The 576,716-nt window shown below is 40.1% G+C and overlaps 5 protein-coding genes and 2 long non-coding RNA genes across 15 annotated transcripts in view; 3 read left to right on the top strand and 4 right to left on the bottom strand.

Annotated features, from left to right (window-relative positions):
- Nucleotides 1-139,320, bottom strand: part of CACNB4 (calcium voltage-gated channel auxiliary subunit beta 4) — a 178,845-nt gene extending 39,525 nt beyond the window's left edge. The window contains exons 1-5 of one of the 6 annotated variants that reach the window (XM_067549444.1): nt 138,523-138,608; nt 64,174-64,264; nt 60,523-60,587; nt 3,292-3,411; nt 1,563-1,685 (exon numbers count right to left, since the gene is read on the bottom strand). In XM_067549444.1, coding sequence (XP_067405545.1) covers nt 1,563-1,685; nt 3,292-3,411; nt 60,523-60,555 — 276 coding nt within the window. In that variant the 5' untranslated portion in view covers nt 60,556-60,587; nt 64,174-64,264; nt 138,523-138,608. Of the gene's footprint in view, nt 1-1,562; nt 1,686-3,291; nt 3,412-8,401; nt 8,493-60,522; nt 60,588-64,173; nt 64,265-64,660; nt 64,874-138,522; nt 138,609-139,024 lie in introns of those variants that run through there. The other 5 variants (XM_067549443.1, XM_067549439.1, XM_067549442.1 and 2 more) reach the window with 5 other exon arrangements.
- A 6,492-nt stretch (nt 139,321-145,812) lies between these two features.
- On the bottom strand, nt 145,813-176,865 carry STAM2 (signal transducing adaptor molecule 2). Of its 3 annotated transcripts, none has more exons than XM_067549436.1 (14): nt 176,573-176,865; nt 170,053-170,137; nt 167,462-167,537; nt 167,081-167,176; nt 162,399-162,545; nt 160,510-160,579; nt 159,484-159,673; nt 157,928-158,022; nt 156,722-156,804; nt 155,032-155,119; nt 152,254-152,308; nt 151,943-152,096; nt 149,900-150,069; nt 145,813-149,657 (listed from the first exon to the last, which is right to left on the bottom strand). In XM_067549436.1, the coding sequence occupies exons 1-14, from the start codon at nt 176,610-176,612 to the stop codon at nt 149,429-149,431; spliced, it is 1,578 nt and encodes a 525-aa protein (XP_067405537.1). In that variant the 5' UTR covers nt 176,613-176,865; the 3' UTR covers nt 145,813-149,428. The 3 variants fall into 3 exon arrangements, with proteins under 3 accessions (XP_067405537.1, XP_067405538.1, XP_067405539.1); XM_067549437.1 differs by having other exon boundaries at nt 159,484-159,604; XM_067549438.1 differs by lacking the exon at nt 176,573-176,865 and adding an exon at nt 176,153-176,225.
- A 50-nt stretch (nt 176,866-176,915) lies between these two features.
- On the top strand, nt 176,916-184,325 carry LOC137153737 (uncharacterized). Its single transcript, XR_010919888.1, has 2 exons — nt 176,916-177,004; nt 183,501-184,325. It is a non-coding gene; the product is annotated as an uncharacterized lncRNA (long non-coding RNA).
- Nucleotides 184,326-228,107: 43,782 nt separating this feature from the next.
- Nucleotides 228,108-477,544, top strand: FMNL2 (formin like 2). Its single transcript, XM_067549435.1, is given in 29 exon segments — nt 228,108-228,787; nt 367,589-367,672; nt 385,263-385,343; nt 386,048-386,124; nt 390,895-390,978; nt 393,321-393,473; nt 395,135-395,254; nt 407,848-407,956; nt 409,913-409,989; nt 412,664-412,757; nt 436,801-436,875; nt 445,759-445,869; nt 448,052-448,201; nt 451,600-451,701; nt 453,075-453,390; nt 453,889-453,931; nt 453,933-453,981; nt 453,984-454,074; nt 460,254-460,378; nt 461,137-461,339; nt 463,377-463,611; nt 464,851-464,919; nt 465,085-465,165; nt 466,081-466,210; nt 466,982-467,145; nt 467,824-467,925; nt 468,421-468,519; nt 469,833-469,956; nt 475,362-477,544. Coding segments are annotated over 29 exon segments (3,375 nt in total). The 5' UTR covers nt 228,108-228,670; the 3' UTR covers nt 475,472-477,544.
- Nucleotides 471,391-475,468, bottom strand: LOC137153736 (uncharacterized). The gene is made up of 3 exons (XR_010919887.1): nt 475,331-475,468; nt 474,791-474,918; nt 471,391-472,724 (listed from the first exon to the last, which is right to left on the bottom strand). It is a non-coding gene; the product is annotated as an uncharacterized lncRNA (long non-coding RNA).
- Nucleotides 477,545-484,534: 6,990 nt separating the features above from the next.
- Nucleotides 484,535-525,605, bottom strand: PRPF40A (pre-mRNA processing factor 40 homolog A). Of its 2 annotated transcripts, none has more exons than XM_067549431.1 (26): nt 524,837-525,605; nt 522,263-522,400; nt 518,749-518,829; nt 515,286-515,316; nt 506,736-506,758; nt 505,006-505,083; nt 504,792-504,902; nt 504,185-504,305; nt 503,214-503,238; nt 502,416-502,796; nt 501,262-501,370; nt 500,110-500,174; nt 499,294-499,458; nt 497,665-497,773; nt 495,822-495,972; nt 494,647-494,780; nt 494,144-494,258; nt 493,887-493,990; nt 493,583-493,699; nt 492,885-493,022; nt 491,735-491,830; nt 490,102-490,188; nt 489,913-490,009; nt 489,751-489,812; nt 488,080-488,214; nt 484,535-485,868 (listed from the first exon to the last, which is right to left on the bottom strand). In XM_067549431.1, the coding sequence occupies exons 1-26, from the start codon at nt 525,191-525,193 to the stop codon at nt 485,776-485,778; spliced, it is 3,123 nt and encodes a 1,040-aa protein (XP_067405532.1). In that variant the 5' UTR covers nt 525,194-525,605; the 3' UTR covers nt 484,535-485,775. The 2 variants fall into 2 exon arrangements, with proteins under 2 accessions (XP_067405532.1, XP_067405533.1); XM_067549432.1 differs by having other exon boundaries at nt 493,887-493,978.
- A 290-nt stretch (nt 525,606-525,895) lies between these two features.
- On the top strand, nt 525,896-544,498 carry ARL6IP6 (ADP ribosylation factor like GTPase 6 interacting protein 6). The gene is made up of 4 exons (XM_067549433.1): nt 525,896-526,309; nt 526,880-526,933; nt 531,223-531,355; nt 542,843-544,498. Exons 1-4 carry the CDS (start codon nt 525,997-525,999, stop codon nt 542,934-542,936), a joined length of 594 nt encoding a protein of 197 aa, XP_067405534.1. The 5' UTR covers nt 525,896-525,996; the 3' UTR covers nt 542,937-544,498.
- Nucleotides 544,499-576,716: the final 32,218 nt, after the last annotated feature.

Raw genomic sequence — 576,716 nt, 5'->3', positions numbered from 1 at the left:
TTTTATTGTAGTGTTAACTTTTGTTAACATATGATTAATTTAATTGAAAGTCTGGCCCAACCTAAACTGCAATGAGATAAAGAGTGATGCCATAATGACGAACGATTTGTTGCATCTGTCTGGTGACAGGACTTTTTAATCAAGTCCTTTTAAAGAATTATAAATTGTTCTGTCATTTAGGTCTGTGTAACCCAGTTGAGCAGATTGTATTTTTTAGAAATTTTATCATTTTTTTTAAAAATTGCAATATTTTTTGTCAAAAGCTCTCGGCACCATATTTCAAAAGGAATGTTAGTGTTCCTAGAGCAGTTGTACATAACTAAAGCCAGTGTGTATCAGTCCCATTTTAATACTTTCAGAAAAAAATTAAGTCAAAGATTTATTTATAAAACAAGTGAGGAAGAAGCCAAGTATATCTCCACCCCTCTGAATGATCAGTTCCTTGCCCCCAAACTCTCAGGCAATTAAATTTGTTCTTGGGCAACTAAATAAATGGCCTGATTTTCAAAAATTTTGAAGTTCCTATTTGAAGTCAATGAGATCTGCAGGGGGTCAGCACCAAGTAAAAAAAATCAGACCTCTTATTTAGGGACCAAATTTGAAAGTTTGGCCTCAGTAACTTTCTAGCAAGAGTATATTTTTTCCCTCACCTTGCTTATAAGTTTTTCTGTGATTTGCAATATCCTTTGTTATATACTGTCTATTACAATATGCTAGTTTAAGAACATAAGAACTGCCATACTGGTCAGACCAATGATCCATTTAGCCAATTATCCTGTCTTAGCAGTGGTCCATGGCAGAGCTTCAGGGGGAGTGTATAGAACTGGGAAATTATGGAGTGATCCATCCATCTTCCACTCCTGGCTTCTGGTAGTCAGAAGTTTAGGTCTACATTGCATGTGGCGTTGCGTCCCTGACCATCTTAGCTAATAGTCACTGATGGACATATCCCCTATGAACTTGTTCAGTTCTTTTTTGAATGCAGTTATACTTTTGGCCATCACAACATCCCATGGCAATACATTCCACAGGATACTTGTGCATTGTGTGAAATAGTACTTCCTTCTGTTTGTATGTTTCATTGGGTGACCTCTGTTTTTTGTATTGTGTGAAAAGATACAACACTATTCTATTCACTTTTGCCATACCATTCATGATTTTATATCTATTACATCTCTATTATATCATCATTTAGTCATCTCTTTTATAAGATAAGCAGTCCTAATCTTTTTAGTCTTTCCTCGCATGGAAGCCTTTCCATATCCTTGATAATCTTTGTTGCCTTCCCCTGAACCATTTCCAGTCCCGCTATGCCCTTTTCCATGATTTTAAGACCTGACAATGAATTAGTAGCTTCAAATTCTTAATAGTACAAGATACAGCCTCCTGGCACTGGAATCCTGATAAGGATGAATGATCCTGGATGTTATTGTTAATCTAACAGATGTTCTGTATAGTGCTGGCTGCTATTCAGCTTTCCTTTTTGTCTTGCATGGCTCAAATCTGACTGCTTAGGTTTTAGTTGTTGGCAGGTCAGAGGAATAATTGCATGCTGTAGTTACCTCTTTAATGTGTAGGAAGTCCTTGGCATCAAAAGAGATGGCAGTGCTTGGGACAGGAACATCTTCATCCAATGCTCCACAGTAACTCACATTAGTCTTAACTGCAAACGCTACAGGTTTAGACTAGGAACAGAAAATACATGTCACAAGCACATTATAGAAGTGTTCTCATACTTTTTAGATTGAAGAGTTAGTGTGCTTACTGTCAAATTTAAAATTAAAAAAAAAAAAAAAAATCTGCTAGTGGTGCATTGCCATATCTGGCCAAATTCAGACCTAATGAAAACGGACACAACTCCATGCAAGTCAATGGAGTTGTGCTTGCTTTCATCACATCCAAATTTGAACCATGTGATTTGCTACAACAGAGAATTGACCTAACTGTATCAAGCCTCTTGTAGGACAATTCCAAGGAAGGTAATTCCTCCCTCCACAATGCACCCGGTGTCATACACATGGTAAGAAAATTCTTCCCTTGCAGAGACTATTGTGTGTTCTAAGGCATGAGATGTGAAGGAAGATTTGAGATAATGTATAGGCTACAAAGTACTCTAGTACCAAGTGGCAGGAAATTTGTCAGGAACGCAACAACACAAAGTACCTACAAAATCCTTTCTGCTGGGGCCCAAGAGCTGCCTAACACCTCTTCAAAAGTAGCTGAACCTGAGCAAGATAGTGGTGCAGCCAGAGTAACTGGGAGACATGCTGGTTCAGATTTATGGAAAAGTCCTATGGAATATAACAGGGATGAAACCAGGAGGGTTCTATAGAAATGTAATAGGTTTTATAGGAATTAATCCAAAAACGTATAGAACTTGATAGAGAATGTGAGATCCTTTCTACAGGCTTTTTTAAACCACCAATACAAGGGATAGAATTTTCTATTAAATTCTGTAGGACAGTCCAAAAACAATTTCTGTAAAGTTGGGAGCCTCTCCCAGCAGGGTCCCAATCATGCTCTGAAGCTGGGCTCCACTGGAAGAACCCTTGGAAAAGCGTGGCCATGCAAACACCGCCTGCTTTCCACTGATGGAAATCCCTCCGGCATGCATCTATCCATCACCCCAATTATTTTACTGTCACCCCCAGCACTGTAGTATCTAAATGCCTGACCCCACTCTCAGAACAGTGACCATTTGCAGCCCCTTTCTTCACATGGTGAATCAAGCAACCAACATTTTGAGAAATAAAGAAAAGGACTAAATTGCAGCCACTGGGTCAAAATCCTGTATCTGAATCTATTGATACAACTGCAATTGAAATGAATAGTACTAATGTGCACACATCACAGGGCAGTATTTGTCCCTTTATATTTACATCCAGTCTATCCACAGCTCATCCATAGAGGCACCACCTAGACCAAATCCAAATTCAGGACAGCTGAACACATTGCTATGAAAATGTGGTAGAAGTCTTTTATGTTGCTGTCACGCCTTTCCTTAAGTGAGAGCAAAAAATTCCACTCTATTTACACATGTAGGACTCTACCAACACACAAAAGGTTACATGGGTGTGAGAGCTGGATTTGGCTCTATGTTTTAAGTAATATTTTCTTTGTGAAAATATTTGGTATTAACCACTAACATCTTGTAGTTTGTTACCAAGCTATTTTTAAATTATATGATCATCATTATAAACCTGGAGCATGAATTCTAACACAATCAAAGGCTGACATGTCACCAAATGCCATATAACTTTGCTGTTATTAAAGCTGAAAAGAGGAACTCACCTTAGCCCTTTCAAGCTGAATAGCTGCTTGCTGTTCCCTCTCCTGGCGGATTGCTTCTCTGTCCTCTTCCAAAGATACATCAGAATCTGACGGTCTGCTTGTGTATGAGTCTGCTGATCCCTAGAAAGAAGAACACATCATTAAGAAATATTATACACTGAGCAGAAGATCCAAGCCAAATTCACAAAACATTGCTCAAAGGGTTTATTTCCTGAATTTTGTTATGCTGATTTTGTGTAATCACAGGAAATTGTACAGGATTTAGCTAAGAATGTAAGTAGTTTTATAGATTTTTATTTTCCTGCAAAACAAAAATTCCAAAGGAAATCTCTCTCTCTCTCAGAACTTGCGTTATCATCTTATTCTCTCTTATGGGCATGCATGGTAAAGCAAGCCGTCCTGGACACAGCACAACAACCTATTACAAGATTTAAATCCTATTTGATAGCCTTAGATTAAAGATCAGCTCTCTGTCAAAGATTACATCACATCAGATAGAATCACAGTATTCCATGGCTCAGTTAAAATCACTTCTCTGTGTAAATATATTACGGATATATAAATACTTCACTCAGTATCAGTAGCAAGTGACAATCAGACAAAGAATTATTCTATGCACCATACCTAAACACAAATGTGTGTGAGTCAAGAAGCAAAAATGGCCAAATGCCAGAACGCACTATTAAAAGTTATTGGACAATGGATCATACAAATCCAAATGTATCCTATACAGTATGATAGGGATGACGTATGAGACAGAAGAGATGTACATCAGTTTGCAGTGGGGAGAAACGGGATGTACTGTACAATAAGATGTCTTGTTCAAGTCACTTTTCAGGATGGGTGGCACAATCTAAAACCAGTAGTGTTTTTACTCTCGCCTTTATAATAAACAGCTTGACACCGAGGACCTGATTCTACAATTAGATCTGCACAAATGTACCTTCATGCCTGCAAGGATCCAGTTGCCAGATCGGAGCCTAACTTCATAAGGAAGACAAAAGAATGTACAAAGTATATGTAAATATTATTAATCTAAAAGCCAAAATAAACCCCAGATGCCTAGCAAAATTAGGGCTTGAGTTTACTTGCATGACTATTCACTCAAGTAAAGACGTGCAGAATTGGACCCTCATTTCTAAAACTGGTGTTAAAAAGGTGAGTTAAATTTTCTTTGTAGTGACCAGATTCTGCAAAATGCTAAGCATGCTAAGCTCTAGGATTTGGCTCTATAGTCAAGTAGATCTTGCATGGGAAGGATATGCACATGACAATTCCATTTCCCAAACTGGAGGAATTTCTACTTTTATGCTTGTTTAGGTGAGCAATGCCTTTGCTATGAACCTTCCTTCCTCTTTTTGTGCTTGATCCCGCGACCAACAAAGTTCCCAATCTCCCCGACTCCACAAAGCCAGGTATAATTTGGTTTGGCATTTGATTAAATTTGTATTTAGTTTAATTTATTAGCACCCAGCAATGGGGGAGGTTAATTTTACTTCAGTTTGAGGTTCTACATTGGTAGCAGTGTTATGACACACATGATGGGTAGCTTTGCACAATTACAGAGTTTTGAGTTTTGTATTACACCACTTGAATGCAATGGCAATTACAACTTTAAAAATCAGCATATAAAATATAGTTTAATATACAGGGCCATATGAAAATGACATTATTTAGTCCTATTAACACATTTTATATTTACATGTTTTGCACATTTCTTAGTTTGGAAAAACAATACTAGGACCCTAACAGTGCAAACAGAACCACCCTTGTGCCCTTGAGAAAACCTAATTAAGGCTATGTTTACACTGATGGCAGCAAAATCGCCGCCACCAGATCCATCTTTCAGGATCTATTGAGCGGTCAGTGAGACCCGCTCAATCGATCAGGAAGTCGACTGAGTAAGTCCACCCCCTCAAGTAGCATAGCGCTGCTGCATTGACGGGAACACTGTTTCCATCAGCTCAGCGCAGTGTGAACAGTGCGCAGAAGGGAAGCAGAGCAGTCGATGTCAGTTACGCAAACTACTCTGCGTAGTTTGCATAACTCCCGTCGACTGCTGCTGAATCGCGGGGTCAGTGTGAACCAGCCCTAAGTCAACAGGGCCAGGGCCCAAGTATAATTTTTTCAGGACCAGTACAAACTTGTAACACGGGCCCCCTCCCACATACATACCACAATCCCTCATCCCATACATACAATCTCATGAGCCACGAAAAATATTTTCCTGATGGTAATGGGGGTTGCAGCCTGGGGGCCAGGCCCCCCAAGGCCTCCAGGCCCCGGTAAAGTGTACCCTTCCCCCCCCCAAGTGGGGGCCCTGAACAGGGCTGCACTAGGGCCTATCCATGCAGATCTCCATGCAGAAGTCGGATCTAGTACCGTACAGCAACAATCGAAAGCCCTGTAGGAACTCTACTGTACACTGCACTATGTGACCATTGCTGTACAATATTACAGTATTTTATAAGAGAGAAGCACTAATTAACTGGATCTTGTGTATTTAGTGAAGTGTTGGGCAATAAGTACAGCAACAAATTTCTAAGTAATCACATTTTCAGTAACAAACGGGGGGGGGGGGGGGGGATATAAGGATCTTCTCAACCAGCAAAGCCATAAACCATCTATTTTTGTCAAACGGATGACTATTTTGTCTCATTACAATTTTTACAAGAGTTTTAAATTAACTCATGACTCAACCAATTCAGATGCAAGTACATTAAAAAAGCCTTTTAAAAACTGATCTTCATTGCTGTGATAAAAACAGTATCCTATTTATTCTATGGTGATCTCATTTCAGTATATTTGTGTGTCTGAAGCTATTTAACAGCATAACTGTATTTGGCAGTAAGTTTAAATAAGTAAAATAAGTAGAGAATGAGGAGGAATCAACAGTAATTCTCAGAACTCTCATCATAAATTCCACTAAGTACAGCAGCATTCAGTCAGGTATGCTCCAATAGGAGTGGTAGACATACCCAAAGGGGTATTCGTAGCTGTGAGATTTAAAGGAATGTTGTGACGCAGTTTTGGAACAAACTGATTATGACAACTTAGACAGACAGGATGTAGACCCAATATTTGAAGGACTTACGTTGGTTAGGCAGTTAGCCACTTAAGGTAACAACAAAGCAACAATAGCATAACAGATATCTGCGTCTCCCTCTAGAAATCACAGTATGTGTGCATGATACTGTTTACTGAAGTAAGACAAGAGCTGATATTCAAAGGCAGACTCTGACTTTGTGCCTGCATTTTTGCACCCGCAAGTCTGCAAGTCTACGGAAGCAAATAATTGTAGGCAAATAAGGGCTTGGACATTTAAGTACCTGATTGCACCTGCAAATCATTTGGAGCATATTTTATGACAAAGATATTTGAGTATGTGATTGTAAGGAAAAAGTCAGAAGTTGAGTTTGTAGTACTAACCCCAAGATTCCAAAATCATGAGACTGGAATAAAAATCATAGGGTTTTAAAAAATATAAGTTTTGATTTGCCTTTTATATTTTGAGCCTTTAGGCTTCCCATTTTGAAGCTGCTCTCTGCAACCACAAAGATTAGAAACTTACTTTAGTTTAGATGAATGCATTTATTTGTGTGTCCCGTAGGGGAAAGATGAAAGCTCCTCTCAAAGAGAGGGGACCCTCACAGAAAATATTCCACTCACAAACCTTACACATGGTGAAGTTTTCAATAATGTCTGTAACTCATTGTCTAGATGGAAATATTTTAAGAACTACTATCAGTGGTCAACTTGCTCCAATAGCTTGTTTTTGATTGTGGCCAACATCATGTTTCAGAGGAATCTATAATAACTGTGCCGCCTCAACCCTACAACCCCCTGGACAACTATGCAATATTGTACCTTTGTGGGGGATTTTTTTCCCCTAATCTGAGGCAGCTACTAGTTGGTTTATGCACTAAAGTATGAGGGAAGGGAAGTTATTACTCTTTCTTTTGTAATTGTGAATATTCTTATTCCCTATTTAATTTTATATACTTTGAAAGAGAGATGTGAACTCCTACTTTTTGGTATCTTCTGGTAAAGGTAATGAGCCACAGATGGATGCACCCTGTCCCTATCTTGTCCATTTATAATATGCCCATCACCATGGTATCTAGGCAGCAGGAGGAGCAGATTACATGCACCTCAGTGTAGAATTTGTCCCAATATGAGCTAATGAGTAGAACTGACTGGAGGATAACAATTCTGTTTTGCAGCAACTTTCAAGGTTTCAAAATTTGTTTTCATTCTGCACTGGAACAAAACCAAAATCAAATTTCAGGGAGAAGCATGGGTGTTCTACAAACTTGTTGTAAGGGCACTGGCCTGGCATGCGGGAAACCCATGTTCAAGTCTCTGCTCTGCCTGATACACAGCAGAGTTTTCATCCTACATCATTCAGAATCAAGCATGACAGGGACTTCAATGAGGCTGTCCTACAACCCAAGCCGGTGCCATAACCACCAGTCTCTTGAGCGGGAGAGCCTGTCTGACTCCTACCAACAAAATTCTCAACTGAAAACACAACGAACATTTCATGTGGACAAAAAACGTTCTGAACAGCTATACTAATAATTTTTCCATCTACAATTTCGTTGGGTCAGGGAAGTTATTTTTCTAAGGCCAAATCCTGCTTTGGCTCTGGCCAGCGAGCACAGCCAGAAGGAGCAAAATTGGAAAAACCAGCAAAAAGGGAAGGTGTGTATCCTGCCAGTGAAGAGCAGGCCTCTGCTGGGAGATGAGCCCATCCCTTGCAAAACTCTGAGCTGGAGCAAACTGAACACCAATCTGTTGAAGACTAGCACTAGCTGCTGACAGCGAAATATATGCCCTGTAGTGTCTTGGGAGCTAGACACACTGTTCTTACTACAGCCTCCTTTGGGATGTAGCACATCTCAGGGCTTTCCCCAGACATACTACCTAGGGTATTTGAGCACCACAGAGGTATTCTGCTTGTCTGCATTGTGGCTCCCCGCTACTTCCATCATTCTGTGCACCTGAAGGCAAGATTTAACCCTCAACTTTATAAAGCTTAGCACCAAGGAAATGTAACAATGTTTCTCTCCTAATCAATCGAAGGAGTCAGAATGCAAAACGTACCAACCTTTTGCATCTAGCCTGCGGGGGCGACAGCTGGAACCCTTGTCCGGCTTACTTTGTCAACTTCAATTGCTGTTCAGCAACTTAAAGGGAATCTTTGGCAAAAGGAAAATTGAATTTATATGATCAAATTCACTAGGCACCTATGTAGACTATCCTTAGTTCCAGTGTCTTGATTGTTTAAAGCTCTTGGGAAGAGGAGGGGAGAACAATGGAATTGTGAACATATGGCCACTATGTTACAGACAAAGGTAACAGCCACTTAGTTCATATCTATAAAACACTTGGAAGATGTAAGCACTATATCACTGCTAAGCATTACTACTATTACTGTACAGGCAATAAATGTTCAATGGCAGCAGAAAGGAAAAAAATATCAGTCTTCAGATCTTAAATCAAAAACATAATAAACGTGTACAATATATGATGGTAGAAACTGGCTTCTGTCCGAGACGTTGGAGCCCTACACAACATAATATAATGCGACAGGAATGCACCTGGTAGCCCAAGGCTCAAGGCAGGGTCAACACCACTATCACCCGGAACGGCAGACATTGTTCATCATCCCTGCCCTTTTTAACTATGTGTTTTTCCTTTTAATCTTCTCTTTATTGGAAAGTGTGTAAGAACAGAGTACAGCGCATGTCACAGAGAGGACACAAATCAACAGAGCACATGGGAGCCGAGCTAAGGGAATCTGCAGACGGTGATGTAGTGAATGAAGAAACACACAGGACATACCTAGACAGCCACATCTGATGGGGCTGAATTTGCATAGCTTCATATGGGTTGCCTGGTAATTTCAGAAAACAGTTATAATGCTGGGGACACAGTTTACAGTGCTTGCAGTAGTAGGCAATGCTAGGGCTGATTTGCATTGCTCTGGCAGTACAAAGCCGTCTTAAAGCCAGCTTAACCATACGAAATGGTCCCGTGAGACTGCTCTCAGTTCCTCAATACTGGTTGGTGGTTGGACAACAGAGGACCAGGGAGTGTTACTGTCACATTTGTGACCCCATTCCACAAGATATGCCAAACACTCAGTGGCCAGTCCCAGAAACACAAGTCAGGTGATGATGAACCAGAAGAAGTTTTGAATGAGAAAGTGCTTCACTACAATAGAGATGGGAGAGAAAGGTAGAGAGGCCAACCAAAGGGAAGTAATAAAAATATGTACTCTTCTGTGTACTGTGTGCTCATGCCTAAAGTGGCTAACACTAGATAGGACAGAAATGTGATCTAATAGTTTGTGACTGAGTCAAAAAACAAAAAGAGTAGGCCGGATGACCAATCATCTGCTGTGACTCACTCTGAGTCAGATCATGCAACCTCACTCACACTGGGGAACATTTACTCATGCAGATGATCCCATTCATTGCAGTGTCCCCCTTGGTGTTCCTGATAAGCTTACCCATGTTTTGCTTCTCCATTCCCTTTGTATACCACAGCTTTATCTTGTCTCTATTTATACTGGGATCGTCTGGGGACAGGGATTGTCATGTACTTTATATTTGTACAGCACCCAGCATAATGGGGCTCCGAGTCAGATTATGGCTGATGAGCGATACTGTAATAAAAATGGTAAATAAATCAAAATGAAAATTTTCAAGGCTCAGTCACCAGCTCTAACAGCTTTTAACATTGCAAAAGAAAAAAAGTAGGGTGTTTTTTTGTTTGTTTGTTTGTTTGTTTTGGGGTTTGGTTTTGTTTTTTTTTGCTTTGGTAGTGTATTATTTGTTTAATTGAAAACCAGAAAACTTACTAGAACATAATGGGAAATATGTAAATATGCATGTTCTGTGTTTGTACAGTTCCTAGCACAATGGGGTCATGCCCATGACTAGGGATCCTAGGTGCTATCACAATAAATGTAATACACAGGTTTTTCATCCTCATGGATGGGAAAGAATAACTGCCTGCATGACCACAAAGTGAAAAGCAAATTATGTCAACACAAAGTGCTAGTCTGGGGAAGAAAGAGAAGATCAAAACTCTTGAATCCATTGTCTCTCTTTCTTTGTAGCCTGAAACTGCATCGAAGGCCCCTTTAATTTTTTTTTTTTTAATTTATATTATGTAGGCTCTGTCAGCCAGCAGATATTTTTGGATGAATCAGCTAGCTGGGTGTACAGCACATATCCATAATTTTACACAGCGGGGAGGCCTCAGAATTATTCCTTCTGTAGTAAGCCTTGAGTGTGGATAATATGGGCGTATTTGCCTTTCAAAATACAGAGCAAAGAATTCATAAATTAAAGGTGCCTTTTTTGGGGTTAGGAAGCCTTTACAGTAAGTGCCAATAAATTACATAGAATTTCTATAATTTTTTAATTAATCTGGTATACACTCTGCAAGGAGCAGTTACCATAGGAACTGCCATATCGCTTTACGTCCTCCAATTCCCCTTGGGACCACATAGGATTGCCAACCCTTCACGATTGTCCTGGAGTCTCCAGGAATTAAAAGATTAATCTTTAATTAAAGATTATGTCATGTGATGAAACCTCCAGGAATATAACCCACCAAAACTGGCAACCCTAGGGACACCCAATATCTTTGTGAAGATAAAACCCACACCAATAGCTGATGTGAACATTCTAGTTTTAACAATCTGAAAGAAGTAATAGGTTTCAACAAGGAGCTATATTTTCCCCTGGACTGTATGGCTCATTTCGTATCTACTTGATAGCAGTTTTATTTCCTGTTTTTGTCAATGAGCTCATTTTTCTTTTCATTAATTACTTTCCCTCTCTTTTGTTTTCCTCTACCACTGTACTGGATCAATTGTTATAGTTCATCTTTCCGAGACAGACAAAAACACTGGGATTTGAAGTGATATCAAGGAAGGTGAATTAAATAATGTTTTTGCAGATAGGGGTATATAATCAGTGTTCCTCTCACCACTCTGCTGAACATACATGCACACACATGGCCGGCTGGCACTCCATCCATTGGCCCCAATGATCCTGGGGTTTGTAAGCCTAGTCTATTTATGGAGGAGGGAAAAGATCACTGGTGACCCTCCGCGGTCCCAGAAGCAATGGGAAGAAGACAGCGCCAGTTTTCCCACCTCCTAAGGAGACAGGAGGAGAACATTGTCTTTCAGGTCCCCCGACCCTAAAAGGAACAGAATAAAGATCCCAGTGATGGCAAGAACAAACCTGTTTTAAATTCAGAGTGCCACAAATATCACCCACATCTGAACACCTGTCTATCTGCCCCTCACAAATGATCATGTCCCATGTAAGGAGCACAGTTCAGCTACCATTCCGCTGAACTGCTCCAATGAATAGGCAGTCCATCAGCAAGGCAAGCTGCAAAGCCAGGAACCATTCTGCTCTTCACATTTCCGAGGCCCTGCCTCCAGCAGAAGGCCTCCTACAGTGATTTTCAGTTAGCTAAGGAACGGAGAAAGTTTTTTATCTGATTGGGTAGTGTCACATAATTTTTGGTTTTATTTTTGATTCAGCCTTTTACATGCAGCAAGAGAGGCTAACAGACAACAGAGCAGCATCTTCTTATTGTGGGAGTCCTATTCTTGCAGACACTACAAAATTGTTAAGGGCATTTTGAGTGCATCTCTCTATCCAGGAAAAAGCAGACATTGAGCAGACATGCCCACCTAAAATGGCCTCACCACTCACAATGTTTAATAAAGTGTATACACTGCTTAGGGGGAAAGCCAAACTTTTTTTTTTTTTTTTTTTAAACAGTCTACAATGTGAAAGTGGCTGTTGTCTGGAGTGACTTAGTAATAAGATCCTTGGTAAAAGAGAGCTCAACTCTGAAACCCCAAAGGGCTAAAATGCCAATACTTCTTTAAAGGAAGTTTCAGGTATTAGGCAGTATATCTCCAGGCAGCTAATTATTCTGTGTGATCAGCTGGAGTCTTAATATGGTCAGAAACCAGAGCCAAGAAAAATTTGAGACACTTTCAAATCATTGGGCCCTCTTGCATTGACTCTCTCTCTGCTCTTCCCCTGTCTTCCTCCCCCAAGGAGAATCCTTGATCTACGTCTCCTAAATATTCCACCCCCAAGCAAACATCTAGCATCTCAAGGCTGAGTTTCAGCCCCCACAACTTGTGGCAGACCCAGTTCCCAGGGTCCTGCCTTGATGCTGAATATAGTGGCTTCAAACAAATGCACCTTGACGGATGCCAGACAGACCACCAGAACATTACTTTTTATTATTTCTACTGCAGGAGCAGACAGAACATACAGTGTATTGCATAGCATGTAGAAAGATTAGTCCCTGATCCAGAGAGCTTTCAAACTAAAAGAAGCCATGACACAGCAGGTGAGCACAACAAGCAAAGGGGAGGTGAAGGAAGGGAGAAGGGGGACAGGAGGATGAAGGTATAATAAAAGATCACATGGTTATTTAGGTTTGTCATGTATGCCTCTTGCCGTTGCACAATATAAAATATAAGCTGTAAATATCCATTTACCCCAGTAGCTTTTCTCTCTTCAATTTTTTCCCCTCTTCATTTCTCTCCCCATGCCAATCCATTGTTCCTGATTTCCTGTCCCCCATTGTTTACAGTTTTATAAGTTTTACACATATTTTCATTTTGATAAAGCTATGTCCCCAGTTAAATACACAAAATTCCATCCCTCCATCAGAGACCTGCCTGCCTGCCTGATTGCAGAGGCATGACATACCTCCTTCCCAAAAGACCACTTCTTTCCTGGCACAAACACACAGTTTGGTGCTGTCTGCTGATCTTAGAGATTGAAGGCGAGAGTTCTGGGGTGAAGAAGGTCTTAAGGTCACTGCTACAACTCCAGGGAACAATGGGGCATCCTTGCTTGCTAGTTCCCTGTGGGATCCCCACTGCTCTGGCTAATGTCCAGGGGGTAGAGACTAAGCCTAGCCAATACCACACCCTTGTCACCCTCCACCCACATCTCTGACACCAAGAGACCTCTTTTCTCCTCCCAGAACTCAGCCTCCATCTAGGGGGTAGGGGGAGGTAGAGTAGGACTCCTGCCCCATGTGGCTCTGGAAAGGAGAATGGGGAAGGTGCACCTGGCCCAAGTGACTGTCTGGGATCCAGAAATGGGTATAGGCTCAACCCAGCCTATTCCTCCAACCACTTATTCACACTAATGCATATCTGGCAGAAGCCAGAATCTCTCTTTCCCCTCTCGGGGCTCAGGCTCTGTCTTTGGGATGCGGAAAGGAACCTACGCTCATTGTAAACACACTAAAGTTAATGGAGTTAAATCATAGTTGAACTTGATAGGCTTCAGACATCCTCCCTTTTACTACCTCAAAAGGTTATTTCATTTCTTTGGGACAATCTGGGTGAAATTCCGAAAACAAAAGCATCAGACTTAAGTGGCTCAATTAAAACCAAAATTAATTAAGCTCTGAGAGGAGGAAAAGAAAAATAATATTAAAAGAAATAGTAACATAACACATCTAGGCCAACTGCAAAAGTGTCTTCTAATTGAGTACATTAAGGCTTGGTCTAACATAACCTAACTAGCATATCTCGCATCAACATATTTAGGTCTAGGCAACGCAGCATTTTCACAATGTTACATGGACACTTTCCCGTTGACGCTGCCTTCTGCCTTTCAGGGAGGTGGACTAATTCAGTTGATAGAAGAGCGCTTTCCCATGAACTGAGCGGGTCTACACAGACCCCACTCAAATCAATGCTACTGCATTGATGTCTGCCGTTGTGGCAGTGGAGACATGCCTTTTGATTAACTATAGACAAATATCTTATGTTTATATAAGCAGGCGATTTTTCTCTCTGACCCCCATGGAAAGCTTCTCAATCTCTTTTGGCTTCTCAAAGACACTCTTTCTGACACCCATCAATGTTATACCTAAAGCTGGTCTAAAGATTAAATGGAAGGCTTAGCAAAGCCTAGCTGAAACTCACTGGGTTTGATTTGCAGGGCTAAATGCAATCCCTTTTTTCCCCCTCCCGGTTTCAGTTCAGTTGGGTTCATTCTCACTCTGTTTCTGAGTCAAACAGACCTTGACGCTCAGAGCAAAACTCAGCCAAAACAACAGAGTTTTGCCTGGTTTCCATCTAAAGCCATAAATGGGCCTACATTCGCTTGCAACTTGGCCTGAGTTTGCTTCAAGAGAGTCATGAACCTGGCTCAGATTTTGGGCTGGTAATGAAATGCTCAATCATTGGCTTGGTTTCATCAGGAAGTTCTGGCATTGCTCCTGATTTAACATAAAAGAAAGGAGGAGCTCAGAGTGGAGGTTTTACTAAAATTCTCCCTCTCTTAATCCACTCTGAAGCAGAAGGAATAGGAGGAGATAACTGACACCAAATGTACCCTGTGTGTCATAGAAGGCCCTATAGTGAAAACACCATATGGTAAAAGGACAGATAAGAGATGCCCAATCCTGTAGTCAATAATGGAATGAGACTCAGTTTGAAGAACAAGTTCAAACCCTGCACTCCCACTTTTTTGTGCAGTCTTTTAATATAAGTAAAGGAGGAGAAGAAAAGTATATGTGCCAGACTAAATTGGCCAAATGTACTGTTCTTGGTCCAGGACTCTCTCTATAAATTGGGATGGCTGTATGACTTGGTTTCTTCCTGTTCAGACCTTGTAAGTGTCATAATAAAAAGGACACAGTTTCCTCCAGTCCTTTGTTTATTGCTGGTTATGTCACTGTTACTTGTCAGCTGTGTTCTTGGGGAACCAGGGCGCAAAACCCCAACTCTCTCTGGCTCACCTGAATCCTGCCTCTCTCCCCCCCAGCCTCTGCTTGAACCAGAAACCAAAAGCAATGAAAAGGCAGTGGGAGACACACCTAAACCCCTCCAAATAGGTGATAGGATTAAGGATGTAAAAAGGAGGCATCTCTATTAGCACATTGAATGGAAAACAGAAGCCTCATCTACATCAAAGATGGAACAAGAATTAGCATACCGAATGGAGAACCAAGCTCCAAAGCAGGAACCGCCTGAACTCTGGGACTGGCAAAGCAGGGACGCACTGCATGATGGGAGATTTCTGCTCCTGATTTTAATGAACCCACATCTGCACACATCCAGTTCTGCAGTTATCAGACCATTCTAGTTATTGATAACCAAAACATTGAATCTGCCTGATTGCATTGTGAGCTCCCTCAAAGGAACACTGCCCCTAGCCAGGAATGATCAGCTCCTATTTGTCCAGTATAAACAAAACTACTCTGGTATACTCCCTTGAGTCACTCTTTACACATAAACAAACCTAGTGTTCTCCCCTGAACCACTGTTTCTTCCCTACAAAAACCCTTACCCAAGTTCAAACTTCTGTTCTGATGCCTGGATCCAAATGCTGCATCAGTTCCACTGGGACTTCATCTTTTCCTGACTGATAGTGTTGGGGGCTCTCCTGTCTCAAGCACCCCGGATCCTAAGCTGAACGGCCAGTCTCCTGGGAACCTTTGAGCTGCACTGAGTGGTAAGAACCCCACCCCTCAACACACTCACACACTTCCCCCCCCCTCTCTCTCAACCTACTTCTTCCCTTAATTTAATCTCTCTCCCTTTTAGTTCAGGTATAACTTTCTACAAATGACTTTGGTAATCAAACCTGTGCTAGTTTTCTCCAATACCCCAACTGAAATTGTGTAATATTGTAACTGTTTGATTGTTTTTCTCTCCTTGTATATTTATTACTATAGTATCATAAGTTGTATATACCTGGAAATAAAATAACTTTTACAATCACGCTGGTTGCCAGTCTCTCTTTCCAAACTCATTTACTCCTTTGTGTTCTTGGCTTTCCTATCTTGCTCTGCAGCAATGCTTCTTTTACCTAAGCCAAAGATCCCTACAGTGCCCAAAAATCCTATGGGGTTTGCTCATCAAGGGGGTTACTACTAGAACAATTGTAGAGTGAGAGTGGGAATAGCGATGTGCTGAACCTGTGGCATATAAGGGTGGGGGGGGTGCATCTGAGAAGTGCTGCTCTGCCTAGCCTACGGAGTCCATGGGGCATATAAGGGTGGCAACTGAAAGTGCTGTTTGACCCAGCCTGATTGAGTCCAGGGGCAAATAAGGGTGACAGCTGAAAAGTGCTGTTTGGACCCAGCGTGCTCAGATGTGTGCTCTATTCTGGTGCGGTGCAAAGGGACATATAAGGGTGGCCGCTGAAAGTGCTGTGTAACCCAGCTTGCTGAGTTCAGGGACATATATGGGGTCAGCTGAGAGTGCTGATAGCCCAGTCCGCTCAGACGCACTCTGTTAATCTGAAATGTGTGTGTGTATGTGTGGGGAGTTTATTTGAATCTGGGGCTGGAGGAACCCAGCCCTGAAAACCTTAGGTCCTGCAGGATAGCTCCATTGGGAGGGGACTTGTAACCATATGAACATGCCAGTAACACAAGCAGTACATCAATAGAATCACATACACCCCTTCCAGGAAAGTAACCCTAATAAATGAGCGTACCCCAAAGTGATAGGCAAATCTGGTAACAGTCACCAACAACAAATCAAAGCACCAAGAAGTATACAGTATGGTACAACCCTGCATGAGATGGAGAGGAATTTTGCATGGGAGGGAACTAGATATTTATTTATTTATTATAGGTTTTATCATAGCACCTAAGAGTCCTAATCATGGCCCAGGACTTCACTGTGCTAAGTATTGTACAAACACAGAACAAAAAGATGGTCTCTGCCCCAAAGAATTTACAATCTAACCTAATACCTCTAGGTCTTTTCCATCTCTAATTTCCATCAGAAGTACAAAGAGCCTTTAAACAAACAAAAAAACTAATAGAGCTGCTCTGTTTTGGTTATCACAGCACTGACAGGAAATACTGAACGTCCACAGAGAAAAACAAATTGAAATTTCATTTCTAACCCAGTATACAGATTATGAAAAAGGCTTGATATTTTAAATCACTTTGGGCTGAATTCAATACAAATTATCAGGTGGCTTTCATTTTTTGGGACTTCCGCTGTGCAAAAATCAGAAAGCATTTCTTCCTATTGAATACAGCCATTCATGATTAAATAGGGCATACAAACACTTTTAGTTTCATGTGCAGCTGGTAATTCCTCCAGCTGTCAGTAGCTTTACCAGAGACTTGAATAATAAATACTGATATCATGGAATAATTTCTGCAGTGTGCAGGGATGTTATACAGTTACTGACTCACAGGCATATGGTTTCTATAACCATATAAGACCTACTTTTAAACACCTTACAGAGGGCAAATATTCTGACTTCAAAAGATATTTAGTCTGAATAAGTATCTTGGTAATCGGTGCATAGTAAACTAATCCCTGCTCTCAAAAACCACCATCTCCATCCCTCAACAAACATGGCTGACAGTGTCATTTTGCAGACAAAAGAAGGAAGAGCTCATTCTAAATGAGTAATGTTTTTATCCCAATTTGTTTCATGATAATAACTTGACAGTCTTCCTGTTAGTTCTATAACAGCAGCATTCTGCTTTAACACTTTTGGCCTCCTACCTCTGGGTTTATTTAGCCCAGTATAGGGTCACTACCTTGTAAATATGAAACACCTTTCAATTACCCTCTTCTTACACCAACAAAGGAACATCAAGCATTGTCCTTCTTAGCCATAAGAGGCAGTTTCTGACATCTCCTTACCAAGGGCTGGACAATGTAACCCGCGTGTAGCTTGTCATTCTGCAGCTAAACTATACATGCTGATATCCTTTTATCACTCAACAGTTTCACTATCACATGACTGAGATTACATAAACTGCATTACAGCCACCTAAGATAAAGATGTTCACTTCTGAGGCAAACACCACCACAAAGTACATATTCTTCCATCTCCACTACTTGAATGATTGGAGTCTTAATCTCCAGAAGAAGGAATGTACAAGAACCAGAGAAACATTAATCCTTTTAAAACTAACAGCTGAGATAATGTACATCACATGCTCTTGATAGTAATTTCCTATTTTCCTTACACACCAACACATTTTTCCCTCCTCTGTTTTGATGTTTATAATGCTATATCGTTGTTATGTCACTGACCAATAATACTTTGGGCCAGAAGGCATCAAGTTACATTTGTAGCTATGCAGAGCTGCATCCCTCCAGGTGTAGCTTTGTAAGGGAATATGACTCAGGAGACACTATCACTTCCAGAGCCCTGTGGGATGAAGGGAAACTGTACATTATGCACCATCCCATAGGGATACTCCACTCTGTGCCTGGCTGACTGCTGGCCAATCACAGGGAGGGCAGCTTCTTTTCTATTCCTTTCAGGTAACATATACCCCATTGATGTTTGGATGGAACAGGGCCAGGGAGGAGAAAGTTTCTAGGCCCCTCCCTCGACTACCATTTGTGTGCACCTACGAGATCCATGCACAGCCTGGCTCCCAGTCCGGTGCCGTACATACAAAACTATTCTTTCTCCATAGAAGAAAACTCACTGTAATTTTTCTGAATACATTTCTTATACTTACAGGGAGCCTCACATTCAAATTACAACATATCTAATGGTTTGATTCAATCTGAGAAGGTGTTAATCTACCTGTACAGAAATACTAAAGACTCATCTTTCCAGTACATACAGTGAAACTATAAGAGAAGACATTACTGATAGGGCATTATGGGTGTTCAGCATTTCTGAGAAAGTCAGGCCCAAACCTCCATAAAATCACAGATTTCAGTTATGTCTCTTAGCCATTCCGCCATCTGTGCGCCACTGAAACAGGCAGCACAAACCTTAGCAGAGAACTAAGAAAATAATTCCTTTTTTACATTATGACAATGTTTAATAATGAAACAGATTTTGCAATTGATTAAAGAATTGATCCACTTTCAGTATTTTATCACAGCAGTCATTTATGGCTGTGTATACAGCAAAGCCATAAATTATTAGCATTTTACTACACTCATGCCAACAGAAGGCATGCAAAGAGTCCCCCTAACTCATACATTTCCTATCCTTATCTGTAAAATGCAAACACATATGCCAGTTGGGTTATCTTTCTGAGTATATAGATATATGCATTTGCTTGCCAGGAATTCATCCATTAGGTACATTGGTACCTTCTGAATTAATGAAGCTGAGCTAAAACTGGATAACTGGGAAAGTGGAACATTTGTAAAACAAGAAAGTGTTGAGCTGAGTTTTAGAAATGTGGGTGAAAGAAGTTTTCAGATATCTTTAGCAATGTCGCCTCTCATTTGTTCTTAAAAAATAAAAAAGTATGGTACTTTGAGTGAGCAGCAGATCCACAGGAGCTCAGCAAGTGGATGGGAAAAAAAGGGCATCAAACGCAGACAAAAAAAAATTTAAAAAGCCAAGAGCTACTTGCAAAAGAAAAATGCAGAAGCTAAAAGAATAAAGGAGGCTAGGAGAAAATCTAACTCTAAGAGAGGGTGTGATGGATTGAGATGTAAAAGAAATCTCTCGAGACCCAGGGGGCAAAGAAAAAGAAAATAAAGGCTTCATGTGTTACAACTGTTACTGTCTTGGGCCCTCAAAAAATCCTTCAGAGAACGCTGAGAAGAAAGGATATGTGGTGATCTCCTGTTTTTTAAAAAGCTCTAAGTCAGACACCATGCAGGGATAGCTGGAACCATTTTTTAAAAGTTTAACTTTTTTTTTGTTCACTATATTAAGTTAAAGGAAAGTGTATGTTCTGAGGGAGAGAGAACGACAACTTTCAGGAGGGGAAAATGAAACCCTACTTTTCACTGCGTTTCAGATGAGCACGCACTGTATTGAACATTTTACTGAAGTGTCTGGCTAAAGACTCGTCACTCTCTCTCAAGAATGATACCATGAAACACACAGTTGAATACTGACCATGCTGCCTGTCCACATGCCATATGGCAGTAAAAGCTGACATCCTCCTCTGGTTGAAGAACCCAAGGGCTAGCATTACAATAATACTTTGCACTTATGTAGCACCTTTTATCCAAGGATCTCAAAGCATTTTGCCAGAATGAATTAGGCCACAGGACACCTCTATGACATAGGTGAGTCTCCCCATTTCAGATATGGATAAATTAAGACACAGGAGGCCATCCAGCAAGTCAGAACATGGAAAAGACCACAGCCATCTTCCCAGGCCCATTTTACCCACCAAACAACATACCTTTCCTAAATAAAGAGAACATAGAAGGGTTGCTATTCCTGAGAATTTGTGCAGTCAACTCACGTATCTTATATCACATCATAACTATACATCCTTTTACACTGCTGCATCACCACAATGCTCTCTCATACTTCTGCATCTGCAGGGAGAACTCACTCATCATCATTCTCTTCCCAGGACCGCTCCCTGCTCCAGAGAAGGAAGCTCTGAATAAAGCAGAGTCAGCAGGGTGCGAGCTGTATGTCCCATGTGGAGAGAGAGCTGCATGGAAATCCCCTCCCTTTTAATGTGACAGTCTCCAGACAACCCTTCCAGACAGAAGTGACGTTGCCCTTGAGAGGGGAGGGAGGGAAAGGAGAGGGGAGGAGAGGAGAAATTCCTTGGGCTGCTGCTTGAAAGGGGAGATGACATGTATTCTGGCTCACATATCAACAGAATTGGTAAGTAAGTTCCAGTTCCTGTCACTTACATATATAGGGTTACACAGGGTTACAAAGATTTTGGCTCGTAGAATCTTTATTACTGGTGATGATGCATTAGCAAGAAAGAACCCAAATTGATTCTCAGATCCCTGGATTAGTTTCTAAGGCATGCACTTGTAAACCGAGCACATTTATAATATGGAGTTTATTGAGAACAATAAACACACAGAACCCCATGATGCATTTTTACAGAGTCACTTTTTGCACAGAGCTGCACTTTAATGAGTAGCTAATTTCTACAAAGGACAAATACATAATCAAGCTGATATATTTGGAAACAGGGTTTTTTTTTTTTTCCCCCCTTCTCATTATCAGGAAAAGCACTTGCCAGCCAGTCACACATCTTCCTTTCAAACAGATACATCAATGAAGAATTGGGCCTAATCCTGCAAAGTAGTGACCGCCCTCAGTTCCCACTAGCTTTCAATGGGACTTGAGGGCATTCAGCATCTCACATGAAGTGATCACCACCCCACAGGTTCAGCCCCTTAGCAAGTATCCATAATCTTGACATTACACTGAAAACTATGTACAGATATTTTTAATGCTGTGTTCACAGTCATATGCCATGTGAAGGAATGATGCTCCTTTCTTGTCTGAAGGGCCTGTTCATTGTAGGTTCAATTCACCTCTGAGCAGACAGCTTACATCAAACTGTAGCATCCTACAATTCCCACCTAACAATAGGGTTTGAATGGTGCATAGGTCCTCTGTCCAGGGGTGATTTCACCCTCTGTAAGGCAGCAATAATGGCTGGAGGGCACACATTGCCATACAACCAGTGTAACTCACTATGGCTGGTAAGTAAAGTGCAGGGCAGAGTGTTTTTTAGAAAAGAAGAGAACTGAGGAGATTTGGCTTTGGGAAGATTCAGTAGGCCCTTTTAAATAAACCCCAAACTTCTAAGGTTGGGTGCATTTGAGGCTCGTCATGTATTAGCACCCAGGGCAGGAAGCTAAGTTTAAGCAATGGACAGGACTAGGCAAATACAAACCAGTGAGGTACTTGTATACATGGGGTGAGGTGATCACCCTGCTACAGTGGCCAGAAAAGCCCCTTAGTGTTTGGGGGAGAAATCCCCCTCTGTTGGCACAGTGTAGAGGTTCCCTCACAAGCACCAGAGCAGGGGGTGTTTCAGGGATGGAGCTGGAGCATGCCTGTGGCATTCTGGGCCACCATAGGCAGTCCAAGGAGGACTAATAGAACTTGCAGCCCAGTGGCGTGCCTAGATTAGACTGGTGGCCATTTCAGCCCCCAGAACATAGTGGAATCAGGAGAGCACAAAGAGATGTTAGCCCTCCATACTTTGGGACTGCGAGTTCCAGGCTACCCTCTTGGAGGGACACCACAGAATGTCACCCATGATTTCCAACCGTACAACCCTTATTCACACGAGTAGGCCCAATGAAGCCAATGGACTGCTCCCATGAGTAAAGGCTGTAGGATCAGGTCGTAGTTACAGTGTCGGCACATCCCCTATGGACACTTTTAACATTCTCCAGAGGTATCAAATACATTACAGCTGCTGCAGTGTTAAATAGTCAGGCAAAACAGAGCTGCAGGGAGGCAACAGCTTTTCAAGACTTTTTAATAAATCACAAAGTACTAAAATATTTTCTCAGTCCAAGAGACAACATGAAAATGACCCTGAAACTCCAAAGAGAAGGCTCAGCTCCCAACCAATTCATTTTCTTCCTGCATAACAACCACTACATACACATACACACATTCCTGCATAACCATTTTTATCAACTTGTGATTTCAGAATTACATGCTCAGTAATTAGTTCCTTCTATATGTTTGGTAATATGATTAAGACAACTCATCAGGTGTCTCAGCAATTTGGAAATTATTAGGTGTTCAGACCATTTTTTTCGTTTGTGAATATTAATTATTAGAAAATAGGGCAATTGCTCTAATATTTCTTTTCATCATCTCATTTTTTTCCTGACTTTAAGAAGACATGACTACAAGATTTTTAATCGAACAGACTTCGGTCCAACACACTGTGTTTCTGCTTTTAAGTAAAGAAATTGTTAAAAAAAATATTCACTGCCAAAATACAATAATCTTTTGAAATAATGCTGGCAATAATTATTAAAAGATATACATGCATTTTTATGTTCAACAGATGTACATACATACATATAAAACAATATATATATATATATATATATATATATATATTCACACAGCTGGATTGTTAATTACGGTCTGATGGGATATTTTAGTCAATTTAAGAATTTTCCTTTTTCAGGTCGTTACCAAATTAATTTAAAGGACTTTAAAACTTAGCTTTTAAAACTGAAATATCCTTTGAGAGCCTTGTAATTTTGTATACAAAGCACTCTGGTTCACCTTTGACATGTTAAAGTCTTAAATGCTAATTTGTCAAGACAAGACTCTGATTCTTCATTTTTCAGTGTCACAAAAGAGGAATTACATAAGCAGAATCCTGTACATAGAATGCAAAGCTGGACAAAGTGCATCAGAGCTGAATTACATCAGTGATGCTCTAGTTACTGGTCTATCAGTGTTTTCATTATGTTGGTCCTAAAAAAAGTGGCAATATGAGTTGCCATAATGGATCAGGGTGTTAGTCTAGCTAATCTAATATCCTGCCTCTATTGGTAACAAAGTATGTGTCACACAAATACACGGATACAAAAATGTACCTGGTACTAACTGTGCAATGCTATACAAGTAGTAAAAATCCTTGCTGTTTCCAACCTGTGATCACTAACTTCCACTCTATAATAAGAAACTGATATATTACCTTAGGCTTTGAGATTCAGCAAAGCATTTAATCATGTCCTTACATCAGTCAGTCATTCTTCAGCAAAGCACATAAGCACATGCTTAAGTCCCATTGACTTTTCAAGTTGTTCCATGAAATTTAAACACATGCTTGAGAATTTCGCTGAATTAGGCTCCTAGCGCGCATAGTTACATACATTAATAAATAGTTATTCCTCCTCCTTTAAAAATCTGACAACAGCCTGGATTTGAGATTCTAGTCACTTTACACCTAGCTATACAGATGGAGACCTCACAAAGCAGCACGCAACACTACTGGGGCTGCTGCTAAATCATTCAACTCCTAGGGCCAGATCTAGCCCATGATCTCCCAAGATACCAAGCCACATTGTTTGGAAGTCCTGGTCTGAACAAGATTTGAGGGCTTCTCAAGAAATGCCTCTGGAATACTGCTACCATGGAAATTTCTCACTGCAGTAGGAGTCTGCCAGAATCTGACATGGAGAGAGGAAGAAGAAAGCGGAAGGAGTTAAGAGAATTCAGCTACCTATCTTGTATGAGACATTTACTATAGAATTTGGTGGGAAAGTAAACATGAAAAATTGTTAATGAAAAACTTCAACACGTTTTTTGTGACAAGAAAGCAGAACAAAGATTTTAGATTTAGATCTTTCGGCCAGTTGTAATGTACCAAGCAGCCATTAGTGGAGTCTTGAGGAGCCTATAAGATATTCAGGATCAGGTTCAAGCTGAATAGATGGTTGAAGATTCAGGATTTTTTATTAATTATTATTATAACTTTAGATGGGCCTGAACCACAAAATTCTGATCCACATCCAAACTTTTTTATCTCAGTTTTTGGTTCAAACCATAGCAAACATGGGACTAGTTGAAAAGTCTGTATTAGGGTCTGGACTTTCCCAAAGTTTAGAAATGTTCAGATCTGGGGGTTTTATTCAAACTGATTACAGTTAGAGATGAGACTCAATAAAAAAAAAACCCATTCTGAATACTCAAAAACTGCAATAGTCTAGATCCTACTCCAAACTTTGCAGCTGGACCTCATCTGCCACAAAAAATATTCAGAGAGCCAGTGGCGGAGAGGCATTTTGTCAATGATAAAAAATAGCATACTAAAGCTGCAACTGTTTCAGATGCTATCTGATTTTTTTCTAATTACTTTGGACTTTTGGAAGCCTTGCGTGATCTTTTCAGGGCTCAGAGGTAACTGCTACTATCAGGTTTATGCCAATTGACGGTAACTCATTGGCTAATAAAAACAAATACACCTGTTATGCTAAATGACTTCCAGCCCATTAGCTGGAGCTCTTCCAGAAATGTGCACTCTGTCCCAACTAATAGGCTGAGAAGTCAAGAGTGTTCCATAAGCCTTCAGAAAAAGGAGAGAAATATTGCCCCCATACTAAATTTGGTTTAAAAGTGCTGCCAACTGCACAAGCATCTGTGTTTACCATATGTGGTAGCATAGTCTACTGCTGTGTGCTCCCCAAATGTGCAGCACAAGGTCTGTAGCCAGAACATGCTGATATCACTTGGTGCATTTCTAAGTCATTCTTTTAACCCTAATTTTTCCTTTTTCTTCAGAATATTCTCAAAGATGTCCTTTGCAGCTAAACTTACAGTTCTGCAATAATCTGAGACCTCCTGTCACTGGTATCATTGTGGGATGGACGTGGTGTGTGACATACTGTGCTGTTTGCTATCAGAAATGTAAATACAATCGTCAATTTGTGTGTTTCATGGTGCACAGTGAGGCACCCTAGTCATTACTTATGTTGTTGGTGTGCCTAGAGGACCCAATCAGCAGTTATTAGGACCCCATTGTGCTAGGCACTGTACAAATGAGTCCCTGCTCCGAAGGATTCTCAGTCTAGGTTTATGACAAGACAACAGGTGGATAAACAAACAGGAGACAAGCTAACGATAAAGAAAGGTAGATCACTGGCTTCAAGAAACATCTCAGACTATTTGGGGTTTTCATTAAGCCCAAGCCCAAATCAATTTGGGGTTAATGAAGACTCCCTGTAGTCTAAATTATTTCTTGAAGCCAGTGATCCACCCTTCTCAAACTCCTCATTTGCTTCCATTTTCCTTCCACATCTATCTCTAGTGCCTCATCCATACCTCCAAGGCTGTTCACTTCAATCCAATATCTCTGTCCGTTTTCCCTCTTACATCCCCTCTCGCTCTCTTCACTCAGTTGAACTTTCTCTCTTCTGACTGCTCCTTTACCTCCTTCACCCAATTTGACTTTGAGCCTTCTGGCATGCTTCCCCTTGGGCTGCAACACCCTCTCACTGAGCGTACACCAAGCTACCGCCATCTACTCCTTCAAAACTCTCCTGAAGACCCGCCTATCCTGTGAAGTGTTCCAGTTATAAGATCTATATCCCACTCTCCGGTTTTCTCAGTTGTGCTTGCTTCCCCTTTAGACTCTGGAGAGCATGTTCATTATTTATGTGGCCCCTTGGTAAAGCAATGTTTATTCTTTCACTGTGACCTGATTAATAATACACTTTCTTAAACCCATAACAATCAGAACATTGAAGACTATATTGTCCAATTGGACAAAGTTGGACACAGCAGGAGCACCCACGAAACTATGGCTTTGAGTTCATAGGAGCATTGGCAAGAATATCCAGCAACTGCACATCCAAGAACATGTTAACATGGACAACTATGGCATGTGGACAAATAAAGGCTCATTTCTATGCTGATATGCGAATTTCGCAGATATATTAGTGATGATTAAAGTATGGTGCGCTACCAGCTTTGGAAGTTTGGCTGTCAAGTTTATGACTGAAGCACTGCCTCAGTGGGGTAAACTTTCAGTTTTTTATGGGGGGGTTTAGTTGTGTCATTAAAGTCCATGGGTGAATTACAGACAATGCTTTGAACATTTGCTCTTTTCTTGGTCTGTGTTGTCTGGTTTCTGCAACATGAAGTGAAGGTTAGAGGTCACCATAGTTTAGATTTTTTAAATTTGCAATTGTCCCTTAAACCCGGTGGCTCCACATTGTGGTGAAAACCTTGAGTTAAGCACTTGTCAAATAATTTAATTTTTTTAAAAATCAGATGGACTAAGTGTGGATTCAGGACACTATATCTCCCATCAAATTGATAATGTAGAGACATTATGCAACTAAGCAATGGGCAAAGCAAAATTTGGTTTAGAGAAGCCACAATGTTATCTGAAATGTATTAGCCAAACAGTTTCCACTCTTCCCTCTTCCAAACCCAACCACATTCTCCCCTTCCCCATCACAATCCCTCCCTTCTACCCAAACTGATCCTTAGCACTCTGTCTCTCAATTCCTCTCTGTAAGCATAATCCCTTAGGATGGATATAGCTTCTTCCCATCATTCTTTAGTCCCATCCCTCTGCTTCTTCACTTTCACCAGACAAGCTATAGACATTCCCATTGCAGAGGGCCAGCACGAGGCCTATGCACCACTTAAAGCCTTAAAAGAGGACTTACATGGGATTTAAGCAGTACCTGAGCCTTGAGCCAGCCCTCTGGACAGGGCTGAATTTCATCCATTGTAAGGAAGAGAACCAGCTAGGAGTTTTGCAGAGAGAAGATATTTATCTAGCTTTTAAAAAAGAAGCTTTGGGTTTGCCAGGAGCAGGGAGGGGAAGGGTTGAGGCTTATTCCTAATTCTTATTTCATAAAAACTAGTTTACTCGTACCTTGTTATAATACAGAATCAATAATTGCAGGTGCACAGAAGTGAATTTCTCAACTCATAATTGAAAAGGTAAATCAACCTGAATTACAGTTAGTCGCATTAAATTCAAATGAGCTACACAGACGCTTTGAAGCCTCTCTTTTCCTTTACCAACTCTGGCTAGGGACAGCAAATTTTCTGGGAATGTAATGAGGATTCCCTTGTATTATCTGTCTCTACAATGCTTTCAAGGTTACATGCAATACTCCTGCTGTGACAGAAACTTTACCATTATATGATCTATGGATCTGTGTTTTGTGCCTCAGGATACTACAAGGCTCATCACGCCACTTGTGTTCCCTCTCCCTTCCCTCTCCTGCATGAAGCAGAATTGGACCCTTTACTATTTATGAAAACTCGGTGTTTTTCATGTTTGCTCTTTTTTTAAAAAAATATTCATTATAATTGAAGTTTCTGGTTATAGAGTTTAAAGAAAAAAAAAATCAGTAAAAATTACACCAAATCCATTTTTTACAATTCTGCCCCCCCATCCACATTTCTGTTGGATTACATCCCCATATCTTCTGCAGAGAAGCTAAGTAGTACACACAGAGATGGAGGTGGTCAGTAATGTGGTTTTCCAGTTTATAGCTTTTTCTGCAAGAAAGCATTATTTGAATTGAAAATTGGGAGGAAGATTTGGAGTATGCTGCTTTGGAAAATAACACTCAAAATATTTTATGAAACAAAAACTGAAAGTGCTTCATTGTTGATGTTTTTAACTGGTAAAACACAAAATACACAGCTTGAACATGAGTCATAATTTGCATAAAATAAACATCAAAGGTTAGAAAAACAAAAACTAAAATAATGTTTTAAAGGCGCCATTACTGGGTTAAACTACAGGAGTGCTAACAAGTAACCTTAGCATCTACAGAAAGATAAACCATATGAGATGAACTAATACACGAACAATATCACTTCTACACTATAACAATAGCGCTGATCCTACAATTGAATTCACAAGAGTGCTTACAATGCCGCAGGCCTGCAACTGGCTCTAACTATTATAACTCAGACCCTATGCTGCCTTAACTCTGCTGTATTCCTTATTGTGTATGACTAAACACCCCCTCATTTTTAATGCAAGGAAATTAGATGTTCTGTCAAGAGCACACCAGTTGTGTTCATCTTTAATTTTAAAAAACAGCTAGTAACTCGAATAGCCAAGGAAATGTATTCTTCTCTGCTTCTCCCCCATCTTCTCTCTTTTTTTAAAATATACTTTGCTTTTTAGCGGAGAATTTATGCTCCAAGATTCAGACAGCAGCAAATGCTTGTGGCTGTTCTATAAACCTCCAAATAAAAACCTTCAACACTTGTGAGTACCACTGAAACAAGAAATCTATGAACAGTGAGTGATGCTCCTTGGTTTGCATATTTCTGCGGACTCCTTAAAAGTAGGGAAAGGTAAAAGGGCGCAGACATAGTAGATGTTGCTACATTTATTTTTCCTAAGGACTGCACGTGATCATTGGAAGTTTACTTTTTGGACGTCACAACTCTTTGTTTATATTTATCAAGCAGATTGTAAAATGGCCTCATTTTACAAGATGGGACTTGGGGCTCCTAATGGAAGCTGAAAGCTCACAGACGCCTCTTTTAAATAAGAGCTGTGCACAGAAACAAGCCAGAGCCAGATTGCTTTCATGTCCTTCAGTTCACATGCAATACACTCACTGAAGCTGATTTGCTCAGCTGCAGCAAAACTGAAGCCTTGACCAAGATGGTTGGTCTTCGGGAAGAGGAATAATGTGAAAATATAGCTCACTCAGATTTCACCGTTTGATTTTTCCCAACTCCTCAGCAGGAAGTGGACAGTTTTCCCTGCCTCCTCCCTCCCTTACCTGACATGGTGCTTTCAGGAGAGCTGGGAGAACATCTCTTTTTATTTAATTTTTTTTTTTAAAGACTAATTCTTAGTACAGTCTAGTACACAGGCCCAAATTTCATTTTCCTATTTTATTTTCTCATTTACAAAGCAACTCATTATTCATCACTGAGGATTAGCCATACACCAAGCATGAAGAATTAGCGCCAAACCCTGGTTCTCCTCAGGTTTTATGTTCAAAACACTACAAATTAATACTGCTTTTGCGGGTTTATTTTACTCTCTGATCTAAGACTCTCAATCCCTGTTTTAAAAAAAAATTACATTGATGATACAAAACACTGAGGCCAACTTTTAAAAAAAAAAAACAAGTGTCTAAAATTAGGGCTTCTATAGCAATGGGGGCTGTTGGGGCCCTAGAACATTTGAAAATGAAATCACTTATCCAGATACCTATAAAAAATACCTTAGTAGCCTAACTTGAGGCCCCCATGTCTGAAATTGATCTATAAATTTCAAAAGGAGTAAGCCCCCATGTGATTACCACAAAACCTGTTGGTGTCAAGATCCAGAAACATCTGAACGGGAGAAGGATCGAAACAATGGCAGGTGGATACGGAGGCCAACAGGTGTGTCTCATAGCGCCTCATCCTCTCTGTGGTTCAATACACTGAAAATGCACACAGGAATGGTAGAGTCACCACCACAAGGTTTGATAGAAACCCCATCATGGTTCTCCTCCTGGCTATTTCTTCTTTTGGTCAAATGCATATACATTGTTCAGTGTTAATGGACAGCTTTTAAAAAAATAAATCCGAATAGCCTCTTCTGCTCCCCTGATCAATAATCCAAAACTAGCTGGCAAGATTTTCTTCAGTCTTAAAAAATAGTCCTCCTTTAGACTGAAACCAAGAGGACAATTTTCTCAACACTGTCAGCATGTAAAAACAGGCAATTGGAATTCTCCAGGTTGTCTTAACTATAGTAGAGAACCTTAATGACGGTCTATACTAAATTATGTTCTGGGTACCATAATATTGGTATATTGTGGGTGCATATGTTTTTATTAATCTGCACAGTTACATTAAAAAAAATTCTCAAGAACCACCACCAAGAAATAAAGATTTTCATTACTACAATTATTCATCATGCTTTTCTAGCCCATCGTATTTAGTAGAACCACAACAGCAACCTAGTTTAGAACATGCTGAACTTTTTAACAACTTGACATAAAACACTCACCAAATATGTGCAGACAGTTGGGTGGCTTTCAGAATTATCCACTAATTAGTAAAATATTACTGCAATTTCCTATATTCCACTTTGAAACAGAAATGTAAAGAGTACCCAGAATTTTATTGAGTGCCAGACATCCCAGCTATATAATAAGCCACTTGCTTTCACTGAAGACAAGTTCCAAATAGCACACACTTTGTAATCCTTCACTAAAGAAACCTGGTGGGCAGCCAATTCTGTTGGTTACACAGAGGACTGTAGCTTTCTGCAATGACAAGTTATATTTAGGCAGAAATGACTTCACAGAGCTGTCTGCTCAGCTTTTGCCCACCTCATGTGAGTTTTTCTAAAGACCCCACTAGGGCACGGAAACCAAAAATCAAACAGACTTATACCTTCTCGGTAATTATAGGAAAATTACTTTGTTTAAACCATTCACATAGTGTAGTAAAAAGTGAAGAGTTGTGACATGCTGTTACTGTATTGTTGAAATGAATTTCATGCTGTTTAATTTCAGCCAAGCAACCAACAGGCTTTTGGCTAAGGTTTAGTATGTTGTGAAGAGAGGATATTGCAGTTTTAATTGGCTGACTTTTCCTTCCACCAGCACCCAACCCTTGTTAGCGTCTGACTGCGTACTAAACATTTTACTTTCTTCTCTTTATATTTTTTTCTCTGCTCTGGGAAACCCCCTCGCTCCTCCCCTCCCCCATGAACTACTATGATCTCTCTTTATTATGGGTCTTTCATCGAGGCCCAGATCTGCAATTAGATACATGCATGTGGTGCCCATTACATTCAGTGGGAGTTATTTATTGCTGGAAGTGCCTAGAAGCATTAGCCCGGTAGGGCCCCATTTTTCTATGCACTGTACAAACACTCAATACTTGACTGTAAGCCCCAGGGCAGGGACCATCTTTTTGTTCTGTGTTTGTACAGAACCTAACATAGTGGGGTCCTAGGCATTACAGTAATCCTCTTCTTTTCATCATGGAGCATCTTTGCAGACTCAGGCAGCAGTACAGCATCACCATTCATTCCTGTCCATGGCTTGTTCCTTCATTAAGCCCAGCCTGGTCATATCCCTGCGTATGATGCCCTGCCATTTAGTCAGTAGTCAGCCTGTAGGTCAGACTGACCTGGATTGTGCATGCATTATTTTCTTTGGCATCCTTTTATCTCTTTGTCTTTTGCAGGTCCCCATCATCATAATCTTTTCAGCTGTAACTAATTCCATACCCTGATTTTGCATCCTACTCTCCTATCTTCCTCATTTGTCTTAAAATAATTTCCCGTTAAGCCTGCCATCTTTCCAACAACTTTCATCTCTACTGCCTCCAGCCTTTTGATGTTGGTTTCATTTAATACAGCTGCTTCCAGAACACAGAGTAATATTATTAGTACTCTGGTTTGCCACAGTAATACAGATAATAATAATAAATGGCAGTCCCTGCCCCAACGATCTTACAATCTAAACATTTTACATGAATATAAAACTGAATTCACAGAACAGAATTTAATAAAAAGTGTGTCTTAGGTACTAAACCTATTGATGTAATATTAAAGTGCCAATTTAAGATACTTATTGCTGTAACCGATCTGTGGGCATTTGCACTTCATGGTTGTCTCTGTACTTCAGACACTGGCCAGATGGAATTTTACAGTGACTGACAAAAGAATTCCTATAACAAAAGCACAGACACACCTTTCACCCACTCCATTAGCTGCAAAAAGAATCTCCATTAGCTATTGAAGTATAGAGCCTATAACACTTACTTAAGCAGCTGTGATTCTATCAGGCAGAAACACAGACAAACTAGCCACTGAATTAACAAATGTATGCAATAAAGAAATAATTCTGTTCAGATGAATTCAATAATATATTTATTGTTATTTTGATATTAGTACTAATGTGGAAGTCACAAATCCAAATTAACCTGTGTTTTGAGAATGAATTGTTATGTTGTTCTCTTAAGTAACTGGAACCATATGTTGATAAAAACAACACTTACTTTCCCCTCCCCAACAAGCCATCCAAACAAATTTCTTTTATTGAAGCCAGATGAGTACAAACAAAATCTCAGGAGCCAAACACCACTGAACTTTAGTGAAGTTCAGATGCAGATCCTAAGTCACCAAAATCAAAGCCTCAGATCTAACCATGCTGGTATTTTGGGTTTAACTCTGATCAAGATCTGAGCTTTGCAGAGTATCTAACCAGAATACCTACCAGTAGCCCCTAATCTTTTCCTAAATTCCATTATTACGTCTTGGTCTGAATAGTTTCCAACGTCTTTGTCTCAAATACTCCCAGATATTCTCTGTTTGCAGAAGATTATGAAAGGACATTCCAATTTCTTAAAAGCCAAGAAGGGCAACTGATGGTAAATCAGAGGGTTCATAATTAGAAGCTGGAACCTCCTCAACTCATTCAAGGATATTAGTGCATTTAAAGCTGTCTCTAGTATTATCTAGCTCAATACAGGGGCTAAATGAAATGCATCTCTTCAATCACTCATTTATCTCAAGAGGAAGCCATTTTAAAGCATAGAAATTTACTCCAGGATGGCTTAAGGATGGGGGGCGAGGGAGGGAGGAAGCTTCTTTTCAATATATTCTGTTTCAAACTGTAATCAAAACATACCAAGTTTAGTGATAATTACAGTGATGAGTATAATTAACTTAAATGAACATATATCAGTAAGTGGCAACAGATAAATTGGTAGCCCAGGGATTTTTAATGCAAAATAATTATCTCTTATGCTAAGAGAGCTGGAGGCTATTGCGATCTTGACAAATAAAATAATTAAAAAGGATGATCATTTATATTTGTATTTACAGATAATGCAACATATAAGGAAAGGGAAGAAGGTTTGCATTCTCACATCCCTAAATGTCAGAGTCCTGATCCAGAAGCACAGTGACAGACATTGAAAGGGTCACCAAAAAAGCAGCAGCAACATGTGCCTGTGCAAATGGAAAATTTGGGTGCACTAAACACTGTAACATACACAATTGCCAGTTTGAACACACAAATCGGGGAAATTCACCCACAAAATTTGCAAGTGCATCCATTTGCATGCGCTTGTTTAAAAGACAGTCCACCTCACTCAGCAATACCTATGTCAATCCTGGAGTAAATCAAGCAAACAAACATTTTCCTTTCCCCCTCTGTCACAAAACTATCAGTTCCTTCTGGGTTCCTTCCTGACGTCCATCACCACTGGACCTACAAAATGATGTGGCAGATCCTTGGGATTGGTTCTTCTGCACCTGGCACAGCTCAGGGGAGGGAAGGGGAAAGGAGAGCAGAAAGTGAAGATAGCAGGTGAGCAGCGGTCCTGGCCTGAGGCACAACTCAGAAGAGCCAGAGGTCTTCCTTATGTAGTGACTAACTGGCCACCCCCTATTTTCCCTGGCCATTAGTCCTCTGCTAGATGCCAGGAGGGCATGGTGCAAAAGCTGGTATTGTGGCCTTATACCACCTGAGAACCCCCCAGTTTGGGGGGGATTCCCCAACCAGTCAGTTGAGCTAGCCTCCCAGTGCTTTGCCCTGCCAGAGTGATGCAAAGGAGCCGGAATAGGGGCCAGATCTGTTCCTATGGAGGCTACACAGTATAATGTATATTTCATGCAAACCCATCCAGTTTGTTAGTGAGGGCCTATATTTATTCATAACATACAATATACAAGTGTATAAAAACAGCAGATTAGACAACTTCTTAAGAGCTGGGTATTATTACTTATGCAAAGAAACTTCCCTTGAGCAAACCATGAGGAAAACTGGAAAGGGAAACATGTCAATTTTTAATTTGGTCTAAAAGTGTTTGTCATTATTTAGGAGGTTACAAAAAATAAGAGGGTAAATGATTTTTTAAAATCAGCATTGCATTGGAGTGTTCAGTAATCAATCTGGATTAAATGAAAACTGGGGAGAGAGAAGAAGAGAAACGAAGAAGATGCTACAATAGAGTGGTCAGGTCTGGTTACATGGTCTCAAAAAATCCACAGCAAAACTAAAAAGTGTTCAAAGACAGTGACCAGAATGATTAGAATCATGGAGTGGAGATTCCTTATGTGGAGAGCTCAAAGGGTAAGGAGTATTTTTTAGTAATACACACATTTGGAGGTAAGCACATTGTAAAATTTGAATAAATAAACAGATATCTAGTCCATTCATGCGCTTCCTGTTCACCTAAGAGATACAGTTAGGCGCCTACTACTCTGTTAGACTACAAAGCAGCACTGGGCTGGAAGCAGGAGGAGGTATGAAAGCCAATTTTTCCTCTTTGGAATGAGCGCAATGAAAAATTCAGGTTGTTGGAAGAATTCCCCCGCCTCCCAGCAGTGAGTCCTTGTTTTTCCACTAACTCAGGAATTAGAGATCACACTGCAGGTAGCCAGGCCCCTATTTATCATACAAAGATATTATGTAATAACAAAATACACATGTGTACAAGATTCATATATGACAGCAGCATATGAACACTGGGCTGGTGAAAGCGGTATTTCATGGAGACTTCCAGAGCAATGTTGAGATCATTTGAAACCAGATCATTTTAATTCATTTTTAAGTCAATTTACTGCTCATAAAAAGATACCAGATTGCCAACTCTCAAGAAACAGGTCAATAAAGTCAATTTTTCCAAAGTGTAGTTACAGCACAGGCAATGAAAATGCAAGCTTCCTCACATTGCTCTGCTGGTAAAGTTTAGAATTCAAATAGACTCACTCAAATAAAATAGTTCACAGATTGGGAAACTGAGGCAAAAACAGTGTGACTTTTCCAAGGCCACACACAGTCTCAGTAGCATAGCCAAGATTAGAAGTCAGATCTCTTTGGGTCCCAACACCATACCTAAAGCCCTGGACCACACCCTCTCCGTGATTTCTTTAACGGAAACAAATTCTTTCACTATCTCCTTCAGAGCAAAATGTGACCATCACTTAAGGTGACCAGATGTCCCAATGTTATAAGGACAGTCCCGATATTTGGAGCTTTTTCTTATATAGCCACCTCTTACCCTCCCAGCACCATCCTGATTTTTAACACTTGCTATCTGGTCACCCTACCATCACTTGAGTAATTTGCACAGTCTCAAACAAGGTTGAGTAATAAGATGAAAAAGCTTTACACCTCCCATCATATGTAGAAGGGTGTGTCCTCAGAAATAGAATTTGCAGCTGTTCAATGTAGGTTCTCCCTTAATCCAGACTCCTTATCAAAATACCATATGTTCCCTTATTGTTATGATGATGATTTTTATATACATTAGAATCAATCAGGTAGATGAACATCTCAAACAGTTGCATTCACATCCTTTGTGCCTGTATAATTTTGGGCGCACACACACACACAAAAAGGGAGACTGAAATGGAAGGAAGGAAAAAAAACAACTCAAACAAAAAAAAATTGGTCTGAGTTTCCAATAATTTAGTGCTTCTGTTATGGGGCAACCAATGTGAGGTTTAATTTCCAGGAATGCTGAGTTCCCATCTCAGACAGATGAACCTTCAGTTTACTGAGCAACCGGAATAATATCAATATCATAAGAAAAAGGATTTTGATATAATAGATACATACAGTAAAAACAACAAACGTATTAGCTAGGCAGTTACAGAACACAAGAGTTCTTTGGATGACTGTAAATTGGGACATGTTTTGTATAAGTAACAGGGATTTTAACCCGGATAGATTTTTATTCCTTGCTGTACTTTAGTAATTAAAGAATACTGTTGATAAAGTCTGGATTAGTTGTTGTGCCCCAAAAGTTTTTTAAGTTAGTTTTACCGGGGATACAACAATGTGGAAATTTGTTAGCTGAGGCCCCATACAAATGTGGACTGTGGAAGCACAGCTTGGGGGAGGGTATATGTGCAAAAATTGTTTTAAGTCACTTTTGCAGCTCCTTAATTCTGAGTCAGGCCTCCAGTGCAAATTAGAGCATCCTGTAAGGCTGCTCTAACTTAGAGAGGCTCTATGGGCCACTCTACTAGCTCAGAACAGCCCTTTCTTCCTTGGCATGCCGCTATGCGAGGGCTAGATGACGGGGTAAGAGAACTATTCTGCCAGCCCTACACTACTCGAGGAATCCTCTTCATTCACACTAGAACTGTGCTATAGAGATTGGTTCAGATGGATCAGGGCCACATGATCTGACAAATTCTTAAGTGGAAATGTTTAAATTTTGAAAATATTAATGCATGGGTTTGAGACACTGATTGTGTTCTTGCTTTTCAGTGGTTACACGGAGCTGAAATTCTCCCCAGGTGTCCGTGTACTTGCTTTCAGGGATTTGTTTGTCCCGTTCTCTTGTGCTGTTTCACTCTATGCTGCACAAGGCCTGCTGGGCCCAATCCTGCTCCCATTGAAGTCATCAGATGTTTTGCGATTGACTTCAATGGGAGCATAACAAGGCACAACTTAATGCCACAAGATTTCCAGGGTCTACAATAATTCACTGAGAATCAGTGCATGGCAGCAGTTAGCAGAGCAGAGAGGCTGGTATTAAAATCGGTTCCCTTTAATGTAGGTGGTTTTCACGCTGCGATCCTTATTTTAAAAAAGGGTACTTGCAAAGTATTTCAGCGCAGGAACTCATTCCCTGGCCGTGTTTTCTGAGAGTTCTCCTGAGGGAACATGCTTGTGTTTTGCTGCAGTTGCTAGTGGTGGAGATTCTCCTCTCCGCAGCACAAAATCTGAAGCAGAATTAAATGACTAAAGACTTTTCCCCTGAGTCCACTTCGCAAATTCTTGTGTGCCATCAACTCCATGAGATGGACGCAGTGTTGCTGTGTTTTCCTGGTAAACTAGCATTTCTTCCCCAGCTCAACATCTTGCTCCCCAGGTTGGCAGCAGGTGGGCGCACTGCAGAGACAGCATACGCAGAGCAGACAGAAGAAGAGGAAGGCTTCATGCTACTCTCAAACAACCTCTGCCAACCAAACACAGCAGCAAAATTGATGAACCCCACAGAGAGCTATGGCCAGTTATCCTCAGCCAAATGGACAAGTTAGCAGAGCCCTGAGCCTTTGATAGGGAGAGAAAAGACAAGTGAAAAGTAAAGGACACTTACCTCCCTCCAACCCTTATTTCTCCCCTCCTTACATAAACACAAGCATGTCTCAATTAACAGGAGGCAGAATGTCTTTTTGAGCAATTCGTAACAAACAACAAAGTGTAGGTGGTGAATCCAGAGTGCCCCATGCACCCACAAATGTCTAGGGCATTCATGCACACCCACACTCCATCTAGAGCACTGGTTCTCAATCAGGGGTACGTGTACCCCTGCGGAACGCAGAGGTCTTCCAGGGGGTTCATCAACCCATCTAGGTAGTTGCCTAGTTTTACAACAGGCTACCTAAAAAGCACTAGCAAAGGCAGCACAAACTTTCATACAGACAATGACTTGTTTATATTGCTCTATATACTATACATTGAAATGCAAGGACAATATTTATATTCCAGTTGATTTATTTTATAGTTATACGGTAGAAATGAGAAAGTAAGCAATTTTTCAGTAATCGTGTGCTGTGACACATTTGTATTTTTATGTCTCATTTTGTAACAAGCAGTTTTTAAGTGAGGTGAAACTTGGGGGTACGCAAGAGAAATCAGACTGGTGAAAGGGGTACAGTAGTCTGGAAAGGTTGAGAGCCACTGATCTAGAGCGTGCATGCTCCATCTAGAGTTTACATCACTTTTCTCCATTAAGAGTTAGCGTGTACCACTCTGCTTACCCTGAGAATCCCAGATAGTTACATGCCTCTTTTTCAATGTGTATATTTTCAGGTTTGGGACAGAGAATTGCAGAATAAATCCACTATTTGTGTAATTATAGCAAGGGTTCAAGGTCCCATTTAAGAAGCTCCTTTGTGTCATTTTAACTCCTGTATTGTTTGATCCCCAACCTTCTGATTGTAATTCAGCACACACAACCCCATCTCCCTATTCTGAAGTTCTCCAATGGGTGTGGGTTATGGAGAGGTAGAAAATACCTCTGAAAGTTGTACACTGAGCAGCAGCAGAAATTTCTCCCAATCACCTAAACTGCCTAAAAAGCCACCTGAGAAATTTGAGTTTTATGGGACACAAGAGGCAAGAGAACAGAGTCCTCAGTCTTGATAAGCAGCAGCGCCACCCAAAAAGCTGATCCATGGGCCACTGCTAGTGCAGACTGGTAAACTTCTTCCCATCCAACAGGAGACAAGATAATAGCAGCTGCTAAAAACAGAGAAAGGGAAAGAACACAGTATTCAATTTGTTCCTCCTGGCAGCTTTAGCTCGTTTGAAATAGAACTCGGTCTATCTGGGAACAGCAGCACCTTTATCATTCAGAGCAGCAAAAGCAGAGCATCAGGAGAGAGTCTCTCTTGCTTAAAAGAGGAAAAGACTAAAATGGAGAAGAGGAGAAAATAAAATAAAAGGAAAAATGGCCTGAAGGATCCCTGAAGACCACAGTGTGTACCCACCCATCCATCTACCAACCCACCAGGGAAACATGTCTTCTGGTTACCTTCCTGAAAAAGATTTGATGAAGAGATATGTGGTATAGGAAAGTTAATTAATCCTCCTCCAGGTGCTGGGAACTAGCATTTTGTAAAGATTGCTTTCTAACCAATGCAGCAATAGGAGTTGTGCCAGGATGCATTACAAACAGAAGGAAGAACTGTCTAATAGCTGGAGTAAATGACTGGTACCCGGGACTTTTGGGACTAGATTTTCACCTGGTATAAATCAGTGTGGTTCCACTGAAATGAGTTTTATTTTCGACTCCACCACTGCCTTCAGCTCTGACCTTAATTGTCAGAATTACTGAGCATACACAGTTCTATTAACTTCAATTAGAGGCATAAGAAGCTCAGGATCTCTGAAAAAAATCAAGCTGTAATTGACTTTGGGCACACATCTTTATGTCTCAGTTTTCTGCAGAATAGGGGTAATACAGCACCACGTCTCCCAGTGGTGCAAACATTCATTCTTTCATTCATAGCAGTGCTTTGCTACTCTTAGATAACTAGAGCGATAAGTGCAAATTGTTATTGTAAAATATAAGTATAATACACAACTCTGACATGTACAACTAAAAATACCAGTGGGAGATTCTCATCTCCCTCTCAAAAAACACTGGACCATTTAACAATGATATATTTGTTGCCTTAATATGTTTGCTTTGGGAATAAATTTAAAATATTCCTATTTTGATGAAAAATATGGCTTGTTTTTCTTTTATAAAAAATCCTATGTATGAATGAAGTAATACAATAACCAGGCAGTTATATTCCTCCACCTGTAACGACTTCTAAAATCTTGTATATGTAACCATTGTCCAGCTGCCACTTGTAAGTATAGAACCAGCATATGCAATTTTGCATGTAGTTGCCTTTTTTCTTGTGCAATAAAAAGCATTTAAAAGCATGTACAGCTTTGAAAGCAGTACCTTTAGATTGTTACTTTGTTTACCATGGTAGAATTAGTTTCATATGTCTCATTTATGATTAAGCGCATTACAAATTAATAAAATATTCAAAGCCAACCTAGCAACCACCTCCCTCAGCACTAGTTTGGTTTCAGCAGCTCTTTTGGTATGGACCTACTAGAGTGGGAGACAAATGAATTCTGAAGCATCGTTACTAAAGAATGCCCCTACACAGCCAGCAATCACAGGGTCACCAAAACTTTTGGTGACCCGATAAGATCACCAATGGACAAACTGAATATCCAGCAAGACCACTTTCAGGACCTAGCTAGAGATCAATCTGGGTGGCACTCAATCTTCAAAGAGGCTACATCCCTTTGAGATTTGCCATGATGATGCATTACAAATTAAAATAATGGTCAAATTCATTCTTAGTGTAACTCCATTGACGTAAATCATGTTATACTAAATATGAGTTTGGCTTGATTTAGGACACAATACATTATGGTCTTCAGATGGCTGAAGCTAACAGATAAGGAGCAAACTGTGTATTTTTCCCTACGGGTGACATAATATACAAATTAAAATATCTGGTATAAAAAGCTCATTTCACACTGCATGTAAGTATTTTTTCCGTCATTCTGCAAACTCCTATTTTTCTGTCTTCCAGATGTACATAGTTCAATTGTAACAACATGATGCACCCCACAATGCTTTATAAAACACATCAAACTGAAATATACATCATTGCAAATTTGGGGTTATATTCTGCCTCTTTTCAGGTGCTGCCTCATCTGGAATACAGCGTAAAGTATCACTTATTCTTTCTCAAAACAGATATTGCAGAATTAGAGCGATTTCAGAGAAAGGTGATAAGAATGACTGGGGAATGAAAAAAGCTCTCAGAGGAAGAGAGACTAAAAAAGATGGGAATTGTTTACCTTAGAAATAAATAAATAAGTGGGAACATGATAAAGGTCCATAGAATGAGTGGTACGGCGAAGGTAAATCATGTGTTTCTGTTCTCCCAGCCTTATAACATAACAGGGAGAGGATAGTTAATTAAATGAAAATGTGGCAAATTCAATACAAAACTGATTAAAGGAAATATTTGTTTACATGACATAATTAGACAGTGGAACTCATTGCCACAGTAAGTTGTTGAGGCCAAGAATATAGCAAGATTCCAAAACATTATAAAGCTAACAAGAATATCCAGAGTTCTAATTAATCCCGAATTAAAATTCTGGAAGGGTATTAATCCTCATGCTTCAAGACTTAACACATCTCAAAATATTAGAGATCTAGATACAACCCAACGCAGGAAGCAGATAATCCCACATCTGTGTACTGGCTGTCTCTTAAATGTTCCTCTGAAATATCTACCGTTGCCAGTATCAGAGACAAGATACTGGCTAAGGAGGCCCTCATGTATGATCCAGTATGGAAATTCCTGTGCACCCTCGATCTGACTGTTTAGCTATAGTATAAGTAAGTAGACTGAACCCTTTCTTCTCCCACTACCACTCTCTTTACATAGATAGATGTACAGATGTCTGTGTAGTTAAATACAGTACACGTATCATACAATATTGAAAGATCACTTAATCCACCACTGGATTACTATATCATCTTCTAGGGTGCGACATAATAGTTGTTTAACAGAGCACTACAAAACACTTAACCCTGCATTGCGTCGGACAGAAAGTAAAGAGTATCATGTACAACCGCAGCTATCAGGGAGAATTTTAGGCAGATAGAATACAAATTCCCCATTTTGGAATCTAACAGTATTCATATCCTAACCCTTCTCTAAAAGGATCTTTTTAGAAAAAAAAGTGCAAAGTTCTGATGTTGCTGTTTTGCAACCAGCAAAAAAAAGTCTTGAGAGGATTTTAACTGGAGTAAGTTCAGATTCAGCTAGAGCACAGTGAACCACACGTGCCTTTTGAAAATCTTTGGGAAAAAATTCTGTTTGGAAATAAGTCTGCACATATGTCGGATTTCCTCATTTTTGTTTAACTCATTATATTTGTAAATGGCCGAGGATATTTGCGTGAAACTGGGACCTTTTGTTGTGAAATGTTCACCTTTGACTGCTCCTCATTCCACCTGAAATCAAAAAGAGCAGTTACATCCCCTACAGTAGCTTTTGAGATGATGTAGTCAGTGTGGATCCAACTAGAGATGTGCGTGTGCCTCATGCACACGAGACTGAAGAGGTGTTTTTGTTTGTTTTGGTTTTTTTAACTAGGGTGTCCACTGGGCCATGCATTCACCCGGTACTGCCTCATACGAGAGCATAAAGGGCAGGACAGCTGCAACCCTCTCTCGGTTCCCTTGCAATTCAAAGCCTATGTTGCTGAGGACCCCGAAAGTGCGGATAAAGGGAGGGTCATAGCTTCATTTGCAACATCTCAAAGAAGTCCAGAGTTACTGTAGGGTAAGTAACCATTCTCTTTTCCTTGAGTATGTATGTGTGGACCGAAGTGTAGATGACTGGCAAGCAGTATCCTCCCTGAACAGTGGGAGTGGGAAGTTTCAGCTGTATTAGTCAAACAAAGATTGTAGTACTTCTTTTCCAAACTTGGCATCTGACTTGGCTGCCATGTCAAGGGCATGAAGCTTAAACAAAAGCTAATGGAATTGAATGGGGTAGCCATGGTTGACCATCTCGTATATCCACCTGTCTGACGTCATGGCACACCACTGTTGGATGAATGAGGTGATGCAGCTTCTGAAGATGGTACTTTCGAGCCTGGGTTTGACGTGTCTCTCATCCATCTCATCACATCTTTTGTTGAGTCATAGGAGCTCATGGGGAGGAAGGCTTATGCCCCCTGTTGTATCTCGGACACTTCTTGGATTGTTACTGGATCTATCTAGAATTGTAGGGTGGCAATGGCTTGGCTGGGGCAGAGGGCAATGCAGAACAGGGATGTAAATCCCCAAAGAGCACAGTGAAGCTCCTGGGTCCTTCAGTGAGTGAAGAACACTGCCTGTCCCCTCCCTGAACAGCTCTGACCCTTCAAAAGGCATGTCCTCAAGTGTAGCTGTACTTCTCTCAATGCTTGGAGCCACAGTGCCCATCCCATGGTCACCACGGTGGCCATAGACCTGGCCTTGGTGTCCAAAGCATTCATCACTGCCTGCAAGGTCATGTTGGCCACCAGTTAGCCTTCCTTAATTAAGTCTTTAAGCTCCTCTTTGTGGTTATGATGCAGATTCATGGGGAAGGGTGTCACCCTTTCCCATAGTCATACTTGGCCATCAAGACTTGGCAGTTAGCCATACACAGCTGCAATGAAGCTGAGGATTACATCTTCTTCCAAAACAGGAGGAGTCATTTTGGATCCTTGTCCCTGAGTGTGCTTTTGCTTGACCTCAACTTCTTAACTGGTTGACATGGCTAAGAAGTCTGATTTGGCGTGAGTGTAGAACCACTCAAATCCCATTTGGAAAAGCTGGTATCGCTTTTTGTCTCATTTTGTTGTTGTTACTGCGGCTGATGTCTGCCACAGAGCTTTGACCAGCCTCATTAATGGAGGGGATGATCCTGGCTAGACCAGAAGCTGACAGGATGTCAAACAGCTTATGGGATTTCTCTGATATGACCAATGTCTTGATCTCCAGAGTCTCAGCAATCCTCACAAGGAGCTCCTGGAATGCTTTAAAGTCATCCAGCATCGAGGATATCACTTCACCCAGCAATGAAGAGGAAAGAGATTTTGGTGGTGAATGGGGCACTGATGTTGCTCTGTCCCTGGATCTGGATCTGGCTCTTCATGGTGTTTAGGTGTCAGTGGCCTGATCAGCGTTGCCACCAGGAAGACACATCTCTTTCTTTTCCTTGATGGTGCAGACCAGCTTCCCAGTGCCTGCAGTAGTGGATCCCACTATCCCCAAAAGGGCTACATCCCCATACCACAGGCGTATGCTGAGTTTGCTGGGTGATGGCCAGTCCAGTGCAAGGTTTGATGGGTCAGTGGAGGCAAAAAAAAAATCTGTAGAAGCCTGTAGGTCTTTTGGTAGTGTCAATCATGGACTTCAGGAGAAAGGGTTCTCTGCTCGATGATGGAGAGAAGGCATGTACCAATGACTGTGAGGAAGAGTAAAGCTCTTCTAGGAGCAGCATTAATATGAACATACTGTTGGTACCAGAGTCTGTACCAGTGCCAGTAGGTGTTTCAGTACCAACAGTGGACCTGATTCTATCCTAGTATCATCCCTGAGGCTGGGGCCAATGCTGAGATCATCTTTGGAGATGGGACTGGTGCCAGTAGAATCTTCTGCATCACAGGCTGCTCCTTTTCCCCAGCTCTTGATGTATTGTGGGGCCTAGTGACTTCTCTCTAGAGGCTCTGCTGTGTCTATCCTTATGCAAGGAAACTGAGATCCTTCTTCATCTTCGGTGTTCAGAATGGCCCCGGTCAGTGCCTGACTTCGACCTTGGAGGTACTGGTGCCAGCTTCAACATTGATATGGCTTTGGTGCAAAAGTGTTGGCACCAGATCTTTTCCTTGGCGAAACCTTCTCCATGCTATCCTTAAGCATTACTGGTTTCCGCTACAGTGTGCTGAATGATGCTGGCTTGTCCACCAGTAGGATTCTGGGGCTTGTTTCCTCAGGGTCTGAGTCATTCATGGACTGTTCCAGAAGGTGACCTTTCAACCTCACATCTTGGGCATTCTAGTGGAGGCAGAGGAGCTACCTGGTGAGTGCATCCATCCTTCAGGGAGATTAGTCCATTACAGGATGGACTGGGCTTGAAGTCCATAGTTTTGAGTCCACCATGTTAAGAAGCCCTGTACAGTAGGCTCTGAGCAAGTACAGTTTGGTCCAGGGTTGGATTAGTTCACAACAGTCAAAGATAAGAACTCAGAAGTAGTTCTGAAGACTTTGGAAGGTTCTGAAGAAGCTTAGCCTGAGCTAAGAACTAGCAAGTCGGACACTCTTCAGATTCTGTCTTGCTGCCACAGCCACTAAGAGGGAACCGAGAAAGCGTGGCATCTGCCCTACTCGTTATGCCCTTCACAAGAGGCACATGATGCATGTGTGGCCTAACAGACACTGCTGTTCAAAAAATCTCCCATCTGATTCACAAAGTACATATGCATGGACAGTGGGATACACACCTACACATATGCAAAGAAAAATCTGATCTTTGTGACACAGTCAGCTCCACCGCAAATAATTGTGACATCATGCACACAGGATTGGCATCAGGCGGGAAGAAGCAACAGGAAAAAATGAGCTAAACAACAAAGATGCTGTTTTCATGCAAACTTCCTTGTATAAAAGAACAAGGGCAGAGATATGGAAGAAATATATGCAGTATTGGCAGAACTGTCTCAAAATAGAATCATTTGCAAAGTTTTCCATGAGGTGTTAGCTGCTCTTTAAAATATGCACTTCACAACTTCAGTACAGAGCCAGATAACAGGGAATATATTTTTCCATAATTTCTTCGGTGTCACTGTGAAAAATCACTGCCTAGTCACATTCTTCATATATGTGAAGCAGCATGAATTTACACAACTGTAATTTACACAGCCTTTGTAACAGCTTGAGCTGGCCAGGGAAAGGGGTCTCCAGGACCCCTTCTTTTTGCATGAATTTTAATGCTTGTGAAAGTTGATAGACTGACAGCCCTGAAGACAAAAAGGGATCTATAGCCTGTTACCATTCCCTGAAAAAGGACCTGAAGCATATTCTGACAAACCCAGCCTTAGGCCTATACTGAGTGTGTAGCTACAGAGAGCTTTGGGTGGGAAAACCCAACCACTCTTAGTTTCCTCCACATCTGTGTACTGGATGGGTGAAAGACTGAAGGATTTTTATCCACATTCAGAAACAAAGATACTGCATGAGTCAAATGCTGGAAGATGGGAAAGGAGGAGGGATAGCCAGAAAGGCCAGAGGGGTCAGAAATGATACCCACGCAGACAGAGCCAAAAGAAAAAAGTACCTTCTTGCTAAAAGAGCCCTTTCCCAAAGCCTGAGCTGCAGGAAGAGGCTAGCCATATGGAAGAGGTATTGCTCCAGGGCCCAGCACATAGGAAGTTGGGCCCGAAGAATATCACTTCAAGTGGCAATGGGTGGGGGGGGGAGGGGGAGGGAGGAGGGGGAGCAAAGGGAATCTTAGGAGGGGAAGTAGGTAATAGGAACTTGAATCTAGAGAAAGAAGTGAGTTAGGCTGCAGGAGCCAAAGGCCAGAATGGGGAGGCTGAGAAAGCTAGAGGATAGCTAGGAGAAAGATCATTCTGGTCTAGCTGAATTTGGTGGGAGGAGGGCATATCAAGTGGGAAATCCCTGTGATGAGCATCCAAATCTGACCCACCCAGCTGTCCAAACCCTCCTTCACCCTTTAGAGACACATGCTCCTCACGGCTTCTCTTCCCTGCTGAGGAAGCCCTGCTTGCTCCCCAGCAGCTACAGGCCTTGCATCCTGCAAAACCTGTGATCGCCACTGCTTTCTGAACAGGAACTAAGCGTGGGAAATGATGTCACTGCCACACCCGCTGCACCTGGGTGGAGTGGAGCAGAAGAAAGGAAAGCGCTGCGTCTGCAAGCGTACGTGTGACTGCTTGCTAAAGAGTGCAAGACCGAATGAGAGCCATTAACTTCTCCAGCCTGAGGGGCTCACTGAGGAGACACGTTGAGCACAGTGTAGCCCTGTATTTGGGGTCTCTTAGGCTGGAAAGATGCAACTCAGCTCTCTGAAAAGCGGAGCTCATCAGAACACCGGTCACCCGAGGTGCAGAAGTTACCTTTAGCCACAGTGCTCTGCAAGGGAAAGGGAGTTCATTCTTCTGTGACACTTCCCTTAATTTATGCATTAAGTATAGGTGATGAAAAGCTGCCTCTAGGTCAGGCCAATAAAACAATTTATATATACAAAAAGCATGATTTTAACATCTGGAGTTATGTTAGCAAACAGCTGGATTCATTCCCTATGTACGGGTCTTATGTCTGTAGATGGCAATGAATGTAGAGAACTAGCATGGCTGCCACTTACTTATGACTGGCCTCTCCAACAGAAATAATGTCTGACCATATCATAGCAGAGTCAGTGAAGATCCTTAGTATCAGGCTATGCTGCGCCCTCCCCCCCCCCAGCATACATGAAGCCAGGCTGTTGTAGCTGATTCCAAGTGTCCCCTCTGGAGGGAAAGAAAGGAATGGACAATGAAGCAAGGGACACTGCAAAAACAAAATAGGCTTGACGCGAACAGCAGCAATTGGACTATGAGGCACAGTGCCATTGGAGTCTATTCAGGGCCAAAACAAAGTTTGCAAGCCAACGCTCAGCACCACCTGTGATCACTGAACTCAGACCGTTAACATCCAGGTAGCTAAATGAGGTTACAAAGCTGACTGCTGGATTTTGAGTGACCGTGACCCGTCATCCAATTTGTCCTAGCTGCAAAATAATCAGCATTTGTATAAGCTGCTGATTTTCAAACAAGTCTCTACTATCTATGTACATGCATATTCAGTGGGAAGACATCTAACAGCTCAACATCTTAAAGCCACAGCATGTTTTAGGGAGATAGGAAAGAGTCAAGACATCAATTGCATTGTGGGTATGCACTTGCCCCTTATTCTTTTAGCATGTTATTTATTATTACTGTGTTGTTTTCCATCAGCACAGAAAGCCACATTCCACCCTCAACTGGCTTTGAGTTCAATGGGAGCTGTTCATGCATCTAAAGGCATAACTTCCCTAACAGTTTTAGTTGTTGTTTTTTTTTTTAATACAATCTGTTTCACAAATGCAACTAGGGGCCTGCTCCTGAAACTGGATCTATGCAGGAGGATCCTTGCACCCATGTGAGGGCCTAATGACTTCAAGGGGATTCCATGCAGGTTCAAGTGTCCACCCTCACAGATCCAGTGGTAGGACGGAGGCCACATTTTGCCTCTTAGGTATCTTAGTCCTGCACGTGCACTGGCATGCACACATACCCCTCTATCTTTGTGTTTTCTTCCAGCATCCTCTTTGCATTTTTAATCTGGAAAAAAAACCAACCAAATTCATCTTAAAAATTATTTAGCAATTATTTATAAAACTGTCCAGGACTGAGATCACCTGTGGACAGCTCTATAACTATACCCTGTGTATCAGATCATAGCAATAAACAAAGAACAGAATCATCCACGTGACCATGTTAAATGTGACCATTAATATTATAAATCAGGGGTGGCCAAACTGTGGCTTGGGAGCTGCATGTGGCTCTTTTACAGTTAAAGTGCGGCTCGCGGAGCCTCAACACCCCCTCCTCCGCTCCCCCATTCTCCGCCTGCCAGATTGGGGTGGGGAGCTCAGTGCTTCTGCTATGCAGGGGGCGGGGGTGAGGATTAGAGGTTTCTGCCCAGCAGGGAGGGGGATCTCAGGGTGTCAGCCCCAGGGGGCACACCTGTCAGGGCTTCAGCCCCACCGTAGGGTGATGGGGCTAGGAGATTTGCGCTATGGGAGGCACCTGCTGGACCTCCAAGCTTCTGTCCTGTGGCAGGGTGGTGGTGGGGCTCAGGGCTTCTGTCCCATGGGCTGTACCTGCCATGTCCCAAGCACCACCACCACCCCACAGGGCTTAAACCTGGAGGCCCAGCAGGTGTGCCCCAGCTCTCAAACTTCTGAAAATTGTTGTATGCGGCTCGGAGGGTCAGTAAGTTTGGCCACCCCTGTTATAAATGGTTAAAGTGACCAATGTACTCTGGCAAGTACAAAAAGGTTGAAAGTTTTTGTGAGAAAACTAAATTGAGCTAAAATCCCCAAACAAGCCTACATTCTATTTCATGTAAAATAGTCTGAAATGCTGAAACAAAAGGTATTTAGCTCATTAAAATACATTGTCCAGACTTGGGAAACTAATGGGCATGAAAGCCATTTGGGAAACGGTCAAGGAAACTTGAATGTTTCAGCATTTTTCTTTTAAAGGAAAGTCTCTAAATGAGAATCCAGAGGGCCTAATGGCTTGAGGCATTGTGAATGGGCAATATTATTTATTATTCTCTAAAGTTATCAGGCATGCACACATCAGACAAGGTTTTGGATGCATCTGCAATTTAAAAACCCCCACAGAAACTAATAGCAAAATGCCAGCAACTGGCAGTGAGCAGACACAGAGAACAAGCCCAATCAGTTTCTCCAGTAGCTTCTCCCTACCCACCAGCATTACATCCATCATCTTACCTGATTTAAACTTTAGCTAACTCAACTTCCAGGCCCACAATTCAAATGGGAAAGCAGAGACTGTAACATCCAGATCAGATGGAAAAAACAGGTTGTCAGCAATAGTCCAATGGCCTTGCAACCCACAGTGTGTCACACACACACAGTTTAAGAGGGATAATACAATGAAAGCCTAGAGTCCCCAAAAACCAATTGCCCACCACCATTCTACGAGACGTTCCAAAAAGGAAAGGAAAGAACCAACAAGGAGCAGTCCCACCCACCCTGACAGAGGAAACAGCTTTATCCACACCACCTCATGGTCAAGGATATGAAATGCAGATGATACATCCAAAAATGTTAACAGGGACAATGGACCAAGAGCAGATCAACCAAGGAAACTCAGTGAAGTCTTATCACAACTGGGTCTAAAACCAGACTAATATACGGTTCAAGGAAATATAAAGCTTCTAGGCTGTACAACAGCTGTTTCCCCTACAACTTTCCTACCCCAAAAAGGAATGATGTGATGTTAGCCAGACAGTCAGTAAGACATTATTGTTATTTTACAGGGGTCTAATGATCCCATTTTTCAGAGAAGCTGGCATCTTGCCCTCCCACGGGGAGGCTTTTGCTAGTTCTCTCCAATGATATGCCTTAAATCTGCACCCGCTCCCCCTTAACAAACATGGACTGTGCATTCTCTCACATTTTGTTGATCACAGTTCTCCCAATAAATCCAAAACCCCTGTAAGAGAATGGCTGAAACTCAACCAGAGAAAAGGGTCCATTTATTCCCTTCTGATACAACCCTCCTCTCACTATACAGAATTCATCAATTTTATCTGCAAAGTAGAAAGAAAATTCTTCACAGTAATGGAAGGAGTGTTTTGTACCTGAATGGAAAGAGCCTGCATTAACCAGGCTTTCACCACCGGAACAGTTCTGCTGGATAATATTCTGGAGGAAAAGGAAATCTTCCCCACAGCCATGGCATAGGGCTGCAAAAATTTTACACCACATATAGTAACCATCAAATTCAGGTCATCGGGTTTCAGTGCTTGGCTGGAGAACATTTGGAGGTGCTGAAGGAAGTTAGACACCCAACAACACTGAAAGCCAATAGGAGTTGGGCATCCAATTATCTTGGACCCTTTGAAAATCCAAGATTTTATTAGGTGGCTCTTTGGTGCGAAATATGCTGCTTGGTCTCAGTATACTGTGCAGAAAAGAGGTGTTCTCATCACAAAACTCACTTGGCACTAACTGGCCCTTTTTTGGCAGCTTCAGCAGAGAGAGACTATGAACTGAATGGGCATGGAGACTGAATTTCAGAGGGTAGTGTGGGGGAGCTCATATTCCTCCTGGCCAGGCTGTATTTGTTCTATAGATAAACAAAGGCCCCCATTTTCAGGGCTGTCAATCTGGCACCTTTCACTTCAGAAAAACAGAACCCATCAGCTGCCATTTTAAATACTTTTGCTGTCTAAACTGTTGACTTTTAAGTTGTGACTATTGCATTGATCCATATTTACTAGAATCAAGATTGTAGGCCAGTTTATAACAAAATGAATGCAAAGCATAAATCTTTAGAATTACAGTAAGTGAATTAGCTTTGTGGTAAAAGTGTTTCTATATGCACGTTTGATCTACTTGTTGGGCACAAAACTATTACATAGATTATTTAAATCCAGGAAGGGTGTAGAGGCAAAAAGAAGAGGAAACCTTTTCTTATTGTTCCCAAAAGCTGAGAGAAGAAAAATTCACTGTATTCACAGGAACTGTCCCTACCCCTACCCTCCCGAATCCTTTTGGTTTGTTCCCTGAGCTCAGACCCCTGCTCTGTTGTGAAATAGCTGTGAGCTGGAACAGCATTATGGAAAACGAATTGCAAGTGAGCATACTGTGCATCGCACTTTATGCTTCACCAGACACAGGGACTGTGAAGAATGCTGTTCTGCACTCTTTGCACCTCTCTTTCTCTTTCACTCCAGTGACTAAAAAAGGAGGCCGTGGAGGACCTCCAGCTCCTAGATAAGCAGTGGTGCTTACTTTTCTCACTGCATTACTTCCTTTCTCCCCTAGAATAAGCTCTAGGTTACCGAGGACTCCTTAGTACAAGGTGAGCAGTAGATAAAAGGAGACAAGCTTATAGTGTATCAGGAGCCAAGAGGGTGGAAAATGTGGTCCACTGGTCCAAGCACAGGACTGAGAACCAGGAAATTTTGCCATCCAGTCGTGGGCCAGATTTTCTGCTGTGCCTCTAAGCAGGCTTAAGCCACTTTTATGCTTTCCAAATTCTGGGCTGCCCAGGACCAGAGTGGCCATTCATGTAAGTTAGAACAACCCTGAATGATGCTCTGACTTACAGCAGCCTTGCCCAGCTGCCTAAGGACTGCTCTGCCAGAGCACAGAACCCAGCATGAGATCTCTCCTGCCCTCCACTCCACTGTGCTCCTACACTGGGGGCTGCTAGTGCCCCAGCATGGGTCCACATATATCAGCTTCATGCTGCCCCTGCACTGTGGGAAATTCCCTGGGGCCACTCCACCCCGTTTGCAGCCCCAGCATGCTGTTAGAATGGCAGAAGAGGGCTGTAGCAGGTCACAGAATCTGGCTCTTGAATCTCTGCAGTTTCAGGCAAGTTACTTGACCACTCTGCCTCAAATCCCTCAGTCTGTAACTGGAGGTTAATACTAACTTACCCACATGATTGTGGAAAGGGAGCAGCGCTGTGGGAATTCATTAGTTAAACAGACACCATCAAATTGATATCTAATGAATTTAAAAAACAACACACAACAAGCACGTTAAAAAGCCGTTTTAGGTGCTACACCCACCTCTGAATCCTCCTGTCAGTTTTTGTCATTCTGCAGTTGTTTACTTTTTCTTTTCTTTTTTTAAATTCTCCTCTCTGTTGCTATGCAAAAGATCCACACCACCAACAGGAGAAAATTACTAGCTAGCATAATATGACATCACCACGTTAGCACAGGAGATAGGAAGTGGAATGGACCATCAAGAAAACATGAAACTGACTGTTCACAAAGGGAATGCCCATGTATTTTTCCTCTCTTTTTTCTGTTTCTCCTTCAGCAACAGTAATCTTAAGAGTTATGTGTAACAATAGGAAGTATAAGTCTTAAACTGACTGTATTCTTCATTGTTCATAAAGCAGTATAGATGCTAAATATTGGTATTCTACATCCTAAACAGCCTCCTGTGTGGTTCCTCCTATATCTAATACTGCGGTACAGATACAGTTGCTATCATCCTATAGAATTTTGAATCAAGTTATGGTCTTGGTCCTTATCTTCAAAGCACTGCATAGCCTGGGCTCAGGATACCTAAAGGACCATTTACAATTCTGGGACAAAAACCTGCAGTTAACAACTTTGCTCCTCTGACACAAAGGAATTCTCAACAGTAAGCGTAAAACTCATCTGTGTGGGGGACAAAACTTTCTTCAGCAGTGGTTTGAGACTGTGGCATGGACTCCCCCAGGAACTAAGGATTATCACCAACCTCACCACTTAATGCCAGGCACATTTCTTTGACCTTGCCTTCTTTCATATAAACACATAGCAACAGGTATATTTAACCCAAAAACTACCAAAGATGACTCCACTCCTCACATTCTCTCATCCTCTCCCCAGAGGGAAAAGCAAGCAACACATAACAGATGTGTAGTCATGTTGCTGAATGCACTACTGGAAGGCACTCAGATACTATGGTGATGAGTGTGATATTAAACACCTGTATAGAACAGGATCTAAATGTGCTACCATCCTGCTGAGAGAGTATGGCCACAAACTCAAGGTAAATCCTGCCAATGGTTGGCAATAACCGTAACACATTAAAGTGACTCCAACTGTAGCTTTCTAAATTACAGAATTACTTACATGGTCAATGGTGTGCAAACACTGACAGGTGTACTGTACCGTGCGGATGAAACACATGCCCGTATTTGCACGTGCAGCCTGGAAAAAACCATGTTCCTCTGCATTAAAACTACATGTTGCATAGTGCACATGGGAACCCAGAATCAAAATGGGATGCTTAATGTACCACTGTGTGTGTGCCAAAAGCCCAAGATAGTTTTCTAGTTCCCTGCTATATCACTGAGGTTCTAGGCTCTTGGAAGAAACTGAAGTGTCTGAGTATACTTCTGTGCACATGGAGTCCTTCTGTCTATCCTTTCTATGACAAACTTTAAAAGAGATTACCAAATCACTCCAAAATGTTGATTTGACTTTATTGTTACTTCAGTCTTGCATTTATACAGCACCTTTAATCCATGCACATCAAAGTGCCTTGCAAACTAATGAACTAGGGTCCTGATCCTGCCATGTGCCAAGTGTCCATAACGCCAATGAAGTACATCCTAGGGTGGAACAGCACTAAGGGTAGGAGGAAGAGGACAGAAGGGAGAAGGTAATGGAAAGTGGTGAGGGTGGAGAGAAAGTAGCACCATTTGGGAGCTGTGGGCCAGTGGGGAGACAAGAAAGGAGCAAACATAGATGGAAGACAGGAAAGACCATGCTGGAGAAAGGAAGAGTAAGGGAAAAGTGTGGGACTGACAGAAGACATGGAAAGAGAGGATTTTAAAGAAAGAAGAAAAACATTGTATAAAGGATTGGAAATGAGAAGAACAAAAGTCTGAATGGGAAACACAAATACTAATAAAGACTGAAGAAAAATGCAGAGACATAGCAGTGTACATTGTTTTTATTTTATTGTAGATACTTTTCCTTGGACAGGATGCTATATAGTACCCTTATTTCCATCCTGAAAATGAGGACAGCTACATAACTGCAGCTCCTCACCCTTGCTGGCTGCCCTGCTCTGGACACTAACCCTATACCAAGCCACATCATTTGCACTTTTCCCCTCTGCTCCTTTGTTTCTTAACCTCTGTCCTTAAATCCACCTGGGGACACTAACTGAAAAGCAAAGTTCTACCTCTGACTAGCATTGATCCAAAGGCAGCATTTTCCACAAGCCCTGACAATTGACTCAAGTACACAAGATAAAGCCACTTACATGTCGACAAGTATTAATCTTACACCTCGTGAGAAGTGAGGAAAGTTATTTCACATGCTTAGGTGTTGCTTTAAAATTAGCATGTTTGGAGGTTAAAAGAAGGACTCGCACAACAGCTTGATTGGTAGGGAAATGTGCTGCACTCACATGCACAGGGTGCACGACTCCCAGAGACTGCCTTCTGGCTGGGAGCAGCTCAGCTCCAGGGTGTACTTGTTACCCTCCCAACTATAGGAGGATTTTCTGTACGTGGCCATACTCAGCTACTGCCTTCCACCTGCCAGGACTCATTTAGGTAATTGTTTTTATCCTATTCTAAAATCCAAAAACACAGGTCATAAAAGGGGGGAACTTTGAAAGGATGTTGTCTACAGTAATATCTGATATGGTTAGGTTTATGAGCTTCATCATTCCATGGGTTAACAGTTTGGATCCCTTATAGTAGTTACCACACACATCTTGGACCAAAAGGAGATTTATCTTGGGGAAAGTTATTCTTCAATATTTTGAGCCACTTCTGAACTTAGTCATGAGATCCTCTGGTTGGCTGCTCAATTGTCTGCAAATAGCTGCATAATGATACAGTTAATTTAAACTGGAAGTGAAGGACAATGGATGTTTCCTGCACAGCACACTATGTACTGTATTATCTGGCTTCTGACAACTGAATAAACACAGACCAGGTCCTGATTTCATAGAGTATCTTTATACAAAAGTGTTGAAGGTGAATCTGATTTTGGCTTGATTTTACTGAACGCTACACTCAGGACCTGTCATTCTCAGTGATTCCTTCACAAGGCTGCCTACCCTTTAAACTCACCCCCTCCCTGGCACAGAATCAACCAACATGGATGGAAGATAATTTGCTGAAAATAAGGAATCTGGCATCATGACATACTTCATCCCACTGTTAGAGGTTGAAGAGAGCAGCCACACTCACTCCACTACTCTTATTACATGAGAAAAATAGGAAACACCCTTTTGATTATTCAGGCCTACCTCCCTGCCAACGTAGGATTGTTCTTTATATTTTAAGAGTCCTCAGCAATGGGTCTTCCACCCCATGTAAAAAAAATTTTTTTTAAATATACACACACACACACCCACCCCCAACCTGTCAATTGTCTCTTACCTAAACTATTCATGTTTAGCTCTTAATATTTCTTCATGATTGTATCATTCTTATTCCTTATTTGTGTTATGGTAGCTCCCACTGTGTGCCCGACATGGTCTGAACATATAAGATGACACATGCTGTCCAAACATGTAGATTCACCCTCTACTTTCCTCATCCATTTGTAGTTTCCACTTAGCGTCTCATCTTATATGTAGATTGTAAATTCACTGGAAGTGATGTGTTTGTACAGCTTCTAGAACTCTGAGGCTGGGATCTCTTGGTGCAACTACCATATAAATAATAAAGTCTTTGCCACTGTTGAATCCCATGATTATTTTTGTTGCTCTTCTCTGAAGACCCCCATTTGTCAATAGCTTTCTGGTAATGTGATGCCCAGAACTGAATACAATAGTCTAGGAAACACAGCACCATAGCTATACTGAGAGGGTCTTTTACATTCTTACTCTGTGAGGTAATGGCTTTGCACATGCAATCAAGAGCCACCCTCCCTTCCCCCACCAGCTGGATCACATTCCACACTCTTGTGTGATGCTTTACTTTGCTTTACTGATTCCCCAGTCTCTCACTCCCACAGAGCATGTGTGTTTCAGACTACTCTGCCCTAGCTGTACCAACTATGCATAGAAAATAAACACCATACTTGCAAGCTGACAGGAACAACAGGAAAGGGGGCAGGGAGGGAGATGTGGAAGAGACTGACATTGGGGAAGGGTGAGGAGGATGGGACAGTGGTCAGTGTTTGACATTCATAGAAGATGCAGAGAGCTCTGTTCACACCGCTTGGTGACACATTCGCTGGACTGGAACTCTGGAATTCTGGGTTCCATTCCCAGCTCTACCACTGACCTGCTGTGGGGACCTCAACAACATGCATAAGGTCTGATCCAAGGCACACTGAAGTCAAGTCTTGCAGCAGGTTTGGGTCAGGCCCTTAGCGTCTCTGGGCCTGATTCTCCACTGGCCTGCACCTTGTATAGGTATTTACAGTTGTGCTGAGTGAGTGCAACAGGGGTGTAAATGCTCCCATTCTGATCTGGTAACATTCTGCACCAACTCTACACAAATGTAAACATCCACAGAGGCTGCAAGGCAGTGGAAAAGTCAGGCCCGTCTGCAAAGTGGGGTTAATAAAAATAATTCCTTTCTTCCACCCTTTGTCCATCTTGAAAAAGGTAAAAATCTAAAAGAAATAAAATAGTTGTAGGTATAGAAAAGTAATACTTTTGCTATATGCATATATTAACTTAGAAAGTTATTTAATCAGCTTCAAGCCTAAGGAATGCATGAGAAAGAAAAGAAGGGGGGGCTAATAGATAAAGAAGAAGCTGAAGGCCGAACAGACATCAAGCGCCTGGATACAGATAAAGGGCAAACCATAAGATGTAGAAATCAACATCTACCCCCTTCCTGCTTTTGCTAAGGCTATGTGCCAACCTAGGTTAATTAACGGGCCCAGTAGTCGGGAGTTGTCTTCCTTGAAAGGAAAACCCTTGACTAAACAATCCTGTTAATTAAAGGTCAAAAAGGCACCTTAAAAGACGCATGCGTAATGAGGTGTTAGAATATTATCGCACACCCTGCATAGAAAATTGGTTCATTAGCATGAACATGGAATGACGTTTGTATAAAAAAGACCATGTATGTAGTAGGCGGTCACGAAAGGTGTAAACCTTTTAGTACCCAGCCAATGGGGAATGAAGGGAGGGATTCTTTCGGCCGGGATAGAAAATATATACTGCTGAATAATAAAGGAGGGGCGTGCTCCTTTCAGAATAGATTTTTGTTCTGGAGTTGTGCCCAGCTTTGCAAACCTGTTAAAGAAATAAAAAGTAGTTGTTTTTTTTTTACTCTTTACCTGTATCCGATGTTCTTTATCAAACCCTTTTAGTCAAAGGTATTTCTTACAATCTTCTCTGTTTACACTAAGTTACCAGGACAGGCCGTGCCTACTGCTCCTGACACAGCACCTATTACAATGGAGCCCCAACCTTGGCTGGGGCTTCTAGGTGCAACTATCATACAATTTCATAAATAAGTGCCATGGATTTCTGCAGGACCTCTAGTCTATATGATGAACAAGAGCATGTCAACTAGCTCAGCACTGTTAATCTTTGAGGTTTAGGGAAGGGGTGAAAAACCTATATATATATATATTTTTTTTTAAAGTTTAAAAAAGTTAAGTTGATCTTATAAAGACCTGTGGGAAATTCAGGGAAGGCATAGCTGAGACATTCAGATTTTCTTTACTATAAAATAGGCCCATTCCATGCAGTTAAGTACAACTGTAAAAGTAAACCACAGTGATTTTCCTAGCCAATACACCTTATTGTCTTAAACCTTCTTCCTCATGAGTTTTTATACCCTGACTTTTCCGTTATCAGGATCCATACAAAGTATGTTGGATCCATACAAAGCACCCTTGGGTTAGTATTTTGAAACAGGCCATGTTGCCAAAAAGGGGCACTTTTTTTTTTTTTAGAGCTACCTAGAGCGCTACCTAATTTCCAAAGCGAGGGGGCAGCTTGTATTTTTTTCTCTCTCTTCTGTCTCTTGTGTAGCCTCAGGATATAGGTATTTCCTAGTTAAGGCATAGGTATAAGCTAAGGCAGTAATGCAATGAGCCTACGAGCTCAAGGCTTGCAAGGACAATAGGCTTAGCTAAACTAATCAAGGCCCAAGGCCCCAAAAGTATTAGCATAAAGAGCTAACGAGGAGTAACCCTAAATCATAAGCCATCGCAAGATAAACTGCTGTAATAAACAAGTACAACTAAATGGCTGACAGGTAACCACAAGATGCCAGTCGATAGCAAATTTAGATATTTTTAAGTTCGGAACATTAGCAGATGTCCAACCACAAGAATGCCATGGCAACTAATAGGCATATATTCTAAAAAGCATAAGGTAAAAGCCTACTAACCTGTGGGAGAAGGGCTCCTTGACAAGAGTAAGGTGAGGAAATACAGATAAGGAAAAGGAGCTAAAACCCCGACTGAGGATGCATTAGGTGTAGTGGGGCATCAGCGTAACATAAAAGGCATTTTATGGCATGATTTTATTTTATAACATTTCCTGGCATGATGACCACCAGTGGTGAGGATGGGGATGACTAACACTATGGGTTTTTCTTCAAGGGACCGTGAGAATATATGGACGCTCAGATGTGGGACTCTTTCACATATTATTTATCTACTTTGCTGGGTTGGTGTATCTGTGCTTTTGTTAGCTGTGCCGGTAAAAATGCTACAAAGACAAAACACCTTTCCTAAGTATAAATGCCTCTCCCGTGCACACCCGGGTCCTCATAACAACCAATACTTCTGGGTCTGGTCATGGGACAGAACTCTGACAAACTACAGAGTGTTAATTGACTTATCAATAGAACTAATACACAACCAATAGATCAGCCAGCAACTGTCTATGTATAAAACAAAGAAACCTTTCACCTTCTTCTTCTTGTCTATCTTCAAAAAAATCTTTGAATCTACCTCAATTGTGGTGCACTGTGACAGAATGGGAGTAGCCTAGCGCTGGCTCACCACTCCGTGAGCACTCCACATGGGACAAATTGGGAGAGAATTGATTAGGACTGGGTGATTAACCCGTTAACAAGGGGATTCAGATAGTCAGCTGACAACTGTAATGGGAGACAGGAAGGGCGAGAAAGAGGCTAGAAGGAAAGGCAAAAGAGCCCAGGATCTCAAAGAGGTGAAACCTCTTTTCCCACCAGCATACCCTGTGCCTCGGGTATACATTGAAGCTTGGGAAAAGCTTATGGTTATGGAGCTGCATAAGACACTGTAAATCAAGTACACGGTGATGAACTTCGTAAGAGTGTGTGAGGACTGGTTGCAAAGAGAAATGAGGTGAGGGAGTATGCTCTGTGATATGCACTTTTCTTTCCAGCCCATTGAAGGACACAGCCCCCCATCCCATCCCACCCCTTGCATACACAAACTTTGTTACATCTGTGAAAGTAGCAAGATTCTGTCTCTTTGTATCTTTTTTCTCCAACACAGCATGTACTTTTTATTACTTCTGTAGGTATTTTTCTTCACTTTCAACCACAATTTTAATCCTCCAAAATAAAATTAAATTAAATTAAAGCCTCATGCTAGCTAGTCCATCACCCACCTATCATTAATCATCACAGTTGGTAAAGTATGTTGCATGTATATAAAATAGTGGTTGTTGGGGCCCTTTTTTTTTGTTTGTTTGTTTTTGGGGTTTTTTTTTTTAAACAATTACGCATTTTAATAAACTTTAATAATTATTTTAATATCCATTTTTGGATCTATATAGATATGTACATTCACACACTATCAACTTTGTGCCTAATTCCAATAAATATTTCACCTCCATTTACTGCATTCTTTTTCCTGTCTACATGCTGCCTAATTAGTTACTCCATATGTGGTCTACCAGGAGAGCTCTATCCTGCCTCTGGCAAGAGGATGGACGCATAAAGAAAAAACTGACCTCTCTCTATTATGATAATATATTAATTTTGATGGTACTGATGTCTCAATCAGTACATTTCTTCTGTTCTGTAAATTCCACAGAATCACAATATAATCCTTTTATTGAATGAGGCAGTACTAATCTTCTGTCATTGCAGTTAAAAAAAAATTTAGCACTCTGATATAGGTGCAGTTTCAACATTAAACACCTCACTATGGACATCCAAAAGTCCACTCTGTTCTATTCATAGCTGGGCCAGAGTTCAGAGTAATTCTAATGCTTCTAGGTTAACATGAAGTAGTTCAGAGTATAATGTACATCTATTCCAGGTCAGTAAAAATCTACATAGCTTCACACCATCATAAATTTTACTCCCGACTGTTTCCAAAAATGTTAAATAATTACTTGCTGACTGCATTTAAACTGCATATTATGCATCAGCCAATTAGTTCAATTTATCATTGCAGTGTTATTGTCATGGTGAATGCCTTTTATGTCATATATAATCAATAGGTGATGAATAGATATAAGTAGGATGGGACTACAAGTATTTAAGAGCGATGAGTGTGTATTAGGTATATAAGTAAAGCATGGCTGTAATGCCAGGCCTACAGGTTGAGGCCTGTAAAATTTCAGTTTAGCCACATTAAATAAGGAAGCTTGACATATGGGTGTGATCTAAGAAGAACCCTAAAATCACAAGATTGCTCAAAAGAACAGTTCAACAGGTGATGTTACGAGAAATGTGTTGTAATGTACCTTTCTAGGCCGCAAGACGTCTGATTGTAACATCACAGAAAGTTCTGTGCTGACCACAGGTTACCCTGGAAACAGTTAACGTAAATGTTAATAAAGATGCTTATGAGAATAAGGGGAACTAAGAACAACCTATGAAAAGCAGGGCACCCCAAAATGTATGAGGTGTGGAAGTACAGACAAGGAAAGGATAGTTGAAACCATCCTGCGTATGATTAAGCTGTAGTTATGGTCATAACAAAAGGATAAAAGAAGTTCTGTGAGTAGGCTACAGTGGGAAGTCCTCATTGGGACAACCCCAGCACGAACTGTCCCTCTCTCGATAACCACCTGTTGAGAGATCTACCCACCTATGAAATCTTTGTGTATGAGAGTATGGATATAGCATTAGCTGGTGCATGGACTTTCTCAGTTTGTGCAAATGGGTATGTGAGTGTAACTTGTACTACAAACAAGATTTTTTAACTTGTAACTAACTGTGTTTATGGTTACTGTCCTCATTCTTCATGTGTCGCTAGAGCTTCCAAACCTATCTAATTTTAAACTGTAGCAACAGGTTCTGGACTCACTGAAATTTACCACAGAACGATCAATTCATTCCATTTAAAATAAAGACTACAGAATAAATTTGTCCAAGTCACTTTTGAATCAGATATGAGCTTATAAAGTGGTTCAGCCACTGAAAACATCTGCCCTCCAGGTCTATTAGGTAACCTTTTGGTAGAGTAAGCAATACTATTGAAAAGTTTAGGGGCTCTTCTGATGTCTGAGCTAGCCCATGCCTGAGGAGAGGCAGTGACATATGGGTGTTACAGTGGTAGATTACAAGAGTTGCCTAGAGAGCACTGAAGAGGCCCTTGAGGGCATACATGTTACAGGGCAGCAAAACGTACTAAACAATTCATTCATATGAAATGTACTCCACACCTTTAACGTAAAATCTAAGGGGAAAGTTTCACTGACACATCCCTACCAGAGTTGGCATAGCTTCTTGTCAAAGGGAAACCCATCCCCAAGGAGGGCAGGCAGTGTTTCAGCTTGATTTGCACTAGTTTTCCAGCTTTAATTCCTGCGGTGTCGCTATGGGAGCTCTGCTAGCGAGAGGTGCTGAATCAGCACGCTCATTGACCATACTCTTTCCTGAACAAGAGCCACTAACTTTCTAGACAGCACTAACCACCCGAGAGAAAGAAGTTAGCCCACTAGGGTTACACGGCTTTCTACTATTCAGGAGCTGCTCCAGGATTTCTGCCAGAGCATACTCAGATTATTCAGAATGCCATTTTGTTAGCTCAGCTCCCTCACTAAAGACCTAGATAAGTTCTGTAGCATTCTGAAGAACTGATCATCGTACAGATTAGTTTGCTGTGCTGGGTCATCGGTGTAGAATGCTATAGGGTTTGTTTTATAAGGGCAAGTGTCAGCTTTAATAAGGTGTTACTGTCCTAGCCTGACTCATTTTCATATATATGTATTTACTGCGTGCTGGAAGCTTTGTCAGTAGCAGTGGATACTTGGCCACAGCTCTGTTTACTGCAGAAAACAAGAGAGCAAAGACTGAATACATCTTTGTGCTTCCTTATCTTCACTAGATGCAGAATAGTTGAGTTAAGCCTTTTGATTCCTAAAAAAAAGAAACTGTATTTCTTTAATCCATGCACACTCCGAGTTACATCTATTAATGTGTTTGTACTGAAAATAAGTATAGAGGACCTGATACAGCTAGACTAGTTTTATTTTTTAGAATATTATTTTAATTGCATAGTCTTGCCCGTTGGATTTAAAGCTGCATTCACCCTCATTTCATGCTGCATGACACACCTTTCTTCTATATTACCATGACAGAATTGCCAGCCCCAAGAACTCAGAAATCATGAGTCATGATTCAAAATAATCATGACACTAGCTTAAATCATTAGATTTGCAAAAAATAATTAATTTGGTTCTTTTTATTTGCCTCCTGAAGTCGGAGCCCTTGGGGTTCAAATTTTCCATCTTTTCTTCATAAACATGATGGCTTGAAGCCTCCTTTTTTTAAAAAAAGTAACAAAAGATGAGATTCTCATGTATTCACATGATTTCAGAAGATGGGGCTGCTAAAAAAAAATCAAATATTGCACCATAAAACTTCAAGAGCTGGCAACTTAATGAAACCTTTGGAAACCTAGATGTTATTGCTTTTTTACCCTGCCCCAAACTTAATAATGATGATTATAATTTCTACCTTCTGCTGCTAACAAGATTCCTATAGTTTTAAATCATATTATTCAGATTGTTTTCTATTATACAGGTTTACTAGGTTTTTCCATTGTCATAAAACTGCTCTTCCCCAATTATCTTTGATGTGGGCAAACCACTTACAGCCACAATGAAATTAACAGGAGTTAGGCACTTTAAAAAAATCCCACTAGGCACCTATCTTCATCTTTAAGCATCTAAAGACCTTTAAAAATCTGGTTCTTAGTCACAAGTGATACAGCTCTACTGTACTAACCACTATCCAACAATTTAGCCATCCCAACCACACATAGTCCATTACATTTCCAATTTTTTCATCTTACAGGGCAGCTACACTCTGCCAAAGGACTGAGGGGGTGGAAGGAGAAATAAATTTAAAATGTTTTTCCTCCAAACCAGTGCATCAGGAATTGAAACAGTTTCCAAGAACACAAGTTAGTTCCAAGTCTACAGATACACTTAGATGGTTGTAAAACGTCATCTCTAGAAGAACTAAAATCTTCATTTATGCTTTTGGTATGCCAGTTTTAACAGCAGCTAAAGAAAACTACTGACAAATCAAAATAGAAATGCAGGTAGAGTGGGAGGGGGGAAAAGAGCACAGTTGAAGGAAATAAAGTGGTTTCCAAATTGACCTAAGGAAACAACATTTCTAGAGATTCAAATACTTTAGACTACCTCTTCTTTTTTTCCCAAGATGGCACAGTGCATTCCTTAATTTCAAATTCTGAATATTTCTGATTCCTCTCCACCTGAAATAAATTGGCTAAGATAAATTGCTAGCATGTGAGGCAACATGTAGACAGATTACACTTTGCAGTTGGAGCCTGATAAGACCACATTACCAGACAAGAAAAAAGCCTTATCTGAAGTGATATAGGATCTTATCATTCTCCTGCGGATGCCACATTTTTGGGCACATACGTCTGCATTGACGTATATAAACTATTTTATGTTATAATCTGTGTATTTTGTGACTTGGCCATAAGCCTTATGTAACACATTCCCATTTAATATGGAACAGCCTGTGCATCGCTGTGGTAATCTAAGCAATTTTCTTTCCCCCTGGTAATTTTGCCTCTCACAGCTTCTGTTTAGCCACTGAAGAAAGAAGGTGCCTGTGCTAGCCAGAACCACTACCACCTAAATAAGATTTACAGGCACTAATGATTAATATTCCCCAACCTAAGATCCATGCTATGCCCAAAATGACATGGGTTTTAGGATCCCCAATGAATCTTTTTGTTAAGATTTTAATAGGTTTTGCTAGAAGGACTGTTATCATGAGGTAGGGGGTGGAGGGAATTATGTCCTAATTAAACAAAAATGAAAACACCTCAGCCTCTTTTGGACTGTATCTGAACGCTACATTCTGCCATTGTGATACTACAGGGTTATATTATAGCAAACACTTACACTGTCTCTTTGTTAAGAAAATCAAATGCATCTGCACTGATCACTTGGACAGAGAGCATATAACACAGATGGCAGCTCAGAAACTCCGTTCCTGCTGGATCAAACAAACATTAAGTATTATATAATGAACATCTTTTCCTATAATGCTGATGAATACAATATGTATATTAGCTGTAACTGCTTCTGCATACGTAAAACCATCTTCTGTGAAGCATTCATACACTCCCCGAGAGCAGAAGTGTAGCTTGTAATCCATAAATTATGGTACACAAAATGCTTCCAAGCCTTTCTTGGAAGCCCCTAAATTTTATTGCTTGACAAGAAATTATGTAATGGAGAATTATTTCAGGTGACTCCAAACTGTCTACAGTGCAACACCAAGCAATCAGCTAAACCCAGAAACAAAGCCTGATTCTTTCTCTCTGTCCTCTGCATATCCTGTTAGGCTGTTCAGGGAAAAAAAAAGGTTATTGAGAAAAATACTTACCGCTTCCGAGTCTTCAAATCCATGCAGGTACAAATTGTCATACATGGAGGTCTGATAATCCAAAGCACACCTCTCAATGCAAAACTGAAATTGCTACAAAGCCACAGCTAGGGTTAAAATGTAGAAAAGGCCTATGCAGAGGAGCGAAGCCTGCCTTATCAATTTTCTGTGGATTCCCCAGCCAAGATGCTATTCATTCACATCATAGAGGGGAAAGTTATCCCTAGAGGCAGCCCAGACCTGGCATTTTATCTGCATTCCAAATACAAAGCATTAAAGCAAACCGTTCCCCAACCAAGGGCTGATGACAGCTAGAAAAGAGCTCTGTGATTGGCTGAGCTACTCTGCTCGCTTTAGTCAGCTGGAAGAGCATTGTCTTTGATAGTGGATGACAAGCCGTAGGCTTACACCTTTTCAAAGTGCTCTTCCCTGATTATTTCCTCTCTTACACATACACAATAAAATCTGATTTCAATTAAAAAGGGAGCGTTTTTAACATATATGGAGAGTTTACACTACTGAATACATCTTCCCATTTGTTAAACTATGTATTATACATATGTACTGCAGATGTTTGAAAGATTTTTATTTCTAAATCAAAGTGTAAGAAAAGAATACAATATTTCTAGAGAAATGATCTGCATTTAACAAAAACTGTAATTTAAATGTAAAAAGGGGCAATAAGTAATTTAATACAGCAGGGAGAATGGGGGAAAACAAATGTTAACAAGAAGGAGCTCTCTGCACTAATTTTTTAATATCCTCTCTAAATTATAGTACTGCATTTGGAATGGGGGGGACACGTCACTTCCTTAAACACCAATTTTAGAAGTGAATAGAAACCAAAAGAGTCTACTCCCTCTATTTATACTTAGGCAGTAGTATAAATTTTATCTTTCTAGTGAGCAAAAAGTTACAGTTAACAGATATTTTTCCTTCAAAAGCTGCTTCCAATGAACTATGCAAATGGATTTGACTCTAATGTTCCTTTTTATTCTAAGCAAAAGAAATCAGTATGTTCAATATTCCTTTGTTTAAAAGTGTAAATTGCTCAAAACCTTGCACTCTCACCTAGACAAATGCACATGGGGCCAGATTGTGAAGCTTTGACTCACGCAGGTGAGTCTTTACTCACAAGAAGAACTGTCCAATTTGAGATGAGTCACTAGCTACTAGTAAATGGGATTATTTGTATGAATAACTGCTCCCCAACAGGAACCAGGGGCTCACCAGCTACGTGTTGCATGTTTCATTCTTAGCAGATGTAGTAAGCTTAAAGTGAACCATTTTCAGTAAGCACCAAATAGCACCACCTTTCCAGCAAGAACTACTTCCCTTTTGGTGTTCTGTCTGATACGAACAGAAAGCTATTTTCATTAATTCCCTGAACTTTAATCATAAAGTCAGAAATTTAGCCTCTCTGTTTGAGTGAGCAAAGGCAAATTCCTTAAAGGGAAACACACACACAGGACAACTCTTTTACAGTGAACTTTTCTTTTGCACATAGTAACTTCATTGTGGGTAAAATTCTCACACACTCATGACAAACATGTTCTGAGTAGGAAACAGCATAGGCAGTGGGGAAATGATGCCTACACACTCCAGCCTGCAGGCATGCCCCACATAAAGGGGAGGAAATGGGCACACTTTACCAGGGCCCAGTCCAGTCCAAGGCACCTGGCCAGATGGCCACAAGCCCATCACCATGAGAGGGAGGCAAAACACAAATCAGGCTAAATTGTGGACGTTAGACTTTGACTACATGTTATTTATATAATTTTAGTGAGTATGTTTTAACCTATGTACCATCAAAGACTGCAGATGGCAGGCTATATGACACAAACACTTAAGTCATCTTGCTGTTTCATCTATGGCGTATGGACTCGCAAGAAAAATTGACGTTAGTGAGACCATTCATAATTTTGCAATGAAAAAGGCCAGAAGAGTTCTAAAGTGAAAGGGCCTCTCTATGCCATTTCATAAGTCAAATATACATACTTCTTTCATTAGCGTGTCAGTGGGGAATAGGATGGGGGCCCATGTTATGCATTTGCGCTGGGTCCAGCGAAATGTTGCTTTTAGCCTACCTACAGGCAGAGTCTGGGGTGCATAGTCTCTGTATCTGCATAAACATGGACTCAGTGGCCATACCCCAAGTCCTTCCAAGTCCATTCTTTAGGGTGGCTGGGCTGGTTTAAGGCATAGGCATTATAGGCCCTGGATTTACAGATGAGACTCACAACTTTCTTTTTAAAAGAAATATATTTTTAGGCCTCATGGATGCAAAGGATAGCTCAAAAATGTGGCCCCTGAGTCTGCAGACAGCCTGAAACAATAACTCCAAGGAGGCATGAACTACCCTAGGCATCTTGACTCTGAAACCTCCTGCCACTTAGAGAAGGGCAGAGCCATTGGGCAGGGCCAGAATGGTGGAGACCCCATGCAAGGCAGTTCATGTGGGTTTTCTCATGCTTTATTTCTAGCACTACTTTGGTGCCTAGGTTACAAAAATCACAAAGAAATGGGTCTAAGTTTCCACACTGTAGTGGAAGCCACATAAACATGACTTTTAGGAACAAGACAGTGGATCTGATTTTCCTTACGTCAGTGTAACTCCCTTGACACCTGTTTAAGTTTGATCAAAATCAGGCACCTGGCTACTACAGAGTACTTATGCATATGCCTAACTTGTAATATGGGAGTAGTCACAATGAAGCCAATAGGACTGGAGATTATCTTTGTATTTGCACAGCACCTAACATAATAGGGTCCTGGTCCAAGACAGGGATTCCTAGGCACTACCACGGTACAAATAACGTGTAAAGATAGACAAGTGCGTAAGTATTTCACTGAATCAGGGCCTAAATTGGGTCCTAAGAGATCAAAAAAACTGACAGTTGAAGAATATAGTGATCTCTGGATATATTTGCAACTATTTGCAGCATGAAGCAGCAACAGCACCTGGAGTACCATACATTATAGAATTTCGTGCCACACCTCTAATTCATTGATTTTTTTAGTCTGCCTGGCTAATTAACCCTTTAGCTGCTGTGCTTGCTGTGCTATCCATTAGTTCATTAAAGTCAGTAGGGTGATAGGAATCACCAAGACAATATAGGAACATGTAGCAAAATCATCACTTTTAGTCGACCTAGCTGGACCCAGAACATTCAGCAACAGCTAAATTACCAAGCACCTGATTCAGTAACAACATACATTGTTTATGAATCACAGAATCCTATGACAGGCTAAGAAAGCCCAAAATATCAGCTTCTGCAGTCTTACACTGTACAGATGTTGGGTGGGTTTTTGCTTATTAAATCTCTGAATAATAAATAAATACAGTTAAAACTAAAACTTTCCTCATGAGTTATTCCTCTTCCACACTATAGAATAAAATAATTATTTCACAAGGTTAGTTGGCAATGCTAAAAACAAACAAAATTATTGACATTAAAAAGCTGAAGATAAAAGCTTAAGCTTCATTGAATCAAACTAGAAAACAAAATTCTAATTGTTCATATAACTCCCACTGGAGAACTGAAGTTAAAGTGCTGCTCCTACATTTCACTTATAACAATTCCTTGTATTTACATGACACCTCCCTACAGATCTCAGTGTGCTTTACAGACACCCTCAACTGAGTGAGGCAGGCAACTATTATTCTCATTTTGCAGATGAGGAAATGGAGGCCAAAGAGGTTCACTTGATTTCCTAAGATCACACAGTGAGTCAGTCAAATGGAAAACCAGGCCTGAAACTTAAATCTCTTGATTTTCACCCCTCTGCTTAGCCACAGACAACTTTCATCCTCATTCATTCTAGTGGGAACCTCAAAATTGAGAAGTGGCCATGCATTTGGTACAAGAAAAAAAAGTTCCAAAATGAAGAAAATTTAAGGAATGGGGAAATAACATTGCCTGTGGATTTATATAGAATGTGGCTATTTTAAAAATATTAAGTCTGTGACACAAGCTGACTAAAAATTATATACTTTCACAAACAAACAGTCACAATTTTGTATCTATGGGGTTTAGGTTAGTTTAGGGAAGCTATTATTGTTAACAGCAACTTTGATCTCTAGGTATCTAATTTACAATTGGATCAGACAGATAGTGATTTACACTTACATTTATTACTCTCCATACTCACATCCCTCAAAGTCTTGCTACTTCGAGGGTGCCCAAGAAGTCAGGTAACAATACAACACAACAAATGAACAAATACACAAATCCTCCAAGTTATTCCTCCTCTATTCCTCCTCCAACATACCTTCTGCCCTAATAGTCTCAAGCTTGAAAACATTTATGCACGAGCATACATTTACTCAGGCAAGTAAGCCCACTGTCTTTCAAGGGAGTCTTCACGTGACTAAAGTCATGTGTGTACCTAAGTGTTCGTAGGATCAAGACCTCAGACAGAGATCTTTCAGGGAGGATTATCTTCATCTTTGGTCCTGTACAGCAAGTAAATTGTTGGCTCTAAAAAAATTTTGTATTTATTAAAATCCACCCATGGCTTGTCACTGGCCCACTGGAAACGAGACAGCAGTGGAGTCTAGCCATTTCCTAGCTGACAGTAGGTCACATGACAGAAGACACCATCACAACAGACACTGATTGGTACCCTCATCTAAAAGGCCAAGTATTGAACAGCCCTGGAGATTGAACTGCCCAATCATCCTCCTGGAAGCATGAAAGGTAACAGACCACCCATCACACCCCTGTATCTCCAAGTGTAATGCTGCAAGGGTCTTCGTCTCCAGCGCCTCTTGCAGGCCATCTGCCTCTCACCAGATCTTCTGTGGCTCAGCCCTCCAGTCAGGTCAGAAACTTCAACTCTTTCTGGGGTAACAAAAGGTCCAACTGAAACTCCAAGCTAAAGCTCCAGATAAGTCTCCCACCCCTCTCCAGCTCCACTGAGTGTTCTTACCTGCCTTCCCTCAGGACCACCCCCTGGCAGGAGCCTAACCTGCTCCTGCAGTTAGGTTGGCACACCTCTTCCTCAGGGGCTGGTAGGGCAATACAGGCTCTCCCTCTACTCTGGGTTCCTGCTCAGGGACCCTGTACTAGCAGCTGGGTCTGCTTCTCCAGACATGCTGTTGTTTCCCTGGTCGAATTCCTACTTGTAAACTCCCTTGTAGCGTTTCCCCACAGCCTGTGCTTAACATGGCTTTCCTTTGGTTCTCAGGCCTCTGCTAAATTAATGTCTTCCTCCCCAGTCAAAGTCCACTAAAGTGCTTCTACTAATCCTACCTCAGGGGCTCCACTAGAGAAGGATGCCCTTTCCCCCTATGGGTTCTCCTACTTACAAGACAGCCCTGCCTGTGTAAGCCCCACCTCAGAGCTCCCATCCACGGGAGTCCACCCTTGCTCCCTGGGGATTTCCATATCTGCAGGGAAGTGCTACATTATCTCCCCCATAGACTGCATTCCCAGCTCTTTTTAAGTAGTCCTTTCTGATCTGCAGCTGGGGTCACTAGTTATCATTAGGTTGCCATATCACCATCAGTGGGGGGCTAGCTGGTAGCCAGGTCAGAGGCAAGGTAGCCTGGCTTGCCTTAAAGGGCCATCCAGCCTGTGACAAGGTGAAGCCTTCCCTTAAGTCAGGGTTGGAGACCACTGTGATTTGGGGAGATTTGCAATGGTCCTGGCTGTGCTGTGCTTATTCTGTGAATAAAGAGAAGGATTTCAATTTCCAGGGCTCTTAATTTGGTACTCTTTAAATTCCCACTAAATTACCTATATACAAATGACTAGGTGAATTTCCATGGCCTGTGTTATGTAAGAGGTCAGACTAGATGAACTCTTCTGTTTTAAAATCTGATTTAATTAATATTTTTAAAAATCATTCTGAGGTAAAAAATAAATGAAACAACAAATACAAGTTTTTTGGGAAAACTTTTAAATGCTAGATTATTTGAAGGAACTTTTAGATGCAAGATCAGAATCATTTGTTAATTAAAAAAAAGGCTATTAAAAAAGAAGAAGAAATCACGTGTAGTGAACTTTCACACACGTTTGTAATGGAATGATTTAATCCCCAAATCAGTGGAATTATTCTATGTCCTTTTTTACTTGTCTTTTCTCTTACTTTTTAACTCTAGATGTCATTGTAGCATACAGGGGTATTAATATATATATATATTTATTAACTGGTTATGCTGAATAGCTTTTAAAAGATGTAATTAAAATATTTTAATTCATTCAACAGGACTGTATTTAAAACTGTAAGTCAGTAGAAGCTGGAAGAAAGTTGTCAAAGGGTCCGATTCTGTATGCTTAACACACTGGAGAAGTTGCACTCGTTTCACTGGAGCTATTCACATGACTTAGCTAAGAAGAATTTGGCTAGAGGTTTTTCCCCCTCAAACTGCTGAACTCTATGGAAAATAAAACTGACATGTTATGCTGCACCATGGATCCCCTAGTTTATATGTGGTTTTGTGACCAAAACGCAAACAAGGAGATACCTGAAATACTTAAGAACTCTAATGGGAACCCTAAATCCATATCTAGATCTGTGCTAAATATTTATGAGATAGTCCCTTTGACCAGTAAACTCTCTCAGTCATGTCCTTCAAGACAATTAAAAAGAAAAAAAATGACTCTGTACTGCAGGTTAAGGGTAATCCGCCTCAGTGATCTTCTGTAGAATGGAGATCTGCCTTTTCAGATTTGGAAATTAACCCTCTTGGTGCTGGTCTTGCAGGTTAGCTGCTGTGCCTCTGTTGTTCATTTAACATTGGGGTGAAACGGGTAGAATATTAAGCTGTATGTGGAATGTTCAGACCCACAGCGTGTTCTCCTAGACAAACCCCTGAGCAGGAGTTAAAGGGCCAATGTTCCATCAAAGATTAATGTGGGAAGCTCTAATGCACCTGTTAGAGCAATATCATTTCAATCTGGCTACACTGATTGCCTTGCTGAATGAAGGCTCTGTTAGCAACCTGAAGCACCAGAAATAATCTCCTTTTACTGACAGCTAAGAGCTTTACAGAATACAACATAGTCTGTGCAAAGAACTCAGAAAATATCAACTGAATGGAGCTTCTATGCACAAAGGTTTCTACTGCCTGTAACAAGGGATCTTGGAAAATAAAAGCAAATTTCCTAAACAAAGATGAATGTGTACGAATTACACTCTCACATCCATGCAGACCCATTGACGTTGGACATGTGTGAGGGTAGGATATGGCCCTGGGATTAGTTACATGAAAACCATACAGTTGAGCAATGGAGACAGTTAGAAAGCATCATTTAGGTGAATGTCATTGTTGTCTTGGAAACCACTGCATAATCACTACAGTTACAATGGTGTGACTCGGTGCAGTGACAATACCAAGTTCACCTGAAGTAAGGCATTAACTCTGGCTTTCCTTCCTTCTCACCTTGAATGGGTGCTCAAGGGAGGAGCTAATGGAGGACTGAAGGGGAGTTAGAGAGAGGTGGTCAGTGGGCAAGCAGGGCTCTACACCCAGGTTCTGAGGAGCGGGTTAAAGCTCCAGATGGAAATGATTACATAAGCATAACCAACTCCTGTCCACCATAATCACACCCCTAAGCACAGGGCCTGGCTAAAGATTGTGGAAATGGTTAGTGAGAGACTTTTTTAGGATACACTGTATACTTAACTGACATATTTTACATAAAGTGCACGCATGAAGTGTGGTGGGCGATACAGGGGAAGGGGATATAATGCCTGCTGCTACAGAAGTGGAACCCAGCAGTTTTCTCCTTTTATCCCCAGCTATCAGTTTATATTATTTTTCACTGGGTTACATTTTCAAGGCTGTCTTCACAAGGTACAATTAGGGCCAGGATTCCAGCCTTACTCTGGCCTTCTAGCAAAGTAGTCAGAAAGCCTATTTAACCTGGGAATTCCTGTTCCATAAGGAAATCCCTGTGCAGCATTCCTGCTCTTATGACGTTTCCTCCTCCAGCCCCAGATGTAGGGGGCATGCCTTGGAAAAGAGGCATAGCCAGGCAGTTCTGTGTTCCAGCTATCTCTGACTGCTGGAATGGCCCCTGGGTGCTGTTAACAGCTGACAAAGAGCAACATGCAAGAGGCCAATTTGTTGCAGTGCCCCAAAAGAACAAGTTTTACTGAGCCTACAAAACCAGGGCTCTCTACTACATACCCTTGAGTGCCATCTACTGGTGGATTATCTATTAACTGTTTACATATACATAGCCATCACTTACTAGAGCACTCCTATAACAGTGTTTGTGGTATGCCACTGGGTCTGATTTAAACCTGGGATTGAACAACTTCCCAGCCAGCTTCAAGATCCACCAGCCGCCGCCCTTTTCCGGTGCTGCATTGAGTATAACTGAGCTGCAACGGCAAATATGGCCCTTTCTCTTTATTTTAAAAGGAAAACAGATTCTCTTTCATATGGCTCAAAGGCCAGTTGTGTTAACAAGGGCCTTGCATGAGTAGTACTCTCCAGTTCAGTGCAAATGAAGTCAAACATTAGGTCAGATCTACACTATTACCCATTATATACAAGCTTTTGTATTTTAATATGTTTTGCCTTATTTTATCCACTGATAAAAATAATGAAAATTACTGAAAATTGGGTTAACTTCAGAGGCAATGCAGTTGTTGGTTCTGAACTGCCATGCAGGAGAACCCTAGGGTCAGTTTTTGGCCATGGTTTCTCTTGTCCTAAGCCACCAGTTTGAGAGTACTGCAGAAGTGGCACCTTCAAATCAAAGGAGAAGGAGAGTCTCCTATCACTTAAAAAGTGACCAGACAATGATCTGGACTAACAAAGGACTTGGACTACCTTCTACAATTTTAGGATGGTGACAGTGAGGTGTGGGTGAGTAACACTGAGAAACAGGAAGCATCCTCAAGGTTTGAAGAAGAGAGTGGGAGATAACTCAGAACTAAATTTATTCTCAGAAATATATTTCTTCTCTTCAGTGACCAGTTATTACTATCTTGCTCTCATCTGTGTGCAAGTGTATGCCTGAGCATGGTTGATTAGTTCACACATGAAATGTTTTATAGTGACTAACACAAGTTCTATGGAATGTGAATTTACTTAAAAAATAGGTGGGCGCAGTTATTTCAAATAGCTTCAGGGTAGGTAATATAAATTTGTACATAGTGCACAGGCGTGGGATTCTGGAGACCTGGGTTCTATTCCCAGTACTGCCACTGGCCTTCTGAATGACTTGGCAAAGGCAATCCACTCTCTCTGCCTCCGTTTCCTCATCTGCAAAATGGGGACAATGATATTTACTGCCTTTGTAATGTGCTTGGAGATCCACTAATGAAAAGTGCTACATAACAGCTAGGTATTATCATAAGTCTCTTTGGTTTCAACTCACCTTTGCTAACCCACTCCACAAAGTCAAGTTAACAACACAAGTAAAGGAAAATATGTAGGAATGAGTAAAGTAGGATACAAACAACTGCTGAACTAACCCTAGCCATTAAAACCCTGAAGATGTTTACCATTTTTCTCAGCGTTAGTCATGTCTCCAATCTAAGGATGTACAAGGGGCAGATTCTTAGCTCGTGTAAACAGACATAGCTCCATTGAAGTCAGTTGAAGATCTGCTCGGAAGTTTCTTTACACCACTATTTAATTGTCTGGCTGTTGGCTTTTGAATGATCTGAGCCACTGTTTCCTCTCTAATCTTAGGGTGCTGCTAGTGCAATGCTCTCAACATGTGTGGCCTGAAGAGAAAGAAAATGTGGCCAGGATTTGAACCTAGTTCTCCAGAGTAATAGGCTCTTTTGGAGATGAGCTTCCCAAGAAGTTGTGCAAATCAACGACAGATAAAATACTTGGCAAGATTCACAAACTGAAAGTTTTGAGAAATCAGAATTATCTTCAGCCTGCGTTTAAAAAGTGATATAGTTCATCTAATGTCATTGTGTAGAGAATTGCCTCAGGTCACAGACCAAGACTCTCCATTCCATACTTGGGCAACACAAAAAAAATTAGCATCCAAAGAGTGTGTTTGTAGTGGGGGGGGAAACAAAGGCAGACACAAGAGCTGTATTGGTATATGTGGTTTTATTGAACCCCTTCCTTCTAGAGATCTTAGAGCACATAACACTAGTGCTCCAGAAGCTGCAGTAGTTGTCAACAAACTTCCAGCTGAAACTCACATGTTGGTTTTGACCGATAAAGTCCTAAATGTTTTGAGACTTGTTGAGAAATTGCCTCTCTCTCTCCATATGATACTGCCATAGTTGAGATCAGCAGAGGTGCTCAAAGGGGTGCTCCATCAATTAAAAGAGGAAGGAACAGCCAGCAAAACATGAATGGTTATCTACGTCAGAACTTGCTTCCATCCACTGGAAAGAGACTGATTTTCTTAACACCATTCTTTTCTCCCCAGGCATTTGAGATGGAGAGTTGGTGTGATATGATAGTGAGGCTTTGATGTGGGAGCGATACCGTTATTGGTTTATAGGTTTTTTGGATTACTGTTGGAGTATGGAGCAGCTCCAGAAGGTATCATCATCACTTTTTTATTTATATTTAAGAAGACCCAAAGTAAAATAGTATTTTGGACGTGTCTTTATATTGAGGATTCGGTGGCCTACAACGGTGTGTATTTGAGTTATGTTAAAAGTATGTACAGCACCGGATAGGTGGTTTAAATATTGAATTTGCAGTCACAAATGAATCTACTAGTGCCCAGTTTAACAGTTTTTACGGTGTGATGTAAGGCACCATCTATTCAGTAAGGCTTTTACCTGACATTGCTACATTTAAAGCTGCTATGAAGTGTGAAAGCTTCATTGTTGCATGTTATTTGCATTCTCATGATGTAAAGCATTTACAAGTGGGATGGAGGGTGTAACTGTTCGACCCTTATTATTCTCTGCATTTAACTTGTTTGTCCAATTGCTGTTTCTTAAAAAGAAAAAAGAAAAAAGGCACAAAAGTAAATGTTCAATAAATAAATCCTATATAAATGCAAAGAGGCTAAGATGTAGTTGCTGTGGGACACCAGGAACCACAAACTTGAATTTCCTGACTCTGCTTGAATTCATAGTCACAGCATTATATTAATCTGGGCCCACATTTTTAAACTTGAGTGCCTAAATTTAAGGACCTAAATCCATATTTAGGCACCTAAATTAAAGCAGCCTGATCTTGATAGGTGCAGAGCACCGAAAACTCTCATTGACTTCAAAGGTCACTTTTGAAAATCAGGCCACTATGATTTAAGTCCCTAAATATGGAGTCCAATTTTAAGCATCCAGTTAAAAATGTGGTGGTGTGTTTGTTTGATTGTTTGTTTGTTTTGGGGGAGTATTACTTTTAATTTTTTTTAAACTCGCATACCAAAATCTGTGAGACAGAGTAGCACACCTTCATTCATTTCTTATTTTTAACCTTAAATTCCTCTCTTATGAGTGGTAATCAGTTTCCTAAGAGCTGTAAGAGTTGATGCTGAGTGATGCTGAACACCCATCAGGCCTTTATATTATGAGTTGATGTAATTATTAAAAATTGTCAATAAAAGTCAGTTTAAAAATTTATGGGATGCTGATGCAGTGCCTGAAGATGTGAAAAAAAATGTTTTATATTGGTAGTTAAAGTCACCACTTCATCCTTGAAGCTTCATCAATACTGAAAACACAAAAAACAACAATAATCAATCAGGGCTTGATCCAAGTCTCATTGAAGTCAATGGGAATATTTCCACATAGCCAAGGTCTGAATCATAATTATTGGTATGTGAAGGTAAATAATGGGTGAAGTAGTACTGTAAGTGTAGTGTGGTTTTGGACAAGGACCAGTGGTTACCTTACATTCCAGTTTTAAAATCAAACACAAATCTTTATTGAATAATACCTAGCATGGGTTGTCAGCAGGGCTTAAACCCAAGACCTTAAGCATCCCTACTCCTTGAGCCAAAGGATTAATTCCATTAGCAGGTAGCAGTAGTGGATTGTTATCCTCTGTGAATTAGTAGTGAAAGAAGATGCAACATAGATTGTGCAAGCATATTCCATGCAAGTTTGTGAACTGGAGCATATCATAGAAGCCACAAGACTGTGAATGGTGAGCTCTTCAAATCTCGTGAATGAGGTGATTGCATGCAATCCTGAAACCTTCTTTCCCTCCTGGTCAGTTTTAACCTCCCAAAGCCACAGGAACATTGGTGATTTAACTAGACACCATTCTTGGGACTGCTGACGGACACATATTTTTGACAAAATATGATCCTCAAATGTGAGGCCTTGGGAGATGGAATGGACAAAGAATGGATGGACTAAGTAGCTGGAGACTAGTAAGGATGATGTTGCCAGTTAAAATGAGGTCATTACTTCTTCCTTAATTGACAAGATCTCATTGGAAGTTTTTATAGCATTAATACTCTTATGAAAAATAGCAAATTCACTACTTTGGTTGGTGCCTTTGTAAAGAAAAGACTGACCACAGCCCAAAGCCTTACGAGCTGAGATCCAAACCTCACTAACCGATGTGACACCATAGGTGTGAAGGACAGGCTGGAAGCTGCCACAAGGAAGATAGAAAGACTAAGATCAGTTAAAGGAAAAAGAAATCCATGGACTTCTTCCTAAATATCTGTCTTACAGACATTCTCGAGAAGTACAAGAGACAGGCCATGGCGTAATTGCCAACTTGTAAAGACATTTGCCACACAAAATTCTCCAAACATGGGGTGTTTGGGGGTTGCTATGGGCTTGTGTTCACATCCTGGTGAATTATAGGTAACATTTTTTAAGAAGGTAAGAGAAAAGAGTGAAGAAAAATAACCTAGAATTTAAAGAATGTGGCCTCCAGACCCTCAAGTTATTTTGGAACATCTCTTGAAAAAGTGTTGCTCCTTTGTTCGCATGGCTCCCTTGTGCCCCCTATGGTTCCCATTAAACGCCCCAGGGGTTACCCTTTTCCCCACCTGCATTGTTCCCCTGGCCCATGTGACTTTCCCCTTCCCCACTTCTGCCCCGCTGCTTCCCCTGCTCCCCTCACCATTAGATATGGCTGCCTCCCCTCTTCTGCCTCCGAGATACAGAGTTCCCTGTCCCATGTAGGCTCCCCTCCAGGCACAGCTCAGTGGTCCCCACCCACATAATCCAGCTGGCTGCCCTTTTCTTTCACTCTTTCTCTCAGAGGCAGACCTCCTGCCCTGATAGGAGTACCTGAGAGACAGCTGAGGTGGGATGGGCAGGAGCTGACTACAGCTGAGAGAGTAGGGATGGGTGAGTGAGGACTACCAGGAGAGGAGCAGCAGTTAACGATGTTTCTTCTTGTTGTGCCACAACAGAGCCCTGAGATATTTGGTTAACTAGTGTCCCAAACAGATGGGTTTTGAAAATCCACAACTGTCCCAGCCTAACTGAGACAGTTTGCTGCTATGACCATTATCTCTTCCCCAGCCCACCACCTGGAGCACCCTCAGAGGTACTAAAACGAAGCTGTGCCTGTGTTCTCCACACTCAGCAAGCATCTCTGGGGCTGACTCTCATTGGTTTCAACATGGGAGAATTTCTACCAAGACTTGCTATCAGCTATTATTGGAGAACCACACAACAATACTTACATTGTCTGTCCCCCTTTAGGGTGTGTCTAGACTAGGATAAAAGAGTATTTTTAAAAGGTGTTTGCTAACTCGTTTTAAAAGCCTACTGTAGACAAGGTGAGCTGTATTTTAATATGGATGTTAGCTGGTCAAAGTGAAATCTAGGAGGCAGGATTCAAAAAAAAAAAAAAAAAAAAAAAAAAAAAAAAAAAGACAGTCTACACAGACCATTTTCTTCTCTTTAAGGAGTTTCAACAGTGGTGTCAATATCCTATAGATTTAGAGTATTTTCTCCATGCTTTTATAATCTGTTTCCCCGTATGGCTGCACAGAACCCTGCACACTTTGGCAAGGGGCTCTTTTATTTATAAAGTTATTGGCTTCCATCACCTCACAGACTAATGAAACAGTGATAGTTAATAGATCGGTTACAAGTATTCAAAATGCTGTATGCTGTTAATGTGGATAGTTATTACTGTTCGGTTTGGCTGGGGAAAGATGAGGTGGGGAACTGTACCTGTAAGAGACTCTGGCACGAGCCAGTTGGAACCAGTTCTGCAGAGAGTCATGTTATGCAACGCTGAGCAGTTAGAATTCAGACCCTGAATGAAGCAGAGTGTTGCCAGGCTGTTTGGCTCGGCGTGATTACTGACCACCACCATCTATGGTTTGGACCATCAGTTCTTGGAGGCAGGGATTATCTCTTTGTTATATATTTGGATAGCTATTAGGACCATGCTTCCTCTCTTTGAGCAAAGACACTGAGAAGTAGAAACTGCAGCAGAGGACTGCACTTGTTTATAAGAGCTGTAAACTCTGGCAGGTATTTTCTTTTCTAACTGGTGTGCCTGGACAAAGGAGAAGATAACAAATTAGCAGCGTCTCACCATTCAGAGGCTGGACCTACTGTGTGTGTAAAACATCCTGCAAATTATTGCTGCTGAGGCTCAAAATGGGGCCCTCATGGAAGAAAGGCACCAATTTTCAATACCAAAAATCTCTTTGTCTTTTTATTTACAGAATCATCTTCCAAACTGGGAGTCACAGCCCATCCATTAAAGAGGGAAAGACACAGCTCTGCCATCCCACATTGATAGGCTGAGGGTGCAGAGCCTGCCTTTTGAAGAAAACAAATGGTACCAGTCTAGGTTAGGGAGTAAGGGCAAGAATCATCGTTAGGCTGGCACAATGGGCCCTGCGGTAGGCATAACAGTTCCTCCCCTGCTCTCTCCAGGCAATATCCCTAACTCAGGGAGCTGCTATGCCAAGTGCTGAGCCAACCCTGCAAACTCTGCGCCACTTCTGCAGCAGCCACGGATGCAGTGGGTGTTTGGGATGCGATAGGGTAAGAGGTGGACCAACAGGAGGAATGGAGGGCATGGTCAGGGCTTACCTGCACTCCTGGGATTCAATTATGGTTATAAGTTCCAGAGGGGTTATAAAGGGGTTATGGTTATAAAGCTCTTTGGGACGGGGATCATCTCTGTATTACGTGTCTGAACAGCAACTAAAATAAAAGGTCCTGCTCCCTGAGGGACAACCGCAATAGAACTATAAATAATATTTATAACTATAGTTATAAATAACAACTATCCAATTAAAAAGAGTTTGTCCAGCTAGTTTGCAGACCAGAATGAATTTAATCCTTGAGATATAAAGTCTTTTATGCTAGGAGTTTGAAATGGAAATGCGGATACACACTAATTTAAAAAAAGAGTGAGACTAACAATTCTCTGATATCTAGGCTCTGCACTGCATCTGAGCTGAGAACAGATCACTGACCTTCTGGTGATTTATACAATACTAAACAGCATTGTTTTTCTAGCATCTTTCACACCACCTGTATGAAACCTGTACTCTCAGACCTTCCACACATTACTGGTTGACCTAGCATATTTAGGCTTCCAAAAGGCCTTTGACATGGTCCCTTACAAGAGGCTAATAAAGAAGCTAAATAGTCCTGAGGTGAGAAGCAAAGTATCATTAGGGGTCAAAAACTGGCTATGATATAGGAAACAAAGTGTAGGAATAAATAGTCAATTTTCATCATGGACAAAGGTTAACAGCAGGGGCCTCAAGGTTCTGTACTAGGTCCAGTGATTTTTAGTATATTAATGGTCTATAAAGGGGGGAGCAGTGAGGTAGCAAAATTTGAAGATGACACAAAGTTATTTAGGTTAGTCAGGACCAGAGAGGACGCTGAGGAACTTGAGAGAGACCTAACCAAGCATGATGAATGGACAACACAATGGCAAGTGAAGTTCAGTCCTGACAAAAGGGAAAAAACCTCAAACTACTCATATATCTTACAGGATTCTAAATTAATTGCATCAGCTCAGGAAAGGGACATAATTGTTGACAGCTCAATGAAGACCTGACCTCAATGTACAGCTGCAGTCAAAAAAAGCAAATAAGATGTTGGGATGCATAAGGAATGAAATACAGAAAACATTATAAAGCCATTATAAAAATCAGTGGTGTTGCCGCATCTAGAACTCTGTGTACAGTATTGGTCACTCCCTCCCTCAAAAATGATATTGCAGAATTAGCCGAGGATTCACAGAAGGATGACAATAATGCTACTCTGGGGCTTCTTGCACCTTTCTCTGGCAAATCTGGTACTGGTTACTGTCAGAGACAGGATACTGGACTCAATGGTCTGTTGCAATATGGCAAGTCCTATGTTTCTTACAATACTGACCCCTTTGGTGCCAATGATACCCCAGCTTCCAGACCTAGTCTAGCAATTTTAGGCTTTATTTATATAAACACTTCATTCACAGCAAGCTGGGGTGGAGAAATACCTCTCGCTAGCCTGCTGCACACTCACTGGCCACGTGGACCCTGCTGCTGTTGTGACTGGACTGGTGAATTGCTGTGTCACCCCAATCCCCGCTCCTGGAGCCCGTCTTACTCTGCTTTGCTATGTGAACTCCCACTCCTGGGCAGATGATGTACAGCCTCCAGCAATCAAGTACTCCCAACTCAGTGAGTGAGTGCATCGAGCCAGCCACTCATTGGATTATGCAATGGTATGATCTCCAGCAACTATCCCCAGTCCCAGATGTAAGCCTAGGAACTGCCGTCTTACAATGTTCAGTGCTGCCCACTGAACACTGCAAGCTCATATGTTTGTCAATTTATCACAGAAATTGATATGCACCAGCCTTGTCACTTCAAACGGAGTCTCTAACATACCTTAAACCAAATGCACTGCTTTAGATAAAACAAACAAACAAATTTATTAAATACAGAAAGATTTTAAGTTATTAGAAGTCAAATGAAAAAGTCAGGTTTGATCAAGAGAAAATAAAAGGCAAATTGCATTCTAAATTAAGTGTAACACTTTCAGCAGCCTTAAAAACTGCTGAGAATTGTGGACTTAATTAAAGATCTCTATTTCTGAGTGATTTATTGTATCCTTTATACTCATCTATTGTGCTGGTTACTTTTGGTTTTGTTTTTATATCTATAAATTCATAACTTCCATTCAGTACATACTTCAGATTACTCCCCTATGGATTGTTTTTTGCAAGCTAATTAGCAATTCATTTTTGGCCTATATTTCTAATCTTTCTAGATCCATTTGTATTATTTCGCTGTCCTGACTGGCATTTATGACTCTTTCTAATCTAGTACCTTCTGTAAATTCCATTAACATGCTGTTTACTCCCTTTTCTAGATCACTAATGGAAAAGTTCGATGACTTTAGACCTAACAGCAAGCCCTATAGTATCCCATTGTATGCATATCCTCAACTCTATATACTGCCATTTGTTGACAGAACGTCAACCAGTTTTCAGTCCATGGCACAATGTTTGTCTCCAAATTAAACTGAATTAGTTTTGTGTCCCATTGCCAAAGGTCAGGCCTCACCTGTAGTGCCCTTGGTTGAGTTAATGTGGCACTGCACATACTCCTTGCCTTAGTTTCCTTTCTCAAGAAGCCAATAATTCCACCTCAGGCAATCTTGACACTTGATTTAATACCCTCTTTGGGACTTGTTTATTACAAAATCTCAGACAAAAGAGTCCAAACAAAAAACCAAATGAACAAAAAGTGCTGCTGACTTTCAGGGTTCCTCTGAAGCCTGTCTCTAAGCGGTTCCCAGTCCCCTCACAGTTTTCTTCTCAGTGTCTATCTCTTCTCCTGATAGCAGGAGCCACAACTGTCCTTCTGGAGCTGGGCTGTAATTTGTCTCCCTCAGCGGGCCCCATGTAGTCCTCCAGATTAGAGGGTTTGACAGCCTTCTCCTGCTCGTAATTGCTCCCTGCTAACTCAGGGCCCTGCAGGACCCTTTTTACTCCTTTCAACATTTATACCAGCCCCTTCTCCCATCTTATTCCTTATTGGCTGAGTGACAGCAGAGCTCTGCCCCACCCTCTCTGCAAGGCTCCAGGTCCCAGCCCCTTAAAGACACTGTAACAGGATTTCTTCTAAATGTTGCTTCTTCCCAGAACCCCTTTCCCTTCCCCCATATCTCCTCAGATTTTGTGTATAAGACAACCACAAACTCATAAAGAGCCTTGCCAAACAAGGAGAGCTGACTAGTAGGCTTCTAAGGGACAGATGACCCCATCTCGCATAGATTCAGAATAAGAGCCAAGATAGCAAATGAACTGACGGTGCCCAGCATGGATTTTGGATAGGATAGGACTAGAGTGAAGGTGGGGTGGCAATAGGAAGCTAGGGGGATGGAGCAGTGGCAGGGAGGAGTGTAGATTATGTCTTCCCTGACAAAGGATGTTTTTACCGCAAGATAACTAATATGCTTTAGCTATCCCACAGTAAAAACAGAGTGAACACAAGACATTGTAGTTTAACTGTGAGATAAATTAAATGAGGTCAGCCACAGGTGGGGGTATAGTGTTGACCTCACAAGCACCCATTTAGGATTTTACAGGGAGATAACTACATGTTCATTAACCTCACATCCACAAAAAAAAAGCACCTTCCTGTTAGTGAAGACAAAGCTGTAGTGGGAGTCTGAAGGCCAGCAGCAGACTTAAAGTCAGTATGAGAAACAGGCTGGAGCGGCAACTGAGCCAAGGAAGTGCTGGAGAAGAGTGAGATGGATCTAAGCCCAATCTGAGAGTGACAAACAGATTGTCTCTCTTCAGGTGAGAGGTCTGAGTCCTCATTTTCCCACTATTGAATTGATTGTTGTTTCTCATGCTCCTTGCATTTCTTGACAGGTATTTCAATATATGCACATTCTTTGTGTGCTATGTTTCAACACAAAACATTATTACTTCCTCTTTTGCCATTTGACTCAATAAGTCATCTGCGCTGGGATGACATCTACTGGGCTTGTTTAAAAGCCAAAGAATGTATCATCTCACTGCACTGGAAAATCACTGTTGTGCCTTGTTACAGGTTATGAGGTAAGCTTTTTGCAGATATGAGGGAGGTAATTTCTATGCCAAAATTACAAATGTATTACTGCTAATACTACACACACAGCTATTACAACAGCAGCAAAACTAAATACGATCGAATACCTGTTCAGCAACAAATCCAAAACAGGAAACGATTTTTCCAATAGGCATTAATGTGCAGCATTTCGTAGCTGAGGAAGCTAACTAGAGCTTAGTACCTCAGCTTCTGAGCCCTATTCATAAAAAAACACTTTTATAAAAAAGTATCCAATATTTTTATGGCAGCAGGAAGGAGATATTCAAAGATTTAACAGCTTTTTTTGTCACTGTAGCTCATTCCGCCCCACACACACACATTTGCTTTTGCCACTGAGTTTGAAAGCTGCATTGTCTCTCCTGCAGCCAATTCACATTGGCTCATCCTTTAAAGAACCTACCTGAAATTCTGGTTTCGGAGGCAGGGAAGGAGTGGCAGCATAGGAGTAGGAGTAAGCTGGAAACAAGCTCTGAATATGTGAATATCTGGCTCGGTATCTGAAATTTGATGGGTCTTATATGTTCATTAAAACACCATCCCAGGGAGCCAAGCACCTCAACAGCCATGTGCAGGTAATGAGAGCTCTTCCATCTTTTCTGAACACAAATGTGTGGCTGGTAAAAAATTCTCCTTCCCTGCTATCTCCCCTCCAGCTTTACTCAACAATCCACTGAGCTGAGCCATTATTTACCACCAGTGCAGACTCCTACAAGTGTTATTTCATCCTCCGTAAATGTCCATTACAAGCACTAAAATGTCATTTCAAGCAGCATTATATTTGAGGAGCAGGTACTTCCAGAAATGTTTGTCAGTGCAGCAAAGGTCATGGCCATGGTTTGGTGACCACAAGTATATTTTCCAGCACACAGCAAAATACCTACAAGTACCCCCAGACCCCCAATTCTTCTCAGGTCATTCAAAAACACTGGCAGCCTTCTCATAACCACCTTAAATACTTTTTGTACTGGCGGAAGTGTCAGATTAATAACCCTGGTGAATGATGCCCTCTGATTAGAATATCCATAGAACAGGTACCTCATGGGCAATAGCAAGGCAAGCTCCATGCACACTCATTCCACCTTGTCAATGTGCTTTAAATGAGACCTGAAGAGTTCACCTCTAGGGTTGAGACGATAGTTCAATTTCTATATACCTTCCGTCTTTGGTCTCTGTGCTGAGACTTCTAGGCAAGGGTGACAATTAGTGCTAATTGAGGTGAATTTTATAACATGGTCACCTGCTTTCTAGAAATAGACTAAGAACACTAAGTCACTTCAGAGAGGACGCTGCACAACCACCCTGGGCTGGGTTGACCTGATGACCAAGAAATCATAGCACCATGGGCTGGAAGGAACCTCAAGAAGTCATCAAGTCCAGTCGCCTGTGCTGAGGCAGGACCAAGTAAATCTAAACTATCTAAACAATCTTGACAGATGTTTGTCCAACCTGTTCTTAAAAACCTCCAATGATGGAGATTCCACAACCTTCCTTGGAAGCTTATTCAAGATCTTAACTACCCTGATAGTTAGAAAGTTTTTCCTAATATCTAATCCAAAATTACCCATTACTTCTTGTCCTGCTTTCAATGGACATGGAAAACAGTTGATCCGTGTCGTCTTTATAACAGCCCTTAACATACCTGAAGATTTATCTGGTTCTCCCTCAATCTTTTCTAAAGACTAAACATGCCCAGTTTTTTTAACTTCACAGATCAGGTTTTCTAAATCTTTTATCACTTTTCGTTGCTCTTCTCTGGACTCTCTCCAATTTGTCCACATCTTTCCAAAGTGTGATGCCCAGAAATGGACACAATACTCCATCTGAGGCCTCACAAGTGCTGAGTAGAGCAGAACAATTACCTCCTGCGTCTTACATACAACACCTGTTAATATACCCACAAATTATATTAGCCTTTTTTGCAATTGCATTACATTGTTGACTTATTCAATTTGTGATCCTTTTTAACCCCAAGATCCTCTTCAGCAGTAGTGCCACCTAGCCAGTTATTCTCCATTTTGTAGTTGTATATTTTAGCTTTCCTTCTTAAGTGTAGTACTTTCCATTTATCTTTGCAAAATTGGTCTGAAATCAACAAGATGAAATTCAATAATTTGGCAAGGTTCTTTCGAATTCTTCAAAGGAATTGTAACCCCCCTCCCCAGTTTGGTGTCATCTGCAAATTTTATAAGCATACTCTCCACTCCACTATCCCAAGTCAATATTTTCATTAATGACTAGTACCAGATCCAGCACTAACCCCTGCAGGACCCCACGATACACCCTCCCTGTTTGACAGCCAACCACTGATAGAGTACTCAAAGAGTACTCTATCAGTTAAGATAAACTGGTTGAAAGAGTAGTTTTCACCTACCTTATAGTAATTTCATCTAGACCATATTTCCCTAGTTTGCTAATAAGAATGTCATGTAGGACTGTGTCAGAAACATTACTAACATCAAGTTGTATCATATCTATTGCTTCCCTCCTAGCCACTAGGCCAGTAACCCTGTCAAAGAAAGGAATTAGGCTGGTTTGGCATGATTTGAAACATTCTGCAATTTTTATCACAATCCTGAGTCATTCACCCACTTCTGACATACTCATGCATGAGCATTACACTAAGGGTGATAGTAATTTTTTAAATGCTATACAATGGAGAAATAGCACAGTAAATTAAGGTTGATTAGAATTAGAACTGGGATTAGAAAAATGTATACCTTACACTTGTACTGTACTATTTATTAAGCAAATGTGAGAGAGCAAAAGCCTTACTATTTTCAGATAACATAAGTAATCTCAAGAATCTCTTTAAACATACCACTTCTAAAGAAACAACACCTGGTTCCTAAATTACAATGTGCTATCTATAAATGTACCAGTTTCCACTTTAATGTTTTGGATACAATGAAAACATGCCCAGACACTCACTTTCTAAAAAGCAGACATCACATTTTACAGACACAAGCATGAGAAAGCAATCTGACAGACCAAAATTGTTTCCTCATGATACCATTTTAATCTGTTTAATCAGTTATTTTAGAGTGTTTTCTGGGCATCCTATGCCTCAGACAGATTTGCATTCTAAACCAGTCACATCTGGTATCTGTGCTTGGTTGTCAGTGAGTAAAATAATTTGAATGGGGGGAAAGCGAGAGAGTACTGGATTCTCATTACTCTTAACTTTCCTACAGGACAACATGAAAAAGCAGCATGTAAACATGCAGGTTCTAAAGTCATCCTCCTAGACCATCAGTTAGATTATATCCCTCCCCTCATGCTATTTTATCAAATTTAAGCATCTCATCACCACTTTCAAAGCCCTATATAAATGCTGCCACAACCTGCTTATCCCCCTCATTGCGCTTTGTGTCACCCCTCTGTCCCACCAGTGTTCCCACATTCATCCACCAATTCAACTTCTTACACAACTGCCTCACTGACCTCTTCCAAACAGCCCTTCTATGCCTGGTGTGACCTTCCTGCCCACCTTTAAATTCTTCTTAAAGATCCATTTCTGCTATGCCGCCTACAATGAATCTAGCCAATTTATCTATGAAATAAAATCCCCTCTTAGTTGTTTCTCTTCTGCCAACCTCCATCTACCTATCTGTCTGCCTTTGTGCTCAAGCTCCATGGGAGAGGGACCATTCTTTGCTGAATGTCTGAAAAAGTGCCAAGCACAATGGATGTGCTACCATAAAACAAAGAATAAATAATAATTATTAAAATAGAGTGAACACAATTATCCTTCCAGGGTAACACTCTAGCCCTATTTTATACTTTGTAGAGGTAGAGCAAGGAATCTAAACTAGAACTGGTTGAATGTAAAATAAAAAGCTAAGAACTTTGTTGCTAGTCTAAGATCCATCAAGTTACCTAGATATTTTCCCTTTCCGTTACATCATGGAATGATTTACAGAACTAAGCTTCTATTTTTATGCTGATGACTAGACCATTGCCAAATCTCTCAATTTCATTGACTCATGATGTTTGGTGTTTTTCTTAAAGGCCCTGTTCCTGGAGTGATGTGATTATATGGCAACCTCAGCTTTCATTTAAAACAGAAAGTTTCCATTGGGTCTTAGAGTAAGGTTGTGGAGAAAAGCTTGAAAACATGAATCGTAGAGATTTTTTTTAAAAAAACAAGACAAATAAAACCCCTGACATTTATTTTTTTAAATCATGATTTTAAGCCAATTGTATGATTTTTGGAGCCTGGTTCATAATATTTCAACCTTGTAATTGACAGTACTGCATTCAGACCATATCTGCAAAAGACCCTTTTTGTCTTTTCTATCACACTGCTCATATTGCAATAATTCTAGAGAAAGAAGTGAAGCTTCAGTAAGCAGGAACTTAATAGCTTTGCCTTCAAGATGCACCTAAAAATAAGATGACTTGCTAACCTGGGAATTCTGCCTGTAACAGCCACTTCTCCCTTACTAATTACTGTTAGTCAGAAAAGTCAAAAATATATAGTACATCTGTTATGCAGTGCAAAGCAAAAGGTTAGCTATTCTGTGACAGACACACACTTCGTGAGGCATAACATTTTCTTACAGAAATTCATACAAGAGTCCATGTGCATCACAATATGACTGCAATTAAAAGTGAGGAGGCTTATGCCTCCATTTAAAAATTGTTTTCTCCAATCTATAGCATGTATTGTTTAATAAGGGATAGAATTAGCTTTTTTTTACTCTGAGCAGCCTTTTATGTTCCTATTTTGAATGTGGGTTGCCATGGTGATCAGCATAATCCTGTAATGAATTTTGTTTCATCATAATTGCTGCATAATTTTGTGCAAACAGCTAATCCCTATTTTACTGTTTCAACTGGAAATGCTCAGTAGCCAGAGCTTGGGACTGGAATCATTTAACGAAGCTCACGATTTCATGGGCAAGACGTCACGTAAAAGGAAGACTTATGGCAGTGTGATTCCTTAAACCAACGTAGATTTTGCCCCTAAGTATGTAGGAGTGTTCCTTAATGTTTTTCAGGACTCAAAGCAAGCCCAACACAATGCAGGATGTATTATGTACTGTATAGTGTCTGTGGATGGAGAGAGGGCTTTGGAATCCTCACCTGATAGTTAAAAGTTCAAGGCCTCAAAGAACATAGAAGCAAAGGACTGAAAAGGCAGATGGTGTTCTGCAGGCCAATGGAGGATAGGAAGGATAGTGTTGTAGCTAAGGCACTGGACTGGAATGTAGAATGCGTAGGTTTAATTCTCAGAGCTACTACGGTGCACCTGTGCAATTTCAGGCAAATCACTTAATTTCTGCATCCCTCAGGTCTATCCATAAAATGGGGATAATAATGCTTCTCTACCACCCTGTGGAGTTGTGAGGATAAATACATTCATATTTATGAGGTGCTCAGATACTCAGACATGGACCTTGAGAGGAAGCAGCACACCAGGAACTTCCTGGGAGTGATCTTCATTAGAGATTTTTTACCTTGAGTTAATTGACTGTCACTTAACTTGAGGTAGCTAACAAGTATAAAAGCTAGTCTGGACAACTCTTTATTTGTTCCATTTAAGCATAGCATCATAAAAACAAAGGGCTAGAAGGGATTTCAAGAGGTCATCTCCCATGTTGAAACAGGATTAAGCATACCTAGACCATCCATGAAAGATGTCTGCTCCATGACCAAAATATTATCTAGAGATTTACAAAGAGAAGCGTGATGAGGAATGCCAGAAAGAAGGCTGAAAATGAAGCAATATGTAAAGGAGAATTCTGCATGGTGAGAGAAAAATAAAAGGGGAACAGGAGAGAAGAACAGAATCAAAAAGACTAAGGGACCATTGGAGAGGGAGTGGGAGGATTGCCCAAAATCAATTTCCAATTGGTTTCCTGACTTACTATTTCAGTTTGTGTCAGAGATTGAAAAGCAGGTGTAGTCACTAGTTAGAGTCCCTTCTTCGTGGACACAGAAAAGGTGCCTGTTACAACAGATGGCAGAGGGTCTGATCCATACCCCCATTGAGGTCAACAGGAATCTTCAGTGGCTACTGGATTGGATCCAAAGTGCGTATTCTGGGGCAAGAGGTGCAATAATCAGGCTGTTGGTTTCACTATAGCACAAGGAGTAATGATATCACAAGTAAATAGTCTTCCAAGTCCTCTCACAGAAGACAGAATGACTGCGCTATCACAGTGAAATGTAAATGCTACCCCCTATGCTCCCAAAATAGAGGAAATATTCTGTATGATACAGGCTACTCTACTTTTCAAATGCAGCCAGAAAATACCAAGCAACAGTGTCTACACCAAGTTCCCAATCATCTGACGAAAGGACTGGTTGGCGATTACATACAGAATTATTGGGGTTGAACTATCATATGTTTGTCTGTCTGATCCTTCAAGCCCATTATATAAAACGTTGCATTGCGGGGGAATGGATTTTATATTTCATTATAAACCCATAAATTTATCACCCAGAAAGCCTTGGGATTGCAATGACTAAACATTCCTTTTTTCCCCCCCTTTCCATTTTTAAATCTACAGCACCTCTCACTGCTGTCTCGTCTCCTCAGCCCATTTCCTCCAGCAAGACTCTCCAAGCAGCAAGAAGAAGAAAATTCTAAGTCATCAGCAGCAACACTAAAGCCAGCCAATTACGCATACAAATACCTTGGGGCTTTCAACATCAGTCCAGGAAGGGGATAACGCCATCTGAAACTATGAGAGTGGGAGACTATTTGCCTTTATGAGTGTTTATAGGTTTCCAGGAAGGATCTTCATTGGGCTGGAAATTAAGGAGTGGGCTGTTATCTGTTTTTGCTAAAGCTATCTCTGTGTACACTGCTCACTGCCCAGCAGCTACTAAATGTCAGTTCCTCCATTTTGGCCCAGATCTGCCCAGCACAAGGAAAGAGTAGGAGCAAAGGAGTGTCTTAAACCAATTTGTACCTCTTGCATTCTGGTCTTGACCTCCATTCTAAATTACAAGACTGCTTTAATTTATGTACAGCTGTAACGGCCCTGCGATGGGCCATTCTGGCAGCTGAGAATAGCTGGAGAAGCGCAGCATATTGAGGTGGCCATACCCTTTCTGTACCTTGAAAGGCTTCCAGCACACCCCTTACTCTGGGGCCATATAAAGTCATTCTGGTAGCACTTCACAACCCAGAGAACCCCTTATGTGGTGGGTATTTCCCTGGGTTGTTTATACTTTATACTCCCAAAGTAGCATAAAGGGGCTAGATTGCACTGGAGAATTTGGCCTAGTTCTACCAAGTATCTGACTTTCTTAAAATTAGCTCTGGAAGAAGTCCAAGAAATTTAGAGTTAAAAATCTGACCCTAATTTCTAAAAATAAAGCCACTCAGCTCTTTGATGCTCACTATAGATTGCGTATCATACCACATTGCAGTGCAGATCTTTAAATGAGAAGGAAGCACATGAAGAGATTCATGGACAAAGCAGTCAGTCCACTTTTACAGCCTTGAATTTGAGCTCCTTGCTTTCATGAGTTGAAAAATCAAACCCCTACCAAGAAGTTGTGTATTTGTGGTCTAATAGCATATTATTTTCCATTTTACAAAGCATGTGTTACAAATCCAATTTCTTATTCTCATGACAAATATTGTTATGAGACCGACAGTCAGCACAGCATGAACCCATTCTCTGGGCAAAAATCCTAACAAAGGAGGAAAAATAATTCAACTGGCTCACTCTTTATAAATGACACAGTACGATTTTCTTGTCCTCAGTGGATTGCATAGGTTAATCTTTTGGATATATTTATGTACACGTTGAAAGGGATAGTTTCATAAGGCATCAGGTTTGCTAGAGTCATTACATGTCACATTACTATCACAGACTCTAAGATCAGAAGGGACCAATATGATCATCTAGTCTGACCTCATGCACAATGCAGGCCACAGAACCTCACCCACTCCTGTAATAAACCTCTAACCTATGACTGAGTTATTAAAGTCCTCAAATCATAGTTTAAAGACTTTAAGGTACAGAGTATCCTCCAGCAAGTGAGCCGTGCCCCATGCTACAGAGGAAGGCGAAAAACCCCCAGAATCTTTGCCAATCTGCCCTGGGGGAAAATTCCTTCCTGACCCCAAATATGGCAATCAGTTAAAACCTGAGCATGTGGGCAAGACTCACTAGCCAGACACCCAAGAAAGAATTCTCTGTAATAACTCAGAACCCACCCCATCTAACATCCTTTCACAGGCCATTGGCATATCTACCACTAGCAGTCAAAAATCAGTCAATTGCCAAACTAGGCTGTCCCATCATACCATCCCCTCCATAAATGTATCAAGCTCAGTTTTAAAGCCAGCTAGGTTTTTTGCCCCCACTCCTTCCCTCGGAAGGCTATTCCACAACATCACTCCTCTGATGGTGAGAAACCTCCATCTAATTTCAAGTATAAACATCCTGATGGACAGATTAAATCCATTAGTTCTTGTGTCCACATTGGTGCTGAACTTAAATAATTCCTCTCCCTCCCTGGTATTTATCCCTCTGATGTATTTATAGAGAGCAATCATATCTCCCCTCAACCTTCTTTTGGTTGGGCTAAACAAGCCAAGCTCTTTAAGTCTCCTCTCATAAGGTATGTTTTCCATTCCACAGATCATCCTAGTAGCCCTTCTCTGCACCTGTTCCAGTTTGAATTCATCTTTCTTAAACATGGGGGACCAGAACTGCACACAGTATTCCAGATGAGGTCTCACCAGCACCTTGTATAATGGTACTAACACCTCCCTATCTCTACTGGAAATACCTTGTCTGATGCATTCCAGAACCACATTAGCTTTTTTTCACGGTCACATCACATTGGCATCTCATAGTCATCCTGTGATCAATCAATACGCCCAAGTCCTTCTCCTTGGTCACTTTCAACTGATGCATCTCCAGCTTATAGCAGAAATTCTTGTTATTAGTCCCTAAATGCATGACCTTGCACTTTCCACTATTAAATTTCATCCTATTTCTATTACTCTGATTTACAAGGTCATCCAGATCTTCCTGTATGATATCCCGATCCTTCTCTGTATTGGCAATACCTCCTAACTTTGTGTCATCCACAAACTTTATTAGCACATTCCCACTTTTTGTGCCAAAGTCAGTAATAAAAAGGTTAAATAAGATTGGTCCCAAGACCGATCTCTGAGGAGCTCCATTAGTAACTTCTCTCCAGCCTGACAGTTCACTTTTCAGTATGACCGATTATAGTTTCCCCTTTAACCAGTTCTTTATCCACGTTTCAATTTTCATATTAATCCCCATCTTTTCCAATTTAACTAATAAGTCCCCATGTGGAACCATATCAAATGCCTTACTGAAATCTAGGTAAATTAGATCCACTGCATTTCCTTTGTCTAAAAAAATCTGTTATCTCCTCAAAAAAGAAGATCAGGTTGGTCTGGCACGATCTACCTTTTGTAAAGCCATGTTGTATTTTATCCCAATTACCGTTAACCTTGATGTCCTTTACTACTTTCTCTTTCAAAAATTTTTCCAACACCTTGCATACTACTTAGGTCAAACTAACAGGCCTGTAGTTATCCGGATTACTTTTTTCCCTTTCTTAAAAATAGAAACTATGTTAGCAATTCTCCAGCCATACAGTACAGCCCCTGAGTTTACAGATTCATTAAAAATTCTTGCTAATGGTCTTGAAATCTCATGTGCTAGTTCCTTTAATATTCTTGGATGGAGATTATCCGTCCCCCCAATTTAGTCCCATTAAGATGTTCGAGTTTGGCTTCTACCTCGGATGTGGTAATTTCTACCTCCATATCCTCATTCCCACTAGCCACCCTACCACTATCCCCAAGATCATCATCAGCCTCATTAAAAACAGAGGCAAAGTATTTGTTTAGATATTTGGCCATGGCTAGATTATCCTTAACCTCCATTCCATCCTCAGTGCTTAGTGGTCCCAACTTCTTCTTTCTTGGTTTTCTTCCTATTTATATTACTATAGAACCTTTTAGTATTGGTTTTAATTCCCTTTGCAAGGTCCAACTCTACTTGGCTTTTGGCCTTTCTCACTTCATCTCTACATGTTTTGACCTGCAAGGGGTAGCTTTCCTTGCTGATCCCTCCCATCTTCCACTCCTTGTAGGTTTTCTGCTTTCTCTTAAATCACCTATTTAAGATACTTACTCATCCAACTTGGTCTACAACTCTTGCCTATGAATTTTTTCCCCTTCCTTGGGATGCAGGTTTCAGATAGTTCCTATTACCCAGGTAGTCAGCAAATCCTATGATTCCAACTGATCCTAAGCAAATCAAGAATAGCTCTTATGGACACTGAACTCAGTGTCTTGCCTGGTTAGTTTATGCCATTGATTCACAGCCCTGAATTGAGGGCAGTTCTTCAGGGGATGTACCAAAGGCATTCTGCCTCTCTCCTGGAGATCCTAAAGGTCCTTGGTATGCAGGGCAGTGCACACACTGTTAATGCCCTTTATGAGTTCAGCTAACTTGTTCCCATATGGCTAGCCAGTGCGAAGGGGAAAGGAAGTGAGGGGTTCAGATTACTCAGCCCCTCTGCACTTCTTTTGGGGCACTCCTGGCAGAGCAGTTGGGGACAGAAGGGCTAAACAGAATCTAGCCCTCAGTAAATCTTTGGCTTTGTGTTTGGAACTAGGGGTTCAAACCCCAGGAGGACCACCTCCACTCTCACTCTCCTGAGGTAAACAGATTGAGTGGCATGCCCTTTACCACATGGGAGTCTTTCAGCTGAAACCTTAAAACACCACATGTGCTGAAACCTTAAAACACCACACCATATGGACATGAAAATCATTTGGTATTCCACGTACAAATAGGAGTCTGCCCCAGTGTCCTTAGCATTATGCTGCATGCTGTGCATCTGCTGGTTGCGGCTCAACACTCTGGGGAGGGAAGTACTTTATTTATTGTTATTATTATTAATTTGTAGTACCCGCCATTGTAGCAACACAGAACAAAGAGATTGGCCTTCTTACAATGTAAGTATAAGATCAGAGACGACAGATGGAGACAGACAGACAGATTGGAGGGGGGAGCACTACACGAAAATAATGAGACAATATTGGTTAGCAAGGTATTCAGTCGTGTCAGCGAATCAGAAGCCCAACTGTTGTCAAGTGTACTGTAGACATCACGACAAAGGTCTTTAAGGAGGAATTTGAAGGAGGATCATGAGGTAGCTTTGCAAATATTTAGGGGGAGCCCCTCCAAAGCATGAGGGACAGCGGAAGAGAAAGCACAAAAGTGCTCGTTTGAAAATGTAACAGGTGTGTGATGGAGGCTGCCATCATGGGCCAGTTGGTGTGAGAGTCGGCAAATCAATAGTGAAAAAGAGATGATAGGTAAGGTGTGGATATGCCAAGAAGAATTTGAAAGTGAATACAAGTATCTTATGTTTGATGTGGCAGAAAAGGGGGACCCAGTGGAGGGATGCAAAGAGAGTATGTGTGTTCTAAATATGTCATTGATGAAGAACGTTGGGATTCTTTGGGTGTAAAATGAAAAATTATTAGTTGAGAAAAATATTCTTCTATTTACACATCTCCTCTTCAGATCATGCAATTTGCTGACACTTTGGGATAATCTTAGAGCTAAATAAAAGAGCAGAGTCCTATGCCCACACAAATTTCTTCCTATCAAAGGGCATTATATGGCAAATTAAATGAATTTAGTCACAAATAACTATGTTCATTTTTTTTAGATCTTTTAAAAATGTCTTTTCCATTATATCACAAAAACAAACCAATGTTTTTCATCTATAGCTGTATGTTTGCTTAGGAGAGTTGAGAGAGGGCCTGGGTTACATCTGGGATCTTTAAAGAACTTAAAACTTTTATTCAACCAAGCGACAGGGCTGACAATTTTGTTTTACTTTCCATTTGAAAGGATTCTCTATCAGATGAGGCATTTCCAAATATGAATATCCACAACACAAGACCTAGTAGTAATTGGGGACTTTAACAACCCAGTCATCTGTTGGAAAAGTAATACAGCAAAATATAAAATGTCCAATAAGTTCTTGGAATGTATTATGAAAAACTTGTTTCAGAAAGGGAGAAAGTAACCAGGTGGGGGGCAGGGAAGAAGGGAGGGAGCATCTCTTTTAAGTTTGATTCTGACTAACAGTGAGGAATTAGTTGCACTTTTGAAGGTGGAAGGCAACTGGGGTAAAAGTCATCATGAAATGATAATTTTTATGATTCTAAGGAAAGGAAGAAGTGAGAGCAGCAGAATAAGGATAATGGACTTTAAAAAAGCAGACTTTAACAAACTCAGAAGTAGTAGCTAAGGTCCCATAGGAAGAAAATCTTAGGGAAATAAGAGTTCAGAAGAGCTGGCAGTTTCTCAAAGAAACAATATTAAAGGTACAACAGAAAACTATCCGGATGTACAGGAAAGTTAGTAGGAGGCCAATATGACTGCATCAGGAACTCTTTAATGACCTGAAAATCAAAAAGGACTCCTACAAAAAGCGTGGACAAATTGCTAAGAATGAATACAAAGGAATAGCACAAGCATGTAGGGACAAAATCAGAAAGGCTAAGGTACAGAATGAGTTACATGTGGCAAAGAACACAAGAGACAATAAGAAGAGGTTATATGAATACATTAGAAGCAAGAAAGAGACGAAGGAAGATGAAGGTCCACTACTTTGCAGGAAAGGAGAGCTAATAACAGATGATACCAAGAAAGCTGATGTGTTTAATGCCTATTTTGCTTCAGTCTTCACTAAAAAAGTTAATTGTGACCAGATGCTTAACTAAGCTGATATTAACAATAATGGGAAAGGAACAAGTCAGAATAGGGAAAGAACAAGTCAATGAATATTTAGATAAGTTACATATATTCAAGTCAATGGGGCCAGATGAAATTCACCCTATGGTACTTAAGGAACTACCTAAAGCATTTTGAAAACTATTTGTGATTATCTTTCAGAACTCTTGGAGGATTGGTCAGGTCCCAAAGGACTGGAGAAGGGCAAACAATGAGCTTATCTTTAAAAAAGGGAATAAAGGGAACCAGGTAATTATAAACCAGTCAGACTAACCCCAATACCTGAAAAGATACCTGAACAAATATTAAACAAACACTTTGTAAGCACCTAGAGGATAACACATGTATAAGTAATAGCCTAAGCCAACATGGACTTGTCAATAACAAATCATGCTAAACCAATCTAATTTCCTTCATTGACGGTTATTGGCCTAATGGATGGGAGGAAGCAGTATGTTTGATATATCTTGATTTTAGTAAGGTTTCTGACACAGTCCCATGATCTTCTCATAAGCAAACTAGGAAAATGTGGTCTAGATGATATTACTATAAAGTGGATGCACAACGGGTTGAAAAACTTTACTCCAAGAGTAGTTATCAGTGATTCACTGTCAAATTTGTAGAATATATCTACGTGGGTTCCCACGGGGGTCTGTCCTGGGTCCAGTACTATTCAATGTTTTCATTAATGACTTGGATAACAGAGTGGAGAGTATGCTTATAAAATTTGCAGAATGACACCAAGCTGTGAGGGGTTACAAGCACTTTGGAGAGTAGGATTAGCATTCAGAAGGACCTTGATAAATTGGAGAATCAGTCTGAAATTAACAGATTAAATTAAATAAAGGCAAGTGCACAGAATTACACTTCGGAAGCAAAAATAAAAAAAACAAAATGAGGAATAACTGGCTAGGCAGTAGTACTGGATCACATATTGAATATGAGCCAACAATGTGATGCAGTTGCAAAAAATGCTAATATTCTGGGTGTATTAACAGGAGCATCATATGTAAGACATGGGAAATAAATTGTTCCACTCTAGTCGGCACAGGTGAAGCCTCACCTAGTAAGTGTGCAGGTAGGCAGGGAAGGTTAATGCAGACAATAGCCTCATAGCCAAACCAGTTTTGCCCTCCATGTTTTTTATGTGCAGGAGTGGCACAATCATTAGACCCTGATAACACCTCTGTACCCAAACATTTTTGTACATTCTAGTGCAATGAAGGCTTTCTTGCTGCAAAAAATACACATAACATACCTGATCATCTCAAACAATCATGAAGGTACTTGAAAGCAAATACATCCTTTCAAGGAACTATTTTAAAAGAGGGGCAGGGGAGTTCCTTTCCTTATAAAGCTGTCAATAAAGGTAGTGGAAACATAGAATCATAGAAGATTAGAGTTGGAAGGGACTTCAGGAGGTCATCTAGTCCAACCCCCTGCTCAAAGCAGGGCTAACCTCAGCTAAATCATCCCAGCCAGGGCTTTGTCAAGCCGCAGCTTAAAAACCTCTGAAGATGGAGATTCCACCACCTCCCTAGGTAACTTCACCACCCTCCAAGTGAAAAACGTTTTCCTAATATCCAACCTAGACCTCCCCCACTGCAACTTGAGACCATTGCTCCTTGTTCTGTCCTCTACTGCCATTGAGAACAGCCTAGCTCCATCCTCCCTGGAACCCCCTTTCAGCTAGTTAAAGGTTGCTATCAAATCCCCATCAAGCAGGGTGGCTCAGAGGAGCAGTAATTGTATAAAGTCCATTTTACCTCTAGGTCATCAGTCCAAACCAGAGTCAAGTCGGTCACAACAGAAAGTTGTTTCCATCAATGTTCGTTCAGTAACCAACATCACATTAATCTGGGGGTCATAATCCAGCTCCCAGTCAGAGATCCACATCACAAAAGCCACTGTGCTGCTCAGCCCCCTCAATGGCAGTCTCAACAGAGAGATCAGGATTGAATCAGCATGGACTCTGAACTATCCCCCTACCCTACCTCCAGCAGCGGCCTAGATTTATGCTTGTGTCATACTGGAGTCTAGGGGGATGGGCTCCTAGATTTACATCCTTTCAAGAATCTTTTTTCAGACCTGTAGGGCTGTATATGTCATGAATGTAAGGGAGCACTGACTGGTTAGATTAAACATTACTTTCTCTAGTAGTACCTGTCAATAACCAGAGATCTTCCACAGAAAATATTTTAGCTAATCCTTCAATTGGTCATGCAGCATTAGGCAAGATCCGGTCTAAAATGTAAAATCTACCCTCCTCAGTGGCAACCATACTCATTAATCATTTGCATGAGATTATTGAAACCTGATTGAAGGACAAATTTCTTTTAATCAAAATCCCAAGAAAAATTTTTATGGGAAACTAAACAGTCAAAATGGAGGCAAAAAGACTGCTGGGTCAGCACTAATTATTCCTTGGAGAGAAATAAAGACATGGTCACAGAACACCAATCCAAGGAGAAAGGTTATGTGAGCTGGGAAATATTTCCCAATCTGTCCCAGATCTGGGTTTGACCTGGGATTTATGACGTCACAAGGAGAACAAGCTTTGCAAATGGCTGTAATAACTTGGGGGGGGGGGAGGGGAGGTCAGGTCTCTTTTTTTGCAGCTGGTTGAGATCTTGTAAGGATGAGCTAATATTTTAAAAGATAAACATGGTTTTCTTTGGAAAAAATAAAAACCATAAACGAACAGCAGAGAGGAGTTTGGAATGTATGTGGTTTGGTGACTGAATGAATGTTGTACACTGTTTTTAAACTTTGTTTGCATTTGTCCGTGTCTTTGTTTCTACGAAGATCATAAGAGGCATAGATGTCCTCCAATCCAGCAGAACCATGGCACTTCTCTACTTAGTCAGAATGAGGCCACAAAGCAGACACAAAAGGAGTTCCATGTCCGATGTATGGTGGAGCTGAGCTCCAATCAGATCAGCAGGGAGAGGTATTTTGGGGAAAGTCAGAGGTATGGCCAGTGTTTCTATGATTATACAGATCCAGCGGCCAAAATCCTGCACATAGAGGATATGCCATGGTCACGACCTGTATTCCAGCTAAGAGACTGAAGCAGAAGCCATTGGGCCTGACCAAAGCCTACTGAAGTCAGTTTCCAGTAACTTAAATGGGCTTTGGATCAGGTTCATACAGGAGATGCAAGGTACCACACAACCTGCCCATAGATTAGGGAGTGTATCCCCATTCTCTTCAGTCCACTTATTCTGGCATTATGAGAGGGTAGAGATGAATTTCACCTAAGAGAACAAAGCATCTTGGGATTTACAACTCTCTTTCTTTCTTGTCTACTTTTTAAGCTCCCTACTATCTAACATTTGCAGACACATTTTACCTAAGACTCTGTATACTTAAGGCAGGAATAACAACTCATGTCCTTTCTACCTAGACCACAAGAAACAGGAAGCAAATCCCTAATATACCATACCTATTAACTTTGATTATTTATATAGAAAGATTTTTCACAAAAATGAGTTTCAAAATTGGGCATACTATTTCTTGCGTTAACTCAAGCAAGTCCCACTGGGAGCCTGATGTTCCAGGTCTACAAAATAACTCTTGTTGGGGCTTTTATGCCAACTTTTTGGATACGGATTTGATTGTGTTTGTGATGCTGGCAGGCGAGCCCAATTCTTTGCTGAAGAATGCAAAGGCCATGTCAAATCTACACCGGGGGGGACACAGAAACTTCAACAACATGAACTTCATGCACTGGCTAATTAAAGGGTTGAAGGAAGCCTTAAAGTAACAACCCCACCATGTGGCTTTTATCAGAACTGCAGAGACTGCTCAGCATACCTAGACTCAAAGCTCGCACTGCCAAAGAACCATATAAAAGCATCAGACCGGTTTTCCTGCTTCCATTACTAAATCTATCACAAAATGTTATTTACCATGTTAACATGTCTAAGTCACCTGAGAATATGATAAGTAAATATTAATGCTCCAGAGACCTGTGTACAAGGTAAATGATGAGGCATCTTGTATTGGACCAGCAAATGTTTACCTTGTCCAGCCTTATAAAACTGCTGTGAAAACATACCCGCTCAGGTAGAAGGAAAAAAAAATCTATTCATCCACCTTTTACTATGGTGATGGATAAGAATGAAAATACTAAGGATATTTTATTTACCCATTGAAATATTAGTCATCCTAAGTGATTAAGATTTTATATGGTTGATCTTGTCCAAAACACTAAGGAAGATTTTTGTAATCAAAGAGGTCATAAACAGGCTTTAAAAAAATCGGGTTACTCTTCCCAAAGAGGTAAGTAAGGCAACTAGTTACTCCCCATGCAACTGGAGGGATGGCTTAGAGAGCTGATCATTACATTTGAAACATTATTCCTGGCCTCTTGGAACCATATATTTCATTTCCAGGATGAAAACTTAGTCCTTCATCTTGCCAAAGCAAATAAACTGAGCATCAAGTAATTTTCTGTGTCTGGGTCTTTAAAATCTGAGAGTCTGTGTGTGCATTAAAGATCTTTGGGTATTTTCTCTAAAAATAGGGATTTGCCCCAAATACAAGCACTCAGATACTTAGTGATACTTAGATACACTGGACAATACCTATTACCTTGCCCAGAATTTTCCCTCTCCCACGCTGGTAGGCAGCATGTTGTGTACCTGTGGGCTGCAGCCCTATAACTCAGAGGCAGCTACATTTCAGTGATATCATTGAAATGCAAGTATATATATATATATATATATACACAGGGCCAAATTCTGTCCTCTCCCCAACCCATGCAACCCTGTTAACCTCAATAGAATGGGTCAGGTGTAATGGACTAGAATTTGGCATCTGATTTTTTGGGATGCTTTAGGAGGAAAGGTGCTATAAAAACATAACACATTATCCTTACTAAGCTCTCAGTAGCACTCAGAACCACCGATAGTATAAAGGCATAAATTCTTCAGTGGCTATTTGCAGCAACCAGATTCAACAATTATCCTGACTCTGTGCAACATAATGAGAGACAAAAAAAAAAAAACAAAAAGCCTTTCAAAATACGAAGTAAAATCTGCAGTCTAAGGGAGAAGACGGGGGGTACAAGCTGTTTGCTTTCAGGCCTTCATTTAAGTAAAAACAGGCCTGCCTAACACATGACTAAGGATGAGATCACGATGCAAGAAACAGTCTGGCTTCTGAAATCTGTGGTACCAAGATTCACAAGAATCTTGCATGTGACCTTTTAATTTGACACTCTCAAGGGTCCCGTGTTCATTCAATGTGAAGAATGAATATTTATTTTTGCTGAAAACTGATATTTTGGCAGGTTGTTATTGTTGCTGGCCATTTGGCTGAAAAACGAGATCATTTGACACCAGCAGTACAGAGGCTCAAGAACTGTAAACAAGTTTCCATCCTAGCTCAACAGAGATTTCAAAACCGCACACTTTACCATTTAATATTATAATGTGCTGGCTAGTGTCTTCAAATGGATAGAAGCAAAATTGCTCAGCTGTGTCATAGGCCCTATACATCTCACAATTCAATGTACATTAGTACATAAACTAAATTATGACTTAATTGATCTCACAGAGATTTGGTGGGATAAGTCTCATGACTGGAATATTGGTATACGGGGGTATAGCTTGTTCAGGAACGACAGACAGGATAAAAAGGGGAGGAGGTGTTTCATCATACATCAAGAATATATACACTAGTTCTGAGGTCCAGAAGGAGCTGACAAGCAGACCAGTTGCAAGTCTCTAGGTAAAGATCAAAGGGATTAAAAATAGGGGTGATGTCATGGTAGGGGTCTACCATAGACCACCAAATCAGGAAGAGGAGGCATTTCTAGAACAAAACAACAGAAATATTCAAAACACAACATCTGCTAGTAATGGAGACTTTAACTATCTAACTATCAAAACACAAAATTTCCAGTAAATTCTTGGAATGTATTGGGGCAACTTTTTATTTCAGAAAGTGGAGGAATTAATGAAGGGGACACCATTCATTAGATTTTGACTTGATGCTGACAAAAAGGGAGGAATTGTTAGTGAATCTGAAGGTGGAAGGCAATTGGACTGAAAGTGACAATGAAATCATAGATTTCATGATTCAAAGAGAAGAAAGGAGTGAGAGCAGCAGAATAAGGATAACAGACTTTAAAAAAAGTCTTTAACTGACTCAGAGAAGTGGTGGGTAAGGTCCCCTGGTAAGGAAATCTAAGAGAAAAAGGAGTTCAGAAGAGCTAGCAGTTTTTCAAGGAGATAACATGAGAGGCACAACAGAAAACTATCCCAATGCAAAGGAAAAATATGAAGACTAGTAAAAGGCCAATATGGCTGCATCAGGAGCTTTTTAATGAACTGAAAATCAAAAAGGAATCCTACTAAAAGTGGAAACATAGATGCATTACTAAGGAGGAGTACAAAAGAATAGCACAAGCACGGAGGGATAAAATCAGAAATGCTAAGGTACAAAATGAGTTACACCAGGCAAGGGTTATAAATGATAAGAAGAGGTTCTTTAAATACATCAGGAGCAAGAGAAAGATGAAAAAGTGTAGGTCCTCTATTTAGTGAGATAGTAGAGCTAATAACTGATGACATCAAGAAGGCTGAGGCGTTTAATGTCTATTTTGCTTCAGTCTTCACTATAAAGGTTAATGGTGACCAGATTCTCAACACAATTAATATTAACATCAACAGGCAAGAAATGAAAGCTAAACTAGTGAAGGAAGAGGTTAAATAGTATTTAGATAAATTGGATATATTCAAGTCAGCAGGGCCGGATTAAATTCATCCGGACCTAGGGTATTTAAGGAACTGGCTGAAAAAAATCTGGGAACTGTTAGCAATCATCTTTGAGAACTCATGGAGGTCACAGGAGAAGGGCAACTACATTACCTATCTTTAAACAGGGGAACAGAGGACCTGGGGAATTACAGACCAGTCAGCCTAACTAGGATACCTGGAAAGATCCTGGAACAAATTATTAAAACAATCAATTTGTAAACACCTAAAGGATGATAAGTTATAAGGAAAAACAAGCATGGATTTGTTAAAAACAAATCATGCCAAAACAGCCTTCTTTGACAGAGCTACTGGCCTAGTGGATACAGGAGATGCGGTAGATGTGATATATCTTGCTTTTAGTTAGGCTTTTAATACAGTCCTACATGGCATTCTCCTATGCAAACTAGAGAAATGTGGTCTAGATGAAAATCCTATAAGGTGTGTGCAAACTGGTTGAAAGACTACTCAAAAAGTAAAAACAACAGGAATCCTGTAGCACCTTAAAGATTAACAAATTTCTGTGGGCATAAGCTTTTGTGGGCCGCAACCCATTTCGTCAGATGCATGAAGTGGAAACCACAGATAGGAGGTATATATATACATGCAAGGGTGAGAAACATAAGAATGGAGAGGGCAAGTGCTAACAAAGTCAATTAAGTTAGGATAGATGAGGCCTATTCACAACCTTTGATTAGAAGGTGAGAATGTGTCAACAGTGACAATTACTTCTTGTAATGAGAGAACCATTCCAAGTCCCTATTCAGATCCAGTCTGATTGTGTCAAGTCTTCATATGAGTTCCAGCTCTGCAGTTTCTCGCTGAAGTCTGTTTTTGAAGTTTTTTTGTTGAAGTATGGCAACTTTCAAGTCAGCTACAGAGTGTCCTGGGAGATTGAAGTGCTCTCCTACTGGCTTATGGATGTTACAATTTTTTATGTCTGATTTGTGTCCATTTATTCTGTTGCATGGTGACAGTCAGGTTTGGCCAATGTACATACTCAAAGTAGTTATCAATGGTTCATTGTCAAACTCGTAGGATTTATCTAGCTGGGTCCCACAAGGGTCTGTCCTGGGTCTGGTACTACTCAATATTTTCATATGTGACTTGGATAGCAGAATAAAGAGTATGCTTAATAACATTTGTGGATGACACCAAACTGGGACGAGATTGCAAGCCCTTTGGAGGACAGGATTAAAATTCAAAAGGACCTTGACAAATTGCAGAATTAGTCTGAAATCAACAAGATGGAATTCAATAAAGATATATGCAAAGTACTACATTTAAGAAGGAAAACTCAAATGCACAACTACAAAATAGGAAATAACTGGCTAGGTGATAGTATTGCTGAAAAGGATCTGGGGCTATAGGGGATCACAAACTGAATGAGTCAAAATTGTGGTGAGTTGCAAAAAAGGCTAATATCACACTGGGTGTATTAATAGGGGTGCTGTATTTAAGACACAGGAGGCAATTGTCACACTCTACTTGGCACTGGTAAGGCCTCAGCTGGAGCACTCTGTCCATTTCTGCACACTTCATTTTAGGAAAGATGTGGACAAATTGGAGTCCAGAGGAGAGCAACAAAATGATCCAAGGTTTAGCAACCTGACCTACGAGAAAAGGTTAAAAAAACTGGCATGTTTAGTCTTGAGAAAATAAATCAACTTTTCTCCATGTCCACTTAAGGTAGGACAAGAAGTAAAGGGCTTAACCTGAAGCAAGGGAGATTTAGGTTAGATATCAGGAAAAACTTTCCAACTGTAAGGGTAATTAAACTTTGGACAAGGCTTCCAAGGGAGGCTGTGGAATTGCCATCATTGGAAGTTCTTAAGAATAGGTTGGACAACATCTGTCAGAAATGGTCTAGGTTTACTTTATCCTGACTCAGTGCAGGGAGCTGGATTTGATGACTTCTCGAGGTCCCTTCTTGCCCTACATTTCTATGAGTCTCTGATGCTCCTTGGTAGAGAATTGGGCTTTTTGCACAGAAGGATCTCAATGCTGTATCACTGTGAAGTTCCAACTGGCCAGTTCAGTAACAAGCGTGATGGTCCAGATTGGCTATAACTATTTAAACAAAATGTTTCCTGCTCTACACAGTCTTTTACTGATATAGGAGTAACTCATGTGTGAAGAATAACCCTGCCACATAGTTTGCCTGTTAGTTTTTTCCAAACACGAATACTCTGGTGAATACAACAGTCTATCAATGAGCATAACGCCATCTGCAGAAGCTGAACACCAGAGATTTATTACCATCTGTGCAGGTACATTTCTTTTTACGATTTTATTAAAATATAATTTATCAGGTAAGGAACCTTCTATAAAGAAAACCTCATGATAAACAAAAATAAGGCATGAAACTACTCAGTAAAACAATCTTATCACCCCATCCCATCAGCCATACTTGGTTAGACTTCAGAAAACAGAATTGATGATACAAATTATTAGACTGTATTCAGTTTTCACTGTTTATTAGTAGCTACATTAACATACCTTTCAGGGTCTAAACTTAATTACCTAATTATCTTTATCTGATGAATAAAGATGAATTGATCTCTAAATTAAAAGTCGGTGATTGCCTAAATTGCAAGGAATCATGACCTAATTTTATTTGTTACATGCAAACAGAATATAGTCCCGACCAAACACACACACACATACATCTTTAAAAGGGGGCAAGTTTCCAAGTTGAAAACAATCATGACTGAAACTGAGTGGTCTGAAAATTTAAACATAAAAATTTGAATAATTGGAAGTTAAGAATGCTTTATTATGCCAACCTTCTCTCCCACTCCCAATTCTGAAATCACTTAAAAATGCTTCTTCTGTTTTAAAAAAATCCTGATTATGAAAGGAAGTGAAAGTAGCATTTAAAAATAAAAAATACATTTCAAATGGAAAAGAGGGGTAGTTGACAATAATGAGTATAGAAAATGTAGACAACAGATAAGGAAAGCTAAAGTATCAGTGACAAATCTATGGCCAGTAGGGTTAAGGATACCCAGGAGGAAATGTTCAAATATATAAGGACAAACAAAAAACTAAAGACGTGTAGGTCTGATATTAGATAAGGATGGTAACATTTCCAGCCTTAATGCAGAAAAGGAAGTATTCAATACATATTTCTTTTCTGTATTTGGAAAGAAGCGGGATGATGTATTTGTATTTTATAGTTCCAGAGGGGTAGCCGTGTTAGTCTACAGCAAAGACAACGAGAGTTCTGTGGCACTTTAAAGACTAACAAATGTAATATTTAATATTTAATATTAAATTTGTTAGTCTTTAAAGTGCCACAGAACTCTCGTTGTATTTTATAGTAATAAAATATTTTCTATTCCATCAGTAACTACAGAGAACGATAAACAGCAACTATTAAAAGTTAAATAATTTTAAACCTGCAATACTGGATAATTTGAATCCAAAGGTATTCAAAGAATTGGCTAAAGAGCTCTCTGAACTGTTAATGTTGATTTTTAACAAATCTTGGAAGACTCGGAAGTTGCAGTGAACTGGAAAAAAGTTAATATGCCAATATTTAAAAAGGATAAATGGGATGACCTATGCAACTTCAGCAGTCCCTGACAAAAATCATGGAAACTCTGATGAGACACAATCAGTGAAGAAGTAAAGGATGATACTTAAATTAAAGCCAGTCAACACGGTTTTATGGAAAATAAGTTTATTGTACGAGACCTGATATTGTTCTGATTGGATTACAAGTTTGGTGGATAAAGGTAACTGTGTTGAAATAATAAAATACCTAAACTTCTCTAAGATATTTTATTTAGTCCTGCATGACATATTGATAAAAAATTGGCACTACCCAATGGAGTACATATTAATTGGATTAGAAACTGACTAACTGATAAGATTTCAAAAGCAATTGTAAAGGGGGAAATCATCATTCTTTGGGGGTGCTTCTAGTGTGATTCTGCAGAGATCTGTTTCAGCTCAATGCTATTCAATATTTTTATCAACCATCCGGAAGACAATATGAAATCATCACTTGTAAAAATTGGTGGAGTAGTAAATGATGACTGGGACAGGTCAGTTATACAAAGCGACTGCTGAACAAAATGAGCTCTTTTAAATCACATGTTTTGTGCCACCAAATATAAGGTCATACATCTAGACACAAAGAACATAGGTTACACTTATGGACGACACTATGCTGGAATGCAGTGATACTGAAAAGAACTTGGGAGAAACAGTAGATAACCAACTGAATACAAGCAGTGCAATGTTGTTGCTAAGAGGGCGAATGCAATCCTGAGACACATCTGCTAAGGAATATCAAAGAAAGAGGTGACATTACCTTTGTGTACAGGATTGGTAAGATTATTATTGGAATACTGTGTCCAGTTCTGGTGTCCACACTTCAAAAAGGATGTCAAAATATTGGAAAAGGTTTCGAAAAAAGGGCTACAAAAATATTAGGTCTGGAACATGCCTGGAAGATGAAGCTAGACAAACTCAGACTAGAAATAAGGTGTAAATTTTTAACAGTGAGGGTTATCAACCATTGGAACAACTTACCTAGGAAAACGGTGGCTTTGCCATCACTTTAGTTCTTTAAATCAAGACTGGATATTTTTCTAAGAGATATGCTCTAGCTGAAATAGAAGTTATGGGCTTGATGCAGAAATTACTGGTTGAGGTTATGTGGCTTGTGTTGTGCTGGCAGGAGGTTAGACTAAATGATGATTAATGTATCTTCTGGCCTCAAAATCTCTGCGTTAATGAAATATAAAGAGATTCTTTTTTTTTTTTTTTTATAACAACTCTTAAAGTGAGTAGCATCATACTAAGTTTCCCCCAAGGCAATCAAATCCATTTTAGTGCTTTATATCAAATTATTTTTTCTGTTTATTCTTTCTTATACCAAGGAGGGGGGGTTCCCCCCAAATCACTCAACCGTAGTGCTAGGGGCAAAGTCCCTACCCTAATCATAAATTTCATAGAACTTAAGTCCAGGAGGGAATATTAGATCATCTACTCTGACCTGTATAGCCACTGTTACTTAAAGCCATGGGAAGGATGTGCAAAAAATCTTATGGAGGGTATTTCTCCTTTTCTCAAAAAAGTCATCTTGCTTTCAGTAAGATTCTCCTACCGTGGCAGTGGCGCACACACACCAAAACAAAATTAAAAAAAAAACAATAAAATGTTCCCTGTTTGGGTTTTTAGGGGCAAATCCTGCTTGCTTTACAAGCAGGATAATCTCATTGATTTCAATGGTAACAGCAGACTAAGGCAAGACGGATTTGGCCCCAAATGTATAATAACCCTATGCATAGGAGCAGCACAGGAATGAAGTGTTGCTTCCAAAATAATATAAAAAAACCCAGAAGAAACTCAAGAAGGTACCATGGAAATTCACAGCACATTCCCCAGAAAGATCCTTCATTTTTACATATATAAATAAATAAATGTTATGTTTCAGCATCTCTAAACACCTTCTTTTCACTCCCAACCCACCGCTAACATAATTGCCCTCCCCCACGGCCCCTCCATGACTGCAATCTTTGCTTGTCCGGCCCCTTTGCTCATCACCTCATTTCCCCCTTCAATCCAGTCATAATGCTGCAGCCAAAAACTCAGCACATCACCCTCTTTTTTGAATGCTTCACTGGCTTCCCCTCACCTTCTGCATCTAACCCAGTCATTCCTTGTACTCCTTTCTCTGTGGGTATGTCTACACTGCAGACTGAAGTTGATTTACTTTAAATCGACTTTCACCTGCCGAATTTTAGAAGTCGCAGGAGGGTGATCACACCACGCTCCTTGCGTCGGGCTCTTGCGTCCCCACTTGCCACGCTTGGGTCGATATTCAAAGCAGTGCACTGTGGGTAGCTATCCCACAGTGAAACTAGCCGCAGAGGCTTTTGGGAAGTTTGTCGTCCTCCCATGATGCAATGTGCTCCCTCTCCCTCCCTTCTTGTCCCAAACAAACTGCAAACGCTTTTTCGCACCATTTTTCTATGCTGCGCGCACGCAGTTGCTGAAAAGACATGGAGTCCGCTCAGCTCTGCACTATCATTGTGAGCATCACAAATACCTCATGACTTATCCTGCAGTATTTTCAAAGGTGAGGGCAACACAGGCGGAAAGGGAAGATTTTCTGCAAGCATCGGGGTACAGGCCTGGCTCTTATGCTGCTATGCAGTGTTCCGCAATGATGCCTGTTCATTTAACAGCAGAGTGGCGGGGAAAAATATCCTATCGTGGCAGAAGAAATAAGGTAGCCCTCCCCAGAAACCTTCTGCAAAGGTTAACAGATTATCTACATGAAAGTTTCCTTGAGATATCCACAGAGGATTCTCACAGCAGACCTCTGCACATAAATAGACTGTTCTGGGAGAAACCCTCCACTGAAGTAAGACCCTCTCCTCAAAAACACAAACTCCTTTTAAGAAGTTGGACAGGGGACATAACCACCAAAAAAAGATTTGCCACACACACTCTCACTAGATGTGCCTTCCCTTGCTTCTCGATCACTCCCGCTGTCTTGTGTGTGGCTAGACTGCTCTGGGGTAACAAACACCCTGGCTCTCTCAGGGAGAATGGATACCCCACTTTCCTGCACCCTGCTCTCCTCATCCTTCTCATCCAGAGTCATCCTCATTCATCCTGGACTGGGATTCTTCGGAGTTATCGATGCTGCATGGTGGCACAGTGGTGGGGTCACCGCCGAGAATTGCATGCAGCTCCTCATAAAAGCAGCACGTTTTGGGCGAGGAGCCAGAATGGCTGGTAGCTTCCCTAGTTTTCTGATAAGCCTGCCTCAGCTCTTTGATCTTAACGCAGCACCGCTGCGCTTCCCTGTTGTGCCCCTTCTCCACCGTGCCACGAGATACCTTTTCGTATATATCTACATTTTTTTTGCTGGCTCGGAGCTGAACCAGAACAGACTCTTCGCCCCACAGACCGATAAGATACAAGACCTCTGGTCGACTCCAAGCTGGAGCGCATTTGGGCCATGCAGTCGCCATGAGCAGTTCAGTTACAAAGCTCTCCCCACGCTGTCTAAATCGGAAATGGAAATTCAAAATTTCCCAGGGCTTGAGGGGAGGAGCTATTTCCTGTTTATATGGCCACATTACAACAGAGCGTGAATGTCCAGAGCAGTCACAACAGGACATTATGGGATACCTCCCAGAGCCAATGGCGTCAATTTACATTACACAATGTAAATTGATGCAAATTTGACCCATGGAATTCGAATTCAGCGCTACGCCACTTGCAGAGGTGGTTTTATTAGGTCGACTTCTACCACACTTTAAATCGACAGAACTTACGTGCCAATGGAGACACACACTTTAGGGGGTCGATGTAATGCCGCTTACGTCGACCACCGTTGCCAGCGTAGACCAGGCCTGTATCCTAAAGCCTTCTACCGTGCTGCCCCTTCGGTTTGGAGCAGCTTCCCTCTTCTCAACTGCCAAAACTCCCTCTACGCTTTCAAATCTCTTCTCAAAAGATACTTCTTTCTTTACAAAGCCGTACAGAAATAACCCGTTGGTTTCCTAACCTCCTCCAACTCAGGTACTATTTGTGTCTGATCTGCCTAGTTTGGATGAAACAGATTGTAAACTCCATGGGGCAGTTTGCTTATCTTCTTATTTGTTTGCAAAGTGCGAAGCACAGTGTTGGCACTGGGGAGCTGGGGCAGGGTGAAGGGGAGCAAAACTAACATACCTGTTAAGGCTGAAGGTTAAGAAATCTGGAGATTTCATACAAACAAGGTATAGCTTGATTTGCATATCTGAATATGTGTTATTTATGTAAATGAAAGCAAGTGTCCTGACTACCAGAAATTAAGCCTGATTAGGCTGCAGCATGGAGCAAACTTTAGGAATATAGAAATTGCTATGCTCCTGGCCCATGACTGGGTGCATAGTTTTAGCTCCTTAGAGTTCACTGACTGGCAGATCTCTGATCCTGACTGCTGCTTTCTGGCAGAGGGGAGGGGCAGTCTCTAGCCTTTGCTCTTCCTGCTGCTGCCTGACAGAGGCGGTCTGGCCTTGCCTACTGCTCCCTGATTGGATAGAGAGGGGCTTTGGCCCTGGTTCTGCCTGCTGCACCCTAGTTACTGCTCACAACCACTTGACCAGAGAATGATGGATACAGGTATCGCTCTAAACAGCTCCAAGTCTATGACCATGCTGGGTTGGGGGGGACTATGCACTAGAATAGGCTACATCTCTTTGGTTAGAGTCCTCCTGGCAAGGTTGCCTGCAGGACTCTAGACTGCTCTGCCAAGAATATCTGCAGGTAGAATGTCTCCCCAGCTCTCCAGATCAGGATATGTGAGATCCTGAGCAGGAGGGGTTCAGAAGACAGGTGAATTCAGGAGCCTCCCAGCCACATCAGGAACCAGGACAGAATGGGCCTGTTTGAAGAGAATTTAGTTTTAGATCAGAAAAATCCAGAACATTACGTTTAGCAAACGTCAATAGGGCTGGATATGGATGATCTAAAAATAAAAGGTCGGGCAAAAGTGAGACATTTGAGTCAATCTACATGCTGTGGAAATTTAGGGCATGATTCATTAACCAAAAAAAGGAGAGAGAAAGAGAAAGAAACCCTCTTTAAGCTATTTTCCAGGGGATTCATGAATAATGTATGTAGAACAAGAGTGGGTTGTCATTTCCCCACACTGCTGCTGCATAAATTACACTGGCTTGTAATTCATCACACTTCTGTTTTTGCTGCATGAAAGTGGTAACCTCTCATTTATGGATCACACAGAATGGAATCAGCTGCAGAAAGGCAGTTGGAGCATTTGCAGGTGAAAGAATTGCATGGAGGGGCAGGGGATTAACACTAGAGTCATGCAGCAGAAGTCAATTTTGTATTTGATAACATTTTCCACTGTTGTTCGGTTTTTTAAAACCACGGGTTAGCAATGGAATGTGGGGCCTTTCAAGATCACCAGCAGTAGTCTCACACAGAGAGAGGCTGCAGAGGATGTAATTACAGAGAAGTTTGGAGTCTCTAGGGTTGCCAGGAGTCCGGTTGAAAAGTACTACTGACCAGACACCCAAAGTCCGGTTACTGTGGGCGGGAGAGTCGGGGAGGCCCCAGATCATCACCCACGCCAGCCCTAATCAGCCGGGACTGCTTCCTACCTGCATTGAGTGGCTGCAGCTCCCAGCCCCGGCTCTGCAGGCGAGTCTCTCCCACCTTGGGCAGAAGGATGAAGGGAAGAGAAGTGAAGGACAGAGGGAGGGGAGAAGAGGAGCAAGCGGGGGGGGGGGGGGAGGCAGGGATCTGGGGGGGGGGGGGGGCGGGGCACGTTAGTGGGAATTCCAGCTCTCCTGCTGGAGTGTCAGGTTTTTAAATATTACAAAGTTGGCAACCCTAAACTGCTTGGGGATTTGGCATGGAGGGCAGTAGACTGCTCAGTAACTTGTTAGCGGCCTAAAGTAAAGAAAATCCTTAAGTACATTAAATGAATAAATAAAACACCAATTTAATGATAAAATCCACATCCGTCTAATACTCAGATTAAAAACCTCTTTTCTGAGCAGTTACCTGGTTCACTGTACAGAGTACAAAATGTACCACTACTTGCCTTGTAACTAAGTGGCATATGTCTACACCCAGAAAAAGCAGCTTGTGGTCCTCAGAGCCCAAGTACAACATCATGAGATCAGAGTTGCTGACTTGGAAGAGAAGAGAGAGATGCTATTATTAATAGAGGACAGGCTACAGGGAGATTGTGGAACAGGCCTGTCTCAGAAATGGCTGCCCCAATCTTCTACTTGAGAAAGCTAGACTCATGATGGGTAGGAACCAAGATGGAATGGACGGACAAGTTCTTTTAGATGGGACCCACTTTCTGACAGACACAGAGGAAGTTGATCAGTCCTCACATATGGAGGAAGTCACTTCAGGAAATGGGGATGCCATTGTAAAGTATAGATGAGCTGAGGTAACAGTGGGTTCAATCATTAGAAATACTGAGAGCTGGACATGTGGCAACAAAATAACCATTTGGTAACTTGCCAACTGGGTGTGAAGGTGGCAAATAAAATGAAAAAACATCTAGACAAATGTGATAGGGAGGAACTTATCATGGTAAATATTTAGTCTCGGAAGGATTAGATATTTATCATTAAATGTTGAAAAACATCATTTCACTGAACACACACAAACCAACAAAAAATATTTTCATGCATGATAATCAAAATTTATAGATAGGCAAAATAAAAAAGATGCTGCTTGAGAGCATATGAGAGTTTAATTTCAGAATCTTTGCTTTGTATATTTTGATATGTGATATTGACAATTTGTTTTAATGATTATTAAATTTAAATAGTTAAAGCTTTAACATCTACTATCATTAAATTATTATTAGTCTTACTCCCCTATAAAATTTCCCACAGCTGTGAAAATTTAGATTGATAAAAAAACAGGGGAAAAACTTAAAACTAAACATTGATATTATCCATCCAAATTATAAAAAAAAGAAAAATCAAATTCTGTCAAGCTTACATAATGGAAAACAGCCAAACTTTGGAGAATCCTTAGTCAGTGAAAATTGATTTACTGAAGAATCTGCTTTTATTGGTTGATGTTTTCAGACCGGTATATATAGTCCAAGTAATGATCAACAACTGGGTTGGTAAATAGGTAAATGTAAGCACCTGTTCAAATGAGAAATATTTAGAAATTGTCTTGGATGCAGAATGTTCACACACAGAGATTAAAATCAGACACAAGCTGAAAGTATCTCCATGAAAGCAGTGCAGAATTCTTTGTAAATTTAAATCTATTAAAAAAATGCTTAAAGCTCATAATTTTGCACAACTCTGAAAATTTAAAATAAAAATGTTAAAAATGCTTAAAACTAAACATTGATGTTATCTCTTGAAATCATAAAAATAAAAATAGCAAATTCTGCTAAGCCAATAAATATTAGTGGTAGGGAGGCGTAGGAGGTAGGTTCTACAAGTTAAATTAAAAAAAAAAATTAAGTCTATATCCTCTCTGGAAACTGGCTCCAAAATTATTATGGTTCCATATACAGGGTCAGCTAGATAGAGGAGATGTCAGAATCTCAATGCATAGATGAGAAGATGGTCTACAGAGGATGGTCTTACATTCACTAGGTACTGAGGAACTTTTAGGGGATAGGAGGGCTTCTTCTGAAGTCATGGTTCTCCACCTCAACCCAAGTGGAACCAGACTGCTAATAGAGAGAATGGACAAAGTTGGGGGGGGGGAGGAGTTGTGTGTGTTTCGTTGTGCTTTGGAGGGTGGGAGTTAAACCAAGAGTGGGGCAAAAGATAACAGAAAAAGAGGAGAATTCTGGTTGAAATAAGACATTTGCTAGGGATTTCAGTATGTAACTAGAAATGGTCCTTGTAAAAAAGGACAGGCCAGAAATTAAAAGTGAAATGGAGGGGGGCCATGTTGTGATAAAAGAGGCACATTTCAGAAAAATAAAGTTGTCACATAAAGGTGTTTAGCCATTTGCCTATTGCTGATTTAAAACAAAAATCTATTAATGTCTATATCCAAAGGAAAGAAGCTTTAAAAGCAGGCAAGAAAGAAATCCTGGAATGCAAGACAATTGGCAATGACAGAGGATTATGGCACAAAAGTCATTTCTGAAACATGGTCGAACAACAATAAGCAAACAAAACTGTCAATGCATTACTGAAATACCTGGCTATAAATTATCCAGGAAGGTAGAAGTGGGGGAGCAGCAGTATATCTAAAAGATTCCATGGAATCTAATGAGATAATTTTTTGAGGAACAGTGAAAAGAATGTGTACGGTAGTAATCTCATATTAAAAGAATACAAATATTCTAGTAGAGACCAGTCTTCAGGTCAGGGATGGCATATTGAGTGTACAATGTCGGGAGAAATAAGAGGCAACTAAATCTAATAAAGCATTAATAATGAATATCTTCAACTACCTACATATATATTGGCCATAGGTCACACTGGGACAAGGTTTAGAGAAGCAATTTCTCAATGCTTTAAATAGTTGCTTCTTGGAACAACTAGTTCAAGTACCCAAAGAGAGAGGCCACTCTCATCGTAGTCCCACATAACACACAAGGGCTCGTTCACAGGGTAAAAGGAATAGTCAAACTGGCCAGTCTAGTTCACTGTCCTGTCTGACACTCATCAGTAACAGGCGCTTAACATGAAGATGCAAGAAACCTGAAGTAGGTATTTATGGAATAGCCAGCCAAGAGAAATTTTCAGTTACTAGCCCCTTTCCCATCCCAAATAGGACAAGGGCTTTTATCCCTTCCAAACTTTTGTTTGCTTGCTGCAATCCTAGTCAACCTACTTGGGAATGTTCTCATCGTCCATATAAAATATACGGTCATTTTTTAAAATCCTGCTAAACTCTTGACCTCAATGATATCTTGTGGCAGTGAGTCCACAGGCTGTCCCCAGAATGACCGGAAATAGAATGTGCATGGAGACTGAAACATGCTCTCTGGCAGTGGCTTTCTAGGCCAAGGTTGAGGTGTATCAGTGAGGTGAGACACATGACACTTGCCTCGTTGATGCCCATGTGTCTTTTTGAATAGAGAACTTCAGCCTACATGACTGTCATTTCAGCATTTTTCATAAGCATTAAATTAACTTTAAAAAGCCTATGTACGGGGGCTTTTATGTGCCGATAAATGACTGGGTGAGCTCTTCCCAGCTATGCTTACATCATCAGTCTTTTCCTTTTGAAATGTTCTCGGGCTCTGTAAGTCTTTTGTTTGACAGTGACTGCTGCCTACCTACTGAATAGTGTAACATGTCTAAGAATAAACCTCCCTTTTCTAAGCGCTCTCCTTTGCATACATTACAGACCAAAGATTGGTGCTTTGGTGCTACAGGGGGAGGTAGGCGGTCAAACCCATAGACCATCAAATCGGCTCACATTCTCACGCTTTTTCCAATACATTAAAAACAGTAAAAGACAAATTCAGTGCAAGGAGGATCGCACAAAGTCCTGGAAGACATTGCCACCAGTTTGCTGTAAAGCGACTCCTCTTCACCTCCCAGACACTATTCAGCTCTGACTCTGCCTACGTCTAAGTTCTAGTTACCACCTACTCCCTGGCACCCTATAACCAGTTTGGTTCACCTTGGTGTTGCCTTTGACTCCTCTCTGGTAACATAATTCTGCTACCAGTCATGTCAGTAGTAGGCAGGTGAGGAAGGAGAGTGAACGAAGCAGCCCTGATCATGCCTCTCCTGGGAGAGGTTACTTGCTAATATGCCTATAAAGCACATAGGTCAGACTGGAAACCACCATTAAAAGAAAGAAAACCACCCCCATTCCAGGATCCCACAAGTCAGGGATGACAAACTAATCCAAGAGCACGGTACCCCAAGACAAAGAGTGGCAATACCACCACTATCATTGGTAAGCCATATAATCTTTGTTCTACAAATGATTTGTGATACAGTTAGGAACAGTTTTTAACCACCAAAGTGTCAGTTTTCCTCTTTCTCCTCAGCCTCTCTTTTCTTTCCATCTGCATCCTTCATTCCACTCTGCCCCTGGTTTTCCTCTTCTCTCTCTCTCTCTGCACATCACTCTTGTAGTTTGATGGCTGGCATTCTATATACCAAGAAGTGCTTGTTATCTAGGGCATATCACAACATGCCGAGTCCACTGTCATCTTAATGAGAGGAATACAAGATGTGACGTACAGAAAGGGAAAAGAAGAAGAGTTCAAACAAATGTGCTTGACAAACATATACAGTGTTTCTGGTCAGATTTAATTTGTTTACTATTTTAATTACGGCACAGATTGTGATTTCACCCCTTCTCCCTCTTTCTCAGATTTCAGAGATCTCTTGGGGTTAATATATCCCCAGGAGTCAGAGGGCATCACCACTGTCACACGGAGAGTGTTTATTAAGAGGCTAGTTAGGTACGATACTGCAACAGCTACACCTGATATCAAGACAGCTAATGGAGAATGTTCCTGGCTTTCCTCAGAGATTCGTAGCTTTGGGGGAAAGAGAAAAACAGGGGTTACAAGGAGACTGTTGAAGACAAAACAGGAAGTTAGAGGATGAGCGAGAGAGACAGAGAGATGGGAAAGTTGAAGGATGAAGGCTAAGGAAGTGAGGGAGCTGAGAGAGAGGACATTCTCGAAGAGGAGGGAAAGGTAGGAAGAGGGTAGTTGCAGGAGGACTGCAGGGCAGGCATATGGGGAGAAGTTCTGGGAATAAGAAGTGAGCACATTAATGAGGGCTGCAGAAGGAAGGAGGTTGTCAGAAGAGTGAAGGAGAGTTGCAGGAAAAGTGGGAGAGGATGTCAGGAGAGGGAACTGCTCTCATGTTAGGAAGAGTGACGTGTGAGAGCTGCATGAAAAGAAAGGCAGCCATAGGGACATGAGAGGGAGCTACAGCAGGAGGTGATGGCTATTTGCTCTAATCTCATTGCCACTTCTGAACCTCCACAATCCTTTGTCTACACCCTGTTCTTTCCTCCTCTTTCTACTTCCTTTCCTTTCACTCCCTAGACCAGTGTTTCTCAAATAGTGTTCCGCGGAACCCTGGGTTTCCACGGGCTGAGTTGGAGGGTTCCGCGAAAAAGTGGAACCGCGCCGCCAAAATCAACACAAATCGCGCGCCGCCGAACAGCTGGCAGCGCACCGCGGAACAGCTGTGAGTGCGCCACCGAACAGCTGATGGCGCCGCCGAAAAGCCGTGAGCGCGCTGCCGAAAAGCAGATGGCGCTGCCGAACCGATGTGAACGTGCTGCCGAACAGCTGATCGCGCCACCGAAAACTGCTTACAGAGCGCGCCGCCAAAACCAGCCTACACCGTGCCGCCGAAAAGGGGAAGATTTCCTGGACTTGTCGGCGGAGGGTATCGCATGGCCACGCAGGGGTGCCGCGGCGAAATATAATTGAGAAACACTGCCCTAGACAATCACTTCCATGCCCTAATTTCTCCCTCCAACAGACTCCTTCCCTTGCTGTCCTTTCTCCCCTCAGCTTTGTAACTTTTCAGCTTTCTTCCTGTCTTCCACTCACATCTCATTCTCCTCTTCTCCTCACACTCTCTGCTTGGAACTTCTTCTGTAGACTCTAGAGGAAGCAGGCTAACCTCAGAAGTCCTAGATCCTCCCGCCTGACATTCCAGCCCACAGAAAGCTAGTAAAGATGTCCTGAGTTCATTATCCTGGTGTCAAATGCTGCTGCCTCCCCCAGGTAACTAGGTTTTTTATATACACAGTTTGTATGTCAGAACAGATCGTGTTATTACTGCTTTATAGCAGGAGTGGGACCTGTTCTCTCTCTCAGATCTAGGAAAGGTGAAATCACAAAATGAAGCTACTTCTCATGGTGTAAATAAGATCAGAAATAACACACAAACAGAATATTTAAGCCATGACAACCAGGAAACAGGTCATTTTTCTGAGGATTAACGACCAGCTGCAAGGTTAATGCGCCTTGGACCATTAACCTTAGCCAGTCATTAATCCCCAGGAAATGCCCTGTGCCAAGGTCATTCTTGCTATTATAAGCTAAAAACAAAAGAAACCATAGACCTATGGATATTTTTGTAATGGGTGATCCCATTTCAACTGGTATGCATAGGTCATTCTTACAGAACTAATGCACTGTGCTTTAGCCAGTCAGATTGCTCAAATCATTTAACAGTTTATTCAGGGTATAGTAAGAATTGTTTCTCTCACTCCCCGCTTTCTAACCCAAGAACCCTTTTATGACAGACACACACATACACACTCTATATGTGCTCATACACACATACAGTGCTGTGCTTATTTCTTGGAAGGGAGAGCAATTCTCACTCTGCAGATAACTCAATCGATTACCAAATCAAACCTGCAAGTAGAACATCCTACATAGACAATTGCTTTCTGAGGGCTGGTTTTAAGACCCAAGAAGTATTTAACATGTCACAACACAGTGTACAATACTTTACAGGGGAAAAATTCCATTTCTATTATAGTCATTTTATTTCTAAATTATTTAGAGATGTGTCCTTAATTTATAAGCGTGACCACAAACTTGGCAAGTGAATGCAAACATTTTAGCAGAAAGTGAGGCAAGGCTAAAGCACACTAGAGTAATAAATATCATAAGTAACTCCTGGCAGATGAGATTTATGATAATGATCTTACATTTACATACCACCTATCATCCCAAATGGATCCCAAAGAACTTTACACTTTACAAAACCGATATACAAACTATACATAGGGACCAAATGATCCATTCTAAAATGCAGCCACCTACAAGGTGAAATGCAGCATCTGTTTAAAAGGGCATAATATTTAAGACAGGATGTGAAGAATATAATTTTGCACTTGCATGTAGAATTTAGGCCGGCAGAATACAAAGAGCCAAAACTGAGTTGAGCTGGAACATCAGGGGTTAACACAGCCTGCCCTTTGGGGAAAGTGTCTTAGGATCTTTTAAGGACTGTAAGTCACTGAAGTCACAAGTCAGGACCTCAGTTTTAAATCACCTCCAAATGGCAACACAATGCTGCCCGAAACTGTGCTGGGCCACTGGCTGAGAACCGACCTTTGAGCAGGGCAGTGGGATTGAAGAGCTTTTCCCCATTTTTCTTTAGTTTTATTTTGAAGCAGTTCTTAGCAAATCTGCAGGATGTGGTGGGTGGGCTAGGGAGAGCTCTGAGCTTGCAGGGAAAGCGGAGACATGGGGCATGGAGGATGCCAGCAGAGTGGGGCTGGAGAAGAAAGTGGAGCAATGGAGTAGGGATCCACAGAGAAGAGATAATGAGGGTGGGGAAGCAATCGAATGAGGCCATTACAACCCTTCACAAGCCTTAAAAGTTTAATTCAAGCACCAAGGGCACACCACATCCCCACTTCAAGCCTCTGTCAAAAGCCTTATTGTGTCCCTCACAATAAATTCCTCCTCAGCCTTAGGTTTAGCAAATCCCGACAGATCTGGATAGGGTTGTCAGTCTTCTGACAAGTACAAGGGTGCAGGCTGCTGCAGAGGAGTATAATTTGCATTTCCATGTGCCAGCTTCTATTTACCTGGCTCACAGATTTATTGTGCAGAAATAAAGAGACATGAGCCTCACTAACAAACCCCATCCTCTAAAAACTGAGTGCTGGGGAGTGTCTGAGGAACAATCTGTGGCCACATCTTTAGATGGACCCCACTCTGTCCCTATACATCATGCCTATTACTGCAGTACCTGTGCACCTCACAGTCTTTAGTGCCTTTATCTTCACAATGCCCCTCTAAGGCACAGAAGAGTTATTATCCGCATTTTACAGATGGGGATCTGAAGCACAAAGAGGTAAAGTGACTTGCCTAAGGTCACACAGGAAGTCTACGGCAGAGCAAGGAATTGAACCCAGGTTCCTGGAGTTCCAGGGTAGCTCCCTAATCACTGGAGCTCCTCACAAGTTAAAACTTGATGCAGTGTTGTCCAGTGGTTACATCTGGGTTCTACTGCTAACTGTCCCACTGAACTGAGATCTGGGTTCTACCGCTAACTGTCCCACTGAACAATGCAACATTAAAAAATCATCTCTCTGTGCTTCAGTTTCCTCATCCATATAACAGGAATAATGATACGTGCTTTCTTTGGTAAAGTGCTTGGAGACGTATAGATAAAAGCTAATTATTATATGCAACACAAAGAATAGAAGTCAATATATGCTACAAATCACAGGACTCTACCACTTGAGCCATAGAAAACTGCCCTGGCAAGGTAATCGCAACCTGAGAAGAACTTGAACATGACTTACTTCATCCAGACGTACCAGTGGTTCAGTTCTGTGTTAGCCACATGAAAGACTCTAAAGTGCCTTCTCTCTCCCTCGTTGTGGGGAACATACTGGAAATCATTTTACAGGCAAAACATGAAAACCATTGGTTAGAAGCTGCCTGGATGATTTTATAAAGGGGAGGGCTTGTTTTTCAAAGAAACAAGAATATTTTTAAAGAGATCAGTGTCAAAGCTCTGGTGTACAAGATATATGTAAGTGACTTGGACCAGCGTACTGGAAGCAGAATATCAAACTTTGCAGAGAATTCTGTAACTATCAACCCAGTGAATGACAGCCATAAAAATACAAATGAAGTAATTGAATATTTTAACAGACACATAATCCAAATCAAATGAGATTATACTGGATGAGTAAAATTAGCAGAATCTGGTCCTACATGACTTATTTAATGTATTCAGAATATCAAGTGATATTTGCTCAAATAAATTTAAATACATTGTTCAGAACATAAGGACTTTCCCAAAGCAAAAGTCATTATCACAATCAATAAAGGTAAGAAAACAGAATAAAAAGGGAATATAGCATTATTATTAACAACAATTAGGATAGGAGCATTATCATTATACCAACTTTCATCCAAGGATTTCAAAGCACTTTACAAGCTCCGATCCAGATCTTACAAGCACTTATGTGAATAAGTAACTTTACACAAAGGAGTAGTTACACTGAGCACAGTAGGACCATCATTTGTCAAGTTATTCACATACATATGTACAGGATCAGGACCTATAACTAAAACTTCATTACACCCTCATGGACAAGTATGAAAAATACCACTTTACAGATGAATAAACTGAGGTATTGAGAAATTATGTGATTCATATAAGCCAATGGCAAAACCAGGAATAGGAATCAGATGTCTTGGTTGCCAATCCCCTGGTATAACTACCAGATCACACTTCCTGGTAAAATTCGGTCATTTAGAGATTTGGTTATAAACTGAACATGTTGCTAAAACAAGTTTATGAAGTAAATACTACCACTGATTCAATAAGCAATTATTCTCTCTGGGGACACTGAATTTTGACGGTGACCTGCAATGGAGTAGGGGGGAGAGAAGGGATTTGTGTCCTTTTCAATTCCTTCCTTATGAAGGAAGTACAAAGAATCCTTGTTTTGATTGTGTGATTACAAAAATAAGGGAGTGGTGAAGACAGGCCGGTCCTGCTTGTTTTTTATATTAGAAATTCTGATCTACCCTCTTTTCCCTGGAAGACTCTATGGACAACTGGGAAATTAGTAGGATAATAACTTTACAAGCACCAAGAAAGTAAATTCAATTAATTGAGAGAGGTGAGTGACTTTTATTCAGACTCTTTAAAAACTCCAGCTTTTGATCATTTTTGGTTAACACCCAATTAACAAAAATATCAAAAAGAATCTTTAAGAGAGATCTTTTCAGCATTTTCTTCCCTTCAGTGAATGGCTGAAGAAGCTCCCATTCCATTTCTCTGGGATCTCCAAGGAGAACTCCAGTAAAACAAGACTTTTTTTTTTTTTAAACATCAGAAATAATCAAAAGAAGTGCAGAATTTTCTTCTTGAATAAAGAAAATTTCAGGCCTCAATAAATCATCATGAAACAAGCAAAAAGGAGCGTGAACCCATTTGTTTCACCTGGGACAGGTTTTTGGGGGCCTAATGGCTTTTATCCTAAAATTCCTATTCTTTTTAAGGCAACAGAACACATTCCAGCTAATACAGGGGTGGTGTCCCATGTAATCATCTCTGCTTCCTCTATATTCAGCACAGACAATCACATCAAGATTGCACGTGACATAAAATATTGGTGTCCATAGAAATTGCATTGACAGCAAATGCAGGCAAAGCTCTCTCATGGTTTTAGTTTCCAAAATCTGTTAAAATGGCTCTAGCTCCTGTTGTCACACTATACCCACGTGACTGGCTTCTTTGTATAATCTAATGTTAACATACAGCTAAGATTCTAGAAAAAGGCTACAAATGAAGTATTACTATTCTGAACAGCAGCTCATCAATTAATCACAAAACCATGGGAAATGATGTCACAAAGCTGGAAGCTAAGGGATGGGATAAGAACTCAGTCTAACAGTGACTCTTTTAAGTCATGTAACACTTCTGCCTCAGTTTCTCCATCAGTAACAGGGGAATGATAATAAAATACACCTGTACCTCATAGGAGCATTGCAGGCTAGTTAATTATTATAGTTCATATTTGTAAAATGCTTTAAAAATGATAACTGCAAAGTATTATTAATTCAATAAGTATTATTGTAATCATGTAAATCTCATTATAATAATACTGAATGAATAAAGAGAATTAATTTTGCATGTCACACTAGAAAAATATATTTAAAGAAACACACAGTGTGTACACATAGAAAGAGAACTCAAAAAACACAAGAATTGTTGTATCATGAACACAAATAACCAAATCCTGCATGTTGTTATCCATACCTACATTGCTTATGCTATTAATAACTGACTTCCCTTCTGTGACTTTAGGTTATTTTAAAAAGGAAACCTTGTTGCCATGGAGACAGTAAGCCGGTCAGCACATCTGCTGAAGAGGATATAAATTTTATAAGTGTGAATCTTAAAGGCTTAGACTTTTGTGAATCTTCACCAAAGACTTCATTAAATACACATAAGGAAGCTATTAATTCGGCTAACTGTCATCTGCAAGATTTCCGACAGAAGCACATTAACTATTATTTGCACCAATTAATACTAACAGAGAACACACCAACATCTGTAGATGAGCATACTGAGGATACGAATCATGTTCCACTTCAATGTGCTGCAGTAGCCATGATGATGGAGCAGTCAGGACAAGAGCGGATTATAAATATCATCTAGCAAGGCTGCATAAAAGGCTGAAGGATGGCTCTGAGACACAAGCCCTAGTTTTTTTAAACGTTCAGTCATGGTCCATATTTACCTCTAAACAAATAAACAAATATAATTCCTCTTAAAGGGGAACATTTTACAGGGAATATAACTTGAGAGAATATTTACATGAAAAGCCATTGAATGTAGCTTCACGACACCCCTTTGAGGAAGGAAAGTATCACTGTCCCCTCTTTACAGGTGAAGAAACTGAGGCGCACACAAAGTTGGTGGCAGAACCAAACCTGGAACCCAGATATTCTGTTCTTGTGCTTTAGCCATAAGGTCATGCTTCCTGTAATCCTTTTACTATCATTTCCGACTTGCGGAGCTCCTCATCTGTGCAGGGGAGAATCAAGGCAGCTTTCTTAGATCCTTTTATAGTCAAAAGGGACACAGCAGTTAGCAAGTGAACAGCAGAGGTGCATATGCATAGGCAATAGCTGCTAGCTACTTTTACCAGTGCAGAACCCAGGGAAACACAGATGCACCTTGAATCCTTCAGGCCATGACACAACTTGACTCAATAAAAAAATATCAACGGTCATGTGACTCAGACTTGGCCTGGATGTACATAGCAATATCCATTGTGGGTGGAGAGATGATGAAGGGCTTACGTGGATCTGGGCTCAGCATAGTTTTGAAAGTTATAATTACTAAGAAATGCAGTGCTTAGCCTTCTTTAATTACAACTCACCCCTAACTTCTGACAAGTGCACAGAACTCACTCACTTTGTTTGTGTAACCCTCAATGTCTCTTCCATCATCTTCTCTCTCACACACACACACACACACACACACACACACACACACACACACACACACACACACACACACACACACACTTCTGCTAGCCCTCTTCTTTGGGATTTGTCCCACCAAAGCCCCAAGCCGCAACAGTGTGGATCTCTGCCCTTGGATGGAGGGAATCCCACTGGACCCAAAGGGCTTCTGAGCCGGTGTGGGGGTTCACATTAGCACATCTATTTGCAGGACTGATGTCTTAGACTGCAAGGGTGTGATTTTCAAAGCCTCCTAAGGGATCTGGATGACCAGGATGAAATCCTAACCCCACTGAAGTCAATAGGAGTTTTGCCATTGAAGTCAATGGGCCATGATTTCACACCCAGTTTGCACAGGTATCTTTGACAACCTTCCCCTAAGGTCTTGTATGCATGGAAATATTGCCCTGCTATAACCTAAGGTGTGAACTTAAAAAAGGATATAGTTAAACTGGTACAAACCATAATAAAAGAGTGTCCACAAAAGGGTTTGCACTGGTTTATCCATATTGATTTAAAAAACAATGTACATTAAATCAGTGCATCTTTCCCATGTACACAAGATCTAAAGCAGTGATACTCAGACCTCAGTGGCTCAGGAACCAAATTAGCAACCAACATTACCCAAAAGAGCCACAGTAGCGTGAATTCATTATTGCATTTACAATAGTACTATTCATTTAAATTTAAATAGTATGACAGGGGAACTATTTAGTTATATTATTCTCACAGCAAAATGACTGTCCAAGTATTATTATTGTATCAGCTGCCATTGTTTAATAACATAGCAAAAGCATCCTGAGTGGTTAATAATTAAATCACCCAGCGTCTTAATATCATGTGCTGCAAAAAGCCACAGGGGACACATTAAAGAGGCATGTGCGGCTCGCGATATCTGAATATCACTAGTCTAAAGGCTAAAGCTACAAAGGGATTTAGGTGTCTACCTGCCCCTTTTGGCACCTAAATACAAAAGGTAGGTCCTCAAAACCCCCCACTCACCTGCCGCCTAATTCTGTAGGTTCCTAAAGTCCCTAGGAGGTCTACATTTCTGCTGGTAAAGTCTTCTAGGCTTGGTCTACACTGCTGGCGAAATTCAGCTGCAGTCAAATAGGAGTTACCCTTCGACACAGCGCTACGCTTTTTGGGGACATGGTATTATTAGATCGATTTCCGGATCAATTGAGAGTGTCTTCACTGCCACTCAATCGAACCAGATATATCGATCTGACGGCGGTCACTGTAGACATAGCCCTAGGCACCAAAAAATTGGCCAGTGAGCATATGCACAGATGCCTCAACCCTGGAGCATCGCTCACGCCCTAAGCACCGGCTGCATCTTCAAAGTAAGCATTCCTAGTTTAACCATCTCACCTGGGAGGCCTGATCCAGTAGGCATTATCAGAAGCCACCTACCAGGTTGGGCCCCCCACAAAAACAACACAGGAGGATGCACCTTCCTTATAACTTTTAGTCCAGAGGTTACGCCACCCAGCCAGGATGCAGGAGAGCTGGATTCAATTCCCCGCCGCCCCCTGCCTGATATGGAACAAGGATTTGAACTTTTGTCTCCACCCTTCCACGTGACTGCACTAACCAATGGGGCTATAGTCACTCACTCTCTGTCTGGCCCCTGCGTATTTAAATAGGTATATGGAGCGGAACAGCACCAACATGAGAGATTGAGACAGCCCAATACCTCATAACCCAGTGGCTAGGGCACTCATCTGGAAGGGACTCATGTTCAAGCCCCTTCTCATCAGGCAAAGGGAGGGACTGAACCTGAGTCTCCCACATATTGTGTGACTGTTCTAACCACTGGGATCAGAGTTATAAAGGGACCAGGACCACTGCCTCCGCCTCATTGTTTTGCAAGAAAGGGTTTGGGAGCCTAAGTCCAGGAGAGGACACATGGCTATGAACCATGGGAGAGGACCCATGGCTACGAGCAGAGAGAGGCACCTCCCTCCAATCCAGATTTAGGCACTTAAGGCCCTTTGAGGACGGGACATAGGAAATGCCAAAGAGAGGGGTGTGGCCTGTGGACCAGAGGTGGCTTCCTGCTCAGCTTGCTAGCTGGCTTTTGTGGATCCCATTTTTAGGTGCCTAACTCTCCCCATGAATTGTATAAGGAGCCTGGGCGCTTAACTCAAGGCTGGATTCCACTAGGCAACAGGATTCCGAAAAGTTCACAGCTGAAATGCTGAGTCCACGTCCCCAGTGTGGATCTGGCCCTAAATTCTTTGGACAAGTGACCGCATCTTTTATTCACTGGTCGAACACTTAATATATTTTAAATGCTGTATAAGGAATAATAATGGTCCGCCCCGTGTCCAAGGGATGGACATATTCCATGACAGTGAGCTGCATTTTAGAAATGAATGAGTCAGAATAGAACTGAGTTCAGCCTGAATAGAATATACTCTTTTGCAGACATATATTTTATTTACCTAATCAGGGTTTGATCCTGAGAAGCACTGACTTCAGTGGGAGTCCAAGTTGTGGGTGACAAGTACCTCTCAGAATCAGGCCTTTAAGAAGATTAGCATATATCATAGGACTCCAAGATCCTAAGGAAATTGATCTTTAAGAGAAATTTAGACCTAAGGAAACTGACATATGGCCTTTGGCTGTAACAAATTAGTGTGCTGCAGATAAGAAGCCATTGGTAGATAAGTTAGTTATGCGCGCACATATGCGTGCGCGCACATACACACATTCCTAAGGACAGAGTCCACTCTGCAGAGTCCGCTGCTGCCTATAGTGGCAGATTTCTGGGCAGCTGCCCAGAGTGGCAGATTTGGCCCAGCCGTCTCTCTGGCATAACAAAGACGCAGCTAGCCAAATTTGAGAAGCACGGCAACCAGGTGTTCTGGACTGCACCACTTACTCATGACAGAGGGGAGGCAGAGTCAAATCAGCCATCCTAGGCCCATGTGACTGTGGAGGGAAGGACAGCACATTGAATTTTTGCCTAAGGCAGCAGATTGTCTAGAGCGCCCTCTGCCTAGGGAGTCAAGATTAAACACTGGCTCTTTTAGCAGGTACTAGCAGCAGGTCCTTTATACTATCTGGGCTAACCACCAGAAGGCAATAGTCAACTAACATACATAAAGCCATTATACTACAGGACAACCTTCAATCCTAATAACTACTAGGAAGACTTCAAGGCTTATAGTTCAGTTCATACATTCAGAATGAAAAGTCTTGGCCTATGTAGCTACCCCTAGATTTTCAAAAAAGTGCCTGGTGATTTTGGGTTCCTCAGTTATTGAATAGCCAACTTGAGACACCACAAACCAGGTCTGATTTTCAAAGGAGATGAGCTCATCACTTTCTGAAAATCAGACCACTTTAAGGCATTTCAAGTTGGGAATCCAAAATCACTAGACATCTTTAAACATTTTGGCCATGTACAAAGATACTTGAGTTTGGACACGATCTAATTTACAGCCCATACCTTCCTACCGCTTGGCTGTGAGCCTGTGTCTAACACATGGCAATCATAATCCATATTGTGGGTAAAGCTAGTCAAAAAATGGAAGACTTTTGAAAAAGATTTACCATTTTGTGCCAGAAGCTCATTAATTTTTTTTAAAGTTTCAGCCAGCCAGAGAGCTGGTAGGTGAAATGCCATTTCAATAATGAAAAAAATATATATATTTATTTATTTTTTGGTATTTGTGTCTTTTTCTTTTCTTCCCTCTATTTCATATTTAAAAAAGAAGGAAGCCAGCATACTGGCAGAGATTCAGCATCACAACTTTGCTGCAGGATCAAGTTTTTTAAAAAAAGGATATGGGCTCAGATGGGGCATGTCCTTGTTTTTAATATAAATATATTTAAATAAGTAGCAAATGTGGCAGGAAAATGTATGAAAAGAAAGGAAAAGTGTGAGTGTAATTTTACAGAGAACCACGTATGTAAATGATACTGAAGGGCTTGATTCAAAGCCCATTGACATCATTTGAAAGATTCTAATTGACTTCAATAGTTTTAGGAACAGGCTTGTGCTAACTAAGGTCTCTGATTCAGAAGAACACTCAAGCACATGCTTAACTTCAAGCAGGTGAAAAATCACAATGCTAATTCAGCAAAGCCCTTAAGCATGTGTTTAAAAGTTAAGCACATGCTTAAGGACTTTGCAAAGTAAAGGCCAAACAGAATAGACAGAACCAGATCCTGATCTCAGTTACACTGATTGAGGTTGAACTACTCTAGTTTTACACCTCTGGAACTGAGACCAGTGTCTAGCCCATAATCCAAGCCTCAAGGACCCAGATCATAAAAATTCTTACTTACATGAAGAAAGATTTACAGGAACATGACACAAAGAAAGTTGAGAACAGGAAGAAAACTTACAGAGAATAGGATCATGAAGTTACCTTCATGAAGCACAAAAATAAATTCTACTGCCGTTTATAAAAATAAATGTAATCCTTAAAGGTTTTTAAGGCCTGGCTTGACAAAGCCCTGGCTGGGATGGTTTAGTTGGGATTGGTCCTGCTTTGTGCAGAGGGTTGGACTAGATGACCTCTTGAGGTCCCTTCCAACTCTAATCTTCTATGATTCTATGATCTGTCATGCTGGTGCAAGTGCTCAGATACCATGGTAATAAACATGGTATAAATGTATAGAGAGGGCCTTGTCTACACACTGATGTTGTACTACTTTAACTATACTAGAATAGTTTATCAAAAATATACTATACTATATTTGACTATGCTAGTATAGTTAAAGTGCTACAACCCTACTAGCATAGATATAGCAATACCGGTATAGAAATGTTTATATTGGTATAGCTTTTTCCTCATATGGGAAAGGCACCTTTGCGTGTCCACACTGGAGGTCCTCACAGCATAACTGGTTTGGTTTAAAAAAAACAAAACAAAAACCCTAACAAAATCTGTGTGGGGACCAGGCCTCAGATCAAACACTGAAGAAATACTCTGAACAAGTGGGTTCTGAGGAATGACCTGAAGAAGAAGAGAGGGACTACTGTGTGACTACAGGATCAAAGATGCCATTCTAATACATGTTTAAAGTTTCTCCAGGTATGAAAGCCCTTCTTTAAACAGCTGGTTAAGGTGTTAACTTTTCCCTGTGGATTTCTTGTCCAGGTTCTGCTGGTGTAGCTGTTGCTTTACTGTGTTTACAGAAATCTGTTGCTCAGTGTCCCATCAGGGCTTTTCCCCATAAATTGGTTACTGCATGCACTAGCGAGATTTTAATGGCCTCTGCTTCACATATCTATGAAGAAATCACGGTAACATTTCTGCACAGTTAATTTAACAGGCATCATTTGCAATAAAGAAGTAGGCATTGCGTGTCATGTAGTTTTGATTAAAAATGATTCTCTAGCAATAGCTTTTCAGGATAATTGCGTTGTTTTGCAAGAAGCCGTATTTTCATCACAGAAATAAATTCTATTTAAAAAAAAAAAAACCGAAACAGACCATGGAAATGGTCCTGACCATGAGTCAAATAAAAAAAATGTTTCCCTATAAATCACAGTGTTGGAACAACATTTGGAGATATAAAAGCTTCCAAAACAATTAGTTATTATGACAACATTTGCAACATTTTAAGCACGTTTTCAGCTGACCTACTTACTCCCCCATGCTAGCACGTTGATAATTGACTTTTGTCCCCTAAGGGGGTTCTTAAATATAATTGAGCAGCACCTGCTATATACGAGGAACAGTTTTATACACCAATTTCTTGTACAAATATTGTACTTAACAGCTTCAGTGCCAGACTTACTCACCCATCCTTGTTTGTGCCAGATATATTGGATAATGCACTACCAAGTCATGCAGTGTTGCAAATATCCATGTGTTCCAGCAAAGTGAGGGCATAATTTTCATTTAATAAAAATAAAAATAGTTCCAAATATTTCTATTAATGACTTGTTTAATTAATAGTTAGCTATTTCCAGTAAAAACCTTTCAAACCAATGGATCCCAAAGTATTTTGGGCCCAATCTGAAATCCATTGAAATCTATGGAAGTAATCCCATTGACTTCAGTAGGCTTTGGATAAGGCAGTTTATGATATTACAATATTATATAATATACATACTGGGGTCACGTCACCCGTCGGTGAAATGCCATTGCCTCTGAAGCAGAACAGAAGCAGTAGTTCATAACACAACTACATAAGACAGGAAGTGAGCAGGAATATCATCTGTTTGAAAATTAAGATGGAATTCATGTCCCGCCCAGGAGAAATACGGTCAACAGCCCAGTGCTATGAGCTTGTCTCTACAAATACTTAGTTTGCAGCAAGCTGGGGTGTAAATCTACCTGGCACTAGCCTGCTATGCAATAAATGTCCATGTGGATCCTGCTGCCATGCACTACAAGTTCTCTAGTGTGCTTTAATCTACTCCCATTTCAAACTCCTATTTACTTGGGCCTGCCTCTACTCAGGGAGCCGGACTTGATGACTTCTCAGGGTCCCTTCCAACCCTATATGTCTATGATTCTCTGAAGGCACACTATGACTGACAGCAGGGTCTACACAGTTGCTTAGGGTGCGGCAGGCTAGCGTGGGGTAGGTTTACATCCCAACTTGCCGCAAAGCAAGTTTTCGTGCAGACAAGCGCCAACACACTATTCTTATGAAAATAATCATGGGATTTTTAAAAACCAAGGCTTTGAATTCAATACAGAACTACTCACATGTGTAAAGTAACTTATGGAAGTAAGCATTTATAGAATCAGACCTTTGCAGTGCCCTAATACAGCAAAGCACTTAAGCACAAGAGTCGTCCAATCACTCGGAAGCTTAAAGTTTAGCACACACTTAAATGCTTTGCTGAATAGGAACAAGGGTCATAGCATTCTATTGCCTTTCACTTTGTGCAGCTTATTTGTCCTCAGTAAAAGTTTTTAATCACACATTAAATCATTTTAGGAAGAGAATGACCTATTCACTTAATTCTATAAGTATTTTTCATACTAGCCCTAATGGCTTTCAGCATATGGATATTTGCCTCCATCTGTCTCTCATTCCATCTACTTCCATCATTATAACATTTGTCATATGTTAAGCAACAATTATGGGCATTAATTGTCATAATTCCAAGTTTGTGATACTGTAAGCAGTATTTCTGCCATTACTGATACACACAAGACTGAAAACATTTTACTGATTTTTACTACTACTAGACAATCTGGGGAAAAAACGCAAACTGCAAAAAAGATCATTTCACAATTTAAAGTTTACCCAAAATGTTATTTTTGTGCTAAAGGTTTCTTTAAGAAGAAATGTGAGCTAAAACAAAAAAAGATTAGCAACAGAATGGATCATCTTGAAAAGGGACCATCACCCAGTTCTTATGCATTTCACACACACAATACAACCAAATTCCATAGTTCCATTGATATTGTGGACTTACTCTAGTAACCGACTGCAGTTTATATTACATTTGAGGTTTAGATTGGATTTAGTTTAAACTCTCTTTACTGTGCTATTTCTACAAAGCTTGGTGCTACAGGTTAGAATTTATCTTTTAAACTCTGCATATAAAACTAGAACATTACAAAACCTCTCCATTTTAATCCCTGCTCATTGGATATTTTTCTGCCTGTGTCCCAGCCAGCCTGATTCTTATTATAGAAAAAAGGGGAAGGGTCCCAGTGACTCAGATGACCAATGGGATACACCTAATCACTACTATACATGCTATGAGTTAAAGTTTCTCTTCTCTTTCCTAATGAAAAAGAACTCAAACGCTAACCATGAAGTCTGAGAATATTCACAACCAGTCTCATTCTAGCACAAAAGAAACACAGAGAGCATCTTTTAAGGAAATGACTTGTGCGGTTGAATTGCCATATGGGAAGGAATTTATTATAGTAAATTCATGGAGACAGCTAATGTGTCCATTTCCTACATGCCTGCTTAAAGTGAATTCTTCCACACTCTCTCTGTGATGGGTGGGTAGGAGGCAATCTAAGAGTTATTTTTATTGTTGAACTCATGCAGTTCAAATGAAAGCTTCTTATTGTCTTTAGGAAACCAATTATCGGATCTTCCACTGTTTAAGGTTTCAAGTAAATATGTACAATTTTATTGATTTTAAATCTTCAGTGTCTGTAATAACCTCTCAGAAGATGACACTGTTTTCTCTACTAATCTGCTCCTTTTCCATTTGGATAATGTGGATTCTTTTATTGGATTTATTTATTTTGCTATGTTTTGAATGGATCTGAAATCATATTTATTTAACAGTTTCACCTATGTAGCAACTCATTATGCCAAAACATATCAGATACTGGTGCAGAAACAGCAACTGTGTCAGCGCAGTTCTGGGAATAGCTTTAGTGACTGTATTTACTGCTACAGAGTTGGCAGAGAAAGCACAGTTCATTGTTTTGGGACCCAGAGATAGTGGCTGTTTTTCTGTTAAATCTATTGGTGAGAGAGTGGTGGATTTTTAAAAAAGCCAGAAGGCTGACCCTGATTTTCAAAGTTGTGTAGGCAGAACAGCAGTTTCATTTAAACAAACTGGGTATTTAATCACACAGGAGGCAAACTGGATTTTTGCACGTGCTAGCTATTTGCATGTGCAAATTCCCTACTGCCAGGCCAAAATGATGCACAGTTATGACAACTAAACATGCAAGTTAGGTGCACAAACACATGCACTATCAATTCACATGTTTAGAAAAATCAGGCCTTTAGCATCTAGAAGACTTTCTCCATCAAGGGCCCAGTTCTGTCTCCCCTGCAAACTCAAAATTCCTAGTAAAAATCAATATATTTTGGATGTGCAAGAGATACAAGATCTACCATCAAACTATCATCAATTATAAATAAGATCAAAATGCTAGGCCTCGAATATTTGACAGTGCCCCTTCAATAACAGATGGGAATCTCTTTCACAGGGCACTATACGGGGTTTCCAATGAGACCCTCTCACTTGACTCATTATGAGATACAGACTACCAGCTGTTCAGACATCCTGTGGTTAAGAGCTACACAAAGCACTGGAACAGGAGAAACTGAAAGACAGGGAACATTTCCACACGTTTGAACACAAATAAGATGTCGGATGCAATAGAACTCAATTGTGACAGCTAGGTAGTTAGGGCCTGACTCACAAACCCTTACGCAAGTAGCCCTACTGGCTTCAATTTGGCTGTCATCTAAACACTACTCCTGGGAGTAAGGTTTTGCAAGGTCAGCCGTTGAGGGCCCAATCCTGCATCGTGTTGAGCATCACTGGGAAAAACTGAGTGCCCTTAACTCCAGTGGGAATTCAGAGCCCAACTTGTAGGAACAGACCGTCTGTTCCCTTGCAAACCGAAATGACTATAAATAAAATGCAGGCTCACTTCCACAGACGATGATTTAACACTACAGAGAAAGTCCATCACTTTAAAAGACATACAAGAAAACACTCAGAGCCTTTCTGTAGACCTGTTGAACTGGCACAAACCATGAGCATGGACTAAAATTGGACTCACGTGTATTCATTTTTTGTTGCAATTATTCTAATTATTTGTCTTCAAGTCAAGTTTCATGTTCTTATCTCTCTTTTGTGCTACCGTGATGGCTCACTCTCGGTTCCAACAAAACAAGGATTGGCAGCACTGAATTGCTGTCATCCTGGTTTGTGCAGTTGCAGTGAATATAAAAGAACATAAAGCAATTGGAAATGATTACTTCTATCGGTTATATTCCCCCTTTCTCTGGGTGACCAGATAGCAAGTGTGAAAAATCAAGACGCGGGGGTGGGGGGGAGGGAGGGGAGAGAGAGGAGGGAGTAATAGGCACCTATATAAGACAAAGTCCTGAATATCGGGACTGTCCCTATAAAACTGGGACATCTGGTCACTCTAGGGCTAATATAATTCACTACTTCACTGTCCTGCACTACAGTACCGTATAATTAAATGACAAACATTAATCCCATGGCAAACATCCCAAAATTGTTCCATGGCCCAATCCTGCTTTTTGTGTACTCCCACTGGGAGTTTAGCATGTGTAATGAATGTGGGATCAAACCCCAGAACAAGAAAACTCTTTAGATACAAACAAAGAATGATTAATCCCTCTAAGAGATTGACATTTTACCATTTACTTTTTTAAAATTGTGTTTACTGAGCAGACATCACGTAGGATAGAACACCAGCGCTTCAATCAGACCACTGATATTAGTTTTTATTGTATCAGGGGCAAGCTAGCAGCCAACAACAGAAGAGTGGAAATAGAAGGCAAGGGGTGAATATAGGCAGGAGGATGTCACCTATATTGCTCCTGTGACATCCTTGTCATGCCAAAAGGAGGAGGATTGTTGCTGGAGAATAATTAGTACCCACAGGTCTAAAACACAAAACAGTGTTGTCACCTCTCAAAATGTAGTCAGATGTTTCACAATGTTTGGTTTTTTTTCTTTAAGCCCCAGCTCCTGGAATGAAGTAACTACGTGAAAATTTCAGTTTTTTTTAAACATACATTTCTAACCCTTATGGTTGCACAGATTATAACTTGAAAACATGACCCAAGTGTACCCTAAAAGCTCTGAAACTTGAAGACATATACAAAGAATCCAAAATGTAATATTAAAATCCTCTTTGAGCCAAACTCAATATTTTTTAGGCCTGATCCATATTTTTGAACACCTGGTGTTGGCAATACTGCATAAGTTCAGATCCAAACCCAAACGTCCCCCAAAGTTTTGGGGTGTTGAGATGCAGGTTTGACTCAGATAGATAGCCAGTAATTCATTTTTAGCCAATAAAATGCTAAGGTCCTGACCCTGCAATCCAACCTACCTGGCCCCTAAGCGAGTCTCTCGACAGACACAAAAGTCCCCACCACACAGACCTGAATACAGCATTGGGCGCACCAATGCAAAAAATTATGACTTGGTATCAACAAAATACAGGCTACAATTAATCAAAATCCACAATTTTTGCCAAGTTTATTTTTGAGGCAAATTGCAATAAAAAATTAAATTGCAAGAAAATCTAGACAAAAATATCAAGGGCTGCTTTAAAAACGTCTCCAATGATCTATTAAACTTCGTTCATGATGAAGTGGCTCATAGCCTCAAGAAAAAGGCTGTTTCTTATGAGAACAACAACAGGACAAAGAACCATTTGATGTTAATTTCAAATCCTGCTGCTGTAATGTTCAGTTTTTATGGCACAGAAATGGGAATCAATACAACACAATTATTTTCTCTCAAATTATTTTTGGGTCATTTAAGAGAAAAATACATTAAAGTATGTCTAATATGTACTGAACATGCCAGTTTCACTAGATATATAAAATAATAAGAACAGTCATTTACTTTCATACTTCCTGCACAAAATAAGTAGGGGGAAAAAACAACGAACACTTATGACATATCTAGAAACAAACAAAAACAAAACAAAACCCAATGTATATTATATGGAGATGTGTTGCTATATGGATTAGGGGTGACCAATTATTTAATACCAATATGACAAAATTGCAACGATTCTTACCAGATATGCCATGTCAGGTACCATTGGAAAGGTTATAATTTGCAAAGTATGATTATATTGTTTAGGTATATGTGTCATATTTGTATTGTAAGTTATGGATGTGTGATACATCTGTATCCAAAAATTGTGCTGTGCTTGGGTTACACCACCCAGGCAGATTAGTTAGTGTCAACACTGATGACCCATCGAGGGGTCGTCACCTATACAATGAACCTAGGGAGAGAAGCCAAGGCTACACCTTATGTAAGAACATGCGTATGGACAAGGTTATGGACATGCTCATCCGACAAAGTGGGTTCCTGTCCACGAAAGCTAATGGCCAAATAAATTTCTTAGTCTTTAAGGTGCCACAGGACTCTCGCTGTTTTGCTAAAAACAGACTAACATGGCTACCCCCCTAGAATTTAAGGACAGGGGACTCAGACTTTTCCACGCCATGTGCTGTGTGGCTGTGTTTGGGACAAGTCGCATGGCAAAGGGACATAAAAGGCAGCTGCACCATTCTCCATCTTGTCTTCATTCCTGCTTCCTACCTCTGGATCAACTCATCTACAACTGAGGCTGTGAAACAAAGGACTGAGACCTGGATGGACGCCAGAGGAACTGGACAAACCTGTAAGCTCTACAGTTCTGCTGAGGATCTGATATATATGGACTTTGAAGTCATTTTTATGTATCTAATTGCTTTGATAATTTAACATCTCTCTTCTTATTTGTTTCTTTCTTTTTATAATAAACCTTTCAATTTAGTTACTAAAGGATTGATTGGCAGCATGGTATTTTGGGTAAAATCCAAATTTATATTAATCTGGCAATGCCCTTTGGGGATCAGGAGAACATTTTGGTAAAGGGAGTAGAGTTTAAATAACTTATCTATTTACTGGACCTAGTTGCTGATTGGGAGCCAAGACTGAAATCCAATAAAGGGGGTTGCATATTTTTTGTTGTAGTTTCTTGATAACCAGTCTAGGAAATCAGGACATTGTTTGTGACTGGTCAGGGAATCTAATCAGTGTTACCCACTAGTTCTGGGAGAATCTGCTCTCCTTTTTCAACCTGCCCTGAACTTGGCATTTTCAGGTAGGCTACTCTAGGCATGGACGAGTCACAGGAGACCCTAATATTTCAGTCTGGAACCGGAAGTGCTAAAGTTCCCTAAATACTGCAGGCAAGTGGTTCTCAACCATCTAGATATTTGCGTAGTTTTACAACAGATTACATAAAAAGCACTAGTGAAGTCAGTACAAACTAAAATTTCATACAATAATTTGTTTATACTGCACTATATACTATATGCTGAAAGGTAAGTACAATATTTATATTCCAATTCATTTATTTTATAATTATATGGAAAAAAATGAGAAAATAAGCAATTTTTCAGTAATAGTGTGCTGTGACTTCCCTATTTTTATGTCTGATTTTGTAAGCCAAGTAGTTTTTAAGTGAGGCAAAACTTGGGGGGTATGCAAGACAAACCAGACTCTTGAATGGGGTACAGTAGTTTGGAAAGGTTGAGAGCCAGTGCTGTAGACTAACAAGTACTGTCTTAGAAAATAGCAGAGTTCTTCAATACACATGAGAGAGAGAGAGAGAAAGAAAGGAATTCGCCTTCACTCAAGTCTAAATAAAAGGATTCCGCAGTCAACACTTGATAGAAATGGCTGAACGGGACCCAGGTTAGCTCTGGGCATCTAGTCCATCTTCCTGCTTTTTGGCCGAGAAGAACTGTAACAGCATCTAAAAGCCTACCCGCCTGTCAGCCAGCATTTTCAAGAAATACTCAACCACCAGAAGGAGTTAAAACAGAAATGCTTCCAATCCTCCTGCACTTTCTAGTTTAACAAAGAGAAATCCAAGTCAAAGTCATCCCTTTTCATTTCTGCACCCACTCCCTTTACCTTGTCCCAAATATTTGGGGAAATGTGGAACTGCAACCCCTCTTATCCAAATCTCAGTTATGTATCGGGCATGAAAACTTCCTTCCTTCCTCTTTACACAAACTGCTGCTTATCCAACTGCACCTGAGATAGATCCGCAGCTGCCTAAACCCCCAGACACAGTGCTTCCCTGCCTTGACAGCAACACTAATACAGACGAAATGACTGAAACCAGTTCCAAGCCCAGCTAAAATCAGAGCGAAGAACTGGTTTGCAGAGGGAAATAACGACAACGGGGCCTCGCTGGCTCGATCCAATGGTGGGGAATACACGACTCCTTTCTCTGGGACCCCGGGTTGCTCGGATGCAGCAGGAATCTCTGGGACAGCCATTTCCGCCGAGAAATGCGGATCGCATCCAGCACACACACGCACAGCTACGATCCGCTCAACTCTCAGCAGGTCCGCCCGTCGGGCCGGCCTGACGGAGTTCAGCTGCCCGCCGGGCTGCGGGCGGGCGGTCACCATCTCCCCCGCGCCCGGCGCTGCCCTTCCCCTCGGCCCCCGCGCACGCTACCTGCCGGAGGATGAAACTGGTGGACGTCGTGCTCCCGTCGGATCGTTTCAACCTGCTCCTGCGGGTCGCCGTGCCTCGGGTCACCTGAGCTCCCCAGGGGAGGAAAGAAAGAAAGATCGGGTCACAAGGACGGTGGGGGGGTGACCGGCTAGGGGCCAGCCAGCCTGGGCTGCGCTGGGAGCAGAGCCGCCCTCGCTGCCCGGCTGCCCCAAGGGCCGGTAGCCCCGGTAATGGGTCCCCCTCACCTAATCCCGCCGACCCCGCCCTCGCCCCTCAGCGCCCTCCCCGGCCGCCGCCCCGCAGGGGATGCACAGAGAGACAGAGAGAGAGAGAGAGAGAGCCCCGGCCCGGCCCGGCCCAGCACCCACCGCAGCCATCGCAGCCAGGAGCTAAGGCGATGCTCCCTCCCTGCGCCGCGGCAGCCCCGCCGCCGGCTGCCCCAGCTGGGATCGCGGAGAGCGCGGCACAGGCTGGCGGAGGAGGAGGAGGAGGGGGGAGGTACCTGGAAGATGGGGGTGTGCAGCCCATCCGCCAGCCCGTTCTTGCTGCAGGAGGAGGAGGGGTGCTTGGACATGGCTAGCGCAGCATAGCCTCCGCTCCGGACGCGGCGGGCGGGCGATCGCTGGCTTCGCCTCCCCCTGCCCACTTCAATCAGGGCTTCCTGCGCCCGCTCGGCTCCCTCCCAGCAGCCTGCCCTGCCCTGCGCGGCGCGCGCGGAGAGAGCAGCGCTTCCACAGCCCCGCCTTCAAGCTGCAGCGTCTCCTTCGCCCCGGCCGCCCCTGGCTTGCCCCACGCTCACCGTGGTGCGTGTTTTACAGAAGAAGCCAGCGAGTGAGTTCTTGGGGCGGGGGGAGAGAGAGAGAGAGAGAGAGGACGGCTAAGTTTTCCCTATTCCCTACCCTTCCCCCTCCAAAACAGGGTATCCCTTCTCCAGCTCTAAATAGCCAGGAATTCCTCCCTAGCTCCCCTCTCCCCGCTTTTCCTCTGGAGACACGATCCTTTGCACCCCGGATTGCCATGATCTCTGTGTAGGGGGGACCAAAGGTCCCGACTGTATAGGGACAGTCCCGATCTTCGGGGCTTGGTCTTATATAGGTGCCTATATCCCGCACCTTCTGTCCCGATTTTTCACACTGGCTCTCGGGTCCCCCTATCTCTGTGTGCGGTGCAGACCCACGCTCCCCACAAACACACACAGTTCGTGAGCTAGGTTCATCGGCCTCCCTGCCCTGGGAAATGTATTTTCTTCTAGCTCCTCTCTACGATCTTGCTGTGGTTGGTACGATCCTTTCTAACCCCCTGATCATGCGCTAGTGACCTTGCTCTGCAACTTCCAAGCGTTTATGCACATCTCCTGGAACCCTTTTCCTAGCTCTCAATGCTTCATTACCCTCCAGCCCAATGGAATAACGTATGCCCCCATACGCATTTTCCATGGTTTATTTTGTATTTATTATTTACTGCTATTGTAACAGAGGCTAAGGCCCCATTACGCTAGGCATCCTACAAACATATCACAAAAGAGACAGTCCCTGACCCAAACAGCCTCCAGTGTAGGAGGAATAAGACGAGAGACAATTGGGAAAATCACAGAACAGAAGGAACAAAATTGAATGAGTCAATGTTACAATTTGTTATATCATTACCACGTGGCAGCATTCCCCTAAAGCCACAGCCTCAAGATCTTTAACCAGCCCCCGTCTCGCAACCTCATAAGTAAGCCGGTGCTACTGCACTCACATATGCATAGGTACACCCCTCTGATGCGCCAATGAAGTCTATGAGTTTCTGTGTAGGCAAACGGTCAACCCACATGGTTCTGAGACCCGGACTAGGATAAATTACTGCATGAAGCTATCCCTGCCTCTAAGTGTTTTTGGCACACGGAGAAGGCACATCTCCCTCTCCCACAGCTTAAATGAAACATCAAGATTGAGCACTACTGCTTTAAAAAAAAAAGTCCAAGATTTTATGTGATTTGTCATTAGGCAGGTGGGTTTTAGGACCAGTGTATACAGCAGGGGCTAAATAGTTGTTCTGAATTTGGGTCATTTTAATGCACACACAAAGAGGGAAATGAATGTTTATTTATTCAGTGCATACACACACCTGCCTAATGTTAAGATGCTATTGCCTTGCACAGTAGAGGGTCATTGATAGAGCCGGTCAGAAAACCGGATTTCAATTGCACATTTTCAATGTTCAGATTTTTTTTTTTCAATCCGGAACTGGGATGAAAAGACAAAAACGCAAATATTTTCACAGAACTGAAATCCTGCAATAAGTTGTTTTGGAAACATTGCCCATATTCTGAAACAAAATATGGTGGGGCTCACCACTGCTAAAAGTGGTGGGGATTAGTGAAACTAACAAGAATCATGTCAATTTCAGCCAGGGCTTCTGGGTTATTTGGCTCCATAGCAGCCCCCACCTACAGTCTGCCTCAGAGTTGGTGACCCCATAGCTTCCAGGCTCCTGGAACTGCTTGTTCCTGGGCCTGCCTGACTTGCAAAGCCTGGGGAAACCAGTTGCCCAGAAAATTGGACAACCCAGGGAGCCAGCTAAGCCAGCCCTGGAATCCCTGGTCCTCAGACAGTACTCCTGTGGATGCTGACTACCCTGGAACCAGAGATCCTGGAAGTCCTAGGAATCAGGATCCCAACTCCAAGGCAATTCCTCAGGCAGGCTCCCAAAGAGCTGGGTGGGCAAGCTGGCAGGAAACCTGACCAGCACACACGTTTTGAAACCTATGTTCCATTGGAAGATTTGTTAAAACTGACACAGTTCCACCAAATGTTTTACTTTCACCAAATTGGTGTTTTCCTGGTGGAAAAAACATTGTCAGAATATTTCCAACCAGCTTTAGTCAGTGATCAGCACCCAAGTTAAAATTCTCAATAGAAAGAGTTGAAGATGCCATGTAGTAACCTTCCTCAGGGACTCATTCAGGGAGTAGGTATGCACGGTCTGGGCTGTTAAGACTTCTTTGAGCTTTCTTTATGCTGCAGAACACCACAGGAGAGTAAGAGTTAATAGCCAGGCCACCTTTTGCAGACCATGTGGTTGGAGAAGAGCCTTGGACTAGACAATGTGAAAAGCACACAGGCAGGAGGAGGAAAGTGGGCAGAAGGTATGTTTAAGCAGGTGGATGGGTTGGAGTTGTGTGCAAGTGGTAGTGAAAGAGAGGTCCCAGGCAGCTAGTTTAGGGCATAGGTGCTTGGCCTAAGATTGCTGCAAGAAGCGGTTGCCACGCCTGCTCAGGGAAAAAGGACATGTACATTAAGAAATTACCTTACCCCACATCAATTTTTACACCAAACAAGACACTGACCAGCAAAGTTCTGAAAACCTGCAACTGCTGAAAGGAGCAACCATATATAGATAGTTGGATTATTAGATGTGTATGTGACACCACTGAGTTCTGAAATGACACACAGAACCCTTTTGTAAAGATTTCTATTGCACTAGTAATGCATATTCTTAAATGCTGCCTTTCCTTTTACAGTAGCTCACACACACGTCCCCAAACATTTTGTTGGCCAAGGCCTAATGGGCATCCCCTGCATAGAACTACAGTGACCTTGCAAGACTGGATTTTGAGGCAAAGGCCCAATACAGCTATATGCACCATATCTTGTAATTTTAATGCATATGGAGAAACATGAAGTTAAAAAAATGAACTTTTATAAAAAACAAAATCTATCTTGGGAACAGGCTCTATAGCAACACAACTATATCTAAGGCTTTCAGACACAGTGAGTAGTAAACTCAGTCTTAGTAGGACAAATCATCTTCACAAATTTTTGGAGGACAAAGGACAAGCACTTGGATATGTCAGTAGAAGGAAGTGACAGCAGATATGACCACAGAGACAGATACAATATGTCCTATGTTATATATCCACACTGGAACGCCATAAATTACATATATTAGATAGACAGCATGACATGCATATTACATAGTTGGGCTGAGATTGCATATCTGGTGATGTTACTTTCCATTTTTGATGCCTGTGTTGTGACATTAATCCCAGGATGCCTTGATGGACTGTAGCATTGTATTTTCTATGTCCTTTCTCCTATCATGTGTGTCTAGTTTTAAGTTCTATGGTTGTATGCAGGGTTGTTGTAGTTGTGTTGGGCCCAGGATATTAGAGAAATAAGGTAGGGGAGGGAATATCTTTTGTTGGACCAACTTCTGTTGGTGAGAGAGAGAAGTTTTCAAGCTTACAGAGGTTGTGAAGAAGAGCTCTGTGGAAGCTCAAAAGCTTCTCTCTCTCTCTCTCATAGAAGTTGGTCCAGTAAAAGATATTAACTCACCCACCTGGTTTCTCTAATCTCAAGTTCAGTCAGTCACTAGAACTGCATCCTTTCATTCAGTTCGTTTACTAGAATCAATGCTGTCCTCTAGTCTTCTTAACCCCCAAAATCCCCGCATGGAAGTTTGGGAGAACTGAGAGATATATGTGCCTGCCCTAGCCAGCAAAGTGGCTGCATACAATCTATCTTGTTCTCTGCTGACCTCTAGCTTCAATTAAGATTTATTTAATTTAGGCATTTAGGGTTTTTTGTTAGCTTTCCTCATTATATTGCAGACCAGACTGCTTAGATGCAATTCCTGTGAAGTTGATCAGGAGGAAGAGGTGCAGCTGATACGAACCTTCAGTTTTTCCAGACTCTAGAAAGAGCACAGAATGACAGACACCATAGTCCTCCAACAAAGTTCAGGACTTAAAACTTCAGGGTAGTGTAGACAAGGGTTGGTACGAAGATGGTCTATGGTGGCAGATTATGAAAAGATTTTTAAACATGGATGTATCTCTAACATAAGAACAGAAAACAGAAATTTTATTGAAACCATCAAGTAATTCAATATTTCATACATTTTGAATTGTATCAGCCATTAGAAAAAACAAGGTTAGTTCTTCATCCACTATATATTATGTCCAGCTTTTGCACTGTACTTTTTAACAGGAGACAGATATATGTGTGTGTATGTATGTATATATATATATATATATCCAGATTAAAACTATTAAACCAAATGCAGATATGCATCTCAAATGTACTTAATATTGAGGGATGATTTTATTTACATAATACTCCACTCTTGTACAAAGTTGATGTCATTTGTTGAAAATTATTTACAATAGAAATGATCAACTAATCTTAGTTATTTATCATACAGCATTACATTTCCTACATGAATGATACCTTCCTGTTGCACTGTGTCACATTCAGGGCTTGGTAGGCTGATGTATGAATGCAGATGCCAGAGGTTGACACTCATCTGGGAGCATAATTTAGCCCACTGACTCTAAAATTGTTTATCTGGAAAGAAAATCTGGCCACAAAATCTATAGTTGTTTAGTCCTCTACTGTAATGTTACTTAGTACTTCTATAGCATCCTCCAATTGAGAGCATTACATTTACCCCACACCTGTGAAGTAGAGCACAATTACTCCCCATTTACAGAGCATGAAAATAAAGCAAAGTGATTTGTTCTAAGTTGCACAGGAAATCTGGGGAACAGTTGGAAATAGGATCCAAGTTTCCTGCTTTCTTTTCCTGTAGCTTTACCTGAAGTACATCACACCTCTCACTAAATTGAGAAGGGGAAGTGTGTACCTGTGAGATGTTTGCCACTAGACACAAAAAAAAAAAGACAACCCACAACTGACACCCCTCTTCCCCTGCAGAATAGGATTGGGTTTCTCCAGTAAAACCAGCATTGGCTGTGTATTCTAACCAGGATTTCGTGGGAGAAAGGAAAAAAAGTAAAATTTACAGATGTGACAGTATCATGACCGGTACATTTCTCAGAGGACAGTGGTAAGAGTTTTATTCACATTTATAGGTTGAAAATATAATCCTACCACCTTTAGGCAAATTAAAATTTAAAGGGAAATATTTTTCCCCAGGAAAACACTTATTTTTAACATCTGATACTTGTAGGAAAATGACAAAGGATAGAAGCCAAGGAACACTTCACAACAGGCAAGTTTTAAGTTATGCCATCTTTTGAACCTAGAGAGTAGGCTTTACTCAGTAGAGATTACCCCTACATTTAATATGATATTGCAAAAGATTACCTGCATTTGTTAGTTTTGTTAACTCACTGTTTATATTTTGAACAATATCCAATAGCATTCACTGACAGAGGAAAAATGCCTTTTTTCATTTTTCCCCAATGTATGCACCAAGCAACAAAAATAAGACCCTACAGACATCTGGTAGAAAGCAAGCAGAGACCTAGTATAATCAGATTGATTAATATCCTCTATGCACTCAAATTGCAGAATTTAGAATTCTTTAGATGAAATTAGTTAGCCTGGCTTCTTTGTCCAAGATGAATGCAGTTCAAGAAGTGTATAGCATGAATGGTGAAATCTAAATTAGATTTTTAGAATTCAGTTTTAATCATCTAAATTAATAATAGTAAGGAAATATTTCTTTAATTATGGATCTTAACCACTCTCACTGCTTGGCTGACTTCCCACATTAATTTACTGTCCAGGAAACTAAGACACTAGGGAATTTGTCCAGATTCACTGTAGCTTATCATCAGTTTCACACTCTCTCACCTTAGCAGTGAGAGAATATCTGGATTGAAAAACTACTCACTGACATTTTACAAAGATCCTTTAAACACTTCTTGTGCTGTTAGGTTTTTAAGTGCTTGTTATTACAAAGCTTAAATTTGGGGCCTAAACTGACCTGACACTATCCCATGAAAGTTACAAGTGACTCATGATGATAATACAAGTAAGTGATTGACAAAATATGTTCCAGTGACTTACAGCTAAAGAATGACTCATAGGAACATTTTGTTTTCAGGCTTATTGGTCTGATAAATTATGTAGTCTTTTTGTTCCCCCTACCTTAGATATGCTACATGGGATCTTCGGACCATGAGATTATTTCCTTATTGTGTGGGCTGGCTTTCTCATTTTGGTTAGATGGGTATCAATGGTGGTCTAAAGAGAGTTTCTATTACTTACAGAATCTACTCTTAGCTTTTACTTTTAAGATGTAATAACTGAAATTTTAGAAGAGTGATATATTTTTCTTATGTATAAAAAACTAGCAATATGCAATAAAACTGAATATAATCTGTAGTTAGGACTATAATTATTCCTCACCACAGCATTGATCAACCACCATTATATAGAGGCATTGTGTGTCAAACATACTTTAGATAGGATATTCATATATACAAAAAGCCAAATGGTGTGACTAGGAAGAGGCTACATATTTCTCTAACTTTGAAACAGAGAGAAGACTCTTCACTGTTTGTTAAACAAATTTGTTTTATTCACAAAAGGCAATGGAAACATACTGTAGGCAAAGGCCAGTTGGTTACTATTAACACTGCAAATTCCCTGAAGACAGTATTTTCTATAAACTGCAGTCCCCTTCTCCACCCAATAGTCTTTTACTTTAGATAAGCTAAATTTACACTCTTCCGTTTAAATCTAGACAGACAAAAGCAGTGGGAGCCTAACCTGCAGAATGAGCTTGCAGAATGCATTCAAACACACTGCACTATGGGGACAAATCACCAGGCAGGGTGAAGTTGTCACAGTTTCACTGATTTCAATTGTGCTATGAAAATGTACAATAGCCGATGATCTGCCCCTATTTCTTTCTTTCTTCTTCCTTTCATCTATTCAATCTTAACTAAAAAGATCAAAATAATTTCAGTCAGTTTCATGTACAATTTATCTACTATAAGTGTAGAAAATATCCTAAAAAGAAACATTCACTAAATTTATAGGAACCAATCCTGCTCATGTTTAATATTGTGCTATATTTCTTCTTTAAAAAGATACATAGATGTAAATAAAGAAAAAGGCCTTCTTATAGGAAAACAGTTACAATAATAGAATGGAGCTGCATTTATAACCACCACCAGCTTTCTTCTCAAAATGGCAACTTTTCATTGAGTTATACTACTCCAGAAGACAGCAGGTATGAACATGAAAGTCCACTCATCAAAACAAAATGAACACAGAACATGTTTTAAGATTTAACAATTGCATTAATTACCCATTTTATTTTGGAATATTGGAATTTCGAAAAACAAGGTTGTATTAAATAGACAAGGTGCTTGTCAACTCAAAGATATTTGAAATTTTAAAAACCTTTAAAACATTCTCTGCATGGTGACATTACAGACAAATGATGTCCTTACCTATTGCTCAAGTGAAAAAGTGACATTTTTACACAAATTTTTTTAGCAGGTAAACAATTCAAAGTAGAATAAAGCTTATGCAGTCTATTTTTGATACCCATGAAACAAAGTTAAATACAATAATAAAATTCTCATTTTAAAGTTGCAGAAATTTCTATTTTAACCATATGAATTTATATGAAAAAGCAAAAGTTAGCTATTATTTACTCCCGATATAAGACAGCAGGTATAAACCTAGTGTAGAAGTCTGATGTTCCTTTGGCAGCATGTTTAGTTACAATCAGGCCTTAAAAATAAATATGATAAGGTATAGAAGAATGAGGAGAAAAAACTGATCCCATTAACACCAAAACCCTCTAAATACACAATTTTAATAGCAATCAAATATTTTACACTATCTACAACTTTCATAAATGCCTATGATTAGGATTACAAGAGAATATAGGATGCCAAATATATAGTGTCAGGGTTTTTTTTGTTTTGTTTTTAAGTGTATATATAGGCATGTGTATAAAATCTCAGACACAAATGATATATACACTATTTATACTTCATATATTATAAAGAACTAAATTTAATCAAACACATTACTCTAACTCTGAGCCAACTCTCTTCATCCCAAATTAAGATATTGGGCAATATTTATACTGGCTCTAACACTTTGAATCCAATAAAAAACTTCTTTATATTTCAGTGACAAACACAAATGTTAGAGTTTAATTTGATTAAATATTATTTGGAACAAAATAAGTCCTTGCATACAAATTTCCAAATAGTAAGAATTCTAAACAGCAGCTTTTGAAATTAGTTCTCCCCTGTCCCCAAAGAACATGTTATCAAAATGCTTTAAAGGTGTCATATTAAAGCACTTTATATTTATGCTGAACAGCTTCACCTGGAAGGATAATGCCAAATTAAAACACCGGAGAGGAAAGACTACAGCTCCAGTTACACAAACTTGAGTATCAAATGATTCAAAGGCCAGGTACTGAATATCTTATTGTTCCAATATGAAGCTGCATCTGAACAAGATCATACTAAATAATGTATTTAATAACAGTAAGATAAATGGAGGTGGCACTGAACAGATGGTAAGTTTTATTCTGGGAGAACACAAGGAAGATCTACAATGTAACAAGGTGTCATCTGGTAGAAAACAATATACACCAAAACACTTATTTGTGGACATGCTTTCAGATTTCCATGCATTTAACCAAGATTTTTTTTATCAAAGTTATTCATATCCATTATTCTTCCCAGTCTAAATATCAACCATTCATAACAAAATTAAAAATATGTATAAATATGATCATGTTAAGAAGCCAAGTAGGTAACTGGGAGGAGAGAGATGTGCAAATTTCCAGTAATTAAAATACAGGGAAACAACTCACATATTCTTGAAAGTGTATCCAGCTCTTGTAATTCATCTACTCTTTTACAAAAGCCACCCATAAAAATTACAGTGTCAGGAAAAGTCTCCAGATCTTGTTTCTTTTCCACAGAATGCTACAGCTCCTCATTCATGAGGCAATTCCTTTTTTAAAGGCATGCCTGTCATTTTCAGTGCATATCCATTCCTTATGTCCAAAGAGGAAAACAGTCCCACTAACACAGTACCTTTCCTTTGGATCCACAGTGGTGTAAGTATATATCCTCAATGTAATAATCTAGACAAGTTAATGGTGACAGTGAGAGGAAAACCTAAAGAAGGCAAGAGCTCCCCGGTCCATAAAGATAACTTGTGCTTCTGGAGCTCCTTCACTTCCCAGCACACCTCCATCATTTGGAGAGCAAAGAAGGCAGATTCCCACAGGCCCCCGATAAACAGCACTCCTGAGCCTCTCTCCCACCCTTAAACAACAAAAATGAAGACAGATTTCACGAATTCCCAGTTCAGTAACTTGCAATCTCAGAGCACCCCCAGTTAGTTTGTAGCGTTCCCTACCCATCTTTGGGAAGGAAAGATGCTGTGAGCGCCATCCATTCTGGAGAAGGAGCACGAGATCTCCCTGGTAACAAACACTTGAATTAATTCCTCATAAGGGAAACAGAAGACCCCCTTGGAACGCCATATCAAGTCTGGCAATAATATAAAAAAACCCTTTAATTTTCATATTGCTGTATTTACGTGGTCCTCATCGCTATAATGTTAATGAATATTCTCCCTCCCAGTTCACACTTGCTTTATCATGCAATTGTTCTATTATGCATCCCATAAAGCAGAACTGCTTATAATGTAACAAACAGAACTAGAATTTGTCTAAACCATGGGGAAGAAATACTACTGAAGTGAAAAAGACTGTCTAAAAGAATGGAATAGAAAGGACTACCAAAAGAACAAATAAAGCAAAATAGCTAGATTCTAAAGCACCCTCTCCAGTTTCCAGAAACATAAAAAGGAAAGGATTCTCTTACTTAAATTTAGAGAATGATGCTATGAGACTGAAACTTAGAGTTGATGGAGGCTACTGAAGTGGGGATTGAAGTCATTTATGATTTGTTTTAATCATTAGCTCAAACTGTCTTTAGAAAGATTCTGAACAATCAAATTTTAAGTACATTTAACTCTGAAATAATCGCTTATAATGCAGCAAGTTGGGTTGTTTATTTTAACTAGAGGAAAGTGTACCTGGATACCAACGACAGGCTATTAAAATCAAGAGGCTTACCAACATTTATGAATGTTTTTACGAATATGAGCCTGGTTTATTTTCAAAGGAGAGGCTGTGGATGGTAATTTGTTTGTTGCTGTGGAACTGAATGAGGTGGAACTGCCATAGGATAGCCTGCTCCTTGAGGCAAACTAGATGTAGAGTTCTGGTAAGCTGACATATCCATAGACATTCCCATTTGTTGGGTGTAAGCAGCTGTACTCGTAGCTGACTGAAGGCCAGCGTTCTGGTTCATGTATGCTGAGTTTGACACAGAATCTGGTCCAGGGCTGCAACAGAAAAAAATACTCTAATTTTAAAACACTGACTGTTATAATTACTAAGCTGCTTTGCTTATAATGCTATAAGTCAATTCAAAAGCAATTTGGTTTTGCACATTTCTGAAGTAACCAAAAAAAAATTTTTAAGCAACATTTAATATTCATTAAGACTTTACCCACCTCTAGACTTTTAGTGCTTACTACTCTGGGGAAAAATCAAATTTAAAATTGAAGTCCTGCTGAAGTGTTACCTTAAATATGAAGTTTGAGCAGGCTGAGTTGCTCCTGAAGAATTTATAGTTGGAGGCAGAGACCTCAGTTGGCCCATCTGATCAGATCCTAGACTGTAGCCTTGGGGAAGCGTGACTTGGTGCATACCCTGAACCATATAATTCCCACCATGTGGTTGTACAGAATATGGCTGTAAATGAAGTAGAACACACACCATGCATCAACTTGTCTGAACTGAACAGAATATATATATAGTCCAAAAGTATAATGCTCAGATTCTGTTACACATTTAGTGCCCAATGAAGCAGAAATGTCACACTAAAGCCTAGAGAACAGGATTCTCAGGAAGTCCACTTATTTTACTATCTCAAGGAATGAAACTCCCCCATATCTCCCAAGCATGTCGCTGTATGGGTGGGTGGGGATTTAACAGAAGTGACTCAATACCCATGTATCAGAAACTTTGTTAGAGGAAGATCAGCTGACGTTCCTTTGAAGACATTTTTAGCTGCAGTAAGGTCTGCAGCTCCCTCAGGTGATAAACACACTGCCTACATTCACTCTGCCTCTCCCGGCAGCCTCATTTTTTTAACTACTCCATCCTTAATTTGCACTGTTTGTTATTTCAAATCACACTGTAGACAAATGTACTCAGCAGGAGGATGGCATGGTGATTTTTAAATTTATACCTTCCTTGTTTATGCACCCTAAGACACATTGTAAATTAGTATATTTCATAGGCTAGGAGATAAATAAACCAGGTATACAACATGAAAAAAGTTAACCTTGCTGTAACCTTCCTGACTTAATGTAACCTAAAGAGGCACAGTTCACATTTGACAAAGGAGAAACACAAATCGAGAGACCCTTTATCAGTTTATTTGTACTGGTGAAAGACTGCATCTTTAAGACATACTTAAAAGAACAGAACATTTCCACTGTGTATGAAATGGCATATATCCTATGTAAATAACTGATTTTTCTTAAAGTCTTCACTATTCAAGCCACAAGCAGGGTAAGCTAATGCAGTATACACTCAGAAATCAAATATGAATATAGCCCACACTGGTTTTGGATTTGGAATGAAGTATATGTACATAGATGGAAATACATAACTTTGTGCAATACAATTGAGTTTAGCACCATTTTCCTGTTTTTTCCATAGCAGGAAGCTTATCTCAGAAGAGAACAGCAATATTAAAAACTCCAGAATCTCATGCCCAGAATCTCTTTTCTGCCCCCATATATAATGAATCTTTCATCATTTCCAAGAGTTCAAGGCATGGCATAATGGTTAAGTGCATCTTCTTTGATGTGGCTGTTGCTATGGTAACTATTCTTTTCACATTGAACAATTAACATTCATTTAAAACCCACCTAAAATATGCAGCCACATTCTCCTTTTTCCTCCTAAGTGTGTCCTTTAAAATACTCCCTGCCTTTTCTCCATTTTTTGCTTTCATAAATGAACATACGTTGGGCACATAAGAGTTCATGCTGAATCCAATATTGGAGTTATTTAACCGACTAATGCACAAACTGCTTGTTGCTTAAGAGAATCAGATAGCGATACATCCAAAGCTGAATTACTATATTTGGAAAAAGTGCATTGCCCTCATGATGCATACTATATTAGAAAGTTCAATCACATCACTGAAAATAGATAGAAGAGTAACATTTTCTTTTGAGATTAAGGAAGGACATATGACTCATAGTAAATCTATCCATCTGTGAAACGATTGTGAAAAAAAATTTGAGTGAGTGACTGTCATTAGGAAAACTAGTTATAACTGGGTTGTTAAGCTTTCAACACTCAAATACAACATCCTTCTATTAAATGTATAGCAAAGATTAGCAATTGCATTTAGTGCTAGAAGGTAACTATAAAAGATATTTATTTTGTTCTAGAGTACATTTCATTCTACAGGATTTAATGCTTGTGAAGAAATGTCAAATAGTTTAGAAGCTAGCAATAAAGCCTGTTCTCCTTCATGCTTTATCATCAGCCTTTAAAAAGAAGATGCATATTAGGAAAGCCTGTGTTTTCTGAAAAGAGTACAGACCTGCACTGGAACACCAGCTGATGTGGGTGGATAATGTGCTGAAGGATGGAGCTTCGAATAGGTTGAATACATAGGTGCTTCATTCATCAGTTTGTTATAGAGTTCCAAGGCTTCTAGAACTTTCACATTCAGTTCAGATAATTCTGAATGTTTCCTGATTAAAAACAAACAATTTACTTGAAACTCCTCCAAAGTTACTTACACCACGGGTATTTTGCAACAGTTACACCAAGAAACTCTTGAAACAGTCTTAATTAAATAATAAAAAAATGTTTTTTTTTAACAGACATTTGTATTTCTAAGATGCTCACCTATCAATCTCCTCCAGTTTTTCATCTATCATAGGACCCATCTGTTGACAGATATCTGTGAAGACAAATGTGTTAATATATTGTACAATTAAAACTTTAAGACTAGTCCTGGGTAAAAATATGTTTTAGCTGAGTACAGAAATATTAATGGAAATATTATCATATTTGTTTACTACCCAGTCTTTTTTATTTTTGCTCTTAATCTTAAATATCTTAAATTAGAGACAACTATTAATTTTCCAGTTATTCCAAATATATACAGTTCTATCCAAAAAAGGAGAGGAATCAAGAATTACTTTGCTATATAACAAACTACTAACTACAAACAGCACTGAAATTTCAGCAAATAATCCTTTCAAAACTGCTTCATCTATATCTAATGAAAGTCAATTATTTTAGAGCTACAACGCACCATAATATCACCAATGAGACTGCACATCTCATGACCTGTAGGAATTCATGCAGTGACACCACAGATTTAGTCACTACATATATTGTCAAGAAAAGGATTACAATGTAAAATACACCTTTCACTTAATCTCTAACTAAGAGTACACTGTCCACTAGGAAAGGGATAGATAAGACAGAAAATATCATAATGCTACTATATAAATCCATGGTAGCCCACACCTTGAATAAGATATATATACTTATTTTACACAACACAGTCCACCTATGAAACTCATTACCAGGTAATATTGTATAACTGTGTTTCAAAAAGGAATTAGATAAGTTCATGGTGCATAAGTCCATCAACAGCTATTAGCCAAGAGGGTCAGGGATGCAACCGCATGCTCTGGGTGTCCCTACACCTCTGACTGCTAGAAGCTGAGGCTGGGAGACAGGGGATGGATCACTGGATAAATTCTCATTCTGTTCATTCCCTCTGAAGGATCTGGCATGGAAGACAGGATATGCGCTAGACAGACCATTAGTGTGACCCCAGTATGGCCATTTTGATGTTCCTTTTTACAGCGATATACTATTTTAAAATATCTATCCCGTTATAGCTGACCCAGTGTCAAGAAATAGACTTAACTGGTTAGATGCTCCTCCACACCCCTAGCATAATTTTTCTAAAAACAGAAATTGCATCAATCTTTTCCTTCTTAGCATGCACAAAACAGATATTTTGATTAGTTTAGGGAGGTTTTTTTTTTGTTTTTTTTTTAAATGTGTGCATGTTCATGTGAGAGACTCAAGGGGAAGCGCCTGATATACAGCAAAAAAAATTTCATACAGCATAATAGATTTTGAGAATATTGAACACTATTATTCAATTCCTTTACTCAGAGTCACTTTTTCCTCCTCCATATACCAATAAGAATTCTGCTTAAGTAACAATTGCAGATTTTGGTCCCAATAATATACCACCCTAATACCCAAGAATCAAGCCCAACATATTTATTGGAGCCTTCTATCGGTACAGACCAAGAGTAGTTTTACATTTAAAGCTCCGAGACCTATCGAGAAAAATAATAAGGGAAACAAAACAGAAACAAACTATGCTTTTGTTACTAGCTGTAGAATAAGGCCTGGTCTACACTGGTGGCTTAATTCAAATTAAAGTCCCTTAGTTCGAATTAATTACTCCCGCGTCTACACTTGCGCATTGTTAATTCGAATTAAGGAGCCTTTAAAATCGAATTAATAAATAATAATTAATTGAACTCTGCAAGGGGATTAGCGCCTGAAGCGCATCAGTTAATTCGCATTACTGTGAGTGTGGACGCAATGGGACTTAATTCGAATTAATTGGCCTCCAGACTGTATCCCATGATGCCCCATTTCAGTACCCTCCCCCAAAGCATCCCCGGGAAGATTAAATCTTCATTTCCTGCGGTGAATGGGTTTAAAACCCAAGCTGCGATCAACCCCCCCCCACACACAGACACAACAAGCCCTTTGCAGTTTGTCTCTAAGGGTTTGAAAGATTTCAACACCCCCTTCCCTGCGTGGTGAATGCGTTTTAAATGCCCAGCAAGCCCTTCGCAGTTTGTCCCTTTGAAAGATTTGTCCCTTTGAAAGTTTAGCCCTTAAAGTTTGTCCCTTTGAAAGATTTCACCACCCACCCTCCTCTCTGCGTGGTGAATGCGTTTTAAATGCCAGCAGTGAGAGGAAATTCTTTGCTACATTGTTTCAGTGGCCAATCATGGAAATTGATACTTTCTTAAGAGTTTATTCACAGTGCTACATGTGGATACATTATATCATGCTTTCCATCACTGAAATGGAAACATTTGTATCACCGTATTAACATAACAACTGAGTCAGTTGTTATTTATCTTACATTCTACAGACACCTGTAGAATCAAAATCAAAGGCAAGCAATATACAGGGGGTGGGGGGGAGCATGAAAGGCAAACAGCATACAGTTCTAAAGTAATCCAGGATAAGCTGCGATGTATTTGTCACGGTCAAAATGAGAGCATAGTTCAGCTGGCTCCATGTGCCTGCAGCAATGGCGATTGGGGGAGTGGGAGAAGAGGGTGGGGGGAAGCAGCGCTGCATTCTGGGATGATGACACTCGTCACAACAGCCTCTATGGTTAGTTGCACTATGGGATAGCTTCCCACATTGCACTGCTTTGTAATTCGAATTAAGGCTGGCCAGTGTGGACGCAAGAAACCAGCACAAACACTGTAGTGTGGACAGTCTGCAGCGCTTTCTATAAATTGCTTTCTGTAATTCGAATTAAGCTAATTAGAATTAGTGCTGCAGTGTAGACATAGCCTAAGATATTAAAGCTAGCAAGTTTAGTAGTACTTGTAAGAATACCTTCTAAGTCTAGAAGATCTGGAGAATCAGGCTTTGCATCTGTAGGATCTATACTCTGAAGTACCTGCAGCGCGCTATCCATCTTATCCTGAATGACAGACAAAAGATTTTTAAAACGTGGCTGTTTCTAAAACATAGCACAGAGTTCTCTGGTTTTCATTTGAAAATAGAAAAAATGTGTCTTATAAAGAGATCTAAACAACATTTTTCTCTACTCTCTATTTTCACCAATCAGCACAAAAACATGTTGTGATACCGAAGTCACCCCAGCATGCCCCTTTCAGTCAGGTGTGATGCTGAGCTGGGCTCTACTTGACCTTCCCTTCACCTGGGTTATAAACAGGTCCAGACAGACCCTTCCAAGGATCTCATTTATTAGTGACAGTCAGAAGTAAGAAAGATCCTATGCAGATGCACCTGGGGACATTCATCATCTTGGGCTCAGTCCAACTAGCATTTCCTTCAGGAGATACTTCTTTCCTGTGCCTGGAAACAGTCTCTTTCTGGAACGCCTCCTAGTTCCTTCTATGGATTACTCCTTTTCAGTCTTTCCTTAATGAGGACTCCCCAGGTCTGCTTATTGAACTGTGCTCTATTAATTAGTCACTCACTCTCTCCTAAATAGGAACCCTCACCTCACCTCTCTGGAGTTGAGCTCTGGGTTAGCCAGCTGTACAGCCTTTGCCTATTTCTCCCTTCAGCTGACCCCTTTTTTCTTAATTAGACTTCAGGGTGCAAAGCATTAATGCCAGCCTTTCCCTGCTGATATCTCCTGGTGTCTATGAGGGAGAAGGCAGCCTTTATGCTGTCCCCCTCCTCTCAGTTCATTCCCAATTGGTTGGTGGGAAAGGGGAGCCTTGCCCTGCCCTCTCTGCAAGACTCCTGGTCCCAGACTATTAAAGGTATAGTGACAGGATTTCCTTCCCAGCATCATTAATTCCTGGGACTGCTTCATCTCTATCCATATAAGGACGTAAGGGGGATATCTATTGCTTTTAAACCTTAAAGGACCACTACTGCCCTTAAGGCACAGACTACCCCACAGATGGACAGACTAATATTTTCACAAAACTTGTATAAAACACTTAACCCCACATTTTGTATCCATTAAAAATGACTGCTTCCAAAACAAGATATTAAACAGGTACTAGTGAATTCCAGAGCGTTTAAGGTTAGATTGGCAACGCATACAGTGTTGGAGATACAAGCAGCCACATGCCAACCTTTCACACATCCTCTATACCCGTAAAAAAATGCTATATTCTGTGCTCTTCCAAAATCCACAATTCCTTCCTCATACACAGACTGGCTGAATAAGCTCTTTACTACTACATTAATGGAAAAAGTGACTGTCTAATAGAAATGCATAAAAAAAATACAAGGATGTCTGGTCACACATGAAACTATTGCATGCCTTTGCAGTTTAGTATGTATTAGTCCCCGATACTTGTAGACTGTGTTCTCACTTATTTATCTATTTAGTCACTTTAATTATTAATACCCTACATGACCTTTACAGGAACAGGTGTCCAACTCCCCTCCTCCCCTGGTTTTGCAAACAATAAACACTGAACTTTCTTATTTATATGCTATTTCCACTTAGTGTACTTATTTCTATATATTTTGTTTTGTTATGCTTATATTTAATATAAAAACAATCAAAAAGTTTCTAAAAATAATTATTGCATACCTCATCTATATAAACAGGTTCAGGTTCTGCTTTCTTAATTTCTTCTGTAGTATCTTCAGTAACAGGGGTTTTATCCTCAGTAGCTAAGAGAACATAAGCGTCAATTCCTCTTCTTTAACTTTGTTACTATACTAACCTAAAAATATATCCTCCTATTCTCAAAAAATAAATATACAACATTGTATAGTTTAAACCGTTTCCTTAGACTCTAAATACAAATATACAGTTTGGTGTCAAATCTTTAAAGTCAAGGAGAACTTAAAAAAAGCAAATGACACCCAGAAAGTGATGCTTGTAGGACTGAAGAGGGGAGAGAACACTGCATTACAGCATAACCCCAAGCTGATCAGTTTCTGAATATGATAGGTTCTACTTGGAATTTAGTCCCTTGTTCCTTGGACAAATGTCCAAAGCTATGAATCAGAGCCCATCAAGGTAAGGGTCTGTTTGATCTGTACCAGTATCTAACACAACCCCATCACTCTCACACGTTATATGACACGGAATTTTTAAGATGCCCATGTAAATGTTTAGAATCACTTAGAGACAAAGTGAGGATGAGGTAATATCTTTTATTGAACCAACTTCCGTTAGTGAGAGAGACAAGCTTTCAGGTCCTAAAGAAGAGCTCTGTGTAAACTCAAAAGCTTGTCTTTCTTACCAACAGAAGCTGGTCTAATAAAAGATATTACTTCACCCACCTTGTCTCTAATATCCTGGAACCAACACAGCTGCAATAACACTGCATACATAGAATTACTTCTGCAGTTACTGGTCTAAATCAAACTATCAGTTTTATGGTACAGTGATTTAGACATGAGCACGAATACAATCAATGTTAAACTAATGTCTAATGGCACCAAGAGTCCTAACTATATTCCAGCAACATTTTAGGTGCTATGTTATTGAATTCAAATATAATTTGTTCTTCATGAGAGACTACAGTACATGAAATAACAAGCTTTCTCTAACAGGAAAGTACATTGGTTTAGCAAAAGGGAGACCCAGGGGTGAAAGTCCTGATTCCACTGCAGGCACAGGCAAAACTCCCACTTTCTTAAATAGAGGTCAGGATTCCACCTCCTGTTTCTCTTCCTGGTGTATTGCATGACCACTGTACTGATGGATTAAAGAGAAGTCAAGTTGAATACTTCACTTGCCCACCTTTTTAAAGCATCATGTGATAGCTTTTACTTTGTAACTCACCTGTCTCAGGTTCTTCATTTAAGTTAGAGGATACAAAGTTAGATGGGAACAGTCCTACTCCTCTCTGATTTTCACCTTTCCACCAATTGGCATCACTGAAAAACATTGCATTAGAAAACTTTAAACATTCAAACTATTAAAAAGTTAGATTAACAAAAACATTCTAAATAGCTGGGGGTTCTTATTCCATCACTCTCTCTTTCTCAATTTTCAAGGAGATATAAGAAACCATAGCTGCTATTAAGATGGGCTTAATCTTCAACCCTCTACTCCGGCAGAACTTCACCAATATCAGTGTGCCCATAGGAGCAAATTGCCAAATACCTTCTGCAAAGCGCACAGCTCCTCATGACTGGCACGGTAGTCAAAGGCTCAGAACTTGCAAGATCAAGCCTCTAGGACATACAATGTACTGGCGCTATTCTACCGCAGAGTATATAGTAGTTGAAGAAATTCAAGTCAAAAGATACCGTCAACTTAGAAATTACACTTTTACCTGAAATTCACTCTCACTCTACAACCAAAAAATTAAAGATTTTCTTCAATTTTGTGCATTTGACAGCACTTAGTCTCAATTCAGTCTGTTTCTCTACTTTCATCCAGCAACAGAGGAGAGGAAAAGTATTTTTACAGACAGGAAAACTGTAGTAGTTACGTACCAAAAAAATCAGTAAAATCATTCAGGGAGAGAAGATGTGCTTGAAGATTCTTTTAACTCGTCATAAATTAATTAGATTTTGAGTTGATTGTGTCCCACTAACTTAGCCTAAAAGTTGTACAAATAGTACACAAACTGGGAAAAACAAAGGCAGAGCTATATCAGTTTCTGCTCTAATGCCTAATATCAGAAAAAGGAGGAACAATAAGTCACTGTTTGCTAAATAAGACACTGGCTGAGGCTGAAGTTTTATTTTCAGCTGAAGTCAAGGCAGTGGTGGTGACAGCAGCAACAGTGAAAAGTAAAATTAAAAATTAGAGAAGTCTATGACTGTCTCATTAAGATTACATCCATAATTAATCTGTGAAGCACTCTGATGATTTAAAAGACAACATAACTGTTAAATATTGTTCTAATCATTTAGTATTCAGTTTACTGAACAAATGTGGACAGTGTCAGTAGCCAGGGATTTCATCATTTCTAGAAGGAGCTGGAATTTATTATACAGCATTACTGTATGTACAGAGTGCTTTATGCCAGGGTCAAAAGCAAAAATCCTTGCCTCAAAATACTTACAGATCAAAGATACAAACAAGACAGACCTAAACTGATGACAAATTAAATGTGGGTGTTAATAAAGGACGCACCCTCTGACTTCAACAGAAGAGCCATACACAGGCTAGTCAAAAATAATTGGGGGGGAGAAGGGAGAGATGCCTAGAAATTATTAATTGGAAAGCTGTTCCAAGTGTAAAGGATAGTATATAAGAAAGCAGTAACAGAAGTCGTGGAAAGACAAAGAAAACAGTCAGGAAACAGCTAATAATGAATAAATTTAAATTCACAGCCAACATTATGTTTCAGAAATAAAAAACACCTACATCTGAATATACTGTACCTGTCATCCAAAACAATAATAATTTCTCCACTTTTAAAGGTGAGCTCATTGTCCTCAACAGCTTCAAAGTCATAGAGGGCTCGCACCTTCCTTAACATCTTCTGATTGTTCTGTTGAATTTCTGCAGATGGGTACAAGGATTTAGTTTCCGTTTGCTGTTGTTTCTGCTCTTGCAGAGATAATTCAATAGCTACGGTTTGGAAAATAAAGACACATGTCTGTATATTTTATTATTTATGTATAAATAATTTTAGTTTTTGAAAAGAGTAAAGTGAAAGACCAATTTCATATATTGTATTTTTAAAATGAAGTACATAATATATATTTGTTCCTCTGATTAAAGGTATTTTGAATTCAAATTCCTTATTCTTAAACTTTTAACCATGTCTAAACTCCAATAAGTTTTGTTTAGCCCTGCAATAAAAAGAAACTAGCCATGAACAAGTTATGAAATAGATTAGAAAAGCAAAGATGTCAATTACAATTGGAATTTCAAGCCAACTATAAGATATAGCTTTCATGCTAGGGTAGGGCAGAGATGTTACTGATAGTACCAGAAACCCTGTACACAAATTCTTTGCTGTGCCATGTGAGTAAAGATAACTGCACTCAACTGGAAAACAGAGAATAAAAACATTTTGAAACCTCAATCTTTTAGAGTGATGAGATGAGGGTGGGGGAGAGAGAGGAGGGTCGGGGCAGAAGGAAAGAGGAGAGTAAGAGCTCTTCAAAGAGGAGGAACAGCTGCAGCATAAGCAGTCTCCCCAAGGCCCATGCCAGTGGACTGCAGACGGTTAGAATACCTCTTATCCCCCACCTCCTCCAAAGCTTTTTTAAAAAACAGCCTATTCTCTCCTGGCCTCCCTCACCCTTATCACTTCCCATTCTGTGGAACAGTTTTCTCTGAGTACAGTTTTCTTTTTTAGTGGAAAATGTATGCATGGTAGCAAAATGTGTTTCAGAGCACAAGTTTAGAACACTTAAAAGTGTTACATTTCTAACCAAAGGCTGTGACTAATAATTTACCTTTAGCTATATCTTCATCCTCTTTGTTTTTGCTTGATGATGCACCATTCTTGGCAGCACTTGTGAGAGTCTGCAAATGTATTGGCAACATGAATACAGCGATTTGTCAAGCAAAAAAGATAGTTCTACAGTTACTGAGTTTTCTGTTTTTGTTTTTAAAAGAATGTATATATAACATTATTACATACCTCACTATCATTTCATCACTAAGTGGAGATCCCAATTTTTTTTTAAACTTACTCCCCTCTATAATCCATGGCTTCAGTTTTTGTGTTTGTTGTAGGCACAAAGAGACCATTTAATTACTATTATTTCCAGCCTGCCCTCAGCCTTATACTCCCCACTGTTGCAGTGCAACTTCCTCTAAACATAGCAGCTACAGAGGAAGTCACAGTAAACAGCAGCTAGAGAGTAAGTTAGGGCTTACAGAAAGGAGAAAGACCTTCTTGTGAGGACAAAGAGCCACCCTCTACCCCTGTTAGTGTGGGATGTGAGGGAGAACCTTAAAGAGATGAACAGGAATAAAGCAAGAAGCATATGCAGCAGCATGGGATTCTCCTTGAAGCTTTCAGAAACCCTAACAGAGAAGGGGGCCTTGAGATCCCAGCAACAGAACACTCAGTGTAGAGGCCCTAGCAATGATGCTTTTCTCAGGAGCCCTAAACAAACATTTTTTGCATGAACTTCAAATGTGAATGAACAATGAATCCTTCAACCTCACTTGTTTGTAGGGCAATGCATGAGGTAATGTAGCTGAAAACAATCGACCTGTCAAGACACAAACAAAATTATATCCACAAGAGAGACAATGAAGTGTAACTCGTCGTCAGTAGTTCAGCTGTGCAAGCCTGGTCCAAGAACTCTCCATCCATGAATTCAAATCTTTGCCATATCTGTTCTTTACAGCATATGCTTTTACTGCCAAGTCCAGATTCTTAGTTTTGTTTTGACAAGTTCCAGTTGGCTAGCAAACAAAAAGCACCTCTCAGTGTTAAGCAGGGCAAGATTCAAAGTTCCTGAAATTATTTTAAGCAGCACATAGTACTTTCTCTGTGAGATTTTGTTTGTTTAGGATTATTCTAGCCAAATTCTGAAATTACAGGGAGTTTCTTTTAAGCTGTATACTAGTGGCATTCAAATGTACCATACACCAACTATCCAGAGAATTAGACATACTTGCTACAACTGATACAGGCATAGAGGGGTGGCCCCATCATGCAGAGGAATGGCAATTCCTGAAATGAATGGATGGTTGTGTGCTTAAGGAATAGGACAGGGACTCAGGAGATCTGTTTCCAGCTCTGCTACAGATTTAATGTGTCTGGGAGATCACTTGATCTCTCTGTGCCTCAACTCCCCACCTGGACAACAGGGCTAACAATTCTCATCTCATGGGGCATTGTGAGGATAAATAAATTAACGTGTGAGGGGTTCAAATAGTCACTACTAGTGCCACAGAAACACTTAGTAAGTGCACCGTAGGAAGATCTCAACAAGCCAGGCATTTAAAATCAGAACTTTTCTGAAATATCCAGTAGCCTGACTTAGTCTGGGATGGTCAGGCATCAGGTGCCCCTCCAGTCTCCACAGTGCCAGCATGCAGCACACCTTACTCATTCCCTCATATGTTCTGAAGGAGGGAAAGAAGTAAAAGAGCAAAATGAAGAGATGTATGCCTCATTGTCAAGGGAAGAGGGTAACTCCTACACTGGGACCGTAAGTCACCTCTGCTTTAAGGCCTGCTCTTTTAAACAGCAACAGAAAGATCTCATTTCAATAGCTTATCAGTCTCTTACCCACATTCATAACACAAGCACATAATTAGGAATCTAATATGAAATAAAAGTATTTTGGCATGTGTCAGATCAGAATTATATCTGTGTCATTACCTGAGATCCAGCTGCAGGAAAAGTTATTCCTTCTTCTTTAAGAGATTTAATAGTTGCAGATATTAAGCTAAATTGAGGGTCCTTCTGAAATTCTTCTGACCACTCCATCATTAAAGCTTTTAGCTTTTCACATACTTTAGGATGAGCCTATAAAACAAAGTTAAAAAGTAACTGCGTAGAGAGGGATGTTTATACTATAAAAAAGGCAGAAATCATTGTATTCCAATCATTCAAAATCAGATAACGTAAAAGGAAATTCAACAATAAACACTCACATAAGGTTATGATTTTACATGATGTCACTATGTCTTAAATAGTGCATTATATTTTACACATGACTATTATACATATAGGTCTAAAGCCTGGAAGTGCAGCATAGCCCGTTTGTACCACCAATGGATTCTGGCATCACAGCCATCGTATCTAGCTCCAAGAGGATCAATATAAAATAATTCCTCCATTAGCACAGAGCAAGCACAGCAGCTCCTACACATGTTCCCTCTACTGCAAGGTAGGAGGCATGGCATGTTCCCCAACAGTCTACTGAAATGTGGCTATTGTCTTTGTCGCATGTTTGTTCTGCATCAAACCAAGAACAAGTCTCAAAAGCTCTAAATTTTTCACAAAACAAGTTGTTCTCTGGTCAACCCAACTCACTATACAGGGTGTTATAGGCCTGGGATCTTTTATACAAACATTAAATACACACCAAAAATAAGAACTTAGGTAAAAGAACCCACCGAAAACCCTAACTAAATTCCTATACAAAACCTGAGGAAAACATAAGGAGGTGAGATCTTTAGAATAAGTGTCATTCTGATACAAATGCAAAATTTAAGGTGGTAAAAATTCACCTTTGCACTTTTAGAACTACTAATATAGAACAGATACAATCTGGATAGTAATCCTCAGGAGAAGGAAGAAATAGATCAAGGCAAATCGCAACCCCAAAAAACAGCATTTACAAAAGTAAGTCTACAATATATAGCCCGTAATACCTATAGAAAGAGCACAGCAACTTTCTAAATCATTGCATGTCTCAGGGTACGTCTACACAGCAATTAAAAACAGCCAGCTGGCCAATGCCAGCTGGATCAGGACCATGGGGCTCAGGCTAAGGATATGTCTACACAGCAATGTAAGCCCCAGCTTGAGCCTGGGCTCAACCCTAACCCCCTTGCATCCACACACCAATTATGTTAACCTAGGCCTTAAACCTAGGGTCCAAGCACTAATGCTTTCCAGTGTGCACGTGGCCTCAGCTTGATTTGGGTCCTGGAAGTCCTCTGGATGAGGCAACTTCCTTAGTGTCTGTTCTATGCCAACAGTCTCTGGTGCAGTCTATTACACTCTATTGCAAACAGTAGCCACACCTCCCTTTCCAAACAGCAGCAGCTCACTCAGCATTAACTCATGGCCTGCTAGCACGCTATCAGACAGTCTACAGGGTTTTCAATGGAGACTGATCAGAAGAAGCTTTTTGCAAAGAAACTGCTTCTTGGTCACAAGAGCACAGTGAGATTTTGGTGCACGCTTCCTGAGCACTCCAGCACATGCAGCCCCACGGAAGGCAGGAGGCAAGGTCCAGCGAGAGGAGCAGAGACCAAGCAGCTGCCCTGCAGGTAGGGGTAGTGGCAGAGCTCCCGGCTCAGCACGCCAAGGGAGGGAATATCCCCAACATCCCAGCGGCTCTCCCTCCCTGCAGGGCAGCCGCTAGTCCCGTTCTGCTCTCTGTCCCTTGCTCTGGGCCCCCTGTCCTCCCTGGGGTTGTTTGTGCAGAGGCAACCTGGCAGCATGCACTGTGAGGGCAGTGAGTGGGAGCCAGCCCCAAAACTTCCCTGCAATCTCCTGTGAATCCCTTATCCCTGTCTCCCAGGGTGCAGTGGGGTCAGGGATAAGGGATCCCCAGGGGCGGTACTGTAGCACACTACACCCCAAGCCCTGGGGATGCACTTCAACACTCCCAGCCAGGCTGGAGTGTGTGTGTTTTTCCTTAAAAACCTACATTTTATGTCAAACTTCAAAACAAACAGACAAAAATAAACAAAACAAAAACATCTTTGTCGAACATCCCATTTTAAAAAGAACTGTAAAGTTTCATTTTAAGTTTGACAGCCTGGAGACTGATGTCCTAATTCTCATCAGAACAAGTGCACATGGGCATTTTCCTGCCAGTGTGACTCAGCTTAAGAGGTAGAGAGCCCAGTTCTCAGATTAGATCTTTTTAGCATATGCACAACGTTCTGCAGGTGGCATGTGACCAGGATTCATCACCCAATTTGGTCCACTGGTTGGATCATTAGCTTCCCCGGCCCGGGCGCTGACGGGGAGCATAACATGAACACTGATCCATACTCCCGCCCCCCACCCCAATTAGATGATCATTCAGTATAAAGTCCTCTCAAACTGCAGTGATTTTACTGAGACAGCCACCAAAGGAGCTAATTATCCAGTTTATGTACTCATGTGCTCCTTATGGGCACCTGAGTCCTATCAATAGCAATTACAGTTAGGAAAAAGGGTGGGCAGTAGAGTTTTCCCACAGTGCAACACATTCGTAGGGCTAGAGTGTTGGCACTGGGGGAGAGGGAGAGGCACTAGACACTCTGGGATAGGGTTACTTGACTCAGGTCTGTGTACTACAATGTGGACGCCAGAACCCTAGGTTCAAGCACAGGTCAGAAAATCCTTAACCTAGGGTTAAAATGCAGTGTAGGTGCTCAAGCCCAGGGTTCCCTGACACAAGTCGGCTGATTCGAGTCCCACTAACCCTAGGCTTACATTGCTATGTAGACATAGCCTAAGGGGATGTTTAGGCTCTAGGACCTTGTGAGACTGGAGGGTCCCAAATCTCCGGCAGCCTGAATGTCTACACCAAACAAACAAACAAACAGCCCCTTATCCCAAGTCAGCTGGATTGGACCAGCCACAGGTGTCTAACTGCAGTGCTGACATACCCTCAAAGACCTCAGATTAGTTAGTGGAATTTGCTTTAACCTTCACAAAATTATTCACTTTCCCTAACAATGCTCCAATGGTTCTAATCTAAAAGGATCTTCATAATGAGTGCTTGACTCAGTAAGGGGACCAGTTCTAAAGCCCTTCCGCCTCTCTCACAAAAAATAGCCAGCTCCTTAGCTGCTGTAAGTCACTAACCTTAATGGAACTATGCCAATTTACACCAGCCACGGATCTGGGCCTGAGTTTATAAGGAGCCTGCAAAAGCAGCAGGACCACATGCAAAAGCAAGCAAGCCATTTTCATACATAGTATTCCTTAACACTCTATACTGCTACTAAAGATAACATTCCAGAATACACTATAATATACCTTAATAACGTTTGTTGATCTTATAGTAACTCAACCTTAATCCTCAGATATTTATCTGCTGTAATGAAGTCACTTGTAACTCCAGAGAAACCCCTTTAAGATGTGCAGTAATCAGCACAAGGATATTTTCAGTGAAAAGCAACACTGATATAGTTTTCATAAGGAGAAAAGGAAAAGACTACTATTTGCCAGGATACGGTGTAAGTCTTCTGATACTCTTTTTCATTCTTATGACTTTTTCTTACAAATGAAAGGGAAGAGGCGGGGGGACTTTCCCAATGCACATGGTAAACAACATTTCCAGGTAGACCCAATTCTTCAACAGGATTAGAGGGATCATTTCTCAAACTACAAGTGATGTTTTAACAGGACTATGAAGGACAAATTATCTCTTCAACAAGAGGATATGATGGGGAAGAGGACAATGAGGACTTTGATACTTATTCCTCCTTTTGTTCCTTCCTAAAGAGTAAATCATAGAAAATTTTGTCAGAAGGAACTAACAGCAGAAGTCATTCTAATATAATATGGAAGACTAGTTTGCTCTAAACATCCAGATGATGGATGTTGATGGAATTTGATTCTTCAAACCACCGTCTCTCTAATGTCCTGGGGAGCAGGAAATGAAAATGAAATAGAAAAATAACTAAAAAGGGTCAAAGAATTGGTGGCTATGGTCTGGAGATCTCCCATTGCATAATTCACCTTAAATCTTTTCTCTTTTATGCCTCAGAACATGTACCTGCTCCTGAATGAGCACAGCAAACATAGGCATTGCCAAACTCAAACAGACTGAAGTCCATCTAATCCAGTATTCTGTCTCTAGCAGTTGCCAGTACTACATGTGTCAGATTAAGGTGGTGGGGGGAGTGGGTGTGAACAGATGTGCGATAATCCGCCCTCCTTCTCCCCTAATCCCCAACTGAGATTGGTTTAAGCATAAGGTTTAACATCTCTTTCAACAAATTGTTAACACTAAAAACTCTGAAAATGTGTGTGTGTGTAACAAGAACATCCAACATTACCAAGTGAATCAAGTTTAGCAAGATTCCATACATTTTTGTTAAGATTCCCATGGGTAACTAGCTGCAAATTATTTAAATCACAATCTTTTATATTTGCAAGAGTCACTCCCTTAGCATTTTTCCCAACAAATGAAAGCATTCACAGATTTCAGTGACAAGCAAGATGTCAGTCAGCTGTATTTGCAAATGCATCAGAATTGGAAAATGTTATCTATAGCATAAAAACTAAGCTGTCACAAATATGCTGACAGCACAACGGAAAACCATATCAAGAATTTCACTCATTCTTGCTATATTAAGTATATTTAGGAAGTCATAACACATTACCTTATTTATTATACCACGAACTTCACTTGCAAAATCACGGGAACATATTTCTAAGTGAAAAATCTTTCCACAGTTTGACACACAGGCTCCTAGCAGCTGACAATAGAAATAAAATTGTAAAAAAAATATTGAAGACAGCAACGGAAGTTATTTGTCCAAAACACGTGTGTTTTTTGTTTGGTTGGTTTTTTGATGTTTTTTTTTTTTTAAACAACAGAGTAATAAGGGCTAAATTCCACCTTTAGATAAACAAGATATCTCCCACCAACTTCAGCTGGAGTTATATATGTATATTCATAGACAAAATTTGGCCATAATGGTTGCTTGAGTACATAAAGATACACATGTAAAGTTCTACAAAATAATGTATAGTCTACTTACCGTTAGTGCTTGTAAAGCAACATGTGGGACCCTATGATTTACTCTTTTCATTACGGCTTTGAGACAATCTTTTGCTCTAAAAGAGAATTAAGAAAATAATAGTGTTAGTATGGTATACTTCAGCACTGTAAACTGCAAATTAAAATGTCAACATGTAGCCAACATCCAGTGAAGTCAAATCAGCAAATGAAAAATAGGATACAAGTTTTAAAAGCTAGCATTTTAGCCAACCGAAAACCCAAGTTTTCCATAATAGTGCAAGTTTGGGAATTTAAAAAAATTGTACTTAATTTGTTCTGTGAATGTATTGGACAAAATAGAAGACACTTATTCCATTCCATCCTTGTGCAAAAGTTAACAGCACTTTACATTATTCACTACCAACTCTCAAAAGTATTAGCAGGCCCTCTTGGGAGCAAAAGCCAACCAACCATGGAAACCACATGAAGGAGATGGACCTGAAGTAGAGAACAAGGAAGAAGACGACCCTTTACACTAAGAAGCAATTGCCATGTTTTAAAAAGTCTATTTTGTATAGATATTGGGGAAAATAATCACACCTAAAAGGTGGACAAAAACAATGATTTTTTTAAATTTAAATCTAATTTACATGTTACTAGCTCTTTATACCTATTTTAGAGTCAACTTGCTGAAGCGGATGTTTTGTATTTTTTCCTTTAATTTCCTAAATGTTGGTAAGATTTCAGGTTTTATAGATATCTTTTTCAACTAAGAAGTTTCACAGTTAGAATGCCCATCAATGCTGAAACAATTAAGTCCACAGTGAAAACACCACAAATGCAAAATTAATAAACAAGTAGTCCATGTTACATTTGCAAACGAACACCACCTATGATATATTGAACTTCCACAGAAACATTTCAACTTTCTGAACCTATTAGACTATATTCCTCAATCAGGTTCAAAGTTTGAAATCAGTGAGGTAAGAAGCCTAATTTTCTCTTTTTTAAAAACCAGGTCTGTGGTAGATAGAGACCATAATAACTTTCTTAATATACCGAAAGTCTAAACAACTTTTCATTGTCAACACTGAAGCAGTTTTGTTTAAAATGACTATGATTTTATACCACAGAGTAAGAGGAGTTAAAAATACAATTTTAGTCCCAATGTTGCATGCACTTAGGCACATGCTTGACTTTAAGCATATGTAATCCACTGAAGTTACTTAAGAGTAATGCAATAAGTTACATACCTGTTTAAGTGTTTCCAGTATCAGGGCCTTAATTTTCAATATTTTGTTTTTTGCCTATAGCAGTTTTGTAAACTTGAAGTAGGATAGGTTATCAGTAGGGGCATTTAAAAACCCACAGGATATATACCTTATCTTGTTATAGATTTTAATCTACAGTTACAATAGCACAAATTCTAAAGTTAGTTTTTAAACAGCTTCAACCTGATTTAACAGTGTCTTTTTTACAAAAAGAATGTAAATCCATATACTCCAACACCTGTACAAAAATAATTTGGAATGTACAAGAAAAGACATTGAAAGTGTTAAGCAAAAAGTTTAGACTTGTTTTTCTCAAAGGCTAAGGAGCCCAAGACATTTGTCTAGCTGTGGGAGACCATTAACAAAGAAGAGCTTTCTCAGGCTAGAGGTTGCAACCACCATCAAATCACCTCTGTACCTTTGAGGAGGTAATAGCAAATCCCTCCTCCCTTCCCCCTTCAAAAAAGAAGCACTTTCAGTAGTTACATATAGTCCACCCCTCCCAATTTTTGTTTATAACTAAAATTTCATTATTTTTAACAGCCCACACAAATGGGAGACTCTGACTAGGAAGCATGTGACTATGCAGTGTGTGGTGTCACATGTTCAGAGAAAAATAAATAATCTTTTTTTCTGATCTTTTTAGGTTAGTAATCTTAAAATTAAGCATTATTTGTAAAAAAACAGATTTCAGACAGCAATGCAATTTTTATGTTGAGTGTCTCTTTAGACAAAAGCAAAGATACCTAGATTAGAAAATGAGTTATCTTTGATTAATAAAAGCCAGCCAATCTAGAGGCAAAGATCAGCAGTTACATTCAACTATTTCAGGATAGTTGTATTACTACTTGTGTTTAAATGTATTAAACTTCATTCTGGTCTTAACCACACTATTTTCCATGTTGTTCTCCATCTTACACACTAATTTCATCATAGTTAACTTTCCTACTTAGACAAGTTTCTGCAATGAATCTAGTTGTAATTTCTCCTCCTGGCCTGGATAATTCAGGAATTTCATGCTACATCATTTAACATGAATAACTCAATTTACTGTGCAATACTGCATAAAAATTGGAATGAGTCCAGTGTACACCAATTACTCTCCTGAAAATCCTGTTGAAAGAAAACCTCAATCAGATTCAAAACTTCTTCTGATGGCACTTTAAACCTAACTGTGGACATTGTTACTACTATTTATGAACGTGTTAATTGATCATATTACTTTCTGCATAGCTGACTCAGATACGTATTTTAGGAAGCTCCACTCTGCTAACAGTGGTTCACATTGTTTTGGGGTGGTTTTTTTTAAGTGAATGTAGAGTAAAACAAAATGTAGAGTAAAAGCTGAGACATGACTTACCCATTAGGAGTACTTCCAACTTTGTCACATATATCCATAATGAGTCCCCAGTCCTCACTGGTATTATATTCATTTGTGGCCTTTTCTACAAAGAAAAATAAGACAGACTTTAGGTTTGTCATTTCAGAGTTTAGCGAATAAGCACTTTGCAGAATGTAACAGAAGCACCATTTTATATGTAAATAATTAAAAGAGCAATGTCTTTTCTAAACCAATGCTAACATTTACTAATTTCTAAAACATTTTTAAATCCCTGTTTGCAATTACAGGTAGTATTTATGATACACACAAGACACTTTATAGTATGGAGCAAGACTAATAAGCATGATTAGCATTCATTAGAATCAAAAGGTGAAAGGTGATAACACTTCAAACTTTGATGCTGTAAATTATTAACTATATACTGTGCTGCATAATTTGTTTAGTTATTGCATGTTGAAGTCATAGTCCTTCATATTTAGCTTTTTCCCCAAGGTTGTTAAGTTTGTACATGGTTACACACTTAATAAATGTAGTTAAGAACCACCTTTTCATTATGTTGCTTTTTTTACACTGTTTTCATAAACTAGCCTCTTCTTATTCAAATGTCTTCTTAAAACACATTCTTCCATGAGACTTTCAGTAATAATCCACCAATGTCAGGAATTGATAAGAGGAAAAGACATAGCGATAAACAGAACACACAAATTGCATTTCGTACAAAACCTATGCTCCACCAAACGTGTTTCTGCCCATCTACCTTTTATTGTGTTTCACCCTCTTCACCTCCCTCTGTGGCTTACTGTCATTTAGTTATATATCCACAAGTTGAACGGTAAGATCTCGCAGTGGGACAGGTCATTTTAATCACACAAACAATATATTCAGCAATGACATAAATAATTCTCAAGTGACTAGTTAAAAAGTGTGTATGTTATCAAGATTTATTTTTACACTGTTACAATTTAAAGCAAACATCTAACTCCATTCAGTATGGAAAAGCTAAAGCAATTAGATTTATGCTTCGGGTCCCATCAAATATGCTTCACAAGGAGGCCTGGCGGTATCAAACTCTGCACGACCTGGCTGCAATAAGAGAAATCACCAAATCCCTCTCAGAGAGACTTTAAAAAAAATAATTTAGCAGAAGAGAACAGAACAACATGATGGCTTACTGAGTCTTTAATACTGTGCTGGTGTTCTGTAATGACAGCTATTTTGAAACTGCATGGTTTGCTGACTGCAATACCATTACAGCCTACAACTTATTTCATGCCTGCACTTATGTTATTTCTCTGATAGCAAGCTTCACTCCTCAATAATCTGAGACACAGTCACAGCCACTTTCTCAGTTAGATTGATTAGAAAACAGAGTGGATTCCTGAAAGCAGCCATAGCATAAGCAGCCACCAACACTGACCCTGGAAATCTTCTTGAACCTAGCTAGGAGGAGGCATATGAATCTAGGTGTTCACCACAATTCACTTCCACTACAATCTGCTATTCTGGGGAAGCAGGCCTGGAGTCTAAGAAATATTCCAACTCCTAAGACCCCTTTTTTTAAAAAAAAGAGCATCTTGCATTAGCACAAAACTGAAAACTGCAATTGCTTAAATTCTGAAGGAAGTAAATGAACATTCAAAACATTTATATAATTGAGCATATGAATTTTTACACTCCTTGGCTATTTTGGGCAATATGATTTGAGAGCACTGAATACTCATGAAAGTAAACAACTAAAAAACATTCATGTAGAGCTAAATTTAATGCAATGAGGATGTGCAATAACTGCCTATGGTACTGGACAGAATCTCATTTCAGACATTTGTTATTCCAGTCCTGGCTTCCCTTAAACTGAGACTGTCAGTCATGACAAATTATGTGGTGGTTTTGTAATGCAGATTAGAGCCTAACACCAACAAATTCATCTTCACTTGTGATCCAACGGTTATATTATAGGTCTCTAGAGATTAAACACTTGTGCATTTATCTAGTACATAACACTAGGCACAGTTTTTGTATACAATGAGAAAATGTTTGTACAAGACAGTGAATGTCAGAAAGCAAATTTGCTTCCCAACAATGAAATTTCAAATGATAGCATTTTTTGTATTCTTTCCATATATCTAAATAAGTGAAAGATTTCAAACTGTTTTATTTTAAAGTTAGGACTAATAAAACAGTCTATATTCAGACTGGTGCCTGCCTCTTTTTGATCATGAACACTAAGGAAGAGTAACTAGAAGTATATATATCCTACAACTATTTTGTTTACTTGAAATTAGTGCAGTACTGATATAGGGAAGAGCCTCCTCTTTCAGCAGGTAAGCCAAAGCTAATAACATTTTGTCTTTTCACAAATCATAAATAAATATTACTTCTATACAATTAATATATTTTCAGTAAGAACAATCAGGAAATTTAAAGTTTTGCTAACAGCTAATTTTACAACTTTATTTTGCTGCTATTTCTCAAAAGAGATTGAAATACAACTGGAGGAGAAAAAGTCTTCTACATATCACACTGCATTTTTTAATTATTATTAAAAATTTGAAGTACAGCTGAGTGCCAACAAGAAGAGTTTTGTTATATCAAATCTGAATTCTTTAAGAAAAACAATTCCTAAGATCTTCCTGCTTTATAAGATGTAATTTTATTGATATACATTAGAGAAAAAGCTCTCAAGCACATTTTATCAGGTCAATTCTCTGTTTTTTTAGCACTCATTAGCAATCTACTTGTCAGATTTAATTAATTAGGGTTAGTTGTATTTTTTCAAGAAAATGAATGACTATTAGACTTTTTTCAATGTTAAAGTGGGGTTTAGTAATCATTGTTACAGTATGTTATACACACACCACTCCAGCTGAATAGTTAATCATGGATTTAAAAACCCATTTAATCAAAACAGAACTTCCTTCTACCACGCTAGCTATTTCATCAGCTAATGTCTCCAAAGCTTTGACTATTTTATTCTTAAAGAGCAATTGACACTTCATATAGTAGATTTAAGAACAATTCTTCAAACTGCATTTATTTTACTTTCAACATATACATGAAAACAGGATCTTTAAAAATGTACATGTTCCTGAAGCTTGTTATTCATCACCTTAATTCTCTGAGATCAATCATTTCCACAGCAATTCTGATGTTAAATTATTTAAGACTTCCATAAATAACAAAACAACAGGAGTTTATCTAATCCTAAGAAAGAGATTCTGTTTTCACCCAAACATATCAAGTATTAAGAACTAAGGAAAAAAAAATAAAATACCCATGGCAAAGCAAAACTTTGTTTAAGTATGTTTTTCAAAAGCATTCCAAGAAATAGCAAAAAAACCCAAATTTCACAAGTGTAAAAGACACCCAGAAAAAACATATAAAAAGTAAATAAATCATAGATAGATACAGGTTACAATCATAAAAATCATACAAAACCAGCAATGTGCAATTGTAAAATATACATGCAGGTATTTTTGACATCCTAACCTATGATTAAAAAGGGTGTATCTCCTGAAGGGCCAAATCTTTATTCTGGCAAGATTCACACATGAAAAGGAATTGCAAGATTCAGCCCTATTATTTGTAAGCCACCATTTTCTTGTGCTGCTTTAACTACATAACCGTACAAAATATGTACGTGTTAGCTGAACTGTGTTTAAATAATAGCACACTTAAATATTTGGCAATTCCAAGCTCTTATCTCTTCCCAAGTACTCTGGATACAAGATGAAGTTCCCAGTCCTGCAAACCTTGACTCATGGAAAACCACCATGGAGAACCACTGAAGAGGTCTCTATTAGCACAGGCAAATAAACTTCATGAGGCCTTTCAAATAGAATTAACTGAATTCATACATAGCTCGTTTGGCAAATTTCTACCTTCACCTCAATCATATGTCAACATCAACAACTCATGATAGGTTTCATTTTGGATGAAAGAAGAATGAAGGAAATGCTTTTAGTATGCACACTTCAAAGATACATTAAGGAAATAAAATCAGACTTTAAAATTGGTTATAATTTCTTTCACTCTACTAGCTTAAATAGTAGAATAAGAGCAGAAGCGGTTTTCATTAAAATATCATATAGTGTAGAATATTCCAAAACTGACCAAAATCAGAATGTTGAACTCTATTTTAAATGTGAACAAACAAATTTTAATTTTAATGAATTTTATATTGAATTGGTAACATTTTTATTGTATTTTTTCTATTACATAAACTGCTGATTACTTTACAGTAAAAGTTTAATGCTCAGTAAAATGAGGGACGGATCACACTGGGTAGAGTCGAACAGTAGACAGGCCCTGAATCAGCATCCTCATCCTCTCAGGATACATCTGCACAGCTATAAAAGCCCTGGGGTCTGGCTGCAGTTTTAAAAAAACTGCTCTGTAGACATTCGGGCTCAAGCCCTGGGATTTTCCCACCCTTGCAGGGTCCCAGAACACAGGCTCCAGCCCAAGCCCAAACATCTATCCACCCAGCAATTTTTCAGCTCTGAAACATGAGCTCCGCAGGCCCAAGTCAGCTGACCCAAACCAGCTATGGGCTTTTTTATCCCTGTACAGACATACCCTCAATGGCACCCTCTAAACAGGATTGAATGATGGTTTTGTAACACAGATGTCAACTAAGGTTTAATTTGATGCCACCAAATTAATCTCCACCTTACATTTTCCTGGCAGATATTGAAACCAGGGTGAAAAATCTGGCCCAATATACATTCAATAGAGACAAGATTTCATCCCAGATCTCTGGAGATGGAAATACCAAACAAATGCACCACTTGACTCCATTCAAACTTGCGTAAGTAGCAGCTTCTGTGGCTTTCATATCAGATTGCTAGTGTCACAGTTTCAGAGTTAACTGCACCTTTGAGCCCCCTCCTCATTTTCCTCAAGGGCTTTCACTTAAGGTTTCAGGCTCCCAGCCATAACTGGTGGAGCGTTTCTCTCCCTCCAGACTAGGGGTTTAGGCTTGTAGACCCTCTGCACGTCACTGGGATTTCTCCAGTAAGTCTGATCTAGGTCCAGCACCTGTGATTAACTTTTCTCCAGGGGCTAAAATAGTCCATACCAATTACCGAACAGCCTTCACAACGTCAAATACATTTATTCTTAGGGAAAGCACTACAGGAAAAACAATAAGCATTCATATATGCATGCTAAAACATTGCATGCAGTTGCCGTATCTGTCATAGTCTGTACATTTTATTTGTAGACATCTGCAATGGCATTAAGTTTTATGAAGAAATAGTGTCCCAATTACACTTTATCCATGGAACCTTTTCCTAAACTGCTGGCTATATATTAGACATTTTCCTGCAGCTTGGATATGTATATCAGATGCACACGAACATAACATACCATTTTTAGTCTTGTTGTCCAAAAGAAGGAAGCATATTAGCTAAGAATTTTTAAGCATTGATTATCCCAAGCTTTATATAGGCTAACACACACACTCCAGTTGTTCACTGATCTCAGTCAGAAAAATACATATTATTTTTCTGAAATTCTGCAGGTTGATTTAAATATGTTAAACTTCTAAGAGCCAATAACTCTGGACCCATACAGACTTGGTGGAAGTGTAGAATACCACTGAACTCCCAACTTTCCAAGCGCTGACAGCATTCATATCATCCCTTACAGTTTCCAAATGATTACACTTCAAAAATTGTCACTGTACAGGCGTGACTCTCTGACTTTAAATGATGTCAATGCAGGTCTTTACTCATTAGGAAGGAAGAAATAAGCCAATTAGTACCTTACACTGCAATCTTTTGGGACAGGGACCCTGCTATTTGCCAGCATTTACCTCCTGCACGACTGTGTAGTGTACATTAAAGTTATGTTGTAAAAATATGTAATAAAGTGGTTTTGTTAAAAGAACTTGTAGACTTGCAAAAACTGCTAGCGAGACTGGAATTACAGAAACAAAATTTCATTTACAGGCGACAAGATCGGAGATATAAAACAGACACAGGTATGCCTGGGAGCTCTACCCATTCACAAGAGGAGTTCACACCGAAGAGAGCCTCCTGAGGCAGACAGACAGACCCAGGTAGATTGGTGCGGGTAACGACTGAGGCAACACATGGTCTGCGCTCGCCTCTGCTACCTATACAGGGTGGTGGCGGTGCCCAGTCTCAGCGCCCTTCTTGCTGACGTCTCGCAGGCTCTGCTGTATCAACACCGCCGGCCTCTCCATCCCACTACGCCACAGGGCTCAGCTCTTGGGCTGTGCAGCGCCCGGGATCAGCCACCCGCGGACACACCCCATTCCCAGGGCCCAACAAGAACATGGCCCGGTCGGCCCAGCCTCCCCTCCTTACCCCAGCCTAGCCCAGCCCGTTGAGGCAGCGTCTCTCCAGACCGAGACCGCCCCCCGGACCGGGCCGCCTGACAGAGCAGAGCCGAGCCGAGCCGAGCCCAGCCCAGCCCAGCCCAGCCCGCGGCTGAGGGGCAGAACTCCCCTCCCCCCACCAGGCCTGCTCCCCCCGGTCCCGGGACACTCGGACTGTCCCGCCCGCTCACTCACCCACATCCTGCTCGAAGGGGTTGGGGGCGAACAGCGGCATCTCAGCGGCGAGCCAGGCCCAGCTCCCGTCTCAGGTGAGTCGCAGCAGCTCCCAGACGTGCCCCCCTCCCCGACTCCTCCCGCGGCCACCGCTTCCTGCTCCGCCCCAGCCCGCCGCCACGCAGGCCCCGCCGCTCGCCCTCACCGCGCCTGAACCAGACCAGCGAGATACGGAGGCGGACAAAAGCCTCGGCCGCAAAGAGCCCTCAGCGCCTCCGCGGAGCTGCTTCTGCCCGTGCCAGGGGCCGTTAGGAATGGGACAGCGGCGTCAGGCACTGAGGTAGGCACCTCAAGATCAGACTGGCGGGGGCCTCACAGCGAGAGGAGCCTGCGAAGGGCGGTGCGGAGGAAGAAGAGCCGCCCCCTGGAGCCGGGGGGAGGGGCGCGAGCCAGGTAGAGACAAGAAAGAGGAGAGTGGGCGCAGGGGCCAGGCGGCACGAAGGGGCGGGGCGCGGGGCGGGGCGATGGTCTCCAGGGAGGGGCGCGGGTCAGGCCTGAGGGGGCGGAGCGAGGGGGCGCGGGTCTGGCTAATTAGGAGGCGGGGCACAGAGCTAGGCTGGAGTCTACGAGATCACGCCGGGGGGGAGGGGGGATGAAGGGCAAAAGGGGAAGCGCTAGATGTGGGGGGCCTCGGGCCCCTGAGAGCGCAGACCAGGGGAATACAGGATGGAGGTGCCAGCTGGGGGACCCAAGGGTGAGGGCAGAGACTGTTGATGGGCCTGCCAGCAGGTGGCATAGGGAGGCTGAAGAGCTCTGGGGCAGAAAGACCTCAGTGCCCGTGCAGGGTGAGGAAGGCAGGGAGGACCCCTGTCAGGCCGTCCCAGCCAGCGTTTCTGGTGTCCAAGGGCCACAGTGAAACCAAGGCCTAGCGTAAAATGCACTTTTCAAGTGGCCTAAAAAAACACAACCAGCTCTGCCCGTCACCCTCCACCGAGACCACTTTGTCACCACCTTTCTGTCTCAGGTCACTGCACTGCTTACCTGTAACATTTGAGCTAATGAGCTGAGAGAACTTACAGTGCAGCATTTTCTGCTTGTTTACTGGTGCATTTGCAAGCACTTTGTTATAATCATTTGACTGTTTTCTTTGCATAATAAGTTAGAACCTGATTGTGTAGTTAGCTCCGCATGTTTGTTTAGGGCACGTGGTATGAAGGGTACATTTATAAATAGTTAATGAAGGGTTAGTAAATGATTATCAGTTGTTAGTCAGATGAGCAGTATGTGTTAGATGGGTGTAAGCAAGGTTATTGGACTCAAGCAATCTATATCCAATGATTCAGCATGCATTAAAAGTCCTATTCCTCATTTAATCTTTTATAAATTATTTATATCTCTACACTTAATATAAAGTTTGACCCTATATTGTTAAAAAGTGGTTCTGCTTGGAAAGATGAATTGTAAAAATGGTTTTGTATTATGTCCCACTGACTTCCCAATCAAATTTATTCAATTTACAAGAAAAAAAAACTTTGACTGCCAGATTGCCAAACTCAGTGTGTTATTTGGAGTCATTCAGTGTTACTTTTTCCATATGTATCACCAACAAAAAATGGTATTTAGTTAGCAAGTCTGTTGCTGCTAGAGCCTGTTTTAATACCTAGCTCATTCTATTATAACTCTGTTAGTTCTGCAGTGGTAAGGTAACACTACAAAATAGCCAGAACTAATCACTAAAATCAGTAGATATGACTGAATATACACAGACAGCAGATCCATTAAGTAGGTAGGTTCAGTTTTTACAGTCACATTTCAGAGAAGTAGGCTGGAATGTTACCATATTTTGACTTTCCCTCATTAATAAACGCACATTCCGCTCATAGAAGGCAAAAGTAAGATGAGACAATAGTGTGATTTTTAGGGTAGCAATATTCATATAACCAGAGCTAGAAATACTTTGAATATTTTTAGAGCAAGATTCTTAAAAACATTTTCAGAATGACTGAATTTTAATGTTTCCTCAAAAGAGAAAGAAGTGAATATATATTAGAATATTTTGTATGTCAGTAAACATCAATTTGAAGGTTTTATAATGATATGGCATGTATCAAAGTATACAGAATATACATAGTTATTGATTATAAAGCTTCATTTTCATTTTAGGTAAAAAGAGAACAGAGTAACTTGTAGCCATCCAACTTCAGTAGTTATACTTTATTCAGTAAGTTATGAAAGTACTTGTTTAAAATGTTTTAATAGCTAGAGGTGGCCTGCAGATGGCAATATTGCCTTATTATCAGGATTTTAGGAGTATTCTGTTGACTTCTGGAAATGTAATTCAAGTAGATTAACTTTTAAGGCAAAATGGAGCTCCTTTCTCTTAGCCTGGAATTTATTAAGGAGGTTGAAAATATATCACTATCATAATGAATGAGGTTGAATAAAAATGGCACTAATGGGCTTCCTTGTTTTAAGGATAAACATTATGAGAAACTCATGTCACTTTTTCTTTTGCATTGCTTCAGGTTAGTGATTAGGTAGATTAAATAAAAAATGTCATTTAATGACCTGAGCTACACACTGTATACTGAAGTCAATGAGTTTTCCCTCTATTATTTGCCTCAGTCCCACCACCCCAATATTACTTCTTGTGCATTAAATTACAGCAGTTGCACATGCCAATATATAGTTTGTTGTCTAGCTCTTAGAGTTCTATAACGTGTCTTGTGGCCACCCTCCTCTTTAATAAGATGTCATGCATCCATCACAGATCCTAATGTACGATGCTCCAGTTTGATCTGATCAAGCTGAGGCAGTACATTTGAGATTTGTCATAACTATTGAATATGCTTCATTAAAGATGAGGGTGGCTGTAATCTGCTCAATTTTGTGCAAAATAAATTGTTCTTGGATTTCTGGTCTGTTGCAACTTTTAGTTGGGAAGAATCTGGGTACCCCAGTTACAGCTAAATGCTGTTTAGTGGAAGGAGAGGTTTCAAGTCTAACTTCTATCATAATGTTAACTGCTGTTTTAGGTATTTATGTCCCTCCCTCCCCATTACTTTACCAACTCATAATATAATTTATTTATCGTCTCAATACCCCTATGAAGAGTATGGTTATCCTCATTTTACAGGAGGGGAACTGAGCCCAGATCCTCAAAAGGTGTTTAGGCAGCTCGCTCCCATGGAAAATCAATTGAGTTAGATACCTAAATACTATTGAAGATCTGGGCCAGAGAGACTAGGGACAGATTTTTAAAGATGTTTAGACCTCTAAAGATACAGAGAGGTGCCTAATGGGATTGCCAAAGTGCCTAGGCACCTAATTCCCAATGGGAGTTAAAAATCTGGTCCTAAGTGACTTGTCCAAAGTCACAGGATGTCTGTGGTAGAGCAGGAAATTGAGACTTGGGTTTCCTGTGGTCTAATTTAGCATCTTAACTACTTGAACCATCCTTCCTCTCCATTATCTTTGCAGCAGTTTATATTGTCATAATATTTATGTCATAATGTTTAGGTCTTCCTCTAACAAACATTGTGAGGGACAATTGATTTTCAAGTATGTTTATTTTTACACCAATTTAGTAACTGTTCTAAGGAGTTTGCATAATACCCTAAAGGGACACTAGCAACTTGAAATTGACTGGATTTCAGGTACAACTGTACTGTCCTTCCATTTCTTTGCCTTTTTGTTGGTGTACAGTCATGTTTTTTCTGTTTGTTTTTTCTCCACTGTTGTGTAAGATGCACAGAAACAGGGAAACTAATTAACCAGGAGAAACAGTGAAAATTATTCCACACAAAGTGCTTTGAAATGTACAAAGTAAACAAACAGTTTTCTCTAATCTGTTTTAGTACTGCTTCATTTGTAACAATACTAGAAAAAATTCTTACCTATGTGATATTTAAGATCTCAAACGCTTTTAATGTATTCTGATGAACATTTTAACAAACCTGTAGCAATGGTTCATGCTGTTGCATGAAGAAAGCCATCAGCAAGTAGATAAGTTAGACTATTTTGTAGTCTTAATATATTGTGTTTTAATCTGTAGTATAACATTGATTTAAAGAAGGTGTACCAAGAAGTTTTTACAAAACTTGGTATTACTATTACATTTTCATTGGCTTATGTTCTTCAGTTAAAACACTCATGAAACTGCCCCATAAAAGCATCTTTGACACTTTTGCATGTATAGCTGTTGTAATTTACTCGGAAAGCTTCAGTGTTGAATGAGATGTAGATCTATTTATCCAGCTATGGATTTTTATTGTGCCTACCATTGTAGTATCTAGTGAATTCCCTATAAAAGATTAATCGAAACCATATTGTGGACTAGTTAGGTCAATTTTCTCTGCATCTTTCTAGAGCTTTTTGAAGGATCATTTTGGATGATTATTACGAAGGGGTTGATATTTGGCCAGTTAGCAACCCTCTTTGTTGAGAAAAGACCTGTCGGGTACTGGAGAATGACAAAGCACACACGTGTACATCTTTAACAGACTAGAAGGTATCAGAAAGTGATAGAAATCAATGCAGCAATCTAACCATTTAAGGAGCCAGTTGTGTTTGGGTATTTTTGGGGAGGAGGGGATGTTTTGCCTCTCCGCAGACGAAATATAAGTGCAATCTATAACAATGCTTATAACTGTATGAACACTTTTTCTATTCCCAAGCTCTTCCATCAAACAGTAATACAGTATCTCTCACAGAGAACAGTTTAGCTCATGTGCATCATTAATGTTTGTAATGCTTTGAGATCCTTAGGCAGAAGGCACGGTAGATTAGTAGTATCTAGTAAGATAATTAACCCTTTAGTTACTGGATTAACTATGTAAAGCACATAATACCATATATAAATTTATCCCTTCCCCTCTTCACAATAGGTTATTTCTTTTTTAAAGATCTAAGAAACAATAGTTTTCTTTAGTTCCTTGTTCGTTACTTATAGAAATCCTAATCAACAACATTTATATTTTATATACATCTTAGAATCAAATAAAAGCATATCAAAATGATTTGTTTAAGGTTGATGGATACAGATACAATATATCTTTTCTCTGCACCATCAATTTCCCAAACAAATATCCTTTACAAGCTTTTATTCAATTCTAAGATGTATATAAAATATTAAATATTCTTTTGTGAAAATATAACCAGGCTTTCTGTGGTCTAAAGGGAGAGTGTTTGGTACTCCTAATGTAATCCAAATTTTATGCAAAACTGCTTGCCTTGACCCTTCTGTGATCATTATGTTAATAAGGAAAATATGTCTAATTAACTTTTTGAATCAAGTGTTTCATAAAACATTTAAGTTTTAAGAATTCTGGCAAAATAAAATGTTCATGTATATTTTGTATGATCTAAAAATGTAACTCTTCCCATGAGTGTCAAATGGCAGATGTAAGTATTATAGCAGAAGGGGTAGTTTCTCAGTTTCAGTGCAGACATTGTCTCTCTCTGGATAATTGCATGCAGAACAGATTTGTGATGGTTGCCCATCCCATATGCCTTGAGGTGTCTGGAAAAGAAAAAAAAAAGTGTTTTAACTACAAGGACATTACTGCCTCAACACATGCCTTTTCCAGATGCTCCTGTTCAAACAAAGCTGAAATGCAGGCATTTCATTATGAGGCATGTATGGGGCACCTAGGCCACTGAATTGAACACAACATAGACATATGTGGATGTCCTCACCAAACCTGGTTGACATCACATTCTATTTGAAGAGGTTAGGATCTGTCATGGAGGTCACTGATTTTGTAATTTTTCATGACCTCTGTGACTTCAGGGCTTTGGCCGTCAGCCCTGGCGATGGGGCTCAGGCTGTCAGCCCTCCCCCGGGTGGCAGAATGAGCCCTGGGGTGGCTGGGCTTGGGCTGTCAGCCTCCCACGCTGTGGGGCTCCAGCTGTCAGCCTCTCCCTCCCCCCCAGGTGGCCACTGGTGCTTGAGCTGTCAGCCCCTGGTGGCAGGGATCGGGCTGCAGCTTTCTGTGAATTCTTGTTTATTGCCTGCGACCTGTCCGTGACTTTTACTAAAAATAATCGGGACAAAATCTTAATCATGAGTGCTGAATTTGGTCTGTAGAATCTGAATTATTGGTAGAGATGTACAAAAAATAAGAACCCAACTTGACTTGCAGTACCTGGGTTGAATTTGTAGGGCTAGGACTTCGAAACATTAGGCCAGATTCTTTCTTGAGTACCCTTTGTATTGTTCTAGCAGTGTACAGGGGACTTAAAACTTTTGTAATAAGGGAGCTGAGGATTCCCCTAATGTAGGGGAGTCTTTGAATGACAACGTTGCACTATGTTTCCTTTGTCCCCCCACCATATCCCTTCCTAAGGAGTATTCTGGCGAAGGGGTTGGATTGGAGCTTGATGCCCTCTAGTAATCCTGGGCTGATGGAACACTCCCTATAGGACTATCCAGCTGGAAAAAGTTAAAGCAGCTATGTGACTGCTTTTTACTTTGGGGCCTTGGCCTCATTTGACCCTCAGCTGCCCCCAAGATCATTGGTGGAATAAAGATGGCTTAGATCAATCTTTGCCTTCCCTCCTCCTTGTCCACTTACCTACTTCAAGCATGAGGTTGCATGGCTAAGGAATTAGCTCAATCATTTTTTCTCTTGTACACTGAGTAATTTTGGTCTGAGCGACATTAAACATGGACTCCAACGATGCCATTTTTATAATCACTTTTCTGGAGTAGAACTGTAGAAGGGAACATAGAAGTCAATCAGTGGGGAAGATGATACAGGGGAAACAAAATGTAAAGAAGAAGGGTAAGGACAATGGCATAAAATTCAGGGATAGGCAAAATATATGTTATTCAATGACTCTTAATCTAACTCTGAAATAAATATAATGAATTCCATATTTTGAAGTTTTCTCTTAGTAAATTTACTGATGAATTTGTCTCCTTTCATTAACCCTCTCCTTCCCATAGGTTGCTTGAACCCCATTTATCTCAGTAAAGGCATCCAGAGAGAAAGAGTCCCTCAAAACTGGATTCTTCCACTTTGCTGCTAGGAGCGAGGAAAAAGTACAACCTCTGATATCTTTAGGATGCCCACAGCAGGAGTTGCCCTTGTGCAATTGAACTAGAGCTGAGCCAAGAAGAGACTGAAAACTGATCGAGAATATTTCCTGGCTACATACATTTCTGTGCTGCTAGCACCAACAATTAAGTCTTCTGTACATGGACTGTGCATTCCCACCTCCTTCTGCGAAAATAAGCATGATGCTTCAAAGACTAGATTCCAGAAGAACAATAGGTTTAAAGGCATTGCTGGCCATTGCTTTGTCCAGTTTCCTGTTAATTATGTTTATTTAGATGGGGGGAGGATGTGTCTAGGGTTGATCATTGAGGCTAGATGAAGAAGAGGATAGCTTTGTGATTAAGCCACAGGACTCGGAGTCAGGAGTTCTGTATTCTAGTTATGGCTCTGCCAAATGCTTCCAGGATGACTTCAACCAAGTCACTTAGATCCAGATTTTCAAAAGTGACCTCTAATTTTGTGTGTCCAACTTGAGACATCTGTAAGCACCACAAATTAGGTCACTTTTGAAAAATTGAGTGTTAACCTTCCCCCCCCCCTCCATCTGTAAAATGGGTATATTAGTATTTACAGGTATATTGTGAGGCTCAATTTATTAGTATCTGTAAAGCACTTTTGAGATCCTCAGAAGGTGCTATAGAAATATGATGTATTATTGCTTTATCAAATATATTAATGACATCTTTTATGCTATTAAATAGCAGTTTATTATGTTATGATTGTTTCAATGGTAGTATAAGTTAAATGGTATTCTTTTGTATATACATCAGTTTAGAAAAGGGTGCTACAGAAGTGGTCCTCCATCAATTTCAGGAGTAAGTACACAAAGTGAATGTCCCTCACCAACTGCCCTCCCCTGTATGTTCTGTATCTTCATGCGAGATCTATTTTACTGATTATTTATACTAAACTAATAACTACTGGCCCTGAACAGATCAAGGCCCCATTATGCTAAGCACTGTACAAACATAGAGGAGATAGTCTGTGCCCTAATGGGTTTCCAGTTAATCAAAGGCCAGACACAAGGGGATGTAACAAACATGGGGCAGGATAACAAGCAATAAATAGACATTATTGTGTTTAGTCTTATAGCATGCTTGTCACCATAATAAGGGTGCAAATCTACTTGCCATGTTGTATGCTCTCTTTTTCAAATTAAAACACTTCATCTCTGCAAATTACTCATTTCTCCACGGTCCAAAAGAGTGAGAATCTTGAGCATTTGCAGAGACCTATATCCTCCCAGCTACTTTCCTACAGTCTTAGGGAATATGTGACTAGAGAAGAATTTAGAGTTGTGATGCATTTCCAGTTGTTTCATACTTACGTGCAAGCCAGATTTCAGAACAGACACTTTGTCCTATCGGTTCGGAAATATGTCTTATCACTAAGCATTTTATACCATTAATGAGGAGTGCCCTTGTGTCCCTTGGGTTTCATGTTACCCAATAATAGCATGTTTTTAGACTACTCTTAAGCTAGTCTCTCTACAGGAGCATAGGCCAAATTCAGGTGTGATGTAAGTAGATGAATCTCCACTAAACTTGATGGAGGTGCACTTGTTTACATCAACACTAATTTAGCTCTTATACCTAGAAATGGTTTAAAAATAGCCAATATATGACTAATCAATTCCTTTTCCCAAGATAATCTGAAAATGGCATATGCTTTTCAGAATTGTAACCCCCACAACTGCCAGAGATCAATGCCATTTTACTTGACTGTACATTACTTTGTGATAATCATTCTGTCATGAACCTGAGTATATAGAAAACAGGACAGCACAAAACATGCAGGTGTAAAGTTCCCTCTTACCTCCAAACAGTTAAAACAACACGTATTGTGGCACGAGAGATGCATACTCAAGTAGTAAGAAAATTGAACAAGACAAATGCACGCTAAGGCAGAAAAACAGTCAATGTGACCGAAAAACAGCCAGGAATGTGTGTAGAGATACACAAAACCACAACTGATTTGGAATTGCACGATAAACATTGTTTATGTCTCTTGTTCTAAACAAGTGTGCAAAAGTATGTGTGCATGGAAGTTAATGAGTATGACAAAGTAGCCAGGCTTCCAACATTGGGCTCAACACACATTAATCACCACTGAACAAACACATTTTTCAAGCAAATGAGAAATGGCTCAACTGACAGTTTTTTTGGGTTTTTTTTTAAACATTTGGTGAGTGGATGCAAGGAGGGACTCCATCGGAGAGGAAGACAAAAAATTAAGATGCTTCCTTCAGATACTAGGTCCCCCAATATTAATCCATGGAGGTCAATGGCAAAACTCCAACTGATTACAGCGGAAGCAGGAGGATTATTTCCACTACCTAGACATCATTGAATCTGCAAATAATCTGCTGTAATATAATCCTATGGTCTTTCACCTCTCTTATGGTGAAACTATACTATTCTGATGTTTCATTGTGACCATCTGTTCTTTTATTAATTATTCTTGAACTAATAAGAACGATCCACAAAACTAGGCTTCAAACATTGGGCCTGATAAACAGGGTCATCATCAGCCATGACTTGTGGCAAATATAAAATTAGCATTAGGAACAGAATTGTTCTTTCCTTTTGGAAAATGTCTTGTATTCAACGTGACATAACGTCACTGGCACTGTTACAGTTTTACATGTGATTTTTCTTCATATAGTGGTTGGATTTTTTTTCCTCTTTGTGCCAATATTTCAAGGTAATGTCCTGCTAACTATTCTGTTGTGAGTCACACCAAAAGTCAGTACTTCCTTGTGACAGGATGATTAGAGTAGTGGAAGTTCAAATAAAAGACTCTTCACTCCTTTGTTCAGTTCAAGCAAAAAAGTAAGAGACTTGACTTAATTCAAATCCAAAGTGACAAAAAGCAAAATACTCCACTCCCTTTTCCTCTAGCTGATAGCCCTCTCTCTCCCACAATTCTGTATATGCAAATGTGCGTGTCACTATTCATGGCAGTAGTCATCTGTTTCCAATGAGGCTTATCAGCATTCCTGTGAGAAGCACATGTAGGTCCACCAGCCCTAGTAGGGTGAAGGGGTAATTGCTGTTTGGGGAAAGGGTGCCAGAACCTGACTGAGGGCTGTCAAATCCATCACACTTCCAATATAAATTACAAATTACTGGCTATATTCTCTGCTGTTTTTTACTAGTCAGTCTTGTCCTTTGCATCTGAGGCATGTTATCACATTGGAATATTTTCATATACACAAAAGGGAGGCCTTTTAAAATTTCTGCACTGTAAAACAACAACATGAGCAATGCCCTTATAGTGTTTGATTGCTCATTTTGGTCTTAATCCAGATCCCATTTAAATTTATGGGAGTTTTTCCAATGAATGCTCTGGATCAGGACTCTGGCGATCAAATGTAAAGGATCGGCCTCCTTTTGTTCGTATGGAAACAGCTATTTTTGGCCCATGTCAGCCTATTGCAATTCTAACCACACACACACACACACACACACGCACGCCAAAGCTGGATTAAATATTGATCAAATGAAATTTTTACAAAAAATTCAGTTTTGTCTGTTTTCTGACTAGCAGTAATACCCGCATGCACACACACCACATATAAAAAACTACATTAAAATGTTAATATTGCAGAAATCAAGCAGTCAGTAGTTAGGAATTCAGAACTTTGGTTGTCCATTCACGGTAACAACGGCTCTAACAAATTCTAGTGTGTGGGTGCAAATTATTATTTTAATTGGCTTATAACTTGATGAAAATTGCTTGGGTTTTCATAAGGAAAACAAAACCACTTCTTTGGTCCCAGAACAACCCCATGCCAAATTTCAGATTCTGGCTCTAAAGCAAGGAAGTGCTACAGTTCTAGAAAGAAACAGTAGGAACACATTTTTAACATTGGCAAGACTACTTATTTTTCCCTAGCATTCTCAGACACAACTGAACCATTTTTGCAGAAAACTTAAAATCACCACCCTGAAAAGACTCAACATGTAAAATTTCAGCCTGAATAATTAAAATTTGGCAGAGTTATAAGCAACTGAAAATATGGCTTATAATGGAAGGTGCTTCCAGGTACGTTATTTGGTATCTCTTCCCTCTCCTTCACCCCCCAGCCTGGTTCCATCTGCTAATCTTACACTTGATTCCTATTCTTATTACAGTTCCTGAAAGAGATTTCTTTCCTGCTGGTCTGAAAACTGGAATCGCTGTATATTCCTATATCCCTCCACCGCACTGACTCATATTTCAGAAGTGACTATAGCGGGCATGCACAGAAACCGTGTTTGTAAATGGGCACTTAGACATTGCAATGAGCATCGCAATACCGAACATTTAGGTGCCTAGAGACAGAAAAAAGTCAGTGGAACAACACTGTGATCCACAAAGCCTAAGTTAGATGTCTAGGCTCCCTATAAAATGAATGGAGAGAGATAGGCACCTTAGAATGTGATCCACAAAAGCTGGCATGCTAGGCAGCTCCTGTTCAAATCTCTTCTCACCAGGCAGGAGGAAGAACTTGATTAGGGGGTCTTCCCATATCCAAGGTGAGTTCCCTAACCACTGGACTAAAGGTTATGAAGGACTGCCTACTGTTCCTTCTCCATTTTGTGTGGAGTTAAGTTGCCTCTGAGCATGCCTACTGGATTGAGCCCCTAGAATATTAGGGTTGGAAGGGACCTCAGGAGATAATCTAGTCCAACCCCCTGCTCAAAGCAGGACCAAATCCAACTAAATCATCCCAGCCAGAGCTTTAGCAAGCCAGACCTTAAAGACCTGTAAGAATGGAGATTCCACCGCCTCCCTAGGTAACCCATTCCAGTGCTTCACCACCCTCCTAGTGAAAATGTTTTTCCTAATGTCCAATCTAGACCTCCCCCACTGCTACTTGAGACCATTGCTCCTTGCTCTGTCATCTGCCACCACTGAGAACAGCCTAGCTCCATCCTCCCTGGAGCCCCCCTTCAGGTAGTTCAAAGCTGCTATCAAATCCCCCCTCACGCTTCTGCAGACTAAACAAGCCTAGTTCCCTCAGTCTCTTCTCATAGGTCATGTGCTCCAACTCCCTAATCATTTTTGTTGCCTTCTGCTGGACTCTCCAATTTGTCCACATCCTTCCTGTAGTGGGGGGCCCAAAACTGGACACAATACTCCAAACGTAGCCTCACCAATGCCGAATAGAGGGAAATAATCACTTCTCTTGGTCTGCTAGCCATTCTGCTACTAATGCAGCTCAATATGCTGTTAGCCTTCTTGACAATAAGGGCACACTGTTGACTCATATCCAGCTTCTTGTCCACTGTAACCCCCAGGTCCTTTTCTGCAGAACTGCTGCCTAGCCAATCGGTCCCCAGTCTGTAACAATGCATGGGATTCTTCCGTCCTAAGTGCAGGACTCTTCACTTGTCCTTGTTGAACCTCATCAGATTTCTTTTGGCCCCATCTTCCAATTTTCTAGGTCACTCTGTATCCTATCCCTACCCTCCAGCATATCTACCACTCTCCCCAGCTTAGTGTCATCTGCACACTTGCTGAGGTTGCAATCCACTCCTCAGACACAACAGGAGCACAAGTCTTCCCCTAGTTCATGGATTGCTCTGGGGATTAGATGGAAGACAGGCACCTGGATGCCTAGAGGAAGGCAGCATTGCGCTTACTCAGAGACAGAAACATAGGTGCCAAGGGAAATTTTAGACCCTGAATGAGTTTAGGCACCTGTAGGGTTAGGCAGCAGCCAAGCAGGTGTTTTGTGGATTGCAGTGTGTCTAAAAATGGGATTCAGATGCCTAAATATGGGAGTTAGGCATTTAAGTACCGTGGCCAATCCAGGCCTTTAGCAGCAAAATGGGTAGCTGCCTATTTCCATATACAATTTAGCCACTTCCTTATCTCCTTCAACCCTTAACTCTTCCCGTTTCTCTCCCTGTGCTTTGATTTAATTTTGCAACTATTATTTAGTTTTTTGTGTGATAGTTTGGACAGAAGATGCCATACAAAAGAAATGTTTGTATTGTACCCATTAAATGTGTAACTTAGGCTCAGCAAATACACACATTTGAATTTCGTGATCTAATCATTGCTTAGACGTGATATTCATGGATAGTATGCAGATATCAGTTTATAACTTTATGATTCAACTGGAAGCTGTTTATACAATTCATACAATGAACAAATGTGCTAAAATACCTTATTTTAAGAGGATTGAAAGTAATGTCTGGGGATGTTTTCTAGTCTCTATATATTCTACTCATTTACAATATAAGCAAAAATATGATTGATCTTTATCGGCCCTATTACATGAACACATCAATTGTACAAGAGCAGAAATGATTTGTAAAGAATCTTTGAGGCTAGTGCACTTTTATACAGGCACTTGTTTTTTCTCAGCAATAGTCGAAGTTTATTTTTAAGACTGTTATAATAGTAAAAAATGAAACAGCTTTACAGAAAAAAATCAACTTAACCATTTCACCTACAACGTCATGTATAATATTGTTTTATGTAGAAACATACTCACCACCTTTTTACTATTTATTAACTTTTTTTATTTATCTATTTTGTAGCTGTTGGAGGCACAATACAATTTGAGTTGCTTGACCACTGTCCTACAGGCCTAACATAGCTTCAGTTGCTTGCTTGGCTAGTCTGACCCTGTAGTATGACATCTTGCAGTTGGCAGAGATGAATAGGAGTACTGAGTAACCTTGCAGATGTCTCAGTTTCTGCATACCACGGCACATAACAAGACAAAACACACAACATGTATTGCTTACACCTGCACATAGATAACGATGACAATAAGTTGTCCTTGAATGTCTGGGGGTATGCTTTTTCATTGCCAAGGGGCATATTTTTACACCACCCTTCCTATCACCAGATGTTGTTTTGATGACCCCAATTATCATGGTGAGAACGGAATGTAGTTCAGGGTGAAAACCCAATGTAGGTAATTAGCATATATGATAATGAGTAGAGAGGTAATTAGGTGAAAGCTGTTTATGGAAGGGTATAAGAAGTCATTATTTAGACAAAGGGGCATGGCTCCATCAACACCTGACTCTGTGGGAGGTGCTGCCGGTACAACCAGAGCATCCACTGGACTCCCTGGCGGGGTCCCTGAAGAAAGTCGTTCCTATATGCAGCCTTCTGAGTAACCGCTTAGCTCTCTAGGCTTAGTGAGTATGTTATATTGTTCATTTTAAGCTTTATATTTAACTAGTATATTTATAGAAAACCTTGCACATTAAACCTTATTGATCTGCAAATCAGACATACCTTGTCTCACTGGTATCCACACATCACTAAGTGTCCAGTATCAACAGTAGCTTCTAAGAATTCAAGCAGGGATGAGGTCCCTCCCCCAAAAGGTTTTTTTTTTTTTTTTAAACCAAAGGAACAGAAAAAGTATATTAGCTTTTCAAATAGGTTTGTAAAACTTGCTGCATAAAAAGTTCTTTGTAAAATATCTGAAATACTATATCACATAGTGGTACATCAGCTTCTGTTAAGTAATATTTTAGATATAGGACTCTTCTGCGCATGATATTTACATTAAGTTGTCTTTATAAAGGGGCTTTAGGATTTGGTCCTTAAAAAGTAAGACAGTGAAATTCAATAAACTACCACATCTTTTACTTAGCTGACAGGGTAAGGGCGCTGTGGTCCTGTTGGCTGTGTGATGTGCAGGGGAAGGAAAAGTGTTACATTACACATCTTTGCAACACACATAGTGCAGACTACACCAAAAAGGAAAAAGAATAGCAGTTCTTCAAAGAACACAAATCTTTATGGTATACCATCGGCACTTTGATGCTATATCTTACCTTTTGTAATACCAGATCAGACCATTAGTCCATCTAGCGAGCACAAGTAATGCAAGGATGTCCAGACAAATCTGTACTGAGCCATATGAGTCCCCTTGCTAGTCCACATAGTAAGTTATCATGCAAAGAGGAGTGTCAGCTTTAAACACAGGTGGGAGTGCACCTACTGAGAACAAGGAGCATACCTGCATGTGCACACTCATGCACATGGTGTTAATACTTTCAGCCATATGTTGGATAATCCATAGATTTTAAAGGCCAGAAGAGACCATTAGATCATTTAGTCTGACTTCCTGTATATTACAGGCAATTAAATTTTACCCAGTATAGAGTCCAATAACTTGTGTTCAACAAAAGCATGCCTTCTATAAAAGGCATACAGTCTTGATTTGAAGATGTCAGGAGATGGAGAATTCACCATGTCCCTTGGTAGTTTGTTCTAATGATTAATCTTCTTCACTTTTAAAAATGTGTGCCTTTATTTCAAATTGGAATTGGTCTGGCTTCAGCTTGTAGCCATTGGTTCTTATTTGCCTTTCTCCATTAAAAAGCCCTTTAATACCCAGTATTTTCTCCATGTTTCTTATATGTTGTAATTAAGTTAACTCTGAATCTTCTTTTAGATTAACTAGGCAGAGTGAGTTCTTTTAAGTCTCTTGCTATAAGGCATTTTTCTCCAACCCTCAAATAATTTGCGTGCCTCTTTTCCGCATGCTCTCCAATTTTTCAACATCCTTTCTAAAATGTGGATACCAAAACTGTATGAAGTGTTCTAGTATTGGTCTCACCAATGCCATATACAGAGATAAAGTCACTACTCCATGTTTATACAACAAGGGATTACATTAGCCCTTTTTGCCACAGCATTGCACAGGGAGCTCATGTTCAGTTGCTTGCCCACTATGATCCCTAAATCCTTTTCAGAGTAACTGCTTTCCAGGATACAGTCCCCCTTCTCTATGGGACGGAGATGTATAACCTTGAATTTATTAAAATTTCATTTTGAATTGGGCCAGTTTACCAAGTAATCCAGAATGTTGCATGACTGCCCTGTCCTCATCGTTCTTTACCATTCCACCAATCTTCGTGCCATCCGCAAATTTTATCAGCAGTGTTTTTGTATTTAGGTCTAGATAATTTATAATAATAATAAGTAATGGGCTTAATCTGTAGTAAGGGCAATTTAGATTAGATATTAGGAAAAGCTTTCCAATTAAAAGGGTAGTTAAGATCTAGAATAGGTTTGCAAGGGAGGTCATGGAGTCCCCATCATTAGAAACTTTAAAAAAACAAGTTGGACAAACACCTGTCAGGGGTGGTCTAGGTTTACTTTGTCCCACCGCAGCACAGGGGGATGGACTTCCTATAATCCTTCTCACCATAGTCTCTAGGCACTTCCCAGGTGAATTAATTCTATATAGTGATGTCCCTACTGGAGTTCCTGGAGTATTACGCTCTTCTCCCTTAGTTGGCTAGAGGAGGCTATTCATCAGAAACACAGCCATGCATTTCAAAACACCCCTAACTAGATTATAGGTGTCCCCCATGATACAAAGCATTCTGCCATGGTTACCACAGACACTCTGTTTCAAATTGTGGCTATTACGCTGAGATGTGTTTGTTGCTATTTTTGGCAGATGTTGTCAACATCACTCTATCCTTATACGATCATTGCATACCTCAGAAAATTCCTCTCAACCTGTGCACAGGATGGCTTGAGCACCAGTTAGCTTGTATTTCCCATTTTGAATGTATTTCTGAGCACACTTTTGTTTGTTCCATCAGTACTTGGAAATATAACAATTTATTGTTAATTCAAGAAACAAAACTAACCAAAATGGGCTAGATTCAGTATAACTCCACTGATTTCAATGGAGTTACACCAGAGATGAATGGTCTGTGTGTGTGGAAGAAGCACCAACAGTAGCTTCTAGACAAAAGTAATGCAACTCCAAAATAATGCAATGGATTTTCTACAAAGTTTTAGACAATGGCATAGTTTGATGTAGTCACTTTTTCAGACACTTAATTGTTATATATAATTTGGCAAATTGATATTTTTCTTCAAAGCACCTCTATTAAAGAAACTATTAAAAGTATATTTAAAATTCAGGGGCTTTCTTTCCCAAAGACACAGCAAAGTTCAAATGGTTTCATCTAGATGATGACTTGTTTTATAAATGCTAGTCAGGAGACTTAGAATGTAGGATTGTTGTGTCCTTTGTGTTCACAGTGAGTAATGGCTAAACACTGGTTGAGAATACCTAGATTTCTTAGAACCACAGATTAATATCTCAGTATTTTAGACTCTGTTCTTTGGGTTTTTTTGAGGTAGATACAGTGATTTGGTTACCAAGAAGTTTCCTGGGTGCATGGCTGGGTTCGAGGAGAAGGGGGTGGAGGCAGATCTTTTGGCTAAAATTCTATCACTTCTACATACCCATTTAAAAGATGCTGAAATATTTTCATAAAAGAGTAAATGCTTACCCTGTATCATATGACTCATATTTCCTCTGCCCAAACTGTGCTGCTGTGAGTTATGTTCGTAGTTAGTGGCTGCATTTCAGTGGTGCTATATGTATATAGTTTGTGAAGTATTTTGGCATCAAAGGTGCAATACACATGTAAAATATTAACACTACATTGAAGAAGTTTGCCTGAGCGTCCCTTAAATCTGTGACACAGGAAAGCTAGCTCTGTTCCTTATTTTTTTATTTTAAGTACTTTTTTTTTTTTTCCACTGCAGATGCCACAGTTGAACTCTGATGTTTTCATACAATCTTTAAGCTACTAGGGTTTTGGGTTTTTTTATGGGTGGGATATTATTTCATTGGTAAATGAGGGAAATAGCGTCCTCTGGTTGTTAAAGCAGCCCGTGGAGATCAGAAAACTGCTGAGTTAGATTCCTGCTTTAGATACATACTCAATATACAACCTTGGGCAAGTTCTACTTCAGATGATCCATTTGTAAAATAGGTATAACAATACAGACTTTATGTGGGTGCCTTGGGGCTTAATTAATGTTTGTAAAGCACTTTGAGATTCTTAGATTAAAGTTATGAATATTAACAGTAGTGAAACTATTTTATCTCAGTATTCATTTAATAATTAATTTCAAATATTAATGAAGACATCTAAGAGGGCATGATCCTGCAGGCCCTCTGTGGATAAAGTACCCCATTACAGGCAATGGGAGTCCTAGGTGCAAGATCACAAATATAGTGTTTCTTCGACAGCAATGAGACCACAAGACATTTTTGTGGTAAACTCAGGGAAAAACCCTTTCTTAACTTCTTTTCTGGTTAGCCACAACAGTATTTCTTGCCTTATTGTAGAGCTGTGTGAGTACTATCACAACATTTTCTGGAAATATTCATCAGAATTTTTGAATGAATTTACTTTGTTTGAATTTAACTTTGTTCCTGTTCACATTGTATAATCATGTGAATATTCAGTCACTGAAACAGTGAATTGAAACAAATGTTGCACAATATTGACAAAATTAATTTCGAATTTGTAATCCCATGTATTCACATCTGACTCCAAAATATGTTCTTCCAATCATAAAACAGAAAAGTGTCCTGTAACCTCTATGTCCAAGCAACACCACAGCAATGACAAATATTGAACACTTGGTAGCAACTGCTTACAAATAAGCCACAGATAGAGAATTACTTTAATAGTCTGATTTGCAAAGGATGACTCATCTGGAGACTTCAAACAGAATTTGAGATGAAGTAAAATGACTTTATATTAGCATGAGGACATGTCTGCTTGGCAACTCCTTCAAGAATGAACCCAGGGAATCTGTTATATCAAACTAATCAAAAACATGGGTCAACTAAAGAAACCTTTTTACTACTCTCTGTGGTTCTTAGTCAGGCAGGACTCCCATTAAAGTAAATTGGAATTTAGCATGAGTGGAGACTGCAGAAGTGGGCCCTTTATGTGGAATGCATTGGTTTGTCATTGATGTTTTTTTACAACATTAAACAGCAGAGAGATGGGGATGCACAAGAAAAAGTACATCCATAGTGAGGAGTTAATTACTCCAGTATCTTAAACCATTTGGCCTGATTCTATGCTGCTCTATTTCTGAACTTAGTGCAGGAATGGGTAAAGGTGGTTTTAAGCCATCTTCCAATCCTCCTCTCCTGCAGCAGTCAGAGGCCTACCTGGCCCCATTTAACTTAGAGCAGCATTGAAATTGCTCTTATTTATGCTCTGCTTCTCGTGGCCCCTATGAGCTGTAGGAAGCAGAGAATAGCAAAAACGTGCTCCTTACACCCAGAACATTTCCTCCTTTCCTGTCCGACCTGTCCTAACTGATTCTATGTCAGCCAGGAGGCCCCCTGCATGGGCAAGAACTTCCTGGGGACTGTCTCCACTCGCACCCACTCTCTGCATAAGGCTGGAGTAATGTCGAGAAGCAGATAGCAATGGAGAACTTGGCCGCTTTCTTCCTATTAGAGAGAATGAAAATCTGTGTTTTATGCTTGGCAGATTCTGCACAGGCACAGTGGCAGCATGATTTAAAAGGATGCTGCTTCGTTTTGTACTCTGCACAGTGTTCCAGCTGCAACACCCCAAATTTCTTTGTCCACATCCCCAGCCCTCTTTTAGTCACACATGTAAGGGGACAAAAACAGAGGAAAGGAACCATTTGCATGGTGCCATAATTGTCAGCCACCTAGACTGGTGTGTGTGACTGAAGCAAAACATCAAGGGCCTGAACTAAGAAAGCCCTGCCAGCAGTCCCCTGACATCCCCTAGCTGGAGGATTTCAACTGACCAGAACTATGTGTGCAGCAGATGGGGAGAGAGGAGCTCATATAGGTTGTCCTGGTTGGCTGCATCTACAGTTGTAATGAGTCATTCTGAACCTGAGCCTGATGAGTCATCCCTCAGCCTGATTACTTGAAGGGCTCAGGGCTCAGCCAATCTGCAGGCAAAGGTCTAACCAGGTGTCTCCGAAGCCAGGGATATAGATCCCAATGAGAGCAGCCACTACAATCTGCTCAACAGCTACCTCACTGGGAGTATCTCCCACTACCTCGTGGTGCTGACAGACTGCTCCTACTTCTACTCCTGGTCCAGACCTAGCCTTGTTCCAATCTCTTTATTGATTCCTGCTGTGGCCCCTGGCCCTGGTCTCTGGCCCAACCATCCATGTCTCAATTTCTGACAACACCTCATGCTGGGGTAGAGGAACATTCCTTCAGGCATGTGTGTTCATCTAGTCATGATGATACCTTTCTGTTTTCTGGGTGCTTTACTTTTTAAACATATTCTGAAGTTAACTGAGTTAATAAGACTGGAGCTTAGAGTTAAGCAAGTGCTCAAGGGCTTCGCTTAATGAATCAGGGCCTAAATGCAAAGGCTGAGAAAGAAAGACTATAGTTCCAGCATATTAGCTTCTTCATGCAAACACAATAGTCTATTCTCCATGTGATGGAGGGCTATTGCAATTTGATATTTTAATAGAAAACAACATAACTAAAGTAATAGAGCAATTAGTCCAAATGTTAAAGATAGTCACTGCTGGAAAGGAAAGCTGCATGTTCGGGCCTTCTAGTGAGTGGGGCCAAATGAACAGTAATGCAGAACAAACAGCACAGACTGCCATCTGTCATTTCTGAAGCAGCAGCCAAGATTAGCACTCCACTGAGACAAAGACCAAGAACCCAAGGCTGGTGGGTTAGCCACTACAGATTTTCTTTTTTCTGCTGAAAACGCCGCTGGTGTTTGCAGAAAAGATAGAGTTTAGCAAATTCCTCAAAAGATTTGGCCCTAAGGGTGCCTGTCACTGCTGCTGCCCCTCCTTTTTCTGTCATTAAATATATATATAGCCTTGTAATGATTCACAAGTAGGGACAGCACTGATACAAACGTATTACATTATAAGAGTTGCATAGCAAAGCTGATCCTATTTTTTGCTATTTTTGCTCAGCTTTGTGGAATAGTGAGTCTTTTGACTTATCTGAATACAAAGCATATTGATCACTGTCCTCTTTCTGAACCAGAACTGTTGCTATTAGAACTGGTTGGGTTTTTTTGTTTTTTTTTTTTTAAATTGATGGACAAAAAGGGAGAGGAAATATTCACAAAAAAATCTAAGGTCACAAGGTCTAATTGCTATGTCGTATAGAGTCACAAGAAATCAAGTAAGGATTCTGATCTAATGGTTAATTTGACCCATAATTCTAAACTCAGTGCAAAATTACTAATCTACTTAGTTAGGGAGACAATGGGGTTTTGTAGAACTTCCAAAACCCCATTGCCCAGTTAAAGCAAAGAACTGGGAATCAGGACTCCTGAGTTCTGTTTCTGCCACTGACTTGTGATATAGGTTCGAGAAAATCCTGAACTTTCTCTGCTGGTTTGCCCAAAAGGCTATACAAGCATATTTTTAGTCTTTTGTATAGTGCTGAGATTTTTGGATGGAAAGATAACACCACCACTCTGCACCTAAGTATTAACAGACAGTTTCACAAATATCTACCATTAACATCCCTCTGAACAAAGGAAATAAAGTATATAGTCTGGATATACTTAATAGATTCAGGAATAATAGAAACACGAGAAGGATGTGGTATGAATAACACTTTTCCACACACGCCTCCTCAGCCTAGATTACCACCACCCTGTATCCTAACAATCTCATCTAAATCGGTCTTTTCTTTAGGATTTCTGTCTTACTATTTGATGTGTTCTAGCATGTGATGTAACAATAACAAATACACTTGAAATAAATAAAAGAAAAAACTAATATACTAGGCTAGAGTCTTCCCTGGACTTCTGTCCTTTTGTGTCCTTCTAGCAGTGCAAAGGGGCTGGAAAGCGGTCAAATCTGGCCACCTAAGAATTCCTCTGATGTGATGGGGCTGTCAATTAGCTCAGACCCAGCACAGCTTGCTCCGGCATCACTGTCTCTAGTTCAGGTAACATGTTAGGAGTGGGAAGACATAGGGAGGGAATATGGCCTGAGAATGCTAAGCTCCAGCCATCCCCAGTTGCTGTATGGCCCCTGGTCTACATTTCCATCTAGTGTTGGTTAGAGCAACCTTTGGGTCTAAGCCAGCACAGACCGGTCCAGATAATCATGGAGCCACAGCTGGGTCCACTACTTCCTTTCATTTAATTTAGTTTTATTCTTAAAACACTACATATGCTATGGCTTTTGTGGCTCATAAAGGGATCAATCCTGAAATGCTGCATGCAGAAAAATTAGCTGTTATCCAGGGGTAAGCCAACCTGCTTATTATCCACATTTTCTAGGGCATGACACCCCATCTGAATCCATGTTTGAGTATCAGTGCCTAATTATAAGGTCAAAAGTTAACCTCTAAAATGTGCTTTATTATTGTGATTTTGTGAAACATTCTTTTTTCTCATAAGGACACAATGTTCTATGTTTGTAGAACTACCTACAATTTGTCTTGGTTCTTCCAATTATATTTTCTAACTAGTCAACTACCATAACAATCCCTGTTGTGTTTTATCTTTAATCCTAACTAAAAGTTAACTAAAATACATGTGGAAAATGAATGCATGTCAAAGTAGCCAGGTTACTGAGCTAGCTCATTTACACTGAATTAGCAATTTACACAGGATCTGCTTAACAGAAAATTCCAGCCTTAAAAATCTCATTCCCTCCTCTAAAGGTTATTAATGTTTTAGTTCCTTTCCATCATATTCTCTTACGTTAATTCCAGTTTCTTATTTTTATTAGATAGTTGGCACTATACTTGTAGGAACATTGGACTGTGGTAGTCACTTAAATAAAGGTTAAATTGTATATATTGTTTTAAAAAAAATATTCGTCAAATTCAGAAGACACTACTCATGGGTACATCAGATTAAATAATTCATTTTATGTTTAAATATTTTGTAAATACACAGATTATCATTTTTATTTTAGATTTTTTTTTCCTTTACACAATTAAAAAAAAAACAAGTGAAAACTTTAAAAGTGATGTCAACTGATGTTTGTAGCATTTTCCTTAGAAATAAAAGAACGGAGGTTGGGCTTTCTCATTTGGTAAGTGGTGACATTGCTATCTGGCTTGCCCATCACCAGTTTAATCAAAGTGTAAAATGCCTCTGTGGACATAACTGTTCACTTTAAAAAAAAAAAAAAACAACCAAAAAACCCTTATCAGATCATACTATTTTTATCTTTCATATATACAATGTGTTTTGTGCTAGTGAGAACCTGCTAAAGAATTCTCACTGTGTGTTTGGCATCCTTCTAAGTACATTACCACAGATACACACAACTGGACCACACCAGAAGAATACCAACAGCAAAAGGTGTCTGCATGTGTATGAAATGAAGACGTCTCTGCATATCAACCAGGCTGACCCCTTACCTTGGAGTAACATCTTTGTAGTACTGAAAGGAGATTCTTGCTCATGATCTCCATGGCCCAGACGAAAGGAGGTTGCCCCTGATTCAAAAATCACAGATTCAGACCGGTTTCCATTAATACAGAGAGAGAGAGATGAACTCAGTCCATTATCGCATTCATGTGACTTGGTAGCCTTTAAAATATGGGGGGGAAATATAGTTTAAACTACTCCTTTGTAAGTGAAGCAGGTGTTACTTTTCAGAAGGTTGCACAGAATCAAATCACAACTTATATACAATATGTTTAACTAGTGGAAGAGACCCTATATCATAAAATGCTTCCATTATATTGGATAGGGCCAAATTTTGATTACCTGGTACATCTAAAACTCTCATGGAGATATGTCAGCAATTCTCTCATCATTGGTCTAATGCCAGCTCAGTTCTACTAATGTTCAAAGCACTAATGTAGACAGGGTGCAGGCATTTTTTATTGCTGTGCTGCCTAATACTTCCGCACACACAAGCATTGAGTCTGTGTATAACAAAAGACAACTTATTAAGAAAGGGAGAGGAAAACTCAGCATTCATTTGGGAAAACACTGCAATGATTCAAAAGTATGCAAACCATAAGTAAACACCAATCCCACAGTAGTAGTCCTTTGCCTCTGTTTCCCACCTTCGAGTGTGAAAGTCAGATGGACAAATGTCCTGTCAGCACACACATCCCCTCCCGCCACTGCACACACCAATCACAGTTGGCATCACTATGAGAGTGAATGAGGTTAAATTTAAGGTGATCCCCTCAATTAGGACTTGTTAAATACAGTTCTGCTGCCCTTTAGTCATCATAATAAAGATAACATTTTGAAACCCCTGCATTCAAGACTAAGTGAATTTTAATTCAAAGCAGCTAAAACTGATCACTTTGGCAAAGCAAATCTGTTGGCTGATCACCTAGGCAAAGTAGGTTTGTCTATGCAAAGATGCTCCTGAGTGCTTCCCCCCCCCAGTTCATCAATAGTTGGCAGTGGAAATTTCATTCAAATACTGGCTTACATACAATTTAATTTGGTTTGCATATTACACAGTGAGTAAAATCTCCCATTATTACAGTCAAGTCAGATGATAAAAAAATATTCCTAACACTATAATTACATAAAAGCAGCTTGTGGAAGTGTTAATTCATTTACTAGTATTCTGCTAAATACTTCCTGTCTGACCACTTTTTTTTGTGCATGTCCACAACAAATGCAATAGTGTTCCAGTTTCTCTCTCTCATCTCCACTTCCTACCTATGTCAAAACCTTGAGCTTTCATTCATGCTAGTATCCAGCATAAAACAGTCTACTGAAATATTAAATCAATCAAAAGTTTCTTGCTGTTTAAATAGATGTGATTTCACAGTTGCTCCAGAAATAGATGTGCAAAATCTTAGTTCCACACTTGATATAGGCTGTAGTCAAAGTCTGATTGGAGATAAAAATAGACAGACGGTAATCACTGGATTGTAATAAATCTACACTGTAATTTTATAGGTATTCAAATGATGTACATGTAGTCTTGTCCAAGAGTTGATGTATAAAATAATCCCACAGTTCATCAACTGTATGACAATGAAATATTTGGCACATATTCTACTCTCATTCACACCTGTGTCAATCCAGAGTCACTTCATGGATTTCAGTGGAGTGCCTGCAGATTTACACGCACTGCAGAATTTGTGCCTTTTTGTTTACTTAGAATGATGGATTGCCCAAAGCACTCCAGCTGCACTGATGTATGTGAAAATGCTGTATAAATTTGAATTGGCTGAAGTTTTCCAGTTTCCTTTGGAACCAGACCAAGTGAAGATACTTTACAAAGATCATGGTAACAACAGTGTTGTTATAGGGCTCACACACACATTTTTAATATCATAGTTGCTAATATTTTACAAAGATTTCCAGGGACAATTCTGGAAATAAGATGGCAGTGTGAGGGGGCTGCTAGGCCACATCCACCAGAAGAACCACTGAGGTGAATTTTAAAAAGTATCTTAATACAGGGCCTAAAAAGATTTAGATAAGGAACAGAAGTGCGGCATGTCCAGCAGGATGGCCTTAGGGATAAGGAAAGCACTAGAGACTTGAACCTGCAAGGTGCGGAGCATTCAGGGCTCAGTCAAATAAAGCACTTTAAATCTCTGAGTAGCTCCATTGGTACTATAGTCACAGACAATTAGGCACCAGCTTGAGTGCTTTGCTGAATCGAGTCCAAATCTTGGGTGGGTTTCCGGGATGATGGGTAATAGGTAGACTTCCCCCCATCAATATTGCAATGGAGAGCAGCACAGAGCTGTCTGTTGTTGTTGCCACTTGCCACCATTTTTTTCTGACTGCCTCAGAGAGCCCACACAAATTGCAAGCATTGCCTCTGAGAAAGTAAGTAAAAAGAGCTTTTCCTAACCCTCTGTGCACATAGGGTGGGCTCAGCCAATAAGAGAGCCAGAATTTATATCCTATGATTAACTGAATTTTATACATTTTGTTGCTCTCGATGTGACTGAAAATTACCTGGTAAATATTCCCATTACAATATTTTATGACCAACCAAGAACCAAAGCATCCAGCTCAAAATTCAGAAAATTACAGATTTTTGTTAATATTGTTTTAGAATATTTATTATGACAGTCAAAACTTCTAAACATTTCATAACATTGGACCATTTCCCAAACGTTCTTTAAAAAAGGCTAGTATTGATCAAAAATCCCTCTGAATATTTTATCGGGTCTGTACCTGCAAACTGTGTATGCAGTCAGCTAGCTAATGGTACATACAAATATTTATTTGCATGTGTTTATATGCAGCATGCAGGTACCTATTTACATGTATAAATGCTCATTTGTGCAAGTGAGTACGTTCTGTAGGTTCCTTTGTTTAAAAATGGGACCTCAGTTACTAGGTTAAAAGGAAGGGGAGATAACAGAATTCACTGTACAGACTCTCAATTGATAAAGTTTATACGCAGTGAGCCTAGTACAAAACTCATGGGGCTTTGGATCAGGCACAGCTTTATAATCATAGGCAAATGTTTACAAAACTGAGGGCTAAATCCAATGTATTATGAACATATAATTGCAGCTAACAGTCAAATGCTTTCTTGGCATCTAAAGAAATTCCTTTAACAGGTTAATCTGTATGTTAAACAACAGTAATTTAATCTAACACATTTACATTATTAGTAGCCAATCCCTTTTTCTTAACCCTCCTCCCCCCCCGCCACCCCCCCAAAAAAAACAAAAAATAACAAACAAAACAAAAAATAATCCTATGTATTCAGTTTGATAAATCTAGTTTGTGAAGGTTTGTGCTATTTCACAATCTGCATTTTTTAAATAAATTGGATTCTAATGTGAACAGTGGGGTTATAATTTGAATTTGGGGCTTTTAATTTTTAAATTACTGATATTACTGCAGCACAGGGAGTTGGAGAAAGGGCTCTATTATTAAATGAGTTTTTGAATACTATAATGAATACTTATATTAGTGTGCTGGAGTGGTTTATCTGGTTCTAAATCCACTAAGAGATTCCTGGGACCAGATTCTCTTCTGCTTTATAGGCTGTTGTAAATCAGGAAATACTCCATTGAAGTCAATGGTATAACACTGGTCTAAAAATTAAGTCAGAGCGAAAAGACTTTTCCACTTTATATTTTAGAATGAAGTGGAATTCAGTTTAAGAAATTGGGGAAATCACATTGACTGGGTTCTCCATCTGTTAAATTTTGGAGGAAGAGATCATGGAAAAAAATGTTTTGAAAGAGATGGAGAAGTCCTCTTAGTTCCAGTTCATTATTAGTGAAGGATTGTTTCCTATAGTGCATTTTCTAGAGCTTAGTACAGTCTAGTTTTAAATCACTCAAGCAATGGGGATTTCACCACTCTCCTTGGTGGATTATTCTAGTAACCCATGCATCATTTAAAAAGTATTTTTCCTTGTATTCAGTCTATTTTTCCCTTTAATTTAAGTTCCATTATATTAACAATTTGTCCTCTTCTCTTAGTGCTGACCTCAGAAGCCCCTCTGGTATCATCAGTGACTTGCCTGAATTTTTAATTTCTCCACAGCAGGGAAGACTCTTAGTAGGGCGGTACAGAGAGGATGCATGCAAGTGTCTGAGTTTGTCGTGTTGAGGATAGCTTGGGGGATAATGGGAAATAGAGGAATTGTCTAGCGTTTTAGTGGGTTTGGGGAAAAAAAATTAAATTCCTAGATGAGGGTTGGGTCACGAACTAGTAGTAAATCAGTAGAGGGGCTGCTGAGATTTATATTTAAACAAAACATGGAACTAATGGGCCGTATGCTTATCAACAGTGTGGTCATTGCTTTGCTTTTACATCTGTCTTTGTCTTTTTAAACTGTCCACTTTTCAGAACAGGGATTGGGTCTCTCTCTCTCTCTGTTTAGAGGGCCTAGCACATTTGCCTTCTAAATAATTAATAATCATAGAATCTTATATGTCATTGCACTTTTTATTTGAATTGATTTTGCCCACCCAGTTCTGCATGAAAAGCACAATACAAATTTTGTCCATAGACACACACTGAACTTTCATCAGCTTCATCTGAGGGCAGAATCTGGACCTTCACGTCTTCTTGTACCAAAATTAGATCAATGTAGCACATACTAATACTGCAGTTGCAAGACAGGTGTTTGACAGATTTTTGTGAGCAGGCTCTGACACAAAAACTTCCTTCAGGCAAATAGGTGGAGACAAAAGTGAAATTCTTCCCAAAGTTATAGCATGTTGTCAAAGTAGTGTTAACAGGTAAAAGTGTCTAAAGATGTATTTTCCATACTGAGTAGAATTAAGGGTGGGAAAAACAGATTCCTGAGTTAGCCAAAAATCCCTTATGGCAAAGGGGAGATGGTAATTTCCATGGATTTTATTTGTCTATTATTTACTTGTCAATACATAGTTATTTGTATCACTGTACAACGAATGGGGGCCACATGATGATACACCCTGCACAAACACATACTAAGTGATAACTCCTTGGGGTAGGAATTTACAGTCTAACTTGACATTGCGCACAGAAATGGAGAGGAAACAGAAGCACAAAGAGATGAAGGGTCACACCCAACCTGGAGGATGAGTTTCTAGCTGAAGCACTTGTCTTTGAATGAATCATGTGAGAACGTGTGATAAGAGTTGATGATAAATGCCCAGAGGACGGACGTTAGAGAGGAGTGAAGTTAGTACACAGTGGTGTGGCCTAAAGAGAACACTGCCTAAGTGGATGTGGGTGAGTGTTACCACTATTAAAAGTTTAATTAAAACTAGAGTCTTGACAACTATATAAAAAGGCGTTTTTCTAGACTGACAAATGCTGAGAAAGATGTATACATATGTCTGCAACCTACAGAACTTGGCAGGTTCTATTATGAAGAAATCAATGCTGTAAATTACACATTGTGGCACTTGCCAGTCATCTTACCTGAGCTATATACTATAACTTTCTAAAGTACTTCATGTGTGAGCTCTTTGGGCAAAGATGTGGGATGGAAACCTGACCCCACTGAAATCACTGGCAGAACTTCTATGGGCTACTATAGGGCCAGGATTTCAGTCCTGTTATCTATGTACTGTCTGTAAAGAATCATGTACAGCCATAAAGATAGGGAATGTAATTTTCTTCCTCCCACTCCTCAGAAAAATGTTTTCAGAAGTTTTACCAGCCCTATAACTGGTTGATAAATCTGGGAGGGGGGGCACTTCCTTTTTTTCAAAATGTTCCTATTTCAGCCGGCTGTCTAAACATTTATCAATAACTAGGAGCCTGTTTGCTGAAGAAAATCATGATTTGATACTTTTTCTTATCTCTATAAAGGGGTGAGAAGGAACCCCACCTCTGAAAAGGAGTGAGTCAAATGACAGATCTGAACAGTCTGAATTTCACAGCAGGTACCACACACTCTACTTTTGAGGATTAGGATCTCAGTCATTGTTTCCAAAGTCAGTTCTCTCATTTCCCAGCCCCCAAAGCAGGCTTCTAATGGTGCTTCATCTGAAACTCATGAGAATATACAGGGTGTTTGGCACAACAGTGCTCAAAGTACACTGATTTTGACTGTCTGACAGCATGGCAAACAGTGGTCTTGGAAGTTAATATAGACTATGAAAAACTAATAGGAGGATCATCTCTCAAAGAAAAGGCTGCTTCAAAAATCAGAAGGATCATTTGCATTCATCCTCCTGTTAGCTAACAGACTCTTAAATCAATTTGCTATTAAAGGAAGACAGAAATCGTTTTATCTCTGAAAACAACAACTGAGTGGTCCAACAGCTACATTTCTATTTTAAAAGATAAAAAACATCCGACAAAAATGACTTCCTAGAACAAGAACATCAATCTGTGAGAAAGCTGACATCTGAAATACGGAAGTCTACAGTACACAGTAATGCATTACAAAGTTACTTCACTCCAGCACAGCACATACCCGTTAGTATGATGAGTTGTTTATCCCATTGCAAGCAGCCTCACTATTAGGGAAAGGTCCAAGCCTCAAAATTCAGATCCAAGTTTCAAACACATATACTAACACTGTCTAGCCAGCATATTTTAGTATAATAATTCTAAAATAATTGGAAGGTCCTCATTCCATAGTTCAAGATGCTCCTTTTAGTTATAAATACACAGTCCAGAGAACTAGAGCAGGAAAGAGGCAAAATGGAGATGTTCCAATTGCAATTTATATCCTTTGCCATGTGCATGGAAATTTACTGTCTCAAACAAAGCCATCAGTCAAAGTACCTGGAAAGTTCCTGGTCCAAGATGGAGTCCAGGGTCACGTGTCCTTATCACATGCCCCTATATGTTTTACTGAATCACAGGAACTGAATCACAGTTCCTCACTATCTGAGCCATCCTCAGGAAGAGCTATTTGGATGGGATGAGTTTCTTCAATGGCCTATTGTGAGAGTGGAGTGTACCTGATCAACTTCAACACATAGAATTTATATTAGGGCTAGACAGCTATCTGTAGGGGTGTCACCCAGGAACAAAACATGTTTAAGATACAGGTACATAGCTAATATTCATAACTTTTAGATACAAAGATGACACGGGAATTTAACCAGGATAATCATACTGGATAGATTGTAACTTTTTCCATTGACACCTTAACTGATATACAATTACAACAAATCTTGTACAAAGTGTAACAGTGGTAGCAACAATTATATAAATGGTCATCACAACATCTGTCTACAGCTTGCAAGGCCGCAAAGTGCACTTTTATGTGACCCTGTGGACATAAAAAGATGGCATGATTTTTTTTAAAGTGTTGGAATAATAATTATTAATAAGAGTATAGGAATTAAATCTGAGTGCAGTATTGAAGGGGTTACAGAGATAAGCTAGCAGTTCCATGTTGAACAAAGCTGGCATTTCAGCCACAAGACAATGGATTGAATTTTCTGTATTAATTTTAGTCATCCATTTGGCACTGAGACTGAGGTCACCCACCCAATCATACACTGCAGCATCTCTGTTCTAGCTAGCAAGGAGAAGCAAAACAAAGAGAAGCTGAGTTGGCAGGAATTGTATAGCAATCATGTATGGAAAAGTGCTCTATTAAATGGCTTTTAGATAACATTGCTGCGGCCCATTTCAGACATTATTTAAAATCTTTCTGAATAAGCAGTTCTCTCACACACACACACATCTAAGTGGTTTGCATGGCCACTGGTCACACTCAATTCCCATTTCATGTCACAAGAAATAATTACTAGTGTGGCCTGGTTCTGTGGCTGAATTATATGATTTGTAATGCTATCATTCAAAAACCAGCCAAAAGGACATAGCAATAGCTATCTGTCTGTAAATATTTTTTCCAACAACAGCTTCATTTCCCTTGAAGCATTAACAATATTGTTGTAACATCTATCTATCTATCTATGAACACACCTTAGCTTAATTCAGGGCTGCAGTAGACAAAGAATAAGACTACAAAATTCATAGTCCTGTGCTATGTCTAGGAAATGTGCTTTAATCAGGTTACAAACAGCTAGAAAAGCTGTACTCTCATTCTTATGCCTTACGTTAAAGATATCAGTGTGAGCTCTTTTTTGTCTCAGATCAGGTAAATGGTGCATATAATAAAGGAAAGAGGTGGAATAGTTACAGTTGCATAACTAAGAATCAGGTGAATAAGGACCAAAAATGGACTCTGACATAGGGGATGGAGTTTTTCCTCCTGCAACTAAGGCCATGTCTACACTGATGGTGGCAAATTCACCACTGTCAGATTGATTTATCTGGTTCGACTGAGCAGCAGTGAAGACATGCTCAATCGATCTGGAAGTTGATCTAGTAAAACCACCTCCCCAAAAAGCATAGTGCTGCATCAACAGGTTCGCATTTTTCATTGGCGCAGCGCAGTGGAGATGGTGCGCTAAAGGGAAGTTATGAAGTTGACGGGAGTTATGCAAGCTACTCTGCATAGCTTGCGTAACTCCCATCAACTGCTGCCAAATTTTGCCAGCAGTGTAGAGCGGGCCTAAATTTGGGGGATGGGAAGTAGTATATGCACACACGATGGTATCCCTTTAGAAGCCTATCTACCTGACTGCACCAGCAAATTAGCATGTTAGGCTTCTCATTGTGTGCAATTGCATGACCAAATATTGCAGCTGCAATGTTGTGGGTGGGCTGTGACCCTGCTAAAAAGCAAGGCCAAAATCTAAATGAAATCAGGGGGTTTATTTTCATATTTACTTAGGATCTTAGAATTGCCTTTCTAAATCCTACTGTACTTCCTATACAAAATTGAACATTTACAATAAAAACTTCACTACCCAATATCACTGTACCAAATATCATAACTCAAAGGGCCCAATAATGGGAAGACCTTACAGAACATTGTCTTTAGCACCAGTGCTCCCCAAATCCAACATCTCTCATTCCTGGCTTCTCAGAAAAGTCAGTCTAAACACCAGTTCATCTTGATGCTTCCCTCAATTGACAAGCATTATTTCAGTCTTGTCTGAGTTGAGTTTAAGCAAGCTAGACTATATTTAGTACCCAGTTCATGCACTAGATAAGCCAATCAGATAGTCTGTTCTCCCTGTCTCCTGACACAAACAACAGGGGATCTTTAGAGCTGGTTGGAAAAGGGAATTTCCATTTTGCAGTAACTTCCAGGTTCTTGATGTTTCATTTCATTTCATTCCACATCGGAATGAACTGTCAACACTGTGGAATTTCCAGCAAAGTGGAACAATCCATTTTGGTATTCACCCTCCAGCCAGGGAGGCAAGGAAGTGGCAGCTGGAGATCTAGCTCACTTGCCTGCTGGCCAGTGTCACAGCCAAGATGTGGGCGGTCTGGCTTAGCAGGTAGGACCAGGAGTCAAGCAGGGGTCAGAGCCAGAGTCGGAAACCAGGAGTCAACCAGGAGACAAGAAAAGCGTCTTAGCCAAAGAACAAAGCCAGGTCCAAAGCAGGGAATGAGAGTGGGGATCTGTTGTAACAGCAGGCCAGATACTGCCAAGTTGCACAGACAGCTCCCTGGACCTCCCCTCCATGCTTAAATAGTGCACCTGAAATGATCAGAGGTCACAGGGTGTGCTGCCAATAAGCACTTCTGGTGGTGCTTAGTCTCCCAGGGCTTATAGTGCATGGATCGGTGTGGAAGCATCAGTCACTTGTCTTCCTGCAGACCCACATTTTAGTTCTCCAGATGCTTACCATTGGTTTCCTCACTCCCTTGCTGCTTGGCAAGCTGACTAGGGAGCCAGGGACCTGAGAAGCCTGCCCTGCCCTCCAGGCAACTGGCCAATCAGGAAGCCAGCCAGCAGCAACTACCAAGATGTTTATAAAATGTTATACTTCAGCCACTCTCTATTAGGGATTAGGATGAGACCTTCATAGGGGGCAGATAACCCCTCATCTGTCTATTGAGGGATTTATTGCACCTTCCTCTAAAGCATCTGGTACTGGCCACCGTTGGAGACAACATACTGAACTAGATGGACCTTGGGTCTCATTCACTGTGGCAACTGCTATATTGCTATGAAACCATACCAGCCAAGACAGATAAATGGAGACACACCAGTGTATACTGAGAGTAGCCCCTTTGAGGTCATTGGAGTTATGCCCATTAGAGAAAAATCAGACTCACAAAACAGGCCATATCTAGATTAGAAGCAACTTGCCTGTATAGCTAAACCAGTGCACACTGTACCAGCAAAGTGTTTCTTGTGTGGACATGGCTATACTGGCAAAAATAGCTAAAACAGATCAAAGCTATACTCATGGAATCTCCCTTGACCTCTGCTTGGGACATACAGGCATCAGTTTACCCTCTTTAAATAATTCACAGTGGCATGCCAAAAGTCTCCGGCGCACGGGGGCCAAACCTACATTTGCACTCACCCAACACAGGGCAGGAGGGGTCCCAGCACCACCCCCCCAGCTGCTTCGGGGAAGGGGGTCTGTACCTGAGGGGGGCTTGAGGCTGGGGGAAGCACAAATGCAGGCTTGGCTCCACCACCCCACTTCCCTGCACTTCCCCGCCATGTGGCGCCTGCCTCTCCCACTGCAACCCCAAAGTTCGACGCCGGCTCGGTCTGGGCGGCCTCACTCCCCGGCCTGGGGAGGGGGACTGGGCCGGCCCTTCACGACCGGGGGGGGGGGGGGGGGGGGGCACTGAGGGGCACCTCTCAGAGCCTCTTGCGCCCCCTGCCCGTTGTGAAGGGCCAGCCCAGTGCGTGCCCCCCCTGCACTTACCCACCACTCCAGCCCTGCAGCCTGGCGCGGACTCAGATAGGACAGTTCAGCCCCCCGGCCTGGGGGGGGGGTGCTGGGATGGCCCTTCATGACGCATCGAGGGCGGGGGGTACAGGAGCCTCCTGTGCCCCTTAGAGCCTCCTGTGCCCCCTGCCTCCTATGCATCGTGAAAGGCCGGCCCACTGCCCCCCCGTAGGCCGGTGCCCAGGAGCCTGGCCCCACCACCCTCCACCTCTCCCCTCAGTACTCCACTGATTCATTGTTATGCAATTTAAAACATTGCAAACACAGAGCTCACCCATTACATTTCACAAACTGTTCAGGATGCCGGTTTGTTTCCACTCTGCTCCCACTCAAGCATCTATCCTATTCCATAGGGACTGTAGGACTCATTTTCTGACCTTTATAGCTGCTGACTGAGTGGAAGCATCCCAGAATGGAGAGCAAACAGACAAGACAAACCAATCTCTTACTTGCACATACATCTGTACAAAAGTGACCCGGAGTGGACAAAACAGGATGAACTCACATGGATAGAAACACTTAAGGGGGAAAATATATGCCAAAAGCATGACCCTGCAGTCCCTATGACTTTGGGATTGGGCCCATAGAAAATGGCAAGTGCATTACTTCTCATGTGTACAGAGTTGTTGAGGAACACAATGGGTCAGTTTGCCCCTGGCTGTTGTGTGGGCATACCTGTAGTCAGGACCATCCCTAGGAAGGAGCTGGGCCCAGGGTGGAGGAGACTGCTGCTGAGTTGGGACCCCAGTGACAGGCAGCTGCCACCCAGCTCTTAGATACGGTGCGGGAGGCTGCCGCCTGGCTCCGAGCCAGGGCACGGGAGGTTGTACCCCAGCACCCGGCTGCAAGCTGGGGCATAGGTGGCTGCCACCCAGCTGTAAGGCCAGCTTGCAGGACGTGGGAGGCTGCCGCTGTCTCCCAGCTGGAGTGCGCCGGGCTGGGGCCCTGGAATGCGGGCAAGCCACAGGTGGCTGCCTACCGGCTTCAACCCTGGTTCACAGGGCGCAGGAGGCTGCCACCCAGCTTCTCAGGACTCGAGTGGCTGCCGCCCATCTCCCAGCTGGGAGCTGGGACTGGGCGTGACGTGGGCAGCTGCCTCCTGGAATGCATGGGCTTGTGGGACCGGGGCGGGGACCCCAAAGGGCAGGCCCAGGGTGGTTGCCCACATTCACCCTGCCCTAGGGACAGCTCTGCCTGTGGAAACTATGCAAGGCCTCTTCCCCACCTTGCATGCCCCATGGAAAGTCATTGACCAACACTGCCCTGCATGTGGGGATGTGTGGTGTGTGCTCCCTCATTAACACCAGAGGGAGGGGCAGAGAGGAGGTTGGCACATGGCCCTGCACTCACCTCTGCAATAGTTCTCTGTGGATGGCTACATACTCCAGAAAGATAAGGCCAAATAGCAAACCTTTTTCTGCCTTCCTTTAAATTAGGCTTCATTACCCAGTCCTATTACCTCAATCCCATGATTTTTTCCCAGGAGTAAACTCATTTAATGCCAGATGGATGAACAGATTGAGTGTCTTTGAAAGAGTGAATCACTTCACCTTATTTCCTTTTCTAGCAATTCTCAGGAGTTTTTTTATTCTACTAAGTATGTGCTCACTATGGGAAAACATTGACAATTCTGCACCCCTCAGCATTCAGACTGTATACTGGAAATGTGTCTAACATTCACTGTACTTTAGGTACAATATGCTGCATGACACCACATTTCAGAATAGTGGTCACGTAGGAGTGAGCATCTAGCTAAAGGATGATAAACAGACTAAATTATAGTCCCTTGATTTCACAGACTGATATAGTCAGTTTTAATTTTTCAAAGTGAGCACAAAATCATTGTAGACATTTTAAATTCTACAGAAATTAAAAAATACATGTTTTCCATTTGCAAATATAATTGCCATACTTTTTCACAAACATTTCAAAAATCAAATGAAATTCAATAGCTCAACAGATAGATCGATACATTGGGCACCGACCCCTTGAGTACTGTATCCAGTTCTGGTCACCCCATTTCAAAAAGAAGATAGTGGAACTGGAAAAGGTTCAGAGAAGGACAACAAAGATGATTATGGCTATGGAATGGCTCCCATCTCAGGAGAGACTAAAAAGGATTAGGGCTGTTCATCTTAGAAAAGAGATGACTAAGGAGGGGTATGGTAAAGGTCTATAAAATCATGAAAGGGGTGGAAAAAAGTGTTATTTACCCTTTCTCACAATACAGAAACCAGGGGTCATCCAATTAAATTAATAGACAGCAGGTTTAATATAAACAAGTGGAAGTACTTCGTCACACAATTAACCTGTGGAACTCATTGCCATGGGACGTCATGATGGCCAAAAGTGTCCCTGGGTTCAGAAAAGAATTAGATAATTTCATGGAGGATAGGTCCATCAATGGCTATTAGCCAAGATAATCAGGGATGCAACCCCATGCTCAGGGTGACCCTAACCACTGAGAGCCAGAAGACAAAGACAGAGGTGGATCCCTCCAACTGTCCTGTTCTTTATACTCCCCCTGAAGCTCTGGTACTGGCTCCTGTCAGACACAGGATACTGGACTAAACAGACCATTGGTCTGACTCAGTATGACAATTTTTATATGTTCTTATATATTCAGTCTCAAATCTAAATGAAAAATATGTGGTTTTGTATTCAAATGTTTTCTTTATTAGATATTGACTCTTCCTTTTATTTTCTGCCCCATTATCATTAGCATTTCCAGCTTTGTGTCATTCTGGGAATTCAGAAGTCATGTTTAGTCTCTCTGTATTCCTTATAATAAAACATATGTGAACTCTCATATGGTATTTGTATCCAATGAGCATCATACTAGAAAACAATATTCATGTTACATTGATTTGTAAGCGTGATGGCACCAGATCAAACATTCAAAGCCAATGTCTTGCTCTGGGACTTTGCTTTCTTGGTCTCTTCCTCGAACAGCACCAATTTCTAATGTCACATTCTTGGAGATCCATCTACCATTTTAAGTGATAATGACTAAGCATTTTTTTATATTAAAATAAGCAATGTTCCAGATACTCAGCGGATATCATCTTAAATTGTGATAGGACCACAAAACTGATAATGCTGCTCTAACATACAGTCTCCTGTTGTATTTATTGCTGTGTGATAACTTTTCTGGGTGACCCCCCTTTAAACACTAAACATTTGTGCTTTGTTTAAATATTAGTAGAAAAACAAATGGTTTTATATCTAGCTCAAATTGCTTCAAAACATAGAGAGAGGATAGCAGAGGGAGGAGCTGGCTTAGGGCAGCTCCACCAGCACTATACTGTGGGGGGGGGGGGGGAAGGGTCTTCTCATGCCAGGGGAATCACCAGATATCCCACAAAGTCAGCTTTATTTATTTATTATGCATTTTCTTTCTATTTAGAATAAGAAGAAAAGCCCACATGCAGGCACTGAGCTATCTACCAGTTACTAAGCCAAAAATCCAATTCAGTCATCTCACCCCTCCTACCAAGGAGTAGCTCATAATGTAGGTACTAACCCCTCCCCACAGGGGCCTGAACTTTAATCCCCAGGCAAAACAACTGGGTCCTGCAACATAACTTGAAAGTTAACGAATCCAGGCAATTCCAGACCTGGGTTGGGAGAATATTCCTTTATGGAGAATGCCCTGCAAGCAGCCCTCTCTATTTTGTTGCAAGGGGGATGCAGCATCCGTGCCTCCACTGATCTCAACTGTGGCTTGTGTAGGGAGAGAGGCAGTCTCTCAGGTAGGTTGGATACATCACCAATGCAGCGCAAAGGGGCCAGAGCATGGGCCAAGATCTAGTCCTATGCATACAAACAATTTGTATATGTAGGACTACTTACATTTCCTGACTTTAGCACAGGGGATAGCTCAGCCATACATTTAACGAATTTCTAAATAATCTGTTAGAAGGGTGGCAGGCGAATGAGCACCCTCTGTTGATAAGGTATGTGCCTTTAGTACAGATTTTAAAAACAGATCCTCTCTGTGCTTCATCTCACAGAGCAAATCCTCGTGTCTAACAGAAGTTGTTCTTTTGGGCTATGCCAAAATCGGAGACAAAGCATCCCAATTAGACTTCCTGAAAAAGCAGTGGAAGTTGAGCGTTACTAAAAAATGTCAATGGCACTAGGTTGATTTCCAACAGCTGAGGATCTGAGCCTCAATTTGCTAAGTCAGAGTTCCCGAACTTTTTAAAAATAAAGCCAGGGGGTCAAACTATCTATGTACCAGGACCGTAAGGGTTAAAGTTAATCTTTGTAAAATGGTTCAGATTTCAACCACCTGCATCTGCAATGCAAAGCTGTGTCCCAACATGCATTGCTCTACCTTGATCTGGATGGCCTTTCACTTGAACCAGGATGGAAGCTATGCACAAGACTGGTAGTCTTCGTAGACCACACCTGTGGAGGGCAAGCAACTCTGGGCGTCATTATAGAGCTCAGAGAGCCACATTTGCCCCACAGGCCACCTTTGAAACAAATGTGCCGTTGAATATCATTTTATCCTAGCCGTCACAGTTTCATTGAGCAGCTGCAGATTCCCTAATGATTCCTTATTTTTTTGTCCTATTCTGCAGAAATGTTGAAAAATTGGGAAGTGGACTATTGCCAAGACCTCGAGGACAACTGTGTCTGTGTTTTTTGTGAGAGATCCCAGTTCAGGAAGATCATGAATCCCTGCCCTCTGAGCCAGGTGACACTAAGCATATTGCTCAGATACTGTTCCCTGTCTCTGCTGCAACACACAGTGCCCCACTACATCAACTGACTTCTAAACATGGTGGGAATTTGCAGCTCTTTGATGTGAAAACAAAGGATGCCATTACAGAATTTTTGTTTCCAAAACCAGAAGAGACCCTTCTGTATCAAGAGTTTCCTGAGTGTCACCTGAGAGCCAAAAGTGCTGCCCCCCCTCCCCCCCCGCGGGCTTTTACAGACAAGAGGATTTGTTTCCCCGCCACAGGGCACTTGTATAGATTGAAGCCTCTATGGGATAGTGAATAAGGATAGGATTAAAAATAGCATCACACAATGAAGAGCTGCAGCAAAAGTCTTAAGACCTCTACTTAGACCTTCCAAAGAAATCCTATGGTTACTCTTCCCAAGAGGCTTCCCTCCCCAGGCTCAATGGGATGAGGAAGAGCCCTGTCATACAAAGACAGCCCTTCCTTCTTTCCCAAAAGAAGAAGGAAAGAAAAGCCACCCTTCTTCCAACTTGCCATCTTTCCTTCCTGCTGATTGTAACAGATGGCAGCAGCAGGGACCAGGCCAGAGTATTTAATAATAATATCAGGACCACTCTTTCTGTGTGCGCTGCCTGAAAAAATCATATAAACCCAGCAGCAGGCCAAATTCAGACCTGATATAAGCAGGATGTGAATCAATTTACACCAGGCCTGAATTTGATCTAGTTATTGCATAGGTGCAAGATAAATCAGGCATGAGCCTCATAGAAAAATGGTATGTGAGCTTGGAGGGCTTATCAGTCATTGCCTGAAATTCAGGTCAATAAACCGATGGAGGCATAAATAGAATTGTTTGCTGTTATCACCAGTATTTTAATTAATGCATTTGCTCAAAATTAACTTGGAAAATTACAACCTCTGTTTTCTAGAGAGAAAGTGAGAGCTAGTGGGTCAGACCTGGCGGCCCTATTGTTAAAGGCTGATACCGGGGCAATCTGTTTGGTAATTAGGACTAAGCATTTAAAAAACAAAATTAAAAATCACTTTGCACCAGAAAGTGTTACAAAAAAATCACAGTGACAAATGTGTTACACTTCGCTATATTGACAGCTTCTCGACAAACCAGCCTAAAGCATCATGACATACAGTACATTTGGGCCTGGCTCCTACCGCCTGAGATAGGAGTGTGCATTACTGAGCATCATATAATATGCTGTACTGTGTTTGTGCCCACATGCTCGTTGCACAGTAGATGATTCTGTAGGATAGATTGTGATGCACCCAGGCTTTAGGGACTAATTTACTGGTGTTGTAAATGGGTGTAATTCCATTGCACCCACTTATAACAACTCTGAATTTGGCCCATAGCATTTGGTGTTTGTAAAGCATTGATCTTGTAATTTTATTTTCATTTGAGCCCACGAGACCAATTTTTTCCACTCATATGAGATTGACAGTGGTGGAATTCAATTTTCTTCAGAGGTGTTACTTCTGATTTAACAATGTAAGGAGAGGGAAAAAAAACAAAAAACATGATAGCAAATCTGATCTTGCTTCTAAATCAAAATTAACTCCATCAATATCGGATACCAGTGTGCAACGGCAGCAAGTGAAATCTGATTCAAGTCCAATGACTATTTGTAATTTGCAAAGAGTAGGCTAGTATGATGTGAATACAATAACTATTAACATTAGATATTTGTACCTATTGTATCTGCTTGTCAGCACACAGGCCAGCATCACAGCATATAATGCAGAAACAGCTACCATAAAACAAGCATGTGGGCACAGGCACAGAAGCTGATATTACATGATGTGCAGCTATACTCACTTACGTATCAGAGGGTATATATTTTTGCTGATGTGTTGTACTGGCTTGTAGAGAAGACATCAAAACAACAATAGGTAATGTGTCCTTCACTATGATTTTAAACCTTTCAGATGCCAGGTGGTTTTTATGGGCATATTTAATTAATCCTTAAACCATTGAGTGCCATTTCTAGAGTATCTGCAGAAACACTAGGGCTAACAATAACTTCTGTTTTCTTCCTACTGTCTGCTGAAGTCAGTTCATGTAGTTTTCCTGAGTCCCTTTGAAAAATCAATAGAAACAGAAGACTAACAGCAATGTAAGTAGAATTGCTGATATATTATAGCCTATATAATAGGCTAGAGAGCAGTAAAGCCTCCATTTCCTCTTTAAAATCTTGGGCATATGAAATGAAAGGTTACCTGCTTACACTGAGTCTGTTATTTTTCATCAGAGGAAGATCACTCCAGAAGAAGAATCTCCTTAGTGAGAATGTTCTCAGGATTCAGTGTATTATTATTATTATTATTAATTCTATTACAGAGAAGGTTCTGTATGGTCTACTACGCAAGGCTATTTAATCCTCAGCAATCAATAATCTCTTCTTAAGCACTGCGTTTCACATGACATCAGCTATCACAATGGAGTTTGTAGCTCAATTATATCTTTAATATGATGAACAGCTAGCTGAGGTTGAAACTCACCATTCATTAGAACCCTGCTATTGACCCACCAGTTGACCAACACTAAAGCAATTCACCTGGAACTTCCTAAGTATAATCTTATCAGCAGAATTTTTCTGGAAACATCAAGCACAGCAAACTAAGTGTTTAAGAGTTATGAGGGTTCAGAAATAAAGAGGACTTATTTCTTGAACATTTTTCTATAGACAGATAAATGGATATGTACTGGCTCAGTCATTCAAAAATGGTTTAGCCTAAACACTCCAAAATGTATTTTAATTTTTGGTCTTGGTGAGGTCTGGTGCTATCAAGTAGCTTTTATAGGGGAATTATTTCATTCTTATTTGAGGTTTCACATCCATTAAGAACCTGGAGTTCTCAAACTCATCATTACCCCAATTCAGACTTAACAAAATCTGTATAGTCCTAAGGTGGACTTGATAAAATCTACACAACCTTGATACCTGAGGAACTTTATAAAATGCATGTGATACTGATGACTGTTTTATTTAAATACATAAATGTAAACATTCATTTCTTAGTCGAGATCTTGCCCATGAGTTTTCATCTCAGAATGAATTTTTTATGGCTCAATTATGCACCCTAGAACAGTCTTCTTAAATAGACGTGCTACCAGTCTTATCTATAGCATTGTGAACAGTAACACCCTAAGTACACACTTCAATAAAAGGTTTAAATAACAGAGTAAATATTAGACTATATTCTTATAAAATCAAGAAGTGCAAACATATATTTTTGTCACATCAGGTGTAGAGATAGAAATAACCTTGAGAAACTTATCATGGAAGGATGGTGACGAGTTATCATAGTAGGCAACAACCATAGGTGGTGTGTGGCAGATCACCTGGAGGTCAGCTGCTGAGTGCTCAAATCTAGCAATGGATTAAGAAGACCAGAAAATTCTGCTATGATGTCATCAATATTCAGACATGAACATATGGATTTTACTGACTTAACTTACTCAACTTTTAATTTGTGCATGCTACATTTATGTTAAGCAGTTCATAATTGCAGACAGTTGATTTCATCAATAATTTTGCAAGCCCTTCCTCCGTTCAATACCTCTCCAGTTTTGAAAATAATTGTCTTATTGCATTACTTAGAGTAGAAGTGGCTGAGGTATGGCCTCTTTCTTGTAAACTAAATGCAAGCCACAGATTTCAGCAGCATGGCCTGGGATTATCCTAATCTTTTATATGGAGGTGTGGTTGGCAGAGCCCATAGGTCTCTGCGTGTCATGCTCCATCTTGATCCAAGGGGAACTGAAAAAGGCTGACAATTTGCTTTGCTTTTGAAAGTTAGTTGCAGTCTTTAAGGTTCATGACACATATCCACTGAGTCCTTGAGATGGGCAAATTTTGGGCATCTGATATAGAAGTTAATTTGTCCCAGTCCATATAATAGCTTATGTTTTTTTAATTCAAAATAACGCCACAAACCAAGCACAAGTCACTTAGCCTCTCTGTGCCTCAGTTCTCCATCTGTAAAATTGGAGATAACAAAATTTCCCTACTCCACAGAAATGTTGTGAGCAGAGATGCATTAAAGATGGTGAGGTGCTCAGATACTACACTGGGGGTGGGGGGGTGGGGGGGTGGGGAGATATAGATTCTTGAGAAAGAGAAACTTAAATTTTCCTCTGATGACAGCATGGCCTGATCACCACAGGAGGACATGCGCGGACCTGAGAGTAACACGATGTTTGACACTCAGGAAGAATGGAAGGAGAGTTACAGATAATTCCATGATCCATTCCAATGTCAGAATCATAACCCTCTCTGTTACTGGCCTAATATTGACTGGTTAGAATAAAGTTTTGGAAAGCATGACTCCTGGGCTCTCTTTCTGGCTCTGAAGCTCAGTTGCTGAGTGACCTTGGGAGGCTTCTAATTTTGAATCCCCAATTTCAGAAACCTAGGACCTGATTATGGAGGTGAAGCACATCTACAACTACAGTTGACATCAGTTGCTCTGAAAATCAGGCACCATAAGCCTAAAGCAGGGCACCAAAAATTTGAGGAAACCAAAACTAGAGGATTTAAATCTCTTCCCCCCCCCCAACTGTCATCTGGGGATATTAATGCTTTCCCACAGGGATGTTGTTGTGAAGCTTAATTAACTGTTTGTAAAAACGTAAAGTGTATTGGATAAAATACACTATATAAATGCAAAGCATTACTACATTTTGCTTAATTATTAACAACAACAACATTGTTATTAGCTCCTACACACAACCTTTGGCTTTTAGAACCTACTTTATTAAGGACACAAAGTATTATATACTCTTTACAAAAAGATCTCTGGAATTGTAATCTGTCCCTTGATTTCATTGGGCTTTGGATCAGGCTCCTAAAGAACAATCTCTCTGCTATACCCATTGGTTCTGCACTACAGTACTAACACTGGGTAAGCCCAAATATGGAACATAAATTCATGACTTTGAACCAAATTCTGCACTAATTTACACTGTGTGCAACCTTCTTAGAGTCAATGGAACTGCATTAAAGTGTAAATCAGGACAGATACGGCCCTTTCTGTGCTCTCAGTGAAGATATTCTTTCCTCTCCCCTAATAATTAACTACCCATTTAGTGAATAATGGTATAAGAGCATATACACTGTAATCTTACTTTATTTTTAATGCAGTCACATGTGACTTATATTGTTTTTATGACAGCCTCTCAAGTTCTGCCACTAGCAGAAATAATTATCTTATATCAGATAAATAACAAAACATTAATTACTTTAAACAATAACACAGACCTCATTGTATTTTACAAGTTAATCTCCATATTGATAGTTACAGTCTCCAACCAGGCAAAGCCAAGAATGCTCCATCATCCTAGCAGGTATTTATGCTGAAAAAATGAGTACGACATTACAGTTGTTTATACAGACTGCCAAGTCATGGCATTAATGAGTAAAAAATTGTACAACATGATTCATGGCATTTACTGAATTTTCTGCCCTGGCTGCCAGGAAACGATGGATCTTCTTAGTCACCGAGATCTTTTAATTAATTATGTGTAATTTTATGTATAATTTTGAGAAGTTACAACACTGTCTGTGCCTGCGTATACATCCAAAGAGGATTACAGATACAGCATCAAGTGTCCTAAAGCAATACACAGAAATAACAACAGAAAATGCAATAAATATTATAATAGCAGCAGCAGCAGCAATTGCACTATTGCAATTGCTTCAGCATGAAGGTAAAGCCAAGTCACGTTAAAGACAAAAGGAAGGTGGCTCAGGGAAGAAGAAATAATCAAATGTAGAAATATAGGACAGGGGAATACTGGTTGGCAGTTGAATCAAAGAAAAGGAACTAGGGGCTGGATTCACAATAGTTCTTAGATGCCTAAATCCTAGAACCAAGCCCCCTGTGGGATTCACAAACCCTCACTCAGCTGCCTCTCAACCCTGTAGGTGCCTAAAGGCATTCGGTGACTAAATTTTTGCAGTAAAAGTTCCTTAGGCATCTCTGTTGCTGCCTGTGCATGACAGTCCCACACCAGGCTTACATATGGCTAAACGTTGAGCCATGAATGAACCAGGAGAAGAGAGGCGGAGGAATGCATGACACCAGGGCCCAAGCATAATTTTTTTGGGCCCAGTACAAACTTGTAACACAGGGCCCCTCCCACACACATACCACAATCCCTCATCCTATACATACAATTTCATGAGCCAGGAAAAATTTTTTCCTCATGGTAATGGAGGCTGCAGCCTGGGCCGGGCCCCAGTAAAGTGTACCCTTCCCCCCCCACGTGGGGGCCCTGCGTAACACACCTGCAAGGCCTGATCATGCTTATCTGATTGGGCTCCTATAGACAAGCTCACACAAAATGGCATAGGGTAGGAGAGGAGCTCCCTCAACTTTCAGCTCAATGGATAGGGCTCTCACATGGGATGTGGGAGACCCGCCAGTTCAAGTCCCACTCCATCTGAGAGAAAGAAGGGACTTGAAATGGGCTCTGCCACCTCTCAGGTGTGGGTTCTGCCACCTCTCAGGTGTGGGCTCTAGCCACTGGGCTATGGGATATGCTGATGTGAGGCTCCATCTGTCTCTCTTGTTGAAGTTGTTCCACTGTGGATGAATAATTAAAAAAAATAATTGGAGCAGAGGGACAGGATCCTGTGTCTCCCAGGTGAGTGCTCTAACCACCAGACTACAAAGTTATTCTCAGGCTTGTTCTCTCTTGCTCTTTTTCTCTCTTTCTTTGTCCCAGTGATTCTTTCATTATTTATCCGCAGTGCAACAGCTTCAACATTGGGCTACGGATAAATAATGAAAGAATCATTGGGCCTGAGAGAATGACATGAAAACACCATTGTTTATATAAAATTACATTAAAAACTATCCATGAATGTTATAAAATTACAATATATACACAAAGAAACATTAATAAAATAAAGCAAAAAACACATTATATATGGATCACTAGAGCATCATCATCAACATCAAATTAATTCAAAATATTGTTAACACACCAAGTAAAGCGAAAAGTCAGGTTACAGGTCAATTTATAAACAGTGTAATCAATCTGCAGCTGAGCCACCAGCAACCATTCTGTTCTGGTGAGATTTCAAAAGACTAGTTTTGCCTGATCCAGCAAGAAGTTAGCTTGTCAGAAAACCGGCTGAATGCGAGCACTGCATCACACTTTGAGAACAAACAGGGCCCGTGAGAAAGCCAGTCCCAATCTGCTGCAAAAAATAAAGAAAAATCAAACGGGGGCAGTGTAGGAAAAAATGAAACACCTGGTCTGAAGCTGAATAGAAGGGGCATCGCACACATACCTCAAAGGAAAAAGGACACACAAAATGATTGGTCACTATGATGCTATGCAGGACACATCACTGCTAGTCACCAGAGTGTTTAGGAAGCCAGGACCAGAGATATCCTCCTGGCTGTATCAGGGACATCAAAGAGGGTGGCATAATGCCACACCTTGACACACATGCCATAGAGCTGCTTTTTGGTCGTGGTTGCAAAAGGAACATTCACCAGACCTTTCCAGGCCAACAGTTTGCCTGGTTGCACAAAGATCTCATCCACAGACAGGGAGACAACTAGGGAGGACGACATGGGATTCCCCCTGCAAGAACAATCTCTGCAAAAACTTCCCAAAAATACTGAGCAGCCTGTGGGAAAACTTGAACAAAAGACTCCTTAAGCCAGAGTCCCTCCTGTACCAAACAATTCACAAATTGCTCCTGGGCCAGGAAAATCAACGATAGATGTATTCTTTTGTGAGGCAGATTTTATATTAGCACAGCTAATAACCCTTGCCTCCCCTCAGCAGTGCATCCTCCACAGTGCAGGAGACAACCAGCATACACCAAACCCCGTGACTTCAGGTCAAGCTGTTAAACCCACCTTATGCTGACACCATGGAGAAAACACTCCAACCCCACCCAAGGCAAAAAAAAAAAAAAAAAAAAAAAAGAGGGACCAACAACACCCCTAAAACAAAGAAAGAACAAGTAACAAAACAACGATCAGCACAAATTACCAGAAACCCAGCTAGTGCACACAGCACATAACAAACACAGCCTCCCTCACAGAAACTCCCACAAGCCAGAGAGAGAGAATGACTCTATAACCTGGTGGTTAGGGCACTTACGTGGGAGACCCAGCATCCAGTCCCCCTACTCCAGTGGGTTTTTTAAACAAATAGTTAGCCACAGTAGAAAAACTTCAACAGGAGAGACTGAAGGAGTCCTACATCAGCATATGTCTGTGGTTAGGGCACTAACATGAACACTAGTAGAACCCAATGCAAATCCCTTCTTTCCCTCAGGTAGAGTGGGGATGTGACCTGGGGGTTGCCCACAGCCAGGTGTGTACCCTAATCACTAGGCTAAAAGTTATGAGGCTCCTCCTCCCCAGGCTCTTGCTAAAACAACATAGGCCCCTAACTACAAGAGAGGGTTTGCAGCTGAGAATCCCAAGTAGCGGGAGACAGGGCCCTGAAGCCCAGGCATAGGTGCCTATCTCCAAGAGAAGGGCAGGACTTAGCATACACCCCTCGTCTTGGCCCCTCCCATTATACAAGGAGCTGCCTAGCATCCTGCCTTTGGTGAATCCCACTCCAAGGTGCCTATCTCTCCCCATTCATTGCATGTAAAGCCTAAACACCAGACTCAGTCTTTGTGAATCCCAATGATTTTCTAAACACCTAAAAGTTAGACGTGGCAATCCTCGGTGTTGCCCCACCTAAATTACTTTGTGAATCTAGCTCTTAATGGCATGCAAAGAAGAGCAACCAAAATAATTAAAGGGCTGTGGAAAAAAAATTATTAAGATTTATTACTTTAAACTTCATTAGTAGATTTAAAAGAATTTGGTATGTTGAATCTGGAGATAATTTGTAATGGTCCCATAGACATTACATTGCTTTAATTTATTGATTGATTTATTTAGATAGCACAAATCATACCTTTATGTTCACTTTTACAAAAGTTAAAAGAATAACGACAAAAAACCTGAACCCAATGGTCCAGAAAGAAGATACTTTAGATAAAAAAAGGACAAAGACAAAAGTATTTACCTTTAGAAAGCATTTAGGATGGCTAAAAGCATTGATTTGATTTTTTAAAAAATACAAAAGATAATATGATTTAAACAACATGATTGAAATCACTTCAGAAGTTATAAACTACATTTCAAAGGTTTTACCCTAGTGCAGCATTGCTAAACAGTCTACACTCTAAAGATAAACACTCAGTGGCCTATTTTCCCATTGACACATACACCTAACTTCCATTAGCTTACTGTATATACTTCCTTTTGGGGTTAAAATAGGAGGTCATCCATGGTGTACATAAATGTAGAAGGAAAGTAACTGCACCCAGAGAGAGCATTTGCCATTGTCTAAAGAACCTAATAGAAAGTGCCCAACAGAACTGTAATAGTCAATTTATGTTGAATGTCAAAGAAGCAAACGCATTACAATATTGTATATCTTAAATAATTATGCATAATTTTCACTATTGCCTGGCATGTATTGTGCTTCTTATGTGCATATATGTTCCTTGTTTTAATTAATAAAAACTGAAAGTTAAAATGTATGCAAATATGGCAAAGTTTCCCCTATGTGCTATTAGGAGACTTGCTTATGTGTAAAGGACCTGAAGTGTAGAAATATACTGTAACACACTCAAATTGATTTTATATAGGGATTTGCACTCACTGTGTCCCAGGGATTAGCACAGTCCATAAAAATAGAAAACAGAAAAAGCAAACCCTCCATTTAATCTAATAAGCAAAGAGAATTTTAGAACACCCTATTTAGAACACCTTTTCCTTATTTGTGTTGCTTGTCTTCTGTGAACATTTCTCTCATCTTGGACAATGAAAACAGATTAGTCCATTTCCCATTTGTTTCTAGTCAGTTTCTACTCAATTAACTTTTAGGTTCTTATGCATTATATAATATTGTAATGTTTAGATTTAAGAACTGCAACAGAAGGTTTAAAATAAAACTATTTTCATTACGAATATTTTTAACATCACAAAAATATTTTTATTGGTTTAGGTTTTGGAAAAGCTTATTATTACAAAACCTAAATTTTGGGATAATATTAACCAATGTTTTTATTATTTAATTTATTAATTAAGCACCAACAGAGAGGCACTTAGATAACATGGTGATTAGCAAAGTGTAAAGGTAGAAAGAGAGAGAGTTAGACATTTCATAGGAGGTAAAGAAAGACAAAGTCCCGGTCTCAGTGAGTTTCTAATCTAAATACCAGTTGCTATTTATGCAGCACTGTAGATGTTCCTGGGATTTTATGGACAAAAACACACAAACAAAACAGAAACAAAAAGTTCTTTTCTCTGAAGAGTAACATGCTAAAGGGCAGTTCTTCAGCTGATGTGAATTGTCAAAGTTCCAATGAGTTCAATAGAGCTATGACAATTTATACAAACTGAGGCTTTGTCCCTAAAAGCCGGATTCTGCAGTTCTTTACTCAGGCTGAAGTTAATGGGAGTTTTGCTTAAGTGTGGACGGCAGGATTGAGCTGCAAACTGAAAACATCCCATATGGAAACAACATATTTCTCTAATATATTTTGGTCCCAATCCTGTAGTCATTATTTCCAGTATTTTTCTTGTATCTTGTATCTTCTTGTATCTTCCATCGTGTGTTTGTGTGTAGAAAAATATTCTCTCTCTCTCTTTTTCTCTCTCCAATATTTTTCTTGACTACTATCATGGTCCCATAGTAGCGAGACCATACTTAAGGTTATGTCAAACTTTTCTGTTTTACAGGGTGTGTGCCTCAGTGTCTCACTTTTTTTTCAAAAAACTCTTTTTCATAAGCATGCCATAGGGAATTTGAACCAAATTTCATCCATTAATTAATGTGTGTGGAATGATCTCCAATGTTTACTTTGTGTTTGTATGTTGTTGGTTTATTAAGAAATTTGGGAAAATCAGTACACTAGAAAAACCTGTTATATTATACGCAATGCATATTTGCCCCCCCTTGCTGCTGCCTGAGCAGTGACATTGTGACATCATAGATAGCCACTTAGCACACCCTCCTTCCTGTTTATTTGCATACTTAGGGAGCCTCACTATTTCCCTGGTTTGACACTGCAATGGCTACCTTTGCAAACTGATTTACCTCAGACAATCAGGACATTATTACAAAGGAGGGGCCCAGGAGGAGTTGCACTGAAAGCAGACTGGATTTTGATCAGCTTGGGCTGTGCTTCTCTAGGTTTGTACTAGAGTAAATTACACGGTTTCTTTTCAAAGATTAATTTGTTTGTTACTTTCCTCAGAAAGAGTTACATGAAAATAAGACACAAAATACCAGCTCCTTTCCATGTATATTGTTTATCTATTTCAGGGTTAGTCAATATTTTTGTCAAGGTCCAAATTTCTTGGTCAAGGTATAGTCAAGTTCCAGAAAATAATAAAAATAATAAAAATAAAAAAAATGAAATAAAAATATTTTAGGTTCTGTTCAAAAGTGTCTGGCAGTCCAGATTTGGCCCGTGGTCTGCCTACTGACTTCTCCAAATCTACTTCTTACAAACTGGGGGCTATGGCTTTCTGAATATTTACTTTTTACACCTCCTCCCCAGAAATTATAGTTATGAATCTATACTCAGTTTTCTGTTACACAGTTAAAAAAAAGTAAATGTCATGCAAGTTGCAGCAGGACTGAAGTTGCATTTAAAATATTTTCTTTGAATACAATTTAATGTAATTACTTTTGACATATTAGTTGAACATGACTCTGTGTAGTGAAATATGGCATTTTTCATCAATATTTAGGGAAATAAACCTATACCACAGTATACTGTGAAAGTTACCAAAGCTAGACAATTGCAAAATTTTCCTACATCAGTGAAATTCCCATAAACGGCATTTTTGAAGAAAACTGATATACTGAGTTTTGATGGTTTCCATACAGATGGAGATACATTCAAAATGTATGTTGGCATACAAATCATCAGAGTAAAAAACAATATCCCAAATAAATAGTGAAATGAACTATGAAGCTAGGGGAAATGAATGCAATAAATTATTCAGTGGGAAGAGGACTATAAAAGGAGCAGGATTAGACCCTACATCCATATTTTCAGGATACAAGTCAAGCAATATACTCTTTATCCTCACCTGTTAATTTGAGAAAAATACCTTTTCATTCCCACAATATATAAGCATTTGCTTCAGCATCTAGATCAGCAATCCCATCTGTGGTGTGGCACTAGGAGAGTGTGAAAGGGAAATGTTAAAGTATGCAACATAAACCTGCCTTAGGTGCCCTAGAATGCCGGCGCCCCTTGGCACGTGTCTTATTGGAAATCCAGCCCTGCGTGAGGGTGGCAGTGTATGGGAATTTCACTGATGTAGGAAAATTTTGCAATTGTCTAGCTTTGGTGACTTTCACAATATACTGTGATATAGGTTGAAATAAATCACGCCATGATTAAATCATCTCATGGCCATTATGATTCTCCCCTAAAACATTTAAAATCTGTAGGCTGGTTTTACTAAAAATCAGACTGAATTTTTGTGGTCTGACAACAATCCTGTGTTTAGGGAAGAGTGGGTAGGAAACAAAATAGGAATCCTTACAATTGGTCAAGTTTGTTTCCATGTGATCTGGTTGAGGGCTGGCTGGCTGGCTGGCGGGGGGGTTGCGTGTGGCTCCTTTTTGATTTTGCGTGTTGATTGAGTGCTGTGAGCCGCTGGCAGGGAGGGACTACGAGTCCCAGTTCTCCCCGGGGCGGGGGGCGGAGAGGAGGGCGGCTGAGGGAGGTGGCTACAGAAAGGGGGCTTTGTGCTGCGCTGCTGCTGGGTGTGTGTGCGATTGTCTGGATTGGAATCGGAATCTGCTGCGTGCTCGCCTGGAGTTTTGTAGTCGCTGCGGTCCCTTGTGTTGTGTGCGGGGGGGCACCAGAGTGTATGTGTCAGAGGCAGCAGGCACATCAGGGGAGCCGGGGCGAAAGAGGGACCGCTGAGCCGGAGTCATGTTTCTCTCCATCAGGATTGCAAGCAGGGAGCGGTGTGGAAATTGTGCAACATGCAGATAAGATCCCGGTTTCCTAACAACCTCTCCAGAAGAAAGAGAGCGAGATCGCACTGGGGAGGAGGGCGAGGAGAGAGGAAGCATGAAGGTGGAAGGAGATAATTTCCACGGCCGGTGCTAGAGGGAGACCGAGCTCTGTGCAAGTCGCTTCCCCGTGGCTGTTTTGTTGGCTGGGGGACTGGGCCGGATCGGGATCGGACCGGGAGGAGGGGAAGGTGTCGGGGGGTGGTGGAGGAGAAGGAATAACGGAGAGAGAGAGGCGGTGCGGTGCATTTCTGCACGCAGACTGAGCGAGAGAAAGAGGTGGGGAAATCGCCCCTCTCCGCGGAAGGAAGGGCGATCGCCATGGGCAATGCGGGGAGCATGGATTCTCAGCAGACCGACTTCAGGGCTCACAACATGCCTCTCAAGCTGCCCATGCCCGAGCCCGGCGAACTGGAGGAGAGATTTGCCGTCGTCTTGGTGAGTGGATGTCTTCCCCGGCGCGATCCGCTCAGCCAGGAGGAAACCGGAGCCCCCCGGAGGGGGGTGTGTGTGCGGGGGGGGGGGGCCGCGGGGGTTTGCCTTAATCTGCATTCCCTTCTCCCGGCGCCTTTCTCCTGCGCCCGGATGGGACTCACACGGGGGAGGCGGCGGTGTGGAGGTTGTGTGTGTGTGTGGGGGGGGTCGAAGCTACCAGCCCCTGCGGATTTTAGCTTCGATTTCCAGGGGTCTGCGTTCCCGGCTTGCAGGAAGGAGTCAAGCTGCCGTCGGAGCCGCTTTCACCCATTGTCTGAAGGGAGAGGGGCACTGGCTGCTTTGCTCGCTCCGCGGTGCTGCTGCTTGCCCCGTTTCCCCCCCGGGCTTTGTACTGCCGCGGCGCGGCCCATGCGCTCAGTCAGTGGCTGCGGGGGGGCGAGGCAGGCTCTGGCCAAGTTATTGCAGGGAGCGCGGTTACTTCCGAGACACCCTCCCCTCCGAGGCCGCTCAGGAGCGACCCGCATCCCCTTTGCGAGCGGAGAACAATGATGGGGCGGGCGGGCGGGTGGGGGACTCGAGCGGTAGCTGCGAGAAGTCACTGACGCGGGGCGGGGGAAGGAGCTCGCTCGGGACCAGCTTTGTTCCCGAGGAGGGCAGAGAACCCGTCCGTCCTTTCCCTCGCGCTGCTTCGACTTACTTCTGGCCGCTCTCACGCAAGAGCGGAGTTTCTTTTCTCTTGCCCACTTCAGACCCTCCCCTGAGCCACGTCGCTTTCCTTTGTAAAGCCACCTTCCGTTCCGTGTGCACCCCGGGTTCAGAGAGTTTTCCAAGCCGTGGCCATTCCGGGCCGGTGAGGTGCAGGGGGCGTGGTGTCTCGGTCTGCCCCCGGGCACGAAGGGGTTTGGATTAACTCTAGCCCATGGACGAGGCGGGCCAGATTCTGATCCCGTTCACACCAGTGTAAAGCAGGGCTACCGCCACTGACTGTTATAAATCTGGTGTGAGTGAAGTGGGAAGCTTGCCCTCTGTGTGTGACCCCAAAAGTGTTTCGAGTGTGCGCGAAAGGCTTACCGGATTCAGTTTATGTAGACTTCCACGGGGATGGATGGGCTTGCCTGTTCTCATATAGTTATATCACTAACGGTTTTTTCAGTGCAAAAATAGTGCAAACAGCTAAAAAGAATGGTATGAAATTATCTAGGACGTGCTACCAATTTTCTCTTTGCAGTGAAAACTATGCTTGGGTGTTCAGAGTTTAAATATTTTGTGAAATCTTTTCTGGGAAATAAAAGCATAAGTTGAGAGTGCATTGCTATTTATTTGCAAAGGCTGTGCCTGTTGTGTTGTTTGCTATAACACCATGATTTTGGTTTCCCTGTCTCTGAACTATATAATTCATTATGGAAATCAGCATTTGTAGCAACAATTTTCTTCTACCTGGGTTCAAGTCTAGCTAAAAGCACTAATGTGGTATTGAGAAAACAGACGACTTGCATTTGTCCTCACTTACATCTCTCTAATTTTCTGAATGTGAATCCTCTCCGGCTAGATGGTGCCCTAGGAAATACAATATGTAATAATTGTCATTACCTCTTTCAAGGCAAACAGTATGAGAGCATAGACTGTATGCCACGTATATGACCTACCTTTGCAATGTTAAGTTCTTTCTTATTAGAAGTATATCCCTCTTACAGTGTGTGGTTTCTGTCTGGACTTCATCTGCTACTGTCTTTAAGTCTAAAAGCACTCTGGCATGCAGAGTGTGTGAGAGTGAGAGAGAGTTTGTGGCAGAGGGGACATTAACACGGGATCTATTGTTGTAGAAGTCATAGTAAAATGAATTCTATTCATCTGAGATGATCAGTTTTTCATACTATTTAGAGATTTCAGTGTTGTAGTCCATTAATAACATATGCCTGGGGGGTTAATATTTAAGAAATGATTGACAAATTATTAAAAGTATGTAGAGTTTTGTTAATGTTAAGTTTTCCCATCACAAATTAAATACATATAAATTTTCTTTTTTTTCCTAAATGAGTTAAACCATTAACAAACACTGAATGTAAAATATTTGGTGGGTGTGTGCATTTGTATGTGTTTATACAGGTTAAGAAGAGGTTCTTTAGTGCATTTACTTTCCTTAGTGTGTTCAGTTTCTAGAAATCCCAGCATGCCATGTGGGGAAGGATCAAGAGAGGGGTTTAGCTGCTGCAAAAATTCCAAAATATATTGAAGTAAAAAGCAAAACTCAAACACCCAGCCTTGGCATGGCACACATACATGTGTATATACATTTCTTGCTATTGTTTCTGGTGCTGATTTGATATTACTTTTGGCTGTTAAACAGATATGCTCGTCTCTTGTAGTATCAGTATATCTTTATCTGAATAGTAGAAATAACGATTTGTTATTTGAAATCAAGTTCCCAGGACGGCCTTCAAGGAAAGGACAGTACTTCTGCTGATGTTTTATACATTGTGCTCTAGAAAAAGTGCATGTTTTGTTTCATATACTTAAATATTTTGAATAGATTATACTGATCAAAAATATTGCATTCTTTTGTGCAATTCTTACTTGTGAAAACTATTTCATTGTATACAATGACGACCCTACCACACAAAGAGGAAGGAGGGGAATGAATGCAAGAAAATGTGTACAGTAACCTGAATTCATGTTAAATATTAATTTACACTCACACAATAAGACTAACCTTCTTTCCTGTGTTGTGAAATACTTCCTGGTGTTGGAGGAGCAGTTCTCAGACTCAAACTGATACATGTTTAGACCATTTCTGGTTAGATCCAGTCAGATTATCATGTCTAAGAAAAGAATAAGCCTATTCAAGCAAGAACCCCCACCGATATACCAAATGGTAAGGTGTTATCATTATTAGACATATTAAGGGAGCCTGATTCAGCTCTTGCTTTTAGCAATTTGATTGAACTCATGGGAGTAACACTGATGTATCATGTGTGAGAGATCTGAATCAAGCCTGCTATGCCTAAAACTACCCAGAAGACTAAATCTGAATCAGTCTGTCAATGATCTGTAGAAGAAAACAAACTGCTTTTGGATTATGATCAATGGCAGAGTCAATCTATGAAAAGAGTAGACAGGCAGATTGTGTGGGAAGGCCATGTATGTTACACGCTTTTAATGTAACTATAATACAAGACATTTTAGGCTTGCTCCAGTGCTCCTGTGAAAGTAAAAGGCAATCATGCCATTCACTTGAGTAGGAGCAGGGGTTATATGGTTTTACTAACTGGACTGTAGATACACTGCACGTGTCAAAGGCCCAATTCTGCAGCCTTTTCTCCTGAGGTGACATACAGTATGTGCTCTGACTAATGGAGTGGTCTGTCGATGACAAGCCTGCTCCTCTCAGAAAGGGCTGCAAAGCTGGGCCCAAATGTTAAGAGGTTCACAATTCACTGTTGGAATAGGGACAAAAAAGTTGCCCAAATAACTTGGTATTATGCATGATGTGATGATTCATCACAACTGCTAAGAAAATTTGACCATTTCAAAAAAGGAATGCCTTCATGGGATTCATCTCTTCTCCCTGTCCCTCAGTCCTTCATGGCTTGTTCTCAGAGTGTTTCACTCTGTGATCCACCGGTCCACAAACCATAATCTGAGAGTCATGGTTATAAAGTGAATGTGAAAGGAATATTATCCTTGAAAAAAAAATTGAGAGAATATAAAGACAAGAGATTTATTCTGAGAAATAATAAGACAAAAGGGATCCTGTAAAGGCTAAATCTAACCTTCCTCACAAATTATGTGAAGGGATCAGCCTGGCATTTCTTGCACACCTGAACTCCCACTGTAGGCTAAAAGGGCTTGCTGATAATGTATTTTTGCATTTTAATGTAAATGAAATTAGCAGAGCTGCTTTTGACATTGCAGAGAGCAGCGTTCTGTGCAGTCGCAGCTATTTGTGTGTACGCAACAACATGCTGAACAATTCTACTCTGTTCTTCTATGCAAGCAGTGATGTGATATGTACAAGAATCCTTCCCCTCAGATCCAAAAAAGGGTTCTTACGTTTTATTTTCTGTCCTCAAGCAAAATCAGAGCAGAGAGCCACAGAGACGGAAAAACATTGAGAACGTGTATGTTAATAATCAAAAGCACAAGATCACATTTTTAATGTAAGTGTCTTGACATTAACTGTTCTCTTCATTCACTCCCTTTGAAATGTTCCCTCCCAAATAACCTGCCAAACAGTAATGTGGTCTGTTCGGCAGATGGATGAACAGTGGCATGCACACGGTTGTGTATAGGTTGCACACAAGTGCATGAGCTTGCATTTGCTAAACTGCTAACAATTATACTTTTGAGGAGGGGTCACCCACAGAATAGTTTATTCTACTGCCTCTTTGATTAGCCTCATTCTCTTGGTTTGAGGATTATACATTAAAAGAGGGGATGAATTACCTGGGAAATGTTCCAGGCTCTCTCTTATTTTTAATTAAAGTGAAGCTGTCAACACTGGTTGCAGTAGGCAGGTTTCTTCAATGTGTAACAATGCCGCCAATACCACTGAAGATGCATTGTGAGTACATGTTGGCTGGTACCCAACTCAGGTAGAAATTAATATTTTCTCCAGGATTGGCTGCATTCTACTTTACTGTTCTTACTATAGTGAAACTTGGAGGGTCTTTCCTGCTGTATAGTACAGACTATTCTCTGTAGAGCTATTATTCTAATGATACCCTCAGTCCCTTTTATGACTACACTGCAAAAAACCAAACAAAACACCCCTGCGGCAGCGTGTCTCAGAGCCAAGGTCTACAGACTCAGGCTCATGGGGTTTGGGCTACGGTGCTAAAAACAGCAGTGTAGACCTACTCTGAGAGTCCAAGCTCCAGCCCAAGTGGGAACGTCTACATTGCAATTAGACACACCCACGGCTGGCCTGTGCCTCTCAGTTCACAGGGTCCTAGAACCCGGGCTGCAGCCCGAGCCCAACTGTCTACTCTGCACTTAACCAGCTCTTTAGCCCGAGCTTCACAAGCCCAAGTCAGCTGGCACAGGCCAGCCTTCATTTTTCATTGCGCTGTAGACATACCCTGAGACCATCCCCCCCCACGCCAAATTTGAGAGCCCAGGCTCCAGCCCCAATGGGAATGCCTACACTGCTATTTTTAGCTCTGTAGCATGAGTCCCTTGAGCCCTAGTTTGTAGGCCCGGATTCTGAGAGTCACTGTGGCAGAGGTTTTGGGGGGTTTTTGGGTGTAGATGTACCTAGAGTGAGCATTTGGAGACCCCATGTTTATTTGAGCACATGCTGCCTCTCTCTATCAATTTATCCATCGATATAAACTAATCTATATCTGACGAAGTGGATTGCAGCCCACGAAAGCTTATGCCTGCAGGAATGTGTTAGTCTTTAAGGTGCTTCAAGACTCTCGTTGGTTTTTTTTAAAATCTATTTTAGGTTTTTCTGTGTCACCTATGGCCATAGCATCTGAGCTGAAACTTTGGTAGTGAAAAATGGTCCCAACTATCCATGAACTCTTCAGCAGTGTCAGGGGCTTCACTCACTGCAACTCCTCCGGGTTGCTCTGGGGATTAGCTCTTTCCAGGTGCTGTGCCCGCCTCTCATGGTTTCTTCACTCATTCTGCCTCCACCTGCAGCCTCCTGTTGATGACTTGGCTCTCTGGCCAGGTCACTATAGTCCTCCCTTCCGGAGTATCAGAGTCTTCCAAGGTGAACTTTCCTAGGCAATCCACTCTCCAGTGTCTGGTCTGCACCACTTCCCCAGTAACTGGTAGGGGAACCTGGGCCCGACCTTTACTCCAGATTCCAGCTCAGGGGCCCTTTCATCAGCAGTTAAGGTTTGCCGTAGGCCATACCGTGCTGCTTTTTCTCGTCAGCCTTTCCTACTTTTCTGGCTCTCCCTCCTCTCTGGGGTTGCCAGCCCAAACTCCTTCCTCTGAGGGAGTAACTGTAGGCTATCTATTTCTAGCCCCAAGCACACCTCCCTTCTTCTAGGGAGTGACTGCCGTCTATTTCCCCTGCAGCCCTTTTCTGTTCTTGGCACCTGGGCTTTATACAGGCCGCTCCTGTTCTTATCCAGCTGAGCCTCATTTAATCAGTCTCTGTTCCCTGGCTCCTCCGCCAAGTGCACCCTGGGGAGTTACTTGACCTACTTGGTCACCTTAACCCTTTCAAGCCATGGGTGGGGTGAACATCCTATGACAAGCACCCAGAACGTCTAACAGTTTGTAAACCATTGTCTAACATTTAGTGTGCTGCAGTTTTTGTGGTGCTAATGTGTATGGGCTTTTACTAGCTTTACTACTGCGCAAGGTGCCGCTTAATGTTTTACTTGTCGCTTTCACTAGCTGGGATCAATAGTTAGCTGCCCTGATGTTCCAGAAAGACATTTTATGTGACGGGATGTATGTGACATGCAAACTGTGGAGAAGAAAGTGAAGGATCAGGATTTAGCCTCCTTCTTGAGAGGAGACAGTGTTTACTTTAGTGTTTGTATTTGCAAGCAGAGTGGTGTTTATTCTAGCCTTTATCAAGTGATGTAGCTGATGTGTGTATATATATTTTGCCCTTTTAGTAGAATGCCTGAAATATCATAGAAATGTAGATCTGGAAGGGACTTGAGAAGTCATCAAGTCCAGCTCCCTGTGTTGAGGCAGGACTAAGTAAATCTAGCTTATCCCTGACAGGTGTTTGTCTAACCTATTCTTAAAAATCCTCCAGTGATGGGGATTTCACAAACTCCTTTGGAAACCTGTTCCAGAGCTTAACTACCCTTACAGTTAGAAAGTTTTCCCTAATATCTAACCTAAATCTCTCTAACTGCAGATTAAGCCCATTACTGCTTGTCCTACCTTCAGTGGACACGGAGAACTTTCGTTTCAATAATGGCTCCTTTAGTTTCAAACCCTCTTTTAAGCAAGATGTACGTATGCCAGGAAAGCGGCAGCACAATGCTATTGCCTACGTTATTATTACTGACTTCCTAAGTGGCCAGTGGAAGATGCTGACGAAAGTAGCAATCAGATTACAGCTGATCATGTGCTTGCCAGGACAGGCATAGCCTCTCAAGCATGTGGGAACCTCCTGCTTGAGCAGAGTCTTCAACAAGTTCTTTTTTTCCTTTGACATCATGAGCCAAGTGTCCACAAATCTAAGGGTCCACCACTAATTTATTGTGAATAGGAAGCCGTTGATCAGCATGTTTAAGCAGTATGTAGAAAAAGTGTGTGCTGTATGTGTTTATAGCCACCAGCCTTACAGTACTGGTATCTGATACAATGAATTCTGGATTTGGAGGCCTGGGGATAAAAGCTATACTTCCAGATGGAGCTTACAGCAGGGTGGTCCTTCTCTAAACCTTTAACAGGGCTGCATGTTTATAGATGACACATGGCGTGGAGGAGGTGGCCAGGGCAGAGTTGGCAGAATGTATTGTTGTCTAATGAGCTGTGATTGACATCATTTGACTGTTGGCTCACATATCAGTTGGGATGTTAACATGAAACATCCTCTGGCCCTCAGAAAGTGTTGTTTCATATTACAATGGAGTGTTGTGTGCATAGTTCCATAGAGCCAGGGAAAACCCGGTTCTGAAGAACTGTGAGAAGGAAGGGGGGGGCGGGGGGGCCAAATTAATTCCTGGCGTAGATACTGAATTCAGAAGAATTCCCCGAAAGATGAATTCTGAAGTAGGTCTTTTAGGGCTTGATTCACAAAGAAACCTAGGCCTTGAATACTGTGTGCAAAATTGGTCACCCCATTTAAAAAAAGGTATGTTAGAAATGGAAAATATTCAGAGAAGGGTAACAGAAATGATTAGGGCTATGGAACAGCTTCCACATAAGGAGAGATTAAAAAGACTGGGCCTGTTCATCTTAGAAAAGAGATGACTAAGGGGGATATGATAGAGGTCTATTAAATGATGAATGGTACGGAGAAAGTGAATAAGGAAGTGCTGCTTATCCCTTCACATAACACAAGAAACAGGGGTCACCCAATCAAATTAATAGGCTGTGGATTTAAGACAAACGTAAGGAAGTATTTCTTCACAGAATGCAGTCAACCTGTGGAACTCGTTGCCAGGGGATTCTGTAAAGGCCAAATGTATAATTGGGTTCAAACAAGAATTATATAGGTTTGTGGAAGATAGGTTCATCAAAGGCTATTAGCCAAGATGGCCAGGGAGGTAACCCCATGATTGGGTGTCCCTAAAACTCTGACTGCCAGATTGACTGAACAATACGGGATGGTTCACTCGATAATTTCCCTATTTCTGTTCATTTCCCCCAGAAGCATCTGGCACTGCCCACTGTTGGAAGACAGGATACTGGGCTAGATGGACAATTGTTCTGACCCAGTATGGCCATTTTTATGTTCTTATGATGCTGAGCAATTTGGACAGGACTGTTCCACGTCTCAGAGGAGTGCCCCAGCCATGGGATATAGGATATTCTGATGTGGGACTCCCTCGGTCTCTGCTGTGGCACTGTGGATTAAATAATGAAAGAATCATTGGGCCATTGACAGCAAGCAAGTTTGATGCTTGTGGCTGGTGGTTAGAGCGCTAATGTGGGCGAGCCAGGATCCAGTGCCCCGCACCAATGATTTTATAAATTATTTATCCAAAGTGGAACAGCTTCTGAGGGACCCCTTCCTCACAGAATAGCATATATAGTCCAGGGCTTGGGTACTTCCTGAGAGGTGATAGATCCCCATTCTGATCTCTTCTCCCATTTGGGCAGAGAGGGAATTTCAACCAGGGATCTCGCACATCCCAGATGAGCATCCTAATGATTGCATTAAAAGTTCTGAGGGAGAGCCTCTTCGCAGGTGTTTTGTGGATGCTCATCTATAGGAGTGAGTTAGGTGGAGTAACACCTGTTTTTCCTGGTTTGTGCGTTGCTATGGGGCTTAGGTGCCTGGCTTGGAGCTGCAGTGCACATGCTTACAGGCAGAAATGAAAGTGTCCAAGGAGCTTTTACTGCAAAAATACAGGCACTGAGTGATTTTAGGCACCTACAGGATTGAGGGTGGGGTTGTGAATTCCAGTGGTGCCCGATTCTGCAATTTAGTCGCCTAAAGTGGCAATTAGATGGCTGTCTTTTTGTCATTCCAGCCCTCACTAGTATGATTGTGATACAGGGACTGAGTCTGATTGCACTCATATGTGGCCAGTGTAACTCTGTTGAAGCTAATGGAAATGTCTAGGTTGAAAGGAGTTTCAGGTCAGCCCCATAGTATAATAGAATTATAAAAATTACACATGGAAACCCCATTAGCTTTTCTTGGTCAGACCCCTGCCAATGCTCATGTGGGACTGTTTCCTCCAGACGATTTTTAAATGATTCAAGCAATGGCACTTCCATCTCTTTCTTTGAGGAAATTGTCTAATAGACCTCACCGTTATGAAATTTCTTTCCAATAATCAGTGTACATTAATCGGTTGAAATAAAACTGCATAATAACACATCTGTCAAGCTGGCTTGTAAATCATTCAACAATGTTTGTAAGTTTTCCTGCATAAATATCACTTTAAAAGACATTAATGCATTTTTCTGAGTATCTGAAATTAAGGAATACTCCAAAGTATATTTGGCTACTAGCATGTTTGAGATTCATAGGCCTTAAATGAATTGCAGTGTCTGAAAACCTGAAAGATTTTTAAAATACACAGACTGATGTGTATGCATGTATTTTACTCTCGGTAGTGTATTTCCATATCAAATAATTGCCTTAATTTATTGGGCTTTACTGATGAAGGTATGAACCCATTCTGTCAAACTGCATGTGTCACTTGCTCTTGCCTTTAATAAGCTCAGAATAGCCTGAAAGAAAGTAATAGGCTTGCTCTGAAAAGACCTAGATGAAAAGGATTATTGTATGGTGCCCACATTAGCAGGGCGGAATCCATACATCACAAGTCATTCCTCTTGGAATATCTATTTTGACAGTATTCTGGACTGAAACAACAAGCTTGGGTGTTAGTGGTTTTGTCCATGTCTAGTCACCATGCTCATACACATGGGGATATCTAATGGGTGCAGAAAACTAAGAGCCTGAACCTGCACCTCCATAGCTGCATGATGCTGTTGCTAATGGTGATGATTTATTTCTGTTTGCGGTAACACATAGGGACCACGTTGTGCTGGACACTGTACAAATGCCTAACAAAAATCTAAGAGAACATGTGGCTATAACAAACTGCATGAAATAGGAGTACATGCCTTGTGTAATAGAAACATGGGTAGTCCTTACTCATACAAGCTGCCTCATTGCTTTATCATAGTCCTCAAAGGCCAGACTATACCTCCCTCACTCCTTCAGTGGTCACATAAGTGGCAAAATCTGAGCCTAACAGGCTAATTGTACATGAAGACTGATGCCACATGTAATGCAATTGTTACTCTTATTTTTCATTTAACAATAAATAGACTTTTCAAAACACAAAAACCGCTGCTCAGCCTTAACTGTGGTGCAGCTACAACATTAGGGATGCTGCAGAATCATTCATGATTACAAAAACGTTGCTCTATTGTCTAGTAAATAACAAGCAACGGAGAAAAATACCTACCCATAACACATAACTGAAACGCCTCATCTTTTAAATTCTTCTGTGCATAGTGTCTACTAGCCTTTTTCTTTTCTTCTTTTAGGTCTTGTCCAAAATGTGCAAGAAACAGCACTGTTTAAACATGACTGTTGCTAACCTGATTATAGCAGGGGATGAAGAATATTTTCCCCCTGTGGAACTTACTAGCCAAGCCCATGCTTGGTTTTCCATTCTAGCAAGGATTGTGGTATGGTTTTATAACTCAGTTTTTAGAAGAAAAAACCTGTATCCACACTAGTCAGAAAATCTGTATCCGAACTGTCCCTGAGGTCCAAGAGGGTTTTCTTTTTGTAAAGTTTACTATTCCATGAACTTATAGTAGTTACAGCCAAAAATCCCCAAATATAAGGGGAGTGACCACACCACACCTCTGATTTTATCCTTTCCGCATCAGCTGGTAGGATGACTTATACCCCCAGGTCTGGATTGGGGTGGGAGAAACCACATTAAGAGATAAGGAATTATACTTTTGATGAAGGGGATAGAAAGGGCATCTGTATTACAGTGGTCCCGTTTGGGGGCTTAATTTAGAAGCATCGGGAAGGTTAGAAAAATCGTCAGGAGCCTGCTTCTCCCAAAATATTACCTCTCAATGATTAGTAATTAGTAATTTAATTAGTAATTAAAAATAATGAGATGGTGTTTAAGTTGAGCAACCATCATACACACAGTTAGTATTGTTACTGGTATATGTGATTTGCTAGTGTTTAACAACCAAATGGAGAACTGTCTGGGGCCTCTTTTTATGACATTTGTTCCATTAACATGAGAGAGAGAGAGAGTGTGTGCATGTAAAACTCCTTAGTGCTACGCATCAGGGACTTGAACTAGTTCCCATTGGAGTAGAGGGAACTTTCACCATTAACATCAAAGTGAACAAGATTAGGCATCGTGTAAAAATTCTGACTATTACTGAGTTAGCACCTCTTGAAAGACGTCATCATTGAGCTTTCTCAGTGTGGAACTGGGCTGCACTATCCTTGTAGATGGCAATGGGCATTCTTGATTACTAAAAAGGTAAAAGAACTCATTAAGGAAGGGGTGGGGAGATTCTATTATTTCAATGGATGTTTGTTCCCGTTATTGCTGATGTGAATTATTGGCTCCAATCCTATGAGGTGCTGCATTCCTCAAGCAAGGTGCTGAGAACCCACAATCTCATTGCTTTCAGGCTCAGCACCTTGCAGAACAGGGCCCTACATGTGTGAATTTCACTATGTCCTTACCCTCTCTCTACCTTTCCCCACATGAAGACTACTCACCTGAGTAAGGTTTTGCAGGATTGGTCCCAAAATGTTAAGATGGTCTGTTCCAAAACATTATACAATCTGTAGCACTTGGGAAAGAATTTGGAAGACTCTTACCAAATGAAGTTAAAAAGAGTTTGCAAGTGTGTCTTAGTTAAAACAGTGGCCAATGAATTGTTTTTATTAGAAAAAGCACTCCTTTTAGCTTTTATGCTCTGGAAAAATGTACTTAAATGCATGGACTAGAAGAATCATTTTGTTCAGAGAATAAAAAAGTAAACAATCAAATAACTCCCCTTCCCCCAAATTTGAACTTTCCTTACTCTTTGCTTCTATTTAAGTTCTGGTACTATTTTGCTGTGCTCTGTGGTGGATGTAGATTATCTAAGAAGCTATGAAGTGAGTTCAAATCATTTTAAAATAAAGTAGCTGGCTAATGTTACACGTGCTAGTTGTAACCCTATGTTTTGACTTATGTGATATGTTGTTAAAAATGTTATTTGGCTGTTGTGCAGTGGTTTTTTTTTTTTTGGTTTTTTTTTGGCCAATGTTTGGACTCCATATGCTCCTCACAGTCAGACTAGGGACATCATTTGTTTTATTTCAAACCAACAATGGAGCTAGTTTGAACAGTCCTAGCCATTCTTTGCAAGGAAAACTGTTCCACACATCTTTCTCATCCTCTGAAATCTCATCGTGGGGGCCGATCCTGCACCTATTGAAACCATTATTAGTTTTACCCTTGAGTTCAAAGGGAGCTATTTCAGGCCCATGATTTCAATATTTCAGTTTTACTCCGAGAGAGTGTGTGTTTCAACAGGCATTGTTAGCTTCTTTTTTATCTTTTATGTGCTGAAAAAAATCCCTGGCTAAGCTGTGCTCTGAACAACACCAATGTCTTCAACTGGGGTTTCTGGAACATAATTGAAAGACAAATCTGACCAACTGTCTTCAGTGCCAGTCCTAACTGATTTTAAAAAACCCTCTATGTTGAGATTTCTCTTTTCAGAATTTCAGCACATTTCCAATGTTGTCAGTGGCTGCAATTAATTATAATTCAACAACAGAAACACGAGAATGAATATATCTTTTTTTTATTAGTGTACCTAGGAATTTCTGTTATTGACTTTAACAATAAAATATATTTGCTTATCCAACCCCACTCCTCATCTGTCTGCATTGTTTAATGATTGCTTCATAGAAGCAGGTTTTCCTGAGCATGAAGGACAAGTAGGGGGGTGGCACTGAAAATTTAGAAGAGGGCCAGTGTTATGGTAGCTTTTTGTTACAGTGACTACTGTTAATTCTTTATACAGGATGAGAAGATTGCATCCCAAAACTGGCTTTTAACACAGACTTGTGACATGTGGCAGGGAAATTAATTGCTCCATTTTGGCTGCGGAGACAGCACAAGGTGCTGTTAGCAGTTAATAAGCCCACTCAGAAGTCTTTACAATCGTTTACACAATGCTGGTTGTCAGTAGTGCCTGGTGGCACTCTTGAGTGTTGTTATCCAGGGAAGTATGTAGTAGATGAGGGTAAATGAACCGACCTGTATACAGCTAAACAAGGAGCTTCAGAGATAAAAGGGACACTGTAAATTTGAGTTTTTAAAAACTGACTGTTTAAAAATCAAGTTTCCAATAGAACACCTTTTAAATAACATTGACTGGAAGTTTTAAATAATTCTTTTTAAAAAATTAAGTGTTTTTTGGCTCCTCTGCTCATGTTTAGAAGAGTCTGTTTCCAGCAGAGGACAATGGGTGAGCCTGAAAGTAACATCAATCATGCTCAGCCTCATCCCTTTTCTTCTTCCTCTTCCTCTCTGTGCACTTCTGCTTGGTACCTCTTCAGTTTCAATTTGATTTTGGATGGTGGTTACTGCTGCACACCCTCTTGAAGAGCTTTTGGAAGAGCATGCCCATAAGTCCTGATATCATCATTGTTTGCTTGAGCCAGGAACTGAAACTAACTCTCAACAAAACAGTGAAATTAGCTAATGACAACACCCTGGCCCAGCAAAGCACTAAGTGCATACTTAGCTCTAAACATCTGAACAGTCTCACAGAAGTCAAGTTAAGAACATGCTTAGGGACTGTGCTGAATTGGGACCTGAAGGATTATATGCAACAATAGAAGGTACAGATGTTTCACATATGTCCCTTTAAATGTACATACACAGCACGATAGATGATGGGCTTAAGACAATAGCCTAAAATGTTTTCACACTGTTATGAAAACATTTTCATTTTTTATTGATGTATGGAAAATTAAAGTTTAAAATTAGCTGAGTAGCAAAACTGCACATTATCTTTTATAAGAGGGAAGCTTTTAAAACATGCGTCCAGCCATCTGATTTTAGAGCAATCACACCAGGATGCCTGCCATCAAAGTTATATGGCCTTATTTTAGAGAGAATGACTTGAATTATTGTTAGCTTTCTCCTTTGTTTAGTTGCATGGTGGGTAACCATTTGGGTATTTAGTATGGGAATAAATGAGAGAAATTTTTTTATTTTGATTTTTAATTATATATCTATATATATATATATATATATAGATATATAATCTATCCCAAGCTCTAAGCATCTAATGTGCTACAGAATATAGTAGGAAATATAATTAATTGATGAATGTAATATATTGAGAACTACAAAAAAATTGATAGCTGAGGGCTTGATCCTGATACTCAGATAAAACTTCAGTGCCTTGCCCAAGGAGGGTGTAAATCCTGACTGATGCTTTTGGACGCAACTGCAAAGCAAATGATAAATAATAAATCCCTCTGGGACAAATCCTGTTCACTTTAATCAAACAAGTAGTCCCAATGATTTCAATGAGACAGTACAGTAAAATGAGCAGGATTTGGCTTGTTGACCCCAGTTGTGGGTTGTGCCTCAGCAGGGTCTATAGGATGAAGCTCTTAGCACATACAGCAATGTAACTGAAAAATGCTGCATTCTTAGAAAGAGAAAATAATTTCTTCCAGGAATTCTTAGCAGTCAGATCTGTAGATAGTAGAAACTACATAATCTGTTTTGACAGAATATCATTTAAATTGCGCTAGTTATTTTGCCCTTGATCATTTAATCAGTTGATTGTGAAGTGCCTTTTTTATAACAAGTCAGGATGCAGAATATTATGTACATAAATATGTATATTTGAATATGTATGCATTTAATCGTCCCCAAACCTTACACAACTCCTAAAACAGTGCCTTTGCCTTTCTAAAATGTTTTGCAGCATAAAGGACTTTTTATAATAAAATAATCTGATTACAGACTTTTTCGTCTAAAATTGCCACCGAAATTAGATGATGTTTTAGAATTTTTCTTCAGCTCTCTAATAAAATAAGTGTTTGTCCTAGATAAATGTGTGTACTTCAATGTATGTTTCAGGGGAATTTTCATAAAGCAACATAATGGCCATGTTGTTTTAGATATGAATGATCTTTAGAGCAGTGGTGTCCAATATGTGGCCTCTAAACTGTGGCCCTTGAGAGCAACTGTGTTAAGATGAAAACATGTATTTGATTATGAACTGGAAATGTGCCATGTGATTTTTAAATTGAAGTGTTTAAGTCACTATGGGGATGCAGTAGGGGGCATCTCCTCACCAGCCCTCCCATTACACCCCCAGGAACTGCTCTGCTGGGATCATTGAACATCTGCTGTACTGAAGCTGATCGGCAGATCCCCTGTTTGCCGCCTGCTGCATTTCAGTGGAAGGAGGAGAGACAAACTCTTGTTGCTGGGTTGTCTCCTTCTTTTCAAGCTGTGGGAGCCCCATGAGAGTGGGATAAGAGCTCAGCTAGCTCTGCCTGAGCTTAGAGGAGCACCTAGTAAAGGTTGTTCACCTCTTCCATGCAGCCAGCCAGAGCAGCTCAGGAGGGATTAAAATGGACAGCCTGGGTGCTACTCTGACTTGTACCAGCCAGCAATGGTCCCTCAGCAGTACACCATAGACTTTCTCAACATGCTTCAGACCTTCATACTTAATCCCCTCAGACACTGTGCTGGGCCTATGTGTATTTAAAAGGAACACTCGGCTCCTCATAATCATATTTCTATTTGAACAATGTCTGCCCTCTGTTGTAACAAGTAACCACAGCAGAGCAGATTCTGCACATGGGAGGTGGATACTGCTCCCTTTACACAGCCAGCCTAAGTAGTGCAAAGGGAGCAGAGCAATATTGACCGTGGTCCCTTTGTCTTTTTGAAATATGTTGGTTGCTCAGACTGAAAAGTTGGAACACTGCTGCTTTAACCCCAGTGGCGAGAGAAGCTTCCACCTTCCCTCTAAAGTCTCCCTTGGTTGGGGGCAAGGTCCAATATGGCTTCTCTTGCCCTTTTCCAGGCCTTGCTGGCTGTTCCAGAGTGGATGTGTTGGAGAGCAGGGAGGTTGCTGGCTCCATTCTTGGGGCTCCCTGAGCCTTAAATGGGAGTAGGATCAAGTTTTCCAGTTGCGTGTTTGGCAGCTAAAATCAGGGATGTTTTAAAATGTAAGAAGTAGGACTCTTTTTTTGTGTTAAAAAGAAAAAAAAAGTTACTCTCTGGCCATAAGTCACTTTACTATTAAGGGACTTGGGAGGGAATATAGATCTTACATCTGTTGTTTGTCTGTCTATGGAATGACTGTTTATTTCAGGCCAAAAAACAAAGAATAGAGAGTTGTACAAATTGGCAAACTTTCTCAAGTTTGTCAGAAGCCAGTAATTAAAATGAAGAAACAAATTGTTTAGTCCAGAAATGTAGTTGTTCATCCATCTAATATTCTGGCATGTGCATGTTCTGACTTCATTTTTCCTTCTTTCAATCCAGTATGGAGAGTACATGAATAACACTTATACCTCTGTTGGTTTTGAACCAAAACTTGGGGGAAGAAGTAGGTGGCACACTTATTGAAAGTCTCTGTAAAACAGTGGGGACGAAGTTTGGCTTAGGTTCTTGAGCAGTGCTCTGACAAACATTTCCAATAATTTAGTGTGTCTGGGAATGCTTCAAAGAGTTTTCCAGCCAGCTCTGGGAACTTTGCAAATTCAGAAGATCAAATAAATTAACTATCACAAATATTGAACTTTAAGAGTGGCTGAAGTGAAACTTTGATGTTGCATACGTATGTATCTCTACACATACACCCTTCCCTCTCCCAAAATCATGTTTGCTTCTCCTCTCAGAAATAATAACCCAGTTCTGCAAATCCGATCCAGTAAAGAGAATCAGTTTCCCATCTGTCTTCTTATGCCGGCAACCAAACAAAGAGAAAATAAAGTTACAGAATCCAGAATCTTATTGGTGAGCTAATGATAAAAATGAAGTATGAAACAATATGACCAAAATGATCTTTTAGCGAAACTGGACCTACTAAAAACCTTGACCCTAAACCTTGAGTCTTGTGTGGGGATGCATAGCATACATCCAACAAAAATTCACACACTGCCGCTAGGATAGACAGACTCCTAGCCCAGATAGACAGACTCATGCTAGCGGGGCTTGAGCTGCCATGCTAAAAATAGCAGAGTGGACACAGCTTGGGCTCTCAAACCCACCCAACTCACTAGGCTTGAGTGCCCAAGCTGCAGCCTGAGCTGCAACGTCCACACTGCTATGCTTAGCTTGCTGCCTTGATTCTGTCTACCCGAGCTGCGAGGCTTGCTCCTAGCTGCAGTTCAGACTTACCCATACATATTTATGATCACGTGTTACACTTTTTAAAAACCGTGGGCATCAGTGTATTTGTGCAAGGTGTGCTTGAGGGTCCATAGTTATGACATTCTCTAGGCTAATCAAATAAGGAAACTTGACATTAGCACAGTGTATGCTGCTTTGAGCCAAGAAACGTTTTGTAATAATTTTAATCCTCTCGATCATTATAGATGACTCTGGATGATGTATCATTATGTAGTTTGTTCTTCAGAAAACTCAGCTGCTTGCTACATGAACACTCCAATAATTGTCATATTATCCTTATGATCTTTTAAGAGTTCATACTGAAATGTTGTATCTGCTCAGCAAAGTACAAATCTGTTGCATTTTTCAGCTTTACACATGGACATTTATTCATTCATTTAAATGAATATGAAGAAGCAGATGGAAACTTGAAAATACACATTTTGGTAAATAAAAGTAATACTTTTTTCACTGGTATAGCATCTTTCGCCTGGGAATCTCAAAGCATTTTACAAACATTAAGCTTCACAAAAGCCTTAAGAAATAGATAAATAGTATTATGTCTGTTTTAGAGAAGGGAAGACCAAAATACAAAGGTGTGTGCTAGTTTTTAAAAAATCACAGAACAAGTGAGTGGCAGAGGTGGAAATGGAAACAGACTCTCAGCTTCCAATCTGCTGCTTTAACCATAGGAAAATGAAATGAAAATCTCTTCACTTCCCTCCATAATTTGTCTGATACACTGAAGAGATGAGCTTGTCTTTCCCTAACTAGAGGAGAGTGAACTGGAGGGTGGCACCTAGCATGCAACTCTTTGAAGTCATCTTTGCAGCTCCATACAGGTTTTCCTGTGGAAACCTCTTATTTGTGCAGCTCAGTAGTACAAAGGTGGAAACAAAAGGATCATTGGTAGAGGTTTGTGCTTTGGCTGTTTTATTTATTTCAGGACATTCTGGGATTTCTCTCCTTTTTTGCTTTTTTTAAAAAAAATTGCATTTTCATTGAGCTTTCTTTTTTTGTGTGTGTGTTTTGGCATGGGTTTGGTTTTAAATGTGAACAGGAACTTTAAGTTTGTCAATCAAATAGAAGAAAGGACGTTAAGGGAGCCGCGTCCTTGTGATTGACCCTAGCTTTGTGTTAATTAATAAAAATGGCTGTATTAATTGGGACGTACTAGTTTACATGATTAGATGTGAAACTGATGAACTTTACCTATAAGGCTACATCTACACTTGAAGCTGGGGGTGTGATTTCCAGCTCACATACACTCATGCTAGCTCTCATCTGAGTTAGCGCACTAAGGGTATGTCTACACAGCACACTCAAGCCCTCCTTCCTTTCATCCACACACAAATCAGTCTGACTTGGGTTAGCAAGCACACAGGACTTCGGTCCTAGGATTCTGCTAGGTGGGTGGGTCAGAGCCCAAATCCTCCTCTGACTTGGGTTCAAGCCGACTTGTGGGCCCTTGGTTCTTTATGTTAGACAACAGGTGGCTGTGTTGTTTGCGCATTACCCAGAAAAAAGAAGTTCCAAAACTGTATGTATACACAGACCGAAATCTGGGTGGGCCTTGTGTGTACTTGAGCATAAATCCCAGCCATGAGCAGTGTATTTGTTAAAATGTAAGAGAAACCATACAAGAGTTAGTTGGGCAGAATTCTGCTGAGCTTAGCAACACAAGAAGCCTTCATCAGCAAGTGTGATGCTCAGGAATTGGTGATGCTCAGAAAAGGTGACAAAAATTAGCACACAGTTTCCTCATGCTGCTGCTGCTGCACCCATATCATCTAATATTGCTGTCACTGCACCCTCTAGTCAGTGTGTCAAAGGGCACACTCTGAATGTTCACGGGGTAAGATGAGGAACACTGATTTCCACCCACATTACTAAGGCAGAAGTTGATTAAACACAGTTCCTTTCTAGCAGTGGAGTCCCAATAACAAACCTACAGTAATAAAACAAATAGGATATTATGGTGTGAAAAAACCACCCCCTAAGCGACATAAGTTTTGCCGGCATAAGCGCTTGTGTAGACAGCGTTATTTCAGCAGGAGATATTCGTTGAGGTGGTTTTATTACAGCTCTCCCGCCGACATAATGTGGCTACACAAGCGCTCTTCTAGCCCTAACTCTTAGTTTACTCCTACAGCTGATTAACTCTTGAGAGATAGGATGTTTTTGTTAAAGATTCATGACCTCTATCTCTCTCTTTAGTTCAAGAGTGAAGGCTAATAATAAACATCTCTTGGATGTCCAGCAAATCCACCACTAAAACCAGACTCAACATTCCTGATATTTCTAAGGCAAATAACCCCAATCTTCTTTAAAAAAACCTCCCTTCCAATGTTTAGCCTTTTAAAAAAAATACATCTTAAAGAAACAGAAAAGAGCACAAAACCTAATTTAAAAAAAAATCATTTTCAGGTCACCTTTAAGCTTGTGGGATTGGGTTCACCCTTCCACTACTACCTTACGTAACTTTATTTAGCAAAAAAGATATGTAAGATGATGACTTCCTTCTGCTGTTCTGAAGAAAAGCCTTGTGCCCAATTCATTTCTGTAAGTGGTTTGAGAACATACTCCTCCCATGATGATATTTAGAGCAGTGTCTGGTTGCATTGTTATCTGTTGTGTAGGGTGAAGCTATTCAGGGTGAAGATTGATATTTCTCAGGAGATTCTGTTTTAAGCTTTGATGAATTGGCAGGACTTGCAGTTTATTGCTGCAGATCTTTTCTCACAAAAGAATGGATGAAAAATAGAGAGCTTACTACTGAATTGTAAAGACCTTATAGCCAAAACGCTGATTAAGCCTTGAACTGGATTATTATTATCCCGCTTCCTATTCAGCTCATCTGATGTTGTGCTGTCACATCTGGACAGATCGCCCTTCCCCTTGAGATGCCATACACAATGATTCCATATCAGTTAAATTTGGCCCCTTATATCGAATGGCATTCTTCATTTTCATTGCTACTTAACTTCCTGCTGAGGAGCTGGTGTTTGGCCTGATCCTGCAGAGTACTGAGAGCTTCCTGAAGGGAGCAGAGTGTCCTTAGCTCCCATTGAAATTGATTTGATTGAGCACCTTGTGGGATGAGTTCTGACTAAAGATGTATTAGCAGATCATGGGTGAACATAATTTATAGTATGGAATAGATAAATATACACATTAAAATTGAGCACAACTGTGAGACTAGACTCAACTGCCTCTCATGTATCTGAACTTTGCTGTTTCTCCCTCTTGCTTGTGTATGCAGATGGTGAGTGGGGCAGGGCCCATGCGTACTATGTATTTGTACAGTAGTGAGCACGTTAATTGCACTCAATAAAAAATCTATAATAATGATTGTAACAGGTTATGGGGGATGGAGTTTGGCACTTAGGGTTCAGTAGCATTATATGAGAAACAGCTTTAACAGTGCTTTGTGAGTAGGACACAAGTTCTTCATGTGCCTAAGTTTAGACATAGTCTGAGCTAAATTTACTCAGATCCTAACAGAGGGTCCTGTTTTCAGAATGTCTGAGTGGGTCACTGGGTGGGCAGGTTGTAGGGAGAGGAAAGGGGTGGCGCTGTGCTGATTCAGAATAGTCGTCTTTGCTGATGGAGCTCTTATGACGCCACCTTGGAATTCTAAGTTTACCTCCGTGGGAGTGACTTCTAATTGGGGCTCAAAGGGCTAGGCTGGTGCATTATGCGCCACCCTGTGCCAGTGGAGTTGAACTTGGCCCCTATAACTTGCTTTAACAGCCGTCCTCATTAACATGTACACAATTAAAGCACATACAGATCTGGCATTTCAGGCAAACTCAATACCCTTCCTGAGGGGGTGCCCAGTGACCCATAAGTCAAAGGGACGGGACATCATCCTACAAGTACTTTCACTCTCATTATTACCCTTGTCTGTCGCTTGAACCCATATGCTCTATCACGTGGTCAAGGGATCTGGGACTCATTATCCCATACTTCCATTCTGTTAGGATTATTTTTACAGTTAGAGCTCCCTTAATTTTTAATTATACTATCCCTCAGTTTACAAAAATCCTAGGCACGCTTTTAGAGTCTTTAGTGTGTCTGCCTTCATCATAGGGAACTGTTAGAGTTCTTTTACCTACTGCGTTAGAGTGTGTGTGTGTATGTGTATTTTAATGTTCATTTTTGCAAGTCTCATATATTTGTTGTATCATCTTTCCTTGTTTCATATCGTAAGTTATTCAGTGTGGAAAATTTCACCAAAACATTTACTTGTGTAAGGAATCAAAGACAAATCCTTTCCTTTTTTGAATATCTGTTATTCACTTCTCCTCCTCCTTCACAAGTCCCCTCCCTCTGAGGGACTACAAGGCCAAACCTAATGTAGGAAACTTTGTCCTATACAGATCTGTATCCCCCAGGCGTATCAGTATGTTAAAATACTCCTCTAAGTCCCCCTAAGGAACCAGACAAATAGACACAGGCTAATAGCTATGCGAATTTGTCTTAGAAACAGGATTTCTGTCTCCTGAACACCTTTTCCTCCCACTGAGAATGGATTTTAACACAGACAGCACACAGGACTCACCAGTTAATTATCATAAAATTTGCCATGTCTGATTAGTGAGTGGAATGCTGGGGAGATTACTGCAAGTGTAAAAGACATGGCCTTGGCTGAACACAAGAGGATAAAGGACACCGTTCTTTTACTGTGTTTACTTTGTCAAAAACTTGGTGGTGGTGGTGGTTAGGACCATTTTTAAGGCGGTCCTGTCTCCCCCCCATCTGTTTCTGGCCCTTTGTATTCCCTTCCCCCTCCCCCCTCCTTACTAATGCAGTTCCAGCTTCTTGATGTACAGAAGTGCTGCATGTATCCAGAGACCATGAGTGCCACTTTGCTGAAGAACCCATATTATACCAGTACCCAGATACTTGAGTGCATTAAAAGTGCCTTAATAAACAGACAGATAAGAGACCATGTGCATCTATAAGCATTCCAGGATTATTAATAAATTGATCAGGTATTATTAATACGTTCTGTTAATTTGCTGGATATTTGCCGTCTGGTTTGTTTGTAACTTCTGGTGGTTATTGGTTTTGATTTGATTTTTTACTGACATGTTTGAAAGGTGCTTTTCAATAACTACATGGGCCCTGTTTCCATTTGCATTGAAGACTTTCATTGCCAAAGTGAGGTAAAGGGGCTTTAACGTGAATACGAATCAGGCCCTTAGTTTATTTAAAATTAAACAGTTAGGTCAGTCTGGGAGTCTAGCAGCAACTGCAGCAGAATGGGCGACCATGTAGGGGACTGGTTCTCAACCAGTGGGGGCCACAAGCAGGTTCCAGGGGGTCTGTCAAGGACTGGGCTTCAGCCGTGGGTGGCAGGGTTAGGGCTTCACTGGTGGGGCTGAAGCCCGAGCCTGAGCCCCGCCACCTCCATCCTCTGACTCGCCTCAGCCTGTCTGGGTCAGGAGGGGGGGCACCACCAAAAATTGCAGTGCCACTACAGAAGAGTGATCTCCCCCTGTTGTCAGAAGGGGTTGCCTCACAACCATTGACTCTATGAGCAGGCAGCAGCTAGCCAAGGAGACACACCACTGCTCTGCCTTGCTACATCAGCACTTTAGGGAGCAGGGAAGGTAGAAACCTGGGGACGGGGAAGCACCTGACCTCGCATGTTCCTCCATGTGTCACCTCTGGTTGAAGATCCACAGGTTTGTCTATTTAAGGTTAGGGGTCCCTGGGTAAAAAATGGTTAAGAACACTGGTGTAGGGCACCTTGAGACATCTGAGCGTGGACCTTTGTGTCTGGATTGACAGGGACTGGCAACATTACAGAGGCTGTGGGTATGGGAGGGAGCTGGGGCTCTTTGTTTTGCTCTTCAGCAGCCTAACCTGACAAATTTATTATGTGCTGATGGAATCCAGAGGGAATCTCAGAAAACCCTACTTGGTTAAAATAGAGTCTTCTTCACTACAATTGTGGGACTTCTCAGAGCTTCAAAGGCAGAGAAACCCTTTATATTCACTCATGGCCTGTCACAGACGTGTAAGATCAAATTTACTCGCACAGTTACACCAGAGAAACCCCATTGACTTCAGTGTACTGGTGTAACTGAGAGCAGAATTTGGCCCCCACATTCTTAGTTTTAATCTGTAACATTGTAAGTAGCAGAAACATTTTTGTTTCTTAAATCAAAGGGCACCCTGGATTCATAAATGGATACCATTCTGCATTTTGTCATATCTATCTATCCCATACATGCAAAAACTATGTTAAAATATCTTTATTAAGGTTGCAAAGTTGCCTGTGAGGAGCAGAATGGAAAATTTCAGTACAAGTGGTTCAAGTTTGGCAAAGTTCAAAAAATGGGAAGTGTCAGGCAATAGATGGTGCTTAATAATAGGTGGACTTGATAATAGATGGTGCTACCAGCCCCACCTATAATAAATAGTGCACATTTGTTGGATTCTAATCCTCACGTGATTTAAGAAACAAATATATATTGTACATAGCAGGGAATAATTTATCCAAGTATGGGATTGCATATTCTACACGAGGTTGTGTAGAACAGGAGATGTTTTTATCACAGCAAATTTAAAAAAAAAAAACATTTCTTGGATGGCAGTTTATTATCTACTTGATTCTTCAGTTCTGTCTTTAAATTTAGTGCCCGATCCTTCAACTCACACAGAAGTAGCAACCCATTTTAAATTTGGCTTGCAACACTGCTGCCATTCCAGTGCAAGGTCTCTCCTGAGCACCGACTGCTGATGGAACCATATTGTGTGGAGTTTTTATTGTAGATGAGGCCTATGGATCATTTTACTGCTGATCTTAGTCAAATTGAATGAGGATCTACAGAGGTTCTTTACTGGTTAAACCATCAGAAGAGCTTAATATGTGAACACAGTTTTTATACAACAAATTTCTTCTCATATTAAACCAGACTAAAATAGTATAGAAATTGATTTCCAGTCTCTGGTATGGAACTCCTGGCATCACACAAATAATGTCCCTATTCAGCAGAGTGACTGATTGTCATTAAGCGCAGAAATGCCAACTTATGTATTGTTAAAAACTCTTTCACGAAGTTCTTAAATGGTGAGAAATGCTTCTTTAGCCTGTGACCTTTCAATCTGCTCTGCAGAACACTGTGACTGCAGCTCTTTTTAAAGAAATTACTGTAACACTCAGCAGAATAAATGTATGGCACAGGGAAACTTTGTTTATTTTGTCTAACCAGACACCTTAATACATTTCTTGGGAATTCGATAGAAGCAGAAATTATCAGTGCCATTGAAACGAAAAAGCTCCAAGTTTATGTGAAAAGGGAACAGTAATTTCACATTAAGCTACAAATATTCTGTTTTGATTTGACATATCTCGTGGCGGCGCTCAGCTATAGCTGCTATCTTAGCAACTGACTTAACTAATCAAATATGAGATGATAAAAGAGGGGATGGCATTGATAAAGGCATGTCAGTTTTCATCCTTTTTTACTTTTGTTGTCATGAAAGAGCTATAAATTAGCCTGAATAATGTCAGTGTAACTTCCAGCAGGCTGTAAGGATTCAGTGAATACAAGATGGGAGATTTCTCATTGAAATGAATCAATGCCATCAAGACTTTCAATTCAATTCCCAGACAAAAAAAATCTCTGTTAACTTTGAGTTAGGACTGCTAGACGGTATGTCCCACCAACGTAAACCACAAAAAGCAAAGAAATACGCATTTAAGTCACTCAATCCCCATCTACACTCCATTTGTGTTCCCTTTCTTAACCTTAGCTACCTCTTGCCACGTGCCATGCACATCTCTATAAACCAACATCCAGCCATAACTTTGACTGTTTATTGCTTATATGGTCATGTGTTTCATTATTAATTTAGGCGGGATGTAGCTTTCATAAATCACATTGTGCATTGTGTATTTAAATAAGTGAATTACAGTAATATTTCGGAAAAGTTATGTGACTAGATGACTTCTGTTGTTAGTGATTGTTCTACACTTGGTATGGAATTTTATGACATCTACATATTGTGTGCAGTGGAATATTACATTGCAGTCTTAAATATGTAGCCACTACAGACATTTCTAAAATACTGACAATAAAGGAAAACAACAAAGGATGGAGCTGACATTGTTTACCCACTGTATGAAACTGACAGCAGTGCTTTTGAGTAGAGATGATAGATTTACCATTTCAGCTTTTAACTATAATATGCTGCTGCACTTCTTAAATAAAAGCAAACCTGAAGCCCCTGACAAAAGGGTTTTCATTTCTGGAAGGAAACTGCTGGATACAATCAAATGTGTGGTCCTATTTTGTATGGTGTGAAATATTGTGTGGGCTATTCCTAGGTATCATATCATAGCTGAAAAATATAACGTGGAATCTTATTAAAGAGCGATGTAGTTTCACAGTCCCAAAACATTTAATAGGAAGAAATACTGGATAGTGAGAGAGATGCACATTTAAAATGTACTTTTTAATAGTTGTAATAGGTAATTTAAACTACTCCTCTGACATTTTTTTTAGAGGGCTCCAAATAATGGAGTATACTCAATATCTGATTTAAGGATAGCATTTTTTTTTAATCCGTTGATGTATTGTCCACAATACATACAATTACTTTAATATTTTACATTTGAATTTTACCTTTCTCTCAGGACTAAGCTGTACCCAGAATTATGTTTTTTCTTGCCTCATACAAGATGCCTTCAAAAACGGTTTCCATAAATATCAATTAATTTTTATAAATCTGTGAATCAACACAAGCCTAATGAAACTGTGGAACAAAAAATGTAATAAGGAAACCCTTGTATTCATGAAAAACAAGTAATGCATGCAAAACGTCTAAGTATCTATGTGGGGAACAAATATTGGGTTCTTTGACCTAGCAGAGAAATGTGTAACACAATCCAATGCCCAGAAATTGAAGTTAGACAAATTCAGACTGGAAATAAGAAGCACAGTTTTAATGATGAGAGTAATTTACATTGGAACAATTTACAAAGGTTCATGGTGGATTCTCCATCACTGACAACGTTTAACTCAAGATTGGATGTTTTTCTAAAAGATCTGCTCTAGGAAATACTTTGAGGAGGTTCTGTGACCTGTGCTCTACAGGAGGTCAACCTAGATGATCACAATGGTCCCTTCTGGCCTTCGAATCTATGAATCTGTATAAATTAGATGGGGAAGGTACAGTGTGGACATATGTTCTGAACAAAATAGCTTATACTAAGCATTGCTGTTAGAATACATTTTACAGAGTGAAGGAATGTTGGCCCAAATGTCTAATATTTTTTTAAAAAGTCATGTTGTTAATAATTTTCACATCAGAATTAATCAGCCACCCAAAGGCACAATGACATCATCTGGTAGCATAACCTTTACCTTGGATTACAGTGTTAAGTGTAAGTATGTGAGACAAAATCTTAGTATGGGACTTCTGCCTATGGCCTTCTGCCCTGAGGCAAAAGTGCCATCAGCTGAACCATATTTACACTAATAAAGCACATTATAATGTGTCAATGTATTAGAATCTGCCAGCATGAGTACTGACTTTAGGATAAGCCAGTAGGTCCTACATTCAGCAAGTTTTAGCTTCAGGACATGTCATACTCAGCTGATAAGGAAAAAAAGAAAGTCAGTGGCCAGTCCCAGAAAAAAAATATTGAAAATTTCAGGATTCTCCAGGGGGCTCCTAGGCTGATTCATACCCTGGTTGACCTTACCCATTAAATTAAGATGCTTTTTATGAAGCATCAGTGTAAAATTAGAAATAATGGAAGTTCAGTTTAAACACAAATCCTCAGTACAGTTCTTGGCCTTGAATAACTGAAAAAGGGTCGAGGAAGGAATGCGAGGATCCACTCAGTGGCCCTATACCTCTCATGATGCCGTGCCCCAGACTACTTTCTACAGGGCTTACATCAAATCCTTGCACGCTGGAAATGCATTGATGCCACAGCTTACGGGCAACTTCACAGATGCTGAAGGGGAAGAATGGCAAAGGCTGGGTTTGTCCCTGAAAGAACACCTGCTGAATAATAAAGTATAACATTTTAAAGTTATATGGCAACTTTTATCTTGACATTACCCAATAATGATTAGTAATGAATAGTGGTAGTACTGCAATATCTCCCAAGGCCCTGAGCAAAATTATCTAAATTGCTGTACAAATATATAGTTCCTGCATGGAAAGATTTACAACTAAATTGAAGACAAGGTGCAACAGGAGAGTGTAATAAACAATAGGAGAGAAGGAAAGGAAGATCTGGGGTAACAGTTATAGGAACATGCATTGACATAAGCCAGATTTGTGTATAATTTAATGGTTCTGAATAATGTAATTTTTTCCCATTGGTAATATAAATAAGCATTAGCAATTCCCATTGGCCCTCTATCTGTTGGCGATTTTCTGTGAATCCTGGCAGAAGTGGATCTTGAGAGTCGGTGGTAAAAGGAGGTAAACAAATGGCTTCAATTTGTTTCTCCTAAAATGCGTCCCAAGATGTTTTATAGCTTTTTAAAACCATAGATCCGGTGATTTCCAGAAATTTTTATTCAGGCAAAATTAGATCTGAAGTCAGCTGGAGTTTTGCCTTAGGACAGCATGATTGGCTCTCTTTATCCCTGATCCTGCCAACACTTACATGTGTGCTTAACTTTAAGTATGTGAGCAGTCCCCTTGACTTCCATGGGACTACTCATACGAGTATACTTAAGTGCATGCTTAAGCATTTGTAGGCCTGGGACCTAAATATACAAGAATAATTTCAGCTACCTCAAATGCAGCCGTCAGCGGGGTGGCATTTGTCAGTTCTTTAATAGCACAGAGAAACTCTATATGACTGTGTATAGAACATGGGTTTATGGAAAATGGACCGTGTCAAACTAACTTAATATCACTTGTTAAAATAAGATTGAGTTTGGTTGAAAAAGGTAATAGTGTTGATGTAATGTACTTAATGTATTCTAAGGCATTTGGCTTAGTACTGCTTGACATTTTGATTAAAAATCTAGAGCGATATAAAATTAACTATTAAATTAATTTAATCCAACATTAAATGGATTAAAACCTGGTGAACTGGCAGGTCTCAAAATGTAACTGTAAATGGGGAATCATCATCGAGTGAGTCTGTTTCCCTTGGGGTCCCACTTGACCCTACACTATTTAACATTTTGATCAATGACGATAAAAATCCCCAGAAAATCATCACTGATAAAATTTGCAGATGACACAAAAATCGGGGAAGGGGTAAATAATGAAGAGGACTGGTCCCTGGTTCAGAGTGATCTAGATTGCTTGAGTAACCAATATGCATTTTAATACTGCTAAATGTAAATGTATACATCTAGGAATACAGAATATAGGCCACACTTACAAGATGGAGACTCTATCATGGGAAGCAGTGACTGAAAAAGATTTGGGGGTCCTGATGGATAATCAGCTGAACATGAGCTCCCAGTGTGATGCTGTGGCCAAAAGAGCTAATACAATCCTTGGAGATGCATAAACAGGGGACTCTTGAGTAGGAGTAGAAAGGTTATTTTACCTCTATATTTGGCACTAGTGCAGCCACTAATGGAATATTGTGTCCAGTTCCGGTGCCGACAATTCAAGAAGAATGTTGATAAATTAGAGAGTGTTCAGAGAAGAACTACGAGAATGATTAAAGGATTAGGAAACATGATTTATAGTGACAGACACAAGGAATTGAGGAATGGAAATTTCAGTTTCCAAGCAGCTCTAATCTATAGGTGTTTTGGATGCTCAAATTGGAGTGCCTTAGGGAGACGTAAGAGTTCTAAGTTGGCCACCCAAAATCACTAGCCAGTTTTGCAAATTTGATATAACTGGGGCCTCCTAATTTTTCATCCTCTTCAGATAAGCCATTGGTATCAGTGAGTGTTTCATGTGAATGGAAGCTGCAGAAATGGGCAGATAGCATCATTTAAAATATCCCTGTATCTTTGAATTTGCAGGCAGTAAATGCCATGCAAGCTTATAACTGTTATAAGTAGTATAATGCACACCTTATTTTTGATATTGGTCTGTCTGTTGCAGAAACATTTATAGGAAGAGAGGATAATTTTTAAGTGTGAGGAAACTAGGAAATAATCTGTAATTGGACATTTCTTCAGTTTGTCTTGAATTAATCATTGATAGAAAAAGAGAGCCTAAGAAAAATCAGTCTTTTTAAAAAAGAAAATGATCTCCTCTCACTGTTTCTGTCAAGAAATTCCACTCCTTTTCTCTAGTGTCTGTTCATGATATTGTATATGACATAGTAGCCCAATGTAGTTTCAGTGCTTCCTATTACAGCAGTGTATATCTCAGCAGGTCCCCACTTAATCTCTACTCTTCTATGAGAATGCAGGCCCAGATTTTGTTAATCTTTTAAAATAACTAGGATCATTGAACCTCTAGTGATTGTGGTTGGCAGCTACTGTAAAATCCTTGCTAATGGTAAAGTAACCTGGCTGGTTTTAGTATTCTGTGCGTGGCTTCCTTAGTTCCTTATATGGTGCAGCCCAAACATTTTACAGGATTTTTTCCCTTCCCTTAAGATCTAGTCTGAAGATTTTAAAGCTTAATTTATCAGTACCCACAAATCCATCTCATGCTCAGTGTTGCAGTCATTAGGGTGCACTGTAGTCTGAGAATAGTCCCTCTGTTTTTGGCCAGTATCACATTATCATTGTCTATAATGAGTAAGCCAGTGACGGGGTGTATGTGTCAGGAGGCAAGCACATGCTTTACTCTGGTTTCCAATCCAGGGCCTGCAGTGAACAGTTATGGTGCACATCTCCACCACCTTACCACTCTCACCTCTGGACTCTTTCTTACCTGGCTTCTTCTCCCTTACTCAGGAAGGGCAACTGCAGGCTTCCTCCCTATAACAGGGCTGCCAGCCTCCTGGCTTTGTAGAAGCCCCACTTGTTCCCTCACAGAGGAGCCTTCTTCTAAATAGCTTCCTCCAGATTTACCCGCCTTCCCCTTTGCAGCCTAATTGGCTGATTGGGCCCAGTTGGTCTAACTCAGCCCTCTGAGGGCCAGACAGTGTGAGGAATATGCCTCAACACAAAGCCACTTATCTTTCTATGCTTCTCTTCTGTCCAAATCATTCTCTCGAGTACCCAGAGCTGTGCCTCATACTTTGAATGTTCTAGTCAATAAGAATCACTATAGTGATTGAGGGTATTCCCTCTGCTTGGTTTTTATCTGTCTCATTGCTTTACTTTGCATGGAGGAGCAAGAACTGCTCATCTTTGTGTAGTCCTCATTTGTCTAAGTCATTCTGAATTATTTTTGCCCTGCTTTATTTTGTTGGCTCCTAGTTCTGTATCTTTGGAACATTTTACTTTTTACAAAACATCTTACTTGCACATTCTTCTCCCAGGTCACTCATAAAAATAAAGATAAAGCCTCAGTCACTTTCTGAGTTGTCCAACAGAGTTTAGTTGCTCCAGCAATTGAGTATCAGTCTTCTTTCCAGCTCAATCAATCATGATCTGTCTTAGTAAACTGGAACATCCAAATTCACTTATTCTAACATTTTTGATTCAGAAGGTTCAGCAGGAAGTTACTACAAAAGAACAGACTCTTGAGATTTTTGTTTTTTTAAAAAAATTGGATGGAAAGTGCTACATATTTTCTCTGTTATAGAAATTTCTTCATCTAGTGGAAGCTTACTAAAGCATGTTAAATAAAGAGGCGCATTTGTGGGCTGCAGTGAGTTTCACAATGTGTTCATGATTATTAAAGAACAATAAAAGAAGACAAACTATCCTCAGCTGTGGCATTCCATGGGATGAAGCGCTACGGTTGGCCATCACTCTGCCTTTACCAAGAGACCTGATGTGAAACTGACTTAAACATGGCATAACATAAAGAACCACAACTGAGGCCCACAGATGTTTAAATTGAATTGTGCTGCTTGTCTTTATTTCTTGGCTCGGGTTAAGCCCCGGACTGTGGAAAATGGAAATGGCCTTTTTATTGCTTTGGAGACTACATTGTTGGGTTGATGCCATGGATGCTTGGGGCTGAATCCTATAGAATCAAACAGCTGCCTTTGGAGAGTGATACAATTGTGAGCCAATAGGCAGTTTTACCCGTGCAGGGAAATGATGTGATTAAACCACAGATTGATACAGAGTTCGGTGTTTTCCTCATGTTTGTTCTGAGCAAAGGCCATGGGATACTAGATATAATACTTTCCCCCCAAACAGGCATTACCAAAACATAGCAAGCAAGTGAACAATACATTAAAAAGAATAGAAGTGCTAGTCCTCTTCACTTGTTAGATTATATTGTGATGAAATCTCCATAAACATTGAAGAAAATAGTAGTATAATTGAGAGAATATTAAAACTGTAAAAACAACAGTCATGGGCTTTTTTTCCTTCTGGTCATTAGCCTAGGACCATTGCTTGGAAAAGTTTAGTGATTCTAAAAGCATTTGTACTGCTTCGATCTAATGTTTCTAAGCAGATTTTGGACTCTTAAGTAGTCATTGGTGTTTTGGCCTGGCAGTGCTTTTTTGGCGCTTGCCCAGGACTCGGTCTAACAATTCCTGGGCCTCAAGCCAGTGTCTATTTCAATTCCTGAAAAAAGCAGAAATGCATGCAAAAAATTCATACATGCATAATTAAAACCTGATCAATGTCTGTATTTTTACTATGGCATTAGTAAAGGATATTAACAGGAGGCCTTTTTTCAGACCCGGATCCTTTGAGTGAGTTTGAATGGACAGAGGCTTATTGTCTGTGCAGAATCCCATGCATTTCACTGGGTTCTGTGTGGGTATGAAAATCAATTGTGCAGATCCACTCACAGGATCTGGATTTCACATTGTATAAGTAAGACCTGTCACCAACATTATGGTCATCTGTTATAGGACATTAGGACAGACTGATCTGAATGAAGACTGAATGATCAATACAATACACCCTCGCTATAACGCCATTCACAATAACGAAGCTTGGGCTATAGTGAACCCGATCCCTGGATCTCATCTTGAGCCCCAGCACTGGGGTGAGGGCAGAGAGCTTCACTGGCATCAGAGCTGTGGCGGGGACTGACAGCTCCTCCAGTGCTGTCCAGAGCTCTTTGCCCCGCCCCCTTGCAGCCTCAGGGTTGGAGGAGCTCTCAATTCCCGGTGCAGGGCTTGAGGTGTCTGTGCACCCCCACTTTCCCTGGGCTCTTTCACTGTAACAAGCCCCTGGCTATAATGAACAAATGGCTTGGATCTCTAGGAGTTTGTTATAGCGAGGTTGTACTGTACAGTTGAATGGCTGTTCTTATGAAACTCAAAGTAGCAATTATTACTCAAATATCATTTAAAAATCATATTAAACTTTCCCATTCTTACAATTATCTATATAGCAGTTTTAACAAAGAAGTGTCGTGACCTTTCCAAATTTGAAAAACACATAGTATGATCTCACACTAGACCCATCTCAACTAAAGTTGGTCCAATACTATGTACCAAATACTTTGATTTTCCTTATAGAATTTTTGATTCATTTGTGAATAATATTCATCATATTATTTATTCAATGCATTTCATGACAATTTTAAATAAAAACATTCTCAGCATATTTTTTTCCCTGACAAACCCAACTATAACATCATCAATGTAAAGTTTCTCTTAGTAAGAGCTGTGTATCATCTCTTTACTATTGTAATTCTCACTTATTCTGCACATTTTGGCTGCCATTGGCTGGGCTTGGTTGTGTGAAAGAGAGTAACACCTCACTCCTATTTCTGGAAAGAGTATTATTAAAAATGGGGCACAGATGGTCAGGGGCTACTCATGAGAGATTAAGGGATGCAGGAAAGTAAGATACAATCAAAAGAAAAAAATAACATTCAAGCTTTTATCAATATGGACTTATTTAATGTGACCCACCAATTGAAACCACTGAGCAGGGGCTAATGGGCGGAAAGCATTGCAAAACAGAGATTTCACTGAAAGACTCTTGTTCTCTTAATAGTGAACATTCAGCATTCTCATGAAGGTGATTAATCTAATTTCACTTCACATTTCTAGAATTAAGAAGCAGTGATCAAAGTAATTTCTTTCAACTGGGTTATGACATGAAAAGACATTGCTCAGTGGCACTAAGGCCAATCCAGAGGTGATCATTATCATGAGATCAGCCTGTTCCAGAGGGTTAGTGTTAGCATAGTGTTTACGTTACTGTGCCTGGCACATAAACACTGGGGATGAGAACCACACCCTTATTGTGCCTTTGTCCTTAATTGACCATCTGTTCCTTCAGAATTGTCTAAGTCCTCCTCCCTTAACGTCCACTTAAAGTGTAGAAACCCAAGGTACCATCTGACCGATCTTCTTTTGTAAAGGGAATCCCTGGGGGGAATAAGTTGGTAGAAAACCTGAGTCCTGCCAACTTGCAAGTGTACTGCAGTGCAGGAGTGCTTCAGATGGATTTAATACATTAGTGTATCTGGACAAAAAAAGACCCAAAAGACACAGTTGACAAGAGTTAACAAACAGCTGTTTAAGACAGTGACCTTTTCTCGTCCTCAGACTGAGTGTCTCTCAGGCTCCCATTTCTTTTTGTCAAATGCCAGATTGTTTTTTTTTTTCTCCTTTTAAACTCCTGTTTTCTCAAAAACCTTCATTTAACTTGCACCAGACTCTAGGTTTTAGGAAGTCATTTCAGATGCACTATTTCTAGCATGCTGGTACATATACTAGAGATTTGTTTAGTTGATCAGTTTTTCCTCAGTGTTGTGGGAAATCCTTTGCTCTGTTGCTTAACAAAGTGAAACCAGAAAGCCAGGAAGGTTTCACCTTCTTAATTCATGTTTATATGACAGCTTCCTAAATTATATACTGTTTGGGTTGACAGCATTAGGATACTATATGAATGTATAGAAAATATATAGCTTTTGTTTTTTCCTCATGTTACTGGGGTGTAGGAATCACCTAGGTAAGCTAGTACATTTGAGCTGAGTACTATCATAGTCATTGATCCCAGACTATATTTAGTAATAATATTTTGTACTTGTACAACACCATTCATCTTCAGAGTGCTTTATATATATAAACTAATTAACCCTCACAGAAGCCCATTGAACAAGGTGAGTATTATTATCTTTACTATACAGATTGGAAACTTCAATGCAGGAATATTCTAAGGGTGGAATTCACCGCTGGACAGAGTCAGCGCCAGGCATATATCGAATTAAAATTCAGTGCTCCTTCTGGTTGGCAAATTTCATCATAAATGATTCACCCCAAGATTACTGAGGTAGTTAGTGTCAGTATTATAGTTAGAACTCAAGAATTCCTAACTCCTAGTCCTGAGGTCAAACCATTAGATCATGCAGTAGCTAAACTTCTGTGATCCCCAAGTCCTCTAACAAAATCACAGCAAAACAAAACTTCTATGTTGTTTTTATTAACGTTTTTGTTTATTTCATGTTGGTAGCAAAAGATACCTTGCTATAGAGTCAAATGGAAAAAGAACAAATAACTAAATGTGTAGCAAAATGATTATAGAACGCCAGATATAGAAATGGTGACAAGTATTCCCTTCCCTCAAAAGACAGCTCAGAGAGAGGAAAAAATAAATCTGACATATTAGTCTCTAAAAATGCTCCAGTCTGAGCTATTCTTGATTACAAAACACATTTCTACATAATAGCAATACATATTCTATATAATATTTATGAAGTTGAGCAATATAGTAGACACACAATGAAAAGGACAGTTGCATGACCAGAAAGTTCTGAACAAGGTATCTTCTTGCTGTGTTCACACCCAGTACAGTCCTTTGTACAGTGCAGTTGTCGTTTCAGACATATCCTGTCTGTTATTTTTCACAGAAGTATTGTTAAAGACTTCAGGAGGCACGGTTGTTTTGTCACTTCACCATCTCTGAACACTGCCACATGACTGCTCTTTCTTTCTTTCTTTCTTTTTTTCTTTCTCTTTATGACATTCTTCTACCTCATCACAATGGGTTGTTCTGAGTTATACCCTGATGCCCACAGCCCTGAGAGACTGTTGCAGCATCTGGGAATTGCCAAAGTGCTGGGTCATTCTAGGTGTGCCTTCTTCCTCTCTGCACTTTACATCGGGGCCAGAAGGCAGAACAGCATAGAATCACTGTGCCAACTCTGTGATACTTAGGATTCTGCGAATGCAAGGAGAACCTTGAGAGAACTGATCAAGTGGGTTTTCTGGTTACTTTGCACCCTTCTCAATCTTTGGTAGCTCTGGAGTAAGCTTGAGATCAGTTTTGTAACTATCACCCATCTCTATAGTGAACTGGGTGTTCCTGGTTCTGGGGGATGAGCCATGACCCAGTCTGGGGCAAGGTTGAGAATGTTTGAAAAGTCAGTGCTGTTGCATCACATTTGTTTTGTTGTCCTCACAGATAACAGGCAAAAATTTCTTAACAAGTGTAAGATAATAAGTTAGTTCATTTTTCCAATGGAACACATGGCATTAGCATTAGACATCCACAAATTTAGGATAAAATTTTTTGCTATTCATGAAGATATGTCGATAACATTTAATTCACACCAGTTGATGTTATTGTCTTTGCTGATACTCAACAAGCTGCAGTGAAAGTTGGTGAGACACTTGTTATTTTTATAAAACAATTTTAACCCAGCTCCAGAAATCATAAAATGGGACATTTCCACAAATAATGAAATAAAGTTGTCTTAGTTGCCATAGGATTGCCATAGATGAGTAAAATTTTGGTCAACTTGACCGTATTTTCTTCGCAACTGCAGTAATACAGTCTACAGATAATATAATACTGCCTTTGTGTGACTCTTGCATGTTTTATGAATGGTAGCAAGGGCTCCATTATTTTTAGGCTGCTGTCATTTGCTGGCCCAAATCTTTAGGAAGTTTTAGCTTGGGGCATAGTATGATAATTTTTATCCATATTATTCCATAGGGTCATGTAGTACAGTTTTTAGGGCTGTATATTGAAGGGTTTTCTATATCTGTTGCATGCAATTATATATATTCTGTGTGTGTGCATGCGTATGATTTATTTTCAGGAAGGACGTAAATTCTGTTCCCTATGGTAGCTACTATTCAGTAATACATCTTATCTTGCATTTTTTTTTTTTGTATTTTAATGTCTCCTTTGGCAATGTGTATCCCACAGGCTTCAATTCACATTCAATGCTCTATATATCAGTGGTCAAACTCTGTCCTTAGTTAAACTCAGGCACACTTATTGACATTGGTGGGGGTTCCATGGATGTAACAGAGGCACAATGTGGCTCTTAGTGCTTTTATTTATTTATTGCTTTTATTTTGGCTCACATATATTTTTCTGGTATCTGTCATTACTAAAGACATATGCCCCTCATTTCAGACCCAATTTTTTCCCATCCCACACCAATCTGATTGTTATTCTTGCACTATTAGTACTGTACATTATACAAATAAATCTGAAATGCTATGTTGTTAAATTGAAGTTACCAACAACACGGTATGTGTTCAAAATGGTATGTGTTCAAAACCAATCAGCCAGCCAACCAAATGTGAATTTCACATTATTTAAAGTTTCTTGCTCTGCTCTTTTCACATTCTTCACTATGGTTCCTTATCCTTGAGACTAAGTTGAAAAATAGGTTCTCATGTCTGATTACTGTACTTAGTTGTGCCTTGGGTACCTGGGACCATGGATTATACATACATAAAATTGTGCATTTAAAGTAAACAATCATTGAGATTGTGGGTCAAGTTCTACTGTGGGCTTGTCTACATGGGATGCTATTGTGCAGCAAGCGAGGTTGTGAATCTACAGTGTACTGTTTTCCATAATGTCTCATGTGCATATTGCTACAGTGCACTAAAAGTTCCTTACTGTGATTTAAGATACTCCTCTTTGAAACTATGGAACTTTTATTGTGCTCTAGCAGGGTCCACATGGCGAGTTAATGAGTGGCAAGCTAGCGCACTGTAGTTACGCACCGTCTTGCTGTGCACTAACTCACCATGTAGACAAGTCCTCGGGTACATGGGTGAAGCCATATGGGATTTTTGCATAGGTGTAAGTAAGAGAAGAATTTTATCTTCCAAGTCTGACACCATCCTGTTTCCCTTGTGCTGTATTTGATATACTACTAGCAAAAAGAACTATATTGTCAGAGCCTTAAATACAGTGTTGAATTGTGGCCTGGAGGAGTTCCATGCAAACCATGCATGGTCAGGAGGAAAGGAACCCTTCTGCTCCTGGTTGAATTGCGCTTGCAGACCTCTACCCTCTCAACCTGCTGGCACTCTGTGTCTGTGCAAAGTTAAAATGAGTCTTTGGTTTTCCTCTGAACTCTGAATGGGATGCACAAAAGGAGCAGCTCCTGAATTTGGAATGATGGTCATACTTTTGGAATCCAGGCTTAGCTGAACTGTGTGTTTAGCATCCAAAAAGGTTTTTGTTTTTAAATAATATTTTGTGTGTGAAGTTTTAATGATTCCTGAATGGTGCTGGATTGATGGCGCTTGTGATTGAAGTCCTGTCTGTGCACAGAGCAGGGGCAGCGTGGGCTGTCCCAGTCCAAGCTTCCCCACATTCTTTATTAGTGTGCCTCAACTCTGGCCTACGGAGACCACCTCTAAAAGATCAGATGGTTCTTTCAATCCTTGGCTTCTCTGCTGATATTGCCAACAAAGGTGCCTATTGGTGCCGTCTGTCGTGGTAAATTTTAAAATAAATACTGACAATCTGCTCTACTGAAGCAGATTATATGCAGGCCTCAGGCAAATTGCTAACGTGGTTCTCAGAACAGTCCTCGGGTGCTGCTGGTATACAGTACATGCCATTGACTCATCTATCTTATTAACTCACTATCCTATACAAGGACAACATCTTATCAGTTGTTGCCTGTAGGTGGGGCAGGGGCATCCCCTAGCTGGAGGGGCAGTTGGCAGTAACAGGAGTGTTCTCTTGCTAGAAAGGAGAGACAGCTACAGGCTAGGCTTGGGGAGCCCCTTCAGACAGTATCGTATCCGGCAATCCCATGCCACACATTGGGAAGTACACAGGGCAGTGTGAGCCTGTGATAACTCCATGCCTTATGTGGGGTAGGCTCATGATGCTACTTCGAGAATATGTTGGAGCTGTGATCTCTAGCTACCTGCTTGAGACTGTTCATCCCAAAATGGCTGCCGAGAAAGGACATTTCTCGCTTTGAGGTACTCCTTTGTCTGAATAGTTTCAGCCCAGGGAGGAGCTGTGGGCAGAATCATTCTGAGCTCCCCTGTAAACCCACAGTATTGAAATGCTGCAGGTTCTTCTCCGAGTTCTGTGTGCGTTGAGCTGCGGACAGATCTTTCAGGTGGGACTTAAGAAACATATGTGTTTCATATGGCACACAACCTTGAGTAGCCTGTGGCCATTTTCTACCCCCCTAGGATGACCAGATGTCCTGATATTATTGGGACCGTCCTGATATTAGGGACTTTTTCTTATATACTCAACTATATCCCCTACCCTCGGGAAAAAAAGTGTTCTGATTTTTCACAGTTGCTATCTGGTCATCCTAACCCTCACCTGCTCTGTTCTTGCTACTCCTGCTGCTGACATGCATAATCTGTATGGGTGGTTGCAAGGAGATCCCCAAGAATATAGATGTAGAAGTGAAGAAAGGCAGAATCTGGCTCTGTCTCCTTCCCTTCCTCTCTTTGATAGTGTGAATAATTTATAGACACCGGTACAAAAGCTACCCTGTTGATGCTTTGCTGAGTTTAACAAAATGAGTTCAACAAAATGAGTTCACAATGCTTTGAAATAAAATAAAAAACCTCACAAGTTAGTAATCTTGAAATGGAATAAGAAGAGGACTAAAATGCTTCATTTTGAATTGTCTGACATTTGGAACCATTTATTAGCTATGCTTACAGATTAAGTAGATTCAAAACTGAAACGTAAGGATCAGGAGAAAGAGATTGTTTTAAAAAAAATAATATTCAGTTTAGCAGGAAAACATATTTTTCCCTTTATTCCAAAATCTCAGTTTAGACATGTCTGTGTTCTCAAGTCACATGTCCAAATTTATAATTGTAGCAATGTTTAATTTCGGATAACTAGAAATCTCCTCCTTCTCCTTTCACCAAAAGGCTTTTTTGCAGAGGTTTCCACCTTTCGTGGAATTGTAACTTCAGCACTGGACTTGCCTAAACATATTTGTGCCCCCAAAGCTGATCTTTTTTTGTTTTTATTTTTTTTAACTCAGTAGAAATTATTAATTCTTCTGCGAACAGATGGAAAGTCCTGATGTAAAATCCCAGAAATGGTCAGCCTGTGTTTGCAGTTAACGTGCTCTTTCAGACGCAGAATGTCTGTATGTTCAAATTGGGTTGCCATGGCACGATGACATGACTTGGCAAAAACCAAAGAAGGGAATCAAAGGGGCAGCTAGCACTCAGGGTACTGATTACCATGGCCAGTTTTGCCAAAAACTGCGGTGCGGAAGGCTGTGATATGTGTGTCAATTTAAAAGAGAATATTCCTATGTCTTTGGTTCAGTGGTGAACTGATCTACTGATAGATATTCCTCAATACACTTATAGTAACAAGCAGTATGAGAGCCAGACCAATGCTGGCTTACACACCTTCAAAGCCAGCTATCAACTTGTGAGTTTGGAAACGAGGGTCATTTGTAGTCTGTTGGGCTAGAAGTCAAGATTACCTGGGCTCTCTCCTGACTTGCTGTGTGACGTTGGGTAAGTCACTTGAGCCCAGATTTTCCAAAGAGCTCAAGGCCAGATTTTCAGATGCTCAGTACCCACAGTTGGAGTCATGTTTTCAAAAGAGCTTAGCTGTCACATAGGCCCATCAGTAGGAGCCAGATTTTCAAAAGTGCTCTGTACCCAGCAACTCCCATTGTGACACTTATGTCCAGTTTTTTCAAAGAATCTGAGCTCCCAACCTGCTAAGCTGTTTTGAAAATCTGGCCACTTTTTTGGGTGTCTAAGTGGGAGATGAGGCCTTTGAAAATCTGGGCTTTAACTGCTGTGCCATGCCCTGGTAGTTTCTTATCTGTTTAAAAAAAAGCGGGTGGGGGTGGAGGATATTAGCATCTTAAAGCACTTAGAGATCTGAGGATGGAAAGTAATGTAGAAAGTGCAAACTGTTATTATTGCCAAAGATATCTCTCATCCTTTGAGAAAATAAAAGAGAATAGTTGATGTAATCTTTGGATTTGAGCTATGAAATATTTGTTTCCATTTAACTGAATTTTCATTGATAATTATTAGTAATAACAATGCATGGTACCTGTTACTGGTCTCCCCTCCCAACATGTCATAACAGAAGAGTAGAAATAATTTAGGCCCAAATGCAGCCAAACACTTAAAATTTTAATTTAACTAGAGTGACACTTAATCATGTGCTTAAAATTAAAGCATGAGCTTAAGTCTTTGTTTAACAGGGATGGATTTAACTACATGCTTAAGTACTTTGCTGAATCAGGCCCATACTGATCCCCATTGCTTCAAAGTCAATCTGGGTAATGTGTTTTGAATTCCTTCCAACCTGCGTTTTTTTTCTTCCTCACTCTTGGAAGAAAGACAGTGTGTTCTTCTTTGGGTAGTTGGCTCAAGTGCTGACTCTCTTTTAAAGTATGTTGCAACAGAAGACACCACTGGGAAGTGTATTCTTCATAGGACAAGCGAAGTTGGGAGGGCAGCAGAGGAAAGCTAAATGACTTGAAAGGAAAACTGTCTTGTGGACTCCTTTGTTTGTATTAAAAATTCTAAACTGCTGTTGATTTTCAAATTCAAATTGTTGATTTGTGTTGCTGGGACAGTTTTAATAATTTGAGTATAAAGTTCTGAAGTGCTGTAATGTGTTTATGTAAATGTTCACCCTCCTATTTAATTGTGAATTTTGGTTCTATAGAAAATGAACACTAAGTAAGAAAATGAACATGTCTTTTCTCAGTGGATTGTATTAGATGAAACCATCGAACAGGCTTTTTGTGATTCCACATTGGAAATCTGGAAAAGCATTTTCAAATGCATTTCTGATTTTGTATTAGGTTTTTTCTATGTCGGGAAGAATACAGAATACCTGGCATTGGATTGACTTGGCAGGAGAGAAGCCAGGAAGAAAGCACTCTGACTGCCAGCCTGAGACAATTGATTCATAATCAGTTGATCCAAAACAAGTGGCAAGATTTGCAGTGACAGTCTTGGTTACTACAAACAAAGTGAAAGAAAACTGAAAGTCTTTTTTCCCTACAGACAAAGCCTAACATTATTCTAATCATCAACAAAGAAAAGACATTAGGCATTGGAACTGCTGACAGAGCAGCACAGGGGGCCCTGTTCTTATATATCTCACACACATTTTAAAGAAGGAGCTTCGCACTGGGGTCAGTCCAATGTATCAGACTCAGAAATGAGAGAGCCATTTGCCTGACACACTTTTTCCAGAGTTTTCCTTGTATTTGTTTTTAAGGAAGGGCTTTAGTTGTTCAATCAGCCTCTCTCCCACCTTGAGCCTCTGTGAAGTCATATGACTAAAATTTGGATTTTCCTATGAGAGGACTGGAGGGGTGTAGGACAATAACAGGCAAATACAGGTTTAGGAGCCTTCCTGTGTGCTCAGTAGCAGCATGGACTGATCATTCAGTAAGTACTAGCATGTCTTCTCTTAACACAGCCTTCTGCCTGGCCACGCCCTGTTTGTCTGTCTATATTCTGTTGGGTTTGTAGATCACTTCGTAGGTCAGGGACCATTGGCAGTGGTGTTCTGCTTTGATCCTGCCTCTGTGTGAAAGGGGAGAGAAGAGGATCCCTGCTCCTTCTTCTTTCCAGTGTACCTGATGAGTTTAATAGTCCATAAAGCTCAATGTGTGCCGTGAGCAGAGTGGTCAAAAATGGAGGACATTAAAGGGAAAATCATGAAAATGTTCATTGATTTCCATCACTCTCACCATTTTTCATTGAAATGTTGCAGCAGTCTTCCAATCAGCCCGATTTATGAGTCATTTTAATGGCAATATGATGTGATGTCATACGCATAGTGTTACTGTATGACTACACCAACAGCTTAAAAATGAGAAGGGAGCTGGATTGTTAATAAGAACAGTGCTTCCCAGGCACACCTGCCAGCCATGCCAGCAGGAAATCAAAAATTACTGGCAAAGCAATTTGCTTTTTGTGTAAATGTTCTGTTTGAAGCTTGCCCCAGTGCGAAAAATCCTACTTGCTGCTTGGAACAACAATTACTCAGTGGCTGTAGTACCTTGATTGCAGGATTAATTAAACTCTGTCATCATTGTCCGTATCTTTTTATAACTCTCAAAATGCTGAGGCTCCCAAATGAAGATAATGTAACGTATGAAGTGCCAGAAACATTCTATGTACAACAACCATACATTTAAAGAACCAATTAACTATGTGGCCAGGGAAACGTCATTTCCTTGAACATACAATTTACATTGTCATTTTAATGTGACTGCACTGAGATACCTTTACCGTTGTTTCCACTTTTAACTTATAGCTGCTTTATCTGAATGATGTAGCTCATTATCCTGATTCCACCTCATCCAGGGCTGTGCAGAAAGAGAAAGCAAAGCAGAATATCTCACTGAATGTGCAAAATTTCCTGTGTGTGTAATTTCCACAGCAACTGATTGTTATGTCACAAACAAAACATTATGGGCCAAATTCTGTTCTCAGTTACAATCATGCAACCTCATAAAGTTAGAGGAAGTAATTAGGATTCCATGAGTATTACTAAGGTGAGAAGTTGGCACTATATGACCTCACATGAGAATTTTTAGAAGTGCTCAAGAAATAAAAGGATCTGTTAAAATGGTGTATTTGTATTCAACAGAGATATTCCAGATTTACAACACTGTAACTGAACTCAAAATCTGCCCCAATGATACTTCCCTGCAAATGTGTTCATGGTATGAAATTAAGGGAAGAGAAATAGGGAATTGAATTGTCTCTAAATACATTTTTCTCCCAAAATTTTTCCATAAGGAATCAGTGGAATTTAAGGTCAAATTTGATTCCCAGTTACACTTGTGCAATTCCACTAACTTCAAAGGGGTTTCACAGGTGTAACGGAGGGTAGATTTTTAAACTATGATAGGTTACCTCTTTGTGCCTAGGTAACCTAGTGTAAGAGTCTCTAGGTAAGAGACTTGAAACAAGTAGAATGCATACCCACTGTTGTGCTGTGAAATACAGAATCAGTGGGCTGAGTTAAGTATGAAGCGGCAACAGCAAACCTGGAGTTCTTGGTTATTTCAGAGACTATGTTGTAGATGTAGAGTGTTGCGTAAATGAAGTGTTTAGGTTTTCTCACACTTATCCTCATACATATTTAATCCTGTATCATTCCTTTTAAGATTAAACTAAAGGGCTCCTTTCACATTTTTTTAAATCCCTCTGTATTTAGAAACATTTTGTTGTGGTTCTCCCTGGTTATGGACGTGTGCATTTCCACTAAAAGCTGGCGGGACCCCAGGGTCCATATGCTCCAATCTGTCTCCATGCAATAGACAACATCTTGTACTAGTGACAGTACAGTGGTTTCTATAGCAACAGGTTATGAGTTCTTCTAACATTTTGATCTTGAAGGGAGAGGAAGGCGATAGACTGTAGGACAAAAGCTTTAGTTAAAACAGATGTAGGACTATAAAGAAAACATGATGGCATAAAGACTGGAGCATACATTTTCACTTCACAGATGCCTTTAAGAGTTGTTATACGGATTTTTGTATGATTATTACTAATATAATTTTTTTTTACCATTTTTAACTTTAAATGAGATGAAAAATATAATGAACCTCTGCGCACCTAATTACTATAAGAGATTTAGAAGTGCTACTTTGTGCTTATAACAGGCATTGCTGGACTGGTTCATGCACAGGCTTCCTGAGCCTAATGGGAAACTCTCTGTTGTTTCCGCAAAAGACGCATATTTTCCACATGAACCTGTTTACTTAACTGATTCCAACTGTGTAAGGAAGGGGGGCAATGGAGTGATGTCAACTCCTCACTGGAGCAGGTGCAGGATATAAAATAAGGTCAAACGCAACATTTTACAAATTAGTTTCCAAAAATAACACAAAGTCTGAACCTGACATTTTCATATTATTTGTAAAAGTTGAGTTGCAGACAGTGCAAACATTGACCAAAATGTTCAGAGGCCTCCATTTGTGTTTGTGCAGAGTCCCAAGTGGTCAACAAACTAAAGGCTGCTTTAATATAAAATTGTTAAAGTGTGTTTTTATTTGTTCACATGAAGCTGCTTTGGTGAGTTTCATTTTTAACAAGTGTTTTTACACAATGTGCTCCCTACACAGACATCTTGTAAATGGTGACTGTCAAATTCTGTCCTTATTTAGACCCATGCAGTCCCATTTACTTCAGTGGGATTGCTCAGGCTGTAATTCAGATTTGATTCTAAGCATGTAGTAGTTTGATGTGACTGCAGACCTAAGGATAATCCTTTCTTTTGTTAGCCAGTTACACTGGGGGACTGACTGTCTTGCTCTCTTACCTGCATCCCCCTTTTCCTGTCTCCTCTTCTCCAGGTGAGTCCCACGCAGACCAACTATATATTTCAATTCTCCAGTTCAGTTTGCAAACACAAATCTCCTTTAAGATGCTATAAATTAAGGGTTCTCTCTCATTTTGTGGCTGAGGAAATGAGAAAGAGATTTGAGTGCCTAAAGCCACACAGCAAATCAGTGCTGGAGCCAGGATTTTATCTCGGGTGTCCCTGACTCTCATTTCTGTACACACATCACTAAACTATTTATCTGTCTTTCATTAGACTGCTCCCAGGCGTAGTCTGTTTTACCACACTTCCAACCATTACCCAAGTAATTTCTTCGTAGGTAATTATCTTGGCATATATTCCAGTCTGTCTCCACACACTAGCGTTTTGGCAAATAAGAAAAATGTTACTTGGTTACCAAGAAAGCAGGATGGATAGGAGTCCCCATCAAGAACAGGGTAGTCCACTGGTATAGACTGGCTGTCTGCATTTTTAAAGCTGTGTTTTCTAAAACCTGCTCAGAACAAGTTTAGAGGATGCAATGGTAAAAATGCTGTCAGTAGATCTGTGCAAATCCTTCTACTGTAGCAGTGCTAGAGCTACAGACAGAGAACTGGTGAAAACCTCAGTGCAGACAAAGCCTAAGTCCTGGATGCTTCCTACAGACCTGCTTAACCTGGATGACCATGTCATTTTCACTTGAATGGTGAGTGTGCTAAACTGTGCTCCTGTGTAGTCATGGACAGAACATCCTTGCTACAGACTTTTTTCTGCTCTGGGCCAGAGATTCACCCATTCTATTAGCTTTATTTCTTCTTTACAGTAGGCTAAATTATTTCCCCCCGGGACTTATTTTTCTAGGTGCCTCCCTTTGCCTCAAAGACATTTAGAGAAACTCCGGTTATTTTAGAGGTTTTGCTCCACAGAACTAGGGGCTGCACTGATGCTTACTTTAAGATATCTAGTTATAAAAGCTGTTCTTTGTAGTTCCCTTAGAGTGTAAAGAAAAAGAAAAGGATTGAATTGATGGTGGTGGTGGTGGTTGGCTGTGTGTGTGTTGCGGGATGGGGATGGAAATCGGAGAGGGAGAGTTAAGGTTGATATTTCTTCTGGATACAATTTTGCCACTTCATTTGTTTGGGGTTTTTTGTTTTTTTTTTTTTTAATTTCAGAACATATGTCTCCTACCTTTAGGGAATTCTCTCAGCATTAGAGGAAAATGTTACGCATCTCAGATTAGTAAATTAAAGACTTTGGTATTCAGCTCTTTCTCCTTCTCTCATTCAGCACAAGCTGAAATGTTCAGCAGCCAAGTTCAGTGGAGAATGTGGGGAACAATGTTATATGGATTCCTCTGAACATGCTCAGGATGGGAGCTACACAATTAGGACCCAGTTCTGCCATCCTCATTCACACTGATTAGTGCATTAAGCTACAATCCTGAAAGTGACACCATGCAAGTGGACTCTGTGCCTAAGCTCCATTGATTTTGATGGGGCTCTGCAGAAGTATGTGAATCTATCTATGCAAACCTCACTGCAGGTTCTTAGTCCGCAAGTAGTTTTACTGAAATCATTGGGATTCACAGAATAAGGTATTGCTTAACATCAGAAATGGTGGCAGAGTCTGGCCCTTAATGAATCTGTCTTCATTGCCTTCCCCTTTTGCTAAGGCTGGAAAGAAGAAGGAAATGGGGAGGTCAATCTGCAGAAACACTTACTTTCTTTGGCCCAATCCTGGGCCCTGAGCTGCACAGCTCTCAGATACCTTTGATGATCACTGCTTTTCAAAATTGTTTTATAAATGTTATTTTATACTTTGAAGAGCCCCAAAATCTTCACTTCCAATGTGGCTGTGCAGAATGTAAATCACAAGCAAAGCATCAAACCCAAAGTGCTTAAACAGACATCCTTTAGCTTCAGTATATATTGAAAATGTAATTTGCTTGTAATAAAAAGAACCAAATAACCCTTTTCCCATCTCCTGGTTACATTTGAACAATCTTTTTTCCCGAATTCTTGGAAAGGTAGCTAACTCTGCCTCCTCTCGAGTCTTCTTTCAGTTTTTCTTTTAAGAATTTTTTCCTGCAAATTCTTCTAAACCATCCAGTGTCATTGGCTGGTTCTTGTTTGTCCATAGCTCTGTGACTGCACATCTGGTTGTCTCCAGTAAATGTATCATAAGGTTAGGGCTTGGTAGCATGTATATATTTTTGGCTGGTACTGCTAATTGCATTGCAGTGTTTTAATATTACATTTTTTCTTACGCTGCTTTAAGGAACTGGGCCAAGTTGTTGGCAGTCTTGTTGTCATTCAGCCTTGGAAAGCCCTTCGTCCTAGATAGACGTGAGTAATTTCCGTGAGCATGTTCAGGGGAAATCCATATGATAGTATTTGTGTACTTGGGCAGGGACCTTTCACCTTCATCTATGGTTTATCATGCTGTCTATGATTCCTTGCAGCTGTATCTAGGACATGGGATGCACATGTGGCTGTGGTACATGGGGGTTGAAGGGGAAGGGAGGAGGTCTTTGGAGGTGCTTCAGCAGTATGTGTATGGTGGTGAAGATGATATTGGTAGCTCAGATTTGTATGGTGGAATAACAAAACATAGACTCTATATGTGTGTCAAGTTACAGGGTTAGGACCAACTCCTCAGGAAGCCTTTCTCCATAATGCTAGAGGAGAGTCAAATTTTAATTATTGTTTCATCAACTTAAAAAAATATGTAAAAGGCCTGCAGAAACATTTTAAATCTGCCACTTTCATAAAGTTAACCATATCTTTGTTCCATTCTTTACCTGCTATGCCTAAGCAACTTTTTCAGATTTTTTAATAAAATGTATATAGATGTCTGTCTGTGAAATGTTAAGTCCCCTAGGGTATGACAGCTCAAATGAAAACCTCTAATTTTTATATAAACTTCTCCTTTTTGCTTGTAAATTGCTGACTATGCACTTTCTTATAGCTTTTAAGCCTTTGGCATAAAATTGGAAACAATCATAGGTCAAGTGAAAAAAGAAATAATTTGCTGAAGAATAAAAAATGAATCTGAGATATAGGTCAGATGCACACTGCACCGGATTGCTATTTTCTACAGCTAAATTATACTAACAGACTTTTTGAACTTCACATCTGGTGAACAGACTAAAGGTAGACGTGTGCAGTGTTTGCATAGTAAGGCTTTTTTACTTGCTTTCGAAAAATATGACCTGAAGACCTCCCTTGTTGATGAAATAGTTTAGATCTACTTTGGTTTTTCTGCCTTTCAAATTACCTCAGTGGTTGTATAAGGATTCTGAGATACAGGAGACAGTTTAAGGCTTCCTATTTTAGGATTAGCATCCATCTGTCAACTTGGATCTTGTACTGTGACACATGAGAGGAGGATTCTTATAAGAATAACTTTTTTCCTCCTTTGGTCTCTTTCCTGTGGTCCTTATGTTCTGTGGTGAGATGTGGAGGAGAAAGAAAATGAAAACAATGGAGTGTAAAGTCAGTGGAGCAGAAGAGACTCTGTGGCATGCTTTCCCCTGCCAGGGAGCTCAGAGAAACTCCTCCCTGGGACAGCTGTCCGGTTGAAACTCTAGTGAACACAGTGTGATGAAGGGAGAAAGTGCCAATGAGGATGCTCTTTATGGTGTCATCTCTTTCAAAACTTGACCTTGTCACCATTATCTTACTGTACAGTGAAACATCCCATTTGGAAGGGCTGTGAAGATGGCCACCATGAGGGAGCACAATTTCTGAACAAGGGTATGTTATGACTGAACAATCTCCTACCTTTGATGGAACAACATATAAGAAATTCTCTGAATCCTGACTTTTGCATGGGTTTTTCCTGTATAGAGCATAATGTTGCCTTGGCCACGCAACAAGCATTTAGCATACAGTGTGTACATGCTGTCCTTTGAAACACTGTGGAACATTATACATGTGTGGTAGGCGCAGAGCACACAGCTGCAGGTCTGGCTTACGTAGCTGGATGCATGCTGTATAGGTATGACTCTGAAGATCCATGTGCATTTTATCAAATCAACCCACTGTGGCTGTGAAGAAAAGCTACTTTTCCCTGTTGGCCGTAGCTAATGTTATCCTGTGTTGTGTAACTCTTTTTCAGGAGCCATATAGAATAGAATATGGGAGTGAAGGGAAAAAAACAAAAAAGAGAGAGAGATTAAGACAGATTGAAAACATTGAGTCTGATTCTCCTCTCATATAACTATAACTATCAACCTCAGTGGTGTCACTCATGACTTACACTTTTAGAGAGAGAGAGAGAGAGATCAAACAGATCTGATCAGAATCTTGCACCAGTGTAAATCAGGAGTGACTTCACTGAAGTCAACAGACATTTTGGTATAAAATGGCTATAAGTGAGAGGAGAATCAAGCCTTTGTTTTATTTCAATGAATGAAACAGGTTGGTAATTTGTATGAAATAAATGATACACCCTTAGCTGTTGTAAGATCAAAATCATTTTGGTGAATATGCTTCTCTTGAGCATCCATCAGATATGAAATGTCACAGATTTGTCATGTAATCGTCATTTAATTCACACTGCACTTCTCCCTTTTAGTTATATGTCAGGTGTGAAAAGCCAGTTGTAAAGATTACAAAGGAAGTATTGATATTGTGGAGGAACCACCACATTTTTCAATCGGAGGAATCAAATGCCAGTTACATGCTGCACTTCGATTCAGAATAGAGCATCCCTTTGCTTCCCATCCTGAACTTCTCCTAAGCAGAGGCTGCCTGCTAGGTCTCTGTTGTGGAGATAAATGTCTACTAGGGACTAGGAAGAGGCTAACATTATTTTCATGTATAGCCTAAATAAGAATTAAACTCAGTGGTTACAGATTTTTGCGTGCAATCATTTGTTCTTAACCCCAAGTACACTGGGCAGTAGTGTTACTTCTGGTTTATTTGATGAATTCTTAGACCTATTTTGCTTGTCCCCAGTGAGCTGCTTGATTCCATTTAATAATTTGATTGTGCACTCTCTAACCTCAGTGGTGATTGGACTGCCCCAGACCAGGCCTTGTGATTATGAGACTGAGATTTGGAGCAGCGTAAGGTCCATTGCAGGCTAGAGTGCACGCAACTGAATAGTGGGTGCTGGGTGGCCACTTGCCTGTACTGCCAGTATCTTAGAATGTCTGTGGATTATTCAAGAAACATATAATCTGGAGTGGCCAATGGGTCTGAAGGTCCATTTTTTATGCACATACTCATGTATAGATGTCCCAGCTAAACCATAATCCCTGTGACTTGCACTCCATCCCACCTGAGAAGACTGCATGAAGAGAGCTCTGGGTTGTTCACAGCGATAATATGATTGTTTAACATTACAAAGGAGGCCTGTGTATTTACAATGTTAGGATTTTGCTTGAAAAAATTATTGAAAAACAGACAAAAATATCCATTTGTTTTACATAACAGTTTGAATAAACTCCTTCTTCTTAATATTCTACTACTGGCAGCTGTAGATTCATGTTTTTTTCTGTCATTGTACATATGACAAGACAGGCTATGACTTGATTTAGTAATGATGCTAAAACTGCTGCCACCTACAGTAATAGAGAAAAACTCTGATGTTTCTTCATCTTAAGTAGGAACAATTTTTCTCTTGAAACAATGAAAATAATCAGTTCTTTCCAAATGTGATCAGAAATGCAGGGAGTTTGTAGAAGGAATTGGTGCAGTAAGAGCACATAGAAAGATGCACATAAGAAAGAGCAGGCTTGCAAAAAGATGCTATTAAAAACATGCATAAATATTACTCTTCATTTTTATGCAGGACCATAAATGTCAATGATGCATTTGCACAGACATAAAAGACAATGGCCCTGCCCTTGAGAGCGTCCAAGTTGCAAACCTAAGCCCATGATATGCTGAGCAGATGTGCTGAGAGATCTCAACTCCCATTCACTTTACTGGAAGTTGAGGGTACATTGTCTCTCAGGAAGTGTTGAATTCCTATATCGGGTTCTAAGTTAAGACATGACTATAATGTCAAGGAGGCGATGTGGGGCTTGGGTTACAATCTGATTCGTGGTTGCTTTAGCTGTGGATAGCTCAAAGCAACTTGAAGGTTCCAGGAGTATTGTTATTGTAAAGATTGAGGGTCAGATTCTTGGGCTGGGCTCAGCAGCACAAAGCACCTGGAAAACCATCCTAAAAGGGATCTGAAGGGAATTTTTGGGTGGCATAGATCCAGCATAGCTGGCTGTCAGCTTCCTGCTCCCTTACTTATGCCCATCCCCACATAGGGGAAATATCTGGGGCATACTGCAGTGGGAGGAGGCATGTCAGGGGGTAAAACGGGGTGGGGTTGAGTGCAGTGCCTTGCCTGATCCTTCTGGATCACTGGTCCTTCCGGACTATTGTAGCCTGTGCCATTTAGAGCAGCCTTTTGGCTGCTCTGTGGTACACGGGGACATTTTGGTCCCTAGTTGGCTCAAGGGATCAGGAAGGTGGTTTACAGCCCCCTGTGTCTTCTGCTTTCCACAGCTGCAATGAGTGTGAAGCTGGTCAGCTATTTCACTGAAGGAAATATTTGGGTTTATAGATCCCATGGAAGAGGTGTGTTTTGCAGAGGGACTTGAAGTAGGACAGGGTAGTGACCTATAGGGCTGGGTCAGGTGTTGGGCTCAAAGAGCCTGTTGAAAAGAAGGCACAGAGGTGAGAGTGAACAACAAACCAGTGAAGTTGGTTAGGGGTGTGGCCTGGCTGCAGTGAATAGCCAGTGTGCTTTTTCATTGATGTCAGTAGGTGCAGGATGGGACCCTAGGTGAGCAGGGAAGTGCAAACCAATGGTTAGCTGCAGGCACTTATTAAATCCTTCATGTTTACAGAGTAATCCATGGGGCTGGTTTTTGGTAGTGATTTGATTTCTGCGTATTATTTTTATTTAAAAAGTTTCTATTTGCACAGTTGGTGGTCTCAGATTGTTCTGAGCCAAATCCCCCTGCTTCTCAGCAGCTAAAAATACAAACCCAGAACCATGTGCCCACCATTTTGGTTCCCCTGCCCCCCCGGTAATAGCCAATATAAAGATCCCTTTCGAAAGAGAGCTCAGCTCAGCAAATCAAGGATACAGATTTTTTGGGTTGGGTCTGAAGTGGTGTGTGAAAATAATTACAAGCAGATTTCAGGCAGGGAAGTAGCAGGAGCAGCCGGCGCTAAAATAAATATGTGTTTTTGCATTTTGATTGGCCTTGTGATCTGTGCAGAGCGGTCTTTGAGGGATCTTGCTCATGATTTTTCAGTGCATTCCTGGCATTTTTTCTGAAAGCTGTTACAATCCTCTGTAGTTGATTGATGCCATGAAAGTGGCCTATGCCAGACAATAGTTATTCTCCATGAAATACTCCATTGATACTTTTAGAGCCCACTGCAGCTAACTAAACAGAGGTTTTATTTCTCTGTTGATGGAGCCTGGCACTTGGGGCAGATTGATTCTGGAAAATGACCAATCCTGGAGGTAAACGCCTTTCTCAGCAGTGATCTGGCTTTGCTGTGATTCAAAAAAAAGATATGATGAAGGAGACGAGGTCGGGGTAACGTACATATGTAAGGATGCACTAAATTAATTAGTCATAGCAGTGAGGAACAAGCACTGTCTCAGAGAGGAATCAGCAAGTGTTCAGGCTTTTCTATAGCAATCTCAAATAAAGTTATTTGCTTTTTCTAACTCACATGGAGAGGGAACAAATCAGTTGTGAAGGAGATGGACCCAGGCTGTCCCAAGCATGTGACACGCTTGGCAGACTCGTGGCTGTCGGCAACAGACCAGCCAAGATTTTTTTCTTCATATTTTTGTCATGTGAATTAAAGTTTTGTTTTAATGCTTCACTGTTTATAAAAATAGCTTTAATGGGCTTCATATAAAGGTAGAGAATATTTTATCATGATGGTCTCCTGTATCTGGTACTCCTCCGTGCCTGCCCGCAGCACCCAGTTCTTATTTTCCCGACATTTCAGGGCTCAGGCTGTGATCTCAACAGGCTGTTTCTGTGTGGCAGAGATGGGGCTGGTTAATGCTTGGATGAGAGCTATCCGAGCGCAACAGAGAGCATTGCATGAAGGAAGTGGTGGGAGTGATTCAGTAGGTGACACTCCTTGCTCCTGACTCAATACTGAATCACTGACCAAGCATGGTGCTAGAAGATGCTGCGGCTGAAGGCTCAGTCTTTCAGACAGACTTAAGCAAGTTCCTGAGCCTGTAGCCTTCTAAGTTGGGCATTAACCTTGGCCAAATGCCAATTTGTTTGATCACAGTCTCTTTGCACATTGTTGATCCTAAACTGATGTGTGGTATTGCTGTGTGCTCTTGCACAGAGCTGCTGTCATCTTCTGTGCAGTTAAACAGCTTCCCCGGTATTCCCCAGGGGTGGGCAACTTTACATATTGTAGCTTGCAAAACTCTTTGGGTCAAAAAGTGCTATATAAATGTAAGACACTGAGCCAAATTCAGACCTGTTATAAGCAGGTGTAGCTCTTATGGTAATCCAGATTCACTGGTGCTATAAATTGAGTGTAAGTGGGTGAGCGCAATAGCTATAGGAGGTGAAGTGGAAAGGGGCGTTATGGTCAAAACTACTATCAGGAGGATGTAAAATAAAGAAGTTCTTTGCTTTGTTATATCTGTGGGGAGAAGAAAGGTGTAAATAGACACATTGGGCTAGGTCCTCATCTGGTATAAATATGTAACTCCATTGATTACAGTGGAGTGCCACCCATTTACACTAACTGGGGATCTGGCCCATTCTGCCTACCTATTGAATCCCCATGTGATGGTATTACACCGCTGTACCACTTACACTTGTATTATGAGCTGCTTACAGCACCATTGACTGCTGAATTCGGGCCATTAATGTTATTTCTTCAGAGTTCTGATTTTTCTGGTGCCAGGACTATTATCTAAAGTAATTAAGAGGACACGTGAACAGAGGCTACTCTGCTTCCTGCGACATGGGAAATGCAGCACTTCAAGTAATTGGTTAACGCACAGAAAAGAGCACAGTACTTAATAAAAGAAAAGGATGACAGGAAATATCTACATTTTACAAGAACATCCAGCTGTAGGAGTCTTGTAACAGCAAATTCCATGTGTAGCCCATCTCAAAAGAAAGTGATTTCAATACTGCTTCTTCTGCCAAGTAGATGTGGTCACCAGGGGCAACAATGACAGCAGTCTTTTCCTAGACAAGTGCAGAACCTCGAGTCCCAGGAGCTTTTTGACATGCTGGTGAACTAGCTGTGTTCTGTTTGTTTACAATTTCTTTTTCTTTATTTAAAAATGTAGCAACTGTAGGTGCTGGAGGAAGTGAAAAAATGATGGCATTGGTTTTAGGCAAGCCAGCATGACGCAAGTGTCCCCGTGTTAATCCAACACTACATGTTAGGTTTAACTTGCAGTTTCTTCCCATCCCTGCTTTTCTAGGCCTGGGTTCCAGGCATGGGTTCTCCTGTTGAGAGAGATATGCCCGAATCAATAGGGATTTTGTGAGTGGGATGGATGTCCCCACAGGGCTAAATGAAGACTCGTTTTACTTAAGACTTAAAGCATATTTGAATCCATGTCTCTAGACAAGAAAGGCGAATGCATTAATCAAGCCTTAGATGTAGCCATTTTTACTTGTTTCTTAGTTCTGTTGTAAGAGATTGCTGGAGAAGGAGTGCTGTTACCTATGAGCAGCTTTGATACCTATATAGGCTCTCCTGGTTTATGCCCCAAGACATAATGAAAACAAGTGAAATATTGCAGTGGGGATGGGGAAGAGTCTATTATCATTTTTGCTGGTGGTATTGTTGCGCAATATTCATGAGATAATGGGATCCTGTAGATATAATTATATGCTTTCAAGTGTATGGCTTCTTTCTTTGAGATCATAGATTTTGTGAGTGACACCATTGTGTATACACTCAATGAGGCAGATAAACATATTATTCCTATTTTAAAATAAAATGAGGAAACTGAGGTGTAGAGAGATTGAGGCCAGATTTTTGAAGGAGCTCAGCATCCACAAACAGGCTAGATTTTCAGGAAGGCTCAACTCTGACTCAGGCACCAAAATAAAGAATCAGATTTTCAAAAGAGCTCACATGTTGAATACTAAACACTTTATAAAATCTGGCCAGAAGTATCCTAATGAGAGCTACTGGGTCCTGAAAAATCTGACCCTCAGTTATTTGTGCAAGATCAAGATCACACAATATTTGTGTATGTTATGTTTATGGTAGGAATAGTATCCAGATCCTGTTCCATAACTAAAATTCTATCCTATCTCCTATGTAAACAGTAATAAGGAAGCTATTAACAGTTCACTACCATTAAAAGAAACCATAGATATTTAGTGATAAGCTAGTAACAATGCCTGTTGTCTCTAGTGATGTAAACATCTTTTTTGTTGCAATCTCCATAAGATTTTGGTTGTGTTTCAGAATTTCAGGACAATCTCTTCTCTGTTTGTCCAATGATTAATAAGAAATTAATCTTATTAATCTCTACAGTACAACTTTGAACATGTAAAGCTAAATCTGCAACTGTAGTGGAAGATTCAACCATTTTATGGTCAGCAAATTAAATCTACTGAAGCCACTAGGAGATTGCAGTGTTTTTCATAACTATCTCTTTTGGAGCCTTTACAGAGAGTAAGTGGAATCCTTACTGAAAATATTTTCTCAGGCTTTTATTAAAAGCCATTGATTTATCATGGAGCGAACAGAGTATGAAAGTGCATAAAATCAATGCTGGCTTATTTCTGTTAGCAATACTGAGTCTGCAGAATATAAAATGATCTGTGACTTTCTGGAAGCTCAATTCCTGTAGTAATTAGTACTGCAAAGTTTAATATTAAGTGGGGGATTTATGTAAATCTGTATACGTTCAGTTGTCTTAAACACAGAAGGGAAGTTTGAATGCAGGAGTTAAACAAGGAAGGAAGGAAGGAAGGAATGTGCTGTCCCTTTACATTCTAGGGAGTAATTAGGAAATTAAGGAAAAGACGTTGCCTGTTGAGATGCTTACAGTCACTTGGTGGGTCATTTTATATATTTTTACATATGTGTGAAGATCTGTTACAGGAAACTCATTGCTTTAGAAGGATTATAAATTAGAAGGATTTCGCCATGCTCCTCCTCCACACTTTCATCACCTACCTGCAATTTTGTTTGGAGAGGTGGACTTTTGATAGTTTGTGTCACTCTGCTTTCGCTCATATTCATCATTGAAATCAGTGCAAATCCAAGCTCCTGAATGCTTGTGATCATTAAAGATCATATAGCACTTTTTGTAAGAGTAGGAATTTTAGTCCTGGTGTCCTAGCCAAGTTCCAATCTGGGTAACTCCACTTTGCCTTACCAAATTCTTCCTGATATTGGATACAGTACTCTTCTTTATCTTCTTTTGCAGTTTTGCTGCAAACTGTTAAATAACTGCAATATTTCACCTTAGATGTGGCAGTGTTTCAGATGTATTCTCTGCATATAGTTTGTCTATCAATTTTAGTGATCCCAAAATAATGTATGATTTGGCTTTTATTATTGAAAAGCACTTTAGGGATTCCCATTGAAACTTGATTTGTCCTCCCCTCCACCCCCTAAAAAATTAAGGTAACATCCTGGCTTCCATAGTATTACATAGATCCAAAGGTCATTTTTTTTAACAGCTTCTATTTTATACCTGTACTCAATGCTTCCAAGTTGGCCTGTATTCAGATATGCTCTTTTCCCCATAGCATCTTTACATCTCTGATCCAACCCACAAAGTCTGTATTCTGCTCCATGGGAATATCTAATTTTTTTGAAAGCCAGAATGCTTCAGGAGAAAAAAAACCCATACAAATTAAATGGATTTTGCATACAAATTAAATGGATTTTGCTATATTCAGGTCTAGTAATTGTTAGGACCTTTTATTTGTCTCAATAGAAAAGCTTAGTGATTCAGGCTGATTCACGAGCCTGTATATACCTGTTGCTAATAGCAGGAAATTAACTGAGGAGTGAATGCACTAAGGAGGAAAACTGTCTTCTTCTTCTTATAGGAAGAGCTGTAATTTTCACTATAAGGGACATCTGCTATATTTTCACTTTACTTTTAGTAGTGGAAAAGTGCACATACTTGTTAGTGAAATTAATCACTATCCCAAATAGAGCAGACCTTCTCATTTCCATGGAAAGCTACTCCTTAATTTGAAAAACGATGGGGCTATCTTTTTTTCTTGCTGACTGGGAACATTTTTGATGGGGGTGTATTGCATTGAGTTGTGCTCTATTTCTGAAGGTTTTAATAAACTAGTTTTTTTTGGTTTTCAGCATGTAAGGTCAGATCCTCAGCTGGCATAAGTCAGCATAGCTCTCATAGTTGATTGTAATATATATAATATGATGACAGAGCTATGCCAATTTATACTAACTGAGCGAGGATCTGGCTCTTAATTTGAAAGAGACAAACAAACAAACCTATCACCAACACAAACCAGATTTTAATTTCTGATAAATCACTGGAAAGCATCCACTTTCTGATATTTGCATTTCCACATTTTCAGTAAAGACTTCCTTGAGTCACCACCTAATTTGAACTTGCCTGACAGTAGTATGAACCTGACCCTGATAGGAAGCGAGATGAGGAGCTGTGAGAAAAAATGTGCCTTTATTCTTTACTGTTTCATTTTTTTAATTTTACTTCATGCCAATCTTTACTGGTAACTCTGCTTTTTTTAAATCCTGGAGTTTATAAATTGTGATTTCCAGCCCAACTCAGAAGCACAAGGTATAATTGCATTTCCAGAAGCCTTAATCATAACTATGTTAACAACTCCTAGTGAATTGACTGTTTCCCCAAGGTAAGTGCATAATTAAATTGATTTGTTTTTATATAGTGTTAATCTTTTATAGATTTAACAAAAAAAAAAAAGTTAAAATTCAGCTGTGTTCTCATATACTGCACTAATTAGAATCCAATGGGCTACGTAATGCTAGATATTTAAGGCCCAGTTCTGCTCTCTATGATGCATGTGTGCAACTCCCATTGACTTCAGTTCACTGGGAACTGAACATTTGTATCTGAGGGCAGAATTTGGCTCTTATTGTGGAAAATGTTTCCATGATCAACTTCTGAAGGAGAGCTTTAGTTTTAGACTGTCTACAGCATTGGAAGGAAAAATCCGCCAACTTAAGGCCAAATAAGACGAGGTAACCAATTGCATTGTTTGCCATGTGTTTCCAATCAATATTTCTTGGCTGCCTCCAAGAATTAGTCTGTCTGATTTCACTGCGGGTGTGAGGGCTGTAAGAAACAAACTGTATTAACCTTGACTGAATTACTCACAGAGGCTTGAAGAACGGTTCATCTGCTGGTAGACTGAAGTCAGGGGAAATGCGGGGGAAGGCTTTTCTGATCTCGTAGATGTAGAGGACGAGTGCAAGTCTGTCAGCTCTCAGTAATGCGCTGTGGCATTTTTAGGGTATGGGTGCATTGTGTCTGCTACTCTAAAACATTTTCCCTCTGCTTAATTGAATTTATGCTGAAATGTTTAGGCATGACAGTGTTTGGGTTGTTTTTCCCTTCTCCGCTTTAATGGAGGTTCCGTTGTGGTTCATTGCAGGAGCTGGGCTGCACTCTTTGAGGCCAGGGGAATAAAGGGAAGGTTTGCTGCTAAGGCCTTAGCTAGCAGCAACATCTGCAAAGAAAAAGAGTGGAAGCCCATTAAATGCTTCTTCCAGACACTGCTCCCGTGCCCAGCCTGGCTAAGAGAACACATAGGTCAGTCTGTTACCATGCAAAAAGAACAGGGAGCACTGTAACAGGGCAGGTAGATGAGAATGCACAAAGATGTTAGTGTATTGTGAACAGATGTGGCCTTCTCCTCAGCCACTCATCAGTTAAGCACACACGTATATTACAAGATGAAATATGAAGTGAGACAGAATCAACACCACACATTTGACTTATGCACATGCCCTATGTCAACAATGTAACAGCTTTTGAAAACAATTACCTTCTGTCTCAGCTATAATACTCACCATGCTTGCTGACCGGTAAACAGTGTGCCTACAAGGCCTTATTTGTTAGAGGTTGATACTGTTTAAGTTGCTGCAGTTATTAACATAAAAGGATTGTGGCATAACTACAGTGACCTCCATAACAGTCCAAATGAAGCCCTAGGGGGCATTTTTCCTTGGTTCGTAGTACACAAGCCAGCTCTAAAGTTCATAGAAAACAGAAGATTTATTTTATTTGTATTTCTGTTTCATTGTCTAAACCGGATATACTTCCCCAGATAATGCAAGGCAATATAATACAACACAGCGTACTATTGTATCAAGGAGCATGTGATCTTGGATCTGTGTTCTTAAATCTTCTAGTGAATTGATTGTTTCCCCAAGATAAGTACATAATTAAACTGATTTGTTTTTATATAATGTTAAGTTTTTAGAATTTTAGTTTAGGAGTTGAAAGAGGATCTAATTAAAAAAAGGGGGGAGGAAAGAAGGAATCCCTCAAACAATACAGAAATTAATAGAAAGTTATTACATATTCAGAAAAAAGAGCAGGAAGTAAATCTTTTCCCATAGTTTTCCTTTTTCCAACTTGTAGACGCTGACATGTTATTTTTAAAAGATGGATAGTCTACTGGAACTCAATACAGAAGGAGACCATGGTATCAGGAGCCACTGTAAGTCAGAGATGCATTATAACATTAGCATGAAAATATTTGTAACCCGCCTGCCCCATTTGGGAGGAAGTTCCTCAGGTGGTGTAAATTATTGTCGCTTCATTAAAATCAATGGAGTGATGCAATTTATATCAGCTGAAGATCTGGCTCAGGGAGAAGATTTAGGGTACATCTGTCTACTTTGCCGGGCTTCAGACCTGGGCTGCAGCCTGAGTGGGAATGTCTGCACCTACTGTTTTTAGCCCCATAGTGCGAGCCTAAGTCAATTGACTTGGGTTCTGAGACTCACTGCCGCGAGGTCTTTTTTGCAATATAGACATACCCAGAGATGGAGGACTTGATTCTTATCTCATTTAGAACCTGATTCTCCTCTTGCTTACATCAGTGTGAAACGGACTTCCACTGAAGTCCATGGAATTATACTAGTGTAAAGGATCTTGTTCAAACCTGTGATACATAATTATATAGAATAAGAGATTGGGTGGAAAAAAAAATCCATGGGTTCATTCTAACTAGGGAGAATATTTCTAAATGGATTCAGAGATGCTTAGAAAGCCAGGAGAGGTGAAGAGGTTGATAGGGTCAAAAAGTTGTGGTCAGGTCTCCCCCTATCCCACCCTTGTTCTAGACAGTTTTACCAGGATTTTTTTTTTTGACTCTCAGCCGTAGACAGTAATTATATTCTTCTCACTAAGAAGGGCATTGTATAATGAATATGTTTTTCACTTTGTATATTATAGTGTTTAGATTCAGCGGCAATAACCACTTTAAAAATTAATATATAAAATTAATTAAGTGGGGTGCATGGGATAGAAGTCTGGATTCTACCCCAGTTGAAGTCAAAAGGAGTTTTACCACTGACTTCAAAGAAAGCAGATTTGGGCCCACAATTACTAGCAACCTTCAGGAGTAACTGGCACCCAGAGTGATAGTTTTTAAAGATGCACATAGTACATTGTGGAAGGACTAATAAAATCCTTTACTCTAGGACTTCCTGTGGTTGTCTTTATCTGGAGATTGCCATGATAACTGGTCTGTATCTGATGTTAGGAAGCTACTTCCTCGTGCACAAGAAACTATGTTGCAGTAATTTAAAATTCTGTGTAACCGGTGAAAATTCATTCTAACTTAAACTCACCCCACTGTGCATAGGTATTTAAGTCCATGCTGTAAGTACTGTAAGTGTACACAGTTCCTGGATCTTCTGCATAGCCAGAGGCATTAGAACAGGTTAAGAACAGTGTGACTAGATATAACTCATAGGACCAGAATCTCTCTTCTGCTCTGATTCATTTGTACTTAGACTGGTTTTCAACCAGAGCCTCCATAGCCAGTACTCTGTACCCTGGGCTGGAATAGTAGCTATAGTCCCGGCAATAGCCCGTACAGTGGAATGGTCATTGAACCTTGTTAAACACTGATCTTGTGGCCACATCCTGGCCCCTCCCTTGAACAGCCCAAAGCCCCCACCTGTTCACCAGCCTTTGCATGCCTGATCATGCCTTCCATTTCTACACTACAGAATCACTGTGTATCATGGAGGATAGGTCCATCAATGGCTATTAGCCAAGATGGTCAAGGATGCAACCCCATGCTCTGGATGTCCCTAAACCTCCAACTGCCAGAAGTTGAGACTGGATGACAAGGATGGATCAGTCCATTGCCCTGTTCTGTTCATTCTGTCTGAAGCATCTGGCATTGATCACTGTCAGAGAGAGGATGCTGGGCTAGATGGTCCATTGGTCTGACCCAGTATGGCCATTCTTATTTTCCATTGCATTGCCTCTTCACAAATGGGTGAATATTATGTGGCCCCAAGTGCATGTTGTTTCTTTTTAGTGCATTTAGCATGAGACATTTAGGATTTTCTTATTCTCCAGAGCTAGATATTGCGAGCATTTCTTGCCTGATACAACAGCATTAGTAAAAACAAGGAGTATTCTTGGGCCTGAACTCATGACCCTTGGCTGTTCAGGGTGTAGGACACAATTGTGTGAATTGGAGCATGCCACAATGATAGCTTCCAGCATCCTGCCATCAGTGAGATATTTTTCTTTTCTTTATACACAATTATTGACTCAAAACCTTGGCTGAGATTTGAAATAGGAGGAGCATATCTTAAGGAGTTATTTATGTATTTTGAAGCCAAAATTAACTTTTGCAGGAGTTAATTGATGCCTATAATATATTCCATTCAGTGCTAAAATCTTTCTTACAGGCATAAAAAACTATTACAAGTATTGCTGCTGTTATAAATCTTCAGTCAGAGAACAGATTTTTAACTTTTCATTGTAGACATTTATATTTACACTGCAGCCACACTAGAAGGAGTTCAGCGAGAAGGCTGCCTCCCTCCTCACTGATCTCCCATCCCCCTGGCTGCAGGGAAATTGCATGTGTCCTGTCACCCCGTACGCTCCATGTGAGTCCCTAGGCAGTGGCTTCCTTCTGTAGCCAGGGGGACAGAAGATCAGTGCTCCTCTCCCTCTGGCTCCAGCAGGGACACCAGCGCCTAATGACCCAGGTGGAGCGCTTTGCTGTGTACTCTGCTATAGATAGGGGGAGAGGAGCGCTGATCTCCCGTCCCCTTGGCTGCAGCAAGAAGCCTGCACCCATCTTTTAGCCCCATGGCAACACGCTCCATCTGGGTCTTTAGGCAGCTGATCTCTTCTGCAGCTAGTGGTAGGGGAGTGGCAGGCCACTTTGAAAGGCCCTGGGGCCAGAGGTTGGGAACCACTGAGCTAGAGCATGTCTTTCAGAAAGACATCTAATCTAACAACAAGCTTGATCCTGCAGTGCCCATGCATACAAAAATCCCTTTGACGTCAAAGGGATGTATCCTGTACAGAGAATGCAGGATCAAACCCAACAGACTATCCTCTCCTTATATAAATTTGTTCTGAAGACCCATTGCAACACCTACAAGAAACTTGCTGGCAAACTCATCGATTTGCATATTTTATTTATTTATCTCATGAGTCAAGAGTTCATCTGTTTGGAAGGGGTGTGTGCATCAAATTAACCTGTAAAACTAATACGCCTATCACCTTCGTTGCTTTGCTTGCTTGTTACATCCTTCTCCCCTCCCCTTTGTCTGTTCTTGTCTTTTTAGGTGACAACCTGCTTGGGGCAGGGTCTGTGTTTTCCTCTGAGTTTGGAAAGCACTTACCACACTGTAGGTGCTACCATTATAATAACAAGTAAGTGAATATTGACAAAATGTACAAGTGTTTGTATACAAATGCTAGAACTCTAAATACTAAAACAGGTAAACTAGGGTGCCTGGAATTAAATGAGGATATTAATACAATAGGCATCACAGAAACTTGGTGGAATGAGGATAATCAATGGGACATGGTAATACCAGACTACAAAATATATAGCAACGACAGAGTTGGGTCGTGTTAATGGGGGAGTGGCACTATGTGTGAAAGAAAGCATACAGCAAATAAAGTAAACATTTTAAATGAATCAATATCTGAGAATCTCTATGCATAGAAATTCCATGCTTGAACAATAAGAATATAGCAGTAGGAATATTCTACCACTCACCTGACCAGGATGGTGACAGTGATTGTGAAATGCTGGCATACAAAGGCAGAAAACACAGTAGTAATGGGGGATTTCAGCTATCCCCATTTTGAGCAGGTATATGTCACCACAGGAAGGGATGCAGAAATAAAATTTTTAGACACCATAATTTACTGCTTTTTGGAGTAGCTTGTCCTGGAACCCACAAGGGGAGATAGAATTCTTGCTTTAGTCCTAAGTGGTGCACAGGATGACACAAAAATGAGGAAGCTAGTTAAATGGAAATTTAAAGGAACGTTCACAAGAGTGATACGCCTGCAAATGTCATGGAGACTATTTAAAAAAAACACCATAATAGAGGCTCAAACAAAATTTGCACCTCAAATAAAAAAAAACAGTAAGAGGACCAAAAAATGGCATCTTGACTAAACAGCAGGGTAAAAGAGTGGTTAGAGATAAAAAGGCATCCTTTAAAAATTGAAAGTCAAATCCTATTGAGGAAAATAGAAAGGAGCATAAACTCAGGCAAGTCAAGTGTACAAGTATAATAAGGCAGGCCAAGGAAGATTTTAAAAAGCATCTTGCTAAAAACTAAAAGCAATTTTTTAAAGTACTTTAGAAGCAGGAAGCCTGCCAAACAGTCAGTAGGGCCACTGGATGATCAAGGTGCTAAAGGAGCACTCAGGGAAGACAAGGCCATTGCAGAGAAGCTAAAGGAATTCTTTACATTGGTCTTCACTGCAGAGGATGTGTGGGCCATTCTTTTTGGGTGACAAAACTGAGGAACTGTCCCAGGTTGAGGTGTCAGTAGAGGAGGTTCTGGAACAAATTAAATAGTAATGAATCATCAGGACCAGATGAGTTCTGAAGGAACACAAAGATGAAATTGCAAAACTAACTGTGGTATGTAATGTCATGGGGGTCCACACACAACTAGATTGCCTCCTCCTGGCCACTCTGGGGATTAGCTCTGTCTAGTTCAGGCCCTTCAGCTGCACGTTGCACTCTTTCCCACCTCTCTCTCTCTCTCTCGCTTTTTGAGACTCCTGGTGTTCTCCCTTCATGGCTTGGCCCTGTGGCCAGGTCACTACAGGTTTACTCCCTTCTAGGGTATCCAAGTTTTTCTGTAGAAACTGTCTCTGGCAGTCTTTTCATTTACTGCCCAGATGATGCCACTTCCCTGGTGGCTGGTAGGGGAACCAGGGCCCACCCAGTGTGGGGGACTCCAGCTCAGGGACCCTTTCATCAGCAGTCAAGCTCTGCGCCATCATAAACCTCACTGCCATTTCCTTGAGCCTTTTCCTACACCCTGTCCCCTAGATTTTCCTCCTTCCCTCTGTAATGTCCAAAGAACGGCTGCATGCTCCATCACAGCAGCCCCTTTCTGCTTCCAGCTTCCTGGCTTTATACTAGCCCCACCTGTTCCTTCTCAGCTGGCCTCCATCATCTTTCAGGGAATTACTTTGATGACCTAATTCCCCTCAGCCATGGCCTATCTGGTTAATTGCCCCTTCTCAGCCTCATTAATCTCTTGTAGGCTAGTGTGGGGTAAACACTCCATCACAGTAATCTGTATCTTAAATCAGCCTCTGTGTCAGGTGGACTGGAGGGAAATTAACGTAACAGTGATTTTAAAAAAAGGCTCCATAAGCAATTCTGACAGTTACAAAATGGTAAGCCTAACTTCAGTACCAAGCAGATTGGTTGAAATTATAGTAAAGAACAGAATTATCAGAGAAATAGATTAACACAATTTGTTGGGGAAGTCAACATAGCTTTTGTAAAGGAAAACCATGCCTCACCAATCTATTAGAATTCTTTGGGGGTGTAAACAAGCATGTGGACAAGGGTGATCCAGTTGATATAGTACACTTGGACTTTCAGAAAACCTTTGACAAGGTCCCTCATTAAAGGCTCTTAGGCAAACTAAGCAATCATAGTGTAAAAGGGAAGGTCTTCTCATAGATCAGTAACTGTTTAAAAGATAGGAAACAAAAGATAGGTATTAATGGTCATTTTTCACAATAGCAAGAGGTAAATACCTGAGTCCCTGAAGGATTTGTACTGGGACTAGTGCTATTCAATATATTCATAAATGATCTGGGAAAAGGGGTGAACAGTGAGGCGGACAAGTTTTCAGATGATACAAAATCACTCAAGATAGTTAAATCCACAACTGAGTGCAAAGAGAGATCTCACTAAACTGGGTGACTGCGCAACACAGCGGCAGTTGAAATTCAGTGTTGATAAGTACAAAGTAATTCACATTAGAAAAGTCATCATGGATAGTTCTTTGAAAATATCTGTTCAGTGAAAGCTAACAGAATGCTAGGAACATTAGGAATATGATAGATAATAAAACAGAAAACATCATGATGCTAGTATATAAATCCATGGTATACCACACCTTGAATATTATGTCCATTTTTGGTTGCCCCATCTCAGAGAAGATATATTAGAATTGGAAAAGGCACAGAGAAGGGCAACAAAAATGATTAGGGATACGGAACAGCTTCTATACAAGGAGAGATTAAAAAGACTGGGATTGTTCAGTTTAAAAAGGAAATGACAAAGGGGGGATATGATAGAGGTCTATAAAATCATGAATGGTATGAAGAACATGAATATAGAAGTGTTATTTACCTTCACATAACAGAAGAACTGAGGGTCATTTGATTAAATTAATAGGCAGCAGGTTTAAAGTGAACAAAAGGAAGTATCTCTTCACAAAATGCACTGCCAACCTGCAAAATTCATTGCCAGGGGATGTTGTGAAGGTTAAAAGTATAACTGGGTTCAAAAAAGAATTAGAGAAGTTCATGGAGGATAGATCCATCAGTGGCTCTTAGCCAAGATGGTCAGGGATGCAACCCCATGTTCTCCCTAAACGGCCAACTGCCAGAAGTGGGACTGGATGACGGGATGGATCACTCGTTAAATTGCCATGTTCTGTTCAATCCCTCTGAAACATCTGTTATTGGCCACTGTTGAAGACCAAGATACTGTGCTAGATGGACTATTGGTATGACCAGTATGTTCATTCTTATGTTCTTATAGTCATTAATAATAATAGGCCAAATTCATTGCTGGCATAACTCCACTGAATTCAGTGGAGTTATATTCAGGGATGAATTTGGCATCCCACATTTAAAATGTGAACAGATTTGACCTAATGCATACATTTATCAAGGGGTCAGAAAACATGTGTAGTCAGTTTCTCCAGGACCCGGCCAGAATTAAGGCAATCCATGGAATGGAACAAACATCCTTTTTTGAATAAGCTATTATTTCTCTGAACACTGGGGCACTGGTACAGATGACACTGTATCAAATTAATCTTTGGAGTAATTGTGCTGAGCTCAATGGAATAACATTAGGAATGAATTTGTCTCCCTGTCTTTGTTTTCTTGAAAGAATAAAATCATCCATCAGTAGCAGTTTTTAAATTAACTTGCATCGTTTCTGGAAGGTTGCATTCTGATTCTCTTAACATGCAAGCGACACCTCTGAGTGAGACCTATCCTTTGCAAGCTTTGTTCTGATTTACGCACTCAATAAACTGCTTGTGAATTAAGCTATCACAACTAATTGTTTTGTTGTTACCTTCTCCTGGTGTATAAGCAAATGGGAGCATGACAGGAGCACAGAGAACCATATGGAGTGAGTGTGGTCCAGTGATCAGCCTTGAGAAGTGGAAGACAGGACTCAGATTCTATTCCTGGCTCTGCCACTCACGTGATGTGTGACTTTTGGCAACCCACTTGAACTTCCTTGGCCTTCCTTTATTCGTAATACTGGATATTGAGATCCTGTGGCATTTCATTATTGAATGTGTAAAGTGTTTTGAACTCCTCAGATGAAATGTGCTTTTTAAGCACTAAGTATTATTATAACTGCCTATCCAGCAACACCACAACTCAAGCATGATCTGCTGGAGGAAAGGTTATACATAAAAATAAACATTTTGTTTAGCAAGACTATGGTTTTAGAACCTTTACCCTGCTTCCTACTGGGAAATACAGGAATCAGCAATCTGGCATTGCAATTCATTGTTCTCAGTTTCTACAGGGCAGAAAACCACTGAAAGTTTAATATGTTTCCTAAAATAACAGTAATAGGACAGTAGGATTTATAGTTACATTTATGATGGATGTAACTGAAATGCACCCTTACCTTTAGGTAATATGAGAAATATAGATATATTTTTATAAATAATGCAAGGTTGTATTTGCATATCTGCAATGACTAGTATTTAGTATTGATATGTAGAGTTTTAAATATTAGGAAATTGCAATTAAAATTATTTAGCTGAAGGTGAAAGCATTACTTGTTCCCGCTATCTACAGGTTTCCAGTTCCATAGTGATTCTTTATTACACATTCATCTTTTGAACCAACATATACCTTGAGAAAATGTATGTGGAAATCGTCTCATTAAAGAAATTGATTGAAAATTAATAGTCTTTCTGTCTGAAGAAGTAATTATATAATCTACCATTAGAATGGAAACGTGTACATGTGGATCCTGTGTTCAAATAAAACCAGGTTGGGCCAGATTCTGCTTTCGCTGACATCAGTATACATCCAGAGTAATTCCTTTGTTTCCTGTTACTCTGGATTCACGCTGGTGTCTCTGAGAGGAGAATCTGAGCCCAAGGTGTATATATATTACAATTTTAGACTGGTATGTGGCAAGCTGTTCACTTAGTATTTTGGATTCATACTTTAAAATAGGCTTGTTAGCATTTTTCCAGCATTTCGCTGAGAAGCTCAGACAAGATTAGAGCCCTGTAGCTCCTGCATGATCAGGCAGAAATGTGGGTATCTTGCTTCTTTCTGAGCCAGATGCGTAAAACATTTTTGGCTAATTATGATGGAAGAACTAGAGCTTAGAGAGCAAAGACAGGGCTCACTCATCAGGCTGTCAAGAAGAGCAGAAAGTTTAAATTGTCTTTTGTCTAGTGAAGCGAAGAGCATGCAACCCACACAGCATGGTCAGTAGACACAGCATAAAGGAAACAACAACTGTGGATAATAAGTGATCTGTTTCTTTTTATTCCTTTTAATAGGATAGAAACATATTGTTCTACTATAGTACTTACAGCGAATGAGCAAATACATTATTTTAATGATACTGGATTTGAAGTACATTTCAAGAGCTATTCTACCATTTTTAGGCTTCTTGGCAATGTTTCTTTCCTTAGTATATTTTATGCTCAGACAGAGCTTTACAGTTAGAAGCTGATTATATTCCAGGAGTACTTGGATAAAGCGTGATTTAGTAGTACCCGGTAAATCATGTACAAATGTACAATCAAATGTCTCAATTAACTAAGAAAAACTAGTCCCATTGACTTAAGTGGGACTAGTTTCTCAGAGGCAGACTGCACATGCATAAGCAGTATATATTCTTATAGGTTTTTGTTAAGACCCAGTATATACTGAGTTTTGTGGAGGTGCATGACTCTGTGGTTAGATTTTAAAAAGTATATTTTACAACTTTTTCTCCCTCAAACTGCAAGTACAAAACAGGATCCACAACTATTTACAAGTGGCGTTAATGACACATGACTATCTAAGTACTTAACTTGTTAGTACTTCGATGTGCAAGTTACTTGGACTGTATATGTAATTATTAGACTGCACAATTTGCAGGTACAAAAATGTAGGCCTGATTAAGCTGGTCAGGAAAATTGACTCTGTGTACAGTGAGTACCATTGTATCACCTTCTAGTAAAAAATGGCCCAAATTCTGCTCCCAGTTACACTGTTGTGACTACACGAGTATAACTGAAAGCAGACGTTTGACCCATTCAGTGTTGTGTTGTGGTTCAGGCAAATAGCACATGTGGTTGTAACACAGCTATTTTTAAAATGTTATATTAATGAACCAGAAGTGATATAGTAGACTCTGTGCTACTTTGGGGTGTAGTGAGCAGGGCCGGATTTACACCTCATGCACCCCCTAGGCACAGCATCTTCAGTGCCCTCCCTGCCTACAGCTGACCTTTGTGTTTTCTGCAGGGGGTGGGAGGACGGCGATGGGGGAGAGAAGGGCGGAGGCGACCAGCTCCTGGCTCCTGGCTCGGCCAGCTCTAGGTGAGGAGAATCTACTCACTACTGGGCTCCGGCTTCCAGCTGACCAGGGGGCGGGGCCTCAAGGGAAAGAGGAGGAGCAGGGCCTGGGAGAGAGGAGGAGGAGGGGGCAGGGCCAGAGTTCCGGGGCTTGTGCGGGGCCCCTGGGCATGGGCCCCATTGGCCCGTGTGGTAATCCGCTACCGTTTAGGTGCCCCAGGCACATGCCTACTGTGCCTAATTGGAAATCTGGCCCTTGTAGTGAGGCCAACTTCATTAACTTCTAAAGTGCCTTCCAGCACCCTAAGGATTGCTAGACTTTGAAGGCTACAAATCTTTTGTGATGATTTGCTTCCCAAACAGTGTATGTGAAAGGATCTAATTATGGCAAAGAAAATATATTGGACGGTAAGGAAAGAAAAATGCCTTTCTTTTATGGTTTTATATAGAGTATAAGGCGTAGAGGGCACACAGACTAGTCCACAAACTGGGCTCAACCTTATTGAAAAGTCTAATAGAATTTTATAGAAAGGAATAGCTTTTCTATAGGCTTTCTTGAAATATCCTATAGCATTTTATAGGCTGGCTAAAATTATAGAAAGGATGTGGATGCCAGTCTGTATTAAATAAAATGGAATGGGACTGCAACATCCATGTAAAACTCTAGTGGAGAAATATTAATAACATGGGATTCATGTAGTTTTTGTGAAACTTAATTAATTCATATTTATAAAATACTTCACCATCCTTGAATATAAGGGATTACACAGATGCAAAATATTAATAATTATTATCCCTTATTTGCCTGTACTTTTTCTTCAATTTAGCATGTTTCATTTATTGAGACTATTCACACAGAGTCTGTGATGGAGACCATTTTTTGCTAGCTCACTGTTGAATTCAGTTCTGGTATGTGAATTTAAAATGACTCAGTCTGCTTATTGCAACCCTCTTCTACACCCACGCTGTCTGATTGCCTCGGCTCTCTAAGCATGTTAAAGCTTGACATCATGATTCAATCATATTCTGATTTTGTAATAATATAAACCAGGGTGGGTGCACCAAGAGAAAGCTGCCAATTTTTATAAGCATTAAAACACACCCAGGCAAGTTTACTGTATTGTTCTTGGGATGCAAAAAAAAATTGTTTGCACAATAAAATATTTTGAGGGGTTGGCTGACTCCAGCCTTTCCTGTCTCCTCCTTTGTTTTCCGGATACATCAGCAGATGTCCATGGAAGTGCTGAATCTGTATCTTGACTGACCTTTACAATTGAGGACGGTAAATCACTTTTGGCAGGAGGCTTCCCAGAATATCTCTAGAGGTCCTATTGCTATTCAGTGTAAACAAATTTAATTAAAGATGAATCTTTAGAGTAGAGTTATTTCTAATGTTTTAGTTAGCAACCTGCATCACCACAGTGCTTGGTGTTTAAACTGTGGTATTTTCTCAGGAAATGAAAAATTTGCAAGTGATTAAGACCTTGGTTCAGAGATAACTTAAAGCCACTTCAGACCTTCCTTCCCTCTTGGGCTGTGAGTTCTGCTGTGTGCCTCTAAGAGAATCTCACTCAAAGTGTTTTATGGATGTAATTAAACATCATTATCCTCATTTTGGGGTAAACTGAAACAGAAGTTAAGTGACATAGCAAGTCAATGTCATAACAAGGAAGTCTGAATGGAGCCCTATCCGCTTCCAAAAAGGCTTTCATTGATCAGCTGATGTGAAAGATGTTATGGGACAAATTATTCCATAGTTTGACTGTGGACTATATAGAATCAAGTTGGTTTGGATTGAATTGTGACGTGGGGAAAAGGTATATTTTTTTTATCTAAACAACTGGATGTTCATATAGTGTGATTTGATAATGAAAAGTCTGGAATGTGGTGCAGAATTCTCACTGATTACAACAGGGGTTAGTGGCACAGAGTGCTTGTAGGATTGGACTCTTGAGTAATAGGTCATGTGATACAATTATTTCATTGATTAAATAAAAAGCCTTTCAGATAATGGCACTTGAATATTAGCAGAGTAAACATCAGCAGAAATGTCAAGTGTTGTAGTTTGACCTAAAACTATTTAGACAGAAATCTCATAGCAACGCCCGTTTCAACAAATGCTGTATGCTAGGAAATCAGTATGATGCATTTCCAAATAAGAGCAGCTCTGCTTAAGCTTTGAATAATAATGCTACTACTTACCATGTATATAGTGCTTTTTATCTTGAAAGCACTTAAAAAACATTAATGAATTAATTAAGTACTCAGTGCTGTTTTTGCCTTTGTCTTCACAGACAAGGTCAGCTCCCAGACTACTGCACTGGGCAGCACAGAATGGGGAGGAGGTGAGCAGCCCTCAGTGGTGAAGAACAGGTTCAGGACTATTTAGAAAGGCTGGACATGCACAAGTTCATAGGGCCGGATGCAATGCATCTGAGAGGGAGTTGACTGATGTGACTGCAGAGCTATGGCGATTGGGGGAGGTCCCGGATGATTGGAAAAAGGCAAATATAGTGGCCATCTTCAAAAAAGGGAAGAAGGAGGATCCAGGGAACTACAGACTGGTCAGCCTCACCTCAGTCCCTGGAAAAATCAAGGAGCAGGTACTCAAGAAATCCATTTTGAGTCACTTGGAAGAGAGGAAGGTGATCAGGAACAATCAGCATGGATTCACCAAGGGCAAGTTATGCCTAACCAACCTGATTGCCTTCCATGATGAGATGACTGGCTCTGTAGATGTACAGAAAGCGGTGGACATGATATACCTTGACTTTAGCAAAACTTTTGATACCGTCTCCCACAATATGTTTATCAGCAAGTTAAAGGAGCATGGATTGGATGAATGGACTGTAAGACGAATAGAAAGCTGGCTAGATCATCGGGCTCATTGGGTAGTGATCAATGGCTCGATGTCTAGTTGGCAGCCGGTAACAAGTGGAGTGTCTCAGGGTTCAGTGTTGGGGCTGGTTTTGTTCAACATCTTCATTAATGATCTGGAGGATGGGGTGGATTGCACCCTCAGCAAGTTTGCAGATGACACTAAGCTGGGGGGAGTGGTAGATACCCTGGAGGATAGGGATAGGATACAGAGTGACCTAGACAAATTGGAGGATTGGGCCAAAAAAAATCTGATGAGATTCAACAGGGACAAGTGCAGAGTCCTCCACTTAGGACGGAAGAATCCCATGCACAGCTACAGACTGGGGACCGACTGGCTAGGCAGCCATTATGCAGAAAAAGACCTGGGGGTTACAGTGGACAAGAAACTGGATATAAGTCAACTGTGTGCCCTTATTGCCAAGAAGGCTAATGGCATATTGGGTTGCATTAGTAGGATCATGGCCAGCAGATCGAGGGAAGTGATTATTCCCCTCTATTCTGCACTGGTGAGGCCACATTTGGAGTATTGTGTCCAGTTTTGGGCCCCCCACTATAGAAAGGATGTGAAAAAATTGGAGAGAGTCCAGCGGAGGGCAACAAAAATGAGGGGGCTGGAGCACGTGACTTATGAGAAGAGGCTGAGGGAACTAGGCTTGTTTAGTCTGCAGAAGAGAAGGATGAGGGGAGATATGATAGCAGTCTTTAATTACCTGAAAGGGGGTTCCAGGGAGGATGGAGCTAGGCTGTTCTCAGTGGTAGTAGATGACAGAACTAGGAGCAAGGGTGTTAAGTTGCAGTGGGTGAGGTCTAAGTTGGACATTATGAAAAACATTTTCACTAGGAGGGTGGTGAAGCACTGGAATGGGTTACCTAGGAAGGTGGTGGAATTTCCATCCTTATAGGTTTTTAAGGCCTGGCTTGACAAAGGTCTGGCTGGGATGATTTAGTTGGGGTTGGTCCTGCTTTGAGCAGGGGGTTGGACTAGATGACCTCCTGAGATCCCTTCCAACCCTAATCTTCTGTGATTCAATGAATTAATGGTATAGGGTTGGAGCATACCATGTGGAGGATACCATGACACTGAGAGTGTGAGATGATCTTGTGATTTGATGAGGTTTTGGAAAACTGAACAGTCTCATTCAACCAACACCCCACACTTCAGAAGCCTATATCATTAGTTTTGAATGTGAAGCTCTTAATCTCTTGGATACCAGGCTAAATTCTTCTTTGAGCTGCCTCAATGTAAGAGCAGAATCTGACCTACTACTGTCTTCATGGATTCATGCTTGCTGCCCTGTATATTATTCATTATACAAATAATATTTCAGTTATTATTCAAAGAAATCATGCTTGAAAGAGTACCAAAAATAACCTAAAGAGTGGCTAAGAAGTTGTTTATCCCATTCTTATTCCATGATTATCATAGATACATACCTTATATGAACATTTAATGTGGGATGCTACATAACACTCTGTTCCAGTGCATAAGGCTGGTAGTGACAAACCTGGATAATACAGTGGTGCACATTTTAATGGAAGTGTACTCATATTAAGGCACGCGTTGGAAGCAGATTTATCTGGGGAAGAAGTGAGGTTATCTTTATTTTCATTAAGCAGCTTTTTGTTTGTTTATCATAGCCGAATAGACATACTAGGCCCCAATTCTGATCACATTCTGTTTCTACACTGGTGTAACTCATTGACCTGAGTGAAGTAACTCCAGATTTATACTAATGTGAGCTCAGAATCAGGACCACCAAACTAGAGCAGCACTACCATTTCACATATCACGTACATGGAGCACAAACTGATGACTTAACAGTGTCTGCACGTGGCATAATTTTTCAATAACACTAGCATGTTTGCTTCTCTCACATCCAGAAAGCATAAACATAAGCCCTGTTGTACTGAATGGGCTTAGCTTCACCAAAATTAACTTCTAGGTTAGACATCCCAAGTCTGAATATTAAACCCTTGTTTATTTGCAGCGGTAAAGAGTGACACTGAAATAATTTGGCCATAAGATGCTTTTATAGTTAATGCAAAGAGCCATTGGAATTATAATTTATGAAAGAGGGTCTCTAAATTGCCTTCCTTGATTCTTGTTTGAGCCTCTTTCAGCCATTTGAAAGGATGCTGTGGTGTTCCTTGTGTGCCCTGCATTAGACCCTCAGTCAGCAAAATGGGCAAGGTCATGCCTAATTTTACGTACAAAAATAGTCCCATTGACATTAGTGCCTTAGAGGATTATAGGAAGCATCTTTTTTCCTCAAGCTTTTATATGTGAAAAGAGATGATCTAGTTCTACAGGTGCCAGGCTGCAAATGAAAGGTCCCTGACAAATGTACACCTGTTGTGCCCTTAACCCTATGTTACATTTGGCACAAGCCCTGGGAAATAGCAATTCGTTGTAGACCAGAGTGAAATGTTTTCTGTACCCGTCACTTGTGTGAGAAAAGATACACTGGAAAACTTTGGGGAGATAAAACATAAAAGCTTTGAAATACAAACCGAAGTTGATAAAGATGTTTGAATGTAGATTCAGTACAGCAAATAGAAACCAGGGACACTGCAGGTGCTTAATTTTCATGTGCTGCTTTTCTGGGTCAAGAGGCAGCAAAGGAAAAACTTTTCTGGGCTGCTCAAACTTGCTTCAGAGGATGGATGGAGACATTATGGAATCACCTAGAAAGATCAGCAAAATGTGATCATAGTTCTACTTTTGATCATTAAGATTGCCCAGTGTGTGTTGAGATACAAAATCATGGCATTTAGACAACTGGCAAAATAAAACCCTTCTCTGAATCCAGGGAAGTGATGCCTTTTTAAAGGCCCTGCAAGGGCTGAACTTGAGTGAACCCTAGTTCCCTCGCTTTGTGTAGAGTTTGATTGCATGGTTATCTTAGGGTGAATTCATTTCTTTGCTGAGGGCCATATCCAGAGCTGGGCATCTCTGAAGAACTTTTCTTATTTCTCTGTCCCCTTTTTTTACCCAGAGCCTCATCCTGAGTGGTGCCGATCCTCTACAATTGCCACTGAAGTCAGTATCAGCTGCAGCTGCTCAGCAGCTGTTCACTGCTGCTCAGGATTGGGCCTCTCATGAAAGGGTGGTTTTTTTAACATTGTGTTCAGTTGAGCATCGGTCACTCAAATGGAAAAATGTAGACGAAAGAATCTTGGGGATTAAAAACGGAGAAGCCTAGAAATGTCAGCAAAGGATGGTAACGCTGTCTGAATGCAGATTAAAATGTAGTGAATTGAAAATAAGGGTGCTTAGGTGGCAAGTTTTAATGCTGTATTTTGCAGATGAATTTCCCCCTTATTACTCCTATTTTATCTTTAGGGCTAAATGCTGTATTCGCCTCACCAAGCAGCCCCAGTGACCCCAAAGTTAGTTTCATTTGAATAACTGACAGCAGAATTTGGCCCCAAGTGCACATGCCTGAAGGCAAACATGATTATTCTGACATCATACTGTATCATGTTTATTTCATAACTTATTTGACCAAAATTTTACATGAATTTTGGTCAGAAGAATATAGCAGAGAAATGGATGCTTTTAATACGTTGACTGTTTTACAGCTTGGATTAAGGAACTGGATTCTCTGGGGATTGGGTACATTATAACACTACCCAATTTTTAAATCATTTTGGAATTCAGATGGGAAGAGCAATTTAAATGTAGTGAATAAATGGGGACTAACTGTTAGGAAAGTTTAATTCTTACTGTTCGTTTTACTTAAAAGGAAGTGGGTGTGCATAGAGGTAATCTCTCAAAGAAGAGATTACTGAGCAATTCTGCACTTATGAATCTGAGCAATATTTCCATACGTCACTCTAAATGTTAGAAGGAGACCTTGACTGATCTCTCCCCACCCCACTCCTCAAACCCCTTTGCCCACAAAGGTTTGGAATTCTGGGCTTCTCATTTTCAAATGTTATTGCATTCCTACAAAAGGAGGGATACATGCAAATAAGTAAAAATATAGGGTGAAATCCTAGCCCCATTGATCTCAAAGAGAATTTTACCACTGACTTCAATGGCTCCAGAATTTTACCCATTAAGAACAACATATAAACAGGTTGGAATATATTACATTAAAACTCAGCTGTGCCTTTGAGCTTCCTCTTTTTTGCCACAGTAGTTACATGACAAGGGACCTGATTCGGCACTATGGAAACAAACCTTCCACTGACTTTGATGGGAACAGGATTAAGTCAAAAATTGGTAGGGGAAAAATGTTTTCCTCTGATATTGTTTTACAGTCAATTGAAAGTTAAAACAATAGGAAATAGTATTCAAATCTACTTAATGATATCCTTTTCCACAGTGTTTCCTTTAGATTTGTAAAGAACATGTAGCTTCCTAACCTGACTGTTTGCTCACTGAGCAACTCCCATTAACATGCTACGTAGCTTTAGTAGCTTTTACTGAGAATCCATCAAAGACTCCTGATTATTGCCTAATATACATGGGATTTGGGAGTAAAATTTGTACAGTGCTGGAACACAAGCTTGGAACATCCTGTCTGAAGCAGCAGTGGAATCCCAGTGGAATGCTGGCTGTTACAAGAATTCCACTGGTTTCCGCTGCAGCTCAGAAGCAGCAATGACTGCCAGAAAGAAAGGGGTTAAACTTTATGAACTATTTATACTTGTTTGACTAGAATAGAATAATTAGTTTCATTTTAATATAGGACACAATGGCTCCTGTCTTCTTCTAAATTAAATCATGACAGTCCTTGATCAGTGGTAATATCTCTGCATTATTCATAATTTCCCAGTATTCCTGACCTAATAGGGTTTATGAAATGTTTGTCTTTTCCCTAGAAACCAATAATAAATCTATCTGTAATTTCATTTGAATAAACAGAATTCCTGATATACCTTTGGAGAAGAGAGTGCACATGGCAATGTTAAAATTTTTACAGCTTAAGTGGAGGAAAATGTGAGAATGAAACAGATAATAATAAAATTATAGGTATACCTAAACAGAAAAGTAGCATGACACAGGTAACAGGGAGCTATAATTAATTAAACCTGTACACACAGACATCAAGGGTTCTGATGACAATGTTGTGACCAAAAGAACAAAGTACCAACAGCTGGTGATGTTGTCTCTGAAATCCTAAGATGTGTGTAAAGTTTTATTAATGGCTTTCCTGTTATGTCAGATATTTCCTGTTGTGGTGTCAAATATTTTTGATGGATATCACAAGATTTTAATTGAAAAAAACTTGTTCTATTAAAATATCACTGTGTTCTCATATCTGATTTTTTTCAGAAAATTCTGTTTCTTGGACAAACACAGAAAAAGCAGGAACATCAAAATCCATTCTCACGTACACAAATTTCACAGAAGTGGGGTTTGCATGGATGGAAACTGAGAGAAGAATATGGCCCAATGATTTTAATCATGAAGCTGGACTTCAAGCTCATTGTTGAGTGATGAAATTCCAGCCAATTGTTACACAGTTTACTTTAGTTATTTGCATACCACAGTCTTCGCATGTCACAGGCTGTGAAAGCTCCCCTGGGTTTTTCGTACACTTTAAAAATCACAAAGTTCATATCTATGTTAGCAAAGCCATGAAATACAATATGCTACCACTGGAATTTTGCTGAATCCATTAAACATACTAATAAAATAGACATTGTGGAAATAGGCTTCTGTACGGCTGACAAAAGGTGCCATCTTTGCAGATATGTGATATAACTATAACAGACCGGGACAATGTTCACCTCTTCATTAAAAGCCCATAAAATTATCAGCATACCTGTACTTTTGGAAAAGTATTCCACATTCATACACCACCTGCTCTTTAAGGATCACATTTTAGGTTAGTAGGCAGTCATGCCCTTGGTTTGGTTATCTCTTGGGTTTATGGAGAGAAACACCACCACTCTTGTTAGAGACTCGGCTACTTCTCAATTGTTTATATTCCTTCTATTTTTTATCTTTTTTCCCTATCTATTTTTTAATGTAACTGTGGATGTTCCTTTTCATTTTTCCTTCAAATGTCCAATCCTTTTCAGAATCCTGCTAAGATCTTGGCCTCTGATATATGTTGTGGCAGCGAAGGCCACAGGTTAATTATGTATTGTTTAAAAGAGTATTTCCTTTTATCAGTTCTAAATGTGCTGCTTTAGTTTTCTAGTAGAAAGATGTTTTTTCCAGAGTTGGTCCATGGAAAGAAACATGGGGGCTAAAATGAGTAACACTAACAATCAGTTTCTTCCTGTCATTTTGAGAAGACACCTGATGCCGGCCTGTATAAAACACTGCACATAAACCAGTCACGGCTTTGTCATTCATGAATGTTTTAGTCATCTCAAACTCATGATAATATATATACAACATTAGTCGTTACCATGTTTCTCTCTCCCTTCCTCTTTGCAGAACAGTAAAACATTTCCCAACATTTCAGTCCATTTGGAGGGTGGCCCTAATCTTTTTGATTTCTTCTCTTCTTTTGGTGGTCCTTAAACTATCAGAAAAACAACATAGATGTGAAAATTGTCTTAATATGAATGGCAGATGCGCCTTAGATGGTTTCCCAATCACAGATCAATATGTGCCATCTCTTCAGTTGGTCTGCCAAGTCTTGAACAGCCACCTGGATCCTGTGTTTGGGCTCATAAATGTGCCACTAGTGCACGTGCTGTCTCAGTCAGAGAAAATGCCAGCCTTGCTGGAGGAAGAGAGATATAAAAATGAGTGTTTTGTTAAAATGTGCGGAGTGTCTTCATGCGTGTGACAGGCAGAATCTCTCAGCAGGTTAATTGCATCACTCAGGGTTCCTTTTTAAACCCCTCCCACTTCACCATGTTCCTAACAGTATGCAACAATGGTTGTTGCTTAGTCTGACAGGGAAAAATACGATTACATAATTAATGATCTTCCCACTTAGGGTCTGTCTTTGCTAGGAAAATGATCTGTTGCTGACAGTGGTTGTCAACAATTGATCCCCCTTGGCATCTGATCCGCTGGTGTAGAAAATGGTTTACTGTTAATGCATATGAGACAAAAGCATATTCTGTGTTACAGAAAGCATGGATGAGACCTGGTGGAAATAGGTCTCAATCACACTTTCTGCAGTGGTGCTGAGAATGCTTTTGTCCTGAATACACTAGCAATAAAACTGTTTTCAACACCTGCTGAGGGAGCCAGCAAGGGGCGTAGTGCTGACAACCATTATCAGCAACAGGTCATTTTCCTAGTGCAGCATAAAGGAGTTCTGTACATCATTTTGGAGCTTTTATTGGAGTGGCTGTCAGTAGGCTGCTGTAGTTTGAGTGTTGGTGTTTCCAGGGTAACCCCCATTTTGGGGGAGTTCTATAATTCAGATAAAAAAATCAGCTGCTGTAGGTGCCATAATGGTTTCAGTTTTCTTGCTTTTTGTAAACATTATGTCTTCTGGGCAGTATACTGCTCTTCTGTATTATTGTATGTTTCACATGTTCCCTATATATAACTAGAAAGGTCTCCGGGGTTCATGTTGTATATCATACAAAATTGTTCATTACACACCTCGCCTATTTCAATTACATGAAAGATGGGTGATACGCAGTGCGCATGGGGCAGCAAATAAATGGCCCCACGGGTATTGAGTATTGTTCCTTTGAGATGTTCCACCACTTTTCATACATTACTAGTACCATAATACAAAAATGATAACGTGTTTTGATGGGATGGAAAAGGGGGACAATATTATTTCCCTGGCTCTCATCCATCATGGTGTAAATATAGAGTAACACCACTGATTTGCTGTGGACTAACATCTATATATAATGGAGTTACTCTGGATTTATAGGGAAGAACAGAGTTTGGTTCTATTACTCTATGTACAATTTTCCCTACTTCTTGTGCTCTTAAGAAGAATTGCATCATTTGGGAGAGGTGACAGTGGTCTTGCAGGTTTCTGAAGGCCATCATTTGAGGTTCAGGGGCCGTATCTTAGGCATGCAAATTGTTCTAGTTCCTTTCTTTGGTTTCCCTCCCCTGGACTCCAAGAAAGTAACTGTTTTAAGAAAGGACCCCCTAGTGTGGTGCATACAAATGTGGGAAATCATTGAAGCATGAATTGTAATTTACCCATCAATGTTCTAGTTTGAAGGGCAGACTCTCCAATGCAATTAGATGTATCTGTTGCCTTATACCTTGATGAACTCTCCCATCCCTGGGGTTTGGAAGAGAAGAGTATTTACTTTTTTTTTTTTAGTGGCTCAGTGATATTCAATTTTGTGGTGTTCTGTTTTTCTTTTGACCAATATTTTTTGGAATAGGATATGTCTGGTTCCAAGAATGACTGAAGAACTTGATTACATAAGCTGAATAATCAGCCTGTGCAGCAAAGACATTAAGAGCTAAATCTGAGTCCTGTATGATGTTCTGTGCATAGAAATGACTTGGTCAGGCAGTACTTGGAGATGGTTGTGCGCTACATTTTAATTTCTAGGACTGCAGCTAACAATTCTATATGAACATGTTATAGCAATGACTGATTTTTATATCATATATAAAGATGATGATGTTTGCTTTGTAAAAATGATAATACTTTGCACCTTTTATCTGAAAACTCAAAGCACTTTACAAACATTCATTAATTAAGCTTCTTGGCCCTTCTATAAGGTAAGTTGTTGCTTCATCCATAGAGATGGACAAGCAGAGGCACAAAGAGGTTAGTTATCCTGTGTCTTCCCCTAGAAAGAGCCAAAAACAAAACCCAAAAGTCTTGAGCCCCATACTTATTGTCTGTCATCTAGGTGAATTTCCCTTTCCATACCTACTAAAGTGGGTTACCTCTAAGTCTAAGAGGACTTTGATTTCTTTGGATTTATAGTTTTAAGCAGAATGAGTTGACATTAAGAGGAATATATTGGGAAGTACATGATGTTTTCGGCATCAATTATAATTCACACTTTGCAGAAATTCACTGTATATCACTTTCTACTGGAAATATGGAACATATGGGATATATATATTCATTCACACACATGTAAAGATATTCGTATTGTTTGGGGGCATCAGTCAATAACTTATACATTATTTATTTATATCTATTTTTAAATTGTTTGTTAGCCTTCAGAGCAGCGGAAATATTTCCCGATTAACCTATATAGTCTGTGTCTGAACTTCTGAGTCATCTGACTTTGGTGAAGTGGGGACTGAGAAATTAGTACTGTACTGTGATAAACACAGTGTGTGTTTAGGGATAATGTTGGGTTGCCCTCCTCCTTCCTGATAGATTCTTCCTTGTCCTGTCTGGCCCCTACACAAGGTGATCCATCTTTTCTCTTGCAGTGAATGTAAGCCTTCTGTGTCAGCTGTGAATATGGCACTCATCTTCCAGATAGGAGGTTGGATGGTAGTCTCTCCCAAGCTTGCCAGGAGGAATTTGCACATGTGCAAATCAACATAACAATTCCCTTAATGATCCCAGGAATGTCACCAATAAACCTGGGTTCACTGCTCTGGAGAACATCATATCTGAGACTGCTTTGTGAACTGAAGTTCTTTGCTGCAACATGTCCAGGTGTTTTCAGGATTGCCATAGTATTAGCCGGATGTCTTTGTAACTAAGAAAGTGTCTGACTGGAATAAGATTTAATGAGGATATTTTAAATTCTCTGATTTTGGGGACTGATCATCTCTTTTAATCCTGGAAAATATAGGGTTGCTTTCTTTTTCTTGGCAAAGTATTAGGGCAGGCATTACTCAGCCAGCTTCTACATTAACTCCTGCAGAGTGAAATTAGCAGAGCTGCAATGCTCTGAGGGTTTCCCACTGGTACTATAGTAGTCTCTTTCTGCCTCATTTTAAGCCAGCAGTCCATAATTTTAGCTGGTATTAATTGTGTAACTGAGCAGTAAAATGACCCATTTAAATGGTCAGAATTGCAGTTTAATTAAAAACACTGGCTGTAAAATAATAAAGCTTGATCTCCAAAGGTTACTTTCCCTTTTCCTTATGATGTATCCAGTGACTGTTTTGGGCAGAGTTAAGAGCTGTGGGTTCTCTGTAGTCGTGCCCAAGGACACTCAGTGGGACGTGGAGCAAGCATATAAGCAAATGGTTTGAAATCAATGGCCGTTTAGTCTAGTAGATAGTAAAAGTATCACTTGTTTACTACCGAGGGATTATATTCTTATATCACGGCCTAGGATACAGCTTGGGCAAGTCCTGGTAGCACTGACCTAATGCATGCATGGGAAATCCTGCATCATGCACTGAGGTGAGATGACTACATCCCAGAGCGCTAGTTCCATGGAAAAATAAAATAAGACTAAGAAATCATAGGCTGTAGGGCTTCTGTCAAAGAACTAAGGATAGTAGTCTCAGCACATTTCCATTACCTGCTTCTTGCTCTTCTCCCAGTATGAATCTGGTCCTCAGTGGATAGTCAGTTTCTGTTGTTGGTGTGGATTTTTCACACAGAGACAGGGGAGAGAAAAGCATTTAAAACACAGAGAGAGAGAGAAGAAAATGTGCTTGTTAAACCCTCCAGTGTGGCAGGCGGGATTCAGGGGCAGGCATAGTACCAGAAACAGCTTTTAATTCTTTTTTAAACAGACTGGGTTTAAAGTTGGAACCTTGCATGGATAGGAAGGAGAACACAAGTGTGACAGCCACCATCTTGGCTGATATACTAACAACTGACCTCCAGGAGCTAAAAGCACAAATCTCTATAGCCAGTACTTACTTTGTAAATGGAAAGGTTCTGGGGGGTCAAAATAGTGTCCTGCAAACAGCGCAGCCTCACAAACATTGTATGTTTGAGGTCATGCCTTGTGCCACTGACAGAAGAGTTGCAGGGGCTGCACACTGGCATGAAAAGAGGCAAGCCCCAGAACAAATTAAGCTCTGTCTGTAGCTTGAGGTAAAGAGCAAAGCTGTGTGCCTGGCAAACAGACTTAACATCCTCTGTTAATGGGTACAGAGAGGGACACGTAACAGACACTGACCAGTGGGTTGCATATGGTGAGATAGTTAGGAGAGCTGGTTCTTTAGCTGAAGCTGTAGAAATCTGTCTTTCTAGCTTTGAAGGTCACTGGTTCAGTGCATGAGGTATTAGCCTAGATGGTGACCAATCACATAAGAACTAAAGAGGTCAAGCTCTCAAACTGAGATCTGTAACAGACCATATTCTGTGTAGTCTGGTGCAGAGGCGCGAGACAGTGACCAGTGATTTTCTGTCGTTTTGTGTGCCCTACTTAAGGGCTAGTCACAACTGCAGTCCCTTTCAGTATGTCCCAGAAGGAAGAAGGTGGGGCCATGTCTTCTAGCCACATCAGCACACAGAATGGGCCAGGCATACTGAGAGAGCAGGCTGCATTCCCCGTGGGCAGTATGGCTTCTTCACACCTTGATCCAGTGTAGACCATTGGCTAAATGCCATGCGTTTGGATGCTGCTGGAAGAAAGGCTACACTGCAAATGCCAATTATTATCTCAGTGCACACAGCAACACTACTGATGGCTTCTCTGCCTTGAGTGCAGTGCCTGGTCCTTTCTGTACATTTTTATGTCTTTACTGATCTTCTGTTGCTAGTTTGTTAACAATTTTGTCAACTTATTTCATTTTTTAAATAGGGTTGTAATTCGCATTTAATAAAATAAATTTAATCGCAAAAAATCTGTGTGGAAGGGCTGCTTTATTTTCTTTTCTTTTTCACCGTGCTGTCACTTTCTGTGGAGCAAGGGCAATGAGGCAATGATAACATTTATCAGACTGGAAAAACTACTGAAGCAAGTGCCTCTTTGCTGCTAGGAAGGATTTGAGAGTTGGAGAGTTTCCACTCCACATAAGAGGGCCAAATTCTGCCCTCTGTTACACCTTTGCAAACCAAACCAGTGCGGTTGGACAAGTGCAACTTAGGACTGACCCTGGTCTCTGTGAAGAAGCGTCTGTATGTCTGTGTCCTTTAACTGTGGATCTTACTTTAACGGCTGTTACATTTAGAGACATGACATGAGAGTATAGAATACAATGATCTCTTCCCCTCCTCATTCTTTTCTCTGCCGTGTGACTTACAGAAAGGACCCAGCCCATATATCTAGTTTCAGAACAATCTGAACTTCTTTCTGCAGAAGAAATTAACTATCTGGGATTTCACAACATTGTTTTCAGTGACTATTTTCCCCTGAAACAGTCTTCTGTTTTACAGCTCTTACAGTGCAGTTCATGCCTCTGTACTCGAGGTTGTGTCTGTGTTTCCATGGTAAACTCCTATTCTCAAAGGTTTGAAACTCAGCCCTGAGAATATGCTCCTGGCTGAAAGCTGATAGACAAGGTATGAGTCGTGAAGGGAGTTTTTGTTTTACAAAATTAAAACCTTCTGAGTTTCCAGCACATTTTCATGTTGCTGCATCTCATAGAAACTTTTGCTTTACTTGATCAGCAGTTTTGAAGGTGTTTCAGCCCTGACCCCACAGTCGGATCTGCACTTGCAGACCCCGGTGCCCATGTGCAGCCCCGAGGATCAGGGCCTTAGTTCAGAGTGAGGAGTAGCCCCATTTGGTATACGAAGTGTAGTCCTTTTCTTTACTTCAAAGCTGAGTCATTTAATTTAGAAAGGTTTGCAGCATGGAGAGTGAATTTCATTACCAAAAATTCTTCCAATGACTTCATCTCTCACTCCTGCAGTGACTTGCTGGCTGAATAATTCACCTTTGACAAGAATCCAAAAGGCAAAAATCCTGCCTTCACCTCCACAGCTTCAGATGGCCCCACATGCGGCAGAACCAGTGTGTTTCCATTGCTGGGGCAGAAGAGTTGTATTTGGGGAGCCCATGCAAGTCTCAGTTCTATGGGAGCTCGCCTCTGTCTTTCAGTGCAGTGGCGTTTGAGGTCAAGGTGGGAAAAGCAGTAGGGCCAGTGGATGGATCCACCAGCCTTCAACCCTTACAGAGCAAGTGTGCAAGCAGCACTAGGAGCTACTGCAACCCCTGGGTTGCAGTGGAGGTCATAGAGCAGGTCTCCTGTTGCTGCATGGCCTTGGCGGAGGAGCCCATCTCTCCCAGCTACTTACGCTTGGCCCAGGGGTGGTGGATATGCTCCTTAGGATAGATAACCTGTATTTGAAAATGGCCCAAAGTGTTTACATAGTGGCCTTTAATGGAAGAGCTGGCCTATTTATTTTGCCAGCCAGAGTGGCAATTGTTTTTGACACTCTGTCCCCCCCCAAGCCACCCACCCAAGTGCAGCAGAGCAAAAAATAACAACAGAGAAACCTGACCAAACCCACAGCCGCCCAATCAGAGCAAAAATGACTGGCCAATCAGAAAAACAAACAAGCAGAGCAACGCCTGCCCAGAAGTTGGTACCCAGGGTGATTGCCGGCTAGCCTGCCTCTAGAACTGGCCCTGCACTAATGTGTCTAAAGAGCTATTACAGCTAATTGTTTTTGTAACTGCTCTCAGATGCCTGCTAAGGATTTATGCAATGTAAATATTTTTAATGTGACTAAAAAGGAAAGTGACCCACAATTTAATCATGCTCCAAGTAAACCCAACAAATACTGAGAAATAAAGCTGACACGGCATCCCTGGTTCTGTTGAGCCACAGCATTCGCAGGGTAATGTTAAATATTACGTAGTGTATATACCCAACTCGATGTGGTCGGGATGGAATGGTATTTGAATGCCTTCTCAGTTTTGTCATTTGTTGGAGTCTTATTGTTCCTTAAATCTGCATGTTATGTCGCATTCTGAACATTTGTTTTTAGTTTTTATGGGAAAGGAAGTTTGTCCTGCTGCCATGCTATAAATCTAGTTGCTGGTAGAAACTGGGTGAGGAGTCCAAAGGGTAGGGAGCAATGGATTTGCTGCATGCTACTTGCTGTAATGATGGAATGTAGTCTGTTACCCAGGAGACTGTAATGGCTTAAGGCCTGTGGACTATAGATAAATTGCCTGAAATTATGGGAAGGCCTCACACCCTTTGCCAGTTATACTAAGAAGAACCTCGTGCATTTGGAAGCCCTGCTTGGATTTGTTTTGGGAACTGGAACTCCTGTTGATAGGTGCACAGACTGTTTGCAGATAAAGTGTACCAGGACTCTGAGAATCAAAATATTTTTGAGACAGTCAAGGTCTTGATATTTTTGAGGGTCTTGGGTGAATGGACTCCTGGAACACTCCATGGTTTCCATGACAGCTTGTGGCAAAGCATGAACAAGGAAGTGATGGAAAATTCAAAGGACTCTAAAGAAGGCAATGGATTTTGTTTATTATTAACAATAACAATAATCATCATCTTTATTAAGGTAGTGCCTAAGGACCAACCTAGAATGGGGCCCCATTGTGCTAGAAACTGTACAAACATAGAGCAGCAGATCTTCCCATCCCAAACAGTTTACAAACTAAATAGACTAGACAGACACAATGTGGGGTAAGGGGTGTAACGCAGCAGCAGAGTGAACAATATGATGGTGGCAAATGTTATGTTAATTCCACGATTATTTGGGGGTGGGTGGGTGTAATTAGGAGGGGATAAGCTACATGGAAAAAGCGAAGGGAGAGGGGATGCTAAAGGGAAAGGGAGTGAGGGGGACAGGACTGGGGAGAAAAGGATCAGAGCGGCAGGTGCGGACCTGTTTGTTCATGTCTGTCCCTTTGCTGTCCCTGGTTTTCTTATTCTTAATCAGTTGTGGATCTAATGGGTGTTAATCCTATCAAGTCTTAGGCCATAGTGTCTCCTGGGTTTTAACAATGTCTAGTTGACCTGGAGGTAGCCCTTGCCTCCTTACTTGACACTGTCTTTGCTGAATCTGTTGCTGGGAGAGAGAAGGGAACTTTGCTTGTCAAATTGATTTAATTTCCTGCTCTCTAGTCTTCAGCCTAAGCTAAACATCCATGTGTGGGTTGGGTTAGGGTGTTCCTGCCTGGCCAAGAGAGGGTGCTATGTACAGCCATGTATAACAACTCTGCAGTCAACCACCAAATGTCTTTCCATAATAGAACAATGCTGTTTTCCTTTTCCCTCTTCTTCTCAAGTTTGCCTGTGTCTTCTCATTTATCTGTACTTATTTGTCTGTCTGTGCTTGGATGGGGAAATTGATTCAATAAAATCACAGCTTTGTAAGTAAGCTGAGAACACTTTGGACACCACCTCTTTAATATAGTCATCATCATCATCTCATTAGTATTCCACTATCCTCAGAGAAATGTAAGAGACAACGCTGGGTTGGCAGGTTATATTTTCCTTGTAGCACATAGTTTAATAAGGTAGTGTGTGGCTGTTGAGCTCTGAACATTAAAAAGAACACAAAGACATAACACTAGCCACAGGGTGCAAAAGTAACACTCAAATAATTCTACAACCATTACACACAACCTTCTCTTTAGTCTGCATAATCCTTCTATATAACTGCCCAATGGGAATTTCTCGGGGAGAAGTGTGGATGAGGTATATCTGTCTATCAATGGTGTGCTCATTATTGTCGTTCTTTAGCATGTTTCCCTCCCTAACAGATTTCCTATAGGAAGGCCACATGGGAGTTAAAGCCGCTTCTCATTACAGATCAGAAACCCTAGCCCCCTGAAGGCATAATGAGAAGGTGGAGTTCATGTTGCAGAGTATCCCCTCTTGTAGGAAGGTCTGATCAGATCCTAATACATGGTGATACTTTAAAAATCCTGTGAAATGTTTAAGGGCGAGTTGTCAGGTTAAAATCATGGGCAAAACTCCTGGTGACGTCAATGGGAGCACTATTCAGCCACCATATCACCAGTGTTGAGATGTCACCAGTTCAGGTAACATTGTTTATTACAGCTGAATCATACATTCATTTAAAATCTCATTTATTTTTCACCCTTTAGGCTGTTTATAATTTGGACTTTATTCATTTTGGACCATGAACTCATCAGTTTGAGTGTAGTTTTTAATCTGTTCCTAGTGAGTTTCATTTTCTAGCCTTCGTATATGATAACACAATACCTCAATTGTTTGGGTTTCAAAACCTGTGTGAAATGTTTAACGACAAACAAAAAAATGCTTTTGACTGAATAAAAAAAAAAAGTAAATATTCCTGTTAACATTAGGTTTTTACATTCTGGGCCTTATCTATGTGACATTTTCCCTAAAATGAAAATACCCTAGCCTGTTAGCCAAAAGTGGAAGAGCTTTCCTTCGATTTCTACCATGAAGGAACTTTTTGGTTTGTTTTCCTTTCCAGAGACATATAGTTGAGGGGTGTCACAGAACATTAGGAAGGAAACAGTAATGTGATGAAGCTCAGCAGAGACTCAGCGTTGAGGCATGTTTGCATCTCAAAAGCTCCCTCAACAGTTAGGCAAAACGCTGTTTGCCTTTTTTGTGTGTGTGTTTCTGTTTCCATCATTTCAATGCAACAAAAGGTTGCCTGTGTTTTCCTCATGTTCAGTGCTCTGAGTCACCCATGGAAGCTGGGTAATGCTGTTAACATTAGCCTGGTGAGCTTAAGGCCACTACATAGTGGGATGAAAGAGTAGGAAGCCTATAAAGCCACAGCAGATACAAGTGGGATGTAAGAATTTGAAGGCAAAAAGAAGCAGGCATTGCAAACAAGGACTTTTGTTAGGGATAAGAAAGCATGCCTTCTTTTACCTTACACCCATTAGGTGTTTAGGTTTATTACTATCTTCAGTTTTCACACTTGATGAGCGTGCATAAAAGCTTACGGGAGGGGAAAAAGTGAAAGACCAACTCCTTTGCAACACTGCCAAGCTATTGTATAAGTGCATTGTTAGCCCACGAGCTAACAGTTCACCCCTTGCTGCATCACAACTTTTCCCCGACAGAAAGAAAAAATCTCTGCTCTTGGTTATCTGTTTTCTGATCACAGTGGAGGGTACACATCTGAAATGTGACACATGGATAACCTTCTGCCTAGATTTCTAACAATCCAGATTCTCCAACATGCCATTTCAATACCAGCATGAGAGTTAGATAACAATGTGCCGCATAACTTCAAAGAATGCTGGGGCATAATACAGAAGGATGCGGAGAGCAGGATTTACCATGCACCCCATAAATTACCAAAATCTCCTTCCATGTAGCATTAAAAAACAAAAGCTTTCGATGAAAATAATTTTTTACTGGCTACTTTAATGTGCCAGTAGCAATTTCCATTTTTAGGCATCATTAATATCTATTTTTGTGGGAGGAAAATGGGAGTACAAAAATATTGCACTTATTAGAAAGAAAGCATTGTTTAGAAATGCCAGACTTGCTTTGAATATATTACTGAATTACAGAAAATTTGGCAAGGTATTTCAGTATCAACTTTTAATCTCTCTTGCAATAGTTATAATCTGATAGGCAAAGACTATATATTGAGGGTGACATATAAAACATAATTCAAAAGTGAATTAAGCACAAGAAACATGCGCAATGTCCTCACTAATCAGCACGGAGATATAGAAGTACTCAGCATATAGCTACTGCATATGATAATGTATTAACACCTGGGCATAAGCCAACTCTCTTTGTCTTGCAATACTAAGCTCTCACCATCCTTAGCCCATGTATAAGGTAATTGCGGTATATATGCAAGAGTATATGGGAACAGTAATGGTCAAAGAGCGTTATTTGTAGAACCAAATATCTGGAGCAAGAGTAGGATGAGAGACACGTTAGTGCTGAAGATTAGTGGTGTGGATGTTATAAGAAGGATCATAAAAGATAGAGGGTGAAATCCTGGCCTCACTGAAGTCAATGCATTGATTTCTGTGGGCCAGAATTGCACCGAGAGGAAAACTTCATGTTTCAGGGCATAAGCCAACCTCTGACTAATGAGGATTAGGCAGAAGTTTATCTTATAACTTCCTTCTTCAGGATTCTGGCACCTTTCTCTGAAGCATTTGGTACTGGCCATTGCTGGAGATAGGATACTGGATTAGGTGCATTGTTAGTTGGATCGAACTATTCCAGTGTTCCTAAGATGTTATTCACGTGTGCTTGTGCTTTGTGAGGTAGGAGGCACCCAGGTGGGGCCTTGCTACTTCTCAGCAACATAGGAGTCAAATTCTCCACTCATTGGTGGGGTTTAATCAGTGTATCTGAAATAAAGTTTGAACTCTGATCAACAAGGTGCTACTCCTCAGCCGTTTCAGTTATTCTCCCACCTGATGGCTTTCCAGTACTATACCACCTTTTCTTTAACCCTGAGCTAAATCAGAGTTTGAGGAACTGCTCCCTGATCTGAAGTGTTTGTGATATCTCTCTTGCTCCTGTATAAAGTGAATCCACCCCGGACAAGTGTGCCTTACGTTTTACATTACATTTTTGGCCTATACACGAGTGCACATGGCAAGTTATGTTGCTTTTTAATTATTTGATATAGCTGCCATGAAGTCCCCTGGTTTTTTTGGTTCACTAGGATGTATTTCTTTGTCATTACAGATATCTGCAGAGACAGCGGTTGGCAGGAGATAGTCCATAGAGTAAATTGGAAGTTTTTGTCTGTGCAACATTTTGGACAGATGGTCCCAGGGCACAAATTTTGTATCCAAATTCAAACATTCCCTAAGCCTAGTTATGTTTGGATCCAAGGGTTTAGCCTGGATCATTAGAAAGGTAGAAAATAGCCACTAAATTTGGATCCAGATTTGAATTCACAGAGCTTGAAGGCATTTTTTGTTTGGACCCATTTTTAGATTATTTTTACTAATAATTCTAACAGTCTTGCCAGAGAGTGCTGCCCCATTTTTTTGCTGTCTGATACATTCCCCATTTGTTGGTGCACTTTAATTCTTAGCAGGAAGTCTGGAACTGTTCTTATGTGACTCACATTGGATGGATGATAATGAACGCAATCCTAGAGCCATAAAATAATGGGGTTTCTTGCTTGCTTGCTTTTTAAAAACACTTTCCAAGCATTGGGACAAGAGGGCCATGACTTAACTTGCAATTTTTCTCCTATTTCTTCAAAGATAGGACATATTACAAAGCTCATTAGAAAATGAGAATTTAAGTGGGTGAAATATTTCATATGGCATGCACTGTAATATCCTGGGCATTGTAGACTGCAGAGGAATGATTTGGAGTCCACATGAATTATTCTGGAATAGCATTAGAGCAGGCAAAACTGAAGGAAAATACTCCCTATAGCTAAACCTGATTGTCAGTGTATTTTTATGGGATTATTTCATGTTACTCTGTTTTTTGTCGTTTTGCCCTGATAGTCAATATTAGGGATTTATTCTCATCTTGAAGTGCGGGGAGTTCAAGGCCTAAATGTTCATGCATTAAACCAACCCCTTATTTAACTGTAAAAGAATCAACTATTGTTTAACCCTGCACCTTGGCTCATACCTGAAATAGTTTGAGGCATGTACAGGAGAAAGTCACTAGCCATTTAAAACCTGAGCCTCCAGTCTCTAGTCAGGGAAAACCAGTGCTGGCCTAATATATTATTAGAAGGAAATTCAATAATGGCCTTAGGAAACCACAGGGATTGCCATTTGTTTACATTGCCCCATCTTTTGTCTCTCTACAAACGGGCTCTCACGGATCTCACCTCTTTTATTGTGTAAACTGAAAACAGAAGGATAATGGGCCTGCAGTTTGAACAGTCCCTGTTTGTCCTGGCTAATGAGGACTAACATATCCACTACAGTGGATATATGCTGTTAACAGAGAGGGCAAGAATGAACTCCCATGAAACATATTACGCTCAGAAGAGATTAAAAACCTAGATGCATTTTATAGTATTTAGAAGGCCAAAACATGATTGAGGAAACATGGAAATAAAATGGATTACGCAGAAAGCACATTACAGCTAAACTACCCGATAGCCTAGTAGTGCTAGCGGAAATTTTACTGAATAAAGGAAATATGAAGATGTGCTGTATAAAACATACAACCCTTTCTGTCTGAGATAAAATGAAGCTCACTCTGTGTGGATGTGTAAGAGAGAAGAGAAGAGCTTATTGGATTCCTTGCTGATACTGCCAGATCCCCTTACACCGGGGGTCCCTGAACTTTTCATGTGGCATTCCCCTTGCCTGTGTCTGCACCCCCGATGGGAGCCAGGGCTGGGAGCAGGGCCATGGTCAGGGCTGAGACTGGGGCAGGAGCCGCGGCTGGGTCGGGATCCAGGAGCCGAGGCTGGGGCTGCAGCTGGGGGCAGGTCGGGGGCCAGAAGTGGAACCGCAGCTGAGGCTAAGGGCTGGGCAATGGCTAAAAGTGGGGCTAGGGTTGGGAGTGCAACAGGGGCCGAGGCTGGGGGCAGGGTTGGAGGGCCACAGTTGGGCCTGGGAGCAAAGCCGGAGCAGAACGGGGGTGGGTGGCACACACTTCCTGGTCCACCACGCCCCCAAACATTCCTCCATGCCCCCCCCCCCCCCGGGGGGTGCACCCCACAGTTTGAGGACCTCTGCCGTATACTCTTCCTTTTGCTGGGAGAAGCTCCAGCTAAGCTAGCTGACCAGATTGGTTATGTGAAAAGTACCTCACCTTGGCATCCACCCCTTTGGTTCCAGAGCAGAGGGAATGATGTCACTTAATTAGATTAAAGGCCTTTTTATTCCTGTTATTTGTTCAGTGTCCTCCCTTGGTTTGTGGGCAGCAAATGTCATTGCTTTTCAGCACATGTGGATTTCAGAAAATGAAAGGAGAGTTTACTTGGTTCCCATCCCTCACTTTCGTGTTCTGAGGTCGAGTAGACACATCCTTTGGGTTCTAAAGGTCAAGAGGCTTATCCCAACTCTTTACTCAGTCCAGCCCTTTCAAGGAACAGACAAACATTAGCCCCTTTCCCACAGTTTCATAAGCAGGCTTCTGATCTCATAAGAAATGATCAAATATGGACACCAGACTAAGAGAAAATAATAGCAGAAAAAGCACATCTTGTCACTTTGTCTATGACCATTCATGTGTTTTGCTTCTTCAGGACAATAAGCTGCTTTGTTTTATATTTTAGTCTCACTTTCACTTAATGTTATGAAAATGGGTGTGTTTTAAGCTAAAGGCTCAGGGAATAAAGTAGTCATTATTGGTTGTTCCTGTGATTGCACAGTTTTCATTGTGTACTTCAGTTTTTATGATCAGGTGGGGGGAGGAGGAGTTTAGCTATTTCTTTCTAATCTCATTTCACAGGTGCTTTCTCTGTAAGTAAATAATTGGGCAGATCAGAAGAGGTTGGTTTAGGAACAGCTGACGCTGCTGTAAACAGTAAGTCCTCAGTTATAAGAATAATAAACATGGGTTGGAAAGCACCAAAGTTTCCTTTGCATTTCTGAATCTCTCATGTAGAACCTATCAGCTATACTTTTTCAGAAGTATACACAGATTTAACAGATTGTTATGCTAAGGGATAGGAGAGCATTTTCACTTTCTTTGTGCCTGTTAAATGTAGTTTTACAGTCTGCCTATAATGGTGACCAAGGTATTAATCCATTAGACCTTCTTGCTTCCATAGATACACAAATCCATTATGTAATACAAGTTGGTTATTATTATCCTTCTACTTTTTATAGTGCCAAATAGTGTCCAGTGCTATACAAGATGAGGAAGAGCATGTAATCCCTGCCCCCAAAGAGATTACAATCTAAATTAGTCATTCATAGTGCAGCCCAAACTTAATATAAAAATATATATATTACAGCATTTTACATACATAAAATATACCTGATGGATAGGGAGAAGGCAACGTGGCCAGTGAATGTAGGGGTTTTTTTGTTTCTGTTCCCCTCACCTTGCTTCCCTGACCTTCACTTTCCATCCCTTTTATTTATTAATACTTGAGGAGTTACACCCTGAAAAGTTATGAAATGGACTGGATCCTCAGATGGCATAAAATTATATCAATAGAGCTTTACTGATTTACCACAGATGGGAATATGGCCTGAACTGTTTTTGATGTTATGAAAATAAAAGTTGTTTTAAAGAAAATTGCTCATGCAATAAAGTGATTTATAGGGATGGATTATGGTTTTAGGGTTAAGGCCTGTGACTGGAAGCTAAAAGTGCCGTCTCACCTCCATTGAAATCAATTTAAATACTCTTAAGATTCTGGTGGAGCTGGAGCAGGCCCTAGGAGATCTGGGTTCCGTTTCTGGCTCTGATAACGCCTTTGACATGTTCCTTTGGGCACATGGCAGAGGCCAATATGTCAGTATTTTCAATCTCAGGTGTCTAAATTCTGCTTCCTCAATCTGTATTTAGGCATATAAATGAACTGATTTTTAGAGTTTCTGAGTGCCTGCAGGTCTCATGGTGTTCCTTATTTGCTTTAGGATTAGTGCTGATATATTTGTGATGTCGGCACACCTCTGAAAATCAGGCCACTTATCAAGGTGCCTGATTTTAAATACCCAAGTCCGAAAACTTTGGCCTCAGTCTTACTGTGCCCGACTTTTCCCATCTGTAGAACAAGGATTATAATACTCACCTCCCAGTGTTGGTATGAAACTATTCATAAAGTGCTTTGAGCTCCTTGGATAGAAAGCACCTTATAAATGTGAAATATTATTTATGGTATATTATTATTATTGTCTATATTATTCTGCTTCAGCTTCTTTCACAATGCACTTTCTATTTCATGGCAGAAAGTTGAACATGTTCCAGGGGGGAATTATTTTGAGCAACGGATTATAACTTCGAAACACTAGTATTCACAAAACATGCTAGCAGGCACGAATGCTAGTGATTTTTGAGGAGATCTTCCATGATTTTGTTCCATGTGTCTGTATGTAGATTTTGTATTTTATTATGTGTTGTAATATGTTGTCGTGCCAAAACGCTATTAAAAGAAAGGAAACAAAAATCTATGGTAATTATTATTATAGCTATTGATAATAATATTAATAATAAGTTAAAAACTCAAAGCTAGAAATCAGTCAGCCTGATGTTCACAATTTGTCTCTCACACTGACTTGTTTTCTATAACTCTGGTCTGCAAAAATAGGGTTAGTGATGATATTTAACTATCACATCACCTTAATAGTTCCAGAGGTGTCCCTGGGCTAATATGTGGAAAGCTCTTTGGAGGTGAAAAACACTTGGGCCAAGATTTTCAAAAGTTGCTTATGACTTTCTATGCCTCAGTCTTTGGCTGCCCAACTTGTCATCATAATGAGGTTTGATTGTTGGAGGGTGGTTACTCTGTATTTTCTGAAAAAACCAGTCCCCTTTAAGATGTCCCAAACTGGGCACCCAAAAACCATTAGTTGCTTTTGAAAATCTTGGACTAATTGTTTGTTCAGACCATCTGAACCAACATCCCACTACATGACAATAATAAATATGTCAAGCCTAAACAGCTGCACTCTACAAGAGAAACAAATGCATCTTTATGGATTACTGCACCTATGGCAGCTGATATGATTAGCCTCAGGCAATTGAGAAGTTTGTTTCTCTTAATAGTGAAAGTCTTGCTAGGGGGTTTTAAAAGAAAGTTGTTTAAAAATATTTTTTGCTTAATTTAAAAGCATGCACGCACACACACACACACACACACATATCAGTTTGACTTTGTTGCCAAACAGTTCTCTTCAGTTCAGAGCTATTGAACACTAAAATGTATAGTAGGTATTGGATTATATCTTTTTTAGATTTTGCAGACCAGTATAATGAAGCTTGAACATCATAAAGATAGAAGGTCTGCTGAGAAGCATGATTTTGTACTCATGTCCCAGCTAAAGAAAAGGGACTAGATTGTGACTTGGCACACAGAACTTCATCTGGGATCTGTCTGGGCAAGGAAACCATGTTTTGTATGTTTCATTGTGTTTTCCTACAGACTGACAGTTTTTTTATTGAATGGGAAATAATTACATTCAAAAGAAATAGAGGATGGTTGGGTGAGCTAATCCATTAGTAGTGAAGTTCAGTATTGAAAACCTCTTATGTTCTTTAAATGAAGTCTTGGATGGTCACTCCTAGGCATTGGGACTACTCAGACAATAAAGTGCGGCACAACTTTGGTGAGGATTGCAGAATCTGGGCCATTGTACTGAGTAGAATCACTGCTGTCAGCAGCCTCAGTCAAGGCTGTCTGTTTGGCCTCCTGGCTGTACATACATTTTCCTGCAGAAGGTTGCTGTGTGATAAAGGAGAAGGGGTGAGAGAATCTGTGAAGGCAGCCTAAAATGGTGCTCGATTTGGCAGCCCAGCTTCTATCATCTTCTGCACCAATTCCCTCAGTGGTATCTGCTGTTATTAGTATACAGTGGCATCAGTTTAGCCTTCCTCTTCCTCACCTCTCAGCAGAGACCCCAGTCCAAATAGTTGTCCTCTGGTTAGTCAGTGTCACTGAATAAACCTTCACCTCAACTGCTATAATCAACAGGCCCCTTCCTCTGTGCAGTTTTAACAGCAAACCTGGAACTCATCACAGGATGAGTCTTTCTCAGAAACACAGGTGGCTGCATTGGATGCATTGTCAAAGCCTTTTATTCGCAACGTGCTGTCTTTCTTCCGTTGAGAAAGAGCTCAGTTCATCCAATTATATCTGTGTAGAGATAGCAGAGCTGGTGAAACCTGTGCAACAACCAACAATGATGGCAAGTTCTGAGCACAGTTTTCTCTCCTGGTGTCTTTGCTCCTGATCCTTGCCTATCCAGGGGTGCTCTCACTTAGATGGTGGCCTCTCTTTCCTTTTAAAAAAAATAGATATGTGAAGTTACGGTTGCTGGAAACATGTGTGCCTTAATAATGTAATAGATTTGTTAATATATCTCAACTGGTGCCACTGAGGCTGCTAACCCACCAAAACAGCATTACAACATAGGCTGTGTTCCCCAAGCTTTTACAGCGTGAATTATTATTCATTCTTCTTTTGCCTTTTCAGGAGTAACCTAATAAGACATGCATTAGCCATAGGCATAGTGGGGGGGGCCAGGAGGCTGCAGTGAACGGTATGGAAGCAAACACAGGTAGCCTTGTGCTTGCCTGGCTTTATTTAATAGCGGGAGCTTATGATATTCTTAACCCCTTGCTAGTCAAGTCACTGTGAAGGCTGTGGTTCCTGCCCACTGTGGCTTTATTGTCTCTGCTCCCCGAAAGAAATCATAGATTGGGTTCCCCCCTTTTATTTCTATAGCAAACATCAACATAGTTTTAAAGGTTTACATGCAAATGTACATGATGAATGTGCATGTTAATATTTCCTGATGGATTGTCACTCCTTTAAGAAGGAAAAAGCTTAAAATAGATGCAACCAGACACCATGAATCTGGATAATAAATACCATATGTGCTTACACCAAGAATTTAGTCTATCCTGTTTGGCACTTTTTTCCCCTCCTATAAATAGTCTCCATAATAGGATTTTATTGTGAGCTTTGCTAACTTTTCTAATTGCTCATGCATGGTATTAATGCTGTACCTTTATAATCCTGAACAAACCTTTCAGGCAGCGTGATCTGTTTATTGAGCTGTCTACCAATGTTTTATTTGTGACCAATGCAAAAAGAGTGGGGGTGGGCTGCTGGCATTAGTGGTACTGGTGCAGGATTAATTCTGCTTGTCATCTTGGTAATAGGCTGGCTGAAGCTTTGCTAGCATGCACGCTCATTTTCATTCTGTGCCATACTTTGCTTCTGAGTGAGCCTGATGAACTGTTTAACCTAATTACCATCTCAGGGATTTACTTACCTCCCAACTATGGAAGCCATGAAAAAGCTATAGTTTGATTTAACAGAAATATATCTTCATTTCAACAATTCTGAAGAGTTCTGATTTCAATGCTTCTTCCCTTAAGGGACTTTATACATTAAAAAACAAAATTTTACTGATATTTGATGAGAGTCTTGTATATATCTACCACTTGGCTGACTAGATGCATAACTATGGATAAGATTCTGTCATGGAGGCCAGGATTCTGTGACTTTCTGGGACCGCCGGGACTTTTCCTGCAGCAGGGCTGGAGCAGCATCCTTGGGGCTGGAGCAGCAGTGGTCAGCCCCTGTCGCAGAAACAGCAATGGAGCTGGAGCAGCTGCCAGTGGTCAGTCCTGGGGCTACAGGGGCAAGAGAAACAGCCCCAGGGCCACTGGAACAGCTGACCGAGTCAGACTCAGGGCTGCCGGAAGCTGGGGTTGGGTCAGCTCCCCCAAGGGCTGGAGCAGCTGCGGTCAGCCTGTCACATGTCAGGGACAGGTCAGGGCTTCTGTGACTTTTTGTTTATTGCCCATGACCTGTCCTGACTTTTACTAAAAATACCTGTGACAGAATCTTAACCTTAGCCTTAACCTCAATGTATAGCAGATAAATGTATTTCCAGATGAACTGCATTATTGTGCTGTAGACAGGGGATAAAGTAAGCTTCTGGTCAGAAAAGTGACTCCTTAAAAATGACTTTCTGTAGTTTCCTATTTATTTCTCTCAATACGCTCTGGATCAAATTTGCTCAGTTTAAGAGATCTAGATAGACCTTTCTAACTGCCAGACCTGCATATTCTGCCTGGGATCTGAAAGTCAAGCTGGATATATTCTGGTGCTTTACAGCATTACCAGTGATAAAGGTTCTGGGATCAGAATGTAGGGGACAATTTAGCTGGTGATTTGTGAAGCATAATAGAATCCAGTCTCCTCATCCGTAGCTATATTGACTCTGTAGTTTTAACAGCAATAAAAATGTGCTTTTGTCAATAGAAATTGGACACTGTCATCCAAAATGGAAGGGTTGGTGAGTATAAAAATTTGCAGCATATTTATGTGAGGGAATAACCTTTTCATCACATGACCACAAACAGTGGCTTATTAAACTGATATGGAAAAGTTGGGGCTCTGATAAATCCTGACAACTAGTCTGGCCTGATGGCTCAGTTGGTATTTCATCATTATACTGCAGGAGTGATTTAGGGCCACTAGATGCTAGGAGAGTTATAGAGGTGAAGATAGAGAAGGCACTGAATCTTCATTGAGTGTTGGCAATTGGATGAAGTGTGCTGTTGCAGTATAATGTTAGCAGCTGCTGCTGCTGAGGGATGAGAGCAGGATAGGAAGACAATAATTCTTCATTCCTAGAATGATGAGATAGGAAGAGTGACTTCACTGACATTATATCCTAGATCCTGTTAGAGAAGTGAGATACACACATGGATGAGGAAGAATTCATAGTTGGTCTGTGTGTCTGATCTCCTACAAGAATTAAAAAAAAAAAAGTACTGTGGCAATATAATTTAAAAATATCATAACTCTCTCCACATTGGATAGAGAGCTGTGAACAAAAACTGTTCTCTAAGTTATCTGCTACAATGGACATTTCTGTAGTATAAAGAGGGCATAAGGGAGAAGCCAAGTATGGTTAGACTGGAATGAGTGATAAAAAATAACCCCTCCGCTGCTCTGGACTGGGCAACTAAAGTATAAGTAGGCAGACTGAGGCTATGTCTACAGTTCCGGCGACACTGCCGGCAGTGCAGGATCAATTTTGCGGGTTCAACTGAGCAGCCATGAAGACTCGCTCAATCGAACCCAGAAGTCAACTCTGTAAATCCACCTCAGCAGGAAGCGTAGTGCTGCGTTGACGGGAAGGCATTTCCTGTCGGCGCAGCACAGTGGAGATGCTGCGGTAAGTAGATGTTAGGAAGTCGACGGGAGATATGCAAGTTACTGTATGTAGCTTGTGTATCTCCCATCGACTGCTGCCAAAATCCATGGCCAGTGTAGACCAGGTCATAGTTCTAGCGGAGTCATGGTTGAAAATGGTTTGTGAACACTGTTGTGATTAGCATGGTTCCTGCTGTAGTGTTGTCAATGCCCTGAGGTGAAAGAATGAGGGAATGTTTAGTCTCTTGTGAAAATAAATTGAAACCATTTACAAAGGAAATGGGAGTTCTTTGCAGTTTTCCAGCAATTTACTTAGTGAATCTAATGGGATGACAAATATACTAAGGAAGACAACCAGCAGTGACACTTGGCACAAGGAGGTGGGGGAGCTAGGGAAGGGTGACGAGGCTCCAGATAGCCACACATATCTTAAGGCTGCAGCTAATTCTTGTTTTGTTGTGGTCAGATTTAGCAACTCTTAAAAACCTCTGCCAATGGGATTCTCTTGTTAATGGAGGTTAATCAGAAGAGCATTACTCGTTAATTTGGGGCTTTTAAATAGCAGTGAGCCTTCTGGAAATCCTAATGCCAGGAACTAGGTAGCTTGTCATTTCTTTTTCGCCGTCTTTTTTTTTTGGTATTTACAGTGTCAGGGTCATTAAAACAGAATTACAGGAGATGCATGGGAGGGACAGGTGTCTTCTTGGGGCTTTTCTTTCATAGGAAATAGCCATTTTCCATTCCTCGGAGTTAATATTTCCCAAGAAATACGCTCGTTCTTCCCTTCCTGTGCCCTATTTGGGAGATTTAATTTTCCACTCTAATGAGGGAGCATGGTAAGCTTTTGAACACAATGGGCCAGATCCCAAGCTGATGTAAACTGGCAAACCTTCCGTGTAGTCAATGGAGTTATGTCAGTTTACATTAGCTGAAGATTTTGCCCAGTGGACCTGACTATGATCTGAGATACATGCACTAAACTTCTGTCGAAGTCATTGCACTTGTTTATCTGCGAGAAGACTTGGGGCCCTGGTACAAACTGACAGGACCATCCTTCTTTTCTTTGCATAGAAAGATTCCCAGTACATTGTGGAGTTGCAATTACTTCTGTGAGCTCTTGCCAGAGAGCACAACTTCTCCACCTGATGTTTGTAGTTTTTGTCATTCCTGTATGCTGAATGGAGTCTGTGCTGAGGCCTGACAGTACTCATGTCTGGGTAAGCCCTTACTGAGGGAGATATCTGGTACATTAGCATCAAATGAGGCATTTTGACTTATTAATTCCTAAAACTTGATCAATGTTTTGTTAAACAAAGCTGAGGAAGCTGAGTATTTTCCTTTGAATGAGTTACAAGCCTTGCATTGAGCATGATCTAATCTCAGGGCTACTCTGCTCCAATAGAAGTAAAATTGTTAAATCTTTTTGCTGTAATTACCTTTGGTCAGAGTGCAGGCTTAAGACTTGTTCTATAGTGAAAGCAAACTGTTTTAATTAATTAAAGAGGAAAAGATTTTTGGTGAAATGGCAAGCAACTTTCAATGTGTAATTAAGGCACATTAAATAACATATTGTTAACATCATTTGGCTATGGTATGAACTTCATTAAGACATACAGAACCTTCTGTGTCTCTGTTATTGTCTTGTAATAATTAATGTACATGATGGGGTCCAGTCAGAGGCTATAAACATGCAGCACTATACTCTGGTGTTATCTGAGCCTCCTCTTCTTCTAATTGAACCAGGAAAACATTCATCAAAGGGACATCTGATAAAGTAACAAGTTCGCTGTGTTTACATCCTTAATTTACATCATTCTAAAAATCAGACACTGTCCTGGGTTAACTAGTAAAATATGTCTAAAACTGAAAAAGTGGACATACAAAACATTGTTTTGTGTACACTGAAGTCCCTTGCAATAAATTTCTTACCGTTATATAACGAAAATGCAGAGTCACTACCTAATAAGTTCAAGAGTGTTTCTTTTATAGAGTACAGCGGAGAGGAGATCGTTCAGTACTGTTGTAGAACAGCATGGTCTGAGCTGATGAGACACTACAAGTTGGCATATTAAATTAAGCACTTTGGAGAATCACTTTTCTTTGTGTGAACAGCACATGCCATAGTCCATTAATGAGAAGCTAGACAATAATACTGCTCCTAATATAAAGAAAATCACATTCTGTTTATGGATGAAAAAAGTAAGAAATGTGTCTGTCTGTTGCATTGAGTATACAGCATGAGCCAAAACTTTGAAGGGACTTTAATGTGGAGTTAATTCTTTGCCATGCATCATGTTAGGTTTTGAGGAACAAAAAAATGTGTTTGCATGCAAACTGAATTTAGATATGCAGATTTGATACTAAGATCAGTAGCTACAGAATGTGCATGTGAAAATGCAGTTTGTATACACAAATTTGAATTGTTGCTCATGCAGAAATTTACATATGAAAATTTATATGCACAGAATCTATACACCACACTGCAAAACTTGTAATTTTTAGACTGTTTTTGAAAAATGTTATATACAGTGTATGTTTACATTTGCATTATGTGTCTGTGTGTGTACAAAAATGTGAAACTACAGGAAACTTTTTATATGCACCATCCTATACAATATATATTTGCATTATGTATAATTTGCATGTGCCAGAGTGTGTATATATGTATACTACATGTATAGGTGCATATATATTTGCACACATTTTACAACACTCAGGTAGTGAATTCACCCAAAATATCTAATGTATATAATATAAAATACATTATATAGGATGATGACTATGAAAAAGTTCCAACAATTTTGAACCAGGGTGGATTGATTTAAATCAAGGCGATTTATCATTTAAATTATATCATTTAAATCATTAAATCATTTAAATCACCAAGAGAAAACTATTGATTTAAATCAAGTTTCCCACTGACACTTCTTCACATATTTCTTAAACAATGGTGCAAATCTGATCACTAAAACATGTTAAGTTACAACTCAATATAGCATTTTACATATCGGAGGGTATACTTTGTGTAATTATTTAGGTAACTTGATTTTTATTAATTTGGGAAATAGTACATAATACTCATTACCTGTGTCAGGCTGCAGATGCAGCAGCAATACATTAGGAATGGTAAGAACTAAATCACACACACACAAACAAAATAGTGCTTATGTTTGATCAAACTAAATCTTAAATGTTACATAAATGTTCACGTTTGCAATTGCAGCAGTCTCCTATGTTGCCAGCTGACAGCTGTCCTTAAATGCTTTTTTTTTTTAAATTTTCAAAATTTATTAACAATAGACAAGTCATCACAACAATAAATGTACGCTGTCCTTAAAACTTCTGCAACTAGCTCTCATCTTCCCCACTCCCCTGTCATTTTTATTCATAGACTGCAACAGAAATACCAGTTTTCCTGTTTTTTCAACTCCCAGTCGACTTCTTAGCTTTGAGTGAATAATACCAAACGATGAAAATATTCTCTCTGTGCCTGCAGAGGAAGCTACTGCTGTGAAAAGTTGGCTTAGCAACTGAAAGAACTCTGTTTCAAGGTGCCTGGCTAATGATTTCCACTAATTCAGGGGAGTGACTTTGTTCAAATCATCAGTAAACATGTACTGTGTAAATGGTTCTGCTCCAGCTCTGAAATTTATTATGGCTGGCATAACTGAGGAGTGATTTTGAGGTGCCCATGCCATGGCAGCAGCATCTTCTTCAGAAGTTAGGCATCTACCTTTATATCTGGGGTCGAGAATGTTCGCAAGAAAATGAGGTGGAGTTAGTGCTTGATCCATTCACTTCTTTATTGCCTGCAGTTTAACATTCTGGTGAGGTATTTCTTTCTTCAGTGTCTCTTGAAGTGCCTTCCAAATTTTGACAGCATCAGCAAGCAATGCAGCAACAATTTTTCTGAAGTTTGTTTAAGGCTATGGATATAGGCTTCAGTATATGGAGCATATTCTCTACATTATTCTTTAATCCAATGTTAGATACTTTGGATGAGATACTTCCATCTATTTTATCATGGTTTTCTTCACACAGTTTTATGAGAATAGGCCAGTTCTTAATAAATTGTTCCAAACAATCAGCCACAGAATTCCATCGAACATCTTGAGGGAGAATTAGTTTGGATCCTCCTGCTCTCTTCAGTGAAGCTGAAGCAAAATGGTTATTGTGGAAGTATTTTGCGACTTCATTGACATTTTCTTTTATTCCTTAAATCTTTGGCTAAAAGATGCATTAAATGGGCACTGCAGCCATATGTTATTAAGAGCATCCTTCCGTTTCTTCTTCTGAGTATCTTCTCATCTTTGCCGAGTTTGCAGCATTGTCTGTGACAAAACTGCACACGTGAGAGTTGAATTTTTGTTCACAGTTTATTACAGCTTTCAGTGCCACTTATTTTAAATATTCTGTTGTGTGGGCATTTCCCGATGTATCTGTTGTTTCTGAAAGATATGCAACCCCATCTTCTGTTGTCACACAGGCACATACTACTGGATCATTGTGTACATTGCTCCACCCATAAAGGCTTAAACTGGCAAATTTCCTCTCGGTATTTCTTGCACACTATTCAAGTTCCTTCTCATACACTGTGTCTAGCAACCTTCCCCCAATGTCTGCTCTACCAGATGGAGTGTAGCCTGGTCATAAGGACTCAACCATATCAATGAAGTGTTTATTGTTAACAATGTGAAAAAGAGAATTTGTGGCATAAATGAACCAAGCAATCTTTTCATCTATGGTGTCTTGTTGGTATTTGCTGGTCCTTACTACAAACCCATCCATGGTGGTGGTTTTACTGGATGATTGAAATCTTTTGCTTAGATGGAATTCTGAAACAAAATGCAAAAATTATTTTGAATAGTTGTTTTTCTTAGTTTTTCTCACTCTATTATTCAGTTAATCATTTACATTTTTTTCAGCAAGGATGCAGATCTGATTCCAAATTACCAAAAAAGCTCAGACTGACCACACTTAGAGTGTACTTAATTTTGGAGTAAGCCCTATAGAACTCACTGGCACTTCTGTTTTTTGAGAAAACAAGTATAGAATGGGGTTTCCTTGGGAAAGCTGAGTTATGCTGAAGTAAAATAGAGAGTAGACTTATGGCATCACCATTATGGTCTGTGGGGCATGTATTATGTACTATAAAATAAGAAAATGACACCCAGTGGCAACTGGCAACTCTAGAATTCCCTTACTGCAGCTTTCTGTACCGTATACTTGGGTGATAGATTCTAAACCTAGTTAATTAAACAAGCCATAAGGATTAGCTAAGCTAAACTTCTTTTCCTAGCAACATCCAACATAGCAAACAGCTTGGGAATTTACTTGTTAAATCACACTTATACTGAAAGACAGAGAGTCTTGAAGAATGATGCATTGCAAAGTGAATTATTTAAGTTACTAACCCATTGATCCACATTGTTCTTCAGACATATCCACTTCTTCATCCACATCATTTTCTCCCAATAAGCAGTTTTCATTATGATGTTTCATTCTTGCAACTAGGCCCTGCATCTCCTTCTTGCACTGCTTACACTTAACACATTTTCCCTTTTACCCAGGGAAGGAATTTCTTCAAAATATTCCCAGATAGGGTCTCTCTTATGCCCGGAAGCCATGACAGTTTTTCTGTGGCAAAAGTGTGAGGGAATATAGGTAGCTGCGTGTGTACTGAATAATGTCTTCCCTTTTTCTTTCCAGTCCACTCCACTGTTCCTTTCTACTCTGCCTCCTTCCTTTGTCTCTCTGTCTTTAAGATAGTGTCTTAACTAACTCCTCTGCCTTGCTTGGCCCAGCTCCACCACCACATGAGCACAGAATAACAACAATCCTATCCAGCCTGTGTCTTTCTTTGAACATGTGTGACTTTAGTCTGCTGAGAAACAGAAACTGAAACAGAAACTGAAAGCCCAGAACTTTCAAGAAGCAAGAGCTGGTAGTTAGGCTGGACAGACTAGAGCCATTAATTCATTTTTATGAGACTAAGTGTAAGTGTAGCGTGTTTATGATAAGATTTAATTGCAACTGTTATTTTTTAAATGAGAAATTTAGTATTTTATTGATTTTTTTTTAAATAAAAAAAATCTGATTTAAATAAAAACAGTTTTTTTTATTTAAAAAAAAATCATTGATTTTTATCCACCCTGTTTTGAACTACCTTATAGATCTCATAAAACTCTACATATGTGTATGTGTTATATAGGTGTTATATACATACTGTATGTTGTATCTGGAAAGTTTCCATTAGCTGTATATTCTCACACTCACAGATAATATAAATATATGCAGAATGGTAAACGATTCAAAAGTACCAGAATTGCACACATATTTCTCTGTTTTGCATGCACATTTTCAGCATATAGTTTTTCATGTGTAAGATTCTGCAGGAGCAAAAATTCAAATTCAGTTCAATTCACATCTGAATGCAACGTCATAAATAACTCACTGAATTATTGTGAAACTTCACCAGAACGTCTTTAAAAAAATTGCAACTTTCTAAATTGTTGGGAAGATTAAATCTATTAAAACTGTTTTGCATCTATTCCTCAGATAGATGCAAGACAGTAATTTCAGCATAAGCACAAATCCAGAAAAGGTGGTTAGAGCCACATTTAGAAAATTTAGCCTAGATTTTTATAGAAGGTTCAAATACTTGTTAGTTCAATGTCTTTCTCTAGGATTATCATTCTTGGTTTTGAGATATCAATGGTAAAACTGACTCAGAGAAGTTTCATGTATTGTGGTGAAGTTCTCTTGTATTTTACCAAGTGGAGCTCCTGAGAAGAGAATAATGCAGTTTATCTCCAAGCTGGAGAGAGTTTCCATATTAGCATGCCAGTTCTCAGTACTGTATTATAAGTTGCATTTGTATGGGGGTCGTGCTTTAAATGTCTTTAATTCCAGGGATCAGGGTGGAAAAAACCAGTGATATCCACCTGACCTGAATAGTTGGCTGCTTCTACAACAACGAGCAGCAGTGAAATAGTTAACAGTGTTGTTGACATTTAAAACGGGATCATTAGGTTTTATAGTTAATACCCCAGTGGGATGAATGGGGGAGTTCACACATTTTTTATTTATTTATTAATGTGTTAGTTAATTTATTTAACCACACAGCTACTGGCATTCTAGCATCTTCTGGCTCAGTCTGAACCCTGTATGCTGTATTATAATATGAGAGCTAATAGCTTTCCCTCTGGCAATAATATTTCCATGTTGAAAGCTGTGATGGAGACTTACATTATGTACATATTTAAAATGCATGTGTGGTATGGATTCATTTAATACACAATAATGTGAATTATGATTCGGTAGTAATAATAGATACTGGTTGTGCCAAATGAAAAGGGATCTTTTTGCAATTTGTTTGTACCATTTAGATTATGTGTAAGGCAGCATTCTGTGTGCATTCATTGAAGGGAACTATATGTAATAAGTCAGCATTTTAGCAAATCTGTTAGCTACACTTGAGGCCATTTCTCTGCTTGAAGTAACTCTTCATTTATATTTAATGCTGAGTTGTCTGGCAATATAATGTGTGCTAGGTAAAGGTTAATGTATTGTTCAGCTTGACATCTGTAGTGCTGTAAAATTTCCATCTCATGCTGGTGAATGAATAGGGAGGCTGAGCAGAAGGTTAAAAAGAAGCTTGCAAGTGAGGATTAAAAAGGCTAGACATAGCATGTTAAAGAGGAGGACATCGCAAGGACAAGGGAGTTTCAGCAGGGACAGACTTTAGCAGAAGGAAATGGACCATATTTACTTGGGAGCAGACAATTCTTTAAAATCACAATCCATTATGTTCTTCAAGTAGAGCAAAATGATGCGAGTCCAAATGAACCACATCATCTCTGTGTCTTTCAGAGCTGTTCTAATGGGAGGGGGGAGGCCAGCTACCACAGGCTCAACAGTAAAGCAGAGAGCATGGACATAAGCACTTAAGGGAATGAGAGGCAGCAAGAAGAATGTGTTTTAGAAAAAAATCATTCATCAAAAAAGGGGTGGAAAAAGAAAGCAAGTCATAGCATTACAGAAAGGGCAGGGTGAGTGGATGGAATCTTGAACACAATTGAAATGCTGAAGTCTTGGGGTATCCAAATTCTATACACAGATCAAGGCATTCATAACTTGTTGGCACATCAATTGCTGCCTGACGACAGTAACTCAAAACAGTGATTGCCGGCACATTACTGTATTCCTCATCTGCTGAAATAAGCAGAACAGTAGCACCAAAAAGGCAGATCACGTAGACGTTTCTGCTTTAAGAAGAGCTTTGGGAATAACAGATCAGCCAAAGGCTAAATGGACCAAGCACTAACATAGCATTTCTATACAGTAGGCATTTTCATGTGCACTCCCTCCACAGAAACCAGATGTGCACAGTTAAAAACTTATCGCCTGGCTAGCACGCACTGTGCATTTTCCAGTGAGACCACCATAGAGACTGTGAATAGAGGGCTTGTGTTGAGGTTTTAGCTCTGACTCATTCTTCAGCTACAGTGGGAAGGAGACTTGGGCTTTTATATGAAAAGAATATTTTTTTCAAAACACATTACACTGGCACACATAGGGCTAAATGTTGTCCTAACTTGCATCATATGCGACCACATGGTAATCAATAAGTTGTATTGTGTGTAACTAAGTAAGCCAGGACAGGGCTTGGCACATACTTCTCTCTGTATATATGTATACTCGCAAACACACATATAGATATTGTGTATACATATTTGATATAAACACCTATACAGTATGTGCGTGTGTACATATATGCAACAACTGGGAATACGTATGTTATATATGTTTGTCAGTTGTAGTGAAGGATCAACACACACATACACACACACCATTCTTCCCTACAGCTAGTTCTGATTTTGATACCTTATTTACACTTCCTATTTTCAGTAATCTCCCGCGCAGCTTGGATCATACTTTATAGCCAATTTTTTAAAAGGATCTGTTCCATAAACAAAACAGTGCTAGCCTAAAGCTGCCATCTTTTTTAATTCAGGAGTCCATCGGTCAGAGGGGAACATGCTCCGATTCCTCTCTTAAATCAGATTGCTCAGTCAAGTTCATAGAAACTTGGAGTTAAATTACTGTGAACTTTCCACCACCAAAGAGTGTATCCCAGTAGATTTGTACCAGTGACCTTAATAACATCAAGTACAGTAGAGTCTTGTTAAGGATTCTTAGAGTGACATATTACCTTTGCCAGACGTCTGAAGAATTAGTCTGTGGACAGGTTGCTGTGAATGAGTATTAAGCTTTAATGGGTATAATGAGAAGCTTAGCATTATAGAAAGCCAGTTATACAAACAGAGTTCAAATTTGTATTTCCTCTCAATATTTATTTTACTTGCTAATTCTATGTATTATTTAATCTTTGAACAGAAAATACTGGGTTTTTTTAACTACAAAATCTGGTGAAATAATATGAAAGGAGGCTCCATTCTGCTATGTACAGAACATGATGGGGCTGATCATGGATCTATTGAAGTCAATAACACACCCATTGACTTCTCTGAGTGCAGGATTAAGCCCTATGTTTGTCACATGTCTAATATACCAGACCTTTAATTGTGTTCTGTCGGGTCATCATTGGATACTTCACTGCAGTGTTCTTCTGTGATGCTCTCAAAAGACCAGTCCTTGCTACTCTATCTGGTTTTAAAAACATAGGATTGCTAAACTGTCAAATGATTATTAGCCCATCAAATCTGAAATCTTACGTTTAGGATTGGCCAAATGCTTGAGGCACCAGAGGAAGATGCAGTTGATTTAAAAAAAGAAAGGGATGCACACAAATTGTGCCAGTGAAATGAAAGAGTAAACTGTATGCATCTGTTTCATGGTCAGCAGGCAGTTTATAGACATGTGATCATTAGGATGTGTAGGAATATGCTGCAGGTGCAGGCAAAATTGATATATGTACGTGTCATACATTTTTGCTGACTCTCTTGTAGCCAGACACAATGCAAGGCAGGAAGAGTCTTCGGGGTCAGTTGTACAGAAAGAAAACACAGACAGCAGTCTTGCTTTAGGGAGAGTTTCTCGTTATGGGCAGAAAGTCACACATTTGTGCTTCATTTTGACTTCCCAACCCACACCTATTCATCTGGATTACTGTGATGCCTGCTAACCCTGTTACAGTTAAGGACCTGGCAATGTTTGCATTATAAACCTTAGTTTATAACTACCAGTAAATATTCACTTGCACTTGAAGCTTTTTCAAGAGCTTGTCTCGTTTAAATATTTTTATATATAACAAATTCTCAAATAAGTTACCCTTGCTATTTTTCAATTTACATGAAGCCAAAAAAAAAAAAAAAAGTTTAACAGTTCTGAATGCTTTTGGACTTCCATCACTCAAAATAGATTAATGTTTCTAAATAAACAATTTGGGCCTATTTGGTCTAGAGGGAAGTAAAGAAGAATGGACTGAGCATAGGACTGAGGGCCAAGTTCTCCTGAGTGCTAATCTTATTTCTGCCCCTGACTCACCTTGTAAAATAGGGGGTTATCATGGAAGATAATACTACTAATTTACTAACTTCACAGGGCATTTTGAGGATGGCATACAAAGTGGTTTGAAGATAAAAAAAGAAAATCCTGCTCTCATTAATTGAACTGAAAATCTGGAGAAATGCCACTGAATTCAACAGAGTAACTCTTAAATTTATTTACAGTGCTGAATCTGAGAGCAGAATTGGATTTGATTAATCACTTTTTTTATAGCTTTAAAATTGGTTACAATGATAATTTCTCAATATCTTTCCTAGTCATAGGTGCACACATGCGCGCGCACACACGCACACACACTGCAAACACCAAGTTTCTTTAACTAGTTTATCAACTTGGGAGTAAGTAGCTCCAAAGAAGATTCAAACTATGTCAAGAGCTTATTTAATAAATCCTTTTTAACACAAGGTCTCTGGCATGGCTGATCCAATTTTCTTGGTAGACTAAAGGCTGACTTTTCATTACATATGTTATTAGTTTGCAAAATGTTGTTTCCTTTTAGCCACACGTGTAGAACAATATGGCCACTGCAGTGAATAGGGACTCGTTCTCATTTACATTAGGGCCTCTTTACTCCGCAAGACCAGGGGCCTTAGTGTAAATGAGAATCAAGAGCATGATGTGCATTTTGCAGTACTTGTTTAAAATCTTGCAAAATTACATAATTTTAGTTCATAGATCCAAAGTCAGAAATGTAAACAGATGGGATGGGATGCAACTCCATTTAATTTAATGAAGTTGCACTATCCCACTTACGCTAGGTTTGATTTTAGACATAAGAAGTTGTTCCTAAAGAAGGATTCATGTCATGTGGAGTCCAAATACAGTTAATTTGTTTGTAGCGTTCTTCTTACCATAGATAATCATGAGAGTCCCTGGGGAATTACATAATCACACTGTTGTCCGAGCGTCCCAGTTAAAATGTGCTGCCATTGTTAGTATTCACTGTGTTGGAGACAGCTATGGTTAAAATATAGAAAATATATTTATTCTTTTTTAAAAGTACAGGAACACTTAAAAGTAAATGTCCCCTTAGAATCAGTTAAGTTAGCTATGGTGAAATTCAGTCTTGTGGCTTAATTTAATCTCCGATTTGAACATTGTTCCTAGTTCAATACTAGTTTAGAAAGGTTATTAAGATCCATTTGGCAAAGTGAAATGGCTTACTCAGTCTTCCTCTCCTCATGTCTTCAGAGTTGGAGTAGCCTGGTGCCCTTCTGTAATTGTTTGAAAAAGATTTAACCTAATTTTGCAAGATTTGATTATATTTTGATCTGCCAGAATTCTGCAACTGAAAATTATCAGGGGTTAAGTAAATGGATAGACTCAAAATGTTGTGTGTGGATGTAGCCCATTTCATGGCTACTTGGACAGCATGTGGAATAATTGCATTCGTGTACAAGGCACTGGCCCACCTTTCTGCCTGCTGGCTCTGTTCTTGTGATCCAACAGGAACTGAAACTTACTGTTAGAAAACTTTAGAAAGTAGGATTCTTGTATGTTTCAATCTGCTCACCACCTCACAAGAACGGAAAGATACATGTCACAGGATTCCTGCCCCCTTTGAAAGTAATACAAGTAATAGGCCTGCTGGTCTAATTTTATCAGCCTTCAAGTGAAAAATCAAAGAGGGGCTGCAACACTGTTCATAAACCCCTCGTCTTGCTTGAGTATTGTAGAGGAGCCATGTGTGCAAGCCCCTCACCCCATTTTTAATGTGTACGGTTATATAAATACAACATTTAGTGGGAGTAGCGAGCATCCATTGAATTTGGTTGTAAAGGGAAAATTTTCCTCTCAGATCTCCACTACAAATCTCTACTACTATCTGTAGCATGGAACTGCAGATGCATAGTCTACCTTATTTATTCTGCACTTGTTCCACGTGCAGAACTCCCATTGGGGAGAACATGTGAAGAGCCTTGGAAGAATGATGCTGTTATTTTTGGTTTTGGTGTTTGTTTATGTAGAGCACCGGAAGCATGGTAAAGCCATGTTAAACTGAACGTCTTGTTCAAAGGAAAGGTTCAAAGGGGACGTATAGTTAAAAATCTGGATGACTGAAGAGTTGCACATGTGGCTCCCACGTGGGTAGCTGGTCCACTCTGGTAAGTGAGAGAGTGGATGAGGGCAGGAAAAAATTACATTGAGAAGAAAAATGAGGAAGTGAGACACAGGAGCTAGTGCTGATGTAGGAAGATGACTGGTGGAACTTCCCCCTTTATTGGGTAAGCTGTTGGATACTCTGAGAAGAGTAGTCTGGAAAACAAAAGTTCTGCCCAGGGAAGTTAAGGAGGCAGCAGGCCAGTGATATTTTCAGCCTTATTGCAAAACACTCTGTTCAGCTTCCCAAGAGAGAGAGCACTTCTTTGCCTTTATAATCCTCCCACCTCTCCCTGCTGTCCAGTGTGAGATATGCAGAGGAGATTCTCACTCACTATCAGATTACTATACAGATAAGAGGAGAGTATAGTCCATTAAGGGAAGGATTAAAGATGGGGCCAAATTCTGCATTTACTTGCACCCATGCTGACCCACTGACTTTAGTACATTTGCATGGATGTAAACTGAAGGGCAGAATTTTGCCCAGAAAACTGAACCTTGACATTGTTCTGTGAGCAGAACTCTCACTGAAATCAATGGGAGGCATAAAAACTAAAACTAGGATATAACCCAGGCTCTTTATCTCTGAGTTCATTTACTTTTATTGGTTTATTCAGACCGTTACATTACTTAAATGCATATTTTTGTTTTGTTTTACCCGCAATAATCAGAAAAGCAGTCAGTATAAGTGTTGTCTCCATCCCCTTTAATATACTAAAATGAAAGAGCGACCGGAAATTTCTTTTTTTAACCGGTGTGCATTTCAAACATGTACTTAGCAATAAATTTAGAAAGTAGATATGTAATGGAATCTTCTAGACAGAAGCCTATATCTCATGCTTATGTGTATTTGAGCACTAAGACTCCATGTAATTGGCTTGCAAACCTAATAAAAATTCTTTCTTGGCAGTTTTATAATTATCACACTATTTCTTTTGTTTATCTTTTTTACAGTGCAAATATTTGTAATAAAAATAATATAAAGTGAGCACTGTGCACTTTGTATTCTGTGTTGTAATTTATTTGAAATCAATATATTTGAAAACGTAGAAAAACATCCAAAATATTTATAATAAATTTAAATTGGCATTCTATTATTGTTTAACAGTGCGATTAAAACTGAGATTAATCGCGACAATTTTTTAATCTTGTGATTGTACTTAATTAAATAAATGAATCTTGTGATTCATCTTTTTAGTCATTTGACAGCCCTAATTTAATTTAAATGTCAGTGTGCACTGGCGTGCATAAATCCAGATGGCTCAATCTTTGAGGGTACCAGCATAATAAATGATATATATTATATATCTATTAAAATTACTAGTTATAATTTATTTAATATATATATATATATAACAAAATTAATCCAGGTTAATTTTATATTGCTACCACAGAGTAGTCCTTACTATTGTATATTATATAATTATATAGACATAATTAAATAATTTAATTATATACAAATGAAGTATAATTGTTTGACATAATATATAATAGATACACATGAGAGAGATTGCTCTTTTTTCATTTCACATACAGTAACGGTGAATTGTCAAGAATCAAATGTTATTTATTTTTGTGGTTATAGAATCTTTTATGGAAGGTGGATACATTTTTCTCTTCCAACTAGTAACAATTCAATAGAGTGTTCATGCATGTGTCTACATAACAGACAGTATTAACACTGCTGGCTGAAAGAGCCTTGTCACACTTATTCTTCCACTATTTTTTACCCTGGAGGAGCTTCATTGATGGTAGCAATGTTGCAACCTTTCTACCAAAATCCCTACCATAGACAGCTAGATTGAGCACCTCCATGAGCAGGTGAAAATTTACATCCCCAGAATCTATTTGGAGAAATTTGCATGTGTAAATTTGCATGTGTAAATTCTGTCACCTGCATGAGCAAGTGCTGGTGTAAGTGATTACAAATTACAGCTGTTTATGTGTGTGTGCTGAGAACAGGCTGAGACCCACTTGAATATGTGGCTACCTGAAAGCTAGAATAGTAGAGTATTAAAATAAAAACCCACATGTTAAATGTCATGCAGCGATGCCACCAGGAATTTAGCTTCCTTTATGAAAACTATAAATTGGGTCCAAATGAAGAAGAGATTGTTTCTTTAAGTAGAATCTTTTGAAATAATACAAATTAGTAAAATGGTTACAGATTAAATATTTTCTGCCCTGCATTTTGGCCTTGGACTCAGACACAATGTTCCCATTCATGTCTTTAGGAGGCCCACATACATATTCAAGGCCAGAATATGATCCTCTGTCTTTTTATCTGTCTGCTAAAAAAACCCAGTGACATTGCTTTTCCAGCCTTGGACTTTGTGAATTTGCTGTACTTAAGGAATATGAAATATATGAGCTCTTCGCTCTTAGTGTAATAGAGCATGAAGATTACTGCTTATTTTTCTGTTTCCTATTGTTTCCTGATAAGATAATTACTCCGTCACTTTTCAAAATGCATATTGCTAATCCTTGAACCATGTGCTTATTACAGAGAAAATTCATCAATAAGAAATGGATCAATTTAGCAATTAAATCGCTGTATTATTGTGAGGATATATGATCTCCCAGTGTGCCTTAGAATTGAGTGGATTTCTCTGCATTGTGATTATGATTATATGAGTCTGGTGTGACAACAAAGTCACAGTTATTTTAAAAGGGTATGTATTTAGCAGTGATAAAACAAATTCCATGTCAATAGATGGAAACTGCCTCCAAATCAGCCTCCAAATACGTTTAAAAATTCACATTCCTATGGGATAGTTTTTTGGCTGCACAGTCATTCCAAATATATGACGATAACCCTTTGCTTTGCAATATGTAGCACATGACATTGTGTGCTGGGATCTCACAGATTTATTACCAGGAGTATGGGTATATAGCTGTCTTAATTAACAAATTACGGTTATTGGGAAGGTCATGGAAGGGCAAGAGGAATCATGGCCATGAAGGTCACAACAGGGCAGAAATGTCATCTGCATTCCTGTCATTCCTTTCGTGTCAGTCCTTGGATTACTTCTTGAATCCCTGTCAATATAGTTTCAGTCCTGTGCATAGTATTACAATTATAATGACTTCCTTCTCCAATGGACAAAATTTGGGTATCCTTGTTGAATTTATTGTTTTTTTCATATGTATCACTGAGCCCATTACAAGCAACTAAGAAATACAAAATAGTAATTTAGCGGTAACCTTTGATAAGGTTGACCATTCAATGTTGATTTGTGGGATCTGACAGGAGGAGTATGTGAGGTTGAATTTCCAGGGCTCCTCCGTTCCTTTCTTTCTGAGAAATATCAGAGGATGGTGATGGGTAGGTTGGTGAGTGGATATTTTTCAAGCCCTGATTAAGCAATCCACATTACTGACGTGGAATATGATTGGTGAAGTGTGCCTGGCCCTTCCCAATGAGGTCCAGTCTTGGGTCTACTCTTCACTAGGAAAAAAAAGGTGTGATCTTACTATATATTAGTTGTTATGTGGTCATTAACACCAGAGACAATCCTAATGAAAGCAAGACATATTTTAACATGTGTTAGTAGGCCGAAGTACACCCTAGGTGCCCCCATAGGCTTTGTCTTGACCTGCGAACATGTGAGAAAACTGCAAACAGCCTTGTCCTCAAAAAGATTTGTGTTGGTTACTGCGTGTTATCTAACATGATAAGAAAACATCTTCTTTTCTGGCGCAGATGCAGCCTTGGGATAATTGATCATCTCTGACTTCTCTTGGATTTCCAACCAGCAGAAACTGCTTGAACAGTTTTTTAATTTTGGGTTATGTGAGAGGTTGATCATGCAAACATTGCCAGTCACTCCAGACTGGGTCACTGCAATGTGTTCTGCTTAGGGCTGCCTTTGTGGAAACTTCAGCTAGTGCAGAAGATAGCAAATCCCACGTTTAATAGGTGTGAGTCAGTGTGGACACGTTACACCTGTGCTCCATGAATTGGTTCTTTTCCTTTCCCTTCGGGATGCAATTCACAGTGTTCTCTCTCCTAAACTATAAAGGCATACTTGCTTTGAGCTCTGCCTATTTTAGAAACTACCTCACCCTCTGTTCACTACTGTGATGGCTAAGATCAGCATTAAGAATATCTCTGTCTTGTCCTTAACACAGCTACTCTCAAACTCTCCCAGAATCCTTGTCTAGCTACCAGTGCTGCAGCAGCTAGTGGGGGGTTAATTGCTCCAGGCAACATTGAGGAAGGGGAACAATGTAGCAAGCACATGAAGCAAGACATTTCACTAGGGCACAGTAAGTGCTGATGAAATGGCACACACTTCTAGGGAATAGCTCTGCATATTTTGTACATTGATTGCAGACATATATTGGGCCTGCTACTGCTCCTACTGCAATCAATTGACTTGTAGTTATGGCTCCAGTGTATTATATAAATTAGACTTACACCTACTTTGAAGAATTTGTCTCTGTACTGATAGTTCTGAGTTTCTCATGAACCAAGATATTAACAATCCTGTTTATGCACAGACTGCAGATGCTTCTCTGCAGCCTCTGCCATGCTTAATTCTTTTTAAACAGGCTGATAAAAAATCTATTTACACAATATAATTCTACAGACAGTGCATTGACTCCTGTTTTCATCAAGTAGTGAGTGAGTAATGGTACAAATATGGAGTGTGGTGGAGAATCCTCTGATCCTGTAGATATAGTGAAGCTTCTTTCTAGCAAGCACCTGATAATGGTTAACATATTAACCAAACTCTTAAGCATTGTGAAATAAGACAACTATAATAATGATCAGACTTCAGAGGCATTTGTTTTGTACCAATGTGTGTCAGCATATTATCCTAAAAGATGTATAAATGTCTGGAATGAGCAGGGAAATTCTACAATAAACAGTGTGTCAAACAATGCATGGCTGTGTCAAAAATAAAAAAACAACCTCAAATGCTGCACTATTGCCATTTCTTACTCTCATACAGCGTACTCAGAACAATACTGTCTTCTTTGCAAACTGCCCACTGTTTGTGTTCTAAACCATTTCACATAGCAATCTCTATCTGCTCCCCTTTTTAATGTTTTGACTCCATGTGCCTTAAAAAATCTCCCTATTTTTATTATCATGGACAGGGAGGGAGGGGCCAATGGCTGTAATTCAGTTTGGGGGTTTTGGATGAGGCCTTCAGCTGTTTCAGTTTTAATTCTTCAATCTTCTTCAATGAATTACAAAACTGACACTGATGTGCATCCCTGATCCCGTTTTCTAATGAGGAAAACTATCATAAATGAACATCTGGTGAATATCCTGCTTTAGGAGGAGATACACTGAATGTCTGATCTCTCTTGCTGCTAAAGTATAAACTGGAGACTAGCTAGAGGGATGTTTTGCATTACAGTTCTTTTGGGATCATGGTGTGTAAGGGTTGGTCTGCTCCACAGGCCAAGGAAACATCTTGCATTGGCAAAGAACTGGGACTGCTGTTGCTTTTAGCACTAATACAATTTTGTGAAAGAACAGTGGGTGTGAAACATTAGCTAAAAGCTGTTGAGATCATGAGGACTAATCAAAACTCTCTGTGCTGATTGAGCCACAAACTTTTTGGTCTTTGATTTCTTGGGATACTTTGCTTCACTTTCTCAGATGTTCGCTAAAACGCCTTTAATTTTGGATGATGTGGTTTATCTTATCAGCAGAGAGTTCATTTGAATGATTTAATAAAGCTGTAAGGTTTGCTTGGCATGGTTGTTTAGAATGGGTGATTCAGCTACTGAATTGAAAATGAAATTGGGCTTTGAAGCTTTTATACCATGAAACTGCTTTTAAGCAGTGAATTAGTGAGGCTTCAACATTTCTAAAATCTGAAATGTATTAGGCTGAGTCTTAATTTTTGAATGGAACAAACAGCTGTGTGGTAGGAATAATTATCATCCACCACCAAAATGAAACTTTGGAAAACAATGTCAGCGGGATCTTCACTTCTCAGCAGCAGCCAACTTAATACACTTTTGCTTACTCCTCTTAACATAATAAGAGAGAGAACCCAAGAACAATGTTACTGACAAATAGTATAAACTGCCATTGCCAGGGCCAGAGCTACACAGTTCGATCACATTGATGACCCTGTTCCCCATTGAAGAGAATGGCAAAACTCCAGTGGGCTTCAGTGGGAACAGGATTTAATTCTCTATTCGTTACATGGAACGAAACAGGCTGAAACCAATAATGTGCATAAAAACACCTTCATCCTGCAGTTACAATCTGCACTGGTTGACCCTTGTGCCAGGATCCATTCACCTGTATAGTGCCATTTGCAGGATTGGGGCCAATAAGCAGTAACTTCTCTTCAGCAAACAAAGTTGAAGAGAGATATTTCTGTTCTGAAGTAGCAATGCAAATATGCAGTGGATTTTTCTCATTGATAATATCCAGTCTGAAAAGACTGAAGTTATATTCTCTACACTAGTATCATCTCGTAATAGATAGCAACCCAACAGACAAATCCTGTGAGATGCCGAGCACCTGAGACATCCACTGAAGTTAAAAAGAATTTCCAGTGTGCAGCACCACTATAGATATGGTTCATAGTTGTTACAATTTTTGCATTTACTGAATAGAAGGTAATTTTAGGTCAAACACTTTGTAACCAGTAATGTTCCTTTTGATTAGCTAGTGCTTTGCAAGGTAAAATCCTAGGGAAAAAATGAAAATGTGGAGATCCATTATGGATTCTCTTTTCACTTGTGATTTGTTTCTCTTTCTGTTAAATTGGTACCAGTTGCTGTGTGCATCAAGTGGCATTCCAAGAGATTTTAGACATGAGCATTTAGAAGCCTAGAACTGTATTTTCAAATGAGCTCAGCTGCCATTTTGACATCAAAATAAGTAGATTTTCTAAAGAGTTCACTTGACAATACTGTTCTTTCACTGGGAAATGCCTCTAACGAGAGAGGGGTGGTCTAGTGATCTGAACACAGGACTGGGAACTAGAAACACCTGGATCCTTTAATCCTGCCTCTCCCACTCAGTCCTCCTGTGGTTTTTGCCATGGTTCTTAATCTCTGCTTCAGTGTCTTCATCTGTAAAATGCTGAAAATAATGCTTACCCTGCCTATGGGTGTTGTTAGGATTGACATTTGTAAAGAGCTTTGAAGTTAAGTGCTAAGTATTATTATAAATATCTTCTTGGGTTCCACTCCCCAGTTCCAGTGCCCTGCTGCTGAGGCACTAGCCCAACTCGGTATACCTTTAACTCTGTGCCCTTCGATGCAGGGATTTAAAATTCACGTGGTTTTGAAAGCTGCAGTAAAAAGTTACATTTTATTACCAGAGCTGTAGTCATTCTTGCTGGCATCATTGTGAACACTTAAAACCATAGAGATGTAGGGCTGAAAGGGAACTTGAGGCCTCATCATGTCTAGCCCCGTGTGCTGAGGCAGGACCAAAGAAACATAGACCATCCCTAGCAAGTATTTGTCTAGCTTGGCCTTAAAAACCTCCAGTGATGGGGGATTCCACAACTTCCCTTGAAGAGTTTTCTAGAGTTTAACTATTCTTATAGTTAGAAAGTTTTTCCTAATGTCTAACCTAAATCTCCCTTACTGCAGATTAAGCCTGTTACTGCTTGTCCTGTCTTTAGTGGACATGGAGAGCAATTGATCCCTGTCCTCTTTATAACAGCCCTTAATATATTTGAACACTGTTTATCAGGTCTCCCCTCAGTCTTCTTTTCTCAAAACTATGCACACCCAGTTTTTTCAGCCTTTCCTCATAGGTCAGGTTTTTTAAACCCAAGGAGTTCTCTAATCACAGGTGCTTGTATTTTTGCCTCTCCTAAAAAAAACAAAAAAAACATGAAGGAATAAGAGACACACATGACAGCTGTGATGCTACTGGTTCCTGTAGGAGTGTCCCAGGAACTTCTGTGATATTTGTTTCTCAGCAATGAAAACAGTTGTTAGTTTGTCTCTCAATCACTTGGCCCTGTTGTGTTTGAGAAAACCCAGCTCTCTAGCTGCATCCTCATTGTCACTTTTTTCAGAGACAGCTGTGTAAATTATTTTTGAAACATGAGAAAATTAAATAAAGGAAAAATACATAGCTGCCTTCTAGCTGGCTGGACAATGAAGCAGTAATTTAATTTATGTGGAAACAGCAAGTTGTTATAGTAAAGACCTGGTCCATGTGCAATCGGAATGAGGAGCTGATGGTGGACCACAGTGCAGCAGCTTTTCATACAGTAGCAATTTGTCACCCTGTACTTCATATCATTACTCTTTCCTTTGTATCGTGGGTGTTCTGCTAAACTCACGCTAAAAGGCCTTCGACCTTTGTATTACTATATTTCAGATTTCAGCCTCAGGGTTTGACCTACTGTATAAAGTATCTTCTGAACACTAAAGACAGAGTCGCCAGCAAGTTATTGAATGTAAAATAGGGTTTGATTACACTATTTGTAATCCTTTCCTTACAGAGCGTCCGAGCATGGTTAGGAGGGGTGAGAACTCATACACTGATAGCATTTGTCTATCAAAGACCAGATTAAAGACCAGTTTAAAAAAACATAGAAAACGTATTAAGGCAAGATGTAAATTAATTTCAGGCTATTACGGATGTTGCATAAAGTCAGCAAACTTTTAGAATTCCTACAGTTGCCTCTAGGTTTTCTAAATAACACACTAGGTCAGAAATTGAAAAGTCAAATAGCACAGAAAATTGCAATAAGAAGTTAAATTTGATTCCATGCAAGAATATCCCGGGTTACTTTAGTAGGCAGCTGTTGGTGCTAACTATTATATTGTAGGCTTTTTCTTTTTCTTTTTTTTTCTTAAATGAGAGCAGTTTTACATAGAAATGATCACAGTAGGAGACAGTAATGGAAATGGAATAAAGAGGCTTTCACATCTAGGTCACTAGCTCGACGTAGTGCAATTCAGAGGTGACCAAATGCCGTTGCCATCTGGTGGCCTATGTGAAGTGAGTTTGGTATTCTCAGTCTAATTCTCAACTGGGAGAACTCCACACCTAAAAAAATCCAGCCACATTTGGCACTGATTGACATGTTTGCTCAAACTCTCAGAAAAGATTACAGATGGCGCCCCCCTAAAGCTGGGCTAAGGCATATGTGTGGGGTTATGACATAGGTTCACTGCCATTGCCTCTTTTGTTGATACAGGCCTTCAGTCTCTAGTTCAGTGGTTCCCAACCTTTTTGGCTCGAGAGCCACAGATATCATTTATACAACCCTGAAGGGCCACCAGTCTCAGCCAGGAGTCCCTCTTCCCCCCACTGCAGCCAGACGGAAGGAGTTCACGATCTCCTGTCTCCCTGGCTGCAGCAGGGACACAGCACGTGTCCCGTAACCCCATGTGCTCCAGATGGGTCCCTAGGTAGTGGCTCCCTTCTGCAGCTAGGGGGATGGGAGATCAGTGCCCCCCTCTCTCTGGCTCCAGCAGGGACTCCAGTGCCAAAGGACCCAGGCAGAGTGTTTTGCTCTCCACCGGAGCTGGGGGAGGGGAGCACTGATCTCTGCTCCTTCTGGCTCCAGCAGGGACCCCAGCGCCTATGGACCTAGGCGGAGCGCTTTGCCGTGCGCCCTGCTACAGCCAGGGAGAGAGGAGCGCTGATCTCCCATCCTCTTGGCTGCAGCAAGGAGCCTGCACTGGTTTTTTAGTCCTGCAGAAACGCGCTCTGCCTGGGTCCTTAGGCAGTGGCTCCCTTCTGCAGCCAGCGTGAGGGGAGTGACGGGCCACTTTGAAAGCCTCCAAGGGCCACCTTTGACCCCCAGGCCACAGGTTGGGAACCGCTGGTCTAGGGTAATCAGCCTCAAGAGGAGGGTAAAAACAATATTATAAAAAGTGATCATGTTACAAAATTATATCGTATATAGACTCAGAGAGAGATGTGCTACTATTGGGGGGAAATCAGAGAGAGAATATTGACAATGCAATAGTTACTGCAGGCATGATCTGAGCTGCATCTCGCATATCAACTGTGAATGTGCATTGCAACAAAGATCTTAGAGGTCACACTGTGGAGAAAGGAACGTTGGCTTTCTGTCTCAGTTCACAGTATTCAGGCTCTATTAACTCTTCAATTTTCACAGTTCAATTATATCAGCCCATGTCACATATGCAAAGTATGCGTTCGGGTCTTGGAGTGAACCCCAGTGTTTGCACATTTCTGGCATGTGACGGACGTGCTGAAAACAATATGATTAGGATGCTTTCCTGTGCACAAATTTTTTATAAATATTTGGAGTCTTAGATTCAGGGGAGTTAAAAATCACACAACCAACCAACCGACAAAAAACAATAGGTTTATCAAATTTCCATGTTAGATAGCCTCACTGTGGAAAACTCCTGATTAAGATGTTGGTCTGCAATGTAGGGACCAGTCTTACTCCCACTGAAGTCAATTGGATGTTTGCCATTAATTTCAGAAAAAGCAGGACTAATTGAATAGTTCCCATGTTGGCTGCATTTTGGCAGTGGGTGAACTGGTTTATACATTTCTTTGTTTTCCACAGTTCTTTGTGAGAATTTAGAATGAAGAGTGTTCTACAAATATTATTACATCTTGTAAAATACTGGGAATCAGTCGTTCCCTCACAGTTTATAGTAAACATCAGTGGGAGCTCTGCAGGCGCATGACAGGAGAGAGTCTCTTGAGAATCTGCACTGCAGTCCCCGTAAAGAGCAGTTATATAATTGGAGTGGGAGTGGCAGATGTCACAGATAAAACATTTAATAGGGGATTGGTTCAGAGAGCTGGTCAAGGGATAGGAAAGAGCCTTTCCCTCTAGGTCACCAGTTCAAATGCAGACTGGATGAGGACTGACAAGTAGCCTACATCAACTGAGTTAGGAGGTCTCTCTTTAGTTCCTAGAGGACTGGTGTCACATCATAAAGCCACTGCCTCAACTGGCACCATCACAGGCAATCTCAGCGAAGAAGCCAAGGACTGAGTAGATGGGAGGCTGAGCTAGCTGCTGAAACCTTAAAGGAGGTCCCTCTCGATTAGGATTGGAGCAGTGAATGGAAGCACGAGCTGCAGCTGGCTGTGCCTCACCTGTTCTGTGAATAGAGGAGTTCAGTCTCTAGTGTGTAAATCTGTCTCTTTTCAGACACACTAAATTCACTAATAAAAGGGAAGTTTAAAGGAACATTTACAAATAAAAATCCATATACTTGAAAATAAACATTGTTGATATCAATGTACACACAACTGCTAATACATACTGCTTTCCATGCTGTGTTTGGTTTTTTTTTTTGGAATTTGATGCCTTTGGTTAGTTTCTTGTGATACAAGTTTTTGGGAAAACTGAAAGAGCCTGTATTTTGCTCTAAATTTTTCAGGAAGGATGCTTGGCTTTTTCAGTTTCACATGGTTGGGAAGTACGAATTTTCCTGATAAAGCAATGTTGGATTTATTTTGTAAGAATTCACCAGATATTAATAAAAGTTTAAAACGATTCAGGCTATGACTGCAATGCAGATGAAGATGAAAAGAGTCTAGTACATCATTGCAGAAATACTGATGATAAAAACAGAAGATGCGGAGACAAAATTCAATAGAAAGCACCATTCCCTCACTCAGCATGCAAAGACTGCAAAGCATTGAGAAGTTACACTGATGATCTGGAGAATAACCTCAGATTAAGAAATACCAGGTAGTGATAGGAAGTCCTTGAAGGTATGCAATTTCTGGAATAAGGGACAAAAGGTTTGAAGTTGACATGTAAATCTGAATCTAATTTACAAGGTCCAAGAATGCAGTTCTTTTTCAACATTGACTGTTAAAATGACGATAAAAAATCCCAAGGGGCTGATTCTTCTCTTGCTAACACTGGTGCAGATCAAGAATAATTCCACTGAAGTCAATGGAGTCACAGCGGTGTGAAGTGGGATGAGAGTTAGGTCCTTGGAATGTAGATTGCTCTGTCCTGTCATGGTGAGGAATTAGCAGTGGTTGCTCTCAATCACAGTTTTAGGCAGGAAACTCTTCTTGCTGCTCCTGCACTCATTAATGATGTGCAGTTCTGAGAGTGTCTGTCAGGCCTGACCTTTAGCCTTGATTTTGTCTGCTGTAGGTTCAGTGCAGTGGGGGTGGAGCTGGTGTGCAACTCCTTTCACTTGAACACACTCTCTGAAGGCCACTCCAGTATTTGCGGCCCTGGTGCAGCTGCCCAAACATGGATCCTTCTTCTGGAAAATAGAACAACTGTGCTATTAAATTTACAGAGGTGAATTGCACTTAGCAGGTTCTTGGGATGAGAATACATTTACTTCATTTTAATTTAATTTTAATGTTATCAGTTTTAGGAGTGAAGCATTTACCAAGATTCCTCAATGGCAGAATTGTCACCATACTCAGGAACAAAGATGAGACTCATGTATGCCCTTACCCATGGATGTGCTGGTGTTTCTTAAAGTGTGAAGGGATTTATGCTGTCAGGAGTGGAGGAGAATGCTTAGAGGACTCAGACACATTGGGGTTTATCTGTGTGTGCTTTTAATTCAAAGTATATCTACCCGTATCATAATGTCTAGGCACCAGAGTTTCTCTTTCCTAATGCAAATCTTGATTTGCTTTTTTCCTGCTGAAAGTAACGGTCACTGATTTTATGTCAGAAGCATTTCATTCAGTGTTGCAATCCTTTCTGATTAACCCTGCCCATACTGGAAAGTTGTCTAAACTTTGGTATTGTTTTTAGATTAGTGCAAAATTAAGATTACTACAGATAGTTGTTTTAGTGGAAGGATTATGTTCAAAATTGTCTAATATCAGATCAAAGCAGATGGTATAGCCTGGGAAAAGAGGATGCAAATTTCCTGCTTGACTTTACCTAATCACATAGTTTTACAGAACAAGAATTTACGTCAGGTATTTCTTGGTCTAAAGTTATGCTACTATTGTTCGTGTCAGGAAGAAAAGCTATGAAACAGAATCCTCTTGTTGCTGTTTGCAAGTAATTCTGTGTTAGAGAATTATATCCATCCCACTATGGGTTAAGTACGGTATGCTCCCAGAAGCATTCTGTCAAATACTCTATTTTGAATGGACTCCAGTGTTGCAGTTCATTTGAATTTGGATATGGTTCATATTTCTGTGGGGAAAAAAAGCGATGATTATGTGTACTTCAAAAGTGATTGGGTGTGAATTTGTATGTTATGCCAGCATAACACTCTTACAGTGTATGGTGCTATCATAAGACATATAAATACACAGAGTTAATAAGCATACAGATAGCCATTTATAACATCACTATTTGTGCGTAAGAAGCTCACCATTAAATTATGCAATGAAATCACCTGTCAACATTTCAGAGCCACATCATGTTTTCCAAGCTTATATCTCTGTGTGTCTGTGTCTCTGTTCCCATGTAAAATGCTAATATATCCACTGTCATTTACAGCACAGTGTAAATCTGAAGGTCTGGATTTACACTAGTGTAAATGACAGCAGAATTTGGCAAAATTTATATATATATAAAGTGTATCCATGTGCAAAGATCCATGCATACATATATAGAGGGGCAATACATGATGGAATGGCAAAAAGGTTTTATTGGCACTTGTTTGAGAAGTGGCACGTTAATCATGAGTGCTGAAGCCACAAATGTGGTAGGCAAGTCACTTCAAGCGCATGCCAATAAAAACTATATCACATACCACTCTGTCACATATCTGTGTATGCCACAAATTTTACAGAAAACTAAGGCTATTTTAGAAATCTTTTAGAGGCTTTAACTTTTTATTGAACCTGTGCTTTTTTGTGTGCCCCCTCTTTATAAAGCCAGGCTACCAGAGTCCAACTGCACCGATCTGCGAGGAAGATCTTTTAAAAGAAAAACATTTTTAAACCAAAGTCTAAAGACTCTTATGATGTTAATGTCTGATATCTTGGGCTGTTGCAGGTTAGAAGCAAGTGGTGTGAATCTCACAGAAAGCTGGGTACTGCCCTTCCCAGGGGCAAAAGAAAGTAGCAAACATATCTGTGCATTCTTTTTTAAATATGGTGGCTGTTTGAAACTGCTCATCGATTTGGAATGTTAGAGTAAATCTCAGGGTAAGTGGTCACACTTTTGCATGGCTCTGCAGTGTATCACATGGTTGTCACTACAACATATGAAGATATACGCACACATGATGAAAATCATCATAAAAATATAAAGCTGCAAATTGAAATATTAAAAAATCATGAAATAAAAAATGTAACATTTTCTCAGTAACATTAACTCACCTACATTGCACTTACTGTCCTCACATACACACAAGTAAATCCCAGTGGAGGTGTTTAGAAACACACAGCTGTGCAATTCTATAGTAATTGAAATAGGATTCTCTCCCACTCCTTCTTTTTTTTTGCCTTTGGATAACTGGGGATTCTGATAATCAGGGATGTATCTGGAGGAGCTGTGCTGGGGTCCAAACCAATATATTCATATTAGAAGTAGTTTGGGATTAAAAGTGTTTCGATAAACTGGATTTTACAATCTCACTATTTTACTGTCTCTCTTTGTCGATATCAGATCTTTACCAGATGCTGCTGTGTATAAAGAAGGGGTATCTCAGAAACATATGTAGTACTGTACTGTAGGAGGCAGAGCACTGTGGACCATCTTTAGGAAGTGGTCGGAAGTTAACACCTCCTGTTTTTCAATAGCATGTGTCATTCACCCTTTTGATATATTTCCTATATTTGTTCTCTACAATCACACAGATAGGTTTACGTTTTATAAAGTTATCAGGGGAGATACTGGTTCATTTCTCTTCTCATTATGGAATCAGTCTTTCTTCTGTCTACCTCACCCTGCAGTAGTTTGGCAGTCCAAGGGAATATTGGTTTTGTTGCCTGGGAATCTGACTTGCCATTTTTTGCTCTCAGCCCATGCGTATACGGGGGATATAGGTAAATAGAACAGTCAGCAAGAGCTTTATTGTGTTGTTGGATGTGATGTGGGAAGGGATGGAGAGAGAGCAAGAAGGTTGATAGACAGAAGTCCTCTCCATTCAACCGTGCCAAGGTCCCACCATACAAATGGGTATCCCTGCTGCTAAGGTACATGGCCTTGCATGGCTACCTAGACAGTTTTGAAAGCTTTTCCAGTCCTCCCATATTGTGTTAACTGGACAGACTGTGTGAGGTTTTATGAAGTTAATTATACTCCGGCATTGAAAAAATGTCTATTTCTAAGTTTTCTATTTCAAGTGTAGCTCAGACATCCCGGCATCTCCTTGTGAGCTGGGAATGACAGCCATTCTGAGGTTCAACTTTCCAGTCCTTAGCAAAGCTACCATTGAATGCAATTTGTGTTTGCCTGAATAAGAACTACTGGACCAAAGTCCTGGGTTTAGGTGATTTGATCCAGGATAAGTTTGGGATCATGAAGGCCAGAAAGGATCTCAGCCCACTGTTGCTGCAGGATGATAAAAAAATCACAATGGATAATCTTTCTTTGTTTTCCTGATGCATGTGTATTTGGAGCATGGCAGTTTCTCTTGTACCCTTGTACCTGTTATGGAAGCTGGATTATCCTGGGGACTTGCAATACGATCTTTAGCATTTTAGGGGTAACTTTACTAAAAATAGCTTAGCAATGCATTAGGACCTTTCATGAGAAGTAATTGATTAATACCACTCAGTCATGTTTGCTGGTCAGATATTAATATCGTTCCTGGAAAAGAAATGGGATAATATGATTTATTAAAGAAGGTTTTCTTTCAAAATGATAAAACGTAATGATTAATGAGAGCAACAATTTATTGCACTTTAGTGGGGATATTTTTGTTTTTGAGTTAGATATTTTTCATTACTGTGTTTATTCGGTTTTAAATATTTGTTGAGATTTCTCATTTTTTTGAAAATCAGGGACTACCAGATGAAATAACCCTAGCAGAGGCATGGTTTTGCAAGCTTCCTTTGTACAGCTATGCTGCTGATACAGCTCAATTTTGAACTTCACATGTGCTGCTCCAGTCCTGGGGTCTCTCTTAAGGAAGACCAAAAAATGCTACTGACAGTGTGGAAGTTCTGTGATATAAACTAGAATGAGTCCATCCAGCTGCTTTTCCTTTGTTACTGTGTTTCCTTGGCACTTTAACCCACTGTGCTACTTCACCTCAGTGTCAGCCCGTCACTGATTATCTGGATATAGACATTTTTACAGACCCAGCATTCAGGAGAGTTTAGAGCTTTACTGGTACAGGCCCCTTTTTCTTTCATTGAAATATAAAAGTGATTCCTGAAGTGCTGATAGCAAGAAGGAACCTTTCTGTGAAATTCTCCATGCGGAGAGAGAGACAGCCTGACATCTTAGGTGTGAAATCTGGCAGGTCTACAGCAACACCAATGTGTCTCAGAAGGAAGTGAGATTCAAAAAATTATCCTTTTTGCACATTTTCTCTGCATAATACCGAACCTGTGCTTATAAATCACGTGAATATGTTTGCGCATTTTTGTATAAGAAGCTGCAATCTGACACTTTTGAACAATGGTTTTCTTTGTTCTTGGGACAAGCAAGCAAACCACCAAATAGTAAAGATTTTTCATTATGAGGCCATTATTTCTGGACACTGGATCTGATTACACTGTCAGTTATATATAGTCATACATATCTATCTATTTGGCTGTCTGTTTGACTATCTATTCTGCTAATAGAATAAACTTCATATCATCTAAATAGTGAGATAAGGTAGGCAAAAATCTGCTCTTAGATTTCTCCGAAGAGCTCCATTCCAAGGTCTGCTCTCTCTTTGGGAATGTCATACATCTAGGAAGAACAAGATTCTCAGAATTGAAATCTAATGTGTGCAACTGAGATGAGGATTTTACTCACGATGTAAACCCCAAATGATGTATTCCTCTCATGTTCTGCTGCCAACAGATTTCCTTGATGACAAGACAGCTAAATAATTAGACTAATGTGCACTAAAACATTGGGTCTTATTGTCCCATAACTTTTTAAAGCAGAATTTCACATCGAAATCAGTGAGAAACTCTCCCTGAAAAATAGATGGCACAATATGACCCATTCCGTGCATCCCCAAATATTAAAGTGCTAAATCCTGACCTATCTAAAATTGCATAGGTTGAATATAGGGCAGAATTTAGCCCATGTCTGGCTTTGAAACTTAACATCCAAAGTCTCTTGTTGAGAAGTTGGCAGTCAGTGTTCAAGCTGTAAAGACTAATTGAAAATCCTATTTTTTTTCCTCAAAAAGAGGAAGATATTTTTAAACTGCAATCTGAGAAATTGATAGCACAATACATTATGGTGTTATATGATACACAGTGGAACTCTTTAACTACTTATATCAACTTGATCCCTTTTGACCTGTGAATTTATTAGTTTAATATTGATGTCATGTTGGCTATATTGTTTTTAATTAAAAATGAGTGCAAATGTTAATGCCTGATTAGCCAATCAATGGGGATCTAGGTGATGATGTAGTTTGCATATATCATACCTTGAATAGGGATTTATTTTTACCAAGTTTAAAGGGAGACTGTCAAGATCCAAAACTGACCCACCATGTTTTATCTGTATAATTCCATGCTGTTCATTACATATGTATCATCATGTCATGCTACCTAGCAATGATAATTACCTTCCCATATTAAATCAGAGGCATATTGTGCCTTCATTTTTTTTTTTAAGTAAAACTTCCCATTCATGGAAAGATATGATACTCAGTGTGAAATAGATGACAGTTTCAGGTTTCCAAAGAATTTTTCTAAGCAACAGTTTATAAAAAAAGATATTTGAAATGATGACAAAAACCTTAGCAGGGACCTTCATGTTAGCACTGAAGGCAGATAGCCTGAAAAGGTGTCTTTGAATGCAGAAAGTTCAGGTTCAAGGCTGAATCAGCACTAGAACTCAGATGTGGTAGTGCTGAAATCTTGAGAGCTGTTCTTGAGAGATTTCAGTCCCATAAATGGAAAATAGGTTCTTTAGGGATCTAACCCAGAGCTAAAACTGCAGGGGTGGGCTTACATACCCCCTCCTTTAAAAGGGATTTGGGGTGTGACCCTTCTCCCAGGGTGGAACTGTGGCCGATTTACACTTGTAACTGAAATTCTATGAAAATTGCTGGAGGACAAAAGGAAATAAAAAGCTGAATCAGTTCAGTCAATCTACAGATAAACTTGATTTTGTTTTAAATGGGAGAGCTAAATGAATCCCTTGTGTTACCTCATGTTACAGAGGCGTTTAGTCCTAAGCAATGAAGCTCTGTTTACATTAGTTTTGGTGAGCTTTTCTCTTTCTGAGTGGGTGGACTTTAAAATGCTGAAATTAGATGGCTACTCTAGTATTTTGGCCTTCTTCCAGATGCTTATAGCCTTCCCGGAGAAGGATAACACTGCTTTGTAGGAAACAGAAAGTGTTGACATCTAGAACACACTGAGTGGGTGTACTGAGTTCAGCCAGCCGGGGTCATGTCCCCCTGGCCTACCACCTAGGCTTAGCCAGTTGAGGAGTGCAGGGATTGGACATGACAAGAAAGCACAGCAGAGTCCAGTGCGCACAGCTGAAGGATACACACCCTAGAGCCTGTTTCTTAGAAATCTGCAGACAGAAAATTTAGGTGTGCTCTGTTGCTGGAAGATAACTTGTTTTTTGTTCTTAACTGTAGTTATTTCCTGTTGCCTCTCAGTGGCTCATGTTGTATTAATTTTAACGTACTGTTTTGCTTTTGAAGGAGTAAGAAAAAGCAATTCCTGTTTTGCAGCAGCTTTTTGTAGTTCGGGAAAGGAACTGGACGCTCTTGGGGATCACAACATGACTGAAGGAAGGTCACTTTTATATTCTTACGGACATCACAAAATTAGCTTTTGTCACTTGCCACAGCTGCTAACTATGCCTTAGTAAAGAACAAAGAATGAACACCTCAGACTGGCCTTGAACCATGATTCTGAAAGCAAAGACCACAGGGCTTTACCAGCCCTGCGGTCCTTTATACAGTGCAATAAAATAATCACTTTGAATGAAGACATAAGATTGTGGCACAATGAAAGGTGTTCCAGAAGTGTGTTTATTGTTATTGTGTTCTCTGTTAAGGGATAGACTGTGGATAGCTCTGCACCTGTGCGTGGGGATCAGAAGCAAAGAGAGAACAAGGCATTCTCCCTCTGTCTTACACAGATGCACAAGGGACGGCCAGTCTGTCTATGTCAGCATTTATACTGAACTCATCATTGTAGTGTCTCAGCATCTGAGCTCAATCTTGCTCCTTGCACTATGAGCTTACAGGGACGAAAGTGGTCTAGCTCCAACAGCCCTAGAAGCAACACTGGCAAGTTGGGGTGGGATCATGTGTACCAGTCAGCAGAGGAGAGCAAGTGCAAGCAGAGCACATGGGACAGGCGTTCAAGGGCCGACATTGCCTCTGATCATGAGTGTGCTCTTCTAAGGCTGCAGGCTGCCAGGGATATTGTGACTTGGGCAGGCAAAATGCCTCTGGAGCCTGCTGTTCAGGGTACAGTGCCCTGGGTTCTGGTGTAGAAGCTGGAATAGAGCCATGCGGATTCAAAGCTGGTCAGGCACTGGATCGTTTTGTTCTTTTTGAATGTTGCTGGTTTTACCATGGCCATGTTGAAACAGATGAAACCATTGTGGAATACTTAAGTGAAAGCTGTATACTCTGCAAAATGCATTTGACTGGAATGAGACTAAATTATGACAACTCTTGGTATGCAATACGGTTACCAAATCATCTGGACTCAAGTTGCAGTGACCATTTGGATGTAATTGAGGTTAGTTTCATAGGCTAAATAATGCATATTTCTTTGATGTGCTATTGGTTTTATTTTTAACTCTTCAGCAGTTTCATACTCAGTAGATTTCCTAGCATTTCCCTCCAGTTTTACATCTGCTGATGTAATTAAGTTAAGTTCTGGTTTTTATACTGTCATTCTACAGCAAATGAAATAGAAACCTTACCTACATTATCTGGCACTTAGCAGTAGACATGAATAATTTTGGAATTTGTGGGGAAAAAGGAAAGTTATGTGTTTTGGGAGCCAAAATATGATTGGCAAGTCAGACCTTGAAATCAACACTATGCAGAATGGGATCCAGTTGCAGCTATTTGTTAGTGTAGTGTTCCAGGGTTCTGTTTGCAGGTATATTTGGAGGAATCAGAAATCTCATCCACAATCTGAAGATACAGGGTATACAAATTTCCCATTGCTTTTTCAGATATGGAGAAAAAAAAGATTGTGGTTAGCCTTTTTATTGATTCTAAAAACACCTTTGAATATATATATATATATATATGACTTGAAAATGTGACCCTAGAGAAAGGATGAACTTTATACATGAGTCTTTTGGAGAAAGAGAACGGAGAAAGCACACAGTGATTTCTTGCAGGAGCAGGGACTCAATTAATGGTATTCATATTCAGTTTCACAGTTTCAGTCAGTGGACGAGTAACCTCTAGTCTCCCTTGACACATAATAAGAAAATTGCATGGTAAAGCAGAATGATCAAATACAGTCGGATGAGCTGATGTTATATCATAGCTACATTCCAAAGGCAATCCAAATACTTTGGATATAAAGCAGGCCTATGCTCTCCTCTGCACAGCAGCAAGTGATTTTCAGGAAGTTTTTTATTTCATGACATTCTGTAAAGGCAAGATGTCCTCATATTGCTAGAAAGGTGAAAGTGAAAAACAGCTGCTGTTCGATACTATCAGGGCCTGATTCTGCATTTCACTGCTGCTTGTGTAGGAATGTACAGCTGTGCAGAGGGAGTGTAAAGTAAGTGTAAAATACCACCAGTCTGATCTGGTAGCATTTCATACTCACTTGGTGCTAGGGTAAATAATTACACACAGTGTAGGAAATTGGAAAATGAGACCCGGGGTCTGTATTGCGATCATCTGCATTGAGTGTATGAGATGAGATGACTATAGCAGAGAAGGCAAGAACAGGGGTGTTAAGACTCAGGTTTAGTTTAGATTTTACCATGATTAGGATAGTTACTGATGCAGTAATGATGCATTCATAGATTTTAATTTGAGGATAAAGATGGAAAGTGAAATCAGATGGATCAGAGTGAAGCTCCTGGTCCTCTGACTGGAGCTGAAAAGTGCTGGTAGTGTTTGTGAATTTCATAGTCATTAGTAAAAGGGAAGTGACCAGGAGACTTGTGAGAGTCATTCCACTTAATCATCAGGTAGAGAAAAAGGGCCCGAAATACAGACTCTTCACTCATTTTGTTAATTATTAATATAGCCACACTTACTGCAAGTTATAGGGTCATGCCAATCCAATTTATTAGCCTTCTTTGCTGTAATTATTGGTTTAGTATGTAAAAGATACGCAATGGATATAGTGCACTTGGATTTCAGGAAGACATTGGATATAGTGACACACAATAAACTTCTAAAGGCAGTGAATTGCTGCCAATTAGATAAAAATACCATAACATGTATTAGTAATTGGTTTTCTAACAGGAAACAAGGATTAGTTATTAATGGAAAGACTTGCCAGGGTAGAACAAAATCAGTTAGGGTGCTGCAGAGGGCAGCATTTGGATGTGTATTATTTAATACATTCATTAACAATCTAAAGACAATGATAAATCAATCAAGATCAAATTAGCTAATGACACCCAACTGGAAGAAAGAGCAGGAGAACAGAACCAAACTTCAGAGGGAGCAGGAAAAGTTAGCTTAGTTTCTGTAGTAGGAGTCAATGTAAAGGCCTGTCTTCACATACAGTGCTGCATCAGTGCCACTGTATCACTTTAGTGAAGATGCTCGTATGCAGACAGGAGAGCTTCTCCCATTGGTGTAATTAATCAGCCTCCCTGAGAGGAGGAGTTTTCCTGTCGACATAGCGCTGTCTACAGGGGGGGTTAGGTTGGTATAACTATGTTCCTCAGGGGTGTGGAATTTTCAGTCCCCTGAGCGAGGCAGTTATACCTATATAGGTCTGCAGTGTAGACCTGTTGTAACAAATGTAGTCCCTAAACATAGGGGGAGGGATTACAATAGCACAGATACACGCCTGGGAGAGGGCTATATGGAAAGCAGTGAGTCTGAGAAGATCTGGAGTGAGAGTTGGTAACAATCTCCAATAAAAGAGTGCGATTTGATGCATTTGTGAAGAAGATGCTGTTTTCAGGGTGATTCACATATAAAGCAGAAGATTTAATGGTAAGGATCTTGTCTTTAAAGAGTGTCTGTGTCAAGGTAGAAAGGTGTTGCGCTAGCCTCAGCCCAGTGCATGCCATTCCCTGCTTGTCACAAGGGCGACCCGGTGAAGGGATAGAAAGGTAGCTAGGGCTCTGGTGCTGGCTACTCATGGGGAAAGTTGTCTTTCCTTTTCCAGCTGGCTAAGAAGCTGGAACAGTCCCTGACAGTTGAGACCCGCTTGTTTTTGTTTGGAATCCTCTGTTTATGAATCAGTAAGAGAAAGCCCATGGAAAGGAATTGAAGCTGCTGCTGGTCAGAGTGTTATTTAGCTTCCCCCACTAGTGGTTCTGCCCACCAGGCAACAGGGACTTTTATGCAAACAGATCTCAAAGCTGTTTACAAACTTTTTACCAGATGAAATGTACTAACCATGTACTGCAGCTAATGCCGTTTGCTAATCAGCCTCACCTCACTCATATCTGAAGGAGGCGAAGAAGATTTGGACCTGATTGTAGATAAGGAATCAAGGAATCACTTTACCTTCTAGTGTAGTGCAGTAATTTCTAGAGTAAAATGTAGTAAGCATTGAAAAACACCGTAACAATACGCAGCAGTTTAAGACATGGAGTGGAGCATACCATGTCCAACTGAAATTACAAGGGGATTGGAGGTGGGCAGAATGTCAATGCAACATGGGAATTTGGCCAAGATACCGGGGTTAACATGCCTACAAATACCAAAAGGGACAGAGGATCTATAATGGCAACTTGCCAAAAGACAGCAACTCAGCTCCTCTCTCCATGCTGTGGCATTGCCATGATTGAATTCTCACTCAGAGACATGGATTATCTGCTGAATTGCCAGCACAACTTCCTATCGTGCCTGGGTTTTACAGACGTGTTTCCTATCCAAGTATCAATCTGGCCTGACGAGCTGATTAGATCTAATCAGATCACAGCCTGACATGGTATGGTCACACGTAATAGTGATGCTTTGACTAACTTTCAAGCTTTTGCATAGTCTTGAATGTAGTTTGGATCCTCACAATTTAGAAAGGATATTAAAAAGAAACGTAGAGAAAATATCAAGAAGGGCAATAAAATGATACATGGATTGGAGCAGATGTATGAGGAAAGAGTAGAATCATGGGGAAATATGGTCATAGTCTACATATGCCATCAAGATAGCAGTATGAGTATAGGAAGATAAGTGTTTAATATCTGATAAGATGGTAGGACTAGGAGCAATAACCACAGGTTAAGGGAAGAAAAGTGTTTGCTACAGCAGAACAGTGTAATAGACTCTTGGGCTTTCTCATTCAATATGTGGCTAGGTAAGTCACTTGTGAGACTAATAGTAGTAAATCTAAAAAATGTAGAATATCAGACTGGATGAACCAAGCAGACTTTTCTTCCACTCTTATCTATGGTTCTATCTAGATCACATGAAAGGTAGAACAGAATCAGGGGTGTCTGTCAGGCAGATAAGGCATTTCCAGTAATCAGAGGAACTTCCAATTACATTTAAGTTTGAGAACTTGAATGGCAAAGTTAAGGGAATTAGTCACTCTTTCTGCATGTGCTTCACTGCTTTGAGCAAAGGTGCTGGCTGACTGTCAGAATCCAGGATTGAAGAGGAGTTTGATAAGGTCTTATTAGCACCAGGGAAGACAAATGAGGTGGGAGTCTTATGCACACTGAACCTCAGTGTCGCAGATCGCAAAGCTGGAGACTTTTAGTAAGCAGGGTAACTGTAGATGGGGCTGTTTGGTAGACTGGAAGAGGTAGTTACAGAACAGTAATGCTAGCAAAGTTACATGATTCCAGCACAGTGAATTAGATACTGTAATTATAGTAAAAAGGGCAAGTCATACAACGTGCTGTGAAAATGTGTGTGAAAGTCCTTATAATGATGCAGAAGGGAATGTTATGTTACAATGACGTGGTAGGGAAGAAGGAATCAGCACTTGATATATAAGTGGTGAAAGCAGCTTTCCCGTGACAGGAATATAATGGTGAGGCAGAAGGGACCTAAGAAATCTTTGACAGATATATTAATCCACTGACCATTGCAAGTTAAGCTCTCTTGTTCAGCTGTCCTCTCTAAATACATCAGCATGAGGTATTAATATTCTGAATGTAACCTTACAGTTGTTGTTAATTGAGTGCCAGCTGTGTGTACTAGGTGCTGTACAATCACACAGACTACACAGTGCTTGTTCTAATGGGCTTGCAGTCTAAATTCCTTGGGGTTAGGCTAGGTACTGGATATGAAACCTACATCCCACAACATAAATGCTTTTTCTTAAGCAATTAAGATGTGGATCATTGAGCCCATTTAGATGTAAGTACAATTGTCAGATTATGCTTGAGATTACATACTTAGAAATATTGCTTCCCAATATATTGCATTTTAACTCAAATTTAAGACACCGCTGAAGTTGTTCTTCAGCTTGTATTCATGTGTTGCTCTTAAAGCCACACTGTGCCATTAGTCCTCAGCCTGCCATTGCTAGGGCTCATTTACATTTTCATTACATAGCTTGCCATTTAGGATTCAGGAAATTGCACCTCTTTAATAAAGAGGTGTCCTGGCAGTCTCAGCTGGCCCTGGCAGATACTTTTCCTTGTGTGCAGAGGTATGGCCACTTTGCAATCCATCATCCTGCCTTCTGAACTCTGCCTTCGGTTATGCTTCTCCATCTACAATGACTGCAGTAGGGCTTCATGGGTGTAACTAAGGACAGAATGTGGACTCTGTCTGCGAGGTATGTTTAGGAATTTGAAGGATTGGTTTGTTTCGGTGTAACGGGAAGTTTGATAAAGTCATAAATTGTGAAAATGTACTGGTCAGGAACTGAATGTTTTGATATCTGTTTGCCAGCCTATGGATTCACTGCTTCACTGCTGGATTATTAAAAACCCTTTGGTGCTGGCATCCATTGCAGCCACTGTGCTGATGTAGAGTGCAGTGGCCTTCTTTGAAGTGCCATGGGTTAAACAAAGAGAATGTACTGAGTAGCTGTATCAACTTTGGAGTTGCCTTTTCCTCACATACTTGACTCGTCAGACAGTACAGAAATGGGTTATGTGCCAGTCTTCCATTGTAATGTTGGCACTTCAGTAGGCATGTGGCAGGTACCTGTGATAGCAGTCCAGGTGTTTCTGGTTCTGTGTATATCAGATGTTAAATGAAAAATTCATTTTTTAGATTTATCAGTGATGGCAGATGGATATTTGAAGCAGTCTGAGCCAGGGATTGGAATTCTCTTTGTAGCTCTATCGCTGTCTTTGGGCATGCCACTTAACATATCTGTGCTTCAATTTACTGATGTGTAATGAGACTTATTAATGTTTGTAAAGTGCTTGAGGGATTCTTGGATGAAAGGGGCTATATAAGTGAAAACATAAGAATTGCTGCAATAAGTTTGGAGGTACACACCTTTGTGAGTCAACCTCATGAGTAAGTAGCCAACAACACCAAACAAATAGATATCAAAGGACATTTTATTTACCATGACAGGAGGTGATGATGATAGGCTTGGTGTACTCTGCACCTTTTCCATACATTCTTATTCTATATTGCAGATTGTTAGCCAGAGTTTCTAATTCATTATGGTTTTTTTATGTGAATGGTGCTGTATCACTGCGGGCATTGCTCATATCTGCAGGATGTAAATTATTTAGTTCAGGTTGCACGCAGAGACATTTTTAAACCCAAATATTGTCCTGCTGTTAAAATAAAATACCATTTAATTCTCATTTTAATGGCATTTCAAAATCTTTCTTAAAAAATGAGCCTTTTGAAATCTCCCAACAAGGGAATAAATTATGCCTTCCCCTTTGCCAGTGTGCTGGATTGGGGAGATGGTGCAAGGTGCATGTGTGCCAAGCGTGGGGCAGGAATAATCCAGTGGGACAGCGAGTGCTTTTTGCACTGGTAACGTGGCCCTGCCTAATCCTGCACTCCAGGATAGCTGGGCTGGGAGAGGAAGACCCCAGCTGTGCCAAGTTTCTGCTGAGACCAGGAAGTATTCTTTTGAAAGACATAATTCCTTTGAGAACCAGTGCTCTAGCAGTGCACCACCCCCTCCTGCCTCTTCAGCATGACTCTGCCTTGGGAGAGGCATAACTGAGACCTGGCAGGGTTTTTTTTTTCCTTTTGCTTCACCAGCTCTCTTCAGGCAAAGTTTGACGTTTAAAGGGCCTCAGTGGAATGTTGTGGAATTCAAATAAAACAATTAAATCACCACAACCATGTTGTCTCGGTTTGCTCATGTCTGACCTCGCTCAGTCCTAAGCCTGTTGCAGTCTCTGACATTGGTTTTCTCTTTCTCCACAGAATGCAATGAACTTGCCACCTGATAAAGCCAGATTACTTCGACAGTATGACAATGAGAAGAAATGGGAGTTGATCTGTGATCAGGTAAAGGGGAGCCGTGAGGGGTTTTAGCTTTGTTGTCACTGAGGGCACAAGATAGGTTTCTTCCTTGTCACAATTTTTAAGGGGGACACTATGGCTTTTCATTTATTTGGCTTGGTGCACCCCTTTGTTTGTAGCACCCCTTAAAAGCTACCCAAAAAGACTTCTTTCCCATTTTATCTTATTCTGTTCTATTTCCATATTTCCCTGTGAGTTGGATGACATCAACATTAATGTGGCATAGGTTTAAAGAGGCTGACCTTTCTTCACCCTTAAACTGCTGGTTTGAATTTGCCCTAGATTAGTGATGCCCCAAATTACTATTGTCTCTTGGCATATGTGAAATTTCCTCTTGTACAGCTTCACAAAACCACTATCACAACTATCTCCCTCAGCAAAGCATGAATGCTCATGGAGCTAAACTACTCTTCATTTCCAGAGCTTGAACAACTTCAGTTTAAACAGTGCCATATGCCAAGAAGTCTTTGTGCATCAGTTTCACTGTTTTGTCTACACAGCCCTGAAAATAACATATGGTCATTAATATGTTGGCTCTGCAACAACAGAGGAACAGAAAACAAAATATTTAAAGAACATGAAGCAAAAAATGGCGGGACATAGATTTTGGAGCTAACACCTAAATCCGTTTGTAAATTAACCTTACACAGTCATTTCTAATGACACAAAACCTGATTCTGTGCAGCCTGGGGTGAAAGAATAAGACGTACTGTACAGATGTAACCACAGAGAAAAAAGAATCCATAATGAGAATTCAGGAGAACCTCTGGTCATGTTGATGGATCATGGACATGATAATAAAAGGCTCTGTAGGATATTTCCCACACATCCCACAGAGTGATAGAGTGTGTTATAAAGTCAGATGATCTTGAAGTAAATTGCAATACAGAGCTATCTCCTTGTGTTCCTTGAATATTCTATACAAAAACATTTAAAGTATTGTACTACTTAAAATTATAGTTTACGGAAACACTGCAGCAAATTGCTTAATCTACTGTAAGTAACTAGTATTCTCAAGGATTATTGCTTAGAGCATGTACCATCAAAGTGTAAAATGATCCAGAATTGTGAGATTTGTCCTTGATTTTATACCGTCATTTTGCATCCATACAAGATTGAGGAAGAAGGAAGTTATCATGTGGCCTAGATGCACTCATTCGCACCTCAGAGCTCGTCATACATTTACAGTACACAGCTGCTGCTACTTCACATAAATTTTGAAGTCTACAGATAAAAAAGATAACAGAGCTGAGACAGACGGGTAAGAACATACAGCACAGGAAACACAAGGGAAAACCCCAGTAATTAGAGGCACATTTTCATCACTCTGTTTAAAACACACTGAGTCAGATTCTCAGCCAAAATCGAAGCCCTTTCCACTGATCTGATAGTGACGGCACAGAAGGGTCACTGAGCTGTCCTAAGGAGCTGATGATGATTCTCGTAATGTGGGGAAATCACAAAGTGGAATAGAGTCAGAATAACTGGCTTCATGCCACCCCCACCTGGGCCCATCCATTATAAGAGGCATGCTTTGGGGTACTAGAGGAATGTTTCTGAAGTTCTGTTATCTGCCACAGCTCCCTAGCTGCCCTGCATCTCCTTGGGATTGATTACCAGTCTGTAAATTAGAGCAGCCATGAGGCAGACATCTATAAAGAGAATGTAGTATAGCATATGGTGCATGAAATATTTGTATCTGTCCACATAATTATGGCATAAGGCTAAAACACATTCTCCCATGAATAGATTTTGTATGTGATACATGTTTTCAATTTTAATTGAAGCAGAACATGAACTGCTGTTTGTATTGACATCATTCATTACTATATGCCATTTTTTCATCTTAGTTAAAAAGAAAAAAGTCAGTGAATTAACATAACTGCCTGGGAAATTAACAGCTTTCATTCCATACAGTCCTGTGCTGGATTTGAAGTAATGACCTGAAGGAGGAAGGCCCTAGCCTAGAGTAGGGTTCTCAAACTATGATGTATAAGTGGTTTATGGAGCATTTTCTGTTCATCTGCCTATAAAATATTTTGAGAAACAGACCGTGGGGAGCTGGGTGGAGAGAAGAATGAGTGCAACTTGGTCCATCCACCCTGGCAAGGTCCTGAGCTGGGTCAACAACCTCTTGAGATAGGCTGGTGTCAGGATCTGCTGGTAAATCTAATAGCACTACTATAGATGGCCTTTGTCTGTAACTGTGAAGAGATTATCCATCAGCGTGGTATCATCTCCATGGCATACCCAGGTTTGAAGACTATCTGGAAAATGTCTAAGATATTGGTAGAGCTCAGTTGCTGTTCAAGTAGGCTGGCCAATAGTTCCTTGTTAACACTGTTGCGGAAAGGGTGTTTAGAGAGACAGTAGTGTTGTCAAGGCAGTCAGTGATGAGGGAATGTTTACTGAACACTGGCTGTACCAGATAATGAGGGTGGCTCCTGTGGAGGCACTGATGTCCTCTGTCACAGGTGGGTCAAGTTTTCCTCGTCTGGTTCTCACCAGGCAAAATAGACATTCTCTTGTGCACATACACAGGAGGAAAGCACAGTCAGGCCCTTAATCCGTTATGGCACGTTTGTGCCATTGTTTCTTGTGCAGAAATCCCAGTATGGGATCCCAATGGGAGGCTTGTGTGTGGGTGATGTGTTAATCAGTGACAGGTTCGGATTCTTAGGATCGTATGCTCAAGAGCTCGCTCTCTTCGACAATACATTCACCAATTTGTCTTTATCTGGTCTATGGGCTTGTCTTCACTACGCGGCTCTGTCGATGCAAGGTACGCAAGTTACATTATATAAGTAACGTAACTGAAGTCGATGTACCTTACATCAAGCAGCCACGCTGTCTTCAGTATGCTATGTCGACGGGAGATGCTCTCCCATCAACATAGCTTATGCTTTTCACTCCGGTGGAGTACCAGAGTCGATGGGAGAGTGCTCGGCAATCGACTGATCGCTTCTTCACCAGATCCGCTCAGTCGATGTCGCTGCATAGATGGCTGTGGCACCAACGGAGCAGCACAGTGAAGAACAAGCCCATGAGTTGTATCCAGGATGGCCACAAGAAATGAATCAGTAATATTCACCGTGTTGTGTCTTTATTTTATTACTTATTAAAACAAACAACTTTACATCCACCAAGGAGTTCAAACACACAAGGAGATTATCCATAAGACTGTGTTGGAGCAATTTCTATTCTTCCTCATTCCATTACTTCCCTATTGTTAAACCCCTTGCCATAAAAATGTTTATTTTGGAAACAGATTTATCCTGTCAGCAACTATTAATAGCCAAAAATGGGATGTGTGTGTGGGGAAGGAAATATCAAGAGAGCAAAAAAGGTACAGTGTTTTTTAACCCATCATATGTGGTAGCTGAAGGATGTGACTGGCCTGTGAAAAACGATGTCTTAGTATCACACAGTGTAGACTCCCGGAGTTCAGCCAGTAGTTTTGTGTTTGTTTGTAGTCATCAGCACTAGAAATATAGATTGTGGCATAGTGTTAAGAAGGAAATGGCACATGTTCCTTCATAGGGAACTGACACAATCAGTTCATCTACTGGTGCTAAGTTTTTCCAAAGGGGTGGGATTCAAGCAACAATCATTCTTCCCCCTTGTGTATCAGCTAGTAAAATTGAGTCAGCACAAGAGGAACACATACTGCACCCAGTAAATAGCTGCTGTAGCTCCCTCTTCAGCATATGCTCTGCTAGGCCACCCAGAGAATTTCTGGTTGAGTAAACCAAAATGTCTGTAGGGGTATGTGCAACTGCTCTTAATGTAGGCTCTTATTTGAAAGTGAAATACATCCCTTAGTATTTCTTTAATAAAATACCAAATTCTGCAGAAACTGATGTGCCCTCTCTGCTCCATATTGTGATGCATCTGCATACATACCCAGTGTTACATCTATTGTTTTTATTGCAATGATTCATTGTAAGCTCCTACCTAATTTTCTGGTCTCTTTCTTTGTCAGTCCATGATTCACAGCTACTTACTTTATTGACAAAGCAGCTTTTTACTCTTGTTATCTCTGCAGAGTCAGCATAGCTACAGAAAAGTGAGCTTGATTTCATTCCGTCTTGCGTGGCAGCAATCAAATTGTCAGTGAAATTCTTGTTGCAGAATCTTTGATACTGGTGATGCTGTGCAAGCCAGAAAAGAGCCTGATTTTCATATTGCAGGTTTTGTTGGCAGACTCAGCAGAAAACATATACAGTAGAATTTCAGCAAAGGTCACATCCTTCCTGAATATGGAGCTCTGGTGGGGCCACTCACTGAAACACAGACCAATGAGATTCTGCTGTTGGGCCAGTGTGGGTGATATTGTACCCCCTCCAGGTTAACACCACTTAACTTCCTGACTTTTCCCCGATAGTTATTAATGCCTTGAAATATGAATAGAGCACTTATAGTTGACTGGTGGGCTCTGACCCCTTCCACTTTGCTACTCCATAAACCTCAGCAGTCCATGGCAGACCTCATCTTTGAGAGGCCAATCAAAGCCCACTGAAGTTAATGGCTGTTTTAGCGCAGATTAGTGAAGTTCTACTGTACAGGAACCCAGGATATTATTTTTAGGCAACAGCTTCTCAGAGTATAACCAAATTCTTTACAATCATCAGCTAACAAAGTTAATAAAAATATTTTCTTGGGTGGACTAAAGAATGTGATAAGGATATTTAAGAGGAAGACAAAGCCTGCAATAAAGCCACTGGGTGAATTGTATTTAGTGGAGAATTTATTGGAATAATAAAGCTCAAGAGCTGTGGTTCAGGTCATAAGAAAAGAGGAAAATAATGTATTGGCATAACTTTTCCTCGACTATTTCATGAAGTACTGTGTCTTCTCAGGCATGGCACAAAGACAAGAATATGTCAGAGATTAAAGAATTTAAATTAACATTGTCTATTAAAAAGGGGGATGTCAGGTGTTCTAGTCAGCAAGGATTTGATAAACGGATACAGTTCTTCCTATCTAAATAGAAGGTAATCATTTTTAGATGCTATGCAGAGATATTTTCAATCTAATGAGGCTAACACTTGGAACACATGTTTATTTGACTTGCATACAGATAGGATGTTACTGAATTGTAAGCTTGCAGTACCATTGTCTCCAGTAAATCCTTCACTTAGAATGGAGCAGAATTGTTGTGTGGCCTTGGGAAAGTCACTTAACCTTTCAATTTTTCCATCTGTAAAATGGGAACAATAATCCTGAGTGGAGGCTGAGGTTGAATAAATAAAATAACTGGTTGTGCAGTGCTTTGAAGATGTGACGCTAATAATTGAAGATGATGAAGTTGGCAAACAGACCCAAAGCTACCAGGTTGTTGTTCAGTTATATATGGTTGCCTTTCCCGGGTCCTTTAAAGAAACAATGCTTCTTATACATATGAAATTTGAAAGGCCCCTTTGAAATTAAAGAGGAGTGGTAAATAAGGAACTAAACCAAAATATGATAAAGTACTGTTGTATACAAAAAATATTATTTCACAGATTGAAAATAATGCCGGCTTGACCTCTAGAACTTGCTGTATTCAATTTTGGATCCGTTTATCATGCTATAACTAGAAAGTACTCACAGCTAGCCTATGTACCACTGCCCACAAAATAGGTAATTCCCAGATTTCTAATAGTGTAAAACATTTCTTTATAGGTCTAATGAGAAGGCAAAATATCAGTTAATAAAATCCTGTTGTTCTGATTAGCATCTTGCCTTTTTCCTGCATAACTTTTGAATTCTGGCATAATTTTAGTAGCTGCTTTCTTTTTATAAATGCTAGAGATACAGACCAATGCTTTATGTATTTTGAATGCATCTTGGAATCTCAGGTAGCAAATATTATGAAGCATTAATCTCTGACTATAGCAATTTGTGACATATCAGCTTCTAATATAAAACAGCTGAATCAGGGGAAAAACAAGATGATAGTCATAGCCAGGATGGTGTGATTTTAAAGTCTGACCCCTTGTGACCTTCTAGGGTTGGAAGCACTTTGATAGACTAGAAAAAATGCTTTTCAGGGCTAATAAACATTTTCAACTACTGATCATTGATTAATCAGAAACATTTTTGATGCCTCCTGACATGATTTATTTCATGTCTTTCAACTCAAAGAATTCCATTGTGCTTTGCACAATAACGGCTGTTTTTAAAAATCATTTCATTTCTATTTTATAGATGATTATGTCAGTAAATAATTATTGATTGACTTGGAGAAAACAAATAGAAACAGACAAAGATAAGCACTATATAATAAGTTTGCTAAGTAAAGTCCTCTTAAATGTCTCGAATTAGTCTCAGAAGTCTAAAAATATGAAAATTGGCAGCTAGGAAAAACTCATTAACATATTTTGACCCATCTGTGCCTAGGGTAGACCACCTGAATATGCCAAGATAAGGGCAGCCTGCAAAAGGAGAGCAGATTCTCCCAGCACTGGTGGGTAACACTGAAGTTAGACTCCCCAACCAGCCACAAACAGTGCTTCTGATTTCCCACACTGGTTATCAAGAAGCAAAAACAAAAAATACACTGCCTCCTTTACTGCATTTCAGTCTCTGGCTCCCAATCAGCCACTAGGTCCAGTAAAGAGATAAGTTATTACACCTCTGTGCTCTTTTCCAAAAAGTTCTCCTGACCCCAAAGGGTCAGCCACATTACCAGATCAGCATGAGTTTGGATCTTAGCCAAAATACCATGCTGCCAGCCAATATTTAATAACTAAAATTAAAGATTTATTATAAAAGAAAAGAAATAAACAAGGTGAGAGGTGTTATACGATTAAAGCAATCAGATGCATACAAGTGATTTGAAAGTCCATATATATCAAATTTTCAGTAGAATTGTGGAATGTGCAGGCTTGTATAGTCCCTCTGGTGTACATCCAGTATCTGGATGGATCTCAATCCTTTGTTTTACAGCTTCAGTTGCAGATGAGTTGATTCAGAGGTAGGAAGCAGGAATGAAGACTGAAGACAGTATGGATGTGGTGCAGCTGCCTTTTATAGTGGTTTGCCATGTGGCTTGTTTCAAACACAAGCCCTGAGCACATGGCATGGAAAAGCCTCTGAGAGAGTCCCTGTCCATAAGGCCTGTTACAGGTCTTGGTGACTCGTAAGGTGTAGCCCTGGCTTCTCTGCTTCATTGTACCTGTGAGTTTCTTGATGGACCATTAAGCAGGCTTATTGCTGCTGCCCTACTGTCTGGGGTGTCACCCAGAAACACAGCACAAGTTGAAATACAGATATGCCATACATAATTATAACTTGCAGTACCAAGATGATACATGCACATAAACAATATTATCATATTCAGCAAATTGTAACCTTTCCAGTGGTACCGGACATGGCATATCCCATACAAAATATTGTAATTGTAATATTTAATATTAAATGGTATTCTAAAAGGGCCCCCTAATCCAGACAATGTCACATATATAATGCCCGATTATTAAATAAGTGCAAGGCAGCCAAAGAATAAAAGATCTCCTCTTGAGAATTAGACTAAACATAGCCGAGCTGTATATCCGTTGAAGAACTCCCAAGAAGAGAGAGAATAAACTATTCAAACTAATGTGGAAAAAAGGGCTTGTGGTGTTATTATTCTGACCATTTTCAAAATTCAAACTATTCATTTTCAGGAAGAATTGAATTTGACACAATCTTATTTTTTACCAATTGTCATTATGATTTGTAAATTACTTGCCCTATTTGTAATACTGATCTCCAGTTTTGTGCCTGCCATTTTGCTCCTTCCGTTGGAGTTGCAAATGGTAACATTTGGTCATCTAACTATGGGATTGTACTATGTTAACTTTTTTTTCCTGTAATTAATTATAGACAGAAATATAGACACAAAATTGGACACCAGTTTTAAAAATCAGTCTGTGCAGTATCTTTAGAGGTACAGCTGACCACTATTTCACCTACTTATTTACTGCAAACATCTCTAACTTGAAATGTGGCAACTGTTCAACAGGGCACAATGGGCTAGATTCTTATTTATATTAAGGCCCCTTTACATCACTCTGGTAAGGTAATGGGGCTTTAGCATGAGTTGATGTGGGTGTATATTACTTTTACATTTTTAATTATATTTACCCCCCCATTACATTGTCAGAGTGACATAAAAGGGACCTAGTGTAAATGCGATCTGGCCCAGTAACACTGTAAAGAGCACCAGAACAAAAAACAAACAAACAAACAAAAAAAACCACACAGTGAATGCATCCCAAATACTAGATAACGTCTTATTATTCAAAGTAGTTTATTTTAGACATTTATTTTATTTTTCATTTTATAAAAATGTGCCTTTCATAACATCTCAGGGCACAATGTGTTCCTACTTCCATGAGGGTTTCCTCTACTTGTCTTAGTGATCTCTGTTTCTTTACCGTCAGTTGTAGTGGCATATGTTCTGCATGGTTCATAGCTTTACAGATGACTTCCATTAACACTAGAGGAGGCTGCATGACTAAGCCTTTGCACATCATGTGGAAACATACCCTTAACGCCTTGCATCTGCCTACAGTAGTGCCTTTCACAACATACTGGTAGCAGCTTCAATTAGCAGCAATTTAACTACAATTAAGCAATTTCCTAGGTAATTGTATACGCGCACACAGAGACAATTCTAAAGAAGAGAATGTTTTTATAAACATTGAAGTTTCAAACCCTTAATTCCATGACACTCTATTGGCCAGATTCAGAGCTAGTGTAAAAAGGTTCATCTCAGTTGGAATTAGTGGAACTGTACCTCCTTACACCAGCTCCGAATTAAGCCCTGTATGTCTTTGTTTTTTAATTAAAAGAGCATGGTCAAAGGTCAGAAGCTACAAATATGTCCCTCTTTCCCATCACTCAAAAACCATTTACTTTCCAAATATCCTGCTGACGTAGAAGGGACTCTCAGCCACGGAACAAGACCCACATCAGAGCAAATAGGCTACGCAGTCCGAATACTCTGGGTTTTCTGTGCTTACAGTGACAAAGCACCTAAATGTGGAATGTGCCGCTTGTGTTAGCTTACAAGGAGGATGGGGATAAGGAAGTGGACACTCACACCTGTGTCACCTGCAGGCCTTCCTTGTCCATACCGAAAACCCCAAATTCAAGGTATGTTCTGTTTGGCTCACCTGATCTGACAGCTGTGTTTGTTAAACCATTGCTGCCTGTGATTTGGAAGCTGAGAAGCGCTTTGTTATGGAAGAATCATGCCCTCCATTGTCAGTACCATCCTGTTGCATTAGTTTAAGAATGGGCAATTCCATTCAGCCAAAACAAGAATGCCCCCTATCTTTCCCCCAAAACACAGCCAAAATTTCAGATCCCCTTCCATCGGGTCCTAACTCCCTTCCCCCTTTTCATCCCAATCAAGTCCCTGGTCCCTCTCCTGTCACTAACTTCCAATTAAAAATATTTTAAGGCATCTTTGTTTTTGCACCTCTATATACCTAGAAGCCTTTGAAATCTCCTGGCCTTTGTGGGGTTTTAGAGGTGTTCAGCACACTTTGCTGTCAGGAAGCAAGAAGGCCCTAGATATATTAGCAGCAAGTTGCTGACTGAAGACAAGCACAGAGACCCCAGACCTGCCGGGTCCTCATCTATAAAGGTGGGGAGAAGCAATAACAGTGAAAATGATGCCGGGGCAGAGGGCTGGAGCAGAGGTGGGAGTTTGTGGGTCAGAGCTGGGATAGAAGAATTGGGAATTAGGTCAGAGGCAGGAGGATCACATGGATCTAGTGAGACAGAGAGCTGAGTTACATGCGTTCAGAGGTTTAAATAGATAAATCTAGCTTTGGATGCTAACGCAAACGAACGCTCTAAGGTGTCTGAGATTTATCTATCACTATGTATCATAACATCATCTCTGTGTAATAGAGTCAAAACACAAATATTCTCTTGGGAAAACGGCATGAAAATATAGAGACTTGAATAATTGTAAGTTACTGCCAATTAAACCAATGGATATATAAAATTAAGAGAGTGTCTTTATCATTTAACAAGAACACTTCAATTATGCATTGAAAAGATATTAGGGCCCACTTCTCCATTGTCTGGCATCTTGTGTTGACATTTGCACCAATGCAAAGAGAATCCAAAGTGAGTGTAGCATGCTTCCAAATCAGACTAGTATGCGCTTTGCACCTATTTTGCATTCACTTTGCATTTGCACAAGGTGCAGGGCAATGGAGAATCAAGCCTGTTACATTTGAATGGGAGATTTTGATGAGAATAATTCTGTAAAAGAAGGAGTAGCCTGTACGGAATGAGTTTGGTGGCCTTAGTTCAGTTCCCAGAGGATAACTGACCACATTACAATATTTATCAGCCAAAACTGGCTCTAATTTTGCTTCCTCATTGGCGTTCTCAGGACAGAGGACCTAAGAGCCCTCCACTTCTCCTTGACTCCAGCAGATATGGTGCTCAGCAGTTTCCTGGAGCACTCACCCCTTTGCAGGATCAGGCTCTAACTGACCTTGAAGACCAGATTACTTTTAGAGGTGGCATCTCCAGCAAATGCCTGAGGTATACATGGGAAAGCTTGCATTGAAAGGTTGCCGGAGCGAGGAAGCTTGCACTGCCTGTGCTGTTTGTTGGTAAATAGTGGATGTCGATCTGCAGGGCTCTCAATCAAACCTTACACCAGCACTAAACTTACATGAAAAACTTTAAAAGATTTTAAAAATTGCAAAAGAAGAAAATAGTAGTGCCCATTTGCTGCAGTAGGAAGGAATTTCAGCCAGAGGTTGGTGGGGCACGGAGTAGGATTTTAAATCCATTCCTACTTACCCCTGTGATTAATGATATTTTGCAGCAGGCAGCAAGATAATAACAGCAATGATTTTCTGTGTATATGACAATGCCTTCTGGATACTGAGCAGTAATCTACCATTCATTATGAAACAACGTACAGATCATGTAGTCAGGATTTCATCTTGACCTAATAAATGGGGGTTTCAGATTTCAGTTACAAAATGTAATACCAGGAGAAAATTATTACGTGAGCTTTCTCTGAAACTAAGGGAAAGTAGTTTAAAATTCCTCCAAGATTCAAGTATCAGAATGTTTGGTACTGCTCTTAACAAGTCTGAACAGAACATATTTCCTGAAGAAGAATATAAATTTCCCAGCAGTTTTGTAGAATAGATGTCTGTCTGATTGTGGAACAGGCAGAACAAACACTATTTTTGTTATATCAGTCTCTAATTAGATATTGCATATCATGGATTCTGGATACCAGATTTATGATTCACCCAATGTTTCCTACAACAGTGTTCCCTACAACAGTGTTTCTCAATTAAATTTGGCCACGGAACCCTTTTGAACTCCATAAATAATTGCGGAACCCCCCCAAACTCTTAACAGTATTTTTACATATGGGGCCAAAAAAAATGTCGAAATAAGCAAAGGTCAACATTTCTCAATTAAATTACACTTAAATTACACTTACACTCGATACCCTCCGCCGAAAAATCCAGGACATCTTCCCTTTTTCAGCGGCACGGAGAACAGTTGATTGGCGGCGCGGAGAACAGCTGCTCGCGGAACCCTAACAATGTTCCCGTGGAACCCCAGGGTTCCGCGGAACACCAATTGAGAAACACAGTTCTACAAGATTAACCAAATGATCCTATGCATTGGGAAAATGCTGTGGAGCTTTGTATTCACCTCCTAGTGCAGTTTTTCCATGAGAAATATATCTCACATTGAGATGAGAATTTTTCATCATTAGAATATATCAGTATATCAGAGAAGTGAGGAAATACTCAGGCTATAAGTCAAAATCAGATCAATCAAAATTAGTCAAAGGCCCAGATGTGGAATTTACTAATTGAATTCTAGTGACAGAGGAAGAGAAAGAGCTGGGTGCATTAGTCGATTACAGGATGACTATGTGCTGCCAATGTGATGCAGCTGTGAAAAAGGCTAGAATGCATCAAGCAAAGTATTTCCAATAGAGACCGGGAAGTGCCAGTACCATTATACAAGGCACTGGTGAGACCTTCTCTGGAGCACTATGTGCAATTCTGGTCTGCCACATTTAAGAAAGAAAGATGAATTCAAACTGGAACAGGTGCAGAGAAGGTGCAGAGGAATGGAGAACTTACTTGAGGAGAGGAGACTTAAGTAGCTTGGCTTGTTGAGCCTAAAAAACCAAAGACTGAGGGGAGTTATGATTGCTCTCTATAAATACATCAGAGGGACAAAGCACCAGGAATGGAGAGAAGCTATTTAAGTTAAGGGCCAGTGTTGATACAAGAACAAATGAATATAAACTGGCCATAAACAAGTTTAAGCTTGAAAGGTTTCTAGCCATCAGAGGACTGAAGTTCTGGAAAAGCCTTCCAAGGAGAGTAGTAGGGGCAAAAAACCTAATTTATTTCAAGAGCTTGATAAATTCACTGAGGGATGATATGATGAGGTTGCCTGTGCTGGCATATTGCCCCTCTACAAGTGGCTGGAGATGAGTCACTAGATGGGAAGGCTCTGAGTTGATACTACAGATAATTCTTTCCCAGGTGTCTGGCTGGTGGGTCTTGTCAACATGCTCAGGGTCTAACTGATCACCATATTTGGGGTCAGATTGGCAGTGACACTGGGGTTTTTTCGCCTGCCTCTGCAGTGTGGGGCACGGATAGTTTTCTGGTTTGAACTAGAGTAAATGGTGGAGTCTCTCTGTAACTTGAAGTCTTTAAATCAAAACTTGAGGACTTCAATAACTCGACTAGAAGCTATGGGCCTACTGCAGGAATGCGTGGATGAGATTCTGTGGCCTGCAATGTGGAGGAGGTCAGACTAGATGATCATGATGGTCTCTTCTGGCCTTAAGCCCGAGTCTGTGAGAAATAATAATAATAAATAATAAATAATCATACAGGAATCAAATTAAAGCTGTCCTTTCCTTTTAAATTCCTCCACGTCTTTCTGGTCTCTCTCAACTCACCTTCCCACTCCTGCTCATTTAATACTGGCTCCCTCTCTGCTCCTTCGCACAATCTTGCCCCTGTGGGTACAAGAACCTTCTCTTGTGCAGCGCCTCCTACTCTGAGTAGCCTTCTTGTATCTTTGCCTTATCAGCCCAGTTAGACAGCCCTAGCCCTTTTTTGTGTGCCAGAGCACAAAAAACAAAGATCTTGACAGCCACTTGCACAGGTGACCAACAAGAAAAGCCCTGTCTCTTCCTTGTGTATCATACAAGGGAAGCCACTGTCCAGCCCATAACCTACAAAATAGTAAAAGCCCACTAGACTAAATGCCGTTATTACCCAAAATTACATCTGAAAATGAGGAGAGAGGCTTAGGGCCAGAATGATTTAATGTATTAGGTACTTGCCTGGAAAACTCTTGAGATAAGAGAAAGCCTGTACGGAAGAGATGTACTTTAACTGAACCAAAAGCAGCTCTCTAGCTCAAATATTACAAAAGGTTTTGGAGGAGATATTTAAACTAAGAGCTGGGAGAAAGCTGACAGGTGCTGAGGAGCCATCTAGTTGAACAGACATCTGCTCAGAATGTTTGTCATACGTAAGTATTACTTAGTATTAGAGCTGAACTGGAGGATGGATGGGTTGAGATCACAGAAGTAAATTCCATACGAGTAAGAGTGTGTTAGATTAAGGAGTTAAATAAACAAAAACAGGTATATGGCCCAACTATAATAAAAGTTTATAAGCCAAGAGCAGTAATAGGTGACCTAGAGGGAAATATTTTACATAATAGGAATAAAGGAATGACATAATAAACATAACTGAAGCACGGTGGAATGACAAATCAATACCTGGCTATAGTAACTATACATGAAGTATAGATTAAAACATGCACTACACTTAAAAGATTCTATAGAATCTAACTGAGAAAAGAAATCTGTGCGGGAAAGACCATATAGTGGAATTTATATTGATACAAAATCCAGTGTATAAAAATGAAAATATAAAGCATCATTTGATTGCTAGCTCCCAAATCAGGAAAACAATCATGTTGAGGGAGATCAAAGAGGCAACTAAGTCTAATAAACCAGTGATAATGAGTGACTTCATCTACTCACAAATAAAATGGACAGCTGGCTCTAGCTCACACATGAAGAGAGGCTATTTTCATCATAGTCATGTGTAATACACAGGAGTTGATTCAAGAAAAGATTATAATTCAGCCAGTGAATAATAGAAACTTGACTCTAATTCAGTTCAGTATCTTCAGGAGAGATCTATGGCTAAATTCTCGGCTGACATAACGCCATTGAAGTCAATGGAGTTGAAATTAATGGAGTTACACCAGCAGAGAATTTGGCCAGGCTTATGCCAGTATAGTAATGTTGGGTAGGTGTGTGATTTTGTTCATGTCATATTTATACTGGCCAAAGCTCTAGTGTAGATGCAGTTATGCTGGCATAAATGTTCTTTTCTATGTAGCCCATAGCGCTTAGAGAACTGGTATAAGCTATACCAGCAAAAACACTTCGCTAGTACTGCATCTGCACTAGGAGGTTTTGACCACAATAGTTATACAGGCAAACCTTTTCTAGAGTAGACGAGGCTTTAGGCTCTTACTTTTTTGGGGTAATAAAGATGAGGACTGTCTGTGATTGGGATGTTCAAAGAGAAAGTGCTGATGAGACCTGATATATTGAAAGCAACAAGTTATTAGGAGTGAGTGATATATACCCAAAACTTCTGCAGGAACTTAAGAATGAAGTGGCTTTAGCTTCTAAGAAAAATATGTACTCTCTCATTAGAATCAGCCACAGAGGACAGGAAGGGAATAAATGTCCGCTACAAGATCTTTTGTACTTTCCTATTGTGCCTAGCATTTGGACCTGGCTAGTCAGAGACATGCAATTGGGCTAGGGGGACCACTAGTCTGATCCACCATTGCAGTTCCTTTGTTGTGCCTGGCTCTTGCACAAGTGCTCTAGCCAGGAAGGGCTCAAAGAACCATCTTTGGATATGTCTACATGGGGATAAAAGCCCTGTGGCACAGCCGTGGCTGGCCCTGGTTAGCTGGCTTGGGCTGTGGGGCTAAAAATTGCTGTGTAAGACGTTGGGGTTTGGGCTGGCGCCTGAGCTCAGGGACCCTCCACCTTCACGGAGTCCCAGAGCCCAGGCTCTGACCTGAGCCTAAATGTCTCCATCACAGTTAAACAGCCCCTTAGCCTGAAGCCCGCCAGCCACAGTCAGCTGGCACGGGCCAGCTGTGGGTTTTTCATTGTAGTGTAGACATATCCTTTGTGGCCCCCTGCTGAGAAGCCGGGTGCAGTTGCAGCTCCTGCTTAAGACATTGCTCCCTGCCAGCACAGCCTGGGGCACAAGTCATGCCAGGGCACGAGTCACCCAGGGCAGAGGAAAGGCTGGGTCCCCTTCCACACTGTGGGGCACAGCTAACCAGCCGGACCCCCTCCCAAGATATGCTTCAAGTTCAGGGAGGAAGCTCTATCTGCACTTCAGTGAACTGGAAGGCACTGTGTCTTCCTGAGCCATAAAACCTTCTGGATCTTCCCGCTCTGTGGTCCTGTGCCCTGGAGGTTCAGTCAGGCCCTTAATGAGAGTTTATTCCATTGTAATGGGAGAAATGGAACTTTCAATGGAGAGTCATATTTATTGGCTCTCTCTCTCGGTGGGCCAGCAGATGAGTTGTGTGTTAGAGAGGGCATGTAATTATTGAATAGATTATCAGGGCTCTATGCAGTTCTTTCTGTTCTCAGGTGGGCTTTAGCTACCAAGCCTATGACAGCTGTAATCCTATCTGATCCTCTAAGTGGAATAATATCAATATGGAATAGAAATTCACAGAGCTCACCTGATAATGGGGATGGAAATGTACTTATGTAAAAACCTAGATAATCTAGGAATTGATATCAAGAGGACAGGTAGGAGGGTTGAAGTGTAGACCAGGAGGGAAGAAATGGAAATGGAAAGGCTGATGTGATTGTGAACCATCGTTTTAAGAAAAGGAACAGAGCTTTCAGCTCCACTCTTCAGGCAGAATTCCCCTCAGTTATCAATACATTCAACATTCAAACTATGTTGGCCAATAGTGGTAGAAGAAGTCAGTTCTTGTGCGTGATAAACGTGAGTGTGCAGGATTTGTGTTGACATAGAAAGTAGGATGTATTACGAGAGACATTGTGTATTTAATGCATATTGATGTAGGATAAACAAACACTTCAATGTTATGTGTAAGATTGTCTAAGTCCTGGAGACATTACAACGTTGTGTAATTATGTCGTCAGTCTGAAAATGAAAGGGACACTTTAAAAAATCATTATTTAGTCCACAGGAGGTAAGAAAGCCAACAATGTTACAAGACATGTTCATGGTTCTTGTCCATGTAAAATACTAAAGCTGGAATGTAAAGCTGCGCTTCACTTTACTGAAAATTAAGGAAAGGAACTGATAGGGCATTAATCACAATTAATCCCCTTCCTTCCTCCTCAGGTCATAATTTTGTGTTATTAACCAGCTCATGTTCTCAGGGAAGATGCACACACTCATTCATACACACTCTGTCATCTTAAATACATACTGGAAAAGGTGATTTCTCAAGGAGAAAAGAGCATCGACATCCTAAGGAGTTAAAGTAAAATTTCTTATTGGCATAGATCGAAAGGTTATTCAAAATGCTCAAGACAGTGCAGAAAATGGAAGAGGGGTCCAGGGTAGGGGAAGTGTAAGAAGTGTAAAATATTCCAGGTAACAGAGCCCACCAGTGCTTTACCCTGATAGCTGTTTGATTTGTGCTTGTCACCCATAAATTTACTTTACTGTTAGTGTAAACACCAATGATCCTGCGCAAGGATGCCAGCATCAGACTCAAAGTATGTGAATAGTAAATATTCAGAATACCCTTTACAACTATATAATGAGGGCTGTTAACGCCAGCTGGACATCACCTCAAAAGCCTTTTTAAAAGAAGTTAATATTAGAAAGGCAAATGCTGTCTCTAATTTTTTTTTCAGGCTACTTGCCATTTCAGCCTCTTCCCCCATAGTTTTGTGAACTTTATATAACCTATGGTGGGAGAATGTTTGCCTTCGAGTGGTATTTTGTATGGTGTAAGTTTCAGTCCATTTAGCACATCTAAACAGAATGTTGTACAGTATTGGAAATGTCATTGTTATAGTTAGGCCCCCCCTTTTGATAGACCTTGTGTAAACACACACAAAGATGTGGTCCCTTCCCGGAAGAGCTTGCAAGCTAATTTGTAATGCTTAAAAAATTATCACCTATAAAATTAACAATCTCCCATTTCCCATTTCTTGAAATATGAATAACTCTAAAAATGTGGGTTCTCCCATAAAGGAAACCATTCTGACTTGTCCGGTGTGTTTTTAATGTTATTTCAAATTGTAAAAAGTGTGGCAGCCTGTGTGATGACATCTTTTAAACCTATACAACCATCCCTCTTATTTTTAATACCACTTAATTCTTCCAGAGCATTTAGACAACTAGGGTTTATCTTGTAGTTTCAGATATGTGCATCTGAAATTTATAATATTTATTTCTGTTACCTAGTTAGAATGTACAGTGAGTCACTGTTTGAATGTCTGATGATTATGTGCTCTCTGCAGGAAAGATTTCAAGTGAAGAATCCTCCACATACATATATCCAGAAATTAAAGGGCTATCTTGATCCAGCAGTAACCAGGAAGGTAAGAAGTTTTCTGTGTTCTTTAATGTGCTTTCTCATCATCACTAATAGGCAAAATCATCCTTGATTTGGAGTTCCTTCCTCCTGGTGTGTGAAAGGCCCTGTAAAAATCTTGAAGTCCTTCTGTCCACTACAGCAGCACAGCTATGGAACCACAGCTGTGCTGCTGTAGCGCAGACACTTCTTACATCAGTGGAAGGGCTTTTTCTATTGATGTAGATAATCCACCTGTTTAAGAAGTGATAGTTAGGTCAATGGAAGAATTAAGGTCTACACCTAACACAGGTCTACCTAGCTGTGACTACAGTGTGTGTCAACTCTTGAGTTGTGGGACAAGATTGCAGATGCAAAATTATTGGCCATTGCTGAAAATCAGATCCATATACTGTGACACATTTGGTGCTAAAATAGAAATTGTATTGTAAAGAAATACATATTCCTTTACAGAATTTTAATTCTCCTGTTCCCTTACATGGTTTCAAATGAGGAAACTACAAAATGGTAGTTGGGAGTAGGAGTTACTTTTCTGAATGTCTTTTAGTTACTAGTCTGATTAACAGTCTCTCATTTCTCAAGATTTGGAAATGTTCTCAATATATTTAATATTTAACATATTCTGTCTCCTGTGGGATTTTGACATTTTTGAATAGCATCATGTGAGTCCAGATATGTTTCTCAAATATTTTTCCCCCAACTGAATTATAGAAATTCAGAAGACGAGTCCAAGAATCTACGCAAGTACTTCGAGAACTGGAAATTTCTTTAAGAACAAATCATATTGGGTAAGAGCTTTTAATAATCCTATGACTTGTGTCTATACATCAACTGACTGCTAGCTTTGGGCAAATATCTCCAAGATTTTTAAGGAATGAGATATATAACATCTAATATATTGGTCACTAAATAATAGAAGACTGTGATTTGAGCTGTGCAGTAAATTAATGTGTTAGCTGGTCATCCTGAAGGTTCATTTTTAATCTGCTCACTGTGGGCCCAATCCAACTGCCTTTGAAGTCAATGAGAAGACTGCCACTGACTTCTGTAAGGGCTGTATCACTGTGACTGATAGGGTCTGCAATTTAGTCAACCATCATACCCCCCTCCCAGATTTACAGCTTCTGCTCAGGAAATCTTAGGTCTGGAATAGTAATAGTTTTACAGGGGAGCAATGAGATGCTGTGTTGGAAACTTTTGAATGGTACGTTTGCATGATGCCTTACTGATGGCTAGCGCTGTCAGTGTTTTACTTTCACAAGCACAAGTCTTTCCTCAAATATTAATAGGAAAATGAAATTTGGAGAATTAGCTTTTTTTATTCCACATGCCATTTCAAACTCCTATTTATATCAACTTTGCCAACCTGTTCTCAGAACCAGACTCAGAAATGAGTGGAGTAGAAGGATTATTCAGCATTAGCATGTCAGACAAAAATAAGATTTCTTTAAAGCCTTGTTGAATGGTTCCAGTATGTGTGCACCTAAAATAGGCTCCTGAGGTAGATTTCTGCACTTGGTAATTATATCTTGATGAAAAAAGGAAAAGAGTAATTGTTATCAGCTTGACTGATGGAAAAGAACAGCTGTTTTCTTAATCACATAGGGTTTCCTTCGTCAGAAAACTATGTCTGTCAGCTTTTTTGGCACGGAGGTCATAGAAGGTAATTGATTTTGACTCTGGATTTGATAAAGCTAATGTCTCTAAAAACTGGTTGCACCCCACAAATTATTTCTGTAAGTCCCTTTGCCTCACAGTGGTGTCATAGCTGCTTCCTACTTATAGACAATGTGCGTTACCAGAGAGATGAGGCAGACAGATTAAAATGGACACTGAACTGTCTGCATGGACAGGAGCATATCTGCACCTACAGCACTGTCGAGGAGTCCCTGGACTGCCAGCTGAGACCTGGACAGTAGGAAATCACTCAGTGTTTAAAAAGTAAATGTTGAAGTGTTTGTTCACAAAAGATTACTTAGGCTGATGTGACAAAGAGCTGGTACTAATCTGTCTGGGGAACTTCTGCCCCAGGGGTGATGGCAGTAGGCTCAGTAAATGTTGTGAGTACAGTCTTTCTGATGTCTTTCCAATGGGCCTCTTTCCTTACATGGGCCTGGAATAGTTATTGGTTTAGCTACACGAGAGCTGTATGTCTGTTCCATGATATGTTATGGTGTGCTGCTAAATCCTAGAGACTAAATATGGGAGCAAGCAACAGTCTCAGATTATGGTGGATTAAAATCAAGATTCCACGGCTTAAAAGCCAAAATTGTGCAGTTGGCAACCAGCTGTGATGGAATACAGTAGAACAGTGCATGTCTGGGATTTCCACACAATGTCAAAAGACTTTCTGAAACATTACAGAAATGAAGTGAAATTGACCATCAAATACTGAAGTGAGACCATCATTTCTAATATGGTGTTGGCAGGGCTGCAAAGTTTCAGGATGAATCTGCCAGAGTAAGACAATGCAATCTGTAAGCAATCGTAACAGTTTGTGAGCAGCTAAAGTACTAGTTACAAAATGTTGTGGACAGTTTCTTTTCCATGGAATTTTCAGTAGAAGTTTTCAGCACATCAGCTCACGCTTGAATTTTTGGAGACTTGCACCAGAGTTAGCCTCTTCATACCCATTAAAGTCCGTAGCTGACTCTGGCTAAAATGTGTGCAAATGTTTGACAACATCTAAGTGGTGATGTGTCGCTGTTGCCAGACAGTGTAAAGTAAACAAGGCTGATTTTACCTGATAAAGGGGTTCTTTAGAAGAAGAAAGGGGTTTAGAAAGGGGTTCTTTCTAAAGGTGACAGTTTCCCCTCTCCCCCACTGTCTAATGATCTCTTAAGTAAGTCTCTCTTAAGCCTGTACAAGGTTGTAAAATGTTTGGGACAGGGGTCTTTTTGGGGTCACCAGGTTTCAAGCACATTGTGGGTGCTATTGAAAATTAATAAATAATAATCCTGTGTGCTTCTCTGGAATACTTTGGACTAGACTGTAAGAGACAAGGAGTACCATAATGCAGAGCCTACATTTTTGTGTGGAAATTCTTGACATGTTCCTTCTTACAAGATTTGAAAATGGGTGCGGAAAGAGTTATTTTCATTTGTTTGTTAGCAGAGTTGAATCCAGACATCAGCACTGCTGGGAGCTACAGCCTTTTGGTGTTTTTGTATAAGTCTGAGGCCCTGGCTCTGTGGTGGGAGAAACTTAGCAAGTCTTATTTTCTGCCTGGATAAAATAGTTCTTTTGTGTAGGTTTTTATGGTTACATGTAAGCAATTTGGGATGGGAGTTGAGAGAAAAGTGTCCTTCCCTTTGAAATGAATAGCAAGGGGGGGGGGTGCATTACACCTCTCTCAGTTTAATGGGGTGCTTTTAGTTTTCATGAGGGCTGTTCTGAATCCTTGAAGCAGAACACTGAAACTGTCCCAGAGTCTCTTGGTATATTACACGCATATCACATCATCACTACAAGACAATTTTATCTTGGAAAGACAAAGTCGAGTAAGTGGTATCATTAAAAAGTCTGTTTTACAGAATGACCCTTAATTTTCTTGAGGTAAGCTCAGATCAGCCTGGGGGAAGAGAAGAATTATAAACGCAACTTTTTCTTGTTTGACTCTTAGTGCTAGTGTCGGCTGATCATGACCCCACTGTTGGCTGAATTATGACACTTCTTTTAGGAGATAACAGTTTCTGGCTACAGCTATGCAGGGTGTTCCTTAAAGTATAGAACATGAGGGCTGGGAGGGGTAGTGGGGATCTAAGGGCTGAGAGTTGCTTTAAAAAGTAACATAGATCTGTGGGAAGTGCAGCGATGTCTGCTGACAAATTTGAGATTGGGAGCTGCTAACTAGCTGCAGAGAAAATGAAATCACTGTAGGTTGTTAAGGAGAGGAGAGAGAGATAACTATTCATGCTAATAGAAATAAAGTACTGCAGAAAATTAAGTGTCTCCAGTGGAGTTGGGCCATATTTGCAGAGGTGTAACTAAGAACAGAATCTGATCCAATGTTTTAGTACTTGAGTGAGTATATAGATGCCAATACAGTGTGAATTGTGTTTTTTATAATAGTTTTCCATCTTCGATACATTTTAAGCACCATTTTGAAACATTTGAACCCAGTGATGTGTGGCAAACATCTACAACGCACTCCATCTCCTGAATCCTTGTTATATTTTATTTTTCCCTACTTTCCAGAATAAATAATTTCCCACTAGAGTCCAAAAGCATCCAGGCCATGTCATTCTCAAATATAAATTTATGACATATCACAGATTTCCAGAAGGAACCATTATAGTGTATTGTGTAAATAACGTAGGCTAACAAAATCAGTACAATTTCCAAAATGCATATTTTCCTTCAGTCAACTGGATGAAAGATACGTGTGGCAAAATATATATCATAGACATACCAAGATGTTTATTCTACCAAGTAAACAGTATGCTCTAAAACGAAAAGCCTAAAGACCAGAATAACTCAAGGCTAGATTGTAAATTTACAATCTGCCCTGAGTAAAGGGTAGTGCACAACTGCTCCAAGAGCAAACCAGGGAGGGAATTGTAACTGTCACAATTCACTCCCTGGCTCTCAACTTGTTCCAGGGGTGAGTAATCTGCTACTGATAAATATTCTGCTATGCTGGTTGGTGTGTTGAGGAGGTGTGAGTAGATGGAGCCAAATTTCCACCCCTTTGCTCAAAACTGGGTCCAGGTTCGCAAACCAGCTCTGAATTTTTCACTTTTGCAATAACACCCAGTTAGGTTTTGCAGGATTTCAGGTTTTGTTGTGAATATTTTGCATGGTTCTGCTTTAGGGGCTTGAATTTACTTGAACATGTTGAAGTATTTTTAAAAATCTGATCATATTAGTATGAGAAGGCAAGCTGATTTTTAAAAGAGATATGAAGTGCATCATATAGCCTTGATGTTATTATCATTCAGCTGTTTTGTTGCCTATAACTTCTTGAAATATTGCTAAATGCTGGTATATGGAAAAAACGAAGCTAATTCATATGACTATTGCATTTCAAGAAGCCCAGAAACACTGCTCTAGTATTGGCTGGTTCTGTGGTTTATGCAGCTTGTGCCAGAAAGGAGATGAATGTGGATTTGGAAGGATGCCTCAGCCACATTGGTAGTGTCATCATGTTACGTGCCTACTAACTACTCCAAATGATACTGGGCCTTTCAACAGGAATTTAATTGTGATGGGGAAATGGACAGTACTTACCAGTACCAGGTTTCTTTGTTAAAAAGAGAAAGAAAAAGAAAAGAAATATATCTCTGTAGGTTTTCCTGAGCCATGTGAAATGTGTGTGGTATAGATATTAATGGTACAGAATGCTTTTTCGTTTGTCATGCCGCAGAGGTGTTTGTTTCCACATATAAAGATATATTTTTGAACCCTCTGTCCCTGAGTGAGAAATGAAAAGCTCTTGCTCTATATATTTCGTTTCACACAATCGATGTTTCTATAGTTTCACTGAAAAAAGAATTTCGTCAGACATGTCCCTGCACCAAACAATCAAATGCACTGATCTCTAATGATTTTTCTAACAGATGGGTCAGGGAGTTTTTGAATGAAGAAAACAAAGGCTTGGATGTTCTGGTGGAATATTTGTCATTTGCACAGTACGCAGTCACGTAAGTAAAACATGGCTTATATTCATCAGGGCTCGCAAAACAAAACAACACAGTGCAAAATAGCTAGACTGGGAGAGAGAGTCAGATGCTGTGATATTCCTGTGAAGTTGTTTCCATTGCATGAGCTTGGCACAAAATTATGTAGGTTCCTTAGAACCAGAGCAAATGGCAAAATTAGCCCCAAAGTGTTAGATCACAGCATTTTGCAGAGAGAAGGAAAAGAAAAACCTTGCATATATATTTATGCCTTGAGACCAATTTTTTTTTTTTAAGATTAGTCACATCTGTTTTAGCTTGATCCCCTCTTAGTGGGACAAAATGCAATAAAGAATGAATAAAATCAACATTACATCCAGATATTAGCCTAAGAAAAATTGCCAGTTTTTTAAGCCTTCCTTTCCAAAAGCTCTTTTTATATCTAGATCCCACAGATCCCACTGTTTGTGTTCTTCCCCTCATATATTATAAGATCATGTAATGGATATCATATTCTTGAATATTAATCAATACCTTTATATAGGCAAGGTGGAACTAAGTACACCCAGACAATTTTTTCAGCCATATTGTATTATAATAAAATAATACCTATGAAGTTCAAAGCAATATACTCACATTAACTAATTCTCACAACACCCTGGTAAAGCAGGGTAGGTATAATCACATCAATTTTATGGATAGGCCCATTTCAAGAAAGAGAATATCAGTTAAAAGACCACCTAAGAAGTTAGTGGCAAAACTAGGAATAAAAAAAGGAGTCCTGGCTCCCAGGTGTCTGACCTTACCACTAGACAACACTTCCAGATATTTTGTTAATTACACTATATATATTAAAACAATGCGAAGTTGGAAAAAATCACCATGGGCCAATGTAAATCGTAGTATCTTCATTGACTGTATTGGAGGTTCAGTAATTTAACCAACTGAGGATATGTTCTCACATACCCACAGGGTTTAACTTCATTGTATTTAGGCGTGGAAGGATTAGATTTTTATTGGTAAGCATTGGTAAGTGTTGATTTCGCTGTATGCACACAAACAAACAACAGCAACAGAAAAAATCCACCAGTAAGAATCTAAATTTACAGATAGGCAAAGTAAGAAAATTGCTGCTAGAGAACTTATTAGTTTGATTTAAGGATATTTACTTTGTGTATTTTTTCATGTGATGTTGTGAATTTGTGTGTTAACAGTTAAAGCTTTAATTTTTTTTAATATAAATGTCATTAAATAATTATTATCTGACCCCCCCATAATTTTTTGCAACTATGGAAATTTAAATAGATAAAATATTTTTTTTAAATGCTTAAAACTCATAATTTTATGCAACTATGAAAATTTTAATTAATTAAAAATAGAAAGAAATGCTTAAAATTGATATCTGTCAAAACTGTAAAAAAATTAAAATTGAATTATGCCAACCCTAATTACATTGTACTTACAACTTCTGGTATGAAATTAATGTGTTAAGAAAAGATAGGGCTGCACACTGTACTGTACATGCAAACTCTAGCTAAATGGAACCAAAGTTTTATTTTTAGATTGGCTACATGCAGATGTATATTACCATTGAAAAGAAATGAGACTTTTGGTGGAATTATAATAAAATTAATGAAGGAAAATTATATGTTTAAAAAATATTACTAACACTGGAAAAACTGCACACAACTTGTTTAAAGATTTTGTTCCTAAAATTGTACAAGTGCAAGCAAGTTAGCTTGCCACAGTGTTTTTTTTCCTTTTTCTCTCACGTGGTAAACATAAGTAATAACCTCGAAAAATGTAAGAGGAACAACTGACTCTTGCTTTAAATGGCAACACATTGGGCGAGGAGTCAAAAATCAAAGAAAATCTATAATTATTTTGGTAATGTATTACATATGGTTCAAGATTAGCCTTGGCCAACAAACCAGCATAAATATTCAGTCACATATTGATGGATGAAACTAAAGGAATAGTCACACAATGTATTGATTTATTAAAATAAAATGAAGACAGTTTTGAGCTTCCCTCTCCACCCTCCAATGCTATGCTGTTCATCAACAAATCAGTCAATGTTGTATTTTTTTACATTGAAATAAAACTAATTCATGGTTGTTTGATTCTTCTTAAATTATATCCCTGTGTTGCTCATTTCTCCTTTCGTCAAGGTCCAGATTTGCTGCAAAATATACTTGAATCAGGCACTGTATTCCAGCTGTAGGGAAATTGTTTTGCATTGTTTTCTTTCTTCTTGCTTGTAATCTGTTGGGACCTAGTAAATCTGCAGATGTTTAACAGGAAGGAAAAAAGCTACGTACATCTTTTTTGTGTAAACCTACGTTGGAATTTCTATTTCCTTTCAGTTTTGACTTTGAAAGCTTGGAGAACAATGTGGAAAACTCAATGGATAAATCCAAACCTTGGAGCCGTTCCATTGAAGACCTGCATAGAGGAAGTAACTTACCCTCGCCAGTTGGCAATAGCATTTCCCGCTCTGGCAGACATTCTACTCTACGGTAAAACCATTTAATCTGGAAGTAGGACTATTTTAGAAATGTGCATGTATGAGTGAGGAGGATCATCTTGGTTTTAATGTTATAATAATAATTTGCTTTTGTATAACACCTTTCATCCCTAAGCACTGTACAGATTTGACATATGTAGGAAACAAAACACTTCTCACTGAAACACAATCAACTTTCGGGAGGAATGAAGCAGTAATTTAACAGCACACAGCAGCACTGTGCAACAGATGACGGGATTAAGTGAGAAATATTGCATCAATTTTCAAAGGCAGAGTAATTTAAGCAATCAAATAATGTAATTATTCAAATTAGAATGTAGCTAGCACACTGGGAGCAATCTCTTCTCTTGCAGGCAGTGCCACGGGTCTTTAATGATATGAAGTGGTCAGGACTTCATATCTAACATCTTATCCAAAATGCAGTATATCCAACAGCACATTGGCCCCCTTAATATCATGCAGGAGCATTGACTCAAAGGAAAGACCATTTCTCTGTTGCAATACCACCATCACCTCTGGAAGCACTCTGAATTTTGCTTTAAGGTCTCCCATCCAGGAATTGATCACATGTTGACCCTATTTAGTTTGTGCTATCTGACAGGATAACAGCCAAAGAAAACATAGATGGTGACTGTTTTATGTACCTTTATGCTACACGGATACTTGTTCATGATTACTCAACATGATGAACAGCAACTTTAGGGTACTAATATGGTTAGTTGTGTCGGCAATTCAAGATGGCAGATGGAATTTAATGGTGTGTGGTTTTCAGTTGTTTGGCCCCTTTAGGATATTTCTGGTTAATATCAGTTATGGAGAGGATAAAGAAACTTGGAACCACCAAATATTTAGTAATTTATTCTAGATCTTCCACTGGAAGTTCAGATTTGACTTGCCAGGTATTGCTAGGTTGGGCTTTCTTAGTCCCAGATCAGGGGATAAATGGATGTGCTTCAAGCTACAGCAGCAGTTGGAATAGATCTGAAATCTAGAAGATTTAATTCAAGGATTTCAGGATGCTAAAAGGAAGAAAATGGAGACTTGGAGCTGGACACAATCTTTGCTGAGAATACATAGAATTGTAAAATGAAGTGAAATCAAGTTGACCCAGGGGACAGGGTTTTCCTGAAAAGGTAGCACAGGAGAAATCTTTTTTTCCCCTTCTCATTGATGCACTGAATTATTAGAGTGGGTAATTTTAATCTCTTCTAAAAGGTATCATAATGGTACCTGGTACCCCTGAGAAGGCTAATATGACACACTCCCATATGCTACTTGTGGATTGCAAAAGGATTTTAGTATAGGTGTTTAATTCAGAGTCTATTATTTATGGTTCAAGAATGTTATTTTAGGTGGATTCTAGTCCTGTTCTTTGTCATTGGGAGGTGTGTGTGACTAGTATACCAGGAATGCATAATTCAGGTGTGCATTACATGTTGCTTACATTTTTTCTCTTCCTTTCCTCTCGTTTCCTTCCATCCTTCTTTTCTTTCACATATCCCCTCTTTCCTCGTCCTCTTGTTCTTCATATCATCTCCTCCTCCTGTGCATCCTTCCCTTCTCTTTTTCTCCCTTTTCCAAACCTCCTGCTCCTATCCTTCATTCCTTACTCTTTCCTCATCCACTCTCATCCATCTTTCAAAATGCCATCAGATCGGTTTCTCTGCCTGAACAACTTCAGTTCAAACGCCGCCAGAGCTGCTTTTCACCCAACTGTCTCTGGAGCGGCTTCAGTTTACACTCTGCTGGTGAGGCTTCAAGCCGGAAAATCTCGTAAGTCACAGGTGTAAGGTTACACCCAGGAGAGCTGCATGTAGTACATGGTAGCAGGGTATTGAACACTGCTGCCCATGTTTTATAATATGATAATCACATGGCTTGGGTGAGGCACCATGCCAAAAGTCAATGGGGACAGCCAACACCAAAAATGTGCAGTTATCACATTATAATTCATATTTCAAAGTGTAGTTTGCTTCTGTAGAGTGGGTTGTAAAGAGAAAAAAAAATTAAAAATTGCATTTTGAAACAAAGTTGTTTTCATCTGAATACTTTTATAAGATTTATATATAAACCACAAAGCCATAGTTGTTGTTTGTTGTATTGCATAACTTAGCATTATTAATAGTAATATTAACAACAACATTGGATCAAACTCTGTCTCATTTTTATTCAGACTAAAGGAGAGTTTTATCTGATTGAGGACTTCAGGATTTAGCTGCATACTGATAAATAAGAAAAGCTTATTTCAATTGCACCTGAAAACAATACTGTACCCAAGTAGGATCCCAAAGCCCCTGTCAAGTTTTTATATTCCAGGTGCTTCATCCTAAACGATGCACACTGTGTACGGGGACGTTTTCTAGCCATTGGGCCTTGGTCAGAAACTGGCCTGTCTTTACAGGAAAGCTGCATTTTAGGGAAATAAACTAACTTTCAAAGGCTTTTTATTCAGAAAAGAAGTGCTTTGTTCTGAAACAGACTTTTTGCTATGCAAATCAGCAGCACCTGACTTATGTCAATTTCTTTACAATCATTTTTCTTATTATTTTTGTAACATGGCAGGCATCTTGGGTTAAGCCCGTTCCAGCCATGCCGCAGGTCTTTTATTGCAGTGTAGACACGCTCTTAGAGTCCTGGATTGTCCTAATGCCTGTATTATAGTTATGTTTTGTTAAAATACAGTGAATATGAAATAAAAACCAAACCATGTTATGAAGTAGGAATAGGGCCAAAATCTGCCCTTACTTACCGTGATGCAGCTCCACTGGTATAGGCCAAATTTATTCCTACTGTAAATCCCTCAGTTGACAACACTGTCCTTGTCTTTCTACCCATTTGTTTGTCCGTCTCCTGTGCATGGCCAAGATTATCTATAACTTTTCAAGTTGTTACTTTAATTGACTTTCTGAAGCTCTTAGTGCCAAACTCTGCCTAATTCCAGTCTCATAATTGTTTCCATAGCAAGTCACATATTTTAAAGAGAGAAGAACATAGCAAGACTGGGAACAGAAAATACAAAAAGGGGGGCAGAATACGATATGTATGTGGCTTAACTGAAATAAATGATAGAAAGTGGTGCTTTAGGGGTTTTATTGTCACTTTACTGGGATGACGGCATTACTCCCACTTGAGAGTCATGCTCTCATTTCAGATTTAAGCCAGCACAAATTCTTGAGCATCCTCCTTCATTATGTATTCTCAGTATGCTGAATAGGCCAAATGCTGAGGTCTTTATTTGCATTGTACTCAGACAAACTTCATTTCTGTCATTGGACTCTATGGGAGCATGCCTGAGTTAAAAAGAAGAAAGAACTTCAGGAGTTGACTGTATCCTGAATATATTTTATTCTATATGTATGCATATGTATATATTTTGGAGGTGATAAGGAGCCCTCAGAATCAATTTTCATTCACATTTGCACTTAGATTAGGACTTAAATCCCTATGTTTTATGTTCTAATGATTTAATTTAGTCTCCAAATTTAACTCAATCACTATTCATATGCCTGTACATCTGCAAATTTGAAACAACTGGAAGAGTTCTTTTTCTTTTTTAAAAATGGTACACGGGGAAAAAAAGTTGCTCTCAAGTCAAGAACATACATTCTGTTTCAGCTGGAGCAAATGTTTATGGCCCAGCTAGAGTAAAGGTGTTGATAGGCCTCTATTATTTCAATGCTTGTGGGTGCTGCCCACATGTTTTCTAAGTCTCCCCTTTTTGGGACAATCGTTCCCTGTCTTTTGTAGAGTGCAAGTTCATTATCTCTAAGGCCCGGGCATTTGGTTATGGAACCAAATTCCAGAGGGAATCAGGTGAATCCAGAGTCTTGCCGACATCAGAACGACACTCACAATATTGACACCCCCTTCTATTCCTAAATCCCAGCCCCTCCCCCCCATTATCTAAAATAAAATAAAAAATCCAAAACAAAATTTCTACCCCAAGCACAGTTTTGATCCCAGAAACAGAGCAGTGCCAGAGACTCCAGGAAGTCCTCTGGGGACTTTGCTCTATTATTATTGATTTAAATGAAGGCAGTCATGGCCGTACTGGCAGTATAAAGCCCTAAGCTAGATAGATGGGACTGGGGAAGCTGAATACCAATACAGTGCAATAAGCCTAATTCACCAAAGCACTTAAGCACATGCCTAATTTTAAGCACATAAGTAGTCTTCAGCGGGATTACTTGTGGGTTTAAAGTTAGGCATGTGCTTAAATAACTTGGTGAACTGGAGTCTTCATTCACTTTATATAAAAGCTCCCTTGGCAGCTTTTGTTAGCAGTGTTACTGGAGAAGCATGGGCATGGATTAGTCTTTCAACCACTAAAGTCTTCATGCTGGCTAGATGACAAATGTGGGGGCCTGTGCTGTACCACATCTAAGGCAAAATAGAGCCCTCCAGTCGGTAAAAGGGTCAGCTCAGCACCTTTCACAAGAACTAAATTCATTTAACCAATTTTTAGTAGATTGAATGAAAGTAAAGAAATGGCTGCACTAGTACTGAAATGGTCTGTTATTAAATCTAGATGAGGAGAGAATGGGAAACCTTGGCTATAGTTCACAATCAGCAACGATTTTCCTTTCCTTTCAACTGGCTTTTTCCATATGGATGCAGTGTAACAGATTTGGAAATATTGGGTCATACATCCATACAACAGACACCAGCACAAGTATAAAAACATAGAGTAGCCTAGCCACACCTGACCTCCCTCTCAGAGTTTCTAACTATAGAAACTATTATAAACTACAGGAGCATGCACATGGTGAGGTTCTCTCTTTATTTTCTTCTCCATAACCAACTTTTTATAGGTTTTCTTTAAAGGAGGGGCAACGGCAATAAAAGAGGAACCATATGAGTTTAATTACTAGAATAAATATACCATCAATGACATAATTTTTGACTTGCAGCAGAGAGGAAATCAAAACCAACAATCATCTGAATGTTCAGCCTAATATTTGGTAACACGAAATGAAAAGAAAGCAATGGAAGATCAGGGCATAACCTCATCCACCCAAGTTTGGCTCAGTTCTAAGTGTGGTGTCTGAGCTACTGCCAATATAGTCTGCCATTAGGAAGGAAATAAATACCATAGGGCAATATTATAATTGCCACTGAATAAAAAAGAAGCTAAACACTGATTCTAGTACATAGAATCAAAGGGAAGACGTCCACATGCTAAAGCCATCACAAGTCTATGTCACTTAAGTCTCTGTGAGGCAAGCAGCATCTGGTATAGGGAGCATATCGAAATCAAGGACAAAATTCCATTCTCCACTCTGCAGTCTGAATATCTTCTTTGCACTGCAGCTTTCTATTTCATATTCTGTACTTGTTCCTCGCCCTGACTAGCCAAGCGACTAACATCAATGAAAGTTCTGTGAGCATAATGAGTGCAGAATGTTTAACAGTGATCCATGGTGTGGAAAGTGATGGGAGAAGAGGGGAGGTAGGGATATTGCCCTAAGTGCAAACCGAAAGCACAGAGCAAAAACATGCAGAGTGTTGCTGGAGTAAATCCACATATCAAACTAGTCTATATCAGAGTGCACAGAATTGGGTAGTTCACTTTCTTTGGGCAGAGAGGTGGACTAGATAGCTTTTCTATTTCCTTTTTGATTGGCCGTAAAAGGGTTCACTCCTAGATGGGAATCTCAGAACAAACATCTGCTGGTTCTGTTTAGCTGCACTTTGCCAGATACAGTAAAGATATGTTCGTACCTGTTGCCTACAGCTGTTGTTTAACTACCAGGAATCTCTTCTGCTTCTTCAGAAGAGAGGAGTATATAAGATTACAAATTGAGTGTAGACCCTTTGAGATCCAGCTTCTTAAATGTGTTCACTAACATAAGGATTTGATTAGGCATCAGGAAAGGCACATAAATAATTAGGAGAGTGGGTCAGGAGATTCCTCAGTCTGAGCAGATTTCTTTTCAGGTTGTCTCTGGGTGAATATCAGATTTATGTAATCTGCAGGCTGTGGAGTCTCAGAGTAACCCCAAAAGCTACTGAACTTCAGAATATTCTCACTCCCCAGATTCCATTTCTTCTGGCACTCCAGGCAGCCTGAAATTGTGGATCCTAGCTTTGTTCTTCAAGTCATCTTTTATTAGCATAAGGAGACTTGTTTCCATCTCTTACAGCTGACAAAAATCTATAGATATTTAAAGGAATTTTGGAAATGAAGAAAATGATGCACTGGATTTTGAAGACTTTTTTTTAACAATGTTATAATATAGATGCCAGTAGCTCTGATTATTAACATCCAAAATGTAAATCACTAGTTCTTTCTTTAGCGCATTGAAACAGATGTGAGAAAATTGCAGAAAAGATCTCTATAGGGCTACAAGTAACTTAGAACATTATGTTGCTGCTGCTTCTCCATTTTTAACAAATCTATGTACTTTAATGAATAAAGGCAGCTGTCTTTCACTTCCCAATTCATGTTCAAATGGGAGCTCCAAAAGGAAAGTATTTAGTCACATTGTTTATCTTTGTGTTACACAGAGCTATGCATTGCTTTCAATTCCTGTTCCACATAGATCTAACTCTTACCTAGCATATCATCAATTTATATTGCACTTAGATAGCTTGAGTTCATTATTTGGGCAAACAGTGAATTTCCCACTGTGCAAATGGAAGGAAAAAGTGCCTAAGTGTTCAGCATTGGCTGTTTCTGAACAGTCACAAATGTTCATTCAAATAGGCTATATAGAAGTACATGCAATCAGTGCTAAATGGTGGGTAGATGTAGTTAATATATTAGTGTATAGCACCAAGTGTCCTTTACAAGTGGAGTCTGCTCATTAAAACAACCAGCATTGCAAAGCAGACCAGGAATAGGGGGGACCATTAGGGTGTGGACACAACAAAGCTCTTTTTGCTCTGGGGTTGCAGACAGAAAGGAGTAAAGACAGGTCCAAATTTAATGTATGAAACTTTCATTATGGAAACTGAAACCACAAAAAAGTTGCATGATTTAGGTCTGATCCTGTGAGGTGCTGCATGCCCCCAACTCCTGCTAAAGTCACCTGTCTGAATCCAGGCCTTGAAACTCAGTATCGGTTTGCTAAATGCTTACAACTTTTCAAGTGAACTTGGGTCCTGTTTCTATCAAACCTGCATCCAGTTTTGAGTAAACTTGAGCTATTTATGTTTTTGGTTTCCTTTTAGCTCCAAACTCAGTCTGCAAACCCATGTGAATTGAAATCAAATAAGAAGTTTACACAAGCCCCTGAGAACCAAAACTGCACAGCTCTAACCTAGCAATAGTGACTTTGCTTAGCTCTTCATAGCTTATTATTTGACACTCATTTCTAACTAAAGCTGCTGTTTCTTACTCTTCTAATAGTATAAGGATGCAGTGATGGGAATTTCTGAAAGAACAAGGTACGATGTGGTAACTCCCTAGCATAGTGAATTCCAAGAAGGCAATTCCTGATATAATTTGCCATGAAACAGAGCTGGCTTACTGATTTTATTTCATATGTATTAATTGAAGAAAGGCTTTGCTTGTATGTCTTTCCATTCGAGAGCATGTCAGTGTTGCCAACTTTTTGCAGTTCTATCACAAGTTTCATGCTATTTGGTGATTTTCTTAACACTCTGGCTTCTGGAGTCATGTGATTTTGTGAGAACCTCAGCTTTCACTTAAAAAAAGTTTCTGGTCCTCATGGTTGAGCAGAAAAAATTGAAAATGTGTAAAAAACTTGTCATTTTTAAGCCAAACTCATGATTTTGGGGGACCTGCTGCATGAGTTGTGAATGTTTGGGATTAGCAATACTGGAGCACATTTCCATGTAAAAAGCTGTTACTTACAGAGGTATGAATTTCTTTAATTAGGTCAAAACTTGCTATCTCAATAAATGAATAGGAGCGAACCTGACAAGTGCACAGGGAGAAGCTGCTAGCTTAGAGTGGCGGAGAAAGATTGATTGACTTTAACTTATTAGAAGGAAGCAAGAGACCTTGAGTAGCCAAGAACAAGTAGATGGGCAGAGGTGGGTTAAGAGAAAAAGTCATAGCTGGATGTATGCAAACAGCCTAGAGCACCCAGGAGAAAATAGATAGCTGCACCAGATATGTGTGTTTCCCAGAGCAGTCAAAAAGAAACTCCTAGCCTAGGGCAAAACGAGAAGGTGTTAGCCCTCCTAACTCCACATTGGCTGAAAGTTAGTGATTAGCTCAACGTGACTGTAAGAATTTGGCTGCTCCTCATCCAGGAGCTGAGAGTCCTTACTGTATAAATATGGTATTGTGCACAAAAGTAAAATCAGGGCTAGTGGGCTAGGACAAATGGAAACATTTGGGTAATTGGTTTTGCTGTTATCTTCTTTAGACCTTATAAATATTGAGGGTTACCATTTAAATCCAGACATAGTAGTTGGCTTGCAAAGCGCTTATAGCTACTAGGGATGTAAAAGGTTAACCGTTTAAATAGTAATCAGCTGTTTAAATGTTTTAAACAGCTGATTACTGTTTAAACTGGGGAGGAAGGGAGCGGCAGCACCAAATCCCTCTCATTCACAAGGTCCTCATAAAGATCAAGAGGGAGAGAGTGCGAGTCATCTTGATAGCTCCGGCATGGCCTCACCAGCACTGGTTTGGGCATGTTGCTAGACTTATTGGTGACCCCCCCGCCCGCTTGGCCCTTTGGGCCCTCCTGAACTGACCCGACCTGATCTCACAAGACCATGGTCGACTGCTACATCTGAACCTATCCTCACTGCATTTGACAGCATGGATGCTGCGTGGCTAAACCATGAGGAATGAACCTTCTCCACCCAAGTCCAACAAGTTCTGCTAGGAAGCAGAAAACCCTCCATCAGAGACTCATACCTGACCAAGTGGAAGCATTTCACCTGCTGGGTATCTGGACGGAATCTTTCCCCAACTAAGTCATCAATCCATTTTGGAATATCTGTTTTACTTAAAACAACAAGGTCTGCCGTTATCATCTATTAAGGTACAACTGGCAACCATGTCAGCCTATCATCCTCCTATTCAGAGCAGATCAGTCTTCTCACATGAGATGACAGCCAGATTCCTTAAGGGTCTAGGAAGGCTCTTTCCGCTGGTACAAGACCTGATTCCTCCATGAGATCTCAACCAGGTCCTTTCAAGGCTCACTGGGCCCCCCTTTGAGCTCTTGGAGTCTTGCTCTCTTCTACATCTATCATGGAAAGTCTCCTTCTTGGTGGCGATTACTTCGGTAAGGCGAGTCTCGGAGATCAAGGCCCTGACTTCCGAACCACCTTACACGGTCTTCTATAATGATACAGTCCTGCTATGCCCTCACCTGGCCTTCCTGCCAAAGGTGATATCACAGTTTCATGTCAACCAGGCTGTTTTCTTGTCAGTCTTCCTTCTGAAACCCCACGACTCTAGTGAGAAAAGGTGTCTTCATACGCTAGATGTCAGATGAGCTTTGGCTTTCTATATTGACAGAACTAAGCCTTTCCGCAGGTCCATGCAGGTGGTCATTGTGATTGCTGAATGGATTAAAGGACTGCCAGTATCATCCCAGAGGATTTCATCCTGGATCACTGCCTGCATTGAGCCTGTTACGAGGAGGCGAAGGTCACACCTCCGACTTTACTGATGGCTCATTCTACAAGAGCTCGAGTGTCATCGGTAGCTTTCCTAGCTTAGGTCCCAGTACAAGACATCTGCAGAGCTGCAATGTGGTTGTCTGTCCATACCTTTGCGTCCCACTACGCCATTACTCAACAGGCCCAGGACAATGCGGTCTTTAACAGAGCGGTATTACGATTGGCACATCCATGAACTCCTGGCCACCTCCAGAGATAGTGCTTGTGAGTCACCTGACATGGAATGGACATGAGCAAGCACTTGAAGAAAGAACAGTTACTCACCTTTCTTGACAGTTGTTCTTTGAGTTTGCTCTTGTCTATTCCACGACCCAACTCCTGGCCCTCTGTCGGAATTCCAGCAAGAAGGAACTGAGAGGGAGGGGAGGCCAGTGGCGCCTCTTATACCAGCGCATATGCGTACAACCCCAGAGGGTGCTAGAGCCGGCCCTACGGATATCACTGAGGGAAAAATCTCCGGCATTGGTGCATGTGGCGCACACACACCTGACATGGAATGGACATGAGCAACACATCTCGAAGAACATCTGTTACAAAAGGTCAGTAACCATTCTTTCCCATTCCTTCAACCAGTTCCCCTGAACAATCCCTGAAACAATCCTACATAGACCAACGAGATAGATTTGTTCTTCACCCCCATCTCTACAAATGCTTTTTGCTTCCTGTGTGGGGAGGTGCTCCTCCACCCCAGGACTCATTTTTGTCCAGGTACAAGTGATGGGGTCACAGCAGAAGGTTTTACTGTGGGGGCTGTTCTCTGGACAATGGCAGACCACACTCGGTGAGGGAGAGAGGTAGAATCTGGCAGTGCAGGCTCTGTTTCTTGCTGGTCCCTTGATCTCCCAACCCCCTTCCCACTATCCTGGGGTCCCACATTCTTGCCACATACTCCTGAGCCAGCAGTGCCTTGGCAGGAACCCTTCAAATGACCAGGGTCACCACACAGGAAGTATTTCATATTTTCAGAGGTGGCAAACACTGTATAATCTAGCCCAACTAGGTGATGTTTTTAAATCAGGTTCCAGGGGTGTTATTATACTGGGTTATTATATTCTGGGTTATTATACACATAAACTTGGTGCCAGCCATAGCATGCCTCACATTTGGGTTCTTTCAGCCTAGCGGAATTATCCTAGCAGCAAAAAAACTACCTTCCTATAACAGGACAGATCAGATAGGAGCATCTCATTGTGAAGGAAGTGGGGGAAACAGTGGAAAAAACAAGAGTAAACAAGTAGCAAGAGTAAACAAGAGGGAAACTTGAACAAAAGGCTCCGTGACCCATCATCTGTCCTGTACCAAAGGATTCAAAAACTGTTCCTGGGCCAGAAAAATCATTATAGATTTACTCATTCAGGAGGTAGATTTTATATTAGCACAGCCAATAACCTTAGCTACATTCAGCAACACACAAAACTCCATGCTTAGGGGTTAGAGTGCTAAACCCATCTGAAGTGGACCCCATGGAGAAAAGCTCCCCAACTCCTCAAGGAAAAGGAGGGGGAACCAACAACTCAGCTGAAACAGCAAGTCACGAAAAATCCCAGACTAACAAAAACCCAGTTAGTGCACATAGCACATACCACGCACAGCCTCACTCTCAGAAACTCGCACAATCCCCAGAGAGAGAGAGAGAAAGAAAGAAAATTAAAGTTACAGGCTAAACAGATTCCATATGAGTTTGCTTGGGCTAGCCACATGGTTATTGTTTTTAAAAGTAACAGTCATCATTACGCATTCCAGAAATGTATTTGTAATTGCATTCAGGCTGTGGTTAGAGAGAGATGTCTCTTAATTTTAAAAGTTGTGGTTATATATTGAAACTAGATTGACTAATACCAAAATGTGGATTGCTTTGTCCACTTTTTTTTTTTTTTTAAATATATAAACCAAAAACTGTCCGTGGGGTAAATTGTGAAAACTGCTGTGCCAAATGTGAAGATGCTCGCATATGTTTGAGGAAGGCTTCTTTTTACAAATGATCACAACTAGTAAACTAGTCATGTTTTACCTATGAATTTCTTGTTTTTCAAATAGAACCGTTCATTGTATAGTTAATATAAAATGTTTCCTATATCTTAGTGGCATTAATGATGTTATTTAAATCACCGTTGCTATCTCTTAATTAATGGATTGTTAGACTTTCTTCCTACATCGGAGATCTGAGTTTGATTATTTGAAGACAGTAAATGTAATAAATGTTGGGTCCAAACAGCCTGTTTACTGCAAAGACAGGCATGGAGAAAAAGAGAGATGCGCAAAAATGGACTAAAATCTAGGAGCTCAACTCTGAACTCTTGAGCACACAACAAACCTATTAAACTCATGTGTGTGCAGGGAATGTAAAACCGGTCCCTAGAAACATGCTTATGTGTGTTGTAGCATCCTTTCACTCTCAAACTACACTAACTGGTCCAGTTATATGAATTCAGCCACATTGATAGCCGGTAGTGGGAGTGGTCTGCTGTGCACACACTGGCCAAATGCTAAAATATGAGGTGATATTACTGCCACAAAATTTGTTGTACATCTGCAGTAAGCAACACTCTTAACAGCATTGAATATAGGAATACAGAGAATAGTCACATGACCATGTCATCATATGACCATGAGCAGCTGAGAGCATGGAGGAGTGTTGCTACAACATGGATGGAGCAAACAATCCAGATTCCACAGGAGGTGGAATACATGGTGTGCACTGAAGGAGAAAACACTGCTTCTCCAGATTACAGTCACAGTCCAGATGGCAGATTAAAACACAAGAGTGAGTGCACCAAACTCAGTAAATCTAAATGTCATATGGATTTAGGTATTGATGTGGCATCCACAGCTAATATGCAAATATATACCATTATATAACTAGTCAGTACCTGAGGTCAGCGACTACTCCCACCCTCTCAGTCTGCCAGCTGACATACAATTCCAACTCCAAGAGGCTGTCAATGCACATCTGATACAGTGTGTATCTTGCAATACTATGTTTCCTCCATATCTTTAGGATGTGTTTGTTTATGGTCTCTTGTGTGTCCTCCTAGATAGCTGACATCTCTAATTTAGCTTCTGGAGACTGCTTTAATGTTCACTCTCTGGGCTTGATTCTGCTCTCACTTACACTGGTGTAAATCAGTAGTGTCTATGGGGTTACAGTAATGTCTGAGGTCTTCTTTATGGATCTGTTTTAACGTTGGAGGACAACATGTGCTACAGGATTTTTCCAACACCATGCCTCCTTTCTACCAGGTAGTACCCACTTATCCCATAGCACCTTGCATGCAGAGTCCATGTGCATGGGTGCATGAGGAGAGCACACAGTGTTGCAAAACCTCTTCCATTCCTTTTGCACAGTTATCCTGGTAATCAGTGGGCCAAACAGACCCTCTGAGTTTGAAGGACACAACTTGACTAATCTAAACATGAATGTGCAGTGCATATCTAGATCATCATGCTGTTGGTACTTCATTTAAAAAGACTGTCGTGGTTTGATTGCGAAAATCATAATTTTCTCATTGTTTATTCAATTTTTAAATTAACTAAATATTAGTAGAAAAATGTAATTGTATTTTGTATGACAGTTCATTGAGCTCTTATTTCCTTACACTTGGCACTTGAGTTTTGTTTTTATCTACAACCTGATATCCCATGAAGAAATGAAATTTGTGTATCAGTAGTGGCCATGGAAATGGCAAATTTAAAGATTTTTATTTGTTTCATTTACTCACTTAATAGGATTTAAGTTGGTTTACCAGGGTTGGAGTTTAATAAAAACAACTCACACTTCTGTTTTGGGGAAGGCTCTATAAAATGGGTTCCCCCCAAATAATTTTTAGAGGACTTTTAGAAACTATCTTCTTCAGCATGAATAAAATCTGGTCTCTAATGATACTATTATTCAGGTAACAGCAGTAAAAATTATAGATATAAGGCAAAATTCTGTTTGTTGCATATGTTTGGACTCATAGACATCCATGCGATTGCTCACATGTTGCAAAGAGAAGAATTTAGATTAGTATAGAAAGCGAGGAACAAATCTGAAACCTTTCCATTTATGGGCAACTATTTCTCTCTTGTTATATTTCCATCAAAGATGCAGCTACCTGTCTGCAGGTGAATGACTATATGGGCAACAGTAATGGTTTTGTGTGGCTAAAAGGGGACTGGCAATTTATGGCTTTGTGCTGACTGACTGTTCGGTTTTGCCAGGCCTGAAGTAGCACAGAGGTAATACAGATCACTCTGACAGTGACTAATGCTGGCGTGCCAAGATCCAGAGAGGTGCCAGAATATCCACGAAAAAAGAATAGTTGCTGAACTAATGCCTTCATTGTTTCTACTTACTGCTGCATCACTGTCTGTGTTCACCTCAACAAGTGCAGAAAAAAGGATACTTAATGAAAGCAGGAATAGTGGAACAAAAAGAGTGCTCAGTTAGAAACCTGATCTTTTAGCCTTTACTCAAGTGTGCTTTCCTTTCTGAGGAGTTCCACTGAGGCCTATGGGATTGGGATTATTCTTGTGCAAACCTAGCACAATGTGACATAAACAGAATATGACTTGAGATTTAAAGAAGCTTTTTTGTTGTTGTTCTTGTGTCTTGTGTTTACTGTCTTGTTGGATTGCATATCCAGTAGAACTAGGGAATTTGCATAATTTCATAAATGATGGAGAAATATACCTGCTTCTATACTTTTACTACCTATAAAAATTGTCCTGTGACTGATTTAAATTCCTGGGGGTTTTTTTGGGTTTTTTTGCAGGTATAATACCTTGCCGAGCAGAAGAACACTAAAAAATTCAAGATTAGTGAGTAAAAAAGACGATGTTCATGTCTGCATCATGTGTTTACGTGCCATAATGAATTACCAGGTACTTGCATTTAAATGATTTTTGACTAGATAACTCTATTACTTTCTGAGGGTGGAAGAAGAAGCTAGGTATAATAATTTTTAAAAGTAAAGCAGATGTGAAAGCTTAATTTCTTACTTGTTACTATACAGTATATTTGCTATATTTATATTCAGTCCATTATAGGCCAAATTCTATTCTCACTTAAATGGGGGAAATTTCCATTAACTCAGTGGGAGCTGCACTCCTGTAACTGAGATCAGAATTCAGCCCAATGTATAGAGTTAATATGTATTAAGTGTAATGGGAATTATACAGAAGTATTAGAATTTTATGCAAATAGCAGATATCTGATTTCAGTTTATGTTCTTACTGCAAAGCAATATTTATAAAACTGCAAGTGAAAGAATAAACTAGATCAAAATGAATCTTCATTTCAGAATTTCTCTGTATCATCACTTTGAAGTTGTGGTCATACAGTACATTCTCATAGTTTCAGACACACAGGATATTCTCTGTAACAATTACCGTTAACTATTATGTGCTTCCGAAAAGAGCTTCTCACAAACATTAGCTTTGCTTTGCCTTGTACAGCCTGTGAAGTATTATTTTTAACTATTTATTTAGGAAGTATTAACAAGTTTTACAACTTAAATAAACTGTAAATATCAGAAACAACGCAATTGTTACAACAGTCAGCTTGTCTTTAAATATAGTCATCAGAACTCTCTGTTTAACAGGGTGTTACTATGACATGTCATTTCTAATGATTTTCTTAAATTGAGTGAAATCTCTGTTTACACATATTTAACAGACCAGGCATGGTTATCAAAAGTTAATATTCAAAAAAATTGGACAAGTGTGCTGGGTTTGGGGGATTTTTTTTGCAAGTGAATTTACTTTGAGTATTGGATAAATGATAGCCAAATATCTAAATATCTATTTGTTCTCTGTCTATTTTGCTGTGTACATAATTGGTGCATTCATTTTTCCATCACCACAAACTCCCAAGTTTTTGAACCAACCCTCTACATTTGGACTCTTTCTTTCTTCAATAAGAGGCTATCAGTAGCCTAGCAACTCCTAGCAGATGAGAGATAAATTCTTCGTTTCCTTGTGTGTGATCACTTCCACTAGCAAGCCCAGGAGGATTACCAAAGGATCCTTTGGTAGTAAATATCCAAAAGTTGGTGATAATTGGTTATGGATTCCATCCCAAAACTCTTTAATGACTGGACATGGCCTGAAAAGTATTTCTGACACCATCTTCTCTTGGTTATACCAGAGTCAAGAGAATTTGCTGGAGTATTTGAAATCAGTGGATTTACATTCATGAAACTGAGAGCAGAATTTAAGCCTATGGGCCAGATCCTTACCTGGTGTAAATCTGTATAGTTCCACACATCTCTTATGGGGAAAAGCATGGATAATAATCTGTTGGTATAATAATTTAATGCTTTTCTTAATTCGGTTATAATTTTCTGCATATTTAAAAACACAGAAACAGTAATTGTCCTACAAATATTATAAACAGTGGTCATATAGAAATATAGAGATATGTGTGTATTAGACCACATATACTGTTTTGCATTGGATTGAAAACTCCTCTTCGAAGGGTAAATGACAACTTGATTGACTAAATGGTCCAAAATGAAAGGGGGAAAATAGGAAAGGAGAAAAAAAAAAAAAGGATGAGGGGCCAGCAGTGGTATTGCAGAAAGATATTAGAGTCTGTGTTTGTCAGCTGATTCACTGCCAAACCGAGAGTATTTTCCACACTGCTGGTGGAAGAATAGTTGGTATGTACAATATTAAATGTAAATGTGCTGACTGATACTGTAAACTTGACAACGTTTTGTTTGGCGTACAAGGCTATGAAGGGTTACCAGTATTGGTCATAGCTATGTAATTTATTGGAATTTTTGAAATAATAATTGCAGTCTCAAAACTGAAACAGTATTTCCCCTCCCATTTTAGTATGGATTTAATATGGTCATGTCACATCCACATGCTGTTAATGAAATTGCACTAAGCCTGAACAACAAGAATCCCAGGTAAGCTGTCAGGAATTTAGGACCTAGGTAAGTACAGAATATACTGCATTTGATGGCTTTTAGAGACACTTTTAAAGCTTGCTTATGCACAGGTTTTTTGCATGGGAATAAATCAATTTAGATGCAATGGCACAACGTCTACTGTAGATGCACTTCAGCTAGTTTAAATTACACCGAAACCAGGTTCACTTAAGTCCGTAATTACTGCTAATTTACCACATGGGTCTGTATTAGGGGTTTGGACTAGTGTGACTAAATTGATTTTAAATTGATGTAGATATTACAGGGAAAGGGGTGAAATTCTGGCGCTGTTGAACTCAATGGGAGATTTCCCATTGAATTCAATGGATCCAGGATTTTACCCAAGGTTTATGATACAGACAAACACTTATACACCCAACTGTTTTAGAACCTAATGCAGGTTCTGTAAGAGAGCTAGTGAGAGCAATGTTACTACTTATTCAAGTGAAAGTTCCCGGTGGCAAGTTCTTCAGAGCTGGGACTGTCTCTTATTCTGTGTTTGTACAGTGCCTGTACAAATTGGCTTCATTCAGACTTTGGCTGTAGGTACTGCCATAATAAACAATAACAATAACATTCCTCACTTCATGCTTACCCATCTTACTCTTCACATACGCTCTTGCTATGGTGGCAGTTGCCAAGCTAAAGGCTGGATCCCAGAATTTCCAGATCTCAGGATCCTGAATGTTTGTTGAAGCCAAACATGAAAAACAGTCTTGTGTTCACAGTGAAAGCTAAAACGACGTGAAGTGAGGAAAAGCGTGACAGTATCACCACAGCCTTTCTGCAGTACTTCCTCTTTAAAATACAGGCATCAGAAATAGTGTTGTGGTGGTGGAAGTTGGTGCATGGCTTTTTTTAGGCAGACTTATGGGAGGATGTGGAAGTGTTGCCACATCTCACAATGTTATCGCAAGTCACACGGTATTTGGTGGGCTTTTTTAAAGCTCCGTCTACTGTAGTCAAGTGATTATTTGAGAATCTCAGCTTTCACTTTTAAGGAAGCTAAGAACCCCCCAATCAGAAGGCAAACGTGAAGAAATCAAAATGTATTATTGTTTAAAATCCCATAATTTTTAAGGCAGTCTCATGATTTTGGAGGCCTGGTTCATGAGCTGAATGGTTGAGGGTGGCTGTTCTGTGGAAAGAGGGAAGCAGCAGCTCTATGATATGCTTTGTATAACCAACCACCATAACCATACTCACTGTATAGCTGGAGCGCCACAGAAATTAGTGGGCCAAATTGGAGAGTGGAGTCAGGAAGCAGCCATAATTTCAGTATGTTCCTCTTGTGCCCAAATGGATGCGACCAAAGCAACATTAAGTGTCCTTCCCCTGCCAGCCCGGGTGGAAGTGATTTAGGATGCAAATACAAATTGCAGAATATGCAGCCGTGGGAGAGATGCCTGCTGCAACCAGCCTGGAGGATTTCAGGATCCTTATGATCCCTCTGCACACCAGATGGATCCTGGGCATCTGCGGGTTAGTGGGCCTTGCCCCTTCCCACCCATAATTGGTATGAATCCCTCTCCTTGAAGAGGAGGACATGAATGATATTCTATTATAAGAACTCTTTGAACTTACTAGCAGCGCTTTGATCCTCCTGTGGGTTTTTGTGTGGCAGGGAAAAAATTGGCAATTAAAAACTGATTTAAAAATATAAAATAAAAATCCATTAAGGATTGTCAGGAAAGTGAACGTTTTATTTGTGTCCAGCTATTACTGTGACACTTTGAAAGCAAAATGGCATCTCCATCTAAGGCCCTGATTCAAGAAAGCACCTAAGCATGTGATTAATTCCTTATATGTCTTTGCGGTTTTAGTGCCTGTCAGTAGTACTTCAGGACAAGGCCATACTAGTGCCTTGGTCTTAGCTATGCACTGCAAGGAATATGTTGAGTACCATTTTGTTACAGGCACTTGGAGTTTGTTGCATGCTTTTCTATCAACAGTATTTTGGATGAATTATTTTTCTTCTTATGGATGAAAGGGAAATATCTCTATATTAGCCTGGCTGCTCTCTACTTTGCACAGAATTTCACACTAAGGAGGGGAAAACATGCTAAAACATCCTATAATTTAGTTAAGATAGGCACCTTTTGTTATATTGTAGTTATAAATAAAATCATTGTCACAGAGGATTTTTCACAGTTGTATCTAGGAAAAGGCATAGAGTTGAATCAAAAGCACATTCATTTAATGTTGAACGTTTAGGGAAATATGCTGCATTATGATGAAAATAGCTGACCAATAATGGTGGTTCATGATGTGCCTGAATTTTGTAAAGCGACCCCCCTTTAAAATATATATAAAACCACTCTCCTGCATTACAGATTACAGACGGCTATTACTACCAGATTTTTATAATGGGCATCACAGTTTGCTTGAATTTCCAGAAATACAATTTGTACAAGTTTTTGGTATGCATTTTAAATCAGAAAGAAATTGCAGTGGGCCAGACTTTTAAGTCTTACGGGGTGCCACACGCTTTGGATCTGAAGATGCTCAGAATGTTGCAGGAGGTTCTCAACGTCTTGCAGAATCAGGCTTTCAAAGCACTTAAAGAGTAAAAAGATGCTGAGGGCAAATAATTGTATTCACTGTCATCACACCCATCATTGTCATTAATTCTTGTGTTTTTCTTTTTTAACAGAACAAAAGCCCTTGTCTTAGAACTATTAGCAGCCGTTTGTCTTGTCAGAGGAGGGCATGAAATTATTTTATCTGCGTTCGATAACTTTAAGGAGGTAGGTTATTCTGCTTCATCAAGAGATTGATGTACGTTCACATAGCTTTCTTAGGTATGGTCTGCTGGAGCTTCATGGTTTATCTTAATTTCCTGAGGGATGGCAAGTGGCTGATTTTCCACAAACTACTTTGAGATGCAGTGACAAAAACAGAAGCGTAGGGCTTGATTCTGATCTGACACCAGTTCTACTCCATTCAGCTCCAGTGGACTTAATCCTCATTCAGGCTGAAATTAGTGAGACCAGAATCAGATGATGATTTTGTGAAGAGATAAATCTCCTAAGGGCTTCTTTTTCCATATTACATACCTGAATTTAAAGTGTTTGTTTGTATTATTTGTCTCTTAATATACAAGTAGAGATGAACCCATGTGGCAGATTTTGGGGGCAGATTTGAATGTCTCCAGAGTTCTAGGAAGAAAGTGGGTTCAGATTCAAATGTTGGGCCCATCTGTAAGTATAACCTGACTTTCCATTCTTCTGCTTGTGGAACTCCCTTGAAGTCAATGGGAGTGTTGATCAATATCAGGATTGAAGTAATTTCAGAAAAGTCTGACTGTTCAGAATGAAAGCTAATAATTCTCAAGAACTCTTTACGTAATATTACCTCAGGTATGTTCAATCTGTTCACACAGTTTTCCTCAGGCTGTCCTTACTCACATTCACATTGGTTATCAAACATGCCTATAGCAAGATATGAGACTAAGGCCTCCTATTTCATTCATTTTAATTAAATGTGACAATATATAATTGGATTCAGTATTACTGAATTCAATTTTTAAAAAGTGTATTAATTCAAATCAAAACGATATGAGCTGGGATAGAAAACATAACTATTCAGGTTGATTTGTAGAACTGAAATAGCTGGCATGCAGTAATGCTGTGCACTCTTGACCTACCATGTGTCTACATTAGAGCTGGGAGGTGTGATTTCCAGCTCGAGGAGACACAACTGTGTTAGCTCTCATCAAGCTACTGGGCTAAAAATAGAAGTGTAGCCACACAGGTGCAAGTGGTGGGAGGGGATAGCCACCCCAAGTACAAACCCACCTGAGATGTTAAGGATGTACTTAGATCGCTAGCCTCTCCCACGGCTTGTGCTGCTGCAGCTATATTTCTATTTTTAGCATGGATATGTCTCCTAAAGCTGGAAATTACACCTTCCAGCCCCAGTGCAGACATACCATAAAGAGCCAGAATCCTACTAGTATGAAAAAACTCTGCAAGCTGCTTTCCTTCACCTGTTGGTCATTCCATGCCGTAGATTATTGGTGGAGTCTTTCAGATCATTGCCCCACTTCTTCAGATCATTGTCTTCATGCAGTTTAGGATTGCTTTTATAGGTTCTCAGATGAACCAAACACAATTTTTGTTTCTAAATTGCTCTTCCACTTTATAGACCCATTTCCAAAGTTCTCTGAGTTCTCCTTTTGCCATCAATGGAATTTCACATGTGGAGGGATTGCAAAATCAAATCTCGGGGTGGAATCCTGACGCTCTTGAAGTCGATGGCAAAACTCCCATTGACTAAAGTTAGGCAAGGTTTTCTTCCTGTGTGTTGCAAATATATATGTTTGGGATCGTCATTAAAGAGAAAATAGTTGATTCACCAAGTTTTACCTGTCCTAAAATTGTTAGAATTTGATGAATACCAACTGGATAGTGAACAAATGTTGTGGTTTTGGTTTTGGGTTTTTATTAAACCCACCATTGCTGGTGAGATCAGAAAAGAAACTTATTGTCCAACCCACAAAACAAGTGTGAGCTCAGTCATTTGGTTGTTCTTCAGTGATAAGCTAACAAACACTGAACTACATTCTAATGCAGAGAACTCCTCTATTTCTGGCCTCCCCTATTCTTCCCAGGTTCCTTGATCTAGTGATAGCATGGCTTGAAAGGTTGCCATATAGCCACTAGCTGAGTTCCCAGTAGCTTGCCATCTATGTTCCACTTCATGATGCCTTGCACCTCTCTAAATCATGTAAACAGAGGTAAACATTTACTTATGGTGCTTTGTTTCTTTAGCTAGGTAAAATGTATATGTTGGGCCAATTAACTGTGACCCTTTATGTACCACACAAATAAATGTCTAATTCACAACAATCTCATTTGTAATTTCATCTCAATTTTTTTTTCAATTGTAAGATCATTATAATGGCATTTTAAGAAAAATAATATTAATACCTGACTCTCTTACCTGCTATAGTTCTTAAGGTGGGATTTTCAAAAGCACTCAGTGTTAGCTTAACTTTGCTCCCACTGAAGTCACTAGTAGTTTTACCTTTACTACCTTTAATGCATAGTCAGAGTGAAATTCTGCTTTCAGCTACACTGATATTGTTCCCAAAAAAAAATTGTTTGCATTTTGGGAATTCTCCCAATGGAATTCTGATGTTAATTATACCTATTGTTATACAACTTTAGACAATTGAAATTAGAGATTTTGAGCATAATTCTGAAAGTGGTCTCCACCATGCCGCTTCTGCACCCTAAGTCTTGCAAGAACAAATAATTGTGAGCACGGTTTTGTACCTAGAACTACATAGGACTGCATTTGATGTCATTTACACCTCTGCTTGCATAACTGCACTTTGTATATTAGGGGATTAGAGGTATAAAGGACATTATTTGAGTCTGTAGATAACTGTGGATATAACGTTGTGCCTGCCAATTGCATTGACACAATGGAAAATCCGTACATTGAAATCCGGCAAAGAACTGGTATTGGAGTTTTCATCCAGCTCTTTAACTCATTCTTTGGTGGCCTTAGGCAAGTCACTTAACATCTCTGTCATAGCTTGCATCTTTGTAAAAGGAATTTGTATAGTACAAATGAACCTAATGAGACTGTTCAGAGGAATAATTGGATAATGTCCGTGAAGGGCTTTAAATACAAAAAGCATTTACTGAGTGCTAGGCACAGCATCATTGTTCCAGTTTAAAATTCTGCATACAGAAGTATTGTAGAAGGCAGGTAATTGTTCGGGGATTATAGACTTGTTTGGCAAGTCATTACATAATGCATATCACTTATCAAATCAGCCTGTGAACCTTCGTAATCACCTCTACAAGTTATTATAGTCATGATGTGTAGTTATAGATAAGTCAAAAGTTACCTTTACTGTCTCCTGCAATTCTTTTAGTAGAACTTTTGTTGCAGTTTTATGTTTCATGTATTCTGTCATCATTTTTTCTCTTGAAGCTAGTTTTGAAAGACTTTTATAGCCCAATCAATTTGTCTTTTGTTATTTATTTACTTGTACCGTATTTCTGTTTGATCAAGTTGTTCTGTAGTAATGGAGCTGTCTGGGTGTTATTGTTGGAGCTATAGAGCAAAGAGTGATTTTATGTCCTAAATTCTGTTTCTAACTATTTTTCTATCTGTCTGATTCTGATATTTATTGCTTGCTGTGTTTTCCACTTTGTTCTAGGGCAAGAATTAGTTTTCAGTTATGATTTCAGGGCTTTATGCTCTTAATTTTTTAGCCAGTCATATTACAAATTTCTGAGTCATTGACATGTAAAGTACTTAATGACAGATTTATAGCAGCCTAGTTCTAATTTAAAATATTGTGAGCATAATAAATATTTGTGTGGCTTCTTTAACTATAAATTGTAATTCTGCCACCGTTTCACTGTGGTTCCTTGATCAGACACAGTATAAAAAAGGAAGATAGATTAGACTTGTCAAGCTAAATCTCTGCCATTTTACTTCCTTGCCATAAACTAGCTTTGAAAGAAACCTGAACTGCAGTGTGAAACTCACTCTCTCTAAGTCAGTCAGTAGAGAGAACAATACATTTCAGAGCAAATTCTCCTCTCATTTACACCAGTGCAAATCAGGAGGAACATCAGTGATTTCAGTAGACTTGTTTTCAGGTTTATGCTGATGTAAGGGAAAGCAGAATTTGGCCTTTAGGCTTTGTCTGTACAGGGAAAATGCTGGTGATCTGAAACAGTTTTCAAGAATCCATTTTGAAAATTGTTTAAGTAACATGGTTGTTCTGGCTAGAGCCAGGCCGTCTGACTACGGCATAAATCTTTTCTTTTCTTTTCTTTCCTTTTCTTTTCTTTTCTTAAAAACCTGGCTGATAAAAATTATTCTTCTCCAGTGATTGCACCTGAAACTTTTTGCATTATTGGTTCTTGTACTGAGGCGGTTTCCCCGTGCAGAAAGGGTCTTGATTTGCTTAGAATTTCAGACTCAGCTCAAAGGCTTATTTATCTTCTGCAGAATGATTAAAGCATTGTCATAATTGATCATTTCTGACACAGAGCCATGAAGATGCTCTAAAACCCAACTGTAGCAAACTAGAAGCTTGAGGTGGTACCAAGCCCGAATGTGACATACCCTTGAGGGGGAAAATACCTATGAATCTCATTCACTCAAAGGTGAAAGGAAACCAAACAGGAAAGTATAGTTTAGATTTGATGGAGAAATAGGGAGCTCTGTCTTGCATATGTTTGTTAGAAGGCAGAGGAGTATGCATCAAACAATTGCTCTAATGATAGGTATTCCAACTTGGGCATGGAGGTGGTACATTCAAGCAGGTGCATTGTCAGATCTGCTAAATTTCTTTGACTGAGTTTCATTATGCCAAAAGGCTTGTGAAAAAGAAAGAAAGAAAAAGAAAAGCTAGACAAGGATGAGGCCACACAGAAATCCTTGTCTAATTAGTGAGGGGATAATTGGTGGACTTATAGGAGCCATCAGTGTATTTTTCTCATCAATCTCCACTTTTATCAGAGTCGGCTCTTTGTACAGTTGTCATGATCAGTAACTTTGACCAGAAGCTGGTTGTTGAATGTAACCACCTAAAAGTTGTTCTGTTGCAGTTTATGTGTCCATTTGATGAGTTGCATTCCACAGCCTGGAAGCTAATTTGTAGTAGCAAAGTAGCAATTTGTATTGCAGTCCTCTGAGATGGAAGTTTTTTTAAAGAGCTTGTCCAAATTCTGGTCTTGCACATTTCCTTCATTCCATTATAGAGGTGAGGAGAAGTAATTCCTGTGTCAGGGTTCTTAAATTCATCTAGTCTTTTTCCAGGAGGAGTTAAATCTAAGAAAAAAATGAAAGAGAGCCTGAATTAGTGTTTGAAAAGCCTATCTCCTGTCTCTTTCTGGACCAGGTGACCTTTTGCATCATTCTTTGCCTCTTCTCTGCACTATAAAATCCATTTCATAACAGTCCCAATATTGTTTGGCCATTGTATGTCCGAAGAAAATTGGGCTGTACTTCATTAACTTGGTATTTGAAGGTCTGTCTAGTTTTATTTATGAGGGACTTGGGTTTGGTTCCAGCAGCTCTTAGAGTGTAATCTACCCTAATCCAGCCTCTAAAACATCCTTGGATAGAAGAATTACAAGTATATTGTGGTAACCCTGGAAACTGCTCCTTGGTTTTGGTTTATATCAGGGAATGAGCAGAGATTACTTTCTCTTTTCTTAAAGAAAGCAACTCCAATATGTATTTCAGAGCCCTCTCTTATTCTCTTTCTGAGGAAGACTTCCTATCTGTATGTGCTGTTGTTTGCGTGAATTTTACTATATTTATGTGAAATAAATTAGAGCTACTGTCCCACATGTAACAGAACAGCCAGCAGCATTTTGTTAGCTATTTACTTTTTGCCATTTCCAGGCTGCTGCCTGTTTTGTTTGCAGCATATAGAAGGAAAATGCTGTATTAATTCATTTGCAGCTAGTACTCCCTCAGGTGTACCCTAGAATCATTTGAGTTAGTTCCAACAGCATCACAGGAATTGGCCACATAGTTTATCTGTTTCGCCAAGCCAAGCAATTGAGGAATAAATTACAAAAGGATGAGAAAATCCACTTCAGTAAAATACCGGAGACAGGGAATCAGGATGACCAGGAGAGAGTAGCATCATAAGACCGCAGACAACTTTATGTGATCCCCATGAGGGTTACAACCAGATATTGAGAACCTCTGGATAAGTTACATTGAAACAATCTAAGCACTTTCCTGGGAAAGAAAAATTGTTTTTTTGCTAATGTCTGCATAACAAAAGTAGTTAGTTAATATTTAGTATGTTAACAGGATGTGTGTGTGTGTTTGTGTTTTCAGGGAATTAAACTGCTTATTATTCTCTGCCATGGTGAAAACACAACTCATGAGCCTACATTTTCCAGTGCTGAGAATTGGTTTTAGTAAGAGTAAATAATTGCTGTGATAAGATGAGAAATTTAGAGCTGCATTTCACAGTAACATTTCTTATGTTTTAGTTGCACAATGTACCATGTGAATGAACTATTTCTAAACTTGAATATTAGACTCTGTTCCAATGAATTCTAACAGCAGGGGTGCCCTAGAACCGAAGTGATAACAGCAAGTCTGGGTTGTAGTTTTGCAGTGATAATCAATGAGTGAGGATGACTAGAACTGAAGACTTTTGAAGGTCTTATAGTGTTGATTTCATGGTTTGACCCCTTCTAATGCTTCATGAAGATCTAAGAAGACACTTTGAGTTCCTCAAACCTCATGACCAATGTGGTATAAATATGTAGATAGATAGATCCTCATACATTTACTTTTTACTTACTTTCTGTCTGTTTACACAAAGACTTCAAAGTCTTCTAAGTCTTGGAGTACAAAGTGTTGCCTAACTTGGAGCCTATCCTTCCATTACCTAACCCAGTGGAGGACACGGTGATTTATTTTGCAAAGCTTTTCTTGCTGTTTGTCAGAATTGTTATTATCATCCATATTCCCTCTTCATTCATTGCTGCCTTCACTGGCAATGCCATCTTCAAGTTGATGGGATCATAGAAGGTGGAACTGGAGAAGACCAATCTTGAGTCAAATTTTTTCACGCAGGTAAGGGTATTTTTCACAGGTTGAGAAACAAACCACTTTTCCTGCTGGCAGAACAATTGGGTTTGAGCCAACTGGGTTTTCAGCCAGAAAGTGTCATGTAGGATGCTGGTGAACTAGGTAAATATTCCAAATCAGGTTAGAGCCATGAATTTTTAAAAAATCTTTATTTTCAGTGCAGTAAAATCTGTCCAGGGAAATTTCACTTCTTGTTAAGTATATGCACACAGGCTTTACTTTATCAGGCGGGTTTCCAAAGAACAACTTCGATCCTTGGGGGTTATGCAGAATAGCCTGTGATCTCAGATACATATAGGTTTGTAAGTGGAATGGCTTTTTGTAGAAAATTCATTACAGACAAGCTCTATTGTGCAGTAATTCCAGTACTCTGAAAGGTGTTGTCTCCAAAGGTATACAATCTCATTTGCAACACAGAACTTGTAATTCTTAGTATAGCTTCTCAGCTTTTCCATTATATCAGTTTCAACTAAAAATTGGTTTAGCCAAGAAGCTGATTTTGTGCCTTGATGGATAGCTTGTTTTGCACTTCCTTTGGCATCTGAGATTTAAGGGTTTTTTTTGTTTGTTTGTTTTGTTTTGTTTTTGTTTTAAGAAATGTGTTTTATAACATTTAATGGATAATCCCACTGAGTATTTCCAATTTTTCTCTTCGGCTTCTGTCAAGTCTCCTTATTACATTCCACATCAAAAAATATTTGTACTCCCTTTCTGCATACCAAAGGACTGTAGATCTTTTCTTTATTGTGTATGGTTCTCTTTAACACTGAAATCTAGCTGATACACTAGGAGTTGACTCTGAGCAAGTTTCCCCTTCACAGACAGGAATTAAAGATAGGACAAGTTTTAAGAAAATAAGAGCCAACCTGTTCCTTCACCCAGACCTGAAAGTGAGCCTAAACCAAACTTCGAAACAGTTTAGATAACTTTTTTTTGTACACCTCTGACCTTCCTGATTCTTCCTGGAGAGGGAAAGAGAGGGTGTTCTTGCAGTACTTTAGCCCAACTGGAAGTACTGGAAATCGCTGATGAAATTCGTTCTCATGAGATTCTCTGCTCAGTTTGGAAGACTCAAGAAGATTGGATGTTTCAAAAAAGCATCCAGACTTTGTCATTAGCCAAATTGAACGTTGCTGCCAAAGCGTTTGGTTCATCCATCACTACTCAGAAAAGCACTGCTGACTGTCAGTAAGTCAGCCAAAGCGTCAGAGGTCAGTGGGATTTGGGGGTTCACAGCTCTTTGCATAATTGTGCCCTAAAGGAACAGGCAATTGAAATCTGAATATTACTAAATTGTATATAGTTGAATTCTTCCAAATTGATAATATACCCTAGGGTCCAGTTGGATCCTCGTGATCCAGTGCACGGGTTAATCTTTCTGTACGTTCTTTCTCAGGCCTGCCATTGAATCCAACCTGACAAGTGCTGAGCACTGGTAAACTCCATTCACTTCAGAGGGAACTGTACGTGCTTAACAGCTGCCTGCTCCTGCTCCCATTGAAATAAGTGGGGACAGGCCTGGTTCCTAGGTGTGCAGCACTTGTTGGGATTTGGCCTGTTGTTCTCAATGAATCTGTTGCTATCGGTGTTCTTTAGAAGAATTTTCATGTTAAAACATGGATAATAGAACCTTGTCAGAACCAGGAGCCTCTTCTTGCTGTCATTTATGCTCAAGGCAAAATTCTCATTGACTTCAGGGTGAGCAAGAGCAGGCCCCATGTTGCTTGGGGATAGAGAAGTCAGCCCATTGGCCCCCACATCAGTTAGTTCATGTTTCTACAGTGCACTGTCACTATATTATCATGTATTTATTTTTTTACTACGAGTTTTGTGTTATAGGGCTCCCAGAATGTTGGAAACTTTTTACTGGGCAGTGTAGAGATTAACTTGCCCACAGTGGAGCATTCTATTATCACAGGGGTGTTCTTAAATCAGCAATGTAGACACAGGAAGGATCCAGGCCCACCAAAAAAACTTCTTGGACTGATTTTTTGTTAAGCAGATGTTAGTGAGGTACTGCTGAGGCCATGGCTCATGTGGGAACATTCTGACTTATAGGAAGACTTTTAGGCTTGGACTCAGTATCAATGCTACAGAACAGAGTTTTGTGCATTGTTGGCAGTGCTGTCCTTTGTATGGCTATTAAACCCAAGTCCCTAGTGGCTGTCCAAGAGGAAATTAAAGATACTGTGGCACTATTTTTCCCCCAGAAGGAGTGTGGGATAATCTAGTTGTCTTAGCCAGAATTCCTTCTTTCAAAAGAAACCAATTCCAATGTCTAGGGCTGGGCATGTGCTGTTTCTGAAGTCATAATGACTTCCGTGTTTGCCTGCACAATCACTGCAGTATCTAACACTCATCCTTTGCAAAGTGAATACCTTGTGTATGAAAGGTGCTCTATAAACCCAAGTTTTGTTCTTTTTTAGCTGTATGTCCTCTCATTTGAAGGATGGTTCCAGAACCTCTCTGTTTTGCTCAACTTTTCTCTCAGAAATGCAGGGTCTGCCTGGAGCCTTTTCTATCCCTATTAGCATGTGTAATGTTATATTGGAGAGACAAGGGGGGTGAGGTAATGTCTTTTATTAGATCAACTTCTGATGGTGAAAGAGACAAGCTTGAACAGAACTTGGGTCCAATTAAAGATATTACCGCATCCATCTTGTCTCTCATGTTGTTTCAGACAGTTATACCTTTTTACTACATAGAGCAATTTCCCTGGAATCTATTCCTAATGAGTCGAAATGAACATGGGTGGGCCTCTGCTCATGAAGAACGCACCTTCATGCGCCAGCATCACTGACGGTATCAGCCTGGCCCTAGCATTAGTGTTTATTAGTTATCTGAAACATTACCAGAGTGTGCACAGAACAGGATGGCAGTTCATATGTCTTATAAAATATTTTTGAAAAAATATATATATTTGAGTTAAAATCAGACAATTACTGAAAAAACAGAACACTCAGGGGCCAGATCCTCCACTTTACACCCACTGGGGAGTTCCCTAGGATGAAGGGAATTCTCAGCAGATGAGATCCAACTGCTTTCTGCTCCCTGTGTATGTACCACAGAAGTAGAGTGAATCAGAGAATTTGGTCCTGAATATGTAGAGTCTGAAGGATTCCCCCCTGACTTTACATATTTGACATTTTAGAGGTGCTAGTTAAGGTTGTGTTGAGATTTGCACTTATAGCAATATAGCAAAGATTAATTACTTTGCTATGGTATTCTCTGTGGATCTATATGTATATACTGTGCATACCTGTAGCATACATTTTGCATGTACGCATATGTGATATGACTATAAAGTCTGCATGCCTCTAAGTTGCCAAAGAATTAAAATTATTATAAAGCAGAACTCTCCCATCAGATTATAACATTTTTAAGTCTCTCTATACAGCAGACATATTGCATGTGCAGATACGGATATAGATTAGAGATGAACTTGTAAAGCACAGTTTTGAGCCAGTTCTGGATGAGAACTTTTCTACAACTTCTCATATCTTTTTTGGAAACAATCCATTTGCCTAGCAGATTGGAAGATATCAGGGTTCTAAAGGTCAAGGCATGTCTACACGACAAACCTAAGTCGACCAATGTTAGCTCGACTCACAGTAATCACTGCAGTGGGTGATGTCCACACTACCCTCCTTCTGTTGGTGGTGCATGTCCTCACCAGGAGTGCTTCCACCGACTGAAGAAGGGCAGTGTGGGGGACTGAGAGCCAGGATTCTCAGCTCTGCACAGCTCCCAGCTGGAAGCCCAGCTGCCTCTCAGACTCTTGCCTCCCCCCACTCAAGTCTGGGAGTGAGGTCCCAGTCATCCGTGCTTGTTACCCCCGACCTCTGCTACTGGCTGCAAGTGAGGTCCCAGCTGCCAGGGCTCCTCACCCCTCATGGGGGGTCCCAGCTGCCTGAGCTTGTCACGACTCTGCTCCCAGCCCCAGCTGTCCCATATCTTCACAACTCCACTCCCAGCTGGGAGCTGCCCTGTTCCTGGTGTGGTGCAGAGAGCTAGGACCCTGGGAGCGACAGGGCTCCCAGTGGGGGCCCAAGGTGGCAGCCCCAGCTGGGAGCCTGGGTGGCAGCACAGCTTGGAGCAGCAGCTGGCCATCTTGGCTCCAGCAGAGCCGTGAAGTTGACCTGAATGACAGTCAACAGCCAATGTAAGTAACAGCAGTGTCTACACGGATATTGCGTTGCCTTAACTACACTGACAAAAGCCCTACGCCTCTCGTGGAGGTGGAGTTATGATGTCGGCGTAGTAGGGCATTTACATTGTCAGGAGCAAAGCTGTAGTGTAGTCACTGACAATGAGGTCGACATAAGCTGCCTTATGTTGACCTAATTGTGTAGTGTAGACCAGGCCTCAGAGTTGAGTCAAATTGAGTCCTCGGAATCTTAACGCTCTTCATTTCAGATCTTGACACTTTGAATTAGGTTCGCCATGTCAGCTGTGAGTGGAGTTAAATTTCTTCATTTGATTCTTTCTAATAATAATTAATATAATATAATATTAATACTAACGCTTAAAATGTATGTAGCAATTTTTTACTTCAAAACTCTCTACAAATATTAGAGGGCTTTCCCTTGATCCAAAGCCTTTTGTCATCAATAGGACCAGAATCTATCCTCAACTGATTAATTTTCCCAGCACTCCTTTGCATCACCATTATACAGCTTGGGCAGCTGAGCAGAGCGGTTCAACGACTTTTCCACCAAGAAAGCAGGAAAAACAACTTGGACTATAACTCACAAGTTCCTGAATCCTAGTAAGGAGGATCTAAATTCAAATCACTAGACTTTCTTTCTCTGGAGCTTAGTGTAAATAGTCATCTGTTTCACGTAGTGGTTGTGCACATGGTCCCTGTACAAACTTGCTGACATACGTCTGTTTCTGACAGCAGTGCACAGTGTATTGCTTTGGGCTTTCCTTTGTCTGCATGGCTGTAAGACAAGGAACTTTTACTTAGAGCTTTCCTGTGCTATAGATGGCATGTAAATTCTTGCCTGAGTAAAAATCAGTGCCTGAGCCTCTGCAGCCCTTTTCTGTCAAGTTGAAGCACTCCTAATGCTATCAGAAAATACGTTGTCATAACTTCTTAAAGGTTTGTGCTTCAGATCTTCCTCTGATAATACATGAATTGATTCAGATACTTCGCAAAGTCAATTTGCAAATGGGCTTAACATTAAGGAGCATTTGACAGATTAAGGCCTGGACAGCATTGTCTATTTTTATAAAGTTTTCTACATATATTCTTATGCCTTTCCTCTATCAATAGTCATTTGCTGCATCAGCTCAGATGCTGCATTCATCTTTGTCTAATAATCTTCAGGGCTTTCCTTTGATGTAGGCGGGATGCCATAGAAATGAGTTTGAGGTAGGAAAGATGATGGTGGTGTCTCACAAAAACAACAGTGAGGAATATTTTAAACAATTTTGGCGTCATGACTAGGACCTATGCAGGGCGTTACAGCCTCACCTATGCTTTAAGTATGTTCCTCCCTCAGCTTATAATAATGTGAAATGTAATTAACCGAACTAAGAATCACATTCCTCATTTTATGCATCTTCCATTTTCATTATTATACCACTATGGCCCTCTTTACAGAAGTATGCACTGTAAAAATGGGAGTTAAGCTTCTTTTCTATTACTATGGCTTTAGTACAATCTATACAGAATCTTGGTGTCTGTTCACTGTTTTGAGAAGAAAAATACATAGGAGAGCTAAGTCTAAGACATGTAATATTGGTCGCTTGTTAAGTGACAACACATTTTATTTACTACTCTAGTTGTCTAGTTTGTTAGTTCTATTTTGATATCAGGAAGGAAGGCAACTGATGATTGATGTAAGTACCTGTTACAGAAAGCAAATTCTTTACTCTGTACGCCAATAGCATTTTTCAGCAAAGGCTCAGTCTCAACATTATGAACACATTAATGAAGTTCCCAAATACCCTTGTGGGGTAAATTAGTAAAACCTGTGTAGATAGGCAAAGTAAGGAAGAGAGAGGTTAAGTGATTTGGCTGCCATACAGCCGATCACAAAAAAGAATCCACAAAAAATTCTGCTCAAGGTGGAACTGTCTGAAATATTTTGAATTAAACATGGGTTTTTTGGGTCCAAAAATTGCCTCTTTTTGAAATGAAGTATTTTATAGGTTTTTAATCAACATTGTTCTGGAAATGATTATAGAAATTTTTCATTATTGCAAATCTGGTGTGTGGTAAATAAAGAATTTCAATAACTATTTTTATTTTAAAAAATGATTAAAATTTTCACAAACAATAGTAAAACAATTTTCAATCCTACAAAAAGAAAACAAAATTCAACGTTTTTTGCAAATATATTTTTCCCGTCTCTAATGGAGATCCAAAATAATATGTGATACTTACAAAGAATCTTTCACAAAGAATCTTTCACTCAAGGATTTCAAAGCACTTTTTAAGCATTATAATGGTCAAATCTTGGAATCCTTACTCAGATTATAGTCAGTTAAACTCCCCTTAAAGCATATGAGAATTTACCTGAGTAAGAACTAAATAAAACTGAGTATAGACAATAGGACTCTGCCCTAGTTAAATAAGCGTCACAAAATTATTTGATGACATACACCAGTATTGTCGTAGATCCAGATTGAGGGAAAGAAAGGTTAACTGATTTGACCACTCTCATACAAAAAACAAGTCAATAATAGAATCCAGTAGTTCAAGCTCCTCGTCTTCTGCTCTGGCCAATATATTCTTTCCTTATTTGGGTTCCGATTCGGCAAAGCCCTTAAGTGTTTTATTAATATATGCTTAAACATATTAAGCATAGGCTTAAATAACATTGAATCCAGTAGTTTACAGCTCAGCATATGCTTAAGTGCTTTTCTGGATGAGGATGGACTTAAACAAGTGCTTAAGAGTAAAGATACGTTTATGTGCTTTGTTGAACACTTCAAGAAGCCACCTAGATTTGTTTCTGGAAAAGGTGAGGATGGAGGAAATAATGTGAAATAAGAAGTTGGGATTAGGATAAACTGAGAGGAGAAAGAGAAGGTCAGATATGTTTGAAGAAAGAAGCAGAAAATAACTTTTGGGAAGCACATTGTTTGCTGGTCATTTCAACAACGGGATTGACTTTTCTGTCACTTGCACAGGTGTAAATCAGGAGTAACTCAGCTGAAGAATCAGAGAGGAATTGAGTCACTGAGGGAAGAATCAGGCCCCCTCTGTGTTCTTAAACTAGTAAAAGAGTGAAATGATTAAAAGTCATCAGGTGACACATAATTCCTGGTCATTTTTATTATCAATTTAATTGATTATTATATGTGTCACTCTAATTTAAATGTCTGACACGTAAAAGGACTTGAAACCTCATTGCTCACAGTCTGGTAATGATGTCTAGTGTTGTGCTTATAATGCCAAGATTCATTTAAATGTTTTATGTAGTGAACTCAAAAAGCAGTGGAATGGCACTTGAACCCTCATTTTTGAGCTTTTGTTTTCACTTCACGGGAGTGAGAGAATATTGTTTAGCCTCAAATTCTCGCAATGCTTAATTTAGATTCAGATTTCTTTAATTAAATCATGAGCCACATTTATAGCAAACAGTATGTCTGAATTATTCCTGTTGGTCGTTACAGTAATTTAGTATTATAAATAATGTCTGAGTGTTAGAAAATGGAAATAGATTTGTTCTCTTTTCAATTGCAGCAATAATTTGTGAGCAGCTTAGTCATCGCTGTAAAAAGGTAAAAGGTATTTTAACCTAGTAAGCATTAAATAACTGTTTCCTTAACCAATAACTTAAAAGAAAATTGATCTTTTGTTCCGTAACAAACTGCAAGAATGTCAGCCCCATCAGTCAAAACAGAGTATTTCTTTAAAAGGCTGCTTTCCTACAGCGGGACTTGCTGATCACAGTAGACTATTGTAAGAGGAAGAAAAAGAAAGCATTGTGGAGTCACGACAGAGGAGCACAGAAAGAAAGAAAGAAAGATTTAGAAAAGGATCTCTAATTTTTGTGTTGCTTGTGCATCAAGATATTTATCATTACCATATCCATAATGAGTAGCACCCATTCATACAGTGCATACATGAAATATACATGATTCATTCTGCTGTTTCTGCTTGCATAAAGTCAGTGACTGTTATAGAACTTGAAAGCTTATTGACATCTTAAGGAAAGAGGAAGAGGAAGCAGTTTAAAATAACCTTGGAGAAGTACATGGTTAGCTGGTCATTTCAACATCTGTACAGCTAGAAAATTTCCATAATTGCAAGAACTTTGCTAAGGTTTATATTTTCAAATATTAGCCTTCAGGAAAATTCATCTGGCTTTAGTCAACTGTTAACAGTATTTATAGCTTCATGTTCACCTGAAGCACTAAATACATCAAAAATACTTTTGAGAGATTTCAGATATTTTCTCCATGGAGTTTTGGGAACATCAAGGTTTAATTGCTTCCTGGTAGCAGTGGCATTTCTTGTTTTACATGGTTATAATATCTATATCTGTTATTATCTTTCCTTTAAATGTATATATTTGTAATATCTATATCTGTTATTGTCCTGCCCAGACACAGAGCTCAGTCCCTCAGAAATACATATAATCAGGTACTTTTCATGGCATATGGCTCCATAAATGAATAAATATATTGCTGGGAGTCAATCTTGGTATCTGGTAAGGGCAAACCTTTTCAATCTAAAAAATAAAAAAATACCTCCTCAGATGTTGAAGAGATAGTGGTCTGGCAGCTGTTTCACATAATATGCACTTTATACCATTGGCCAACAAACTGTGACTCCCAGCTTTGAAATACTGAGTACCCTTACCACACTATTCATTTGTATCACACCCTATCTTCTTGTTGCTAAACTGAGAGATGAGCACATTCTTCAATAAAGTTAGATATTTTTCTGTGTAATTGGATATTGTCTGAGTAGGAGGAGACCCTGCTTCTAGAAGAACAGATTTTCATTTCATCTCTCACATGCTGTCCATAAAACATCTAGCAACACTAATTTGTTGAAAGTATCACATGACAATATCTCGTTGTCTCTAACTCTCTGCTCAGATACCCTTTCCAGAGCTTGCCCAAATACAAACATAGCAAGAACAGGAACAATATATCACTCACATTGCCTTATTTGAACTGTGCCTTTGGGCAGTTTGGATTTGAACTATATCAGTGTTTCTCAGTGACTGGTCTGTGGACCCATGCTGGTCCCTGACATCTCCCTGACACAGTTTAGGAAGGCAGCAAGCCACTCCCTGGTATCAAAAAGGTTGAGGAACATTGAACAATATGACCTAACAACATTCTGATGTGATGTGGACATCATCTTCATCAAACTTCCCATAAGAGACCTTACTGTTTCTCTGTAGGATTCTGTTATACATTTGTGATACATCTGTTAAATGACTATCTGGTTAGCATATTCCTAGTCCTAGAAAGAATCCATAGTGGGTGGCTTTCCAAAAACAAAACACATTGTTCTTCTGGAATGACACAGGCTGATACAGCCTAAAATGTCTTTTTCACTATCTTAGTGTAGACAGAGGTTATTTTTTATAAATTGTGGTAACCGCTTTAGTCTTCTTCTTGCACTGAATAATGTTGATAAAAGTAAGATCAGCTTTCTTGGTCTTATTCATACTTTCAATGTAGATGATGGAGCCTGGAAACGTATTCAGATGTAAATGGCTACATATGGTTTTATGCATTTGGGTTTGATTTCACCATATCTTGGACATTTGCCAGTCTTTAGGCTCTAGACTGCAGCTACAATTTTGATCTTTTATGAGATGATACAATTTATTACCAAAGATTAAAGCCAGTTCACTGCCTTTTGTAATGCACATGTTCCCAGCATTGCCTCATGTGATGACACGGTGAGATATCTGTGTGCAACCACTGACAGCCACAGTTGTGGTTTTTTCGTTTCACGTCTGCTGCTCTGTTCCACTGGACCTGTATCATTTGTTTACTATCTTTGTCAGTTGCCTTTTGGGCTGGTAGACTATAGGCTGTTTCCTGATTTAATTAACAAATCATAAATAGTTAGCATTTGTTATGTCAGCATTTTTCCATCATCAGTGTGGAATCGTTCATGTAAAGTCTCCCAGAATTCAATCCTTGATTGTTCTGGGTTTATCATATCACTAGAGGATCTTATGCACTAGCATTAAGTTTATTTCCATGCAAAGGCTGATAATATACAGTTTTTATATTTAAATCAGTTCTGTTTTTTCTGAAATGGTATCAGAGATGCTTCTTTGCTTAGAATCTAAAGTTTGGGTGAGCCTGAATTTTCTTCTATTACTTCTATTAATGATGACTGTTTCAGAAGGTGTCTCCAGAGCACAGCAGGATTTATGTCAGAGCATCAGTTTTAATGAACCATTTATCCCATTTACTATAGTAGTAAAAAGGCTTGGAATCTTAATATACAACAGTAGATCTGATCCAACTCCCATTTAAGTCATTGGAGAAACTCCCATTGACTTCAGTGCGAGTTAGATCAGGCACAGTGCAAGCAAGCTTCTGAAGTAAAATTAAATCAGCTTGTGCTTTCTCCTTTTCTTTCTTACATCCATTCATATCTAAGTGAGTTTCTGCAATTACAAACAGATTTTGGTATTCTGTTTGGCTCTTCCTGGGACAGCTAATTCTAGATGTCAGCATCTTTAGAACGTTGCATCTTTTGTCTTCCTCTTTTGTATTTTGCTGTTGCCTGGGTTCACATACCAGAAGAGACGTGGGCCAAAGCAGAACATGAGGCAGATTTTTTATGCCCTCAATCTGGCATTCCTCCAAACGTACTAAAAATCTATTCCCCTAGACCCGTGGTAGGGCACTCCAGGCCATGGCTTTCAGTAGACCAGACAATGGGATTTATGTATGCTCTAAACAAATGATTCCTGATTCTGGCAGGAGTAATCTGAAGGAAGTGAGGTAGCGTGGCCTTAGCTAGACAGGATATTGGCACATATTAGCACTTCTTTTTTGTTTCTGTGGAGGTACTTTGGATCCAGTTTGTTGCAGTGCAAAAATTTGGTCCATTTTAAAAATATTTGATATATGATTGTGAAGCACTCAGGAGAAAGTCTTCTCATGATGGGCATTACATGTCATTTATTGTTTGAATTGCCTACCTTTTTTGAGTGCACTTCTGAGCATTTCATAGTTGAGTCTGGACATTTGGCTTTGTAGCACTTATGCTAATAGCTTTTTTATCAGTGGGACCAATGGTCCCTCCCTACTTCCTGTGCCACCCACTGCAAAGCAAAGCATTTCTGGATGGAAGCAGGAACTTGCACATTCTCCCTTGATTTCAGTGAGCAACACCCTGGAGCAATTGAGGTTCTAGCAGTCAGCACTGTTTTGTGGTGTGTCATAATGAACACTTGTGCTCTGATCTCCCAGCAGGACTATTCATTGTACTGCAGAAAGACTTTTTGAAAATTGTCTCTGTAGAAAAATCTCCTATCAGCTTTAGCAGTCAGAAAGTAAAACATAACAGCCACACTCATCACTTTCTAAACATGTCAGTTCTTTCCACATCCTGAGAAGTTTCCTCTCCACTATAAGGTCCATCTACATGAGCCTCGTGTGTTTCACTTTTCTGACAGCTGTGGACTGGCTTAATTCTAATGAGAAAGAAGCACCAAATAGACTAGTTAGGATTGGGCCAAAAGAAATCTGATGAGGTTCAACAAGGGCAAGTGCAGAGTCCTGCACTTAGGACGGAAGAATCCCATGCACAGTTACAGACTGGGGACCGATGAGGTAGGCAGCAGTTCTGCAGAAAAGGACCTGGGGGTAACAGTGGATAAGAAGCTGGATATGAGTCAGCAGTGTGCCCTGGTTGCCAAGAAGGCTAATAGCATATTGGACTGCATTAGTAGGAGCTTTGCCAGCAGATCATGGGAAGTGACTATTCCCCTCTATTCGGCATTGGTGAGGCCGCATTTGGAGTATTGTGTCCAGTTTTGGGCCGCCCACTACAAAAAGGATGTGGAGAAGTTGGAGAGAGTCCAGCGGAGGGCAACAAAAATGATTAGGGGGCTGGAGCACAAGACTTATGAGGAGAGGCTGAGGGAAGTAGGCTTGTTTAGTCTGCAGAAGAGAATAATGAGGGGGGATTTGATAGCAGCCTTTAACTACCTGAAAGGGGGTTCCAGGGAGGATGGGGCTAGGCTGTTCTCAGTGGTAGTAGATGACAGAACAAGGAGCAACAGTCTCAAGTTGCAGTGGGGGAGGTTTAGGTTGGACATTAGGAAAAAGTTCTTCACTAGGAGGGTTGTGAAGCACTGGAATGGGTTACCTAGGAAGGTGGTGGAATCTCCATCTTTGGAGGTTTTTAAGCTACGGCTTGACAAAGCCCTGGCTGGGATGATTTAGCTGAGGTTAGTCCTAGTTAGTCCTGCTTTGAGCAGGGGGTTGGACTAGATGACCTCCTGAGGTCCCTTCCAACTCTATGATTCTATCCATTAGTGCTTGTCTCCCCTGAGTCCCTCTCAGTTATGTCTCATTGGGTCTTTGATCTTAATTATTAGTCCTGTTCTTCTTCAGGCATAATATATTCCTTGTATCCATATACCAATGTTCAAAATATGTTATGCTTTAAATGCACTGTATTACTTTAATTGAATATACTGTATAGAGAATTCAGTCTGGTACATGTGGTGTTGATGATTGGGCTGACTTGATTGACTGAAGAGTGGAGTCTGTTTTTTTGGGGGGTTTTTTTGGTGTAATTTGTCAATGTAATGTCTTGTTTATTTTATTTTATAAGTGCTTAGAGTTTAGGGGGACACATTTAAAAAGATAAATAACTTTAACGTGTAGGGGATCGAATTTAGGCACCCATCCTATCGTGTTTGATGTGCAGGGGGCCAGTTTGAGCCCACATTATTATCTGCAAAAGTGATCCGCGGGAAGCCAGGCCCTCCTTGAACTGGGAGACCAAGACTTGTAAATGTAGGTGCTGGTGTCTCCGCCATCTAGCTCAATTACATATCTTTTTATTATAGAGAAAGGGTGGATGTGGTAATATCTTTTGTTGGACCAGCTTCTGTTGGCAAGAGAGACAAGCTTTCGAGCTGACACAGAATCTTCTTCAGAACAACACTGCATGTCTCTTTATTGTATGATGAGTCGGCTCCTGTAGTATTTTTGCCTGCCAATCTGAATAATGTGTGTTACAAGCCAAAGGGGATAAAAAGTAATCTGTTAATTAACTGTGGTGATAGCATTGTTGGAGCTGTTACACTAAGGGCCACCTAGCATTTTCATTATAAACTTCCTTTCCAGAGGCTTATAACTTGTTATTACTGTTTAAAATATTTATGTGACACTAGCACCCAGAAACCCCAGCCGAGATCAGGGTCCCATTGTGCTAGGCAATGTATATCCAAAAAAATGGTCCTTGACTCCAAGAGCTTATTTAAAAAAAAAAAAAAAAAAAAAAAGGACATAGGCAACTTAAAACTGGCTTATAGCCATATCATCCCTCCTGGTGAGAAATCTAGATGTGGGTGACAGAGAGCCCAGGAAAGGCAGAGAACTTAGCTTCAGAGAAATTAACCTCACCAGTACTGCCAACCCCATGCATGAGCATTCAAAAATCATGAGTCAGGCCCCCCAAAATCATTAGATTTTAAAAAACACAATTTGGGGTGGTTTTTTTCCCCCTGGCCTTCTGGTTTTTAAGCCTTAGCTTGCACTTGGGTCTCATTTTCAAGCTTTTCTTCACAACCTGGGCCTAGAAATGTACTTTTTTTCTTTTTTATGAAAGCTGAGACTCTCATGACTCCAGGAGCTGGGACTTAAAGAAAAACGTCAAACAGCGTGAGACTATTGATAAAATGATGAGAGTTACCAACACTGCCTTCCAGAGTTTCCAACTAGGCCTCCCCTTGGGACGAGGATATGGGGAGGCAAAGAGTGTGGTCTTTCCTCACAGATCCTTAGAGTCCACAAGAAAGGCAAGGTGCAGTCCTGCTGAGGGCCAGCTCATCTATGCTGCTCCTTCCCCATCAGCATAGCTTCTCTAGTAATAATCCTACTGGCCACCTATTCCATACCTGAGGAAGGAACCTATTTGTGAAGAGGATGCTCTAATTAAGGTGTGAATATCAATTCACTCAGATATGCACTGCTCTGATAAAGACATAATGGACCAGTTCCTGTTCTTGCTAAAATCATTGGGAGTTTGCCGTTGAATTCAAAGGCACCAGAAATGAGCTATCGTCTAATCAGGAAAATTCTCTCCCTAGATTCAGGAATATGCTGTGCTGACATTGACTTCATTAGAAAGAGTCCACACTCATATCTGACAGCAGAATTTGGCCTAAAAACATTTATAACTTTCCAGTACCAGAAGTTTCGTAATAATGCCAGTGTTACAAACATTTGCAGTAGGGACATATTTCCAACTGCAGCCTCTAAATCTGTGCCAGTCACTACTATTTTATATTCACACAATAAATGGTGCCTATATAAATAGCACAGAATCTGTGTGTGCAAATGATATTTTCACTTGCAAATGAGGTAGCTAGATGCCATTTTTGCACATAAATTATATTTTGTGGGAGGCATAAATGATTTACAGGTGCAAAAATGAGCAACCAAGTCCAGTCCCCTTTAAAAATGTGGCTAAGAACTACAGTATTAATGTAAAATCAAGTTTTAGTGAATACAGTGATAATATATCACAATTTAGACTCTTAAAAGCATTGACACACATAAGCATACACATCTGACAAATAGAAATGCACTGGAGAGCATAAAACATATGGCTGTTGACTCTAAACAATTATCTTTGGTAATAAATAATTCTTCAAGTTGTTTTCCATGTGCAAGCAAATAGATCTATGGGTTCTTTTTTTCTTCTTTTTCTGGAATAAATGGCAACAGCTAGATAAATTATGTATTCATGGTATCTGTACTGTTTTGTATTTATTTGTTAGCATATTTAACCATATTCATCTTACTGGTTTCCTCTGATAATCTCCAATTATTTTAAACCATTGTTCTTTTGTTCTGTTCTGGATCTGAATCCGTGTGGTTACAGTGGGAATGCATTTGGCCCACTGTGTTATTTAGTGCAGTGTTTCCTAATCTCTGGTATTCATACTAATACTGGAACTTTTGTGACTGCTGCACTGTGATCCTCCCTCCGACCTTAGGCCTTGATCCTGTCAAGAAATGCACAAGCACAAACCCTTACTTTGGCAAGCAATCTCACTGGCCTCAAAGGGTCTTTGCAGAGGAGTAAGGGAGCCTCTGTGCTAACTCCCTGTGAGATGCTGTTGCAGCTCACATATTATTTGATTTAATTTAAATTTATCCTAGTGCAGGGTGCCAAGTAAAAGATCTATCTGCCACTTACAGACTCCTGGCTCTTTCCAGAGGCATATTTCTGCGCCATTCAGGGTAGCCCTGTAATGACCTTCTCAAATTCTTCCCCACCATTTCCCCATGAGCAGCAGAAATGCACTCATTCCTCTGCCAAGTGCCCCGTGACCCTCACTGGGGAGGAGGCAGTATTTGCCCGATAGTAAACTCAGATCCAGTGAAGTTGAGTTTTGAGCACATTATTAGACGGAAAGTCCCGGTTTGTTTCTATATATCACAAAGTACAAACTGCAATCATGGCAATAGTGAACATCAGTGAATATCATGGAGCAGATGAAACATATTTCTGCGCTTGATGAAGGTTCAGCTGTGTTAGTGGAGAGGCTCATGTGAAGGAATTGCTACTTTGTTGTGTTGCTTAATCAGTGCTCCTCCATACGGGTAGCTGAAGGTGCTTACGCCTCTCTTTAGGTGAATTATCATCTTGTCTGTCATTTGAAATGTTTTTCGAGGAGAAAAGACTCCTGGAAATTAGTTTCTTGTGGCCAGATTCTGAAAGTGTATAAATGGCGACCTAGATAACACATCAGTGATAAAAAGTGCTGTTCTTGGGTGTGAATGAGAGGGGCATAGAATCTTTCTAATAATCCATTTATGTCCTCTTCGTTATCATTGTAGCACTCATTCACTCCAGCTTCTTTCAACCTTCCATTTATGTAATGTGTTGCAACTCCGCTGTGAACTGGTATAAACAATGTATATGCTGAGGAGGCAGGAGACTGGGCTCAAAACTGGAAAACTAACTAGAGTAGAACCTCAGAGTTGCAAACACCTTGGGAAGGGTGGTTGTTCATAACTCTGAACATTACGGTTGTTCCTTCAAAAGTTTACAACTGAACATTGACTTCGTACAGCTTTGAATCTTTACTATGCAGAAGAAAAATGCTGCTTTTAACAATCTTAATTTAAATGAAACAAGCACAGAAACAGTTTCCTTACCTTGTCAAACTTTTTTAAAAAATGTTCTCTTAATTTTTTTAATAGTTTACATTTAACACAGTACTGTATTATATTTGCTTTTTGCTTTTTCTTCTCTCTGATGCTGCCTGATTGTGTACTTCTGGTTCCAAATGAGGGGTGTGGTTGACTGGTCAGTTCGTAACTCTGGTGTTTGTAACTGTAAGGTTTTACTGTAACAGAAAGGTGTAAGAAGATATAAAATAATGTATTGAGACCTCTATCTCAAAGCTTAGTTCTCCCTTTTTTTGGTTGCTTTTCCTGCTGTCAGTCCTGTTCTACCTTTTGCCATGTAAGTCACACCAGCTTACATTTACACTGATTTACCAGTGTTTAACTTACATCACCTCTAAATTTAGTGGAGAATAGTTTTCATGATTTTTCACCTTGTAATTTGATCTTCTGCAGCATGCCATTATATTCAAATGTATTGAAGAGTGGAAAAAATCTAACATGATTGGTTAATAAACTGGCTAGAGGGCTACATCCACCTCTGGTGTAAACTGCTATAGTTCTGTTGGCTTCACCACCACTGACTACACTAGTTTACACCATCTGACAATCTGGCCTAAATTTTTTAAAGGCAAGGAAATATGCAAATAATTCTTTTATAATTAAGCCTGTGTTCTGGTCCTGTTGATTTGCAGCACAGCTGAAGATCAGCGTTTGACGGGTCAAAAATGTCATGAAGAAAATAGTCTGAGTAAGGGAAAAGACCATTGGTGCATAAAAGATTGCGAATGTGCATGTAATCTTAGTTTTAACGTTTTTAGCACTCCCTCTAGTGGGTGATTGTGTAACATATGCCCTGTGATTCCTTTGCAGGTTTGTGGAGAGAAACAGCGCTTTGAGAAGCTGATGGAACACTTCCGAAATGAAGACAACAATATAGACTTCATGGTCAGTCCTATTGTCATTAGTAAATGTAAACTTTCCTTTTTGCTTACATGCATTTCTCTGTTAATTATGTATTAAGTATCTTCAAACTTACATAGCTTCCATTCTTTACTTTGCTCAAATTTTGCTATTGATATTTTTAGGATGTGTTATTATTGGCTACTGTACTTATGGGCTATATATGTGGACCACTCAATAGAGCATCAGTCTGGGACTTGGAAACTAATATGCTAGCCCCAGGTACACCAGTGATGTGCTCTGAGGCTCTCTGTGTCTGTCTCCCCTTCTGACCTTTGTCTGTCTTGTCTATTGAGACTATAAACTCTTAAGGGAGGGACAGTTGCTTACCATGTGTTATGTATAGTGTTTAGCACAGTGGGACCCTGATCACGATTGGGGCCTTTAGGTGCTACTTTAACACCATATATTTAATAATAAAGCTGGCAATCAGTAAGATGGGCCACCTACATGTTAAAGATGAAGTTTGCTACAGTGTGCTCCCTTTTGTCCAGTTTAATTTCTATCTTTGGGCCCCTGGTAAGTTGCCAATATGGCCCTCAGTAATATAAAGTTTGGGTATTTCTGATGTAGTGGAAGGCTTTTGTAAAAGCGTCTGATACTGTAATATAGCATGTGACCACTGGCAGGCACAATTGGAGGTCTTGTTTATAGTCATGTGCTCTGTAATTGGGTGGGAGAATAGTAAATAGCTGAAATCTCAAGATGTGTGTAGTGTACATGTGCCAACATCCTCAAATACCTTTCAGATCACAGCATGTGACAAGGAAGCATGGTCAAGACTCATTGCAGCTGTTGTCCTTCCTTATCTGTAGATAAATATAACACTATTTTTAACTACCATTGGTTCCTCAGTTTGCTTGTGCGTGTTCACAGACTACTTCCCCTGAAACAGGAGAGAAAATAGAAACCTAGCAGAAGAGTACATTGGCATCCATCCACACCAAACCTCAGCTCTTGCATTGCAAACTCTAATGAAACATAACATGATGCATGGGTGAACATAATGAATTTGTTATGAAGTGAGCCTCAAAATAGGTCTTAAAAATGTGAAGTGAATTTCAGTATTTACTAAAGGTGTCAACTTGAAAGCCCTGAAATCAAAGTCCTCTATCTATTCACAAAACAGGCACAACCATTGCAAACTTCAGAAGGCTACTCATGCTGATGTGCCTCAAACTGACCTGATAATCCATCTCTAGGGGTGAGAAGATAGCTCTGTTTCTATGCCATTCAAGCCTGGGCCTTTCTGCTTAGACTTCCAACAAAGATGGCAGTTAATGTCAGTTGTGTTGATGAGTTTTGTATTGTGAATGTCTGTCCAGTATGAATTAGATTAAGACCACCATGGGGCGTTTCACATAGATTTTGAAATGCATTCCCCTGGCAGAGATTTTCAGCCACTATAAACTTGGGCCAAACTCAAACCCATGATGGAGAAGTAAAAACAAAAAACAAGGTTACTTACCAGTAACTACTGTTTTTCGAGATGTGTTGCTCATGTCCATTCCACTATAGGTGAGTGCACATCACCATGCATGGTTACCCGGAACTTTTTTCCCCTTAGCAGATCCCGTAGGGCCGGCTTCGGCGCCCCCTGGAGCCCTGCGCACATGCCATGGTATATGAGGCGCTGCCAACCCTATGCCCCCTCAGTCCCTTCTTTCTGCCAACTCCAGCAGCAGGGATGGGGGGTGGGTTGTGGAATGGACATGAGCAACACATCTCGAAGAACATCAGTTACTGGTAAGTAACCTTGTTTCCTTCTTCGAGTGATTGCTCATGTCCATTCCACTGTAGGTGACTAACAAGCAATACCTTGGAGGTGGGTAGGAGTTACCGGTGAGCTGCCCTCAGCACCGCTTAGCTGAATCCCACGTCCTCTGTCGCCTGCTGGGCAATGGCACTTGAGCTCTGGTTGGGCGCTATGATGGTTCCCGGAAGGGACACCTTCGCCTGCTGGTCACAGAACTTGATGCATGATGTAACCTGCGAGGAGATGCCATTTCCTCTCCTTCTCCGAACCATGCGGTTTGGAAAAACACGGGGAGACATTTATTTCAGTTACAATGAAATTGGGAAACCACCTTGGGCAGGAAGGCTGGATGCAGCCTCAGTTGCACCTTATCCTTATAGAATACTGTGTAAGAGGGCTCTACGATCAAGGCCTTAAGCTTGGAAACCCTCCTAGCTGAGGTAATGGCCACCAGCAAGGCTACTTTTCCTGAAGGCACGAGCAGGAGGCTTGAAGCCATGGGTTCAAAAAGGGGCCCCGTGCGTCTTGAGAGGACCCAGTTGAGACCCCAGGTAGGCCCTGGGTCACAGACCTGCTGGTAGAGCCTCTCCACCACCGTAAGGAACCTGACCGACATGGGGTGGGAGAACAGCAGTCTCCCTTCTGGAAGAACATTGCCACCACATCTGGATGCAATGGCCAGTTGTGGCGGGGCAGGAACGACTTGCTGAGGCTACCTGCCTCATCGTTCCCCACTCCCGGGAGTCCTTGCAGAGTGCCGAGGGGCACTCTCCCCCCTGCCTGTCTATGCAAACCATGACTGCGGTGTTGTCTGTCAGCACCTGCCCCACTCTGGCTGTTGGGAATCGGAGGAACACCTCATACGCTAGACGAATGGCCCTCAGCTCCTTCATGTTGCTGTGCAGGAGCTTCTCCTCCTCCGACCAGAGCCCCTGATTGCCTGGGTCGGTGCTGATGCGGGCTCCCCATCCTGCAGTGGAAGCATCAGAATTTAGGGTGACCGACTGAACCAGTTCCTTGAACGGAACACCTTTCATCATTGCCCGGGGAGTCCACCACCAGCAGGTAGGCCAAAGGGCAGGGCTAAACTATGTAACTGTTGTCCGACCCCCTGGGAAACCTCTGTTAGGGGACTAAGGACGAGCTGGGGGGTTGATTCCTACTTTTGAATCCCCTATTCCTGTCCCTATTTCTATAGGGTTGAAACGGCCTAGATAGAGGCCTTGGCTGCTGCTGTGCCTGGGGCCATGCCTGCTGCCTGGAAGCCCGGGGCATGTATAGGCCCAGGGAACGAAGCGTGGCTCTGGAATCCTTCAGACGCATCGGTCTGATTGGAGAATAGGGCCGACCCATCAAAGGGGAGGTCCTGAATTGATTGCTGCACCTCCTGGGACAGGCTGAGGATTGCAGCCATGAGCACCTTCTCATGGCAAATGGTGGAGGCAATGGCCGTACCCGCCAAGTCAGCAGCGTCACTGGCTGTCTGGAGCGCTGCCCTAGCCACTGTGATTCCCTCATCCAGGATGGTGGTAAGGTCTGCGGCCTGGTCCTGGGGCAGGGCCTCAGCAAACCTCCTGAGGGAGTTCCACAAATTAAAATTGTATCTACCCAGGAGGGCCTGATGATTGGCAATCCTGAACTGCAGGGCTGCTGTTGAATACATTTTTCTCCCAAACAAATCCAGCTTCTTGCTGTCTTTGTCCTTGGGAGCGGAACCTGGCTGACCTTGCCTGTCCCTCTGATTGGCTGTGTCTACTACCAGGGTTCCCGGGGCTGGATGAGTGAACAAATACTTGAACCCTTCGGCCAGGACATAATACTTTTTCTTGGCCACCTTTGACGTAGGGGCGACCGAGGAAGGGGTTTGCCACAGGGCCTTTACAATTGTGAGGACCCTGTCGTAGACTGGTAAGGCCACCCTCACTGGGGCAGCCGTCACCAGCACACTGAAGAGGGTATCATCGGCCTCCTCTAACTCCTCCTCTAACTCTAGCTGCTTCTTCTTCTTTGGCACCGGGAACATTGCTTGGTGCCAAGTCGATCCTGGTGCCGGCGGTGCACTCTGCATCGAGGTGGTGCTCAGTGCCATGGAGCGGTAGGGCTTGGACACCGGATGGAGCGCTGCTTTCATGAGCAGGGCTTTTAACTGGATCTCTTGGTCCTTCTGGGTCCACGGTTTAAAAGCCCTGCAGATCTTACATTTATACTTCCTGTGCTCTTCCGCCAGGCACTTAAGGCACCGATCGTGGGGGTCGCTGAGCAGGAAAGCCTTACTGCAGGAGGCACACGGCTGAAACCCAGGCGACTGGGGCATGGCCCGGCCACTCTAAGTCCCTCAGTGACTTCCTATCTAACTACACTTAACACTACTTAACAACTACTTAAAACTAACTAAAGTACTTTGAATAACAAAGAGTTCAAACAAGGGGAATGGCACTTGCAGAGAGCAAGGCTAGTTCCAGCAACAGTCACGGGCGGAAAGAAGGAACTGAAGGGGCGTAGGGCCGGCAGTGCCTCATATACCATGGCATGTGCGCGGGACTCCAGGGGGCACCAGAGCTGGCCCTGTGGGGTCTGCTAAGGGGAAAAAAGTTCCAGGAACCATGCATGATGGCGTGCTCTCATCTATAGTGGAATGGACATGAGCAATCACTCGAAGAAGAATGTCTTATTACTAATCCAATGAGCCATCCGCTTCTTTTGAAACTTGAGCTCTTAAAAAACAACAGAACTTGACGCCCAATAAAGAATGTTTAAACTGTGGTCTTTGGGCTCGTGCAGTAAACAAAATTCTGTGGCTCCTTTCTCATGTTGAAACAAACACTTTACAAAATCTGTAATAATACTAGGGTTATTGAACTGTCTACAGTGACTTCATACAATGTTATTGTTGCTCTTTGTTAGTAGTATTGCAGTGGCACCTGGGGCCCCAGGGAGGGACCAGGGCCCCATTGTGGTAGGCACAGTACAGATGAAATATACTCAAACTTTGTCACATTTTTGGCTTCAAATTTAATAGAAAGATTTGTCTTATGGACAGTCACAAAGGCCACACCATACAGGTTAGTGGTCATATAATATCCCTGTAATGACTCCAGCAATTGCTTACATGGAAAAGTGTATGTTAGCCTCTTTTACTGCAATTTAGAAGCTGGAAACAAGAAGGCCGAACCATGTGGTCAACCACCTCTGCACAAGCCACCAGAAAGTATTCAGCTTCATAAAAAAACCAGCCTTTATTTACATGTACTCAGGCTTGGCAGAATTCCATTTTTATTTTTCCATAATTTTGACAGCTAATATCAATGTTTATTTTTAAGCATTTTTTTAAAGATTTTTATCAATTTAAATTTTCACAGTTGTGCAAAATTATGGATTTTAAGAATTTTTTTCAGTTTTTATTGGTTTAAAATGTTCATAGTTGCAGGAAGTTACGGGGTGGTCAGACAATGGAGGGGTCAGATGATAATTATATAATGACAGTATATGTTGAGATTCAGAAAGTTAAAGCTTTTATGAGCGTTGAAACACAAATTATCAACATCACATGTCTAAATATACAAAGTAAATATCCCTAAATCAAACGCTAATAATTTCTCAAGCAGCATTTTGCTTACTTTGCCTATCAGTAAATGTTGATGATTATCAATAGAAATATTTTTTTCCATCAGTTTGTGAGTGTATGGTGAAATTGACGTTTACTGAGATTTACGGATAAAAATTGAATCTTTCCAGACCTCCCCTTATTAGATTGCATTCTCTAAAGGTAGTGGGTCTCTTCTCTGTTACATTAGATGCTGTATATAATTATGGCCTGGTGTAAATTATTATTCATTATAGACCAAATCATGAAGTTCTTATTTAGATCCTGTTCATGCCTACCTACCCCTCCGTGTACCATCCCACTATTCTCTCTGAAAGTGGGGCCAGTTGTCTCTGTGGTAGCATCCCACTGCTTTTCTCCCAGCCCTTTTTGAGGGCTCATGGAATTGCCCAGTGGGAAGGGACAGGCTGTGAGTAGTGCTGTTGCCTAAGCCCTTCCCAAAGAGAATATAATACATCTTCCTGCATTCACTTACATCCCACTCCACACCCTACAGTGGGGTTTCTCTTTTAGAGGGGGCCCTGCAGCAGCCAACAGCTGTGGAAGTTTTGGTAACATGACTCCAGTAGAGCTCACTGATATAGTGTATGAGAGTGTGTGTGCGCGCACTGGGCCCAGAACTGTTTGATGAGGCACAAGGCATCCCTGTAGATGGTCTGTTCCATAAGGGCCAACTCCTTCCTGGTGGAATAATTCAGGAAGAAACTCCATGCGGGGAACAGAGAGCTCCAGTCCTTTCACCACTTCCCAGAGGTTTTAGGTGATAGGCTTTGATGCATTGTTGCCAGGATAAGGACATAGTAAATGCTGAGGGCCTTATTGAGTCATTGTTGAAATCTGACTGAAATGGCACAGCATGGCTTTGAGTAAAGAATTTCAGGGGTTGGCCCAATAGCAATAAAATCTGCGCCCTTGGGTTGCTTCCACCTACTTTTTCTGAGCGATTAAATACTTGACAGGCCTGCAGCAGAAAGACAGAAAATTAATGACAAATGGTTTGACAGATTGGATCCTTCTGTCACCATCTGGTTCTAACTACATCCACATGCTGTTAAAAACAGTTTATGACAAATATGCTTTAGGGTTGTGGGGGAAAGCTAGACTGTACAAGATAGAACCAGTGTAGAGAGTTCTTGCATGTGGATTGCTGAACCACGTGTACTGTGTGAGCATTTGGATTTCTAACATTTGCCAAAGGTTCATTAACAAAACAGAAGTTAGTCATGGCAGGATGGTAAAAATAATTCCAAAAAATCAGGGCTCCAGGATGCATTGTTAAAACCTGAGTAGTAATTCAAGTAGTTTTAACTGAACATAAAGAAAGATATTTCTGCATCTCCTGGCCTTCAGCTTGATATCAACTGGAGAAGATAGTTAACAAAAAGGCTTTTTGTTAACTATATCCTGAAATGGGGATGGGAGGTAAATAAGAGGGTGTTAATGTGGAAAGAGTAACTAAAAAGATGCATTTAGAGAGGGCTGTTATTGTTCCAAGTAATTCATTACTGTTTAATTTTAAAAATAACTCTTACATTCTGTTACTTTGATCAAGTAAATTCTTTACGTATGTGTGTAAATGTTTGCAGGATTAGGGCATGAGGAAGGAACTCAGGATTTGATTCTATTGTTGCAAGAATTTACTAAAGCAAAATAAGTGAGTTTAACAGAGATAATTTTAAAATTAGAGGATTTGGCCCTCTATTTAATTACCCTTCAGTGTGCCTTCAGTGTAGGGCCAGTAGTGATACTAGGAAAAAAGAGTTTTTGATTATGGAAACTTGAAAAAAAGCTGCTGTAATATAAAGATTCGCATAAAGAAGTTAACTTTCTAACCATGTTAAGGAGGCTCTTCCCAATTAGAAATGGGTCCAAGCTGAAAAATTTGGATTGGGATTTCCACTGCTGTTCTCTCCCATACACATACATCCTCCCCCTCCCACGCACCACTCCCTGCGTACACCTCCCAAATGCAAGGGGTCTTTGAATTGTGGGGAGGAGAAAGTTGTCATTCAGGCTTATCCATACATTCAACCATAACTATATTTGCATTGTTGAGAAACTAAACAGTATTTTCTGGAAAAAGTATATTTAAATGAAACATATACAGTATGGATATTACACAACATACACACACTCAATCTTTTGGAGCATAGTCTCTACAAAAGCAACCAGCAGGCATGTTCTTGGAGTCTTGGTTGTATGTAAAATCATGCTGCGTGGGATTCATCTTCTTTCAGGTTAGTCCTAAACAGATTGACTGTTTTTAAACACATACAGTATCATTTTATTTAAAGTGTAATACCTGTGTAACTGAAAAATAGATATTGTAGCCTATTAACTGAAAAATCTATCAACCATATATATTAGCCTACTGCTTAAAGGTAACAACTATATAAAGACATTTATTAAAATAACTAAGGTGACTCTGGCAAATTCTGTGTTCAGATAAGCATGTGCAACTCTCATTGAATTAAATGGGAGCTGGGAACATGTATCTCAGGGCCCAACTGGCCCAGCAGCTATTGCTACTGTAAGATAGATGTATATAAAACAAACAGGCAAACTCACTTGGGTGATATCACCTGACAAACTGCATTTTGCAGCTATCCTTCCACCATCAGCCTCAGCACCACAACATCTCCTTTGTTATGGAACTGCTCTAGTGATGGTTCCAGGACCACCAGGCGTGGGAGTGTTTTAATTTCTTTCATTGTGTCTGTGTTAGTTTATATGCCAACTAATATGGATCTTATCATTACCAAGTTACTAAATCTTGGATTTCGAAATCTCCTAGAATGATAACAAGTTGCAGGGAAAAAAACCACATGTATCGCTATTAAAAGGAAGAATTGTGGCCTTCATTTGAAAAATGACAGTGTTTTCTTCTCAAAAGCTAGTTAAGTTACTTCTATGGTCAGATGGAAATCTAACAATGGAGAGACTTGCCTGGAAAGCATTTTATCTCTGTGGACAATATAAGGGGCATAATAAAACAAAGCAGGGCTCTACAGATATTACTAAAATTTTGGAATCCCACATTTCCATTCATCAGGATAAACAATCACCTTGTAAACCAGGATCCACTACTTAAAAAAAAAAAAATTTGACTCTTAAGAAAATCAGAGCGTTTCCATGTGGTAAATATGACAACATTAAATAATCATAACATCTGTAGTAATGTTTGTCAGACAGAGCGCCTGAACCAGTCCCCTTTGACTTCCTTTGAGTCCTTCCTTTGACTTTGCTGGATGTAGGATCAGGCACCAAATCTCATACTTTTTAGGTGATGTCACAAAGGCACACACCATCTGCTGTTCAATTGGCCAGGTTTGTAGTGGATCTTTTCCTTCTCTCTCTGAAGTGTGAGCTATTATTCATGGGTAGGAGGTAGGAGAATAGTCTTTAAATACTCTTACGTTGTGTGGCAAATCCTAGCTTCCTCTATAAAATAAAGGATGCACCACTATTTCGTGTTAAAATTTCAGTCTGTAATGATTCTTCCCTACAGGTGGCATGTATGCAGTTCATCAACATCGTAGTCCATTCAGTAGAGGACATGAATTTCAGAGTTCATCTCCAGTACGAATTTACCAAATTAGGCCTGGACGAATATTTGGATGTGAGTATGGCCTGGTTTTACTCTTACCAGAATTTATCATTATGTCCCAAATGGATTAACATATTTGCACAGTGCCAGCCTCTGCATGGCTTGAATGACGGTTGGGGTCTCTGCTAGTGCAGAGAATTGCAGATCGTGACTCTCTGTGCCAGCAGGGGCCACTCCATCCCAGGTGTTTCACCTCTAACCTCCCTTCTGGACTCCGTTGTAGGAGGGCAGCTTTACAATGTGGTAGGCTCCATAGAAGCTCTTACTGCAAAAGCAATAGCGTGGATTCATTGCCTCAGGTCCATCCCCCACTGCCTTAATTGACCAGTGTTGCTCACTTTTGGATTTGTCATGGCTGCTTGCAGGCCTCTTGGTGAAGGGGGATGTTGAAATCATTTTGTGTTGCTGCAGTCTCCCAGCTAGACTTTCTACAAAAAAACAAAAAAAATCTACAAAAGGGACATTGGGGAGAAAAATAGGGACAAGCCTTTTAATTCTCTTGAAGTCCATTGAACCAGGAGAGCTTTTGGAAGGAATAGAGTAAGGGAATTACACATATTTTGCTAAAAATGTAGCAGTTGTCTGTGCTACACTGGGATCGTTGATGGAAATTTGCTCATGGAGCCAAGGATGAAAATTTGACCCTCAAATGGTAATATTCATTTCCTCAGACCTAAGTTTGTTCCAAAGTTGAGCCTCACAGCTGGCAATAGTGGACCAAATTCATCCCTTGTGATGTCAGTGAATTCTTCTGGTTCTGTGCTTTGGGACCCAATTCAGCAAGGTACTTAAACACATGTCTGACGTTTAAGCATGTGAGTTAGGCACCTTGCTGAATCAGGGCCTTGGTTACCAGGTAGGGTGGGGAGCATTTGTTGAACAGAGACGGTATAGGATAGTGTCTTGTCAAATGATTTCAGTGCTGTGGTGCTATCTAAATCTCCTAGTGGGAGAGATTAAAAATAACACATTATCCTGCTGAATGTTGACTAGAAATTCCTCCCCCCCTCCCCACCTCCGACTGTTAGAGATTTACAGGCACCTTCTGGAAATGTTCTATTTAAAGAGAATGCTGTTTCTAAATCACATTTCTACCCGACCCCCCTGCATTTCTCTCTCCTCCGGTGTTTTATTATTAGGAACATTTACATGGAAAACAGTATTTTTGTTGCTTAGGAGTTCATCTGTTCCTGCTGGTTTTTGGCTCGGCTCAGTGATCACAGAGCCAGAGCTACTTTCTGCTCTCTGCTAGGAATATGTACACATTGACACTGAGCGCTTCTTTCTATATTGGTGATCTTCTGCCACCACAAAAACTGTAGTTCATCTAAAAAAATATGTCACCACAATCTCTTCCTGACCTGTTCCTATTTAGCTCAAATGTTAACATTTCAAATTATGTGAGCTCATTTCAAGCACAAGCAGAACAGCAGAGAACAGATGCAGAGCCTCTGCACAGGTACACTGGGGCAGGCAGGCACGCGGAGCCTTCCCCTCATCTTATTCTGGGGTCAGGCACAGATGAATTCCATTTATTTCCCTGAGTACAATGATTACTGTCAACTACTGCCTCATGGGGCACTAGCCTGCCCAGAGTGGGGGGGAAGGAGACAGAGCCCTCCCCTCCCCCTTTGTACCACTTGGCAGAACTGGCTGCTCCTGCCTATGTGCTGGAGGAGGTTCCAGGAAGTATTTTATCTCTCCTTGACGACAGCATCTCTCCCTCAGAACTTCCCACTTCCCACCATCCCCAGGGTGAGCCAATTCCTGACTAGCACAACGTGAGCCACAGTATAAGTAGATGTTTGTCACAGATGTACACGGCACATCGCTGAGTTTTCACATGCTGATTGGTACTCTTGTCTATGTCTAACTCTTGCCTGTGTGCTGTTAATAGTCATGTTCAAATGTTAAGATCTCAAACACCTGCCATTGAAGAAAATGCTAATATTAATACAGAATAAATTACTGCTTAATTTTATTTTAAAGTTCCGAACTTTTGGGGGCCTCCTGACATTTTACCATGTATTGTTTATAACTCTCAGTGATGTTAAAAAATGTATGTGCTTCTCTGAACGGTGAAAATGGTGCCTAACTTGATGGCAAGATATTTGCATCCCTTCAGTATTTGTGGCCTTGTCGCTGCATGCTGCTGAATGCATTTCGTGACACTCCTTTTACTTTGGACTTTCAGAAGCTGAAACACACGGAGAGTGACAAACTGCAGGTGCAGATTCAAGCTTACTTGGACAATGTGTTTGATGTGGGAGCTTTGCTTGAAGACGCCGAAACCAAGAACGCAGCTTTGGAAAGAGTCGAAGAACTGGAAGAAAATATTTCTCATGTTAGTACAGAGCTGAAATGACCTTTGCCCTTTGACTTAGTTAAGACTATGCTGTCGCAGCTTGCATGTTAATGCTTTAGACTATATTAGTGGGCTTGCTGCAAGTACAGGCTTATCCAGAGGTAGGGCCTCTGGGTGTCAGGATCCTCTGCTTAAGAGGAGCCACTGTTTTCCTGATGAGGGATTAAGCAGCTTTTTGGCATCTAGATCTGAACAAATCTTGGAAAATGTCAGGGATGGTTTCTTGTGCAGCCGGTTATGGAGATCCAGGTGCTGCTAAGTGTGCTATGTCCTCAGCTGGGGAAACGACACTTTGTTTCCTTCATTTTTGAGAGATGACAAGTCTCCCCTACTGCAATGCTTGTGGGGAGGCCTCCAACCTTGAGTCAGTGGGAACTTGGCAGAGGCTGCAGCTTTTCTTAGGACTTAGAACTGACTCTGGATTCAATTTGGAATCATTCATGTTAACAATGAAATGACATCGAGTATTGGTAGCTACTCCTCAATAGTAGCCATGTGTTTTTATTGTTGCACAAGAAACGTGTAATGAAAAACAAGACGCACAAGAATGTATTTTAGCCCTCATGTTCTCCACTCATTAGCTAATTGGTGGCTTTGGTCCAAGGCCGTGTACAGACTCAGTGAGAAAAGGTTTCCTCCTATACTTTTGTTTAATTGATTATCTTGTTTTACTTGACCATAGCCAGGGATGGGGAAAAGCCCCAGGTTCTCAGATACCACAGTGATTGTTGTAGTTCAGGAGTCTAAATAGAATAGAATTGCACTGATTAGTAATTGGGTCTAATCTGTGTTTTGTCTGTCTATCTCTTTATGCAGGTATATATGGCCCCATCTCTGTAGCATCTGAACACCTCAAATATTAGTGAATTTACCCTCCTAACTGTGAGCTAGGAAAGTATTATCCCCATTTTACATGTGGCAAATTGAGACAAAGGGAGATGAAGTGATTTGCCCAAGGTCACACAGTCTGGATTAGAACTAGAAACTGAGCCCAGATCATCAGAGTTAACCACAAGATCATCTTTCCGTCTCAGTATTTGGACACAGGTCCCTGTGCATCTTGAAATATACACCATTTAAGCACTGATCACAGGTACACAACTGGTACATGTTGATTGGTGAAGATATTACTTTTGCACTTTGATCTGGAAGTCAGATTATGGTAAAGAAGTTTTAGGTTTGACATTAGGAAAAACTTCCTACCTGTAAGGGTAGTTAAGCACTGGAACAAACTACTTAGGGAGATTGTGGAATCACCTTCATTGGAGGTTTTTAAGAACTAGTTAGACAAATACCTGTCAGAGATGGTCTAGGTAATTCTTAGTCTTATCTCAATGCAGGGGACTGGACTAGATGATCTATTAAATGAAGGTCCCTTTCAGTTCTATATGTCTATGATTCCCAACTTGAGCAGACATACTCACGCTAGCTCTCATCAAACTAGCATGCTGAAAATAGTAGGTAGCTGCAGTAGTGTGGGCAGCGGTGAGCAGCAGAATGGGCTAGCCACCACATGTACAAACCTGCCAGGACCCCATCTACTCAGATAGAATAGCCCATGCTGCCATTTGCTGCTGCCCATGCTACACTACTATTTTTAGTGTGCTAGGGCACTGAAAGCTAGTTCAAGTATGAGAATCAGGCTGGGAATCACACCCCCAGCACCAGAGGTAGACATAGCCAGAGAGTCAGCCTGATCAAACTCACCTGGTTTCTATCTGGGGGACTCAATACTGGTTCTGCTTCACATACATGTAGTTCCTATTGTCCTTGGTGGGAACTTCACCTAGCTTTGTGGGTTGGCATTTATGGATTCCAATCGTTCCAAAGTTCTTAGTTTCAGTTAAATTACAGTTCCATATGGAATCACTTGGCAGTCTGAGTCTGTAAAGAGTTATGGACAGAAAAGCTAATTTACATATAAATTGCAGATTCCTTAGCAATATAGTACAAATAAATAGAGCAGATAAGCATTCCATACCATAAAAGTATAGTTAGAGTTCTGTGCAACTTCCAACACATACAATAAGTATGTGTAAAGCAGAAACAGACTGAGGAAGCATGCATTTGGGATCATTTTAAATCTCTGAGCAGTAGGACTGTGTATGATGCTGAAAGGATATGATAGAGAACAGATATGTACTTGGACTTCATAAAACAAATTGCTAGGGTCTCAAGAGGTAAAGGCTCAGGTGTCTTACACATGACTAAGTAATGAGGACTGAAGTGTAGCATAACTCTGAGATGCACTGTTTGCTTTTAACTTTTCCATGCCAGACATTTTTGGTATCAATTATTATAGTCTTGAAAACAAGTGTTTTCCTGACTTAAAAATATCCCCAAAGTCATTTTTTCTCCATTCCTTTCATAACTTTATTCCAAATTTTGAACATTGGCTTGACATAGAACAAGTACATTCTTTCTCAAGAGTAGTTAGGATTGACTATAATATTCTCTCCCTTAAAGTGCTATTTTGCTCTGTAAAATGCCTTGTTAAAAATGGTGCATTCTTGCATTCTGCTACCTGTATGTATTTAGAGACATAATAGCCTACTTTAGTTACTAAAACAAGTTTTTTCTATTATTTCTATTTGCACTACAAAATCTATTTGGCTATGTGAGTGAAGACTTGAAATTCTTAAGCTCATGCATTATCAGAATGGTTAATTATGTTCCAGTTGCAGAATCTTTACCTTAAAGTGTGCAGACATGCAGAAGTCAATTGCACCTTTACTGCTTATAACACACTCCAGTTCTGTCAGAATTACAGTTTATCTTTCAGATCCCAAGTTAAGTTTGTAGGATTGGCAATTTACAAAGAAAAAAAACCAAAACCCACCAACAACAAAAATATTTTACTTGTGAAATGAGCAAATCTGATCTGATAGTCATTGAGACAATAAACATGGACCCTAGGGAAGCTAATTCTACTTTGCAAAGTAACTTTGCAAAAATGGCATTGTGTGGTTCCATGTTTTTTGTCACTCAATGATTTCCAGATCAAACTTACTCAGTTTATAAGTAAAACGATGGCTTCCTAACTGGTTTTTTGTTTCCAAACTGGCCCAGAAGTCTGGCTTTGATCAGACTCATAGTTGCAATCTGATCATAGTTAGCAGATGATGTTCAGATTTAAAAGGACCATCAACAATGCAGTTCATGCCCCAGATCCTAAATACCGATGGACCAAATACTGAAGTTCTTACTCAGCCAGAATTTCCATTGATTTCAATAATAGCTTTACCTGAATAAGAACTGCAAGATTTGGCCCAAGGTCAATAATTTACCAAGTTCCACTTTTCCAGTTGGCACCACTGATATTGTTAATTGGGAAATCTGTTACCATCAATATCTTTTTTTTTTTTTTCCAATAACAGTTATCAGAAAAACTGCAAGACACAGAGAACGAAGCTATGGCGAAGATTGTGGAACTGGAAAAGCAGCTGATGCAGAGAAACAAAGAACTGGATGTTGTTCGAGTAAGTGCGATGATGACATTCCAGACGGAGGTCACATTCAGAAGAAAGATCTCCATTTTGTTTTGTGTTTAGTATGAAATGCATTGTTTGAAATGGGAATGTGACAGTGAATCGTGATGCTTACAAATGTTTCAAACGTCATGGATTGAACTTTTTTAAAGGCCTCTAACTTTGCACCCATAATAGATTGCAGGTGGATTTACTTGTGTGTGCCGACAACTGAGTTTGGACATTTAACTCGGATTGCATGGCCAAATCAGACACGTTGATATCTAAACATTATCGTTCATGTCTGCATTTAATTCTACTTACTGGTTTGCACACAGTTGATTGTGGGTGAAAATTGCAGGCTGAATTAAAGTCTTCATGGTTTGGGAGCATAGCATCAGCAGCGTATGAGCAGGTGCCTTTGCTGTATGCTGTCAAATACAGTCGGCTCACTGTATAGAGTCTAAACTCACTCCCTTCCTGGGGTCTGGTTTCATTAACACAGAAATTAATATAATATAATATAATATAATTACCATAAACTTCAGCCCAAAACTTCTCCCCAGGCTTGCTGCTTCTAGGCTTAATTCCTCCAGACTGCGCAACTCAAACACTCTATTTAGTCTCTCTCTGTAGGAAGAAATTAGCACCTCCCTTATATCTGGGCAGGATAACAAGCTATCTGTTTCAGTGACTTAGCAGACCCCATTAGCCTTGGCTCAACAAAAACAAGACTAGCTAACAAGCTGGAGTGTTTCAGGCAAACACTGTGAGCATATTCAGGTGTCAAGACTTTCTTTCTCCATAATATATATCTAACGAAAGCGACATCATCTTAGGCGTTTTGCAGCACTTTACATCAATAGATCAAAGAATACAAGCCTCAAGTCATTCATCAATTTCACAGGTCCCCACTGACCTTCTGAAAATGCATCCATCACTGCCAGGCAAGGCCAAGTGTCCAACATCTGTTTGTAGGCAGGCCAGGCAGCCAGCCACTGGACACAGAGGAAGGAAGGGAAGGCCACTTTGGCTGACATACAATCAACATACCACGCTATTTATTTAGGATTAACACAATCCTAGTAGTCTACCTGGGAGATATTTTATCAATGATGCCCACAAATTCTATCCCAGTAGCTTTTTGGTATGCAGAGTTGAGATTCCTTATACACCTCATTCATGTTCACATTCTCAGTGCTAACATGGGGGGAAATGCAAAATGAACCCTCTTTAGGGCAAGTGAAGAGGTATTGCTCTCATCAAAATGATTTGTGACTGAGCACAAGGGGCAATCTAATGCCATATTGTCATTCTATTTCTAGTTCTGCTCTATTCTGTCATTTGAATGCAAATAAATTCTTTACTTTTGGACAATTCTGCAGGAAATTTACAAAGATGCAAATACCCAGGTTCACACGTTGAGAAAAATGGTCAAAGAAAAAGAGGAAGCCATCCAGCGGCAGTCAACCCTGGAGAAAAAGATTCATGAACTGGAAAAACAAGGGACCATAAAAATTCAGAAGAAAGGAGATGGTGACATTTCTATTCTTCCTGTTGGTGTGTCCTCTGGGACCCTGCCATCAGGATCAGAAGCTGCAGCTGGCACATGTGTGGGACCAGTTACTGGGGTGACGTCTTCAGTACCATTGCCGCCACCTCCACCACCATTACCACCTTTAACACCAACATCTGAGACAGGTAAGAAATATTACAAATCAAAGGGCAGGTGCAAGGTTTGAAGTTGATGGTACAATTCATTGCGCCTGATCTCACTGGCACTGGTTTTATGCATGTTTAAGCTCTATTGGAGGTGTAAGTTGGGCTCTTTGTCACACAACTGACATAGTCACAACAGTAAATATTCATGGATTCAACTTGACAAACCCAAAAAGTGTTTGAACCAAGGTACGGAAAACAAAGTCTACTCTGATCATAGCAGATGATTTTGTTTACTTCTTAGTGAGATGCACATTGGTATGTATAGTAAGTAGGGACCACATCATCGGCTGCTTTAAATCAGCATAGGTCCGTTGAAGTCGAAGCCACCAGCTTCAGTTTATACTAGCTGAGAAATCTGGCCCAGAGACAATCTTTTGTGGCTTTTAATTCTCTCAGAGGTAATTCTTTTGTAAGTGTTTGTTTTGTTCTGATAAATGTTTTCAGAGGCAAACCAGTGTTTTCCCCTTCATTTTTTAGTGCAAAACGGTCCTGTGGCAGCCCCTGTACCACCTCCGCCTCCGCCCCCCCCCACCTCCACCTCTTCCTGGTCCAGCTGCAGAGACACAGCCCTAGCTTCTCCACTGCCTCCCCCACCGCCACCATCAGCACCTCCTCTGCCAGGAACAGCCTCTCCCACAGTGGTTTTCAACTCAGGATTAGCAGGTAAAACAGTGCAATTGATTGACACGCATGCCCCACAAGTGCACTCTTCAAACTAATTTAAAAAAAAAAAATCAAGCCATGGTGTTTAGAGGAAGATCTGTCAGTAACTTTTTTTTTTTTTTTGAATTAGTAAATTAAAAAAAAAAATCATCAAGTTGAGAGCATCCCTTGATGGTGATGAAACACAGAGAATTGTCCCTGTACTGATCCCTGACATTCTATCCGTCACTTGGAATAGTCGGAGTTTATAAAATTGCTAATGTATTTTATAAAGATTCTCCACTGCTGGTCTCATCTCATATTATAATTAGAGTGAGTCAAAACATTGTTTTGTTTTACAGAAAATGGCTGTTTTCTAGTACTGCTAGAAAAAAAATTTTTTTCCTAGCACAAATTTTTCAAAAATGTTTGTTTTTGTCAAAATCTTACAGATTTTCTTCAGAACTCAACCATGTTTCATTTAAAACCAAAAAACTAAGTAAAATATGTAATAAACAAGTAAATAAATGTTTTTGATTGCCAAAACCCAAAAATGTTTCAGGTTTTTTTTTCCTTCAATGGAAACCTGAACATTTTTGAAGGAAGTTTGAACAAAAATGAAAACTTTTTTGGTTTTGTAATAATTTTTTCTGGGAAAAGAAATGTCTTGACCAGATTTAATTATATTATTTTTATGCCCCATTTGATTTATACCATGTACTTCACCGAGCAAGTGAATACTACTTGGTATCACCCCCTAAGAGATAATGAGAGCACATTATAATTGCAGAAAGAGAACCTGAGGAGTTCTGATTAATATATTTTAAAACTGATTAAATATTCCCACCCTTTGATCTTTTGTTTCCTCGGAAGGAGAAAAACTCTGAGAGTCACCCTGGGACAAGTGGGTAATGGTATGTTTAAAAAAACAACACATTAATAGCTGAGATTACTGATTAGGTTTTCCCGAGCAGGCTTATAAAAACTGCACTCAGATTTCAAAGCATGTGCGCTAGTAGAATATTCCTTTGGCACCACATCTTCTTGGGCTAACAATGTGTGAGGGGCTACAACAGGTGGTTTCCATTCACTTCCTGAAACTGGTTCAATGTTCAAACTCAGTCCTGTGCTGATAGAAAGAGTGAGCTGGGCAGAGGAGGGATTCTGATTTTGGGTTCTAGAATGGCATTACAATGTCAGCTTGTTTGCCTGGCTGACCTCCTCTCTGTCCTTTTCGTTTTTTAACCTACAGCCATTGGCTTGATTTTGTCATTAGTCATAGACCTCCCTGTAAATCTGGTGCTCAGCCAGGCTGCTCCATGTCTGTGTATTGTCTTGCTACAATTAATATTGTTTCTTTTTGAGTCATATTGAGAAATATGTCCCATGCTGCAATGTGGCCCATTAAAATCCACTCCATTCCATGAATAAAGCTCATTAATGACAAGAAAAGGCTATACCTATACCTAGGGTCCTCTACAATTCTCAGGAGTTCAGTGCTCATTTCTGCCACAAGGTTGGGAGAATCTCATCACAGAGTTCACTTGAAATGCTTTTCTGATTTCTGGTGCTAGGTAGCAATTGCTGAGGGTGTTGAACTACAGAAAACTACAGAGCTATTTGGGTGGGTAGCAAATGGACTGAGATAGATTTGCATGTGAGTAAATATATTGTACACCAATGTGAGATAGTGGATTCCCTTCGTCTTTGAACTGATTGGTTCTCGGAAGAAAAATAACCTGAACTGGATTTAGAAAGCTGCTTGAAATGGACCCTGGTGCCATCCCCCACATATTTATTAATTCACAGCCAGCTGGAATGTACAGTAAGCTTAGTCTGTAAAATACACAGCTGTCTGCTGTGTTGCCAACTAAATTTCTCTGTGTACTGTATATGAATGGGTCTTGAGGTTTTCATTGTTAAGAAAAAAACAGTTGATTTGTACCTCTTATTTAAGAAGAGAATTGTAGGATCCTGCCGCACCAGTTTCCATACGCTTCAGCTTACTATAATAGTCCTGCAGTATTGCTGGGCCATTGTAGTATAGTGGACGGTTCTCTAGTATTTGTTCTTACGGGAATCCACTGAACCAAGGAAAATGAAAATGTCAAATCCTGATAAAATGCCTACATAGAACGGAATATTTTTGCCACTGCTTATTCATAAAATGTCATGTGATCAAATTAGCATGATGTATTAGGAATTTGTGAACTGGTGAATTATACGATTCTAACCATCACTAATTTTTTTTCTCTTTGTTTTTTCTGCTTCCGGGTAAGATGGGCCAATCAAGCTTTTCTGTAGGTTCCTTCTTGCTAAGTATTTACACCCATTTCCTCTCTGTCCCTTTGTGCTGTGATCTCTTTGTTCTATTTGTTATTTTAACTTCAGGCTTGCTTAATTTTTACATTGTTTCTAGAGTGTGAACTGCTTGTTAATTTACTGAAAATGTCAACGAGGTGCAAACACCACATGGAGAAGAGGGTTTATTTTAACACCTTTGGAGGTTAAAAAGCATGCACCTTTAGATAACTGTGGGTGCTGTCAAACAGAATTGTTTCTCAGTACAAGGGTCTGATTTAACACAGCACTTGAGCAGGTGCTTAAGCTCATTGGCTTTATTTGGGTCCTACTCACTGACTTCAGTGGTATTAACCCCATGTTGGGTTTCCACTCACTGCTAGTGCTTGTCCTCATCCTCTTCTCTAGATCTGGGAAAGTAGCTCTTGGAGAAGCAGGTGAATAGTTCTGCTCTCTGTTCACTTGGTGATAGTCTCTCTTCTGGTAAGTTGGTCCTCTGGCCAAGCCACCATCTAGTCTACACCTGCCAGGGTTATGAAGTCCAACAGGACTACTGTCCAAATGCCTTTGGATGTTGTTCTGCCCAGCTTGACCACTATAGCAATGACTGCAGGGGAACCCAGGCCCACTCACTATATCAGATTCCAGCCCAGGAACCCTATAATTAGCAATCCAGGTCTGCTCCATCCCCATCCCTGGTGCTGTTTTCCTGGGCTCCTTCCTACCCAGCCTCTCTCTCGCCACTTGCCTGTCTCTGGGTTTACCACTGGAGACCACTCTACTCTCTGTTGCTACTTCACCCCCCTCCTAGCCTCTTGCTAGACTCTTACTCCAGGGCAGGATCTCAAGGCTGACTCTCCCCCTGGACTTTATCCATGTCCCTGATGACCATGTTCTTTCCAGGGAGCAAGTGCAGGCTCCTTCTGCTTCCTGCCTCTTGGCTTTATAGTGCTGTCCCAGGCTTCCACAACTGGGCTTCACTCTCAATTAACCCTGGCCCTCCCTCTCGCAGGTGACGCCAGGTAACCTAATTGACCTCAAAGGCCTTTTTAACCCCATCAGGGTGGGTGTCAGGTGCACACTCCTTCACACTCTGCTTAAGTATTTTGCTGAATAGGACTGGAGTAAATCCCGTGCATAAGTGCTGTGCTGAATCAGGGCTCACAGCCTGTAAAGCCTCTCTTTGGGATCTGTCCAAACGCCTGCAACCGTTGAAGTCAGTAGCAGAACTGTCATTGACTTCAGTGTGTGTGGATTGTCTCCAGTATGCATGCATGATTGTTGTTTAAATTGGTGGCACGTGCCCATGTACCTTCAGGAAAGAGTAGGACCACTTCAGTGATACCTTACCAATTTAAACATGGTTCTGTAACAAAGGCAGGGAGTGTTTTTGTTCCATTTAGAGCTACGCAAGTAGTTCACAGTGAATAATTTATTCTTTTCTTTGTGTCTGGGTTTCTGATTTTGTCACTCTTACAGTTATTCATTATTCTAAATTCTTCATCAAGTAATTCTTGGCCTATCGATTGTGTGATCAGTTTATTGCACTTGTCAGACTCCATTGAGTAGTTTGATTAGATACATAGATCACAGTGCGTTCCTCCATCCTGATTGGATGGCTATATCTCTTGCAATCAGGTTTCCCGTGTGAATGCTCAAATTTACAAATTCTGAATTTTATTTTGTGACTGCTTTCCGGTATCCACTTAAAATTCATTGTTTCGACAAACATTCCTGCCAGTAAGCTTGTTCCGTAGAATGTCCATGGAAAGTGAACACAAAAGGGACACAGACACAGAAGAAGTGAATTCTTCTAAAAATTTTGAATCAGGGAAAATGAGAGAAATGAATGAGAGAAAAATGTTTGCAACATTTGCCCAGCTCTGAAAGCACAAGAGGAGAGTGAACCCTGGAAAAGATGGTGTCTTTTGTGGAAAGCAATACTTGAAAAAGTATTGAAGAGTGGGAAACTGATTCCTTATTTTCCTCTCATGTTCAAATGTTATATACCTTAAGGTGTATGGGACTGGGAAGAAATCTACTCCCCGTACACAGCATTGCCAATTGTCTAGATTGGCTATGGTGTGTGAGGGGGGATGTGGAGGGGAACTAGTGCATCTGTCTTGGAAGAAAAGAGGTATTCAAAACCGAACTTCGTATGTGAATAATCCTGAAGTTTGGTAAAGTTTGGATCTGGATCAGAATTTTACAGTTGGAGACTACCTGTACTTGGAAATATTACATATAGGACACTGCTGCAGGTGGTGTGCGCCTCTGTTGCTATATTATCTCAATTTGTTTCAGTGGACCAGATGACAGTCTTACAGGTTAAATGGCATTTTCCAACACTGGGGGAATAAGAAGCAGGGTTTCTCTCTTTTTGACCATAGCCTGAAAAGAACTTAATAGTTCACTCCATGTTTGGAAATAACTTAACCACATTAATGAACAAACCTTAATGATCATCACAATTTTCTAGTAACTGGCTGGGCCACTAAATCTCAGAAACAATGAAAAGCAACTTACCAAAGTAATCATCTATTCTAGATCATTTAGACATACTGTTTCACTGTTTTTTAGCAATTGGACACTTCTTTTATATTTCTTAATTAATCAAATTACCTGTACCCATGGGAGATTTTGGGATAGAAGGACCTGTAGTGAGTCACTTATTCCATGCCTCTATCTCCTCTTTTATTAATGCTTATAATGACTACCCTTAGATGTCTATCTAGCTGTAGATATCTCCAGTGACAGAAGCGCCACAACCTCCCTTGGCAGCTTGTTCCACTGCCTAATTATTCTTAGGGTTATAGCATTTTTCCTAGCAATTAACCTACATTTTCCCTACTCCAACTTTAGCCCATTACTTCTTGTTCTGTTCTCATTGACTAATGAGGAATAATTGGTCACCATCCTCTACAGCATCCCTTCAAAGTTACTTTAAAAGATTTATGGGTGCTGCACAATCAGAGAAGGCAAAAGCATGTGTTAGTCAAAGTTGCTATGGTGCTAAAATTGGAAACTGGCCTTTGTGTGTTTTAAAATACAGACAAACTCAGGCTTGTGTGAAACAGCAGAATCCCTTCCCAACAGGCAATGGAAGCCTCTGTGCTTTTGTAACAATCTCTTCATAAAAGGGTTTCTCTTTCCCTTGTCATACACCACTAATTGAATCCTCTGCTAGACATAGGACTATCTGAATCTTCAGCTACAACCCCTTCTCTCAGGTTAATCAAAAGGATATAAGTCTTCAGCCAGCACCTCTATCTGTGACTAAAAGCATTAGTCAGAGTGCTGCTTTTGCAATATCAGCTTGAACAACTTTATTTACAGCATGGATTATTTAAAAGTTTGGTAGCAAGGAGTGAGTAACATCACACACCAGGGGCCCAGTACTGCCAGGTGCTGAGAGTGTTCAATCCGCATTAATGTCCATGGGATTTGAGGGTGCTCAGCACCTCACATGACCTGCCCCCATGTTACATCCAGAAATGGGCTGTGCTCTGGCAGAACAGAACTAAAGTCACATGCCATTTTATCCATTTTCTGTAGTGGTTAAAAATAGTTTTGGTTTCTAAACCAAGCCAGAACAATATTAAGAACACACTATATTAGAGTAACACATTTGCTTTTGTGAAGTTTTCTTAATCTCCAGCTTTCACTGAAGCTTTGTGAATGCCAGGTAGGAAACAGCTGACTAGCTGGATAAAATATCTCTCTGCTGTTTGTCTGTCCAGGCAGCATAATCTTTTCAGGCTTTTAAAAGTGTTTACTTAGCCTTTACCAGTTGTTTCTCCAGTGCTGAAGTACCATTTGCAAAAAAATTGTGTCTGGTTGCTCCAGATGTTTCTTAATTCTTTTGGAATTTTTAATTTCATTCTCTCTGATGTCTTTAGCTGTGAAAATTAAGAAGCCAATCAAGACAAAGTTCCGCATGCCTGTCTTTAACTGGGTAGCGCTCAAACCCAATCAAATTAATGGGACGGTCTTCAATGAAATTGATGATGAAAGGATCCTGGAGGTATGAATACTGCACATTGTGTTCGGTTTCCCAGTACTACGTGCAGTGTAGATGAATGTACAGCTTTGCAAAGACAGATCATCATGGGAATTATTTCTGAAAGTTACTGTTTGTTGTTAACTAGGAATAGTTCCAGCTGCTTGACATCCCCAGTAAGAAGGAATGAAATGGCTTTCAGTTTACCCTTGTTGAGAATCTGGGCCAGAATGACTATAGAAGTGCACGCCTTTGTTTGAAACAAATTAATCAAGATGGTCAATTTCATTTTCCCAATACAAAAATGCTGATGCCATTTATGGGAAGCAGGCTCCTTCAGGTTTCTGAGTGCTATTGAAGGAGGGTTGGAGAACCAATGTAGTAGGGTTGAACACTCAGCTTTTGCATGGTATACATGAGACTACAGCTGGTAGAAAGATGAGTGAAAAGCTGAAAATCTTTTTACCTTAATTTCACAAAATAACATGCTGAGGAAGCAAATTCAACCTTCCTTTCTAGTATGTGTCCTGCTAGCCCTAATTAAAATATACACTATTCTGTAATAACAGCCCTCAGAAATAGCTATATCACTATTATAATGTTGTATTTTGGACCATTATTGCAGAATATTGTCTGCCGGGGTGGATTTGCATATATCAGTATAATTTGGTATATACCTACATACACAGTCTGAAAATCTTTCTATGGAATTCTGAGAAAATTTTGGACAAGTGCAATTTAAAAAGAAATATTTTTTTGCGGGGGGATTTCTTTTTTTTTAGGATTTAAATGTGGATGAATTTGAAGAAATATTCAAGACAAAAGCCCAAGGTCCAGCCATTGACCTTACTTCAAGCAAACAAAAGATAACTCAAAAAGGGTCAAACAAAGTCACATTATTGGAAGCAAACAGGGCCAAAAATCTTGCCATCACTTTAAGAAAAGCTGGAAAGACTGCAGATGAGATATGCAAAGCTATTCAGGCGTAAGTGCAAAACTTGTCAGTGGAGCAACCATATCTAAGATCTACTCTGTTCTTTGGTAATTGGAAAACATAGAAAATCTGGTTCTGAATTGGCAGATGTACAAAGGATTTTGCAGCTGCAAAAGATCCAAGAATAAGGAACTGTTCTGAGTCCCCCACAAATCACAGATTGCATTCCACTCAGATGTGTTAACTTGCAATTTTATGTAATGATATCACTATGCAAAACAGTACAAGTTACCTTAGAGTTTTTTTCAAAACCTAATTAATTTTCTTAAAAGAATGCCATCAATGTAACACATATTCGACTCCTGTTATGCAGAACTTCCTATCATAACTGTAAATTAAAAGCAATCCTGAGACAAGTGTGGTATATATTAAGAATGGGTGAAAGGGTTAGTTTTCATCATGTTTGAATTCAATCCACATGCACTGAACACAATTTAGATGGTATTGTTTATGTAATGATTAGATACAATGCCAAATGCAGATATGACACAGGTGTGTGCTACAGATCCTAATAAAGGAGTGTAGTTTCACATCCTGCTCCTGAAGATCCAGCATTCACTTTAAGGGTATATCTACAAGCAATTAAACACCCGCAGCTGGCCCAGGTCGTCTGACTCGGACTTGAGATACAGGACTATAAAATTGTTGTATAGACATTTAGGCTGTCGCTGGAGCCTGAACTCTTGGACCCTGCAAGAGGGGAGGGACCCAGAGCTCCAGCCCAAGCCCAAATGTCTACACAGCAATTTTTAGCCCCACAGGCCAAGCCCCACAAGCCCGTGTCAGCTGACCTGGGCCAACCGCAGTTTTGCTGTGGGTCTTTTATTCCAGTGTAGACGTACCCTAAGATACATTCCATTTTGCTTTCTTTAAGTCTTTGGAACATGCTGGAGATGATTACTTGCCTGTCAAAGCCAACATTTTGTTAGGCTAAAGTACTCATTTATTACTGTTCTTTTCCTAAGTTAGACTTGGAAGAGTTCGCATTTGTGGCCATGTTGAGCATCTAATGCTTCTCTGCATGGGGACATCTCAGACAGAGGTTTGAGTGTTCAGACAAGTATCGATTCGCTGTTGTAACCTGGCCAAATACTAACCTATTCTCAATCTGATGCTGCAGATCTAAGTTCGTAGGTTATTACAAGACCCTTGTCCTTTTAGATAAAATTAGGATCTTCTCTTCCCTCCTTGACCCTCTTATAGTTCAGGATCACTAGGTCTTCCCCATTCTGCAGCCAGTAGGTCAGTTCCTTGCTTTCTGAGGCAGTGCTAAATTCTGCTTGGTCAGTCTTCTTATTCAGACAAGCCTTGGTCTTGAAAGTCTTTCGAGCACAATAGAGTGGCAAGGCGTTTGTTTTCCATGCACATGAGAGTGGAGGCTTAAGAGTGTGCAACAGTAAGATCGTGAGGTAGATGAGTCCTCTGCACTCTGTGCACCCGCTGGTTTACCTGTGAGTGCTCAAAGTAAACTTAAGGCCTAGGAATGGGTGAAAAATAGCCACATCTGTGGTAATGTGAAATTAAGTGTGATCCTCATCCTGTTAAAGATGTTAGCCACACATCCCCCATTAGGACTTACGCCTGCTTCCAGGAAGGAGTAACATGGCAACCAGGCAGCAGCACTCACATTAATACCGCTTTGGTGGTCCTGCTTATCGCTTTGAACCTTGTACTTAAACGTTTAGCCCTCTGCACATGCATTATGCAGGGTCAAGCCCTCACAGCTGTGCTCACCCAGAACAGTAAAAATGGAGGCCCAAGGCTTCACTGTAACCAATGAATGACCTAGTCAGCATCAGAGAACACCAGTGCGTCAAGGATGGCAGGAAACTCCTTAGGTTTATTTTTATTGTCTCAGGCTTGTGTATGACACAGGGCTATAGGAGTCATGCACCTTGCCTATGTGAATCAGGATCTTGGGGAAGGCAGGTTGCTGCAGTACAACTGGCTTTGCCAAAGCAAACTGTTCTGTCACATTTGATGGGTCCTTCTTATAACACCAAGATTTCTGTGTTTGTTGTAATGTAGATTTGATCTGAAGACGTTACCAGTAGATTTTGTTGAATGCTTGATGCGATTCTTGCCCACTGAGAATGAAGTGAAAGTGTTACGGCTCTATGAGCGGGAGAGGAAACCTCTCGAGAACCTGTCTGATGAAGATCGGTTCATGATGCAGTTCAGTAAGATTGAGAGGCTGATGCAGAAGATGACCATCATGGCCTTCATAGGCAACTTCGCAGAAAGCATCCAAATGCTGACACCGGTGAGAGAGACCCAAATGACAGAACCATGTTAAAAAACAAATTAGCACTGAATTCTAAGATGTGCTACTGTAAGGGCTTCACAGGTGGAGCTCAGCTTGTCATTCCAACATTTTACATCATTTTTTAAACGATACTTGGTCAGAACAAACCTTCTTTCTGTTTTATTTCACCTGCTAGTTACAGCTGATCAGAAAAGTGTCCTTGGTAAATATTTTCAAAAAGAAAAGAGGGAAAAAAAATCTCAAAGTTTTCACCCACCTCCCAAAAAAGGTTTCATGTTTTTCAGTCAGTTCTACATTTTGCATGGGCTTAGGAACTTGACTCTAGTGACCACAGTGGAGTATTACCTCATGGGCTCTAAACACTACATCTGCAATGGTTTTCAGGAGTCTAGCTCTGTGAAACCAACCACAATGGTAAATTTCCAGAGTAGCACTTGGTATCATAAACCCTGTGCAGATCCAGAAGAGATTGGTTAAAGATAGATGGTTTGACTATCATGATGAATCATTGCAGCTGTTGAGAGGAAAGGAGAAAGAAATAAAACCAAATTTAACCAAACAATTTTCTAGCTATGATTATAATTCAGGGCCAGTGACCCCCCAAAATTGGTGACATCAATGCTTTTTAAATAGCCCACTAGAAATTATTATAGCACTTCCATGCATAGCACAGAAGAGAATGACTATAAGCATTTATTTAATAGGCCACATTTCTAATTTTCAGAGGTTGTCATCTAAGTTATGCCTGCAAAATTTGTGCATTTGTGTCTGGAAACTCCACATCTATGTGCAAATACAGACTCTGATTTTACAGACACAGTTTAGATGACAGCCTGTATCCCAAAATGTTCATAGTTCTTTTGTATTTTACACCCCTAAGTATTTAAAAGTGGTTAAAATAGAAATCATGTTGTTTTAATCATTAGTTGAAACTGAGGACAAATTAATGATGTCAGTACTAGCTGTAGTGATGACTCCATGAGGCCTGTTCCACATAATTCAATACATCTTTCATTATCATGAAGATCATGGTGCTGTAGAACCATGCTTGCATTTTATTTTACTCTACATAAAGCCTGCAGTGCATGTGAACAACTTGAAATTTATACACAGAGGGAATGGAGAATATCCATGTCAAGATCCACTGTGCAGATCCAAGAGCAGAATTTGAGTGCTTTTACCTTGCATTTAGGTTTTATATGTATTAACTACACCTCTTCTTGTATTTGCTTTTAGCAACTTCATGCAGTAATAGCAGCATCTGTCTCAATAAAGTCATCCCAAAAGCTCAAGAAAATACTGGAGGTAAGTACAGTTTTATTTATACAAGTGTACTTTAATGAGATCACCATTGCTATTCCTTGAAGCGTACCGAAATATACCTACCTGTTTATGTTAAAAACTCTCTGTTCAAAGATATGAGAGTGGCACGCATATGTTTTGACAGCTACCCCTTTCTCTCACTGGCAGATAATCTTGGCTCTTGGTAACTATATGAACAGCAGTAAAAGAGGAGCAGTTTATGGGTTTAAACTACAGAGTTTAGATCTGGTGAGTAGAACAACAACAATGTGGCTGGGAACTAGCTTTGGTGGGGAGTGGACCTGCTACTTAGTTCTTCACCTCCACCCAATTCAGAAAAAAATGTTAGACAATGTTTGCAATGGACCATGCATGCCATTCTGTTGAGAGACAAGGTGAGTGAGCTAATATCTCTTATTGGACCAACTTCTGTTGGTGAGAGAGACAATTAATTAATTGGAGGAGCTGTGCTCAGATGGTTTCTGGCTAGGTGGAGGAAGGGTGGTGCTGGGATAGATGAGTGAAGTAAAAAATAGAAGGGGTTCAGGTGGTATAGTGGCATAATGGAGATGTAAATTTAAATGTCTTGGGTCTATGTGACATCAGATTGGCTGCTAATCCATCACAACCCCAGCTCATAGCTTGGGACAGTTATCAATCACTGCTTAACAGATGCTCAAGACAACAGACAATATAGCTGATCAGGTTGCGTGCGCATTTGCAGAGCTGTGTCGGAAAAGCTCTCACAGCATCAGCATGCAGTCTGCCTGGCTTTAGCTAATACTGCCCCTCTCTCCTCTTTCAAGAGAGCTAATGTTTGGCAGGTCCCACCCAGCTTTTAAAACAATGGGAGGAAGACAGCTCAGAGTGAACAGGTGGGCAATAGCCAATGAGTAGATGCATAGTGGATGCCAACTGTTTTAAAATATGAATGTATTGTATAGTAAGAATAATTTGATTTGGGAACCTACTTAGCTAAGGTCTTTCTCCCATGTTAGTCTCAAAAGACATGCCTCTAACTTGTAGACCTACTTTCCCAGCATTCCTTAATTATTTTTCTTTGTGAGTCCCCATCTAATAAAGTATCAGTCCAGTCAGCTGATAATGTATAGCCCGGCCTTCACCACACCTTAATCCAACAGTTTCCTTGCCTTTTGCTTGCAGCTATTAGACACAAAGTCAACGGACAGAAAACAAACACTGTTGCACTATATATCCAATGTGGTGAAAGAGAAGTATCACCAAGTAGCCCTCTTTTACAATGAACTTCATTACGTGGAGAAAGCTGCAGCAGGTACGGAGACCTGTGTTGACCTCATTAGTATGTGAACCAGGTCCTGATGTACTTTTCCATCCTATTCCCATGACCTATTCAAGAGAAAGATAGGAAGTTTGATTTGTGAGGCAATTAGGCCTGTGATGTAGCCATTTGTGGGGGGAAGACATCAAACTTTTGGTTACAGATAAAGGTTAGATAAATATGAATGTGGAAGATACAGTCATGTCACAGAACTATTTATATTGTGTTAATATCTAGGGGTGCCCCAGTCATAGACCAAGACCCCACTGGGGGTCTGTCAGTTATTTTTGGTGCTACCATTTGGAAATACAGCAAAGCATTTATAAATTTTTTTATCTCAAGCTAAGACAAGTGAAAATGCTGATAAGCAATTTGTAATTATACAGGATCACTGTCTTAATCTGTGGCTTAATACGTTGGAACCCCGATTATCTGATCTAACTGGGACCGGGGCAAGATCGGATCACCATAAATCTGGATAAACTGGAGAATGGGTGGCAGGGCTCTGGCTTTCAGCCTCGGGCTTCTGCCAGCCCCAGGAGGGTGGTGGTTTGGTTCATAAAGTGAGTTGGTTAATGGCAGCTTGGTTAAACGGGGTTCTACTATATTTACCAAGAGTTACCAACTCTGAGATCCTGTGTTATGGCCTGGATTTATGAAACACTTCTCATTAAGGAGTTAAGAGTGTTTTGAATTTAAGCCTATTATGGAGTGTTTTTGTCACTCTTGCTACAAAATACTTCAGCATTTTTGCTTATTTCTTAGTGTCCCTTGAAAATGTGCTGTTGGATGTCAAGGAGCTCCAGCGGGGCCTGGACCTGACAAAGCGAGAATACACCATGCACGACCACAATACAATGCTGAAGGAATTTATTCATAACAATGAAGGAAAACTAAAGAAACTGCAGGATGATGCAAAAATAGCCCAGGTATTCTTTTTAATCCCACTCCCTGCCAAGGTGATGTAGAGACCAAGCAAGAAAAATCTGGAAACTCAGGAATACCTGACTGTTCAAGAGGATCCAATTGTCAGCAAACTGGCATGGCTGAGGAGATTCAGGGTTACTTGAGTTCCTCTCCAGTCTTTACCAATGCTCACTGAAGTGATGACGTAATATTGAGGTTATCACTTGCTTTCCTCTCTAGAATCAACATCTAGCCAAGCTCTGCATATTTGATTATATTAGTTCCCAGAGTTCATCCCTCCAGGCTCCAAATCTTCTCTAAACACTTTGGTAATGTTGTTATTTCTCCTCTGACAAATCTTTCAGACCACCATGAGGTAAACTTTCAGAAGTGCAGCCTCCTTTTTGCAGGCACCTTTGACTCTCTGAAACTGTCTGCCTACAAATGAATTACAGCTGCAACGCTGAGCCCTTCTGCCAAACTTGCTGTGTGTGTTTGCACTTCTCATGTAGTGAGAGGTGCAGTGGTCTCTCACATATGCCCCCACTGTTCGTTTTGTGGATACAAAAATGCAGGTCGAAATCTTTCAGGTACAGGTTTCACAAACAAAAAGGGAGGTTGAAAATACACCCCTTTATGACATTCTGTAAATGGGCTTGTTTTTCATATGTGACGCTGAGTGAAAAATGTGCTTCTTACAGGATGCCTTTGATGATGCTGTGAAATATTTTGGAGAGAATCCCAAGACAACCCCCCCATCTGTTTTCTTCCCAGTCTTTGTCCGATTTGTGAAAGCCTACAAGGTAAGCAGAAATATGTTTTGCTTATTACACTGCTGATTATGGCAGGGCTGCCAAATGTGGCCCATAGCTTTCTACAATACAGCTCAGAGCTCCTTTCAGTTCAAAAGTGTAGCATACTGAGACTATAGACCTCAGAATGACCTGTGAGATCAATGCACAGCAGTGCTATGAGACATAAAGTAAACCAGTAAAGGGCAGGGCAAGTAATTGTATTGGGACTTTACAGAAACCAAGACAAACCACCATTTCAGTGGGATTGTCTGAGACACTGGAATGTAGCTCCACTCCCTTAACATTAGTGTTAATCATGTGGCTGAATCCCTATGCAATGCTCTGAAAGTGCCTCTTCTGGTCTTCCTTGGAGGCAGTTATAGTCATTAACTCAGTTTTGCAGTTAGAGAGGATTCTCTGATTTAAAAAAAAAAAATCCCAGAATCCCTTCCTTTGTAATTGTTTACAGCTCTAATGTGGCTCCTTGGTCTTTATTATAAACAGCAAGCAGAAGAGGAGAATGAGTTGAGAAAGAAGCAGGAACAGGCACTAATGGAAAAACTTCTGGAGCAAGAAGCGTTGATGGAGCAACAGGACCAAAAGGTATGAAGCAGAGAGGACTTTAAGACAATGTTTCTGGAATATTTTGTCTTTGAGGTAGAGAACAATCTTTTCTGTTCACTAGGGGTGTTTGAGAGGACATACAGGTAAAACATCCTCCTGAGGTATGGAGCAGGCCTTTTTTGTGCCATTTTATAATTCTCAACGTGGGACAAGAATTTCATAATTCTAACATTCCTTATACGTTCCTTGAAAATTTTGTTTTTACAAAAAGGCTTGAACAATAGGTAATGGCTTTTATCTTTATCAGCCAATTTCATAACAGGAAAAATTCCAATATAAGAGCACAATTCTGCATTTATCCAGTGTGTACATCTCAGCAGGACCGTTGAGAGAAATGTTGAGCCCTGGTACACCATATTCACTAGGCCCCACCCCCTCCAATTACACTTTATTTACACAGAGGTTACAGATGTTTTGGGAGCTCCCCTAAACTCATGGCCCGGTACAATTGTTTCCTTTTCCCCTCCTTTTCATCAACCCTTCATCTCAGTAACAGGCACAGAGAAATTAGGTTGGAATAAAGGACTCAATCCTCTAGTCCATGCGCCTACCAACAGCAGCTTTGTTTCTTAGCTTTATAATAATTTTCCTAGGACTTTGTCTATATTCTGTACACAGAACTTCTGTTGGCACTTATATTTACAAACTAATATGTAGTACGCCTTCAGAGAAACTATGCCCATAATACCATAGTAGCCAACCCCACCCAAGGGATGTCCTTTCAGAGAAATTACCCCCATCATATAGTAGCAGGCCCAGCCCAAGGATGCCCTTTTATAGGAAACTTTTTCCCAGCATGCCTTTCTGGGGTCAACCCTTTAAATTTAGCGAATGAGAACAGCTCCAGCACTAAAGCAGCCATTTTGTAACTGGTTGCTGCTTCTTGCATGTCTCTCTCTTCTAGCTCTCAACTACCCTTACTTCTAGTCATATTTTCCCTCTCTAATTCTGGAGGAGATAGTATGTTCTCTCAATCCTTTACTGCTTTACAGGGTTAAATGATAGACGAAAGGGAAAGTGACATTAAGCCAGGGAAAAGGACAGATTTGGCAGCTAGAAAAAACACTTGCCAGCTTTAACTTTTCTCCTTTGTGGGTTTAGACAAATCACTTAACTTCTGCCTTGGTTTCCCTATCTATAAAACTGGGATGAGACCTAAGCATTAAGATTTGAAACACTTTGAATAAGATGGTATTTGGTGTCTTGAACGTTTGAGAAAAGGAAAAGAGAAGTGTAGCAATGCCCTGCTGAGGTCCCACTCCTTGCTGATCGTTACTCCCATTTCCTTTCAGTCTCCTTCCCATAAAACAAAGAGACAGCAGCAAGAGCTAATCGCGGAGCTCCGACGACGACAAGTCAAGGATAACAGACATGTCTATGAGGGGAAAGATGGTGCTATTGAAGACATTATAACAGGTAAAGGCGCTTTGTTCATGAGCTTCAGAGGCTGTTTCACAGACATCCACAAATTGTGGCCGTAAATAGGTCTCACCTGAACGATTGTAGAGCTTTACAAACCTCTTAACAAGTCTGGTTCCAATATAGCTTAGAAAGTGCTTTCCAGTGATGTGAATGAAGGATATAAATCCTTGGCAGTGGTGTGTAACAAACCAACCCCCCCAGGCTTTAACGGGCCCACTTTCTGTACATTTTCCATATACAGAGGTGTCAGTCAGGTACCCTTTGCTTATTTCTCAAGTTTTTCTTTTAGCATGTTCTCATGACAAACTTAGTCCCTGTTCTAAACACTAGAAAGTTCATTACCCTGGTAGGCAGTTCTGCCGTCTGTGCATGCCATACAAACCTTTCCACACATAGAATGATATTTAACATTATTTAAGAGCTTGCACTTCCATTAAAAGGTACTAACAGTAATTACCCCATGTTAATACACTGCTTAGGACAAATCATTTGGTCATACCTGAATGATTTATAACCCTGAATTGTTATTTTACTGCTTTCCAAGTTGGGTAGACTAATATTTTGCACTTGCCACAAATCAGAATTGAATACAATAGGGTAACAGTAGCTGGGTGTAATTTATAATACTTGCCAGAGATTATCAGGACATTTTGTGCAAGAGATTCCTGTTATAGAGAAGTTGCATTTTAAAAATCTCCGTTTTCATTTAGAGTGTCCTTTTTATTTATATAACTGTTCTGGTGGTTTATTTTTATTTTGATGTATATTCTGTACCCCTGAAGTGGAAGGGACAAAATCTTAAAAGGTTGATTATTTTAGTGGTCATCCATCTCACTTGCACCAAAGCTTAAGAAAAAAATCCTTAGGCTGGATTTCCTTGGCCATATTTTGCATTACTGTTTTTTTCACAAGGTTTTCCTGAGAGGTAAAAGAAGCAATTTTGCCACTTAGGAGTGAAAGGAAGCTAAAGGCATTTCTGTCAAGGTGGACTGCAGGGTTGGAACATCTTCAGCTTTCAAGACAATATACACCAACATTAAGTTGTAGGTCTTTACTGAAAGAACACAGTCAATGTAATATCTAGTCATTTTCAATAATAAGTTAAAAGCTGTCACAAATTCTACATCTCCCCAAGGTCCCCGTGCCAATGTTTGTGATTTTACAAATCACATTTTCGCATTCAAAAATAGGGTTTTAAACTTACTCAAGAGAGAAACTGACTATGTGAGAGACTGTGAAAATAACCATATGCAAAGGGATGTCAAATGCTCAAAGTGCTTATAGCAAAAGTGGATAAACAATTATCAGATGAGTGTTATTTTTAAATTGATGGTTTCTCCTTAGACCCAGGGAAAAGCTTTACTTGACCAAAAAATATATGAACCTTAATGATCTGAAGCCACCATCGGATGGCACACTCCTCTCCAGATTAAATTTTTTCACCAGTGAAAGCTGTGAAATTTAAAGAGGTTATTTGGAGCCTACTTGGAATTTCTTTTTCCCCAAAGAAACCCAGCTTAGTGTATCCTATTGTGATTAAATTGATCAGAATATGTAAAACCATCCCAGGACGTCTTTTAACAAAACACTAACAATGTACTAATTCAACAGATCTTTGCTTCTTACTGTGTTGTTTGTCTTGTTTGGCTGTTATTTTCCATGCAGTGCTGAAGACAGTGCCCTTTACCGCTCGAACTGCCAAGCGTGGCTCTCGGTTTTTCTGCGAACCTGTTCTCACTGAGGAATTCCATTACTAAACTATTACTCTTTCACACCTGATGCTCTTAAAAAGGTTGCTGTAGGTTTTTGACTTTTCTCCATTTGTATGGATCTCAGCCAGGGCCACGTGAATGTTAAATGGATAATAATGTCTGGTGTTTACTTGGAGTTGTATTTTATGTCATCGCATCATTGCACGTTCTTGTATTTCAGTTGTCTTTTATTATCTCCCATCAATCTTGCGCATGACACTTTTGGCTATCCTCACATTTCAAAGGCACCATTGAGCTACGTGACAAATGCCATAGAACAGCATGTGGTGGAAGTCACAGAATGCTACATGTAGAAAAGCAGACTGCACAGTTTACAGGAGGCTTAGTGGGTCAAATGCAGTCATAAATATAACAGTTCACCTGGTTTTTCTATGGCATCTCTTCTGGGGTCTAGAAATCCCCTTCTATGGGAAGTGACTTATGTAGTATGCATGCAGTAAACTAGAATGCGCTATTGGGAAGCAGAATTGCAGTGTGCATGAACTGAGCTGGACTTTCATCGGCTTTGCTTCTTGGCTTGCAGTAGTTACTTGTGATTATATACGTGATCTGGGGAGCGTTGATTTTTTAAATATATTTTAACAAGCCCTTGCATGTTTGTCTGCATGTATGATAAGGAATAAAATGCACAAAATCCTCCCTCAGTCTGTCACATTCACATTTAATTTATGTTTCATTTCCATGCCAACTTAAACATGAGCAAACAGAAAAAGTACAGAGGTTGGCTACATGGACTAGCTATCAGTGAAGCTGAAAAAAAATTCAGAATGATTCCACCTCAGACGAGGAGGAGACTGGGGAGACACTCTGTATGTGTCTTCCTTGGTGTTCCTTTGGTGGTTATTCTGGAACACTGGTTGCAGACTTGTGCTTCTGGGTCTAGTCATGGCAAAGCTGTATTAGATGAAGTCTTAGAATTCCATGGAGCATTCCATGCTAGTTTCCTGTTCAGTCAGAGACAACTTCAGATGGGCTGGATGAAGACAACATCTCAGTAGGGTAGGGGGAAAGAATTGGAGAAACTTAAATTTTGTTCTCAAAATTCTGTAGCAATCATAGTTATTACTGATAAAGGTTGGCATGGAACTGGATATATTTACATTTTGTGGTGTAAACTGTATAAGGGGTGTGTTAAACACAGCATGTATCTGTTGACACTGTTGTCTTTGATTTTGATTAAGAACCAATAACTTAAAGACAACAGTGTTTCATTTCTTACTTTTGCAATGTATTTTATGAGAGCTTCTTAATAAGATTGCAAACTATAATCAGCTCAAGTTATTTTCTTTTTCAAGTTAATTGCTGTATTATCTTCCTGGAGCCAATCTTCAAAGCAGCTTGGAATTTTGTTAGCGAGAGACTAGGGTGGCCATCTTGTCCTTTCCTTCCTGTTTCTAACCTCCTCTTGTAGCCTTGGCCTCATTCCCTCTTCTTGCTCTATTGGCTAACATGCCTGGGATTTTTGAACACTGAGTTGAGTTGCTCTTCTTTTTCCATCCCATTTTTTATTTAACCATCATTTTGTGTTTGTTTTTTTCTGTTTAGCCCTAAAGAAGAATAATATCACTAAATTTCCAAATGTTCACTCGAGGGTAAGGATTTCTTCTAGCACACCGGTGGTGGAGGATACACAGAGCTGGCAAGCATCACTTTTTACTTAGCTTCCTCCTCTCTCTGTATACCAGACAAATTGCTGATAAATATGACTAAATGTAATACTGGTGAGAGTCTAAAGCCATAAGGTACACTAAAGATTTAAGAATGTGCTTGTCCCTTAGACATCTATCTATTTTCACACTTCTGTGTTATGTGGCTTGATAGAGCATGTGCTAGGATGAATTAAATTGATGCTCTCAGAATGTCTAAGTGCAGAATCCTCTCAATCCTAATTTATAAAGGTCCCTGTTCTGAAGTAAAATGGTATGGGCTCCCAGGGCATCCCAGGACCCATATATGATGTATGTACACTGGGCCAATCTACTGTACCGTACCTAGGGGAAACACCTGCCTGTGGCACAAGAGCATAAAGGGGGGAAGAAAACTGCCACCAAGAACTTCAGAATTTCTTAGGGTGGGAGGCTCATGCACAGCGACTAACTTTCCTGTGCATCTTGACTCCTGCTGCTGGGTTTCTTCCTCTCCTTCCTACTAAGCATCTGCATCTTTTGGGGGCAACTAAAGCTCTAGAGAGACAGTAACTCACTTACATGGCTTCAGCAAATGCAGAGAAATTAAAATACGGGACAGCTTTCAAAGCTTTTTGGTTTTCGAAGGTCCCTTGAGTTGGGTAGGTGTCTCTTCCACATTGCTTTTTTGATAGGCATAGTGGCCTCCCAGACCTGTCCCTTTATTGCCGTTTGGAGAGGGTGAAAGCCCTGTCCTCTCTCCCTGGCTGAACTGCTTTTGAGCTGTCGGCAAAAGAGAGGGCTCTACATCCCAGGATCCTGAGTGGCCAGCATGGGACAGACCGAAAAAATGGCCAATATGGAAAAGACGCCTCACGTTTTTCATATAAAGTGAAGGGTCATTTACTAAACTATAAAAGAAGATTATTTGAAATGTTAAAACCATGACTGCTTACTATGACTGGTGCCCTCTTTTGGCACCGTGCATTAGAGGGGCCATGTACAGCTAAGAGATAGATAAGAAGCTGCACAAATCCAAGTACTGGCACACAATGGCTGCCCCTGCTGATAGTGTGCACATGACTGCCTTTTGAAAAAACACCACCAAAGCCAGGACTCAGAAAAGCCATGTGAGCTGAGATATGGACAAGGCTTCAGATGCCCCAGCCTCACTGACATTTCTTCCCTGACAAAAGAAACTTTTCCCCCTGTATTGGGATGTCAGGGGACATACTGAGCATGCTCAGTATATCCCCAGTCATCATTCCCAAGAGGCCTACTTCCATAAATGGCAATCATCAAGACAGATAGATCATGGCCCAATTTAATCCCGGTTGTAATTCCTGACTTCATTGAGAATGGGTGGGGAGGGTAAGCTGGTTAGGCAAGGCTGAAGTCGTCATTGTGTGACTGCAGCCAAGTGGGAAGTACCTTTGGATCCTGGTTAGACCATCAGCAATGGAGCAGACGAGAACCTTTAAGTTTGTACCATCTAAGTAATTGTCTGGTATCCACTTTTTCCATGTTCCCTTTTTTCCAAAGATAGATGTATAGAAAACCTAAAATCAACAAATTAAAAATATCCTATGTTGAGTACTTATTCAGCTTCCAGCCTCTTTCAGGAAAATCTTACTGATCAAATTGCAGTGATTCTAGGGTTTACATCTAAAGAAAAATCTACTTCATTCATCTACATTGATATCAGTTGATGTTGCCTTTCACAATGACCTTATTAAAAATAAAGTTAGTCTCCAGCAATGGGGAAAAAAAAAGACAAACTTGACAGCATGAATCCATTTAGTCAAGAATACCACCAGTATTACCTTCCTTTTGGGTGGTGGTAATAATGACAAATCATTATATTTGCTTAATTCTCAATGGGTTTAAAGACCCTTCTACTCTTTCTACACAAGCTGCTTTGATTGGCTGCCAGCAGGACTTTCTTGTCTAAACAAATGACATTTAGTTTACCTGTTTCTGATATCCCATGTCCTTTTTGCAGATCTTAGAAACCAGCCATACAGACGAGCCGATGCGGTAAGGAGAAGTGTTAGGCGACGCTTTGATGATCAGAACTTGCGCGCTGTAAATGGTGCTGAAATAACCATGTGAGCTGGAGACCTGCATGTGTAAAGTAGAGCGTGTGCTTGAATGATACCTTGTTCATGTGAACTATATGTGCGACCATTTAATTATAGCCTTGAACACAGTAAAATGACCTTCTAAAGGGCTCAAAAAGATATAGAAAATGCATAGGAACGTAAATGTGATGGGCTGTCTACTCAACCATAGCTAACAAGTGCCTAAAATTGAAGTACCTGCTCAAATTAATCAAAGCAATAGGACTTGATTTGATTGGGTATCTTTTTACACCAATACATTATTCAGTATTTTTAACCAAAATGTAAAATACATGTTGTATTTTTTTTGTTACATGAAATTTAGTGATTGGTCTTCAGTGGCCCTTCTTGATTTCCTGACAGGTTGTAAATAAGTAATACTTGGATGTGATCTGCTGTGAACTTAAGCTTTTCAATGCATTCCTGTCCTGTCTGCTAAGGAATTAACCTTGAGCTTCAACTGCACTTATTAGCTTTTTTTATACTGAAGGGCTTACCATGTGCAAGGGGGAAGTAATTACAAAATGAACTGTATCTTTCAACCATATACAAATCCCAGACCAAATACAAATAGAATGCATTAACACACAATTCAATGAACACAAGGGTTATATCAGATAAACACAAACTATTCTTCATGTTCAGATTCTGCTTTTTATATGCCAGTGTGCTAAGTGGGTAAAGCAAGGAGGGATAGTTGGAGGGTATGAATGCATTGCAAAAATATATGAAACAAGAATGTTGTATAGGACTCATTTACTATGTTCTTCAGATAGAGGCAGCTTTTGAACAACAAAATATTTATTAATTAGCACTAAGATATTAACATCTCATTAATCAGTATTAGGAGTTCAGAGGCCCATTACTGTTCAGTTATTAGCTTACTGAAATAATCTTGTGCCCCGCTGGAGAGGATTTTAATACCCCATATGCAAGCTTTAAACTTGCATCTGCATTGAGCAAGAATGGTAACCCAGTAAATAGGTATGTTTTTTCCTTTGACAATCGATTTCAGATCACTTAATACAAGGGCACAGTTGTTGTTCAAATGCAGCCCAACTTCAAAATGCTTAGTTATTTTATATGTTGCATTTTACACTTTAAAATTGAGCTTATTGTATTAGGGTTGGCAATATTTAAATATAAACACATTGCTACTGGTGCAGATCAATTTATTGCTATAATGGAATTTTATTTTATCCTACAATGGCAGGGCACTTGATATATTCCAAAGTCAAGAACTGGACTGATGCTAAATTTGTACTTTCAGAGAAGATACATTTTGCTTATTGCTTACCATTCCTGGTAGCATTGCATCAATATGTTAATTGTAAAATTTATTGTATAGTATTTAACCACTGAATTTCTTTTCTTTTATGTTGTGCTTATGTGAACCACTGGTGACGGTCCCATTTTCCTTGGATAATGTGTAGTTATATGAATCTGTTTTTAAATGTACAGATATTTTGCTACAAAATTGGTGGTTTTTTATGGTTTTTACACTTCTCTTTAATTCCCACTTTAGCCTCTGGGTAATATTGTAAATATTGTTTAAAAAAATGCATCAGCCTGTGCTATACAATCTGAATGTTATTTTAACTTATAGTTTTTTTTATATTTAACTAAATGGACAGTCTGGGGCTCAAAGTTACCACATTGACTTCCACTTACCTATTTACAGAAAGTTTACATTAAAACTGCCACCTGTTCTCTCATTTACAGCAACGCGTACTCAACATGCGAAAGAGAACATGCCAAGATTGCCTCTTTTGTCACTGTCAGTGGCAGAAGAGTTTTAATCTGTATAAGAAAAAATAATCTGGCAATGTAATTTAAGTACATTTATTAGTTGAATGGGTCAAACAGTAAGCGCAAAATAATTTTGTAACTTATCTCTAGACAGCAAGTAATGTTACCATGCAAGTGGACTGTAATATTGGCATGTTCTCTTTGATGTTTTTCTAGTAATAGACCTGCTTCTTAGCAATATTAGAAGTGTTTTATAAAAGCAGTTCATGTTACTTTTCTGGTCTGTTCATGGCATATGATCAAATAAACTATTTACACTACTATACAGTAATCCATCTCTCTTTTTCTTCAGTGTGTTTATACTAAACTTCTATGAACTTTATGCAGAGGATGTTAGCATAAATGGATCAAGAATATAATGAAGTAAATTATTTCTTTCAGAAATAGTCACTTATATTTGCAGTTTATCACCAGGGATGAAGAAAAAATAAAAAATTCCAGGTTCTCACCACCTTCTACCGCATACTACGCATTTCTGCAAAAACTAAGCTTTTTCAGCTTATGAGTCTACATTTTTATTTTGAAGAGACACACTCCTCAATAAAGCCTGCTTAACCGCACTTCACAGATAAACTGTCTCCAGCCAGACAATAGTAAGGGCAAAGGTAAAAACTCACCTATGCAGCACCCCATTCGATGAAGCCATGATTGGAACCATTCCATGCTAACATTATTAACACAGGCAATGTAAGAAACTCAGGTGGTGTCAAGGCACTTGTTAGAAATCTTGGCTAATTTTTACCATTCAAGTTACACCAAGAAGGAATTAAGACCATTTTTTCCTTTGTGATTCTCCCCTTAGCTCCTTTTCACAGGATTGTGGTTTGCCCATTTTTTCATATCAAGCAAAGGTTTCCTAGGACTCTGACTGGGTTGGAAGAAAACTAAATGCTTGGGGCCTTTTATGTTTTTTTAAACTTCTTTTGTATCACCTGCTAATATGATAAGCATAGACCACTTTTTTGCAGGGAGTGAAGGTAATATGGCATCACAAGACCGGCAGGCTGCCGCTGGAGACTCAATAGCTACTTCTGCAATATCCAGTACAAAATAAACATGGTTTATGCAGGAGTAAAAGTCACCAGTGAATTATTCAGTTAAATTTGCTAAATCAAGTCGTTTAGTCTGGTTCTGGCATTACAGTAATCACAGAAAAGTTTCTCCTAGCTGAGCTACTCTAACAATCCCAAGATCAATGACCAAAGGAGGAAGTTCCTAGAGCACGTTTTATTTGGCATTTGCCTTTCAAAACATAGGATCCTTGAGTAAGAATAATAGAGTACAAAAAGAACCAACCCGCCATAGCATTTGTAACTGTTAACTTTTCTTAAGAGCCCACATCCTGGCAACCCTTAGTTCACAGAACTCATTAACTCACCACTTTAGTGTTTTGTGAGATGCTGGGGGGGGGGGGGGGGGGGGGAAGAGTGCCTTCATTTTTACTTTACAAAGAATATACATGCCTTGGCTTGTAACAGAGATCCCAAATGCTGCGGATTTTAGTGTAACAGTTTGAAAAAATACATTTAAAAGTAACAGGAAAGCAATGCAGGTTTTGTCTTTGGGCTGGTCTACACAGCTTTTGTGCCCCTTTAACTATATGGGTGTAGCATCCACAGTAGTTAAAGCAGTACAGCGCTCCAGTATGCATGTAGATAAATGTGCATGTAGCTGCATAGCTTATTTCCAGTCTAACTGCAGCTATACTATGGGGTTGTACTGCTTTATACGTTTTTAAAACATTTGGTACAAAAAATGTACTCTAAAGCCAGCACGTGAGATTGTATTAAGGATGCATTACTGGTCTGGAAATATAATCAATGTACAATCTAGTTTAGACAAGCTAAAGGAATGTTTCTCAAGTGTACTTGTAATCTTCAACAGTACGTGACAACAAAGCAAGCAAATTTTCTGAAAGGCTCCTGGCTCTGTGGCCACATTTGCCAAAGGCCATATGATAGGGTGTAGTGTGCATGCAGAACAGGATGGCACTAAACCCCAAAGGTGTAGTTTAAATTACTGGTATTTCCACTTGGTGTCTTTAGTTTTGTTGAAAAGTAGGATGAGCCAGAAGATAGTGTTCTCTACCCTGACTTTCACTGTCGGCATTGCTTGTATACTTTAAGGTTCACACTTTCATGATATGGGCACTAGAGCTGGTCGTATTTTCCATGCGCATAGGAAAAAATTGCCTTTTTGACCAAGAGGAAAGCGTTTGTGGAAATCAACACTCACTCCACTCATCCAGTGGGAAAAAAGCCCAACACAAAACTTGTTCTTAGCTGAGTTGTTCAGCTCCATGCCAGGGCTCCCTCTTCTATGGCCAGATGTTGTATTCCTTTGCTGCTGCTTTGGATGGTAACAGGAGGCTGCTTGCACAATGTGAGTGGTTCCTAGCTGAGCTGCTGGAGAGGAGGTGCAGCCACAGTAGGAGAAAGGGTCAAAGAGTAGAGTTAAAGATCCACTGCTACACAACATGAGGAGGGGGAGCTGGAGGTCTGCTAGAGACCAATGTTTGGGCACCAAACTACCTCTAAAGAGGTCATGGCCAAATCCTGAAGCCTGCGCACGTGACTGTACACAAATTCAGGGTATATTTACACAGTAACCCACGCAGCCACATGCATGTCTGAGCTAACATGCAACAGTAGCAGTATGACGGCAGCAACGTGGTAGTGGCTGAAGCTAGCCAACCCAGTACAAGGCTACCTGAGCTCTTGAGTACACATGCAGGTAGCTAGGCTGAGTTGCCATGGCCACATGGCTATTTTTAGCACACTAGCTCTCCTTGAGGGAGTGGTTGTCTTTCTACTCACACTGGGACGCATGGTCCCAGCTGCTGCGTAGACATGCCTTTCCAGTATATTCAAGAGAGCCCAGTCTGAACAACTGATTTCTCAGAAAATCCCTCTGGCGGTGCATTAGCCTAGCATGCAATAGTCCTGCTTGGCATCACAGGTTACGAGTTATCAAATCACTTCTGGTGAAGCTGTTCCACTTTGTATAAAGGAACATTCACTACAGCAGGGGCTGGAACTCCCCCGTCTCCCATGGTAATAACACCCTAAGCACCAGACCCTAGAGTCAGTCTGATCCATGAGACAGGCAGAATAACTTTAGAGCTTAGTGGTTAGGCACTCAACTGGGAGAGAATATGGGGGAGAGACAGGGATGACACCCAGGTTCCAGTTCCTGTGCCAATGAATATTCATTATACAAAGTGAAACAGCTTCACCAGGAGAGAATGAGACACTCCCCCCCCCCATAATCAACAGGTGGCTAAGGCACTTATCTGGCACATGAAAGACCTAGGTTTAAGTCCATCACAGAATGGGGAGTTGAAACCAGGACTCCCAGATGCCAGGGGAATGCTGTGAATAGCACCTAAAATGCCTTTGTGAATCTAGTCCTTAGTTTCCAAATTTTCTTGGATTTTATGGAATTAAAGATGCCCAAAATCAAAATGAAACCTTGTAGGAAGCAAAGCGTTTCATTACACTCAACTTCTGACTTGCTGGTTCCAGGTTGACCCAAAACAAAATCCGATTGTTTTTCAAATTGCCAGGAAAACAAAAAATCAGTTTCTTGCACAGGTGTTGTTGGGGGCACATCTTAAAGCCACAAACCCATTCTGGGCTTTGCGAGGTTCAGTGCCAGTGTACTGGGTGTCCAAGGCCACAGCTCTTCATATTGATGAGTCATGAACATGGAAAAGTATGTTTTTGTGCTCCTCTCTTTAGTAGCACTGTCCCGCACTCAGGCTGGGAGATCTTTCTACAGGGTCAGAGAGCTGTGGCAGGATAAAGGGATGCACATCATCCTCCATCTCCAGCAGAGGAATCCATACACCAGGGCTGAAATTACCTGTTGGAGAAAATCTTTTTAGACAAGACCTATGGGCAAACTACTGCCTCAGGATCCCAAGCTTACATACACCAGCAGAACCCTGGCACCTCGGAACAGAAGGGGGATGTACATGGGACACCATAGCCAGAGGAGCAGCACAGGATTCATGGGGCTCCAGAGCAGAAGTGCTTCCTGTTTTGCAGGTAGCAACTCACCTCTACAACAGAATGGTCCTAAGAAAACTGAAGAGATCAAGAGTTTCTCCCACCCCTCGGTATTTCCAGGGAAGAGGCGATCAGACCCACGGTACGTATATGAATCAGGACAGGCTTAGTGCTGAGCTATCAGCTTGATAGTTTTACTCTTTAAAAAATTAGCTAATTAATCATTAGTGAGGAAAGAGCTTCCTCTGCGGTAAGTAGGCAGGCATCTTCATCTTACAGAAAGAGGGGGAAATGGGAGGTAACCTACCCAGGCCGCACAGCAAGCCAGTGGCAGACCCAGGGATCAGAAGTCGTGACTTCTACTACAGTGAAAACAGACTAGGATCATAGTGCCTTTTTGGCACCTGCATGTTCTATAGTTTAAAACAGAAAATAGACCCCACACTTTTTTTTATAAGTGTGTCATCAGACAATCAGATTTTTTCACTCATCTCTAGTAAGCATACACTCTTTATTACCAGCATTTTATTAAGTTACTTTCTTGAAGATAGCCAAAATAAACTATCAAAGTGCTTTCTATGCAGGCTTATTAATAGCTTTATTGATGATAAAATTCATCAGTTTACAAACTATGTAATAATTTGAGTTTGCTACAGTGTCCCACATAAACTCAGTTATCTTACCAATGAAAATGTAGATTTAAGAGAGGAAGTCAATACTAGCATGTCTTGATTGTCTAAAGATAAAACAAGGCAGGCAGAAGGTACTATCTCCCGTGGGTGGTTATTTTTATAAACATTTCTACTTTTAATGTAGGTGTACTATATACAAAAAACTACCATAAATGTTTATTTATCTGTCACTAATTTTCATAAGTCTTCCCCTGATCTAACTTCCTTGATGAAAGTTTCAAATCCTATACCTTTTGATTAACGAGCATTTCTTATTGCAGTACAATTGAAAATAGATTGAGACACTGTCACGTAAGAAAAATAACTTGCTTTTCTCAGCACCTTCATACATAGTTCAAGCTGCTCTTTGAATATGAGGTTTGTATTTACCAAGGTTCAGCTTCCTCATTAGCAATCCATATATCCTGTGAACAGATTTAATTAATATCTGAATAAGAAAGAAGTCAACTCCTAAACAGACAATTTACCCCCTATAACTTTTTTCCTTCCCTTCTTCCACCACCCCAAAGATTTTCAGTAATGTTAGGCAAAAATCCATTATGAGAAACACACCGCAAAAGAATAACAATGTTGTGCAAACAGATGTGCTGCAATATTTCTGCAGCAAAATGTAATCTGTTAAAAATAAAAATAAAATGGCAGATTATTTATGGTGGTGAATAAATTATGCCATAAATGTAATAAGGGAGTAAGTGATAACACAATTTAACAAAATGTGCTGAGACGCAAATTTAAGGAAACAAATTGATTTTGTAACCAAAACTTGGATTTAAATTTTTGAAAAGGGTTTAACAAAATAAATACAAAAAATGGGGGGGAAGGATTCAAGATAGTCCAGCAGAACATGCAACCCAAGCACCATAGCATTGGAGCTAGTGCCTGGGATTCAAGTGAAACTGACTACAAACAGGAAATTTAACTTTCAGTCCAATCTGAGCACTGTGCAAAAGAGACAAATAGCCAATCAAATACTAAATTAGATTTTTAAACGTTCTTTGCTTTAGCAATCAATAGCATTATTAACAAATAAAAGGAAAAAACAAAATTTATCTTGCCAGTAATGCCTTTAATTTCAAGATAACTACAGAATCAGAAGTCAAGGGATTGTGATGCCTTTTGTGAAGGAAAGACAGACTCTAAATTTTGCTGTTATTGTTTATGAGTAAAAAGAAATACACATGGGCAGAACACTTCCTATCACACAAGGAAGGGTCACAGTCCCATCCATTGAAAAACACGAGACTGCAAAACTCTTTTTAAGGGGGGTTGGAGGGAAGAAGAGGGAGGAGAAAAATAAACTTTTCTCAAGAGCAGAAAAAAACTGTCTTGCCAAAATATATTTAAATGAGATCGTGTTTCCTTATTGGGAAGGTTTTTGCAAGATCTGATTGGGAAATACAAAAGAGATACATTCCATTAGAATAATTTACAGTTACACCTTTTTATTTTTAATGGAAAAATAAAGACAGACCTTTTAAAAGTAATATTTACTTAGAAACATGTTTCTTCATGTAAATTATGCTAGGCAATAAAAGTATTTCACACAAATTCTAATGTGTTTTCAAAACTATTATGACTCTCAAAAATTCTAAACTAATTTACTACCTTTAGCATTTCCTCAAATTGTGAATGTAAAACCAAATATTAGACATGATGAACTGTGTATCATCCCCAAAGTCTGTGTTTGGTTTTTCTTTATAGATTTAACCTAATTGTTACAATACCAATGTGTTTGCTTTTTTAAAATATAAACACAGGAAAGTGAATTTTACAAGGTTAGCAAAATATATATATTTAAAATCTAATTGTGATTTTATATAGTCATAGACCAATGATCAGCACTCAATTCCTGACACACCGATTAACCTTTCATACTTGGGTTAGTTGCTGGACATGGTGCAGAAATATGGAACAGTCCCATTGCCAGCATTTTAGTTCATTTGCAGTTTTCTGGATATTTAGAATGAAACATTTTACTATATATAAAAGACAAATTATTAGAATTCTTTACCTCAAACCCTGCCTCGGCAAAACTCATAAGGTGTTTCTTCAGTAACAAGTGATTAACAGATATGTTACGTAGTGATGAATGGCTAGCGTTTGTTATGGTGGATGATGCCAACACAAGGAATGTGCTACGTACTGAATATTCTGTGTATATAATGAATAATCTTAAATAGAAAGACCTGTCATTTCCTTCTTAATATAGTAGACCAAATATTTCTCTAACAAAAGATTTTTCAATTGAAAAGTTTCAGTCTCAAAGAGCAACCCTTAAGAAGTATGAATCACTTACCCATCCTACTGAAAATATTCTGGGTGAATGCTGTAGTTCTAAGCATTGATCTTAAATGACTGGGCTTTTTAGGCATTCATGTACTGGTAACATTTGTCATATGTATTAGAAAAAGAGATTAATATACTGAAAAGGAAGCTGAACTTTGTGCACAGTCTTCAAAATAAAAATTGAGTGAATCAATCATAGATCGTTATTTCTATCAGCTGTACAGAGTATTTAAAACTAGAAATAAATACTAGTACACGCTAAAGGACAAAATTTAATAATTGATAAAAATGTACAAAAATATTCAAATCAGAAAGATTTCAAAATGTGTACCACAGTAGTCAATACTTGTCACTGAATAGGGAAAGTAGAACTTTTCCTCAAAGCAAAACTGGTCAGAGGCTGCCAAAAAAACAAAAGAAAATAAAACACAAAAAAAAGTTGAATTTTAAAAAATACTAGTTTTGATTTGTTTTTTAAAGCAAAGGTTTAGAGCAACATTGATTTTCTAGACACTAATATTGCAACTTCTATTTAAAATTTGGTGGTACATTCTTCAGCAGGTCCTTAAGGCAACATATTGAAATTAATTTACAAGTTGATTTTATGTTAAATTTTCTTACCAAGATAAATGCTGAAATAATGCCCTCAGCCATTTTAATATATATATATATCAGGTTTTACTTTAAAAAAAATGGTGGCTATTTTACAGCAGCGCCCTCTATTGCCACTGTAATGAAGGGCCTAGCAGATTTCCATATAAACACCTATTTGTAAGGGTTTAAAACTACCATAAAAATTCACTCCAAGATGAAACTTGACATAGAAAGTCTCAGCCAGGAAGTCAAATTTTTGTTTAATACAAATTATCAAAACCATAAGTTTGGCCAGTAATATAGTGCACAAATAAAGCAATTTCTGTTTCTGGTGCATCTCTGTAGTACTGTAAATCAAGAAATGGGTTCATTATCCCCCCTCCATTTCCCTCCTCCTGCCAAAGAAATAAAAACAAACACGCAAAGACAGTTAAACCACAAGAAATTACATTTTGAATCTTTCCTAAAAAGAAATTTAGCTTGTCTACACTGGCCTGAAAAACAGGTTTAGCACCTTTTCGGAAAAAACTGTGTTTAAGACATGGATTGCTAGAAAGGTGCTAATACTTTCTCTGGCTAGAGTAGACAGGACCCAGAGTCAAAAGTGAAACAGCTACCGTTCATCATGTTGTACCCTCCCAAAGGGCTCCAGCGTGTACAGAATATATATGCTGCCTAGCAAGTAAAGAACAGAATTTCAACTTTAACTCTGAATTTCCTGTTTTCCTAGCTTTGATGCTAGGCTCCATAATGGTATTACTTGAATGCATTTCTTTATGCGGTATCATTAAAACCCACTGTTATTTCAACAATGGAACTCAGAATATCAGAACTCATGTCCTGAATTAGACATCAGTTTCTTTTATTAAATCCTACTGTAAATTTATTTGGTATAAATAATGTTCTTATTGATCTTCATCCAGTTGTTCCAAGAGGGTTCTTCTCTGTTTTTCTAATTCCCCTTCACTCAGTTCACTGCCAGATGTATCCCAATTACCCTGCAAATAAATGTAATGATTATGACAAGAACACACTGTAAATTCACCCACAGCAGCTATTACACATGGTCCATTACTCATTTCTGGCCTTCATTAGGAAATATAGCCAGAAACTTAAGGGAATACATTCCATACTTAAAGAAACCAATTAGTGAAGCAATATATGAAAACATTTGTTATATTCTAATCCTACAGCCCACAGTGCAAAATACATATTCTTGTATGCAACAGTTCTCAGAAGATAAGCATCCCATGGAGGGTCTACACTAGGTTTCTTGCCACAAATTTTTAATCATTGCTACCAATACTGGTAGCAACGGTGAAAGCATTAGAGTAGACAATGTTCCAGGTATCCGTGCTTGTGTTTTAGCCACCATATTGTCTACCCCTGCTCTCAGCAGGTCATCTTCACAATATAATGTTTAGTACTAGATCTGGGCAATATATTTCTCTGAAAAATGCAAATTCAGCAACACTAAAACATCTTCCAAATTTATGTCAGTTTCAAATTTTTTGACTCAGTTTCCAAATAAATAGAAACATTTTGTTTCAGCATGTTTGAAAAAAATGTTTTGATTTTTTAGTTCAAACCAATTTTTCATTTAAAAATTTCCTTTAAAATTGTCAACGTCAAATTTTATTTCACCCAAAATGATATCCCCCCCAATGTTTTGCTGTGCCAAAATTGGGGGCGGGAGGAGTTATTGGTTTGCCCAGAAATCCCCTCTCCCCAAACTGACAGCCAACCAATAAATAAATCAGTTACTCACAAAGCTCTATTCAGAACATCAGCAGTTGTCTGGAGCCCTATCTACACTAACACATTCACCATTAGTGCTACTAATAGTAACAAGAGTGAGCAATTTTCAGCAAAAAAGCCTAATGTAGACAGAGCTTGACAGATTAGCTGCTCTTGGGTCCATGCTCCCAACACAGTATGTCCCCCCTCACACAAGATGTGTAGTTGGGATTTTCAAAGGAGCCTAAGGGAGTTAGGTGCCAAAATGGGCTGCTCTGAGAGGGCACACATCTTAACGGATTACCGCTTACTCATCCTTCTCTCCACAGAGGTAGTTCTGTCTATGACAGGACTGAACAATTATGTTCAATAGCAATCTACACACCTCACTGATGGTGTTATAAGACGTTTCCTGATGGGAGCCAACATTGTTGAGCTTATGAGAGTTTCTCACTTGGTTACCTAACTCCCTTAGTCTCCTGTGGAGAAGATACAGACTGGATTTTCATACAACTACAAGTTACTCAGATTGGATGCTACAAATAGAACGTGGACTCTCCAAGTGCCATCTCAACAACATTCTTTGCCTTCAAAAAGCCCAACAACCACAGAACTTAGCTCTACTAGCATTTTCTTCCACCACTGATGTAGCTCCAGTGCAGCTCCACCAATGCTAAATCAACAGTGGGGAAAAGGACTGCAAATTCCTAGTATAGCTGCACCTACAGAGATGAAAGATTGCTCAAGCAAATCTGGTTATTGACACGTTCTAGACTGGTATAATCAATAGGCGGATCACGGACCAAATCTGGACCACCGGGCGCTTTTGAATAAACCCCAAAATTAAAAAAAAAAAAATTTTGTTTTAATTATTATTTTCTCTGGAATCTGGACCTTGATTTTACCTTGACTAAGAAACTTGGATCTTGACAAAAAAAATTGACTACCCTTATCCTAGGCTAAAAAATCCCCACATTGTTTTAGCGTGAATACAATTCTAGCATGCAACCATGTGGACTATGGCTCCAAACCCAAATGTTCTTCTTCGAGTGCTTATTCAGGTCCATTCCACAACTAATTCTAAATGGACATGAGCAACACATCTCGAAGAACAGCAGCTACGAGGTAAGTAACTGTTCTTTCTGCTACTTTACTTCAACATCAGTGTACATCACTTTCATTTTTTGGTTTTTGATTTTTTGGCACCACCAATGATTAAAACCACATGTGTAGAATTACTAAGTTACACAGATCCCAACTGTACATTAATAGCAATTTTAAATCTTCCTGGAACACTATGTTCACCTGTCAATAAAAATCAATGTAAATAAATCCTCAGCTCTCATAAATTAGCAAACTACTGTTTAATTAGTTGTATATTTTTATGTGGATCTGTAAAGCTACTGTACTGTAAACTCTAATCACCCTACCCACACACAGACATTAAACAAAATGGAAAAAAGAAAGCTTACAGAATCTTTTCCAGGCCGTTTTTTAGGAGGGGATTTATGCTTTGATTCAGATCTTTGTCTAGGTCTATCCTTTTCATTCTCTCTCTCTTTTTCTTTTTTTTCCTTTTCTCGTTCAGTATCAGATTCTGGTGAATCCTGAGTAAATAAAATGAACAAATGGGAAAAACTCAAAGCTTCAGAATATTCATTTTATTAACATTTTGTATAATGTACACAGCAAGTACCACATCTCAGTACAACTAAACCCTGCAAAGCTCCATTATTGGGTTATGTATAAGCAAACTAACTTATTTAACAAGTTCTTTAGAACTAGCTAGCCTAATGCCATTAACATGGCAGAAGGAAGCAAATACGCAGTCAAATGCTTACACAAATGATTTAAAAAGGAAATAGGTAGGTTGACTACAACGTTAACCATAAACAACAACTAAAATGGGCAGAGGAGAACTTACCTATGAGAGATTAGGTCACACTAGACAGTAGAGCCCTGCATGGGACTGTACAGCCCTGCAGAGGCACTGGGATCCTGCAACCTAATAGCAGGAGCGGGATTAAAAAGCAAGGAGCAGGGCTTTACTAGACACTTCCTGACCAATGAGGTATTTATATACAAGTCATATATTCAATATGGCTTTTTGCCAAGGCTTGATAGAATATTTCCTGGAATGGGGAATGGCTGGAAAGCAACATCTCTGTTGCTGGCTGTTGGCAGAGGTCATGTCTGACTACTCTTGGTGGTTTGTGATAATATTAATTACGTTAGAGTGCCTATAGCCTTGGATAGGAGTCTTTATTATTTCAATCTAAATAAATAAATACAACTGAAATGTTAAAGCAACATTGCTTTCATACTGACCACTGATGCACCTGTGGCAAAGCCTAATTAGCACATAATGGTCTGACTGTTGTTGAATCATCAGAATTGTATGCCACACACCTGACTCAACTGTGTCTAAATTTTCTCCCTATATGACCACCTTTTTGTGAGGGGCACCACTCTCAAAAGAGTACAGCTAAATTTTACAACTTCAGAAAACAAAAACAAACATAAAAAGTACCTGGTGTTTATGGCAATGTAACCATCATAATTTATCAGTAAACCCCAAACCACTTCCCTTCCCCATGCCAACAGACACTCACCCAGTCCTGAATTTTATACAGAAAGAAAGATATCATAACAGCTATATTGTCCTTTATTTTATTCAAGTTCTTATTATGCATCAATCAGAGTTGTATCTGAGTTCTCAAAATAGCCCTGGAACACGGACAGACTGGCAGGAGTAATGTGTGGCATGAGGCAGGAGCAAAAGAGGATTCCCGGCCCTGCGTGCTCCTATGGTTGCTATGATGACTAATAGCCACCAGGACTGCCCTCAGGACTGGCTATCATTGAACATCAAACTACATCAGTCTAGCAAGATTTACCCTTATAAACAGACTCCATAAGCAAGGCCCTATAATACTCAAAATTGAGCTCTCAGAAATTGTTTATTTTGAAGTGTGTGTGTGGAAAACAGGAAATTATTAAGTAACCAGTATTCCTCATCTCTCTGATTTCATATAATGATATTATAAGGTAGCAAGGCTTCAAAGATTCTTCAAAGATTCAGTGGAAAGCAAGAGCATTTTGAGTGTTCACTGGCTAACTCTAGAATAAAGACTGGTACTTACAGACTTGTGTCTCCTTTTCTTATTTTTCTTCTTGTGTTTTTTTGACTTCTTGTAACTTCTCTCTACAATACATGGAAAAGTAAGTAAGTGTCAATAAAACATTAAGACTCAACACTACCATAACAAGGCTTGTTTTCACAGAGGAGAGGGTAAAAGCCTTACCAGATTCTGCACTGGAAGAACGATCAGAAACTGATCTAGACTCTGAGCGTTGCCTTTTCTTCTTTGAATGGCTCTCATCATCATCAGACTCTGAGCCCTTTAAACAGAACATTTTCAGTTCAACATTAGCCTGGCAAGAAAGTGTGTTGTAAAAGTACTTTTCATGTATTGCTCTATGAAAGGTCTTACCGAACGGGAGCGCGACCGTTTTCTGTGATGCTTTTTAGACTTTTTAGAATGTTTCTTGTTCTTTGAATGATGATGTTGACATTCATGCTGTAGTATAAAATAATCCAAACATAATGGTTTTAAAGAAGGTGATTTAGTTGACCAATTTCTTAGCACCAGTCCAAAAAACATGTTCTCGTTCACTGCCAATTTGTTAAAACAATGTAACATCTGAAATCTTACTGTTTGTAACCTTTCCTAACATGCAACATTACATTTTTTTTTTTAAATTAAATTTAAAGAACTGCCATGAATGCAATGTTAAAGTTGTTAAATCAAGCATTAAAAAAAAGTCAGGAATCACATAGCATAATACTTTGAAGACGGATGCAGAGTTTAATTTTTACATTATGCATGTTTAGTCTTGCATTTTGTAAACATTACTAATTTGAATGCCCTTCCCCAAAGTTGGCAAAGTATGTACTGCTCATTAAGATCTACATTATGCCAAATTTGAAGTTTCAAAATTCTGCTAAGATCTCTTTAAAAAGTTAAAAAAATTTTTTTTTTAAAATAAGGTACAGTTCTGCTCTTGAATGTATATGTGTAAAAGTGGCATCTTACTGCTCCCTATTGTGTACAAGATAGAGAGTCAAATGTGCTGATTTAAATGTCACTGAAGTTGTTACTGCTTGTCAATTATTTTACCCTGCAGAGTCAACACAGCTGAATCAGAAAAAGATAGATTATATTCCTTCTTGCACATCAACAGAATGGTGTGTGAATTCCAGACAATAACACCTGTACAAACTCACTGAAGGCAGGTGTCATTCACAATTTGGTTTGCAGAATCTTTACTACAGATGACAATTACAAAAAGGAAAAAACCCGTTTGTCCCCCAAACACTAGGTTGATTTTGCAGTTATAAAAACTGCCCCAATAACTTTAATTTATAAATTGAGCCTATTATATATGGAAATCATGGAAAGAAACACTGAACCCCATGGTTCAGTGTTTTTGAGAATAGAACTGTACTTTAAACATGATTGAAGGGATTAAACATGACTGAAGGGCACTGCTGAGTAGGTTAAGGCACACAACTACAATTCTGGAGGTCATGGGTTCAAGTCCCACTGGATTTCACATTGAAAGGTCATCTGCAGTACATCCAGCTGCAAAATGGGTACCTGATCCAGGGAGTTAACGAAGTCAAAGGCAATTGGACGTGATGCTGGGCACATTACTCCTTAAACTGCATTAGCCCGATGAGCCATCTGTAGCTTCAGGCAGGCTGAATTTTTGAAGGGATTATACCCAAATTTGGGATTATACTCAAATTTGCTTTATAAAAAAAAAAAAAAAAAAAAAAAAAAACCCATCTCTAAGCAGTTAGAAAATTTTAGCCCAAAAGGTAACTATTTCAGGATGTTGTGTATGAAAAGGGAGGTTAGTTAAAACAGCTCAATCACAGATTAAAAAAAAAAACCATGAAAATAGCTTAACTATAATACACTTCACTACTTTCACATTGAGGCTTAATATTTGTCACAAAAATATTCAGTACAGTTTTAGAAAGATTTTTTTCTTACAATTTAAGAGTCATTCAATCCAAGGGACTTACAAAATTGCTATGAAAAACAAATAAAAAATTACCTCTAATACATGTATAAAGTCTTTAAAGATTCTTTTTCTTTCAGATTCTAGAGTGATGTCTTCAAATGCTGGTTCCTTCACAAATCTATCCCTGATCTATATGAAAAGGAATAACAGAATGAAATATTACTGCAAATAGAGACACACACATACATTTAACAATCAAGTAAAACAAACATGATTTCATAAATGAAAAAAAAATATATTGTACTGTTGCAGGGTGAATGTACTCCCTACCCCAACAAGATCATGTATATAATGTGTTCCACACTTCCAAATGTGATTGTCACATTCAGATAACTACATAGTTTCTCCTATAAGTTTTAGACTCATTCTCATTTTTTTAAATGGCTATCTATAAGTGAACATCTTTAAAAGTTCAGTTCCGCTATGGTTAAAGTAAGTAGTTCTCTGACCCCATTTAAAACTGAAGCATTTAAAAAAAAAAAAAAAAAAAATAGGTCCTCCAAACCACCATAAACAGTGAATGCATTTTCCTGCATTTTCTTTCCCATCATTCTAAGTGTGTGAAACAGCAGATCTCTTCTTTTATTCTTGCCATTGTAGTCAACAATTTTGTGACATCACTATTTGTTAGCTTGAAACACTTATCAAACAGCAGATTGTGACATTACTGCATGAATCCAGATGTGAAGGAAAACAGAAACTTCATCTAAAGAGACAGATCTGCTGATGACAGAGCAGCAATGGGCAAGGCAATGGCAAAGGAAAGTAATATGATATTTAACAGGGTTTTGATAAAAATATTTTGAAGTTTCCCGTACTCTTGCAATGGTTCTTCAAATTTAGCTAAACAATTGGTGCTTGTTTTTTGTTTTTTTTTTTAATGATGTACCCAGATGTCATATACTTTTGATAAACTTGCCTTCCACACAAAATGTGTCCTGGAAACTATTTTTTAGAATAATTATTTCCTCAATTAAAAATAGTACTGAAAAATAAATTAATTACCTCAATTCAATGGAAGTTCATTTAAAAGATGGGAAAGACCTATTTTTGTGTGTGTAAGTTATACTGACAGGAATAAGGCTGGAGTCTATGAGATCTGACAGCTTTTTAATAAAATAGCTGCATACATCAAACCAACAAACAACATTCTTGAGTAGATGAAAAGTAACACAATACATACATCTTCCCAGACAGCATCCAATTCAATTGGGGGTGTAGCTTGTTTCAACATACTCTTGAATGCTGACTCTTTCCGCTTCATTTTGCGAGCCTCTTCTTTTTCCCTCTCACGTTCACGGGCTTCTGCCTTTTCCAGCAACTACACAAAGTAAGTCATGAAATCATCCAAAGTGATAGTAACAATAACATAAATAAGCATGCAGTTTTGCCAAAAAGCCTCAAGATATTTCAACTTTGGTATTTTCTGCCATTTTGTTTGTGCCTATTTAAATTATCTACTCCATTACTCAACCTTAAATTTTATATTTCTTCTTTTCTCAAGTCTCAAATGAAGTCAATGTCTGACACAATAGAGAAACTGTTACAACTTGCCAATATTGAATGTAAGTTCATTAGGAAGCATCAGCTTACAAATGCAAAGACATTGCTGAATTTGTACTCTGCAGTTATACTTTAGGATGGATAATTTAGATTTTGAACAAGAACTTTCCCTCTCCAATCTGCATTCTGGAAACTGACAATATCAAGAAACACCCCCTTAGCAGCGTATTTTTATTATTTATTAAGCAGCACTATATTTATTAAAGTACTCATAAAACACACCTAAAAAGATGCAGAGAAAAGAATATTTCACTGTCTAATAAAACATTTTTAAAATCAATTTTCTTAATACGGACATACAGGAATGTTAAAACTTACACTATTGAAAGCCAGTTTGATATTTCCAGCATCTAAGGTGGTAGCTCTTTTAGTTGAACTGATGACCGTAACAAAATCTTCAAAAGTAGTATTGACTTCAACCACAAATGCTTTATCCTGCAAGAGAGTTACCTCCTTGGCACCAGGTGGGTCAGGAACTCCCACGTTAGCACTAATGCACACTGCATTAGCACAACATGAAATCCCAACTCCCAGTGTCAGAGTTACATTATTAGTTAATACATTTGAATAATATATTGGTTCCTCTTATTAAGACATATGAAAAAGCACATTTTTTCCTCACCTTTAAGATGTCTTTTATTATCTTCTTTTCATCATGGTAACGTGCTTTCAAATCTTCAACGTAAAACTTGAAAAGATCAAGTGCAGTTGATCCTAACGAAAAAACTAGAGAAGTCAAAAGCTAGCTCTAACCAAAGAGCTGCACTTTTTAAAATTTTTTTTAGAAAATAATCATCACCATACTTCTATTTTACCCCGAATGTACACTCTCTGTACCTGTATCACTTTCTACATTGTTGGAAGAGGAAGTAATCTTACCAGGCTGACCAAGCATGTTAGTAAATCTGATGTCAGAACTTATGGTTGGATACAATTCCATCCAAGAGGACATTGAATGTAACTGCCCATGTTCATGTAATTCATCCAAAAATAGCTGCAAAATAGGATGGAATAAAAGTGTCCATTTTCACATATTTGAAATTGTGCTTTTGCATACTTCATGCTATAATTATTAAGAGATACTATCAAATTAACTCATTTGTCAAACCACAATTTAAGAAATAATTTCAGGTATTATACCTGCCCCTGAGGCGCCTCATCCCCCTTCTGACATTCCAATTACATTTTCCTACTTATTAAAATGTGTCACACCTTTCACTGCTATCCGGGGAAACTGACCTATTACACAGAGGAATATATAATTATTAGTATATGTTAGACAGGCCAAGAAAGCTAGTGCTTTTACTTTAAAAAGGACAGTCTGAAAGTATGTGGAATATTTGAAAGCAGTTAGATTCTACAGTTTAAAAAGTTTCACCAACCTGAAAAGATTCTCTATTTTTACGCTGGCGTCGCCTTTCCCTCAACAAACTCTTCTGTTTTTCTTCTTCCTCTTCTTTTTCCAAAGCCCTGATGTGTTCTTCAAAACAAATCAGTGCATCTTCTTTATCCATATCTAGAAAAGAGGAGAAAGGGTTTCCAACCGAGAAATTTTTTACCTAAATTTTCTGTTAGCAACTTCTCTCCACATTCATCACTAATGGGTAATAATGGGAAGGCATTATCCATTAGTGACAAATGATAGATGCTACATAGCAGAACTGGTCTCATATTGAAGGATCCTAGTCATAAACAAAAACAAGATTTCTGTAAAGAACACCGGGGGTGAGGAGAAGATCATTTGTGCTATCCTTCCACATTACCAAAGGTTGCCATGGAACAGGAAAGAATGCAAAAGGGATATTTGTCAAATACTTCAATAAATTCACATAATCACAATCTATGAACAATATTGGACAACATTAAACCAAGTGAAGTTGCAGCTGTTTCAGTCCCAGAATATTAGAGATAAGGTGGGTGAGGTAATATCTTTTACTGGATCAAATTCTGCTGGTGAGAGACACAAGCTTTTGAGCCACACACAGCTCTTCTCCAGGTCTTCTGTGTAGCTCGGAAGCTTGTCTCTCTTACTAACTGAAGTTAGTCCAATAGAAGCTATTACCTCATCCACCTTGTCTCTCTAATATCCTGGAACAAACTCAGTCTTCATGAAGAGGCCAAGGTTTGCTTTGTTATGGACAGTAAATTACCTTCCTACACTTAAATTGCGACTGCACTAGGAGTTGGAGAATGAGGTGTAGATCACACTTTCTAGAAAGAGATTAATATATGATCTCGCTCTGGTCTATTTGAGGGCAAGGTACAGGAAGTGGCTGCTGTACTTGGTATTCATTGTCAACCATAGCCTAACAGGGAAGAGAGTGATTTGGCCTCCACTGCCTTTCAAATGAGATGATAAAACATTATTCGTAATATTAGGTGTCCACTTCCCAAAATACTATCTGAAATGAACAAAGCAGACCATTTCACATAAATTGCTGGACAGCTGTCATTATTTAGTTGTTGCTGATTTGGCAAAAAAATATTTAACTATTTATAATCGTAACTAAACCAGTCCTTCTTCAGGAAGGGATTCCTACTTTTTTTTTTTTCTTACTCTGAAGTTCTTCATCCTCTGCAAATGTAGGATTATCCATCAGATACTGTTGGGCCTCCGACCAAGTGGTACTGTATGTTACATTAGCCATGTTGTCCAATATATTCTTCAAAGCCTCCCAATTCCTCTTTCGTAACTGCTTAGCTTGTTCCTGAAGACAGTAGTAAGAGCAACAAAACAAAAACAAAAGAAACAAAAAACCAAAACCAAAAACAAAACCAAACAACCATGCATTAATTTTCCTAAAGTATCACATTATGTAACATCAAGTAACACCCTCTGATTATATACAATGAAAATGACAAATTTTGGACACACATACAGTAAATAACCTATATAGATTATAAAACCACTTGAATACATGGCCATATCACCTTGTATGTAATATTGTCACATCTAGAGCTGGCCCAAACTCTGAATTTTCAGAGGAAATTTCTGTATTTCAAAATTTAGCTTTGTTCTGATGCAGTGAAGTGGTGAAATTGGCAAGAATCATATCAATTTCAATCAGCAGCTGCCAGGGCTCCCATGGCAGCCCCACCATGTGGGCTGCCTATGGGCTAAAGACCCCAGGCCTTCCAGACTCCTGGTGATTCAATGGTGGTGCTCTTCTTTAAACATATGGATGGATGCACACACACAAAATGTTCTTAGGTTAGCTAACCTGCATCAGCTAACTCAGGTTAAAATAGCAGTGAAAATATAACAACGTTGCTTTTAAAAATCAGATTAGCAGCTTGAATTAAAGCCTATAGGGGAGCCTAAGTTTGAACTTGACAAGTTAAAAACCAATTTGCTGTGTCTTCACTGCTATTTTAACTGAAGTTAGCCCTTGTGGGTTAGCCAACTTGAGCTGTGTAGACATACCCTACATTTACACAGCAGCTAGGTGGTATAATTCGCAGCTCAGGTTGAAACACATGCACTTGCTCTGCTTCAGCTAACATGCTAAAAACAGCAGTATGGACATAGCAGTAGCTTGGGCTAGCTGCCTGAATACAATCCCGCCTGTTCCCCAAGGTACATACTTAGGTGGTCAACCTGAGCCACAGTGGCTACACTGCTATTCTTAGCATGCCACCGTGAGCAGAGTTAGTGAATCAGTGTCTTCCAGGTACTCTGCAGACATACCATATGATAGTAAAGAACCAGTGCCAAAGCATGAGGCTAACTGTGACGGGGGAGGAGTTGCTTTGCAGAGGGAACTTAAAAATTAGATTCTGACCACTTGTAATCAGCAAAAAAGCCAAATAAAAACTTTTTGCAAGAGTATGGACCTTATCCCTGGAGTTACAGACAAATTCTATCTAAAATTCTCCTCACATTTTTAATTAGACATTGTTCTTCAGTTTCTGCTGTAAAATGTTGTAGCATGTATTCAATTGTGCATACTAATCCTGCACATTTCACTGGTGATCAAATGGTCTCTATATACATGTGATCAGATTTTCAGCTATGTAAATCAGCATAGCTCCACTGAAGTCAATGGAAACATGCAGATTTATACCGGCTGAGGCTCTGGCCCATAATTTGTTTCAGTATGTTGTACAGTCTGATAAAGCACTTTTGAACAAAATCCATTATATAAATGTATGTAGTATCTACCTTAAACAGATTGTTCTTTGTGGGAAAATGAAGTTAATAGACTTGCAGTCAGCAAGCCTATTTCAGGGAAGTGAAAATTACATACAATTAAAAATGAGAAACAGTTCTAGATGGTGTTTCCTAAAGTCATTGCCAAAGGAAAAAGCTACACTCAGAATAACCTAGAAAATACTTTTCTTTCTTCAACAGATTCAGATTAAATTGTTTTCTCTGAGATAAACAAAAAGAAAAATAGTACCTTTTCTTTTTTAGACAGAAAGAACAAGACATCTTCATAAATTTCAAGACGATCACGCTCTGATATTGCATTCCAGACCTCCATCTCACCAAACATTTGTTCAGCTTTTCTGTATATAAAAAAACCCCACCAAAAAAGTTATATATACTCACTTACTGTCATACTCTGATTTAAATGTAGCAGTTGCTATACAAAGCTTCAAATTTTGGCTGTAAAATTTGGCTCTCTCTCTTTGGGTCAAGTGGTGTGTATTACTTCAAACAAGTTTATTTACTTACTACGATGAATAAAGAGTACATTTTAGTTATTTCCCTGGTAATGAACAAGAATTTAAGAAATATGTATCTTGCATTAAGTTAATGTAAATACTTGAATTCTACATCACAGGTAAGGGTTCAATAAAAATAAGCCATCCAGCATGTAAGCTTTTGCCTAATCTCATAGATTGAAAGTATTCATGAGAATGAACGTATGAGGTTTAAGGGATAGCAAGAGAACTGTATGAGTGATGTGGGGGTGAGGTGTTTACTGTAAAATGGTCTGGGACTAGTCTGGTAGGTCAAAAAAATTAATGTACTTCTCCTTTGACATAGCAGTACAGAAATTAAAGAGAGATGTTTTTACACTGATAGTAATGACATTAATTCTTACTTGACACTACTAAGTAACTAACAAACAACTTAACTAACCTCAATTTTATTCTTATTGTATATTTCTTTCATTATTGTGAGACAAGAGTTGTAACTTGCCTGGCTCACTCCAGTTATCATCCAGATGATATCGATAAGGCCACTAAGGGCATGTATGCACCAAAACTTACTGAGCAGCAAAATGAGGTGTAAATCTAAAGTACTAAAGCATACCGTGCTCTAAGTGTCCATGTGGATCCTGCTACGGTGCACTAAAAGTTCCCTAGTGAGCACTGTATGTCAATGTGCACTAGGGAACTTCCTGAGTGCAGTAGCAGGGTCCACATGAACAGCTACTGCACAGCATGCTGAAGTGCCTCAGATTTACACCGCAGCTTGCCAGGCAGTGTTTGTGTAGACATGCCTTAAGAATTTATATTCTACTCTTTTCTTGAGCAAACAATGAAATTTAACACAACAGCACAATACAGGGAAATAGGATGATTAAAATTTAATTTATAGGAAAGATTGTGTTTATTTTTAAATAAAAATATGGAAGTGTTTCTTAATGTTTTCCCTTCATTTCTAGATACTTGAACTCAAATGCTATCAGTTCCATTTTATGCCCCATTGTACTGTAGTCTAAGGCCTGGTACCACAATAGAAAATTAGGGCAGTGTAACTATATCGTTCAGGGGTGTGAAAATTCCATACACCTGAACGACAAAGTTAAACCAACCTAACCCCTGGTTGAAAGGAGAACTAGGTTGAAAGAAGAATTCTCCCATTGACCTAGCTACCGCCTCTTGGGGATATGGATAAACTATGTTGACAGGAAAAGCATAGGTAGTGTCTTCCCTGCAGCGTTTTAAATGTAGACAAGCGCTTAGATTTCTCAAAGACTAAATGTTATACAAAGGTTAATGTTCATCAGAAAGCTAGCCAAGGAAATTTAAGGTTGAACTTAAAACAGTGTTGTTGTACATTAAATTGATCTTACTTGTATCTTGTTGTAGATGTCATCTTTTCATGGTTTTCAAGGAAACGCTGAAAGGATTCTTTAGCTTCTTTGTATTTTGATCTTGCTTCTTCTTTTTCTTCTTTCTCTGTCTGGACTTTGTAAGCATTAAAGGCTTGCTTTTTTTCACTCAACTTTGCCAAAGCACTGCACATCAAGAAAAACAAGATTTTAAGTACAAAAATGGGAATTAGAAAAGAAAAGTAAATAATGAAAATAATGAAAATTTGTTTACATACAGAATAAATGTTAATAGAAGTGTGGCGAAACAAAGTGAAGCCTATGGTACAGAAGTAGCTTTTCTTGTAACATACTACCAAATAGCCTCACAAGAGATCCTACTTTCAGGATGCATTCTGGACATTACATGTAGAGCTAAATTTTCAGGTCTGTTCAGCACCCAAAAGCTCCAATGAGAACAAAGAGCTCTTTTGAAAACATGGTAAAAAAGTTCTTAGCAACTCCATCATAACAAGCATAAATGCCTATTTCAGTGAAGATTTTTTAAAATGTGAAGACCATCTCTTAGTTTAACTCTAGTTACCACTGCTAATGCATCTTTGCTTTAAGACCATGTACCATTCCATTGTTCAGATGTAAACATATTCAGCTCCCAAGGTATTTTGCTACTTTAGTAAGAGGTCACACTCAAAAAAGACAATTGGCTTGGCGCAGGAACTGTCAGTATTTGATCAAATCCTATTTCAGTGGTCAAATATGACACTGATGAGGGCAAAGCATATATACATTATGTCTATGACAAACAATGCAGATTAAAGAGAAGAAAGGAAGTAGTACCTGTATCTAGGATCATTAATGATCATTTTCATAGCTTGCTCCCATGAGGCATTAGATGGTACACGCTGTGAAGACATTAAATCAATAATGTAACCACTAGATTTGGTACCAGCATACTATGATGATAGTTTCCTTGGAAATACTGATTAAAAAAAAAAACAGACTAGACTGAAGTATTTAATTTGTGTGGTGAGGCACAGCAGACTTCTTGCTGATGTTAACAGGAGAGCTGTACAAAGACTGGTTATTCCCCCTTGATAATAACTATGTATATCAGTAAAAATAAAGTGATGTTTTCATAAGTCAGTCAGAGAAATGCTTGGCACTTTTAGGATCATCACTATTTCTGCAGTTTGATTCTTTCAGGCACTCCTCTTCTGCATTTGTACACTGCTATGTTGGGCACACTACAGAAACCATCCTTCAACAAAGACTGTGGGGGAAATCCAGCACTAGCTCATTCTTCTCCTACCACACCCTCCTTTTGAACAATGGTGGGAAATTCAGAAAGCACACCAAAGGACAACTCTAGAGGGCTCCATATTTTTTATCCTGCAGTGAAGTAATAATGCATTTATGGCATTCCGCTTTGTTATTGCAATTCATTTAAGACATAGTTCATAACAGAATTATGACTTCACAAAGGATGGATTGTAAAAGATTCTGTCTAAACACATGCAGCTTTAATAATTATAGTAAGATAAATGAAAAAGGAAATGGATTTTTGTTGAATACAAATGTATTTTAATGTGAAAGTCACTTCTGTGCAAACATCTGCTGTTAAACAGTGACAGTTTTTGCCTTTGTCCTTATAATCCTTATAATTTTTTTGCCACTGAAATTATATCTTCATATGGCAATTAAAACTCAAGCAACTTCTAGATTTTGGACAAAACTAGGAGTTTTATATTTCAATACACTGGGGAAAAACTGGAGGAGAAGAAGAGCTGTGAGCCCACTGATCACACACAAATATATTTTTTAAAAGCATAGGCAATATATAAAATGATTGCCTAAATAATTATACTTCCTTTATGACATTCTTTTTCCTTGTTTACTCCAGTCTGAAAGTCAACTTTTTAAAAAAATTAGTAATTTTTCAGGCAAATAATTCTAGAAAGTTTAAAGAGTAGTTGACTTAATTTAAAAAACCTTTTCTTTCAACAGTTCTTTAAATGCTTGCTTTGCTTCTTCTTTCGTATTCCATGTATATGTTTTTTTAACTGGCTGAGTGTCCTCTTCCTCTTTTTTGGGAGCAACACTATAAGGATTAAAAAGACAAAATATTATATACTTTAGGTAAATTCACTATTTTTCAGTTAAACCAAGCAGTCATTATCAATTTAAGAAACGTCCAATAAACAGACTTGAGAAATATTTTTCAAAAATATAATTTAGTAAGATGGAAATTAACACTTTATATAAAAATAAATGTTTGCTAGTCTAAAATAAAATGATACACATTATGGGGAAAAACCAGAAATTTTAGACTGTCTAAACAAGTCATTTTAAAAATAAATCTCTTGGGAATAGGGCTGCCACTATGGCAATCAATGGCCTGCTCAAATTATCTATCCCTTTATTTAAGTGAGGGAGAGGAAGAGGAAAACAGGGTGTTACTTGTGTAAGACTTGATTCTGCAATTACTTCTACCCATGCCAAAAGCTATTGACCTTCAAGATATGCTACAAAACTTCTCTGTTTTCATAGGCTTTTGGTGAGGGATGGAAGACTGTGTAGTTGCAGTTAGTTGAGAAGGTGTGATACAGCTTTGCTGGGTTTATTTGATTTGGATTTTTTAGTTGGGCTAATACTTCAGAGTGGGCTACATTTTTTTTCTTAGTTTTGCATTTTTAAAAATGTGTATTTTAAATTACATACAAACATCTGGGTATTTCAGGAGTGATGCTGTCTGTTAAAATTCTTAAATATTTAAAACAAAGTCTAACTCGCTTTTCACAGGGGCAGTCTGTATGGTTGTGTGTTTTAATACTGTTTATCTAACACTTTTAAATTTTTTTTAGATAGATAAAGTCATGAGTTCTAACAATATCCAATTACATTTGGTAAATAAAAGAAGGTCCTGAGAGAGATTTTTAAAAAATAATTTGAAGTGCCTTCTTCCCTTGTGTTTTTTCTTAATCATTTTTCTCCCCTACCTTTGCTCCATTCTCTTTTTTCTTTTGAAAAAATCTGAACAAAACATTTAGCCACCGCTAACGTAACAACAATCCCACAACTCTCAAAACTAAAACGCCTCAGATTTGAAAACTATATTCCAAGCCAAATTATTGGATTTTACTTACTCCACTGAGGTCTCCTGTTTAGAAGTTTCCTCTACAGTGGTAGAGGCAGCGTCTACATTCTGCTCTTGAACAACAGAGGTGGAGGTGGAGGTGGTGGTGGTGGTGGTGTTAGTGGTAGTAGTTTGTTGCACTTGCTCCTCAGCAGTTGTAGTTACTGTACTTTCATTTTCTACAACAGCAGCAACTGTAGAAGTTTCAGCTTCAGGAGCAGCTGCTACAGCAGGAATGGCAGTGGCTGCAGTAGCAGCCACAGCTGTTTCGACATCAGTGGTGCTGGTACTGGTGGTGGTGGTGGTGGTGGTAGCGGTGCTGCTGCTATCTGTAACTTCTGTTGCAACAGCTGGAGCAGAAGATGTTGAAGTTGATTCTTCTGGTTTACTGCTGAATACACCAAATAAGAAAATAGAAGTAAGAGTTATATAGTCATGTAAGTTCAATAAACCTTAAGGGAAAATATGAGACTTGAAATAAGTTTCTAAAGGACATTGTCAAGAGTTTTAGGCCTACCTTACAAAGTGCTATATTTCACAAAAAACAAGGATCTAAAACAATTTCAAAAGTAGAGAGTTCTTTATAAGAACTGCATAGCTGAACAGAAACAGAAGTTCAAAGATTTTTAAATTAAAAGAACTTCTAAATTAAATAATGAAAATATACTTTGGTAATCAAGTATTAAAACATTTTACCAACTGAAAGCAAGCTAGACATTTATTTCAAAAGATCAGGATTATTTAAGTTTAAGAAAAAAATAGGCACTGATACTATCAATTTAATGAAAAAGTATTTTTATAAACATACCTGTTTTCTTCTGCTTTAATCATTGCTGTAGGAGAAAAAGAAAATGTTTATTCAAAATGTAGTGTCCATAAGAAGCTTATGTTTAGAAAACATTGATATTCTCTTTTTTAAGTAAATTGGAATATAAAAATAGATCAAGCTATTCTTTTATTGTTGATATTCATGTTAGTATTCTTGCTTCCATTATTCCGCCTCCCCCACCCTCCAACTCTTCCCATTTGTACTATTCTATTATCTTAGCTTCCTTTAAATAATTTTGTAATTTCTTCACCATGGCCTTGATTTACCAAAAATAATGAACATACCCCATCCACATTAAACACCAATGTAGCTGTACACTCCACCAGTACATATTAGGACATTACTTTTGTGAAATAGCCAGAAGAAATCCAAATGAGACTTCAATTTATATTCTTATATGTCATAATATGATAAAAAGTTGTTTCTCACCTTAATAATCCTTCACCCCCAAAATTAAACAAATTATCTCAAAATAAAGCTTTAAACACATGCTCTTTGGATGTGTGCATGGTTTTGACTTTGATAAATTAGCTTTACTCAACAACAATGTATTGAAGCAATGGTGGTTCATGATAATTGATTGAATGTTGACAGAAGGGATTAGGGGAAACAGATTAGCAACATCATTTACAAACAGCTTTATGCATAATAATTTTGATTTTCAACTAAGATAGCTAACACCATTTTTATTTCACATCCACTGAATAGGATAACATTAAGTTTAATCTTTTAGACTTTGATCAACATTAAAATAAGACAGATGAGTTCTGTTCAGTTATAATTTTATATTATTGGAGCAAAGCTCTAGCATCACTTTTTTGTGTCAGTCCATTTAATTTTTAATAAGAAGCACAATTCCTACCCTAAAATAACAGTACAAATTCCTTGCTATAATTTATATGGAAACAACACCTATATAATACACAAAATGCTCAGTTTCCATTAGTTACCTTCAAGATCTTCAAGCTCTTTGGGTTTTGCCCAGCGTGACTCTTTTGTTTGGGAATTGTAGTAGTAAGGCTTTCCAGAGTCAGATTTGTACTCTTTCCAAGGACATTTAGATAACATTTGCTAATGGAGAGCAAAAATATTTGTTAAAAATCTTACTACAATGATGTTTCAAAACTACTAAAATAGCCTTAAAAACAACCCAAAAATAGGCCTTAAAACAAAAAATAACTTAAAGCATATCACAATGTATACAATGAAAGTATTTCCTGAAGTAAAACAGCAAAATGTAAACCTGATGTCACACAGTGATCACAAAAGCACAAGTATTTTGAAGAATCCACACTTCAAGTATTGATTTATGAAGACTTGAAACAATGCACCTTTTCACTCTTTACTGTAGACTTTTTATAACAGATCTTTTCACTCAATTATAGACAGTCTATCTAGAATTAATTGGGGTTTTTTTTGTAGTGGAGGGTATTTATGGCTGTAAATGGAAATAAAATGGCTGTATACTGAAATAAAAATTCTAATGCAGGTCTTCTGAACACTATGCTGAACTTTTTATTTTAAGTCACTTCTATCTTTCAATGAACTTGGGTTTACCTCAGCAGGTGTTTTGAGGTCATCTGGCTTCTCCCATGTAGATTGCTTTGTTTCAGTATTATAATAATAAGTTCTTCCATCTGGTGATTTATGTTCTGTCCACATGGATTTCTAGGAAAAACAGAACAGACCATCAATCAGAAGCAATAAAATGTGATTATGGAATGCTATAAAAACTCTAGAAAAGTTAAATGCAAGTGGAAACTAGTGAAACCTGTTTAGAAGGATCATCACTTATAGAACTGTTGGTTGTGGCGGTTTGCTGGGCTGCACAAATTATTGGATGTGTGATCTGAAAAAAAAAATCCAGAGATTTAAAAAAATGTACTGATTTCTTCTATTTGTTTAAATATAAAAAAATGTACTTTAAATATACCCAATAAGATTTTTTAAACACAAAATCGTTTCATAGAAGCTTAAATTACACTGATTCAGATTTACAAATTTCTTGTTGACAGTAAATGATTTTAAAAGTATAGCAAAGGATCAAACATGAAAACTTGCAATACAGTATTATTCCAAGACAGACAATGACAGACACACACCTTGGTCACTTTTAAATGCAACTTTAAATGCAGCTTAGTTTGTTAATGACTGAAAATCATTTTCATAAAATGGCAGTTTGGTGCGCCATGTGAAATAAGTTCAAAGTTTCAAATTACTTCCTAGGTGACACCTGGATACATCTCTACAGACCGAAAGTTACAATGATCCAAGGCTGGTAATTGTTACATTAAGTTATGGACTGGTGCCACACTAATCCTGCTAATCCAAAGAACCAGTGAATGATTTAAAGTGTCAGAATCAACAGGGCTGGAACCAATTATTATATACCACTGAAAAGACTGAATCCATTGGTGTACAGACATTAATTTTTTAGCAATGGTGGTCTATGCTGGGAGCTGCAGAGGCCCGCACCACCCTAGGGCTGAAGCAGAAAATGTCATGGAGGTCTCTGGAAGTACAGTCTTATCCTTATCCATAAGCTATCAGATTTAAAAATCACATTGATTACCATCTTGCCTCCCCTGCACATATTAATTGTTTTAATTTTAGTGGCTAGTCTACTGAGTGTTATTGGAGTTAGACCCATGCCTTACATTTTAAAAATTATAATCCCAGTTTTCCAATAGTATAAAAGCAAAAATGACCACTTAAGTGAAAGGGAAAGTAAATCTCATATTTCATCTAAATCCCCATCCCAATATTTGCTCTTATTAAGTTATTGTACTGTGGTAATTTCTCTTGAACATGGGAACAGGAGCTACTTAAAATGTCAACAAAAGCATAGGATCCAAATACCTTCTGAAGATTTTGCAGGGAGCAGAAATAGTATCAGAGATTTAATTATTAACATTTAATTTTTTATTGGAGTACTGAAAAAACAGTTTAGTTCAGTAACAGCAAAATAGATAAAATTAGCTGACACCCACACTTGGATCAAAGAGCCTATTAGGACTAGAAACATTGATGGACTGGGACGTGCTTTCCAGATTAGTAGATTCTGACCACTCATCAGAAAAATCTATTCTATCCCTTATGACAAACTATTATAATAATTGGCACTAATGAAGATCCTTGTTGGTAATCGCATCTGAGTCATCAAGGATTGAATATAGTCATGGAATCTGAAGTGCCCTCATTCTGAGCATGGCTGTGTCAGGGCACAGTGAAGATCACATTGTGCTATACTGCTCTGTTGATTAAGACTACACACTTCAGAGCTAACAATACAAAAGTTTCGTGAACACTAAACAGACAGGAACATTTCTTTTTAAATTTAACTAAATCAATAAAAAATTTCGGAATTTAAAAACAGAGTATTTCACTAGTGCAAAAATACCCAACACTAGACTAAGGATAACTTTTTTTTTTGAATGTCCATATATGGACTTATAGTCATTGTACTTCTATTACATTTCTGAAGCCTTGGTTTTTACTCACCTGTGTTCCAGGAGGTGTTGTACCTATTAAATAAAAACAAAACAAAATGAGAAACACTAGTGTTCTAATAAACACTTCTAACATACATTTTTTCCTCTCTGGTCTTTTACAAATTAAAAAATGACTTACTGTAAAGCAAAGAGTGTCTGTCTGGGCTACACACATTCTTGCAGCACCAGCTGTTTGGGCTTATAATGAGACATGCCCCACAAACAATTTATTTTCCCTATACAGAGCCTAGTTCAGGAAAACAACTCTATTCATGGCAGCACTTAAGCATGTGCTTAATTTCCATTTAAGTCACTCTGACACAAGTATGGGCTTAAATGTTTTCTTGAGCTAGGTCCTCAGAATTTGAATTTAAGAGGGCAGAAGTGTGGGTTCTTCTCAACCATCCACTTGAGAAATGAATTACAGTCAAATACCTTTCCTTTCTCCTTCAAGCATAAGCACTATCAATCTTCACCCTTGAAGACTAAGTAGCAGTAAATATCCCCAAGATTCCCAAATGCTATATGAGCTTGTTGGAAGTTGTACATGGTCACAAGGTTGCCTGCCCCCTTTAAGATGTTCCATGACATAGCACCTTTAAGGAATTAGGTATTCAAGGGAGCAGATGATCAGATGGGAAATGGGGCCAGGAGTTAGTTAGGTAGCTACTTCCTTAACATGATAAAACTAGTTGTTAGGTGACTCCCAGGAAGAGAGAAGGGAGGCAGCCTTAAAAGGAGAATTACAGGGGATTTACAAGTCAGGAGAAAGGCTCTTTGGGATGGGAACCAGAATGGGGACTGTGGAAGCCTGCCTGAATCATATCATATATAGCCCAAGAAAGGAGGGGGGGGGGGAAACGGACAAACAAGGGGAAGAAAGCTGTGAGTCTTAGGATCAAGAGCGGTTTCATGGAATGGGGCTGGAACCTGGATATGGGTAGGTTGGGCACACCTCAAGGAATTAGGTGCACAAAAATGGAAAGTTATGCAAAACTGTACTTTTTATTTATTTATTTATTTATTTAACAAGTTTAACAGAATATATTAATACAGCCTCTTTAGACAGATATAGAGGCCAGTTTTCATGAATTTTCTACGTATAAAGCCACATTTTAATCACAAAAGCTATATCTTTATCATCACTTATCAAAAAGTGTGACACTAAAGTGACCCAGTATGTGTGGTTCATTTAACTGAAAAATAGTTGTTAAATAGTGACTACTTAAATTAAGATTTTTTTTATAGTGAATGGATACCAAAAACACACTCTTTTCTACAATGAAGCTAATGATCACATCTTTCAAACTCCAAGATTAAAATAAAAAAAGAAAATTAAAAAATATTTTAAGTCTTTGCTCTGTATAAGAACGTGCAAGATAATTAAATTATTGTGCAGATACTCAGTATCTTTCTTTCATAGCTGATATGAAAACACAAGCAAATTAACTAAAATAACAATCACAAAAAGTAGAAACGAAAAAATTTTTATCATATATTTTTAAACTCCACAACTAAAATAAAGGACCACCAGCTACTTCAGTCTGACTTCTGAAAGAGAACATTTTGGTTGGACAGGACAAGATATACTGTGAGTGGCTGCATTCTGCATCAGATGTAGGGGTTACTTCCATTTATGTATCTCAAAGCTAATGTTGTCAAATTAGGAAGATGATCAGTTGTTGAAGATTACAACAAATCAATATTTATTGGTGGTAGAGCACTCTGGGTGGCTTTTGGTGCCATCTTGTAAGTATACAAAGACAATTTCTCTGCTGGAAAGTTGCTCAATCATAGAACTGAAGTGCCATCTTCTTTGATATGCAACATCTCACAAACACCTCTGAGATTGAAACTACTTATATATTTAAGGAATTTATTAGCAGGTTTCCCACTCTCAGTATCACTGGTGTACTACTTCGGCTTTTCAGCTAAATTGTCAATAGCAGACTGAAACAAGAGCTCCAAATTCATGCTCTGATTAGGTTTTAAATTATTATTGATCTCTTCAGTCTCGAGAAACCTTTGAGTGGCATCTTCCTAAAACAGAGGACAAATCTGAGTTCATATTTTTTGGCTTCCAAGTATATCCATTAGTTCAATAACTGGGTTATACATCTGATCAATAAAACACAATGCAATCTTCAGCACTAAACCCTGGGCCCCACCTGACAACAGTCTTAAGATCCTGCAATGAATGCAGTGCTGAGCTGCCACAAACACCTATTTCTTCTACAACAAACCTGTGATCAATATTAAAAGTATTTTGCATGGTACTGAAATGCAAAACACTCAGCAGCTCTATCTAGTTACTGGGTCTGGAGCCATTGCTGCTCCTGGAACTTTTTGGCTGAGATAATTTAAATACCTCATCTTCCTGCCTCATGCCATACACAACATCTGTGAAAATGCTCAAAGTGCATTGACATTCTCAAAGGGCTTATGAAAACTCTCTCTCACCAAGTGGATTACGTGGGCAAAGCATAGAGAGTGGATGCTACCAGGAAACAGTCCAAACAGTACAGAACTGAAAGTACAGGTCATTGTTGTGTCAAAGACAACAATTTTGTTGTAAGCAATTAAGTAATTTTGCACAATTTGAATGATGGCTTGAGATATGATGTTATATGTTTTCTGGATGAAGTGAACAACAGCAAGATAGAAGCACACCTTTCCAGTGTGGTTTTTCACCAATGGTGCAATTAAAACAGTATGTTGGGGTCTTAACTGTCAATCATTTGATCAAATATGACATGCAGTTATCCCTCCCTTTGTCTTTAAGATTATTTCTCTCAAAACTGTAGACATCTGTATGAAACATATCTTGCAGCTGATAACTTCCTGGAACTGCACCACCATTCTTGACTCAAGTACATAGAAACTAATGCACTAAAGGATGGTCTATTTTAAATACCTGTGTATTTGTACCAGAACAAATTTGGATCCAATCATTCTGGGATATTAGCAGGAGTATTGTAAGCAAGACACAAGAATTAATTATTCCACTCTACTGAGCACTTATAAGGCCTCAATTGCAGTACTATCCCCAGTTCTTAGCATCACACTTTGAGAAAGATGTGGACAAATTGGAGAAAGTCTAGAGGAGAGCAACAAAAATTATGAAAGGTCTAGAAAACATGACCTAAGAGGAAAGACTGGAAAAAACTGGGTTTAGTCTGAAGAAGAGAAAACTGAGGGGTGACAACTGCCTGCAGGTACACAAAAGGTTCTTAAAAGAGGAAGGTGGATAAATTTGCTCCTTAACCACTGAGAACAGGACAAGTAATGGGCTTATATTGCAGCAAAGGAGATTTAGGTCACATCTACACATACAGCGCTGCAGTGGTGCAACTGCACCAGTACAGCTACACCACTACAGTGCATTTGGTGAAGAAATGCTATACCGACAGGAGAGAGCTCTCCCATCAGCATAAAAAAATTACCCCAGTGAGCAGCATAAATTACTTCAATGGAATAAGCTGTGCACTCTAGCATTTATGTCATATTCACACCCCTGAGGGAGATAATTTGCCGACATAAGTGGCAGTGTAGACAAAGCCTTAGATTAGACAAAGAAAAATTTCCTTACTGTAAGGGCAGTTAAGCACTGGAACAAATTGCCTAGGGAGGATGTGGAATCTCCATCAATGGAGGTTTCTAAGACGAGGTTAGACAAACATCTGTCAGGAATGGTTCAGATAATACTAAGTTCTGCCTCAGTGCAGTGGACTGGATTAGATGATCTACTGAGGTCCATTCCGGTCCTATGGTTCTAAGATTCTATGGACAACATTCAACCACTTTTATCAAGCGATTCTCTTTATGTTGAAACAGGTTGAAATAATGTGCTACATTTTATGAGACTGTCCTTGGAACTCAGCCTATCTTTTTAAATACTTCTGTTATTTGTTCACGTGGTTTGCAATTGTTGATTTCCTCTCGTGGTTGAGAACACCATCATGCGTTTTGCAAAAGAGGTTTCCCTCTGTCTTGAAATACAGTAGAACCTCAAAGATATGAACTGACCCCTCAACCGAACACCCTTTAGGGCTACGGCTACACTGACGGCAGCAAAGTCGCCGCCATCAGATTTATTGCTTTGGATCGACTGAGCGGTCAGTGAAGACCTACTCAGTCGATCCAGAAATTGACATACTAAGACCACCTTCACAAGTGGCGTAGCGCTGCGTCGGCGCAGTGCAGTGAAGACGGCGCGCAGAAGAGGAGCCCAGAAGTCGACAGGAATTATGCAAGTTTTTTGCGTAGCTTTTGTAACTCCTGTTGACTGCCGCCAAATCCTGGAGGTAAGTGTAGACAGGGTCTAGAACTGGACGTAAGCAATCAGGCAGAAATGGAGGAGGCAGGGAAAAAAGTGAATACTATACTTTGCCTGTATTGCATCTTAAAAATTTCCTGTCCCCAGCTCCACTTGCCATGTGAGGCACAGCCACTTACAGTTAGGAGGTGAAGATGCTGAGGTTCACAGGCACTGCTGTGAGCCCCTGCTGCCAGCCTAAGGCAGCCTGACTGGAGCATGCAGAGCAGAAGCACCCCCTCTCCCTCTCAGGAGGGGGACAAGCTTGCAAGTTCAAGCCCAGAAAGACCAAGCTGCTGAGAGCTGCTGCTCTTGCACCTAAATCCTGGCCTGGAGCAGGAGCCAGAGTTGGAGCTGCTGCCTGCATGCTGTGCTCTGGAGTTTTAAAGGGCCACAGCCTGTGCACTGATGCTGTCCAAGCATTGCCTCTGGCTGCACTCCTGGATCCCAACAGCACCTCTGGGAGTGCAAGGGGCAGGGGAAGGAGGGGGGCTGGCAGCGGGTTGGCACCGCCTCTGGAGTGCAGAGGCACTGCACAGAGCAGGACGAACCCTGGGGAGAGGTGGCTGAGGATTGGAGCTTGCAGTGCCAAGGGTGCAGGGCAGGCCTCCCACTTCAGCAAGAAATAGGAACAGGGCAGGGAGCTACTTGCAAAACAGGCAGTGCTGCCAGGTGCCATCTTTGCAGAGCTCTCTCCCAGCCTCAGCTGGAAGACACCGACTGCAGGGTACTGTACCATAATGTTTTGTTCAGAATTACAACATTTCAGAGTTACAAGCAACCTCCATTCCCGAGGTGTTCAAATCTCTGAGGTTCTACTGTACCTCTCCAGGAAAATCTTTTTTTCTGTCTTTTGCTGATATATTTGCAAGGTGAGACCTTTCTTGTGGCATCTTTTGGCGAAATTGTTTAATGCTACATCTATCCTCACCGGCGTCTTTCATTTTACAATGTTCTTTATGGTTAATGGCAGTGGTGTAACCAGGAATGGAAATCTGAGTTGGCCATAACTTACGATGATGGATAAGTAATGATCAAATGTGATGTCACAGCCCCCCTCAGCCTCTTGGATGGATAATCAATCCTGAGACCTGCCTTCTTTCAGTGAGCACCACCCAACACACTCTCACCCTGGCTATGTGCATGTGCAAGAGACAGATACGCCGTCCCGCTCCCCACTTTCCCTCCTCTTCCAGATGGGATAGGACCGGGGCAGGCCTCATCTCCCTTGCCTGCTGTGAAGCAAAAACTGTTTCTGGCCTAACACTGCTGAGACCCTGGGTGCTGGCCAGCGTTGACCAGTGCCACCCACTGAAGAGGTGCTACTGCCTGGCACAGGAAGGAAGTGGTGGCAGCACATGGGCCTGTCTGTAGCAGGGCCCCTCTGCCTGCCTGCCTGTGGTGAACAAGAAGCACCCTCCTCGTCAGTGAGTGACACATGACAGGATCTGGGGAGCCTCAGACCCTGAGGAGTAGGACAGATGCCAAGATGTGAGTTCCTCATTCTCAGGGTATGTGTGGGAGAGGGCAAAGACACCCCCAGACTGTAAAGCTCAGGCTCGGGGACCTGCAGGTCCACCTAAGGGGACACATTCCAAATCCCTTGCCAGCCCTGTGGCCTGGCTTCCCCTGTGCTCACTATGTCGACCCCTAGTGCCAGCCAGCAGCATTGCAGGCTGCCAGTGCCACCAACAAAAGCCAGCCAGATGGAAAATGCTGAAGGGCAGTGGGAAGGGGGCTGCATTTGTCTGGCCATGTTTTCATCATGCTTTGGGCTGGGCTCTGCACAGTTCCATGCTGCCATTTCTATTGCCCTTTACCACCTTGCTTTCCTTGCTGTACCACCACCTCTCCCCACTGCTCCTGAGCCAGCCAGCTATCCGTCAATCCATCCAGCCTCACTCTATTTGGGCACTGCGGCTGTAGGCAGCACAACCCTCACTGCCTGTGCCCAGACCACATGCTCAATGCCAGCATGGATGGCCCCACAGCCCAGGTGCTGCTGGCCCTGCTCCGTGAGAAGGCGGAGGATTTAATCAAACCAATCTGAAAATGAGGACACGGGCTCAGACAATAAATTTGGGTAGGCAGTGGTAGACCCCATCAAGGCCACATTATGTAATATTACATGTCTATGCATAGTGTAACGTATTATGCGTGCAATTATGTAGGTGAGTGATTGAGTAATTTCCCAGGGAAAAGCTGGGGAAGCCTGCCTAACTATTCACAGCCCAATGAAGGAAGAGCTGTGGAAACCCTTAATAAAGAGGAAAGAATCTGTGGTTCCAAAGGGCAGAAGGAGACCTGTGAGGAAGACTCTTCAGAAAGGGGGGCTGTAGCAAGACTTGCAGAGTTCTCTGACTCAGAAGGAGCCAGAGAGGAACCTGTAGCTGTTGAACAAGTGTGAAATGGGGCTAATGCTGCCAAGACTCCTCACTTCTCTTTCCCTCCTCTCTCACTCGCGCGCGCTCACGCTCACAAACAAACAAACACACCCCCCCCCCCCCCCCATGCTCTCCTGCACTCAAAGCTCTACCCTCAGTCTAACCTCATTACAACTGCGCAGGAAACATTTCCCCACCTCACAAATATTTTTGTGATTCCAAAACTTTCCTGTTCTGCATCAGGATGAAACAGACCTTTTCAAAATTATTATTATTATTATTTTAATTTTTTGCTAGGTGTAGGGAGGGGGAACAGGGAAGGAGCTATTCTGGAGTTGGTTTCTCTCAATATCTTCTTTTGGGGCTGTTCCATTTTGTATAGAAAAATATCCACTGAAGTAGGGACTAGAAACTCAGTCTCACTCATCTCAGGTGAATGCCTTAACAACCAAACTACCTGAGAAAACTTCCCAATGAAAGTTTTGTTGAAACTTGTAAGTTTTTGCAGAAAAGTCTCAATTTTGACAAAGCGCATTTTCCAGTTAAACTGATTCATCGACTTCTCAACCAGCTCTAAACATCACATTCTCTACAGCCCCCAGTGGGACTCCCCTAGCCAAACGTCCTTCTTTTCTAATTTCCCCCAGGCAGATCTCCACCAGACACAAATTTTATTTTACTATGAATCCATAAATATTTAAATAAAGCCTATTAAGGCCTAAAATAAATGTGCCCAAAGAAGAAATTTGCATCCGGTACTTCCAACACCAATTTTTAAAGAAGGTGGTACGTGAACTAATAATGTTTGGGAATGACTGACGCGGGCACTGTTTCAGAACTGGTGGAATGAATCTCAGTACCTTCAAGCACTGAAACATCTGCAAGATCACAGACTTATACACTCTTCAATCCATTTAGACAATCTCTAAACAGAAATAATCTCTCTGGATTTATCAGAAATTACAAATAGTCTAGAAGTTTTAGAGAGATGCCAATTCTCTCCAAGTATTAAATAAGGGCCCATTAACATCTAAATTATGCCATTCAGCTTCTCCCAGTACTGAGTGAAGCTCAGGGGAAAACACAGGTAATTTAATAGCATGAGTTCCACCTCAACTAAACACCATTTCCGTGAAGACACAGGTTATCCTTATGGCTTTCAGACTTTTTGTAATGATGTTATGGACTTTGACAATCCAATCTTCAAGGGATAGTTTACACAAACATCTTTGCTCTAGAGAATCAACTGGCGATTCCATCAATTTCATGAGCACTAAACTCAACTCAGCTCCCAAGATGGTGCTATTCATGCATGGGTGGAAAGAATCTATTCACTGGAGAATGTGTGCCACATTAGATATGGGACTACCTGAAGAGGTTTCAGCCTCGTGAAATACCCTTTTGATCTGAATGTTTGGTATTGCAGGAGAATACAGATGGGCTAGGCATTCCAAGAGTAGAGGTCCATAATGACAGACAATACTTGAAGGAGAAAAAAAACAAAACAAAAAAATAAAACCAGAACAGGATAAGAGCATCCAGTTTGTATTTTTGAAGTGGGTAAAATAATTAATTAAAAGTATAAAAATGTTAAAGAAAACTAGCAAGACACAAAATAAGATTTTAAAGCATATAAAAATTACCCTCTCCTTTCTTTCCATGAAAGATTTTTCAGTTCTGAAAATGATGCTAGGAAAGGTAAAGCATCACTATAAACTAAACTTAATAAAGAGTTTATTTAAATAAAAAGGGAATTGGATACAGATTCATTTACATTATGTTTGTAAACCTAAGCTTCATTTTTCTGAGATTTAACCAATTCTATTATAAGATTTTTAAAACAATGATTGTGTACACATACCTACTTGTGTGTCCATACAGTTTACTCCTGGCTGTAGAAACAATAAACAGATTATTTTAAAACCATATCAAACATGTTACTAAATGCTTTACTAATCAATTCAAAGAAGCAACTTGTTCAAGTTTTTCCAGCAGCAAAAGGCTCCAGGAACTTAAATGTGGGTTCTTCCTCACCCTCACCCCCCCCCCCTTCCTATATAACAAGTCACAGGAATTCAGCTCCATAAGAAAATAATTAAGGATACCAAACTACTTTTCTGAAAAGGCCATACATTTACCAATTCATTTCAATGAGTGTCTTGCCATCCTCATAAAGAACAGTCCTTGTGCATGCAAATGGAACACTCATACAGTATATACAGTGAAGATGATCAGCTAATTCCAACTCTGAAATAACACGTTTGACTCAAACCACAAGGGTATAATACTTTAAACCTTCACTGATTCAAAGAACAATAGGTCAGCTTCCATCCAAGGAGAAGGCATGGGTCTTGGGTGCATGTCTGAACAAACTTCTTTAGATTTAGGTGAACAAAGATATACTGCAACATCACCACTATCCTTAGTGCAATCACTTGATTTATCTCACACATTTTTGTGGTCAATTTAGTACTAATAGAAAAATGGATTTAACAACTAACTTACTAATTCTACCATAAATAAATATTTCTATCAATCATTATACTCAAACAGCTGAGTGTGCTATACTTTTAATAGCTTGTCATGGGTACCCAAAACCTTGATGGCATTTTCACACAGTTAGTTCAAATCTCAAATACACAGAGGGAAGAATTAAATCCTTTTAATTCACGAATTTTCTAACTTCAATCTTTTTATGTAAAATCACATATTAAAGCTTTAATAGATATACAAGTTACCCATTCATTGGGCTCAATCCCTCAGTTACTTGATTTTTTCAGGCAGTCTGCACAAGAGATAATTGAACATCTAAATAATACAGATTAGCAAGATAGATCCATTAAAAACACCAATACTGGTGCAATCAAGCTTAAGGTAAAACAAATGTTCACTTTGAGGGTAACTGATCTTGCTTAATGCACTGGGGGAAAAAAATCAGAAAAATCTAAGTGACTTAGAGCCAAAGCCCTTTTTACTATCAATGTGACTAAGGCCTCTAAGTCACCTAGGCATAGGGATGTAAATATCAGTGAAAAAAGGGTAATAGTTTAAACTATTAAAATTACATCTGTTAACCATTTAACCCCACACTCTGTACCCTCTCCATAGGCCCCGGGTAGGACCTCCAGGCTGGCACCATGGGGGACCCCCAATCTCAGACCCATGGTCCCCGGTGTTCTGTAACAGGGCACTCTGCAGTGACTGCACCAAGGCCTCGGGCTGGCCTCCCCGGGCAGCAGCACCACAGCTGCCTCCGCCATTGCTCGATGCCATCACCATTAACCCCCGCACTACCGGTTCACAGATAAGTATTAGTCTTATCATGAAGACTAATACTTATCATTTAACTGTTTAGTATTTTATGTCCCTACTTAGGCATCTTTGAAAACTGTACCCACCGTAAATATATTAAACAACTATCTAAAGCTCTATTTAATTTGCTTCCCAGGTAAGTAAGCACTCTAAAGATATCCCAGTATAGATAGTTTTAGATTTTCAAACATGAAAAGAGTCAAATGAGAATACCAACAAACTGCTTGATAATATGGGAGAGAGTAATCAACTGATTTCCAGACTCCAAATTTCAGAAGCAAGGACTACAATCAAGTTCAATTTATCTGTACTAAGAAAAAGACTTCCAGCTGCCATTTTTCTATCCAATCAAACTGCCAGCACCAACTAATCTAAAGTGATGCTAGGGCATGGTCACAAAAAATGTTTTCGTTTTCTATTTTTCTGAGTAAAGTCTCCTTCATCACCTCATTTTTTCTGAGTAGTGAATATAGGTGCCTGAATGAGGCCATCACTTTTTGGGATTCTATTGATGCCAATTAGTTATATAAAAATAAAGGCTCTTACTGTACTGCACCTCATGATAATGACTGTAGTAAGATACTGTACAAAGACACGCATGTAAGTATTTTGCAAAAATACTTGCATACAGCACAGACTCCAAGTGCACTGAAGCCAACAAAAAAAGGAAATTGACTTCAATGAGCTTTGGATCAGGCTTTATATTTAGATAAGGTGCAATACAACTATAAAGAATTAATCTCATAAGTTACAAAGCTTGTGGAAAGCATGAAAACAACAAAAGCAGATCACATTAGACAGAGTTTAAGGCCAGATGGGACCACCAGATCATCTATTATGACTGCCTGTGTATCACAGGCCACTAAATACCACCCGTCCATCCCCACACTAAGTCTAACAACTAGAATTAGGCTAACGTATTACTGTTCTCAGGAGACTAAACTATAGGGGGCAACAGGCAGAGAACAGAAGGAACCAAAGTGAACCAATGCCCGCCTAGGCCCTGCAACTACAGGGAAATATTTAGTACAACATACCTAGATAATCCTACTAAGTGACCCCATGCTACAGAGGAAAGCAAAACACTCACCGCCTGCCAATGTGACCTCCTGACCCAAATATGGCAAAGCATGTAAGCAAGACCCAGCAGCCGCGCACCTGAGAAAAAAATTCTCAGTACCACCACATAGCATCAAAATGAAAGTTATCTTAATTAAAACAGAGGACTGTTGTGTTTAGATTCTGAAATAACGTATCCTTAAAAATATCCTTAAACATCATTCAATTTATAAGTTGGTACTCAACTGATATTTATTACTCCTGATCATTTTATACTATGAAAGTGGTTGTCAGAGCTCCAAAAATCTACTGAAATTATATTTTCATATATTTAAAATTGGACTGAATACTAATTAGCATATCAGAGCTCTCTTTTTAACCGCAATGCTTTTTAATTTTCCTCTCAGAACTCTGAAATTCTTCCAAAGCTTACAATGGGCAATCCATTCTAGAAATCCAGGATGAACTTACTATGAAAGAAATCAATGATATTTCTGTTATTGATATCTTTTAAGAGATTTAATGCATTAAAATTTTCACTATTTTTGCTGTGCGTCGTTACTGTGGGAAATCTGGGTGAGTACTAAACCCTTTACTTTTTTAAAAGTTACAATAGTTGTACAAAAAGAAAGCAGCTGGTGTTATAAGAAATCAGTAGTTGTATGCAATATTGAAATCTGGGTACAGAGACAATATTTCACATGTTAAGGAAGTTATTATATGAAATACAGATCGTTCCTCCATTAAGGTGCAAGTGGCTGCTTTTGTGTGGGGCTCCTGAAGCTTTATTCAAATACTCACCTCTTCCTAATAGAATTTTATACATAAAGGAGGGCACTTTTATCATCATTTTATACAAGTTCAAAAGCTTGACTAAACTTCATGAAATGTTGGCAATAGTATTCACACAGAAGGTATTTTAAAAAGTGAAAAAGACAAGTTTTAAAGATTACCGGTACTGTAGATTGCATAGGCGCTTGGGACATATGAGACATCATCATTCCAGGCATCACTGACTGCATCATTCCAGGCATCTACAATTAAAATGTTGTTATAGTGTGTGCTTGAGATAATACATAGCACGAAGTATGAACTTTTTATGATAGTGTACCTGTCTCCAACTACTTATTCTGTTTGATAAACAATTTTAATAAACCTGCAGGACATAAAGAAAGAGTAACAGAAGTTTGTAGAATTCTACATAAAACTAGCAATGACATGAAGTTAGGAATAGCTAGGTTTTCTACAAATCCACTCCAACAAACACTCCAATTTAAAGGGAAGATGAGCATATATTTCAACTCAGCTATGAAATATTAGAAGGAAGCTAAAACATTTACTGCAGACAGCAGTATTTGGATTACATGAGAATCAGTAACAAATTACAGGATGTGTTATCTATTGATAATGCTGTGCCCTGTCATAATGGGAATCCTAGGCTAGAACAGGGAAAATAGAGGTTGTGGGAAAGATTTCTGAGATTCTGGGGGTCATCAAATAACAAAATCGGTTAAGTATCACAAATGCTAGTTGAGGCTCTAAGACTGGTCCCCCTTTGTGATCTTCCACAACTCTCTTAACTTTCATGCCTCCTCCTTTCCCTCGTCTGCAAGCAGGAGTAATACTTGAGGTACTTGCCTCACAGCAGTGTTAAGAATGAATGTTTGCCAAGATCTTTCAAGATGAATAGAGCTATTAAAGAGTAATAAGTAGTAAGAGTGAAGAGTTTACAACCAGTTCTTGAATTGTTATAAAAACATCTAGAAAAACGTGTAATACGAATGCAAAGCATGTAAGCTACTTTTAAGCCATGCTATTTCCCTTAAAACAATTTGAACAAGGTAATGTGGACTGGCTATTACAATTTGTTAACATTTGAGTCCAGATCTATGTACTGTCTGATGAAACGAAGACCCATTGCTTTTACTTTGATAAACTAATTTTTGTCTGAGAGTATATGCTTAGACTATTTTGAAGAGGCAGTAACCGCAGCAAATTTATATAGATAAGTTACTTGTTAGTGACAAACTGATGCACTATAAAGCTGTTTAAAAATTTTCTTAAAAGATTTCCTTCATATTTTGCACTTTTCCCACAGTTTTCCATTGGTTCTTGCTATTAGGAATTGATAAGCCATAAATAAATGTGGCAAAGAGCACAAATACCAGTGCTATGCTAGCCTAGTCATATTCAGCTGATGAAATTTTGGTCACTCAGTCCCCAAAAAGGCCTTGGGAAGTCAACCCCTCTACGTTTCAGACATCCCCCATTACCTTTATAGACTTTGGCAGGCTGGCCAAGTGACCCCATCCCCCTGTATCTTCAGGGAGCATCGGGTTATCACTCTCCTCATCTTGCATCTTGTGTGGAGAGAGGGATATTTGGTAGGGCTACTGCTCCACCCTCAATCCATAAGGTTTTCTTGGGAGGGTGAGGAAGAAAGGAAAAGTTGGAAGGCGGCCCTCCTATTCCTCGTCATCCTGTAGAAGCAGGAGAAGAAAGCACTCTTGCCCCACTGCTACTTCCAACTACGTGGGATCTGAGCATGTTTCCTAGAAGCCCTTTCACAAGTAGCTACAGAAAGCTAAAGCATTCCTTTCTACTCTGAAGCCTCTCTCTGTAGCTATGGAAAACTTAGTTTTCTGGGATAATACTGCAGTTATTTTCAGGCTCAAAGTCTCTATGGATTGAAGGTGGGAGAAACGACCCAATTATTTTCAGCCCCCAGAGTTTTTCTTAGAAATTAAGTAGGGCAGCAGTCCTAGACAGTCATTCAACGACACAAAGAGTAGTGTGGCCTTGTCCAACCACTTGAGAAGTGAGATTACAAACCTCCAGACTGTCCCCTTCCAGAATGCTTCAGAGATAAGCAGAAGAACCTGGTATTTGCTAGAGAAATGACCCTAGCACCCAAGAAGACGGGCCAATAGACTGACATTTGCAGTCTAGCAGATTTAAAGTTAGAATATCAGCCTACTGGCTCATTCTTGTTGGCCATATAGTTATTAAACCCCTAACCTTCCCTCATTTACTTTCCCTCCCCAGCAAGAGCCTTTTCTTCCACAATGTCTGCCAAAAGCTTGCTAACTAAGTTATCTACTTATATTTTTCATTTATTACACTATGTGGGAACTGCTCATTACATGGACAGAAGGGGTAAGATGATGGATGAAGGACACACAAGGGCAATGGGACTCTGGCTAAAAACTGTTGGTTAAGAAATGACAAGGGGATTGACTAGTGTGTTTATTATTAAAAAACAGATGCTCATAACTGTTAAGACAGGTGCTTATGATCAAACTAATTATTTGGTTTGCACATTGAATCTCCCCACTTCCATTTGTCTTTGTCTTTTTAAACTATATTACTCTTTGCAGCAGGTCCCGTTATCCAATATATATAACAGGCTACCATACTGCATATTACAGCTTTAAAAATGTACCAGACACCCATCAAGCCTACATCTACTAATATTAAAGGTGAGCCACCTTCAGCCACTAAGATTCAGGGGTTGCCCCCATACCCTGGGAATGATGGTGATAGGATTCCTACCACGGCACTGTCCTTGGAGCCTTCTCAGGAGGCTCTATCTTTCATACTAGCCTCTGACTAATAGGTGTCTTGAATCTGCTTTAGCCTTCTCACATTGTTTGCAGGAAAGATCCACCCCCCATTCGTTCTTGTCAATTTGACTCTGCTTTTGTTTAGGAAATCCAGGATCACCAGAAACAGCACTAGAGATTTTTGCAGATTCAGGAAGAGAATTGCCCTAGTTTGAATTCAGAACTTAGTTAAGAGACAGGACCTTTCATTGTTAAAAATAGAAAGCTTATAATATACACAAATGTATGGTTTAGGTTCCTCTACTTGCCAATAAAATTTTATACTGGCCATTAAGTGATCCAGTTTATTTTTCAAGACCTGCATCATGTTTACAATAGAGCAAAAATAACAGTATGTTACAGAAGTGTAAAATAGCACAAAAGCATTTTACATTTCTTCCCTCCTGTAATTTTCTTCTATCCCAGGTTATAAGACTTTCTTAGCACAGTCAAAGAAACAAAAAATTTCCAACTTCAACATTAGGACACTGTAGTCTCTTGCTAGAATTAAAAGGGGACTCTTTTGGTTGTTTTGGGGATTTTTGGTTTTTAGAACTGCACACTACTAGGCAAATTATTTGTCCTAAAAGACTAATAAAGTACTGTCTAAACTAACAGTAACAAAAGTTATGGATTCAAGTACAGGACCTTTTTATTTTAAATTTTGAAATCACAAGACAATTTCATTATTTTTGTTATAATGAGAGTAGTTTCTGCATTAGCAATGGAAGATCCTATAGAAATTCTAAATTTTAATGACTATTAACATTATTATTTCCAAGCAAATGGAAGACTTACCTATCTTTGGAATTCTCTGAGATCATTGGGGGGGGGTGAAAGGGGGGAATCAGATAAGCTGCCTTACCTGCCCCATTGGCGGTCCTCCCATTGGAGGCATCATCTGAGGCATCATTCCATGTGGAACTGGTGGCATATTTGGTGGTCTCTGGCCCATAGGGTGCATTCCCATGGGTGGATAATGCGGCATGCCTGGGTGACCCATCTGAAAGACAATGTTAATAAATGAAGGTATTAACATCAAAGCACCCAAAGCAAAAACTGTAGAAATGTAACAACAAAGGATAGGTACATGACAAACATGCCATTAACAGAATAAATTTGGTCATTTATCTATCTTATCTGCTGATGGCAAAATACATAGAAAACTAGCTGCATCAAAATGTTTATATGTTCATGACATACCTCTAAAACGGACTACAATCTACAACAGGGGTTCTCAACCTTTTTCTTTCTGGGGGTCCCGCAATATGCTATAAAAATTCCAGGGCCCAGCAGAGGGTGGGAGAAGCCAGGGAAACCCAGGGCTCTGGGCTTCATCGTGGCGGCGTGCTGGGCTTCAGCTGTCGGGCTGGGAGCTTGGGGCACCTGTCCCATGGGACACCAGGCTTTAGCTCTATGTGGTGCTGGGCTCCTGGCATTAGCTGGGAGGTGGAGAGGCTCAGGGCTCCACCGTGGCAGCATGCTGGGCTTCAGCCGTCGGATCGGGAGGCTGGAGCTTGAGGCTCCTGTTCCGTGGGACACCAGGCTTTAGCTCTGTGTGGTGCTGGGCTCCTGGCATTAGCTGGGAGGTGGAGGGGCTCAGGGCTCCAGGCTTAAGCCACCAGATTCGGGGCTTCTGTCCTGCAAGGTGCTGGGCTTTAGCCCCTCGGGGCTGGAGGACTCACGGCTTCTGCCTCGAGGGGCTACTGACTTTAGCCCTGTGTAGTGGGGGAGGTGAGGGGAGCCTCTCGCCCCATGAGTCAGGAGGGGGGCCGCTGAGCTCCCAGCTTTTGCGCTCCAGAGTGCCAGGGCTTCTGCCCTGTGGGGCTGGGAGCTTCCAGTTTTAGCTCAATGGGACAAAGGAGTGGGGGGGACTCAGGGCTCCTGGCTTTAGCCCTATGGAGCAGGAGGAGCATTTGAGACTTTAGCTCCATGAGGTGCTGGGGCTCAGGGCTCTTGGCTTTACTCCCATGGAGCTGGGGGCCCCTGCCCTGCAAGGCACTGGGCTTTAGCCCAGCGGAGTGCCAGGGCTCTCGGACCCCTTGAAACGGCTCACTGAAATGGCCCCAGAAGGCCATGGAGCCCCAGTTGAAAACCACTGTTCTAGACCACTAGTCAATAAGATTTTCAATTCCTGATAATCACTGATAATCACAGTTATCTATTTACTAGTTCAAAACTGTTTCTGCTATCATCATTGGTTATCAAGCCAGAATATTCAGTATTAGAAATACCTCAGAGTACAGAATGAAAGACATTTTATTTAGAAATAATTCTGCTTCTATCTTATATTTCACATCACAATTGGATTATTTATATGAAAAAGCCTTTAACTCATCAACAAAAAAGATCTTGTTTCTAAGAGTGGATCCTCATCAGCAAAAAACAAAAACAAGAAAAAAACCACACAATTGCTTTTAATTTTTTTCTTTACTTTTCTCTGAAACTTATTATTCTGTAAGACATGTAATATTATCCTCCTACCAGGAAAATAAAACAGAGAGAAAAGCCTGAAAATTTTATCTTAGTAAAAAAGCCCATATTGATAAACATATATTGCATATTTAGGAAGTAACACAAAGTACTTTTTAAACTCCTGATAAAGTTTAGATCTCACAATGGAAACAGAGATTTACTCCTCCCATTTCTTTAATGCCAGATATTATACAAATAATCAACAGAGGGAGGGCCAAAGTCTCTCCTGAGGTTCCTCCTCACACCCACAAATAATGACTGTATTATCCTTTCTGATCTCGGGCCACTTTCCTTCCCTTTTTCCCCCTTGCTCCCAGACCTACAAGCCCTTCTCTCAGTTACATTGTGGTTATGGTTCATCCCAGCAATAAAACTGCACATCCACTCTCCCCTAGTGACTTCATATAGGACAGCTCTCTTTATAGTGCGGACTACTGAAATAAACATCTCCAGGGACTCTTAATCCTGGGTCCCTAGGGCAGAAAAGCAGTCAAGCAACATACACTCAGCCCCAGACAGCTCTAGAAGGGCCCATGGCATTTTCACAAAACAAAGTGCCAGAGACCCTGCCCCAAAAAGGTTCCACTCTTAGAGAAGCTAAGTAAGAGAACTCACCACCACTCACCACAAAGGGGCAGAGGGCGCCTCCCCTCCAAGTGCAGCAAGAGCCATTAGAGATGCATTATTGGCCTCAGGTGCATGGCTCAGGCTACACTAGCACTATTGCAGCTGGCTCTGTAACTGACTTGAAGGGGTCTCTGAGGGGAGGCTTGGAGAATACTGCCAGACTCTCACTGCTCTGGGTACCCTTCAGGCCCTCCTAACCCAGGCTCCCAGGGCAGGGAGCCTATCTGTCCCCATAGTGGGTCCCCCTCCAGGATGCAGCTGGGAGCCACCTCCCCCCAAGGCACAGCATGGAAGGTCCCCGCCCCCTCCCCTCTACAGCGTTTAACCCTTCACTCACCATGAGCGACGCTCTATCCACGCCGCCCGGCCTCATGGAGGGGTTCAGGAGGCTCCCCCCGCCACATCTGCCAAGGAGCCTCCCTCTGAGTGGCTGCCGCGACGAGGGGCCAAAGGGCATCAGAGGCTCGGGCTCACCGCGAGGCGGGAGCAGCGGGGCCAAGAGGCTGACAGGCTTCCCGCCCGGCCAATCCGGGCGTCCTCCCATCCGGGCACTCTTCGGCGATTGGTCTGCAGCGGAGGCAACTGGGCGGACGGCGTCCCCCGGCGTAAGCTGCATGAGGGGAGGGGGCTTCGGCAAGGAGAAGGGGAGCGGCTGAGGCGAGGCCGCAGCCGCCGCCGAATCCCCGCCCGACATCGCGACCCCCGGCCCAGCCCGGCACACGGATGGACGCGCGGAGCCTCCCCCGGAAGCCGTACACGTAACCGTTAGCGGTGTCCGGCAGGCGGGAGCGAGGGAACCCTGGCCGGGGATCGGACGCCTAAAGAGGCCCCGCGCCGCGAGAGAGAAAGGGGCCGCGCTGGGGCCGGGCGCGCGAGGGGGCCCGCCCAAGAAGAGGGAGCGCGCACCGCTAGAGGAAGGGGGGGGAAAAGGGCTCCCGTCGCGGTCGAGCGCGTTGGGGGTCGCCGCCGCTCACCGGGGAAGAGGGCGCGCGAGGGGTGCTCGCGCTGGCCTCCCGTCCCGAGCTCGCGAGGGGGAAGAAACTGCGCGGTGGGGGGAACGAGTAGAGGGAACGCTGGGAAAGGGGTCACGTGGGCGAAGCAGGCGGGGCTAAGGAAGCTAGAAGGAACCACTGACACCTGGGGGGGGGAGAAGTGCTCTTTCCTCAGTCTTCTATTAAGGATTCGTCATACGCGACACGCGACCCACCCTCAGGTGCGAGTTGGTAGGAGCCTAGTTACAGACGCTATCTCGTCTTCCCCTTCCCCGCCATGAGTTGGTACGTGCCGGGTTCAGTCTTTTCCATTCCCGTTCCGGGTCAGCAGTTGCTGGTAGCCTCTCTCCTGTCGGCCCCTCCTCCGGTCGCTTGGGTTGGTAAGTGCCTGGTGACGCAGCAGCTCCAAGTTGCCCAATGACCTCGAGCTGCCAGTCGAGTCTAGACGGGTTTTTCGCGCCTCCCCGTCCCTGCTGCCGGGTGGGTCGCGCCGGGGTGCGCCATCATGTCCTTGGCGGTGGGCGGCAGCGGGCTCAGCAGGCGAGGGGAGACCCCCGGGACCCCCTGGCTGGGCGGCGGGGCGGTGGCTCGGAGCCTGCAGGCCGAGCTGCTGCAGGAGGAGGTGGCTGCAGCGAGCGGTGTTGGTGTGTCCCGGGCCGGGGCCCCGTGGCCGCCCCCGCCCTATAAGCGGAATGGCGTGTTGATGGCTCCGCCGGGGGGGAGGCGTTGGCCGGCCCGGGCCTGCTCGGTACTGTGCTGCCTCCTGGCCGTCTCCGTCCTCGCCTTCCTGCTGGCCATCGCCTGCATTGTGCTCAGAGGTGAGGGGACCCCCTTTACCCGCGCCCCGAGGGCCGGGCCTTGCTTTGCCGCCGGGAGTTGGGGGAGGATCGGTCCTGCTCGCAGCCCGGGCGCTGAGCTGGCTCCTCCAGTCACGGACTCGCTGGGGATTGAATTCGGCTCTCGCCAGTGCGAGATCAGCGCCGCGGCTGCCGTGGTAGAGGGCGCACGCTTGGCGGAGGCGCCGGAATGTAGTTTTGGGCTGTAGGTATCTGCTGCTGCCTCGGCAGCTCTGGCTGGCTGGCTGCCGGGTCCCTGCAGTCCTGACTGGTGTCAAGCCTGCCCTAAGCATAGTGAGGGATAGGCCGGGCTGGCTGCCCGACCTGGGAGTGAGCCTGATGTAAGCGCTCAAGCTGACCAGACTTGCGCTGGACCAGCCAGGAATATGCTGGATGTCTCCTCGCTCATTTCCTGTAACTACAATACTGTCAGGGAACCAGCCCTGTTCATACCCTTTTATTGGGTAGCTGCTGCACAGGAAGCACACGCTGATGTTTTCTGAAATTGCTCTGTGTTAGAAAACACTTCATAACCGATCTCTCTTTCTGTAGATTTGCACTCTCAAAAAGAGAAGAACGAAGATGGTATAGAAACTGGCTTGCTAGGTATGGATAGTCTTTCACTGCTTCTACAGTTCAAGCGAAGCTTTAAAAAGCCACCTTGTCTTAAACAACCATATAGGAAACACTCAGGTTCTTTAGGACAAGGAGGGGAACTTGTGTCTTTGTTCATTTATTGCTAGCACATGTGTACTTGACTGCATCTGCTGACCATACCTGCTGCATAGCAAGTGATGGAGAGTGTCTTGGGTAGCCAAAACCCAATCCATGGAGAGAGCTCAGAAGGAACTTGCATAATAAGTACATACTTCTCAGCATTTATTCATAAAATTTGGAATTAAGAAGAAATTATTTTCTGTTTATTATTTCATAGGTAAGGGTATTTTGTTGAAAGTTGGAAATCTAACCATGAAAAAGCTGCTTTTTTTGTTTTGTTCTTGGGTAACAAATAACTGGTTCTTTCACTTTGGTAGATATATAATTTTCTCTGAGGAATATGTGACTTGCTTAAAAAAAATTTGGTGGTGAAGGAAGGAGAAGTTGAGAATTTACTGCCTTAACTAGCTGAAAATGACATAAAGTGCATGCATATACTTGACCTTAATTCTTAAGAAGTTGACATAAGAACGGCCACACTGGGTCAGACCAATGGTCCATCTAGCCCAGTATCCTGTCTTCCAACCGTGACCAATGCCAGGTGCTTCAGAGGGAATGAATAGAACAGGTAATCATCAAGTGATATACTACCTTGGCTAACAGCCATTGATGGAGCTATTCTCCATTAATTTATCTAATTCTTTTTAAAACCAGTTTTGCTTTTAGTCTTCACAACATTCCCTGGCAGCGAGTTCCCACAGGTTGACTGTGTGTTGTGTGAAGAAGTACTTCCTTATGCTTGTTTTAAATCTGATGCCTGTTAATTTTATTAGGTGACTCCTGGTTCTTGTGTTATGTGAAGGGGTAAATAATGTTTTATTCACTTTCTCCACACTTTTAACCTCTCTCCATATGGAAGCTATTCCATACCCCTAATCATTTTTGTTGCCCTTCTCTGTATCTTTTCAAATCTAATATCTTTTTTAAGATGGGGTGACCCGAACTGCATGCAGTATTCAAGGTGTGGATGGATGTACCATGGATTTATATAATGGCATTATGATATTTATTGTCTTACTATCTACTAATGGTTCCTAAACTTCTGTTAGGTTTTTTGACTGCTGCTGCACATTGAGTGGATGTTTTCTAGAATCATCAATGATGACCTTGCTCTTTCTTGAGTGGTACCAACTAATTTAGAGCTCATCATTTTGTATGTATAGTTGGGATTATGTTGTCCAATGTGCATTACCTTGCATTTATCAACACTGGATTTCATCTGTGTTGCCCAGTCACCTAGTTTTGTGAGATCCCTTTGTAACTTCACAGTCTACTTTGGACTTAACTCTCTTGAATAATTTTGTATTATCTGAAAATTTTGCCTTTTTTCCAGATGATTTATGAATATATTGAACAGCACTGGTCCCAGTAACAATCCTTGGGGTACCCCACTATTTACCTCTCTCTATTCTGAAAACTGACTGTTTAGTCCTACCTTCTATTTAACCAAGTCCATGAGATTATCTTCCCTCTTATCCTATGACTGCTTACTTTGCTTAAAAGCCTTTGGTGAGGGACCTTATGGCCATGTCTATACTGACAGCGGCAAATTCGCCGCCGCCAGATCAATCTTTCTGGATTGATTGAGCGGTCAGTGTAGACCCACTCAATCGATCAGGAAGTCAACTGAGTAAATCCACCCCTCAAGTAACGTAGTGCTGCGTCGACAGGAACGCTGTTCCCGTTGGCGCAGTGCAGTGTAGATAGCACGCAGAAGGGAAGCAGAGCAGTTGACGTGAGTTATGCAAGCTACTCCATGTAGTTTGCATAACTCCCGTCGACTGCCGCCCAATCACCTGGTAAATGTAGACCAGGGCTATCAAAGGCTTTCTGAAAGTCCAAGTACGCTATAGCCACTGGATCACCATTATCCACATTCTCGTTGACCTCCTCAAAGAGCTCTAATAGATTTGTGAGTCGTGATTTCCCTTATCAGACACATAGATTAACACAATTTGTTCTGTAAATTCTGTTCTTTGCTATAGTTTCAACCAGTTTGCCTGGTACTGAAGTTAGGTTTACTGGCCTGTAATTGGCAGAATCTCTTCTGAAGCTTTTTTAAAAAAATTAGTGTTACATTAATTACCCTCCAGATATCTGATACAGAGACTGATGTAAACAATAGTTTACATACCACAGTTAGTAGTTCTAAAATTTTTTATTTGAGTTCCTTCAGAACTCTTGGGTGAATACCATCTTGTCCTGGTTGGTGACTTATTACTGTTTAATTTATCAGTCTGTTCCCAAACCTCCTCTGTTGATGCAAACATCCATTCCAAACCACAAAATAGGACAGTTGCTCAGATTTGTAACCTAAACAGAATGGCTCAGGTGTGAAAATTTCCCTCATATCCTCTGCAGTGAAGACTGATGCAAAGAATTCATATAGCTTCTCTGCAACAGCCTTGTCTTCCTTGAGTGCTTGGTTTTTGGTTTTTTTTTGGTTTGTTTTTTTTTTGGTTTTGGTCACCTTGATTCTCCAGTGGCCCCACTGATTGTTTGGCAGGCTTCTTGCTTCTGATGTACTTTAAAAATATTTTTAATCATTAGGTTTTTTTGTCTTTTGCTCATTGCTGTTTAAATTCTTTTTTGGCTTGCCTGCTTATACCTTTAATACTTGACTTACTGAAGTTATGCTTCTTTCTATTTTCCTCACTAAGATTTCGCTTCCAATTTTTATAGGAGGCCTTTTAACAGCTAGCCATCTCTTGCTCTGTTTAGCTGTGGTGGCATATTTTTGGTCCTCTGTTTTTTTTTTTTTTAAATATCCCCCATTATCATTGAGTTTTCTCTGTTTGTAGTCTTTCTAATATCTCTGAGCATTACACAATCACCAAGACCATCCTGGCCCTCTGTCCTCTGCTGTACTCTTAGTAGGTAATCTATTAGTTTGTGTATAAACTAAGCTCTCTAAATGCATGCATTCACAATTCCTGGTATCTTCTTGATTTAACTTCACTTCTTTCATAACTAAAATAAACCCATTCTTTGTATTCACACCTGTAATCCTGCAGATACATCAGCACAACACAGTTTTTTCAATGAGGGTACAAACAAGTGTGGTGGTTTCTAAATGGAAAAAAATCCTCACACAGAAGGCCCAATCCTTTGCACTGAAGAGGCTATTTTGCAAAGTGTCCTTAAAGTACGTGTATCCAGTGATGGGAGGAATCACCAATGATAGGCGGATTCTTGTGATTTAAGTGTCAAATCAGAAGTCAGATCTGGCTTCTATTTCTGGCTGTGCCACAGACTTCCTGTTTAACCCACTCTAAATCACATTACCTCTATTGCTCAGCTTTTAACAACCATAGTAGCAATTGCATACCTTAACAAACGTCGTGAAGCTTAATTCATTATGCTATATAAAACAAATGGAGATTATTGGATATTAGGCTATATAAGTACAACATATTTTATATAATATTTCTTAGTGTATAAAGGTTTGGGTTTTTTTTTTAATTTATGCATGCTAGATTTGGGTGAGATTCTCAGCCTCAGATTCCTTACCTACCACCTTGCTGGCCCAGGAGAGCTTGAGTATGGTTGTCAGCATCACTTCTGAATAGTCTAAAGTAGCATCTGCAGAACATCTTGGGGAGAGGGTACAGTAAGGAGTGAGCAGCACTGCTTCTTTACTACTCTGACCCCTTTTAAAGTGAGGTGTGATGGAATTTAAAAGGCTTACAATTATTTAGCAAGTGTTGAATTTAGTGCTCATGAAAGAAAGGATAATAGCAACAGGGAGAAGCTATATAAACTGGCATCACTTTCATTATGCACTTCAGTCATTCTCCACTGATGAATTGTGATGTATTCTCTGATATGGCTAAGTAGGGACTAAGTTTAAGGAATTGATTACTTTATTGTGACCTAAGAGAACTTAAATGCAGATAACTAGAAGAGACATGCTAGTACAAAAACCCACTAAGCCTGGAGATAGGTTTTTTGGTTAAAAATTTGCTACATGTATTCAGTTATATTTTCTTCTTCACCCCTATTGACAATCAAATCTAAAAAACATAGAGCCGTTTTAGATTGAGGGTGACAATCGCAGGACACCCCTATATCACGGTTGCGACCAGGGCCCTAGCTATATTGCAAAGCTGTGTTCTATGAAAATCTTCTGAAATTCAGTGTTATACTTATGCCAACTTTTCTTTATCCCTCCTGTGAAGGATTTTGGGGTCTGCTTATTCTAGCTTTGATGACAGGGCTCTCATGCTGCAGCTTCTCTTGGACGGTGACTTATTTTGATTCCTTTGAACCAGGAATGTTTCCTCCAACTCCACTTTCACCTGCACGATTCAAGTAAGTATATATTAAAAAATAGATGAAATTGCAAAGATTGGATTGGCAGCCTAACTATTCATAAGATACAGTATGAGCCGTGTTGTTCATGTTTCATGTTGCTCTTTTCATTTGCCTTAACTGATCTTGAGGACACAGGAACTGGCTTCAAGGTTTTCTGGGCATATGTCCTAATGCTGAGAAAATATTTAGCACAGTTGACTTAATATCTGATATTCTTTGTCCTCTGGGCAAACAGATTCCAAAAAAACTAAGTACACTTTAGAACATCGATGTAAGTAACTTTCTCCCTTTTGGTTAAAGAAAGTCTTAATGTCTTTCCTGGAGTAGGGGTAAATGAACACTTAGACCTGGTCTACACTACAGAGTTAGGTCGATGCACAGTACCTTATGTCAACCTAACGCTGTAAGCGTCTAAAACGTAGCTTCCCCCCGATGTGACTTGCCCTCTACACTGACTTAATAACTCTGCTTCTGCGAGAGGCATAGCGCTTTAAGTCAATGTAGCTAGGTTGATGCACTGTCAGCGTAGCCACTGTGTTGCTTACATCAGCTGTTGCTGCTTTTCAGAAACGGTCCCGCATTGCTCCACACTGGCAGTTGCATTGGTGCAAGTGCTCCTGATGAGGAGACACACCTTCGACACAAGGAGTGCAGTGTGGACATGTAAAACTGATTCAATAACTGCAGTGGCTGTATGTCAACATAACTTAGGGCAAGCCTACACTACAAATTAAGTTGACCTTACTGAATACTAAATTATTCATTAAGCATTCCAATCCTTGGTTTACAGGTAATAGAGATTAAAAAATAAATATACCTCCAAGTGAATTAAAATTAGACAGGCTGGTCTTGCCTGTCAAAGGTGGATACTGTTTGCTCCAGTTGTAGCTCTTTTGACTACCTACATGGGAAGTAGTCTGCTGAAATCTATTTTGTTTTTAATACAAATCTTAACGACATCAAATAAAGTAAAGTCCATGGATATGATAAAGCAGGTTGATGAAGCAATCTGGTAGAGGAAAGTTAGGATTTCTATAATAAAGCAAGCTTATTAAACAGACCACATTAAACTAACCACACATTATTAGACAACTTCTAGTATTTTAAGAGACTTTTGCGTATCCTGATTTTTATTTATTTATTTATTTTATTTATATATATAAATGGCTTTTATTTAATTTTAGTTCTTACACTTGAGACAAAATTTGAGGTGACTAGCATCCCCTCTGCCAGGATAAACTTGAGAAAAGTTTGGTTGTACTTTCATAACTATATAAGCATTTGGAAGTAAATTTGGTTACTACAAATACAGGTTTCTAAAATTGGAATGATTTGACCTTTCATAGAAGTGCTTTAAGATAGTTGAATCTCAACTTGAACTCTTTGAAAATATATCAAAGTACATAGACACTAGTGATTCTGGCTTCTCTTGTTGTGAACTTACTTGAAAAAGAGAGGTTTTACAATTACTTTAGTTATTGCCAGGTCAAATTTCATTATCTAGTATCTCTCATTTTTGTTACTGTTAATTTAAGCAGTAATAAAATAAGCAATTCTGATCTAGAACTAGTGTATTAAGATTAGAATGGTTCTGGACCATTCCAAAACAACTTGACTGTTTAACAGTAATACTTCTAATAAACTGTGGTTTTAAAACTAGCCTGTAAACTGATGCCCAGCCTTGCCTCAGTTTTCTGGTTGGAGGGAAGAGCTTGATGTATTTTGTTGGTGTGTATGGTTTGTTTGTTTGTTTGTTTGTTTTTTGGGGGGGGGGGAATCCTCTGACTCCTATTCATGATATTGGAGCAAAAACCCTGTCTGAAACCAAGAAGCTGAGGCCATAGCTGGAAATCAAGAAGAGTTTCAAAATTCCTTTGAATTATTTAATTAGAAAGTTTGCTTGAGAGAAACTCTAATATGTAGAAATATAATATCTAACAAGTTCATTGAATATTATGTTAAATATAGAAATACAGCATTTCAAGTAAAAATATTTAATGTTTACATGGTGACTTTCTTTAAATGGATGCAATGAACTTAAATTTACACTTATTTCTGAAAACTTTATCTACTGCTGTTACAGCTGAAATCTGAGTTTTATCAAAATGAAAGATTATAAAAAATTTCTGGTTTTGTTACATATTGCTGCATGAAAGATTCAAGTAAAACATGTTTTAGAGTAGAAAAATATGACTAAAACCACAAAAATTAGCAGACCGGCTTGGTGGCAAGTGTAATACCTGTAACCAATTCTCACTCATCTTTTGAAACTGACTTGTATTTGAGTTGGTGTCTGTCAGCATTTTTGGTGTTAATTGACTCTCTGAAAATTTTTGTAGTCAGGTAAAAATGTCCTTCACTGACTAATCTTTTGCCAATAATGGAAAAAAATGTTAAGACAAATTTTCATAAGAATACAAAGATACCTGTTTAACTGCCACACTAAACACCATTCAAAAAAAGTAAAAGTAAGTGTATGTATCATGCATCAAGGGATGTTAGGCAGATGTTTGATCATTTTTAATGTTAAAAATACTTGTCTAAGACTGCCTTCTAAGCAAGTCTTCTATGCTTTATAAAATGAACAGTCCCTATAGTAGGGATAATATGTTGTATATTCATGTTGGGTCAGTTTTGAAACTATATTTCATTCTCTTTTTTTCAGTTCTTCATATGTTAATTGAATTATTTGTTTTAAAAGTGTAAATGTATATGTTTTATTTCTTTCGTTGGAGAAAGTCAGCTACTCTATGCTTTTAAATACAGAACTGGGAGGGGGAAGAAAACTGGCTTTCTTGTTACTGTGGAACATTAAGCTAGTTAGAGTAGTTTTAACTTCATTTGAGTGTTTTTGGTTTAAAATTTTTTTTACAGATTATTCTTGGAAATATATTTAAAATTCAGATAATATAAAAATAAAAAATGATATAAAAATACCTCGATGGCTAGTTACTCTTTTAAATTGGACTGAGATAACTTTACAACCTTATAGTCACACAACAATTTATCCAACAGAAATTCTTTTTCAAAAAATGGCACACAAAGCAATGCATTTTATAATCTGGCCAGCAGGGTGGGTGCTTGCACACAAAATAACTTCCAAACCCGAAGGGTATTAAGCATCTCCTCTGTTGAGTTTCAGGGTGTGTTTACCTTGAAATTCAGTAACCAAACTACAAGCACCTGGTTTGGAAAACCTTTAAAAGTATATTTTAGAGTTCTACTGCTAACTGTTATATTTTAATACTTTTTAATAAATCATAACAAAATACTATTAAATATCATTTGTACATCACTTATAGTGGGTTTTAAATAGTTATATGGTTTCTTTTTTCAGTGTAGATAAGAATGGTTAGGGTCCAAAGTCTTGAGTTTAAGGAATTTCTCAACGTATACTGAAAAGAAATTGATTGAAGCATATATATATAATACAGTACTGGTTGTAAAATACTGGTTTGTTAGTAAAGAATTACATTAAACTTAATTCAGACACATTTTGAAAAATAACCAAGCTTGGACATGAGAGATTTTAACTTTTTTGGACGAATCCATCTTTGACAATTTGAAACAGCATGAAAGACCTTTTTTTGCAGCTGGGCCCAAGGGACTGGTTAGAAGAAAGGCGCAGCACCTAACTCCCCAGTTTTGTTGTTCTGTCATGTGGTGTAAGCACCTTTAGTTATTCCTCAGAACTCTCCTCGCACCTACTTTTTTTTTCCTGAGCTTCACTGAGTACATTTCCCTCTGTTATTCCCTGCCTCTGACAAATCCACTGTAGTTTTCCAGTAGTTGGGACTTTGGAAGTCCACAGACATTGAATTATCTAGTCCAAGCCTCCAACCTCCATTTTTTGTGCACTTTACAATGGATGTGGAGGTAAGGGACAAAAAACACCGAACACTACACCACCGTGTTCTCCCTGCTTGCACTGCCAGCCATCATGAAAGAATGTCAAACAAAGAGCAAGTTGCATTCAGATTGATCCATTGTACTGAACAGCAGATCTGAATTTAGCAAGGACATCAAAACTGGAATATAGGGTAATGTGGCCTGAACGTGGAGGAAACAAGTACTTTAAGTTTGTTGCACTAACTGGGCCTACAGATTTACCCAAATTGTGAGCTCAACTGTGTTTAAAAAAAATAAAAGTAAGTTCATAAAATAACTTATAACACTTGTTGATGGGAAAAGCTGCAGAAGAGATTAAATTAGTCCAAACAAAAAGACTTAATGATGTAATTCAAGGACTGTTAAAGATTATGCCTTGTAAACAAGACCACAATGAGACCAGAAATCAGTGAACCAAAACTGGTGTGTCAGAAAGTAGGCCAAATTGGTGGACAAACCAGTGAGAAGACAGGCTGATCCACTACCCATCACTCCTTTTTGGGGTCCTTAAAGATTTTTGGAGAAAAACTTCATAATGGCTGCCACCTCACCATCTCCTGGGACCTCAGGCCTTCATCATCCTGATCCTGAGAGATGTCCTGACCAGAGAGAGGGACCCAGATGACATCGCCACCTCTGCTGGCTGCAGCTGAATCCCAGCAACCATCTGGGATGTGAGATTGTCTCCTTCCCTCCCATACATATGTCCCTTTTTTTCCCTATCTTATTCTTTCCTATCCCTCGCCTTTTCCCCTTTTTTCTAATAAGACTTTGGCTTAGACAGCCAAGTCTGCATTTTGCAACATTGCTGTGAGCCTGTGACCAGAAAGAGATTACTAAAAGCCGTGTCCTAAACAGCCCAACGCTTATGGGTTTGTCAGCTCTTGAAGTGGCTGATAGACATGTGCTTGAACTATGTTTTTTTCCAACAGTGAGGTTGCAAGTGAGAATCAACACCAAAGACAGAAGCTTTATTTTCTGTCTTTACAGTTCTTTTCTCTTTCCTCTTGTGTGTTAATCTTAGGAAACAACAGCAATGAGGACAGCTCCAGCCTATCACAATTAACTTTTTCTCTTTTCCACAAAAGTAAGTTATTACCATCTAAGAGACTATAAAACAAGAGGTTTTTTTCCTTTTAAAAATCTCTCCAGCTAAAGGAAAAGAGAGAACAAGGGATTTTGTTAAAATGAAAGCCTTACTGGAATACTTAACATTTCAAATGTCCTAATGAAGATTAAAAAGGATGTTTAATGGTATGTTGCCATGGTATTAAGCAGGCTGAAATCTCTCTTCACCGAACGGGTTATAACAAAACATGTTCATTTTTATTTGAATACCAGAAACTTTTCTTTACCTGCTGAGTTAAGCCTACATTTCTAGTTGATATACTTGGGTGCCTCTGAATGTTCGACTTGAGACACATAGGGCCCTGTTTGTAGTGGCGCTGAACATCCATAACTTTCAGCAAAGTCAGTTAAAATCATAGTTCCTCATCACCTCTGGAAAATCAGGCCCTTGGTGTCTGTGGTAGATAAAGAAAAAACTAAAGCATCTGAAATCAATAGATGCTTTTTTAAAAAGCAGGCTTTTGCTCCTTATAGCCAGTTCTGGAGCTGCCATTAATGCTGGAAGAAATTGTTACTCCTGGTGGTAATTGTGTGCCAAAAAATTAAAAATTCTGTGCACAGTATTTTAAAATTCTGCAAATTTTTTTATTTGTCAAAATAACACAATATAATCATTCCAGTTTCAATGATTTTGGTAATTTACTTCAAAATACCTGTCAGCAAGTATGTCTGTAACAATACAGACAAGGCAAAACATTCAGGAAATGTTTTTTAATGAATAAGTTCCTTATTAGATATATTAATACAGAACTCTGAGTAATAATTCATTTAAACTACAGTACAGAAATATATTTTCTGCATCCCTCAAAAGCAATGCAAAGGCTTTGGGGAATCGAGTAATGGAAGAGCTGAGGGCAAAGGACGTAATTGCTGGGAAGGAGCCTGTGAGTGAACCTTGAGGGTTGTTGGGTGTGGGTGGAAGTAGTATGGAACAGTTTTGGGGGGAGTTGGGGAGCCTCCCCTATGCAGGCCCTGGCTGACCGCAGCCTCTCCCATTCAATCAAGCACATCTGCCTCTGTCCCCGTATGTCCCTGCACCTCCACTCCCATTCAGTCCCTGGCTCAATATTATCACTGCTCTATCCCAGTGGTTCCCAATTTGTGGCCCGCCAGGTCTTTTAAAGTAGCCCGTTGGGTCTTTTAAAGTGGCCTGCCACTCCCCTCCCACTGGCTGCAAAAGGGAGCTGCTGCCTAAGGACCCAGGTGGCGCGCAGGGAGCTATAGGATGCATGTGGTTTCCCTGTTGTAGCCAAGAGGACAGGAGATCAGCACTACCCTCTCCCAGCACCAGCAGAGAACAAAGTGCTCTGCCTGGGTCCCCAGGTACTGGGGTCCCTGCTGGAGGGGAGCACTGATCTCCTATCCCCCTGCAGAAGGCAGCCACTGCCTAGGGATCCAGATGAAGCGGAGCGCATGGGCCTACAGGACGTGTGCGGTTTCCCTGCTGCAGCCAGGTGGACAGGCGATCAGTGAGGAGGCAGCCTCCTTGCTAACTCATTCCATCTAGCTGCAGTGCGGGAGTGGGGGGAAGTGCTAGCGGAGACTGGTGGCCCTTCAGGGTTGTAAAAATGATACCTGTGGACCTCAAGCCAAAAAGGTTGGGAACCACTGCTCTAGCCCCTATACTAGCATTGGTACTAGCCCCTGTATTAGTACTACTGTGTTAGTAATACATAAAAGTAGGTTGGTGGTTTTATGTGCCATATGTGAATTTCTCTGTTTCCAAATAGTCAGCTGGCTTTTTTTGGTCTTAGCTTTTCATAAAATCACTTGCTTATGTTTATAATTCCCAGGTGCTAGAATTTTTCACATTTTTGGTAGAATTCTTGTTCACATTTAATAAAAATAAGTAATTTCCCATTGTGATAGAGATTCAAAATGAAGCATTTTGCTTATAAATAATAACATAGCTCATTTCCCACCATGTCCATGTGGCCTAAGTGGTTCTGAAACCCAAGAACTAATCAAGTAATCCATATATTTACTCCTACCACTTGCCTTCTATGAACATTGCAGTATTGATTCAAAAATAAATCTTGAAAACAAGAGAGAAATGGTCCTGGTGCATTAACATTTAAAAAAAAATCTCAAGAGAACCATGTTAAAAGTCAAAGAAACAAATGGTATCTGCTGTAATACCATGAAAAAATGTTTTATAATGCTTTGAAATCTTTAGACAAAAGAGGTAAAAGAAAAGAGGTTTTGTTTTTTAAAAAATAACTAGGATTGCTATTTTATTATTTTACATTTTCTGCGTGTGGGAACTTTTAAGCTTGGCTTGGCTGAAATATGATTTAAAGGACAAATAATGAAGCTAAAGAGGAAAGCACAAGAATAAAATGCCCAGCGCAACTAACAAGACACTAGAGCCACACTCTTTTAATCTAGAATATTAATAGTGGTAGGGAAAGAAATTAAAGATGTTTTGTGGACATTTTACTTGTGTCTAAAAAAAACTTCATTGTAGATCGAAAAGAACCAACCCAACAAGGTTTCTGCTCCACCTGCCACGTTTTTAGAAAAGTCTTTGTAAACTACAGCCCAGTTAACGTTATATTTAGTATGAAGGAAGCTTTTTTTAAAAATCCTGAAGGATAAATTAGGCAATAACTTGTGCAGTTCAGTTTGATTACTGTCTAAGTATAGCCTGTGTGCTTCAAGAGGAGAATTCATTGCTTGATAGATTGTATACTGTTTCTGCAAGACTAATACAGCATTGTTATGGATTCTGATTTCACTTTTTGGAGTACCTTCTTTTTATTTCTCATTGCATCATGATCTGAATCCACAAATTGGATTTCTTCAGAAACGTAACACTTGCATATTCAGTTGAAATTAGTTTTCTTCTTGTGCTTGGAGGCCATGCACTTTGAGGGTCATATGCAGGATTTGAAGCAGCTAGAGTTCTGACTGAAGAGATGAGTAACTGCTTGAATTCTTCTCTTACATGGGTTTTCTGTGTGTAAACACAAGTTACGATCAAGGCCAAAAGTTACACTCCCTAATAGATGTGACAAGGAACTATTTCAATGTAAAAACTATTTTGTCGTATTAGTAGTTCCTTCAGGTAATCACTATTGTGATCTTTGCATTGCCATCTAAAGTTATATCAGCTCTAGATTAGTCTTTTGGGTCTTTGTAGTGTGCAAGTCATGGGCTTCCAGTGTCTCTCTGGTTTTTTATAGGGATGGTTTTTGGTTTCCTTGAGGCCCATCATCTATAGTTCATGCTGTTGCCCATCTTAGTTTTTTAAAAGACGATATGTGCTTGGCACTATTAAGAGATCTTATTGATACCTTGTTTAACAAAGGGAGGAGGGTAGTAGTCATCCTTAAATACGAAGAAGTCTGCCACGCTGTGACTATTCTTCCTTTGGAGTTGAGACAGCTTTGGTAAGGTTTATACACCAGATTGGGAAAACCTCTTCCTTTTCCCCCTGTTACCTGAAAAGACAGCCTGGTAATGTTTCTGCTTTTTGAACTTCCGATACTAAAGTATGTATGTGAACATACCCTATTTGAAAGCTTTTTAATATTAGAATCATTAAACTCTAATTTTAGTCTGTGTGCATAAAAACTTTAAGTATTCTAAGAAATTAAAAGGCTGAGATTATCAAACTTCTTGCTATGCCTGTTTAAAGTTACACAGCTACCTAGAGGATAAGGAGAGTGGGTAGAAGTGCGTTGGTGAAGTTATGAAGTGTTAGAGGACTTGGTTTGCTAGAATCTAGAAACTTCTGGAATGTAGGCTATGCATTTGGTAATAGGGTTATATAAAAAGCTGTTTCATCTTTTGAGATTTCCTTGTTGAATTTGCAGAGGGCTGGTTCTTATTCTAACTGTATTAAATGTAACTAATAGCTTCCACACTACAAATGAGTGATACGTGTCTAATGATTTGTCAGCATCAAATGTATAAATTTCTTAGGCACCCCAGTCTAATGTTAAAGGAAATGGTAGAAAACAGAAGTCATGACTATGTTTAATTCTACTGTAGAAAAATTAAGTAGCAAACTGGAAAGGATTTGTACTCATTTCAAAAAGTGTAGCAAATCTTTTTTCTGACTTTTCAAGATCAAATGTGTCATTACACGAAACTTTTCCTGTTGAAGTGGAAACAAAATAATGGGATATTTGGTCTTTGCTATTTCTTGGGTGTCTGTGACAGAGACTGCTCCTGAATTAAGCTGATTTTTTGAAGAGCTGATTGAAGGACTGTTACAGGGATGTCCTGGGTACATTCAGATGACAGTGGCAAAATATTGTCTTATAGATTGTAATGATAGAAGGATAGATGCTGCAAAGAAAGACTTCACCTTGAAAAAAGTCTTAAGGTAAAAATGTCAAAATTTTGAAATCTCATTTTCATAAGTGATCTACGCTTCTAAACCTTGCTGAAAGTCACTGGGACTTAGGCTCCTAAGTCACTGAGTCCCTTTTGAAAATTTCACCCCTAACATTTTTCTGCAAATATAGCACAGAATTCACTTACTGAAATGATTGCACATCTTCAGATCTGCAACTTGATCTTGCACATGAAGAAAGTGGAAGGATTAAAAGAATCAATGTTGACATCAGTGTAGGTAGATTGTCAAATGTGAGAGATGATCTGATGATGGCTGCAAGCATCCATGCATGGGAAAATATTTGTTTTTAATGTTCTATATCTGAAAAGAATATTGCGTTAAAGTTGCTGAAGATGCTATCACTAAAATGTGATGTCCTCGAAATAGTATTTTAATTGCACTGAGGAATTGCCTGCAGGGTGAAATAATAGGTAAATGGAAAATGTAATTTTCTATATTCAGTTTTCGACAAGTACGCACTTTCCATATGTTCACTGTCTCAAGTATTTCTGTTCAATATGAATAAGTTTGGCTTCTAAAATTATTCTTTTTAATATCTGCCTTAGACTTTTAACTTAAATATCTACTTCTATCACTAGTTATGAAATCTTTATTGAATAGAGGAAAAATTTAATTTTGTATTACCTCGGCTTTTTTGTCTTGTATTTTTCCTTGATATTCATGTGTGCAGACCAAATTGGCAATCCATATGGTGCCACATGGGAAATTAAATCAATTGGATAGTGCCAAATGTTATCTCTACACCTGCTTGAGTTTGGCACTGTTCAGCAATAGTGCAGCAGTACTTATTACACAATGGAAAATGTCTTCGCATCAGACCAAACTTTCTAAAAGATGTCCAAACTAAAAATTATTGAAGCTGTGTTTGCACACTTTGTTCTCATCTTTTGATTTAAATACTTAAATGTGATGAAAACGTTTTTGTAATGCTGCTTTTTACAATGCAAAAGGAGAGGCAAGTACTCTATTCCATCCACCTTTAAATAATCATTCCATGGCATACTTACCTGTGATGAGGTACTGTGACTGAAAAATGCGGTTACCAGGCATGGTAGTCCTGCTAGAGGTTCAGCACTCTTCTTCTTGCTGTGTTTCAGTCACCATATGCTCAACGTGGTCAGCAGAGCACAAATCACAGAATCAGTTTTTTTTTCCCTCTATGCTGCCTTGTCTCAGATAGAGTAAGGAGTTGAGCATCTGCATGTTACATATCCTGGAAGTATGTTTCTCTTGGGGGCCCACTGGCACTCTTATGTGGGGAGAGGAAGAGAAAGACAGACTAAGAAGTGAGCCTGACCTTCCAAAAGCTTAAAGGGAAGAAGAATACAACTTTCCCAAAATCACCATTCTTGATAAGGAATATAAAGGTTAGCTGGATGTAACGTAAAATGGTCTGTTAAATCATTGTCATTTTACATTATCATCAAGTTTTTGAGTTAGCATTACATTGAAACAAATGGGTCCATTCAGACCTCAAAGGTACCGTTTCAGTCTGTAGACTCAAAGTTAACACTGCATGGGCTTACATATGAAAGGCTAACTTCAGAACCATAAAAGATAATAGCATATTTTAAATGAAAACTTAGATTTTGTGGCAGAATCTGCAACAACAAAATTGAGGAGAACATAGTTTTGGTTATGTTTTACAAAGCTTGCATTAACTGTTTGACAAAAGTCTCTGTACTTCGTAAATTAGAAAGATCCAGTGGTTGCAGAACTGCCTGTTTGTAGTAATAAGTATATTAATGCTGGCTAGAAAAGAAGGGGGTGCCCAGTCATTTCTCTGTAGTCTAAGCAGAGAAGTAAACAAGGATGCACATTATGAGGTTTTTGTGAATATGGGCAGAAATTCAGTAGGCGCCCAACTGAATCTATCTCGTTTCTGATAGTCCCAATCCCCTGAAAAGCCATCAGAGGGTGTGTGACCAGCAACTGTCCTAAGCCTGTCTCGAATTGTAGACCTAGATGTCACTTCCCAATCCTCTTAAATAGTTTTTGCTTTTAGAACCATAAAGGCCTTAACATACCTTGGGTAATTTCATTGTGAGTTCTGATTCTTACTGTTTTTGTTGTATTCATTAGCATTCTTTTTTTCTCTCCAGGAGACTGACGGGGCATTCCTTCCACATGGGTTATAGTATGGCGATACTGAATGGCATTGTGGCAGCTCTCACCATAGTATGGTGTCTCATTTAAATCCGACACTGGCTCAGTGATGATTTCAACCATTATTCAAGATGCACATAGAAACTACTATAAACTGTCTCATCTGCCCCCTCTTCCCCCACTTTTTCTTCTAAACACTGGAATGACATATCAGGTCTCTAATAGAAATATCTGCTATTCACTGTATGTTTCAGATTTATAGATGAATCTTTGGGTTTATAGAGTGCTTGCTTGAGTTGCATTCGGAGTGGGGAAGGGGGAAATGCCATATGTTTATAGGCAAAATGTGAATTTGTCTTAAAAGAAATATTTACAAATTGAAAATGTTCTAAACTCCTGAGATGGCACCCTTTTGGATTCTTTTATAATGGCATCCTTATCTGCACTTCCAGCAGTACTACAGAGTACAGATAAACATGATACTCACGAATTTAAACCACATATTTAAAATGTACAGTGTTGCTAATAATAAAGGCCACTAACTTTCTTTTCTTTGTACATACTATTTAACTTGTACTTGGCCTAGGCAGTGAAAACGAGATTGACCTTTCACTTGCCTAGTTAATTTTATACTCTGGTTTGTCAGCATTAGCACAATACTTGTTTATAACACTGCAGAGAAGCATTTATTTAAACATTTCATTAGATTTTTTTTAAATTATCAAAATATCTCACTTCATACTATCTTTTATAAACTACCCCTCTTTCTGTTTTGTAAACAACCTAAATCTTGTGCCTAAATCATCTGATGGTGTTTTTACTTGGGAGTGATGAACTACATACCACAACTACTGTATATGCAAAATTTAAAAAAAAGTTTCATTAAGAATGTGTGGAAACTTCTCCACTTTTGTGACATTAAAGTATAGAAAATATTGCTTAATGTTTTTACATTAAATACAATGTAAATAGATACATTTTATATATTTCCAGTAGGATGCCTCACTGAGGAACTGCATGAGTTATTTTTATGGCTTTTTGCATTTTTGTAATGTAACTACTCAGCTTCTTACAATATTTTTCTTAAACTGTTATTTAAAAGAATCAGGAGTCTACCAATCAGTTAAGCTACAATGGCATAAGTGTTGGAAATTCATTTGTCTGTCTTATCTTGCTTAACATGCACATTTGAACTGTATGAATGTTTTAAGAAAATGTATATTGGTTGTATTCTGTAATTAAAATACTTGTAAAGATGATTAGGATATCAAACTATTGTAAAAGTATAAAGAACCAGATTCATTTTTGGATAACATTTGTATAATTTGAAAGAGTAACATCCTGCAAAATGTGCAAATCAGTAACTCAGTTTGACTGGATTTAAACAAATCACAATGATCACTTAAAGTTGACAACACTTTTTTTAAATTATGTAGTTTACATATAAGGGTGTGCATGTTTAGTATATTAAAGATATACTGATTCCTTTTTCTAGTATATTAAACAGGTATTGATATTGAATTCAGCACTTTTCATTGTGTAACCCTACAAATGTACAAATAGCTTTAGTCAAATGCAATGTTTCCTTTTTATATTAAACAGAAAACAGTTTAAGATCCAAGCTCTTGTTAATAAACTTTTTACATTTTTAACCAGTGTTTTTATTTGTATAGTACTCAGTGGGTTTGCAAATGTGCCTTCAGATGTATTCACAAATTGAACTACTAAGGATTCCCACCACCTCCCTCATTGGATGAGCTTATCCTGATTGACAACTAAATTGTCTCAAAGCTAGAGCAGCCTTCAAAAATTCTTTTAGAACCAAAATCTGCTCTCCATTACATCTGTGAATCCCTATTAAGTCTGAAGTCAATAGGGTTTAATTAGGGTAATAGAGAGCAGAATTGACCTAATTAGGCAAATTAAGGCCTGATGGGAGCTGGTGCAACTCTACTGATGTCACTGGACTTTAGTGTTCAATTTGTCCCTTTGTCTTAGTCTTCCATCTATGAAGTGGACACTACTTGAAACCATCTGAGTACTTCCCTCATAGTGATAATGTCACAAGTGAGTTAGACCAGTGGTTCTCAACCAGGGATACGTGGTACCTGGGGTACCCTGGGGGTATGCATAGGTCTTCCGAGGGTACATCAATTCATCTAGATATTTGCCTAGTTTTACAACAGGCTACACAAAAAACACTATCAAAGTCAGTACAAACATTTCATATAGAAAATGACTTGTTTATATTTCTCTATATACTATACATTGAAATGTAAGTACAATGTTTATATTTCAATCAATTTATTTTATAATTATATGGTAAAAATGAAAGCAATTTTTTAGTAATCGTTTGTTGTGACACTTTTGTATTTTTATATTTGATTTTGTAAGCAAGTAGTTTTTAAGTGAGGTGAAAGTTGTGGTCGCAAGACAAAGCAGACTCCTGGAAGGGGTACAGTAGTCTGGAAACGTTGAGAACCACTGAGCTAGACTTCATTTTTCTGCACCAAACCAGAGGATAGTTTCTTCTACAGAGCAAATGGAAACAACACCACTGAATCTGTTTGATAGCTTCTGAAATTATATACAAGAGCCTTGTTGGATCACAGACTTCACTTCTGTCTTATTTGGTGGAGCAGCATCACTATCCTGGCTAAATAGACTGTATTAAAAAAATAAAAGTAAATCTGAGGCATAGGCAATTTCCAGCATGCATATACGGGTGCAGCTATTTCTGCCACAGAAGACACTGACATCGATATTCCGTGGGTAATAGTCCAACCCTTAGGAGGAGTAAAGAAGGCTGAGTACTGCAGAAACTCAAATATATCCTTCAAAAGTTTCTATAGAGAAAGCCCTTCCACAACTGCAATGGAGTTTCAGAGAGCTTTGGATAAAGGGATTGGAGAAAGCTCAGTACCAGGTCTGGCTTCATTTTGCAGGCTAGAGATGCTGCTTCTGCAGAGTCCTGTTAATCTTTGTCCGTTAGGTTAATTGGCTAGCTCACTGTCCACCATCTCCACCCAACTGACTGTGTAGAGTGTCTTGTGTATGGCTGATGACTTGATGATAGGAGACAGATAAGTGCTTTGTCTTAGGAATTAGCTATCATGATACAGGTGTGGAAGATTTCCCTGAGTAAAATGGAACACAAGAAGCAAAAGATAGACTCCCTGGTATCTGAGACATCAGATGCCCAGTGATGGCAGCAAAGTTAATTTGGGCTTTTAAAAAAAAAAGCAACAGCTCAACTATTAAGTATTTTCCTGCCATAATCTGGACATCAAGCAGTCTAATCCTTTAGGATTAAGGAGAAAGAGAACCTTAGAGATGCCTGTGATGCTGGCAGACTAGGTGCCAGCTCATGCCAAGGCCCTAGGCCTCACTGAACACTGACAAATTCATAGGTGGAAACCAGTGTGGCTCACCTGTGAGTTAGTATAGTTAGAATACATCTTCGTGTTATAAGAATGTGTCTAGTGTTTAGAGTTTATGGAACGCTGGCGGGATGCTGCATGTATTAATCCTACTTCTAATATCTGACACCCATGTTATAAGGTAATGTTTAAATGTTTGCCCTGTAACTATAAAAATGTTTGCTAAGATAGAGGCCTGGTCTATACTACATAGTTAGGTTGATGTAAGGCAGTTTGTCGACCTAACTCTGTAACATCTACACTAATATGTAGTTCTCACCAATGTAACTCGCCTATTACACCAACTTAAATCCACCTCCACAAGAGTCCTGAAGAGGGCAGATGCCCAAGCCCTCATCCCATTGCAGCTTGAATTCTGGGAGAAGGAAATAAAACTACCTGTTAAGGAGAACTTACTCCTTTACTACTTGAACTCTGAGGGGTGAGGGTTCCTAATCATATGCAAGAAGTCTGCTGTTTTGCCTGGAATAGCACTAGAGGATATACAGAGTCTGCTTGCTAGAGAAGGTGCTATTACCTTTTGAAACCTGACTAGTTGGTTTGTGAGTGTATGCTTACCTATTTTAACCTTGTAAATAACTTCTCTTTTTGCTAGTTATTAAATCCTTAGTATACTGTAGGATTGGCTACAAGCATTGTCTTTGGTGTGGGATCTAAGGTGCAAATTGACATAGTGTAAGTGACTGGTCCTTTACGACTGGGAGTAACTGAATATTTTGTGATTTTAGCTATATCACAGAGTCAAGCTTACCTGTGTTACAAGATAGATTGTGCACACAAGATAGATTGCAGTGCTTTAGGACACTGTCTGTGACTCCATGTTAAGGCTATATAGTACCTGAGGAGTTTACATGTGTTACTTGGTGGGTGAAATCTAAGTATAGAACTCTCAGCCAGCTTAGGCTTTGTGGCCTGTTTCTTAGCAGTATGCCGTACGGTTGGTATTCTTGCTCGTGTGCCACTCCAGACAGTGTGAAGACCCTTAGTCTCTAAAGCATTGTGATATGAACCATCCTTTTCAGGGTTGGAGAAGCACATAAGGAATCAGAGGCAAAAAATAATCATCCTTTGGAGAGGATGTACAAACCTTGGTGATCCAAGTCTTAGTTGCAGATTTTTAGGTAGACAGAAAATAGGTGTATAAATTATTTCTCTGGTAAATTTTTCAGTGCTCAGAATCAACTGACATTTTATAAATGCATATCTTTGCAGTAATTTATGTAATACACATTACAGTATTAAAATAATGCAGGGGTTAGCTAAAATAAGGTTTTGGCCGCTCACTACATGAGCTTTCCTGCAAAACAACCCTCCAGCAAATCTCTCAAGAGTATTGCCACTTCCTGAGTTATTGAAAATGCTTTTCTTTGCTAAATCATTAGCAGCATTCTAGTGTCTGCATGATATTATTTGAAACATTTTTATCTAAATATTCACAGCAGTTCTCATTTTTCATTTGAATTAATCTCAGAAGTCTACAGTAAGCAGTAGCAAAAATTTTAAGATATAATTTGAAATCACCAATGTTTTTGTTTGCTTGGAAACATGATTACTTCTCAGTAGGCTGTTTCATGCATGTATTACCTCTTTTAGGATCCAAGAAACATTAATCTGACATATTGACACCAGATGACCTAGTTAATTTTGATCTATTTAGGGGATAAGAGAACATTACAATAAAAACCTTAATTGTATGGTGAAGAAGCACTGCAATGATTTTTGTCAACTTATGTATAGTAACTGGTTAATGGACTTGTGTGTTATGAGGAAATTTGAAGCCTTTTTCTTTTGATATGATGTTTGTAATGTGGACAGGTACAGAGGTATGAATACCTTGCTTATGAGGGCATACATTTATATGCTTTTTAGAGTTGAAAACAAAGGGAATTGAGCCCTTGCGATGCAAGCAAACAGTTCCAGCAGCCATCACAGGCGGAAAGAAGGAACTGAGGGGGTGTAGGGCCAGCAGCGTCTCATATACCGCGGCATGTGCACGGGGCTCCAGGGGGCGCTGGAGCTGGCCCTACAGAGTCTGCTAAGGGGAAAAAAGTTCCAGTAACCGTGCGTGGAGGTGTGCACACACCTATAATGGAATGGACATGAGCAACACATCTCGAAGAACAGCAGTTACAAGGTAAGTAACCTTTTATGAGGGCATACAGTTGTATGCTTTTTTCTATAACAATGTACTTTGAAATCCTAGTTCTACATGAAAGAAAGCCTTCAGAAAGATTCAAACAGCATACTTTAAAACAGTCACAATCAAACAGAGAGAGTTTGTTGAAAGTCATTTTTTGGTAAATTGCTGTCTCAAAGCAGTAGGACACGCTTGAAAGTTTAATGTTTTATTCTACTCTCTTAAATATATGAATTCAGTGAGTCTAGAAAAGATTGATGAGCTGGTTCATTATGCAGAACAGCTCTGCCAGGTGTGATTTTACATCTATGATGGCAATGCAGTAAAAAATTCTCTATTACAATGTGTGCAGTAGGTGGTGGATTTGGAGTGCATTTTGTGCAACTATATCCTTCTATGCGCGTTTTCTGATGTAGCTTATCAGTGGACTATGGATGATTATAGTGCCAGTTTAATAACACCTTTTATATTTGAGTAGTTTGCTTTTCTAGAGAGTGCGAAAAGCTAGATGGATTCAAGAGCTGTGGTGGACAAAACAGCTTTGTTGACTTGTTCCCCTGATGGAAAACAGGGAGGACATTAACCTGGGGGAAGCAGTGATCAGGGAAGAGAGCAGATTGTCGTCTCCATTGTCCAATCCAGTGCTTCTAGCTGAGCATTGGGGACTGGAGGTGGTTTTTGAGAAATTAATGGTTTTCATGAAGGAGAGGGATTTGAACGTTAGTGCTCATCGATGCCCCTCTCAGTTAGACTGGATAAGGTCAGAGCTCATCAGCTGTTTGGGGTGGCAGGGGCTCAACAGCTGATGGGGGGCTATTGACTCCAAAACAGCTGATGTGTCGATGCTGTTAAATCTAAAAGAGAGAGGGCGGATTGCGGGTCAGGTAAAAGTTTATTCCAGCAGATGCGGATTCACATATTTGTATCTGTTCAGGGCTCTACCAATAGGATGAGGGGCAGTCTTTTGACCAACCACATCTGGTACTCTGTCAGTCTCTACCCACAGGACCAACAGTGCTATAATTCCTTTGAAGGACATAAATGCCTATACTCTCTCTCTCTGGAAATACCATGTTCCTATGCTATGTCATTACACTAAATCTTGCTTATGTTAATTTCTACTTTGTTTTTTGCCAGACCCTTATATTTATTATTATATTTACATGTTTAGTTGCTTTAGACTATAGCATGCAATCTAGTTTTAGATTCAATGCTTTCCAAGCTCAGTTGCTAGGTAATGTGTGTTGTTTTTAAGCTTTGGCTATGTTGGAGATGAGATCATGCAAAATATGTTACTGACAGGGAAAGCTGAAAGCAAAAATAATGTGCTTTTATAAAGTGATTTATATACATGTTATGGAAATTAATTTGCCACAGATTCATTCTCTTATTTATTTAATATATCATGTGCAGTAATGTACAAATTGGTGCTATTGTTCAAAGTGCTTTTAATTTCTTTACCACTTAGATGATGAATCATCATTTTGGAATAAAGGTTTCTTTTCTTTTTATTATCATTCTGAATGATTTTTAAGGTAACATTTAAAACAAACAAGAAAAATTGAACAAAGAAGATCTTAGCCTGAAAATGTTAAAGCTATAGAAAATCTATTCATTGTTACTTTTGCTAAGTATGGTTTAAATCAAAAAGTCCATGACCTCAGTATTTTTGCTGTTACCCAGCTTGGCTTAAACTGTCTTCACTTCCTACATAGTAAACATTGGTTATATTCATTAAATGAGCTCATTTCAAACTGCTGTTTTCTTTTATAGTTCAGAGATCCTTTTTTCTTTCTTTTGCTTTCATAAAGGCAATTATTTTCTCTTTTCTTTTACATTTTGCAAGTACCTTTGATTTTACTAAGTTTTTCAAGCTTGCTGAAATATCTGTTGCCATTAAATTGTTAATGTCAGCTCAGTTGGGACGTAGTGGTGCCATTTCCAATATACTAGTAATGACAGGCAGTATTCTCCAAAGATCTGAAAATAGCAGTGGGAGTCAGGACCTCTGGGTTTAACTTCCAGCTCTGCCCTTGATTTACTGTCTTTATAGATGCATAGATTCCAAGGTCAGAAAGGACCATTGTGATCATCTAGTCTGACCTTCTGTATAGTACAGGCCATAGAAATTCCTCCAAAATAATTCATAGAGCAGATCTTTTATAAAAACATCCAATCTTAATTTAAAAATTACTCTCACTGTTAAAAATGTATGCCTTATTTGCAGTCTGAATTTGTCTAGCTTCAACTTCCAACCATTGAATCGTGTTATACCTTTTCCTGCTAGATTGAAGAGTCCATTATTAAATATTTATTCCCCAGGTAGGCCGTTATAGACTGTAATCAAATCACCCTTAACTTTCACTCTGCTAAACTAAATAGACCAAGCTCTTTGAGTCTATCGCTATAAGGCATGTTTTCTAATTCTTTAGTCTTTCTTGTGGCTCTTCTCTGAACCCTCTCCAATTTATCAAAATTCTTCTTGAATTGTGAACAGCAAAACAGGGTGCAGTATTCCAGCAGTGGTCACACCAGTGCAAAATACAGAGGTAAAATAACCTCTTTGCTACTACTCGAGATCCCCCTGTTTATGCATCCAAGAATTGCAATCACCCTTTTTGGCCACAGAGTCATACTGGAAGCTCGTGTTCAGCTGATTATACACCATGATCCCCAAATCTTTTTCAGAATCATTGCTCCCCATTATAGAGTCCCCCATCCTGTACGTATGGCCTACGTTCTTTGTTCTAGATGTATACATTTACATTTAGCCATATTAAAAGTTGGCTTTTGTGCCCAGTTAACAAGTGATCCACATTGTTCTGTATCAGGGATCAGTCCTCTTCGTTATTTACCACTCCCTCAACTTTTGTGTCATTTGTAAAATTTATCTGTGTCTATTTTATATTTTCTTCCAGGTCATTAATAAAAATATTAAATAGTCTAGGGCCAAGAACCAGTCCCTGCAGAACCCCAATAGAATCAGACCCGTACAGTGGTTTTCCATTTACAGTTCCATTTTGAGGCCTATCAACTAACCAGCTTTTAATCCATGGAATATGTGCCAAGTTAATTTTAGATTGTTCTAGTTTTGTAATCAAAAGTTTTGTCATGTGGTACCAAGTCAAATGATTTACAGAAGTCTAAGTATATTACATCAACACTATTACCTTTATCAACCAAACTTGAAAATTCATCAATAAAAGATATTAAGTTAGTTTGATGGGATCTATTTTCCATAAACCCATGTTGGTTGGTATTCATTATATTACTTTCCTTTAATTCTTTATTAATTGAATCCCGTATCAGCTACTTCATTATCTTGCCTGGGATTGATGTCAGACCGACAGGCCTGTAATTATCTGGGTCATCCCGTTTACCCTTTAGCTTTCTTACAGTCTTCTGGAACTTCCTTGGTGTGCCAAAACATACTGAAATCAACATTAACAATCCACTGAGCTCATTAGCCACCTCTTTTAAAACTCTTGGTTGCAAGTTATCCAGGCCTGCTGTTTTAAAAATGTCGAACTTTATTAGCTGCTGTTTAACATCCTCCTGAGATACTAGTGGAGTGGAAAGAGTGTGATCATCATATGATATGACTACATCATCTGTTTTTCCCCAAATAAAGAACAGAAATACTTATTGAACTTCTGTCTTTTCTGCATTACTATTGATAATTCTACCATTTCCATCCAGCAATGGACCACATTGTTGGGATTCCTTTTGTTCCTAGTATACTTAAAAACCTTCTTATTGTCCTTAATTCTACTGGTCATAGCTTTCCCCTTGTGTCCCTTTGCTTCCCTTATCAATTTCCTACAATTTTTATCTTGTAATTCATATTCATTAATTTAATCTTGTACAAGTCATTTAATCTCTGTGTCTCTGTCCACCCATCTGTTAAATAGGTACCCTATTGCTTATCTACCGCATAGGCATATTGTGAAGTTTAATATTTGTAAATTACTTTTGAGATCACCTCTTGATTTAAAAAAAGGGGTACTACTAGTACAGCATTCTCTGTGAGTGTCCTCAGCTCTGGAACAGACATTCTCCTGTCCAAAATAGCCCCAGTGTATTGACTGTTAGAGCACAATGCATCTATTTATGTGGGCTGCTGCAAAAGTGGATCTGAGAGAAATTAGATGTGTGGGATAGAGGGGAGTTTGGTGTTCTGCAGGCAATCTCATTTTGTTTATATAATTTGTGGCAAATGTTCTTAGAGCCTTAGGTAGGCTCCCCCTCCTCTCCTTTTTGTATAAATATAATAATAATTTCATATGAAAGGTACTACAAAGACCAAATATTTTATGACTTGTCGCTATCCCCATACATATTTTTTCACTCCAATGTAAAATTTTGTTTGCTGTTAAATAGAAGCACATATGGAAATGAATTTTCTCAGTGTAACTTGTGTATTGAATTTGGAGGTAGACCAGGGATCCAGGAGAGTAGAGGTGTCCTGCATTTAAAAAACAAAACCTAAAAACCCATAATGCTATAGCTGATCAACTGTGGGATGTAACTTTTCAAGTTTTTATATCCTACATACTGTGCGGAGGGGGTGGGGGGTCTAATGATTTAATTTAATTTCTTACATGTAAAATCATCCACTTGCCTAGGCCCTTTTTATACTGATATTTTAATTCCTTAGTGGAAAATACTTCGTGTTGCTTTACTCTGCCAACATAAATGATTCTAATCCAGCCTGGTGGTTTTCAGTTATACAAGTTTTGAGTGAAGAAAAAGAAGAAGGGGTGGTGGGGAAGAACTTTTCCCCAGCACCTTTATTCAGCTTTCTGACTTTTTTGGGAAAAAAACATCGTCTCAGCCTCTTCCGCTTTAGCACCCTCAAACTCACCTTTCATGCTGCTGTTTCTCAGGATGAGCTCCTTTTCAAGACCATCAGTTTGATTTCTCAATATTATACAATCTTTGGCCTTGTCTACAGCAGAAAAATTTTTCAACGCAAGTTACAGCAATGATCAAAAAGCGCTGTAATTACGCTTGTGCCTGTCCACACAGCACTCGTGTTACTGAAGTGCCTCCACACGTGGTGCTCTAGCATTGACAATGAGAGCAGTGCTATCCCACCGTGCAACTTGCCACCTTGTGCCAATAAGGATTATGGGAAGGTGGAGAGTGGATCGCAGAGCATCATGGATGTGGGCTCAATGTCCTGTCATAACAGTGGCGATATGCCTGCGCAGCTCTTCTGGCAGAGTCTGGTGCCCGTTTGACTTAGTGTGTCCTGATCTGTGGGGAGCTTGCTTCTGATGATGAGATTTGGAGGTTGTTTGAAGGTCACAAGAGGAGGTTTGGGAAGATTTATTTCAGGATGTGGTCCCCATCAAGTATAGGTTATAATTATTTAATGATACCCCATATGGGTTCCAGTGTGGAGTGGTAGGTAACAACTAGGGGTGTGTGGTTGGAGGGTGGTTTTTTTCCGTTTTGAAGCAGGTTCTCTCAGGGTATTTGGGTGAATCATTCCATGATGCGATCTACTTCTCTGTTGGAGTGTCCTTGTTTGGTGAAGGTGGTTGTGTTAAGCTGTGTATCTTGGACTTTCTCCTTACAGCATAGTTTGTGGTATCTGAGTGCCCAGCTGTAGCTAACAAAATTCTTGGTGTGTTGGTTACTAGTTCTGTGACGGCGAGTGTGGTGATTGGGGATTTCTTCTATATAATTGTCCATAGGGTTCCATTCTTGAAGCTGATTGTGGTATCCAGGAAGCTGATGCTGGGGTGGGAGTGTTCTGGAGAGTTTGATGGATGAGTAGTGGTGGTTGAATTCTATGATTTTTTTTTAACTTTTAGGATTGGCAATAGTTACTGTTACAAAATCCAATTTCTAACAAATCTGGGAGGGAAATGAATGGCAGAGCCAGGTGAGAACACCATCCACTAGTCCTCTCCCATGAATATCAGAAAAGGACCATTGGCAGAATAATTCAATTCTCTCAAGTGCTACAGTAACACACAGGCAGAGCAGTGGGGTATAGCAAGGATCCATTAGTGATGGTTCATCTTAGCCCTGATGACACTTAGATATCGCATAGAGGATGACTTCAGGGATCTTGGAAGCATGCTGAAGAAGAATGTCCAAGTGATCATCTTGGAGATCCTTCCTGTCTTGTGAGTAAAGGGAGACAGAAGGCAGAAGATTTTGGAAGCGAACCACTGACTAGGTAAGTGATATAGGGCTTGGTTTTTGTGGAACATTTGTTCACCTTCTGTGGGGGAGGGAGCTGTACAGTTTGGATGGCGTCTATCTCAGTAGAAGGGGAACCAATTTCCTAGGGGACAGGTGGCTAGAGTAATCAGGAGGTCATTAAAATAATAACTAAAGGGGAAGGTAAAAAAGGAAGATATGAGCAGTCATTTAGCACAAAATTGAAATGTTGAGGACAAGACCTAATCAAGGAACCAAAGGACATGATGAGAGAGATTCTTTAATTGCCTATTACATCAATGCTAGGAGCCTAGGAAACAAACAAGAGGAATTGGAAATTGCTCATTTATTAGTACAAATGAGATCTAGTTGGTATTGCTGAAACCTGCTGGGAGGATTTTCATGATTAGAATGTTAAAATCAATTCTTATAACCCATTTTGGAAGCAGTGAGTGGCAAAAGAGGAGGGGGGATTGTAACTCTGTCAAAAGTGGGATTACCTGTTTCCGAGTCATTGACAACTTGGAAGAGCATGATCTTGAATGCTTATAGATCCATGTTCTAACAGATAAAGAACAAGATGAAATATTAGCTAGTGTCTGCTATAGACCACCAAATCACACTGGGGAACAGAATGATCAGCTCCATAAGCACCTGTAACATATAGGAAAAAAAACTGCATGATCTTGGGGGACTTTAATTTAAGTGACAGATGTTGGATGTTTCATGCTGCTAATATTAAAACATCCTTAAAATTTCTAAATATATAGATGACAATTTTCTAACTCAAAAAGTGTTCCATCAAACATGGCAGAATTCTATATTAATCCTCGTCTTGACAGATAAAGAGGAATTGATCGCAGAACTAAAAATTAGTGGTATTTTAGGTACAAATAATCATGTCTTGATCATATTGATAATATGCAATCAGAATAAAATTCAGTCAAGTAATATATATATATATATATATATATATATATATATATATATATATATACTTGGTGCTTTAAAAGGGCCAATTTCACAAAGCTGAAAACAACTATGAGCCAAATCAGCTGAGAGGAAGAATTTAATCAGAAAAATGTGAATGATAAGTGGGAATCATTTAAGAACATTTTACTAGATGCCTAGAAAACTACAATCCTACAAGACTGAGGAAGAAGGCCATACTGGTTAAAAAGCCAACCTAGTTTAGAGGAGAAGTAAAATCAGTTAAACATAAAATAAAATAAAACAAATGAAAGAAAGGGGAAGTCAATAATAACAAATATAAATCAGAAGTTAGGAATTGTAGAAAATTGATAAGGGAAGCAAAGAAACTCAAGGAAAAATCTATTGCCAGCAGAGTTAAGAATAATAAGGATGAGGTTTTTTATATATTAGGAATAAGTATATTAGGACACAAAGAATCCTAACAATGGTATTGGTGCACTACTGGATGGAAATGGTAGAATTATCAGTAATAATGCAATAGAGGGAGAAGTTCAATAAATATTTCTGTTCTGTATTGGGGTGGGACAGATGATGCAGTCATATCATATGATGATGACTTTTTCCAGTCCAGTAGTATTTTGGGAGGAGGTAAAAAAGTAGCTACTAATGTTAGACGTTTTTAAAACAAGGTCCAAGTAATTTGCATCCAATTGCATCCAATTGTTAAAAAGAGCTGTCTGAGGAACTCACTGGACTGTTAATGTTGAGTTTCAATAAGGCTTGGAATACTGGGGAAGTGCCAAAAGACTGGAAGAAAGCTAATGTGCCAATACTTAAGAGGGTAACGGGATGACATGGGCAATTATGGGCCTGTCAATGTGACACTGATCCCAGGCAACATAATGTAGCAATTGATATGGGACTTGATTAATAAAGAATTAAAGGGGGATAATATAATTAATGCCAAACAACACAGGTTTATAGAAAATAGATCCTGTCAAATTAACTTGATATCTTTTTCTGATGAGATTATAAATTTGGTTGATAAAGATACTATTGCTGATGTGATAAACTTAGACTTCTGTTAGGTGTTTAACTTGGTACTGCATGACATTTTGCTTAAAAAACTAGAACAATATAAAATTAACATTGCACACAGTAGTGGATTAAAAACTGGCTAACTGATAGGCCTCAACATGTAACTGTAAATGGGGAATCCTCATTGAGGGGGTGTTTGGGAGTCCCGCAAGGACTGGTTCTTGGCACTACTACTCCAGAGCCAGACACGCAGCAGTCAAATTTTGTTTCTTTTACATTGTTCATATACATTAAATAGAAACTTTTACTGTTCCGGGCTTTAATCTAAGCATATTACTCACTATTTTTGTTGTAAAAAGGTAATTCAGCTGTATCGTTAAAGTTCAATAAATCTCCATACTGATGTTTGTATATTGACATTAAGCAGCACTTTATGTTAAAATTACATATACAGGGTATTAAATGGTTTTCTGAAGGCTGTAGTTCACACAATAACATTCACAGCTCTTGATGTCTTCAAAACACTCTACAATATTATCTAATTAATCCTCACAACCCCCTCTGTGAAGTAGGCAGATAAGTATTCCTGTTTTATAGTCAGAAAAAGACAGCGTGTTATTGGGAGATACAGAATCACAATTCAGGAGTTCTCATCTCCAGCCCCACGCTTAGCTAGATCATGTTGCCCCTCAGGAGGTGCTTTGTCGAGGTCATAAACCCAAATATAGGGAAGTCCTATCCCTGGAGACATTAAAAACAACAGTGGACAAAGCAGTAGAAAATATATTGCATGGAGCAATCTTCCACTGTTTCCTGGCTAATAGTGCTTTTTTCTTTCTTTTTTACCAGCTCTTATTTCTGTGATTATATGCAATGGGCAGATTTAACAAGTCCACTAAATCTGCATGAGGGAAATGTACCTAGTGCTCAAATTGGAACTCTGACTAGTTTCCTTTTCTTAATTTAACTCTTGAGGATGTGATTTTCAGGTGTGCTTAACAATGGCCTAACTCCCCTCCCTGTGAATTGATGGGAGCTCTACTCAACTTGAATGGGAGCAGAGCTCAGCTGATACTGAGCACTTTTGAAAACCCTACCCTGAATATTAAATAAACAAAACAAAACAAACAAAAACCAGAAGTTTTCTTGTTAAGACAGCATTTTAGCAGATTAAGAGTCAAACCTTTCACCAGTGAAAGTTCACCACTCTGTGACATTAGTGAAAGAAAATTATCTGTTTAGCCAACCAGACAAAAATAAGTATGTATCTATATATGATAATGACTTAAGCAACTTCATTTACATATTCATTTTTATTGCACAGTCAATGTTCAGGAATCTTAAAGGAGACAGAGGCAGAGAAGGGAACCAGGGATAAAATTTTCCACAGCACCTTGCTGTCTTAGGAGCCTAAGTGACCTAGGTCTTTCGGGGCCTTAGTCTCATTGAAAAGTAAATGGGACTTAGGTTGCTAAGGGACAGATTTTCAACAGTTTTTAGGCACCTAAAGATGGAGATAGGTGCCTAGTGGGTTTTTCAAAAGTGCCTAAGTAACTAACTCATACAGATTTCACTGGGAGTATAATAGGGTGACCTGCCCCTTTAAGGGCAAGAGGCCTGGAGCTGTCTAGCCCTGTTTAATTAGCGCTGCCCCACCATATCTGTGCTGATGTAGGACTTGCAAAGCTCCTCCCTTTCTAGTTAGGGGCTGACTATAGGGGAGAGCAGCGCAGTTGAGTTGGGTTGTTGCTGAAGAGCTGAGCCACATGAGTGTGGATCAGCGTTCACATCGCACTCCCTGAGCCAGGGAAGCTAATGATCCAACCAGCAGACCAAATGTGGTGATGATGAATCCTGGTCACGTGGCACCTGAGGTACGTTACACATATGCTAGAAAGAAGAAGAGCTAACTTCAGTGGTGGGTCCCCTTAAACAAGGGGGCCTGGCTCCAGGGAGGCAGTCTTCAGCCAGTGTTCCCCAAGAGGAACAGAGAGCTGAAGAGGAGCCTCTGGGGGATGAGAAGTCCAAAGAGGGGTGGAAGATGTTTGATATTTTGTTTGTAGTTTGGGAGTTCTACTGAGGGGCCCAGGGCAAAGCCCTGGGATTTGTTGCTCTGTGAAAGAAGAGTGCAACTCTGTTTGATTTGGAAGAACTTTGCTGCCAGCCCAGGGGAGAGGAGAGATGGCCAAAGGGACTTTGAAAAGGCCAACTGAGAGAAGCCAGCTTGGGTCCTGCCCAGTTATAGCTGGACTTCAATACCCTGGAAGGAAATTGAACTTTTAAATGACCTGTGTGGAAGACCCAGATGGAGGCAACCAAGGGGAAGGCCCCGGAGCCCTGAACCAAGGCACAAAGGGGTACTTGCCAGTGAGTCACATCTGTGCCTGTGTGGCTCACTCTGGGGCAGGACCCTGTAAGGGGGGTTAGGTGCCTCACCCACTCAGGTCCTTTTTGAAAACCCCACTAGGTGCTTATTTGCATCTTTAGACACCTAAATACCTTTGAAAATCTGCCCTAAAGTCTCTTTTGAAAATTGGACATGGGAGCCTAAGTCATTTAGGTGCATTTGAAAATGTTATCTGCGGTGACCATCAGTGGCTGGCTGAGGTAGGAAATGGATGAGCAGAAATCTTTTGATTCTTTTTGGCTTTGTCTTCCCAACCAAAAATAGTTGTGTCGTCCAGTTAACAAACTCAAGTTAAGAACACAGCTGTTTTTGATAGTGAAGACAAAACCTTACAACCCTAGCAAAACTCTCCTGAGTGCACCTCAGTCACCCCCTCGAAAGCTTTCAGGCAGACAGATTTCTTGCTTCAGAAATCTGAAGGGGTAGAGGATGGGAGAATTGTAGAGGGGCGGGGTGGGAGAAAATACTGTGTGAAGGGGTTCCTGGCTCTTAGAGACTTGTCGTTTATTTAGGTCTTCGATCGCCACTGCTCCTGATCCAAGTTCTCCCCTGATGTTCAAAGCCACAACTTCCACGCTTTAGGTTAAACCCGTCTTTTATCCCCTCCCCCAAAAGCAAATAAAAATTAATTGCGGCCAAAAGAAAGTCACCACCATTTTATAACATGATGCAATTTCATCTCAGTTCCAATAAGGACATATGCAGACAATGGAAGTGAGATGCCCCCATTTCTAAGGAACAGCAGCATCTGCCTTGTAAATGTAATCCACACAAGGCTTAAAAGCGTCTTCTGAAACATCCCTTCTATTCCTCAGCGGGAATGTGACCTTCATAGGAAGCCAGCTGGGGCAGGCATGTTAATCAGCGTGTCTCAGCTGGTGGCATTGTCCTGTCAGGGCCTCAGGATATCTGGCATTGCTGCCATTACTGGAGGTCTCAAATCAGCGAACTTCTTCCCTAACAGTGGTTTTGATTAGCTGAGGATACTTATCTCGGGGAGAGCTCTATTATAGCAATATGCCACAACAGGGCATACATTTAGTCAGTGCACACCTCAGGTGTATTGCAAGGCAAAAGGAAGAGAGTTAACTGCCTTCAGCTAACTGAGAAGTGCAGCCTACTAATTGGCATGCTGGAATGGCTTATTGCTAGTACAGTACGGTTTGTTCATTTTATGTTTATTTTTCTTAAATCTTTTAAAATTTCAAGTTTTAAAACTTAAACTTAAAACTTCAGCTATGCTACATGTCCTCCCACTAAAAAATATGGTGTATAGTGGAAGGCTAAGTGTGGGGGGAAAGGAGGGAGATTATAAGCATCTCTTTCTCTGCTATCCTGAATTGTTATATTAATGTTCAAAACCTTTTTGGTTATCTGTACTACTTGGACTCTCCTTCCTTTGCTCCTCCCTCTCCCCTACACCGCACTTAAGCAATAGTTTGTGGTTTAACAGCCACTTCCAATTCTCATTATCTGTTGAAAAATCTGTTAGGACTCAAGTTACATTGGACAATGAGTCTGCTTGGCTAAAGTGCAGCTGGACTCGAGGAGGAAGAGGGCAGCTTAAATTGCCACTTGCCCCAGCTTCTGTTCTTTCCATTCCTTTTCCCTTTTAAACTTTGTTGTGGGAGATGGAGAGAACTATCTGGACAGAAGCCCTATAATTCCTAGGTACAGTGCCCCTATTTAAAAAAACAAAACAATTTAACTTAATGGGCAGAGGGATATTTTGTTTCTTTTGGTGGTTGTGTCTCACCTGTGCACACTGAGTATGGGTGAACATCACTAATGGGGGTGCCCAAAGCTAGACTGTAATTTCTGTTCCAGTTGGATGGAAATATCCTTTGTTTGCATGTTGTTTCTCCACATGACTGAAAACAATCCCTACTTCACCACCCTGAAAACCATTTTCTGAGACCGGTCTTGTTCCGCAATACTACTTTCAACTTCTCTATATGGTGCCTTAAATCCACACCAGAAAGGATGTGAATTCTAATGCAAACAGCATGTCACGTGCTAACTGGTGCACATGGACCTTGCTGGCATGCACTAAAAGCTCCCTAGTGAGTGTTAATGTAGTGCTGTTTGAAATGGGACTACATCAACATACACTAGGGAGGTTTTGGTGCATGCCAGCAGGTCCACGCAGGCCAGCTAGGGTAAAACACACAGGTGTGCGTTAGAATTTACAGTGTGGACTAAGGCACCAGGTAGACAAGCTTTTTAGTGACCTGAGAATATTCCCAACATTCATCAGCTTGAATAGAAGGTCTGCTTGCAAGAACAGAGAACATGACATGGTAACATGACGCAGTTACTGACATACCAAGTAATTTGCTTAATAAGGTATGTTACCCTGTGTACACAGCATGTGTTTAACTCAGTAGCACGCAAGTCCAAATATGCATTTCTTGGCTTACACCATGATTTGCTGATTGAGCAATGAAAGTATTACCAAAGGATTTACAATTGATAGTAAATAAATATTTTCTGCTATTATATAGTTTCAAGTGGCTGAATCTCATCTGTCATCTAGGTCACTCATTTTAATCTGAGATACATTTTCACCTCCACACATAATGCGCAAAACTATTGAAAGGCTAAAAGAAAATAGAAACCAGCAATCTACATTCATTTCTTGGCATCCATGGCAACTGTTTTCCTGTTGCAAGTGATTGAAAAGATGCAAGGACAGAGAACTCCTCATCCCTATTCTTCACTCTGTGCATTGGTTCCCCAGTAAATACACAGTACAGTTCAATTTCTTTCATAGTCAAAGCTGTCTGAGATTGGCCTTAGGTTCCTGAGAAACTGACCTCTATTTTCAGAGCTATGAGTTCTCAGAACAGCTACATTCTGCTGAAGCAATGAAACTCTCCAGCAATAGGGAAGGTTGCAAGCAGCTTGACCTAGAGACTATAGAACTTATTGCCACAAGAGATCGAAAGGACCACAAGCATCTCCACTTCTAGAACTAAATCATAGAATCATAGGGCTGGAAGGGACCTTGAGAGGTCATCTGTCCAGTCTCCTGCACTCATGGCAGGCCTAAGTAATATCTAGACCATCCCTAACAGGTGTTTGTCTAACCTGCTCTTAAAAATCTCTAATGATAAATAAATAAATAAATGCAATATTCATTTCTTTGTCTTAGTTTTCCCTCAATAAGTTCTTCACACACATGCCACACCCACACCATTGCACCCAAATAAGCAAACACACACCCCTATAAACTAATGGTTATTTCACTTGCAGGCTGGGGAAGAACACAAAAGATTGCTGGTGTCATTTCTGATTTGAAATACTTGTGTGGCATGAAGTAACTATAGTGATGGGTGTCATAAGTACTTAGAGAAACAGATGAATGAACGCTGCACAGGTAAGTGGTTAGAGATTTCTCAAAACAGATATTTAGATTCTACTTCGAGTGATTGCTCATATCCATTCCAATATAGTGAGTGCACACCACCGTGCACTGGTTCCCGGAACATTTTTCCCCTTAGCAGATCCTGTAGGGTCGGCTTAGGTGCCTCATGGAGTACCGCACTCATGCCGCGGTATATGAGGCACCGCCGACCCTGCGGGCCCTCAGTTCCTTCTTTCTGCCTGTGATGGTTGCTGGAACGTCTTGCCTCTTGCCTTTTAGCAAGTAGCATTCCTCTTACGGACTGTAATTGTTGTTGAATAGTTGAATAGTTAGATTTAAGTGTTTGTTAAGTAGTTAGATAGTTAGAATTAGAATAGAAAGTGCCCTTAGGGGCTTAGGGCCGGGCCATGCCCGGCTCTCCTGGTTTTAAAACTTGTGCCGCTTGCGGCAAGCCTCTGCCTGTAAGTGACCTCCACGATCGCTGTCTCAAATGCCTGGAGGAGCAGCATCGTAGGGACAAATGTAAAATTTGCAAAGCCTTCAAGCCACAGACTCAAAAAGAACAAGATATCCGGCTGAAGGCTATTTTGATGGAGGCGGCGCTCCGCCCGGACTCTGAACCGGCACGTCTCCCCCGCGGCACCGAACATCTCCTCGGTGCAGAGCACTGCACTGGCACCATAGTCGACTTGACGTCGCCAGTCTCTGGTGCCCAAGAAACGAAGACGCCAGGGCACCGAGTGCCATGGCTTCCCCGCACCGCCTGCGCGGCCGGGGTCGAGCCAGGAGATGCACCAGCCACGGCCCGTAGAGCCTGCTCCAGTGCCTGCATCTCCATGCAGGGAGCCTCCCCCGACTCCTGGGCATGGTGGAGTGCCCTTGCAAGGACCGTCGATGCCAGAGGCGTTCCACGCAGCACGCACCTTAATGGCCATGGCCATGCCTCCGTCCCCCCCTCAGCCGAGGGTGCAGGGACCGGTGTCCTGGGGTAAACCCGCGCTGGGTGCCTCAGGCGGATGGTCAAGACTCCCGTCAGGCGTGAAGTCTCCCTCCAGATGGCCATAGAGGGTAGAGCGTGGCGGCTCCCCTCACAGCTCCGATTATGAGTCATCAAGCTCCTCCTCCCCGTGGCACCGAGGACGGTCTGCGGCACCGGAGGCATCGCGCTCGAGGCAGTGTCGCTCCAGGTCCACCTCATGCAGTGCGTGCAGCTCCTGCTCCTGCATCCTGGCACCAAGCCCTTCGCCACCGAGGCACCAGTTCTGATCCCTGGCGTGGAGCCTGGCACAGATCCCAGTACTGAAGGACCCGGCACCAAAAGAAACAGCCACTTCCTCCGTCGCCGATCGCGGTCCTCGGAGTCAGGCTTGGCACCAAGGTGGCATGGACAGCACCGTTCCCGGTCCCCGAAGGGCAAGCGGCGCCAGAAGTCCTCGGTGCCGAGACGGAGGTCCTCTTCCTCCAGCTCGTCAAGCCACGCATCCGCCCATCGGCACCGCTCGTGGCAGCACTGACGCTCCTCAACCTCGTCGGGATCGTTGAGAGGCCGGTCCCCAGTGAAGGCGAGCAGAAGTTGCAGACACCGTCAACACCGCTCCAGTGGCTCCGGGTCCCGCAAGGGCAAGTCCCACCATGATGATCCACAGCTGGCACCAATACCGGCACCGGGGTGACCACAAGGGGCCACTCGGCTCGTCCACGGCCTCCCAGCAAGGGCCCTCTACAGGGCCTAACTCAAATAAACAGTTTTGATGGTGCGCCCGAGGGTGGCACTGATACCTTTCTCTTGGATCCACTCTTCCCGCTTGCAGAAAGGCTAAGACCCTACTACACCGAGTGGCAGAATATCCCATCAGACTGTTGGGTCCTCGGCGTAGTTCTCGGGGATACACCCTTCAGTTCACGGCTTTCCCCCCAGACTCCCCCGCACCCCTTCCCTCTTCAGGGACTCCTCTCATGAGCAACTCCTTTTGCAGGAGGTGAATTCCCTCCTTCTCCTCAGGGCTGTGGAAGCAGTTCCTCCACAAGAAATAGGGAGGGGATTCTACTCCAGGTATTTTCTCATCCCCAAAGCAAAAGGAGGCCTGAGACCCATATTAGATCTCCGCCGACTGAACAAGTTGATCGGGCATCTCAGGTTTCGCATGGTCTCCCTAGCCTCCATTACCCCTGCTCTGGATCCAGGAGATTGGTATGCCGCCCTCGACTTGAAGGATGCGTACTTTTACATCTCCATCCTTCCCAGCCACAGGCGCTTCCTCAGGTTTATGGTAGCTGGCTGCCATTACCAATTCTCAGCCTGCCATTTGGCCTCTTGTCCACCCCCAGGGTCTTTACGAAGTGCATGGTAGTGGTGGCAGCCCACTTGCATTGCAGAGGGGTGCAGATCTTCCCCTACCTGGACAACTGGCTGATCAGGGGCAGGTCCAGGGCCCACATTCGGAGAAGCCTATCCCTCACCTGCGTGACATGCAGCAGACTGGGGCTGCTCATAAACGAGCAGAAGTCCACTCTAACCCCGGTGCAGTGCATTGACTTCATCGGGGCCACCCTGGACACTATCCAGGCCAGAGCCTTCCTCCCACAGCCTCGGTTCGAGGCGATGGCTGCGATAATCACTCAACTACACAGGTGCCCCACGACAACAGCTAGGCACTGCCTGCAGCTGTTGGGGCACATGGCCGCCTGCACATATGTGGTGAGGCTGGCTCACCTCAAACTCAGGCTTCTCCAGGCGTGGTTAGTCTCGGTGTATGCACTGGCCAGGCACTCCTTGAACAGGGTGGTCACGGTTCCCCCAAGTGTCCTGGCCTCCCTGAACTGGTGGAGGACTCCCGGGGAGGTGTTGAGAGGGGTTCCTTTCCAGGACTTGGCCCCATCGGTCACTCCGATTACGGACGCTTTGGACATGGGGTGGGGGCCACACATCAGCGCCGACCTGAGCACCTAGGGGCTCTGGTGGGAGGAGGAGAAGAGCCTCCACATCAACGTCTGGGAGCTCAGGGCAGTCCGGTTGGCCTGCAAGGTGTTCCTCAGATTCCTGAAGGGCAGGATGGTTCAGGTCCTAACGGACAATACAGCGGCCGTGTTCTATATGAACAGGCAGGGGGGAGCGTGCTCCTCGGCCCTTTGCCAGGAGCCCATTCGACTTTGGGACTTTGCGGTGAGGCACGACTTCCATATATCTGCCTCTGACCTCCCAGGGGTCAGGAACGACGAGGTGGACCTCCTCAGCAGGTCGTTTCTACCCCACCACGACTGGTCACTACACCCGGAGGTGATAACTTTTATCTTCCGCAAATGGGGTGTTCCCCAACTAGACCTGTTTGCGTCGTTCTGGAACAGGAAGTGCCTGAGGTTCTGCTCGCTCCAGGGTCGCGAGCCGGGCTCCATCTCTGGCACGTTCCTCATAGACTGGATGGGGACCCTCATGTATGCATTTCCCCCCATTCCACTCCTGCCCAAGGTCCTCTTGAAAATCAAGAAGGACAGAGTGGACGTGATACTGATCGCCCCAGCCTGGCCGAGACAGCATTGGTTCAGTATGCTGCTGGACCTGTCGATCGCCCCGCCCGTGGAACTCCCGAGACATTATGACCTGCTTTCCCAGGACCAGGGTCACCTGCTGCACCCGGACCTGGGCTCCCTCCACCTGACAGCCTGGAGGCTCTGTGGCAGACGGAGTTTTAAACTTGCTGCCTATTAATTTCAGTGAATAACTTCTGGTTCTTGTGTTATGTGAAGGGGTAAATAGCACTTCCTTATTCACTTTCTACATACCATTCCTGTCCCCTCTTAGTCATCTCTTTTCTAAGTTGAGAAGTCCCAGTCTTTTTAATCTCTCCTCATATGGAAGCTGTTCCTATATCCCTAATAATTTTTGTTGCCCTCTCTGTACTTCTTAGGGTCAAGACATAGGTCTTGTGGTTGGAGCAGGAGTCAGAGTTGGGAGTCAAACCAAGGGTTTGAGCTGGAATCAGAGTCGGAGAATCAAGCCAAGGTCAGATCTGGAGTCAGAGACTAGGAACAAGGATCAGGAACCAGTCAGGAAAGCAGGGTTCAGGAGCAAGGAGCAACACAGGGAATCAGGGTTCAAGAATCAAGCAAGAAGGCAAGGTCTCAGGTAGAGCCCAACTGTGCAGACAACTTCCTGCGGTTCTCTTTGGGTATGAACAGGAAGCGCTGAGTCAGTTCATGGTATTTGTCCAATCAGGATCAGGGAAGCCAACCCTGGTGTAACTTCAGCATTCCTGGTCTCTCTGGCTCAGTTAGTGTGTAACTATGTGCAGAATGGGAACAGGGAGGTGCGAGTCAGCTGGGAGCTCTGTAGCACCATGTTTGACAGCTGCAGGGTCAAAAAAGTACTTTTTCCCAATTGTAATATATCTTAATATTTCAACTATCTTAATGTACCTTTTTATGTTTAAACAAATGCAATTAACAATAGAAGAACTCAACAATCCAAATTCTAAAGTCTGCGTGGAAATTTCTAAGAGCCCAGAAATCCCAGGTTGCATTTCTTCTGATCTTGATGGGTTAATTATGTCTAGATTTGTACTAGTTAGAAAACAAGGAAACAATATTAATATTTTCTTTAATTGCGGGGAGCTATATTAGTTTACTGAATCTCCTCAGTTTAAACATTGCAGATGCTGAGTACTGTTGAGCAATCTACTATTTACAATGGACAACTGATACCCCAATTTCTGCAAACTGTGACGCTTGATTAAGACACAATGCCCTCAAAATGAGGAAAATGAACATTCGTAGGGTTGTGATACCCTGCAGAGAACAATCAAAAGATTGAGTTAGGACATCTTGATTAGCTGCAGGGTTAGTTCCGATGACAATGAGGCATCCAGAAATGCCAATAGCTCTATTAGATAAGACACTATAAAATGAATCTCACAATGCTATAGCAGCATTCTTTGGTTTGGTAAGCCGTAGAATATTAAAGAATGACTGCACATCTTTGTAGGATGTTTCAAAACTGTAAGTGGGGCTTATAGGTGTATTTTTATATTTTCATTGTTTACATTTTAAAAGTATGAGGAATATATAATTAGCTTATTCAAACATTACTTAAGAGAGCAAGAGCACTATAAATACTATTCTCATTGAAGTGTAGGGGACTTTTGCCACTGATATCAATGGAAGCAGGATAAACCCTCCTCATATAGTGCTAGAAATACCACATAAACATTCAGAATGTGACATAGCAACAGAGAAAATAACAGTTAATACTTATATTATGCCTTCATCCAAGGACCTCACAACACATTATAAATAGTAAAGTATGTCTGTGGACACTTAGTTTTTAAAGTCACATTCTGTCTGGCTCTTACAGTCTCTGGTGAGCTGAGGAGGAATTGTTCTAGAACCACCGCATCCAGCATTTCCTCCACCATCTGGGTGGCTGGCCTCAACCATTGGGTGACCCAGTCTGCTAACCGCTGAACAAACGCCAGGGGCCATAGGCTCTCAGTCCACTTGGCGGCCTGAAGCTTCTGGTGGTATCGCTCTGCTGAAAATCCCACTCGATCCAGGATGGCGGCTTTGACTATATCGTAGTCCCTGGCTTGGGCCTCTCCCAAGGTCATATAGGCGGCTTGGGCCTCGCCTCCCAGATATGGCATGAGATGCAGGGCTCAGGTTGCCCTCTCCCAACCCGCTGCCGTAGCACCCTCTCAAAAGTTCCCAGGAACATATCAGGGTCATCTGTCTGGCCTATCTTACACAGCCTCCAGCCCCATGTCCTGGCGCTGTCCCCACTCGCTGGACTCACCATGCGCTGGGGCATTTGCTGCTGGATGACTGCCGGCTATTTGATGAGGTCCTGGTGGTGCCGCTGCTGGTTGGCCTGCCCGGTCATCGGTGCCTGTCGTTCAGCCTGGTGGGATTGCTGCATTTCTTGCATGGCTTTGACGAGCCATGTAAAGGTCTCTTCCATTGTGGTGGCCACTCTTACCAATGGCTATGGAAGAGTTCAGGACAAGCCCCGACTTGTGGTGGATTGCAATGGGCCCCTTGCCCTTCTGGGTCCTCTGGGTGGTCTCTCCCCCCCCCCGAAATAAACGGACTCGCAGGCTTTACCCAGTGCATTCACCTGTGCTCATTTATTTACAGTGTACAAATAGCCAGTCTTGGGTGTAATCCTTGTCAGAAAGAGAAGGTTAAAAAGGGCAGATTGAGTCTGAATTAGAAAGGCTCTCAGTTTTTTTTAAACCTAAAGTTAACCTTGGTGAAATTTCAACTACAAAATCACAATATTGGGAAATCATAAAAAGCCTCAAACAAAACACCAGGAGTGTATTACTAAATATGTAGCTTAGACACAGCACTGAAAAAGACCAACACTAAAGGATGTGGAAGGATGTATGAAAAGCCTATGAATCGTGGTGAGGACTGATGTGTATCAGTTAGCAATGTCAGTGGAGAGTAGATCTTGTCTGGTTATGCCTGAAATTTGTCAAGCACTCTTAACCAACCTGAAGAAGTAATGAGCCTATGTTAAAGTGATTCATTATAAATAACCAGAGATGCTTTTGCTAATCTGGATACCTCTTGCATATCTCATACTGGTTAATGCCTTTACTGACGTTAAAATTCTGTCCAAAGGGTTGAAGAAAATGATCCTCTGTTTAGTTATACATCACCAGACTGGTTGGTATGAAATGTTGTGAGATTTCTGGGGTAAATGATATTAGCTTGTGAACTCAGTCATTGTTCTTGAGATGGAAAAGCTGTCTGACAGGTTTTGATGTCACTTGCATTATATTTTTAGTAGACACTAGTTTCCTGAGGTAATGTCTTTTATTGGACCAACTTCTTTCGGTGAAAGAGACAAGCTTTTGAGCTTATACAGCACTTTTCTCATCTTTAAATATAATTTGGGGTTATGGTGAATTATTATTCTTAAAAGTATGGATTTTATTCTTCTCCAGAGAGCTCTGTTATAACATCAAATTTTTATTCATTACTTCAGTTAGGAAAGACTGAAGGTAAAATTTTGAAAAGTACCCATATCCCTTTTAAAACTTTTACCCTCTGTCCCTGCTCTTGCTTATGTCTTTCAAACACTTTGCTGTAGTCCTGATTTTAGAAGAATTTTTGAGAGCCTCTATAGTCAATTTTGGACAGAATCTCTAGTGGAGATCAGAGTGCTGACAATGTGGTCAAGTTTAATCACAACAGGAACAAATTTTCTTCCTGGCACCAGAGTGGCTGTTGACAATTTGGGCCTTATTGTATTCGAGCTTCACACCCTTTATCTACTTCTGGTACGCTTAATTGGTAACTCAGCTGTCTAGCTCTAAACCACAATATTCCAAATCTTTTCTCATCACCCCAGCTGTTCACAAGTACCCAACAGAGATTAGGGCCAGCTTGCAGCATGTTCATAGGATAGCTTGCTTTTGAAGTATCTCTCAGATGAGCTTCATAACATATCAACCAAAAAGAAATTGATACTGGCAAGAAAGTGTGTGCAGTGAGATCTGAGGTATGTGCAGCTCATTTTGTACAAGTAAAGGGCTTTTGGAGCCTGATCTCTTAAACCCTTACTTATATGAGTAGTCCATTTTAAATCAGAGAGTAAGGATTTATAACTAGGCCTAATCCTAAATAACTCACTTCACCATTTTGCCTCCAGACTCTTCCTGAAAAGATCTACATTTTCCTCTTCTGCTTAGCAAACCTTTCCTCTTCATCTTCTTCTATGTTGTCAAAATGTTCCCTGGATCATGCATAGGATAGTCAAGAAAGAAGTCAAATGAATAGCATCCTGTCATCTGTGTTTATTAGAATGGATGGACTCAAACTCTTTTGTTCACAGTCTTTGTTTTGTTCATGCTATTCTTAAACCTATTGAGAAATCACTTGGAATAGAAAAATGGTTATGACAAGTTCAGAGAGAACCCTTCTATTGAAATATATTCCTCACAGAGATTTAACTACAAATTAGAAGCTGATACTCCCTCAGACAAATGCTCCCTCAGTCAAATTCATTCTTCATTTGAAGAATTATATGAAGAATGAAATAAATTCCGCTTTGTCTGTATTTAAAGATTCATATCTGGAGTAGAGTATTTGAGCTGTCTGAAAAGTGATTCAGTTGTTAGTCTGCATTATTACACAAATGTTAAACATTTCAATTATACAGTAGCACCGCGGAGTTATGAACATCAGAGCTATGAACTGACCAGTCAACCACACACCTCATTTGGAACCCAAAGTACACAATCAGGCAGCCGCAGAGGGGGTGGGAAGAAAAAAAAGCAAATACAGTACAGTATCGTGTTAAACGTAAACTACTAAAAAAAAAATAAAGGGAAAGCAGCATTTTTCTTGTGCATAGTAGTGTTTTAAAGCTGTATTAAGTTAATGTTCAGTTGTAAACTTTTGAAAGAGCCACCATAATGTTTTGTTCAGAGTTACAAACATTTCAGAATTACGAACAACCTCCATTCTGGAGGTGTTTGTACCTCTGAGGTTCTACTGCACTTTTAATTGAAATCTAAAACAATATTTAGCATTTACATTGCACTTTACATCTTCAAAAGAAAGCCAGGACATTGGTGTTGATCCTCTTGTCACTTACACTGCTGTAATTCCACTGACTTCCATGGAGTTACACTGGTGTAATATGAGGACTAAGTGAGGCTCGGACCCATTGACCAATGAAGCTGTAAGGCACAACAGGGTGCGTATCAGTAGTCTCTTGGGGCTTCCTTAGCTTCATTTGTCTAGTCTTCTACTGTACACTCACAGCCATACTCCAATTTTCACAACATCCCTGTGAGGTAGGTGGTAATTAGCTTTATGGACTGGGAAACTGAGGCAAAGTCATACAGTAGTGCAGGGAGTAACACCAAGGAGTTTTGTCTCCTATTCCAGTGTTCAGCTAATTGACGGTAATCCCTTATAAGCTTACACCAGAAGAAAAGTATTTTGTCAATATAGTGTACCAACAGTTACAGCAGGGGTGAATTTGGCCAAGTAGTCTAAAAGAAAGACTTCCTGAGATGTTGATAAATCTATCTGGTGTTTTACATTTAGGGAGGAAAAATGTTAATTGTTTTCCTATCGAGTTTAGTAGAAAATATTTCTATTTTCTTCCTTTTTATTTTACCATCCAATATAACTTAAATGTAAAATTGTCTGCAATAGAATAGGATAGTTTAAAAAACACTATAGAAAGGTTATTATTTTTCAGTTGAATTCTATAGGCTTTATAGTAATTTCTGTTGAGTTCACCCTTAAGAAATTCTAGAAAAGACTAATACGTATAAAACCAGTTTGCCTAAAATCAGAACTAATCTGAACCCTCAACCCAACATGAGAATTAGCCCTTTGTGTGTAGTTCAAGAGGGTCTTAGTAGTTTGTTTGAAGAATTCCAGGCACTTCTGCACATCCTAGGTTCTGCTCGAAGCAGAAGCAGTGAGATCCTATGAGAGAGGGAAGTGGTGTTTCTATCCTGACAGATACTAGCAGTACTCCTACAGGAAAAACCTGTCCTCATAATATTTCCTGTCAGAAATGCAAACCCAAGAGGTTCAAATGAATGTTAGGAAGTATCCATGCTGTGTGCCTGATAAACCATTGTCTCCCAAACCTAAAGAGCTCTGTGTAAGCTTGGTCCAATAAAAGATATCACCTTGCCCACCTTGTCTCTCTAGTGTCTCCTCATCCATTTACCCTTACTGATTTCAGTTAACTCATTTTCTTAAATAAGAACTACTGTATTTGGCCCATTAATTTTAATGGGAGCCCAGATTTGCACTCCTTGCATGCTCAATGTATGTTTTTTAAAGCGTGTGTTTTTTGTAACAACACTAAATATTATAATGTGTCATCTAACCCTTTCTGTAGTCTGTTGTGAGGCTGATAAAGAATTCTGCTCTTCTACATTTTATACAATCTGTGTCTCTCAGTGTATTTGTCGAAGAGGAATGAGTCATGTTTGTACACCTGTGGTATTCCTGATTTCCCTGACTGCTTTCTCTAGAAGAAGATGAATGTTAAATCCCTGTGGTATCGCTATCAATTATTCTAGAACCAATAACTCCCTTAAGACCTTTAGGGGATACAAAATGTATCTTCTAGAGGACTTACTTATGCAAATATTTTGATGTTGCTTTTCAGTGAAGTCAGCAATAATATTAATGGTGTGACCCACTCTCTTATCCCTGACTCTTCTCTTTTGCATCCCATTCTAATTCCACCACCTCCCACCATTAAAGTTCTGTCACCACTTGCATGTTGGCTCTTATCACTTCCTAAACATGCTTCTGCCCTCTCCTTAGTTCTTCCTTTGTCTCCTCCCATGGTTAATTTCATGCTTTTTCTACCCATAATATTTCCGTGTTTGGAAATTCATCCTTTGTGTCAACCAACCTCCTTCTCCACCAAAGCCCTTATTAAAAACTCTTTTCCAGTGTTTTAATGCATCCTAGACTGTACTCTTCTCCAATAATTTCCGTTTTCACCTCTCCTCCTGAACATTATCTAGTTGTCTGATCTTTGGGGGCAGGGACCTTGTGAAACATCAAGGAGTTCTACCACCTTTTCATGGTGTGGACCACATCAGAATAGAGAGATTTTTTTGTGGCCCAACTCCCATTTGCACTCACAGAACTTTTCCTGCTAGACTACGGGTCACAGTGGGGAGGGTCTCTCTGGTTCTTGGTGAGAAAGGGTTGACTGGCTTTCGATGCCTAACTCCAGGAAAGGGTTCCTGATTGAGAATCCTGAGCTGAAATAGGCAGCACCTCCCTTTGGCCTATCAGTCAGGCACCAAACGCCCAGATCAGTGGGAGTTAGGAGCCTAAGTATCTTTGTGGATCTGGTCCCTCAGCTCCATCCCTTTGCTCTGCATGTCACTCCTGGAAAGCCTCGATGCCCCCCTGCTCAGCTTGCTGGTTTCTGGAAGTCCCTTTGTTAGGCACCCCACACTCCCCATGTATTGTATGGGGAGTCTGGGACCTAGCTTAAAGCTGTGAATTCCACTAGACAGCAGGGCGACTGCGAGTTAAGAGTTGCAACACCCAGTGTTTCGTGAATCTAGCCCCAGGTAGTCCCTCTGCACTTTGTCACTGATTGGTTAGTCCTTAAGATGGAGTTTGCTGGATTATAGTCGTGTTTGCTACACCATTAAGTCACTTTATGTCCTCTGTCCCTTTCACTTTCTATGACGGGTTCTCACTTTATATCCATCTTGTTCCACATTTCCTGTGGTCACTGCATTGTGTGTCCTGAGATGACATAATAAATTATCTCAAGATCTGAGTCGCTTCCAATGATGGAGGATTCACATTGCCCAGACTGAAATTTAAGCTTCTGCCAGATGCTGATGCCACTGCACATTAATGGGAAACCAATGTGGTGCTGGCAGCTGCCTTCCTATAAATGAGATCTGAAATTGAATTCCATCTGCCAGTTTTTGACAGGGTAGGAGAGCATTTTTTTTGTTGGGGGGAGGGGGAAAGTAGGGAGAAAATGGTGTAAGTTCCAAAATAAAGGCAAAACATCTGTAATGTCCTGGGCAACATTCACTCTCTCATTGTCAGTTGATTAATTGCTAGGGAAGTGTTCATGCCTGAGAACACACAGTGGTGCTGTAACCATGCTTTAAGATGTGAGACTTTAAAAGTAAAACAACATTCTGTTTCTTAGAGTGGCTGAAATGCTGACTCTTTTGATGCTAATACACTTTCCACATGAACATGTTCGGATAATGTTGCTGGCCAGCTTCACACAGGCCCATTAGCTGCATTCTCCTTCACTAGAACACACATTAGGAAACAAACTGATAAGGATATAAAAAAATATATTTATATCTTTTTTATTTCTTGTTATTTTTAAAATAGCTAACATAAGTAACAGAATAAAGTTATCTAACCTGGATCAGAGAGCCAATATGAGAATTCACAGCAAGGTAGGTAAGACCAAACTTTTTCAACATTAAGGGCAAAGAATGATATAACTAAGATAATTTTTGATTGGTTAAATATATTTGCCATTACAATTATGTCATAATGGTCATTTTGTTATTCATCCGAAGTTTGGATTCTTTGTAAAGTAAGATCATAAACTAATCTCCAGAATTATTCCTTTTCAGAAAAAGAGAGATGTAGAAGAGAAAAAGGAGTGTTAAGAGTAAAAAAGAGAACCAAAGAAAAGTGTGAAAGGTAAATAAGAGGATAGGAGAGGAATGATTGTAGGGGGGAAGAAAGGAGAGAGGGAGCGGATGGGTTGAAGAGATGGGAGGGGCCTAGTGTCCTGCGTAGGCATAACAAATGTAAAGGGGTCTATAACTAACTATTCCAATAATTCATAAAATGGGGACGTATATCTATAAACTAATCATGGTTGTTTCTGCTGCAAAACATTATTCTCAAGTCAGAACACCATTCTGTGATGGACATACTTGGGATTTCCACCATAGCTGAATTAGAGAACACTTCAATCTCCCAGGACACTCTGTCGCTGACCTGAAAGTTGCTGTACTTCTCCAAAAAAACTTCAAAAACTGACTTGAAAGAGAAACTGCTAAATTAGAAATTATCTGCAAACTTGACACATTCAAACTGGGTTTAAACAGGGATTTGGAATGGCTATCTCATTACAAGAAGTAATTTGCTCTGATCACCCATTCTCACCTCCTACTCAATGGTTGTCATTATGCCTCAAGTACCCGGCTTTTATCCACCTACCCCATTGTTATCTATGCCCTCAGTTATGCATATGTTGCCTTCTATATATGTTTGCTATTTGCTGTATCATTTCTACCAACTGCATCTGAGGAAGTGAGCTGAAGCTCCCGAAAGTTTATGCCTGCTGAAATTAAATTTGTTAGTCTTTAAAGTGCTACATAACTCAAGTTGTTTTTGCTGTATACAGACTAACATGGCTACCCCTCTGGAACATGTTTGGCTATGACTGGCGCTTTGCCCAACCATAGTTTTTCAGAGGATTTCAGTTTCCAAGATGGACAAGTTAGGCCTAAAATGGCATGGACAACCTGCAGTTCCATCTTGGTGGAGAGAAAGAAATTGGCCTGAATGTTTATCTTTGTCCAGAAAGGACACATCACTGGGTAATATCAAAGCTTATGGTATGAGTTGGCACCTCCTGCATTGCAGCACCAGCATTTATCAGACTTGGCTGCTCCAGACCTGAATAGTCTCTCTCTGGAGTCTAGTGCATCCTCCAAAGACTCTTCTGTTGGATCCATCTTAACCCCAAAACTATCTAGCACTGTTGTATGTTGGGACAAATCTGATTCCACTGAATGTTGGTAAGGGAAATTGACACGCATGTTCGCAATTCTAACTCATGATTGACAATTTGCCTGATGAGGTTTGAATACAGACCAGACAATGGCCTAAACAGATACTGTAACTTTTTCAGAAAGCCCCATGGGGTCCAGTGCTGTTGAGGCATCGAAACCAAATTGGTGTAGCAGAGCATGTTTAAACTGAATATATTGCCATCCCTTCTTTGGGTCCAGTGGAAATTTCTCCCTAAGACAAGGAAAGGGCATGAGGGAATCACTTTCAATTATGTAGTTTATGCTCAAAATCTCTTTTTTAATCCAATCAGGTAATTGAACGGGTCTGTGTGAATTAAAATGTTGGCATTATCCCAAACTGAAGTTGTAATAAGGAATGACATTTAAATTCAGAAGCAACTACACTTCAGGCTTTCCTTGGGGTCAAAATTGTAACAGATTTCTCATTAGGGAAACAACAGAAGTCTGAGTTTAGCACAATTCTGGTGGTAGTGGGGCTGCAATTCCTTCCTCCGTGTACAACCAGGCTAGAGAACCTGGGTGGGGAGGTCAGCCATTATGTTGCTTTTCTCAAGGTTGAGGATTTATAGTAAAGCTTGAGGTTGGTCAGGCAAAAGCTTCCTGATTTGACTGGAAACTGCACTTTCAAAGGGTCACCCAGGCTTGTTGCCCACACCCCATAAGAAGGTCTTTAAAATGTTGCTTATTCTGGGAAAAAAAACCCAGAAGGGAAAACAGAAACTGGCAAGGAGCTAAGGACAAACAGAAGTCTTGGGAAGACATTAATCTTTAATACATTAAATCTTCCCCAAAGGGATACTTGGAGAGCCTGCCATCAATGTAAATCCAAAACTACCTGTGGATAATGGGATTGAAAGTAATTTTGGCTTTCTTTTATATTCCTAGGGAAGAGGTTTTCAAAGTAGCTGACTTCCATCTGCGGCCAACAAAAAATATTCCTAAGAGTGTGACATTATGCATCACTCAAGAAATACTGACTGAGAGCCTCCAACTTGTGCCAAGTAATTTTGAACCCTGAAATTTTCCCAAACAATTCAATAGCTTGTAATATGTAGGGA

The sequence above is a fragment of the Emydura macquarii genome, unplaced genomic scaffold, assembly GCF_026122565.2.
Source record: "Emydura macquarii macquarii isolate MOO-44397 ecotype Brisbane River unplaced genomic scaffold, CSIRO-AGI_Emac_v2 contig_1253, whole genome shotgun sequence".
Classification (NCBI taxonomy): domain Eukaryota; kingdom Metazoa; phylum Chordata; order Testudines; family Chelidae; genus Emydura; species Emydura macquarii.
This window is presented reverse-complemented; position numbering and strand designations above follow the sequence as displayed.

Bases quoted from the DNA above. Each gene is read 5' to 3' on its own strand.
- STAM2 (XM_067549436.1), bottom strand. From the start codon at position 176,612: ATGCCGCTGTTCGCCCCCAACCCCTTCGAGCAGGATGTGG. The intron at 162,546-167,080 runs GTAATGTGTTAT...TTTGTTTTATAG, and splicing joins TTCGTGGTATAATAAATAAG to GCTCATCCTAAAGTATGTGA. The intron at 149,658-149,899 runs GTAACACTTCAG...TTTCTGTTGCAG, and splicing joins GCTCAAACTTCATATTTAAG to CCCTGGACCAGATTCTGTGT.
- PRPF40A (XM_067549431.1), bottom strand. From the start codon at position 525,193: ATGTCGGGCGGGGATTCGGCGGCGGCTGCGGCCTCGCCTCAGCCGCTC. The intron at 497,774-499,293 runs GTAAGATCAATT...TTTTATATACAG, and splicing joins ACATCTACAACAAGATACAA to AAAAGCTGAACAAATGTTTG. The intron at 493,700-493,886 runs GTGAGGAAAAAA...ACTCTCTTGCAG, and splicing joins TAATAAAAGACATCTTAAAG to GATAAAGCATTTGTGGTTGA.
- ARL6IP6 (XM_067549433.1), top strand. From the start codon at position 525,997: ATGTCCTTGGCGGTGGGCGGCAGCGGGCTCAGCAGGCGAGGGGAGACC. The intron at 526,934-531,222 runs GTATGGATAGTC...CCTCCTGTGAAG, and splicing joins TATAGAAACTGGCTTGCTAG to GATTTTGGGGTCTGCTTATT. The intron at 531,356-542,842 runs GTAAGTATATAT...TTTTCTCTCCAG, and splicing joins CTTTCACCTGCACGATTCAA to GAGACTGACGGGGCATTCCT.